The 470,960-nt window shown below is 39.4% G+C and overlaps 13 protein-coding genes and 2 non-coding genes across 26 annotated transcripts in view; 4 read left to right on the forward strand and 11 right to left on the reverse strand.

Annotated features, from left to right (window-relative positions):
• Positions 1 to 3,677: 3,677 nt before the first annotated feature.
• Positions 3,678 to 55,780, reverse strand: sh3bp5b (SH3-domain binding protein 5b (BTK-associated)). Its single transcript, XM_022213882.2, has 9 exons — positions 55,402 to 55,780; positions 53,634 to 53,696; positions 46,615 to 46,743; positions 21,769 to 21,933; positions 20,792 to 20,922; positions 15,735 to 15,777; positions 14,591 to 14,810; positions 11,541 to 11,924; positions 3,678 to 7,313 (listed from the first exon to the last, which is right to left on the reverse strand). The coding sequence occupies exons 1-9, from the start codon at positions 55,477 to 55,479 to the stop codon at positions 7,099 to 7,101; spliced, it is 1,428 nt and encodes a 475-aa protein (XP_022069574.2). The 5' UTR covers positions 55,480 to 55,780; the 3' UTR covers positions 3,678 to 7,098.
• Positions 55,781 to 67,745: 11,965 nt separating this feature from the next.
• LOC127536510 (asialoglycoprotein receptor 1-like) lies at positions 67,746 to 71,404 on the reverse strand. Its single transcript, XM_051957115.1, has 6 exons — positions 71,203 to 71,404; positions 70,363 to 70,455; positions 69,709 to 69,933; positions 69,355 to 69,506; positions 69,095 to 69,192; positions 67,746 to 68,585 (listed from the first exon to the last, which is right to left on the reverse strand). Exons 1-6 carry the CDS (start codon positions 71,279 to 71,281, stop codon positions 68,447 to 68,449), a joined length of 786 nt encoding a protein of 261 aa, XP_051813075.1. The 5' UTR covers positions 71,282 to 71,404; the 3' UTR covers positions 67,746 to 68,446.
• A 1,478-nt stretch (positions 71,405 to 72,882) lies between these two features.
• On the forward strand, positions 72,883 to 79,151 carry zgc:174945 (uncharacterized protein LOC793867 homolog). Of its 2 annotated transcripts, none has more exons than XR_007945605.1 (3): positions 72,883 to 73,069; positions 78,423 to 78,770; positions 78,932 to 79,151. XR_007945605.1 is itself a non-coding variant. In XM_051957299.1 (3 exons), the coding sequence occupies exons 1-3, from the start codon at positions 74,479 to 74,481 to the stop codon at positions 78,946 to 78,948; spliced, it is 435 nt and encodes a 144-aa protein (XP_051813259.1). In that variant the 5' UTR covers positions 73,099 to 74,478; the 3' UTR covers positions 78,949 to 79,151. The 2 variants fall into 2 exon arrangements, 1 of the variants encoding a protein (XP_051813259.1); XM_051957299.1 differs by lacking the exon at positions 72,883 to 73,069 and adding an exon at positions 73,099 to 74,548.
• LOC110964999 (E3 ubiquitin/ISG15 ligase TRIM25-like) lies at positions 74,570 to 77,600 on the reverse strand. The gene has a single exon (XM_022213879.2). The coding sequence runs from the start codon at positions 77,549 to 77,551 to the stop codon at positions 75,893 to 75,895; it is 1,659 nt and encodes a 552-aa protein (XP_022069571.2). The 5' UTR covers positions 77,552 to 77,600; the 3' UTR covers positions 74,570 to 75,892.
• An 11,556-nt stretch (positions 79,152 to 90,707) lies between the features above and the next one.
• On the forward strand, positions 90,708 to 107,683 carry LOC110965000 (low choriolytic enzyme-like). 5 transcript variants are annotated; one of them, XM_051956354.1, is made up of 10 exons: positions 90,708 to 90,871; positions 91,143 to 91,182; positions 91,439 to 91,504; positions 91,618 to 91,776; positions 92,521 to 92,641; positions 92,741 to 92,919; positions 93,272 to 93,353; positions 94,136 to 94,260; positions 106,733 to 106,796; positions 107,438 to 107,683. In XM_051956354.1, exons 1-9 carry the CDS (start codon positions 90,770 to 90,772, stop codon positions 106,786 to 106,788), a joined length of 930 nt encoding a protein of 309 aa, XP_051812314.1. In that variant the 5' UTR covers positions 90,708 to 90,769; the 3' UTR covers positions 106,789 to 106,796; positions 107,438 to 107,683. The 5 variants fall into 5 exon arrangements, with proteins under 5 accessions (XP_051812314.1, XP_051812315.1, XP_051812312.1 ...); XM_051956355.1 differs by lacking the exon at positions 106,733 to 106,796 and adding an exon at positions 95,333 to 95,396 and having other exon boundaries at positions 90,711 to 90,871; XM_051956352.1 differs by lacking the exons at positions 106,733 to 106,796; positions 107,438 to 107,683 and adding exons at positions 95,333 to 95,396; positions 96,111 to 96,358 and having other exon boundaries at positions 90,719 to 90,871.
• A 275-nt stretch (positions 107,684 to 107,958) lies between these two features.
• Positions 107,959 to 112,605, reverse strand: mettl6 (methyltransferase 6, methylcytidine). Its single transcript, XM_051956356.1, has 5 exons — positions 112,156 to 112,605; positions 111,607 to 111,741; positions 111,046 to 111,216; positions 110,792 to 110,933; positions 107,959 to 108,887 (listed from the first exon to the last, which is right to left on the reverse strand). The coding sequence occupies exons 1-5, from the start codon at positions 112,384 to 112,386 to the stop codon at positions 108,733 to 108,735; spliced, it is 834 nt and encodes a 277-aa protein (XP_051812316.1). The 5' UTR covers positions 112,387 to 112,605; the 3' UTR covers positions 107,959 to 108,732.
• A 206-nt stretch (positions 112,606 to 112,811) lies between these two features.
• On the forward strand, positions 112,812 to 121,167 carry eaf1 (ELL associated factor 1). Its single transcript, XM_022206927.2, has 6 exons — positions 112,812 to 113,095; positions 113,889 to 113,983; positions 114,201 to 114,337; positions 114,570 to 114,742; positions 115,199 to 115,420; positions 116,076 to 121,167. The coding sequence occupies exons 1-6, from the start codon at positions 112,993 to 112,995 to the stop codon at positions 116,123 to 116,125; spliced, it is 780 nt and encodes a 259-aa protein (XP_022062619.1). The 5' UTR covers positions 112,812 to 112,992; the 3' UTR covers positions 116,126 to 121,167.
• Positions 121,168 to 121,418: 251 nt separating this feature from the next.
• bmper (BMP binding endothelial regulator) lies at positions 121,419 to 164,401 on the reverse strand. Of its 4 annotated transcripts, XM_051956348.1 has the most exons (17): positions 164,186 to 164,401; positions 160,856 to 160,976; positions 152,130 to 152,215; positions 140,582 to 140,681; positions 135,680 to 135,762; positions 135,183 to 135,273; positions 133,741 to 133,823; positions 132,983 to 133,082; positions 132,519 to 132,628; positions 132,291 to 132,425; positions 131,858 to 131,962; positions 127,137 to 127,182; positions 126,198 to 126,361; positions 125,447 to 125,648; positions 124,471 to 124,813; positions 124,170 to 124,300; positions 121,419 to 122,609 (listed from the first exon to the last, which is right to left on the reverse strand). In XM_051956348.1, exons 5-17 carry the CDS (start codon positions 135,755 to 135,757, stop codon positions 122,428 to 122,430), a joined length of 1,770 nt encoding a protein of 589 aa, XP_051812308.1. In that variant the 5' UTR covers positions 135,758 to 135,762; positions 140,582 to 140,681; positions 152,130 to 152,215; positions 160,856 to 160,976; positions 164,186 to 164,401; the 3' UTR covers positions 121,419 to 122,427. The 4 variants fall into 4 exon arrangements, with proteins under 4 accessions (XP_051812308.1, XP_051812310.1, XP_022062618.2 ...); XM_051956350.1 differs by lacking the exon at positions 164,186 to 164,401 and having other exon boundaries at positions 160,856 to 161,067; XM_022206926.2 differs by lacking the exons at positions 160,856 to 160,976; positions 164,186 to 164,401 and adding an exon at positions 157,142 to 158,624.
• A 5,459-nt stretch (positions 164,402 to 169,860) lies between these two features.
• On the reverse strand, positions 169,861 to 366,926 carry bbs9 (Bardet-Biedl syndrome 9). 2 transcript variants are annotated; one of them, XM_051956346.1, is made up of 23 exons: positions 366,792 to 366,926; positions 364,386 to 364,504; positions 363,454 to 363,604; positions 359,212 to 359,276; positions 358,990 to 359,103; positions 352,168 to 352,342; positions 346,014 to 346,098; positions 345,504 to 345,687; positions 336,414 to 336,543; positions 334,510 to 334,691; positions 333,560 to 333,636; positions 333,412 to 333,465; positions 333,224 to 333,326; positions 318,319 to 318,423; positions 307,834 to 307,848; positions 300,504 to 300,644; positions 299,569 to 299,664; positions 297,519 to 297,691; positions 297,185 to 297,337; positions 255,685 to 255,867; positions 246,278 to 246,527; positions 235,364 to 235,474; positions 169,861 to 172,978 (listed from the first exon to the last, which is right to left on the reverse strand). In XM_051956346.1, the coding sequence occupies exons 2-23, from the start codon at positions 364,495 to 364,497 to the stop codon at positions 172,632 to 172,634; spliced, it is 3,006 nt and encodes a 1,001-aa protein (XP_051812306.1). In that variant the 5' UTR covers positions 364,498 to 364,504; positions 366,792 to 366,926; the 3' UTR covers positions 169,861 to 172,631. The 2 variants fall into 2 exon arrangements, with proteins under 2 accessions (XP_051812306.1, XP_022062616.2); XM_022206924.2 differs by lacking the exon at positions 307,834 to 307,848.
• Positions 366,927 to 368,455: 1,529 nt separating this feature from the next.
• On the reverse strand, positions 368,456 to 368,527 carry trnap-agg (transfer RNA proline (anticodon AGG)). The gene has a single exon. It is a non-coding gene; the product is annotated as a tRNA-Pro (tRNA).
• Positions 368,528 to 369,077: 550 nt separating this feature from the next.
• On the reverse strand, positions 369,078 to 369,149 carry trnap-agg (transfer RNA proline (anticodon AGG)). Its single transcript has one exon. It is a non-coding gene; the product is annotated as a tRNA-Pro (tRNA).
• Positions 369,150 to 369,509: 360 nt separating this feature from the next.
• Positions 369,510 to 389,921, reverse strand: nt5c3a (5'-nucleotidase, cytosolic IIIA). Of its 3 annotated transcripts, none has more exons than XM_022206922.2 (8): positions 389,687 to 389,921; positions 374,029 to 374,127; positions 373,724 to 373,793; positions 373,453 to 373,585; positions 373,188 to 373,277; positions 372,905 to 373,067; positions 372,570 to 372,770; positions 369,510 to 371,662 (listed from the first exon to the last, which is right to left on the reverse strand). In XM_022206922.2, exons 1-8 carry the CDS (start codon positions 389,822 to 389,824, stop codon positions 371,561 to 371,563), a joined length of 996 nt encoding a protein of 331 aa, XP_022062614.2. In that variant the 5' UTR covers positions 389,825 to 389,921; the 3' UTR covers positions 369,510 to 371,560. The 3 variants fall into 3 exon arrangements, with proteins under 3 accessions (XP_022062614.2, XP_022062615.2, XP_051812460.1); XM_022206923.2 differs by lacking the exon at positions 389,687 to 389,921 and adding an exon at positions 383,406 to 383,489; XM_051956500.1 differs by lacking the exon at positions 389,687 to 389,921 and adding an exon at positions 376,342 to 376,432.
• Positions 389,922 to 403,438: 13,517 nt separating this feature from the next.
• On the reverse strand, positions 403,439 to 408,019 carry dctn3 (dynactin 3 (p22)). The gene is made up of 7 exons (XM_022206921.2): positions 407,851 to 408,019; positions 406,177 to 406,261; positions 405,690 to 405,776; positions 405,371 to 405,454; positions 405,026 to 405,084; positions 404,883 to 404,942; positions 403,439 to 404,247 (listed from the first exon to the last, which is right to left on the reverse strand). Exons 1-7 carry the CDS (start codon positions 407,950 to 407,952, stop codon positions 404,161 to 404,163), a joined length of 564 nt encoding a protein of 187 aa, XP_022062613.1. The 5' UTR covers positions 407,953 to 408,019; the 3' UTR covers positions 403,439 to 404,160.
• Positions 408,020 to 408,057: 38 nt separating this feature from the next.
• atg5 (ATG5 autophagy related 5 homolog (S. cerevisiae)) lies at positions 408,058 to 442,132 on the forward strand. Its single transcript, XM_022215100.2, has 9 exons — positions 408,058 to 408,340; positions 408,521 to 408,564; positions 408,778 to 408,968; positions 410,303 to 410,430; positions 411,746 to 411,824; positions 412,277 to 412,439; positions 415,905 to 415,999; positions 427,389 to 427,506; positions 440,260 to 442,132. Exons 3-9 carry the CDS (start codon positions 408,861 to 408,863, stop codon positions 440,394 to 440,396), a joined length of 828 nt encoding a protein of 275 aa, XP_022070792.1. The 5' UTR covers positions 408,058 to 408,340; positions 408,521 to 408,564; positions 408,778 to 408,860; the 3' UTR covers positions 440,397 to 442,132.
• Positions 442,133 to 465,581: 23,449 nt separating this feature from the next.
• The window catches only part of prdm1a (PR domain containing 1a, with ZNF domain), a 15,150-nt gene continuing 9,771 nt past the window's right edge, over positions 465,582 to 470,960 (reverse strand). The window contains exons 5-7 of the mRNA XM_022215103.2: positions 468,419 to 469,506; positions 468,074 to 468,202; positions 465,582 to 467,955 (exon numbers count right to left, since the gene is read on the reverse strand). Of these exons, the coding sequence (XP_022070795.2) occupies positions 467,350 to 467,955; positions 468,074 to 468,202; positions 468,419 to 469,506 (1,823 nt within the window). The 3' untranslated portion in view covers positions 465,582 to 467,349. The remainder of the gene's footprint in view (positions 467,956 to 468,073; positions 468,203 to 468,418; positions 469,507 to 470,960) is intronic.

Here is a 470,960-nt window from a genome sequence, read left to right on the forward strand (position 1 = left end):
GTCTGGAGTGGCAGAGAAGTATGTTAGAGTGGTGCAGGACATGTATGAGGACTGTAAGACAGTGGTGAGGTGGGCTGTAGGTGTGACTATATCAGGGATCAGCTCTGAGCCCCTTCTTGTTTGCTATGGTGATGGACAGGATGACAGATGAGGTTAGACAGGAGTCTCCATGGACTATGATGTTTGCAGATGACATTGTGATCTGTAGTGAGAGCAGGGAACAGGTGGAGGAGAAGCTAGAGGCATGGAGGTTTGCCCTGGAAAGGAGAGGAATGAAGATTAGCTGCAGCAAGATGGAGTATTTGTGTGTGAATGAGAGGGACCCAAGTGGAAGAGTGAGGGAGAAGAGATCAAGAAGGTGGAAGATTTTAAGTACTTAGGGTCAACAGTCAGGAGCAATGGAGAGTGTGGAAAAGAGGTGAAGAAGCGTGTACAGGCAGGCTGGAACGGCTGGAGAAAAGTGTCAGGTGTGATGTGTGATAGAAGAGTTTCAGCTAAAATGAAAGGAAAGGTTTACAAAACTGTGGTGAGACCAGCCATGTTGTTTGGTCTGGAGACAGTGTCCCTGAGGAAAAGACAGGAGGCAGAGCTGGAGGTAGCAGAACTGAAGATGCTGAGGTTCTCTTTGAGAGTGACCAGGATGGATAGGATCAGGAATGAGTACATCAGAGGGACAGCACATGTTCCCACTGCTGGGCAGGAGGCCTAGAGGAAAACCAAAGAGGAGGTTTATGGATGTGGTTAAAGAGGACATAAAGGTAGTTGGTGTGAGAGAAGAGGATGCAGCAGACAGGGTTAAATTGAGGCAATTGATTCGCTGTGGTGACCCGTGAAGGGAAAAGCCGAAAGGAAAAGAAGAAGAGGACGACATACTAAGCGATGAGGTTTTTTCCACATTTTGGCCAACATATGAAACTATGACATTTTAGTGATATTTTGGAGGACAACTATGACGTTTTTGTCATATTTTAGACGACATAATAAACTATGATTTATTTTTTACACATTTTGGACGACATATGAAACTATAACGTTTTTTTTTCCACATTTTGGACGACATACTAAACAATGAGGTTTTTTTTTCACATTTTGGCCAACATATGAAATTATGATGTTTTTGTGATTTTTTGGACATGCTAAACTATAACTTTTTTTTACATATCTTGGACCACACACTGAACTATGATGTTTTTTCCACATTTTGGACCACATACTAAACTATGACGTTTTTTCCACATTTTGGACGACATACTAAATCAGAGAGTGCAGACCTCTGCCAAGGATGGAGTGGAAAACAGGAAACCCATGCAGTAAAGGACCATGAACCGGAATCGATCCCACATCTCTGACACAGTTCTGTTAACAAATCACATTCTTAACCAGTTGAGCTATCTGGACACCTTGCTCCAGTTTGTTGGACCACATACTAAACTATGATGTTTTTGTCATATTTTGGACGACATACTAAACTATGACTTTTTCCCCATATTTTGGACGACATATAAACTCTGATTTTTTTCATATTTTAGATGACATGCTAAACTATGACATTTTTGTCATATTTTGGACGACATACGAAACTACGACTTTTTTCCCATATTTTGGACGACATACTAAATCAGAGAGTGCAGACCTCTGCCAAGGATGGAGAGGAAAACAGGAAACCCATGCAGTAAAGGACCATGAACTGGAATCGATCCCACGTTTCAGACACAGTTCTGTTAACATATCACCTTCTTAACCAGTTGAGCTATCTGGACACCTTGCTCCAATTTGTTGGACGACATATTAAACTATGATGTTTTTTCCCATATTTTGCACGACATACTAAACTATGATGTTTTTTCCCATATTTTGGACGACATACTAAACTATGATGTTTTTTCCCACATTTTGGACGTCATACTAAACTATAACGTTTTTCCCATATTTTGCACGACATACTAAACTATGATGTTTTTTCCCATATTTTGGACGTCATACTAAACTATGACGTTTTTCCCATATTTTGCACGACATACTAAACTATGATGTTTTTTCCCATATTTTGGACGACATACTAAACTATGATGTTTTTTCCCATATTTTGGACGACATACTAACTATGATGTTTTTTCCCATATTTTGGACGACATCCTAAACTATGATGTTTTTTTACACATCTTGGACGACATACTAAACTATGATGTTTTTTTACACATCTTGGATGACATACTAAACTATGATGTTTTTTTATCCATATTTTGGACGACATACTAAACTATGATGTTTTTTCCCATATTTTGGACGTCATACTAAACTATGACGTTTTTCCCATATTTTGCACGTCATACTAAACTATGATGTTTTTTCCCATATTTTGCACGTCATACTAAACTATGATGTTTTTTCCCATATTTTGGACGACATACTAAACTATGATGTTTTTCCCATATTTTGGACGTCATACTAAACTATGACGTTTTTCCCATATTTTGCACGTCATACTAAACTATGATGTTTTTTCCCATATTTTGCACGACATACTAAACTATGATGTTTTTTCCCATATTTTGGACGACATACTAAACTATGATGTTTTTTCCCATATTTTGGACGACATACTAAACTATGATGTTTTTTCCCATATTTTGGACGACATCCTAAACTATGATGTTTTTTTACACATCTTGGACGACATACTAAACTATGATGTTTTTTTTACACATCTTGGATGACATACTAAACTATGATGTTTTTTATCCATATTTTGGACGACATACTAAACTATGATGTTTTTTCCCATATTTTGGACGTCATACTAAACTATGACGTTTTTCCCATATTTTGCACGTCATACTAAACTATGATGTTTTTTCCCATATTTTGGACGACATACTAAACTATGATGTTTTTTCCCATATTTTGGACGACATACTAAACTATGTTTTTTCCCACATTTTGGACGACATACTAAACTATGTTTTTTCCCACATTTTGGACGACATACTAAACTATGACGCTTTTGTCATATTTTGGACGACATGCTAAACTATGATGTTTTTTCCCACATTTTGGACGACATGCTAAACTATGACGTTTTTGTCATATTTTTGAGGACATACTAAACTATGATGTTTTTTTACACATCTTGGACGACATACTAAACTATGATGTTTTTTTTCCACATTTTGGATGACATACTAAACTATGATGTTTTTTTATCCACATTTTGGATGACATACTAAACTATGATGTTTTTTTACACATCTTGGACGACATACTAAACTATGACATTTTTTTTCCACATTTTGGATGACATACTAAACTATGATGTGTTTTTTACACATCTTGGACGACATACTAAACTATGACATTTTTTTTCCACATTTTGGATGACATACTAAACTATATACAACGCAGTTTTAATAGATATACAGCATGTAAATGCAATTACGTTTAGATCAGTTGCAGGCTATCTTAAGATGTGCCAAATGCTGTTTGATTTGAATATATTTCAGATCAGATTGCTAAACACCCGTCATTAATTATGTAAAACACTGAGGAACACATCCTTCTTTTAATCAGAAGAAACAGTGATGCTGAAGTTCTCTAAACAGCTCGGCTTCAAAATCACAGCTGCAGTCTCTGAAGATAAAGCTGATTTAACAGCATGTGCAAATGACCCAGGACAGCAGTGAAGTGAATCGTCGGTTTATTTTACTCTGAAAAACAGGCACAAGCTTGTAGGTTGCTGAGAGACGATGCTGAGGACGAAACAGCCGCTGCACAAAACAGCTATGAGAGGGGAGGCTGCTCGGTAATTGAACGTCAAAAAGTGACACAGAGATACAGAAATATACACATAATGTCACACTTTTTTCACACATAATATTCAGACTGGAGAATGATAAGAGGACAGGTGTTGTATTTTTTACTACCTTCCTTCACTAACATCTTTTGCTGACAAGGCAAGAGTTTAATATTTGTATGATCTTATATTTTTTCCGATCACTAAGTTCTGCTCTGCATAGTTTTATAGGCACCGGGAGAATTTAAAATCAGCAGTTCTACAGTTTGGAAAGGTTTACCCTCTTAAACAAAAAATAATAATACATGTCTGCAAATTATGAAATCATGCTCTCTGGTACTTAAAAACTGACAAAAGACTGTTTGTTTTTGACACATTGTTGTGTTTATAGTCACAGTCAGACAGTGGGTCTCAGACCAAGATCAGAATCCAACAACATTAAAACCCTTTGGTTCAAGGCAGTAGTCATGTGACGGACAAAAGGAAATAAAAAGGATAACTGAACATAATTAAAAGGTAAGTCTGGTGATCGTTAATTTTTTTCTAATTGTCAAAAATCACATTTAAAAAAAATCCTAATAAGCATTACGTGTGCATACAAAGCCTTATGTCCTGTATCGCTCTGTGCCACAGGATTCATAACAGTTAAGAGCACATCAGTGAGCCACACTGTTGCCCTGGGTGACACTTTCTTTGTTGTCATGGAGACACACATTGTCCTACTGTCATAGAAAATAAGTAGAAAGCCAAACATCCTTTAATCTGTCACCAGGAAAAACTATTTCCACTTGTGTGGGAGAAGTTTAATTAAAAAAACACGATTAAAAAAATAAAAATAAAAACTTCAATGTCTAATGGCTGAACACATTTTAAGAATATGTCAAATAAATATGTCAAGGACAAAAAATATAACTTTGAGGAACGATTTAGAGAAACTAAACTTTTCCCATTTTGTGCTTAAACTTTTTGTTCCAGTTGCTCCTTAAAGAAAGATGTTGACTTAAATACAATAAAATGTCTTTAGTTAACACTAAACAGGGTGAAGCCTCCAGCTACTTCTCTCATTATATGGCACTCAGACGGGTAAATAAAAAATCAAAAATGTTTAATAAGTAATTCTTTAGCAAGGCCTAAAACCTCAAGCCTGCTGTTGTAAATAGTTGTCAACCTGTAAAGATCTTCAATAACACAATCCAACATTGATTTTAGAAAATCTTTTTCTGTTCACAGTCAGGAAAATTACTTCATTTTCTATTTGTGTCCAAAGGCTTTGCAATAAGTGTAAGATGTAGCGTAAAGTTCCAGGGTTTTGTTCTCGTATTGTTTCGTCCTTCAATATGTCTGCTAGCTTTTAGGAGTTTGTAGGAAAATGTGGAGACTCCAGTATGGAGCCCTGTGATATTAGGCTGATCGTACTGTCTAACATTCTAAAAAGCTCAGATTTATAAAGTCAAGCCCAAGGAGTACCGATTAATATGAATGCAGACAAAAAATGAAATTCTCTGTCAGAATTAGTCTTGGTTTGATAGTGATAACTCAATTTCTGAGGTGCTTTATACCGTACTAAGAATAATAATATATATTTTTTTAAACTGCAGTCCTAAACACAGAGTTAACAGTAGATGAAAACACTTTTGACATTGCATGGGTTTATCATCTTAATTTTATACTGCTTAGGAGAGAGTAGAACATTGTGTCTGCCTTTTTTGAACCAAATCCAGTTTTGCTTAAATTACCCAAAATAACCATCAACAAGATGGATGTCTAGTTATACAACATTAGTTAGCAAACTTATTTGAATGTCAGGACAGATTTCCTGTCAATAAATTGTGAGAAACTGTCGACTGCCATGTAATACTAATATTAATCTGTGGTCTGCCATTATGTATTTAGGAAAAGCAAGATACTGAACTTTTATTTTAACAATAATACAATTAAAACTGTGTGTTTGAACATTTTAAAAAAAGCCAAGGTCAGTCTGTTTAAACTAAACAAAAATATATATACACATCACTTCAACCTAAAAAAAGCAACTTAATAGCTGAAATCTAGTGGTGGTCCGGTGTACACTTGTTGGGTGTTGGGCTGCAACTACGGTAATAATTTTTTGTTCCATCAATAACATTTTCAGTAAATAATGTAAATTATTTCAAATTTTCATGAATTAAAGAAGGTAATTTTTGTCTCTCCAACAGTAATGGCACATTGTAGTACCTGTTGTTCACTTGTTTATTTTTATTCTAAAACCGTTCAGTTCTGCTTAAACAGGGACAAATGGAGACTGAAGTAATGAAGTGGCTCAGTAATGACAATTGCACGATAATACTTTGCTAATATTAGCCACCATAATTTATCTGTCGTGTCATACCAAATACGGCGGATGTAGGAAAATACCTGGGTACATTAAATTTAGCAAGTGTGTGTTGAAACTGATCAATTTTACTTTTCATGTGCAGGAAAAAAATGTCTTCTTTCAAAAGTTCAGTCACTTTCTATAAGTATTTATACTGATCTGCAATGTCTCTTGTTGTAATGAAAGGACAGATTCTAGCTTTGTCCTATGGTGTGTAATCCAAACATTTTAATTTAAAACATCACCAGTTTAGATTATACTATATTGTAGTTTCTTTGGAAAATCTTTTTTTCCCCCTTTAACATTTAAGGCTGAAACCCAAACACTTTACACAACATCAGAAAACACAACGTCATATATCAAATACAGGAGCATATAGCAGAAGTGTCGAGATTAGTTAATTATTAAACATCTCTACAAGTGACTGTACTTCCGTTAACTGTTGAACTAAGCAGAACAACACCTCTGCATGGTTTACAGCATGCTACATGCCATTTAACAGGAAGAACTTCTTAGATTTGATCATCAGTTCTACCAGTTATGTAACTGAGCAGGTTTCAGATGGTTCCCGAGTTGCTATGTGTACGTTTACTTTTGTGACAAAAGCTTTTTGTGGAAAAAAACATAAACAATAATTTATTACCTTTTTATCTTTTTTTGTTTTTAAACTTTAATTACCTTGAATACATTTTCAAAGTAAGAGTGCTCTTTATTTCTCTGGCATCAGAGTCCAAAAGGTGCAGTGTCTCGAGTAAAGGTTCACATCGCCGCCAAGATGTACAGGAAACTTTATACACACCAGCAATGACATTCAAAGTCTCTCTTTGAGCATGGAGTTTGGAAATGAAGTGCAGTAGTGGCAGCTAGCTTATAAACAGCTCCTAACAGTTCATCAGAGTTTAGTTCAGAGTGAGTCAAGGCAGAGTCAGACTTAAACAAATCCTATTTTTGGTCCTTAGACGCCTTTGACCAGGACCACGGTTTGCCCAGACTCGGTCTTCTGGGAACAGTTGTCTGTGTTTTTCGTGTTGGCGGCTCGCGGGCGTCGCAGGTTCAGAAAGCTGAAGCGTGCTTCCAGGCTGAAGCTTTTCTTGGTGCTGGTAGTTGAGCTGTTGTTGTTGCTCACTGGAGCGTTGTCCAGATCCCCCTCTGCTCCTTCAGCCCGGTCACCTGCAGCACAAGAGGAGGTCAGTAAATATGTGATGAGCATGATGGCATTGATAATATAAAGAAAACAAGTCTCAGTCACCCAGGATTTCTAGAAATGATACATCAAAGGCAACTGGGCGAATGAAAAAAATATAAATAAATCTATACAAAATACTGCAGATTCTGACTAATATGTTACATAACAGACAGGCTATAATCTCTTTAAGGCTGAGAAATATTTCGAATAACTCTGTCTTAAAAAACTATGAAGTTTTTTCCACATTTTGGACGACATGCTAAACTATGATGTTTTTTCCACATTTTGGACGACATGCTAAACTATGAAGTTTTTTCCACATTTTGGACGACATGCTAAACTATGATGTTTTTTCCACATAATGGACGACATGCTAAACTATGATGTTTTTTCCACATAATGGACGACATGCTAAACTATGATGTTTTTTCCACATATTGGACGACATGCTAAACTATGATGTTTTTTCCACATTTTGGACGACATGCTAAACTATGATGTTTTTTCCACATAATGGACGACATGCTAAACTATGATGTTTTTTCCACATTTTGGACGACATGCTAAACTATGATGTTTTTTCCACATAATGGACGACATGCTAAACTATGATGTTTTTTCCACATAATGGACGACATACTAAACTATGACGTTTTTTCCACATATTGGACGACATGCTAAACTATGACGTTTTTTCCACATATTGGACGACATACTAAACTATGATGTTTTTTCCACATTTTGGACGACATGCTAAACTATGACGTTTTTTCCACATAATGGACGACATGCTAAACTATGACGTTTTTTCCACATTTTGGACGACATACTAAACTATGATGTTTTTTCCACATTTTGGACGACATGCTAAACTATGACGTTTTTTCCACATATTGGACGACATGCTAAACTATGATGTTTTTTCCACATTTTGGACGACATACTAAACCATGACGTTTTTTCCACATAATGGACGACATGCTAAACTATGATGTTTTTTCCACATAATGGACGACATACTAAACTATGACGTTTTTTCCACATATTGGACGACATGCTAAACTATGACGTTTTTTCCACATAATGGACGACATGCTAAACTATGACGTTTTTTCCACATTTTGGACGACATACTAAACTATGATGTTTTTTCCACATTTTGGACGACATACTAAACTATGACGTTTTTTCCACATTTTGGACGACATGCTAAACTATGACGTTTTTTCCACATTTTGGACGACATGCTAAACTATGACGTTTTTTCCACATTTTGGACGACATGCTAAACTATGACGTTTTTTCCACATTTTGGACGACATGCTAAACTATGATGTTTTTTCCACATTTTGGACGACATGCTAAACTATGACGTTTTTTCCACATAATGGACGACATGCTAAACTATGACGTTTTTTCCACATTTTGGACGACATACTAAACTATGATGTTTTTTCCACATTTTGGACGACATGCTAAACTATGACGTTTTTTCCACATATTGGACGACATGCTAAACTATGATGTTTTTTCCACATTTTGGACGACATACTAAACCATGACGTTTTTTCCACATAATGGACGACATGCTAAACTATGATGTTTTTTCCACATAATGGACGACATACTAAACTATGACGTTTTTTCCACATATTGGACGACATGCTAAACTATGATGTTTTTTCCACATATTGGACGACATACTAAACTATGACGTTTTTTCCACATAATGGACGACATGCTAAACTATGACGTTTTTTCCACATTTTGGACGACATACTAAACTATGATGTTTTTTCCACATTTTGGACGACATACTAAACTATGACGTTTTTTCCACATTTTGGACGACATGCTAAACTATGACGTTTTTTCCACATTTTGGACGACATGCTAAACTATGACGTTTTTTCCACATTTTGGACGACATGCTAAACTATGACGTTTTTTCCACATTTTGGACGACATGCTAAACTATGACGTTTTTTCCACATTTTGGACGACATGCTAAACTATGATGTTTTTTCCACATTTTGGACGACATGCTAAACTATGACGTTTTTTCCACATTTTGGACGACATGCTAAACTATGATGTTTTTTCCACATTTTGGACGACATGCTAAACTATGATGTTTTTTCCACATTTTGGACGACATGCTAAACTATGATGTTTTTTCCACATTTTGGACGACATGCTAAACTATGATGTTTTTTCCACATTTTGGACGACATGCTAAACTATGATGTTTTTTCCACATTTTGGACGACATGCTAAACTATGATGTTTTTTCCACATTTTGGACGACATGCTAAACTATGATGTTTTTTCCACATTTTGGACGACATGCTAAACTATGATGTTTTTTCCACATTTTGGACGACATGCTAAACTATGATGTTTTTTCCACATTTTGGACGACATGCTAAACTATGATGTTTTTTCCACATTTTGGACGACATGCTAAACTATGATGTTTTTTCCACATTTTGGACGACATGCTAAACTATGATGTTTTTTCCACATTTTGGACGACATACTAAACTATGATGTTTTTTCCACATTTTGGACGACATGCTAAACTATGATGTTTTTTCCACATTTTGGACGACATGCTAAACTATGATGTTTTTTCCACATTTTGGACGACATGCTAAACTATGATGTTTTTTCCACATTTTGGACGACATGCTAAACTATGATGTTTTTTCCACATTTTGGACGACATGCTAAACTATGATGTTTTTTCCACATTTTGGACGACATACTAAACTATGATGTTTTTTCCACATTTTGGACGACATGCTAAACTATGATGTTTTTTCCACATTTTGGACGACATACTAAACTATGACTTTTTTTCACATTTTAGACCACATACTAAACTATGACGTTTTTTTTTTATTTTAATTTTGGACGACATACTAAACTATGACGTTTTTTCTTTTTAAATTTTGGACGACATACTAAACTATGACGTTTTTGTCATTTTGGACGACAGCCAATAATACAACCAAAAATAACTGTTTCATATGTGGAAACAAATCAGGGTTTTTTGTTGTAAACATTAAAATCTTTTAAATGTTAAGAGCTGAAAAAAAAGGAACAGCAGTCTTACATTTGTTATTTTAAAGAGATGTCACCATAGTATTTACTGAGAAAGAGATTTTGATATTTTTGTATTTAAGACGTACATTATCTACAGCCCTTGAAATATATTGTCTTTTAACGGCCAAGTGATCGGTTTTATGATATTTATTTGGGTTTGTGTTGCATTAATTTAATTATATTATGAATTATACTTGTGTGCTACTGGAAACAACTGAAAAAATACTACATATTTATTAACGCTTTATTATTCTAGACTATATTTTATCCATATTATATATTTATAGATATTTAATGGAGAAAATAATGCATCTTGCACAGTGTAATAAAACAGACAGCATTGCCGATATAAAAATAACTTTTTTAAAAGGTCAGTTATATATAGTCCACAAAAAGAAAAAAAAAGTGAAATCACACAAGGAACTACACAACAATGCCAACAGAAAGAGAATTAAAAAGCAGCCAGACAGTGACACAGCTCTGAGGTTTTCATTCAAGCTGACTGGAATGTAGTAAACTATTTCCTCTCTCAAGGAAGATTTGCAGATGAGTTTTTTTACTCTGCAGGAAAGGCACTCGGCTCGCTGTCACTTTGACTAATAGTCTCCTTTGGTGGAGCAGGTGTGAGCCAAGCAGGTAGCAGGAGATCGTACATCTTACCCAGAATAGAATTCTCAAGTAACATCTCACCTCCATTTTCCTTTTTCTTTCTCCAGTCTAACAGCATGTGCTGCACACAGATCAACTCATTTATCGCTCTAAGTTTTTTTTTTTGGGTGTGAGCTTTTCCATATCTGAAATAAGTGTTCAAGGATAAAGGACATTGAATGTTTTGCAGTTTGTAAAACCTGCTGAAGTCTTAGTGAGACAAAGTAATCAAAGCAAAGAATCTAAAATATAAAACATGTTTGATTTCACACTTTTTGCTATATAATTCCATATGTGTTCATTTATAGTTATGATGCCCTCAGTGAGAATCTACAATGTAAATAGTCATTAAAATAAAGAAAAAACATTAAATGAGAAGGGGTGTCCAAACCTTTAACTGGGAGTTTACGCTAAACACGTAACATTGATATAACTTTCTTCTAACCATTACCTACCTCTCTCCATGTCACATTCAGGTGACGATGCTCCACTGCATTCACTGCGAGGCCCGAGCACCGGCGAGATGAGGCCAAAGTCGGACAGCGACACGGTGCTGGGGAGGTCTAGACTGCAGGGCCTGGACAGAGGAGCCGGGGAGGACGTGGAGGAGGATGAGGACGGAGTGGGAGACGGAGAAGCAGAGGAGGACATGCAGGACGAAGTGGAGGAGGAGGAGGAGGAGGAGGAGGAGGAGGAGCTGGCGAAGGGGCAGGGTGAGAGGACCTCCTGGGGACTGCTGGGAGACGAACCCAGGCTGCAGGTGGAGCGAGTCTCTGAGTCTTCTTCAGACATGAGGCTGCCTCCACCACACGGCTCGTCGTCGAAACACACTGAAGCCACTGCAGGAGGGAGGAGGAAATGGAGAACAGAGAAAGTGAACTATGAAATCCAAAAACTCTCAAGGCCGAGTGAAGCCTAATGAAAGACTCTGGCTCAAACGTCATTATTCATTGTGTTCTGTATAAACAAACAGAAAGGAATTCGGGAAAGATACAGAGAGGACAAAAGTGTGAGCATGAACAAACAGATATATAAACAGAAGTAAAAGGACACTGAACTGTGACATCACATTCAGAGGAAGCAATTTATTTTCCTGATTTCAATAAAAGCACATGGAAGCTTTGTCAGTGTCTGCTTTTATATTCAGCTGCATCCTCCCTCTTAACTTGTAATTACACTGTGTCTATTGTTACCATGGAAACGCCACTCTTGTTATTCTATAAGCAAAGCCAATAGCGCACACTTTTTTCTGCATGCCCAGACCTTCCACTTATCTGAACGGCTAAGAAACATATAAACAACATATCAAGCTCAGTTCTTTGCAACTCTTCAGAAACCGTTATTTTTTCTGTAAAGTGGAAAGACCTATATCATCTAGGCATCCTTGATTTTGGAAGGAAAAGTGCTGTTTATATTTCCCATAGAAAAAGTGACATGTCTCCCAGTTTGAGCTTTACTAGATGAACATGAGCTGTAACCTCCTGGTTCAATCTTCAGAAGAAAAGATTAACAGCAGTAATAGACCGTATTCAAAGGTCACAGATACAATACCAGACTTGACTGTGGACAAAAAAAACCCCTCAAAAAACAGATGCTAGGTACTACTGCCATGGAGCATTTTTGAAAGAAATATCCCATCTCCAAGCTTAACATTCTGTTACACGTGCTGCTGACAGCAGGAGAGAGCTTGTTGCTTTAAATTTTACATTCTGGGTGAATTTACAATGCATTTTGAACGCATTGCAGCTCTGGTTCATACCACTGTTCTATGGCAATCGAAATATCCAAACTTGCTAAGGAAAAAAGATAAAGTAATTAAAACAAGTGCTCAAATCATCAACCTATAGGGGCATTATATTATCCTAAGAATCCTACGTTTCTCTGTTTTGTAACATTCAGGAAAAAAAAAACTGAATTGAAATTAGTTTGACAGTACTTCATAAAGTAATGTATAAAGAAATAATGTCTGCTTAATAATCTTGATACCTATGTAGTCATGCCAACCTTACTTGAGGTTAGACTTATAGAAAAATAATTATCAACCCATTTGGATTTCAATTTATTTTGCTCATGGCATTGAATCATTTTTATGTGGAAAAGAAAACTAATGATTGATTGAATGATTGTTTCTAACAGAGGCAAAAAAATTTAAAGATTTGTCTAGATTTACAATAATAATATAATACAATAAAAAGGACAAATGAAGGTAAAGATACAAATTGTTTGTGATTTCTGCATTTGTGTTTCTTTCTGCAGCCAAAATGGTCATTGTAATTCTTCACTTCCTTGTGTTTTCTACGCTAATCCATTCTCTTTTAAGGGCATTTTAGGGGTTAGGACTTAATTTAGAACTAATTCTGACTCAAGGCTTGAGGTAAGTAGTTATGATGGACAATTTTGGGGTTATAGGCCAGGATTCTCTCACTGTGAGGGTTTCAAGCCTCTATAAATAAATGTGTATGTGTGAGTACAAGCCCATCAAACAGACTTAAATTGCCTGAAACACAATTGTATGCATTTATCCCATTAGAAACTAATCTAAACTGTGTGTGCATTTAGAGGGTGCCTTAGGTTTTAATGGGTTAAACAAATTAAATTTTTGTCTGTCTGTCATCAACTTTCCTGTTTTCTCTTAAGTCCCCCTAAAACCTGGACTTCAAGGAATTTCCAAGAATCACAGTCCGTGAAGCACACAACAGCTCACCGTCTGCCTGTGATTTCTCAAGCAGACAAACGGATGCAAGCGTCGCTCCCTAACAGACACGCTGCAAGTGCTAGTAGCAGCCTGACCAGAGTCAGACGGTTATTTTCTCATTACCACAAAACAACAGCCATCCATCCGTTATCTATATACTGCTAAATCCACATTTGTGAGGTAGCTAGAGTCTATCCCAGCTGACTTGGGGCAACGGCAGGGGACACCTTGGACAGGTCACCAGTCTATCAAGTGGCTACACTTAGAGACAAACAAACACACTCACATTCACACCTATGGACAATTTAGAAACACCAATTAACCTCACCATGTTTATGGCCAGAGAAAACCCACACATGTACAGGGAGAACATGTAAACTCAATGCAGAACGATTCCAGGCTGGGACACAAACTGGGAATCTTCTGGCGTGTTAACCACAGAGCCACTGTGCAGCCACAAAATAACCTTTTTAAAAAATCTTTTTTTACCGTGTGAGTTTCTAAGTTCTTTTACAGTCCCTGTTTAATAGGGAAGGTGGCTAAATAGTAACAGAACTGCAACTAAACCTCATTACAGCTCCTCCTGACATTTAGAAAGACACCAGGTCAGCAGCTGTTACTGCAGCAGTGAACAGCTGAGCAAGAAGATGTGAGGATTTAACCTTTTCTAATTAGCCTTTTATCTCAGGAGAATTATCTGAGACATGCAGGGAGGAGGAATTCATTTCAGCATTTACCATGATGTTCATGTAGCAGACATTTTTGTTGGACTGATGACATGAAGCGAGACAACCATCGTGCTGTACTCACTGGATATTCCGTCAGAGTCCATCTTAAAGTTGGAGATGTCGTCCCCAGAGACACTTTCTCCCTCAGCACCAACACCACGTCCCCGTGGCCCCATGGCAGAGCTTCGCCGTCGCTCATGGATCTCATCGGAGATCATCTCCAAGTTCCTGAGGGCCGTCTTGTATTCGCCTTTGGCTTCAGACAGCTTGGCCTGGCGCTCATCCACGTTCTTCTTCAGGTTCTGAAAGGGCAGCAAGTGAGAGACACCAGAGTTATCGTGAAGGATGGACAAGCCACCAGTACTCACATCTATGATCTGGTATTAACTTTTTAATCTATCAATATGTCACTGTAGAAAATGCAGATATTAACTAAAACCTCAACAAAAGTAAGCACCATCCTTGGTATGACTGTGCTGCCTGTCATGCTGTTTTTCTCCATTGAATGATGCACTGAAAAGAGGCATGAAGAAGATCTGAAGAGGGCTCCCATAGTCAATATGCCACTTTACCACATAAAAGTTTTGTTGTTTGCTATGGGAAAATGTATGTGTTTGGAAGATAATGCACACATACATCAAAATAAGAGAAGTGGATTTATAGTGCAGGAGTTTCAGTAAACATTTCTATTTTTGCAGCCTCCATTTCAATTCCTTGTTATTGCTGTCAATCCAAGCTCACTATAGCTGCTGTCCTCTGCAAAGGAACATTATGTAAAGTTTTTAAAACCATCCCACTGAAAGTCTGATATTGAAACAGCCGCTGTCTTCCTTTAGATCAATATTAAAATGGTCCTGGAAGCACACATAATTTCCCAATGCTGACTTTACTTGTTAGCTGATGCAAATTAGATCACTTGCAGCTCACAGCATAGCACATGAATGCTCATGGTGCTATTTGTTCCTAACAATGCTAACACTTGCAATTTGTGCTTGAATTGGAGAAAAACAACTTGGGTCTGATTACAGCCTGAAGCACAGATTTCTCTACAGCATGTGCAGACAGAAAAAAAGTCACAGCAGTTTCTGGTCAAGCTGTTTAACCTTTGTTCAAGGTCTAGCAGGACTACATTTACAGTGGCAGGAGAGAACACCGTCCTCATGACCTTTAGAGGTGACAGCGGGGTTGGGAGGGAAGTAAATTAGAGGCGAAAAGTCGACACATACCTCCAGCTGCAGATAATACTTCGCCTTCATCTCAAAGTAGGGCCTGCAGAGGAGGAGGTCAGAAGAGAGAGAGAGAGAGAGAGAGAGAGAGAGAGAGAGAGAGAGAGAGAGAGAGAGAGAGAGAGAGAGAGAGAGAGAGAGAGAGAGAGAGAGAGAGAGAGAGAGAGAGAGAGAGAGAGAGAGAGATATTAGATCAGTGGGGAACAAATACAGAATAACCCAGAAAAAAGCAGTACCCATATCATCACCATGGCAACCCAGCGGGGGAGAGGGAGATAGAGGGGTTGTGATGTTGGATGAGTGAACGATGCAGAGTGGATTAACACCCTGCCGAGGCGCAAAACAAGCACGGCTGCAGCTGATAATTTAGTTCGACTGAATAGAGAAAAAGAGCAGGAATTTAGCAGATTCAGCACCCAACCTTTGCCTTGTAGTTCACTGGTTTAAGGTCGTTAAGTTCCAAATATGAAATGAATGTTGCTGACTGTTCTAAAAAAAAACAAAAAAAACATCATAAATCAATTTAGGTACAGAATCAAACACAGAACAAAGATAAAGCTTTAGTCTCAAGTATGAACTTTCATAGACTTTAATCACGTATCATATGGCGACAGCAGCAGGAGCATTCAAATCCTATATCTAAGCACAATGGACAGAAACATTACACAAATGTTCTTATATTGTGTAAAATCATGAAAGCACAAATATGTATACAGCACTGTTTGCTTGCAGTATTCATTTTGTTCATGCTGGCCATGACAAAAAAAATGAAAAATTCCAACCGCAATGGGTGATCAGGGACTAAATGCAAAATCCTTGCTTTGAGCAAAAATATGACTTAAGTGGGTGACTGTAGAAAATCCCTTGTATTTCTGAACTGGGTTCCCCTGGTAAGCTGCAGTGTGGGTAGAGTGACAAAAAGAGGGACTGCTCTACTTAAATGTCTAACTCTATCCTCTGCCGAAGACCCATTTATCTTCTGTTTAACAGCACTGTGAATTTGGAAGTGCTTTGGAAAGGGGTCTTTTAAGGACTGGTATGCCCAAGAGGAACAATTACAGACAGAAAAATCTGCTTTGATGTTAATGTGAACACCAGACTTGACTAAATGTCATCCTACGCTTTAATTGATGGTGTGTCCTAGATGTTAACTTTGAATCTGCCCAGTACCTATAGCAGTTACAGTAACATGCTTACTATTGTCCACCATGTAGGATTAAAAGAAGCAGACTTTCGCCCAGGGCTGCACAGTGGAGTAGTGGTTAGTCATGGCCAGTTCAAATCCCAGGGTGGGCCTGGGATCTTTCTGCATGGAGTCTCCATGTTCTCTCTGTGCATGCGTGGGTTTTCTCCAGGTACTACGGCTTCCTCCTCCTCCTAATTGGTTACTTCTAAATTGCCCGCAGATGTGAATGTGAGTGTCTGTATATGTAGCCCTGTGACAGACTGGCGACCTGTCCAGGGTGTCCCCTGCCTTTGCTCGAGTCAACTGGGATAGGTTCCAGCCCCCCCCACCGCGACCCTAGTGAGGATAAAGCGGTGTATAGAAAATGGATGGACCTTCACCCAGTCACTACTGATGTCAGACTGTGTCATGACTTAACAGGCTGAGGCAGAGAGTTTGCAGGGCAGAGTTTGAGATGTTCGGTTACATGGAAACAGTAGTGTGTCAAGTTTCTAAATGAATTACTGATATATTTTCCAACATGTTTTTCCACCTTTGTTCTCTGGAGGAGAATAATTTCTGGTCCTGAGTAGCTGAGTGAGAAAGTCATCAACACATCAGGGTGTAGATATTTATTTGTAAACAGGAAACAAAATAAAACAGGATGCAACATGAGGATTTTCCAAGCACTGTTTTGCTTCTGATCTTTAGTTCTAATTCTTGTTCATATTGTCTATGTTTTTTCTGAATTAAACCAAACCTAGCGTAACAATTCTCAGTCAGTGTTGTTATGAGTGATCGTTTCTGCATGAAAACATATTTTTTCACATGAGTGACTCTTATTTTTCTCTCTGACAGGGCTCCGTTGGAAAAGATCATATCAGGCAATCCTGTGCACCAATCAGGATTTAGCAGCCTTTAAATCACAGTCTGACAACAGCTGGTGGGTTGTTTGATCCAATCAAACCCACACAATCCTGATGAGACACGCTGACTACATTTTAGCGTGTCAGCCTCCGTCTCTCTCACCGTTTATTGCTGCTTGTTCAATCAGAATATATACTGTTACGGAGAAAGACATGCATTTGGTTGAATTTTACAGTAAGCTCGTCAGCATGCTTTTCTGACCATTCTGACCCACAATCCTCTGCACAGTGGAAGATGCATCACATCTGTCACTGTGTCTCACTCGAGTGGCACCCTTGAGCCACCAAGAGCACACAGACAGGTGATTTCAGCACTGCAGACCAGATATATGAGCAAGACAGCCAAGGCTTAAGCTGCAATATTAGGACAAAGCAGTATGTCCCAGTTGTATACATAGTGCAGTAACAGTGTGTACTTAGTGAGGGCAGCTGCTATATGTCATGAAAAGAAAAATGTCAGATATATGGCTTGGAATGTATGGCATGCTTTCAAACGCTTTTTGTGAGGTCACTAATGCTGACTGAGATTAAATTTGAGACTACTGATTATAAATTACAGAAATATTAGGAAATACCAACTTATTTCTGCTCTGAAACTGTCAATGAACACAAGTGGAAGAAAGCCAGGAACATATTACTGATTCAGCTTGGTATGGCACATAGTATAGTTTCTGTGTTTTTACTGTTCATGCTCCGAATTAAGCTCCAGGAGCAGAAATAGCCAATACAAACTCCGTATTTAGTTTCCTAAAACGGTTATATCACTGTCAACAAGCCATCTTTACATTTCCTCTTCTTGACCAGTGATGGCTCAGAGTCTGGGAGGCTGATAGAGACTCCCCCTGGTTGCAGATACGGAGCTTATGCAACTTCTAAATACTTAAACTTTCATAGAAGGTTAAGTTAAAAAATGTACCTCTAAACTCTAAACATACTTCTACACGACAGGGAATTAACTTCGAAGGTCTTGACAGCACGTTAATGGAAACAGCTTGCATCTGTGTGTAGGGAGGTGTACAGACATCAGACGTTTACATTAGATGTTTTTAGTAGAGATGCAACAATTAGCCTGTCCCAGTTTTAAATTAAAAATAGGAATATTCTGTTTAAAGTTCAAGTGTGAAAATGTGCTTACTTTTTCTTGTCCTAACGTAACAGAACTGAATACTTTTAGGTTTTAAACTTGTGCTTTAACATGTCATTTGTCCTCGGCACCGTTTGAACTCCGTAATTGTGATGAGTATCTTCAACAGTTTTCTGATGCTATAGGTGCTTATTATTTTCCAGGAATCAAGAACGTATTTGGTAGATAATTCCATTGTGAAACTAATCAGTAAATGCAGTCCTAATATTTAGAGCACTTTATTTTTCATTTCATTTATTAATGAAAATATTTCTTTATGAGCACTTCTCTAACCATCTCATTTATTTGAATGAATTCTTGAAACTTATGTGGCTGATTTGCATTTCCCCCACCATCTGTAATGTTACTGGAAACATTTTCTGAGCTGAATTTACTCTTAACATGATGGGACACAAAATCCAGATGGAAAATTGTTTTACATTATATGTAGCCTTTTAAAATGAGAATATTTGTTAGTTTGTCAATTACTGAAAGTAGTGTGTGACTTGCCCCACAACAAGTAATGCAAAAAACATTTTCCGGTAAAAAAATTTGTTGCGTTACACCTCTTAGTCATGAAAAGTTTCTTTGGGGTCATTTCATGGCACATGGACTGGTTGGTTTTAAGACAGTAACCACCTGGCAGACTGATGACGGTGATAAATAAGCTCAGTCTTCTACAGAAATACTGACAGAGATGAATTCTGTGACCTGTAGTTCCTATTCATCTAGTGATGATTTCAAATGCCACCCAAGACATTTCTAATAGTGAGATTTCAGAATGGCAGCTGCATCTTGTATCATGTGATGATGCAGGAGAGCAACAACTCATGACTGCACCACATTTAGTCTGACTTCTCCTTTAACACCTGACTGGTCACAATAAACACACTGGTTCAGTGCGGTTGAGACTGACACCAAGTTTCACTGCTTTAGACAGCAGCCACTTTCAGTGGAACAGAGAAGCGTAACCTGGCCTTCCTACTTTCACAGACAACTAAAACAACTTCCAGTTAAGAATTTCTCACTACCACAGGGTGTACAGCTGGATCTGTATTAGGCTGGTAGGAGAAGCAAAAGCCACATCACCTGTGATCAGAATATTTTTTGCTAATTTAAGCCAAATGCACAGAGAGACACTATTGTGAATTTAAGGGTTTTAAATTCAGTCCTCAAGTGTCTATGAGCCTTGATGGCTATAAATGATGACCTTATTTTTGATAGGGTTGATAAAAAAGAAAAGATGAGGCCTTACTTCTTTGTTCACAGCTGCACATTTAGTTAAAAAAATAAAAATAAAAAATCGCACATCAGCAGTCAGTTGTGCACTGACAGTCTGCTTTAGAGGGTCTGCAGCTCAGAACCCCACTGTGTTTACATGACAGTCAAACAAAGAACACAATGCCCAACTAATTACAGGCTAGAGAGTAGATCTGTCTGAAAACACTGCTGTTTGACTGCCGTGTAACTAAATTCAATCATTTGTCAAGCCAATATGAATAGATTAGATTCTTTTGGGTCTACATACACTGAGTAATGTTAAAGTTTAAAACTGAGGAAAAAAAAATCATACTTTAAGTTGTATCTTTTATGTGAAAGAGATAAAGACAAATTATAATACTGTGAGTTAAAGTTAGAATTGAATTTTACCCCAAAATATGCTACAACATTATATTATTGTCATATTTTTACAGCTTTTGTGAAAATATTTCAGCGTTATTGTGAAAATATAACTTTTAGAGTGATGGCCCTAAAACTTGAAGCAGCCACGTAAAAATAAGTAAAATCTGACTGTCACAACATCAATGCCAGTCGTGCTGCCACAGCAGACCGAGTCTCTTACTTGGACTTGTTGATGGTGCGTTTGAGTTTCTTCTCCAGTTGCTTCATGCGGCCGATCGCTGCCGTATATTTGGCTGCCGTCTCTTTGTGCACCAGCTCGCTTCTCGTCTTGGTGTGCTCTGCCTCCATCACCTGTAACAGCCAATCAGAACTTGCAGTCAGCCACACACTTAGAAATCGATAAAAATCTTGGCTAGTCTCATTGTATTCTCTGATCTTATGCTCAATATCTTTCAGTTTTTCAGTGCTTGTCAGACAAATAAGCCAATACAGTAAACCGTTTACAAAGTTTTTCCACTATCTTCTCACATTTTATACACTGAACAATCAATTAACTAGAAGAGCACAGTCTTCTGCCAAGGCCAATGCCCCATCTCACAGTATCAAAGAAAACCGTTTGGATCTGCACCAAAGTTTAACGGGTTTCCTCCTTTGACTACGCTCCACCTCCGCACCAAGCTTCATGAAAATCAGCCTGCAGTTTTTGTGTTGGTACTGATAAACAGAAGAAACAGCCCAGAAAAAATGCCTTGGTTCCTTCCTTGGCAGTGAAATAATGAAGATAGTTGTTGGCAGCAGTCCTACAGTACTTCTATGATAGTATAGTATGACCTCGAACGTGGTTTTCTGTGTGTAAATCACTTGACACATATAAAAAGTGTATGTAATTTGATCATCTGCTGACAAAAACAAGAGATTAATTTAAAAAAAAAAACATTTTAGTTACACTAGTACTGTGCTTCAGTGGTGCAAATTGATCTGACCCAGCTGTATAGAATACAGATAAACCCTGGAGGTCATAAAACCCTGCACTTCATCCAGTTAGTAATCTAGCCTTGCTAAAGGTGGAATGTTTGGAACAGTTCAAGTTTATTCCAAAAGTCAAGTTAGGATGTCTAGCTAGAAATGAAATGTTTAACAAAGAACTAAAAACAAAATGCTTCTGATGTCAACTTCTTCCACTCCCTGACTCCTCACCCGCTGAGTGGCATGGTTCAGCATCTCCTGCCAGGCAGAGTCAAACTGTCGGTTGTCCTCCTCCAGTAGCCTCTGCTCTGCCAGAGAAATGGTTTCTTTCGCCGCCCGCAGAACCTCGGTGGCTCTCTGAAAGTCCTGGGTGGACCTCTGGGCCTCCAACTGGGCCTGGGGGACAGAACATCACAGATCAGCTCGGTCCAGCTCGTATCAAAGCATTACTGCTTTCAGCAAGTTTCAATTGTACAAAGTTTTTATGTTTACAGTTTCACAGAGTAATTTTGTTGCTTTCCACAAACTGTGAAAACTTTCTCAGCCATGACTTTGTGCTTGTTGCCTGAGAAAAACTTAACATAATAAACAGACATTGCCTCAGTTATGTCTGCAGGCCTCTTTTGCAGCCACAGTACATCATTTGTCATCTACAGTCATTATGGAACTTTTATTCACTGTGATCAGTAGAGACCAAGTGCAGACAAAGAAAATAATTTCCACGTTATATCTATGTACTATTGAGCTGTGCTTCATATGGAAAAAGTCATACTTAGTTCTGACACCAGCTTAATCTTCATATCTCACTGTGAATCCACTGTGGAACCACAGACAATAAGCACATCTTTTTCTCTCTCAAGGGAACTGCTGTCCTCAAAACCCTTCAGAGTGCTTAACATAAATCTTCAGTCATTTTAAAATCTGGAGTATAGTTTATCTACATTACTGTCCAGAAATGAGCCTTTACTACCTAAAATGCTTATTGTAATTTCATGCAAAACCAATGACTCTGCATTTTCATCATAATATATCTAAACTTTAAGCAACAATTTGTCTTATTGTCTATCAGCTATTTGTCAGTGAATCTTCCTTTTTAGTAAATAGAAACAGCAAGAAAGGCATTTTTTCCTTGAAAAGAATTAAACCTAAATTGTTGTAGTTTTCTGTTAGCCAATCAATAAATCTTTGTCAGAAAATAATTAGGTTGTTAAGGTTTAATTCACCATATCTGATTGCTATCTTGCATATCGGTGGTAGCCTACGCCCAGGGACTAAAGACAGAAATTAGTTTTTTAGTATATCTGACAGAATACATGTATTGTGTGTATACACACACACAGAGATGCAAAGATGATGCCAAAATAACCACTGTATGTGTAAAGTGTAGGGCTGGACCCGAATATCCGTCCGCTACGGCGGTATCCGGATATTAATTTTGGTATCCGAATATTCGCGTCGTGCCCCCCCCCCCCTCCCTCCCTCCCTCCCTCCGTCCGTCCGTCCGTCCGTCCGTCGGACGTTAACGGGCGGAAAGAATATGGGGCGTTACCGTCTTCCCTCCACCTTTGGCCCACATCGGCTCATCTTGTCCTGTGATCACATAAACATATACACATATGTCTATAACATATACTCATATGTCTATGTGATCACCCCCTCCTCGCCCCAGACGAAAACATTCGGAGCTCGTCTCTTCCCTGCGCCTTCGGCCCACTTCGGCTCATCCCGCCGTGTTTTTCAGCTCATCTCGGCTCCTCCATTGGTGTTTGTAAACACCACCCGAATGGCCGGGTGGCTGCCGATTCTGACGTCACGCTTCACTTCGTTGCATAAACACAAGACAAGATGCTGAAGACCTCTGCTGTTTGGGAATTGTTCAGTTTAACTGAAGACAAAACGAAGGCAAAATTTGCACCCGGGAGACCAGACGAACGGATCCGAATATTCGGGCCGTCTCCGCCGCAAGCCGCCGCCGCCCAATATTCGGATATTCGTCTTTAATAGGGCCCGAATATTCGGAGGCCAGAAACCACTATTCGGCCCAGCCCTAGTAAAGTGTAAGAAAAGCTTTACAGCATCAATCTCACAGCAAAGCTCTTATTTCTCTGATTAAGTTGACAGGAAAGTTGTGTAGAGGTTGACACCGTTAACAAGCACTGTGTTACTTTATGACAACATTTGTGCATTAGCCACACAGCTGAGGCTTTTCACGCTGCGATAAACACAAGACTGTCATGTTCACAGTGTGAAGGCAGTGGCACATGTTCTGTCTGAACACACAATCACTCAACATGTGCTCACTGTGGACAGAAGAAGCTTGACAAGGTATGTGTGCAAGATTAAATCATTTCATGTGACTAGTAAAGCCAAACAGTACCAGGACTTTGGACAATATATTAAATTAAAGCTGCAAGCAGCGATGGACGGGTCCTCGCATCCACGCTGGTCGTGAATCCACGCACGTCCACCAGGTGGCGCTGTGACTGAGAGTGTATGTCGGCCTCTGAATCGCATCTGGACCAGAGTCCAATCATACATTTAAAATTTCAGCCAGACTGTAGCATGTTCAGAGCAGTTATAGAGCATTTCCTGTCTATCCACCAGGTGGCGCTGTAACTCAGAGTGTATTTCACACAGTGGATGTGATGAGGGTTGGACTCTGATCACTCATGAAAAGTTTCAGGCTGATTTGATCATGTAGAGGCCAGTTATACAGCATTTACTGTCCCTCCATCAGGTGGCGCTGCGACTGAGAGTGTCTGTTGGCCTGTAGATGTGATCAGGATTGGATTGTGATCACACATGGAAAGTTTGAGGCAGACTGGAGCATGCAGAGGAGAGTTATACAGCAGTTGATGTTTCATGGCGAAGCATCAAAACGCTGATGGTCGCCATGGCCACGCCATTTGGCTTCTGGTTAAACTTTTGATAACTTTTCCAAACCAAGTCCTGCTGTGTGGACTGACAAAATTTCAGGTCTCCTGGAATTATCCCCTAGGAGGTATTAACTCTCAAAAATGAGAAAAATCATCAAAAATCTCACAATTAATCCAAGATGGCCGACTTCCTGTTGGGTTTAGGACATGGCTCCAAGAGGCTTTTTTGTGCGTCCTGATGTGCTCTATAAGCCTCCCAAATTTCATGGATGTAGGTGAAACGTGCTGGGGGGGCTGTTTGTTAAAAATACTGTAGGGGGCGCTATAGCATGTGCAGTGCCGAGATGCATACAGTGTTGTTCCTTGGGTCAATGGTGATGTGTGTGGTAATTTTTGTGAGCATTGGAGTATTCCTAACCTGTCAGAAAGGGCTTTGTTTTTCATGGCGATATTTGGTTGCTACGGCAACAGCGTTACATGAAATGTCACACCCTTCACAGTGTGTGATTGTCAAGAGGTGAAGACTCGACTGACCAATTTCCAGCATGATATCACCAAGTTTGGGGCCATTGTACCTGAAAATATAAGGCCTTAAACTTACTATTACCAACAGGTGGCGCTATGACTTTTTCAAAATTTATGAGTGTGGATGTGTTCAGACTGGACCTGGTATCCAGCATGTGAAGTCTGAGGCAGATAGGATGTTGTTCAGCTGAGATATGAATCGTTAAATTTTCATGGCGAAACATCGAAATTGGTTTGGCCGCCACAGACACGCCCTTTGATGACAAGTCACCATTTTCACTGGGATGCATCATCAATGTGTTTAGGCTGTTGTCACTGCATTTGAAGTGAATATGATCAACCGGGTAACAATAGGGCATGAAAGTGTAAAAGATGTCTATTTCCTGAAACCACAAGGTGGCGCTATGACTGTTAATGAATATCCCTATGTGGATGACATCAGGACAGGACTGTCATCATACATGTAAAGTTTCAGGCAGATTGGAGCATGTTGAGAAGAATTAGACACCACTTCCTGTTTCATGGCGAAGGATCAGTTGTTTGAGGCTCCGCCATGGCCACACCTTTTGGCTTCTGGTTGAGTTTTTGATAACTTTTCATCAGAAAGGTCTGGTGCATGTACTGGCCAAATTTCAGTTCTCTCAGACTTATCCACTAGGAGCTATAAATTTTGACAAATGTACAGCAAATTCAAGATGGCCGACTTCCTGTTGGGTTTAGGGTGTGGCTGTGATTGACTTTTTGGTGTGTCCTGATGTGGTGCATATGCCCACCAAATATTGTAGCTGTAAATAAAACATTGTGGAAGTTGGCCTAATGACCACTTTTTCAATTTTGCAGGTGGCGCTATAGAGCCATTTTTTCACACATATGCGCAACTCCCATAAAATATCAAATTTTTCGCCAGTCCTGATGTGCACGCCAAATTTCACGCGTTTTGGTTCATGATAAGGCCGCCAAAAAGGCAAGTCATTTCCCGAGGAGCGATTAAGTTTGAAAAATTTACAGCAAATTGAAGGTGGCCGACTTCCTGTTGGGTTTAGGGCGTGGCTGTAATTGACTTTTTGGTGTGTCCAGATGTTCTGCATATGCCCACCAAATATTGTAGCTGTACATGAAACATTGTGGCAGTTGGCCTAATGACTACTTTTTCAAGTTTGCAGGTGGCGCTATAGAGCCATTTTGCCACGCACATGCGCAACTCCCATAAAATATCAAATTTTTCGCCAGTCCTGATGTGCATGCCAAATTTCACGCGTTTTGGAGTATGATAAGGCCGCCAAAAAGCCAATTTACTTTACGGGAGAAAAAAAATAAATAATAATAATAATAATAATAATAATAATTAAAGCTGCAAGCAGCGATGGACGGGTCCTCGCATCCACGCTGGTCGGCGAATCCATGCACGTTCACCAGGTGGCACTGTGACTGAGAGTGTGTGTCGGCCTCTGAATCACATCTGGACCAGAGTTTAATCACACGTAAAATTTCAGCCAGATTGGAGCATGTTCAGACTAGTTATACAGCATTTCCTGCCCATCCACCACCAGGTGGCGCTGTAACTCAGAGTGTATTTCAAACAGTGGATGTGATGAGGGCTGGACTCTGATCACTCATGAAAAGTTTCAGGCTGATTTGATCATGTAGAGGCCAGTTACACAGCATTTATTGTCCCTCCAACAGGTGGCGCTGCAACTGAGAGTGTCTGTTGGCCTGTAGATGTGATCAGGATTGGATTGTGATCACACATGGAAAGTTTGAGGCAGATTGGAGCATGCAGAGGAGAGTTATACAGCAGTTGTTTCATGGCGAAGCATCAAAACTCTAATGGTCGCCATGGCCACGCCATTTGGCTTCTGGTTAAACTTTTGATAACTTTTCCAAACCAAGTCCTGCTGTGTGGACTGACAAAATTTCAGATCTCCTGGAATTATCCCCTAGGAGGTATTAACTCTCAAAAATGAGAAAAATCATCAAAAATCTCACAATTAATCCAAGATGGCCGACTTTCTGTTGGGTTTAGGACATGGCTCCAAGAGGCTTTTTTGTGCGTCCTGATGTGCTCTATAAGCCTCCCAAATTTCATGGATGTAGGTGAAACGTGCTGGAGGGGCTGTTTGTTAAAAATACTGTAGGGGGCGCTATAGCATGTGCAGTGCCGAGATGCATACAGTGTTGTTCCTTGGGTCAATGGTGATGTGTGTGGTAATTTTTGTGAGCATTGGAGTATTCCTAACCTGTCAGAAAGGGCTTTGTTTTTCATGGCGATATTTGGTTGCTACGGCAACAGCGTTACATGAAATGTCACACCCTTCACAGTGTGTGATTGTCAAGAGGTGAAGACTCGACTGACCAATTTCCAGCATGATATCACCAAGTTTGGGGCCATTGTACCTGAAAATATAAGGCCTTAAACTTACTATTACCAACAGGTGGCGCTATGACTTTTTCAAAATTTATGAGTGTGGATGTGTTCAGACTGGACCTGGTATCCAGCATGTGAAGTCTGAGGCAGATAGGATGTTGTTCAGCTGAGATATGAATCGTTAAATTTTCATGGCGAAACATCGAAATTGGTTTGGCCGCCACAGACACGCCCTTTGATGACAAGTCACCATTTTCACAGGGATGCATCATCAATGTGTTTAGGCTGTTGTCACTGCATTTGAAGTGAATATGATCAACCGGGTAACAATAGGGCATGAAAGTGTAAAAGATGTCTATTTCCTGAAACCACAAGGTGGCGCTATGACTGTCAATGAATATCCCTATGTGGATGACATCAGGACAGGACTGTCATCATACATGTAAAGTTTCAGGCAGATTGGAGCATGTTGAGAAGAATTAGACACCAATTCCTGTTTCATGGCGAAGGATCAGTTGTTTGAGGCTCCGCCATGGCCACACCTTTTGGCTTCTGGTTGAGTTTTTGATAACTTTTCATCAGAAAGGTCTGGTGAATGTACTGGCCAAATTTCAGTTCTCTCAGACTTATCCACTAGGAGCTATAAATTTTGACAAATGTACAGCAAATTCAAGATGGCCGACTTCCTGTTGGGTTTAGGGTGTGGCTGTGATTGACTTTTTGGTGTGTCCTGATGTGGTGCATATGCCCACCAAATATTGTAGCTGTAAATAAAACATTGTGGAAGTTGGCCTAATGACCACTTTTTCAATTTTGCAGGTGGCGCTATAGAGCCATTTTTCCACACATATGCGCAACTCCCATAAAATATCAAATTTTTCGCCAGTCCTGATGTGCACGCCAAATTTCACGCGTTTTGGTTCATGATAAGGCCGCCAAAAAGGCAAGTCATTTCCCGAGGAGCGATTAAGTTTGAAAAATTTACAGCAAATTGAAGATGGCCGACTTCCTGTTGGGTTTAGGGCGTGGCTGTAATTGACTTTTTGGTGTGTCCAGATGTTCTGCATATGCCCACCAAATATTGTAGCTGTACATGAAACATTGTGGCAGTTGGCCTAATGACTACTTTTTCAAGTTTGCAGGTGGCGCTATAGAGCCATTTTGCCACGCACATGCGCAACTCCCATAAAATATCAAATTTTTCGCCAGTCCTGATGTGCATGCCAAATTTCACGCGTTTTGGAGTATGATAAGGCCGCCAAAAAGCCAATTTACTTTACGGGAGAAAAAAAAAAAAAAAAAAAAAAAAAAAAATTAATAATAATAATAATAATAATAATAATCCCTAGGGTTTCAATAGGGTCCTTGGCACCGCTGGTGCCTTGGACAGTCGGTGCCCTGGCACCGCCTGTCCTTCGCACCCTCGGTGCTCGGACCCTAATAATAATAATAATAAACCCTAGGGTTTCAATAGGGTCCTTGGCACCGCTGGTGCCTTGGACAGTCGGTGCCCTGGCACCGCCTGTCCTTCGCACCCTCGGTGCTCGGACCCTAATAATTGCATTTTTTTGTTGTGCAATTTTAAGCAAATACTTCAGTTTTGTGCTCAATGACAGAAACATTAGCAGAACAGCAGAATACTGGAACGTTTATTAGGATGTTAATGTGCTCCCACACAAAATGTCTCTTAGTAAATATCAGTTTAGAACATCTTGTTAGAGGGATGAAAAGATATTTCTATCAACACACCTGCAAACAAAAAGTACTTGTTCGGAGAAACCAAATAGTTTTCTTTTTAAGAAAAAAAAAAAATCCTGTCATGTATTCTGCTGCTTATTTGTCTGCACTTAAGGTTATGAATAAAAACTGGAGGAGGAAGTGGCAAAAAATATTTCAAGGTCAGTGTTAAATGCGGAAGAACTGTGCCTTCTTGCTTCATTGGACAGTATTTAGAGAGGAATATTTTGAGTTTAATCCTGTGAAATGAAAACCCATATGAGTTTCAGTGTCCTGTTGTGTGTGTGTCACCAGCTGCTGTCAGCTCTTCTTGAACACATCAGCTGCAGCGTATATCACACAGCTCTATGCAGACTAGTAAAAACCGCATAGAGAGAGTTTAAATGCTCTGAGCTCCTGCAGCCTCAACACTGCATCACTCCCATTTCACTCCAGCTGTTACAGCAACACAGCTGCCACAAAAGACAGATAAAGGAGAAAGGACACAGACAAACATTTTTCAAGGACGCACTCTTGTATCTGTGTGGACTAGTCTGCTGTTAGGCTGAACAACGGATGGAAAATCTGCAATTTAGCCGTTACAAATTTAGCCGTTGCTAAGAATCAGAACATGGTTAAATGACATTAGTATTACCATACATAAGTGGGCAAAAATTCCATTTTGTTACTTTTTTTTGAAAGGCAAGAAAAAGCCTTTACAGATGAGAAGACAGCAGTGTGTATGCAAATATATAGTACGTGTGTGAAAAATCACTAGTGCAATAAATCCCAGTTCATCCCTTTCTCTCAGAGTGAAATGAGAAGCGCTGTTTTCCCCGTAAGAATTTCTTAAGTTTTCTTAAGTTTTGAAAGAAACACCTCGACTCAGAGTAAGAGGTGGGAAATGTAAGAAGCTACACAGTGACAGATCTCTCAAGCTCGAGCAGAAAAACATGCAGCCAAAAACAGTTTGCTGAATATTAAATCAGGAGTTGACTCTACTGGCCCAGTTTGTGTGAAGTGAGTTAACTGCAGGGCTCCAGACTAACTTGTTTTCCTAGGAGCGCAGTGGCCCCTAACTTAAAATTTTAGGAGCGCAACCAGAAAATGTAGGGGCGCACACCAAAATCGACTTGCAAAGTAAATATTCACATTTCCTCTCATTTTCACTGTATTACTGATAAATACTTACACAATAAATGCAGAAACTATGTTTTCAATTCACATTTTATTGTGCAGCAGTTGACACAACATAACAAGAAAAGCACTTAGAGAGCGCAGTACTCCACCAAGGCCGCTCAGTTTACGTATCATTTCCGACGGATGAAATCTTTATGCACGTTATGTATTTATACCGAATCACATGTAAATTACTCTTAGATCAGTTCATCAATTTTGGAAAGCCTTTGTTTCGCTAGTGTTAAAATTACCGTTCCCTCCAGGCTTTTATTTTGAAGGCGTATTCTTAATGCTACGCGCTTTTATTATGCGATCAATTCAGCTGTTCAAAATAAGGCTGAACGTAAATAAAGGCTTTGTGAATCATCAGAAGTTTCACCGTCATTCGCCTAGATCTTCATATCTATGGTCATTCGTCCCCCGCTCTCACACACATTGGCCCGACTTCTTCTTTGGTGTTCGTCTTCTTTCTTCTTCTTTTGGAGTTAATGTCAGTTGGTAAACCAGCTCATTTGTACATTACTGTATACTGGGCTGAAGTGTGGAGCAGAAGTTTGTAAACAACAAAAAAATGTTCAATCGTAATTTAAAAAGTCGGCAAATTTACTGGTCACACATGTGCGAGTAGATGAAAAATTTACTCGCACTCGCTCAAATTTTGGTCACAAAATGCGACCATTTAGTCAGTCTGGAGCCCTGAACTGCAATATTTGCTGTACATGTGTGCTGCACTCGAAGACACAGGTCACAAATCCCTTCATTTACCCTCTGCTGATACATGATGAAAGCGTTCATGTGAAAAAGAACACAAATTTTGCTTTATGTTAACTGCACAAATCTGTAAGGCATTCAAATAAATAATTTCTACCAAACATGAGTAAATTAGCTTGTAGAAATTACTGCCATTATATAAAACGTTATCTGAAATGTAGCAACAACTTTTTAACAGTTTTCCTCAGGGGAATCTAACTGAACTGGTTCCAGTGCCGTGCTTTTATTGAACTGGTATGCATGCATACTGATTTATTGTTCCATTTACATTACACTGATGCAGTCACATGGAAACATGGTAAGTATTTCTAAGAATGTGTAAGTTAGCAGTTTCAATGCACAAATCGTGTTCTCGTCTTCCTCCATTAGCTCTCGCTGTCCAGTTCTACAGACACTGACATCACCACATGGTCACTCTAATTTCATTTGCGATGGTCATCAGCATGCCAGCACTGCAAGATCCAAACAATCTCTGCCTTGTTGCCGTCATGTGGTCGGCTTTGTATTCCACACTGCCTGGACCCTACAGAGAGCTACCTACAGTAATGTATCTACCAATTTCTCTTAAAGTCACCAGACATATTTGTATCTGCATGTATGACACCTAATATACACTGATATTAAGCCTTTTTTTTTAAAACATTTTTTTGAACATATTTCCAGACTATATTCTGTCCTGTAGAGCAGCTTCATTTTCATTGTACGCAATTTTCTCAGCACGATCTACAGCACAGCATAGCATATGTACCACAGAAAAACAGACAACGGTGTGGAGTCAAGTTGTGTCTTTACACTAAGCTGCTAACTAGTTTGTGAAATGCATTGTTGGAAAGTTAACGGTGGCCCTTTTTTTCCCCTTTTCATTGTAACTACCATACTTTATGTACACATGTATGTACAAATATAAAGAATAACTGCCGCTGATCTATCAATATTTTAAGGTTTTACTCCCTAAAAATAAAACAAGAATGCTTTATTTGTCTTTCCACTCATCCTTCTCCTTATTGCCTCACAATTCCATTTACTTGTGCTTCAGAGTTTTACTCTTGTATTCCTTCCCTACCTTCTCCTCCTCCTGCTGCTGCTTTGTGGTCACGTTGCCCACAAGAAACCCACTATACACGTGTTGTCTCCATTCTCCTTCCATTCCACCCCCTGCCTCCCTCATTCTGTCAGCACAGATATTAGACACTCTGCTTGGTCTGCTTCCGCAAGGAGGGAAATATTTCAGAAGATCTTTTGAGTTCAAAAAGGTACATTTCAAAGAGGACAGTGACGTTTATTTTACAACAAACACTTTCTTCACTTACCTGGCAAGGTGAACAATCCACTTCTCTGCACTGCACATTATTTTCAACAGCTAAAATTTTGCTCATGTTTTCCATGGTTGAGTGTCATAGTGCATGAGTCAAAGCATGCCAGAGTTTCAGACAATCTACCAAATTAATAGAGCACATCAACTAAACACGTGAAAATAAAAAAGTCCTGCTTTCACTTCCTTTATCCTAGCTTTTCTTTGCAGTGCCAACATGTCAGCTACAGGAAAGTAACATCAGTGCTGTCATTATTCAGCTAGAGTTCAAAGACAACACTTGCAAGGAAACAAGGGAAAGAAAAGAGAGGGAGAGATGGGAGAGATGAAAAAAAGAGGGCAAATTAAAGATGCAGAAAGTAAGAAAGAGACAGAATGCAAAAGCAAAACACCCTTACAGGCACTCATCACTGAAAAGTTCTAGTACATGTATAAAAGTATGTACGCACCTGACTTACCAGTATATTATTATACCATATATTAAAACCAACAAGCGCTAGAAAAAAAAAAGATAATTCGATCAACATACAGAGACTTTTTTCTTTCTTTGGCACTCACAAAATGTGCACAAATTTAAACAATGGTGAATGAATCACAGCACACTGAACAATAACCGACTATGAATACAGTCTCTGCTAGACAATGACCAACATCCTTAAAGGTTACTGCGCCAAAAATGAAATTGGCATTTTTTTTATATTTTTTTTTTAAAAAGAGTATCTTATTTTTCTGCAATCCACACAGACAAGGAAAAGAAACTGCAAAGACGCACAGCAAATATCCGAGTTGCAGCTCTGCGCTAAAACGTGATGAAGCCATGTAACCTATATATAGAGTGTCTTTGTGCTTACAGCTGCAACAATTCATAGCTAAGTCAGCCATCATATCCAAACCACCATGATAAACATCTGTAATGTATGTTCCAGCTTTTTTGGTACAGTGACACAGTCAAGGAGAAACAGGAAAGGTTTCACCTCGACTAAACTCTGAGGCACACTATTGTCTTAAATATTTTATAATGCAGCTCTAAGATACCCCGTATTTGAGAGGTGTGCAAACTATGGCAAAAACAAGTCTAGTAGTTTGATCCCTTCCCTTCTACATGTGAAAGTGTTCCTGGGCAAGATACTAAACTCAAAGTTGTTCCCAGTCATTGGGGAGCACCTCTGCATGGCAGCTCTTCTACCATTGGGGTTAGTGTGTGTATGTGTGACTAGGAAAGACTATAAAGCCATTCGAGTACTAACTAAGGTACATAAGAGCTACATAAGTTGCCATTTCTGCTGTAACAGTGTGTAGGTGTGTGTTGCATAAAACTCTGACCAAGCAAGACAAGAAAAATATCAACTCACTTATTTCTCCATTTTTTGATCTTTTGATTTCCTCTCTTTTGCTACTACTCTGGCCTTTCCCTTCCAATTTTATCTCTCGATTAAACTTTGAATTTTATGACCCTTCTCCTTTCGATTACTGCTGCAGTTTTCCTTTCTTTTCCCCTTTGTTTTTAAGACCCTGTCTCCTCTACTTTTTTTGCACCCGCTGTCTTTATCCATCTTTATCTGTGTGTCTCCTTTCATCTGTCTTCATCGCTCGGTACCATCTTTCCCACAAACACACCCCCCTTTCTCTCCTCATCTGTCATTCTCTATATCCCTCTTAATCTTGCTTTCTGCATTTCTGGCTTCCTCTACCTCTTTTTACATCTCTTTGCTTCCATCTCATGCCTAATCCTTCCCTTTTTTGTGTCCTTCTATACCACTCTGCCTCTTACCATCACTGCCGCCCGTCTCTCAATCCCTCTTTATCTCTTCTACTTCATATTTTAATCACCCTGCACACCGCCCTATGAAATGTTCACTGAGGCGAACCTCAAGAGGGGAGTTGATGTGTAAGTAATGCAGAACTTTAGAAAGCGATCTGCAATTCCTCCTGTCTCAGCAAAGGCAATTTGGTTGTACAGGTGCTTTCATTATTCAAGAAAAAAAAACATGCTTTGTTAACTTGTTTGCAGAAAGAAAATAGGAAAATAAAAGTGGAGGCAAGAAGAATCAGTACACAGTAGGGATAATTAAAATGGTAATCCTACCAAATCAAAAAAGTAACATTTTCAACACAACACAGTGACCTGTGAATCCCTCATTTAGTATTGGTTTATTCAACCTGAAAAGACAGACTGAGCCTATTTTGTGTCAAAGTTGTTGACTAGTTCTCTCCTTCCTTACAATTTCAGTTTTCATTAATGCCAGCTGCAGCATTTTCCTTCAGCAACTGAACACGGTCATATACTTTGGCAATTTAGAACAAAAGGAAATGGACTGTAGAACCAAAAATAAATGTAGCAAAATAAAATAAATGTGTAGAACTGTTTTGCATACATTTGTCTTTTTTATAAAATGGTGGCTGAAGCATGTTTATATTCCCCAAACTGTGTAATACTACTGTACTGTAATCAGTCAAACCCCAGCAGAATGAAAAGAAGATAAAAGAAGAGGCATGGAACAAGAGACACAGGACAAGCATCATCAGTCAGAGCTGTCGAAGAAAGACGTGGGGAAATGAGCCTTTATATCATAACAGACTGTCCGTTGACCTTCATATTGTCCCTTGTGAGGATGAAACGAATAAAAGCTCAGACTATGAAGTATGTAAAACACACCATTGCTCAAGTTAAAATCTCTGACACACACACAAGTTCCTCCTTCAGTCATCTTGGGAGGACAGGTTTGAATATTCTTTTATACATTCATGATAAGCATTTAACTGCAGTGCTGAAGGGTATCTAGCGAGACTAATCTTGGAGGACACGGTTTGTCCAGAGAATCCAGACGATTCAAAAATCTGTCTGTCCTCCAAACCTAACATTAAACTAGCGAGATGGGTGCAGTAGACGGCATCCGTTTTGAAACTGACCTGATTTGGTCAATTTTCCAGGAAATTTGACTATTTTTATCTCCACTATTTGATCAAGTCTAGCAATTAATTTCCTCTAAAGAGGAAGCACAATCTGGGACAATAACATCTATTAAAGACGGCGGCTGAGGGCCATGAGAGCGTTGTGAACATGATATCCTTTCTGTCTTGGTACATACGACTAACCCCAGCCTTCAGCAAACCTCAATTTGATGTCACTATTTATTCAATGAGAGGGGTGAATGAACTGCGACTGGCCTAGATTTGTGAGAAAGCTTCAGGGTTGAACTAGCCACAGATGACTTTAGCAGCAGGGAGGAAGCATCAGCCTCTGATGTCCACTTCACGGTCTTTAATAAGCAAATTAACCCAGATACATTCATGCTTGGAAGCAGGACTGCTGTAGTTGTATGCTTGAAGGGGAAAGTTATGGCCAAGGTGTATTTTTTTTTAGATGGCTCAATCACTTAGTATTAAAACTATGATTCAAATGTGATACCAACAGTAACTAGTAAAATCTTAAAGAACAATCCACCTTTGCAGACCACTACACATGAAATGTTGCTGAATTAAACTCCAGAAACTTTATGAATTCAGTTGTGACCGATGCATATCATTCCTCAAGTCTAAGGGCACCAGTATCATAAGAGCAGTCAAATGTCAAAACTTCAATCCAACATTCATACCCACTTCAAGGCATGATTTGCTTGCACTATGAAAGTGAGAAAAAAAGGGAAGAACTGTACCTCAAATTCCATTTTTCAGCCATGACAATCATTTCTGCCTCTCTTCAACCGAGTGCAACACTATGAAAGTCTTCCAGGAGAAACTGAAAGTGGATATTTCTATCCCAATATTTCAATGATTATATCTTCTTACACACCTTTTGAAATTCTCAAGCACAATCAAATCAACAGAACAACACTTTGTTACTGCCATGCAAATGATGGAAGAGCTTGATTGCTAGATCTGTGATGCCAGTTTGATATTGATTGATTGAAGATTGTGTGTCTGTCAGATTAGCTGATGTTTTTTTATGGAGATCCTTTTTACATAAGAACTGCAACCAGATGTGTACTGAGCCAAATCATTTTTACTTGATAAAATACTGCAGCATCTAGTTACCTATGAGCCATGATGTACTGTCTACACTAATGCCACTGAGGTATAATTGATCAATTAATTTGGTCAAACTAATTTATCAGTTGGACACCAACGAATGGTAAAAGTTACCTTGCATACATGTTATCATTTGTAGTTCATGCAGTCTATATAATGTGAGAAAATGGTGAAAAACTCTCATGAATGTTTTTCAAAAGCTGACAAATATCTCAAATATCTTTGTTTGTTCACAACCCAAATACTATCAGTTTACTGTCAAAGAGGAGAAAAGAAGCCAAAAAATATTCAATTGTAAGAAGCTGCAATTGGAAAATATTGGACTTTCAAGAAAAAAAAAATGACTGTTTGATTATCAAAGTAGTTAGTCAATTCAATAGTTGACAAAAAACAATTAACTGGTGAATCATCATGGTGCTAAAAAGTTTAGTCAGCAAGGATGTCGTGACTGCAGGAAAGAAGGAAATGGAAATTCTAAATTAAATCTTTAAATCAGGTTTTGTGGTTTGACTCACCACTATTGCGTGAAAGAAACACAACCAAACCAGCATGTACTAATAGAAAGCAAGCACGCACGCAACAACATCCAAAGACCATTCAAAACTGCTCTAATTTAACCAATGTGTCATCATACTGACATTTAATATGCTTTTATTTACATTAAATTTATCATAACTTTGAGGACACATAATGGCTGAAATTTATATCTTGCACACTAAATTCCACTGTCAGGGACCAGCAGCTTTAAAGTTCACCTAACAAGCAGTAGTCTCACTGGAAATCCTGGAAGAAGAATAGCAACATTTACTCTTCTGCTTTTTCTGCTTATTGGAATGCTAAAGCAAAGCACACACATACACCAAAACACACACTATCATACACTATTGTGTATTCTGAGTCATTGTCAAAAGTACAAAAAGAAACCCACAATAAACCACAAAAAAATGCAAGAACTCCTCCAATGACGTGCCTGAAAGAGCCGTTATGCAATAACGGACAGGCCAGTGGCATACAACAATCCAGCACATACAATAGTCTCTCATTACCACTAAACACACAACGCACACGGCATCCCAGACGGTTAGAGCAAAACCAGATGGCTTTGACCTTGCAGCAGCCTCCTCCGCCTCCCACCCGTGAATCCCCAAATCTTTCCATCTTTCAATCCGTCCATCCATTTCATTCCATGCATCATCACCGTCGCCTGTGCACCTGCACTGCCTACAAAAACACTTCACTTCAGTGCAGGAGGGAGGGAGATAGAAGAAAATAAGCTGATAAGAAAGTAAAGGAGACTGATAGCAAGGAATAATTTACAGTGGGGAATGACACTATGTCAACAATGAGTCATTCCCTAAATGCTTTGTTTCATATTACATAACAAAATAATTAAAATTACCATGTGTTTGTCAAGCAATTTCTAGGAATAGGACTGATAAGAGGTAACAAGACACTCACCTACTTTCATATCTGTTTTTATATATTTACTTACACTTAAAGTCGATTATATCTGTACCGCTGTGTTAAAGCACAGGTGAAGAGGTGGCAGTCATGTTACTAAAGATGGAGGAGCATTTGAGTGTAAAATTGTTATTTAATTATTCAGTTGTAAAAAAAAAAAAAAAAAAAAAAAAGACAAAAATGCTCTCATGCTTAACAGTAAGATGACAATTTCAGCCTTTGTTCAGAGCTTAAATATTTGATATCTCAATTTTTATACTAGAAGAGGGATTCAATTTTTATTGAACATGAATACAGAAATGTAGTATTTTTTGCCATCTTTTGCTTGGAAAAAGTTTTTCTGAATTAAATCAGTATTATGTGATTGTTGACAATACATTTGTACTTGAAACATTTCTTTAAAACAGATTTTTTTTTGTCAATTTCAGCTACTGGCAGTCTATATGGAAGAGTTATGGATCTAACAAACCGGTATCTGAAGTGGAAATTTTTTTGGCAAAATTCATTCATTACAACAACATTGCCATATTCAGCACTTTAATTTGTTGTTAATCAAAGTTCTCAGGTGAACTGACACAAATTTACACACTGACCAACAGAAACCCATCTTTATAGGCCTACATCTGTATCTAAGGGAAATACAAACCAAAATGGAGGAAGCAATCATAGCTTGGCAGTTGTTTTCTGCTTCATCCACATACTTTTATTTAAACTCCCATTTCAGATCTTGAACTCTCATTCGAAGAGCTTCTTTGCTCCTAAAAGAACTCTTCATGGAATGAAATTATGATCCATCCTGAGAATAAAATGTCAGAAGCAAGAAATCTGCACAACACCAAAGACACACATCATCCCTTGAGTTCCCCCTTCATCCACAAGCTTCAGAAATGCCTATTTAATGATAACTTTTGCTAGTTTTGAATCATTTCATTCATTTGCATGTTTGCATTTGTATCCGTCATGCTGTGAAGCTAAAAAGACACTAACTGAAATTATTAAGCAAGACAGCTTGTGCAGCATTCCGTACTGCTTCTTTCAAACTTCAACCCATTTTATCAAGAGTGAAGCAACTCATCCCCTCAAACTCCCCCCTCCACTCACCCACAGTCTCACTCCTAGCCCCATCTGTCTAATGGGACTGGAAGAGATGCTGCATAGGGTTTGTCGCTCACCACTGATACAGAGCCAAAGCGATCACATTCACGAAGCGAAGTGTGCTGTCGTTGCCCTTTCTCACTCATTTTTTCCCGTGTTTTTCTTTCTCTTCATACTGACACACTGCTTTTCTAGTTGCATAAAATCTTTCACATCACGTTTTCTTTATAATCGGCAATGTCCCCATTTCCCCTCACTAATCTCCTGACATCTGTTCAAACTAAGACCATCATTATGTGCTCTGAGGACAACCCAACAACCAAACCTGAGAAAAACGAGTTAGAGGTGGTTAAGATTACTATCGATCCGAAAGGGGCCACACATTGGAATATGATAGTAAGCAATGTTTTAGAAGTCTTATTAAAAGCATCAGAAACTGTTTTTAACTGATTTTCTAATATGAGCCAATTTTTATTCAAATGGAGTTTATTTTTGTGTATTTCGCTATGATAACTGTATGACATTTTGGAGCAATAAAAGCAGATGAGACACTCTTAAAGCCAAACATTTTAAGAGAAGATTCACAGTAGACCGCTGTTTCGAGTTCAAAATGTGTACTAAGTTGTCAGGTTATTTGGATCTAAAAAAGCAAACACGTATGCATCGTCATCAGACTTCCACCTCTGTGTTTGCTTTCATTTTTTGCTGCAAGGAATCAGATTTGTCTTCTATTGCTGCATCAGACTTCTCGCAAGAAACCTCTTCAAAATCATCCTCCACTGGCAAATATACTCCTCACTTCTTTTGTCCCCAATCCAAATCATGAACATTCCCATCTTGTCCTCAATCTGCTTTCACATCTTTCAAACTCCTTCTCCAACTACATCTCCTCTCTCACAAGACATCAGCAAACCTGCAAACTCAGAGCGCAGAGCAGCTGGCTGAGTGCGCTGCTGGTTTCAATCAGAATCTGCACTCTCCACAGTGACGAGACTGAGTCATCCACTTTTAGAGACTTTAATGTTCCATTATAACACAGGACTCGTAGATTCACTGCTGCTCTGCTCAATTTGACCCTCATACTGAAACAGAATTCCCAGCAAGGTAAAATGGTTTGGCACCAAAATTTCCACAATTCAGAGTGAGGACCTAACTTGAAATAACGAAATACCATTGCTTCACATGTGTGCCTTTTAAACATGCGGTGGCCAAGAAATACTGAAAATTTTAACTTCACATACAATGACTGCAGTGACAGGTGAGATGCTTGCATATGCTTACTGCCTTATTTCCATCTTCAGTTGACTCTTGAGAAGTAGAGTGGAATAAATAGTCAGTACAATGCATATTTTATAATGCGTTAAAAAAAAAAAACCTTCTGAAAGTTTAACTCTAGATACAGCAGGCCTGCTCCATCCCACCACAGTCAGCACTTAAAACGTGCACATTTGAAGTGATGTGCACTCCTAGCGATCACTTCACAAACTTTTTAGCCTTGTCATGGTGACCCACTTGCTTGATTGGTGTTCAGGTCAGCAGTAAGTGCACCTGCTTCTTTTTTTTTTTTTTTTCCTTTTGGGACTACCTGACAAACCTTCACCTGTGCAATCAAAGGAGAAAGAGGTGCTTGAAGCTATAGAATTTAATATCTGGAGATGCTGTTCTCTTATGGAAACGTCACAAGTTTGATCCATGAAACATTTAGTGTTTCTACCTAAAGTGTCCTTGAGGAGAAGAGTTCTGCCTGATCACAGTGGGGTTGGACCACACAAGTACTTATGACATTTCAGGAAGTCATCACTCAAATTTATTGCAGTTATTAAAGTCATTGAATTCCCTCAAGGTAAAGTCATGCTGTACTTTTAAGTAATGAAGTCAAAAGAAAAAAATCCACTTCACTCCATTCTGCCAGCAATAACCTGTGAGATCCAGAGTACCAAACAAAGGAAACTTAAAGGTACTTAAATTGTAATTGTTTTTGTACTTCAGGTCAGTCAGGTTTATTTGTATAGCTGAGTTTAACAAATCTCTAAGTAAAGAATGCACAAAAACAATCTCAGGCTAAAAACAATTAAAAGCCTATAATTTCATTTCTAAAAGCTTTATTTTTGTTTTCAGTTGCACAGACTTTTACATATTTGTTCAAAACCCTGGTGGAACTCGGCAGGGAAACCCTTATTCTGATACTGCATAATGCCTCACTCATGAATCACTAGCTGGCAGCAAAATGCCTGATATGCAAATATGGATTATTCCTCACTCTCACAGTTACAGACCTGTATTTTATCTTCTATCTAGATTCAAGGTCAAACTGAGTCTGTCTCTATCCGCCACTCCCTGGGCGCTGCCTGCTTCTTATCTACAACTGCAAATAATTTGTTTCTTATCAAACTGAGTGGGAGAGCGATGGAGGGAGCTTGAAGAGAAAGATTTTCTGACAAACAATGAAACAAAACAATGATTCAATATAAATACGTATACTATGATGTAAAGCTGAACTGAAATAATTAAACTGAGGAACATTTCAAAAAAGACAAAAAGAAAAGGCCCACAAGGCTAGAGCAGAGGGGCCAAACAAAGAATTTTAACAAGGTGACAAAAGAAACATAAGGAGATGTGTTGTAACATAGATGCCAAGACAGTGAGGACAATAATGGAAAAGTAAGAGGAAGAATTACAGTGGTATGAAAAAGTATCTGAACCTTTTGGAACTTCTCACATTTCTGCATAAAATCACCATCAAATGTGATCTGAGCTTTGTCAAAATCACACAGATGAAAAAACAGTGTCTGCTTTAACTAAAACCACCCAAACATTTATAGGTTTTCATATTTTAATGTGGATAGCATGCAAACAATGACAGAAGGGGGAGGAATAAGTAACTGAACCCTCTGCCTAAGGAGACTTAAAGAGCTATTGAAACCAATTTCTACCAAACAATTTAAGTCAGGTGTGTGCCCAATCACTGATGAGTGGCTTAAAGCTGCTTTTCATACCACTGTACATAAAAGAAAACAGGAAAAGAATAAAGACGAGCAATAAAGGAAGGAATGAGGACAAATGCATTATGCAAGAAAGGGGAAAGGTCTCAATGAAGGAAGGAAAGAAGGATAGATCAAAAGAGTGAGAAAAAATCCCAACATTTCTTCAGTTTCAGATATATATAGTTGTAAAATTGTTAAAGTAAATGAGATCAAGGCGACTGTGTCAGGATTAATTTACATGATTCTCAAACTGGGAACAGCTTTTTTTTTTTTTTTTTTTTTTAAGTCATTAGATACCCTTAGTGAGAAGCAAAAAGCATTCAATGCCTCCCACAAGCAGCTGCTTTTACTTGACTTCATTTCTTTCCATTTTGATTCCAATAGCCTTTTTCACCATCTGCTCAGAAAAACAAACTATGTATCACAGCCTGTCCTAGAAGTATACCTTTTAAATGTCTCTCGAGTCACATAGAGTTAAAGGGACTGCACAGATCGGATGCCTCTAGGGGTCAGTGGCTCATTTAAATATAGATAGACTAGACTGAAGAGCAAAGAATACAAGACAAGACAAACAGATACTCAATCTCTGCAAGGGATTTGGTGACATTTTTTCCCCTGCTGAGCAATAAAGTATCTGCTCTGAAGGACCCTCCTCAGTCCTCTAAATCAGTGATTCTCAACCCTGTTCCTCGGGACCCCATGTCCTGCATGTTTTAGATGTTTCCTGCTCCAACACACCTGATTCAAATGATCAGCTCGCCATCAGGCTTCTGCAGAGGCTTGATGACGAGCTGATCATTTGAATCAGGTGTGTTGGAGCAGGAAACATCTAAAACATGCAGGACATGGGGTCCTGAGGAACAGGGTTGAGAATCACTGCTCTAAATTAGCTCTAAAAAATTTCTGTTTTTTAATAGAACAATGGTCCTTCAAGGCTGCATGAAGTGTCTGTAAATAAACAGGTTTAACGGCATAAAGCATGTGATAACTGACATTCAATAATTAATCAAAGATTTAATAATAATGTACAACATTTCTTTATCCATACGAGCCAAAAAACATCATCCAGAATCTTCCTATCCAGACTTGTGCAATGAATTACTGCAAAGAGCTAAAAAATAAATAAAATAAAAAACTCCACTGCAGTCTGTGGCCATGAGATAAGAGTGAAAGACAAAGACGCTGTATTAGGGAGGGACAAAGAGAGACAAGTGATGAGAAGATCTAAGAGTAGAACAAATGTGGCTTACCAAAACTGATGCTTATCATTTTTTGTTGATATGAAGCATAACAACAGCTAAATCCACCCAGGGAGATGTTTGGAGAGCACGCACAAACTGACACACCAGACAGGAAATGTTTATATAGGCCAGTGGATTCATCTACAGTGAGGGTAGAAGTGCTGGCTGTGATTTCAATGTCCCTGTTTTCAAGCCTCAGACCTGCTGTGAAAACGTGGATAGGGGAGATAAATGAGCATTTCAAGTGCTCTTCAATAAATGCTTCAACCAACATGCCAACACAGAAGCATGAACACACTGGGTCAACGTACAATGTAAAAATAATGTAAGAGCATATCATAACTGCTGTGGTTATCCATGCAGACTATGTGATATTCCTTCTGCCAACTTGATTTCAATAAACTATCGTCTTAGCCAGCAGTTGTCAGGGTAAGAACAGATAATGGCACGACTTAATGAGAGAAAATTGGGAAACGGTGAGGTGCATACTGCAGTAATGTTAGCACGAGTCATGTGCTATTGAACTCCCGCAGCTTTCAGTTTTCATTTTCTGTGTTCAAGCACAGATATCCTTCCTCTGGCTGCACTCATTACACAGCAGCCCCACTCAAAAACCGTCTTAAACGCAAAATACCGCATTCATGTGTGTGCATGTTGTTTCAGGTATATGTGAGACATAATAGAAGGCCTGTTTGAGCAGTAAAGCCGTGGCATAACAGACACAAAAAGCATGCAGTATACAGTACTTAATCATATATTGATAACCTTTTTTTACAAGTAATCAAGGGCAATTATTTATACCGATCACAAAGAAAGGATTGAAGAAAGGTGCTCACATCACAAAACCTTAACAAATAAGGTCAACAATAATGAAGAAATGTAATACTAAAAGAGAAGGCAGAGGTAAAGACCAAAGAACTTCCTCTTTACATATAATAGATGCCTTTCTCAACAACACTTTAGAAAGCACAGCATCAGTATTACTTTCCACATTGCCAAGTCACATAGCAACCAACAATGTTTGCAAAACTGGGTCATCGAGAGTCATGTGCCAAACTAAAATCTTCTCCAGAACTTTAACTGATTACTTTTGTCAGACCGACATCACGTTATATTCGCCTGGCTTGGCATGCAGAAGAGTGGTGCAGTACAACCGACAGCGAAGTGTGTCCATACAGAACTTCAGCTCGTACAACTAGTACATTTTTTTCACTTAAGAGGAAAGCACAAACCCTGTCACAACCTTGTTCTTCCGCATTTCTGATTCTCCTTCCTCTCACGTTTATCTTCCTCTTACTCCAAAATTGCAACCTATTCCCCCTTTCTCATCATCTTGTTTCCATTTATTTTTTCTTGCCTCAAAGCATGTCTCTTCTAGGGACTCAGGAAAAGCATCCACAAGACATGAGTAGTACTGTCGTCTGTTGAACTCAAGTCCTTCCATATATGTGCTTAAGAAGTAAAAGCAAATGTGCTGAGGAGACAAAAGTAAAACTGGGAAGGCAGGCGAGTTGACAGGTAGAAAGAACTAGAACGATCACATGCTGGGCATCTGTAACCCAGTTCCATTAATGTAGAGATCCTGGGTACACCACAACCACAGAGGACCTAAACTGTTACAAATACCTGACATGTTTTCCATTTATGTCATAATTTGCAGTTAATCTGAATAATGGCCATAATGGCAAAGCATTCTGGACAGTATTTTGCATTAATAGGTAGTAAATGGTCTGTGTTGTGGCCTTGGTGCCTGAACTAACAGCATTAATGCTAAACAACGTCAGGGTTTTTCCTGGCTAAGAATGGGCTTTTGAGGAGTGACTACTCATGACAGTAAGCATGAGGTAGATCCTGAGTCTGTTTTACCTTATTTGTCAAAAATGGATGCATTCTTCAATCATGTCTGACCATTCGATAACAAAACACATTTTGTACTTGGTTAATTTATTTATTGATTTTATATTCTATTTTTTTTATCATTTTGCTACTAGCTAAAACCTGTTTGGGGCATGCCAAAAATTCCCCTACGTAGGAAAACACCTTAAAGGTTGAGGGTCTGATTCGCAAATGGCATCTCAAAAGCACAATAAAGCTACAGATTGCATTGGATAAATCATCTGTTAAACTTAAAGCATTTGGGGTTTTGTGACAAAACTATCTGTATACTGGAACATGCTATTTAATGCCAAAGACCAGGGAAATTCAGTGTATTTTACTCCTTGTAGCACATTTGGATGCCACTAAATTCAAAAATGTCATTTTGAGAACAAATCTGATTAATTTCTATTTTAACATTTCCATGAGGCTTGAATCATAATGGTAGCAGCAGCTGTGAGAGAACCTGGTTTAAATGAGTTAGAAAAGGGCAGAAAGCTGAAAAGGGGAAGTCCAACTGCAGTGTCACTTCAAAGAAACTCTTTCATCACTGCCTGTATTTCAGCACACCATGGTAACTTACCCTTTAGATTTATAGAGACTATTTATCTCCTTGTGAAAACCACCAGTAGCTTTCCTAAATGAAACATGTCCTAAAGTAGGGAGTCATGACACCACACAATAAAGCCTTTAGAGTCTCAGTCGATCCCTGTGCTTCCTGGCTACCCACGTACAGCTGCATGGCCTCTTATCATGATGTGCAGGTGGCTCCTTCCCCCTTTATTTACACACATCACGCACACATTTTGCTGAGGCAAAGCTGAAAAGGGAAGTGAGATCGTGGTCTGAAGCGACTTTGTAGTTCCTCACCAATTAAAGCTGCATTGAAATTCAGGATTCTACCCATCAACTGAGCTGACATTTATGAAAATTCTACTTTCATTTCCTAAAGCTAGAGAACTACTTTCAGAAAAGAATCCACATTATGAAACAGATTGTGAAGACTACTGAAAAACACCTGCGTGAGAACTCTAAAACCATACTTCAGTACCCAATCAGGGTTGATTGGGTACTGAACTAGTTACAATGATGACTGAAGCAATACTATTCAGTTTTTGTTTGATTATTTTAACATTAATGTAATCAACTATATCATTTCATCCAACAAACAGGTCTCCTTACTTTCTAAGTCAATGGTTTCTGATAGGAGATTTGGACTCAAGCACAACTTAATTCCAAAAGCGATGACTTTGTTACTTGAGACTTGACTTGCTTTAAAGGCAAAAGCAATCAACTCAACATCTGCACTGGTAATTTCCCACAACAATTAAAAATAAATGAGACTACCACCTGGCGATGCATCTCTAACCCTGATAAATATGTAATTATTGTGTTAGTGTACGTCAATGCAAAAAAAAAAAAATGTTATGAAAGGAAAATCAGCACATGCCATGTTATTTCATTGCTCAGCATTTGCAAATGAAAACTTTTGACTTGATCTGATTTGAGACTAAACTCAAAATTTGCTTTGACAATACCTAGGACTTGATTTGGACTCGTTTTATCTCGAGTTGGACTTGACCCAAGACAGCTTTGAAAGTTTTCATCGTTCACCATCTATCCCTTCTTCTGTTTGTAATTGACTGACCTGTCTGGCCAATCTGCGGGCCTCCCAGTAAGGCTTGGACTCCTCCACAGCCTTGCCAATCTTCTTCACCATTTCATCCAGCTTCACTGTGGCCTCCACCAGGACCGAGCGAAACTTCTGCCTTGCATCCTGATTGAAAGAAAGAAAAGATTTAGCCATTTAAATTAAAGCGGGTGGGTGAGTGGTGCAAAAGCTGAAAAGTCTAACAAAAAAAATAATAAATAAAAAATATAAGTAAAATCAGCGCTCTCCTCCCTGATTGTTAAAACAATCATAACTGTTTGAGGACACACCTAAGTTTCCATGAACTCTTATCATGTAGATAAATTAGCTAAAAAAAAAAAAAAAACACTCCAAAACACACATGAAATTGCAGTAAGCAAATTAATCAGTAGCACACTGTTTGGTGTGCAAACATCCTACAATTCTCCCGACAGGGATTTGATGGCTTTTCTCAGCCTAAACCCAAACACTGAAAACTCTCATCGCTGTAAGATTAAATTCAAGCTAAACTTGAATTAGGCAACTTCAGTGCTCTGCCAAAACCCCACTTAGTAAAAAAGTGTTTTACGTCTTCAATGGAGGCGGCTATGGGAAGCATTTAAGATAAAGAAGCAATCGACTCAAGGATGAGACAGCCCTCGATTTCACTGCCAGCTACAATAAGAAAGCTTGGTTTTAGATCAAATAAGAAGTTATTCACCTCAACGATTATCAATGAACATGCTCTTGTGCAGCACGTAGGAAATATAGCTTTTGAACACATCTTTTGACATGGTGGTGCAGCTCCTAACCCCTGACCACCATTCTACTCACAGCCTGTAAAGTTGTTAGTTGAAGTGAAACTTACTACTGCTGCCTCTGCTATGAGTCAGAGCCAGTATGTACTAAAGCACCTAAAACTGCAAAGAAAGCATCTGTCACAAGTAAACTTGACTTAATCTTGGGCAAGTGCTCACACTGTAAATAATCAGGAAAGCAAGCAAACAGTCTGTGCTGTTTTGTATAGAACTTTGTCTGGTACTTGTTCAGGGGAATTTCTCAGACTATTATCTTTGAAATTACATCATGGTTGTCCAATTGGCATGAATGGCACAGAACCTTCTAAGAACATGATAAAAATGAAAACAAGCAGAAAAACAAGTCAGTAATTTTCCAGATCCACATAAAAAGAATCTCTTAAGGGAAAACAGATGAGGTCAAATGCCTTCCTACTTATAACATCTCTGACCTGCTTTTCAGGTTACCAAGAAACTGTTCAGTAAACAAGATAATTACAGATCAATCAAAGACGTAAGTTTTTTTCCACCATGGTGCAGACAAATATCTTTTTTTTTAATTGACTTTATAAACCATAGCGCCCTACATTTAAGCACAGAAGGTGTTCCATTAGCATGCTTTCAGACCTCTAACCTCCACATCCATGAGGAGTCCGTGTTTAGAATTTTGCAAATCAATTTGATGAAGGCCGTTGAATTCTGTTTTGACTTAAAATGGACAAAAGGAATTGATGTTGCGGTGCAAATTGTTGCATGGAAATGGCAAATTTGGCGACGCAAGCTATGTGCTATTCAGCCCGTGTTGCTCTGCAGACAAAGAGCTTTTATCGGCACATGAATACCATGTTGGCTGTAATTATGCCTTTCTAATGTTGCTTCTGGATGACCTTTTGTCAGATTTTTGCAATGTATGATACTGCTTCCAGTTCATTTGAATTAATTATATGCAAATCAATCCTTAACTAATCAAGACCTATGCTACTCTTCTTAGAATATCATATACTAACCTCTCACAGCTTCAAACACCTTTGATCATTGTGATCATGTTGACAGATGAGTACACAGTTTGCTCTGCAGTGTACAGTCTTAGATATTTTTGTCTAAAAACCACAACAGTCCACAAAGTCACACAAAAGTTGAACTTCCCCAAAATGTACTCTACATTCTACATTTGCATTGAAACCATGTTTCTCTCTCTAAACACTAGCAGCTTAATAATCAAGTAGAACAAACGTTTGCCATCTAAATCGAGAACAAGCAGATAAAGGAGGGGTCCCAAGAGAGAAACAAATGCACTTAAACAGATGCAAATTTTCCTGTTCAAAGGAAGGCTGTGCATAATGTTACTGGGAAAATGAATGCCAGCCAATAAGGCAGAAGTCTTAAGGTTAGAGAATAAAGAGACTTCTGTGCAGCAGTATGTTATATTAATTCGGAGTAAAGATGCTTATTATTCAGTACATTCATTAGACATTGTATGAATACTAGATGTGACTATGAGAGAGCTGTTCCTCTGAAGAAATAACATTAATGGAGACTTCATTATAAAGAGATAATGCTCTCTTACAGGTTAAAAATAACTGTTGTGGTCACCAGCAGACATATGGCAGGTAGTAAACAAGTCTTCTTGCAAGTTAGGAGGGATGTTTGATGTCTTTAACTAAACAGTCACTTGAAGTGGAGTTTCATCTTCATCTCTTATTGGGGTGGATCAACAAATGAGGATTTTGTACTGACTATGAGTGCCTGGTTTGTCAGTTTACTATTCAAGACAGAATTGTGGAACAATGTGTTCCAACATTTTCAGGCAATCTAGACATAATTAAAATGATAATGTTTTTATTATTGGTATGGCACAATGTGCAAATGGATCTTAGTACTTACAGCATTGGCAGGCCGTGTAATGCCGGCCATCTTTTGTCCCTGTATGTCAGACATCTGGGTTATTGGGTCTGATGACCTCTGTAATTTGCAGTTTATCCACATCAAACATTGCAAAGGATGAAAGGAATTCCAAAGAGGCCTAGAAAGAACTGAAGTCACGTTGGAAAGTTCTTTTTGCTACATGTCCTGTTCCACTTGTGTTAGTCTGACTAATTAATGTAAGGAATGAGCAGATGTTTGAAAGTTGCTTTATTAGATCATTCTTTTGAAAAAAAAAAAAAAAAATGCAACCAGGCACATGGCAAGCTTGTTATTAGGCTTTGAATTTCTACACATGCTGAACAGAAATACACGACATTAAAGGCACCATGCCTTTATTTAGCCGTTCCAAAACCAAAGCTCAGCTAAGTAGTCACAGAGTAATAAAACGGCATCACTTCCGAGACCAAGAGTTAGCATACATGTAACATTAGCTGACATTAGTAGCTGACTACAGCAGTTTGAGCTGTTAGATCAGGGACCTGAACAACATTAGAGTACAGATGCCTTCACACGTCCAAAGTTGAGCTTGACTTTGATTGCATCCTGCCCTCCAGGCTCAAAGACGTCAGCCTATTCCCCTCCTCAAGCTGACTGTTAGCCCGTCTGTTCTGTCAAACGGATGCATAATCCTTCATCGACTCTTCTCCTTTACATCCTTCCTTGAAAAAGCTCCTCTGTTTCATCCATTCATCTGCTATTGACCTTCAAATCGCTCCCCACTGTCCCCCTTTATACATCAAAAGACACCAACTGATGCAGTAATACTGTATTGACAAGAACTTTATCCTAACAACGTCATTGTATTTTTGGATATTTTTAACAACACCACTAGATAAACTGTCAGGAAGTCTTAATGACTATGATGATATCTGGACTGTGGGGACACTAGATGTTTGGCAATTGTGTTTATAACTGTCTGAGCAAACTGAATAGACCGTCATGAACTTTAGGGTGCGTTCACACCTATGCCTTTTGGTCTGCTTAAAGCGGACTGGAGTCCGCAACACCTGCACGTACAGTTCGTTTGGGCTGGTGTGAAAGCAGACCAGATTTTTTGGTTCAGACTAAAGAACCGGACCGAGACCACCTTCGGGAGGTGGTCTCGGTCCACTTCTATGTGAACTCCAGTTCGGTTCGCTGCTGGTGAGAACACAAACCTGTCTCCATTCGGACCGGCTTGATGGCGCAGCAGACTTTTGGTCTACGGGAGCTTCCGTAGCAACCTGCACAGGGAATTTTGGGATAACGATAACGTCTTGCAACGCATCTTCTCCGTGCCAAAAACGACTGTGTAATGTTCTCGTACTGATTGCGAGCTTCATGCTGGAACAACAGCAGTATTTGTGCTTGCTGCATAAAGCAATGATACGAATATATGGCAACAAGAACAAACAGGAGAGCATAGTTCATTGTTTACGAATAAACCTCGATCCATGGAATAAACACAGCCCGTTTTCTTCCGTGATTTTTCCCTCTTCACATGCTGCGCCAATCAGCGTTCCCCTACGTCATCTAAAATACCTTATTTTGTGAACAGTGCCGCCAAACGACTGGGGGGGGGGGGATATATAACATTCATCGCAGTTGGTTCAACTTCGAAAACACTGGTGTGAATGCGAACTGAACCAGTTGAAAATAGCAACATTGTAACAACTTTTGGGTCCAAACGAACCACTCTAACGGACTAACAGGTGTGAAAGCACCCTTAAAGACATTCATCCGACTAGGACTGTAATAACAATTACTTTCAAAATTGATTGCTTAATTTCTTGACTGATGAATTTTCCTGTCTTCACACCCTAAAACCTTATGTTTGAAAAGATATACTTTAAATGAACTGGAAAAAAAAATCGTCACAAGTAAGAGCTTAAACCAGTAAATATTCTGCATCATTGCTTGATGATTGATTCAAATGGTTTGCCAGTTATCTAAATTATTGTCAGTAAATGTTTTGCTCAGCACTGAAATGACCTCAGAGACAGAATAGTAACTAAAGAGTTTACAGTAGATTCATTTTGGCTCTGTACACTGTATATCAAGTGAAAGAGTGACTATGTGATATTAAAGTGCTGACTTTCAGTTTTAATGGAAGGAAGGCGTTGTGACCCTTCTTACCCTTGGCTTCTATTTAAAAAAAAAAAAAAAAAAAAAAGGAACACAGTTTCCATACTGTTTATCGGATGTGGGTTTGAACAACACCCTCAAATTAAAGCTAAAAGTCAGCATTTCCACCTCACTCATTGTTCCATTTCCACCCAAATGTGCTGGAGTACAGCACAAACATGAAACTGCCCAGATACTCTACAGACAGACTCCACTGTAACACATGAAACAAATCACAGACAATAAAGCTAAGCAGTGTACAATAATTTCAACAGAGCCTTAAACAAATATTCTTGTGTTTTTTGCTTCTCTGTCCTTTCCTTTGTATGTCACTATTAGACTGATGTTGATTCAGACTGCAGTGCAGGGTCCCCATCCTCTCACTAAGGGTTTGAACGCTGACACTGTGACGCACTTCAGCCTTGACACGTTTATGCCCAGAGGCATTATGTCTGCTACTTGTGGTTATTCACTATCTAAATATCATTTGCATCACTGCTTTGGAAGCACATTATCTTCTTCACATCAGTGGAGTTTCAAAACACTGGGAACATTATTTCTCTCTCATTCATCTCAGCAGTATGAATGTTTAAAATAGCAGCCTCCTGGGGTCAAATAATAACATGGCCACATATTGATAATTGTGACTTCATATAAATTATATTTGAATGGTTATTCAAAAAAGATGAGTGTCCTCATTGCTGACAAAAAGAGTGAAAGGTATCATTACTTCAGGCAATTTCATAGCCAAAATTGCACTAGTGGATTTAATTGAAGTTCTGAATAGGAGACATCTTTGTCAGACATGAAAACAACCTCACTTGGAAGGGCAGAAATATGAATCATCAAGGTTGAACAATTAATACTGTGGTTGGATATCTACAGGAGACAAGCAAACAGGTTCAACTGACTACACTGTTCACCAAACCACAACTAAGGAGAGGAAGGGTTGAAAAGCCTGTACTCATAATAAGCTAATGATCGGGATTTCTTTGAATTTTAATTTCTGAAAGATCCTTTAGTGAAAGTTTTTTTTTTTTTTTTTTTAATAGCACAGTGACCACAAAGGATACTTTATTTGTATTTGCTGGGGTGTCCCCTTCAGAGGACAATTTAAATCTTGATCTGATGGCAGTGTGTATTGAAAAGACAATTTATTCTGAGAACAATATTGGATTCCAATCACTCACAACCCTACAGGCATTTGTAGAGTTGGGATCTGGAAATGCTCACTCCTTCATAGTAAGTGAAGCTAAAGATAGTCCGTAAAGATAAAGACAATGCACTGCAAGTTTTTAAACTGACAACACTACACCAGTGTCATGAGAAACTTCCAGCTGAATCTACCCAGTCGCTTTAACAGCTCCTGAATCAGAGCCTTGAGTACCTCAGTTAATAAGTAAAATGTGTAAAAGTCTGTTGGTCTGCTCATCATTTGCACAACACCAAACTGTTGTAGCTTAACTTTGCTGAAGTGTATTCTGCTTTCAGTCAATAAAACAGAAACATTTATTTCCAACTTAACTCCTGATTGATCCCTTATACAATTTTCATACACTGAAGTGCAACAAGAATTTGGACTTTCACCTCTATAAAAGCTGCAAGCTACTGTGCTGACCTACATAAATGTGCATCATCAGGTTATACTGGGTTTTAAAGGGATTTAAAGATCAGTTATGACACTTCAATGTCCTTAATGACCCAAGTGAGCATCTTCTCCCTGCAGCGTATTATATCCGTTTTAGTCACAAGCTCAGGTGTCCAGGTCACTGAAAACAGCCATCAGTAAAATAAAATCACTTGAAATGTTCAAATTAGTTTATTGTAACATAATAAAGTCTTGTGTTTCTCATAACACAAGTTACATGTTGACTTCTTCTGTGTTGAAATGTGCTGACAAGAGAAAAAATGTGAAGTTGACAAAATTTGGCCTGGAGACAGAACAAAGGTCCAGCTGTAATTCAGTAAAAAAAAAAAAAAATGCTGTATCTGCACACAGTGAGAAAAACAACACTTCTCTTAAGAGCCAAACTGGCAGGTCGATTTCACAAGCTGTCAGTCGACACTTTTTTTGAGCGGAGGTGAACAGTGAAGTCGCATCTGCCGATCGTGGTTGCGCACAGACGATTACATGCTCTATCAGTCAACAACGAACCCGATGTAAAGACATTTAATGCGCACAGCTCCGTGTGCATCAACAGACAGACTGACCTCGAGCTCCGTCTCACATCTGTTGATGTCGTCGGTGGACTGGTTCAGCTTCTCTAGCTCCCCCTGGAAAAGAGGGAACAGCAGAGATGCGACATAAACGAAAGAGGAGGGGCAAAAATGTATGCAATATAATACCTGGGAGTATAGGAGAGGGAACTAACAACATCTGGAATGAATTACATGAATGTGGGACAGAAAAGAATGTAAGGCAACTATCTAAAATGCTGCCCATGGATTTGGACAATAAAAATCACTGAAACTATGTGTTGACAAGACAGTAAATATTTGTTCTCTAAATAAATGTGTTTTTTTTTTTTTCATTTTAGTGATGCCCTGATACAGATTCTTATACCTCAAATCAGGGTATCTGCGGACACAAATGTAAAGTCTCACTGAAGAACTCATTTGCATGACTATTATGTAATGAGGTCAAAGGTTGTTGCAGCACTAAATCCAGAGGCACAATAAAGTCAGCAGCAATTCCACCCCTGTGGATTGAATCAGTGCATCTTTAAATCTTTTACAAAACTCTCAATGAAAAACAAACCAACAATAATTATTTAAAAAGAGAAAAAATGCAAATTGAACATTAAGGATTAATTAGCTCTGGGCACTAACACGAGGATTGGAGGTTCAACATGGAATATTAACACAAACCAAAGCGATCACAAGATGATTCAAAGGAAATAATATATTTCTGCTGCACCAAATCACCTGTATTTTTTCACCCTTTGCTCCGATCTTTGATATTTTTTCCTAAAAATACATTCAAACAAAACTCACTGGGTGGCACAAGAAGACACGGGTGCATTTTAAAGGATCACAAAGAAGAATGATCGAGAACAACACAACTGTATGAAAATTTTCACTTAAAATTGAAAGAACTGCTAGTTTTTAGCAACTGCTGGACTCCTAGCTTTTTCAACTCACAGACCCTTTAAAGCTGACTTGAAAATTCATCACAAAAACACCAGAGGGCATTGGATGAAGACACTGAGATTTAAATCTACATTATTTGAGGATGAAATCATTTATTCCTCAACATAGAATTCAAAGGAAACAACAGTGAAATACGATATCAAAAAAGTACTAAACATTCACTATTTACAGCTTCTCATTTGAGATGATATGCATTTATCTTATGTCATTGTAAATTGACAACCAAAAACATCAGCTTTTGCCATTTTTCAGTTTTCAAACCATTTTTCTCAAGTTAAACTATTGATTTATACAGAAAATCATTAACACCCATACTTAAAAAACTTTCATCATGATCATCTTTATAGTCTAAACATATTCACATTAATGTGTATTGCCTGTATCTGCCTATGTGAAACACTTTGTGACTCTGGTTGAAAAATCTCTGCATTAAAATACATGACATAATTGTGCATTTGGGGGAAAATATAGCTGGCTGGTTTTCTTTTCTTCAAGCCCTACTGGAGCTCAGACTATAACCTTTTCAATTACATCAGCATGAACTGGTTTGGCTTTCCAACACATTTGCATCAGTATTTTATTAGCAGCTGTCTTCACACACAGTGAAGTGTCAAAGCTGTGGGAGTTATTTTTAGATATAAAAACCGAACAAGTAAAGTTTCCAACAAAGAAACTGAAATTAGCTTCTCCAGAGGTTGCATCATGCTAAGACTCTGCTGTTAGCTACAGTGGTGTGGAAACAGACGTGTGGGCTGGACTACAATGAACCCTTATCGATTTAAAAAAAAAACAAACGCTAAATAAAGCAGTGAAAGTGGAGAATAATTACCTGAATTCTGGGGTCCACCTCCTCGTCTTCATATTCAGCTTCGTCGTCCGACCGGTGCTCCTTCTCCAAACTGTCCATGTTGGGGGTAAAGGAAAGATGCCACACGCCGAACAAAGACAGACGTTACTACAACCGCTGCCACCGCAGGTTCATCAGTCTCGGCCGAACTCAGCACCGTAACGTCTGTCCTCCCACCCAAACGATTTGAATTAAAACAAACGATTTTCAAAGAGGAACATCATGGCTGGTATCCACCTGGCCGAGCAGCTGCGTCTGTCCCCGGTTCAGCTCTACCTTCACACTGAGCCCGCAGTTGAACTGACCCGAGCTCTGTCTCTGCTTAAGCCCGGGACCGCCCCCTTCTGCGGGGCTGCTGTGGAGGCGGTGTGAGGGGAGCTCAGAGCCGTAGAGCAGGGATTGGTTGGTTTACAAAATCGCAGACTGCTAATATTTCTTTTAAATAAATAAGTGTTTGATTATATAACAGAAAATTGCAAAAGTGGTGGTGCAAGCGCTCCACACTTCTAACATTTATAATAATACACAACAAAAATATAAACGCAACACTTTTGTTTTTGCACTCATTTTTTATGAGATGAACTCAAAGATATAAAAATTTTTCCACATACACAATATTACCATTTCTCTCAAATATTGTTCACAAATCTTTCTAAATCTGTGACAGTGAGCACTTCTCCTTTGCTGAGATAATCCATCCCACCTCACAGGTGTGCCATATCAAGATGCTGATTAGACACCATGATTAGTGCACAGGTGTGCCTTAGACTGCCCACAATAAAGGCCAGGGGGAGTTTTATCAGCATAAAGGTGACCATTACACTATTAGGCAGGTGGTCATCGTGTGATGCCTGATCAGTGTAGTGTCTCAGTTTAGCTTTCCCTGATATCACATCATTACATATAAATACCCAGTTTCTTAAGTCGACAAGCAAAAAACTTAAAATGCGTACACATGGCACATAAAATGACCTTAAAGGTGCCTGGAAATTTATCCTCCATTTCACAATATGATGTAGTTTAGCTCGATACTGGCATCTCCATAATTATTCCACTATCACAGAACTTCTCATTCCTTCTTGTTCCCATGTTGATGAATCCCAAGAACTTTGCTTGATATCCTGTCTTTTCGACATCAGTTTCATTTATCAAGGAAACTGTCTCAACATCTACTTAATTTCCAATACGCATCATCTTTAATCCATTTAAAGTCACTCAGTCATTGATTTATCCCCTAAATATGTAGGCTATATGCATTTCTGTCTAGAAGTTTTTTTTGTGTGCGTTTATTTTTCTGAGAATAATCCTTTCCTGCCTTAAATGTTATTCTACATTATTGCCTCTTCTAGAATGTGCACATCTTACCAACCAAAGGACTGAACACAATCTGGCAGTACAGGATATCTTTTTTCACACGTTGACCTTTGCACCATGACACATGGCACATGCATTATTACAGTTTCTTCAGCACATGCCCTATTTTCACTGCTTTTTCTATGTTCAACAATGCCTCCATTAATTTGTATGACCATGCAGATCTTAAGTTTCTGCACAACAAATATCACATATTGCTTCTTTTATATATATATTTTTTTCTGTGCAGAGCCTTTTGCACTATTCATATTTGCTGCCTCAGTTTGTATGAGTAGATGCGAGTGATGAGTGTGTCTGAATGAATGTTTTCTGTAAATAGATTAATCATGGCCCAAGATAGAGACACAGAACTGAGAACTTCATTGTATAGATAGTTTGTTTTTGCTGCATATGACACTAAAGACTTTGAATATCCCCAACACACTAAACTATTTGTGATGTAGGAGTAATTCAGTCATACGTGGTTGACCCAGAAACTGATTTTTTTAGAATAATATTAATACAGAAAGCACCACACTACAAAGAGACATGATTGTTCCTTAGGTTTGTTACACATTCTGAATCTGGGCATTTGAAACAGTTACTTAAATTAAAACAAACTGCTGATCAGCCACAGCACTGACTGCTTATTTTTGCCAATGACAAGTCTTCTGGCACATAAAAACATCACATGGACAAGGTCAAAAACTTGATTTTCATTGGAGGCCATCTTTTAAAAAATATATATTAATGACATGACTTTTAGAGACTGAACTTTGTGATACCCTGATTTTTACCTTGGCAGCACTAACAGGTTGACATTTATAACAGCTATGTGAAATTTGCAGCGGGGCAAAAGAGTGACTGGACTCCAGGACCTGTGAAGATGTCCTGTGGTATAGTCAACAATAAGCAGCATTTCCTTTAGGTACTGCAAGCTGTGAGATGGGGCCTAAGTGGATATAAATCGACTAGTTTTTTCCCCCCTTCTTTCCCAACACATCTCACAGTGTTTAATTCAATTAACATCTGGTGAATTCAACACCTTAAACTCTTTGTCCTGTTTGAAAGTCATGGTAAGCCTGTTGACCCTCTGACTACAGTATTCAGCTCCAAGTACTCTACTCGAATGGCTGTGATAGACAATTACCAACTTACATTTATTAGTCGTGCTTCAGGGTGATGTAACTAGCCAATCATAATCCATTGACAGAAATTTCTATAGTGTGGTGAAGCATCATGAAAGGAATAAAAGTGCTCTTTTTGTTTCATTTAGTGTGCAGTTTTATTCCATATCCAAAATAATTTTATGCTGAATCTTTGTTTTAACTAAATATCCTGCAAAATGTACTATATCTTCATATGTAAGGCCATCTTACTGGAAAAATGACAAACCATGTAAGAAGATAAAATCCATATCATCTCCCTTGATACAACCTGCACTTTGGACTGAACGTAAGGTCAGGTTGTCCTGTGTATATGTGACTTGTTCTGTGACACACATCTCTACATGACTTCCAGAAACACTCACTGTTCTGGGAAGTTATCTCTCTTGCTTTCCACAACACATTTTTTCTTACTTCACTTGCTTGTAAACCTAACCTCATGTCCAAGTATGAAACTGTAACTTTGATTGTTCTTTCAGAAAAATTGTTTTGTCACCAATTATCACTGATTTCAGAACTAAATCACGTTAGACATTTTTTCTAGTATGACACATTCCCATAGATAACTCAATGAAGAGATCTGAATGTAGGCAAAACCAACTGAAACCAGCAGCATGAACACAATGAACAGTTACCACACTTTCAGCATTGACATAAAGCCATTAACTGAGTATACTGCATTTGCATGCTGCACTGTGCTTGTAAACCTTTGAGAACATGTCAATATAAACTTCAAACTGCACACAGTGAAGTGAAGGAGAATCTGAAATGGAACACAAAACATTTATAATCACTTAAACTGCATCAGATAAATAGAAGGGCACACAGGGTTTCTACTGAGGCAGGCTTTCTTTTGACCCCTTACATCTTACATCTTTTGTTTTCATTCCTCCTGCTCAACAGAGGAGTAAGTACCAAGGGAACAGAGATGGAAAAGACAGAAGCCTCAGGTGGCATTACAGAGGTTGCATAACCAACTCTATACGCCTGCTGACCTCAAGGGCGGAGGCTGATGGAGCAGCTCAGACGCAAACCATTTAGAAGCTTAAGCACTAAGGAAGGAGACAATCAGTGGAGCAAAAAAAAAAAAACAAACAAAGAAAAAAAAGCCATAAATGACTTTCCCAGGAGCCTCTTCATCAGAATTTTCAACTTCTTTCCTTACAAAACAGTGGGAGCACATTTTTGAATGAGAGCAAAATAATAAATGTATTTTTCATCAGGGCTTTTTTTAGGCTGGAAAGTTAAGATAGAATTTTTATCTTCTGCATGTCACTCAAAATAAACAGCATGTACTCAAGATACTAAAAGGCAGTTTAGACAAATACTTGAATGATATTTTTAGACTGAGAACAATTGTGTTTGAAACACTTCTATTATTGATATCCTAATGCACAGCTTTTAGAAAAAGTATATTGCATAGTTGTATAAATCAAATCCTGACTACAACTTCGAGCAAATAAAAAACAGTCAGCTTTGAAAGGAACTCATCTGGCAGTTTCAAAACTATGATATGGTTGATTTGACCGTAGAAAAACAAGATTTTGACAACAGCAAAAACTGATTTTAATACATTGTTCCTACTGTTGCAAAACATTTCATTCTGGGTTTTAGAAACACATCTTGTACAGATTCTAATCTGCCATTTTAGCATTGCATGCTGGGAATTGTTATATGTATTTTAATAGACACGGGAGATAAACTGAAATACTGAATAAAGCATAACCCCATTGAACAAAAAGATTTCCAGTACAACCCTATTTCTTGACTTTATCCTTATTTCTTCTTGATTAACTGTAGCAATATTTAAGATGTCCTTTTCAAATTAATAATTGAGAAATTATCTTACTATTAACCTGATTTTTACATACAGTATACTGTAGCCATACAGCCAGTCATTAACAGCAGCTGATAAGACTCTCAGTATAGCTGCCAAAGAGTGGATTAGATGCTCTAAAGTGCTTCTTCAGTAACACTGAAGGTGGAAGTGTGATCACTGACACATATCTGTATGCAGACCTACTTTCTCTGCAGGGCTGCAGTCCAACATGTATGGAGTAAGGGTTCACATTGTCCTATGGAGCCTGAAGGACATTCAGTGTCATATCAGCATGTTCTGCGTTTCCCTGGGCTGCTGGTGATTTGTCTGAATAACAGGAAATGTCAAACCCTTTTAAAGAGGAAGAAACTGAGTGCCGTGTCCTCTGACTGCTCTTACACCTCGGTCACAGCCCTGGCTTACTGACCTCTGTGTGAATGGACCCGTCTGTGGCGATTTGTCTACTGTCATCGTGATGTATGCTTCTTCCAGACTGGAAAATTTATCTTCAGAAAGTGAAATGGCATTGAAATATATTATATATATATATATATAGGGAAACACCATTGGCAACACTATTAAACCTTCATTTTTTTATCATATAGACATGAATAAAAAAAAAAGGAGAATATAACATCTGAAATGACAAAGTACTTATTCAGTAGGGATTCACCATGGCAAACAGGAAAAAAAAAACTTTCAATGACAAAATCAAAAACTAAAAGACAATCCTGCTCACATATCTAATGTCTAAATTATTTGCCCTGCAAGAACTACCTAACACTTCTCAATCTGGTAAAAGCTCAGTCTCCCCCAGTCAGCGATAAAACCTAAAGCTTAGAGCCGTTTCATCAGATCAACACATAGCTTAAGATAAACATCTTGACAGAACCACAGCTGCATATGTTCTACACAAAGACATAAATATGGTTTTGGTGTTGCAACTTTCTCGAGCACTAATAAGATTTATAGCCACTAGTGGGCAGTCAATCTCTAAGACAAGTTGATCACATAAAATCTTAGCCATAAACTCATCTAATGCCACTAATCTCAGCCTCCTCATCTCCTCCGTCTTCTTTCCTCTTGTCTGTGAGCCGGTAATCAGTCTCGGCACAGCTTGAAGATTGAGAAGGCTTGCTAGAGGAGCCATGAGCAAATAGATCCTCAATCAAGTCTTTTCTACTAAATCAGAATATTTTTTCACTCTGTACGCCACACTTCATCATACACATGTAGTCAGCAAGAGTAAAAATGTATGACATTCGCACATTCTCGTCATATTATGCCATGTTGTGATTGGAATAAGTAAATATATATACTGCAAGTTGTCAACACTTCTGCTAATCTGATAAATCATAAAAAAAAAACAAATATGACAGTGGATGCTGCTGCACCACACAACAGTCAAGGATGTACAGTTAGTGAAATGAGAGGAGCCTGTTGAGAAATGCACTGAAACCAGAGTTCTTATAAATAGGAAAACCTGATTGTCATCTGGCTCAATCCATTTGTCTAGACAGGAATGGTAACTTAAAAGATGTCTGATTTTTTCTTCCCCCATATTTAGCAATCCTGCGAAGTATTTTTATTCTTACTAGCTTTCAACACTTCCATTTCACAGATTAATGTATACAGAACAGTTATAACACATAATATTCACAAAAAAATGTTATTTTAAGTCCTAAAAAATATCTTTTTCTATATCAGCTAGATTTTCCACTAGCTTGTCAGCAACTTGTGTCTGTCTGCTACTTTGTAGTCCAATTCTGGCAGCAAACGTACCATAAAAGGAAAATAACTGGCTTAAAAAGCTTCACAGTAATACAATCCTGTGTGACCCTTCGCACTACATTCATTTGATTACATTGTAACGTACATGAGAAAATGATATGCCTATAAGCATCAATTTGTCATTCTTTGTATCTCATGGCTATTCAATTTTTCATTAGAGGAGAGCAAGCATTAAAGCTAGTACTGGAGAGTCCAAAAACACTGTAAATATGAAAGTAATACAATATTTGACATTTACATGCTAGAAATAGATCTTTCTAACCACATTTCTGTTATGGAAATTTCCAAATATTTGAAATATTCCAGCCCTCATGTGGTCCTGCCAAGACAAGACATACTCAGCAGATTCCTGATATCCAGAGCAAACATGCAGGTTTTGTCTTGATAAAGGACCCATAAAGCCAAATCTTGACAAATGCTGCCTGTTGGGTTCCTTACTGCCCTTCATCGTCGGTCTGCCCTTGATTTGCCTCCACACACACACACACACTGATGTTTGCTTTGTAATGCTGCGGCCTAAAGAAATGAAACTTTCTGCTGCTCTTGCCCTCACTGTGAGTAACTCTGGATGACAGTGCCAGTTATATGGGTAAACTGTGAATGCAGTTCACTATGAGCAGCCAACAATGCGCCGTTTGCTGGATGTTGCATTTAAACAGTGGTTGTATTCAGGGCAGAAGAGAAGCAGATTGTGTTTAACTTTATTTAGGCTTGCTCTCCTGAGGCACACGTTTTAGAGACTCTAATAAGAGTGTCAGCTAAATGCCGAGAGGGAAAGGTGCCATGTAGTGTTGTACAGAAAGCCAACTTCATTTGTTAATAAAAATACCTTCCTCCTAGTATTTCAATTATGTTAGACAGCCAATAATTCTCTCAAGATCATGGTATTAATGTTTTGTAATATGACAAACTGAGTTATGAATGGAATCTGAAATTCACATCTCAAACATTGGTTCAAGAGAAAAATTTCTTAGAAACAACTAATCAGAATGCCATGATGTTGCTGTGGATAGTCATGGTCTCCAGAGGATGATTCTTAAGGGCACTATTTATTCTTTTTGCACCAGCATGAGGTAAAAAAAAAAAAAAAAATTCTATCTGTAGGAAAGAACTGCTAAAATATCATGAGCAGATTGCTTTGGAAAATACTTCATTATGCTCCTTTGAAGCTAAAAATGTCTTTATTTTGAACATTTATTCTTCTAATGCCACCAAAAAGTAAATATGTCGATTTCTGCAACAAAGCATTAAAGTTTTCAATAAGCCCTTGTAGAATAATGACTGAGGTTTTTCATTAATGCCCTTCTTTGTTCTGGTGCCTGGGCAGGACAACACACCCAACAAATTGCCATAATTAAAGGGAACATAGGTGGTTATTTAGTGGCTTTTATATGATGAAAACAAAGTGGCAATTTTCTGTTTTACTTCTGTGATTAAAGTTTGGTCAAATGCGACTCTTTCCACTGCGGAAGCTACAACACTACATTGTATATAGTTTTAAAATGCAACCTTCCAGCACTGTCAGTGCAAAACACAGTCAGCTTAGTTTTGCTACAGGGGAAACAGAACTCAAGTGCAGCTACACAGAACTGGCAAACAGGTGAATAATGAGAGAATTTCATTGACCAAAGTAACTGAACCAACACATAACAGAAGAACTGGACTGGGGAGACAAAACTAATCAAACTACTCGAAACTCTACGAGCACAAATACTAAAACTGAACTCTTCACAACTAAACTGAAAAATTAAACTAAGCTAAGGAGGGGTACTCACAAGATGGGGGGAAACAAAAAACCAAGGGGAAACCGGCTGGGGGAGTCCTTGAAATGACAGGGGACTGGAAAGGAACCGAATGCAGGAGACCCAAACAGGGGCTGGCAGAATCTAGGCAACAGAGGCCAAGTGGGGGGAAATCCAGGAGGCGGGGAAGCAGAGTCCATGCAGAACCTGGGTCTGCGAAGGCATGTGGGTTGATGATCCAGCAAGGAGTGAATGCAAGCACAGAGCTTAAGTAGCTGGAGGTGAGGTGGAGAACAGGTGAGTCGAGTTCAGCTGATTACTGCAGCTGACACTCACTGCAGTAATTAGCAGGGAGAGTGCAGGGAGAACAGGAGGGAGAGTGACAGGAAGAGAGAGACATGAGGGAGAGGTGACAGACAGATCAAAACAGAAACACACCAGGAACCAAGGGAGAAAGGAGGAAGAAGGGGGAAGAAGGGCAGGGGCTGGAGCAGGATCCCAACAAGTTTCTATGGATGCAGCTTCATATGTGTTGCATCAAATCTGTTAGAGTTGCAATCCACAATTTTTAGAGCAGGCTAAATGATATCACTGTCACTGGTTTATTGTATATACATATTATCAATTTGCTAATTTGGCAAAAATGTCATATTTTTCTACAATTTATATCTAACTCTAGCTTTTTCTAAGGGAAATCAGGTCACATTCTCTGTTTTAAAAACCTCCAAAGTGTCTCTAATCCATACATGGTTTGGTTGGTATCACAGTTATGTTCTGTTACTGGCTGCATTTGGGTATAATTACAGTGGAAGTTTCAAAAAAATAACCTGCTGGGTGACGTGTTCCTTGACACACAGCAGGTGACAAGTAGGTGACCTGCTCCTTGTGTGAGTGCATGTTACCAATAACCCACACAGTCACATATTATAGTTTGACTCCCACATATACACCACACAAATTTCCATTACCGACTCAAATGTAGAGTAATTCAGCACAGATAATAACAAAGCTGACTTTTTCCTTCTATCTGTGCAACATTTTTCTGTGGCTATTCAGAGATTATTGAGCTGCAAAGAAACTATATGTTTGGAATCCATTTTAAAGAATTGCGTCTTCAGTGGGAAACGGTTCGAAAACACTAAATCTTGAGACTGATTAACACATGGGTGGATTTGGTGTGTTCATGTAAATCGCTAACAACAATAAGAATATAGAATAAAGGAGAAGACGTGTGCTGCGGTGTGTACCATATAATGAGGGCGTGTGCTGCTCAGGATGTTGCATAACAGTGTGGAGGCAGAAAAACATGGATGAGGGAGACCTTGATGCGAGGCAGGGTACCTGACCTACCCTGTCTCTTCCTGTCTGCTTCCTGACGACAGGATGAGGAAGTGGGACATGCTGTTCTTTTCGGGGACAGCTCACGGATAGCTCATCAGGATGCAGCAGTGCCCAGTAGATTTGCATTGTACAGTTTCGTCGTTTAACAAAGTCCAACCTTTGCTTCCTATATGAGCACAAGTAAAAGCAGAATAGAGTTGCATTCATCCGATTTTACAAATCACGTTCAAATAATTAATGCATTCTGACTCTGATTTTTAAAAGAAAGCCTGGATTACAACATGGAAGCACAAATTCAGCATTATTATAGAAATGAAACACACAGAATAGATTTCGAGAGAGAAAAAAGTCCTTACATTTATACATTGCGTGCCTTAGAAATTCAACCCTATTCTTTTCTTAACTCGTACAACTGATTGGAGAGAATTTGCTGCCTTCACCGGTTAATTTGCATTTTTAATTTGCTTTTGGAAACAAATAATAGCATTCTCTTTCTGGCTCTGAAACCACCTTATTAAATGAAAAAGAACAGAAGTAAATTCATTTGCGGTGTTTGTGGCATACATGTCTGCTTGAATCTCTAATGTCTGTTTCAATAATAATGAATTTCTATTGAAGTAAGACAACAAATAGTTTACTGTGACTACATTTAAATGAAACAGTCACAATTGCCAGCAAATGGTGTATTCATATCCCTTGTCCTAAAATGATGAGTTTTGATAATGTGAAATGTTCAGAAAAATACATGACAGAAAAACATTTTCAGGCCAAAGATTGGAAAACCTTTGATTACCACTGTAAAGCTACATAACAGCCACATTCAAGTCCAAAGTTTTTCTTACTCAAGCCGACATTTATAGTTATAGTGAATTTTTATTTGGATTTCTTGTGGTTAGAAATGACACAAGCATATGATAAAAGATAGAAAAACAATGTGTTACAGATGTTAATGATCATTTTGAATCATTTTTATGTTTTATTTTTAATAAAAAAACACTATGTCCAAAAATGATTTCTTAATTATATGGTTCTTATTGTTGCTAACACGCATTTTGCATTTGGATTTTGGACCACTCCTATTAGATGACAACCTCGAAGGTCTCTGAGGTTGGAAAGGTTCTGATATCTCACTATCTTTACAATTTATTTAAATGATTTTGAGGAATAAACCTATTTGGGAAGCAAACAAACAAAAACAAAAAGCAACATTTCATTCATGAGAAATATACAGGGACAAAACAGGGGTTTGTTGCAACTCTGTTTAGAGCCTAAATATATGAAAATAAAACAACATCCTCTAGTGGTCATCAGTAGTTAGTACAATTCATTATTTGCACAAAGTCTTTTATGATGTTAATATTTGAAATTGTACCATTTGTATTATGGAGAAAATTTAAAATTGTGGTTACACATAAGAAGGTTTGACATTTATTGAAGTGTAAAACACTCCTAAAGCTTCTTAACAGATCAGTGGCATGATTTAGTTTAGTCGTTTTTTTAAGTCAACTGGTCTCCATCTCTTGCTCTATTGTTTCTCTTTTGTAACATACAATGTGTGGTAAATAATTTCATAATTACAACACACTAGAATAGATTATGAGAGAAAACAATGTCCTTACATTTATACATTGCGTGTCATAGAAATTTAATTTTATTCTATTTTTAACTTGCTCGTACAACAGATATGAGAGAATTTTATGTCTTCACCGGTTCATTTGCATTTAGAATTTGCTTTTGGAAACAAATAATACCAGGAGCATTCTGAACCTTTATTAAGCAGCTTAAGGAGGAAGGACTCTTTCTCACATTTCCAGTAGTAGCGTTCTCGACAAGAGACCAGGAACCAGTTCTGCATGACTGATGAGCTTTGGTCAATATACACACAACTGTGAGATCAGCTCTACCAAGAAGCTGGCTGATGGTCATTCCAGTTACTAGAAAGAAAAAAAAAGCCTCTGTTTTGGTGTCTAATCTGAGGATAGGTGAGTGCTGCTGGATAAACTGTGTCTGTGTAGGTGTGCAAATGTATGCAAACAGACAGAAAACACTTGGACACAGAAATTTAATGATAAATTTGGTGGTTACTTCATTGATGTCTTAAAATTATCAGTTTCCGAATTCAAGTCAGAATTACTAACGCTGAATCATGCCTTACAGTACCTCCTCTGCTCGCAAAGCAAAATTAAAGCATACCGCCTATCGAGAGTAAAATGTAAATTCACAGAAACAGCACATCATTTAAAATATTCTGACCTAACTGACAATTTTGGCAGACAAAACCCTCTGAAAACTCATTTTCAACATGTATGGAAGCTTTCTTACGCACCATTCTCTAATATCGGTATTGTCCTACTCACGGACCTGTCTTATGGCTAAGTGAAACATGCATTTTGCAGACTGCAGACTCCCCACAAAGAGGAGGTGTTTGGGTTTTCCATTACTGAAGACTTTGCAATGAAACGGCAGCACAGAGCGTTTGCTGTCGCTCACTGCATGTGGTCACGTTTGATGTGTTGTGTTGGTGGAAGGAGAGTGAAACAGAAACACGCTAACGTTCTACACCACACTGTCGGGCTACTTTACATATAAATGTGGAAACACTTTTTTTCCCATTCCATTTTTTATTCTTATCATCTTACTTGTTCTCCATACACACACACGGACAAAATAGTTGGTAGCCCTCGGTTAAACCTGTTTCTGTCTGCCTGTTGACTGTCTACACTTGCCCTGAGCTGTGACATATGTATTATGTTTTAATGCTCGATAATGATGCTCTGTCTGTCTCTCAACCTTTACATAGGCACATTTTACATGCAGATTATTCCTTACAAAGATTCAAATAAACTAGAAACATGTCCTGCTCTGAAAAGTGCTTCTTTATGTTTAATGTTGTTTTTTTTTTTTAAAGATGGTTAAAAATTCTAATTTATTGGTGTTTGAGTTCCAGCTCAGTGCCATGGAGATTTTCTGAATGAAACGGTCAAAACCCAACATGTTTCATTTTCTGTTTAATATACAGCAATAGAAAAGAACATATTGGGTTATATCCGGCAAGAGAAAAGTTTGAATAGAGCATGTTAAAAACAGCAATGAATGAAATTTTTTTTCCACAATATCTTTATTTAGCTTTTACAGTAGCATAAAATGATAACAATACTGACAATCATGACATATATGGCCTAGCCATGGCTGCATGTCATTTCTCATAGATTAGCTGCCAGTTATCGCTAAAAAAAAAAGAAAAAAAAAACAATCACAATAAAAACACAAAATGAACAACATGCTTCTCTTGTTACAAAACGGATTATAAACCCAATGTAATGGATCTTAACATAAAGGTAATAATAATGATAAGCTACAGGCATTTGAAAAGTAACTTATTAAAAGAGAAAAGAAAATAAATTAACAGTCACAATTTTGGAAATTGCCATACCCGCAGTAGTTAGTCATCAGTTTGGTTTTCTGTTAAGTCTGAGTTCTTGACATAATCAATAAAGGGCTTCCATATACCTTCAAATAAATGTTGTTTACCTTTCAGAATATAGGTAATTCTTTCCAAGGGTAGACTTGATAACATTTGTTTTAACCATTGACTGATACTTGGTTGATGGGTTCTTTTCCATAGCAATGCAATACACTTTCTGGCATTTAGCAAACTTAGGTCTATAAATGCTTTTTCATACTTACTGTAGTTATGTTTCTCTCGATAATGAATGAAATTTTATGTATATACACGCAATAGTTTAATATATTTAATGTGTAACTTAATGATAAATCATTCCTGAGAGATATTTAAGTTTACTAAAGAGGGTGTATCACTTCGGCTCCTTCTCACACACCCAGTAATGTGGTTCTCTGCATACGGCACTGGACAAGTCGACATAGTGGCTTTGATCCTGGAGAGCAATGACACAGTTCCTCCTTTCATTGCCTGGCGGCTGATAAATCCCCTGGCTACAAAACAAAATACAAGCGTCTTATCAATGTCATCTTCTCCATTTGTTATTCACAGCAAATTTTCACATTAAATTTGGTGATTTGAGTTCCTGTGAATTTGTGTCTTCTAACTGCAGTGTATCACCAATGAATTGAAGTGAAATGAAATTGAACTGAATGATGAGTGGTCCAGGACAATCAGTTTAAACACCTGCCAACTTTAATTTGCAGTTATAAGTAGTGTAGAGCAGTGTTTAACCTTCTGCATTGTCAAATTACAGCAAGGTGTGATATTTATTAAATAATATCACATTGTTGACTGGTGAATCTGGCTGAATGAGAGTAAAGTGAATTATAAGTATCTCCAGTCATTTTACCTGTATTTGTTCTGGCCACTTTGGCAAACAAGTCGTTTTCTTGAGCTGATGCATGTTTTAAATTGCACACGTTTTGCTACATCATGGTCATCATGTCTTTGGATAATGCATCGTTTGATTACACATTAAAAATAATTCTAAAAGTCTTACGGATTATTGAACATGCTTTTGTCCACCCATGTCCAAACGTTTTGTTGACGTCTCAAACCGATCCACACAGTCTCATATCCAAAAATATAAAGAACATCCTAATGGAAGAGATTTGGTACGAAATATTATAAAGTCATATTTCAGTTCATTAGATAATTTCAGAAAAGACAACTACTATATTCATTCTGCCAGGGAAGCAATGCAATGTAGAAACATTCTGGAAAAATGCTTTACTGTCTGGATGCCTGCAGCTAAGTCACCTTTTCCATTTCATCATTTATAATCAACAGATGAGCTCCTTTCGAAATGCAGTCATCATTGGCGCTCCTCCAGTTCCTTTTTTCAGTGGAAAGCTGGTAACAGCTGGACATGTATGTCCTCCATCCAGGGTCACATATTGGGCATTTCTGTTCTGCTCAGAAACAGCACAGGACAATTTAGAACAACAAACGACAAAGCAGAAAGAAGGCAAAAACAATGCAGAAGAGAAGCTAAAGGACTACAGGAAATGATAAATGTACACATTTTTTTGCACTTTAAAGTAAGAATCTGGCAAGGAAAGCTGAATAAAACTTTGAACTACATAAGATTTAGAGGTTAAAAAAAAGTTTCACCCTGTTTGGAAAACCTATCCATCAGCCTTGAGTTTTCATTTCGAAGCTGCTGAAGCTGGACATTTAACATCTCATTAACGTGGATTAGGTGGGAGTTTCTGGCCTCTAACTCTGAGATGTTGTTTGCCAGTTGGTCATTCTTCAGAAGCAGGGCGTTGATGTCAGATGATGAGATCAGGGTGACATTGCTAGAGAAAATGTGGTTGGAGTTGTTGCTAAATGCAGCTAGAAAGGGAAAAAAACAAAGAGATGTTCCTCTTTTCAGGTCAGAACTTTGCACAACTGTTATTTGGAAGTCAGGAAAAACAGTCATTCTTGCTTTTTCTTTGTGTTCTCATCAATAGGAGGCTGCTATTTTGAAACATTTCAAAAGATTTCACAGGCAGGTTTCACTAATCTTCTTTGGAAAAAAGGAGGTCAAAAGGTTCGACTGTCACTGATGACGAACATTTTACAGCTATACATATTCATTCGTTCATTCATTTAAGTTTAAGTTAAATATGGAGCACAATGAGGTATAAAGGCATCATTTACAAAGCAGCCGAATTATGTTTCCAATAAGCTTGTCTAATGGGTTCATGAATTCTGGAATTTTACTCAGTCGGTGTGCTTTTATTTTGCTGTGTGATGTGGAATATGGGGGCCGGTACTTACTAGTTTTCAGGCGAAGAGCAACATTGAGAGCTGATTGTATGATACACAGCAGGCCGAAGCTGACTCCAACCAACTTGTAGACTTTTGACTTTCCTGCTGGCCACACACACACGCATCAGCCACAATGATTATTACCAAATAAAGGTAACACCAGTTAAATGGAGAAGCTGTGACCAAACGGTGACACATCTGACAAACATCAGAATAGGCACAATGATGGTTGAAAAAAAGATGACTAAAGGACTCTACACTGCATCACACCTCTTAAGAAGATTTAACAATAGCTTAGATGTGCTCCTCCTTAATAGCAATATAACTTAAAAAGTACATTGATGAAAATGATTTTAAAAAACAGACAGCTTTCCTGTAGGCGTATTTAAGTGTGAAGAACAGTGCACTAAACATTATACAAATAGTGATTTTGCGGTACCTTTAAGTCTGTCTATATACACTCAGTTGCCAGTTTATTGGGTACATTCACCTAAAACTAATGCAATCTAATGCAACAGTCTTCAAATGAATCCCACCTTGATGAAGATTTGAGAAACGGTCATTTTGGGGGATGTTGTTTGTGGTGCTGTTGAATTGTATAGCATTTTAGAGACAAGTGCTTCTATTATTTTGTATTTATATCAGTTAAATAACAGAAGCACCTCTCTCTGAAACTGCTGCAAACTTGTCAGCTACTTTAACACTCCACAACATGATAAAACTTCACTGAGGACATACAACAGACTGGTGTATTAGACTGAATGTTCACTTTAGGCAAACCTATAAAAACTGACAGGTGAGAGCATATAGAGAATGTACACGTAAAAGCTCAAAAAACAATGCACTGACCTGTTTTTGATTGGCAGTTTTCTCTCCCTTCTGAAGGATTTCTCCCTGAATCAGCAGATATATTGACATATTGCTCCATTTCCGTTCTTCTCAATGCAACAAGGTTTTTAACTAACGATAAGAGATGGCTCTGTGTTGTCCAACAAAATGACCTGTACTGTGCTACCCATCAGCTGCCTTTATCATGTGGGTGTGTGCACATGAACACATCATTGACTGGTCTCTATGGCTACCAATTTCACAATGATTGTTGTGTCACCAAACCACAGATAAAAATAAAATTAAATTTAAATTTTACTTAGATTATTTTGCATCAGAATGATCAGTTCTGATAAAAAAATTAAAAGGTGTAGTGGGTAAAACAAAGACAACAGAAACAAAAGAGTTTTTAGAGGACATTAACATAACAATGAGCCCTGCCATCTTGACTGCCAATCTGTACTAATCATTCAGTGTTGAGTAACTCTCCCATCAGAAAAACAATAACTAGTATGATTCCAGCTTATTTGCAAGAAAGATGCAAGCAGACTTTGATGATTAACCTAAACATGCTCACTGGAAATTTAAAACATGTCTCCATATTATATCAGTGTCACTTCTTCTGATTATTTATACATAACACATGTACACACACACTGGCATAGCTACATTTCATGGAGGTGTTCCTTTAGGTGGCTTTCGATTTCTTTTTTCAATTTCAACTTCAATTTTGTTAAATTAGCACCAATTTCAGATCAGATTGTCTCAAGATGCTTTACGGAACCCCATATGCCTGAACCCCCAGAACAAGCCCTAAGGTGACAGTGGCAAGAAAAAGGTCCATTTTAACAGGAAGGAACCTTGAGCAGAACCTGACTCATATGATTCATATGTTGAGAGGGACAGAAGAAGAAAAGGGGGAGGGGGAGGAGAAGGGATGGGAGAAGAGTGAGAGTGGGGGACAAGGAAACATATAATCCATATTGACATCCATGCATGATAAGAGTAACATATGAGATGATACATAACAACATTGAATCTGGTTCATAAGTTTACTGTTATGGTGCAAGGCTCATATATATAGCTGGTAGTAGGATGCAAACACTGTGTAGATGAACATATCAAGTATAGCAGAGTAGACTGGTGGAAATGGGCAGCTGGAAACAGTGGACTGGAGGAATGACAGCAGCCTCCCACAGTGGACATGACGGAGACTAAACTGTAATGGAAATTTTATTATTTGAAGCCTTATTATTCAAAGCTGCTTTGATATTTTAAAATACACATATTTTCTTACTGCTTGACATCTATAAATGAGGAAATAAGATTCCTATGCCTTTTGCTACTTGACAAGTACAGTTGAACCTTTGATACTGTTGAACTCTCTGTGACCGAGCCAAGATGCTCTGTCTGTGTTTGTTCCTCAAGACACCCCAAATGGTAAATGTCACCATCCACTGAACCCAGCTCTTGGTATCACTTAATGCTCATCCTTCCCCATTTTATGCTTACACTTCTGGTTTTGTGGCGGTTGATAAACCACAGGAAGTTTCTACCTAAGGGGGGCGAGTGGGGTGACTGTCTGTACATTCTGAGATTTGCAATGTTTTAGGAAAAAACAACGTCTGCAACCAGGCAGATAATGAACTCTCTATGGGTGTGTATGTACAACTGAACCTATAAGAATAGAGTGTTTCTCCTTTTTAGGCGCACTTGCAGTTCCAATTTGCTGCAAGCTGCCCGTCTTTTTTTGATGCATCAATAAACGGACAAACGCACTTCTGGACTCCTCAGAGTTTTTATTCATACATCGATCGATCATGGCTGAACTATATTTTTTTTTCCACAACAAATGACATATAGGAGTCATTGGATGTATCTTCATAAGGTCTGTACCTTACAATGCTATCAGATGGCATAGGGTAGGAATCTGCACTATCAAAATAAAAATGAATTGAATTGAATTAACATTGAAAATAGAATAATGAAGGGTTTCCTATGTCATACCAATGGGGTGAAGTTTACATTTGTGATGCCGACTTTACCGAAGAAATGACTGGAGAAAAATCATTTTACCAATCAGCATTGGCCACTCTGAGTTTTACCAATTCGTGATGTCCTCCCCACCCCCTGATAAAGGCTGTTCCTCCAAAGTGGCCTGTTAATGAATTACTTTCACTCATGATTTTCCTGATGATCATAACACCAAAATGCCTGCTAGGATAAGGGTTTGTTATTTAGAATTAGAGATTGCTGTTGGTTCCAGAAAAAAACTGGCAAGTGAAAGAATCCATCTAGATATCTTTGTCAGGACTTGGTGGATGTTGTTTTTCAAAGAGACTAGTCACTTCACTGAAGACCCTTACTTCCTGACATATCTTGCATTCTACTCATTTAGCAGAAAGGTGTGACTTGTGGCTTTGCTGTTCCTTTGCAGTTCACAAGAACACTCACTACTATACTTATTCAGCCAAGTCAATCAAACAATGTCTATGAATACTGGACATTAGAGGGCAGAAATGTAATTCTCAGGCTGATTTATAGCATCTGAAAACAAAGATTTGTTTTTGCTGGGTTAGTGTTGTGTATTTGTTCAGTTTGTTCTGATGTCCAGTTATGTGTATAAGACAGTGAACTAATGCAACTTTACAGCATGAAGATCTGAGCATTTTTGCTTTGAGTGAGAGATTCAACATATCAGGCTGCACCTACATATTTCTGGCTATCGTTAATCTTTTAACTTCTGTTAAAGTGTGGCATCATCATAGTCACTCCTCCTAACCTGATGTTTTATCTAGAAAGGACGCAGTGAATGAAGTTGGGGTATAGGTACTACAAAAAAAGCCATTCTGAATGAGACAGTTTAACTCTGCATAAAACACGGTGCATTTTTTTCTCTTCATTTTTGTAATCTAAACAGCAGCCACAGAGATACAGTAAATGCAGTAAAAAAGTGTTTTACAACAGGTTGAATCACAACAAAAAAAATATTAAACATACAGCTGCATTAAAAGCAACTTAAAAATGTTTGTATGCTATGAATATGTAATGCCTGCTGATGCAGCACAAAACAATGGTAACAGTTCAGCTCTTAAGACAGCTTGTGGTGGCCAGAGGGACACGACTGTGTAAGCGAGCAGAGATGCATATCCTCCACCCACACATCCAGCAGACACACTCTCACAACGTAGACAGCGCTGTGCAAACACGTGAGGAAACTTGAATACTGTCGCTGAGTCCTCATTTGTTTAGTTGTGCCATCGTCCTCGTGTTCATCTAAAGTGTCTCTGTTAAAGAATGCCTCGTCTTACTGGAACTGCAGTGCTGCTTCTGCTGATTTTCTTTCTAACATCTGCTGAGGACATACGTGAGTAAACAATTTGCGATATGTGAGCTTCTTTGCACTTTATTTTCTTAATATAAGATAATGTCATTTTTTTCTGAAAAACGACAGCGTCTTATTAGAAAATATACAAGTGATATCCCAGTCATAATTACATAGTATATTTGCTAAGTATACTTTAAATTTGTTTGTTGCTGAAGAGAAATCAAAGTGCGAGTTAGACATACAGTGGTAGAACAAGAGCAATCCGAGATTTCTGACCTCCGCCAAGGGAAGATCCTTGTCCGGATCAACACAAAATTTGAATGGAGTCTTCCCTGGGCCAAGATCCACCTCTGGTGAAAATTTCGTGAAGATCCGACAAGTAGTTTCCGAGAAATCCTGTCCACAGACACGCACACAGACAGACAAATAAATAAACGGACCGGATCGCATGACCTCATTGGCGGAGGTAATAAAGTTTTCGGAAACCCCATACATTTGTTCAATAATGCATTAAGAATCACTCTCAGATGTACTCTTTAACTGCAGTTTCTTTTAGTACAATCACAGCCATAATACTAAATAAATCTTTAAAAAGTCATTGAAAAGTTAAAATTGACTGGTTCCATGAAAAAGAAATTTAAAATATTGGGTCATTTTGGTAGAATTTAGCTTTCTTAATTTTTCTTGTAAACAATAAACAAAAAAAACATTTGTATTTGTTTGTGTCTGTCTAATGCAGTCACACCACAAATTTTCCACAAAGATATCATTCAAATAATTGAGATTGTGTAAAATTTCAAGGGTGTCCAAAAGCATTTTTTCCCTACTGTATTTATGAAAATCCTTACTAACTTATTTGATAATGTGACTTTTCTGCATTATATTTCTGCGGTGCACAGTTTTTGCCAAAAACAGCAAAATGAAGGTGGTCTCTTGAGTTCAGTACATTTTTGCAAATCCCATGAAACATTTTTTAACAAAGGCCGCAGTTTATCAGCATATTCTTTCACTATTTCCATCAAAATGTTGACATTCATACATTTAGTTATCTATTATATTCTTAATGGATTTAAGAAGTGACAGGAACCAAACGCAACATAAAACAGAATAAAATCGCAAAAGGCAACAATCAGAAGTCACTGATTTCTGTTGAAAATAATCTTGATAATAAAAAGTGACACAGGTCTCATGTTTGCAAAGAAAAAAAGAAAAAGTTGCCATAACTTAAACTGCATCATCAATCTTAAAGGAGGAAGAAGTCCACCCCTTTGTGTTTAATCTGACAGGTGACTCTAAAGTTCACAGCAAAGAATGCAGTGCACAAAAAAAAACAACTCCTTTAAAATCAGAATCTGACCCATTTAGCCCTTTAACAGATGTCGTCTACTTGAGCTCACATAACTCAGCAGAGTCTCCAGCCCAGTAAATCAAAAATCCAGCATACAGTGGCTGAGTAAAAGTGGTGCAGACTTTGTGAAGGAGAGTCATGGTGTCAGAGATGCTGTAGAAAGACAGAGTTCCTGCCTTGTGATCCAGGAACACTCCTATTTTGGAGGACTGGGGGCCTGAGAGTACAGTTCTTATATTATTATGTCTGAAATAATAACTCTGGTCGAAACATCCTAATGCCCAAGACTTGTCGTTGTTTCCAAATCCACTTTCATTTCCTGTTCTGCTTATATCCTCGTACGTGACGGCTACTGAAACTCCTCCACTGCTTCTCTGCACCTCCCAGTAACAAAGTCCGGTCAGACTCTGTCTACTGAGGACCTGAAGCCAGTCAGTGAATCTGTCTGGGTGGCTGGAATACAACTGCTTTTCTCTCATCACTGTTGCTTTCCTGTTCCCCGCAGACAGTGAGAGTTGCGCGTTTATAGTGTTGGGATCCAGTGTGATTTGACGAGAATATTGTAAGAATTCCTCTCTAGTTTCAGGTTCGGGATGTGGCAGTAAAACATCGACCTCGATTACTTTTTGTGAGATTTTTAGCCAGTCCTCACTGAGGATGTCCTGTAGCCGATCTCTAGTCTGTGACGCAGCCACTGTCACATCATCAAAGTATGTCAAAGGTTGGATATTTAAGAATGGTGAGTCTGTAGATTCACTCAGATGATACAGTACAAGGTATTTATGGAGAAACTGGATGTGGTCGTCAGTGTGTGAGAGCTGTTCCAGTTCAGCGTCCTTCACCCGCAGCTCAGCTATCTCTTGTTTCAGCTTCTCCTCAAGCTTTCTGACCCGACTAACTTCAGCTTCCTGTTTGGATCTAATCTGCTCCCTCAAAGCAGAGCTTCTTTTCTCAATGAAACACACTAACTCAGTGAAGACCTTTTCACTGTCCTTCACTGCCTTATCAGCAGAGTGATTGATAGTCTCCACCTCCTGCTGAAGCACCTTCACATCTTTCTCTTTTTGTTGGATTCTCATCTGGATTTTCTCCCGACTCACTCCGAGCTCCATCTGCTTCTTGTTCCTCTCTGCTGAAGTTGAAACTAAGTCGTGGTCTTTGTGTGCATCCATGGAGCACAAAATGCAGATGGTCTGCTGATCACTGCGACAGAAAATCTTCATCACCTCGTCATGAACGGAGCAAAATTTCTCCTGTAAGTTTTTTAAAGGTTCAACCAGCTTGTGCTTTTCAAAGGCTGCAGATTTGTAGTGAGGCTGTAGGTGGAGCTCACAGTAGGAAACCCGACACACCAGACAGGACTTGAGGGCTTTCAGCTTGCTTCCAGTGCAAAAATCACATCCCACATCTCCAAATTTGGCCCAACGGTGATCAGCTGGAGCAGCCTCAAGACTTGCTCCCTTCAGTGCTTCCACAAAATCAGCAAACATGGCACTTTTCACCAGGACAGGCCTCGGTGTGAAGGTCTGTTTGCAGTGAGGGCAGCTGTAGATTTCATCAGGATCCTCCTTATCCCAGTGGCTTTTGATACAGCTAACGCAGTAGCTGTGCCCACAGGGAATAGTCGCGGGATCCTTCGGTAGATCCAGACAGATAGAACAGCAGAGTTTCTCTTTGTGCAGCTGCAGCGCCATTTCACTTCACAGTAATACAACAATAATAAAACTTCCTGAAAAGGAAAAGGGAGTGGTAGCAGGTTTGACTACATGCCAGTAAGAGGAGTGGTTATCAAACACGTGTTCTGTGCTAAGTCCTTGTTTACTCAGTGGAGCCTGAGTTGTGTGGGAAGTTAACAGAAACTATATTCCAGTTGGAAAACACTGCACAGATAAATTTGAATCGACAAATAAGGCTCTTGAATGGAGTGCAGCAGAAACAGTTCCATTATAAGAAATTGTTATGTATCTTAGATGATTTTCACAGTTTTCACTTTGCAGCTAATGTATGTGGAATAAAGCAAAACAGAAGGATGATTACAATTTGTCTGATAACTGATTTGACATTTTGCTTTATATTTTGATCTGCTTTATTTATATACTCTATAGGCCTTAGTTTTCTGTGTGCGGAAGAGACAGACTGCAGCCTAACACTGACAAGAATTCAGGATGTTTTTGGCACTGGAATAGAAGAAAAAACAATCTAGCACAAATTTCCCAAGAAAGTCACAACTTGTAATTTTTGCTCTTTGGTTTTTGTGCATATTAAGCAGTCTGGCTATAACATTAGTAACCTTGAGTTTTGCCAGAAGATGGATTTTGTTACCTTTGGACATGCTGGTGTTCAATGTTTATAGCTTTTCTAACTAGCTGCTGACTGGAGATGTGCATTTACCAGCAGATATGAGATTGGTATTGATCTTCTCATTTAGATCTTGGAAAGAAACTGATCATATGTACTTTCCAAAATGTCTTGATGTTATTTAGTAAATGAATGATTAAAGCAAGGCACAAACTGCCTAATAACTATTATTTTCTCTCTTTTCTTGATGTTTTCTTTGACCTCTAGCTGTCGTGGAGGTTCTTTACCCACAGCAGATCTTAACTCCTGCAAGGGGCTCCTCGGTCAAATTATCCTGTGAGACAAATTATGACTACAAGAAGTGTGGTCTGCTGCATGTTGTGTGGCATAACACATCATCACAGAACGATGACAAAATAACTGAGCTGACTGACCCCAAGAAGTACCTCACTGCAGTGAACGAGACGGTCAATGAAGGCAACAGAAGACGCAGGCAGGTGGTGACAGAGATTCTCAATCTGAGGCCAAAAGATAACGGTCGATATCAGTGCCAGGCCAAATGTAGCAATGGAGAGGAAGCAAGAGGACATTTCATCACGATCACTGTCAGAGGAGGTACTGTCATGATCAAACAGTTTTTAAAATTGTCGTTGGTGTAACTGAGTAGGTTTTCTTTGGTCTTCCTTGAACTGTAAAAAGACAGATGCAGGTAATTTTACATACTAGATGTGCTCTGATGCCCCGTTCTCTGTTCTGTTTTCTATATTCTCTTGCAGGTAGACACTTTGACTGAGTTGGCTCCACTCACACGGGATGAAAGAAGTTGGGCACATCGGTCTATATGTTCCAAAAACTTTTTAAGACAAACCTCACATTTGCTCTGTATTAAGTGAATTGAGAAAACAAAGATTGTGTTACAATTTTATTGTCTTCGGATGTTTCATTATGTGGTGTAACTGCTTTAGTGGCACAGCAAATTAAAAGTTTACAATATGACACCGTCCCCATGCTGTTAGCCTCAGTGTTAGCCAAGACAGCTTGTAGAAGGTCAAACAGTACCTGCAGTTATGTTCTGTGCTAATGATACAGACACAAACATGTAACACACCTGTGCTAAAACGGAAGAATGTGGTACAGAAACTAGATTATATTGATGAATAGTATATTTCAGATATTTCTGAAAGTGGCCAGTTTGTCATTTTTATAAGGGATATTTTTTGGGTTGCATGTGACTTTTTTGCATGATGAATGTAATCTAATATGTTGCTTAGCCAGGTATCTAATTTACTGAATTAGCCAAAAGCAGACATTCATGTGCCTAGGTCGCTAATTAACAACTTCTCAATTGATGTTTTTAAATTTAAAAAGAAAATGAACACAATGCATCCAGAATTTAATACACTGACAGTCATTAAAAACTTTGAGACCATATTTTTCAACATAATTTTTATTTTGAAGCCCGAAACTGGATTTTCTTCATATGAATCATTTGTTTAGCATATTGGCATACAGAAACAAAAATCTAAAGTTTCAAGAATGATTTCAAAATAAAGAATTTCACAAAAGAAAACGGCACCTGCCAAACACAAAGTCACAACAGTCAATACCGAGTATGCCCTCCATTTGCTTCGATGCAGGCAGCAATCCGTTGGCGCATGCTTTGGACCAGGCTTCTGATTGTGGGTTAGGAACAGCCCATACGCCTGGCTACATCACTGTAGCTCAAACCGGCCTCCACCATACCCAGTGCCCGGAGACGTTGTTCATGTGATAGACGCGGCTTGATGCTGTTCACTGGACTAACAATGGTGGCCTTTTTTGGGCCTTTATATAGGCCTTCAAAACCCATTCTCAAATTGTGCAGATACTCACTGAGTATTGCTTGGTGTGTATTTGGTTCACTTTTGCAAAGTGACCAACCCATGTGCAATGAATCATGACAAAATGACAACTCATCATTATCTCAACTACCAGGGCACGAGATCATCAGTAAATCCACAATGAATAATTACAACCCCCCTACAAGTAGAATTCTGCCTACATTTCTACCTCAAAGTTTCTATTGACTGTCAGTGTATATATTGCCTGAACTTAATTCAAGTCAGGAAGTAAACAGAATTCCCGAATTCAGTTCTGTGGTCAAAGTCAAAATAATAACATGCAATTTGGAAATGGCACTGAATTGCAAAGATCTGCAAAGGATTTTGGAAACTAAGTGCACATCTGTACACATTTTTAAAGTAAAAAAGAACAACAAAAATGCCTATCTGTCTGTGTGAAGAGAACTTGAGCAACAAAGAACAACTAAAACCCTTAAGTATGTGTTCGTTTGCCTCAGCAAGTACTGATCAAATGCACAGAATGTGTCAACGTGTTAAAAACCACACTAACTTCAGCAGCTAAAATTAGTAATGGGGCTGCAGCGCTCTGAGCACTCTGTCCTCAGGCAATTTCATTTTCACTCCAACCAGAGAGCACAAAGCCACATCTGCTAAAGTATCAAAAAATGAACCTCACTGATAAAATATGAAGCCACAGCATGTTTAAATCACATTCAACAATGCTGATAATCCATACCAGGCAGAGTACAAATAAATACCTCGCCTTATTAGACACTTGCTGTGTCAACTCTGGCTTTCATTCAGCACACACGCATTGATTTCCATTACAGTAAAGCCACAATGGCAAAGATTGTACTTGTACTGCTGTAACATCTACCAAGAATAAACTTGCAGATTCCACTTCAACATACTCACCCGTTTGTTTTTCCATCCAGTGGACGGCTGCACAAGTCAAACCACAGAACAGGAAACTGCATCAATTTCAGTGTATTGTTCAGAAATCATGTGTAATGTAACACAGCAGAGTCAGATTAAAGGGTAAGAGCAGAGCTAAAGTATTTCACTGTCATTGCTGGGGATTCTCAAACTGTGGGAAAAAGCAACTAGCATAGTTAACTTTATTTGGTAATTGCAGTTTCTTAGTCAAGATGAAGGCGTCAGTGGAGAACACAAAAAGAGTGATTACAAAAGTGGTCTTCAGAGAATTCATTCGAATGACATTGGCAGTTCCCTGATTTTTCCTCTAGGATCATCTTAAAGTCATTCTTTAAAACATTATTCATTTGTTTATTTATCATTCTACATAATACAACATACTGACTACTGTGATTTTCTGACTTTTCCTCTGCAACAACTCTATGAGTTGATTTTTACTTTTTATTTTTTGTGTTTTTAGTGTATTTCAACGACTACTAAAATGACAGCTGTAGAATTTGGCTCAGAAAGTCATCATCCCTAGAACACTATTTGTAATACTTTATTTGGTGGTCTTTTACAAAACAAATAGAAAGTAGTGTGAACTTTAGTCGTGTCCTGTAGGAGGAAATCAGAGGGTGAAACAGTTGCTGAACAGGAAACCACATTTGGAGCATGCTGCAAGATACCCAACCCCAACCTATAATGATGCACTGCGGTGGTCTCATTTATTGGTAGTGTGCATGTTGGACAGTGAAATATATACTGTGCTGTGCAGCTCATTTGACAACGATGTAGTTCGAACAAACCTCAATGGAAAAACGCTAGGCAGCACACCCAGACATAAAGTAGATCATAGCATTTAGTGTAAAAGTAGAGTGGAGATGAACGTGCATATTGAGATACAAATTACATCTTTAAAAACTAAGTAAATGAATTCTGCAATGTAAGATAAGAGACGAAATATGTAGATTAAGAAGCGAAACCCTAAAATTCAAGAACATAAATGATTACTTTAACAAAAATGAAAAACAAAGCTTAAGAAACTATGTTCTGGACACATAAAACACAAAGAAAACGCTTTTTTTGCGTGTGTTTCAGGGCTTTGCTGTGAGTCTCTTGATTTTTCAATGGATTGTGCAGGAAGTTTATGAACCATTATGAGCTATAGATAGTGACAGAATAACAACAGGCCATTTGGATCTTAAAGCAGATGATACTGTGCATTGTCTCGTGCACCTTGAAACTGGTGACAACTACTATGGAAGCCCGTCACATGCCGTCTCATAATTATGAGACAGTAAGTCATAATTATGAGATAGAAAGTCATAATCATGACTTACTATCTCATAATTATGAGATAGAAAGTCATAATTATGATATACAAAGTCACCATTCTGTGGTGGCATCAGCCATCATGTATGGAGTGGTCTGCTGGAGCAGCAGTATCACAGATGCAGAGAGGAAGAGACTAAACAAACTGGTAAAGAAAGCTAGTTCTGTCCTGGGCTGCCCCCTTGATCTTGTGAAGGTGGTAGGAGACAGGAGGATGATGACAAAGCTGTTGTCTATCATGGAGGACACCTCCCACCCCCTGCAGGCAACAGTAAGATCACTGGGCAGCTCCTTCAGTGACAGACTGCTTCACCCGCGGTGTCTAAAGGAGAGATACCGCAGGTCCTTCCTTTCTGCTGCAGTCAGACTTTACAATCAAGCCTGCTCCCAGTAGTTCAGTTCACTCACTTACGAACTGTGCAAAAAAAAAAGTGAATAATGATGCTGTGCAATTTCATTAAAAAATTACTGTAAATACTGCTTTCTTTTCTTCTTCTGAAGAAAATATTTATATATATATATATATATATATATATATATATATATATACACTGTGTGCATTGTGTGCTGCACTCTTTGTTTGAAGTGTTCTATTTGCTGCTGTACACTGTAAATTTCCCCGCTGTGGGATTAATAAAGGTTTAATCTATCTATCTATCTATAATTTTGACTTTACATATCATAATTATGAGATAGGAAATAATAATTATGACTTAATATCTCATAATTATGAGATAGCATGTGACTTTTTTTTCAAGTGGCGGAAACAGGCTTCCATACTCTCTACTACTGAATCACTACAAGGTTGTCTTTTTAGTTTCTGTTCACTATAATTTCACACCAGCGCACTCCTCTGGATGACTTGTGTAATGTCAGTAAATTGTTTCACTGTCAGCTAGATAAGATAAGATAAGATAATCCTTTATTGATCCCCGTGTCCGGGGAAATTTTCCATGTTACAGTAGCACACAGCATACAGTAGAGCAACAATAAGCAACAATAGACAAAAATATAATGATAAACATAATAACAATCACAATATGTTCAGGAGTGTAGGATGGAAAATGTGGCTTATGTAATGATGTGAAGTAAAGTAAAAGTAAAATAGCTTAAGAATTGTGCAGATTATGTGGTAAAGGATGATGTTCTAGAGTCCAGTTTTATGTTAACATCAGCCAGTGATGCTGATGTTATAAAGTCTTATAGCAGATGGAATGAATGACTTGCGATAGTGCTCTTTCTTGCAGGTTAGGTGTCTCAGTCTACTGCTGAAAAAGCTACTTTGAGATGCCACAGTGTCATGCAGTGGATGGGAGGGATTGTCCTTGATGGATGTGAGCTTTGCCAACATCCTCCTCTCACCCACCTCCTCTATGGAGTCCAGGGAACTGTCCAGCACAGAACTGGCCCTCCTGACCAGTCTGTTCAGTCTCTTTCTGTCCCTTTCAGAGCTCCCTGCTCCCCAGCAGACCACTGCATAGAAAACACCAGACGCTACCACAGAGTCATAGAATGTCCGGAGCAGAGTCCTGCACACTCCAAAGGACCTCAGTCTCCTCAGCAGGTGGAGACGACTTTGGCCTTTCTTGTACAGGACCTCTGTGTTGTGTGACCAGTCCAGTTTGTTGTTGAGGTGAACACCCAGGTATTTGTATGAGTCCACTATCTCAATGTCCATACCCTGGATGTTCACCAGTGCAGTCTGAGGTGCCCAGAGGAAAATTTTACTGCTCAAAGCTTGCTCTTCTACAACTCAGGAGACAAATTTGAGATTCTCATGTCAGCCTCATTTTAGTTTCTATTTTGTCTAAAGGTTTCTCATATGTTTCTCCTAAAATTCACTAGGAGAAATAGGTGAGACAGGATAATTAGAGGGAGTCATACTTGAGACTTGTGGGAGATACCTTGCTAATCTCAATACAGTGTGTTTAATGGCTCCTTTATTTCTCCTCTGGAAAAGAAAATGAAGAATAGTGGAGCTCCTACAGAGCAATATGTGAGGCTCACTCACAGCTCCACATGAGCATGACAGACTTGGAATCAAACCCCAGTCTTCTGGGTGTGAGACAGCCACTCTACCCACTGAGCTATACCACTCTATGCATATATTAATCTGCACACACACACCTTATAAATGCTGCAACAAATAAGAAGTTGCCAGGATACAGCCTAAACATCTTGAGGCACTTATAATAATATATGGTGACTTCAATCATGTCACCCTCTCCTCCCACTTGACTGGATTTATCATTCTAAACAACACGGATCATTCACTCATAATATCGTGATGGGCCTCTCTCTGGACTGCAGGACGGAAAGATATAGAAGATCTTTGTACCCACAGCGATCAGGCTTTATAATTCTACAGCAAATAGCAGATGAGCTGACAGACAAATGAATTTCCCTTTTGGGATGAATAAAGTAATCTGAATCTTTATTAATTAAATTAAAAAAATATCATGTGGATTACAATAAAGTCAACATGATAGATGATTAAAAACAACCAAAACGTTGACCTGAGTCTGAGAATTCAATGAGCGCTTGTGGAGATCTCTTCATTTGTTCTCTCTGAGCTTAGTATGGGATGCATGAACTGAAGCTGGGATGAGAATAGATTGAGTTCTTAGAGAGAGTTCTCTGATTTCTCAGCCTGAGATCACAAAGAGACACAAAAGTTGAGAAACTCTGAGAATTATATGAGAGCTTGTTGAGATCTCTTCTGAAACTTTAAAGGAGACTAAACTGAGATTTAGTGCATCTTATTGCTCAGGAGAAAAAAATGAGACACAGGAGAAATAATCCTTAGTCTCAGTTTGGTGTCATACAGATCTCAAAGTTGTCTAGGAGAAGTACATGAAACATTTTTGAGATCTCTTTTTGAATTTTCTTTTCCTCTGGGTGCCCTCCTCCTGCGGAAGTCGATGGTCATCTCTTTCGTCTTACTGGCATTGAGCTGCAGATGGTTTCGCTCACACCAGTCGACAAAGTCAGAGATGACTGTCCTGTACTAGAGCTCGTCCCCATTAGACACACACCCACCAATGGCTGTATCACCAAAGAATTTCTGGAGGTGACAGCTCCCAGAGTTGTAGTGGAAGTCCGATGTGTACAGGATGAAGAGAAAGGGAGAATATGCTGAATACTTAGGGCCTACTGCAACCAATGACACTACTAAGCTGTTTCCTTTTAGTGTGCTGATTTCGGTTCTCTACCTTTTACTCTTTTATTGTGAATAAAAACAAGAAAAATAGGTAGCCTCATAGGACTATTTTTTTGGTTGCTAATTGCATAGTTGATGAAAATCTCAAAAATGTACACCTCATCATGAACAGGTGGCATAAAAAATCATTTATAACAAATGTTTGCAGTTAAAAAAAATGTTGCAACCAACTTAAAATGCTCATTTAGTAATCATTTAGTAAACCTAAAAAAAAAACTATCCCCAGCCCCCCTCATCCCCACTCTCATCCGACTGGTTGAGGCAGATGGCCACCTTCCCTAAGCTTGGTTCTGTCTGACTTTTTTTCCCCCCTTTCTAGTATAGTTTTTTTTGTTGTTGTTAATTTCCCACCATTGATCATAGTTAATCCAAAAACAAATGTGGATTGCTGGATTTTCTTTTATCTGTTTTGAATTCGTAAGGTCCATATCTTATTATGCTAAGCAATGTGAGCTTAGCATATGTTGTGAATCTGCGCTATTTAAAAAAAATAGAAATTGAACTGAATTAAGTCAAATTTTGAATTATTTCACATTGAAGTGAAATTCCACAAAGCTGTATTCACTTCTTCTGTATATTTTATCTAATCATTAAACAGCATATGGGGCAAATTAAAATTGTTGGCCTGAGGATGGTGTGACATTCTGCTAAAGAAAACATGAATGTCAACCACATGGTGGCACTGAACTGAAAAGTCAGGCAAACATTATTGTCAGTGGATTTTTATACAATATATAGTGGCAGTCTATCTGGTAGATGCTCAAAATCATGACCTCACGACGTCACCCGTTATTGTAATCAATCCTGAGATTAACCAAATTTAACTACAGTTCATGGAGCTGTTGTAGAGATATTTCAATTTCTAACAAAGTGTTGAACATACGGATGTTGTTGTCTGTGCTGCCAGAACAACAGCCCCACATTTTATGATTTCTTTTGCATTGTTGAAAATTAGAAAAGAACTAGAAGAAAGGGGACTGGAAATGTCTTTAAAAATCCTTATCTTATAATGTGGTTTGTTTGTAAATGTGACACTATAGAACTTCGCATCAAACAATACAACATGCATGCTTTTCACAAACCATAGTATGCAATATGTTAGGATTCTGCATTTGTTGATACCTTTCCCTGTTTTTCCTTCTGTGTGTCTGGTCTCTCTGTCTCCCTCTGTCTGTTGCTTTCTGCTTCCTTTGTTCTTGGTCACTGATTGCTCACCTGACACAATCAGTTCAGATTCATCTCACCTGTGTTCCCCCTCTGTATTTAAGCCCGGTCATTGTGTTCAGTGTTTGCTGGCTCATCTTAGACTCACCTTGTTCCTGTCTCTGCTCCCTCCTTTCCCCTGGATTATTTGCTCACAGGATTACTCTGCTTTTCCCCTGTTTTTGGATACATTTCTGGACTCAATGATTCTCATCTGGCCTTTAGTTTGTTCTTGTGTTGTGAGTATTTCCCTCTGTTTTGTAGTTTGCTGCTGTTTAGTTTAGAAGCCATCTCAGTCTTGTTTTCAGTTAGCCGTTGTTTAATTAAAATAAACCTTTTTTCATAAAGTAAGGCCGACTGTCTGGTGTGTCTGCATTTGGGTTCTCCACACGCCACAGCCCTGACACAATAGGCTTCAGAAACAAGTTTTCACTACTTCTCACATCATTTGACATGTCCCAAGACAAGACCACATTACCTCTGTTTTGACATTGTTTGGTCGCTGTCTTGCAATGAAGTTGTTACAGACGATTGGGTCACGCTGCAGAACTGATGCAATGTTCAGCGGAGGACTGCTTCTAAACGTTAACCTATGAGTCCTGGACAGAGACATGAATTGCTGTAACTGCAATATTTAAGTGGTTATTTTTGCGTGTTTATCAAAATTATAAAGATCATCATTCATTTAAGACATTTAGGAAGTTCACAAGAAATTTACTTTTCTTTTAAAAGAGGTTTCTAGAATTACAACGCATTTCAAATTCAGTCCATTCTCGATCCAGAAAACTTTGAATGTATCCTCAAGGGAAGTTGCAAAAAACCATCAAGTGCTCTAATGAAACTGGCTGACATGAGAACCAGGAAAGGAAGACCAAGAGTCACCTCTGCTGCCGAGGATGAGTTCATCCGAGTCACCAGCCTCAAACCACAAATTAACAGCACCTCAGATAAATGCCACACAGAGTTCTAACAGCAGACACATCTCGACATCAAATGTTCAGAGGAGACTGCAACAGTCAGGCCTTTATGGAGGAATTGCTGCTAAGAAGCCACTACTAGATGAACAACAAGAAGAAGAGAATTGCTTTGCTATTTGACCAAGAAGGAGATCGATGGAGTGCTGCATCAGATGACCTCCACAGTCACCTGACCTAAACCCCATCCAGATGGACCACAGATTGAGGGAAAAGCAGCCAACAAGTGCTCAGCATCTCTGGGAACTCCTTCAAGATTGTTGGAAAACCATTCCAGAAGACCCCCTCATGAAACTCATGGACAAAATTCCAAGAGCGTGCAAAGCAGTCAAAGCAAAAAGGGCCTACTTTGAATAATCTAAAATATAAAACATGTTCTGTATTGTTTAACAGTGTTTTGTTTACTACATAATTCTGTTTTCTTTCATAGTTTTGATGTCTTCAGTATTAATCTACAATGTAGAAAATAATTAAAATACATTTAAAAAAAACATTGAATTAGAAGGTGTGTCCAAATTATTGTGTTGAACATAATTTGAAAACACACCTCGCCATTCAAATGATGTAAATGATTTCTGGATACAAAAGGCACAGCATCAACAGTCCCTTGCTACAGTCCTCAGAGTAAGCACACACTGAAGAGTCCATCTACAGAAGCAGTCCAGAGGTGGTAGGTTTTGTGGGGGACAGTATGTGGCAACATGAGAGTCTATGATCCGGCGGAGACAGAGAAAGAACCGAGCTTATACAGCTGAGGTGAGGAGGAGAACAGGTGAGTGGTGTTTAGCTGATGACTGCAGATCACACATAGCAGTAATCAGCTAAGTACAGACAGCTGAGTAGGGAGAGCAACACAGGCAGGAAGACAAAGACCAACAGATGCAGACAGAGGGAGCCAGAGGTACAAGACAAGTGGGGAGGTGACATGGATGAGTGATAATGGGGAAAAGTAAAAAAGGAGGAAGAAGGGCAGGAGCTGGAGCAGGATCATAACACCAAATACAATACTGTGCTGATACTAATGATGAGTAGTTATGGAGAAAAATTAACTCACATATCCTTAGGCCACGGTGTAATGACCTAAAGCATGACAAAAATAATGTCTAAAACTTCATAATGAAAGTAATTTCAGAACGATAAGAACACAACACAAAATGTCTGATTAGCCTAACCTAGCCTTGCAGATTCATGGGTTAGCATTTTGGTTTGGTTAGTTGTACAGCCATGACAGTAGATATATTAAAAGCACTAGTACCAGTGGAAGAAGCTAAAATTAATTACAACAAAACATTTTTCTTGCAACAAAGTAATACTCGTGGTATTGCTATATTTACTGAAGTAAAGGATCTTAGTACCCTGGCTACCAGGAAAAGTCTGCACATTTGTGTTTTTTGCTCAGGTCAGTCTCAGATGATATTAGAATGTTTTAAAAATAAATATAGTTTAATAGTTCAAGAGCACAATACTGGTGCAAACATATGGAGCCCCCTAGGGGACATCCTTCGTGTTGTATTTTCTCTCCTTCCTGTTTGTGTTATATCCCTTCCTGTTGTACTTTTTCTCCTCCGCGTTTGTATTTTATTCCTTCGCGTTTGTGTTTTTTTCCTTCGCGTTGTACTTTCTCTCCTCCGCGTTTGTGTTTTATCCCTCCGCGTTTATTTTTTAAGGAACACTTTTGTCATTTTTGCCCTCCGCCTTTATTTTTTAAGGAACACTTTTGTCATTTTTGCTGTTGACAAGTTGTTTTTCAAAGACGGAGTTCGCGTTCAAAGTCGAACTCCGTCTTGGGCCCGAGCAGTGTCACTCAGTCTGTTGAGCGTGCAGCAGGGGAGTCAGAGGACGGATTCTTACGGTACTACTTCCTGTCCAAACTGAGTTTGGAGGTTTGCTTTGCCTGGCACACCAGCTGATCATCACCTTGGGACATTACATGCCAAACGGTAAATAATTATTTTAATGAATACCACTGTGCTTCGTCTATTGTTCTGAACTCTGCTTATCTCAAGTCACATTAGCCCTTTTTGTATTTATCGCAGTTGGACTGCTTCGGTTTGCACGCTGGCATGAAGCTAAAAGGAGCGCTCGTTTTTGTTCAGTGGGACCGCGCGCGGGACGGTGCGCTTTTTATACATTCAGAGAAACAGTCGCGGTTTGGCCAGTAGAAACGTTGACAAAAACGGAATAAAATACAAACGCGGAGGAGAAAAAGTACAGCAGGAAGGGATATAACACAAACAGGAAGGAGAGAAAATACAACATGAAGGATGTCCCCTAGGGGGCTCCGTACAAACAAGAGCCTGTGTTTATCTCTCTTTTAACTTCGGTGTTCCTTTTTCACACCACTTTGAAAGACTGTGTAAACACAATGCATACTGAAACTGTTCCCACAGTTTGGAGAAGTATTTCACCCACAAAATATGCTTTTGCAACTCTGCACCTCTGATTTTAACCACACAGAGGTTGAGTAAATGTGCAAACTGTGAAATAGTATGAAATCTACTTATTTCTGTTTTCTTTTTCTACAGAGAAATAAAGATCCGGTAGAAATGGCAAAGCAAGTTTCATGTTGGGAAAGGAGAAGCCCCACTAAAGGAATCACCCCAATCTGCCACCTGAAAAAATTTGTATTAATGGCTTATAATTGATCAATGATTTATTACCCATTAACACACCCATAACTCTAACATTGATAGATCAAAGGAAAAGCTTGCTGCAAAGCCAGACATGCAATCTGTCTTTCTTCTTCCTCTTGCCACTGCTTCTGCTTTTCAAAAGACTATGTGTAAACCAAAGAACCCACTATGCAGCCCATTATAATAGCAACACTACAGAAACACAGTACTGGCATACAGTTTCAACCTTTTATTCAATTGCAAAACACTGATATATTTTACATTGACAACTGTCAAGGGAAAATATGGTCATGAATGCTGAAAAATAACAGAACAAAGCTGGCAACCACAGCCATTGAAATGTGTTTCAGCATACTGAAGACATAGCTCCCTTTGGGCAATAACTGTCACTTCCAGTTGAGTCCATCAGTCTTTCTGAGCCGTATGCCATATTAGGATGAAAGTCAGCTGGCTTTCCCCCCTATAAAAAACTTGAACACTCGCGTTTCTGCAGATGCTGTCTTTACCTGCTGTTGCCATCCAACAACTAATCATGATCTTCCAGACTGTTGTGCTCAGTGTGCTCCTCTGTTCTGTCCACACTTTCACTTTACAGGTAACACCAGCCGATGCTCTGCATTAATGTGGACAGACACTTCATCTGTGTCTAATTCAATAAATATGTAATTTTGAATTGGAATGCAGTGATTGCTCAAAACATGATTATCAGTTAAAGATTAATTTATTAAGGACTTAACTATCAGGGGAACAATTTCTCCATTGTTTTTAGTAGTGTATAGTTGTGCTTTTCGACTGTATTACATCTTTAATTTTAGTTCATGGACAAACAAATGCTATATCTTATGCCGTAATTTCTTTAATTTCAGACCCGCCGACTTCAGACTGAAAAGAGTGATGAAAACTCAGGTAAAACTATTTTTTATATTGCTGCACAATATGCAATGCTGGAATTCACTGTGATGTCAGCTTTGATTCTATCATTTTTTATTGCGCTCAAGAAAATATTAAAGTCACTCCATATTTATTCTTCTCAGCACTTGTCTTTGTGTTGTTGAAGTATGTGAATTTTCTTATCCTATCTTGCCTTGTTTTTATCATACACTAAAACGCCGCCCAATTTTGATAAATCCTTCACCACCCTAAAATGCTGTGTATTCCATAGGAAACACCTTTGAAGATGAAGAACTGAGCATCTCCGAGCTGATAGAGAAGGCCAATGTTAATGTTGGTATGTTCATCTCCAATGCATCTGCTTTATCCATTTCCTTTGGTGAAATTATCATGAACTCTTGTATTCAGGACATTCAGGAGTAAAGACATTTTGCTCATGACATGTTGCAGGAAAGAACTCTGATGACCCTCTGCTGATGTTTGGAGACATAGTAGTGCCAACGGGTCTACAAAACGCTGATCGCTGCACTGGTCGGAATCCAGGGTGCCTGTGGCGTAAAGCCAGCGATGGAAACGTCTATGTACCTTACCGCATCTCCAGACAGTACTGTAAGTCTAAACATGGCTGTTAGTTTGGCTCTCTGTCAGTAAATATAATTTTCAGTCTGAAAGATTTGCACTGAAGAAGCACATTCATTCAGCAAAGCTTATCTGTCGGTCACATATGCAAGCTCATCTGTCAGAATGTTTTCACCTGGCTGCAGATGTTTTTCATCACAGCCGCTTCCCCCACTGTAATAAGTGCTTCTGTAAAATTACAGTAAAATATTTTCAGGTGTGGTCACAGTATTTCTATGTATTTTTACATTGTTACAATTGTGATGCACTGAGTTAATTACCAGATAATTGACTGATTGTTGCCACTGTAATCAAACTTAACTCTAACTGCCGTTAGCTGTAAATTACATTATTCACTTTAATGTGTACAAACACTACTGTGAATTGCAACATTTTACCACAGACAAAAATATGTCTTTAATTTTTAGGATCCAAACCTGAGATCTACCAAAAAAAAAAACAAAGGATAAGGAATAGGGCAAAATCACATTATCATGCATTTGAAACATTTACTCAAAAGCAGCAATGTATGACAAATTGTGGTAATTGATGATAGTGAAGTCTAGTGGAAACAGTGGGCCAAGATATGACCTTAGTAAGAGATGTAATAGTAGTAGTGGCAATGGTAGAGTTTTGCTGCCAAAAGTCTCTTTTCAAGATGACAGAATTAATTACACAGTTCCAATTGTTTTTTTTAGTTGTTTTTATTGAGTTGTTTGTTTGTTTGTTGTCAAGCACAAAGAGAAAAAAACAAAATCAAGGAAGGTCTGAGGTCATTTGAAGAGTCCACCTGCATCCGCTTCAGGCGCCGGAACAACACAGACATAGATTTTCTGAACATCACGTCTCTCTCAGGGTAAGACCCCCACACAGAGTACTGGCTGGTCAGCTGGCAGACATCAAGCGACTGCTCAGACTTGCTGCCAGGTATTTTTATTTACTGGTCTTTTTCCAGGTGCTTCTCTTCTGTGGGACGTCGCGGTGGTGAACAGAGACTATCACTGAAACGGCGGAGCTGCATTTCCAAAAGGACCATCCAACATGAGCTACTCCATGCCCTGGGTTTCCACCATGAACAGAACCGATCCGACAGGGACGAGCATGTTAGGATCCAACTGGAGAATGTCATTGAAGGTAGGCCACATTACACATACTTCACTAAGTATTTTTGAAAAGTTCTTACTATACAGAATATAGATAGAGCTTTATTAATGCTTTCTCAAAAAATATAAATAACCAAAGCTGGGTAACAGCGTTAATCTAATTGGCCATTATCACTGACACAGGTGACACAAGTACACATTGATAAATAAAACCACCAGCATTTATACAGCAACTGGGGACATGACGGTTGTGCACATTAAAACTCTAAACAACAAGCAACAGATGTCATCCACCTTTTCATGCACTGAACTTTTTAGCCACTTGACTTAGACACTGATTGAACAGAGATAGAATTTGATTGAGTTGTGTGACTCCCCCACAGGAAAGGAGCATAACTTCAAAATACGTGATACAAACAACCTTCGCACTCCCTATGACTACAACTCTGTCATGCACTACGGAAGGTAACGTCTTTTTCATTGAAAAAGCTTTAACAGTGTATATGTATATATATATATATATATATATATATATATATATATACATATATAAAATATTCAAAAGGCAGTTGGTCCTTTTCCGGTCTGTCTTAAAACAATGCTTTTATGTGCGCATATATATTCCAGGATTTACTGAATGATGTAGTCAGTTTCTCTCAATTTTGCTCATGGAAGTGCTGTGCTGAGACAGTGGACAAAATACAAATACACACACAACACAGTGTATTCCTCATTCTCAGAATAATAATAGCTCCTAAATGGTTCTGCATAAGCTTTTCTGGTTCTTCAGAGTGCCAAAACTAATTAAGGAATCTCTTTATTTATTTTTTCATTTTTATTTTCCATTTTCATTGCAATCATTTAGTCCATGAAAGGCTTTGTTTATTGAAGAGTTAGTCTGGTATAACATGCATCTGATCTTTGTTACTTTTTCTCTTCTATGCACATATAAATATGTGAGTAGTTTTTGAAGGAGGAATGAGAAATTTGAATGTCCTTTAGTTCATGATGGAGGACCTGCAAATATGTGGTGTGGTCAGCTGATGGGCCTGGCACAGATTTTGTTGTCAAACAGCTTGCTTAAATGGACTTTTTTGGATTTATTGGGTTTCTCTCTATAATTTTGAAAGATCTTGACTAAATTATGTACAATGCCTTGAAATGATTTATGTTGTGAATTGTTGGTACTAGATGAGACCCAAAATGAAGATCAAACTTCTCATGAATTCTCTTGGTTTGCATCACAGGACTGCCTTCTCTAGTAACGGGCGGGCAACCATTGTTCCCATTCCGGATGAGAATGTATCCATCGGGAGAGCAACCACCATGAGTGCAAATGACATTCTTCGAGTGAATCGCCTTTATCGCTGCAGTACGTAGCTTTATTCATTCATATATTTATTTACAACTGGTCTATTATCTCTAGGATTTCCTCCAGAATTTTTTGTCACCGGTAGGGAAATGCTGGATCTGCATTTAAACATGCCTCAGATCCACTGTTAAGGTCCCACACAGACTGCATGTGCTGTTCTCTGGAAGGTCCTGCCTTCCCTTTGACATTACCTGTTCCTCGCTCCTGTCCTCTGTTCTCTCTTGAATTACAAAAGCACCCCATCCCTCTCTCTCTTGTTATTCTTGTTCTTATATCTCCAGACACACTAACACGTTTAGCTACACAAACACATATTTATTCATAATCTTTTCACAAAAGTATTCATGCAAACATCCAGAAAAAGTGTTAATTCAAAAGATGACCACTGGAATTACCTTTTTCTCTATAATGCCATGTAAAGATATGGACTTCATGAGGTCATTCAGTTATATTCAGTTATAAGTTGCCTTGACTTGAGTTTAGCTTTATGTCAACTAATGCAGAATTTTGAGTTTAGATTACACACAGTATTAAGTTGAAGTAGTAACTGACATTATTATGTCAATACAACCCACCAAAATAATGTTTGCAATTTAAAAGGTTTATATTAGTCAGTCAATTACTTTTTTTTAAAATCATGAAACCATCCAATTAATTACATGGTGGGAATAAGTTTCTTAAATAAATCATTTATTAATATGATACTAAAATACAAATCATGGGCTTAAAATTTTATTATTTAATTTCTCAAAAACGTTTGAAGCACAAATGTTTATTTCCTATATACAAATGTAATTGTAATAAATGTACTTCTACCCTTGTGGTGCCAACCTAATGGATGTTTGAGCAGGTTTTGTTAGTATTAGAGGCAGACATTAGTATTTAATATGACCTTACACACTAAAGAATGATTTGTTTGTTTCTGTGTCTACAGTGTGTTCTAAGTGCTCTACATTCTCAGCTGTATTTGTGCATACCTGGATACCCACTCACTTACCCATGTACACTGTAACAATTTCATATAGGAAACATCCTTTTCTATATTTTTTTGTCATTTGTTTATATATTGCAGATGTAACTGCAACCAAACCTGCAATGAAGCCTGTGAAGAAGAACCAGGTCTTCTAGAAATGCAAGTAAGTGTTTTTTTTTTCGAACTATAACTCAAATGGAGATAAAGTCTTCAGCTGAGGTTCAGAAGCAGGACCACACCTCCATCACTCCTCTTCCTGTCATTTGTCAATACAACACATACCACTCTGCCCTTCCCACTTGTTCTCCCTTCTCGTGCACAAAGCAACACACAGCATAGCTCAGCCATGCAGCCAGTGTGAGAGTTTTACAAAACTATGACTTACACGAATCGCTTCAACCATGCATGAGGAATTCATCGGCAACGAGGCCATGGAGACAAAGAGATCACCCACATTCCTGACAGTTCTCCTTCCACATGAAATCTCCGACCAAGTCGCCATTGGTGTTCAGACAGCTTTAGATAAAGTCTTCAACTACCACCTCGCTAACAGCAAAATGAAACTATTTCAACTTCTGACAAACTCTCGGAGCTTTCAACACATGATAAATCACAGCAGACTTCTCTGGAAGACAGAGAAGATTACTGGCAAGAAAACTAGTGCAAAGCTGCATTTTAGATAGAACGCGTGGTCAAATTACCACAAAACTATCAGAGCAAAAGTCTGCTTTTTTAACTTCCTATTTACATTACAGTTTCAAAAATAACAAACTAAACGATTTCAAATGTCTTACTGTATGTGCATGTCAGAGTGTGTGTTTGCACATGCATGCACATTCATTCACTATTTTTATTGTTTTTCTTCTGTTTTCAACAGGAAACCAAGAAGACGTGAAAGAGATTGATGCAGCTTTTTATCTACATGCAAAGCCAGCAATGCATCTTGCGTTTCCTGAATGAGCTTTAATCAAGTACTTAATTCTGCTTTTATGCTGATCCAAAGCTAAGTGAAATGTACTAGCAACTGAGCTGTTCATTCTCATCATTCTAAATTGAAATGAATAACTGCTTGCCAGCTTGAGGAAATACAAAAAATAAATAAAATATACATTTAATCTCAAATCAGTGTTGCTGTTTGCCACAACCACGTGTATTTTATCCTAAGAGGGTCTGTGACTATGTATGGTTCCAGTATCTACTATACGAGCAGAGCAGTCACACACATGCACACAATAATTATTGCAGATACATTTTTTATCATATTTATCCAACAACAAGTCCTCAAATTCATACGACCACATCGGTCATATGTAACGTGCACCGGAATACGACCCATGAGAGTGTATTTACGTTAGCACCCCTACGGGGAAAAGGAACGCATTACATGATTTAATTTGAGAAACGGCTTTTTCCTCACTTTCTCAGCACGGGTTTAGGGTTATGGTTAGGGTTAGGGTGAGGGAAAGGGATAGGGACAGTGTTAGATAAAACTTTGTTCATGCTGACGTTTCACCTGCGACACCAGAGTGTCGATATTTACTTAACCGCCAGAGGTCGCATAGTCAAAACGTAACACTCGGTCGTAATCCAGGCGTGTACAGACGACCTATGTGGTCGTTTTTGGTTTGAGGACAGGCTGTATTTATCACAGGGGCTTTGTGTGAGTTTTTCGAAAGGTGTTTCAAATCTGTTAAGAGTAGGCATGTAAGAGACTTTGTTTTACATTTAAGCTACTTGTGTTTAGTGACTTCATTGATTGTACAAGTAAAATCTGGTTCGCTTGTAAAATTGGACTGCAGCTTACACGTAACATGTTATTGGCATTAAAGGGACAGCACTGGACTAGTTTAAATCCTACTTATCAGACAGGTTTTGGTTTTTGCATGTCAGCACTGACTCTTCTGAGCATAATAAAGTTAATCATGGAGTTCGTCAGGGTTCTGTCTTAGGATTGATACTGTTCACTTTATAAATGCTTCCTTTTGGCAATATTATTAGGAAGCACTGTATTCATTCCCATTGGTACACTGACAACACTCAGTTGTATTTATCTATAAAGCCTGAGGAAACTAGTTAGCTAACCAGACTTCAAAATTGTCTTAAGGACATAAAGACCTGGATGACCTGTAATTTCCTACTGCTGAATTCAGACAAGACTTAAGTCGTTGTATTTGGCCCCAAACATCTTAGAAACTTGCTTTCAGAGCATATATTTACTCTGGATGGCATTACTTTGGCCTCCAGTACTACTGTGAGAGTTATCTTTGACCAGGACACGTCCTTTAACTCGCACATAAAACAAATGTGGAGGACTTCCTTCTTTCACCTGAGAAATATTGTAAAAATCAGGAACATCGTGTCTCAGAGTGATGCAGAAAAACTAGTCCATGAATTTGTTACTTCCAGGCTTGATTATTTCAATTCCTTACTATCAGGTTGTCCCAATAGCTCTCTGAAACATCTACAGCTGATCCAAAATGCTGCATCCAGAGTATTGACAGGAGTTAGCAAGAAAGATCATGTTTCTCCTATACTGGCTTCTTTTCACTGGCTTCCTGTGAAATCTACAATAGAATTTAAAACCTTTCTTCTCACATAAAGCTCTTAACGACCAATCTCCATCATATCTTAAAGATCTTATAGTACCATATTATCCAAGCAGAACTCTTTGCTCTCAGACTGCAGGCTGACTTGTTGGTCCTAGAATTTCTAAAATTTGAATGGGAGGCAGAGCCTTCAGTTATCAGGTGCCTCTCCTGTGGAACCAGCTCCCAGTCTGGGATCGGGTGGTAGACAGCCTGTCAATTTTAAAGACCAGACTTAAAACCTTCCTTTTTGACAAATCTTATAGTTAGGGCTGACTCACATGACCCTGAGGGGATCAGTTGGACAAACTGACTTCTTCTTTGATGTCCCTTAGTTCTACCCCTAGTTATGCTGCTATAAGCCCAGGCTGCTGGGGGACCTCGCTTGATGCACTAAGCCCTGCATTACCTATGTATTTACTGTATATACTGTTATTGCATTGCATTCACTGTTTCCTCTTGTGTCCTTTCTCTGTGAGGCCCTGGTCCCAGAGCTGGATGCTTCTGATCTGTGCTTGCTGTCCCATCAACTGGTTTAGTTTCCATCATGCTGACTGTGGGAGGCTGCTGCTGACCTTCCTCCAGCCCACTGCTTCCAGATGCCCATTTCTGCCAATCTACTCTGCATCGCCCTTACTATACTTGACATGCTCATCTACACACTGTTTGAATATTGCTACTAGCTATTTATGTAGTATATTTAATGCCAGAGTCATACATCATAACAGTGAAGTATGAATCAGTTTCAATGCTAGCTTGTACTTTGTATATCATCTATCTTATCATGCATGTATCCAGCTGTGTGTTATATGTTCCTTGTTCCCCACCCCCCTCTTCTCCCATTCCTCCCCCCTACCGCTACCCCTCTACAACAATCCTTGTGAGACTGGGTTGTTCTCCCTCTCCACCTCTTCTGTCCCTCTCAACCCGCCGGCCAGCAGGCAGATGGGTTCATCGACATTAAGAGCCGGGTTCTGCTCAAAGTTTTATTTTGTTCCCTGTTTAAAGGGTGTTTTTCTTGCCGCTGTCACCTTGGGGCTTGCTCAGGGGATCAGGCATATGGGTTCTGTGAAGTGTCTTGAGACAGATTGACCTGTAATTGGCACTATATGAAAAAAGACTGAATTGAACTGAATCAACATGATCATTTCATCATTATTTAATACATTTAGGAAGTTCACAAGTTATTTACTTTTCTTTTAAAAGATCAACTGTTCAGAGGAGACTGCAACAGTCAGGCCGTTATTGTAGAATTGCTGCTAAGAAACCACTACTGAGGACAAACAACAAGAAGAGAATTGCTTGGCTTGTTGCTATTTGACCAAGAAGGAGAGTGATGGAGTGCTGCATCAGATGACTGGACCCCCACAGTCACCTGACCTCAACCCCATCCAGATGGTTTGGGATGAGATGGACCACAGATTGAGGGAAAAGCAGCCAACAAGTGCTCAGCATCTCTGGGAACTCCTTCAAGATTGTTGGAAAACCATTCCAGAAGACCGCCTCATGAAACTCATGGACAGAATTCCAAGAGCGTGCAAAGCTGTCAAAGCAAAGAGGGCCTACTTCGAATAACCTAAAATATAAAACATGTTCTGTATTGTTTAACAGTTTTTTGTTTACTACAAAATTCCATAAATGTTCTTTCATAGTTTTGATGTCTTCAGTATTAATCTACAATGTAGAAAATAATTAAAATAATTAAAAAAAAACATTGAATTAGAAGGTGTGTCCAAATTATTGTGTTGAACATAATTTGAAAACACGCCTCGCCATTCAAATGATTTAAATAATTTATGGATACAAAAGACACAGCATCAACAGTCCTTTGCTTCAGTCCTAAGAGTAAGCACACATGAAAACAGTAAGTTCTTGCCTTTTTATTGTCTGTATGACTACAAAGTTATTAAATCACTCCACACTGTTTTCACCATTAGAGTCCATTGAGCAAAAATGTTTCCAAAGTTTCAGTTTTATTTTGTTAAAAAGGGGTGAATAATAAGGCATTTACTCTTCCATACAAATACAATGTGTTTTGGACTAGATGGTTAGAACCCAAGCAGCAGGTGAACAGACAGGCCGGTGATTTATGAAAGTGAATTTATTTTTACGATAATAAAACAAAAAGGCACTCATATGGGAGGCGGGAGGAACAAACAGAACGGGAAGACCAAACCAACTAAAGATGGCGGCCTAGGGCCGCGATGAGAATTAAACTTAAACTAAAGATGGGAGGAGAGGTGACTCACACAATGTCCGGGGTTCGGAGGACGGGGACAGAGGCAGAATTGAGGGAGCCGGTGGAGGGAGTGTGGCGAGGGCGAGAGGCAGGCAGATCGGGAGCAGACGGAGGGGTGCTGCGCGGACGACGGGTGACGAGCCGATGTGGGTTCCCAGGGTGAGGAGAGGAAGGCAGAGCAGGCGAAGTAATCCACAGGGAGATAGAGTCCAGTGAGCGACGTGCATGATACGGAGTTCAGCATGTAGTAATGATCCCGCGTCCGAGCCGTGGCAGAGCCAGGCTTTTATCAGCCGCTGGTCACAGATTGAGAGCAGCTGTGCTCCGTCACAGCCGCTGGTAATTAGCTGAGCGCCGAACACAGGAGAGGGAGGGGGCGTGACACAATGCCTGGATTTTGACCACCAGATTCTTTGAAACACTGAATCCCTATCAATACACTTGCTTCATAGTACACCACTGCTTATAGTGTTGGCTGAAAAAATAGTTCTGCAGACTATTATACCATAAACAGTTCTACAGCTCAGAGGCCTTCTGCTCCTGTGAAAAGTGCACTTGACTTAGTCCACTCTACTCACCAAATACAGTACTGTGCTGATCCTAATGATGAATAGTTATGGAGAAAAATTAACTCGCATATCCTTAGGCCACGGTGTAATGACCTAAAGCATGACAAAAATCATGTCTAAAACTTCATAATGAAAGTAATTTCAGAACGATAAGGAAACACAATCTGTCTGATTAGCCTTAACCTAGCCTTGCAGATTCATGGGCGAGCATTTTGGTTTGGTTAGTTGTACATGCATGACAGTAGATATATTAAAAGCACTAGTAGCATAATTACAACAAAACATTTTTCTTGCAACAAAGTAATACTCGTGATATTGCTATATTTACTGAAGTAAAGGATCTTAGTACCCTGGCTACCAGGAAAAGTCTGCACATTTGTGTTTTTTTTATCAGGTCAGTCTCAGATGATATTAAAATGTTTTAAAAATAAATATAGTTTAATAGTTCAAGAGCACAATACTGGTGCAAACAAGAGCCTGTGTTTATCTCTCTTAACTTCAGTGTTCCTTTTTCACACCACTTTGAAAGACTGTGTAAACACAATGCATACTGAAACTGTTCCCACAGTTTGGAGAAGTATTTCACCCACAAAATATGCTTTTGCAACTCTGCACCTCTGATTTTAACCACACAGAGGTTGAGTAAATGTGCAAACTGTGAAATAGTATGAAATCTACTTATTTCTGTTTTCTTTTTCTACAGAGAAATAAAGATCCGGTAGAAATGGCAAAGCAAGTTTCATGTTGGGAAAGGAGAAGCCCCACTAAAGGAATCACCCCAATCTGCCACCTGAAAAAATTTGTATTAATGGCTTATAATTGATCAATGATTTATTACCCATTAACACACCCATAACTCTAACATTGATAGATCAAAGGAAAAGCTTGCTGCAAAGCCAGACATGCAATCTGTCTTTCTTCTTCCTCTTGCCACTGCTTCTGCTTTTCAAAAGACTATGTGTAAACCAAAGACGTATTGCAACGTTCTCTTCAATTTGCAGAAGTATTATAGATACACAAAATAGGGTTTCTGTCTAAGCTATGATGTGAAACAGACTGAAAATGTTGGCTCTTCATCTTTTTTTCTTATCAGTATAAAAAAGTAAATTGTTTGCAGAATATGCCATGCAGTTTTCCTTTGTTTTTGTTAAAATAAATAAAAAGAATCATCAATCATAATACATGCAATTACAAACGTTACATATTATAATGGCAACACTACAGAAACACAGTACTGGCATACAGTTTCAACCTTTTATTCGATTGCAAAACACTGATATATTTTACATTGACAACTGTCAAGGGAAAATATGGTCATGAATGCTGAAAAATAACAGAATGACGCTGGCAACCACAGCCATTGAAATGTGTTTCGGCATACTGAAGACATAGCTCCCTTTGGGCAATAACTGTCACTTCCAGTTGAGTCCATCAGTCTTTCTGAGCCGTATGCCATATTAGGATGAAAGTCAGTTGGCTTTCCCTCCTATAAAAAACTTGAACGCTCGTGTTTCTGCAGATGCTTTCTTTACCTGCTGTTGCCATCCAACAACTAACCATGATCTTCCAGACTGTTGTGCTCAGTGTGCTCCTCTGTTCTGTCCACACTTTCACTTCACAGGTAACACCAGCCGATGCTCTGCATTAATGTGGAAAGACACTTCATCTGTGTCAAATTCAATAAATATGTAATTTTGAATTGGAATGCAGTGATTGCTCAAAACATGATTATCAGTTAAAGATTAATTTATTAAGGACTTAACTATCAGGGGAACATTTTCTCCATTGTTTTTAGTAGTGTATAGTTGTGCTTTTCGACTGTATTACATCTTTAATTTTAATTCATGGATGAGCAAATGCTATATTTTATGCTGTAATTTCTTTAATTTCAGACCCGCCGACTTCAGACTGAAAAGAGTGATGAAAACTCAGGTAAAACTATTTTTTATATTGCTGCACAATATGCAATGCTGGAATTCACTGTGATGTCAGCTTTGATTATATCATTTTTTATTGTGCTCAAGGAAATATTACTGTCCATAACTTCAAGTCACTCCATATTTATTCTTCTTAGCACTTGTCTTTGTGTTGTTGAAGTATGTGAATTTTCTTATCCTATCTTGCCTTGTTTTTATCATACACTAAAACGCCGCCCAATTTTGATAAATCCTTCACCACCCTAAAACGCTGTGTATTCCATAGGAAACACCTTTGAAGATGAAGAACTGAGCATCTCCGAGCTGATAGAGAAGGCCAATGTTAATGTTGGTATGTTCATCTCCAGTGCATCTGCTTTATCCATTTCCTTTGGTGAAATTATCATGAACTCTTGTATTCAGGACATTCAGGAGTAAAGATATTTTGCTCATGACATGTTGCAGGAAAGAACTCTGACGACCCTCTGCTGATGTTTGGAGACATAGTAGTGCCAACGGGTCTACAAAACGCTGATCCCTGCACTGGTCGGAATCCAGGGTGCCTGTGGCGTAAAGCCAGCGATGGAAACGTCTATGTACCTTACCGCATCTCCAGACAGTACTGTAAGTCTAAACATGGCTGTTATTTTGGCTCTCTGTCAGTGAATATAATTTTCAGTCTGAAAGATTTGCACTGAAGAAGCACATTCATTCAACAAAGCTTATCTGTCGGTCACATATGCAAGCTCATCTGTCAGAATGTTTTCACCTGGCTGCAGGCGGTTTTCATCACAGCCGCTTCCCCCACTGTAATAAGTGCTTCTGTAAAATTACAGTAAAATATTTTCAGGTGTGGTCACAGTATTTCTATGTATTTTTACATTGTTACAATTGTGATGCACTGAGTTAATTACCAGATAATTGACTGATTGTTGCCACTGTAATCAAACTTAACTCTAACTGCCGTTAGCTGTAAATTACATTATTCACTTTAATGTGTACAAACACTACTGTGAATTGCAAAGATTTACCACAGACAAAAATATGTCTTTAATTTTTAGGATCCAAACCTGAGATCTACCAAAAAAAAACAAAACCCAAAGGATAAGGAATAGGGCAAAATCACATTATCATGCATTTGAAACATTTACTCAAAAGCAGCAATGTATGACAAATTGTGGTAATTGATGATAGTGAAGTCTAGTGGAAACAGTGGGCCAAGATATGACCTTAGTAAGAGATGTAATAGTAGTAGTAGCAATGGTAGAGTTTTGCTGCCAAAAGTCTCTTTTCAACATGATGACAGAATTAATTACAAAGTTCCAATTGTTTTTTTTAGTTGTTTTTATTGAGTTGTTTGTTTGTTTGTTGTCAAGCACAAAGAGAAAAAAACCAAATCATCCAAGGTCTGGATTCATTTGCACAGTCCACCTGCATCCGCTTCAGACGCCGGCGAAACAGAGACGTAGACTTTGTGGACATCCGGTCTCTCTCAGGGTAAGACCCCCACACAGAGTACTGGCTGGTCAGCTGGCAGACATCAAGCGACTGCTCAGACTTGCTGTCAGGTATTTTTATTTACTGCTCTTTTTCAGGTGCTTCTCTTTTGTGGGGCGTATCGGTGGTGAACAGAGACTATCACTGCAACGAGGGAGCTGCATTTCCAGGAAGATCATCCAACATGAGCTACTCCATGCCCTGGGTTTCCACCATGAACAAACCCGATCTGACAGGGACCAGCATGTTAGGATCCAACTGGAGAATGTCATTGAAAGTAGGACACATTACACATACTTCACTAAGTATTTTAGAAAAGTTCTTACTATACAGAATATGGATAGAGCTTTATTAATGCTTTCTCAAAAAATATAAATAACCAAAGCTGGGTAACAGCGTTAATCTAATTGGCCATTATCACTGACACAGGTGACACAAGTTGAGTACACATTGATAAATAAAACCACCAGCATTTATACAGCAACTGGGGACATGACGGTTGTGCACATTAAAACTCTAAACAACAAGCAACAGATGTCATCCACCTTTTCATGCACTGAACTTTTTAGCCACTTGACTTAGACACTGATTGAACAGAGATAGAATTTGACTGAGTTGTGTGACTCCCCCACAGGACAGGAGCATAACTTTGACAAAGTCAATACAAACAACCTTCGCACTCCCTATGACTACAACTCTGTCATGCACTACGGAAGGTAACGTCTTTTTCATTGAAAAAGCTTTAACAGTATATATATATATATATATATATATATATATATATATATATATATATATATAAAATATTCAAAAGGCAGTTGGTCTTTTTCCGGTCTGTCTTAAAACAATGCTTTTATGTGCGCATGTACATTCCAGGATTTACTGAATGATGTAGTCAGTTTCTCTCAATTTTGCTCATGTAAGTGCTGTGCTGAGACAGTGGACAAAATACAAATACACACACAACACAGTGTATTCCTCATTCTCAGAATAATAATAGCTCCTAAATGGTTCTGCATAAGCTTTTCTGGTTCTTCAGAGTGCCAAAACTAATTAAGGAATCTCTTTATTTATTTTTTCATTTTTATTTTCCATTTTCATTGCAATCATTTAGTCCATGAAAGGCTTTGTTTATTGAAGAGTTAGTCTGGTATAACATGCATCTGATCTTTGTTACTTTTTCTCTTCTATGCACATATAAATATGCGAGTAGTTTTTGAAAGAGGAATGAGAAATTTGAATGTCCTTTAGTTCATGATGGAGGACCTGCAAATATGTGGTGTGGTCAGCTGATGGGCCTGGCACAGATTTTGTTGTCAAACAGCTTGCTTAAATGGACTTTTTTGGATTTATTGGGTTTCTCTCTATAATTTTGAAAGATTTTGACCAAATTATGTACAATGTCTTGAAATGATTTATGTTGTGAATTGTTGGTACTAGATGAGACCCAAAAACTTAGTACCTTCTCATGAATTCTGTTGGTTTGCATCACAGGACTGCCTTCTCTAAAAACGGGCGGGCAACCATTGTTCCCATTCCGAATGAGAATGTATCCATCGGGAGAGCCACCACCATGAGTGCAAATGACATTCTTCGAGTGAATCGCCTTTATCGCTGCAGTACGTAGCTTTATTCATTCATATATTTATTTACAACTGGTCTATTATCTCTAGGATTTCCTCCAGAATTTTTGTCACCGGTAGGGAAATGCTGGATCTGCATTTAAACATGCCTCAGATCCACTGTTAAGGTCCCACACAGACTGCATGTGCTGTTCTCTGGAAGGTCCTGTCTTCCCTTTGACATTACCTGTTCCTCGCTCCTGTCCTCTGTTCTCTCTTGAATTACAAGAGCACCCCATCCCTCTCTCTCTTGTTATTCTTGTTCTTATATCTCTAGACACACTAACGCGTTTAGCTACACAAACACAATATTTATTCATACTCTTTTCACAAAAGTATTCATGCAAACATCCAGAAAAAGTGTTAATTCAAAAGATGACCACCGGAATTACCTTTTCCTCTATAATGCCATGTAAAGATATGGACTTCATGAGGTCATTCAGTTATCAAGCCAATTTCATAAAGTTGCCTTGACTTGAGTTTAGCTTTATGTCAACTAATGCAGAATTTTGAGTTTCGATTACACACAATATTAAGTTGAAGTAGTAACTGACATTATTATGTCAATACAACCCACCAAAATAATGTTTGCAATTTAAAAGGTTTATATAAGTCAGTCAATTACTTTTTTTTTTAAATTATGAAACCATCCAATTAATTACATGGTGGGAATAAGTTTCTTATATCATTTATTAATATGATACTAAAATACAAATCATGGGCTTAAAATTTTATTATTTAATTTCTCAAAAACGTTTGAAGCACAAATGTTTATTTCCTATGTACAAATGTAATTGTAATAAATGTACTTCTACCCTTGTGGTGCCAACCTAATGCATGTTTGAGCAGGTTTTGTTAGTATTAGAGGCAGACATTAGTATTTAATATGACCTTACACACTAAAGAATGATCTGTTTGTTTCTGTGTCTACAGTGTGTTCTTAGTGCTCTACATTCTCAGCTGTATTTGTGCATACCTGGATACCCACTCACTTACCCATGTACACTGTAACAATTTCATATAGGAAACATCCTTTTCTAGATTTTTTTGTCATTTGTTTATATATTGCAGATGTAACTGCAACCAAACCTGCAATGAAGCCTGTGAAGAAGAACCAGGTCTTCTAGAAATGCAAGTAAGTGTTTTTTTTTTCGAACTATAACTCAAATGGAGATAAAGTCTTCAGCTGAGGTTCAGAAGCAGGACCACACCTCCATCACTCCTCTTCCTGTCATTTGTCAATACAACACATACCACTCTGCCCTTCCCGTGCACAAAGCAACACACAGCATAGCTCAGCCATGCAGCCCGTGTGAAAGTGTATACACACACACACATATATATATATATATATATATATATATATATATATATATATATATATATATATATATGGCATGTCGCTTAGGAAATGAAATAAATGAAATAAATGAAAGTTGAAATACATGGAATGAAAATCTGAACATTATATATATTCGTACTTTCATTCCATATATATCAACTTTCATTCAATATATTCATACTTTCATTATATATGTATATATATATATATATATATATATATATATACATACATATATATAGTGGAAATGTGATCTTTAAACTATCAGAGCAAAAGTCTGTTTTTTTAACTTTATATTTATATTATAGTTTCAAAAATAACAAATCGATAACTAAAGTTTTCAAATGTCTTACTGTATGTGCATGTCAGAGTGTGTTTGCACATGCATGCACATTCATTCACCATTTTTATCGTTTTTCTTCTGTTTTCAACAGGAAACCAAGAAGACGTGAAACAGATTGATGCAGCTTTTTATCTACATGCAAAGCCAGCAATGCATCTTGCGTTTCCTGAATGAGCTTTAATCAAGTACTTAATTCTGCTTTTATGCTGATCCAAAGCCAAGTGAAATGTACTAGCAACTGAGCTGTTCATTCTCATCATTCTAAAATGAATTGAATAACTGCTTTGCCAGCTTCATGAAATACTAAAAATAAATAAAATATACATTTAATCTCAAATCAGTGTTGCTGTTTGCCACAACCACGAGTATTTTATCCTAAGAGGGTCTGTGACTATGTATGGTTCCAGTATCTACTATACGAGCTGAGCAGTCACACACATGCACACAATAATTATTGCAGATATATTTTTTATCAAATTGACTCCAGCCAGTTAGTGTCATAAATTATAGCTCTCTGTCTCTCCATTACTTCTGTCTCCACACAACAAACAATTAATTACAGTCATAAGAAATGTTAATGCACTGATGATGTTAAGACAATCGTAAGCCAGCTAAAGAGTTAATAAGTTTATTAAACAGTCAGGATGTTTACTGATTATGTCCAGCCTCTGTGGTTTACAGCAGAAAAATACTGAATCATAAGCACGATGTGACACTGAGAATTTTTTTTTGAACAACTGTGTGAAATGACACAATGCACTTCTGTTGGTATCCAATATAGACAGATTAACATGATTAAAAACATTCAATTAAATGTACACAAAAGTGAAATTCTAAAATTGTCACAAGAGCTCAATATCAAGAAAAGGTTTATGGTATCATTATTATTAAAATACCTGTTTATTTACAGAAGAAATAAAATTCAAAGGCTTAAAGAGAAGGCAAAATGTTCCTCAGCAGCTGACTAAACTTTGACAAACGTGAATTCAAGCTGCTCCTTATTTAGTTAGCTCAAGATTTACTGAACAGTTGTTCACCTTTTGAGCTTTTCATTGTTCCAGTTCATAAAGCTCCTCATATTTACACCTGTAAGACTCCAAGGGCAAGCCCACTGCTTTAATTTCAGACAGAGCAGCAGACTCAATGTGTCTGAACCTCACTTCAAGGTAAAAATCCATTGGGTAATGCATGGGAGGAGGTATCAGTAACGAACCCATCGGTATCTCTCTTCTGGATTGAAAGATTCAGAAACTGGAGTGTCCTCTGCTAGAACGTCCCCTTAAAATATATAATTTTTTGGCTATCCGGTTTCAACTAGACATTCTAGTCTTATGTTTCACCATGTCTTTGGAGATTTGGGAGATAACCAACTAAGGCTTAGTGACATCAAGAGCTCTGTGGCTGGTCAGGCTTAGTGAATTTGCTCTGCAGGAAAACCCTGGGAACACAAAGCCCTTCTTTCTTGTTGACCGTCTCTCTCAGAACATAGTCGTTAGCAACAGATTGGAAGCCCGTCTCCTCAAACAGCTCAGCCAGGAACTCTAAAAGTAGTGCATGAGAGCAGATGAGACTTCAGAAGGGGAGAACAACAAAGAAGGAAGCTCAAGGGTGTTTTCTAAAGTCTCATTAAAGGATGAGAATTGTGATTAGATCCTGCACACACAAGATCTGACTACAGACTCTGGCTATAGAAATTCAATGCCATGGCCATGTTAAAGTTTCTGTTTGAACAACTGTATAAGTTACTGAATAACACAATCAAGAATTTGCAGATAACAGGAGACTTGTACTATTAAACAGCTGTTAGTTCTTAAAACTAGCTTACTGCAAGTATGACACTTTTGTATGTTAAGCTGATTGAAAAATGTAAAAACTAAAATGGTTACTGCTGTTAAAGAACACAAGAACGAGGCTATCAAACAACAGAGGTAGATGCTCAACAAAATACAAGCACATTCAATCTACAGTACGTACACTACCGCTCAACAGTTGTAGAACGCCCCAATTTTCCATTGAAATTCAAGTAGTTCAAGTCCAATGAATAGCTTGAAATGGTACAAAGGTAAGTGGTGAACTGCCAGAGGTTAAAAAAAGGTAAGGTTACCTAAAACTAAAAAATTATGTACATTTCAGAAATGCACAAAAGGGCCTTTTTCAGGGAACAAGAACTGGGTTAACAACTTAAAGCTGTTCTGCAGCAGTGAAGGTTGATCAAGCCTTCAAAGTTGGTGCCATCAAATCCTACAGGTGTCCCAACTTTTCTTGATTACTTACAACCCCCTCTGTCTGCATAAAAGTAGTGCTGAAACACACCATGGCACAATACCCCTCAGAGCATTATTTGAACAGTATTGTACTGCAGAAAGTAGTGTGTTGCTATAAAAATGGTGAGGAAAAGGCAATTAACAATAGATGAGAGACAGACCATCATAACACTTAAAAATGTAGGTCTTTTCTACAGAAAGTCAAGGTGTCAGTGAGTGTAGTTTTCTTCACCATCAAAAGGTACTCAGAAATTGGGGGAAACTGACAGGAAAGAGACGTCAGAATTAAAAAAAAAAAAAAAAAGAAAAAAAAGAGGGTGGCCTGGGCCATGAAACACCGTCAGTGGACTACTGAAGAATGGAAGAAAGTATTATGGACTGATGAATCAAAATTTAAAATCTTTGGGTCATCACGCAGGATTTTTGTATGCCTTCAAGCAGGCGAAAGGATGGTTCCTCAGTGTGTGACATCAACTGTCAAACATGGAGGAGGCATGATGGTCTGAGGCTGTTTTGATGGATTCGGAGTCAGTGACTTGTACAGAGTGAGAGGAACCCTGAACCAAAACAGTTACCACAGCATTCTGCAGCGCCGTGCAGTACCCTCTGGTATGTTCCTAGTTGGTCAGGGGTTCATCCTTCAGCAAGATAATAACCCAAAACATAAGCCCAAGCTATGCCAGAACACGATGATAAGCTTGAAAACATGGAGTGGCAGCACAGTCTGCAGACTTAAACCCCATCGAGCTGGTTTGGTATGAACTCTACAGAAGAGTGAAAGCAAAGCAACCTACAAGTGCCACACATTTATGGGAACTTCTGCAACACAGTTTGGAAGAACTTCTTGAAAAATTTTTGATTTCATTGTGTTAAATCTGACAAAGGTGGCTACTTTGATGAGATAAAAGTTTAGAATACATTTTGGTTTCTAAATTGATTTTTTCTAACTTCATTTGCTTATTTGTTCTATGCTTTCACTTCAGAGAACAATGACACATTAATATGCATAATTTCCGATAAAAAAAAAAAAACAGCAAAAACTGGGGTGCTCTAAAACTTCGGACCAGTAGTGTACATATACCAACAAAGCATCCATTTCTGCCTACTGTATCAACCCATCTATCTACTTGAGAACTTTCAGTGAAAAACATGCAAAGACTTCCATCAAGTAATTTACTGACCTCTAGAAAAGAAGTAGGACCTGGTTCCATCTTGGCGAACATAGAAATTTTCCCCCAACTTGCTGCCAGACTTAAATCGGAGCATGGCGTGGTCGTATAAGCCGTAGTCTCTGAACAGGACGATACCTCCAGGCTTCAGCACCTTAAATCCACATGCAAGTCACAGGGCACCATTTACATTTTTAGGCTATGAAAAGCACAGTGGGAAGCTACCATCAGATACATGCTTGTAAATGTCCTGCTTTTGTTCTCACCTTGTTGAGGTTCTCCAAAACCAGCTTCATCTTATCAGGATGGACAGCTGACAGGACAAAGACGAGAGTGACGACATCCACGCTTCCCTCTGGCACATTTTTCATTAGATCATCTTTAGTTAAATCGCACTGGAAGGCACAGCAACGCTCAGGACAGTATAGAGAGTTTTGCTGTTAAAAGAAAAAAGTCATTAAATTTCTTGGCTTCATTTTTTTTATTCGAATGAAAACATTTTCTGAAATGAATCATATTTTCTATTTACTTGGAAGTTGTCCTGTACAACTGCAGTTTTCTACTGTTGTGAGAGACCAGACAGGTCTACTACAGCAGGTGCTTTTCATGAATATTGAAAGACACAAATTCTCAATTACATTTTTAAAGGAACACCTGTAAGCAATGTCCTAGTGGTCAGGGAGGTAGCTGGGTTGCTAGTTCTTTGTAAATATTAAAGCCCTCTTCTGTAAGCATGTGGTTCCGTATTAATATACAGCATTAAGCTACTAGAAATAAAGGATGGAGTTCTGTTGATCTACACACATCTTGATGGCTAGACATCTTACTTTGACAAATTCCACAGCTCGTGGCGAGAAGTCGCACGCATAAACAAAAATGTTGAGGTCCTCCTCCAGCAGAGGGAAGATGCAGTTTCCTACACCACAGCCAGCCTCCAGTATCACCAACTTCTGAGACTCAAACTGCAAATCAAACAGGGCAGAGACAGAAATACATATCACTTAAAGTTATCATTATATGTATAATTAATATACATCAGTTCACTTTCAAATAATGATTTACAAAAACTTTCACAATATACTTTGCTTAACTTGTTTTGCAATCAGGGCTTTGAAAGGAGCAACTTGGGCATCTTCTTTAACTGATCATCTACTTATCTCCCAATGCCCAAATCTTCTGACAACACTATGGCAAGCTATAAAATTTCTATATTTACACACTACCACATTCATGACAGTGACAACTCAGGAATCAGAAAGAAAATAGCTAGAAGTGAGGATTAAATGAACAAAACCCCGTGAAAACTAGTCTCTTATGTAAAATATCCTATCCTTTTCATTAACATTTTGCGAATAATCTCCTGGTCTGCTGCTCACCTCTCGACAAGCTTTGAGCTCTTCAAATTCTCTGGTGGTCCAGTGTCTGTCCTTGAAGAAATTTGTTGTGTTTCTTTTGTAAAACAAATCCCAGTTTTTCTGAGCTTCTTTCTCCAACTTCATCTGTTTAAAGTCAGACACCAGAGTCCGCTCACCGCCGAGTCTGTCCAGCTCCTCCTGGGTTAAAACTCTGGCAGCTAAGGTTTTGGTATGTCCGTCACATGAAGACATTCTGTCTCCACTTCTTTGGAATGTGTAATATTATTATCAGAACCTAAGTTTAAATGTATGCTATAGTGACTTTAAAACCATTTCATTTGCCCTCCATTTTGTTCATAGTTGATTCGATATGAAACATTACACAATAAATTATGCTAAACTTACGTTTTAAAAATACTTACACCTTGCTACACATTTGGCGTCCATCTTGTCCGATAGTTGAATTCTTCCGTGTAGAGTCACAATTTGGTTCTGTCTCTTACCCTTTGACGCCATTGTTGTCAATACCAGTTACTTGAACAATAAAATTCCGTATGTAGTATTATAATTAAAAATATAATTCTATGTGTGGTTTACTTACTGACGTAAATTACATAAAAAAATGGGAGTTGCTCAAGTAGTTTACCATCGATAGTATTTGATAGCCGGACCAAAACTCGGAAGAGGCGTGGCCGAGTGACGTAAGTGATGTTTTGCTAAAGGTTAGCCGCAGCTAGCTAACTTTGTCTTCCAGTTGGCTTCTTAATCTGAACCTCCTGGAGTAGCCACATTCAACTCGGCTCTTCGTCTTATTGTTTACATAAATGTGATTTTCGACCACTTTAAAGAAACGAAGCCATGAACGGAAGCACGAATCCGCTGCTGGACAAAGAGGAGCATGTTTTGAAGCTCGGAGAAAGCTTTGAGAAGAGGCCAAAATCTTCTTTTCACACTATCAGATGTGAGTGTGAAAGACCACGCTGTGTGTTTTAAAAACTTTGCCAGCAAGCGAAGTTAACTGTTGTGTGGAATTAGTTTGTTCACATGGACAAGGACGCTGTGGCTTACACAACACAGCCAATTATCACGATAATAACATGAGATAGTTTGCTTGGAGCATATCGTTGCAGCCTCTTGTATAATGTTACAACAACCAGTGAGATAGCTTAGGCTATTTTTAGCCAGCGCTCATGTTATAGATAAGTGGGCGTGTTGCTCCCTAGCTCAGTATAAGGATTTATTTTATTGTACTCATTTGTATAGTACTGCAGCTATTATTACATGTTCAGGACACGTGTTTTTATACAGTTATTGTCTGTGCTGTGTAAATACACTTTACTGAATGTGAACCGTAACCAGAACCTTGTGATGACATACAGAACTGTCTCTATGAAAGATGCATATAAATGGAATAAAGCATAAAGAAATTGTTCATTCCAAATACTTTTTATATATTTTTTAGAGTTTGAGCTGCACACACCTTAGTTCACTTGTCTTTACATACTGCCTCATCACTCAGTCACCTCTGCTAGCAAAACAAATACTCGATTAGATTAAAACCATGAATTATCGTTTGCACAAGTTCATCATATTATAGTGCAGTGAAATAGAATTTCAACCACATTGTACTGCACCTGTAATAGTACCTTATAGCAGGTAGGTACACTGGTGTAGGTACAGTATGACATCTTAAATTTTTTAGCACAGAATATGAGAGACATCTGATTGAATTACTTGATGTGCTTCCTTCTCAGACGACTTCAAACCAGCATCAATCGACACGAGTTGTGAGGGAGAACTCCAAGTTGGAAAAGGAGATGAAGTTACCATAACACTACCTCACATTCCTGTAAGACTGACGGTTGCGCTCCTCTTTTTGTAACAATAAAGAAAGTAAAATCTATTGTTTTCACACAAACTTGCTTTATTTAGCTCACTTAGCAGTGAATGTGAAATTGCTGTACTTTCAGATATGTTTATAATTCAGCAGTATTTTAAATTTTTACTGTAAGGTGTGGTGGAGTAAACTAAAACAGCACATATTCAGATTATTGGTATTCTTTCAGGGCTCCACGCCTCCGATGACAGTATTTAAAGGAAACAAGCGACCGTACCAGAAGGACTGTGTCCTCATCATTAATCATGACACGGGGGAGTTTGTACTGGAGAAGCTGAGCAGCAGCATCCAAGTCAAGAAAACCAGGTGAGATTTCTGAGAAATTCAGACCAGTTTGAGAGATGTGATTGTGACTGGTGGAGTTAGAGTGCTGTCTAGGGAGAAGAAAGGGTAGAAAGCTGATCTGAGTTGCTGTTAAGATACATCACTGTTTATATATCAACCACATTGGCTTGCAGATTTGTCTGATAAGATGGTAGATGGTCAGAAAGCACTATTTAATTGGTACATGTGCTCCCGGTGTGCTTGTGTTTAACAGGGCAGAGGGCAGCAGTAAGATCCAGGCCCGGATTGAGCAGCAATCGGTTCGGTCCAACCAGCCCAGCTCCCAGTTTCGGGCCCCGACCAAGCCTGGGGCTGGAATCAAAACCTCTCCCTCCCCATCTAAGGATAATCCCTCCCCAGAGCCTCAACTTGATGACATTAAGAGAGGTGAAGGGGTTCAGCTACAGCCATAGCTCATACAAAATACACTTTTGAGCAAATGCTATTTTGACATAATCATAGAATACATTTTTTGATAATTTACTCTAACATGCTCTACAAGAACTATATATACACATTTATACTATAGTAGTGTTGTAAGCAGAAAGGAGGACATTTTTAGTGTTTGTTAACATTACATATTATTCTAGAAAGACATTTTGTATTATTACAGATCTGCTTTACTATGTTGTCTTTCATTATTATTTTTCATCTTTATACCGGCTTACACTAATGGCCGTCTGAAGTAGGAATTGTAGTCGCTGAAAAATATATTAACACATATCTGCTCATAACTAAATTTGTACAACGTTCGTATTCTACTTGTTGATGGTAAACAGACAGACATGAGCATGAAAAATCCCTTCGAGTTAACCCTGCCGACTCCCTGCTGCTGTTTGACAGAGCTGCGAGCAGAAGTGGAGGTAATAGAGCAAATGAGCAGCAGCGGCAGCAGCAGCTCCTCTGACTCGGCCAGCGCTTCAGGAAGCGGTGACGACAGCAGCAGCAGCGACGGCGAGCACGACGCCCCCCGGCCCCTCAGCCAGACCTCCCCCAGCCGCCACCCCATGGCCAACGGAGGAGCCGACCGGCAGCAGGGCAACAACCAGCTCATGAACACGCTCCGTGAGTATTTCCAGGGCTACGCTTCGACTCGATTGAGAGACATAACTCATGCATGCCTTCATTTTCTGTGCCGCTGCTAATCCTGCTCCCTCACTTTCAACACCACTGAGCTACCACAGCACTTTTCTGTTCACAGATGGAGTTTTTTTTTTTTTTTTTTAATCTGTTAAATCCACAGTATGCTTCTGGTGGGGGACTGTTGGCTCAATCCCCTTCTGGCTACTACACTCTTATTTGTTTGCTCGATCACATGCAGGGATTGCTATGTCAGTTAGCTGGGGTTTATGCCAGTGCTGACTTTCCATTGCCTGTAGATGAAAGTGCACTGTCATCATCCACACCCTCTTAGAACACTTGCTTCCAGTGATAGTGGTATCTCTGATGCCTACTGCAAGTAAAAGCTACTCTCAGTTTCAGATTTCACCTCATTATTATACTTTGTTCAATAGTAGAACTAGTCCAGGTGATTGCTGTGTGTGTATTTATGGTTATAGCTAAAACTAGCACTGGTAAATGCTAATGCAGTATGATATCAATAGTGTACATTTGCCCCAATCCAGTGTGTAGGTCTAAAGATAAAACCTGCACCACTCAATATGTTTTGCCAAGCTTACACATTTAGTGATGAATAAAGCATGTCTTCTGGTCTTCACAGGAAACGACCTTCAGCTCAGTGAGTCCGGCAGTGACAGCGATGACGATTGAACTCTACCGGTCAGTCTCTCTCTTCACACTCCTCCTCCTACTTTCTGCCTGGTTCACTTATTCCTTTGCTGTGATAGCTGACCCCAGCTGTACATCTTGGTTTGACTGTATTTTTTTTTAAATTTTATTTTAGTATATCCTATAAGCTGACCAGCTTGGAACCTTTGAGAGTGTATTTTTTATTAGATGTATATTTTGTTTTGTATAGCAAAACTTCAGAAAAAGAAAAGTTTACTTGAGAGGTTTGAAAGAATCTATATTAGAGTGCACATGCATATTTTCTGTACTTAGAGAAGCTAGTTTTATCTACTTGTGTCATGTGTTTTTGTTGGATTTTTTTTCTAGTAAGTACAGTGGGTCTTAAAATGTCATTCTGTATTCCCTCCCCTTGTCTTGTTATTTATCAGAGAAAGCTGTGGGAGTCTTCTCTACAACGTTACGTTTTTATCAGTTTGCTAAGCATACAAAAAATGCAGAATTGCACAAGTATCCTGAAAATGAGCAACGCATCAAAGAAACTGCCATTTTGCCATCTGCTAATCTAGTAAGTGTTGAGATCAGTGTTGAGCACAAGAATCGACTTCATTCTGTGCCTTCCTAATCACAACTCTAGGTGGCTGTTTGCAGTTCATTTTAGATAATAAGTAATCTCACTAAAGGTCAGTGTGTCAAGCTAATGTTAGATGACCTTCGTGAAGGAATGTGGCTGGTGTCATTCTACATTTGCCTTTCAGTCAACAAATTCCATGAAAAAAACCCAAAAACTAATATGTCAGACCATCTCTCAATATGTCAACTATTCTAAAACAAGGCAGAAAAGTTTGAATGTTTCACCAACATATTATCTGAATTTTATAAAGGATTAGTAGTGTGTTGAAGCAGCCAGGCACTGGAAATGAAATAGGAAAATTCATTTGTTAGGAACTATTTTCAGTTACAGATTTATCAAAAATTGGTAGGTTATGTTTTGTTTCTTTTTGAATTTGTTGATAAGAAAAAAATGAATTTTACTTGGTTTCCTTTTTAAAATGTGTACCCATCATAGAAGAATTTACCTGAATTACGTTTCAAGTTGCTGCTCTAATGATTGGCTGGATACAAGACTCTTATTTTCTTATACCTTGTAGGAAACTAGAGGTGCAACATGTTGCTATGTTTTATGATTTCACCACAAGGGGGCAGAAAAGACTCATTAACAAATGCAGGAACAGGTTTGTAGTGACAATACTGGTATAGATATGTAGATAATATGTCAGCAAAGAATTGAATGTAAGTGTAGTATTCACTCTAACTTTAGCTCTGATTCCATTTCTACTAACACAAGAAATTCATCAGACTCATTAGCTGCTAGATGTTCCGTTTTCTTCACCAGCTACTCATTTACTTCCTCTGTCATGTAGCACTAAACATTATTCTCTCTTAACCTACGCAGCAGCAAAGGTTTTATACAGGGATAATGATTAGAGCCTAAGAAGTTCAGTCTGTCTGGAGCGGGAGGATCAAAAATAATGAGCTAAAAAAGCTAGAGAATTTCAGTCCAACTGCAAAATTGGCTGTTGTTGGCAGTGTTACCAAATATAACTAAATGCAGCTGTTATAGTGCTGCTGTCTGTCCGGCATCTTACAGACACAGACAGTACAAATGTATTTTCTCAGCTCAGTTACTTTTGAGAACTATGGATATTAAATCCTCCATTGTCAGTCAGTAAAATAGCAGCTGATAAGTTAATCAAAATTTTAACAAGAAAAGCAGTCAGAGAGCACAGTGCTCGGCCAAGGCTGCTCAGTCGCTGCATGATTTCCAATGGATAAGTCCTGATAAGTTCACAGTGGTGAATATTTAGTAGGATCACATTCATGTGATGTCAGCAGGCAGCTGACGTAGCGTTCATTTGTAGTCATAATTACAGTGACGCTGAGCCACTATCTGGCAATGATACAGAGATCTTTAACAAATCTGTGGATCCAGACTATGAGCTGCATCACTGCCAAAATCTAATCAGGTGGCTCTTTCATCATTTCTGACCTTCCCTGAAAATTACATCCAAATCTATTGGTCAGTTTTTGAGTAATGCTGCGCATAGAAAGACAGACAAATGTACGCCGATCGTCGCATAACTCCTTGGCGGAGTAAAAAGAGTTAAGATTTGAAGGGGGCATCAGTATATGAGCGTACCAAAAATGTCCTATTCTGTTGTGGAAAAAGAAACCCTGAAAACCAAATTATGCAGAATTAAGTTTGCAAAGGGAAAACATTTCCCTCAAAGGGATTTAGCTTTCTTTGTTGTTGTTTTTTTTAAATTGCCATTTTTTTGTTTCAAATTTATTGTATCCGCTACATGTTGTATTTTTTTAAACAGAGAACATTTTATTTTTGATCCCAACTTTTCATAGAATACCTATATCATAGTACCATTCCATGCCTTACAGCATTTCAGTTGGGAAATCAAGGTGAATGTGTCATTTTCTTAAAATGCCAAAGAGTTGAACTGCCCCTCATCATGTGCAAGATGTGCAGGAATGTTCACAGTGTAAGTGTTTTATTGTATTCATTTTACTATTATATCAGATTGTTTTGTGAGTGACTTTTCCCTTTATCTACCAGAGACACTGGTGCTAGTGAATATCGGTTGGCATTGGTTGTATGGTATATCATTACAAAAGCAGTGCAACAGCCTATAGATAGAAGAGTTTCATTACAAAATGGGCAGACGTAACGTTTACATTGGCGTTTAAATGTTGTTTTATTTTGTCAAAAAGCATGCGTTTTCCACCATTACAAATGTAAAAAGTGAAACACTTAATCATGATCAAAGATGTCGCTAGAGTTTTAGTAAACCAAGATTGTTAACGTTAAAGAACAAGAGTGTCTGTTTCGTGGGATTTAGCAGTGAGGTTGCAGATTGCAAACAACTGAATGGCCTTTCCTTATTTCTCCATTTCCAAACACGACGGTGAGCCTATGGTGGCACCTCTGTCTGGAGCTAGTGTTTGGTTTGTCCATTCTAGGCTACTGTAGAAAGACGGCAGGCGGTCCTTTACACACTCCCTCTGTCTATTTTAGAGGCTTCTTCTAAGCTAATGATTCATAGGTAGAGGTGATTAAATGAAAACATAATTCTGAACATTATATTCAGTTTCTGCTAAGTGACCCCCTAACTCGTTGGCCCTTCAAATTCAGACACATGTGCTGTATACAGGAGAGACAAAGACATGATTGTACCCCTAACACATCCAGTTTACACTGTTCTTATTTGAAATCATTTTCTTACAAAATGTGTCTACACAAGAAGTGTTTCGTCCATGATTTCAGTCATCTTTCTCATGCACATTTTAATGAATATCAACAGCTGTCTACAAAGGCGACTTCACTGTATACATTTTACACATGTGATCACAATTTAAAGTATCTTTTTAAGTCTAAGCTTATTTTATGCACCCACAGTAACCCTGTACTGAGCTCTGGGTGCTGCCACAACACAAGCGACCTGTACGCCACTCTGTAGTAATGGACTGAGGCTGCTGCTGGTTCTCTGACATGCCACTTTCATTATGAGACACTTGTAGAAATGGCATTAGAGATGTTTGTGTGACTGTACATCTGCAGAGGGACAATAATAGCGGAGAAACAAGGGCTTTTTAAATTAAACCAGCTGTTCCCTACATAAGTAACACTCTACAGTGGGCTGTAAATTGAAATCTCAGATACTTAAGACAGTTAATATAGGCAGTAAATAGGAAACGATTTCAGATGCCGCCTCGGTTAAATTTCTTGCGCACCCACAGGTGTTCTCACTTTGCACCTAGTTAGACTTCTTCTCAGGACTGTGCTCCATTGGCATCTGCGTCGTTCACATTTTGCCCCTTTTAAAGCAAGAGGATCAGCAAGAGTAAGCTAGATTTAGAAAGTAAAGGACTCACCCCCACCAGAAAAGACAAAACAGAGAATTACCTGTCCAGCAGAAGAACAGCAGACGTCATTTTTCAGGCCCTTTGACTCCTGGAGTTGCAGGTTTCAATGTAAAACTGAAACACATCCAGGTGTGCATCTGGCCTTGTAGTCTCTGGTGGCCTGCAAAGTGTGCATGGCCAGAGGGCATGCAGGTGGGCGGGACATCCAGTCATTTCCTGCAGTCCGGATGCAATGATTGGTTGGCTTTTTGCAAGCATGTGACTGCTTCAGATGGCTGGTTTATGTAGTTTTATCATCAGAGCAGTTGATTTATTCATTGTTGTTGGGATCTGAGGAAAGATGAAACAAGTACAACGAACAATGCTACAGGAAAACTTAGCATACTTTATCTTGAAGGAGGAACGAACTTTACCAGAGACAGGTGGGATCATCAACCACGCTGAAAAAACAAAACAAGTGAAAACACCTGTATGTGTGCAACTGAAGATTTACTTGCCTTTCTGCTATTTCAAATTCTGAATTAATTTGCAACAAACATAAGGATGGATGTGCAGCATTTTGAAATGAAACTCTTCAATTAGCATTTAGCATTGCCATGTTTTGGCATTGCTGGAATTATCTGCCATCACACAGTATGTAGCTGGTCTCATTGGTGTTTATGTCACAGCTGTGTTCCTTAAAATGATTTTCTGACGGATTCCCCCCCCCCACTAACAGTCACTGACACACTGCACTGTGCTAAAAATCTTTGTAAGTCAGATATTCTGCCTCTCAGACGACCATTGAAGTATTTCTTCTTCCATGTCGGAAATTAGGAATTACACATCCCCACGGTGTTGATGATTAGTTTCTCAGCCCACCCCAGCCGACAGTTGTTATCCTGCTTCTAAACATCAGCTGTACATGACGTTAGAGTGGATGGTAACACGTTGAATGGTTCAACCACCTAAGCAAAGGTCTAATTTACCACTCTGGTATTTTCCCTTGAAAACTGTATAACTCTTGAAAGGTAGTTTTGTTGTCTAATGATGTCTGTTGTATTTGGTGCTTTAGTTGTCATGTTTTTATTTTAGAGCTACGTGAACTATGTTTGTACAAATTTGAAGTGTATTAAAGGTGTGCAAATGCATTTAAAAGTAGTTTTACCTCTTTTATTGCGAGAATTGTTTTTCTTTGTCTTGGTGCAGATTAATTGAATTAAACAAAGACTGGTTAGCTTCCTTCAGTGGGACATATCTAAGCCATAAATGTTGCCTATCAAATCACTGTCATCTTGTTTCAAATGTGAATCAAACTTTAATTTTCAACTTTGGCTGTGGGGGAACAAAAAGGAATTCAGGTGCTTCAGAAACTTCAAAGAGCAAAGACGGCAGTCAGAAGTGAACTTCGAGAAAAGATTATATTGCTGGTCTTAAATAATTGTCATCAAGTGAAACCATATGCTTACATGAACACCTTCAATTTGATACTAACCACAACAACCTGTACACGGAGCATTAATACAATACAGTACTTTTTCCCTGCGATGGTGCAACAACTGAGTCACATTTGGGCATTTCTCTTCAAACAGTCACACAAAAAAATACACAACAAATACATAAATAGCTTTTGTTTCCCTTTAAATCATTTGCAACGCAATTATATTCATGATTCTGGCTCTTGCTACGACATGTCAATTGAGCGATATATAAATTAACAACATCAACAACAAATAATAATAATAATTAATTAGAACAATAATAATATAAAAGCTGTCTGTCTTTCATATAAATCTGGCTAGCTTACAGTATGAAATGATGGAATAGAGATCACGAGGGCACTGTGGCATGATGCATCAGAGGTTTTTTTTTTTTCCACTTTGAATCTCACTATTCCAAATGCACATGCCCAGTTTCCCGTTTTAGTGTGTTTGCAAGAGGAGTTCAGGTGCCTGGTTGGCTCTAACAGGAGTCCTCCGGCGCAAATTGTTTCCCGAATGTTCGTCGGATGGTGCGAGATGTAAAATCTCCAAATGGGACCTGTGAGTTTTCCCTTGAAAGTTCAGTTCTTCCTCTACAAGACGAAAAACGAGCCCCTCTGGTGGTGGTATAGTAACACTACATGGTATCGCAAGAGGCACAAAGGAAGTCAGAAGCCGAGTGTGGCGGCGACGTTCAGCATCTGACCCACTAAGATTCCCTTCAGTCCATCACTGTAGTTTGTATCTCTAAGTCACTGCAACGAGCTTCTTTATGAAGTTACGGACCCTGAGTACCTTGTTGCATCTGATCTGTCGACTTGAGACCCTTTAGCGTCCACCCAAACTCTTCATGGTTAGTTTGGCCCCATAATTTGAGTACTACAGATGACCCTCCTGATCCTGGCCCCCCTCCCTCCCGGGTCACAAGGGTCACCGTCCCGGACAGGCCGTGGGTTTGATGCAGCGTCCCTGGAACAGCACCAGGTTGGCCGGGCAGTGGCAGCCGGCCACGCAGGGCTTGAGGCATGGTCCGATCTCATTCCAGTTGTCGCAGGTTTTGGTGCAGCCCGGCCCGCAGGTGTCGTATACGGCGTCGTGTTTACACTGGGTGGCTGATGGAGGGAAAGGAAAAGAAAACAATGAGGTTGGGACTTAATGATGTTGATGTGAATGAGCAGTGACTTGTGATCCAGGCAACTTTTCTTGAAATGAACAGTTCCTGATGCACTTGGTACCAAACATTTGACATTTGTAAGATCTTAAAAAGCCAGTACACCATTCAGCCAAACATTAATATTGCATCATAAATATTGTATTTCATTAAATTTGGAGGATTTAGCATGGGAAATTCAATGCTACATAGTCGATCCTTTTTCTGCATCCTAGAATTTACCCATGTTGGAAAGCTTAAGATGTTCCTTCCCTGTGACTACTGATGCACACTGTATTAATATGAAATAAAATGTAGTAGTGTGAAGTTATTAAGTACTTTTGCTCAAAATCAGGACTGAAGCACTTGTGTTTCACTCGAGTATTTCCATTTTGTGCTACTTTAGGCTTCCACTCTACGACATTGTAGAGGGAAATAGTGCCCTTTTAACCCCACTACATTCATCTGACAGCTTTAGTTACTTTTAAGATGAAGATTTCACCCTACAGACGATATGTCAAGCTTTTACTATACAACACATTGCTAAAGACTGAACCTGTAGTTTCCAATCTCTTTGTTTTCAGATGTCTTCCACAAAGCAGTGTGTAGTTGGGTTCACATTGGAGATGTCTGAGTTGTTAACCACTCCACCAAATAGTGATTTTCCCCCTAAACTTGTCACCTGGTTCCATTTTAATAAATGGTCAAATGATTCAATACCTTCCTAAAAGTGAAAGATTAGAGGAAAATCCACAAACTGAAAAAAACTAATTTATGAATTCGATGTTTTTTTTTCTTCTTCCCTATCCCATTTTTCATTTGACAGCCGCTTAGATTTAGTTGCTGTTCCTGTATATAAAATTGTATTTAAAGTGGTTCAAACTAGCTTCACCGCTCCAACAGTAACATTCTGCACATGCTTCAGTATTATTAATGGTGCCATATATAAATAAAGTATTTCTCAGAGGGACCAAAGCAGTACTTTCACTTTAACACCTCAATGCATTTTGCTGCTAATACTTAAGTACTTTCGGTAAAGAGAGATTTTTTATTCTGGTTTTGTAAGGGAGTGCTTTTACAATGTTGTAATGGGACTTTTACTCAAACTAAGTATCCGAATACTTCAACCCCACTGATCATATGAATATACACTCAGCTGGCAGTGCATTTAGTAAACCAAGCTAACACTAATGTAACAAAGCAGTGTTGCAAAAAGAAATATCCAGCTTTCATTCAGTTTTTGTTGAAAGTCTTTTAAGGAAGTTGGTTCTACTGCTGCTTAACTGCATTGTATTATACAGAGAGCTTTAGCTTTCCCTTACTGATAATAATTGAGTGGACAAAATAATGAAAACGTCCGTCAGTGTAAGGCACCAGTGTTAAAAGATATAAAACAGATGATTCTAAACTTTTTTTGCCTTAAGTTGATTTTAAGCTGATTTTTTTGTCATGTTTCTGGTTTGTAAAAGTGATGCTATGAACTGGAACACCACTGGCTGGAATGATATCAGTCTTTACTAACCCATACAAACAGTGTCAGGCCTCCAAAGGACGGGGACTCCTTCCCTCTCACAGGCTCGGCTGTAAGCGATGAAGGACTCACAGTAGCAGTTTTTATGGACCGGACACTCACACATATCTGTCACACATGACCTACAGAGGACAGGTTTAGATATAGTTTAGGATCAGCTTTTGGGCAGAGAATACATCATGATGCAAATAAAAAAAAATACAAATTTGTTTAACAGTCTGTACATTTGTGGCCCCTCATTTGAAAGACAAAGGGAGCTACTTCTAGCATTTTTCTGCAGCCTCATCCTCACCTGTAGAAAGGGCCGAAGTCCACAACACGGTGACACTTTTGAAACTCCCACGACTTTATCTTCTGGCACTCCCGGTGGGCCCGGAACTTGACTTTGACGCTGCCGGGGCACAGGAAGGACGTCGGCCTGTGAGGCGGATGCTGCTGGGAGCAAACCTCGTTTCCTTCGACTCGCCACGACTCGGCAAACTCGTCCACGTCGAACTTGAACTGACCGTCACCTCCCATGGTGTCGTCGCGCTTGTGACCGTTGTAGTTGCCGCAGAGGCCGCAGAGCCGTCCGCGAAGATGGGGAGCAGCTACAACCTCTACAAAACTGTCACCATCCCATGTGATCTCCAAACCTGCACGTGGTGATGGAGAGAAAAAATTTAATAAAATGTATCAACTGAAGGTCATTCTTTTGAAAGAAGCTTCACTATCCAACCAACCAAACAGAGTTGAGTGTATTTTATCTGGTTTACACTTTAAAAAGAGAAGGAAAGGAAGCTTGAGGATCAACCTTCGTTTTTGACCTCTGTTACGAGAAAAGAATTTCAACTTAATGTCCAATTTGCTCCAGTGGCATGAAAACTGAACCCAAACTCTGGTTTGTTTCAGAGTGTGTGATGGGAATAATTATATCCCGGTTCAGTATTGAATCAAAAACAATTATTACACTGCCAAACTTAAAAAATCAGTATCATATTGATTTAATTTAAATATATTGTTTGTAGCCAACTACGGGTTGCTATTTGCATTAAACATTTAAAAGTGTTTAGCTGTACTTTGATGTGAATTATTAGAATATTGGAAAATAGTGAAAGTGTAGTTATCCATTCCTCATTTTTTTAAAATGTTTTTTTAAGAAAAAACCTGCAATTGTAAAGGATCTACAAAAAGTGTTACCCTACCCAAGACTAAAGAGGGAAAATTTCCAGCTTTACATTCAGAGCCAGGTCTTTAAAAATAGTGATACCAGACTGATGTGTGCTGACCTGCAATGGTGGTGAGTTTGAGCAGGTATCCGTCCAAGTCGATGTGCACCCCAGGGCCGTGGAAGGGCAGCGCGATGCGTGTCCCGTTCCTCCGGACCGTCAGGTGCTGGTGTAGGCTGAGGATCAAACCGCCCAACCTCACCTCAACAGACTGAGTCCAGGAGAAGGAGCGAGTCCGTCGGGCATCGTTCTTCACCAACACCTGGGAATAAAAGTAACGAAATAATTAAAACTGACAACACAAGTTTTAGTTGGTTTAGTTTGAGCCAATTCTGTGATTTCTTTCATGCTTATTTTCTTACAATGAAAATATATTTACAATTGCACGTAGTGTTAGATTAAAACAAACCCAGGACAGGGTGTAGAAATTATCCTGGCCTACAGAGTAGCTTTTATAGAGTTTTAGTGCAAAGTCTAAAACCTGAGGGGAACTGCAAGCCTCCACTGAATGTACCTTCCAATAACTGTGAAGTTGTCTTACTGACATGTTTTCTTGCATATAGAACAGAAAGAATTAGAAGACAAGAGGTTTTTAAACCATTTTGTATAAATTTCTCCTAGTGGATTTGACAACAGCTAAGTGCAGAAAGGATGATCCAAGATGTGCCGAGTTCTGAAAAGTCCTGCTGTCAATGTAAAGTTATCACCCACATTTAGAAGACATATTTTCCCCCTCATGTAGCAGAGGCTGACAGATTCCCCAACCTTTCTCACCTGAGTGGTTTCCCAAAATCTGTAGCTCCCATCTTACCGTGAAGCTGGAGTCTGGGCTGTTGACGTTGTTTCCCGGCCCTCCAGAGGGAACGCTGCCACAATCACGAGTCAGCACATATTGACACGTCCCCTGAAAGTTGAAGGTCCTGCCGTCGAAGGTGTTGTAGTGAGGGTCGCCAAACACTGTACATACACCTGGCTCTGCATAGAGATAAACACAGAGAAAGCTAGAGTAAATGTTGAAATATGTGGCGCAGATCTACCAAAACAAACAGGAATATATTGCATAAAAACTATTTTAACTTAAATGACCTATAATAGCAGCAGTGGAACACCATCTGTCTCTGTTCCAGGATAGAAACTGACAACCCAAAATGCAGGGCTTTATAAAGAATAGATGTTGAAACCTGACAGCCAGAAGCAAAAAAACTAATTTATGATAAATGCTGAAATATGTGGCACTAATCTGACTCCCTCAGAAGTGGAACTGGAATCTGTGGTGTGGTGAAACGTCTGCCTCACCAACTAAAACTAAACTGTATATTATATCCAAGTGAGGTTTATGGAGTATTTGTAGTCCTGAAATAGCACATTTTGGGGGATTTTTGCTGCAATTAGAAGCCAAAGTAAAATGACCCAAGGGCAAACCACAGTCTGGACTGAAGTTCCTGGGGAATACTCGGCTGAAGCTACGAAGGCGGTGCTGAGATTTGTTTTCATTGCTTTTTAAGACAGACGCTTCAGACTAGAGGTTTTGGCTTGTAATTACCTTCCTCCTAAATATCATTCAATACAATCAATAATTCTGATTCCGCAGTTACATTAACACAAAATGTATTATTTAAGATATTTTAGAATTCCTAAGACATCAAACTAAAGACCTTTTTAAAGATTATATAGAGATTTGAAGACCACACACACCAGTGAGAATGCCATGGTTCAATATGTGGAGAGGGGCGGAGAAGGACTTACTCACTTTCAGTGCAAACTGGACAGCAGCCGGTTCTGTTCAGGATCTTATTCTGCAGGAGACAAGTCACAGACAAGAAGTGTTAGATAACTCTCAGAAGGATTGGACAGGTTAAGAAAAGATGGCAAAATGACAGAACATTTGGAATGATAAAGAAAAACTTTGACAGAATGCAAGTTTAGTGAGCAGCATCAAATGTGGACGAGAGACAGAACAGATCAGATAAACTTTAAAAAAGAATTTCAGAGTAAAATACATTATACATCTCAAAACTTTAGCTGTTGAAAAACTACAGCTCTGAAATGTCAGAGTAAACACTGTTATTGCTAAAATGCCGTGGCTGCGACTTAAATCTGATTATAGTCAGGATATCACTGGTTTTTGGTTTGCTGTTTCATGTGTCTGTGATGCAAACAAAACCTGTGAGTTGATAAAAACGTAGCAAAAAGAAATAAAGAGAAAGGCTGGCCAGATTAAGTTAATGTGAAACATTTAAAACTAAAAAAACTGATAATATTGAAATGCACGTGGATAGAATAGTTTAGTAGAAAAATACTCTGAATGTTAAATATTTCTGGCTCTGTAACAGTGTATATATATTTGATGTGAAGTCAACCAAGCATCAACTGCATTCTGGAGATATTCCTCTAACCCACAGTTGAATTTAGACTGGAAAGTTCAACCTTCTTCCACATTTTATTGGCAGAGGAAACAAAGATAATAATACTGTTTTCATGCTGTCATTCAGACGGATGGAACAGAAATCAAATTAAAGATCGAACCGGAGGAAGAGTTCACGTTTTAACAAGTTCAGTCAAACAGGACGGCCTGAGAGACACCGATACTCCAACTTCAACCGCTGAACTTTGTCTGTGTAACAGGACCCCCTGAGAGTGTGTGTACAGTATGTTTCAACTTCCATCAGAAGTGCAGATCAGAGGACTCTTTCACACACCTAGTTTTTGTTGCCTCAAGGAAGCCCTTCATTAGCGCACACACACGCTCCCACTTCTGTGATAGCGAGGACCCTCAGTGATATATCGTCCTCTAAGCTGATTACCCCGACCATCACACCTACAGGTTTTAACACTTATACCTACATTACAAACAAATGTCCTCACTTGTTCAAAAGAGCCCCAATCTGATGGTTGGAAACTGAAACTGGTCCTCACAAATGTAGATGTACAAGTACACACCCACTTTTTTCCAGTCTCTCTCTCTCTCTCTCTCTCTCTCTCTCTCTCTCTCTCTCTCTCTCTCTCTCTCTCTCTCTCTCTCTCTCTCTCTCTCTCTCTCTCTCTCTCTCTCTCTCTCTCTCTCTCTCTCTCACACACACACACACACACACACACACACACACACACACACACACACACACACACACACACACACACACACACACACACACACACACACACACACACACACACACACACCACTCATCTGTCATCACATACAGACGTTCTCTGTACACTCAATACACACTCCAGAGTCCTAACCTCTGCACAAAGGGCACTCTCTCTCTTTGAAGAGGGCTGCCTTTTGACAAACCGAGGACACACACACATACGCGCACACACACACTGACAGAGATTGGTTTTCAGGGGCCTAAATATAGGGAACCTCTTCTTTGCTGTCACTCAAACGCCACACAGACAAAAGGCTTTTCGGAGACACACTGTCTCCAAAAGGGACCTACACACCATGTCGACCTGCTGCTGACCGCAGGATGACGGCATGGGAGAGTTTGTGTGTGTGTTTAGAAGTGTGATGCAGACTATGTTGACCTCTGTCAGAGAGATGAGTTGCACTCGTGATAACTGAGGACAGGTGTGCAAGTTTGCTTTGCATGAATTCCTTACCGTTACATATCAGTCTTTTCATGTAAACATAAAGCAAACAATTTTCTACTTGAGCTTGTGTAACTGCTGCCTGCAAATTGAACCTGTGAATTTGTGTTCTGATGTGAGAATCTGAAAACTTGATTAGAAACTAGTAAACACACTCAGTTTCCAGGAATTAGACTCGTAAATCAATAAATTAAACTCAGAACTAACATGCACTTCAGTTACATAAAGCAATGTTTACTTCCTGTAAAGACGTGAAACGTTAAAGCCGAGCACTGAGGGAGGTGGATGGATGTGTAACGCCGCGTTTACCTGAATTTATAGGCGATGTAAAGGGTTAACAGGCATCCCGCCAAGCCTACAGCATAGGTTTTGATTTATAGTGTATCAGATTTCATCCACTGATGAAATCCACATACACAATGCTGGGAGCATGTGCTGTTTGTGATCATGCTGAGCCATGCTTTAAATTCCTTACAGTAACTGTGTTTACATTCCTTCAATTGTGTGATACAGAGCAAAGGTGAGCTACATGCACTGGAACTGCATCAAAGTAACTTGAAATGTTATTTCATTTCTTTCATGTTGTGTTTTTTTACAAAGTTAAAACTCCACTAGCATCAGAAACATGTCAAGGAAAACATTAGCGGCCAATCACATCAATGCATCATCTTCAGTGCTGTAGCCTCTGCTAGGGTAGTTTTCCAGAGTTTTATACATCAGTTTGAGTATTTCAAACCTTTTAGTGCAGGATTTTGGTGAATGATAAACCTTTAAACATTGGAATCTGTAACTCAAACTGGAATTTCTGAATTGTATTTGAAACCCATTGGTGTCCCTAACAACCCGTCTCCATCACCAGAACTCTTAGCACTGACTTAAGACAGAGCTGTTGTCAGTCTGAATTGTTGCTAATCCAGTTTACCTTGCTGAGATATTAGTTTTGTATCTTACCAGATCAATTAATCTTCCTATTCTTTTCCTTTTGACTTTTCATTTCAGGTGTCACCACAGCGAATCATCTGCTTCCATCTAACACCCCAGATAGCAAACTATGGGTGAATCAATGTTGAATCTATGTTGAGACCTAACGTCGAAATTATACAGAAAGCGCAAGGTTGATAAAATGTTGAGTCAACGTTTGCTTACATAGATTACATGTTTGCAAACATAGATTCAACATTAATTAAACATTGACCTGTCAAACATTTTAATTAAACCAAAATACAATGTAGATTCAATGGTATCTTTTAAACACAAACTTCAATGTTGACAAAATGTTGTTGAATCAACGTTGATCCAACCATCAATCTTCAACTGTAACCACAATTCAACCTTCTTAACCCTAATTCAACATTGATTTAACATCTTTTGCTATCTGGGTAAAGTGTGATTTATGGTTGAAAAGCAAACGTTGACTCAACATTTTATCAACCTTGCACTTTCTGTATAATTTCGACGTTAGGTCTCAACATAGATTCAACATTGATTCACCCATAGTTTGCTATCTGGGACTATCCCCTCCTCTCACACCAACTAACCTCATATCCTCTTTCACTACATCTATTATCAGATCAACAAGTGATGCTTTTTAAAAACTCTAACTGCCACAGTAGATTTTCCCAAACTGAAACCATTTCATATTTGATCATCTAATTAAAATACAGCATGTTTATCTGTTTTTAGATGCTACAAAATTAAAGGGAGGTAATACTATATTCAAAGCAGTTGCCAAAAGTACACTTTATGCAGGATTTGTATGAGCTATGATCTATCCAGCACAGTATCATAAGCAACAACAAATCTGACGTTACAATGGATGCAGAAGCTCCAGCACATCATATCATGGCACAAACACCAGGCTGAACACTGAAAAATATACAGCTGCAGCTAGCATGTGGTTGTAACACAGAGAATTATTGAAAATGTGTTTTTTTTCAATGTTTTACAGGGTTTACATCTAAAGTAAACAACCAACCAGGCTGTGGCAAAAAAAAAAGCACTCTAAAACTACAACATCACCATCATGTAACAAGTGAAACTTTGCCTTTTCACTACAGACCACCTACATCCCCCTGCAGTCGCCTGCCCTGACCACAAACAACAGGTGAGGGCTTGTTGCAACCGCTGGAAGCGTGTGAACTTGGACTAACACTGACACCGGCTTTGACTGCGTGACCACCACCGGCCGACGGTATGCGAGGAATTCACTCCATCACCCGCCGACCGACAGATGACCTCAGGGCGACCTCTGCGACAGGTGAACTCAGCTCAAACCTTCGCCTTGCCTTCAGTTCCCAGTCGCTGAGAAACATAGCTAATAAGTAAAAATGACCGCTGTGTATGATCTCTAATATCTGATAACTATCAAACTGACCTGAATTACACACTCCAAGTACACATTCCAAACACATTCACTGCAGCCAGCAATTTAGTTTTTAACTAAATGACAGATTTTTCAACATACTGTGAAAAATTCTTACATTCAAACAAAAACACAAAGAAGGAGCAAACTACATTAGCAGTTTTAGATTAAAAGAAGAGCACATAAGGATGAGAGCTCAGTGTCTGGCTTCAGATTGATACTCTACACCTATTTTTTTAGGTTAAACTGTTTAATTTCAGAGTTGGTCATGGCAGCGCGGTCGATAAATCATGGCTGTATCATCGTTTTGAGGCGTCACGCATGTGAAGTGAAATTGATGGAGTTAGTCACAGGCTGTAAAGTGTGAGTGTCAGACCGGTCAGGCAGATAAAGTGGATTGACAGAGACAGAGTTTTTATAATTTGAACACCCAGGGTATCCGGATGCAAAGCTCGCGAATGGATGCTGGTAACTGATTGGCTGGTAACTGATTGGCTGGCGGGTCTGTCACTCACCGAAGGGCAGCTGGTGATTGGTACGCACTGTTTGGGCCGACACTCTATGTTGCCTTTAACACAGGCGCAGAGAGTGCAGTTCACAGACGACCACATGTCTCCTTCCTAGAAAACACACAGCAGGGTCAGAACACATCCATCCAGGTATATAGACACCATCATTCACTCATTCATTCCTTCTACATCCAACCCTCCATCCATTAATTTGTTAATTCACCTGTCTATCCATTCATCCAGCGATCTATCTATCCATCCTCCATCAGGTCATTCACCAATCATCTGCTGAATCTGTCCATCCATTCAATAATCTGTTTATTCATGTGTCCATTATTCATTCATCGATCTATTTATATATTTCTTCATGCAGCCATCATTTATCCCCTTCTTTGTTGTGTAATGTACATCCATCCATCCATCCGTCCTGCTTTCTCACCCTGTAGATCTTGTTCCGCACTCTGCAGTATTTAACTTCCTCCACTTTCACATAGGACAGACACTCATCACAGCACTGGTTGCCCTGGCAACTTCCCGGCCGTGAGCACCGTTTCTTGCACACCACCGTGGAATCCTGGAAGGAAGAAGAGCATGGCCGAAACAAATTAGATTGAAGAATCTCTATAAAGGAATGGTGGAATAAATAGTTTGGTATCCAAGCGGGTACCTTGCAGGTGCAGGTGGTGCAGTTGTCATGTATGAAGCAGGTACCATTCTCATAGACCTCACTGTGGAACAGACAGCTTCCTAAAGACAGATCAAACACCTTCCTCTGACCTGGAGGAGGGGAGACATGGTCACAAATAAGAAACAGACAGGTACAAAAATCAGAAATGTTTTGATTGTATTTAACTACAGTTGAATTTTAAAGTTTTGCCTTTCAACAGAACATTCATATATTATATGGAAAATTCGAAGTGATGCAAATCAATACAAGGTCAGCAAAAAGAGATGATTCTTTCATGATTAGGAATTAGCCTGGAGTTACAATGCCTTTTAACATTCATTACATTTTTGCCAGTGTTCTTCCCAGGTGCCACAGAAAATTTTTATGTGAAATATTCCAATAGAGACTTTACATCGCTGTGCACTGAGGCGACAGATGAGAGGAATGATTGCTGGACTTTTTACCGAGACATCTGGGACAGCACTGTCCAGGAGGGGTGTGGCTGAGGTGGTTGGGGCAGGAAAGGACAGGACACACCTCCCTCATGCAGAGAGTCCGCCCTCCCTGGAACAAAATATCCAACTTAATAACCAACACGCATTCAACATTTTGATCTCCAGCAAATTCCCCTTGTGTTCAAGTGATAAAATAATGCTTGCATGTTTTACATTCACTTTATTTTCCTCATTATCCAAGTTTGACATGTTTTGTTTGATTGCATAGTTAATATTTGGTTGTTCGTTATCAACACCAAAAGAAAAAAATGGGAAAAGAGGACATCCCTGATTTTATATCAACAAAACATTACACAAATTTGTATGATTTTTCTGGTATGTGCAGAAAAAAAACATTTTAATTAGTTTCAGACCTTAAGACAGAATAGGAAATAACAGATCAATAAAGAGATTTCTGCACATTTGTAAATCAGTTAACTCAGTAAATCAGCAGGGTAAACTATGACAGCTCTGTATGTGTGTGTATTTGTTAAAAAGCCTACAGGGTGCCCCAACTAGGTGTCAGCACATTAATGCTGTAATGTGTTTATGGACGTACCTGTAGGGTTTGTTTGTCTAACGGGAGTAGGGGGGAGGAATACGGGAGGAAATGAGGATGTTGTTCCAACCCAAAAATTTGTGACTCCCAGGAGACTCCAGAACTAACTACTTTGTAGGACAGAGTTCCCGCTCAAAGGTGAGAATGTAACTAGTGTGTGTGGACTCACAGTGCAGGTACACTTTATGCAGGGTTTGCCTTCTGGACTGAACTCCTCCTTCTCTTTATACAGACGACCCTCGAAGATACAGCCTGCAGGGAGAGATGTCGCAAGCAACAAATTACAGTTTAGTTCACCTACATTTACATTTTTTGAATGAAACATCTGTAACCTCACATAAAGCTCTTATTGAGGGCAGTCTGAAAGTGAAGGCAGCATTTTGTTCCACACAAATCCAGTGTTGGCAAATAAGACTTTCGCTTCTCATAAAAGCTTTATAATAGAATCACAAAACCTCCTAAAAGCAGAAGAAGCCAACATACAAGTGTGTGTGTTTTTTTTTTAAAGAATACAACCTGATTTCTATCAATACGTAAAATGTTTTGAGGAAATAAAAAGTCATGTTCTTCTAAACCTTGCTTTCTTCATCAAACTATTAAAGTTGTATCATTCTGCCACTATAATACTATTCCTCATGCTTCATTCAAACAAACAGTACCTGACAATGACACAGAGAGCTAAAAAAAATCATAATATTTTGGCAGATTGAACAGTACGTCAAGGTCCAAGGAGCTGCTCATAAACATAAGATTAAACCTAAATTGAAAGCAATTTTTTTTTTAACAAAGAGGGTCAGACTGATCAGATCTAGCAGCAAATGACACTCTGTACTTTTCTTCACTTCAAACAGGTGAGGTGTCACACACAGAGTCACAGTGTATAAGCGATGATATATTACAGCAGTCCTCAATTTTAGGTCCATCACAGGTGTCAGGATATGATTTTACTGTAAGAGTCTGATCTAAAGTCAAGCTATTTTTCTGTCATATCAAGTTATTTTTTGGCAATTTTATGATTTTGTGGTTTCATAGTCTCACAGGAAGATATTTGCAGTTGTGTAATCCCTGTCCATATTTATTTACAGAACTTAACCTTACTAATCATTGAGGTAATTATCAAAACCATGTAGCTCATTGGATCAACTTGTCTATCCATTAACGCGACTACATTCAGTGCAGACTTTGCTGAAAGTGATACGTAAATGGTTGAACTTAATATGTTCACTTAGTATGTACCAGGATGTCCATTCAAAAAAGCCGCGAACATGTTAAAATGGTGTCAGATTAACATCAAGGAATGAATCTAAAAGGGGCTTCAGTTTTCTATTTGATTTTCCTAAGTAGGTGGGTTTTCCAGCAGTGGAGTTCGTCTTATTTTACTTCTTGTACTACATACATATACTACAAAGGCAGACAACTAACAAGGACTGATAGCGTCAGCTAATTCCAAATCCCCCCCATTTCACTGTAATCATTAACAGCTGTCAGTACTTTTTTCTTACTTTTGAAAGACTAATATTTTCCTGATCAACTATAGGAACCCTGATGCTTAATAACAGTTGACAAATTTCCAGAGAGTTTACACACAGAGACGTTAAAGTTTGTACTCACTGGGGCAGGTGGGGCAGCACTTCTTTGGGTGGATTTTGGGATTCTTGCAGTGGACGACGCACTGCACCTCCGCCTCAGTGATGACACCTTCCTGTCAAAACCCCAAGGGGACATTATTACTTCGGTTTGTGCTTCTTTTAAGCAGATAAATACGACTTTCATGCTCCTCATTCCTACTACTCTTCTTTCTCTCCGACTTTCCTTCCTTTCCATGTTGTTTTATTCCACATTCCCCTCCTTTTCTTCCCTTCTCCTTGTCGTTCATTCAAGCCTCCTTCCATCCTTTCACCTCTAATAACTTTGTTCTTCTCATCCATCCTTTCATCCCTCACTCGTCCATGTATCTCTGCCTTCCTCTAACAACAGCGTGACCGTGTTTTTCAGATCAGAGGTCAGAGGTTTCAGCATGACGTCTGAGCTGAAACAACACCGTCTGCTCGCTTCACCTCTCAGTGTAGCCAGGTCAGACACACACACACACACAAACACACGCGTACCTGACAGCGTCTAGTTATGCAGGGTTTGGTGGAGCTGGTCCAGGACTCTGAGCTGTTGTAGGATCGTCCATCGAGCATGCAACCTGAGAAAGGGGAAGAGAAAGACAGTTAAACAATGCAGTGAAATTAGTTTTCTTGGCAGAACAAAAACCTTTTGATGAACTCCGCTCCTCTACCTGTGTTTCTAGAGAAGAAATTGGGGTCTAAATTATGAGGATGTTGCATTTTCAGCAGAGTCTATACAAACTCTGCATTTTTAAAAGCCTGCGACTGCAAACAAATTGTTTTTCTTGAGCAACTGAAGTATAATCATGCTTTGTTGCCAGTTATTAAAGGCTAACATTCAAAGACCATTTCACACCTGAATGTTTTTAATACACTATTGGTTTAATTTCCTGAATTACCTGGGAGTTTTGTTGAATCACATTCTACTGGAAGAACTTTTACATTTGGGAAACTCTTGGGAAATATAATATTTAGCATTTTATACAACTACTTGTATGTTTTTTAATGATTCGTGCCAATTGACAAGCTAAAAACAATGTTTCAAAAGAAAATGCGAGAGAAAAGTGCTCAGCAAATTTATGACAACAGCACTGGAAAACGATGTCTTTTCATGTGTTTAGAACATTTGGAGGGTAATAAATTGTGGTCTAAGTTTGTTCAAAGTTGACGCAATTGATTAAAAACATCTGGTACAGAAGCTTTAGGTGACTTTCCACATAATTTTTGTCTCACTGAGACATTTGAAATCCTAATACTTACCTGAAGATTTAACACCTGATAATTCAGGACTTGTAGCAACAGGATTGTGTGTGGCTTGCAAGACGGTCTTGTGTTTGTCAGATATTGAAGCTGCAAATTAAGTCCTTGTTTCGATGAATCAAATCAAACTCAAAGGCTGCAAAACTGGAAGGAATCATATCTGATTCCATGATGTGGATGTCCAAAGCTGTGAAATATGATTATTTTATAAATTTCCAAACTCTGTATGGACAAGTGCAATATACGTAGATACAATCTGTGCAATATTAATGCATCTTTATTAGTATTTGTACTCATGAAAGAATCTGTGCAATATGTGTGACGTACAAGATGTTTGCACTTTTTAAACTTATTTTTTCAAGCCACTTTATATTGTATTATTTACAATGTGTCAATACTGCACTGTTTCATTCTCATTTCTCATCCCTGTACATATTGTAAATATTATGACTAATTTATTATTATTTTATTGCTACATAAGCTGCTGTAACAATGTGAATTTCCCCTGGCGTGGGGAGAAATAAAGGACTGTTTTATTCTTAATGTTTTTTCATCTAGAGGAATGTAGACAATCTGAACCAGTATTTATGTATATTTATTATCTGTCAAATCTTTGCTGTCCCCCTCCTCCTGTAACAATGCAAATTTCCCTACTCTGGAATTAATAAAGTCTTGCGGTGTCATAAACCCTTTTTCCACATACATTTGACAAAATTCGGTGATAGAAATCAGCTCTAATCTTCACCTCATTCTCTCATATAGAGACACTTCTAGAAAAACTCGTTGGGATGTAGCAGCTGTTCAGTAACTCACACCCACCGAGCTGTCAACCGCCGTCCACTCCACGCTAAATGAATAGCCTATTCATTTCATCCCATTTACAGTAAGTGGTCTCAGATCAATGTTTAACTTTCCATACAATGAAACTTGATCACAGCCATTGATCTACTTTCCTCTGTGTAAACCAAACCCTCTGATGCTGGATCACTGCTGCAGGAGGACATAGGGTATTTTAGAAAAAAAAAGATCAGATTAGATAGCAAGAGAACCTACAGAGACTCATATCCTGCTCATACACTCACTGATGCAGACTAATATGACAACGCATCATCTTTCTTCTAGTTGGTTGAAGGTCTCTGCCCAGCGAGGGATATATTGAAAATGTGTGTAGGTCCAGAGAAAAAGAAAAATACAGTTTTATGTCAGTATTGTGTGTTCAAAAGTATCTGAAAGGATTCTGGGAGTATCGCTGGTCTATTCTGCTCTTAACACTAGTTGTGCAAAACAAAAAAGCACTTTCCAAAGACTTTTGGGGTTGTTCATGCCTTTAGAAAGTAGATATTTTAACCCCTGGACCAACAGAGCACTTAACGAGGAGATAGAGGAAAGTCTCACTCAAGGAAAATATATAAAGGCGATAAAAACTATTTTCTCATCAAGCTTCTTACTACAAGTGATAGGGTCTTGTATGCCTTTTTCTCATTTGTTTTAAATGGGAGGGCTCTTACAAAAAGACAACGCTACATACTTCTCCAAATCAACCAGGATGTAACATTGTTGAAACAAAAATCTGGGGTTGTTTGCTCAGATCAGGAGAAGCAGAGTAGCATGCTTTTTTGTTCTTATTCCAACAAAAAATACTTACTTTTGTAGATTTATAGGTGCTCAATATCTCAAGATGCATTACATCTTGATATTGAGGAAAAATCACTGAATACAGACTTTTTTTAAAAAAAAAAAGTTAGATGCTCAGATTATGCCATTTTTCAAAAATAAGTGTATTATGCCATTTTGAATGACCCTCTGCTACACTGCTGCAAATATAAAGTGGTTAATTAAGCCACTTTAAGAGTAAACTGCTTCCAATAAACTGATGCAATGTGGCTGAGATTTTCTTTAACTGTGTGTATGATTTCATAAAAGTGAGAAAACAGCAATATGACATGCAGGAGTTGCTGCGTTTTCCAAAGCAAAGACACTAAGGGGTCCTAAAGTTGGTCACGGCAACCAAAAGTCAACCACACAATAGAAAACTAACACTGGCTGCCGTGGGGCTTTCCCTGTCCTAGCTGAGCATGTTCCACCTCTCTTAACGAAGTGCTGCATCGTAAAACGGCGAACCGCAAACAAAAGAACCGCGCCCCTTATAGAGAGCTCAGAGTTGTGTTGGTGTGTGTTTTAATAATTCCGTAGAGCTACATGGCTTTGTGAGCACAGAAAGAGCGATAACATCCTCCAAAGTGAAGACTATTTTGGGGCGCTTCACTGTTTGGTTTATTCATGGTTTGAGGGTAGAACCCAATACAAAAGTGACCTAAGATACAGTAACACAATCTAAAAGACATCTACAGACAAATCTATATGTTGCTATATGAAAAAAAAATTTCTTTAAAATGAACTACAGTCTAAAGAGAGTGACTTTTGCTTCCTTTTTTGCTGATTTTGGTTTCTAATCTTCCTTCATTAAGAACTCATGCTTTCCAAGTGATGTAATCTATCACAGTGAATATGAAGCTAGCTATTACTGAGACTTCTAAAAGCAGCACTTGACCTAAATTATCATCTTCACTGAGCAAAAGTGAAGTAAACTTGAGGTCCCCAGTTTCTAGAGCCTGATAACTGATTTGAATGCACTGCAGAAATAAACGGAACCAAATGACAACCTGAAGACTTTTTATAAAATTACTGAAATTGTTCTATAAGGATGAAAATGAGGTCCCGCTTGATTGACAGAGGTCTCAGCCTATCATAAGCAGCCACAGTAGTTAGTCACTGAATGTCCAAATGGATGATGCCCAATTCAAATCAGAGTTTCGATAAAGGAGCAACGAATACAATGAAATTAAGGCTTTGAATCGAATAAGCTGCATACATTTATGGTTTTCATGGTGTTCAGTTAAAGTTAGATTTGGATTATTCCCACATGTTGCAGGCTGATTTAACCTGCAGACACGTTTCCATTGAATTGCAAATATTAGGGAGATGCAGGAGCACCTATATATATGAAAAATAGACAAAAGATATCAAGATAAATGGATTTCTGCATTGTTATTGCCATAAACATGCCCAATAAGTGTTATCTGTTCTGGATTTAGCTTAAGAGTGGACAGTTTTACAAGGACAATGCTAATTGTAAAGTTGCTCATGAGGATTTAGGGTTAACCTCACATGTGTAACGGTGCCTAAAACCTGCCGCAGACAAGGAAGTAGATGAGGATCTGAGAGATTAAGGTATAGTGAGGAGTTTCTAGCTCATAAAAGCAGCTGTATGTCTGTGGCCTATAAACCCAACGGTGAACCCCTTCAGCAGCCACACTGTCTCCACACACTGCTGTTGTGTGTATGTGCCTGCACGTGAGATAAATACTATAGCTTTACTCCCACAGGTCATATTTAGGCCTGGCTGTTTAGATACAGTGCGTTAAAGTGGTTCCCAAAGGGTCTGTGTGTGTTGAGAGACTCTGGTTAGCATCTCTTTGTTTCTGTGCCATTACGGTCTCCCATTAGTGTAGTGCAGCTGCAGGTACAATAAACCTATCATTATCACTGCTGCTATATTATAACACTATGATCAAACTAGATTTACCGCCTCATCATTGTCTGCCTCCACCAAAAAAAAAAAAAGTCAATTTGCAGTTTATGTATGTCCAGACTGGTGTATGTCGGGAAGACTTTGAAGCGTGGAGGTTCATTGAGAGAAACAAAAAACAGACTTAAATCACTTGCATGTGCTTATACACTTTGGAACCTAAAGCTGAATTCATGACAGTAGACAGATGTTGCAACAATAGGTCACAAATTCATGGATACTTCACACACATCTTTAATACACAACAACGTCTACAGTGAAGTTGGCACTTTTGGATGCTAAATGTCATTACGTCATCATTTTTATCCAATTAAATATTTGTGCAACATTTTGTCATATGACTCTTGAGTTATAGGCAAAAATGTGTTTTGTGAGGCCACAGTGACCTCAGTTTATTGTCCCTAAGATGCCGCGTTTATGAAAATGGGACAGACCCAGAATCATAAATGCCTCCATCCACAGCTGCCACCAGTGCAGAGCCATAAAATCAAACCAGCACAGGCGTCCAGTATCCTGGCTCTGTCCTTCTGTCCACCTGTCTGTCTTACCTTTACACCTCTCGCAGCAGGCTCCGGTCTGTTTCACCACCAGAGCACAGTCTTCAGAGACCAGTGGACATTTCTCCTGTTTACAGTCTGCTTTTCCATCCTGCAGGAGTGACAGAAATAAGAAGAGAGAGTTCATCTGTAAGTGTCATTTTTTTCTATAATTTGCAAAATCTACCTATTTTTTTCTGTACTTCTAGTTCATTTTTTTGTCATCTTTTTTATCTGCATGTCACTTCCCCCTGTAAAAACGGAAAAATTATCCAATCTTAAAGTGCTTACAAATTCAAAAATTAATCAAGCACAACAAGGGAACTTATATTTTTGTTTAAGATTCAGGTTATGTATAAGTTCACATGAAAAAAAGAGAGTGAATAGATTTTAGTCAAATCCAGATGTCATCGGGACATTGGAGTTTTCCTAAAAGCCCCAAAATATCTGCTTTAGCACATCAGTCGAAGCCTGCAAGATAATCAGCCTCAGATTTATTGAATCTCAAGTCAATCAGCTTCTCACACAACCAACTCTGCAATCATATAAGTATCTTGACTGGTGATGTGAACACAGTGAAACACACTATCAAAAATCTCATGAAGAGGAAGAAACCAAAAATGTATCTAGCCTGCCAACACTTTTGGTGTGACTTTTTTTTTTTTTTTAAAGGGAAGAGAAACTCCAAATGCAGGACACAGGGGGCAGGTAGGAGTCCAAATCTTAACTATCAAACTTGTGGTCAGAGTAGTGAAGACAGTCGATGAGGCAAACAATAGAAACATCAAGCAGGTGAGAGGGCACAAACCAGAACTAGACAAAAAAAATAATCCAAGAACACAGGATTTAAGTGGTGTTAACCGGATGGCATGGCATGTCGCTGCAGGATGCTGTGGTAGACACGCTGGGTCAGTGTGACTCTAATTTTGAATGAATCCCAACAGTGTTATTCTTTAAGCAGAATAAAAGTCTGAGGTCACACTAATCGTCAAACACAAAGTACTAGTTAGATTAAAACTGATGACTCTTGACGAAAAGTAAAAGAGAATAAATGTCAGGGAGAACTCTTGTGATAATCCATCTAATAGTTGCTGTGATATTTCAGTCTGGGCAGGCAGATCAACATTGCCATCCATGTAGCTGCTAGCTTGGCTTAAAAATCACAAAAATTGGACTAAATGTTTTGCAGTTTATGACCACTTTTCGCCTGATATACCACCTCTGCGTGCTGCTATCAACTTCATCACAAGTTTGCAGCTTGGGTTTGGGAATGAAAAAAGTGACTCAGTCCTCACAGTGTAGCTGTGAATTTTCACACCAACTCAACAACCCTCCTGTCACCTTCGGAAACTCAGCACACTGTAGCCGTCATCACCGCTAACTGCACCGTGGGACTGGACCCGATCTGCGCTTGTTTAATTCACTCGACTTTCACACCCAGCTTTTACTGCTGATTTTATCCACATGCTTTTATTTTACACACTGTGAGGGTTTATAAAGTGGAGGCTGGCAGGTCCCGTGGCCCTGTGGCACTGCGGCAGGCGGCCCTAACGAGGACGGATCAAAGGAGGGCGAAAATAAAGCAGGGTAGTTTAATATAGCAGCAGTGCTCCAACTAAACCCCAACCACACAGAGGACAGATGATGTCATGACAGCAGAGGAGGGAGGAGAAGAACTAAGATTGAAAGACGGGACAGAGGAAGTAAAATAAGCAATACGGAAGATGGGGAAAAAGAGGAAAGAAAAGAGACAAAGGCCAAAAGAAAATTACATGTCAGGGTTGATATTCTGAAAAAAGCTGATTGGACAGTACAATAATGACTGGAGGCTGCATTAGGCTGAATAACTTTTTTTTGAGAATATTCATCCAAAATCTAACTTAACCTCCCAGTCTTAGTCAATATGTGATGTGTCCAACCACATTAGATCTTGGAGGTGTTCCACATTTTTGGGCTTTTCCACCCACAGGATTGATTGCCTGCAGCATCATTCAATCTTAACCCTGTTTACAATCCAGACCACAGAGGCATGAGTCTGTCCAAATAAACAGCACAGAAGCCACAACATGTTGTGGAACTGGCAAATGCAACAATGGACGAGTTGTTATCTGCATTTCCATCTTGAGTAACAGGTGCAGCCACAGCCCATGCAAAACATCTGTCAAAGTGAATCGATTTTAAATCTTGAGATGAACTTGTAAGCAGCTCGAAATAGGCAGTAACAATAAAAAAAACCAAAAAAACTTGGAATTGACCTGATTGGTGTGTTATACTTAATTGTTGACTTCAGTTGAAGCACCACAAATGTGAATGAAGTTGATGCAGCCTATTGGAGCATCAAGTGACACTTGATGATGTTGATCTGCATTAGTCTAAGAATGTAAAATGTCATCTGGGAGACTAAAACACACCAAGTCTTAAACAATGAATCAAAAATAAAAGGACACCTGTTTGATCGCACCGTGGGACAATGAGGAGCACAACAAGAGACTGGATGTTAATATGAAATGAAGCCACAGAAGCAACACACATATTCCAGCAGGTTTGCTGTTACAGGACAACATTAGCTTCCATTCCATTCTTTGGAGTAAATCAAATCTGTTGGTTGGTTCTTAAAACTGCACAGATTCCATCCCATTATCCATACTACCAAAATGATACAGCATGTCAAATGGAATATGTGGAAACCAGGATTTCGTCCTATATTCACAGCAGCAAGCATGAATTTCTGGCCATTCTAGCCAAAAATCCTCTGCGACAGATATATCGGCAAGATGGTCAAAGCTCAGCACATGAGCAGTATGTCTCAACTGTATGCATGCTGCATGCAACAGGACATACTTTATAAGGGCAGCTGCAGTAGTTACTAAAAGTAAAAGGAGGAAAAATGCTATTTGGAGTGCAGTAAGGGATGCATTAAGACAGCTGGATATGGTGCTGGTGCTCAGCCTACAGCTGTTTTTACTTGTGGTTATTTGCAACGTTGCAACGACAACATCAAATCAAATGGGCTAGAAAACTGGTGGAAAGCACTAATTGTGTAAAGAAGCAAACCTGGAAGCTACAAAATGTTTCTTGGCTCAAATGACAGTTTTATTCAAGTAAGTGGATGCTGTTTTGGAATGGAACATCTAGATCTTCTTAAGTAAGGCCTGAATTGTGCAAAAGTCCTCCAGATGAAATCATGTGGTTTTGCATGCATATAAACAAGAGAATGTCAGCTTTTGCATACAGTTTGCATCAATCTTTCTGAGCTATAACAACTTCTAATGAAATTACATACTACAGTGAGCTAGAGGAATTATGAGTAGCATTCCTCTATAATCAAAGGTATTTTTAATTAGCAGCCCTAACTGTCTGAAATTGCCTCGACATGTTGTCATAGGGGAGCAGACTTTAAATTCTAAAGCTCATGTGAAGAAAGCTTAAGTTATCCAGGCAATATCATTAAGTTTCTTGGCTTGAATTTAGCTTTAAATGAACGTACAGAAATTTGACTTTGAATGACACACAATATTAAGTTGATATTTGTGATGTCATGTCAGCCAAATCCATTAAAATGATGTTTGCAACTTCACCAGTTTTTTTTTGTTTTTTTTTTGTAATTGTTCATGCATTTCATTCAGTGGTGGAATAGGTTAGTTGAATCATTTCTGTGCATAGGCAATATAAAGGGAAAGGCCTGATGTCGTGCAAAATAAACGTGATCTGCACTAAATTGGCTAAAACACATTAGAACGGTAGTTTAAAGTCCCTGGCACAATTTGGTCAGAAAGTCTCCAAGGTCATGTCCTTCTCTCTCCTCCCTCTCCTGTTCTCCATTAGCTCAAAGTGGTGTTCGTACATGTGACCCCCTCCACCAGTAACCTCGTTGTCTCGGGGTCAGAGGTCACCACGGGTCACCACGCCTTATAAACACTCGACATACCACCACGGCACCAAAGCTGGTTGACTGGACGACTGTCTGTGGCAGAAAGAGACACTCCCCCAACACACACACACACACACACACACACACACACACACACACACACACACACACACACACACACACACACACACACACACACACACACACACACACACACACACACACACACACACACACTCACTTGGACAGGGATAAAGCATTGGTATGTTCATAAGAGTGTGTGCCGGACAAAGAGAACGTGAGTGTGATAATGGTTTTATGTTTGTGTGTCTGTGATATGCTACCGTATGGCGGTACAAGGAATTCCACTTAAACTAAACTACACTGAATATATTTTTCCTATAAAACCTTCTTACAAACTATGCCTTAGTTTTATTTCACAGTAGTCTGGTCTCCTGGGAATCATTAGATTTGTCTCTTTGATATTGCACGGGTTTCAGCGTAGCATTTAAAGTCTCCTGAGATGACTGAACACATTTTTTCCTTTCTTTTAGTCATGCAAAATTGGGTTGTTAAAGATGGACCGCATTCTTTTTTCTTTTCTTTTTCTGCAGGAATCTTGCTGATAGTTAATTTGCATATTTCGATAACACGTGTCAGACTTACTCTCATATCCTGCTCTTTCTTCTCATCATAGGCAAACAGAACACACTTCAATCATACAACCAAGGCTATGTATGAACACTGGATTTTGGATGAGTAAAGTTTCCATTTTTCAGTGACATAAAAGCTGAATCTGAAAAATATCTGACTGTCATCGAAGGAAAAAAAAGTGGAACCAAAGTGTACTGATGGCATTTTTAAAATCAATTACTTTAACTCACTCATTTGCTAACGTGATTAGTGAAGGTTATGGTCAACTTCAGTAAGAGTATTAAAGAAAAACACGCACGTTGTCTCAGAGTACAAAAGGCCTACATCCAACCAAAGCAAATGTTTTATGTAGGAATGATGTTAGACATATCTAACTCAAATTGTTCAACTAAAGATAGTATTTAAAAAAATCATGACAGCCTTTACTGTCTGATGCTTTTTTTTTTTTTTTTTTTTTTTTAGCATTTTACTGACCTGAAGCATTTATTGATGTTAACTAATGTTATTTGCTGCTCATCACATTATTGGACAGTGAAAACAACCTCATGGTGGCAGTTTTAATTATTGTTTTAAGTCCAAATTGTTGATTAAATGATTGACAGAGAATTAAACATCGTGCATCTCAGTTTTTAACGGGTTTATTGCCATTAAATGATCTTTTCTCTGACTTGAATGGATAAAAATTTCTCATCTGTGAGCCAGTAGAGTTGTTCTGCCACTAGGAGGCGACAATGTTCACTGCTTCTCACCAGCTTTAATTCTTCAGTCTTCTTTATCATCAACTCACATCCATCATCTGCTCTTCATGTGTCTCCTATCATTTCTCCCGCTCTCTTTCTTTTTACCTTTCCAGCCTCCAGCTCAAAATTCACAACCTGCACTGTCCTAAACATCACCACCATCCACTGGACTGCGCGGAACAGAGAGATCAGGTTGTGTCAGCACAGAACAGCTAAAGGCCCACTTAAGCCCTTGGATTCTCGCTTCTCCCAACCTTTCAGGCCTAAACGCCCCTTTGCCACTGTGACCTTTCATCTTTCACCCTTCCTCCAAAACATACAGGTCGTGACCCCCTACCGGAGAGCAGGAGCCACGGTAGCTTAGGGACGAGATGGGCGGAGAAAGACGCAGATGAGAAGTGGTTTCCAAAACTGCTTCCACAACTTGCCTTTGCTGACATGAGGTAGCAGAACATGACAGAGATGCTTCTAGGTTTATTTTCCTGAAAGCAAAGTCACAAGTAGTTCAAGGCGGGTGGCATGACGGTGAGGTGTCCTGAATGTCTTTGAGCAAGATGTCGTCTTACCGATCAAACAAAAAGAAAAAGAAAAAACACCTCAACTCCTTAATCTCGAGTGTTGCACTTTAATTTCCATTTAAGTAGCTGCTGTATAAAGTGAATGGTGTAGTCAAACACAAGACTTTTACTCGCTGCACCATTCCATCACTGCTTTGTGCGTCATATTTCTTATCTCAGTTAGCATTTTAAAAAAACTTATACAGGTTTGACCACACAGTGTTATTTTAGAAATCCTGTAAACACTCTTGTACTACAGTGGCCTTAAAAATAATTATACACAGTCATGGATTCACAATTGTGAAGAAAAATCCAAAGCGGGACCTGCAAAATGACATTTTCGTTTTGTAAGATGTTTCTGATATCAGTAAGGAAAAAGCATTAAAAGCCTCAAGAAATGAACAGAAGGTCTTTGTGTTACTTGTTTTGTTTAGCCAACAGTTTAAAGTAAAGAATGTTTGATTTACAATTATGTAAATCTGAGAAAAGTAACAAATTCTCACACTGGATAAAATAGAAGCTGTAAATAATTTGCATTTGTCTTTGATACATTATAAAAATGTATTTTCTCTTTGCAGATGCATATTGTGTTCATCATCTGATGAATTAATCTTGTCGTTTAGAAGTGGGTTTGTGTTTCTCTCATGAAGACCGTCCTGGCATCAGAGCCACAATAACACTGAAAATATTGGATTCTATTCCAAAGCTCCTTTAACTGAAGCTTTTCATTGTATCTGTTGGACTTTGATATTGGAATTTTGACTCTGATAGTTTGCTTCTCCTTAGCTCTCTTCCATTGACTCTTTTCTGTCTCCTGCCTCTCTGATCACCTTTCATGTCTTGTCACTACCTCAATTCACCATCTTCCTTTATTTTAAAGCACAGCTGAAATGTGGCATCATTGCTTATTTTAAATGTTATATTTAAATATGCAGTAGGAAATGAACTAAACTGCAACATAACAGAGTTGGTGTTGGTTCAGCAGTATCAGGTGGTTGTCAGGTAAAACCTCGCCCCTCCTGTATTGATCAGCTCCTGTTTGAGTGGAGACACTGACAGAAAATCACCTTTGACCTTCCTCTGAGATCGATCACAGCTACTGACTGTAAAACTCCTCACCCACAATCTCTACACGCAACTCAACTGGAATGTTTGTTTGATCAATTAAGGGGCCGCTGCAACTTCTGACCTCTGACTTCCTGAATGTTGGCACTTATAATGTTAGAGGAAAGAAGTAGAGGCTTCTTCTGCTATAAAACTCAATATATAAGATGAGCCAAGCCAAGTAAATGTCTGATTTCTCTTTTTGCATCATGTTGATCTGAATTTACTTAAATATGAAGAACAACTTGGTTTGAGTCCATCCAAGCAACCACTTCTCCACTACTTTTTAGGGAAAATCAAGCTAGAAATCATCTTTGCATTGACTTTCATCTTTATAGAAAGTAGTATTTGTACTAAGCTGTGATTTGACATTTATTTTCCTTCTCACATTAACATGTACAGCACAAAATATGAAGTCTAATTTTATTCTGTTTTGATTGGGATCACACGGATACTAATTTGTGTCATAGTTACATCGTTGTTGCAAAAGCAACAGCATAAGCATAGGTTTGGGTGCAAAATCGTCAATATCACCCGTTTTTTAAAAAAAAATCCTTTTTTACAATTCTTTCTATAAATAAAGTGCAGTTACGGTATAGTTGGGGTCAGATCTGTTCAAGGATGCAAACTCTAATCAGTGAAATGAATATCACTTAAGCTACATCAAGTAAAGATTAATTCCTGCACTGAACATTGCCACTCTATGTATGTAAGACTGCAGGTTTGGTTGCTTTGGACAAAGATTTCGGAAAAATGATGCTGAAGTCCTGAACTGACACAATATCAGAGAACCCAGGTGCTCTCGATGTTATGTTTTCAGCAGAGTTGATTCTCTGTGGTGAGAAGGTCATCCAGGATGTCTCTGATTGTTACCAAATATCTTTTATCAGTTGTCTTTAAGTGTGATCAAAACAACAAGCAGAACCCAGCAAAAGTCAAACGTCCTCCAAAAACAATATGTCCAAAATTTCGCCTGGCTTTGGACCGAAATCTAATTCCAAATCTTGCTCCCACAAGATGCTAAGAAAATAAGAAAGAAAAACAGCCGACATTTAAAGTTTTGGTGGATGAGAGGGAAAACTTAACAAGTGATGGAGTGGAAAAAAAAGCAGGAGCCAATCTGAGGGTGCAGGAGGGGAGGAAGAGCCGATGAGAGAGTGGAAAAGGACACGGAGATGGACAGACAGATAGACGAGCACGATGAAGAGCGTGACGGAGATGGACTGACTCCTTCCCAGATAACGGATCGTCATGGCGACCTGCCTGTCAGTCAGTCTGTCAGCCACATCCACTCCTGGCCCCATTACAGCGCCGTGCCTCACCCGGACACACACAAAGGATCTTCTGTGTGTGCATACATGTGTGTGTCCATACCCACAGGGCCATTAGCAGGTACTCTGGACCAGCTAGGGATTCGACCCCCTCCTCCTTCCTTTACTCTTCCATGTATGAGTGAGACTGGAGCCCTGACGGTTCCCCAACCCCCCAAAACACAGCACAGTGACACTGGACTCTTTCTGGAAGTGCAGGACTGAGGATATGTTGGGGTCAAGCTCACGTAAGGCTCAGTCACTGAAAAATATTCAGTTTACATAAAGAAACTGGTTGACGCTTGAATTTAGACTGAAATATATGGAACCACATGTCAAAAAAATTGCTTTATGCCCTGCTGCAAGAGGAAATTATTCACCAGAATTAAGAGCCAACCATGATCTCCTGGCCCAGAATAGAAAACAGACAGAAAAATACTAAAATCAGAACACGATGCTGCAAATAATGGCAGCAAATGGTTAAACTTTGACTAGTTTCTCCAACAAATATTTAGTAAAACCAAACTTCACCTGGATACATTTTAGCTCTTATTTAAATTTAAAATGTGCTTTGCTCTCACATTTCAGCTAATATACTTGTAATCATAAGAAAAAAGCAGGTTAAATCTGTCCAAAAAAATAGAGAAACAGAGTGATTATCTGTGGATTTGCGTCATGTAACAGAAGAACTGTTTGCCAGAAAGACTAATGAAACGTAAAATGTACCAGGTAAAAGATACGACATCTGATTGATGTGAATTTGTGTTCCGAGGCAAATAAAAGCCACATATGTGGGGTAAGAAAATGTTTTATGAGATAAACAAAGGCCAAATTCAATAAAGGCTGGATGTACGTAGAGTTATGAGTGTGTGTATGCAGGGTGGGGGTGATGTGTGTGTGCAGGGGGGTTAAAGCAGAGATGAAAGGGCGGCCATTGCCTGCTGATGACTGATAGCATTCAGCAGGGCTTTGGCTGATGTCTGCCCGATAACACAGAGGACGGCTCAGTCACTCTTCAGGCAGAGGGGAGCCTTAGAGCAGCCAATCAGAAGCCAGTGGAACAACTGAACAGTAGCTGTTCAATATGGATGTAATCCCTGAGATCTGTGTAATAGAAACCCACTTTCTGACTATGGAAGATCTACGTCCAACTTTTTTTGTAACTTTCCAAGAGAGACCACATGACAGTCTTGCAGATTTTACTAAAAGACGCCAGATATGCAAACGTACAAGTCTGGTCTGAAGATCACCCTCAAGGTCTAAAACTGTTTTTGCATGAGCGACACAACGGCTGCTTTGAAATTGTATGATTCATTGCACTGGGACTACAAAACATGCAAAATACATCAGTAGGGTGACACAGGACAACATTTTAAACAACCTTTGCTTTGTTCCAAGCATAGCCAACCTTTACAAAATAGTTTGAGGAAATAAGCTCTCTTGAAGAATCACACTACTAAAATGTGTGTCCAGGAAACACAATGAGAACAAGAGTCCATAAAGTCACAAAACATAATCCAGCACATAAAATCACATAAAACTACAATGTTTGTTTTTTCGACTTCAAATTTGGTATGAAAAACAAACAAATAAAAAAAAGCATATATTATGCTGATAAGTTTACAGGTGTCTGTAGGTGAATTGTGGCTCCAAAATGTATTTTTATGTGCATTTTGAAGTGTTACATCAGAAAGAGGTCATGCAAATGGCACATTTGTGAAAAATTTTCCAACTTTCCCAAATGAATTTTTGTAAATTTGCTTTATTTATTTGCATATATTTTTAACTTCTTCAAAAACAGTTCATGCGCATAACGGATGACGGAAACAACTTCTTCGAATAAGTTCTGACATAAAGCTCATCGTGGTCTTCACCTCGAGATAACATGAAACATGGCCAATAGCAGCTGACGTAAAGGAATAATGACAATCTTTCTCTTTGATAATAATTCTTCAAGACATCTCTTCATTATCCTCTCATAGATGGCCAAAGTTTTGCTTTTTCCCTTCTACTTTGAGGTTTTTTAGTGTACCTTCTGATGACACCACGCTGCCTCATCTATTCGCTTTAAAGCAGTTAATACAAACCAACCTAATTCACATTTTTATGTTTTTGTGACATTTGCAAGAGTTTGGTTCAAATTTGATGAAATTTGTAACAGACTCAGGCTAGCTGATGTCAGTCTTTACGCTAAGCTAAGTCACTAGCTGCTACTGCGGCTGCATATTTACAATACCAACGTAGGACCAATATCAAGCTTCTTATCTAACTAGCAGCAAGACTGTGACAAACTTCTCCTTTAAGTGTAAAGAATCAGTATTGTTGCTATGGTGACGTACAATATAATCTAACTTTGAATGACAATATAAACTCCTGACCGGAGATATGGTCATTTTTTGCAGTGGCAGCCAATCAGGAATGCAAATTTTGGTGTATCTAAGCAGATAAGGAATACAGCATGTGTGGAGGACAAACACACTTATGAACAGAGACCTGTGCACACAATACACACCCCTCAATTTCACACTCGTAGGCTTCCTGCAGGATAAACTCCGGTCACGTGAAGCCTTTTAAAAACCAAAACTTCTCTTTTGGTTTGGCCGTGTCGAGGCAGTGACACAGAAAAGCCTCGTCGGTCCATTCTCATCCTCTAAAACAAAGAGCACTACAGCAGTAAAGGGTTGGAGGGGAGGGTCAGGGGTCAAAGAGCACATGTTCCAGGAAAGAGTTGTCCCCTAATGTTTTGTAGGCTGGTTTTAACAGCCGGACCGAGCCAAGACAGCGTGACGACAGGCATGTCTGTTAAAACAAACAATCCCCACTTCATGTTTCACTGCAAGTTTGCTGTAAATCCTAAGAAAATAATAAAAAAGTTGCATTATAAAGCACTCGCAAATCACTCGGCTTGTATAAATCCCCCTTTGCAATCCCTACTTCGTGTGCCGTAAAACATTTCCTAAAGAGAAAGTTGCAGCTTCACCTCTATGCTGATGATAAATACGTTGATTTACCATCAAATCAAGCAGTGCATCAGACCTAAAATCCTGCCAAAAGCTTGCATCCTAAAGTCTGGCGACTGCGTTAGAAATATTTCACAAACTTCCCATAAGAAACATCAAACAAGGCTCAATAATCAGCTTTCCAAATAATACTATCAGTGCTTAAAGAGGTGATTTTATCCATTCAGTCTGAATAGCAAAACCTGAAGCAACAATTACACATGAAGGTGCCAAGAACAAACAGGGAGGGTCAGGCAGCTGATAACTCAATGTCATGAAGCAAAGTGCAGACTCTGCAGCATATTTGAAGTAAAGTTGCTCATACCAGACAGACGCAGGTGATGCAGGGGTTGTCGGTGATGTTGGGGATGTGGAGGACCTCTCCTTCATTCTCACAGCTGGCTTCAGTACCTGTGAAGGACAGGAGGAAGGTTGAAGGCAGCAGGGCTGAGAGTGAAAAATGGGTCTGGACCTTTGCCTCCGACTGACTCACCTGATGCACTCAATCACCTGTCAGGACCAGATGATCCTGCACAGGCTTATGTTAAATACCCCTGTCTCTGTTACACATCAGTCAGGATCATGCACAGCAAAGCAAAACATTTCCTCTGACTTACTGTGCAAAAATTTGCCAAAATGTTAAATATTTCACATGAATTAAGCAGCATTCATACAGATGTACCTGAAGCATGCATTCCTGCAGTTTACTACACAAGTAAAGGTTGTCGAATTTGTCGCTCCAGGTAAAAAAAAAGAAAAAGAAAAAAAAGACAAACAGTGACATTCAAACCCAGCTCTTAAAAATGTGAGTCAGTCAGTTTGTTACGAGTGCAAATGTAATCTGAACCAACGACAGGAAACGACCCCAAACACGTGAGTTTATGGGCAGAAGCAGGCAGATGTCAACATCTCGGAGCCAACGGAACTGCAGCAGAAGGAGACGTGGTTTGGACTGACGCTGGGCTGTTTGGTCATGTGCCAAGTTTGCTTTGAAATCAAAATTTCTTTCTCAGTAGCAACTTAATGCCGTGAGCTGTGAGCTGAGCCAGAATCACTGTGGGTGAAGATGATTCCTCACCACTAATTGATCTGTTTGCTCTCTGTGGCTGCATTCACTCAGTTTCTTCATCAGGATCATTTAAGGTTCATCTAAAAACTTCATACACACCCCAGGATTTTACACTGACACCTGTTAACACGAGTTGGACACCTCAAATAACAAAACAAGAGCATTTTTGAGTGATATCTGGTTCCTGTCTTATCAGTGCAGAGTGACCTCTGACTCTTTACCTGATGACTGATTGATTTATTTTAATGTTGATTCATTTAAAAATTGACCAATTCCTCAACCCTTTCCAGGAACCAAAGCTATGCACATGGTGCTCTACTAAGACTTAGTTTTTTGTTCAAGTCTTTTAGAAACCAAAAAGCACCAGAGTGTGCGATGCAAAAGATTAAACAGAAAAGCTATGGAGATATCGGTTTGTTGAGTTATGTCACAAAAGGCCACTTTTCTATGGCGTATTCCCCCCACTGTGTGAAATCCTGGATGTTATCACAATCTGGGCTGTCACTGCTTGCAGATCTGTCCTGCTCTTTATTGGATGTGCACAAGTTTATTCTCGAACAACATTTTCTGAGACACCATGCCATTTCCCAAACATCAGTTCTTCTCATTCTCTTGTAGTATCAAAAGTGAAACATACTGGAAGCTAATAGCAGCTGAATGAGAGTATGTTGAAAGAAAAATGTATCAAGCATACAGCAGTTAATTAGAGACGTAAAACCTGTTTTACAAGATTTCCACTTCAGAATAATGCACCTGGAGACATTGGTGCAGATTATTTTTCTAATCAGGAGCCTTAGAGGGAGGTTGGGCTCCTCCTCTAGCATATTCTAAGCATCAAGCACCTTATTTCCTGCATACCGGTGTATTTATATGCGTAATAGGTGCATTTTCTATGCATGCTTTCCTGCTGTAGTGAGTTTGAGTTCTGTGCCTCTCCCATGGTTCTATGGGCAGGACAAATGCATGTGTTCTAAATATTGAGGGTGATGTATCTGCTGCATCTTCTCCACAATCTGTGTCTGGAGACAATGTTTCACCCAAATCAAGGGGTTGACTTTAGTTTAATTAGTTAGCTTGCTTCAACTGATACTCTGCCTGCGACAGGCATAATTTCAGTGGGTAAAATTGATGATCGCTGGCTGGAAGTGAGGAAGCAGCGTATGTCCACCTCTGTCTGACTTCAAGGATCCATTGTTTCCACAAATTACTCTAAATTGTGATGGTGAATCTGCCACTTATATCCCTGTGAATTAAATATAAACCCGTGTGAAAGGCGGCAAAGGCCTAACAACAGTAACATCAGCTCACATCTAAAAGTCCTACTAGTTAAAGATCTTAACAAAGTTTACATGGGCTCTGTGATGGAGTAAACTTAGAAGTCACTCTACAACAATAGCTCCTTTAGAGCAGCGAGTGGTGCCGTCTGTTTTTGTCCCTCGGAGTTCGGCAGTAAACTCGCCTGTGGATTTGGGCAGAGCAGACAAACCCTGCCGACTTCACCACCACTGTAAAATTTACAACCTTCGAGTGTAATTAAACTGGCAGGGCTGTAAGTGTTGGGGGGGCGAGGGAGGGAAGGCAGTGGATGGGGTGGGGAGGTGAGGAGGAGGTAGGCCCCGGTCTCTGAGGCCTCCTCGTCTGACAAAAAAAAACAAAAAAAAAAACACGCTCCCTCCTCTGTTTTTCAGCTGCTGCGTTTGCCTCATCTGTCAGAGTAGAGATCATAACCACACACTGATGCATTTACATAGAACCTTCGTAAAGCTCTGCACTAAAGGAAATCACATTATCTGAAACTACAGCAAGCAAAAAGCAGTGACAAGGACAATGTAGGACAAATCAAATAATCGGACAAAGCTGTTCAGAGTCATTCAAAGTGCCGAAGCTCAAGGAGACTCATAACAGAGGTCATTTTCTCTGATTGTAAATGTTGATCTGGCTCTGACAGTTGCTTCTATTTTAGATTTGGTCCAACAAAGTAATTCATTAAGATCTTATCAATCTTTGATTTAAACGACAGAACAAGTCTGGATTTGAGTCACAGTTTTCACATAGTAGCCTCTTCAATCCCATACCAAAAAAAGTGACACTTTTGTCATCCTGCTCCCTCTCAAATATCTCTAATTACCAGCAAATATGTATGGTTTGCACCTTCCATTAATGTCCAGCAGCAGAAGTAGAATCCATATGATTCACGTGAGTAAAAAGTACCAATACTGCAGTATACAAATACTTCATAGTACGAAAATCTCCTGAGTGTATTAATAACTTACAGTTAAATTTTACTGGTACATTTAGTTGAGGTGGATTTTATTTTTCAAGTGTTAGACACTGCATGCATTTCAGTTTGTAAGGCAGAGCCTGACTAAAGTGCAATATTTATGTCTGAAAAGAGTACTTGTGTTCCACGACTGTGTCTGTGGATAGATAAGGTTATTTTAAAATGAAGAAATATCTGATTTGATATAAAGAATTACACACATGTGAAATTTAAATCAAACTGATTCTAAAAAAAAAATCCTTGCAGAGAGAGGCAGGACATGATGGGAATGAGATGCAACAAGTGCTGTGAAGTGGATTTAAACCAGCACTGCTCCAACACTGCAGATACAGCCGTGAAGCCAGGATGACCTCTATGCCCGCTGCTCCACCTGCTGCACTGACACATTCAACAGTCCCACCATAAGACCTCAGATGGCTCAGGGCGCTCAGGTCTGTGGTCCGGCAGACAATAGACAGATGATACAGTGCATATTTGGGATGCCAGGTGGAGGAATCTGATCTGGTGGGATCATAATGGTTGCAGCCTCCTCAGCTGATGCAGACTGGCTCAGAGGTTTCCTGCACTGCTTCATGTCAAACAGGTACACACGTCTGATCCCATCTGGTTACAGGTTTTGTCCCCTTCCTCCCCATCTGATTCCCATCTTTCCAGGAAAAGAGATAACAGCCAAGAGGGGGGAAACCTTTCAAATCAGAAATTGTTCTTATCAGGGCAGGAGCGGATGTGCTTAAAGTGGATTTTCTTGTCATGTGGACTTTAATGTTCAAAGCTGAACAGAATGTGAAACCTCTTTCCTGAATCAGATCCTCCCGGTTTGTGAATCAGTTTAACTACTTACGTCGTGGAAATAAACAAGCATAATCAAATGTGGTCAATCTAATGCCCTGTCAGGTCAGCAAAAGCAGGTCAGGTCGGCCTCTGTGTGTCTTATCGCTGCTGTTTACGCAGCGATAAGACGCACAGAGGCCAGACTGCTGCTGCTGCTGCTGCTTGGTCTGCGCGTAATAACGTATCCACCTTCCATTCACTTGTTCCCATTATTCTCAATCCTCAACGGCGCTGGGGGGCAAACAGGCGATATCCTTTGATGCAATGTGGCTGTCAAAGAGGGAGCGAGCCGGGGAGAGAGCGCGCGTTTAGACCGAGAGAGACAGACAGAGAGGCCGCTCAGGAGGGAGGACAGAGTAAAATACTGTTAAATTAGAGCTGGTTAAGGAAAGTGATTTACTTTACAGCCTGCTTTTAACGAAAAAAGCGGGTTAATTATAACCCAAAGTGACGCAAACAACAATTTGAGTAAAGATCACTTATAATTTTACGCAGACCTTTTTCATCCTTAAAGATTCAGATCCTTGCGTAATTTCCTTAAGGCTGATATAAATTACTTTGATATCGACTCGTGTCATCTTGATATATGCAAGTCTTTCTGCAAATAACAAGCTCTGCTGCAAAGAACACGCGTGCCAGTGTGGGTTTGGGTGGATTTCTGTGTCTCCAGTGCTTCAAGTAGCAGCAGGAGCGGACAAACTCCCTGCAGGGTGGTACAGAGAGGATAATCAGGATAGAGTGTGATATCATTTTGCACATTTTTAAAACCATTTTGGAGACTTAACAAATTATATAAAAACGATTTTTGGTGATGCCAAATATAGGAATGAGTTTAAGAATATGCATAAGCGCCTTTCTGAGAAATAAAAGCACATTTCCTGGAAACTGTTGATGTTTTTGCTTTCCTCCTGATCACGCACCACACTGGAGGTCGTCGCCAACGGTTCGCGAAGCCTTCACTTCACCACCACATTACTGGTAATCAGAAGCTGAAGTCACTTTGGTTTTGGTGCGCTCTTCCTGGCAGAGTAAAAAACAGGCTGAAGCAGCGAGGAGATGCGGCTGCAGACTAAATAACCAGGGGTTTGGGTAGATTTTACGCACGGTGGGTGTTGTGATGTGTCATTATGAGACCATATGATCCCTTTAATCTTACCTGTAATTAGCGGAGAGGAAGACCGGGGCGTTTGGAGCAGCAACAAAAAGTAGAGGAACAACCTACAGGTGGACGACGAGGGAGGGTTCGAGCAGCGGAGCAACATCCTCGGGTTCGCTCCAGAAAAAAAAAAAATCAAAGAGTTTAGTGAAAACGGAGGAATAAATAAATAACAATCCAAAGAGTAGAGTGAAGCAGCTCCACAATCAGCGTTTATCTCGTAAACTTCTCGGTTTAATGGCAGCTGGGAGAGGAAGCCTCCTTAATGTGTTGGTTTACGCTGAAATGCCAAAGCGACGATCAGCCAGACGCGCGGTGATTACGGCGACATTAAAATGACAAAGACGCGCCGGCAGCCAGGAGACAGCGGGGCTGCGTATGTCCAGCGCAGATAGCAGGAGTTCGAGAAGGAATCATGGACATTTAGGAAGATAACCAGTCTCAAATCCTGCACATGTGGAAGTCCCAAGGCAGCAGCGGAGAGGTTTTGAGGTCTGAAGATAGATTTCACTCCAGTCCAGCTGTCAGAAGAGTCCAAACCAAAGTGACCGAGCAAAGATAAAGACGCACATGCAGCTTTAGAACAGCTGGAGTGTTTTAAAACTCCCCGTCGAGAAGTCAGCAAGTGGAGCTTTTTCCTGCTGGAGAATCGTCTCAGTCTGGCTCCCAAAGTCCGTTTGACACATGGATGCTCGATGCCTACTGTCCCGGACGGAGGATTGGACTGCAGCCTCTCTCTCAGAGCAGTGCAAAAAAAGTCGACCTGCTTCTCCTCCTCCTCCTTTGGTATTAAAGCGGACCTGTGGTGTCGGAGCGCACCACGGAGCCAGAAAGTCCTGCCTCCTCTGTGAAAGCCAGGACCTCCTCCTGTCTCCAGACCGCTCCAAAACCTCCCCAGACCCTCTGTGGTCCTCCTGCAGAAACCCCCACCAGACTTCATTTTGCAGCTTGAAGTTTTTAAAAGTGACAACACATCAGCTTCTGTTTGCCTGCTACTGAAATTGTGTATACTATAAAAACTCTCTGTTTGTGTGAACGAGGAGAAAGAGATTTTGGGGTTCATTCATCACTTTCATTACCATCAAGCCAGCGGAGCTTCATGTCTTCAAACTAGGTTTATGCTTTTTTGAAGAGAGTAGAAGAGCAAAGACAATGAAAAAGAAGAAATAAAGAGAGTGAAGTGCAACTTGTCTTCTGCAGAACACATCTGACAATCCCCAGATTTTAAGAAATCATTTAAGTCTTTTCAAGGTATGCACTTTTTTGCACTGCTCTTACTGTGGCACAATTGGCAAAACAGTATTTTTCATTCAGTTTTGGATACAACAAAAAGTAATTTTCTCTTCATTTCCTTTTCTGATTCTGTTATTTCTTTTATTTGCTACCTGTAAACTGTTTCAGATTTTTTTTTCAGGAATTCTTTGTAACTGTGCTCAGTGTTCTGTGTGTTTGTCCAAGCCACATTAATTACTCTGAAGGGAAATCACAATGCTCGTGCATGATATTAAGAACAATATGTTTGCTGTAAAGCCCTGATCTCAACCCTATCCAAACCCATTTTAATGAAGTGGAACACTGACTGCAAACTAGACTTTATCGCGCAATAAATAATGCTCTTGTGACTGCATCAAATCCCTGCAGCCAGGTGCCAACATTTGGTGGAAAGCCAGAAACCTGAGGAGTAGGTTTGATACTAAAATCTGAATGTGTACAATCACATTCTTGTGTGTCTGAGTAATTTTAGACATAATTTATAGTCTGCGTAGTTAATATGTTTGCATTGGCAACAGGTTTTTTTGGATCAAACTTCCTGTCAGTGAAGTGCTGTTAGACTGAATATTAATGCATTATCTTCAGTCCTCACAACTGGATCTAAAATGAGTTTCTAATTTAGTCTATTTCAAAATAAGGACATTTTTGCTTTGAAAGTGCTGCCAAGGACTCATTTGGGACCTTGAAAAGGTCAAATGTCAGTAGTTCCTAAAGTGGGACCTCAACATTGATTTGACCACGACAGAACCAAATGTGAGCCAGGGGTTTGCTGTTGAGTTTCTACATTCAAAAGAAGAATTTCCTCCATTTAAAACAAACAACCCCCCCCCCCAAAAAAAACAAAACAAAACAAAACAACAACAACAACAACAAAAAAACAGGTATCTAATTCACAACTAGCAGCTATTCTGTAACCTTAACTGGTTGTTTTCATTTTTAACTGGTCCTGTTATCCTAATGAAGTGAACAGAAGTTCTTTACCTTAAGCTAAGCAAGATGTTTTTTTGGCCAAGCTTCATCACAGAACTGTTACAGAATAAAATGATTCATTTTTGAATAGTGATTTCTTACTGTTCATATCTCCTGTTGCCATTAAGTTTCAATTAGAAAATGGGAACAAATGGCATGGTTATTCATTTAGACTGAAGGATTTGCTTAACTTTTTTTTGAAACACAACATATTAATGTAACAAACATATATTTGCAGCTTTGCTTCATGCAAACACTTAAAAAAAACTTCCTTCACTGTGTAAACTTTTCTACATTCTAGCATGACGCTCACATAAATTTGCAGTCTGGAGTCAACATTAAAGTCTTATGTGACAGAGGAGGCGGGTTGTATGACAGCATCTGTGTGTGCGTGTGTCTGTGTGTGTGTGTGTGTGTCTGGGTGTCTGGCCTCTTTAAAGTGAAGCTCGTCAGAAGCTCAGACAGGGAGGAAAAGCGAGTCTTCAAAGAAATAATTAGGACCCACCCAGCAGCTTTTAACTGAGCGTCAGCCACCGCTCGATCTGTGCCGCTGCATGCTGGAAACACACAGCGGCACAGGAGGTGTGTGTGTGTGTGTCAATAAAAACAGCAAGGAAGGGAGTCAAAAGAGAAATGTGTGAGTGTGAGTTGCAGAGAGATGGAGAGGCAGAGTGTGTTTCTAAAGAGTAAGTTTGGCAGAAAGAGAAAAGCATTTCCTAAAGAGATGAAGGACATCAAAGAGGGACAGTTTAGGTCATAAAAGAGAGATTAAAGCAGAAAAAGAGGCGTGCTAAAATGAGGCCATTAATTTGAAAAAAGAAAAATGTCCCTATTACAGGTGAGAAGTGTCTCAGAGTGAAGGTGTGAGGTTGAATTTTGGTAAAATGAACCACTAGATGGCAACAGAGAGAAGAAGGGGGGTTGACCTGATCTGACCACAGAAACACACAGACCTTTAACAATCCTCCTCACACACTTTCCACTGCTGACACACACACACACACGTATGAGGAGATGACAGGGAGTCAGCCGGGATGTCATGAAGGATTCTGGAGTGGGTGCTGCTGGGTATGGATGAAAGATGATTTATCAGCAGACAAATCCGTTCTACGGCTTAAGAGGACATCTAAAAATGCTGTAGGTTTAAAGACATTTCCAAACTACTAGCAGATAAACAATAATGACGTGAAGATTCTTGCGTCGTTTGGATATTTGTACGCATTTCCACTAAAACAATCAGCATCAGATTTTTTCCGTTTTCCAGTAAAAATGAAGACAGTCTTCAATGTGTAAAAGATAGAGTTTAAAGTTCTCAAAAGCAAGGTAAGGAGGGAAATGATGTAATTATTCTAATCACAGGCGTTATTTTAGAGCTAACAATAAGGGAGAAATCAGTTCATAAGAAGCGAAGGGGGAGGTGACGTGATGAGCTTGTCTCGCTTAGATGGGCTGTCTTGTTCGTGTGGGACTGACCTGAAGTTTTCCGGGGTGTGCAAGGATCCTCCTGCCCTCAGACTGGCTGCAGACGGGCGCTGGGGCCCCGGCAGCCCTGAGGTTAAAGCCCCCTGCAGTCGCTAGGTCTGGCTCTGAGAGGCTGAGAGGGGTGATGAAGGGGGGAGGAGAGGTTAGGCCCAGCTGTCTGAGTCAGGTCACACCAACACTAACAGCCTGCTGCCGCTCCAAGAACCTTTCCAGGAACCCTATAGACCAGCAGTTTGAACAAAAGAAGCTGCGTTTAAATATAGTTCTTAGTCATAGTCAATGGCCTTAAAGAAAATCCATATTCTGAAAGTCGAGGTTTTCCAGAAAATAAGCTTCAAATTTGCAGAAGAGACTCCTCAGACACATTACAGCTGCTACAACTTGTGTACAGTTTCATTTGGACACATGCTGAGCAGATAGATGCCACCAGATAGCAAGATAAATACGTACATTTCTGAGTTAGACGCTGAAATTGTGAACTAGACGGAGCAAGCAGCACAGAGGGTGGAGCTACACAATAAAAGTCCAAATTGTCATGTAATTGTTGGCATTTTACATCCTTGTAAGTGCATAAACTGCAGATATTAGGATGTTTATGGAGCTTTTCAGCAACTATCTTCTGTATTTTTTCACAGCAGACAAACAACACCCTGGAAACTGAGCGTAAAGTGCAAATGAGCAGAGTTGAGGTTTTGATGCGGTCCATATTTCAGGACTGTTTTCCGTGTATCTTTCGGAGGGCAGGGAGGTATGTTTCTGGAGAACTCCTGAATTAGTGTGGGAGCTCTGGGATCTATCACACTGCATACTCTCCTGGTTTTACAAGCGTCTTACAGGGAATTCGGGCTACGAGTTAATCTCTTGGCTTGTATCACTGCTGTCGGACAGAAGCCACATATCTGTAGAAAGGACATTTTGCAGGAAGGAAGCATGGAATGCTTTTCTTACAGGTTTCAAGGGCCCAGAGGTAATGAAAGTCATTCAGCACATAATTGACTTTGTAAAACTTCAGCTCGAGTAAGAAAAAGAAAAACAGTCAAATTGCAGTGGTGAGGAGGGGTTTTCCCTCCGTGATTGCGGCACAGTTTAGTTTTCACCTCCTTACCTGCCGTTCGGGATCAGGACATGAACACAGAAAAGACACACCAGAGATCCTATTCTTCACGGTGGAAACACTGTGAACGTGTTGAGAGCCAGACCCCAGAACAGCACTAGGCCGTGATGTGATTTTGGCGTAGTGGCGAAAGGATTATAACTACTTCTGCATTCGTCACGTGATGCTGGCCCAAAGAACATTTTTCCCCACACATGCTCATTGGAAAAGGAGCAGCTGTAAAACGGTGAATAAACTTATTTAGAGCATTACAAACTTTACAAAATGACCCTTTTCACTATCAGATTTCAATCCATTTGGTAGAATGACATCTGGAGAATCTAGAACAGTTGTATGATTATTTTACTTAATCCCATTTATGTGTGCAAGGAACCAATAAGAAGTCCGTTGGCTTGGCTGGCGGGAATCTCGGTTGCGCATGCCTCCAATGTGCATGTTTTATGGCCCCAAATTGCAGAAGCATGTGGAGGATCCCGGCGCATCATGGAGACGGCTTGGAAAACTTTTCTGGTGTACGTGCCACTGAAAGGCTTTACTTCGACATCTTGTAATCTCTCCAGAGTATGGCAATGTCGCTCAGCCTTGTTGACAATTTTTAATAGTGGTCAATCATAGTATTGCGCAAATAATCCCGTGTCCTTGTGTAGAGAGGAAAAAGTTTAGTGATGTTGCGGTTCCTGATGAAGTGTAAACTGAGTTACAAATCAAATCCAGAGTCTATGACTTGAGCGTGTTCAAACGTCTGAAAGTTTCTTTAAAGATCTTCAAAAAAAAATCACCATGAGAAGTCAGCTTTTGGAGGGCACCAGGATTTATTTGTCGTTAAAAATCCAGGAGTAATTCTTAGCGGTTCTTCTAAGCAAGAAGAACTGAAGATACTGGTCTGTGCACTCGTCTTTTATGCTATGAGCGTTGGTCATTTCCCCATGCCTATAGGGCGTATGATAGGAGTGACAGTTTTGACACCACTAAACCTTTCTTAATCTATTGGTCAGATCTTGTCACCACATATCATGTGTCATCGTCAGATTAAATTTCACCGTGGGCATGCGCATTAGGTTATCATTAGGTCATGTTTCACAGAGAATATGCCCAAACATGTTCAGTTTTTTAAATCCACATCTTACCTCTCTTATTTTGTGATAGATTTCATGCATACCATACTTGTGTGTTTATTATGATTCCAATATACGTTAAAAGTTAAAATCCCTTGAGTACACATCATTACGCACTGGACACTCCACATTTCATCTCCTAGAAAGCATACAACTTTACTGCAAAGATATAAGTTGTACTTTGTGATCTCCTTTCAGTCCTTCCTCCTTACACACTTTCTAGGCCTTCTTCTCCCTCACACACTCATCATAATCAAAACAATGATGGTTTTTAGAATATCCGACATTCAGTACTTGACACTTATACTGCTTATCAATAGCATCTACCAGGATTACATCATCATTCCCTTTCAGCACATCGTACTCAAAGAACATTACACTACACTACTTGCTGGGCTAGTTGGTGAGCTCACACTTTTTACCTGTTATCCATGTACTGTGCCCTTCATTCCCCTTTGATTGTACACAATTTTGTTGTCACATAATTCATTGCAAACATATTTGTACTAGTAACGCCTGTCTCCTGACTGTCTGGGAATCATAACAAATGCACTCTTACTTGTATATTTGTAGTAGCATTATTAAGACATAATCAGACTCCCCTGCAGACACCCACATGGGCAGCTGTGTACACCATGGACCCACATTTATTGCTATTATACTACTTTTCTAGTTCTGGAGTCCACTAGGGTGACTCCATTGCAAAGGTGTGCAGTAGCTTGTATCTACATGTTCTGCACATGCATACCATTGCAGAGCATTTGAATTATTTCACAATTTAGGGCTGCACTCATGGATGCACAAAATAAAACACTGGCCTTACTCTCAGAGCACCACTCTGTCAAGATTAATTTGACTGAGGCTCACCAAAGTTAAACTGCAACCTAAACAAATTGGGAACCACCCCACAGGATCACGTGACGATGCCACCTACAAACTGTCACCCACTTGCATGCTGCTAGGCCACAGTTCACAAGGAAGTTTGTTAAAACCGATTCTTTTTCTTGCAGTTTCAATATTTGGACAAAGACTGCGCTAATTGTGGGGTTTTGTGTGCCCCTTCAAAGGTCAGTGGTTTTCTGTAGCTCTTACCAGCTGTCCTGCTGTGTGTTCTCCTGTTACAGGTTTGCTGTCTGTGCATCTTTAGGGGTTCGTTCGCTGTTGGGGTTTTCTGTCCGCAAACAGGGAAAATGAAAATATGATGTATATGCATTAATCGGTGAATATTTTGGCATTTCTTTTTCCTTAAATATAGCACATATTTTGGCCATTTCACTGCATTTTGAGGATTTTTATGACAAATATCTCAATCAAGAGCCAAACTATGAACAAGGAAAGGTTCTCAGAAAAAAAGCATAGGTATACATATACATTTTGTCATTCAAGAAGAATGACCAAAATGCTGTTTTTTTTGTCATCTTTCCACATAAAAGAGAGAAAATGTTGTAACATCACTTAAGGGAAAGACAATCATGATATAGCAGCTATACAGAGGAAGTTAAGTATAATTTCTGGTAATTTCCCCTTGGAATCCAAACATGGGATCAGTGTTGTTCACACAAAAAAGAAATCCGAGCCACTTAAGTTCCCTGTGGCGGAGGTGAAATGCTGCTGACGCTTCAAATCTTCAGCAGGAGTAAAATGATGCGGCAATTATCTAATCCAGTTTGTTTATGCCTTAAACCCAGAGAGACAGGAATAAGCTCCGAAATAAAGCCCAGAGAGGAGACGTCTGCTCCTCCTTGTCTAAATCCAAACTCCACTTTTATGATATTCAGTCCAAACTGCTGCTGCAGCCTCAGAAACAGTTTGATTGTCTAAGTATTGTTGTTTGATGTTTTTAACAGCTGGGTGTGAGCAGCTACGCTTTGTGGTTCCTCACATCAGTGCTGGTTTACTGGACACAAGCGTTAGGGAGGGAAGAAGTTACTGATGAGGAAAAAATTTGATCTGGGAAAGTGTTTAAAAGACATAAATACGAAACACAAACCAGACAGTAAAGGAGAACGACGGTAAAAAGAGAGTGAGGTAAACAAGGAAAACCAGGGTAAACAATGTGTTTTATATGAGAAGAATAAAACCAAATACTGGGAGAGAAATTAACCTGAATGTGCACTGGATGTAACTGCTATGCTTTTGTTGCAGTTCCACTGTCTGGACATTAGTGGTAGTGGAGCAGCTTTGTCATTTCTGCACTGCTTTGCATTTTTTTGTCTGTGTTTTCCAAGTTTAGTATGAAAATTGTATTTAATCAAATAATGTCACAAAGATCAAAATTGACTTTTCAAAGGAGAAAGTACAGCAGAAGAAGTGAGAACAGTAAGAAAACACGTCACGCGGACGGTTAGACAGAAGCACATACAAGTAGCATCAGAAACAATCAGAAACATCCACAAAACTCCCAAATTAACACTTTAAATTCAGCCCAGGTGTATTATTTAATACACATAGGAATGATGATGATCCTTGTATTAATATGGCAGCAATTTTTGTGGCTGCTTTACTCATTTTCATTGTCATACACAGCTGCTGTCTTATCTATTTTGTAGCAATACCTCTTGAACATAATAAGCTGGGAAGACACTGTACAAATGAATCTAGATTTTAAAAGCAAATTGAGCTTGACTAAGTTTGTAATCAGTACGAATTTCTACCAGATCTTTTTTTGCCATACAACATGTAGTTTGGGGTCACTGTGTCCGATGAATTACCTGCATGATCAACAATCTGGTGGTCAGAGAGTCAGTTCCATGTGTGGCAGGCTGGATTGGTGGGAGGTAGTGAGATTGTTTTGATATGACTAGAGCAGTATTTTACATTTTGTGCAGTCTAAACTGTCTCAAGAGTCTTTCTGTAATATAAAACTGAACTTTGCTGCAGTGCAGACACATCTGACAGTCCATATCTGTCAGAAATCTAAACTTCCACACTTAAATCCTGCTCCTGGTAGAATTGCACAAGCTAACACTGATTTTCTCTCCAATTGCTGCTATTGTTGAGGTTGTTGTCATCTTAACTGAGTATAATTTCTTGAAACTGATGAAGGCTGAACAAAAACTTCCAGTAAAACTCAAAGTCCTTCTATGGCCATTGACTACAACCTTAAAAACTCATCTCTATATGTCCAAGTTACATGTTTACAAGTTTCTTCCACAAAAATCATCTGCCTCCTCTTAACATGGCCTACACCTAACGCTACACGGCTGATTCCTTTAAAATGCAAAGATCTATGAAGTCTTTCTCCACCTGCTGCATCCTGAGCACACCAGCTCCCCTACGACTCTGCTCTAAAACTGTCAAACATCTGTAAAAGTTGTTATATTGGAGTAATTCAGCTGTACAAGTTCAAACCAAAAACCGATTTTGAAGAATAATGATACAAAAAGTCTACTTACAATTTGACAAGATTGGCTCCTTATATTTGTTTTGTATGAAATCCAGGAAGTCTCATTCCGTGTTTTTGAAGCGGTCATCCCTAAACTGCAGTTTCGAGGTGAAAATGCTCAACTGTGGAGACGACTGCTTGTTTCACTCACAGTGTGTCTTCTAGCATTTAAACAAACACCATAAACAGGTTAACAAGGTAAATAATTTCATTTTGTGTCCAGGACAGAACTAGCCATGACTAGTTAACAATTTCTGAGTGGAGCAAGAGCCAATAGGAGGAATAGGAGGAAATAAAACATTTCGGAAATTTATCTTGAGTAAGATTCTTTTGAGACATGTTATTTCTGTTAATTCAATAAATTTAATTTGACAATATTTCATTGTTGCTACCCAAAAATGGTAGTTCTGTAACACACTAAGAGTGTATGCATTCATCCCTCCATCCAGAGATGTTTATTATTCTAAACCAATATCAGAAACAAATTCCAAACTGTTTGTGCGCCTTAGATGCAGGGGACTTTTTTTCAGGGCTGGAAATATGGTCAAAGATCTAAAGTTGGAACCTCTTGTGGACAAAGGGGGTAAAGTTCCCAAGTTCTTGAAAAAAAAAAGTTCCAGACTTCCAGGAAAAGTTCCTGTGGGTGGAGAAGGGGCTAAAAGAGCGGTGAAAGAGGAAAGAAAATAACAAAGAGAGGCTGGTAATTTTGTGAGGGTTGATAGATGGAGGGATGGAGGGGTGGGAAAGAGGATAAAATGGCGAGAGAGGGGAAGCAAAGAGTGAAAGTTAAAAGAGACGATGAAAGAAGATAATAGACACCATAAGAAAGAGATTGAGAAGGAGTTAGTGAAAGAGGAAATGGAAATCCAAACTGAACAAAGAAGAAATCAGTAAGGAGTGAGAGACAGGCAGAAAGAGCAAGAGAGGAAAAAGACACCATCAGACAGAATATTGGGAGAGAGGGATATGAACAGAAGAAATTCATGAAACAGTTTGAAGGTGACAGAGGGGATAAATAGAACTGAAGAAAAACACAAAGACAGTTTGAGTGTTTTTGGAAGGAGAGATGTAATAGCAGATATGAGCTGAGAGAGTGAAAAGAAAATATTTGACTAAATGAGAAAGAGAAACAAAAGTTGAGAGCGAGTTTTTGCGGCAGTGTAACTCTATCTGTGGGGCTCCTACATGTACACACTGAGAGCGACTGCCAAATTAAACAGTGGCAGTTCTGCTATAGCACCAATCTGTAGCTGATCTCGCCTGCAGAGTCCCAGAAGAAAGGAAAAGAAAAAACAAAAAAAGCAATCACTTCAAAAGGTGTCAGACTGAACCCTGTTCATCAACTTGACAAGTGTTGGGTTGGTTTTTACTCTTTGTCCGCAGCTCTCTGGGGAAACAATTTAAGAATCGTGCTGCATTTGAGAGATGGTGGAGAGTCGGAAATTCAAACTTTTTGGGGAAGTGAAAAGGTCTTTTATGTCAGAATTCCAACAAGGAAAGTTAGAAAAGGTGTTGCAGCTTTTTTTTGTGTGTAAACGGCATATTGCATTAAGCGCAGCAAGGAACTAGAAATCTAAATACGTGAACACACCTCAGCTAAAGGTGCAGTTTTTGACAGATAGTGATGCTATGAAGCAATACTTTTTCTGTGTAGCCTGTTGAAATGTGTGACAGGCCAACTATGATCTCTGTTCTTGACTTTGTCTCCATTTTGCAGGAATTCTCATCAGTTTTTCTTTGTATATAAATCTGCTAGACAGACAGGTCCCTTTCCAACTAAATAAATTGAAAACAATAATGATTGTTAAATACAGAGCAAACAAATTCAAAATCACAGCTTATTAGTATCTCAGACATGTCACATGCTCAAAACGTCACATCTGTACTGTACATCTGTCAGGTGCTATTTTAAGAATCCTCATGTCTCACTAAACAAAAGTTTTGGCGTTGGTAAATACATCCAAAATTAAATCAGTCAAAGTTAATATACAACAGACTACAGAGGTGATATATTGTACGAACTTGACGTGTCATTTTTACTCATTACTTACAATGAACTCTCAAAATATGACAAAGTCTAAATCTCTGCAATTCAACTAACTTTCAGTCACGCGTCTTGTTGTTGAGTCAGCATCTAAACCAATCAGCTCTTAGATCAGTCATGAAACCAGCGTCTCCCATCATGCCCTGAGGCCACACGGTCACTGGAGAACATCTGGCTCCAAAAACCGCAGCCGTCTTGGCATCATGATGTTATCGTCGCCAACGCTGGTGTGACGTCAGACCAAGTCGGGATCAAGTTGGACAGAAATCTAATGGACATGCTGTGATTGCTGGTGATGGGTTCTGCGCGGGTCTGGGTCATCCTGAACGAAACTATTATCAGTTAAATGGACCTGATATCGCCCCTGTGACGCCCATTGTTTTATGTAGGTGGGTTTGTCATACATCAAGAAAAGTACTAATTGTAATTGATTTTAACCGAAAAATTGGTTTGGAATCTAAATTTTTTTCCAGTAATATCTAGATGATCAGAACAGGAATCCTACCAACATTGGTGTTACTAGCAGGCCTGCACGAAAACCTCGAAAACAAACAGACAGAATGGAGAAAATGTGAATTGCCTGGTCATCCAAAGAAACATTTAGCATCAATATAGACATCCACATGGAAAAGCAAACTGTGTACACAACTTGTTAAGGAGCTGGTGAAAACTATAACCTACTATTTAAGTGTGGAACTGACGCTGCAGCTGAAATGTGTTGATTTGCTGGAGAACATTTGGGTCCGTGGATCCAAAACAGACCTGGCGGTGATCAAGAACCAAACCGCATTATACTTGAACAGCACCATGCAGCAGACAGTAAGAAAGTAAGCAGTTTACTGGTGAACATAGAAGACAACTTAGCAGCTAGAGAGTCATACAGTTCCTTACGAAAAGCTGGTAGAGACCAAAATAAGTTAATAGAGAACAGTCAGTAATGTAATTCCATTCATCGAGTGGACACAAACCAATGTGGAATGACTGCTGGATACTTAAATAGAAAGCTGTTTGCTGACATCTTCGCTCTATCACCTTCATACAGCTTTATGACAGATGTAGTGTTTACAGCTTGTTTCAGCAGCCAGTACTATTGCAATTAATACTTTCTGTAGTTTTAAATTAATTGTTTTATACCAAAAGCTAAGTCTGTCTCAGAAAACTTGGGTGACACTTCTCATAATTTTGACATACCTACAGCCTCACCTTCAGCGCAGAAAGAAGATGACAAAATAGTAGAACTCTGAGGGAAAACTGACATCTGACGTCTTCTGGTAAAAGTCGGCAGGATATTTGTCTTGTAGCTGTAAAAATAACACAATAACACACACAAGCAGAAAGTGGCATTCAAGGAAAATACGTTTTGTTTTTTGTTTTTTTACAAACAACAATACAGCACTAACAAACAGCTTTGATTACTTACAGTAATTACTTTTATTACTAAATATTTCATAAATATTTCATTCTCTTCTACAGACTGCACACTAATGACAAAGTTGCCAGTTATTTTGAAGTGCAGAAAGTCTCCTTTTGGAATGGATAGTGGCTATAAAAGCAGACTCAGAACAGGAGTCTGGTAAACCTGAACCACTAATACAACGGTTACAAAACCTATTCTATATTACAAACATTCAAGGTATCCTGAAACAGTAACACATAGTACCTTATGTCCAATGGGAACCTCTAGAACATCACAGGTTCTTCTAACTATCCCTCTTGGCAAAGATGACCTGATGCTGGTTCAAATTTATCAGTTTTCATCTCTGCTCCAGATATTTACATTATTAAAAAAAAACTAAAAAAACAGAAAGAAATACAGCTAAACTAGATCAGGTTTTTGATCAAATTGAGCACTGAGCTAAGACCAGCACTGCACACAGGCATCCGTTTCACAATACAAGCTAAAAATAAGCTTCCCAGTGGACAGAGGAGCTGAAGATGGACATACAGACATGGTGCTTGAACTGGATTCATTGTGTAGAGCAGCTGGGATTGCTGTCGGTTAAGCTGGCACAGCATCTATGGCTGAAGTCGAGGAACTTCAATTCTGGTAGAAATACAGCTCAAAGCTATGAAACTTACTATGCGTCTGTGTGTGTGTGTGTGTGTGTGTGTGTGTGTGTGTGTGTGTGTGTGTGTGTGTCCAAAGCCTGTCATACAATCCAATATTTCAAGATTGGGTTAGAAAAATGTCAATCACGGATGTATTCCTGACTAGAATTTGCCTTAAGTTAAAGCAAACAGGAATTATTTCATCTCCATAATAGCTTTTTCCGTGTGTGTGTGTGTGTGTGTGTGTGTGTGTGTGCGTGTGCGTGTGTGTGTGTTTAGTTCATTAAATGGGCACATTCCATCCCCTTTCTTTTCAAAGTTTGATGTTGCACATACAGTACTGTAAATCTGATCATTACAAGAAGCCACTACACACATCCACATTGTAAAACGGAACAGTAAATTCTGTAAATCTAAATCTGTAATTAAAAAATTCTACAAAGATCCTCCAAAACTTGTATGACAGAATTGGTGGACTCCCATATATGTATATTTTTAGATATTTTTCCTCACTTCCCCATCTCTATAGCCAAATATGCAGGCAATTTTGGTTTAAAAGCCCAGGTTTTTGAGATATCTGTCTCCACCTTACAGGAGAAGAAGAAAATTGCATTTGAAAAACTCAGAAGCAACTTGTCTTTCTTTAAACTTTTAAACCACATGAGCCACACAAGCTGCTGTCATAAGTTTACACTGGAACCTCTTCCTCCATTTCTGGAAAGACTCGATGCTGTTAAATTTGTGAAGAAACCAGTCAAGTGCTTGTCAGATACAAACCCGTCTCCCCACACCTTTCCGATGTCTCCTACACCTGAACATGTCTGTAGCATTCTGAAGCCAGTCATCCAACATTCACATCCACTTTACGGATACTAACAGATGAAGTAAGAAAACATGCTTCATTGCTTCAATTTGAGTAACCTGATGATTTAACATCCTTTAGTACAGTGTGCAGTTTGTTGTAAATCCTTTATTTGCTGCTGAAAGACTGTGTTTTTTCTCTAGCAGGGTTAATGCGCATCTTGTGAAAATCGTGCCACATGGAGCCGCTCTAACCAGCGTCCACTTTATAAAGTTCTTGAAGATGAGCAGAGAAGGCTCCAGTGTTAAACAGCAGACTCCTGATTGCCACCGTGATTTTTCCAGAAACACCCTGCTGGTTTCCATCATACCGCAGTCTCAGGTTGGACCCCGCAGCAGCAACTATGCCATCAACCACCGCATGTCCTTGAGTGTCCCAGATTTAAAAAAAAAAAAGTCTCTCTGGAGGAGGTCGGAGGGGGTGGTGGCGGCGGCAGCGACGGCGGTGGTGGCGGCGGCTGTAGGATGTGGCCTTGAGTTACCCGGAAGCAGCGGGGTGGCTGAGCGCGCCGTGCCATTTTATTCTTAGCGGACAGGCGGGGGAGGCTCCGGCGAGGCCTGGTGCCACGCGAGGGGGCGAGAGGGCGTGTCTGACGTCACATCCAGAAGTGTGCGTGGGCGGGGGGTGGTTTGAGGCCCGACTGGGATTCAGGGAGGTGCAGGGCTGCGGGTTCAACTGCTGCTGAGGCAAGACGAAGAAGACAAGGAGGAAGGAGAGAGTCAGCGGAATGGCCGAGGAGGAGGAGGAGGAGGAGGAGGAGGAGGAGGAGGAGATGGCCTTCATCCTCGCTCTCCACGGGCTCAAACCTCACCACAGTCGCTCAGCGCACACCAACACTACTGGATGTGGTGTGGTTCAGCAGAAGCAGTGTGTGTCTATGCGTGTGTGAGGATCAGCTATTACCAGGCGATGTAAATACGCGTCTGGGAGGAAATTGCTTTTCTACTGAGATTATGTGACCTTGACTGAGTGTATTTACATATAAATACATATTTGGACTGCATATGTGAATGTCTCCTGCGTCGTGTCGCATTACGTAGCCTCGTATATGTTTACATGTACACTGTATATAAATATGAGAAAATGTATATGTTTGAGTCCCTGGATGTGCGTCGGTATGTGATGTTTCGACATGTATCTTGTTTTGTTTATCTATGTGTCTGCATGCATATCGCGTGAGCTTATTGCACTGCTCCTGTTAGCCCTCTGCAGCTTCTGGCTCTTTCTTCTTCTCTTTCACTTTTACGGAGGACTTTCTCGACACTTTCTTGTCCCCTGACTCCTTGCTGGTCTCCTTCCCTTCCTTCTCTTTGTCCTTCTCCTTTTTCTCCTTCTTTTCCTTAGAGGAAGAGGATTCCTTCTTGGACTCCTTCTTTGCCTCCTCTTTGGGCTCTTTGGCCTCTTTGCTTGAGTCCTTTTTTGACTCCTTTTTTTCCTTGGATGACTCTTTCTTCTCCTTTTTCACCTCCTTGACGGGCTCCTCACCACGTCCTCCTTCTTCTTTTACGGTCGCCTCTGAGGGCTCCCTGGACAGCTCTTTCTTTTCTGAGAAGAGAGATAAAAAGAACATTAATATCCAACTTTTTTTACATGTCATGGAATCCTTGTATTTATTATGTAAATTTATTTATTTATTAATTTATTCTGGGTTGCTTAGCTTTATCCACAATGAAAAGTGTATTTTTGAATGTGAAAAATCCACATTGTGTGTACAAGAAAACAATGCAATTTTAGTTTAAGCTGCATTACACTTATAGAACTAGGAAATGGTGCAGAACAGACTCAAAATACGAGACAGAAATAGCAGCAATTGCACTATTTTTGGATAATTAGGAGTCAAAGTACAGTACATCTACTTTAAACAGGCTAAATTTACAAAAACGCATCTGTAGTTTTATGCCTTCTGGCCACAAAACTTAAGTGGATAAATCTGAAAATGCCAGTTTGGTGTTGTAGTGCGCATGAGGAACACCAGGCTTCTAAAAAACGATGACGTAAGCTTGTCCAGGCACAGTGTGAAGCTGCGCCAGTAAAGTTATGAAAAGTCAAGAATAAATTTATGTTATTACCAAATTTTCCCTGTGATCTCTCATTTTAAATAGCAATTTAGCTGAATACACAGAGTAGCCATTGTCTCCGCCCCGGATTGATGTTGATTTTGTCAGATGACGTTGTGGCTGTAAAATAAAGATCTGACCACTGCAGCAGCTTCAGAATGAGTTCTGGCTATTTACAGGCTGCTATTAAATCACTACTTCATAATTGTTCTGCTGTCTAACAACATAAATAGAAAAATATGGAAATGAGGCGACTACATTGGGAATTTGGCTGTTTTAAAACATAGCACTGGTAATCACAGAGAGCAACTGCTGCACTGTGTGTAGGTTTAAGAAGCTGACAGGTGGACTAAGTGACTTCGAGTCCCACTCTTTAGCAGATGTGATGCACAGTTTTGTTGTTTGCCAGCTGGAAAGAGAATAAAGAAGAAACGATTTTGCCTTTTTCTTACTGTTTAGGTATTTCAGCATTGACAGTTTTTGGCAGGCTGAGGGACAATCTGGCAAAGACAGCTAGGCAATGTTCAAAATGATAATGAGTCTTAAAGGGCTTTCTTAAAGTACGACTTCAGACGTCAGATTGTAAGTCGCTTCATCAGGAGGATTGACTGATGTTTGCACAATCAGCTGTGCTTTGTTCTTTAACAGACTGACATAAACACACCGTATCTCTCAGGGGTCTTTAATATGAAGACAAACTGAGCGACAACAGCACCTGTTGCATGACAAAGGACCCCCACTTAACTAAAGTTACCCTCCACTCCTGCCAAACTCACACACACACTCTGCAGCCCCGCCTCCTGCAGATTGGATTGGCTCTCTGATAAGATGATAACAGGACTGTTGTCTGCCAACAATGAGACGCACTTCTTATCTCCATGTGAACGGAGAGGGTTTACAGACTGGAGACTGCAGCCTGGTATCTCACTGGGTTCGTAAGTGTGTGCGGAGACTGCAGTGCAAAGAAGCGCCTCTGGAAGTGTCTGCGTGTGTCTACGTGTGTGGATGTATCTGTCGTTGCATGTACGTGGTGGAGACTGCAGGCTGCTGCCGAAAAGTGCCTGCGTGTTCACAGACTCCAGAGAGAAGCTCTAATCAGACAGCTCATCGTCTAGGGCTTAAGAGAGAGAGCCTCGGGTAGAGTGTGTGTGGTAGGCGAGTGCCGTAAACTGTCTTTCATGGTGGAAGCTGCTGAAAAAGGCAGATTGCGTAGGTTTTATAATAAAGCTTGGATACATTCTGAGAAACTCATTGTGCATCATTACAATACAGTGACGATTGGACATGCAGCTTAAAACAACCGCATTTTAAGAGAAAGTTAAGAAAAAATAAATGATACAACTAGGCTCAATCACTGTTATCAGTATTTTCATTTGCTGGATATTACTTCTGTCATTTTTCAAGTGCACAAAGAATTCAGCATCACTTCATTTCACTTTATTTTAGCTAAACCTGTTCACATGAAAAGGAAAGTGAAAGCAATCATAGACGATGATTGCAAATCAGTTGTACGCAGGTTAAATTCTCAGTCGGCCGTTGCAGTACTTTATGATTCGCTGTTTAATATGTGCTAACTGAGAAGCTTCATTAAACCACTTGTGCTTTTCCGCCTGCAGCCACTCGTCTCCCCACCCAAACAGAGGCAAATTGACTCCAAATAACCTCATCACCACAAAATTTCAACCATAAACACAGGCAGAAGTTGTAAACGTGCACATACGTACAGACATGTGCAACACGAGGGCACAAACTCACTCTTACACAAACACGCACTAAATGACCTGCGCACGAAGATAAGCAAAGTGAGAACAAAAAATTTGAGAGCACAAACACAGAAATAACTGACCACATGTTGTTTGTTCAAATTGACACTTTTGACATGCAAATTGTTCCCCTCCTTGTCTCACCTCAGAACTTTTACAGTCCGGCATGAAAGAAAAGTTGGATGAGGGTGTGTCTGTATCCAAGCAGCGAGCAACAAAGAAACAAATGCTAGAAAGAAAGTGTGTGTGACTGTAACTGCATATATGCAACATGTCTGTGTCTTGGAGTGAAACCACAACAATATGTGGGAATCTGAGTTTTTATGTTGTGTCTTATTGACCGTGTCATTAGCGTGTGTGTGGGTTAATCCCGTAGCAACAGTCTAATCCACACTGGATGCTAACTGTCTGGTTACCAATACACACACAACCCCCCAGTCCACACATCACTCCATGGCAGCTGAGCCAACAGATACCAGGAGTATGTGTGTGTGTTCTTAAATCTAATATGCACGTATTTTGTGTATTGTGTGCAGCACCAGCTTTAACATCCACTCTTTTGTCTAGTATAGCTGGTAAATTGAAAAACCGAGTTAAAGTTTAACAGTGTACATTGTTGGACTACATTTTTGTACTTTCTTGAACTCATTTTAGTTTCACAAGAATCATCAGTGCAGTTAAATGCAGACTGATTCATGTGGGCTGGCTCTGGTCTTTTATTGGTTTGTAGATGTCAACCTGGCCATGCGGTTTTCCTCTAATCTAATGGATATGATGACTGAAGCCATTATGTGTTGTTTAAGGGCTACATTCTACAAAGGTCATCTCTGGAAAACTGATTTAATAAAATCATTTTCAACATTTGAGGGTAAAAGTTCATCACCATCTATGGAAAAAGCAGCTGACGAAACTATTTCACACACAAAAAGAAGGAAAAAAAATCAATATTAGCTTTTCAAAAATCAATAGTAGAGGACTTGTTGTACCGGTCTGAATGCTGAGATGCATCACTGTGATAAATAAAGGGCTGCGAAAAGGAAGAAAAATCAGCACAAGTGGTTTGACCAAAAGTGTGAACAAGAGTTGAACCTGAAACTGATCCTGGTAGTGGTCAGGTTTGACACCTGGGTCAAACTCCTCAATTTGGTGTCAGAGTCCAAAATTTAACCTGATACTGTCCGTTTAGATTAACACTGATGGCAAATCAGATGACTTAGGCTGCCAACACACTCTGCTCTGATGGTAGATAAACAATCAGCATTTCAGCCTTGGGTCAAACCCTGATCTGCTGAGTGTCAAAGGTCAGCGGTCCTCACCTCTTTGGCTTGTTTTTACGGCGCTAATACAACATAAATGTGACCTATAACAATGTGGGCTTCACTCTATGGGTTTTTATGATAAAACAACAACTTTGCAAGACCTTAGCCTGAAGTTTGAAGTGTCATATCATCTACTGTGTTCAATGAAGATTCTTAAATGGTCGATATCTAACCATGCAGATGGTTCTAGTTTTGTTTGTCAGAGTTTTGAAATGTTTTGTCATTTTCTGGTGACACAGTCACCACATACTAAATTCCAAATTTTCAGTAACGTCAGTCTGTTTGGGTGGAGGCAGGAATCTTGGATTCCTCATTCGGGAGAATGAACCAAAACTATGCATAGCACGAAAAAAGTGAGAAAATATTCTTTGTGCAAGCCAATTCATTAACCTCTCTCCTTCTTATGATGCTGTAAAGCAGCAGTTCATTGTGGCTTACTGTAGGAGTAGACTACACCAGTCCAGGACATCTTGTTTACAGATCACTGAAATAGAAAAAAGTAAAAGAACACTTTTGTGTTTCTCTAAAAACAGTGAAACTCCGGTGTTTGCAAAACATGCAACAAGCAGATTCTGACATTTTTTTCACACAAGTATAACACCGAAGTAGAGTGTATTAAATAGGAAATATTACAGTTAAAAACTAAACACATCTGTGCTTTGGTTGACAATGTAAGATCAAAGCTGCTTCCACATGAACTCGAACATCTTTTGCATTTTTGTGCAGTACTTATTTGTTGCTCATCAGTCGTCATATGTGTCAATACTGATGAACCTGCTATAAGCAAGTAATAGCCAATATATCGCAGCTGTTTTTTTGTGTGGTACTTTTGTGGTGCTGAATGGACAGCTCCCATAAAGATGACTTTACATGTATCTTCTAATCTGCTGCATTATTCTTTGCTATTGTTATTGCAGTACTTCTCATTGCCACGGTACTTTATTCATCAAACGCTGATTATAGAAGTTTTAGTGTTCCCCCTTTTGGTTGTCTCTAACTGCCCTTCAGTCACATTCTGTGTGGTGGTTGAATGACCTTCATTGTTACTTGTACATCCTTTAAAGTGCACTTTGATTTCACTGATGTCAGTGTTTTTGTAGCCAAGTTTCTCAGCTGTTTCACAGAGAAGCAGCTCTGACTAGAATGTTGATGAAATGGAAGTCATAGTGAAGATAAGGTCTGACGAGAATGACAGAGGCTACTCTCATGCAGGACCTTGAATCTATGCAGCACAAGACAAGCTGAATGATCTGATCTGTGAAAAATTTCCATGTGCTTGTATGTCAAGTCCATTTTCCACTCTGCCTGGGAAACCATCGTCCCCTCCTAGGTTTTCATTTTTACTCTCCAAGCAGGAAAACTGTGTGAGAGCCGTGTCCTCGAGGGAGCGGTAGCAACGAGTCCATAAACATTGACATTGTAAAACAAGATGGCAGCTTCCCTCCTGTATGGAAATCTAAAGGGGTCAGGTCACATCTTGTCAGTCTGCTACTTCAACAAACTAACAAAGTGGAAGTCTGTAGACTAAACAGAGCAGAGGCCGGTGCTCGACATCACTCTGAGCTGCCGGGATCGAAGTGACGTTAAGCCCTTTTCGCATGGGACAGGAGCTACCTGGAAACGCTTTTCACCTGGATTACGGCAGCCATTTTCATCCCGTGTGAATCTGCTGGAGACGTGTCTGGATGGGGTCTGTTTGACAGGAAAGCGTAGGTACTGTAGTTCCTTACGCTGCACATCATTGGGTACAGTGAATTATCCTTTGGGGAATAAATCTATTATAATATTGTTCTCCCAAATTACTGAGGAGGTGTTTCATTTTAAGGAACATGCTTCTCAGCAAGAAAAAAATTGGGAAATCACCCCACTTATGCAGAGGCTGGCTTCCCTAATGACATGATTGCCGTTGTGTGGTTTGTTAGTAGGTCCTATGTAGCTGAGGTATTTGGCTGTGCGTCTCCTCCAACCTTAGTTTGGGTTTCCATGTTTCCATATTCATTTCAGAATGTTTCAATTTGAACAAAGATGGTTTATTAGTCCATTGTGGTAACTTCACCTCAGCTGCATGATTATTTTCTGACACAGAATCAGTTTTTGTGTATATGCATTACTCAGATTTAGGTTTGTGGTTGCCAGTTCAAATCCCATGGTAAACTGCGGATGGGAAAAGTGAATGAGTAACATTCAGTGAACACCCAGCTGCTGCAGGGAAGCAGCTCGGTGGTACTGGGCACCTCTCAGTGTGCCTGCGAGAGGACGGAAAAAGAGAAGGAGTGAACTTTCTGGAAATATGAAGGCTGAATTTCTCAAAATTCTTGTGCTGCTTTGATCTTGGACATATTTCTCCTTGAAAAACAACTCGAATTTCAAAAGAACTTCAGTGTATTCATCAAAGTCAGACAAAACATGTGTACCTCACAAATTATTCATATCCAGTTGTGTTTTTTCCCCTGTCAAATACCAAACACACAACAAATAACTTAACATTGCCTCACAGAGAGAATATTTCTGGGTTTGAATACTACTTCTCTGCACAGTTGTGTTGTTTTGCGACAGCTTATGCAGCTTGTACTTGTTGCGTTTCATTAAAAACTGTTGCTGCAAGACAAGGGTCAACACTGCAGGAATTTTAGTTGTGAATGACCAGCAGACTTTCATTGGAGTAGACCTAAGTATACTCTGTATATTTTTATTTCTGAATTGATCAGTTTGGATACATGCAATATATATGACACACTGCATAACTTGTACTCTTCTTACTTGATGAAAACATGACTTCCTTTGCTAAAACCAGTGTACCCTGCCTCGGAACAACAGCATATTAAAGCTCTTCGTCTTCCACCAGAGTTTAGAGGGCAACACTTGTTTGTTCCTCGTGGAACAAAAACAAAAACCACAGCAACAAAAGTCGGCGTATCGATAAGATGTGGAGATCGATACTATCTGCGCCTCGTTCAAAGCCCGTATTTTCTGCCTGGATTCACGTGTTAGCGACGGATCACGGCGCTGCATTCATCTGCAGGCAGCCGTAGTCAAAATAGAGGAGGCCGCACAGATCGCCCGCATCAAGACCCCCGTCAGCATGTAGGACACCGCTGCTGAAAGCTGCTGATTTACAGAATCTACTCTGCACACTGTGTGTATGAAACAGGAGGAGAATATGCCAAGGATTGACTGATTGGATCTGTGGTCTAGTGTGTGTCTGAGAGTGTGCACTTTTGAGAGTGTGTGCTTACTCAGATCACTTGTGCCTTTGTGTGTGCGAGTGTGTGTGTTTGTGCGGTCCAGACGAAGTAGTTGGACAGGACACAACACTATTATGTTAAGTCTAAAAACAAAGCTTTGTGGTCGACAGCGTGGGAAATGACTGAGTGTGTGATGGAGAGAGGAACACACACACACACACACACACACACACACACACAAGACAGAAAAAAGACGGAACAGTATATTTTAAAAAAAAACAGGAAAGGACAGATTCAAACATTGTTGCTTCTCACTGCATTAACTGATCTGCACAGGGACACACTATTTAAACACAGGATAAGTTGATTTATAGTGTCCTTTCCTATTATGGTATAAGTCATATGTCACAATATATGAAAGCATAATAAGTGCTTATCTGTATTATGTAGTGCACCTGTATGTATCTGTATTCACTTACAAATGTTTGCGACTTTAATTTCTGCATTTGCTGTGGGCAGCACGGTTTTATTTTCTAATCTCTTTCCACTGATTTTCCACTGGAGAGGCCACTAACACTTTCTCTATATACGTGAAAGACAAGTTGTAAGGAACAATTCTGCAAGATGGAAAGGTATGAAACAACAGACTGATGGTGGGGGAAGACAATGGTTCAACAAAAAGAATCACAAAAATGAAAGCATTTTCTAAAACATTATTGAATGATGCAAAAGAATACAGAGAATGTGTGTAAGAGAAAAAGAGCCTGAGAAAGAGCTTGACAGTGGCTGGACAGCCAGCATTTAATACTATTCTTGGTGTGGAATGTGCTGTTGAAGCACAACAGGCCTGTCCATTGCAGGGTGTATGTGTGTGTTTGCAGACCACTGACAGCTCAGCTAAGACCGAGCCCTGCGCTACACCTCCCATGGAGTGCTACATACACACAAACTGCCCAGATATGTATGTGCAAATGAGCACCGAGGCACGTACACACTCTAACACACACTGGTTATTACTGCAGCCTGCATCTTACAGTGATGATGTGGAGTATCTTTGCCAACAGTGAAAATGTTCGAAAGTTTCTCATACGAAGAAAAGTCTGGAGAGCATTTTACTCAATGTGGATGCAGTGGGGAACCTATTTTCAAAACATGAATCCCCTTAAATCATTATTAAGCATAGCAAGGACTAGTTTTCAAATTTTAAATAACTAAATCTGACAGTTTAACTGTTTTTCTTCTGAAGGAGCAGTAAAAATGCAGTTCTGAGAAGGAGAATGATTGATGTTTTAATCTATGGTTACAAACTGTAAATATGAAAAGTGGCATAGATAAAAACTGATAAAGAAAATGCATTTTACATGGTCATTAAATATCCATCCCACAAGATGAAAGAGCAGGTGTAACCCCCTGACTTGTTCCAATACTGGATATTCTCTTTCTGGAAAGGGAAGAAGACAGAAGAAAAAGACAGATACATCTTTGTGTTGAGATCAATACCAAGACAACAGGCAAGTTTAAGTTTCTAAGTTAATGCTTCACTATACTTCAACAAAATTGCTGGTCAGACGACCTGACAGTGCCTGAAACTCAATGCACCCGCAACTTTCCAACATCAAAAGTGGGGCAAATATTTATTTTCCAATAATGACATTTAGAGAAGTACCTAGCGGGGTGTGAAGGTGTGTAAAGCAGGCAAACTTCAGGAAACAGGAGGGGGGGATGGAGAGGTGGAAGTGGAAAAAAGAAAGAACCCCTCAAAGGTCCATGCAGAAACTGTAAATTAAGGAAGAGAGACAGAGAGGAGAGGAAGATGGCAATTCGTGTTTTTAAATGTGACAATAAAAGAAAGAAAAGAAATGAGAGACAAAGATTCAAAGAGTGAGAGAGGTTGACTGAGACCACTGCTTGCTCTCTCTCTCTCTCTGGGTGTGGTATTGTGGGTGGGTTCATTCCCGTGGTCGGCCAAGATATTTTCTCTCTGCTCAGCTACGCCCTGCTACTAACCAGTACACACACACACACACACACACACACACACACACACACACACACACACACACACATATAATGTACAGAAAAATATACAGTGGCCAGTCCGACGAACCAACATTTTGGCCTGATACAAAAGGACATGAAGTTTTCCAGGTCTGGTGGTGACATAAAATCTCTCCCTCGCTGTCTCTCACAAACACACACTGATACACACCACCATACACAAATACACACATGCACGCCTCCGTCAACTTCCTTGGCATTCTCTGCGCTCTGCCTAAATACAGCCGCCCACATCAGAGAGGACATTTACAACACTGGGTGAGTTACACACACACAAAAAGACACACACACACACACACACACACACACACACACACACACACACACACACACACACACACACACACACACACACGTAAATTCAATTTTACTCCACTATAGGCAAACCTTACATGAAAATATGTGACATCCTATACACACATGCACAATGACAATTTGCAGATACACATAATGTATGTTGTTCCTACAATGCAGGATGCTAAATCTAGTGTGTGTGTATGTGTGTGTTTAGCTGGCTTCTGTTTTGTGGTCTGCCCGTTGTTCTGCTCTGAGACACAACAGTAAGTCCCGAAGAGTGTTTTAACACTCCTCTGCCATGGCAACACACACATATATATACACACAGTACTAAGATTTAGCCACTAAAATAAAGTAGGGATGGTTTCAAAAATATTGTCACTAATAGTTTTTATGTATCAATTACCACAGTATGAAGTGCAAGAAAAACAAATCAAATGAACATTTGTAATATTTAGTGTGATCACTGATTGCAGCAACTATTCTACTCTTGCATATAGGTTTTCAGGTTGGTTGATGCCACAGGTACGGACCCGTACCCGTAGCATCTGTACTAGAGGTACGGACGTGTTAAGGTCACTGAAGAGCTGGCGATGGTTAACTACTATTTGCTGCACATTACAGGCAGTTTATATGAATGACTTTGACGGCGAACATTGTATAATTTAACCAAAAATACACCGTTTCCTCTCACACTTTAGACATTGCAGTTTTTACGCTTTTAGACGCCGTGTATAAATTGTTTGAAGTCCAGTTCCTATTAATTAGTTTACCGTGTTCAGTGGTGGAAGCGGCTGACGAACTCCATTGCAAATGTTCCCATTTAATTTCGGACGCTAATTTACAAGATAAAATTAAGGATGTCGAATATGAAACAAACACTCGTGAATGGTGAGGAGCAGCTCTTTAATTCGGCATGAATTTAAAAAACCCACAAACTCGATTTACTGTGATATTGTGGGATTTGTTTGTGGTGATGTAACTTAGCCATTCAACAGAGTCCGCTAACATTAAAGTGACTGTGACAGGGTCTGTGTTGACAGACGTAGAAAATACGTCAGGGTTTTGTTTAGGTTGTTAATATGTAATAGTCTGTCGCTACTTTTGAAGGTAAAAAAATACTTGTAGTTTGCTGGCTGTTAGTTCCGCCATTTGTTTTGTTTGCTGTTTGTGCTTTATTAGAACAGGGTCACGTGAATAAAAAGTTTTGCTATTTTTAATAGTAGTGCTGATTTCAACCCCCAAATCGCTGTCCGTGAAAAAGTCAGATAATGATATTTATAAGACATTATGCATGATAGAAAAGAGAACAGCAGATGACTGACATGACAGGCTCGGCACGCAGATTCACCTCGAATCACGGAAGCGCCTTCATCACTCGGATTACCAAGCCGGCTCATTAATATTTATGTTCGTCGGATTACCAGCCAATCACAAAGCGCGTTCATCAGCCGGCTCATTAATATTCATATACGTCTCATTAATATTTATGATAAGGGAAAGTGCCGTATCCGTAGCCTGTGGCCTACGGATACGGGTCCGTATCTGTAGACACTACCTTTCAGGTTACTTGTTGAGTAAGTTGTTCCAAGCATCTCTGATAATGTGACCCATTTCTGTGGATTTAGGTTGTCTCAATATCTAAAGAAAGATGCTGAAATCTGGAGGCCATACCATCTGCTGCAGGACTACTTGTTCCCAAATATCTCCCCAATGGTTTCGATAAAAATCAAAACACCTGAAGTGCCTCAAACTCCCGCAGTTCTCTACATAAAGTCGCAGAACAGTCTGACAAACATGACTGTCTGGTTTTACAGAAACCCCTCTGTACCACACACCCATCAAATATGCCCATTATGCTTTTGTTAAAAATAAATTAACCTGTCTCTGTGTGTGTTTGAATACGGCTTGATTTTCATCCTGGTTTAAGTCTCTCTCTATTTCCCACACTCACACATGTTCACACTGTGAACACAGTGGGAGAATGAAACGTGAGCCCTCTCGCTGCCTGTTGAACCCAGTAAAATAGAAATAATATGTTGCGGTCAGAAATTTTCAATTATGTAACCAGAATCTTGCAGTTTTTAGTTTTTAAATAGCTAATGTGTCTGTTAGTCTTTCTCTTAAAGGACCCTTGAGCGAGATGGTATACGGTGAAAAAAGCTGCTGCATAGGTGTCTTAGTGAATGAATGGTTTATACATTTACCACAGAGGAGCACTGTTCTCACACTATTGGCTATTGTAACATTTAACCACTGTACTACTTATATGAAGCTAAACATAAAACTTGTGCATAATGGAACATTTGAAACATAATTATATGATCATTAAATTCCCTTTAGACATTCCCTCAACCATTCGCCTTCATGCAAAACTCTAAAAACTTTGGCTTCAGTTGGTCTTAAACAGCATCACTGTCTCCCTGTTTTCTGCTGTCAGACAATCTCTGTAAGTTTGTTCTAATGGCAAAGATTATTAATGTTACGAATTCTAAAATGATCATGAGTATTAAAGACCCTCTCCAGTTGTTCATTTAACCCTTAAAAACTCACCCACGTGTATCAAAGTCACATATTTAGAACCTTTCCATTGAAATAATCCCTTCCTAGTTTAATGGTTTAGAATGAACTCAACACCATTGCCTTTTCTAGATTGTGCAGATCTACAAACTCGCCCTTTCTCATTCACGGCAGCGGAGACCCAGCAGCTGACCTATGAATCTGCTCTAACACAATACTCAACGTTACACAATGGCAAGCTGAAAATATTAGAGTGACATATTTTTGATCTGGAATCTAATTTTGATACAGACTAATGATACAGCGAGTCCCACCCCAGGAGTTGACAGAATTGGTCCCTTTTGTCACGTATGAAAACATGGAATGCTGAATCCATGTTTTTGAAACTGTTATTGGTACACTATTGCTCCATTGTGAAAATGCTAAAACACTGGCAGTGTCTGCTTACTTCACTCCCTATTCATCCTTAAACATTTCAAAAAGGATAATATTGATTTGTTAACAAGGGAAAACAACAACAAAAACTTAATTATTACTAGAGAGGGTCTTTAAGATTTTCTTTTATTGCCCAGTGGGACAATTTCTAATTTTGAGAAAGAACTGTATATTACTTGAGAAATAATGCATATACATGAGATTACTGGCAGTGACTAGTGCTGAGCAGATATCTCCCTGTTAGTAAATATGGTTTAATTAAACCTTTATTATTAACACTGGGGATGGAGCTTTGGTAAAAAAATATTGTATCTTTTATCATCTGACTGTACACACCACATTGCCATGGTGGCTGTTAGTATCTCATATATTGCGTCTAAGGAGGTGAATTTAATTTTATTACCTCGGTCAGTTGATTTGTTGGTCTGTACTGTAGCCATTAAGCTCCCTTATATTTGTTAATTCAACTTCTCAGGTGCTGAATTTACTGCTTATCCTGCCAATGCCCTCACTGTAACTCTCTCCTGGATGACAGCATCAGTGAAACTCCCACCGTGTGCAATATAAATGGAAAGAGCAGAGCAAGCACGGCCGTGACCTTGGCTGTCCCTGCAGCCAAATTATAAAAATATTAGCAGATATTTTCAGACCTTTTCATATTTCAGGGCGCTGGGTGTTTTCCTTGCCGCTCATGCAGAGCGGAGGGAGGAAGGGGCAACACCCTGGTTGGCTAGCCACAGACGGAGCACCCCGCTGGGGGAAACCGTGCACACAGACACCCCCTTTCCCAACCTTCAAACCAAGCTGAAAGATCCCTGAGGATCTGAGGGACACCACAGTGTATATACAGGTAGACTTTACAACATGTACACAAAACCACTTAAGTGCCTATAAATTTAACGCTGCAAGGAGTCTGTCTCACACACATACACACACAACAAAATGCAGTTACAGGAAAGCATTGTGCTCACCACGCATGCGATCAAAGCAGGCAAATTATGAGAGTCTGCAATCACATATGTGACCATGAAATAAATTTTAAACATGAGAAATTTATTCTTGACCCAGGAAACAGAAAAAGATCAAACAATATCAACGTAGGGTCAATGCAGTAACTATGTTGGAACTTTGAGTCACTCCACATGATCCTCATCAGTACATGGAAATGCTACGTTTAGAGCTAATAAACAGCTATCAGTCTCAGCTCTAAAGCCAACATGGAAGTCCTGAAAGTGCTCAGAAAAAAGTACATTTGCTGATAAACATTGTGCAATAAGAATGAACAATTTAATACTGTGTCAAAACAATACAAATTTTAGTACAAATACTGAAATTCAATTCAGTTCAATTCAATTTTTTATTTGTATAGTGCCGATTACAGGTCAAATTGTCTCAAGACGCTTTACAGGACCCATGTGCCTGTGTGAGAGAAATGATGCTTTGCTCTGCAGACTAAATATGTTTTACTACAAGGAACCCATGTCTTCGTGAATGATCAGTATTGTTCAATCACAAGAAGCCTTACAAGCTACCATGAAAACATAATGCATGTGGTCCGTACAGAGTGGCTGCTGCAGCACTACAGTTTCATTATAATCAATGAAAGTGTGGCTACAGTAGACTGTGAGCAGTGTCTAAGGAGTGCACATGCACCAGGAAGATCTGCACTGCAAACCAAAAACAACACATCTGCCTTCTATTTATGCAAAGTACACTTGGCCCCTTCCAAACAGAAATGTGTCATAAAGTGTCAGTTGTTTTATTAAACGAGTGGTATATGGGGAAAAGTGAATTAGTACCAAACATAGCTTCCACTTCTGAGTCTCAGTCATCCCCTTGGCATTTATTTGTCTGTGCCAGCTGATGGTTTCTTAGTAACTTTACCCCTTACAGAGTCTAATGTAGTCTGTAGATGTCAACTCAATCATAATATATAAACTCAGTGAAAAACTACACAAACCTGAAGACACAATAATCCCAATAAGGAAGCATCTTGTTTATGCCATCAGTGCAGCCACAGTGTAATACTGGCTGTATTCGCTTCAGCTGGACGACGTATGTGCATCTTTTGCATCGTGTACAAAGTAACAATGTTTGGTTGTATTGCCCCTGCTTCGAACAAACAAGTAAAAGTTTCAAATTGGCAGACTACAAATCAGACCAGAAATTTTAGTCAGTACCTCCCTTCCTTCCGTGCACCTCCTGCTCTTACCTCACCTTTCCTCCTTCTCCCTCCATCTTGCCCTTCCTTCATTTTCTCCCTGTTTTTTCTTCTTATCAATCCATTGTTTCTTCCCTTTCGTCCCCTCCTTTGATCGTCTATCCACCCCTCTCCCTTTTCCTCCATGGCTACTCCCTTTTCTCTCACTCTTTTTCTGTTTCTCTTTACATCATCCACCCCCTTGTCTGTCTCCCATTCATGCCTCCTACCTTCTTCTTTGCATTCTATATGGACACCTGTTCAACGTCCCATTAGGACTCATAGCAGTTCTGACTCAGTGAGTATGTGTTTGTTAACTGCACTGCGGTAAGCCACCAGCCCTCCTCCTCTTCACCACCTCTGCCAAAGATGCATTTCACCTTGCCACATCTCCAACGGGAAAGAAAAAGAGCGAAGGAAAGGAGGCAACCAAGCAGTATTTCAGACCCCCGCCGAGTAAAAACAAAAGAGACTTTATACTTGGAAAAGGGAGTCAATGCATTCTCCCTCACCATCTCTACCACACACAAAAAGAGGATGGTAATAAAAATAAGAATCCCCAAATAAAACTTCTCCTCTACTTTTGAATTCATGCATCACAGACTTTTTAGCAAACCTCTATGATTTTTAAACTTTCACCCCCCTGTACTGACAATAAATACACAATATTAGGGGGAAAAAAAACAAATGACCACAATTTTCATAAGTGTTTACTTTTTAATACTTAATTTCTGAGCTAAACAATTGACAGTTTCGGGTTGTAAAAGTAGGATTTGTTGCTAATCTCTGTTTTTTCTCATTTCAAACTGAGTATTTCTACATTCTGGACTGCTAATAACAAAACAACAAGCAAATTCCAGACATGACCTCTGAATTACGATGGCATGCTTTTATTTTCATTACACCAAACAATTAATTGATTTACTAGCAAAAAAAAAAGCATGACAGACACTTTGCAATGATTAATAATTAAAACAATCAAGAATTGCAGCCTAAATTGTATTACTATTGGCAGTGCAACTTAAATTATCTTAGTTTCCTTGAAAGTTTCCAGATTCACAATAACTACTGAAACAATAGAAACCTCCTTGAAATATTCTAGAATTGTATGTTTGGGTGTCTGTAGACAAATTTTAAAGTACTGTAGGTCTCAGCTGGCCTGCTAAGCGGATTAATACCATAAAAACATATTTTTTTCTCAGGAAAAGTCAAATGACACACATTACAAAAATCTGTTTTCGTCCTGCTGCATATTAATTGAATGTTTTTCCACAGTTTTCATTTCTGAACGGCTCAATAAAACATCATGAATGACACACTAACAGTGTAACACCATAATGTGAGTGTCCAGTCAGCCTTCACACTGTGTATTTATGTGCATTAGTGTGTGGCATAAAGGTTGCCAGATTTATGTCCAAGAGATTTGCCCATCATTAGCAAACCACACAACACACAAACACGCTAAATTTTACTGCAAACACACTTTATTCCACTGCATTAACTGGTGGAAAAGCTGTGATGAGAAACACATGGAGCTCTTTCACAAACAACACAAACACACCAAATTAATTCCACAAACATCCTTCGAGTGATGCTTAATATAATTTCAAAATTACTCAGTTATTTTAATGACATGTTAGCCCACACACACACACACCAGAAGGAAAAAGTTCTCCCAAATTAATCTGACGTTGTGGTCGAGCTGCACTAACACAACAATCTTGCGCACGCAATTTGACTGGCATTTTCTTCTTTTTTTTTCGCAAAATATTAAAGGTGAAAAAAAACACTGAAAGCCTGACATAAAAAAAGATATTATAATCGCAATGTTCAAGCAGTCCTGTTGCCAGTAAACCTGATGTTCTGATGCTGTGATGGCGTTCTCATCACCATGGGGACAGTGTGTGGGGGAGGCTACATGCACACACACAAACATAGGTAGTAAACATCCTCTACTGTGTAATCACACAGTAACTTTACTCACTCTTTACTTTCACGCTTCATTTTCAGTTCCCTCCTCCTTCTCTCCTCTCTCCTCCTCCCTTTGCTCTCTCTCTCTCTCTCTCCTGCTGTCTTGCCCACTCGCCCACACCAGTAAACTCTCAGTTGTATGTAAATTGTTGCTGCAGTCCTGTAATCACAGCTCCTAACAGCCGACAACATGCCACTGCTGTAAGCCTGAGCCAGACTCTAAACACAAGCAGGGACATTGTAGCTCACTAAGATACGAAACCTAACAAGCCAGTTAAAAGTAGTTATTCGCAATTAATTATCTCACAGTTTCAGTCAACTTTACTATTGTGTTGTAAAGAGATGAGCACTCTTTACACTTTATGCTTTAAAAAACAAGCATGTTCATAGAGGTGGAGAGTTAAAATAGCTTCAGACTATTTTTTTGAAGCGGCATCTGTCAGGTTTGTTTCCATCCACGTGGTTTTATGCGTGTTAATGTGAAGAAAAAAAACTGAAATGGGCAGCGTCTGCTTCTTTGTAACATGCATATTAATAGAGGTAAGAAACAGCAATATGTTTACAGGGTACACTTCAAATAGTTGTACTGTACATTGTAATAATTAGTAAAAAGGACTGTGAAATCATCTATAGTTATTAATTTCAATAATATCAGAATCATACAATCAGAATGTTACAACTTTAATAACCAGCTTTTTTTACTGCAATTTTTATTTTTGCGTAACAAGAAATTTAACTGTGTGCAATTGTGTGAAACTTTTTGATGAAGGTAAAATGTTGCACAGATGTGGTGCAACATAGATACCAGGGCCTACAAATCACATAAGGAAGCATGTTTGTTTGGTATAGGCCTCAGCAAAGATAATAATAATAATAATAATAATAATAATAATAATAAACTTTATTTGTATAGCACCTTTTAAAAACTGAGTTTTACAAAGTGCTTTGACACAGACAATAATAAAAATCAGATCATTTTAATTTTCTTATTTTCAGTGGAAAGGATTGTCTATTCAAAAACTTTACTCATACTGCAGTAGCAATATCTTTTAAAACAATTGCATTAGAATTTATTTATGCACATCATTCAAGAATAATACAACCATCTACAACTCATTTTGCTTTGTGTTCTTAGATGCCATGTCCACATGTATCCGGATATGTTTAAAACCGTACATCCGCCCCCCTCCGTTTAGGAAAAAATCCGCGGCCACACGTCTCAGTTTTCTACAAAAATCTCCGTCTACACGTATCCAGAGCGGCGGCGGCGTCTCTCGCGTCGAACATGCCGAGGACGTGGAATGGTTGTCAGGTGCAAAATAGCGGAAGTCACAGCAGTCCTCCTTCTCCGATGCTCTTCGAGGTGAAGCAGTAAATGAGCTTGTAAGATCAAACAAGCAAAAAGCACCTGTAGTACTGTTGAAACCAGTACACTTTTGAGCACGTCCATTCTGCTCTGATTGTCTACAAAGGTCGCATGTCTGACGTCTCAGCAGTTTTGTCGCAGGCAGTGTCGTCTGCGCTCCTAAAACTCCAGTTATGTCTGTCCACACGTAAACGCATACCCAGGGTTTTTCCCAGATCTCCACTTTGGCCGGAGTTTTCAAAACCTCCGTTTTCAGAACCAAAAACCTCCGGTTACGTGTGGATGACAGGCCGAATCGGAGAAAAATATATGCGTTTTCAGACTTATCCGGATCCATGTGGACAGGGTCAGAAGCTGCACAGCATTTTAATGAAACAAACATTTTCAGTACCTGTGTTCATATAAAAAAATACAAACAGAGCAAAACAAAAAACAGCAGCCAACATTTTAGACTCTGACAGTCTTACATATTGAGCCCCATTCTTTCCATAAAGAGTAACTCAATGCAGAAAAACCGAGAGAAAAAGAAAAATACGTCAGGCGAAAAGACTGAGATGAAAAATACTGGAAATGAGAGCGAGAAAGGGAGTGAAAGAAAGAGAACAGGTTAAACTGTAAGTTTACAATCTCCACATCTTTGGCAAATTCATCAAATTTCCTGTTACCACAGGTGTGACTGTGGGTGGAATCAGAGTGTGTGCTTACGTGATCCAGCAAAATATACTGCTCATCAGCACACACACATGCGCGCACACACGCGCACACACAACACACACACACACACACACACACACACACACACACACACACACACACACACACACACACACACACACACACACACACACACACACACACACACACACACACACACACACACACACACACACACAGGATCGTGGTGGATGGATGACTACAGCATGTGCTCACTTTTGGTTTAGATACACATTCAAAGCAAGTCAACCACACCCACATACCACACACACACACTTTAACTTTTATACTGCCTGAGTTTGGAGCTGAAGCCTCGTGTTGCCCTCATCTACAAGAAGAAGCATCTGCAAAAACAGGACAATTTCATTTTCTTCAGGTAGTTCCACACTGTATGTCAGTTTTGGTGTCTATGGTTGTGCAGATTTCTAATCAAAAGCTATATATTTACAAAGGTACCTTCTACACTCGTGTAAAACTTGCAGACACTAAAAGTAAATAATAAATAGAAATAAATAAATTTTGGATTAATCAGATGTCTGCCTGATGGTAGAGAATCTATGGTATATCACCTTTGTACACCGTTGTATTATTTTCTGTTTGCATTGTAACTGCATCACATCTCAATCCAAATGAATCCCTTCTATTACAAAAAAATATCACATGTGCAGAACATTTACACACAGATAATAAAAGTTCTGCATGCAGCAACGTGACATGCTGATGAAATAATCAACAACAATCCATATTCTGTCATAAAATTAATTATTACAAAGTCTAGCTGTTGTTGTTGTAATGTACAATTTTGGCTTGACTGAAGAACATTTGTGAAAGATGTCTTTAAACTTAATAGAATATCAAACTAATTCAGATGTTATATAGCATCTAAGAGCTACCTCTACAATGGTTCCAACTGCAAACACACAGACAAGTGATTAATCTGACCACTCCTGTTCTTGGCAGTGTGCTTCCGCCAGTAAATCTGAGCTCTGGTGGCAGGCTGCATTCCACACACACACATACATGCTCACCGTGTACAAACAACGTTAATGCACACAACCCACAGTCCAATCCACGCATGCACACACCTGCAGAACAAAGCACGTGTACCTAAGTGTGGATCTGTGAATACAAGTGCAATCACACACCTGGAAAATTCACTCTCACTCCTAGTTCTGCTGCTGTTAGCCCCTGGAATTTTATCATTGGCCAATTTAATATACAAAGCTAATGTTTCTGTAAATTACTGTGACACAAAAATTTTTGAACTCACCTGCAAAAATAACACTTTATTGCATGATGGACGGCAGTAAAAGTGAAATGCAATAAAGAAAAAAAAAGGAAATTTGATTTTCATGAAATTTACAATGACTAAACTAAATCTAGCTAACATCTAGTAAACACAATTTATTGAGACTGCCTTGAAAACAGTAACATCTTAGCTGTGAACAAAAATCCGTAAAATGCAAGCTCCCACCTAATGCTGAGAGAAAATTGGCTGGGATGGAAAAGAGTCAACTGAGAATCACCAAAAAGCAAAATGAACTAAAACCTGCTGGAACACAAGTGTCGGTGGGCTGAGAGGCGAGAGGGAAGCCCGTCCTCCAGATGCGGCACTTTAAGGCTTGGCTGATGTTGCTGCGAATCACATGGACAAAGAAAAATGTTTCTGGAAGAAAGTTCCGTGGTCTGAAGAAAGAAAAATTTAGCTTTTTAGCCACAATGACTAAAAATACACTTGTAGGAGAAAAGGTGATGCTTTTAACATCAAAAACACCATATTGACTGTCAAGGATGGTGGTGGCAGTATTATGGTCTGGGGCTGTTTTGCTGCCAGTGAAACTGATGCATCACACAAAATAAATGGAATAATGACGAAGGAGGATTATCTACCACATTTTTCAGAAAAAAATAAAATTGTCAGCTAGAAGGTTGGATATTGGACGTAGTTGGATGTTTCCAACAAGACAATGACTCCAAACACACATTAAAAGTGGCAAAGAAATGGATAAATCAGGCTAGAATGAAGGTTTTAGTCTAGTCTTCCCCACGGTACTGACAGAAACCCCATGAAAAACTTGTGAACTGTGCTGAAGAATCAAATCTGTCAGAAAGCCAACAAATTTCATTGAACTGCACCTATTCTGTCAAGAAGAGTGGTCAAAGATACAATCAGAAGGTTGTAGATGCCTTCCAAAAGCACCTAGTTGAGATGAATATGGCCAACGGACGTTTAACCAAATATTAGCCTTGCTGTATGTATATTTTTAACCCAGTAGATTTCCAGAAGACCGACAATAATTCTATGAATGAACCAAAGTGAATGATTTATTTTTGTGACAAAGACGTGTATGAATCATTCTGTCACTGAAAACTAAGAGTGACAGTTATTTAGAACTCCCTTGTTCACAATACTGCACACACACACCTTTGAAAATACTCACTCACTGATAGTTAGTTGAGGGTGTTCATGCCAGAAGCTGTTCATGCCCAAATTACCTGCCCAGCTCAAAATTTGAATCTGCTGATTATCTTGCATTTTATGTGTATTTTAACTGTCTACTGCATGACCCTAGTTGCTGAAGTAAAGAATAGGGCTGGCAATACTCCATAGTTTTGTAATTATCAACAAATCTTGTGAAAACACCAAAACCAACAATGAGTTGGTCCAACTTGCATAGTGTCTGGGCATTCAAAGCCTGATATATGTAAATTCTTTGTGCTATTGCTGGTTTCATTCTATTCATAGAAACTGTGGATAATAAGAAATGAATAGAGTAGTGTCCCATCCTCTAAGAAATCTAAGCTGTCATCAAGTTTTTGGTTAACTGTACGAAGAAAGACGGCACAAGGAATGAAAATCAGACCTCAGATGTGCATCTATGCTTGTGAGTGACAATGTATTTATACTACAAGTGAGGATTTTGGATTTTTTAAAAATAACTACAGCACATATCCAGGGTGTGTTGGCTCCAAGTGTGTGTGTGTGTGTGTGTGTGTGTGTGTGTGTGTGTGTGTGTGTGTGTGTGTGTGTGTGTGTGTGTGTGTGTGTGTGTGTGTGTGTGTGTGAGAGAGTGTGTGTTGTGGTCAGTGTAGTCTAATTGTAGAGGGAAGTGTTTGGCAGTCTGCCTGTCCTCTTTGGGGCTGAGGATACTCATCATAATCATCATCTACTGAGTGGTGCATCCTATCATTTCACAACACCTCACATACATACACACATACCCCAAAATACACTTACATGCACCGTACAAAAAAATACACAACCCTCTCAGAATTCTTTACAAACCTTTTACAAAAGATCACACCGGCTGTTGCGAGCCGGACACTGTGACAAGTGAGCTCATTGTTTGCCCTGTTTGGATTTGACAAATTATTTGTTTTTTACCTAGGCTAATCTAATCAAGCGAGGAACAAACCAAAATACACACGGTCTCACGCAGAGTCCTAAATTTATAGTTTGAGATAAGGTTGGGAGCTAAACAGGAAGCAGGAAGCATGTGGAATTGTGGGAACAAACACATACTGTCAACTTGACATGGGCTGGCACCCAGTGGGGCTGCTCTTACACCCAATATGAGTCATCAACTGAAGATTCACGGTTTGATAATATACCAGGGCATGCATTTTGACAGGGACATACTTTGGATTTCAAATGAACACTGACTTTAATCTGTAATTAAGCTTTAATTGTAGCATTCTCACATACGTGCTGGTAGACTGTGTGGAGAATCTCAGCCCTTCTATTTAAACAGTCCTCCATAGGAGACCTCCTGGGAGATATGGTTAAAAATATTGTCATTTTTTTTCTTTTGCTACTTTAATTGATAACAACTATTATTACAATATACATTTAATACTGTCAGAGAGGAAGAAAACACATTAAACACGTGCTAGCCTACAAAAATGCACAAATATGTAAATATTTGTAACACTAGTGTAAACTCTCCTAAAGTATAATTTGGCATAGAATCTTAAACAAATCAAGAAACGCTTCGAAACCATGACTTATTTTTGAATCCAGTGCTTCTCGCCGCAGCCAACATTTTGGAACATTTACACCTCAACAAAGCAACAGTTACAATGCTTTAAAATAAACATAACACAGATGAAAATATGCTGTGCTATTGTGCAGTGACACTGGCAATTGTCTTCACTTTTATGGGACACATGAAATAAAAAGTAAAAATATGCCACTTTGGAGTTTCCACTTGTGAAGTGACAAACAGCTACAAGTCTGGTTTCCATCAAAGACTCAGTAAAGACTGAAAACACTGTGTGAAGAACCAAAGTATTTGAGAATGCAGAAACAAACTGACAAATGTAGGTGGTACTGCTTCACACAAGTAATGTGGTAAACAGTAGCACTCATTTTGATTCACTAACATATCCTTATTTATATTTTTATTCTTGAATCATAGTCTAAGTGGCCATCGCTGTTGAAAGCATTTATACTTGTGCACGGGTGAACTGGCATCACTGTGAAATGAACTGGAGCTAAACCTTAAACAGCAACTACTTGCACTAAAATTACTGCAACACATAAAAGAGAGAATCTAAACACGGCCTGGCTGAGCTCTGAAAATGAGAAAACAGCATGTAGCCATATTGGCAGAATGGTGCCAATTGAATTTGCATTATGAGCAGGCCAGTTACAATTGCAGCCAATAGCAACGTATCATGGCACTCCAGAAGCAGTATCTTCTCAGTACTTGTGGTCTGCATCACCGTGACATGTAGATGCATCTCTGGGAAGGTGTCTGTCCGGCTACTGCACAGGCTACATCACACATTAGATTGCAGAACTGAGTTAAGCCAGGACAAGCCCAAATGTAGTTACAGAACCAGCATGCAAATCAACATTGGTAGTGTCTACAGATACGGACCCATACCCGTAGCCTGTGGCCTACGGATACGGCACTTTCCATTTGCCAGACAGATACGGACCCGTACGCAAGTCTCGCGAGTCAAGAAGCTGCTAAGCACTGCAAACTGTTGAAAGGTAAGCAAAGGTTAAAGTTAGGGTTAGTGTTAGGGTCAGGTTTAGGATCCGTACCGCTAGCGTCTACCGGGAGTCACATGACCAGATCTCGTGTCTCTGATTGGCAAATGAAAGTGCCGTATCCGTAGGCCACAGGCTACGGGTACGGGTCCGGCTGGTGTGTCGTTGTTGGAAGACACAGTTTCACAACACACTGCAAAACAAATTTTCGGCAAAGCTAGAAGACTTTATATCTTAAGTGAAGAAACAGGAGAGAGTTCAATCAGAGTTTCTCGAAGACTCCTGCAAGGATATTTTTACTGGCGGGAGGAGAGGAAGAAGAGGAAGATGGTGTTAAAGGCAGTGCTGACACAAGAGATAGTGCAGCCTCACAGCACACCTTATCACACACACTTCACTCTGGAGCGTGTGTGGCTGAGTGTGTGAGTGTCGACAGCAAAAAAAGTCCATAGTCATGTCCACACGTGTGAGGAGGCTCTGAGCTACGGCTGTGTGTGACTGAGTGTGTGAGAGAATACTGCTGTCTTTGTGTGTGTGTGTGTACAAAATAAGACTTATGGGGCATTTGAGTGAATGTTTGTCTGTGTGAAAACTCAAAGAAAACAAGCAGTGTCTGAACAGTGGTAAAAATGAAGTGTGTGTGTGTGTGTGTGTGCGTTGTGGGCAGCGAAGATAAATGAAGGTTGTGACACTTTTCTAAAGAAAACAACACTCTGTTTGTTCTCTCTCTATCAATTTAGTGGCCTGCCACTTGCACAGTGTGCAAGTGTGTGTGTTGGTATGTGTGTATGTCTGAGTGTGAATGAGAATAAATACAATGTGAATCTGCATCTGAAATTATGAGGTGGGTACTTTTCGTGTGTAAGATTTTGTTGCTTGCTTGCACATGGTCTAATTTAACATCGCTTTATTGATCATAACAAGGCCATATTATTGCACACAACAATATTACATATATTGCAGTGATTCTCAGACAGCATTCAGTATATTAATAATGGTATATACTCATGTAAAATGTGAGCAGAACTGATGTGGTAACATGCGTATAGCACCAGTAGGAACACACAGCCTCTCACATCAGTAGGTCTCTGTCCTGCAATTAACAAAGGCAGACAGGGACTTTTTGTGTGATCACAAAGTATATGCGTGAGTGTGTGTGTATGTGTGTGTGTGTGTGTGTGTGTGTGTGTGTGTGTGTGTGTGTGTGTTCAGGGGGGGTTGAAGGCAGGTGTTGTTTTATCTGAGTCCCTTGCAGTCCCACAATGCTGCTGCATTAGCTCATCAAAAAGGAGGAGGAAGTGACACACAAGTTGTCTCTGCATAAAAGAGAAACATTTTCTCTAGTTAATTATCAGTTTAGTTGATATACTGTATAATTGTGCTCTTTTGCAAATGTCTGCTGCTCAACGGGGGGCATGCAGAGGCAGAAAAAAAAAGTAAAAGTCCCTTGTGTGGTTTTTGGCCATCTGTTTTCATATAGGTGGATCCCTGTTTTGTTTATCTTGTGGAGGCCAGCAAGGACACACATAGGGTGTCGCGCTATTTTACCAATTTAAAGGTGGTAATGTGACAGGATACGCAGAAATGTACCACCAAAGGTAGACAAGAAGTACATTTGTAGGATTGTAAATATAAATGTCACCAATGCTGGATTGAAAATATGCCGAAAAACGGTTTTGTGTATGTTTTATGATGAAAGAAAAACACTCAACATGTTTGGTCACAAATTTCCACAGTGCATTTTGGTGAACCAAACTGAATTTAAACTTTGGTCACAAGAAACTCCACAGAGTATCTTATAATTATTACTATTTTCACAAACGATACCAGACAAGTGATGATTTCTTTTGAGTAAACAGAGCTGCTGCACTTCAATATCATTTATGGAATTGTTGTTAATTTTGACACATTGACCAACAATTATATGGCAGTACTACATTTTTATGATGCAGCACTGTTACTTCTGCTATGGCACTGTATCAATCTTATGGATATAGATTTGGAAATACTTTAGAAATCTGACTTGGTGGTCGTATTTGAAACAGGAGATCCTATTCAACATTTTATACAATTATAAACACGTGAAAAATACGAATGCAAGAACGTGTGTCTGATTTTATACAAGAAGCACATGGCCTCTGTCAAATCCTACTTCACTGATAGGGCTCTACTGAAGTGTGTGACATAAAAAATAAACAGAGCTATATACAGTGCTGCCTCTGCTCTGAACTCTCACATCTTACATTTGAACTATTGGGAGACAAAAATGTAGAAAACCACCATCCCTGCGCTGTGTGTGTGTGTCTATGTGTTTAACATAAATAAAAAGTTGAAAATGGCCATGCATGTGCGCAATGTGGAATACATAAATCTAGATAAAATATCATACATCTATGCATTAATGTACCAATGCACGCACAGACACATGAATGTGGTGTAAAGAGAGCCATGTATTTATACTGCCATCACACTCCCAGATGGAGACGGATAAGTTGTGAGGACTGAGGTGGCTTTGAAGCTGATCCCCCTCCTAACCCACTCGACACACTGCCCTGTGGTTAATATGTACAGCGGTTTATAGAGTCAGTTCATATGAATGTGATTTTAGTGCTCTGCTGTCCAATCAGCTACGTCTAAAACGGATTTTCAGCCAATTTTATCTCTTCAAACATCTAAAACTTGGCGGGTTTCATGGTGCAAGAAGACAAATGATCAAAAGAGCCAGTGATCATTCACCAGAGTCTCTCAAGAAAAGTAGGAAAAAAAACGGTTAAGCTACATATTATTTGAGCTCCGAATGATATTTTCACTCATTGGACAATATGTTTCTGATCAGAGAAATGGATCACAGTTTGACAGCAGACCATGCAAACTAACAGATGAAGTAACCAAGTAAGGATTTAAAGTGAAACAGCTGCCAAGTAGGGGATGATAAAGAGAGTTCAGAAGAGCTAAAATGAAATCACTGATAAGATACCAGGGTGATGGTATACATATAGATATAAGAAATGAAAATCTAATCTGATCGTCTCTCAAAATTTCAAAGACAAGAACTATGGTGTGTAGTTTTATCTGACTTTTACATTTCCTTTCTTCCATTTTCCATAAAAGATCATATATATCAGAGCTATGCTGTTAAGATGTAGCAAGTTAATGTAAAAGAGTAGTCAAAGTGGCAGGATCCCACTTTGTTCAGTACATATTTTTTAGGCATTAGATAACACCACTAGTACAACAAACACAGTGAAAACAAACAACAAAACCTGTTCATTACTGTATGTTGCTTTCCAATCATATTGCTATTTATCCGTTATTACATATTCTAGCAGCAGTTCTGCACTGTATATATCTATGGTGGAGTGAGACTTGTTGATGCTTAAACTGCAACAGAGGAGTGATCGGTTCACCCTGAAAGACTGACTGGAATGTATATAAAAACACATTATCGTCTGTCCAAACACGAACAATACAGCCACAGGGGTTTACGCTACATGTTAATACATAACCATCATATCAACACAACATGAAGGCATGATTAGGGTGCTGATTAGAATGAAACTCGCAACACCTACATTTAAATCTGATTAATTCAAAACTTTAGTTCCCCTCTTGTATCATACAAGATTTCTGCTTCTTTTACTAAACACTCACGCTGCCTGTCTCTCTCTCACCCCGTCTGTCTCTCACCACCGGCTATAAATGGTCCATTCATGGATGTGATGGATGGCCACCAGTGTGTGTGCGAGTGTGTGAGTGCATGGGATATGGTAAAACGTATGAATACGCAAACACAGTGCGGCGAGGATGTGTATTTTAGTGTGTCCAGCATAGTGAATTATATGAGCACACACTCTCAGGGCTCAGTGGGTTGTATGTATGAGAGGTCAGGAAGTCTTCAACACCCCCATTTAATGACACCATTTATCTCTGACCCTGTGTGCATGTGTGTGTGTGAATAGCAAAGCTTTTGTACCGAGTAGAATAGGAAAGGTGCCATTTAAACAAGAATTGAATGAGTCTATGAAGGAGTTTGAGAAGAAAGCAAGAAGAATAAGGGTCAACTAGAATCCAAAATAAGTGGAAGTCCAGGTGCTCAGGAGGAGGTCTGGTTGGCTTGTTGCAAATGAGCATTCAGAATTTGCAGGGTTATCAAGAGCGTTGTCACACTCAGACTGTTGGTATGGTACCTTTAACAATCCTTGTCACATCATCTGTGACATTTTAATTCTCTGACCTTTTCAGACTTCAGGCTGATATTTTGGTTCATGGTCTGGTAACTGGAAATAAATTTAAAGACAAATTCCAACATGGGTTAGTCCATGGTAAATACCTTTCGCAATTACTGGTCTAAAAGGTTTCACGTTTACAGCTTAGTAAACTGATACTGGACAATTCTACATTCTATGCAAAAAGTTGACAGAGTTCAATATTGCACATAGTTTCCACATTGTATAGACGATAGGTGGTTAATATGCCTGTTGTGTTAAATTAGGTTTTGTAGCTTGCAAAGCAGCTACATAAGCTTCTGTCACTTTTCATATACATCTGAGTACAACACCATGAATGCCTTTGAGGAAAGACTGTTTGAAAGTGTGAGGTTCTGTCCTCATTTGAACAATTATCATGAATTAACCCTCTCTACAAAAGCTTGTCCCTACTTTAAGTGTCACCATTCAGAAAAGCTTTGCAAAGTTTCCAAAATTGTCAGGCTACTTCTTTTGGGGCATACTGATGCTTTCACACTGAAGCATCAGTAGGTATATGACCAGGACACCGACTGACTGATGCAAACTGTGCTTTAGCATTTAAGGTTGCAGCTGCACAACAGTTGATTCTGATAATATAACCATAAAATTATTATGGCACTTACATGATTGGTAAAGCAACTTGTATGCAGTTAACCATAAATTAATAACTTCACAGAGTTCAAAGGCAGACAAAATATTTGTCTCTTTAGTTTCAATACAGTTTGTCAATTCCATGGTTTCTGAGAACATCACATTCAGATCAGGACCAGGTCTACTGAACAAAGACAGCAGTGAACTGAAGACATAAAGGCAGACATACACAAACACAGAACTACAGGCAGGTAAAAAGACAGAGAGGTCTCCAGGTAGAGGAGGTGGTCATGGGAGAGAAACTGTGCTTACAGAGGAGAGGAAATTATCCCAGCAGTCTTTATGGAGCTCTCTCTCAGACACATATACACACAAACCTTAGACATACACTACATCACACCGAGGGGAAGAGGTTATGCTCCCTGTGGTCACATCCCCAGTCAGAGGAAGAGAAGAGTTTCCTCTAAAAAAGCCAAACCTGTGTGTAAATGCTTCATGGCTCCTAATATTTGTTTAACACATTGAGAAATTCAAAGTGAACACAGTCTGGTTATAGTTTGGCTGATTAATGAAAAACCATAACGTTGTGCTTGTCTGTGCAGCACATTCATCTGCTATAAGTGTGAAATAATTATTGTGCACGTGCAGTGAACCTATGTGCACGAGCAGCAAATAGATCTACTCTACGTGTTAAAAATGGAGAACAAATAAGCACATGTCCCAAAATATGATTAAAACTGAAAAAAAAGCTAATAGCTTGCCATGGGAGTCATCTTTCTTTTCTAAACACTGGATTCCGATATTATCACCCCTTAAATGATCATTATCATTGCACATGATCTCCTTGCACATAGACCAGTAGGGACACCCTTCACCTTCTTATTGTCCAGAAGGTGCATTATCATCACTGACAAACAGAAAGTAACTCTGATAATGTAGGCAATCTCTTGTAGTTGTGTGAGTAATTGCATGTAAAACCTCTGGTGAAGTCATCACCATGGAAGCATGCAAAATAAAGCTTTGTGACATCAGGTAAACATGGCAACAGTGTGTATTTTAACTCAAACCATGATCCCTTTTTAACCTAACCAAGTAGTTTTGTTGCCTAAACTGAACCAAGCTCTGACTAAAATTGCAAATAAACACAGAGTAAATAAACAATGAGCGAAAAAACAAGTCAAAATGAGACTTTTTGAGAACTCGAGAAGTGATACTACAATAAAAGTTTGAGACGGGATTCAAACTCAAGTTTCTTGGCTGAGAAAAAAACCCAAAATCAAACACTTCATTCTCCAAATGTGGACTTTTGTTCCTCTGTATATGCAAAACCACACTCAGTATTAAAATAGGTGATAATGTGGTATAATGCTGAGCCTACTACAAGGTGAAAGGAAGTCCGTACAGGTACATATGTAATAATAATAATAATAATGGATTAGATTTATATAGCCCTTTTCCTGGACACTCAGAGCGCTTCACAATGGATCCATTATTCATTCACTCACACATTCTCACTCTGGTGGTGGTAAGCTACATTTGTAGCCACAGCTGCCCTGGGGCAGTATCGAAATGGTGCCTGATGATCACATCACAAATAGTACGTAAAACACTGGAAATGGGTCTATCTGACTGAGACGCACTCATGCAAAAATGCATCCTCTTTTACGTAATTGTGCAGTTGTGCTTTAGGAGACGGGTGCCGATGATCGAAAAACCTTGTCTGACTAAAGACGTGCATGAAGAAGAGAGAAGCAGAGGAGGACGGGGGAGACTGAGGGAGGCTGAAGAAGAGAAAGACAGACCAGGGGAGGAAGTGTATACATTCCAAGATAATCCTGATAGGACATAGTCATTGGTTGAGAGCCAGGGCACAACTACATACCATGTTGATGCAGCACACACACACATACACAAAGTTTGGCAGTGCTGATTATTTATGAGCTAGAGGTTTAGCATTGTTTGCTAAGGGCTTGTGTGAAAGGATGTTGGTACTTAAAAGTGTGTGCGCATGTGTGCAAAAATCTGTTGGGCAAATATCACTATAAGACAGTGAATTTTTTCTGACTTATAAAAGAGAATGAATGAATACCCTGCGACGTGTGAGTGCGTATGTGTGCTGTGGTGCTGGCAAAACACAGAGTGTATATTTGCTTTGGTACAATGGGAACAAAGATGACAGTGTGTCCTGGAGAGAGAGAGAGAGTGGGAGAGAGACATAGAGATCATATTACTTATTTTCCAGCATAGAACTTTTTTGTATCCCACGTGCAATAAATCTGCTAAACTACAGCAGAGTCTCAACCCTGTGGCCTCGCAATCACACTTGTACACGGGCGCACAGACACACACACCTTGCAATGTGTTCAGTATTGTGTTTAACATGGTTGTTTTCCATCTTTTTCCTGTTCGGAACAATGAAACATTAAAGGTTAAACTTTCAGTGAGCCAACAAAAGTCAACAGGTCCATTCTATCAGACAACATTGTCTATGCTGGACAAAGTCATACATTTATTATCGCAATACAAATTCAGATTTACAAATTTAACTTCAATATTAACTTCCACAAAATGTACAAAAATACATTTATTGTACACTTTCTTTTAAATTTAGCATTTGCAACATTAACAGTAAACACAAATAATTTTTAAAAAAAAAGCTGTTTTCTTAAATAAGCAGCAACTTGGTGGGCACATCTACCAGTAAAGTGAAACTGAAAATCTATTTCATGCTATAAATCAGTTTGAGAGGACAGTTATTCAAGTTGTAGGTACGATTTGGACTTGATGTACTTCAAAAATCCAAATTCATACTACTTACGTGAGAGCCTGTTTATTTTATAAATGGCAGTAGATAATAAATCTTAAACTGAACACACACACTGAGGAGAAGGAGATGCGGTCCATTTATCCCAGGCTTCCTACCTGCAGAACTAACTGCAGCATTACATTTAGATGGTGCTTGGCGGAGAAGTGAAGTGTGTAGCTGTGTGTGTGTGTGTGTGTGTAAAACTTCAAACGGTATGCATAATCGTCTCACATCTTTTAAAATCTAATACGCAGCAAGTTTAATTTCATAGCGTGTAAAAATGTTAACTTGAAAAGCATTTTTCTTCTCATCTATGACATGTGACATCCTTTGCATTCACAGGAGTCACAGGGAGGAGGTTGGGGTGGATGGTTAGGCACACAAAACCACAGGAGTTTGTTTGACGTTGTCGGACATGGTTCAAGTCCTACATCCTTTCTTTTATTACTTTTGAATCAGTGAAGGTTACAGTTAGGGAAAGATTGCAATTTTAAAATATTTAAGATTTAAAAAATGCTTCTTTTTAAATATTGCTCCAAAACCTAAACATAACCCGACACAGATTGTTAGGGTAAACATGGGTGCATAATGGGAAAAAAAAGACACAAAAAAGACCAGTGACAATAAATGTTTTGCAGACTTTTAGCAGAAAGAACATTCTGTACTGTTGGAAACTGCCTGCATATATAAAAAATACCTTCTTGATGTTGATTAAAGAGGATTATGTTTCATGCAAAAGTTATTTGCTAATTAGCTGTAAATGAGGGACAGGGTTGTAGCGGCTGAATAAACAGCGTAGAGTATTCATCAGGACATGTGGGCTGAACAAGAAATCCCTACCTAAGTTTCTTTGAACATTTGACAAATAAATCCCAGCTCTAGAGGTGCTATTTTGTAGGTGGCCCTGACTTTTGATCTCTAGTGGTAGCAAACTGAAGTTATTCTCAGACAGATTTCAGATAACAATCATTCTATGGCTCCATAAACATCAGTGGGCTTCATCATAAGATGGATATAAACACTCCAGAAAAGGATGACTTTCAAGCTGCTAAAACGTCTGTTATGCCAGGATTACTGGTGAGATGCAATGAGACAGAACTGATGCTGCATGAAGTGAGTTACGAGGAAATGACCTCAGACACTTTCCACATCTCCTCTCTCTCTCTCACTTGTTTTATATGGGGTGACATCACAGACTCACCCTCTCTTATCAGCTCTCTATTCTCCACCTGCCTTTCACACTTCATTTCTCTCCCACATTCATCTCGGCTATTTCTACTCTCTGTGGACACTCATTTGTGTGTGTGTGGTTATTTATGGTGTCTGTGTGGGGAAAGGGAGGGGAGATAGATGGTCAGAGGAGCAGGAAAGGCCAGATGACCTCATCTTCTCACAAAGACTCTTAAAGCCATCCACTGTCACTTGTGTGTGTTTCGGTTTCATGCAGTTTGTGTTCAGAAGATGATTTGAGACATTTGCCATTTTAATCTCTTCTGTGCCGTGGAGTTGAGTGTGTGTGTTTGTGTGTGTGTCTGACGGCAGGACACCTGGCTATCAGGGTGGGAACATCAGCAGGACTTTTCATGTTTCCATAAAAAAAAAAAACGCATGCAAGGATGAGCTCTCTGATTCGTGGGAAAGAAGAGAGAGTGAGAGGAAGAACTACCTGCTGTCTTGATAATTAAAAACTCTCTACGGAGACAGGAGCCTCGTTAGGACGCATTGCTGAAGTAGAAACCATGGATACCACAGACACATACACAACAATGAGGGGTATATCTAGCTCTCACAGCATTCAAGTCTGTTTGTGAGACAGTTGAGGAAACACAATTAACTGCTCTGACAGAGGAGAAGAGAAAAAAAACAGAGAGATGTGATTGAAAAAGAGAAAAAGATATAGAATAAACTGACGGATAAAAGCAAAAAAGAGATCATGACGGGCTGTTAAGTGAGAGAGCGAAAAGTGAGAGATAAATATAGAAGGGATGGTGTAGAGAAGCGTGACAGATGAGGAGTAGGGGAATGGAGAGATGAAGGAAGAGGTGAAATAATAAGAAAAGAGAAAAATACAAGTTTAAAAATTGGGGAAAATGGGGATGACAGCAGAATGAACAAAGAATAAGGAAACAAGAAAAGACATGAGCAGAAGAAACGAAAGTTTTACCACTGAGGTGATTTGGCGAAGTTTTTCTGTTAGATTTCTATCAATAAAACTGAGCGGCAGAGCTTCATAATACGATGATAAAAGATAAAACTAAAATCTTCCAAAGAAATGAACCAGTCTTTTCAATATAGTGGTAATGTAAATCAGTACTTTAGTGAAAAGATATGTGTCCAGACTCATACAGAGATGCATGCCTTCAGCAGGTTTGTTCCAGCTTTCTGAGCACAGAGCCAAGTTTAACATGTGCAAGGCAGTTTGGGAGTGTGCGTGAAAGGATCAACAGGAGGAGAGTGAAAGCGAGACAATACTGTATTTGCGTGAGAGAGAAAGAGAGAGAACACCAGACTTTAGGAAAGAATGATGTGTAAAAAAACAAGTGAAGGAAAAATAATGAAGAAGAACCTTTCAGAGAAGGATCAGTGGATGGAAAACAGAGAGAGGAAGGAAAGATGGGAAGGAAGGAAGGAGGAAGGAAAGAAGACGGAGGAAAGGGAAAGTGAGTGAAGTAAAAACAGATAGATGAAAAGAGTAAACTATGCCTAAAAAAGTGCTTCTACTCTGGAGGACAAAGCAATGACACTGTGTGATGACAGGTTTATGTTGCGTACGCTGTAAAAAGTTCTCAGCTCAGTGTTGGCTATGTGAAGCAGAGAGCAGCTGATGGAAGAGGATGGGGATGAGGTGAACGAGCAAAAGACAAAGAGTGGGAGAAACACAGATGATGGTGAGGAGAAGAGGAAGAGAAAAATAAGATGGAGGGACGGGTTGAGAGGGGATCAAAACGAAAAAAAAGTTTGCTACCAAGCACTTAACTATGTGGGTTGCAGCTGACTTCTAGCAGCAACCTGATCTATTAAACATCATGTAAGTGAGTCTAAGGGGTCAAAAGTCAAAGTAGGTAACTTTTTCAGCTAGATTTCTCCTGGAGAAATGATTTTTGGGACATATACATGCAGGACAAGACTTCAGACACAAAAAACTGATAGTAAGTAGCCTCTAATTATTCAAAGTAAGCATGTTTTCACTGCTGTATACTTGAATTTTTCTTTTTTGTAGAAATGTAAACAGAGGTACAAGACAAACTGAATCAATACAGTTCTGAAGAAAATTGAAGCACCTATTGAAGACCTGAAATGGTTTAATATTAAGAGCTGCCACTTCATTTAAACTCCCTTAGGTGAACTGACCATAACGGAGGAAGGGCTGAATTGAGTTGCTGTTCAAAAGGACAGAAGCACAGGATCAAAACATGCAGTCCCTTCTTTTATTAGAAGACGAGGCTCTGATGCAGTGCACCCATAATTTAAATACATGTGCATTCTTGGTGGATTACCATCTGTTTCCCCTGTCTGATTTCCCCATTCCAAATCCCATCGACAAAGATCTGATTGGCACGCCTGTTTTTCCAATCATGACTATGACTGTCAGCACAAAAAGCTATGTGAATCAAGGACAAAAAGTTCCAGGTGACGGTTGCTGTCATTTGAAGCAAAAGAGTAAAATAGGAATTGAAACATAACAAAATACCAATCAAATCTTAGTGTCAAGAAGGCAGTTTTTAATTGCAACATTTTATTCAAGCCCAGAATTCAACTTTGAGTTGTAAGCAGATATAAGGACTTGTTTACCACTGCAGTAGTTGACAGTTTCTTCTTGTTAAGCATGTTAATTGGATACTGGTGCATAAAAACAGATAATTAAAGACATGATATATATAAAAAGACAACAGAAAAAGACACTTATCAAATCTTAAAGATATATCTATGAGTAATCTTTCTCTAATATTTCCCTGCAGCGGTCAAGAAGAGTTAGTGAGAAATTAAAGTGTGTATTTAAATGTGCGTGTCAGCATGACGTCAGCACATCACAGTCTGAGCAGGGCGACACTGAGCTTTAGCGACATCCGCTAGTTAACAGCTACAGCACTGACAGTCTGATCATGACCCTGTGTGTGTGATTTTATCCCATTAGAGCCCATCAGATCATCTTAACCAGACACAGGCGATAAAATCTGATCGCTGTCATAGCAAATGCAAACAAGCATATGTAAGACTTACACCAGCACACACACACACACAGTGGGATTGCATGGGATGGAACTGATTCTAATGAGACACACTGATAATATTTCTCACTAATACGAATGAACAGAACTGTTGATCAAAATTATTAGTAAAAACAGAACTATAAGTAGATGAATACTATAAAATTTGATCAACAAGTGAAACAGTTTCCACTGGAACGTTGAAGCGTCTCTGACTGCAAGAAAGTTTCCAGTGTGTGAGTATTTATAGGATCATTTTGTAGTCCTATTTTGTGAGCATTATATACATAAAAATAGATTACTGTCATTTCGGTGAAGAAATCTATTAGAACAGATAAACAGAATCACACAACAGTGTTAGTCTCTTTTCACACAAGAAACAAAACAGCACAAAGAGTCAGAGAGCAAAGACAGACAGTTCACAGGTTCAACATCAACCCAGCAATTTTATGGAGGAGAGGTCTGATGTTGATGCCAAGGCGTAACCAAAGCAACATCCCCACACACAACAACTGCAATGACATGCTTTTTGTCCACAGCTCATAAACAACTCGCCTGCTTCTCTGTGGATCATGTGATCCATGAGACTGAGAGAGATCAAAGACAGAAATAGAGAGAGTATTTGTGTAGGAGAAGGGAGCAGGCTCTAAACTGAAGCTAGTCTGTTGAAATGTGGCAACTCAAAATGTAAAGACACTCATACACTGTATACCGTATACAGACACAAAATTGTCAATTACGCACAGACAAACACAAAATTACACGTAGCACACACACACTGACCTTTACCGAGGTAGACAGACTCGTTCAAAATGTGTCTGTTTGAAATGGACTCATTGCCTGGCATCTGGGATACTCAGTAAAAATAACACAACAGTTATGACAACTTCAAATAAAATGTTGCTCAATCAACAAACTACATTGAGTTTGGAGAATTAACTTTTCCTCTATAATGAAAAGTACTTTTAATTACCAGCCTCAACTGTCTGACATTGTTCAGGCATGTACAGATACAGGAGGGACTTGAAATCCTCAACTCAAAATGAAGAGAAATCAGGCTATCCAAGCAATTTAATTAAGCTACCTCAAAATGAATTTAGTTATAAATCAACCAATACAGATTTTTCAGTTTAAAACACACAAAATATTAAATTGATGCAATTACCAACATCACTATATCATCCAAAGCTAATAAAAATAATGTTTGTAATGATAAAAGGTTTATCTAAATCAGCAGAGTTTTATCTTGCAAACATGCATTTAATTAAGTGTTGGGAGGACGTCCCTTGGAGAGTGTACAGTTTAATTTATATAACAGAAGCAGTGCAGGAATTACTTTGTACTTAAGAATGATTAAAAAATAATTACAAAGTCATGTCTAAGTGACGACTAACAGAACACCTAATATTCTTCATCATGCTTGGATGGAGGCAAAAAATACCCAGTCTGCAGTCTGCACCAGAATGCTTTCACCTGAAGTGTTTGTGCATAGCTGTTGTACTGGTGTAATAAGCCATTTTCAATTTGCAGAGCTTACGGAGCACCACATTGTCAGGTCTGTCTAAAATACTCTTGTACTTGAGATGGTTGTGGGTGAGGTCTTTATTAGCAGCAGCTTGTTCTCTGCAGGAAACTATGCTTTGATTGGTGCCGTCTTTGCGTTATTGTCTATCATGAAATTGTGATGAGTCGATCCAGCCCTACTGTACTCGCAGACAGTCATTTAAGGTTTGTCTTTCAATGCCTCCCAAGAACCATTTCTGAACAGAACTTCACTTGGTATGGCTTAGTAATATACTCACGGAGGGTGACGTAGACTGGATAAAGAGTTGCTGAACATAGGAAGTTTCAGACACACACATACAATAACTTCCACATTCCTAACCCTACTCACACCCTCACCTTAACCCTTTAAGCTTCAGTGTACCGCCGGCGGTACACCTACTAATTTGCATAGGAATTTCAAGAATGTCCGACGGCCGCAAACGCGCTTATACAAACACTATACACCGATGGAAAGCTTAGATTCTCATGAATCCGCCGGTATAAACCACTTTCAGATGCGATTACCACAGCGGGTGAGAAAAACACATTTGTCCGACAAAAACAAATATTCATCCATCCGTTCTCTATACACGGCTTCAACACACACAGCGCGACTCATATTTCCGGGTTCATTATTATACACAAAAAAAAGATTCCACAAAAAACGGCCATAATCCAACCTTTTACATCCAGATGACACAAGCCAGGAAACTATTTTGTCCAAAGCATGTCCTGAAGTCGGTATAAAATCCCCGAATCGGTCCTTTTCAAGGAAAAGCACCTCGCGATGCCCGTCCAATATTCCCCGTATTTTTCGTAATTTTTTTATTTAAAAATAGAATATTAGCGATTTTTTGTACTGAAAACGGCTGGAATTGACTGAAGCTTAAAGGGTTAACTTAAATCTAATCTTAAAACAAATCGATACTTTAAACTAGTGATATACAATATGGGAATTTAAGGATTAAAGAAGATACATCCTTATAATGTGACTGTGTTAACATATTTTGGTCCCTGCAACATGAGTAATACCTGGATCACACACACACACACACACACACATCTACAAATCATTTATATCCATAAACAAAGATTTATGAAAATGATTTTAACACTGCCTCAAATTCTCATAAACACTAGCATATTTTTGCCAACCCCATTCCGCCACACACAATCTTAAACACAATCCAAACTAATGGCTGATGATGATGAATAGGCCTCATTTGAGCCTGTTCACGGCCAATGTGCTCCTAAACCGGCGATGGGTTGTTATCTGATTGGTTAAATGCCAAAAGTAAGTTTGAGGTCACACTGAACAGCAAGACTGCTTGCAAATGGTTGCATGAAGCATAGCACAGCTTAACATTTTCTGTAAAATCACACAGTTTCCCATGAGAAAAATAAATTGCACAAAATACATCCTTAAACTGTTTAGCCTCAAGCTTTTGTTTGTCTTTTCAATCACAAAGAAACTACTTAAAGGCATTCTTAAAAGTAGTTAATGTGAGGCTTCTAACTGTACAGTATCAATCAATTTCCAGTAATTTACAGGATATACTCATGAGCATGTTGGGTTCGATCAAACAGCTCAGAAGAGTTTAATTTCATTGTACTGTTTTTGTCAAATTATCTATTCTTCACTTCAGAGAACAGTCTTAAAGTCGGTGGTGCCTGGGCTATAAAATAACACGGTATCGATACACATTATATTACACACCAGCAATAAAAGCGAGTTATGCCAACTCTCTTTTATCTCTTCATCAGTTCAGGATGAGCTGCTTGATGTGTGTATGTGTGTGCAAAAGAGGGGTTAAACCATGTTCTCATAGGCAGGTCATGTCTGGGTCAATCTCTCTGGCTCCAGCACTTTCCTGCTTAACCCCTTCATATCCCCTCTGTGTCTCAGTCAAACACACACATAGAAACAACCTCTCGCTACCGTCTGTTGCCGCCAAATCTGTGAGTGCTTACATATGTGTGTTTTACTTGAATAGATAAGAATCATCTCATGAACACAAGAGTTTGAAACAAATGTTCATTAAAGAATCACAACAGTTGTTTTGAAAATTTTTCAGCTCAACAGCTACAAAGCGTGCGTTCATATTAATATCATGGGGTTGTACTGTTTTGAAAACACACTTTCGCGATGCATTCAAGGACACAAGGGACAACATTGAACACTTATCGCCTGATTAGCTATGCCGGCAGAACTTTGAACTAGATAACCAGATGATGACCGTTATTTATGAAAACGTGAAAAAAAAGAAAAAGCTAAACTTAAACCAGGAAACTTGTGTTTTTTTCAAGACTATATCCCTCAGAATCACCAGGACACAGCTATGTACACGATTCTTGCTGAATACTAAAAAAACTTTCTGATCACCTTTCTTCTCATTTTCTGTCTCTAAAATGTTACTCTGATAGAATTTTTTATCAAATGAGCCCTGACTGCTTTAGCTGTAATGTACTATCTCCTTGATAAGAAACCCAAATGTCTTCTTTCATCAGTTGATAAAATAAAATAATTACATTTTTGGAAAAATCACATGGGTCGGTTGTATTTTATGCAATGTACTAATCATGATGGTTAATTTTATGAATATAGTGTAAAATAAAAAATGGCTCATTAAGATGCCTAATTTGGCTTCATTTGGCTAGTGAGCCTTTGGGGCTTGAAATGTAAATCTGGCACAAGGAAAATGACATCATTAATAAATAAGAGATCATTATTTTTGTTCCTATACTACTAACCATAATGATCTTCGATTCTGTAATTTACTACACCAAACTATGAATTACTATAATGTATTTTGAAGTTACTCCCAGTTTATTTATAGGAGACAAGATGGTGTTGCTTTTAAGTTAGCAAAGGCAATGGTGTAAAGGTCACAAGGAAAAAAAGGCAAAGCAATTTAACTGCTTTGTAGGTAAGCTGAATATAATAGGTTGGAAATTTCAGGAAAAAAAAAAACTACACTGGAGCAACAACATGCGACTGGAAGAATACAGTCATTCGCACAGAGCCAAACACTACAGCATTCTAGCTGCTTTGCCCTATTTCACACACTGATTGCTAAAACATGATTATTCATGTTAAACTGCCAAACAAATATTTTGTTTTGAGTATCAAACGCAGACACACCAAGTGTTAGTATGCAAACTCCCTGCAGACATTCTAGTGGTTGCAGTAGATTGGCTGTGATTGATGGAGTCAGTCAGTACTGGTCCCACTGGGATGTTCCCGGTTAATTACTGTCTGTCGCCACACACATAACAGGCATTGTAGGCTTTGATGTGTACATCCAATAGTGACAGGGTACTCAAGGGGATATGTATGAGTGTGTCAGTGTGTGTGTGTGTGTCTGCATTCCACCAAAATAGTGGCATGTGTTGACAACGGCTTCAAAAATGGAGTTTTAATATAAAAAGAACATGTTTGCGTGGGTGTATTGTTTGTGTATGAGGTGCAGCTTTGTTTACAGTCGACCGAAGATATTTATCTCTTTTTCTGTCTGTAACTAAGACTTTACTCGTACGCTTTGAAGTGTTCATCCTTGCTGGAAGTCAACAACAAAAACTGCTTGCACCAAAAGTGACAAAGTATTCCAAGGAATATAAATGTGTGTGCGGTTGACCCATAAAAAATCCTGTGCAGGAATGCTCAGTTTGGTGATTTGACAAAGAACCACATGTATAATTATACCTCAGCTATCTTAACCTCAGTGATTCCAAAAATTTGTCTGAGCCACTTCCAGAGCAGCATGAACCGACAAAGAATCTGTGAAATGAAACCCCCCCAAAAGCAAACTGACTCTGGTTAGAGTGTTTGGTGAACATCTTTCTTATGTTTGATTTTGTTTTGTTTTCAGGCCAGAACAGCCATTTATCCACATATGGCAGAGACCAACAGAAAGGTTGTAAACTACTGTAACATTGTGTGTTTTCTGTGAGGTTTGGCAGTTGCAAAACAAATCAACAAGAACTAGGTATGTCTTCATCGTTAAGGCCTTTGGAAGAAACACTTCACCTCAGTGCAAAAAGGACCTGCAAATAGGAAAATGTCTCTGTCTCTGCTGAATTTCATTTGAGAATCTTTGGTGTCTGTATAATTGTGGGCTAGGAGAAACATTTGCAGTTGCTTTATTTCAACTTAAATGTGGGTGAGTATTGTTTTGGAAAAAAAAGTGAACTTCTTTTAAGGTGCAATTGATTCTGAGTTAAAGCTACAGCACACAGAAATCACACAGAAAAACAAAATATCAACTACAACATAATTTGGGGCTTAATACAGGATTAAAATGATTTCTCCAAAGTGAAAGTCCTCCAACTAACTCACTGCATCACCACATCCTGCTCTCACAGTGAGTGGTGGCGCTGAGTACACTACCTCACCTGTTCTGGGTAAAAAGTCATGTGATTGGCTAAAATCTCCAATCATTGGCATGATTTTTTAAAGCCTAAAAACAAAGCAAAGAGGAAATGGATAAGTCTGGTTTCCTCTTAGACCAATTGAATAACAGCATACTGAAAGGTTGGTATGGAATAATTGAGCCCAAAATGGTGTTTGCACCCAAAATCACTTTGCAATATAGCCTTCTTGTAGCCTAGCCGCGCTAGACACCCCACAGCAACGAATTCAGTTCTCTGCCAGTGTTGGTGTAGTTACCCTCGGTAAGCCTCGAGGTTGGATGCTCCTAAAACTGGCCGACGAATCACCATGAAGTGTAGAGTCAGAAGGCGGGCGTAACTAAGTGACGACAGAGGCGCTACGATTCTGACAGAAACAACCGGAAACAACCATAGAAACAATAGATAAGAAGATGGCAGCGCACAATAAACAGTTATCTTTTGACTCGGCTTTGGCCACAGCCCTTAAAGATTTGAAGCTAAAATTCAACTTGAAAGATAAACAAAGGATAAGATAAGAAAGATAAATACCGCCTTACCGAACTCCCGCATCCTCTGATTTCCACCGCTCAAGGAACTACGTCAGCCTATTCGTTGCGCTGATTGGTTGTATACCTACCCATTTGCTGCAGAGTTATTTGGAAGACAACCTTTGAGCCCGCCTCCCTCCCTGTCGAGAGTTCCTAGACCCTTGCGTCTTCAGACCTGGGTCTAGCACGGCTAGGCTAGCCTTCTTGTGTACTGTGTCTACATTTTATTTTTTGTATTAAATGGATGTACTGTCATACTGGTGACTCAAAAATAATAATTAAAAAAAAAGTTTGCTACTGAAAGTTATGAGATGTTACACTTGTTACTGAGGCAAAGAGATTCAAATGTTTGAAATATCATTTTAGTAAACTAAACTATTTATTGGGAACAATGAATGGGGAGTTGAGGAACAGATTTCAGACACAGTACAAGTCTAAAGCAAGAGACAAACACATGAACACATAGAAAACAACAAGGATCAAGAACAATTATAATATAAATACCTGCTAATATGAATTGATGCTGACTGAAACAGGAAGACGAACACAGAGAACCAGAGCCAGGACTTCTAACCAACTACATGTGAGTACATGTTTTTAGAAGGGAAGACCAATTTGACTGCATAAACACTTTCTCCAAAACACACAGCGATAAACAGACTAACACATAAACCGAGCTAGACGTACACACACCGCAAACACAGACAAACGTCAAAGCCCAAAGCCTCCAAGAAAACCGTTCATTTCTCCACACAGACACACACACACTCACACCCTTACACATATGCAGAAACTTACAAACACACACATACACAGTTTTACATCTTTCCAGACAGACATACAGTGCTATAAACATCAGGACATAGCTCCCTGCACCACAAACGCTGGAAAAATAACTGACTGTGTGTATATACACAGTGTGTGTGTGTGTATCAGGGTCTCTATCTAAAGGGAGCTTCCTCCCCAGTTCCAAACTCACTATACAACTAGCAGCAAAAAGGTTAGTGTGTGGGAGACGGCCATTTGTTAAGAGCGTTGAAATGAGCTCATGCACACATATTAGCTTGACACTGTCTGCGCAGTGGCACTCTCTCTGGTCACAAACACATGGTGGAGAGGTCAGGTTTGGCATCTATCTCGGCCGCCTCTTCCTGCCGGCAGGGCCTGGCTGTCTTTGTCTGCGTTAAACCCTCTTCTTCCTCCACCAGCCAGCCTAGCACCAGCTCAGCACATAGCTACACACCGCACGTGTGTGTCTGTGTGAGTGTATGTGGGGGGAAAAAAGGAGTGTGTCCCCAAACGGGAAAGTGAATCTACGGCTACACACATTTTTTGCATTATGTGTGTGTGAGGGTGTGTTTTTTACGTATGCATATGCAAGCGAGGGAACAGAGGCTTGCATTTGCACATTCCTGCTCTGACCAACATGCATCTGCATCTGAATGTATGTGTGCGTATGTCTACGAACATGTTAAAGAAAGAATGTGCGGTTTTTCAGTGTGCATCTCATAAATGTCCACTGACACATGCATGTGTGCATTGTGTGCTTTGGGACTGATGGCTGTTGGTTGTGGTAGTGGAGAGTCAGTGTAAGTAGTAGTGGTAGTACACAAAATACAACTTGCAGGCAGTAAAAGTAGAAATAGTTGTAGTGTAATTTGTGGTAGCATTTGTAGTAACAGTAATAACTGTGTTTATCATAGAATTACCAGCAGTGTCAACAAAACAGCAGTATTAGTAAATGTAGTTGTGCTAATGCAACAGCTCCTCCTCATATGATTGCTCCTGCGACTGTAACTACTGCTACTACCACTGCTTCTACAATTTACAAGGAGTAAAACTGGAAGTAGTCATAGTTAGACATAGTGTCAGCTGTTTTATAGTAGTTACAGGAGTAGTAAAGGCTAAGTATAAGCAGCAACAGCAGTAGTATTACCAAAAGTAGCAGAAATATTAGTAATACACTTGCATTGTCGCACCATAGCAATGTGTCAGCATGGGCAGATAATCTGGCTGCACGTCAATATCAGTCATGCTCAAGGTAGGGGGAAAATGTTTGTCCTGGGTGGGGCTAAGCCCAGTGTATAGAGGTGGTTCCCCTGCTAAATAGAAAAAAATAGTTTTGGTGCAACTTTTGTATGCTGGGAGGCAAGCACTGCCTTAGAAATGGCTAATTCACCAAATAAATAAGTCAATTTTATTTCTTAGTTACTGCACAAATCTTCATTTTCATCTTCCATATTAGGACGCAATTGGCTGTTTGGATGCTGTTGTTAGACTGAAGGTGTTGAAAACAGTAATACACAAATAGCAGTAGGAGAAGAGAAAGTCAGGTAAAATGTGCGGCAGAAATGACATGTTTTATAAGGTGCAAGTTCAGTGACACAGACTATATTAGTAGTAACAGTGGCATTTACAGCAGATGTAATAGTTGCAGTAGCAGCAGCAACTTTGTTGTGCTTAATAGCAGCATTAGTGAGAGCAGTATTTGTTGCAACACCATCACCAGCAACAATAGTAGTAGGTGCACTAGCAATAGAAGTCAGAGCTGTAGTAGAAGGAGCAGTAGTAATTAAGTGTGGGCAGCAGTAACATTTGTAACTTTTTATGCTTGAGGTGTACTGTAATAGAAAACATAATCCACAGTTGTCAATAGGAAAAACATATAAGATCTATTTGTAAAAAACTTCATTAGGACAACAGAAATAAAAACAACTGAAATTAAGGTTTTAAAAGTTAGACGGAGTAACGCTGCCATTTTCTTTTTGGAATTGTCAGAGGAATAAGTGACCAAAGACTTAGTATTTACTTTCAGTTTTACCTCCACATAGTGCCTGGATGATTGACTTGTGTACTGTGGGCAAAGACGTCACAGATTCTGGCTGTAGGAAGGCTGATGAAAAGTGAAACTTAATGTGCTGTGTGAGTCAATAAATTGTACATGGTGCCTGCCTCCCTTGCAGACTAAACCTTAGGATGCTTCTCGGAGTGCAAGTATATACATGTACACAGACTTTTGACAGTAGGTTAGGTTGTATTGAACTAAGGAAGTAAACTAACAGTCTGCAACAAATACATGCAGCATTACATCCCTTACTGAAGTAGTGGCTGTGATAGTAACACTTATGACATTTGTAATAGACAGTAGTAGTATTGACAGTAGTATCAGAAAGCGTAGGAACAGTAGCATCAGAACTGGTCACTACAATAAAATGAGAGCGGTAGCCAGCGTAATGGTTAAAGTAGCTGCAGTAAAAGTGGCACTTTTAACAGTATAAGTGGAAGTGAAAGGAGGAGTTGTAGTGCCAGAGACAGTAGAAGCAGCTGTAACAGAAGATGCAATTGCATGTTCTTCTCATAGTTGCATTATGAACAGTAATTGTACCAGCAGGTACCTGTGCTCCACTTAGGTTGGTAAATCGGTGAAGGTGGTCCTCCTTTCTGTGGACTGGACCCTCAGTGTGTGTGTTGCTAAGGGTCACCTCACACACTCTTGGCAGCTGTTGGCCAAGTGTGGTCTGGAACTGATCACGTCTCATTAATCGCTGGAATTAATTAAAGCCACGGGAACACACCGCCGAGCCACAACCTGCACCCATTTGCTTTGGCACATGTGTGGAAGCATGTGTGCTTTCCATGTGGATATGTTTGAGTGTGTGCATGTGTGTGTGTGTGGTGGAGCTCGGCAATGTCATTCTGTCCAGAAAATGCGTGTGTGTTTGCAGAGTTTCGATTTTGTGAGGGTGTGTGTTTTCTGTGTGAGGGAGAGTGTCAAAATGTGGTCAGAATGTGTGTGAGTATGGCTGCACAGGTTTGTGTGAGTGTGTGTGTATGACCATTTGCTGAATAAATGAGGAATGTCCTGTCCAGGACTGTGAGCGCATATTAGACGAGTGTTGGAGGTGTGCCCTTTCAAAGTGTGTGTGTGTGTGTGAGTGTGTGTGTAAATGTCTCATTTCCATGGCCCAATATTTGCCATGGAGCAGAGCCCGGCCTTTAGCCTAATGAAGGAAACTAATCATGTCCTCTGTGATCATATATACACACACACACACACACACACACCTACACATACACACACACACACACTGTTCTAATGATTGGGCACACATACACACATACATGTACAAAACAGCAGGGAAAAAGGAGGAAGAGATGAAGATGGAAGGAAGGATGGAGGGCGTGAGACGGAGAGAGAGGATGGAGAGGAAAGAGGCATTATGCACCCATAATGCTTCTGTCTGCGGTCTAAAGCCTGTACTTTGTTTTGAGCAGTTGCCAACGCTGAGAGAACTGACCTGACTCTTTCTACTGACACTGATCACTTTTCGCTCTGCTAGAGAAAACACTTAAACTCTCTGAGGAACAGGTAATTTCCAGACCTCTAGAAAGTCTATATGCGAACTTTGGAAAACTGAAATCATTACCTCAGAGTCATCATTCAGTCTGACATTATAGGGATTTGACTTTTCCTTTGTTTATGTAGTAAATGTTTAATGTAGGCTTTCTTAAAGGATATATGAGGATTACTAGACTTTGGATCTTGTTTTTGTACTTCTGGCCATCATTTCTATTGTTTACAGTAATACTGAACTGACCAAAATAAAGGCTGAGATTAACATTAGAACAGCAAAGTCAGTCTGGGCAAGAAACATAAACTGAAAGACAATCAGGAAGTAAATGATGGCAACAGGTTATAAGAATTATCTGAACCACTTTAGTGGGAAAAAAAAAATACTTTAATTCCTACAACATGGAAGTTCTGTTTGTTTGTCTGTTTGTATGCTTATACAGAAACTATTGGGTTGGTTTTCATAAAAGAAACTGGCCAGCATCAGATTTTTGTTCAAAACTATTCAAATATTTGATTTATTGTTTTGGTCCGAGATGCATTTATAACTTTATTATTATTTTTAATTTAAAAAATATATATTTTAGCAATGTCACATTTTAGCTAACATTTTATTTAATGTACAGATCAGAAGAACCAGAGATAAAATTCATTTTTGAGTGACAGAGTGGCTGTTCCAACATTTAAAGTGTCGACATTCTCAAAAATGCCTCAGTGTTTGAAGGCAGCATGTAAGAACACACATTTAGCATCCATCATATAAACAGAGAAATCCACACTGAAACCAGCTGGGTTTTATGGATGTTTGAAAGAGTCCAGACACAATATATTCGCGGATGATGTCTGTTTGTAAATGATGTTTACCTGCAAGTCATGTCAAGCTTTGTTTTTTCTTTTGTAACAGACTTGGGTGAGACCTATTCAAATATGTCAGCATGTAATTCATCAACATTTTTCATGGCCTTTCTATAATACAGACTAACTTGGTCATACCTTTGTTTTAATGATTTAAATTTGATTAATTTCTGATATTTTTTCAAAACAATTATTATTTTAACACTATTTAACAAAAATGAACATATATACAGTTGCAAAGGCATTTATGCTCTATCATAAATGCTATATTACTTAGATGTTCTTTATGACTCCTTCTGTTGACCTTAAAGTGCGTATTTGTATTGTTTGCACTCCCTATCATGTTGTATGGTCATAAGTCCAATGAATGAAAAAAGGTAAAGTTAAGGAATATTCATGTATCTTTTGTGAGCATTTTTACACATATTCTGTGTATAACATTGGAAAAGATTTAATATAGGAGACTGAGCTGAGACTTATCAAACGTGACAATTGTTTTAATCTTGTGCTGTCAGTCTTGCTGCAGAAGAAGGTGTCACCACACACAGCGAACTGTGTGTCTGTTCTCAGTCTTGGCTCAGTGGCTACTGACCCGCAACAAGGTCCTCACCATGGCGTGAACACACACTCTCACACACACGTGCGCGCGACCAGGAACATAGTAAGTTTTTATAGTTAGTGACAGCTGACGAATCCCCTTCCCCCCCGCCTTGACCTGTGACCTCTGACTCTGCCTTCTGTATCCTCAACCTAATTGACACGTCTCCTCTGATAAACTTTCTGCTCACACACACATCCATACATCCCTTAAACCTTCACACAGAAGCTCCACCAACATCCACACATTGGACATAATTCCAGTCAATGCAAAAGCAATTTTCAAAAAGATCAATAATAAAGCATTTAATATGGAAAAGATTAGTTTTGCTGCATCTAAATTTCCACAGCAAAATAAGGCCTACCCTTTTCATATGTACAGCTAAACGGTTGCATTCATTAATATGAAGAACAGAACAATTTTTTCCAGCATGCCGTCTCTTAATCCTGCATCACCTGCTATTAAAGTGAGCGAGCATTGCACTGAGAAAGAGAGAAAATGAACAGGCAAAAAGGACACAGAGGACAACAAGGAGTGCAGCAGCAGCAGTCTCAGACTCACACATGTTACCTATTTACCTACTGGGTTTTGCAGGTTGGACAGAGAGAGAGAGGCCTACACTTCCCAGGCCGTCGGTGGAAAAGTATACTCTACAATTCATTGCTTCCTTCTCGTCAAATTAAAGGTTCCTTGTTAAAAAAAAATGGGGGAAGGGGTGGCGATTGAGGGGATTCAAGAGAGATGGAGCAACAAAGAGGAGCTTTTATTACAAAGAAAAACAGTCTGTGATCTCCCCAAAACTGAAAACGCTGTCTGTAAGTTGACAGGTGAGCCTTTAAAACATATGAAATGTGTTTTTCATTTTTTCTAAAAGCTTGTAGACACATTAAACATAAATATATTTTATTAACCTGTCACCAAGGCTACTAGAACTGGTAATATTTGGTTATGAAAAAAATAAGCATTTTCTCATCTGTGTTTATCTTAACAGTTATGCCTTAAAGAAGAAGAAAAATTGGATTGTAAAACAAAAACTTGCCTGCATGGAAGTCTGTCTATATAATGCGTGTGTTACAATGAGGATGAACTTCATTGTGACAATGAAGCTAAAATGCATGCAATTTAAAAAAAAATTATATATGTATTTTTTTTTCTACTAATTGTACCTTGAATTAAATTCACTGTGTAAGGCACTTTCACATAACAGAAGACTTTCAAATTTACTAAAACATAGATATATTCACAGCTGTGCACTTCAGGTCTTAGCCCTCTCTGGTTGTTTTGGCCACACTGGCGGTTAGTAATAGGAGCAACCCCTGTATCTGTTTATAGTGCTGTCAAACAAAGCATGGGCTTGGAGGATTTATTGATCCACCTTGTTTTAAAAAGAAGTCCACAACAAAGTCAACATCGTGTTAACATGGTCCTGAATGCACAATTTAATGTTGTATTTTGCGCCACCTGAAATGTGCAAATACACCAGCATTTGTCTTACAAACCAGCATGCAGAATTTCATGCGAATCTCTGGCACATGTAAATGCAGCCTGACTGCTGCATAGGAAAGGCTGACTCTATCATTGGCCATGAAAACAAATATGTAATAGGTCATTTCAAAATGCAAATACACTGAAAGCCTTCCATGAAATTGTGGCCATATACCAAAAATAGGGACTAAGATCCTATAAAGAAAACATTAAGGATTAAAACTTAAATATTTATTCAGATTTTGGAGTTGGAAAAGTATGTAATGACGCAAAAACACTTTGATCATTAACTGTCTGTTACAAAAGCAACTGAGTGTATCAGAATGAGACAAACTGGACGTCTCAGAACATCTACAAATGAATGTATGTCATTATATCTTTAGAGGGTGCAGTGCACTCGCAGTTCTTCCATGAACAATCTGCTTCAAAAATTGCAAGGATTTACGTGTACAAGCTTGGCCACTGTCTTATTCTGACAGTCAACCATCTCAGGCTTTTCACAGAATATTAAAACATCAAGAGAATTTCATTATTCAAAGTTATGGGGGCCAAAGTCTACATAGCTGGAATGACCCGTGAAATGTACAAACTGAACTAGTAGCAACCATAAAATGAATTAGATTAACGGTTATATCTCATAACATAGCTGCCATGGCCTTAATGTGAAAAGCAGCAGGGGGTGTGAAGGCCGGTTCCACAAAGTTGGAAGCTGCACTTCCTACACGGGCCTCCCAGAGGAAGGCTGTTCATTCCTTCTAGAAGGTTCCCTCAGGAGCAAGAGCCTGAATGGACACTACCGCAAAAACACTGCCTCCTTACCACATGTTACATGACCTGAGGGGAAACACACATATACACATCTGGGTTTCCACCTCTGAAAGACTGTCTGGCTTGTTGATGGTTATCGTAGCCAGAATAGTTCCTGCCTCTCCCTTTTCTCCCTTTCTCTTCCTCCCCCTCTCTTCCTTAAATATATTTCCTTTCCTTACCCTCCCTCTCTCCCTCTCCCACTCTCTCTTAGCCATAATTTACTGAACTTATCAACACTCCTTTGATTAATTAGATTCCTTCGATAAAACTCTCTGCTGCATCTCACTGACTTAATAAACAGTTGATATATTTTTCCCAAAGTAGCTGCTGTTAATCCACTTCAGATATTCCTTCTTTGTCCTTAAGGTAAACTGGACGAACTCTACATTCTTAACGCTACAGTGGTAGATACAAAAATATGTTTCTACATTGGACTTACTAAGTTGTGTGAAGCACAGAGTGAGTTTACATAAATACGCCAATAATTCAAGATTTTCAGCATCTCAACATTTGCTCAATATCATATAGTCAGTGGTAAACTTTTGAAGGTTAAACTGAAAAAGTCTTCTAGAAGATGGTTCTCTGTTTAAAAAAAAAAAAAAAAACTAATGCAGAAGGAAATCTACTGAATGCCACAGCATATCTGGATATAAATGGAAAAAAAATACATGGCAAACCCTTAAAAAATATGCAAATATCTTATAAAATATTCTCAACTCAAGGTAAACTGTGTAGCTTTTTCCAGAACTTTAAAGCATATCCCACCATCCTACATTTCTGAGTGGAATTTGGGTGTGAGAATAAGTTCAGAATCTCAGTCATGGTCAGAAACAGTCAGTGGGTGAACCATAGAATACCTGACTACAGACAAACATCAAACAGCAAATATAATTTTGATATCATTGCAATAGCCATTGTCTGTATCGAATGTTTGATCATATTATAAAATCATTTTATTTCTGGTCTGTATAGAATTCTATGTAGCCATTATCTACAGGTTATTAGCTACAAACTCAACAGACGGGTAGTTGTTATTACACTACCGTCGATTCCGTTTGGAGTCCAATGGGAGGACTCCGCTCAAACAAACGCAGTTGGTTAGCATCTCCATATTCCATTCATACACATTACTGTGAGGTGTGCACGCTACTGCTCTTTTAGCACAGTTGCTGCATGGACACAAATTTTGGGCTGCATGGCGACATCTGTGGATGGGTCCATGTGGACACACGTATCCTTGCAAAAACAGAAAGTCTAACACTGGCTTAACTTAGCCCACTGCTCTTCATCTTTTTTGGACAAACAACTTTTTCAATATCAGCGCATGTCAGCTTCTCATAAAAAAAGCAGTTTTATCAAATTTGACCCTACAGATAGGCACATCCAAGCTATTGTACCATGACTACGTATATTAACACTTGGTAGCATAACACTACCACCCAGCAGCACTGTTAGTGATGGTAGTTTTGACACAGCATGGTTGATCAGATAGAGTGCAAGAAGGGGAGAAAAACATGCACCAAAGGGTATACAGTTGAGTTCCAAACAGATGCAAGTAAATGATTCAAGTGCCAAATAAATCGAATCTGAGTTAAGTCTAGTCCACACGACATACTGAGGCCAGTATGGGAGATCTTGCAGCAAACAGAAAGTGATAAAACTTCGGGAAATATATCACCTTCCAGGGGGAGAAGGTGGAAGAAGTGAATAGCTGGGTGGGAGAAGTCAATGGTTACTTTATCTGCGTGATTAAAGATGCTTGTTATATACAATGACGCAACTCAAAAAAGATCACAACCAATTATCTTTCAGGCTTTAGTGACAATCTTTTCTGGTTCCTTTTCAGCATGACTGTCTGAGCACCCATACCACAGAGTGATAGATGATGTAAGGATGCTCCTAATAAGGGCCTGGATTCTTGGGTGTTTTTTGACATAAGCTTTCTTCAGTTGGAAGTACAGTTTTTTCAGGGTTCTGTGATGACATGGTTGGTTTATTTCAGTCTGTATACTGGATTTGGTATACACGAGGGCATAAACTTACTGCATGTCAAATGATATGCATCAAATGATGTGATAATTAGTGATGCTGCAAGTGTGTGTTGCTCTCAAGAATGCTAGAAGAATGTTTCTGCTTCAAATGCACCTTAAAGTTTCCTCACTGCACGTGAAACTGATTGAGCGCTTAGTCTTCACAGTAGTTTTTTGTCACATCTATCTGAGACACATTAAAATGAATAAGCTATCCCAACACAAGGTTACTGACAGGACTTAACAGCTATTGTACGGCTTAAAACTTCTGAACTTTCCGTTACAGGGTGCCACAAGTCCATTTGCATTAGTCCAGCCTGGTACCCGAGCAGCCATCAAATATTTGGAACGCTGTCTTCTTCTTTATCGGTAATCATCACGAGCATTAGCCTCTGGCCAAGAATAGCCGCTCAGATAATGCTGTTGCAGGAACATTAGTGGAACATTACACACACATTAAACAGCCAAGCATCTCATCAGTGCTCCGTCAACACACCCAGAGCCAACAAATAGCTCATGAGATGGCGTGATAGCCATGTGGTGGGGATTTTGTTGGCATGCACAAGCTTTGGAGTTACAGTACAAGAGCAAACGTTGCTACCTAAAAATGCTGTTGACAAGTTACAAGCCCTGAGATCAAAACCAGCCAGGAGGTCAGAGTGATGATCTCATGACCTTCCTTTCCAGTTCAGTTATTATAGTTCAGAGGAGTCCCACTTTCTTCCTCTGCTGTCTCTTGTCTCCGACAACGACCTAAGACAGGCCTCATTGTATTCGATACATAAATCTTGAACTGTCATCTTTTTGTTTTTGTTAGAGTGAGTTTTGATTGAGGAAGCTGAGTTTATTTCTAAAGTATTGTTTCTTTAAGAATTTTGTGGGTTTTAATAACCTGAGGAAATGACTATGGTATTTTTAAAGGTAGTTTTACATCAGATTTTCTTTATTCTGTTTTAAAATTGAAATGGTCAAATTAAAGTCATGTGGATATATTTTAATCAAATTCAATATAAACAAAAATCAATACATTTAAAATATGAATCTAATTATCATAATGTGATAACATTTTTCTCTTCCGAACATCTCTGTAAATGTCAAAAAGGCTAAAAAAAAATATGGAGAAACTCGATACATAAATATACATTTTATAGAGTTCTTTGGGGAGTTAGAATATTAAAAATCATACTTACATCAGTTTTTTCATCCAAGAATTTCTCTTAGCTGACTTCACAACAACCTGACATGAACATGAGAGTTTACAGTTTAATACTGTGATTAGCTGATTATTTTTGTTTCCTGATCACACTTGATGAAGACATGGATTTAAAGAACATGTACCGTACGTAAGTGGTGATGGGTTGGATTTACTGAACCCGCACTTGGCAAATTGTTGGATTTTAGGGAACTCAGATTGATGCCCAATTGGATTTACGAGAACTTTTAATGACCAGTTGGACATGGGGACCGTGCATTTCAGACACAGCTAGATTCCAGGAACTCATGGTTGATGAAGACTTGGATTTAGCGTGGTTGAACAACACTTGGATGTGTGGACCTCACACTCAACACCCGGCTGGACTGGAGGAGCACACACACGTGATGAATTGGAATAAGGGAAGCAAGCAGTTTTATTTTCGGAACACACATGTTTGACTTGAGGGACACGCGTTGGAAAACCAGCTGTAATTTAGTGAACACACCACACCAATTTAAATGCCATGTAACCCCCTGATTAGGCAAAAATACAAACTCTTGCGCCACAGCAACGTGCAAGTAAATCTAAAAACATAGATGTAGAGATATTTTTTTTCAAAATTACCATAACCAATCTGCTGCTGAATTATCACTGGTCTGCAAGTAAATCATGAATGTATTCATGCGTTTATTTTCTTATTAGGTATATGTTATCATACTATGAGGTAAAAATGAGTAAAAGATTATCTCAGTGAGTTTTCCTTACTGCAAGTGTGCTGTTAATGGGAGTATTTGTAGAAATGAGACATAGTCAATTGTTGACAATTTGTATGATAACAGTGTAAACAGTGTGAAGAACTGCAGTGTATCATCTAAAGTTGATATAAATGCAAAGTTGCTATACGTCAAGTTCCATATTATACACGGAACATCTCTTTACTGAAGCTGCAGGATGTCATAAACCACAAACTCCATATTTTTATGGCTGCAAATGAAAATACTATATATGCTTTGTGTTTAAGCTCAGACTTATGTCTATATTTGGTATATTTTGGAAAATTGTAAATGTTTGGCCATTGTAATTTTAAGAAATATCAAACAACTTAAGTTTTTTAATTCATTTATTTGATCTAGATTGCACATATTGTAATCTGCAGAAAATTACTACATTAACGGATGGGCAATGAATCAATATTAATGTAATTCACTGATATCATATGTCATCATTCATCTGTGGACCAAATGAATAAGTCTGAGCAAGTTAAAATTAAAAAGAAATCTTATTAGGGTTTGTTTGGCACAGTACGGGCTCGTGTAATGGATAATATTATTTCTAATGCCACATACGTAAAGTAGTAAATGAGACCGGATGCCCAGGCTGATCAGTGTTGGTATAATGTTACTGTGTCAGTCCTCACTGATGATGATTAACAAGCTTAGAAAGTCTTGACTCCATAAAACCTATGTCCTCAAAACCTACATGTCTCCATACATACACACATCTTGATTCTTTCAGCCTGTAGGTTTGAGCCAGTATCACACACACACACAACATTAAATCTTAGTTTCATCAGCCATACACTTTACTTTGCATCTGCAAGGACACTTAACCTCAGAAAGTCTGTGTATGAGTGAGTGAGTGAGTGTGTGTGGAAGGCCACACAAGGGTTCATTTTCTGTCTGTGTTTTTATTCATAGGGGGTGAGCTGGGGAATAGAGAGACCTCTATCTGTCACACCCATCAGCAGCCACACACACATCCAGAACAGAGATCCACGGGTCAGAAACTCTGGCCACAGCCCCTGAGGATCCTGTTCAGGATGAGGAAACCTGCCTGCAGGGCGTCATGTGTTCATGCAGATCCTGGATGTGAATAGCAGCCGTGGTGTGCGACAGTAAGCTGATAGCTCTACTCACTGTGTTTCTGTAATCTGACAGACAGACTGACACAGCAGGACTGTGTAATTCAGCCATGTTAGTACAAGTCTCCTCTGGCTTCTGAATCCTGTCTCTCGCTGAGTCCCTACAAGTTTCATTACATGTGCAGCTTCTCCCTGCAGCTGACAACAGAACAGCACTCACCTGGGAGGAAGGGAAGGCTGGAGTGGACAGGTACACTTGGATAGATTTATCTGTCTGTCCACATAAAAACTTGGAGGATGTGACTGTACATGTTGTATAAATCAGAGTGTTGATGTTAGATTTTAAACTATCATGGAACCTTTCAAAGTAAACCTGAATGTTGACACCATTACACCAAATGTTGCCTGTGGGCAAATTGTATTTCTGCTGATATCTATTACCTTGTAATTTGTGACAGTTTTCCATGCCAAATTTTGATAATTACCCATATTTAGTTCTACAATACCATTCTTGATAGGGTCGAGTAGCCTCTTAAATCAGCAAGAACTCAAGCAGCCCTTTACAACAGCAGAGATCCATAAACCTGTTTTGGAAACCTTATCTGTTCAGTAAAAAAAAAAAAAAAGAACAAAAAAACAATGCATTAATCCCTTTTTTCAACTGACACAGACTTTGATACCTTAAAAACCTTTATACTTTAACACATGTAACTCAGTGGGATCAGTTTTATGTCTTCCACTTAATACAGTCTTTATATAGCCTGAAGGCATGGGTAGACCAAATTAAAGTCAGTTGTTTCATCCACATCGACCCAATTTTATTTGTCTACAAGCAACATAGCTCTTGAGCTAAGATAATGGGGGGCAGGCAAACTATCAGAAACTTACTGGACAAGTAAAGTTTGGGCTAGTAGCTGTCAGAGGAAGTATGTCTGTAGCATAATGGGAAAGCACATATTCAAACTTGGAACCTTGATCAATCATTATAGTGGATATACAGTTAATACAAATGTATAAACTGTATACATTTGTATACAGTTAATACATTTAACTGTGTGTCTGGAGAGCACACTTTACTCAACATACCAAGAAAATCTTATAGACTTGCGAAAGGGGTGTGCAACGCAACTAAATCTGTTCCATGAGATCACATAAAAGAAAAAAACTTCAAAAACTCCTTCTGTAGCTGACATTACTGCTTCCTCTGTGGCTATAACTTTGAGGTGGCTCAGGGACTGTTGCATCGGTTTGTTGCTTGAATTTGCTGTGTCGCTGATTAATTATATACAGAAACATCCAATAATATATCATAGTTCCACAACTGCAAAGTTTGTGTTCATCTATCATCGGTGTATTAGACAAATTTCCACAGTTCTTCAGATGTGGTGAAAATACAAACAGGAAAATGCTCTGAGACTCTGAGTTTTCCTTCTGGGATGAAGGGTGCTGCAGTTTTATTGGAGGTTTTACACAACCACTAATCATCTAACGGCTGACTCATCTGCTTCTTTTTATCTGTGCTTTCTTTCAGATGGTTACAGAGAGTCAATTATGGATAACAGCTTTTATCTGGATTCCCCATCTAATGGATAAACCTTAAGCCCATGCTAATACACAAAGGATATTACTAATGGGTGAAGGCAAGTAGCTAACGGTAATTGCCAGCGTGTGCAAGGTGCAATACTGACATGGCTAAATGGCTAATAGACCAATAAGCAACCGAGAATGATAAAGACTGCAGGAGTAATGGCTAATGTTGGATGCTAATATGCATTAGGTGCAGTATTTCTAGCTCTGAGTAACAGAGGCCCCTGTGCTGGTGGCTAATAGCTGTTAGCAAAAATGTATAGTGCTTTTGGGTGGTACATAATGCGGCCAAATGAGACCACTGACCGCAGACTGACACTGGCTCTGATGAGTCTTCTACGGACTCAAAGAGAAGATTGAAGGAAGAGACCGAAGTCGCTGTTAGGCCTGAGTTCAAACTAACCCCCTCTTCTAAAAAATGCAAGAATGTGTGCATCTGTGTGTAAGGGAAGGAGATAGAGAAAAAATAAGTGTTTGTTTTGTGTCCTCGCTATCTGGTTTTCATGGATTAAAAAATGCATGCAGACCTGCACATGTTGTATGTGTGCCTGCATCTAGTTGTGTGTTTGTGTGTCCCTGGACTGGATCATGTCTGTGATCCCAGGTGGGCTGTAGGGGAGGAGCAGAACAACAAAAAGGGATGCAGCGGCAGGAAAGAGGAGAAGGAAGACACTCTCCCTTTCATCTCTCTTTCATCCCTCCTTTTCAAGCAAAGGAGAGAGAGTGCGCTCCACTCTTCTCTTCCTCCCTTTCTCTCTCTCTTTCTCCCTCTGTCCCACTTTCAGACGCCTTTTGATGCCTTTCAAGTCAACCAAATGTGCTTTCCGGCTGCCATGCACTCTAACAGAAAGGCCTGTGTGTGTGTGGTGCGGGGTTTGGCATGGCGCCTAATTACTTTAAAGTCATAGACAGGTAGGCGGAAGGTGTATGTGTGCGTGTCTTTGTCTGCAAAATACAAGCTTTGAACTGATTTGTTCTCTGCCACCTCTTTCCTTGGTTTTATGAGAGTTGTGAGCTGGCCAGTCTGCCCAAAGGCCTTTTTGGCATCTTGCCACCATCAGACAAAAAAATCCTTTACTGTATGCGTTTGGCCAGATGACAAAACACCACCGATACATCAGCATGACATGGGTTTAGCTGATTTTAGCTTATTGCAGACATACCTGTGTCGGCATATACCATATGCTGGCCGACAACTAGCACAAAATTTAGGTGCAGTGATACCAGAGATACTTGTAATGCTATAGAAACCGCTTGACTGACAGAATTATTGCTAAACTGTAAAATGTTACACTCAATATATGTATAGGTAAAAAAAACTACAGAGTCTTTGTCAGAATTTATCAGAATGTTTGTTCATATCTGGCCTTTTTGTTTTATTTTTTAGGGGAAATTTACACGCATTTTGATCAGTAGGGAGACAGAAAACAAAGGTGAACAGCCAAAACGGGTGTACCACATGAATGAAACTCTCTATAATGGCGTATGTAATTTCATTTGTGACACTGACTCTGCTTGGACAATCCATTCTCCCAAATGCCAACTCTGTCAACAACCTTAAAGTTTTGGGAAAACAGCCTTTATATGAATTATTCATGATACCAGCAAGAGATTTTGTTTTTATGTGGACTAGCTGTTGTGTGATCTAAAGCAAATTACATAAATTACATTACATGTTTTCCTACTGAGTCAAGCCTTTAAACTGTGAAGCAGCTTTTATACCAAAGTGTCCTTGAGCAGCACCGCAAGAGACTTACGGCACAAGGTTTAACAAACAATCACATCATTATGTACAAGGCCTTCACAAGCCACTGCTGCTTCTCATTTTCTCTTTCTGTCTGATGAGGTGGAGGAGTGGTGGCTACAGGACAAGTCTGGACATGATGTTACCCTCCTCCTTCCCCTTCGTCCCCAAATAATTTCTCTCCCTCCGTTCTCTTCGTTCTCTCATTTTTACGAAACCGCAGATTTGCTCTGGAGGTTTCCATGACAAACAATACTAATTAGGGATCATTTTCCTTTTTGCTTTTTTCTGTGATGTCTGGCAAAGAGTGACATCTGTTAGTGTGTGTGTATCAGAGCGTAAGACAGAAAGCCACAGAAGGGAAGCACTGTTAAGTCTCTGTTTTGATATTGAGCCTAAGATGACGAGAGACAAATAATAAAGCTCAAATAATTGCACGTCGAATGACAGCTACAGCAGACCTGAAAGGGAAATAAGTGACCGAAACATACACCTTTCTCATACAGAGTTAAGAGTGTTTGTACTGAGATTAATGCAGCTAGGAATGTAATATAACAAGTCTTATGGGGCTTTCAGAAAGTTTCCCTGCCGCTGTGGATTGGCAGCAGCAGGATGCAATGCCACCGCTGGCTACTTCTGATTCTCCTGGCCTGTACACACAGCTAATGTGAGTGGGCTGTAGCTTAAAGTAAATTAAGGGAAAGAATTGAAAATGTGGCCTGTTTCACATTGAAAGTTTCGTCAAGTAGTATGAAAGATAAAAAAACGACTTTTGAATTGAATTTAAGATCAGTTTGAAACTTGATCTGTCTTTGTTTACTGTCGTTGTAATGGTCCCAAATTAAACATTACAACAAGTTTAAAAAAACTGATCAATGATAAAGCTCTATATCCCATTTGAAAATAGCTGGGCGCTTTCACAAGAGCAGCAGTTGTCCTGTTTAAAGTTAAAATAATAAATGGCAGTTACAACAGCTTTCTGCCTGAAAGCAACTTTATTAAGATAAAACTGACTTTTCACAGTTGAATCTTGTACCAATACCATTTCTGACCTTATTAAGTTCAACAGGTGTTGCCAGGATGTTCCTAATCCTCACAAAATACAGTTTTTCTCTCATCGTCCCACATCACATATCAGCATTTTCACTAAAACACCAAATTTATTTAGTCATGAGTTCAGCAATTCATAGAAATATGATAATCCAGTGTGATTATGTATGTACACACTGTATTTGCATTTTGATCAGACAAGTGCTCATGATCAGTCTCTAATTTGATCACAAAATTAGGAATTCAGATCTTTTCTAATCTAATTCACTGTCAAAATGTTTTCATCTGGAACATTTCAAACACAGCAGTACCTGGTTCAGCCCATGCACACATGGCCAACACATATATAACTTATAAGGTGCAAATTACGATGCCCTGCTAACCATGCACTGGCATTCAGCTGCGTTTAGTGAGAATTTAAGTGTTATTTGATATTGTTCAGCCTATGGATTTCAAGGCTGATTTGTCGAGAAGTGAACAGTGCTGCAAATTAAAACACATTAGGGCACAAGGGCTTGTTATAACCTTAATATCCATCCTTGTGGGTGTGAAAACTGTATATCTAAGCTCAGAGAACACAGACTGGCACTGACACACTCCCTGGCAGTGTGTGTGTGGATGTATATGTATATGTGTGCGTATCTAATGATCCCTGTGTCGCCTTCTCCGAGTCTCCCACACCTCCCCTTCTCATTAGCGGTGACGCCTGAGTGGATTAACCGCACGCGTGCACACACACACACGCACACAAACACACACAGACACCAACCAGCTAACGAAAGTAGAGCCCATCAAAGAGAATCTATCCACCCCGATTTAGGAAAGACAAGCTGTCATAAAACACGGATTTGTCCTCAATGCAAACCAGAAGCCCCTTTCTGGCAGGAGACCGTGTGTGTGTGTGTGTGTGTGTGTGTGTGTGTGTGTGTGTGTGCGCGACAAGGAGCCAGGAGAATCAAAAAACAATATAAATTTGTTGCATTTGTGTGTGTTCCAGTGATCTGCTTATTATGTCTCAGATTAAACTAATCTGATAAATAACCAAAATGGATGAGAAAGGAAACAGAAGGACAAACAATGAATCAAAGAAAGAGAAAGAGAAAAACATTTAGGTGTCAGCTCACTTGATTAGAAAAATAAAATACACAGAGCTCTACTAAACGATAAAATATCTCATCTTCTAATCTGATTTGTCTCGTTCACACTGCTAGAGAGAAGGACAGACTATGAGCGGAGCCAGATGAAAATACAAAGAGAGTGAGAACGAAAGACAGCAGACACCCAGAAGAGGATGAAAGCGTGTTCCAACTCCCAAACCAGAGAAACAGTGAGTGCAGACTTGGCAACTGTAAGTCAACAATGGTGGACACAATCCCAGTTCCCCTCTCACATCATTGGAAATCACTATCTATAGCAATAACAATGTGAAAAGGAACTGCAGTAATCACATATTTCCAGGAAGAACATCTTTGAGGACACCGGGATTGGGTGAAACATGTCTCGCAAGGTAATGGAAAACAAAATAAACCCATTTACATGTAATAAACTGCTTCAGGGTATCTATTGGTTTTAGGATGGCAAGACATTATTCAGCACTTTGATAAAAATGTTATAGGCGTCATAATGACAAATGGGGAAAAGTATGTGCACACTAGCAGTAAGATTCTATGTACTAAAAATGTGATTTCTTTGTCCCCTATTAAAATGTAAAATGCTACATGTCCTTTAGATAAATAGGGCAGAATTCATCAGGCGCACAGATGGAGGGCGATCACTGATCCCAGATGATTTAACACATATATCCACTGTCAACTATTTTACAGAAACACCCACGACAATGACTCAAAAAAGTTGGGAAGTTTGCTAACACAAAGCCAAATTTTTGTGAAATGATAAAACTGTTGAGACAGAATCATCTTATAAAAAGTGTCAGAATTATCTGCCTGCATATGTTGTAATACTAGCTACCACAGCAAAAAAGTTAATATACTGTGATAGTACTTTCTTCATAAAGTTTACACCAAAGAACAAAGCAAAAAATCAAAGAAAATTAAGCTTTTCCTTAGTTTAAATGAAACAGAACTTGTGTATCACCTCTCCTTGTTCACTGTTTTAACATCTAGTGCTTCCAGCATCAACAGCAAAATGTAGAAGTAGTAATAATTATCACAACAAACACTGTCTTCTACATATTGTGCCGATATATTTGTAATAACACAAAAATAGAATCAGTCACCAGATACAACTTTAATGTCTCCAATATTACTTCACTATCTTTAATAAAATATAAGGTCCCGAATATTTCCTGGGTAACAAAACAAATGTAGATCAGACAGGAAAATGTTATGACCCCTTCGATTTGTAGGAGAGGAGAGCTGGTCCACTGTTTCATGAGCCGGGTGCTGCCATATTAGAAAATGAAAGATCTAGTTAGGGATCATAACCCTACCTGTCAGTCTACAGGCCCTGTAGACTTTACTAATTTCCAAAGTCTTTTTCTATTAAATTTTTAGTTTAACCTTCGTGTTTTACAAACAAACTGATTTGCCTGCAATTCATTAACAGGGCAGCATTTTGTTTTGGGAATATCTGTTGCAAGCGAGTCCAGCTCGGATTCAGCAGAGACCATGAAAGAGAGACTTCATTTATACAGCAGAAGTCACACCAAAAAATAAATGTGCAGTACAGCAGGACTGAAAACCAGTCAACGAAATCTGTTAGAATCACAGTAAACATCCAAGCTGCATCTGCAGAACCAACTATACTGTTTTTTTCATCTTTTGGCACCGACTAGAATCCACACCGTGTAGATTCTGCACACCGCGAGCCAACGGCAGTCAAAGCAGTACGTACAAATAACAGATGAGAAACAGAAGTACGCCGGGAGGGAAAATAGAGGTGGATTACAACAGTGAGACAGACAGTGAACAGATATCAGTGTCAGGGCTCTGGTCAGGATTTAGTGACAAGCTGGGAGCAATGCTGCGGATGTACTATGGGGTGATGTATTCTGATACGCGCTGGTTGGAAATGTGACAAGGAGAAGGAAAGTCACTGATGATTCTCAGAGCTGGAGAATAGTCAGCTCCAAATAAAAATGATCATATAGGATGAGTAGAAAGATGAGGAGTTATGGGGGCACCTACCCTTCTTGACTTTCTTAGACGGCTGTTTCTTCTTGATGTATTTGGTCGCCTCCTGTTGAAGTTCCATGTCCTCCCCATCACCAGTCACCTCTGCAATGGGCTCAACACCCCCTGAGTGAAAGGCAAAGAGAATCTGTCAGCAAATTGGGTGTTATATATGAAAAATAAAAATTCAACAAGTGCTTTCTTTTCTTTCTTTTTTTTTTGCTAGAAAATGCTTTTTTCAACAAATGTATGCTCAGAGGTGCTCAGAGTGATGACAGCCTTCTACAGCAGTAAAGAAAGCAGCCGTTAAAGAACTGCTTTACGTCTGGACATCTTGACAAAGTCAAACATTTTTCATTCTTCAGTATGTTTTGCTGACAGTTCTGGGATTTCCAGCTCCACAAACTCCTTTTCAGTTTTTGTGTGTAATGTAAAGCTGAAATTATACTTTCAAAAAGATTTCAAGTTAAAGACCTGCCACATTACCGGCTCAACTTTGATACCTTGAGCTGCAAAACCATTAGGATGGCATACGAATGTGGTAATAAGATTTAATGCAGCGCAGTGGTAAAGCCACTTTGATTATGGGCATTTGAGATCATCTCTTTAATCTGTTTTTATGTCAGTGAAATTTTCACTTGGTACCACGTTTATGAGTTGATTCTATGGGTACAGATCACTTTGTGATTCAAATATCAAAAAACATTGGTGTTTTGTATGCTGTGTTGAATATTGTGCAGTATGGGGCTCCAGTGGATGACTGTTTTCAACATATCACCTGTACTCATTTATTAGGATGATCTGGCATCCTAATGAATGAGAACACCTTTAGAGTAAAAGGTGTCTCTTCTTTGCCTAGAATATTAGCAGAGCTAAATTTTATTATCATTTCAGAATCCTCACTGCATTGGTCTAGCATTGCCTGGTGCTTAAACGTTACAGGACTGCTCTATCAGCTGCACCTTTGTCACAGCACTGGATGATTCTTGAAGAGACATTGTGGGTTTTTTTTTTTACCATTTCAGTTCAGAATGCTGAAGCACTTTTTGCAATAAGTGCATAATGTTGGCCATTTTATATTTCCATGTTTCCCACTAGTATGTGGCACAATGTGAAAGCCTACACAAGCACACAGACTCAGCACTCCAAAACACCACTATTTGTAGATGCTACCATTTACTGATATTCCCTCAATGCCTCACATATTCAGTTCTTTGTAATGTTGTAATCTAAATCATGTCAGGTTAATTAGCATATTTGCACACAAGAAGACGTTGACTAAAATGAACCACACTGTCAGACAAATAAAATTGTTTAAAATGAATTAAAAACAAAGTCAATTAAAAACCAAGAAACAATAAAGACATGCCAAATGTGACCTGAATCTAGTCAAGAACAAAATTTTTAAAGAGGAACTACTAAATTATAATGTTACAAACAGGAATAAACAGAAAATTGTTGGTCACTTTGTTGTGAACATATAATAAACATTAGTTTTCCCTACGGTAAATAATCTGTGACTTAACATTCTGATCTGAGCTACCTGGTAGGATGTCAGTGCTGCATTAGTCCAATTTCTTCCTTAACCGCATTTCAAAATAACTTTTGACTCCTGCACCCACACCGAATTGCGTTTCTCATTGTGTTGGCGTATATTTACACTAAAATACATAAACCAAATGTACATCTTTTAGGATGTCACTAAAGGCTGAATAAAGAAAAAAAAATGTGTTGAACATGTGGTTTGCAAGTGCGTGTGTGTGTGTGTGTGTGTGTGTGTGTGTGTGTGTGTGTGTGTGTGTGTGTGTGTAAACCTAGATGTGTGAGGGTGTGATTGTGAGTGTGTGTGATGAAATCCCTGCTAAAATCCCATGGATCAGTCTGGATTTAGGGAGCTCTTGAGGCCGATGAATTGGACGCCTTGTCTCTCTCTGTCCCACCTCTCTGTCTCCTTCTCTCCCCCCTCCTTTCTCTCATTCCTCTCCTCCCCTCTGTGTCTCCTCTTCCTCTTTTTTTCTACTCCACCTTGTCTCCATCTGCTCTTCATCCTCCTTTCCTCATCCATCTCCTCTTGCCTCCTGTGGCTCTTTGTGCCCTCGTCTTTGTTTTTTTCCCCCCTTTCCTTCTTCTATCTCTGTCTTCCTTTCATCCCTCTTTTCTACGTCTTTTATTTATTTCTCATCCCCCCATCAAATCTTTCCCATATTTTCTTCTGTCAATTGTTCCTTCGTTTTCTCCGTATTTCATCCTTCAGTTTCTCCTCATTTCCTCGGCTCCCTGAGGATTGTGTCCAGTTTCACGGTACTTTCACTTAATATGCGCTACACACATCGTGCCTTTGTGTTCTGTGTGTGTGTTTGTGCATGTGTGTCTGCCATCATGTCTACCTTAAGGTGTCTGAGAATGTGTGTGTGTCTCCATCTCCCCCACTGCGTCTACATTTGTGTGTGTGTGTGTGTGTGCGTGCATGCGAATGTGTGTGTGCAGATTATCCTAAGCCCCTCTCCAATATTTATCCTAGCCTTTTTTTTCTTTCAAGCCAATCTTGTTCTCTTTGGTGAGAGCGCAGCCTGTGGCTTCACACACTCACAGACACACACGCTAAATCACAGTTGTGTGAAATGGGATATGCCTCGCTCTTAATTGGGCAGGTGTTTTTCTAAGGCGAGCTGGTTTTTTTTAACGCTGTCTTACAATTTCACGGGGAATGTGTGAATGTACGTGTGTGCATACGTGTTTTAACCTCATTCTAACATCAACATCAGGTAAGGAAATAGCCCACCTCTCGAGCAACTTAGTCAGAAACAAAATCGCATCACACACAGACTGTCTCTCACCGGTGACCTCTCATACAGTCCTCCCTCTCCCTCTTTCTCTCTGTAAACAGTAGGTGTTGTACCACTTAATCAGAGTTGGGATGTGTTTCTTTCGGCTGTGGTCAGAACTATATTTGTCTCAGATTCAGAGTCAGTACTCTCACCTTTAAGTGAAGGGGCATACCTTATGTCACCTCATTTAAAGGGGACATATGGTATGCTCATTTGCAGGTGTATATTTTTACACTAGGAATAGAAAAAAATCCTTTTTGTCTCACACTGCCTGTTATGCAGTCCCTCATTTTAGCATCTACCTGAAACATTAGCTGTAGGCTCTTTATATGCCCCTAAAAGCCTTCTTGCTTCTGATTGGCAGGCTTTGTGGAAGCCTTTGATTGTGAGCACAGCCTAATTCTTATTCTGGAAAATTTCAAATCCATACATTTGTACAGGACATATATACACGTTTATTTTTCTATATGAGCCCCTGTAAATAGGTGTATGTATGGAAAATGTGCTAAAATGCCAAATAAAGTGGAAAATGTTGGGATGGCTCAGGTACTAAAGATAATGTAACAAGTGAAAGATTACTACGCAAGCAACCTGCTTTGTCATGTGTGCACACAATTACCAAGAAGACAGCAGTTGGTTTCATAGCTATACCTGGAGTACATCACAATAAAAAGAAATCACTGAAAAGCTGATGGCTCGGCTCAACAAAAGCAAACAATGACTGGAAACCGAGGACTTACAGCAGTCTGAAGCCTGAGCTTTTGGCTCACAGGGATTACTTTTACATACATTTACTTCAGTATTTTAACTTGGACGATGTTTTATATGAACCTCAGACATTGTAAAGCCATAGATATTTTTGACAGAATATAAAAAAGGGCCATATGTCTAATCTAAACACTGGAAGAAGACACAATAATTGTACATAGTCATTCCAATGATATACAGTCAATGTAAAGTAAGTTTTCTTCCAGACACATTATACTTGCCAGAAAGTTACTGTTAAAAATGTGAAGACAATGAGTTATGCATTTCTGAATTGTGGAGTTTGATCCTTAAATACTTTTTTGTAATTTCTGTGCTGAGGATTTCTTGAGCAGGCCAGAAATTATGACATGATGACACACTGGGGCTATGCTTTGCACGACCCTTTCCCCGATGTTATAACATGATAAAAACTAGACCAAATTAGCATCACTGGTTATCCATCTAAATTGTGAATTATTGCAGTTCCTACAGGCAACAGTTTGATAGTTTCTACATTGACCCTGGATGCCAGACTTTGCAGAAGAGCTCAGTACTCTCATTTAAATTCCCTACAAATGAAGAGAAAACAAAACTGTTAATTGGTAAAGTTCTTCTGAACACAAAATGATGAAAATATTCGATATCTGCAGTGCGTATTTGTAAATTCATATCTAAGCTGCTTGGTTGAGTTAAAACAAACTCTGCTTGATATATAGGGTTTATTTAGGCTGGTTGAAAGCTGATAATCAGCGCCCTTAGTGGACAAGACCCCAGCCTTTCAGTGCAGAAAATACTGCTTATTTTGATTATTTTATATAATAGCCCCAAACTATATTTTAGCTGTATCAAAAGTGCTTCAAAACTACTGTTTCAAACTCTTGAGACCTTATGTTATCACTACACCACCCGTAGGTGTAATGACAGATGCAGTGCAAGCAAAAGAAGTATTAACAGTCGAAATAACAGTTACAGTATTCTATGATTAACTCCGAATGGATTCCAACTGCTGCAAAGTGATCCCGCACTGGGAACGAGATGTAAAACCTGCACTCTCTCTGTTTCATAACTTGAGCGTAAGTCATAACATTCTGCAGCGCGGTTGGCTCCTTCACCTGGTGAAGTCAGCATGAAGCCTCAAGTTTCTGTTATTACACACTGTCTGCACAACTCCTGGATCCGAAAAGACAGCAGGTGTGCGACGAGTTCTGGACAACTTTGGAGGTTTAGAGGCCACCTGCACATGTATTTGGGTGGACAGTCTGGGACATGCGGAAACCATGTGCAGCTTAAGGCAATTTGAACATTTGCGGATCTGTTTGTATATAAATGGGGATAGTTTAGGTCAGTCAATGACAATCTGAGGAAAGCTTGAAGAAAGTTCAAGCCACTTTGCTACAGTTTGGAATAATGCGGTATGGTGTGGGACCATTTGGGCCAGTTTTTGACAGTTTGGGGCCACTTTGGGACAGTTTTGGAACACTTCTGGACAGCTTGGTTGAGGGGTTAAGCTGCTTCCAATAGACAGCTCTGTCTTGGTTTGCTGTATGGAGACACCAGTGCATTCCTGCTTTATTCTGGGCTGCGGTTTGAAGATGGGGGTGACACTGCACTGCTGTGGTTACCAGCAATTTGGCTGTGGGCTTTACGCTTTTTCAGGCCCCCCTCAATGTACACATGTTCATACAGACACACACACATACATATACAGTATGCTAGACCCACAAATCTGCACATACGCACACCCCCACTGACATGCTTTTGAAAACACACATCAAAAACCTACAAGTGTGATTCCTTTAAAAAAAAACTGCTGTGTGAATCAAGACACCTGGTATCTTTTGTCTAGCTTTCAGTCTGAACCTGCAAACCACACTTCAGTGCCACAAAGGCACACTAACACAGACATGATATACCTTGCATTTATCTAACAAAAAACCCCAACAGATCTTCCACTGCAGTAAAATTACAAAAAATACAAAACTGTAAATGATTGCTTTTACATCATGATTCTCAACAACTCAATAATCAGAAATTGTTGTTGCCAGACTATAAAAGCAAAATCATTTAAGAAGTATTGAATGATGAACTTCAGGTAATGGTTGATTCAGTCTTAAAATAGAGCTCTGCTGGGACATATATAGCATTCTGGAGGAGAACTCTTCAATTAGGAAACACCACAGAGAGAGAACAAAGACAGCTGCTCAGGATTGCACACAAGACATGACCTACACTTACACATACTACATGTATTTTCCTTTGCTCTGTGTCTTCTGAACTTACACATACACACACATACATACATATGTGCACACACTCACGCACACAAACGCAGCCCATCTTCTCCCCTCTCTTTAAGTCTGAAATAGATGCAGGCCCCAAACCACAGCTACCAGTGGAACACTGTGAAAATAACTGCAACACACACACACACACACACACACACACACACACAGGCACTATAGGGGTGTATGTGGATGACAGGATGTGTGTGTGTGTGTGTGTGTGTGTGTGTGTGTGTGTGTGTGTGTAGTCTCCGTGTCTGCTTGCTTCAGCTGGACTGTGAACATAAGCAAACTCTTTTGACTTCATTAGCATAGGAGGGGAGAGGAAAGAGAAACTGAGGACATACGAAAGTATTACATTCAGAAAATACAGCAGGATTGAATGCATTAGAGCACAAATCAACATATGACACAACATTAAAAATGGAAAAAGAAAAGAAACAATCACAGAAGTGAACATCCAAAAAATATAAACAACATACCAGAAACTGATCAACAACCAAAAAAGAACTAACACAAGATTCACTGCCAGTTCAAGGAGAGGAGAAAGCAGCAGAATAAACAGACCGCAGCGAAGCACAGATGGGAGACAGGACAAGGTTTTACAAAAAAAAAGCATTGCTCATGCACTCACTGATTCAACTTATTTAGATAGATATAATGTGTATACGTGTGTGGGTGGGAGAGGAACTCACTATACACACCTCCCTAGTTGAGGGAGGTTCAGAGTTCTGCTGACAACACACTGACTAATGAACATGTGATAAACAGCCCTGATTTCACCAGGTGTGTGTCTGGTTATGTGTGTGTTTGTGTGTGTGTGTGTACAGATTGCAGCTGTTGAAGCTTGAAGTTGGTCTGAATGATGTCATCAGGGTGAGACAGAGGTTTGTGTAATGAAGAGAGCCACCTAAAAAGTACATGCAGCTTTGATTTAACTACCAGTAACAATGATGATACCAGTTGGAATATATTACTGTCCAGAATTAGTGGTCAACCGATGCAGGTTTTTTCACTGGTTGATGCAGATATTTATAGAGTATAGTGACTGATGGCTGATATAAAACACTGTTATCATGTTTTCTTTTTTTGACATTATTCACTAATTTCTGAGGTTAAATGAACATCTGTGATTTTTTGGTGACGGTGCACTCTGCTGTTGCCACAGACTATAATGTAAAGATTGATAAAATCTCCAAGACATTACCTATAGGTTTCCTGAAGGGTGATTTTGAAGCTCTGCGTTGTGGTTCTGCTGTTGCCATCCTAGCAGTGCCTGACTTGTCCTAACACCTGGCTAATCCAAAAATGAGCAAAGAGGTAGAGCGCAAGGAGAGTTCAAGCGGGCCAGGCAAACATCTCTGGACTGTGCAATGATGGCAAAGCCCCCAACGGTAAGTCTTGATACAATATAAATGTTTGATTTGTGGAAAATGTAATCCCCTTACAGTCGCCACACATTAGAAAATTACTATAGAAAAACTAGAGACAAAAAAATCTTTTTTTGTACCAGGCTGAAGATACATTTATTTCTGGTGTGGAGTTGGGCATTTTATTATGGGGGTCTATGGGGATTTACTTCCTTTTGGAATCAACCTCAAGTGGCCATTTGAGGAACTGCACTTGTGCTGTGGTTTCATTTTTCAGTACTGGAGGTTGCTGTTTGGCTGTTCCCTATCAATTTTAGAATTAAAGTATCCTAACATGCTACCTCAGGTCCACCGGCTTAGAAAATAGCAAAGGCAAATGAAGCAAAATCTTGTCACCTCGGTTCAGTGTGATGAATATTGTATGTGATCTGCTCAAAGCACAACTCTATATCATAGATCCTTTAACTGTAGTAGTTAGTCAGGTCCCAGTAGCCAGTGTGGACCAGCTCAACAAAGCCCTGTTATACCTGCTAACTAGCCATGCTGAGTGGGAAATCGGTCAGTGCTAACTGTTTCAAAAGGTTAAAGATGCCTTTTTTATCTATGTACATGGAAATACAATGAAATTCACCAATCTCTTAAAGTAGCGGCATGGGTTGAAGTGGGCCCTGTTTATGAAATGTCACAAAATAGAATAAAAGAATACATCTATAAATACAATGTAATAAATACAGAAGTATGTACATAAATAACAGCAAGCATTAAATCAGCTGGCCAATGAATCACTATTTGAAATCCATATATCCATTATCTATACACAAAATCTTCATTAGGGTCGTGGGGGGACTATCCCAGCTGACTTGGGGCGAAGGCAGGGGACAGGCCGGCAGTCTATCACAGGGTTACACATCGAGACAAACAAGCACACTGACATTCACACCTATACAGACAATTTAGATTCACCAATTAACCTCAGCATGTTTTTGGACTGTGGGAGGAAGCCTGGAGAAACCCATGCATGTACAGGGAGAACATGTAATATAAATACTGTTGACCGGATTTCCGTGTGTTATGTAAAAGCTCATATCCAAAATGTGAACAAAACTGGGATAATCATTTTCACATCAGCAAGCTTAGAGTCTGTCACAGAACCAGCTCCTGTAATTTGCCAGCAGTTCAAAAGCAAACAATGATTTATTATCCATTGTCCAAATAGAGATTTACTCTGATTGGGACGTAACCTGATTAATAGATGTTGCATAATATAAAAAGATTTAAAGTTGAATCTTTGACAAAAAGAAAATAAAAAACAGCAACTTGCTTTTCTTTTTCATTCAGCCAGAAATCGATCCGTGCATCATTTGTCCCTGCATTAACCAGACCTGATGCATCTCTCTCTTTAAGCTTTTGGATGACAAAAAGAAAGATAATAATGGCAGTCTCAAAGTGTTTTTAGAAGTGGGTGTGTGTCGTAAGACTTTTATTTCCAGGAAACTAACATAAACACATTAACACACATACACACTCCTCACCAATGAAGTGGGACTTGTTGTGTGGTATCCCAGTGAATGAGAGTGTGTATGTGTTCGTGTGGTTTTGGAGGGAAACGGTTGCTGTTGGTGTTTTTTTATTTTGAAATGTAAACAAGTGTGTCTGTTTACGGGTGGGTGAAAAAGCAACATCAGACACTGCTAACAAACGTGTGTTTACTGCAATGCTGTGTGTGTGTGTGTGTGTGTGTGTGTGTGTGTGTGTGTGTGTGTGTGTGTGTGTGTGTGTGTGTGTGTGGTGTCTCAGTCTGTGTGAATTTTGGCATCTGACCAAAAGAGAAAAGAGAGACCGCATGACAAGGAAACATAAACACAAACACTCTAGCTGCGCGCACGCACACACACACACGTACACACACACACACACACTTAATAAATTGATTCAGTTCTGCTCCACTGAACTTTGTACTGAATTACTGTAATCACTATAATCACTTTTAAACAAGCTTTTAAAGTTTTATAGACCTCTTTCTCTCTCTCTCCTCTTTCACTCACATACACACACGCAAATAGTAGTTCTCAAACACAAAAGCATTATCTACAAAATTTGTCGAGCATGTGGGAAAATATAAATATATGTTGCAATGTCATAATTGTATTTACCTTGAGCCAATCCTTTCGTGAATTTCTATGGCAATAATAATTACTAAATTACTCATAAATCAAATAAAGGCTGTGAAAAAAGGCCATGTGCAAAACCCCACTGTCAAACAGTAATCCTTTGCTGTTATGTTGTCCTATCAAGTTAAAGCAACGTCAGACAAAGAGTTGTGGATCAGACAAAAAGCTCAGCTAGTTATGCCTCTGGAAACAAACAATCAAACATGCTACTGGGAAACAATTTATGTTGGCAGCATCAAAATGTTCACCATAATGCTCGATCACATGTTCATGAGAAAGTCCACTGACTGGAAAAAGATCCAGACATCTAGGAATTATCCAGCCTGCTTAAAAAGACTGAGAATAAGCAATAAATATTGCAACTTATTAATGGAGTGGTATTGATTACATTTTAGAACAACATGATATTAAAAAAAAACTTTTTTTGTTCAGAGTTTTAAATGCTAGCAACAGTAGAGATGAGGGAAAAAAACGACAAAGAATGAAGGAAAGTAAGAGTAAGGAAGGAGAGGAGGAGGAGACAGACTGTAATTGATGATCTGCTCAAAAATGACCTCTATAAACTTCAGCAAAGACTAAATGATCCGTAAGGTGTGTGCTTGTGTGGGACAGAGTACACGTACATGTAGGATTCTATGAATGTCTACCTTGCAAATGCAACTGTGCACACCCATATGTGTGCGCATGGTCGCGTTTTTATGAGTGTGTCTGCATCGTATATCTGACACAGATGTGTATGTGCGCTACAAGTGTGTACCTGCACTTATTTTTATTTATTTTTTGCATATGTGTGTGTGTGTGTGTGTATCTGTGGGCGTTTCTTTTTCTAGGGTGTGTGTACAGATGCATTTAAATATGAGTCTGTGTGTTGGCAGTAAGGTACACTATGAATAGGCTTCATGTTTTTGCCTGCTGAAGCCTAAAATCTGCACCAAGGGACCAGCTTATATGAGGCTGTCCACTAGCACGCCCACATTCACCTCATTTCATCACTGCTCTTTTTTTAAAAGTGTTGATTTAACGAAATACGGGGGTAAATAATGAAAAAAATATGTATGCATATGACACAGTTTATAGCAAGGGGATTTAACCCTTTGATGCCCAACGTGGGTCAAAAGTGACCCAAATCCAATGGATCCAATCTCTTGACCCATACTGCGCATCAAAGGGTTAAATAAGAAGCTTTGATTAATTTAACATTACAAATGCTATTCAGCACTTCAGCTTTTTTTCCAATTAAGTTATCCCTGGCAGATAGGGTAACCCTAACCCTAACCATATCAGAAATGATCTTTCAGTTTATGGAATCATGTCTTTCATTTTAAGGGACACTTGCAAAAATGCACCCTTACTCCAGAGGTCTATTTAAGTCTAAAGAACTGTGTGAACAATTGTTGCATCACTCATCACACCCATTTTCCTCACATCTCCTTCTCAGTTTCATTCTCAACTCCAACCAACACTCAAATGCGTTTTCCGCCCTTCCATCCTTCCCCTCGCTCTTCCCTTTTCCTTCCCCTCCCTGACTCACCGGGAGCAGCAAGATTCTGGACCTGGGCAGGGACCTGGACATTGGCCTCAGAGGCCAGGGTGAGGCGGCCTCCCTTGCCGATGCGATCGCAAAGCAAGGTGATGTGCTTCTTGAGACGGGCAGTGTCGCGGGGAAGACCCAGTACTGGGCCTCCCGTTTGAGCCAGAGATGTGGCCTGATCCTTGGGGCTCCGCGACAAGCAACTTCGTAGGAGGTGTGAGACGGCGGCGTCGCAGCTCTCCTCCCAGCCCTGGAGGAAGGTGAGGGGTGAGACAAGAGAGTGAGAAAAAATGTCCACATAGTAACATTTCATTATGTTGCTGAGTTTAACTTACATAAAAACAAGGAGATGAGGGATAGGAGAGGCAAGTGCGAAGGAAATGTTTAAATCCCGTACAGAGCAGTGACAGTGATGGATGGATATGAGATTGTGATTTCAATTTATGACTTAATTGGTTTTGGTTTTGTTTGTGTATTAGACAAACTGAACTTGGGTCAAGTTAGGGTGTAGATTTAAACGAGTTTTATTCATTGTCATTGCACAACCTTACAAAAATCAAGATGAACGCAATTAAAATATACACAAGCCCCTAATGTTGGTATGTAATCCAGAGTTAAAGTATTTTGTATAGTCACAGTGACATAATCATAATGAGTTCCAACCAGCAAAAAAACAGTATCTATACACCGTTATCTATACACTGCTTTGTACTCTATAGGGCCGCGTAGAGTTCAAAAGGATAATTGTGAAGCCAAAACATGGGTTTAATATTGCCAATCAGTATCAACGGGTACCCTAACTTTGGATTTTAGAAATAACACTGAAAGAGACAAAGCAGGAATGATAAATCACTAAGAAAGAGAAGACATGGTCCAAAAAGAGGAAGGCAGGAGGAAAGACAACAGATGTGAAACAGCAGAAAAGAGGGACTCTAAGGTGGAAAAATGAATGAAACCTGTAGGAAGTGAAACACACAAGCTAAAATAAAAAAAATTATTAAAAGAGCCCCAGAGTGGGATGAAACTGAGTGAGAAAAGGAGCATAAGCAGGACCAGAAAAAGGAAAAACGAAAAGGGGATAAGAAGATGGTGGGGAGATGAGGCAGGAAAGATTTAATGGACAATTAGTAGCCTTAAATCTTGATGCTTTAACAATGTTCTTGACATATATAAAAGAGCAAGGCAACGATTAAACGTGCAGAAACAAATGGGGCGAACACACAGAATCACACTTGGTAACACTGGCACAGTAGCCTAGCCATGCTAAACAACCCACGGCAACGAATTTAATTCTCTGCCAGGGTGGGTCTAGTTACCCTCGGTAAGCCTCGAGGTTGGATGCTCCTAAAACTGGCCGACGAATCACCATGAAGTGTAGAGTCAGAAGGCGGGCGTAACTAAGTGACGACAGAGGCGCAACGATTCTGACAAACAACCGGAAACAACCATAGAAACAAGGATAGACAAGAAGATGGCTGCGCACAATAAACAGTTATCTTTTGACTCGGCTTTGGTCACAGCCCTTAAAGATTTGAAGCTAAAATTCAACTTGAAAGATAAACAAAGGATAAGATAAGAAAGATAAATAAGGCTTCAATGAACTCCCGCATCCTCTGATTTCCGGCACTCTAGGAACTACGTCAGCCTATTCGTTGCGCTGATTGGTTGTATACCTACCCAACTGCTGCAGAGTGATTCGAAAGACAAGCTTTTAGCCTGCCTCCCTCCCTGTCGAGGGTTCCTAGACCCTTGCGTCTTCAGACCTGGGTCTAGCGCGGCTAGGCTACTGGCACAGAGGAGATGAGAAGTCTCTTGATGGTATTATCTCCCTTTAGGTTGTCTCGGGCTGAGATAACAGATCTGGACACCTCTATCACTCTTCCACACACAAACTTTAGCTAACTCATCCAAATGCAAACCAATGAAGCCACAATCAGTGGCAGTCTGGATGGGTAAGTCTGAGGCAGAAGTAAGTGTGTGTGTGTGTGTGTGTGTGTGTGTGTGTGTGTGTGTGTGTGTGTGTGTGTGTGTGTGTGTGTGTGTGTGTGTGTGTGTGTGTGTTTCGGGTGGGTGAGGAGTGTGGGAGGGTGGGTGAGGGTGTGTTGACAGGTACCCTCTCTACCCTCCAAACCTCCCACCCTCCCTGCTCCCCCCTGCCTGCCGCCATGCTGATAGGCCCCTAATGAGCCATAATGACAGGTAATCAAGCCTGTAATGATGATGACAGAGAGATACAGACAGAGACAGGGAAAGAGAGAAGAGAGAGACAGGCAGACGGAAAGAGAGAGAGAGAGAGAGAGAGAGAGAGAGAGAGAGAGAGAGAGAGAGAGAGAGAGAGTCCTAAAAGGTCAAGGAGACGAGATGATGACAGGATAAGGCAGATATTAGAGACACAAAACAAGATGAGTGGAAAGACGAAGGACAAGCAGAGATAAGAATGAAGGAAAGAGAGGACAGTGGAAGAAAAAAGGGTCTGGAAGGAGGGAAAAAAATGAGAGAGAAGGAGGAAGAGGAGGAGGAGGAGGAGAGACAGGAGGTGGGTGACCTATTTGTACCACAATAACTCTACAGGTTATCAAATGCTTGGAACAAAATAACTGCAGGTTTCTGTGGAAACTTGGCACGCTCATGCACGCGCTCACTGACACATACGTTCCACATGCTGCGGAGGAAAATTAAATGTCTTTAAACCTAAACTGCAGACATTCATCCTCCTGAACGAGAAGAAAGGAAGCAAAGAAAGGTGGAGCGGAGCGGGTTTGGACCGAGGCCAGAGCGATAAATTAAGACAAAGTTCCCCCTAATGCAGAAATAGGAGCGACGTTTGTTTTCTGTACCCAGAAACAAGAGAGGGTTTGTATTATTCACTGATCTTTGAAGACTAGAGCAGCTTATGTTAGTGAACATGTGTTGCTTTTTAAAAAAGGAAGACTTTGGGTTAATATGCATTTATTATTCTTATAAATGGTGTTTCCTGAGGTAAATGCTAAGCAAAGAGAGGTTGTACTTTTTTAGTGTTTCAAGAAAAATGTGTTTATGGGAGCAAAAAGGAAATCTGTGTGAAGTTTTTGCAAACCATTGACATAGTGACAGTTTTGCTTTGTGACTATATAAGAACTACCATCAGTGAACAAACTACCGATGCCATCCCAGCATGGACTTTCTAGTGTACTTTACATTGTGTTTTAATTTCAAACCAGTAACGCAAAAGTGAGATTTATTGCTTTTTATATTTACTGAAAACAGATGATTCATGTAATGATCATATTTAGTAAATCACCGAAAGATCATTACACCATTGACCAAAACAGTAAGTACTGTGCCAAATAGTGGTATATCTAAATTCTATGTTTCTCGATTTTCATGACTTTAAAAGATGATGCTTTGGAAATTGAAGTCCCCATATAAACTATTGACATTTAAAAGCTGCTATACGGGCACTGTAATTTATCAAACTGTGTAGCCTCACTGTGCCACTGTTGTCGCTTTCACAAAGACACACACACACACGGGTAAAATACTTTCCTTTTCTCTTATTAAGTCTCCTAAGTCTCATATCCTTAAACAGCCTGCGGACTGCATCAGGGATATTAAGTCTGACAAGGGGGAAATCCCAGGTGTGATTGCAACATTATTGGATAGACATGGATAAAATGTTCCCGAGTCCAGCACACAACCTTGGAGGACTCCCAAAGAGACAGGTAAAGGTTCAGAAAGCAATCCCTCAGTCCTGACATCCTCATCCAAACTGGGAAAGTCATTTGAGGAGTCGGAGTTACGGCTCTGTGAGAACAAAGTCATACAGTCAGTCTCCAGGGGAAACATCAACCACACGATCACTTCCCTTAACCAAATCAGTGGTATCCATTTTCTTAAAGAATATCACAAAGACTGGATTTGGTACAGTGCAGCTTTTTTTGCTTTCACTGTGCAACTACTGAGTGTAATCAATTTTAAATATGAGCAATTCCTGAGCAATCACGAGCCTTAATATGGTCTAAAAACCTGGGTATGAATGGAGAGCAACAGGATAAACTGGAGAATTTAAGTGCTTTGAGTTTAATTAAAAATATGGCCGGTGCAGTAATTGACTGTAATAGATTGATGTCCAAATTCTCTTTGAAGCCATCAAATTGTTCAACATCTGCAGCAAGTTTATGAAAGTGCCAATTCCTAATATAGTTCACACTAGGTGTATTATTGTGAAGTGAAATTTCTTTAAGTATATTTTTATGTGGTGTAGCAATATTTTCTCCATATGTGTAATTTAGGGCCAAAATGACCCAGAAATGGACGGAGGAGAATGGAAAAATGAACCAAGGGACGAAAGACACCTGATAAAGCAACGTTGCTGCCAGACAAAAATAATAAAAAAACTGTTCTCCACAGTGTTTGGGCACTGGATCTGCTAAGTCTGGTATTAAGTCTGGTATTAAGTGGTAGTTAAAGCTGGAGAGAGATTGTGGTTATGGAAAATAAACTATGATTAAGGTGTGGTTAGGCATATAAAAGACATCAGCCGCGCGTTGTTTTAAAGCAGGTGGCTAAGTCATGGTTGTGTGTTGCTTCAGGTACCAGTGAGACTTGAAATACGATCCAGGAAGTACAGTTGACGGAAGAGATTAAAAGTTTTAAAAGCTTAACAGATGCCAAAACACTGCACAGTGGTTTCTAATGCTCCTTGACAGGATTTTACAGCTCTGGAAAGTCATCACAGGGGAAGCCATTCCATCTTTAGTCACACAGATCGCAATGTAAATAGTAGAAATACGTTGTTCACAGGAAAATGCAAACCACCAGGAATGTTCACGGTCAAACTTGTTCTGAATGTGGCCTGAAAGGCACAGAAATGTCCAATATGGATAATATTCCAGGGGTTACGAGGTCTGGGTGGAGAGAAGGTTTGGTCCAAGATGTCTGCCGGTTGGGGTGCCAGTCATATGGAACCACAATGATTCAAACTCCACCTGGTGTGTTATACATAAAAACAGCACCTGGTGAAATAAAACAGTGACTCTCTAAAGCTCTGAGAAAAAAAGAGACTGGAAGCATTTATAAGTTCTCTTCAGTGCTTCTTTGCATCACCAAGAGCAATTTGACTCAATTCAGCTAAGAACATGCACTACCAGTCCCAAATTTGGACACACCTTCTCATTTAATGGTTTTCTTTTTTTTCATGGCTATTTATATTGTAGATTCTCACTGAATGTGTCAAAACTATGAATGAACACATATGGAATTACACAGTAAACCAAAATGCATGAAATAAGTCAAAATATTTTCAGTTGTATATTTTAGATTCTTCGAAATAGCCACCTTTCGCTTCGATTACTGCTTTGCACACTCTTGGCACGAGGTAGTCACCTGAAATGGTGTTCATTCATAGTTTTGATGCCGTCAGTGAGAATCTACAATGTAAACAGTGATGAAAATAAAGAAAAACCATTAAATGAGAAGGTGCATCCAAATGTTTGACTGGTAGCGTATGTCTAAAAATCTTCTCTGTGGTGCTGAAATTTTTTTTGTGGTGGTATATGGCTAAAGAAACACTTTCGGGTACTATATAGAAAATGTCGGTTGTGAGAGCAGGAAGCTGGTGCGAGTCTGGCTTTATGGTTGTATGACGGATTCTGGTAAAATAAACAGAGGACTGAGAATGTGGGGGGGCATGCAAAAATAGAATCCAGACAGACAGCACTGGCAATTTTGTTCAAGAGACTGACAAATGGAAAAAGAGACAAAAGAGTGAGAGAGAAGAACAAGAAACAAGGGATGGACATGGGGAAAGGCTAAAATCCAGAGTCAGGAAACCAAGGAGACGGACAAAGCAGAGGAAGAAAAGAAAAAGAGGAAGTGAGGAAGAGAAAAAAATGATGGATGGATGGAGAAAATGACAGCATATGGCAAGAGGGAAAGATATAAATAGGGATAGTGATGCAAAAAAGAGCAAATGATGGAAAATTAAGAGAAAGATGCTAGAGATAGAGAGAAGAAAAGATTTATATATCAATACAGGGAAGGAATGAGAGAGGAAAGTAGCATGAAAGAGGATGAGGTGATGAAGTAAGAAGAAAAGATTGAAGAAAAAAGGATGAAAAAGAGGAATGGGTGGCAGATACAGAGATGTACAGAAAGGATGAACAGTGAGATGAGGATGAGAAGTGTGAAAATGGAGAGGAAGATGAGAGAGGGATGAGGGATGGAAGAGGTCAAAAAAGAAGAAACGCTTGGAGTGAGAGGAGAAAGAGAGAAGCAACAGGAATGCATGAAGAAAATGAGAAGGAGGAGGCATTCTGCTTGGCTGCAACCAAATGAGACGTTTCGTTAGATACCACACAAATGCATTTCCTCGAGAGTTCCTCCCTCTTCTTTTTTCTCCTCCTCTTCCTTCTTTCTGACCTTCTTATTCTAAATACTTTCTTTCTTTCTTTCTTTCTGGATAAAAATCAAAGTGAAATGAATTCATGCTCTCCTAAAGTTTCTAGGAATTGTCAACCACACATTTTCACCACATTTTGATGTCTGTCTCTTTAATGTCACAGAGGTAGTTCTGTGTCCAATAGAATATTAATCCTGTGCAGTGCTGTTCCTGTCATAGTGATCTTGAGCAGTGTTTGGGTTATTAAAGTAATGTTTTACACACAATACATTCATTAAAAAGAATACTTTACTTATTCTTTCTCTGTTGAAATAATAGCGTTATTTATTACATTACGTTTGAGATGCAGTTACCAGTTGACAATGTATTTAAATTGCTGTCATTAAATCATAACTGTGTCTACATAGGACAAACACAAATCTTCCATATATGCTGTTTGATACAGTATTACTACAACTCCAGTGGCAAAGTTCATGAAAACAAGCCCAAAGAGCACAGACAATGCTATATAAACACTTTCCTCATACATTCCTATGGGATCTTAGAAGTTGATGAAAATGCTATATGCCTATTTGGACCACTAGGGGCTTACCACAGTATGACAGTATGCGAGTGCTAAAAATTCACCTTTTTTTACAGCCCGGCAAAACTGCGTTTTCCGGAAGGTATTGTTTTCAGCTGCATGGTCTTGCTTGCTTGCTTGCTTGTTTGTCTGTAACAATTTGGTTTCCGCGCGATAACTTGACAAAATATTGATGTAGCCTCACCATATTTGGTACACAGGTGTACCATAATAAGACACAGGTCAAGTTCGCATTTGGTGACCGTGACCTCCTTTTCAAGGTCACAGGGGTCATCTTTGTCGCCGGGCGGTCCAAGTTTGGTAAAACTTCTTGTTTACTTTTGGGTTCTCTAATTTGCAAACATAGTAAGGATGTATTCAACCTCATAATTAGCCCTGCCGAATTATAGAATAGCTGACTGTTGCAGGATTGCTGAAAAGTACTTCCACAAGCTGCTAAATTGAATAACAGCAGTAATTTTACTGATGGTCAAGAAGTCACAACGCTGTTTCTTGATTAATAAAAACTAAAAGTAGATATCTGAATGCTATATTTTGTGTTAAAGCAAAACAGTTTTAAAGCAAAGACAGTTTTCTGGAAGGAACGCAAATAATAGAGAGTGCAGGCCAAAAATGTCTAACTCTTTTTGTAAACTTCTGTAAGGCAAGATCAGTTACATTGCACTGTGTTATTTGTTGGGTCAATATCTTAACATTTGATCAATTTATTGCCATAACTTTTAAATTACTACTAGAGTAGGTTCTCCAAAAATGCTCATTTTGACAGTGGCATCTTTGAGGAAAAGTCACTCTTTCAGTTAGCAGACCACAAGACTGAAATGCAAATTTGATGAATCTAATTTAGATCCATAGAGTGATAGCCAACAAAATGATCTTTATGTATTTTCTATCAAAATTAGGAGGGAGTAATGAATTATAGTCAATCAATCATTTGTTCAGGAAATGAATGAAGTGGAGAAATGTTTAAAAAGCTGGAGTTCAGATAAAACATTAAACTCATTCCTTGACTTCTCCTTCACCTCTCCTCTTCATTATCCCTTTAACTCTTCTCTGCCTGCCATTAATCCAGCTCTCCAACTCTCTGTCCTCCTCTGGGACTTTTTCCTGTCCGTCACATTCCTGGGATTTATTCCACTGAAAGAAAGCTCTCTGAGGGTCGGACTCCCACTCACCTGGAATGACCTCATCTGCGTGGACATAGGAGAGGTCAAAAGTCAAGATGAAGATGTGACGGGCCACATCCACTCTGAGATGCCCAGCATTCGGTTGAGCACACAAGTGGCACTATGGTGAAACTGAGATTTTGACTCCACAACTTGGGATATTTTGAGCTCATCTTTTTCTGTCATAACTGTAACTCTGAATTTTGGAAATTGTGCTGATGACTTTTTTAAAAAAAAAAGCTGCATCACCATCTCTTTAGGTACAGCACTGAATGGGAGAATGTGCAGCGTTTTCTGAAAATAGCTCGTCAGTCCACCTGTTTGTGTAAATGTTGTGGACGTGACCCTGATTACTGCTAATTCATTTAATGCCATTAATCCCATTTAAAATAACACACACACACACTTACATTTACAGCCCCTTGAGGCTCATCAACTGACCCTCTCAACCTATTTCTGTCTACATTCTGTGAGTGTGTTTGTGCGCGTGCATGTTTATGTGTGTGTGCGCGTGCACTGTAAGATATTTTATGCGCAGTTGTGTGGATGTGTGTTGGTCTGTCAGAGAAGGCTGGAAATAGACTTACTGGTAATGAGAGGTTCAGGGGATTGATCAGAGCTATGGAAAAACTAACACACACACGTGCGCACGCACACACACACACACGGAGGTACTCTCAGTCTCTATGGGGTGAGAAATCTTTCGTGGTCTGACTGCAGCAAATGGAGGAGCTCTGTCAACACGACTGTTTATGTAGAGCCGGTTCCCCTGCAACATGCACAACACACACTCACACAATTATATACGCTGCTACACACATATACGTGCACAGAAAGCTAGAAGTCTGAGTCAGAGGCCGATTAAAGAGTAATATGCCATCCATTCAAGCTGAGACCTCCTGCGACCTTGACCTCTCTTGTGTGTTTTCATGTGCTCATTCTATGTGTGTTCAAACGCACACACACAGCTTTAATGCTAAGATTATGAACAGGTACCACAGAACACACTGTTAGCGCAGAGCTGACGGGTGAGTGTTGAGCGGTGGAGAGTGAGTGTGTGATTGAGTGTGTGTCTGTGTGTATGTGTATTCCTCAGGGGCCAGAAGTACTTAATGTATTTTAAAAGTTTTCAGAGTGTGTGTTTAAGCTGGGGCTGTGTTTACTGAGCAGGCTGTAGATGGATGGACAGACACTGACATGTTAATGGCCTCACACTCATGCCTCCTATGTGCATGTGTGTGTAAGTGTGTGTGTGTCTGTTTGTGTGTGTGTGTGTGTGTACCAGTTGTGGCGTGTCCTGCAGCAGCGGCAGCAGCGTGGCCTCCAGGATGGCAGTCTGATCGGGGGTCAGGCCCTGCCACAGCGACAGCAGCAGCACAAGCAGGTGAGTGGCGCTCCGCAGACGGACAAACGCCTCCTCCAGCAGGGCCCGGTTCTCCTCTGCAGCCTCGGCCAGCGCCATCACCTGGAAAACAAACAAGTCAGTGAATCACCACTTTAACAAATGGTTTTCATCTTGTCAATATCTTCTTGATGTACTACTGTATAAACCCACTGTTGGCTGCTGCAAAATCTAACATGAATAAATTATTGCTTGTTTAACTTGCCATACTGGAAACAGATGCAAATACTTTACTTCATCAGGAGGTATATGAAACCGAATCACGTAGAAGTGCTGCTTCTGAGTGTCTTTAAAGCTTAAAACCTGTACTTGATCACCATTTCGTAGAGGTTGCGAGCAGCTCTTTAATCCAGATTCACTTTGTTGTATGAAATACTGAAGATAACATAGTACAAATACACTTCAATCAGTTTACAAACCTCAAGTGCAATATGGTGAGTTAAGAGAACTGATAAAAGAAGATTTATTTCACAAAAGCAGGGCATTTATCATCCCAAAAAGTGGATTCTTTTGTTGGAAAAAGATGAATTGTCCTTTAGTGTTTTGATAATCTGGGCCACTTTCTCTAGAACACACACATTTATCCTAAAAAGCTCAGAGTCTTAACTGCACAACGTGTTTAAACAGTTTTACAAGCATCAAGTCTGCAGCTCCTTCATTACTGTCACTGTCTGTTCTGTCAGGTGCCTAACATATTCTCACTTACGGTAGCCAAAAATAAATTGATCTCAACATTTTGTTTTAAAACATGTATGGTAAACATTGTATTTACTACCTTTACATTTTTGGCTTGGAATTTTTGCTTAAAATTTTAAATATTGTGTGCATCGTGTATGTGTGTCAAAGTTTTTGGTGGGCTTTTAGTTGAAATGCAAAGTAAACAAAAAAGTAAGAAATACCATAGACATCACAGTTAAATAATTTCTTACATTGCTAATTTCCCAGGCTGATTTATTTCTTCTTTGTTCTTTAACAGTGAGTCATATTCTAGTGGTTTTACTCATTATTTTTTGACACTAAACTCACTCAAGTTAATTGCTTAACTGGAAGAAAATGGCAGCACAACTGAAAATCTAAAATCCTGCTATGTAAACTGCAGCGGAATCGTGCAATTTTTACGATCCATTTTTGTACTCTCCTCTTGCCTCCGTAGTTTGGCTAACCTGATTTGTTTCCATTTCCCTTGACAGCTTGCGGTTTTGACCTACGTGACTTTTAGTGAAGCTGCAATGAATTATTACAGATAGAAATGATGGCCAAAACTATGAAAATCAAGCCATAAACTTAAAAAAAAACAAGAACTGCTCTTTAAAAGGAACTCTTCCTTTAAATTTTCTCTTAATAGTATTAACCACTCACTCCTTAACATTGGTAGATGGAGTTGGCATAGGATCCAGGGAATTTACAATGGCCTGCATTCAATACCTACAGTGGTACATCCATAGAAAACTCCACGGTTGATCGATATTCTCAGTATGTTCTGAAAAATCACTGCTTTGCCAATAAAACATTAAACAGACTATAGAACACACTTCTGCAGCTATGTAGTGAATTATGAGTGAATTGAGAACACTTTTATAGACTCTTTCAGTCCATGACAGAGGAAGTTACACATTTTCCAAAGCCATGTTTCAAAACTACAGACTTTGGTGCCCTGAAAAACTTCCTTTAAAGCAGTCCTTCAAATATGTACACATTTTAAAAATGAATTTGGATTATTCCTTTAACAATGCATTCTTAAACAGCCGGAAATACACATTAACCATGTGATTTCCACGTCCTTCAAATCATAATCCCTTGTGTTACAGGGCTCTTTCCTGTAGTCTGTTGGAATTACATTTCAGCTCTGAACAAACTACATCACTGTTCCCTTGTTAGAGTCCTGGAAATCCCATTTAAAGGCTGTTTATTACAGAATTGCTTCTTTCTCAACTGGAGAAATAAACTACACTGAAAGGACGAGTTCAAATAAACTGCTCAGCGTATGCCCAGTCTGCTTGCTATGACGACATGCCCTTACATTTGGTTGACATCCACATACAAAAAGCAGAATTTTCAGGAAGCTACTGTTTTTCCAAGCATCGTAAAAAAAATTTTTACCGACAATCTCAAGATCCAGAAACACAGACAAAAGCAAGCAGAAATTAAATATTTATTTTAAAATAAAGATGAGGGAAAACAGCAAATGAACGCATGAATGAGGCGAGGTGGGACCAAGTGAGTCTGACCTTCAGCAAAGGGTCAATTCCTCCATCCTTCCATCATTACAACAACAAGCGATGACAAAGCAAGACGGATGCAAACGAAGACAACAAGAAAGGACAAGCCGGAGGACGCGAAGGGAGGGAAACAGGAGATGAAGGAGGAGGAGAATAGATGAACGCACAGAGAGAGAAAAAGAAGAAGGTGAAAGCAGATCTGGGACTAATGGACGAGTGTGTGTTCAGATAAATGAGCGATCTGCAGGGCTGAGCGCCAACGTACGCCAGCAGTTTGTTTGACAAATGGATTCAGCACTCGCCATCTGATACTCCGAAAACAGAGATGGAAGACTCAGAAGTGAAATGTGTGTGAGTGAGTGTGTGTGTGTGTGTGTGTGTGTGTGTGTGTGTGTGTGTGTGTGTGTGTGTGTGTGTGTGTGTGTGTGTGAATGTGTGTGCCAGGGTTAAACAGCAATTGCCAAAGTAAGTCGTTTTGATTTGTGTAACACTAAACTACAAACATATAGGTACATGAGAACGAGTGCTCCGTACCAGACTTGAATGCTAAGTGTAAACAGTCAAAGGTAAAACTCCAGTTCACTTTCCCTTGTTTCCGTGGTAACCCCAAAGAGTCTCCAGCCCTCAGTCACGGCTGAGGTCATCTATAGGTGCCATGTCACTCACACCTTGTAAGTAAGCCACACATTCATATACAAACACACACTTAAGAATCAATAAACACATAATCCTTACAAATACTGTCATTTTTAACTTTAGCTCTGTTCTTCCCACATAGACTTGTATATATTCACTAACAGCCTTGTCTAACCTTAGCACACGTCTGACCTCTGCTTAAAGAAAAGTGTCAAATCTGACTCATTTCTGAATACTGAATAAAATGTAGCAATAAAAAAGGTGGCACTAGAGGATTATCAGATGACTTATAAGCAAATTATTCTCGATCCTTTAAAAGTTTTTCTTTTTTAACAAATTCTATGATTTCTTCATCTACACCTTATTCAAGAAGTGTTTTAGCTTGATGTAACCCCTATACACTCATGTCTGTATCAATTTTTTCCCCTTTCATGGTAATAATCCCTTTTAAATAAGGGCTTAGATGCAACTATATACTGTTGCCTCTTCCAGATTCAGTGGATCTATGAAGCGTCTGCCTTGTCACTCATGGCAGCTCGAGCTAACTAGCTAACCTACGACTCGGCTCAAATACTGTAAAACTACTCTACGCTACAGAATGGCAAGTTGTAATATTGCAGTAATGTAATCATACAAATTTGTGCAGGAAATTCATTCTGAAATTGCAAATTGCAAGTTCATTGGTACATTTGACGTTTAATTCTGCTTTGGAGAGACCAGTACACGGCACTTTCAAGGTGGGAAAGCTCATCTGTGCGTTAACACCTTACGTACTTCCTAACAACGTAGGAACTTTAAATGAAAGCAAAAGAATGAAGAGACTTTGCATTCAGTAAAATAATGTTGCAAAAAAGCATTTTATCACTGAAACTAAATATTATTCTGGCAAAGCCATTGAAAAACGATTACACCAAACGTTCCCACAGTGTTCTAATGCTCAAAGTGTATTTCCAAAGTAGCCCACATAAAGACTACTTTGGAAACGGGCACTTGATATCCTCATGCACAGTTTCGGCATACATGCATACACACACAGACACACACACTATCTTCATCCTTTTCTAGACATATACACACACACGACCCCAACCACCCTCCCCTTGGGGTCTCTCAGAGTGTATGTGTGTGTGTGTGTGTGTGTGTGTGTGTATTGATAAAAGGCTCCAGGTCCAGTGAAGGGCTCCATTGTTGGCAGCGCCTCAGCTCCACACACACTCTGATTGATGCCAGCTGAGAGAACACAAAGACACATTTAGCCTGAACACGCACGCACACACACACACGAAGTAGAAATATAAGAACATATGTGATCCAAAATTTGCACACAAGTTGACACAAACACATACAGATGTACGATACACGAACAAATGAAGTGAGCATGGCACACACACACACACACACACACACACACACACACACACACACACACACACATATGTCCTCCTGAGTGTGTGTGTGTGTGTGTGTGTGTGTGTGTGTGTGTGTGTGTGTGTGTGTGTGTGTGTGTGTGTGTGTGTGTGTGTGTGTACTTGTTTCTGCTATTCCGGTGGGGACTTTGACCTGACTATTTGCTATAAAGGTGGGGACTTGTCTTACGGTGGGGACCTAAAATGAGGTCCCCACGGGTGGCAACACCGTTTTCTTGGCCATATTGTTGTTAATAAAAAATGTAAAAGTGCAAAAACGTTTGTTTAGGGTTAGGCATTGTTTTGGTGATGGTTAAGGTTAGGGTTAGGGTAAGGGTTAGGAGTTAGATATGAATGGGAGTCAATGGTAAGTCCCCACCGGTATAGAAAAACAAACGTGTGTGAACACACATGATACATGATGCTTTGAACACACCTTCAGAAAAGAGACAAACCTGCTCATCTATCCATGTGCCAGCACAAACACACAGAGACACACAGTAGCTGTTAGTTGAAAGTCAGCAGCTGAACTACTGGTGACCTTAAACAACCTGCAGTTGAAGCTGCCGGGGTCACAACCTCCTGACGTGTCTGCAATAAAGTCTGGACTCTATTCAAAACACATAAAAGGGACATTCTGCTGCATCTTACACACTTAAGCCTGGTCTACATCTCAATGACAAGGTGCAACTTTGTGACATCAGTTCTTCTTAGACTGGTCCTTTAACCATCACCTTGAAAACTGGAAGTCAGTGTTGTGAGGATGAAAAGAATCCCTCTCCTACACACTCTTCTATCCTTCCATTCATCTTGTTTTACCTCTGAAGCACAGAGAGCAACAGCTTCTATCGCCAGCCAGCATTTTATGTTATTCTGGGAGTCACAAACCACACACAGACGCGCACTCACACAAACAAACAGTTAGGTTTATGTATTCATGCACAAATGCACTAAGCTATGCGCACACATGTACGAAAGCCACAACAAATGAAGTGAAAAACACAAATCATGGGTAGCCTTATCTGGGGAAATGCACAATTTTGAGCACAGTCTCACACACACACACACACACAAAAACACACACGAACGCATACACAAACTACGTAGCTGTGGTAGAAATTAAGTCATTTTAGCCGATGGACCGCATGAGGTTTGATAACTACAAGTAACAACCTGTGGAAAAACCAATTAGAAAGCTGGTTGAATGCTTAAAAATAGAAAAGAAAAGACCACCAGGGCTTGTTGCACAGGGTTCAAAATACTGAATAAAAAGGAGCTGCAAGCCTTGACTAACGAAGTTTAATCTCGGTATGTTTGACTTACAGCATCCTAGATCAGTGGCTTCGCTTCTGACTGTAAGAATGAGTCAATGTTTTTCCTTCTACAATCTCATAAATCAACCTCTATCCCTAAAAATCAAATTTATATTCTTTTGAAGCATGCCATCCGGCTTATGTGTCTTTTAATCAGCATAAAGAGAGGATTTCTGTAATGAACACACAGACATTTGGACAGATTCCAGGCACTAAAAGTCAGGTAACGATGCTGTCAGAAATTAGGCTATGAATAGTTTTTATCAGTTAGGGTCAAATTAGAAGTAAATCTCATATTTACTCTTGGCAAAGTTTTTCAAGGTACTTGCCATATAGGTTATTCCATTCATACAGGTGAACAATATTTCTATAGATTTAAAAGTCTCCTTTAACCTACTGTAACCTGCACTAATTAACATCATTATAAGCAATATGTAGTTAAAAATAAAATAGCACTAAAAGTTTCCTTTATGCACAACTTATGAGAATCACTGATGACCTCTTTGGGCCTAAAATATTTACTGGCTAAGCTTCGTGTAGTGTGCTTGTTGAGTGACATAACAGCCATTTACATATCACGTCTAGACTGCCAAGGGCAAGTCAGAGCACTGATAATTGCAAAGTAATCCCAGACTGAATGGATGATGTTGAAATCGACGCTCTGTAGGGGCCAGACCATCTGTTGCAGGACTTCTTATTATTCTTGTCCCTGAAGGTACTTCTTTGTATCTTTGGCTGTATGTGTGTGAATTTGGGAGTGGGAAACCAAAAAATGTACAGGGCTTAAAACTTTTGTACAGCACTGCCACTGTAAGTTGGTAATGTTCATAATGAACACTTCTACAAAATGTCATTTTTTTTACTTAAATTACCAACAATATCTACACATAGCAACCTAGGTATGATTAACATGCTCATGGTTGTCGTTATGGTAACTCAAAGCAAAGTACTTTAAAAATTTTAAACTGACTTGAGGCACAGCAAAGAATTTGATCACAGTTTTAGTTACTGACCAGAACATTTATCTTTCCTTAACCAACCATTTCAATGGCCTTAACCTCAAGACAGTCAAGAAGCAGAGTGCAAACCCTGAAATAGTTAGAAATAGAAATACAGGCTCTTCATGTTTTGGGGGTCACTTCACAATCATCCAGACCAAAGACGAAATGAAAGCTGCTGGGAAAACTTGGGAAACTTGATTTTCTAGAAAGACGTTTCACTTCTCATCAGATAAATTAACTCTTGGTACATCTAGTTCAAGAAAGAAGTGCATAGGAAAGGAACATTTTAGTGCAACACAGTCTGATGGTTTTGCACCAAAACATTATGAATGCATATAATTTTGCAAATTAAACTGTGTGTGGGGAATGCTTTTGAAACTTTTGCACACCTTCTGTCAATGCCAGATTAATACTGGATTGCTAATAGAAGTCAATATTTTCATTGCCGAAGTTCAATTTGGCTAACTTTTGGCTACAAAACCTGGAAGAAAAGTGCTGCCAAAGAGTGCACAGATGCTCCCTTCACTATGTCCTTGCTCTATGATATGCTACACTTGCACATTTGGTGTGGAGTTGTGCCAGTCCGGCTTCAAAAAGCTATAGGGCCATTTAACACTCAGCTTGAGCTCTTGTGTACCACATCAGATATCAGTGGTGAAGTCAGCAAGGCAATAAAGTAAATGCTGAGCCAAAAACCTAAATGTGTTTCTGTCAAACATCAGTAAAGGTTAGTAAAAGTCAACATCTCTGCACATGGGAGAATGGAATAAAATTATTTGTTGCCAGAGTTTTATCCTCAGGCAAAATTACACAGGCGAGAAACAAAGCTCAGTGTGGTTTTGTGTGTGTGTGTGTGTGTGTGTGTGTGTGTGTGTGTGTGTGTGTGTGTGTGTGTGTGTGTGTGTGTCTGAGTGAGCGTATCTTCCACAGAGTCAACAGATTAGATGTTTCCTGTTCAGTAAGCCACAGCAAACAACATGGATGGACTCCAAGCCACTCACACACACACTCATTCACAGACCCACACAGTCACCCTAAAACACATATGCGCACACATTTACACAAAGTACAAATACACACAAAGCTGCGATATCTGTGGAAAATGACAGCAGTGTGTTTGGCAGAAAGCGACGTGGCAGAACACATCCCTCCTACGCCAGAGGATGATGGTACATTTGACGAACGAAGCGAGAAGCAAGGACAGAGAGAGAAAGAGAGGTAGAAACAATAAAAATGTTTACATGAGAAAAGGGAGAGAGTGTGAGATCAGAGGGTGGCAGTGAAGTATGAGGACTGATGTACAAAGAGAGAGACAGAAAGGGGGAGAGAACGACAGAGAGAGAGAGGTATGAACTGAGAGAAGCGAGGAGAGGAGTAAGAACTTTGAAAAGAGTAAAGCAAACAGCCGAAAAAGGTTCATGTTGGGGTCAAATGAATGTGCTATAGATGACTGTATGTTTGTGTGTGCACATGTGTGTTCAGGCTCAGGGTTTCCGTGTCTTAATTAAAGAGCCAATTAGAATCTCAGTTTAACGGCGGCTGGAAATACAGAGCCCATTTCCTTGTAAAGGATGACTAATAGACACACTCACAAATGGATACAGTTACAGGCACAAACACACAGTCTGGAAGTCTTAAATACACACACTATCACTCATTAACATACTCACACACACGCACAGACACACACACACACACACACACACACATTCATGATCCTACACACACATCCGTTCAACTTTCCCTTTCCTCGCCAGCACCACATTTTCTTTGCAATGAAAGCGTAGTAACAGATTCACTGTTTCATTTCGAGTAGTGAGGCCCAGATATCGAAATATGTGTCTCATTTAAGTTCCTTTCAGCTGTTGTAGAGCTTAATGTCTGCTGCCAAACACCTGCAGAGACACACAGAAAAAAATCCTGCAGGGGCGTACAAAGGGCTTCAGGGAGTTAACCTAAACAGTACGAATTGACACTAGCTTACAATATCATGCTGCACAAACACACAGAGAACAGAGACTCCAAATACTTGATGTCTTTAGTCCATTTCCAAAACACAGCCCTTTTCATCTTGGTTTTTGCATCTCTAATCATCTGTATTTCATTTAGGAAAACAGGAGTATTGGTTGTGGCTGTTAGCCATGCACTATGACTTACTTTGGCTTGCTTGTTGGGTATAACATAAAACTATTGTAATGTTTGGGGTTTATTGTTAGATCCTCTTCTGGTCAGATTGTCTATGAGTACTAATTCAATGTAATATCTTAAATAGGAATGCATTTTTTAACCAAAAAAAAAAAACAGATCAGTAACTGATTACTGATAACACAGATTAAGTATATAAGCTGATATTACTATTTTTGTCACGGACACATGAAATTCAACACAAAATGTATGTCAGTGAGTTGTAGGAATGCATCCATGGTAAACCCCAACTATTTTCCACAAGTGAGCACTGGTCAGAGGCCATAAAGCCACGCAGAAATCTTTGTCATGTGGCCTCGCAGTTAGCTAAACCCCCGCAACGCTTAGCCTTCTCGGGCTGCTACAGCATTAAAACGTAATAGGCTCCACCTGGTGGTGCAACCAGGTAATACAGCAAAATGTTTGGCTTGCTTTCTTACTTTTGACGGTTAAATTTTTTTTTTTGAATCGGTTCAGTTATTAATGGATTATGCATTAATAATTGATATCCACACTTCCTAAATATTAACATGTGAGAAACGAAACAAAACAAGAAAGAGAATAATCAAGATTACTTTTTAAACAAAAAAAACTTGTGTCAAGTTCTGGCAGACAGCATTGAAACAGCAAGAGACAGTGAGGTAGATGATGGGAGGTAAACAAGTGGCAGACGGTGGAGACACGGCAATCTGGCGGACGAGTGACGGCGTGATCAGCATCTCATATCATCTACTGACTCTTCCCAGTGTATGATAGATAGATAGGCAGACAGACAGACAGTAACCACTATTGTCTGTGGTCAAAACAAGCACACACATACAATACTGATAGCATGGTCTGTCTACACTCCCACTGATAAGACAGGAGGACAGGCAACGAGAGAAAAATAGACAGAGGAGAGTGAGAGAAGCAAGAAAAAAACTTAAAAATAGAAAAGAGGCAGAGAATGAGATAGAGACAAACAAAAAATGAGAAAAAAGAGGTTATTGTTTACTCATATCTCAATGGAGTGTCGAGAGAGAAGCGAAGGGGGAGGTTACATGATAGGATCTGGCAACCCAACCCGATCCAACCACTGACTGTTTATCATTTGCTGTGGAAAGCTTTGAAGCACATCAACCTTATAACCACGACCTCCTCTGACTTTCCCATCCTCGGTGTTCATCATCTTCATATCTACTCTTTATGTTTTTCTATCATCTTATAAATTACAAAGTCTCAAAGAAAAGCATCGCTATTGAATTCCACTGCTTTTTTTGGTGCTTCAGTAAACCTGAGGCATTCAAACCCCTGTCATCTAACACTGACCAATATAAATGTGCCACAGCTTTATTACAGACTGAAGCAAAGCTGAGTCCTTCAAAAGTTCAGCATACAATCCATTTTCAATATAACTGTCAAACCTCAAGAGGACAGTTTACCTAATATCACCAGTTTATTACATGCTCAGATAAAAGAAAATGTTTTCTTGGTAGCTTCAGTGTACCGCCGGCGGTACACCTACTAATTTGTATAGGAATTTCAAGAATGTCCGACGGCTGCAAACACGATTACACAAACACTATACGCCGATGGAAAGCTTAGATTCTCATGAATCCGCCGGTATAAACCACTTTCAGATGCGATTACTACAGCGGGTGAGAAAAACACATTTGTCCGACAAAAACGAATATTCATCCATCCGTTCTCTATACACGGCTTCAACACACACAGCGCGACTCACATTTCCGGGTTCATTATTACACACACAAAAAAGATTCCACAAAAACGGCCATAATCCAACCTTTTACATCCAGATGACACAAGCCAGTAAAATATTTTGTCCAAAACATGTCCTGAAGTCGGTATAAAATCCCCGAATCGGTCATTTTCAAGGAAATGCACCTCGCGATGCCCGTCCAATATTCCCCGTATTTTTCGTAATTTTTTTTATTTAAAAATAGAATATTAGCGGTTTTTTGTACTGAAAATGGCTGGAATTGACTGAAGCTTAAAGGGTTAACAGTCATTTCCAGCAATGTATACAGTTGAAGGGACAGAAACAACAATTTCTACATCCACAGTGGCAGAAAATACACCAGAATGCCATGTAGCTGCAATCACTGGTTCTCTTGGTTTAGTATTACTGTTATCAGTGACTCGCCCTTATCTGGATGATAGATCGAAGAATGTTTATAAGGAACGGTAACTTCAGTAAATTCACGGTAAATTCAGTCCAATCTTTTACAGTGCAGCCGCTCTGACTGAAGATCGAAGACCTTTTCCCAAATACTCTGGTGTCATCACCGTCTCTCCTGATTACTGGGAACCAATAACATCTACTGCACAACAGCAGTTAAAGTGTTTTGTTGTGAAGATAGTGTTGTCATAGGAACAAAACCCAGCATAAAGGGGCACTGCAATACAAATACAAAAAAGCCAAGAGCTTTCAATGGTGTCCACACTAACAGAGTTATTATTATACACAAACCACTGATTTTGTGGATGTTGGATTTTCTGGGCAGACAATTTTTAATTTATCTAGGCAACATTTTGCACATGAAACGCACCTCTACAGGGCTGCTGTTATCTCAAAACTGCTCCTAAAAAATGATTTTAAATGGGCTGTACTGTTAAACCAATAGACCAAAACCCAAAGATATTCAGCTTAGAGTGACATAAACCAGAGAGAGAGAGCAATGGGAAACTATCATTTGTTACTGGCTGGAAGCAGAGAATGTTCTTCAATAATCACTTAAACGGCCAAGATCTTAAAAACTACTAAAATGTATTTTCTGTCAAACAACTAATCAACAATCAGGAGAAAAGTTGGGAAAAAGAAGGTATAAGCCAAAAATACCTCATTATTTACTGATTGGCTCTACTGGGAATAGTTATTAAATCCCATAATATTCCAAACATTACTTAACCATAAATGATAGGAGCTGGAGATCCAGCGATTGATGCTTATTCTACTTTTTCATTCTCTCTCTTCAAGGTAATCTAGATGAGTCTAAGTGAGAGCTAAACACCTTACATGGAAAAATACAAGAAGTGAGAGGGTGTATGTGGTTTCTTTGGTTAAAAAATAAAGTCAAAATCTACTTTTTTGACTTTCTCACCAATCAAGGCTGTCAGAGATGCTTTAACAGGCCGTCATTCAGCGGTACAGACGGCTGCTAAAACATGCCGGTGTGATTTATGAGGCTGTCCAGCTCCGTCAAAGAGTCGGCTGAACTCTTGTGTTTTTCCTGGGACAGCGAGGCTGAGTGAGAGAGGCCTTCTGCTTTTCTTTGACACGCGTGTTCACACGGTTATGAACAAAGAGCTTTATTCTCCGCTGATAGGTCGTGTGTGAGAGACCTGCCCTCAATTGCTCTTCTCACTCCCCTCCTTCAATTCATAATGAATATGTCTCTTTTTCAGTTGTCAGAGTCTGAAATATGGCAAGACGAAAATGCAAACACACTGCCTGGATGAAGCCTATGTACACACACACACGCACGCACGCACGCACGCACGCACGCACGCACGCACGCACGCACGCACGCACGCACGCACGCACGCACGCACGCACGCACACACACACACACACACACACACACACACACACACACACACACACGTGTGTGTGTCTTGCTATCATTGTGGGGACATACCATTGACTCCCATTCATATCTAACCCCTAACCCTAACCCAACCCTAACCCAGACCAAAACAATGCCTAACCCTAAAGAAACGTTTTTGCACTTTTACTTTTTTCAGTAACAACAACATGGCCAAGAAAACACCGTTTCCCCTCATGGTTACCCAAATGAGGTCCCCACAAATGACATTTCTTTTGGTTTTCCTATGGTTGTGAGGACATTAGGTCCCCACAACCCCTATAATTACCCGCCCACACACACACACACACACACACACACACACACACACACACGGCCAAAGTGACACACATGCACTCAAATCTCCAACACAACATCCAACACTGACCCAAAAAGTGCATAACTGTAGAAACAAATAGTTGATTGTTCACTGATCTCATGATGAAAAGATTCTGTGTTTGTTTTTCATATTTTTTTGTCAGCTATAAAATAAAGTTATTTTTTTCATATAGCATTCTGATCAAAGGCAAAAAAAAAATTTGTTTTAAATTTTAGTAAATATGATTAACTAGTATGTCAAGCCAACTTTTTATAAAAAACTATTTTAAAAAATAAAGAATACTTACACAGCATGTAAAGGGAACAAATAAATATGGAGTCATATTGTTTAATATTTCACTGGCTTCTATGAATAAGGCTATTTCTCCAACTTTAAAGCTTCTTGAGGAGAAATCAAAGGGGAAACTGCAGTGATTATCAGTTTTCCTGAGTACAAGTAAGCCAAAGAAAAAGGCTTTCAACTCTTTTAACTTAAACATCAAACATGCAGCTCAATATTCTTATATTCAAAAACACATTCAGTAAACACACTATTAAGAGAAATGCAGGTTTGAGCTCTACACACATACACACAAATCCTATCCAATACAAAGACAACAATCCTCACAATCGTCCAAACACATGCAGGATAAATGTGCGTGCATGCAAATACACACACTGCCAATAACACACACAGTTTCCTGCATCTCCTGCTTGCATACATGTAGAGACGCATCTTAAAGTATAGACAAAAACTTTAATAAAAGCTTAAATCCACATTCTGTCTTCCTCTCTGTGAAGCATAAACACACACATGCACGCACACACACACTCAGGTCAGTAGTTGCTGCAGTGTGCTGGGTGGTCCTGAGGGGCCAGAGGCCCTAGACAGAGCAGGGGACTAAATTACAGAGTGCGACCCACCGCAGTGACACCCAACCTGGGATTAACACCCAGGCTGAGTCCCAGGCCGCCGGTAGCCCCAGGCTGTGAGAGCTGACCTCGACAGGTTCAGAAGTGACCTCAAACACACACATTTGCTGCCTAGTTGAGCAAAGGCCCACCCAGGGCTGAAATAATGAGTGGGCTTGGTCGGTCCAGCTGGATGATGGAGGGGGTTCTAGGTGGAGGCTGGACTCGACATTTTGGTAGTGATTAGATGGCTTAACTTGTATCCAGAAATATCTAGATTGTGTCTACACATAAGTTTGAGACACATCAGTGTTCACACCTGGCAGCATAATGAGTCTCTACAGTGTCACACGAGCAGCACTTTTCTCAGCTGACTTCTGAAACTATCACCACGTGTAAAGTAGACAAAATTTACAATATTTAGCAATCTAGCCCAAGAAGTGTTGACACTTATATTTTTAGTATTTTCAAAAAAGAAAAAAATCACATTAAAGAACTCAAAAACAGAAATTAACGTTTGTTGGACTTTAATACGAAAAGCGAGCAATCAATCAAATATTTGATTCTTTTTAATCAGATCAATCTTTTTAGGGTGGGTAAGTCAAGTTAAATCAAGAAAAAAGACTAATACTTATTAGTTATTCATTTAGAATATATATATATATAAAAACTATAAAGGTCTTTACAGTCCTTATACTGTATTGTGATCCTTGTGAATTGTTATTCAGCAAAAGTTTTAGGATGAACAACTCTGTTAACAGATATGTTCTAAGTATTCTCTGAACATGTTGTAGACAACTTAAACGTGTGCAAAGGAAAATTTCATGAGAGCTGTCTTATTATTTTTGTGAAGTGCTAGCAGTCATAAGAAAGACACCCGCCAAATACACATCAGCTTCACAAAAGTTAAACTGAGACCTAACTAATGAAAAGCATACATATGTCATAAAAATGTTCTTCCCTCACACTTTTACACTCCAGTTTGGCTGAAAAAAAAGTGATGCAATAAAGGCATTAAAAGTTTGAAAACATGTCCTGCTATATTCTTGAAAAATTCTCAGAGGATTTATCAGATTTCATGACTTTTTCTATCTGGACTACACAGCTGAAAATCTAATGTGTGTGACTGTGACTGTAAATTATTTAATCCGTTCATTTATTCAGCACCTCTATCACACTTTTGCTTGAGGCTGCAATTCCCTACACTTCCCAGAGTACCTCTAATTTAAAAAAAAACTAACTTTCTGCATTCAGAATGTTTGCTGTGTAAGCTTTTAGTAAATCTTAGAGTAGACATGAAAAAGGCAGGTTTCAATCCACAGTGAAAAAACTTTTTTTTTTCAAAATATATCATTGAAAATCTGTCTTAATCAAACTACAGTGGAATAGCTGGAAACATCTGGACGTGACATCACATCGTCTGCATGTGGAGGTCGGACCAGGTGAAAGGAAACTCAAAGGTGGAGAAGGAGGATGTAGGTCTGAAACGCACACGCACACATGCAGACGCACACATGCACACCTCATAAAGACGGCAGATACAGCTGTTTGGAAGTTTGGTTGGGGTCAGAGTTCAAACAGATACACCGACACACTCATGCCCTAAAGCGAGACACTTAAATCAATTCAGGCTGAAGTGTGCACACACACACATACACACACACACACACACAGTCCTGACATAAACACACTCAGACAACCTCCCAAAGAGACTTTGCATGCATGCATAACAACATACACAGTTAGCAGAAGTGCATTAATAGCTTTTGATGTGAATTAACCCAAGGGCCTGTTTCACCAGAACAGCTGCAAATTAAATGTGTGTGTGTTTACTTTAGACCTTCCTCAAAAGCCAAAATATATATGAACTCTGCTGGCCCGTCGAAGAGTTCAATGGTGCAAGAAAACACAGTGACACGGCTGCCTCACACACATTTTGTCACGCACCGACTCTCGGCTGCCTGAGAGGAAAATCAAACGTACATGGTGCACGACATTAAACTGATCTTGATTGAACCAAATATATCAAAATAGATCAAAAAAGGCAGAGCTCTGAAGCAGAGTGAGACTCTGTCTGTTGCTGGGACAACAGTAGATCTGCTAGGGGCATGTCAGGTCTCAAGTCATCATAAATTACAAAATGTAGGTCATTTCAGGGTCTGAGTGCTAACAGTTAAAATGACAAGGAGTTCATCATTTCCCTTTCAAAGCTACGCTGATGATCTTTACCATAACAAAGACAGCGTTTTTCTAAGACCTGTTGACTGTATGTGGTTATACAAAGCTTGACTCTTGTATTAAGGGCTGCAACAGTTACTAGAAGCAGTTACAAATGAACAAAATACACTGAATTCTGGATATCCTGTTATATTAGTCTGTTCTTCAATTTCTTCTCTTGTTTTAATGTATACTGCTATGCTGTCCTATCTTCATCTGTCAATTTAATTTAAAAAGAAAACAAGTCTTTTAAAGGAAAAGTCATGTGACTGGTTTTCTTATTTTTTTTAAATATCCAACTGACAGCCTTAATAAATATTTAGTTTACTGTTACATACCTGAGGACTGTTTCAATGCTTAAGTAATTAACAAGACTGGTAACACTTTCCTGTCAAAGGAATATTTGATTCCTCACCTTATTTCAACTTCAGTTACCATTCTTTTTATATTTTTTTTAAATTTAATGCGAGAACATTTTGAAACAATGATATTTTGGATCTAAAGTCATCAAGTTTCACAGCAGTCAGGTTCTATTTAATACCCTCAATGTGTCCATATCTGAAAACCAACATCTACAGCTCTTTTCATAATCCGCCATTTTCAGAATGTTATTGTTATTCTGTCATCGCAGCTTGATTCACTGTTGAGTGATAGTAGGGTGACCATATTCTGTTTCTCTGAAAAGAGGACACACTTCCAGCTCGCGCGAAAAATTTTCAGTCCCCCCTACCCCCCTTTAGGGGTTTTCTGTGGGTCAGGGGGCTTTCTGTGCTTCGAACTCAGTTAAACAGATATTCTGAATTCCCCAGAAAAGAACACTTTACCTGGATATACAGAAAAATAGCCCAAAACACTCACAAACAGTTGCTTTATAAATAATATATTTATTAAAGCAATTCTCCTAAACAATATAATCAGTCACATACAAATATGGCATGCTCTAGTCTTTAATAGTTATTGACTCAAGTTGTGTAGGAACACATGTATTCAGATGTTTAACAAAATAAGAAATAATCATCTCTCTTAAGTCTGACACTTACACCTTAGTTAGGAACAGTGAGGTAGAGTACCATTCTTCAAAATAACCTTCCAATTATCAATTATGTAAAAATAGAAATAATGCCTCAAAATATTAAACAAAAAGAAAAAGAGAGGTAGCCTATTCTTCAATGTTCAGGTAGCCCATTCTTCAAAATAATGTGTCTCATGGCAAATGAAAAAATACAGAAATAATGCCTCAAGTCAACAGTCCTTTGTTTCCTTCTTTTTCCTTTCCTTATTAGCTACAGAGACATAAGTCCCAGCTTTGCAGACTGTACATTCTGCCTCCCATTTGACACGACCCGGACGAAAACAGGGGTACTTTTTTCGCATTTCATCATTGAAATGACATTTGCGTTTTGGCATTTTCTTTCTGTTCGAGTGCTCTCTCGCAGTGTGCCTACCGGCCTGTCAGCCTGCGAGGAAGCGAATCTCCAGCGCCGTGGCGCGCGCCGGCGCTTCAGAGACGCGGCGCTGGCGCTCCGCAGCGTGTGCAGTGAAAATTGTCTGATAGAAGAGAATGGGTTCTAAGTGCTGCAGTACGATTCAAGAGCGCGGCGCTGTGCAACGCGGCGGTTTCGCGTTATGTGGAATTTAGGGGATCAAAAACCCGGACATTTGAAGGACTTTACAAACGCCGGCCGGACAGGCCGGACAGGCCGGACAGCCTCTCAAAAGAGGACATGTCCGGGCAAAAGAGGACGTATGGTCACCCTAAGTGATAGGGTTGGGCAGTTGGAAGAGTATATGGGCTATCAGTGATTGGCCGAATCCAGTGAAAGTTGTTTTTTTGAGGGCGATTTTTGTTATCCAAAGTTTGTGTATCATGTTTAATAAATAAAGCCTTGGTTCATGTAAAGTTAGAACAGGTCTTTTGACCTCTGTTCATTACTGAAGAGTTGTTTTGATAGGTTAAGACAACATACCAGCTATGATGCAGGCCTGGGTTAAACAGAAGTGTGACTACCATGGTTAGGTACAACAGATCTGACAAGGTAGCCTGACTGCTCACATACTTATAATAACTGAAAAGTTGCATCTTTCAAATTTTTACTGTTATGTCAATGAGAGATAGCTTAACTTTTAAGGGCTCATTTTTTAAGGGCAATGCTATAAAAAGCCAACAAAATGATTTTTCCCATGCATGTTCAGATTCGGGCTGCACACTGACGTAGTGGTTAGCACTTTCGCCTTGCAGCAAGAAGATCCCCGGTTCAAATCCCAGGGTGGGCCTGGGATCTTTCTGCATAGAGTTTGCATGTTCTCCCTGTGCATGCGTGGGTTTTCTCCGGGTACTCCGGCTTCCTCCCACAGTCCAAAAATATGCTGAGGTTAATTGGGTACTCTAAATTGCCCGTAGGTGTGAATGTGAGTGGATTGTTTGTCTGTATATGTAGCCCTGTGACAGACTGGCGACCTGTCCAGGGTGTCCCCTGTCTTCACCCGAGTCAGCTGGGATAGGCTCCAGCACCCAAGCGACCCTAGTGAGGATAAAGCGGTGTATAGAGAATGGATGGATGGATGGATGGATGGATGGATGGATGGATGGATGTTCAGATTCAGAATGCACATAGGGAAAATCAACTGTTCATAGACTGCTGTGTTTGTGAGACAGAGGGAATAAACATGCTTCGCTTAAAACATCCCCCGCCTTATATATAGTGCCTCTAAGTGCAAGAAATAATAATATATACTGGACGATACACCTACAAAATGATACATCTTCACTACAATTAAAACAATCAGGTCAAGGTCATACACCAAAAAAGGCAGATCTACATTATGCACAGGTGGCGTTGGTGCAATATGCATGAAATCCTTCAGGCAGTTTCTGAGCTATGCTCCGGAAACCAAAAAATATTTGAAGTGCCTCACTATGACCTTGAAAATCAGGTCAAGGTCATGCACCCCAAAAGGCACATCTATACTATATAGAGATGGCCTGGGTGCAATATGAATGAAATCCCTCAAGTAGTTTCTGAGATATGCTCTGGAAACGAAATGTGGACGTACGTACGTCCTTACGTCCGTACAGAAGTACGTACGTACGGACGGACGGACGGACGTGCCCATGCCAATATCCCCCTCCGTGCCTACGGCCGGCGGGGGATAAAAAGAGTGGAGTGCCCCAATGAAACAAGACTTTAATCATTTTAATCGTAAAAACAACAGAAAAGCAATATGTGGCGGTCAGTGTCGATATAGTGGCAACCTGCTAATACTCAAATCAGACATCATCATATTTTTTTCAAATTGCATCGAAAACCTTCACGAACATATGGTAAATCACCAGTTGTTGGACTGACGGTGGCCAGTAGGAAAGTTTTAACATGTGTTGTTTACACCTGAAACAGCTTATTGAAGTACAATAAATTTGCATGAATGCCATGACATATTTCTGGATTAAATGTTAGACTCCTGTTTAGTGACTAGCTACGAATGACAGTGTGCAGACTTCTACTTTTCTTAGTCATTAGGTGAAAAATATACTGTGGGGGTGAAGACTTTTGTGGATATTCCCTGTAAATTTAAACTAATAAACAAATATATAAGCATCAAAGTTTTCTTCAAATGGATGCAACGTTCTGAAATCAAAGCCTTGCCTCAGATTCAAGTGTAAATGCTCATGCTAGAATTACAAAACAATCACGAATAAACAGATGACACAACTCAGGACTGGACTGTAGGACTTAATGATGTGCAAGTCAGACTCCACACAGACTGACAGAGTGAAGAAACACACTGGGCAAAGATAACTCCTGTCCTGTCTGATCATAAAAATATCTTCAAGCTATTTTCAGACTTTTCTCTTCATATGTGCTGTATGTTGCCAATGTGTATGTGGTCTGTGGTGTGGTGTGAGAGCATATGTGTGTGTGGGGGTACAGTGTTTAGTCTGAAGCCATATTTAGTCTCTCTGGTCCTAAGAAGAGGCCTATAATCACACAGAACCCTTCTCTGTACTCATTACACACACACACACACACACACACACACACACACACACACACACACACACACACACTGGCCTATCATTAACAGTTCACACTAACCTCCCAGGCTGCACACGTGCACACGCATGCAGTGCACAATCACACGGCAGGTTGTTTGCATGAATACACACATACTGACACACACATGTTGATGGACATTTGGTAAAGATGAACATATGCATCAAGAGTGAACGCTAGCCGTTGCATAGTTTTCATGTGTGCTAAAAAACTAATGACTCGTTTAAGCCAAGAGTCTGTGTCTCTGTGACTGAGTAGCCTTCGTTTTTTGTCAGCCTGCTATTGTTTGCTGCTTCATGAGGAAACTATGGTGGGAGAAACGAGCAGAAGGATGACCAATATAAAGGATGACCACTGACTTTAAAAGCACCATAACTCTGTTGAGATGTTACAGATGCTGCAGCCCTTTTGCCAGCTGCTAACAGGCTGTTAGTGTTAGAAATCTGGTCAAATGCTGTGAAAGACCTCCCTTTCAGAATGAACTGTGTCTGCTGCCCAGCGGCCATTGGATCAGTGTTGTTTATTACATGTTATGAACATGGAAGAGAGGTGAAGAAAACTTTTCAGTATAAAAACATTTCACAGTATAATAAAACATTTAATTAAAATAATGTATCCATCTGCACAGTTGCTTTGTAATAAATAGAGGATGGCTGTTACATAAGGAAGTTCTCAGACTCTGCATGACTCCACTAATAATTAACTACAGTAAACCAATGTCAGATGACATGAGAAATATGATTTAGTTATCATAAATTAAAGCAGCAGGGCATTGAGACCGCTAATCAGCAACATTGTTGTCATGACTGATAGTACGCAGAAGAAATCAGTAATAATGCGACAGAATATTTACATTACGAAAAACAGCTATCGTGAGATCGAAAAATAACAGTGAATAGACTCCAAATGGGACATAATGTACTATTTTTTACGGACAGACAAAATTGCTCCAAGTGCTATAATATAACTTCACCAAATTCATGTGACTTGTAAATGTGTGGTGCCAAAACCCAGACTCCAGAGGTGACATCCCATACATTTGCCTCTAGCAGAGGTACCCATACATTTGCCTCTAGCAGAGGTACAACAGGATTTCCCTTTATGGTTGGTCTGGATCCTGCCTAACAGGATAAAATATGACCGGATAGGATAGTGAGAACGTCGTGGCTGTTGTTTTCTGACGCTGTGTTTATGTGTGTGTATGCTTGCGTTACTCACGCTGTGGAGCCAATACTCTATTTACACGAGCACATTGTGGGGACGTGTCACCCTTTTAGAGAAAATTTCAAGTCTCCATGAAGTAAATCAGTGAATCTCATATCATTTAAAGTTAAAGTGAGGTCAGGTTGAGGTTAAGGGTAGGGGAAGTGTTTGGGTTAGGCAAGTAGTAGTCATGGTTAGGGTTCGGTGAGGTCTCCAGGAAGTTAATGTAAGTCAATGCAACGTCCTCTGAGGTCATGGAAACATGACTGTGTGCGGAGTAATAATGTATTGTCTGATTGTGGTCAAAGCCCAAAACAAGGCAGTCTAATCTTGGCAGACAAAACTCAGACCTTGACTACAAATTAGCACCACACACAGACACACACATCACTGCAGCTGTAGAGCCAAGCAAGTTCCCTTCTATTTTCCACCTGTTTCTCCCTTTCTCCCCTTTGTTTCTTTTCCTCCACTTTGTTATGGCTTCACTCCTTGCAGTCATTTTCTTTTACTGTTTAACCCTGTTTAGCTTGTAATTACACTGGTACAGACCATGTCAAAACTGTGAAAATTTAACTTGTGTTTTCTTGCAAAATGAACAAATAAATACAGAAAGATTGTTCTTTACTTATTTCAACTTGGAATATCTTTTAGTTTTCATATCACTTTAAAAGTTGAGGTCGTTTAACTTGAAATAACTGAATGAATAAACTGCTTAGCATTATTTCATTCCATTAAAGTTTTTAAACAAATGGGGCTATATATGAAGTCTTCCCAGCATGAATTACTGGAGAGGTAAGAATCTTCAGAGACTCCTTTTGCATAGTTTAAAGACAGCAGACATTACAAAAACAACACCATAATGAATGTTATAAGCAGTACTGAACTCTGAATAACTGGAAGCAGCGTCACATGTCGGCTTTGTTCTACAGAAAGTACACAATGGCTTCAATGGCTGCTCCTCCAAAAGTAAAACAAAGGACTGATTTTTTTCAGTTAACTTCAATTAAATTTAAATTAAATGAGCTGATGGAAAACAACTCATTACACTTCATTAGTGTGATTAAATTAAACCTAAAGTTGAACCGTACACCGTAAAATACATCATTTTACAATTATCTAACAGAACTTAAGTTCAGTTAAATCGCATTTTGAAAGTCGCTTTCAAGTGCTTTACCTTATGAACACACAAATTTTGTGTGTTTTATATGCAAAAATACACATGATGTTATAAAAAAGCAGGCAGCACAATAGTAGAACATTTTCACTTTAAAAATGCTGTGTACTGATGACCGTCTCAAAAAACACAAAGTTGGACTTCTGGGATTTTTATACAGAGCAAACCAATCTTAACATGTATGGCAAAATTATTTTGATATCCCAACTTGCCATTGTGTTGCACAGAGTAGTTTTACAGCGTTTGAGTAAAGTTGCAGCTGAGCTGGTCTGCTTGAGCTGCAGAGAGCAATGAAGGGTTTAATAGGGAGCAAGGTGGGAATTTCAGAAGAAGCAACCGTGTAAAGCCAAATCTAAGCAATTTTTGGTGGAGGAAGGGATATTTTAATGGAAAAATACTTCAACATATATAACTCTGGCTGACAAAAATGAAGTTTTGCAGGTTTAAGCAATGACCGAAGAGGGACTTTAACATGGCAGTGGAACTTGTGTTTCTAAGTAGAAGAAACTTAGGATGATTTATAGAATGATTTTATGGGAAAATAAACCAAAAAGTAAAAAATAATACTTTTCGGTCTTGTTTCATTCAAGTAAGATGAATTGCTTATGACACCATGCTGCTGGTGTTAGTGATGTCCCATAACACAGTTGCATAACTGCCTAAACTCCTTTTCCTGAACAAGAAAGGCTGTTGAAAAGAAAAAGAACGGTTTTCTTCTGACAGGAAAAAAGAGAAGAAAGTCTTGTACACTTACAGACTGACACACATAAGTGCATACATGTTCCTTTACACAAATACACACAGAGAAACACAACCTGTTCACACACCATCCGCCCCCCTCCTGTCCAACATTGAACCACACACTTGATGCAGTCCAGACCAGAGAGACCTGAGAAGCCAACAAACATACACTCACACACACGCGCACACATACACACACACTTGCGCGCACACACTCAGAGCCAGGTCTGAGGTGATGGCTTTGGTTGTGGTCCCAGTGAAAACGACACTAATTTGGAGCTAAGGAGCTTTGGCAGGCTGAATCCAAATTCCATAATCCTACAACTGTAAAAGCCGAAAGCTCACTGAAAGATAACAAGCTAACTTAAAGTAAAGGAGATGAATGAAAACGCTGCTGTGATGCAAGCAGTGATAACAGTCCCGGTTCACTTTGATTGCTAATCCGATCAAACATACCGGTAGCTTTGTAATATGACCTCCGTACACATTTACTTAAACATATACAAACATGCACACATAACACACTTTCATAAACATGAACACACACACACTCGCGTGTACACAAACTGCTCAAGCTCCAAAAACCGCACTGAATAAGTCGTGCCCACAAACACACCCTTGGCAGCGGCGTGTGTGTACCTGTGTGTGTCTGTGTGTGTCGGAGTGTGTGTATGTGTTGCCCCTGCTATGTCTGTTTGCTTTTCTCTCAATAGTCTCTTTGAAGGAGGGAGGAGAGCGAAAGAGAGGGAGAAGTGAGTGAGGGAGTAAGAGAGAGAGAGGGAAAAAATGAGGAGAACTCTGGGAATTCACTGCAACAAGATAAATATCCTCTGCTTGGCGTCGCACGGCCGCCACACTCTCTCTTACGCACACACGCGCACACTGATTACAGAGTAAATATGTGTAATCTTATAAATCAGCCATTGTTTGCGAGGCGGAAGAAACAAACGCACATATACAACGTGCAGAGACAGATATGTTGACTTTGGAGAAAGTGAACTGGTGGAGGTGATCAGTCAAGCAGGGTCACACACACACTATATATTTTAACTGCATAAATAATCTTCTATAGGTCTGAGAGAGGACATAGGTCTATTTGCTCTTTAAATATGTTGGTGCTTCAAATCAAAAGTAGACGAGCCTCAGATTTCTTCATTCTTTTCTTCTTTGCTGCATCATTCTACGACTGAGCAACACAGAAAAAAAAAGCATGTTGTACAAAACTAGTGTTGTCTCAAACCTGCAACCACTTGGAACATTCAGCTGTAAAGTTAACTGTAGAGGAAATTCTGGAAAAAATGTAGAAGCTTCTAACAGCACAATGCAGAACAGTGTAATATAACTGCATTAGACCTGGGCAATAAAGGAATAGCAATATGTTCCAACTGTAGACACTTCATCAGTAGTAATAAGAGACGATTAAATGTTCCATAGTTTTATTCCGTGAAAAACATTTTTAAAAAACCCCACACAGTTTAGTTGCACAAATAAACCCCAACATGTCCCTACCCTGGCTCACAAACAGTCTATCATATCCCTCGATAAAGAAGCCCCTTTGCCCTCTATTGCTCTAACCGGGGCTTCCATGCAGGCGTCACGAGGCGTGCTAGTCTGCGGCTACCTGAGTCTCTCTTTACCATCGTACCATCACCTTCATAAACATTTATTTGAGTGTGTTTTTCATTACTGTGTTAAAATTTAAATAAATATCTGATAAATATGCTGAAGCAGTTTAATCAAACATTAAATTTTACTCTTCTTCTGCTGACCTTTATTATGAATAGGTAAGTCCCTCTCTTGGCATTTATTAAACCATTAAGAAAAACTTCCCTGTATAGCAAAGTTATATGTATAGTTTTGTTTTGTTTCTTCCTGCCTTAAAATGGCTTAGATGTAACTAAAGTGCTGCTTCCTTTAGAATGTGTAGATCTGGGATGTCTCTGCCTCTCTCTTTTGCTGCAGCAGCAACACAGCAGATCACCTGCAACTCTACTCAAAAACAGTAAAACTACTCTATGCTACACAACAGCAAGATGTAATATGGAGTAATTCAGTCATGTATGTCCAGTTGAAAATTAATTGTACATTGTAAGGATAAGAGTACAAAAATCTGTGATTTTCATGAGTGTGGAGATGCTCAGTTATGGCGTTCACTGCGTATGTCGCTTATGTCAAATACGCTGGTCTCTCCTAAAGGTCAGCGGAAGTCGAATCTACAGTCTGAGTGAAGAAAATACTTGACAAAGATGTTTGCTTGTTGTAGTTTATGGTGAGAGAAGTGTCGGTGTTGAAGTGATTTTTAAGCTTGCCCATGCTTAGTATAACAACACAAACCACTAAACTACAAATTATTGCATTACTCTGCATGATTCTTATTTATTACACTGAAACACATCATTTTCTGTTTCAATGCTTGCTTATGTTACTGTAAATCTGGCAATACATTTGTCTATTAACACCTAACATGCTATGGTTTAGTATGAATGCTAAATACATCACTTTTTGCTTATCAGTGTTGGAGTAGTGGCAACATTTCTTCTACAGTGTACTGTGAATACTGTGTATTCATGACAATGCATCAGTAATAATATTAAGTATTTAAAAAAAGCACATAGATGACACAAAAAAGTAAAAAGTAGGATCTAACAACCGCTTAAAAAGCAGTTTCATGTCAAATGACTCCAACCCAAGTAAGTGAATGCCTCAAATCCGACTTGGAGATTTCTCATTCGTGGATCTGCTTCGTGTTTGACTGTATCTGCTACTTAAAACAAAGACATAAACACATGCACAAATGTTTTCCAGCCTGTGTTCAAAATCCATTAGCTACAGTTCTGAACTGGGTCTGTATATATTGTTCCACGGTACTACAGTTGGACAGACTGCCAACTTGTCCTATTGTGTGTATGCTTTCTATACATGCAAACCACATGACGTGCTCCGTACAAAGCTATGTTTACAGTTAAATCGATAATGGAATGACACGCGCACACAGGGATCATTGTTTGCAATGGCATTTCTATAACGAACAGGAATTTATTTATCAAAAATCAGACGCATGTGGCAAATTTCCTGTCATGTGAGCACAGTGTATATGTGAGTGTGCCTGTATACAGTGCATGCATTACACTGTATTCTGGAGTGTGTAATCGTATTATTTAGGTAGACCTGCAGACAGACACTTGCTAGCTTGCTAGACATTAGTGTGAGCTGATCATGGATCAAAAATGAAACAACACAGTCAGTCTGAGAACATTAACTACATTTATTTTGCTTCTGTGGTTTGAACAAGGATGAATGGTCTACTTTATTTTGATCTACTTAAATGTCCTCTGCTTATTGTTACAGTACATCCATCATGTTGTAGCTTATTTTAGAAGACCCGGTCTTACCGTAGAGCAGTATTTGAAACGTTAAACTCATTATGTTTGTAGCTGTCTTTTTTTAACCTCTGTGAAACTTTAATCGATCTTGAACTTGAACTGTGATTTTGCCATTTATTTTTTGTAAATGTATTTCTGAAAGCTTTCTTGAAGTACACACGTGGACAAAATTGTTGGTACCCCTCAGTTAAAGAAGGAAAAACCCATAATTCTCACTGAAATCACTTGAAACTCACAAAAGTAACAATAAATAAAAATTTATTGAAAATTAAATAATCAAAAACAGCCATTACTTTTGAATTGTTGATTAACATAATTATTTAAAAAAACAAACTAATGAAACAGGCCTGGACAAAAATGATGGTACCTCTATAAAAGATTGAAAACTATTTGACCAGAGTGACATGATTAACTCAGGTGTGTCATTTAATTGACATCACAGGTGTTTCCAAACTCATAATCAGTCAGTCTGCCTATTTAAAGGGAGACAAGTAGTCACCCTGCTGTTTGGTGAAAAGGTATGTACCACACTGAACATGGACAACAGAAAGCGAAGGAGAGAATTGTCCCAGGACATCCGAAAAAAAATGATAGACAAACATCTTAAAGGTAAAGGCTATAAGACCATCTCTAAACAGCTTGAAGTTCCTGTGACAACAGTGGCTCATATTATTCAGAAGTTCAAGACCCACGGGACAGTAGCCAACCTCCCTGGACGTGGCCACAAGAGGAAAATTGATGACAAATTGAAGAGACGGATCGTTCGAATTGTATCCAAAGAGCCCAGAGCAACCTCCAAAGAAATTAAAGGTGAACTCCAAGGCCAAGGTACATCAGTGTCAGATCGCACCATTCGTCGTTGTTTGAGCCAAAGTGGACTTCATGGGAGACGACCAAGGAGGACACCACTGCTGAAAAAAACTCATAAAAAAGCCAGACTGAAATTTGCAAAAATGCATGTTGACAAGCCACAAAGCTTCTGGGAGAATGTCCTTTGGACAGATGAGACCAAACTGGAGCTTTTTGGTAAGGCACATCAACTCTATGTTCATAGACTCAAAAACCAAGCATACGAAGAAAAGAACACTGTCCCTACGGTGAAACATGGAGGAGGCTCAGTAATGTTTTGGGGCTGCTTTGCTGCATCTGGCACAGGGTGTCTTGAAAGTGTGCAAGGTACGATGAAATCTGAAGACTATCAAGGCATTCTGGAGAGAAATGTGCTGCCTAGTGTCAGAAAGCTTGGTCTCAGTCGCAGGTCATGGGTCTTCCAACAGGACAACGATCCAAAACACACAGCCAAAAACACCCAAGAATGGCTGAGAGAAAAGCGTTGGACTGTTCTAAAGTGGCCTTCTATGAGCCCAGATCTGAATCCCATTGAACATATGTGGAAGGAGCTGAAACATGCCATTTGGAGAAGACACCCATCAAACCTGAGACAACTGGAGCTGTTTGCTCATGAGGAGTGGGCCAAAATACCTGTTGACAGCTGCAGAACGCTCATTGACAAATACAGAAGTGGTTTAATTGCAGTGATTGCCTCAAAAGGTTGTGCAACAAAATATTAAGTTATGGGTACCATCATTTTTGTCCAGCCCTATTTCATTAGTTTGTTTTTTTAAATAATTATGTTAATCAACAATTCAAAAGTGATGGCTGATTTTGATTATTTAATTTTCAATAAATTTTTATTTATTGTTACTTTTGTGAGTTTCAAGTGATTTCAGTGAAAATTGTGGGTTTTTCCTTCTTTAACTGAGGGGTACCAACAATTTTGTCCACGTGTGTATGTATTTTACACTGTAGCATGCTTTTCTGGTGACCTTTGTAAGTATTTCACCTTAGATGCTAATTTTTTCATCTTTTTTTCCTATCTTAAGCCTTTATTACTAGCAATAGGGATGTAATAAAGAAAACCATTACTTTTTCTTTTTTTAATCTTCAAATGTATTTTCTTATCAGTTATGTTTAGTTTTTACACTGAAATCTTTAATGCGTTACCTCCCCCTATTAAATCACTACAATCCTTGCAGAGCACCAAGCACAAATGGATGCTTTCCATCACCACTTCACTGTGGTCTTTTGACTTATAACGTCATTGAAAGCACCCAAGTTTACAGTTCGTGGTCGACAGCATGAAACTCCACACATTGTCTTATGAGCTGTAAAGTTGATTTTATTTACTCTATAGCTAAACAAAAGCTTCCCACGACCAAAGCAGAATGTAAACAGCACCCTGCTGCGGTTTTGTATGCTACAGTCAAAAGCTTTATGCCAGAAAAATGAGGCGGAGAGTTTTGAAACCGCGACACAAGGTCAAAACTGACCCTCGACACAGAACGCAATGAACTGCGATCGAGATCTCACCCGCGGTCTTTATCGGGCGGTTAGCGGTATTCATCGAACCACAGATTCCCCAGGTCAGTGTCCACTAACAAACTGAGTGTAAAATCAGATTTGGGGCTGCTGGCACTGAACTATCAGACTGTTTAATTAAAGCTGAAGAAAAAAAAGCCACCAGTCTATAATCTCTGCTTCTCTAATCTCCTCCCAGCGTGACAGCTTTCCAACATAGATGACTTATTAAATCTCTCCCTGCTGCTCAGCAACAGGACACAATGAGAAATGATGTGGTAAGCATGGTGGGAAACCTTTTCATATTATAGTCACTGGTCCGAACTTCTGTTTGAATATTTAAGCAGGAAAAATGACAACATGATCACAGCAGGATCCTGCTGATAATACTTTAATTTTACTGCAGGTGGAGTTACTGTTTGGAATGGCTCCTGTTTTTTCTTCCTCTCTTTTATTTACCCATGACTGCTTTCTGCTTTTCCACCACCACAGTTGAATCAACATTTTCTCCACTTTGTTTTTTTGTTTTTCACTTACACTTTATCCTCTGCTATTCATTATTTGTTTTTCCTTCCAGTGTGGCATAGAACTGTTGCATGTGATTTGTTTTAACATCTTGCAAATTTCTAACTTTATTTCTTGCTTTTTTCTTTTTAAAATGTTCTTTAATATTTCTCATTTCTTTTTCAATTTGTGTTATTTGCTATTTTCTTCTGAGACATAATTAATTCATATGCCACTTGTTTTCCATTTCATCACTAGCATGCTCCTTTGTTGTGCTCAACAAACGTTCTTGTTGTTTTTATTTGTTTGTTCCTTTTCCCTCTCTTTCATCTGTCCCTTGTGGTTTAATAGAGAGATCAGATCACTCTGTCTGTCTACTGTCTGTCAGTGCTGGACAGACAGATGAAAGCAGATAAACAGGAAAAAAAAACAGACAATAAAAGTCAGATTTGTTCTTTGATAGCTTCAGCTGTGGGATCAGAGCACAGAAAGAAGGAAAGGAAGGAGGAGAGATCATTTATGGCTCTCTTTCTATCCATCTGCCTAATTAATTTTATTGTGATTTTTATATCTTTATCTACATTTCATTTGTGTTTTTGTATCTGGATCATTTTTATTTGTCTATTTTTTTGTATTTATGTATTTTCTTCACGTTTTGCATGCACTGCATCATAAACACTATGCTTTCATCACTCTGCTATCTTCGCACTTTATTTTTTCCTTCTCATCTCTTAATGTCTTTAGATTTCAATCCCCGTCTTCCATACTCCCTCTGTCCCTTTCAACCCCCTCAATCCACTTCCTCGTCTTTCTGTCTTCACATGCACAACGCTCGTTCTTTGGATTTCCATCTCTTTCTTGTCTTCGTCTTTTCATCTCCCTCCCCTCTATATTTCTCTGAATTTCACCCTCTGATCCCCTCCTTTACAGTCTCTAACCCCTCCCACCCTTGACCACATCCATATGTTAATAATAAAGTCTCCTCCAGCTCCACCACATCTATGAGGAAATCCTCTGGCAGGTCATCTATGCCTGTCTGATAAAGAGCAGCACAGATGCTTCATCCTCGCTTTTCTCTTCCTCCCTCTGCATTTTTTTAAATTATTTTTTTTCTTTTGCATAAGGTTCACAGTAAAGCATGTGTTGGGTCCAAAAATGTGGCCTGACCCGAGTGGAACTGATGTGGATTGTGCGTTATCCCATCCGCAACCACTGCAGCATTTAATGAGCCCAAACCTGATTAAAATCTAGGGAAGATAAATAAAATGAAACCCGACCTGATCAAGCCTGAGGGAATTATGAGAAATTAGAGCCAGACTTGGCCATACATTCATCTGGTTGAGCTGGGAAACAAAACTTCGTCACAAACATTTATCTGATCCTGCTGATATTACAAAGCGTTAAAAAGCTAAATCTGAAACATTTTAAATACAATTGAAGTTTTTAATGACCTAATTCTACCTGACATTAAATAGAAGACTTATTTAATCCAAAACTATGTAATAAAGTTGACAAGACCATCTGATTTGTTTGTTTGTGACTAGTCAAAGCGGGAAAGCAGACAAAGAGATTAAAAGATAAATTACTGTGTAAGAAAAACACATTAATTCCCATCATGTTTTCAGATTTTTCTATAGAATAAAATCAACAAGCTGTATATCTTACATCTGAAATTATATTGCCTCACACAGTTGGCAAGCATGTTAGGAAACACTCACATATACACACACACACATCTAACGCTCATGTTTGCAATTTTAATTTCCAGCAATTGCTGAGAGAAATGCCAGACTTTTCAGCTCCACGTTCAGCAGCTATTTGCTAAGTTTGTCTGTCTGTATTGAGCAGGTTGGTTTTTAGAGCTTTTGTGTTAAAAACAGCAAAAACAACACTGATGGCAGCACTGACACTAAATTTGTGCGCTGCAAAAACTAAATCGTGAACTCAGAGACATTATAAAGCTCTTTAAGTGTATCACTCCAAATAACACCCTTGATATCCATCGTTTTCATGAAAATATGGATAACAGACATTTTAACTAAGGTTTATTTGCTTAAGTGTAACCATAAACGTGAGTCAATCTGTAATTTCATGTTGTTGGGTGACAAAAGCAAACCAGGTGCCAAAGAGCACAGATGGTACATGACACTGTAAAATTAGAAGCATCATGATAGGATAAGAATTCAAATAATTGCTGAGGGGAAGGAAATAGTCAACACCTGGAATCTACCTCAGATCTGTATGCAACTGTGTGTCTGTGTGTATCTGCAGGAATAGTTTACTTTGCTGTGGCTCTTCTTCAGGAGATTAAAAGACAAAATTTCACACGCAGGAGACAGACGGCCTCCATCACACACACACACACACACACACACACACACACACACACACACACACACACACACACACACACACACACACACACACACACACACACACACACACACACACACACGCACACACACACGCACACACACAGTCGTATATACACAGAACATTGAGTGTCAGTCAGCTGAATGAAAGACAGCCATTCATTGATAAGACAGACAGTCACATAAACAGACTGTCTGTAGGAAAACAAACCAGACCGCGGCCACCCCTTCTGTGCTCCATTCACCCTCGAGAAGGATCTCAGTGTGTGCGATGGGGAAAGAGAGAGAGAGCACTGACGGGTGTAAATGTGTGTGTTCTTGGGGTAAAATATCTCCTGGGGGAAGTCAGAAAATTGTTGAGAGGGAGAAACAGCGAGAGAGAGAGGGAGGAAGTTTCTCAGCTCCTTTTGGTCCTTTAATCTGATACACAAACACAGAGGGCACCTAAGAGGCTGCCATTCACACCAGATAAACGCACACATTCCACCTCTCTTGGTGAACACACACTTGTTAACGTGTTAACACACCGACAGCCAACTGAGACAAAAGTACATACAAAGATACAAGCAGGCTGTTCAGGATGCATGACTACAAACACAGAGATTTACACATATGCACAAATATACACACGCCTAAAAACTTCCATGTGCGCATACTGGATACCAGTGCCAATACAGTACCTGGATATCAAAAGATAAATCTTGTAAAAACTTACTTTAAGGTATAAACAGCTTAACTTATCAAAAGCAATGCAGCTGGATCACAACTGTTTCCAAATCTATAGAGTCCTAAATAAAGCAAAATCATAATATAGACAAGAATGTTTGATTGAAGAATAAACGATGAGACCACTTGGTTACAATACAAACCTCTCTGTCACTATAGTAACTGAGAGCCAACCCAGGACTTCCTTTTAGTTGGTTCCAAATTATTCTTAAGTCTACTGGGGGCTCAGGTTGTTGTTGCTTTGTTGCATTTCTGTATGCACCAGTACTGTGTGGATGTAACCGACCTCCCTAACGGCATTTAGATCAATTCGAAAAGGAAAAAAAAAATTCCCCTTTATAAAAGGAAGAAACCTCCAGAAGAAGCAGATTCAGGGAGGGTGGGCATCTTCCTCAATGACCTGCAACTGGTTCTGAATCCTTGATCTAATCTGCCTTGAATCAGGTCTTTTTTTTGCTGAACATTAATTTTTGCACCTTAGATCTGACTAGGTTTTTCATGTATCCATTTGAATGCATTCAGATACAGGGAAAGAAACATACAAACATAATCTGCTAAAATGCTTGCACGTACACTGTATATGAACACACTGAGCGATGTCCACAAAGTCTGCATTCATGCACATGCGCACATGTCATCACAAATACGTACAACTAAATGTACTTAATGCAATTACACACATTAAAACACAAACAGCCTTGAATGTGGAAACACACAAATGGGCAAATGAAACAAAAGCATACATATATATTTGGTTCAAATTCTCACTTCCTTATGGACTTTTGGATATGTGTCCATAAACATAGGGTGTGAGAGGCCCAACTCTTAATGGTGGTGGTCCTGCTCTCCACAGTGGGATCTGTGTTTAGCCATGTTTAGAGCTCCATTTGGGGCCAGATAAATCAAGCTGCTGTCTACCAGAAGTCTCCATTAGGGGCCCTGCAAGGCCCCTGGACGGCCTGTCAGTCACCCCGTCAGTCAGCGAGCCGCCCTCCTCCAGCGTTTGAACTTATAATTACAGGGAGACTCAGCTTGGCTTGGCCCGGCCTCGCTCCCGAGCCCCCCACCACCTCTCAGACGTCAGCGCTTGCTAGCCCGGCGCTAATGCTAATACTAACAGACGACGGATGTTTCACCTCCAGAGGAAATAGCGTTGAGGAAAATATTTATGGAAACTGAAAAGTCGCCCTCTGTGTTTTTCAGACCCTATTTCCACAAACTCTTTTAGGTTTTATTTCTTGGAGTGACAGACCCCGGTTCCCCTTCAATTGCGAGAGGTTAGCAGGTTAGTTAGAATGAGTAGCACTAATCCCAGGCTAACCTCTGGCAGCCATAGATTAATCAAACACCAGTTAGAGAGGAGAGGGTAAAATACAGGGGCCATGGTGACTGATGGCTTTTTAAGGAGTGACAGGTGGGAGGTGGAGAAGGAACACACCTCCAACCTGGATAGAAGACAGAAACACTCACAGCGCAGGGCTGGAAATTACCTCCAGCGGCCAAACAAACTAGTGAATTTGGTATATAGCTGGTTTGTCTTTTCTACCAGCTACTCTGCCTCACAACAAATAATCATTCATAGGTCATACTCTATTCTGAAACTCATCAATCATATTTGGCTAGTTTAAGTATTTGGTGTATTTTGGAAACCAGCCACTGTAGTCGGCAGATGAAAAAGTTTCTTGCGCTGACAGATACACACACATAAAGTCAGACGTGGCTCGCTAGCTCTCAGGAATTCATGAATAAAATATAGGCCTATAAAGGCAGCATGAACAATGGAAATATTATCCTCTACTGCATAAATGCACAGCCGACCACAGACTATTCTCACAGGGAGCTCATTCCTCTTATCTCTGACGGCTCGTAGGCGATGGCCGGCCACTGCATGTGGAGACACACACCGCTAACGAGGGGGAAATCCCCCATCAACCAAGATTGATGCAGAGAATTTACCCAGCAGACATTCCTTCTAGCTGAAATGAAAGAGGTGCCTGGTTCACCAGCATTCCTGATTGACCACACATTCCTTTAACATTCTAACAGCAGCAAGATTGCAGGAATGGAGTTGCAGCTAAATGAGGTAAACTTTCACAAAATTTCTGCTTTGTAAACATACCAACAAGGTTTCACCTGCTGGGGGAGGGTTACAACCAGGAAGTCATTGACTTAAATGCCTGATGCAGGGAGGGAAAAGAACATAGTGGATGAAGTAAAGGAACAATGCTGTATATTTTAACAACAGGACCACTGAAGTGCTTTGGAGTAAGGTGTTAACCTACATCTAATGAATGAGAAGGTAAAAGATGAATTCCACTGGAGCTGAGTGACTCTTAGAAGACTTGGTTGCCCATGACCAAAGCAAAGCAAAATGATAGATGAGAAGTAAAAAGCTGAGAAAGGAATTCCTTGAAAAAATGTAACAGAACACAGGGCTCCAGACTGCGACTAAATGGTCGCATTTTGCGACCAAAATTTGAGCAAGTGCGAGTAAATTTTTCATCTACTCGTGCACGTGCGACCAGTAAATTTGCTGATTTTTTTGAAAATTACTATTGAATATTTCTTGTGGCATACAAACTTCTGCTCCACACTTCAGCCCAGTAGACAGTAATGCGCAAATGAGATGGTTTACCAACTGACATTAACTCCAAAAGAAGAAGCAAGAAGACGAACACCAAATGTGTGTGAGAGCGGGGGACGAATGACCATATCTATGCGAATGACGGTTAAGCTCCTGATGTTTCATAAAGCCTTTATTTACGTTCAGCCTTATTTTAAACACAAATTCACCTTTAGTCCTTCAGTCCTTTCTTCAGGAAACACCATAAGAGTTTGTCCCCATTCCAGCAAGCTGCTTCTAAGTTGCTAGACAGTAACAGCATGGAACCGTTTTCTTTCATTTTTACGTGAATTTTCGGACTTCTCAGCAGCGTCTTTGTCATGTCAAGAAACCTCTTTTTAGAGAAACACTTCCTGTGCTGCTGGAATGGTTACAAAATAAAAGCCCATAGCATTAAAAATATGCCTTCAAAATAAAAGCCTGAAGGGAACGGTTATTTTAACACTAGCAAAACAGAGGCTTGCCAGAATTGATGAACTGATCAACAGACCTTTATAGGAGTAATTTACACGTGATGCGGTATAAATACATAACATGCACATGCATAACATGCTTGTGCTCAGCACAAGGTTATTTTTATTAAAGTTTTCATCTGTCAGAAATTATACGTCAATGGAGCAGCCTTGGTGGAGTACTGTACTCTCTAAGTGCTTTTCTTGTTATGTTGTGTCAACTGCTGCACAATAAATTGTGAATTGAAAACATAGTTTCTGGATTTAATCTGCAAGTATTTATCAGTAATACAGTGAAAATGAGAGGAAGTCGATTTTGGTGTGCGCCCCTAAATTTTCTGGTTGTGCACCTAAAATTTTAAGTTAAGGGCCACTGTGCTCCCAGGAAAAAAGTTAGTCTGGAGCCCTGGAACAGAAATAACAATAACAATAACAGAAATTATGGCCAAAAGAGTAAAAATGTGACCAAGGACAGGAAATCCACTCAGTTTGATGACACCAGAAATAATCGAAGCAATAGCATATTTGATTTTAGGCTGATCCAACTCCATGTCAAATGTACCAAACAATGAGGATGTGATGTATCCTCAGAAAATCCATCCTGTTACAGAAGCCAAACTGCTGAGCTGGCCCTGGCCTCAGCAGCATGACTCTTAATACTGACATGAATTATTAATTTGACGCATTCATCACTCTTCCGACCAGCCGTCGATAGCCTCCATTATGGCGGGTGTGTATACATTACAGAGTGTATAGTGTGTCAGAAACTTCCCGCATGCGAGCCACTGGATGGCGGGAAGAGAGGAAGATGGAGAGAGAAAGAGTGAGAGAAAGAAAAAGGGTGATGGACAGGAGTGGCAGCAGAAAGCAATAGCTTGAAGAGGCAGAGTCATGATTTCAGAGCTATAAACGGCTGGAATGGCGTGAGACAATAGCATTTTGACAGGTCATTCAAACTGCAGATGGGACGTCAGCAGCATGACTTATAAGGTTACACAAAGTTTAATGGTGATGACTACACTGTACATACAAATGATAATAGAATGACTTCTAATAAACCTTTGGATATAAATGATGACTTTATGGTGAGGCACTCAAACCAATGATTAATGACTGTATATTATGACTAGTAATTACAGCACATATATAAAACTGTGCATAAAAATAACAGTAAGGCTCCAGTGGCTTTACTTAAGAGCACTTAGTTCAAGCTTTATGTATACTTTTAGTTTGTGTGAACAATTAAAACAAACAGACACTTGGATAATGATAAATCTAAATCTTCTACCCTGTTTAATCCTCAAGCGACCAAGCTGTTTTAGCGACTAAAATGACCGACTGGGGTCATTTATGACCCCACTATATTTTACACAGGAATATGTCTACTTTAGTGCCTCTTTTTGTGCTTTCTTACCTATTCCACTCCACTGCATTTTAAGATGGATATTCTAAAATAACCTTCTTTTCTCAGAGCTAAAGTAAAACCACATGAACAATTTGATGCATTGTAAGAACGCAATAACATTTATTTAGACACACTTTGTCTGCCACTTCTTTTAAAACTTTATTCCTTTTGTTTCCTCAATAGTAAATCAAAAGTACATAAAAACAAAATCTACACAAACATCTTGTCTGTATATGCGCAATGTAACATGCAGAGAAGTATTTAGATTAGGGGCGGCTGTGGTTCAGGTGGTAGAGCCCTTCGTCCAATGCAAGACACTTTGCCCATCTTACCTCCAGTGCTGCCACTTACACTGGTGTATGAATGTGTATGCTGTTGTAATGTTGGTGGTGGAGAGAGGGGTTATAGGAGTGGATTGGCAGTCAGTCTGTCTGCCCCAGGGCAGCTGTGGCTAAAAAATGTAGGTCTACCAGCTATAGTGCACTGCAAAACACTGAAATACAACGATTAGAGGTAGAAATAAATAAATAAAACTAAGGCCTACAACAGTGAAAAACCTATACATCTTTCTGGGGTCATAAGTGACCCCAGACAGGTTTCCATTATCCTTGTTACACCAGTTGGCCGATCTCTACAAAAAAACTATGAGCAGCTGTAGGACAAGTAGATTGACAAATTCATGGTAGGAAACATTTTTCAGATAAAAGATATAAAAACGGCAAATATAATTATATGGCTGGGGTCATAAATGACCCCACTCGGTCGCTTGAGGGTTAAATCTATAGCAAGGACAAGGTAAAGAGGGGATTTCTGACCAACTATAAAAACTAAATCACCAAATTGGATAACAGCAACTGATTACTGGGGGATCACCAAGTTTACGTTGCAGTAAATCAATGTGTAATTTATGATTTTCACCTTTTAAAGTAGAACTGACATTATTTAATAGGTGCCACTTCAGAAAGATGCAACACAGTGAGGAAAAGAGGGAAATTCGCAATTCAGCTGAATTCATGAAGTTATAGATAGACTAATAGTAATGTTGCTGCAACACATGTCTCAATCTGGGGAAGGGACCTGGACTCATATGAATATGAAAGGTGCATCATGGACATTGTTTTGTTTATTCTTATTTGTCTTACAGTAATGGGACACCGTTCCCCAGGTCACTGATCAACCTGTCGCTTCAGTCAAGCTGAGGCTGAACAGGTACATATAGTATTTTATGGCATGACAACAGGAGCAGTGCAGAGTTTACATGTGAGGAAATTTCTGTAACAGATTGTGACTCTTTAGAGCTTAGGTGAAACAGGTCATAATCGAAAGCAATGTAAAATTAGCATTTGTTTATGGCCTGGTGGCTCTCTTTCTGCATTCAACATGGCAACCCCACTGCAGGATCTTAATATGTGATATTACTACAGCTTTGCTATAGGTAGTAAAATTGCAAATTGACTGTTAATTTTTTTTTTAACAGTTTTATTGTATAACATGCCTAAAATATCACTGCTGAAATGTGATCACAGTAAGTGCTGCTGATTAAACTGTTACGGCTGTAAACATTCAATAGGCTGAGGACATTAACATTTAAGGCAGACATGTTTAGATGAGGCTTCCTGATTGCTTATTCTAGCAAGAGCCAAGCCAATCCAAAGTGAACACTGTTTATTTGGTTCATAACGGCATTAGGAACTTCAACAAGCTCATTAATTTCCTCTCATTAGGCTCCAAACAAAAAAGAAAGCCTTAGAACTCTGGAAGTTCATTTGCATTAAATGAATGTATTGTTATTGCACTGTGCCGGACCTATAGAGCGGCTCTGATCACACAGAGCCAAACAGTGACGTACTGACAGCTTTAACAGCTAATGAAGAGATGATGTCACTCGGCCTTGCTACGTTAACAAGAAGCCAATGGACGGTGGAAGCGATGACCGCCAAGTCGGCCTCTAGAGTAAACAGCAGGGGCAAGCAACCATCACTTTGCCTCACTCACACACACACACACACATAAACAACATCACAGTGACACTAATACAGTTCCACCCTTCCATACGTCAAAGTTAAACAAAGGGGCGAGACAAAAGCTTAACGGCTGCTTTGTTTTAAAATCAGCTTTATTCTGACCTCAGCTGCACTGCACACCCATGCAAACACACACATACATCTTTCTATCTTTTGGAGCTCAATCATTGAGCTCCCTGGACTAACCTTAGCTAACATAACTACGAGCCTGACCCCAACCCATACCTATAATTATGTCTGCAACCCTGCAGCCAGAATCCTGGTGAGGACCAGTCAAAACATCCTCACCTTCCACAAATGTTCTCACTTCCAAAGTCTTACACTCAACTCTGTCCTCACAAATATAGACATACAAGCATACACAGAGACACATAGTGACGATGTGTTAGTGTAGATTTACAGTGTGACGGTTGTATTCTGGTGATTTATGGACTTCCTCTGTTTAGGTGATTAGCTGTGAGCTCACACCCAGTTGGAGTTGGACTTGGACGGACGGACGGATGGACACACACTCGCACACAGGCATGCGCTCACACATGTACACACAAGTCACATAAGTTTAAACAGATATAACCTGTTACTGGCACTCTCATTCTGTTACATGGGCTGTGTGTGTTTGGAAGTGTGTAAGTCCAGAAAAGAAAGCACAAGAACAGAGGAAAAGGAGACTTACGTACATAAATTAGCTAACTCGCATTGACAGCACACTAAGTGAGGTTGTCAAGCTCTTCAGTTTCCTCTCCCCATCTGTTCAGGCCTGCTAAATGTTCCCCATCTACCACGGCATCTCCTCTGAGAGGCGTCCTAATCAGATGGTGAACTACCTCAACTTGCTCCTGTCAACAGTAACTTCCTACTTCGCCAGTCCATATGAGGATAGAATGAATCAGCTGCTCACGCAAGTCCAAAAGCAAAACTCTGCGTGTACACACGTGGACAAAATTGTTGGTACCCCTCAGTTAAAGAAGGAAAAACCCACAATTCTCACTGAAATCACTTGAAACTCACAAAAGTAACAATAAATAAAAATTTATTGAAAATTAAATAATCAAAATCAGCCATCACTTTTGAATTGTTGATTAACATAATTATTTAAAAAAACAAACTAATGAAATAGGGCTGGACAAAAATGATGGTACCCATAACTTAATATTTTGTTGCACAACCTTTTGAGGCAATCACTGCAATTAAACGATTTCTGTATTGGTCAATGAGCGTTCTGCAGCTGTCAACAGGTATTTTGGCCCACTCCTCATGAGCAAACAGCTCCAGTTGTCTCAGGTTTGATGGGTGTCTTCTCCAAATGGCATGTTTCAGCTCCTTCACATATGTTCAATGGGATTCAGATCTGGGCTCATAGAAGGCCACTTTAGAATAGTCCAACGCTTTTCTCTCAGCCATTCTTGGGTGTTTTTGGCTGTGTGTTTTGGATCGTTGTCCTGTTGGAAGACCCATGACCTGCGACTGAGACCAAGCTTTCTGACACTAGGCAGCACATTTCTCTCCAGAATGCCTTGATAGTCTTCAGATTTCATCGTACCTTGCACACTTTCAAGACACCCTGTGCCAGATGCAGCAAAGCAGCCCCAAAACATTACTGAGCCTCCTCCATGTTTCACCGTAGGGACAGTGTTCTTTTCTTCGTATGCTTGGTTTTTGAGTCTATGAACATAGAGTTGATGTGCCTTACCAAAAAGCTCCAGTTTGGTCTCATCTGTCCAAAGGACATTCTCCCAGAAGCTTTGTGGCTTGTCAACATGCATTTTTGCAAATTCCAGTCTGGCTTTTTTATGAGTTTTTTTCAGCAGTGGTGTCCTCCTTGGTCGTCTCCCATGAAGTCCACTTTGGCTCAAACAACGACGAATGGTGCGATCTGACACTGATGTACCTTGGCCTTGGAGTTCACCTTTAATTTCTTTGGAGGTTGCTCTGGGCTCTTTGGATACAATTCCAACGATCCGTCTCTTCAATTTGTCATCAATTTTCCTCTTGCGGCCACGTCCAGGGAGGTTGGCTACTGTCCCGTGGGTCTTGAACTTCTGAATAATATGAGCCACTGTTGTCACAGGAACTTCAAGCTGTTTAGAGATGGTCTTATAGCCTTTACCTTTAAGATGTTTGTCTATAATTTTTTTTCGGATGTCCTGGGACAATTCTCTCCTTCGCTTTCTGTTGTCCATGTTCAGTGTGGTACACACCTTTTCACCAAACAGCAGGGTGACTACTTGTCTCCCTTTAAATAGGCAGACTGACTGATTATGAGTTTGGAAACACCTGTGATGTCAATTGAATGACACACCTGAGTTAATCATGTCACTCTGGTCAAATAGTTTTCAATCTTTTATAGAGGTACCATCATTTTTGTCCAGGCCTGTTTCATTAGTTTGTTTTTTTAAATAATTATGTTAATCAACAATTCAAAAGTAATGGCTGTTTTTGATTATTTAATTTTCAATAAATTTTTATTTATTGTTACTTTTGTGAGTTTCAAGTGATTTCAGTGAGAATTATGGGTTTTTCCTTCTTTAACTGAGGGGTACCAACAATTTTGTCCACGTGTGTATATGTCTGACCTGGCTGTAAGTGGCGTCCAGCAGTGTGTCCAGGTTCTGCAGGGGTGCCGGGGTTTTGTCTTTGAATCGCGTCAGCAGGCGGCGTTGGATCGCTCTGAACTGGACTGCTCGCTCCGACAGCAGGTCCTGATATTGCTGGGCACTGACACGCAGCTACCACACGCACAGACAAAGAGACAAATGCAGCAATGGTGGTTTCACTTTGGTAGAATTTTTTTGTGAGAAAAGCTTATAATTCAGGTTACTTTACACCTGACAATAGTGGATATACAGCCATGTTTGCCCGGCACATTCCTGCAGTTTGTAACATCAGTATATGTGTGTGTGTTTGTACCTGGAAGTGATGGTCCACAGACAGAAAGTACTCCTGCAGTGGCAGCGGTCCACTGAAGCTTTTCTTGAAGTCCTTGATTCCCATTTTAGAAAAGTGTTGGTCGAACCTGTGAACCAGCTCCTTCACCACCAACCACATGTCCTCAAAGCTGTCACTCTGAATACGGTAACGCTCTGACAAACAAACAAAAAGACAAAGTTAACAGAGGCTCCATATGCTAAGTTATCATGTTTTTACTTAAAGTATTTAAAGATTAAATAGGTGAAACCATAAAAAAGTGCTGGAGCCAACACTGATCCCTGTGGGAAGTGAAAAATATCTGCTGATGTGACTTGGAAAGTAAAGAAAATCTAAAAAGTAATTGAGAAATGGAGAAGTTATGAAAATATAATAAACAAAATGGAAGACCATAAAAAGCTGAAGAGGTAGCAGTGTCAAAGATATGATAAAATAATTCTCAAATTATAATGACTGTTTTGTAAGAGTGTATGAAGAGGTTCTGAAAGGTTTCACTGTGTTTCATTGAAATATTCCAAGTTCTTAAAGAACAGAGGAAAGAAGTTTGTCAAGGACCATAGAAATACTGACAGGAAAAGTAGAAAGATGCCAAAGGTTTTCTAAAGGTTTAAGGGACACGTCAAAAGACCTCATTACCAGATATTGTCAGATATTAAAAGAAAAAAATGAAATGGCATCAATTACAAGGTTCAAGAGGTATCAAAGTTATCAAAAGGTACTGAAAGAATTTGAGATGTCCTGCTGAAATTCAGTTCACTATATAGTAGGGCAGCAGGATTAGTCAGCATAATTGATGATGGAACTGCTTCAAAATCAGTATTTCATCATGACGCATGTTTTTAAAAACTTTCTAACTCCGTACTTGGCTTCAGTCACTGGTTACCTCCGCCAGGAGGTTATGTAATCACCGGAGTTTGTTTGTCTGTCCGTCTGTGTGCGTGTGTGTGTGTGTGTGTTTGTCTGTTTGTCTGTTAACAGCATAACTCAAAGAGTCATGGACGGATTTTCACCAAATTTTTACAGGATGTCCGGAAGAGCAAGAGTAAGAATCGATTAGATTTTGGAGGTGATCCGAATCACCGTCTGGTGAAAATCCGTCCATGACTTTTTGAGTTATGCTGTTAACAGACAAACAGACAGACAGACACACACACACACACACACAGAGACAGACAGACAAATGGCATGGCGGAGGTATGCGCTCTCCGAGTGCTTTTCTAGTTGGATATATAAAGTGTAACAGTTGTAAAAAGTTAGATCTAGTTTTCTAAGACGTCGGGCTTCAAAAGTATGGAAGTATTTCAAAATATCACAGATTATCCTACAACCACATAAAGCATCTCAAGAGAAAACCCATGAGCTATTCTGCAAAACCCAACACCAAGTGCATTCAGTAGCAGAAATAGCCTTGAGTTTTATATAATCTAAAGCTAACATAAAGAAAAATATTCCGCTTGATATTTCGGAGTAAAATTAATCATTGAATGAACTAATCTTAAAAATGGTCCATAGATTAACTAGAAAAGCACTCAGAGAGTGCAGACCTCCGCCAAGGATAGAGAGGAAAACAGGAAACCCATGCAGTAAAGGATCATGAGCTGGAATCAAACCTGCATCACTGACACAGTTCTGTGTACAAATCACCTTCTTAACCAGTTGAGCTGTCTGGACACCTTGCTACAATTTGTTGGACGACATACTAACCTATGATTTTTTTTAATCATATTTTGGACCACTTACTAAAACATACTAAAAAATTCAAAGTGATCCAGAATCCAGGATCCTTTCCGGATTGCCACCAAAATTAAATCAGCTCTTCCTCTTACCATAGTCTACATCCCCTCAAAATTTAATCTGAATCTGCCCAGGCGTTTTTGAATTATCTTGCTAATAGACAGACAGACAGACAGACAGAGAGACAGACAGATGGACACACAAACCCCGGGTGTCACATAACCTCCTTGGCGGAGGTAATGAATAGAAAAGTAGTCTTTAGTGCAGCGTTTTTATGCAGTACTGTTGTCAGACTCACGGGAGGTCTTGGAGGCCAACACAGTAACCTTGGCTCCTGACAGAAACTGGAAAGCCAAACTATTCCCATCCTTATCTTCGGATTTTGCTGAAAACTCTGCAGAGAGAGACAGAAAGACGAAAAGAAAAAATAAAACAGTGTGATGAGACTGATAGGACCTGCCTATCGTGATACAGGACGCCAACAAAGGTGAACAAGATACAGTCACACTGCTCACAAAGACACACAATATAAGCCTGCACAAATCCCTCCTCACACAAAAAAGCACACAATCAGTTTGAACGCTGAGTGTGTGTTTAGACGTCAGAGCTGCTGACTGTAGCCGATTATCAGATAACTGGGAAACAGAACAGCGGTTCCCAGAGCTCAAACACACGTGCACACACACAATCGCAAATAAATAAACACGCATAAACACAGTTGTATAAATACACAACCACACATAGATACGTAAGCACTGATTATTCATTTAAATGTGCACACATTCACACAGCGACAAAACTCTTTAATTCCCTCCCAAAGCATCCGTTATGTCATCTGGCTTTGTGTAACGCCCTCATGTGGCCACGCTGTTTGTTCTCAGCCATTAAAATTCATTTGTTGTGAAAAATATCCATAAAAAAAATTAACAAGCGTGTACAATGTTTCATCACTATTATTGGACTGTTTGTGTTGCTATGAATATCATTTTTCAGCTATTTATATACACACAAAATGATCCAGTGCTCTAATCAAGTTCACTTCAACCTGTGACCACAAGCAATTAGTGGACAATCCACTCTACGCAGAAATCTAAACATCAAGGTCACCAACTCTTCTCTTCTGACATAAACAGAACAACGTGTTTTGGTTTGCAGAAATCTGTGATTTAAATGCTGTTTGGGAACATGAGAGCAGCATCAGTATGTGTTTCTGGATATGAGTGCGTGTGTTACCTCGGAAGATGGAGCTGAGGTCAACCGGTGGCTGGTTGGTGTCCACGGTGATCTTGAAGTTGGTGGTTTTGGCTGGAGAGGAAGGTACACACACCAACGCCAGAGGAAGACTGAACCTGGACTGGAGAACCCTGGGAACGCCTGAGAAGAGTAAATAAAGCAAAATTGAAAAGTCTTATATAATTATGACCTTTAGAGGAGCTTCAACTCATAAAATAGTGCAACATCTATTACTACAAGCTAAATATTGGTGGTGACTGATTAATTTTACTATATTATATGTTACTTTCCAATCCACTTCCCTGTTGCTCTTTCCGTGAAAACCAACCCCTTAAATCGGAGCCCACTTCCCTTTAAAGTGGCGCCCATCTCCGCCGAGCCCCCCCACGGTGAATCAAACGAGGCTGCCACATCGCCTTTTCAGCTTTCTCTCCAAACAGCAGTCAGGTTAACATTTGTTAACACAGTCAACACTGCAGGTATTCAGATTACATGAGTATCTGAGAGCTGCGAGACCAGGAGACTCAACATCAACACTGAATTTGGAGGTGTGTTTGTCGGAGATCCGAAAGGGAAGTTTTGTGAAAAGTGTAGGGGGGGAAATTTGGAGAAGAAAAAAAAAAGAAGGGAGGGAGGAGGCGAGTTAAGGCCAACTACAACTGTGTCCTGAGCCTAAGCAGTGCTGAGCTTGGCAGAAATCTACACTTAGCTAGAATAACAGAGCGAGGGAAAGGAGGGATGGAGGAAAACAGTTGTTAAGAAGAGATGGAGCAAAGTAACCGGGAGAGAGGAGGTGAGCTAACGACAGGAGAGGGAGAAAAACTGGAGTCGAGCAAAAAAACAAGTGGAAATAAAGCAGCATGAGAGGGAGACTGAAAGAGAAATACTATGAAAATTGACAGCTGGTGTGGGAAGGGGGGTCGGTTTAATTATGGAAAGTTTCAGGTTATTACAGATAGTAATAATTACCTGCAACTACTGTGCACCTTTTCATTCCAGACAAGCAATTATTATGTGATTATGTGAATAATTCAATTTGGTTTCAATACATGAACTGATGCAGAGAGAGAAGAAGGGAAAAGGTAGAGCCAAGGAAAACAGTCAAAAACAGAGGAAAGGCGAGGGGAGAGGAAGAAAATGGATGGGGTTTTAAAGAGGAAGAAAGACTTGCGGTCAACTTTCTTCTCTCCTCACTCGCTTAATTTCTCATTGACCCTTCGTTCGGGATGACTGAATAGTTAAACAACAAATCACATCCAACAAACACAACAGAGAGGGTTAGATACACATGCTGTCAAAGCGAATATGCAGTAACTTTACGAAATATAAAAATCAGAAGCGCAAACCTCATTCTAAATGCTAACTATTGTCAGTGTTCTTCAGGCCTGTTAGTGGTCATGACACTTTACTGTTGCCTGGGTTTTATCCGTTTTTTTGTCTCTTTTTTTAAACATCAGGTTGGCTCAAAATGCTTCCTCACAAGTAAGTGGACATAGAATGGAAATTATGACTGAAAAAAACAATGTTTATCTTACTTAAAAAATATCAAATCCAGATCTCCACCAAAATGCAACTTTAGTTTGACTCATGAAGTAACATTTTTTTTTAAATTTCACTTTAAGATAAAGTGTCTCTGCATTTTTTTAGTCCATTTGCTACATTTACAAAAAATCATATTAAAACATATCAAATCATTTTTGAAGCTGCACTACTGTGTTTTTAAATAGCTTTGACGATAATCCAGGCAGACATGATGTACATCGTGATGGATTGCTTGTATGTCCATGTGGAATTTCAAAACATACTGAAATGAATGAAACCCCTAGCTGCCTGAGAGGAAGGCAAACAAAAAAAAAAAAACTTTTAAAAGAAATCAAAAACACTGAGGGACGCTTTGGAAAACGATCATCGCTAAGGTAAAGTACATATGATATGTAATGGATGGATAAACATGGTGTTCAGAAATAGGTATGGTCCTTTAAAAGCCCCTCCTGTCAAAGTGGTGCTAACTGGGACGGCATCAAGCTGTGGTGGTGAAGTGATGTCGAAATTTTAGGGCAGAAATAAGACGCTAGTGGCACAAAAGTACTATATCGTTTCCATCTAGTCAGACCACTCTGTCAAATTGTTACTATCTGTCCAAATACGAAAAATCCCATGTAAAAATAAAGTTAAATGTAAAGTCGGTGAGGGTCAATGAAGACAATAAAGTAAGAAAACAGCATTGTTTATAGTTTCCATCATTTTATTTTCCCTGTCCACTAAAAAGTGATCTTAGAGTACATAGTTACATTTGTACAACTTATAGCATTTCTGTTATATAAGGCAGAAAAGCTTAAAAAAACATTGAATATGCATTTGCACATGCAGTCCACATGTGAAAAAGTGGCTATTCCCACCATTTATGTAAATGCAGGTTGCACAATATAACTTGTGACTTATTTATAAAGACAAGTTTTATAGCGTCAAATATTATTTTTGACGAGTTGAGTTGACAGAATAATATTGGTAACTGCAAACTAAAATTTGTTCTTTTATTTTACAAGATAGAAATATCAACAACAAAGAAATATCCAATATATACGTATACAAAAAATTGGAGCGACTTTATTTATCCAATGCTTGTTGTCAGCTTCAAAACTAGTGTTCATAATTATGATAATTAAGTCAATATCACTTGAAAATTTCTTCAAAATAATGTAGAGAAACTCAAACTTAAAAACCGTGTTTCTATGCTTCCAATCATGAAATAGTCAAAAACACCTTTGATTGCAAAGAGAAAGCTTTTTGCCCCAACTCCATGTAGTTTGTTGGTTGAACGTTATTTCATTAGAAGTTTTCTGAACTCAAAAACATGCAAACTGTTGCATTATCTTTTCTTGTTGAGCCAAATGTAAATACATCAAACAACAACATAATCACTCAAAACGTAGCAACAAACAAAAACTGATCCATGTTGTCAATATTAGAATGAGAAGCTAAAGTGAATATCACACTCTAGCCACTTGAATAAAAGACCTTTTTAAAAATCCTTATGTTCCTTATTATCCTTATGCTTAAGGAATGTTTTATGTTTACAGTTAGGTTTCCTGGTTGCTGAGTCAGACTGCTGTGTGGATTTTAACATCAGAATTTAAATTACTGCCTGGCATTTGTATTCCTCAGCGGTCCAAGGTGGAGTTCACATCCATTTGCCCTTGTGTTGCTGAGTTATGGCGACAAATAACAGCCAAAAACGTGTTTAAACTGAACATTATGAAGTCACAGTGAAGTTCACTTCTTGCCTTTTGGATCGGTAATGTCATCATTTTATACTATTAGACTTTTGTGTGAAATCTTGCCATAATTTCCGTAAGAAATTTTAAATTATGGCCAAAAATGTGCTTTATGAGATCACAGTGACATTTGACCTCCAAAATCAAATCAGTTTCTTCTTAATTCAAGTGAACGCTTGTGCCAAATTTGAAGAATTTCCCTCAAACATGGAGCCATCACACATAGAAAAATGGGATGGATGAAGAAAGAGGCAGAAAATATAATTCCTTCAGCCATGGCTGTCACTGATGCAGAGGCAGAACAAAAACTCCACTGGTATTAACAATGGTTGGGGAAAGCACGGAGGTAGAAACAGACACACAATAACTGACAGACAAGGAGGGAAAAGATATGGACAGGGAGGAAAACTGAAAGGGAGAGGGAAGAAGGCATACTAAAATAGAAAGGTAAAATAGATGTACAGAAAGGAGTGGAGGTCAGAAAGGGCTTGAAAAGTCCAGAGGAAACATTCTTTCACCTTAAATTCAGCTTCGCAATTTGCTAGTCGCCACTCTATGTGTGCTTGTGTGTGCGGCTGTAAATCACATCGCGTTCCACTCCACCTCTGTACATTCCCAGGCTGTCATTGCCAGGTTACACCCTCAACACAGAGATTTACCTGCCTGGTGAGTGCGTATGTGTTTTACTGTAATTTCATGAGGCAAAAAAATATATATAATTGAATCCGTGAGACTGTTATACAGCTCAAAGAAGCTGTTTCATGTTAAATATGTACTGTAGTTACAGCAACAACGCGGCACAAATGTTACAGGAAGACACAAAAGTCAAACCTTTTTCTCAGGAGTCTACATGTTTTAATAACTGACACCCTAAATCTTTATCTGGTTTGGATTTTTTAAGCTTCTTTTATACTACTTTTCTTTGTAATGTGATTTGACTGGCTTTAGAATTACCCACTCGGATTTCGCTGAGAATCTAATCAAGGAAACGCATACAATGGAAATGCATGTGACTGGGAAGGTCAAAAACACCCTTTTCAACATCAGGATTTGAAACTAATTCGACCGGGTTTCGCAGGTTTGCCAAAACTGACAATAAAAAGTCCAATACTGTGAAAAAACATGGAACCATGTTGAGGGAGAAATGAACACAACTCAAAAGTTTCAAGGCCTAAATTGGATGTGTGTCATTTTGGGACAAAACTGTATTCTTACACTGTTTTGGTAAATGAATAATTACATTAAATGGTGCTAAAAACTGAAAGTATTGCAACAGGTACAGGTGACAAAACAAACAACTGAGCCAATAAGTCCACTTTAGGTATTAGAACACTTCGGTTCAAGGAGCCAACACGGCTGTCTCATTTCAATGAACGAGGAGGCTGCATTTTTCAGTGCAGCGCTAATGTCTGTCAGAACACTGCTGAGATCTTCCCGCATCTATGAATCATTTCATATTTTCTGGACATTGTGAACAGAAACAGGCTTCAAAGACACCCATTGTTCCAAGTGTCCAAATAATTCAAATGTAATAAAGTATCTGCTGGTCAAACTGTGAGTCACCTACACGGGAGCTGAAACTCAATGCTGGATCAGAGTTTGTCGGTACTGGGATGGAAATCAGTAATTAAATGCTGCACCATTCGCCTGTTTTGGTCACTTTTGATGGTGAGAAGGATGGCACCATACGGTGGGAAAACAGCGCACTGCCTGTGTTTGAGGAGACGCTTCGATTCAGAAATCTGGAAGTGAGGTCCGCTGTGAGGCTGAAGCCAAGGGCTGAGTAAGTGACTAAACACAATTTCTCAGTTACAGTAAACTGAGGTTAGGATGTTTGTCTTACAGATTCTTCGCTAGATCCAGTGCCTTGTCCTGAACTTTAGCTTTCTGGTAAGCGGCTGTGTCAGACATTTTAATTTTTAAAAGTGTAGATGCCATTGAATGCACAAATACACCACATACTGTGATGCCCCTGCAGTATGAGTGACATGAGGAATGATTCTGTTTCCACTGTCATCTGTTAAACACACTTAAAATCACCACTGACCACTGCTGCTGTTGTGCCTCTATTGTGTCGTCTCAGAGGACTGATTCCAATTAGCTGTAATCTGCGTGTGTGTGTTTGTGGTGTGTTAGAGACAGAGGGGGAGAGAGAAGGAGAGAGAGAGACCACAGAGTTTATTTGAGTAGAGGACCACTGTACAGGATCAGGTTCTTACCACAGCTGCAGTGATGTCACCCATGTGTGTGTATATCAGAAATGTGTGCGTCTGAGTGGATCCTGCTTGTACTACACACATTCTTTTAAGTGCGCGGACCACAGGGGAAACGATAAAAAAGAAACAATCACAGCGCAGTCTGGCCTTTAACAAATCACCTTCATGTGCAGCTCTCTGGCAGAAGTTACCGGCATTAAGTGAGACAAAGGTTGATGTGTGGAATTCTGGATGAGTGGCGGGTAAAATTGTTATCGTTTGACGCAAGATGACCGCAATTCCCATCCCTGACTCACAGCGGTTTAGTAAACTGGCATTTCTATGATGCAATTATAACTGAGATCTTTTCACCAAATATAACTTTCCTTCAACAATTTTTTAATCGTGACGATGCTCAGTTGACGTCAGTTCCAGAAGTACGGTGTAATTTGTACCAAATGCAACAATTCAAAGACAACTCGGGCTGTCCCAGACTCAGGACTTGTAGAGAGAACTTCAATTTAGCACTTTGGACTGATAAATGGACTCTGAGGTGATGCATCATTTTGTCTTCTGCTGTCAACAAAACGCACTGTTATATGCTTTTAGCACATGGATAGTGGAGCTTTGTCCAGTGTTGGTTCCTCATACAGATTGTTTTCCCATTTCTAAAAGCCTAGTGTACAATTGCTGACACTTTTTTGTGTACACATTATTATCTGAGTCCTCTTCATCCAAAACTTTCCAGACATTGATAGTGAACAATATGCAGGCCTAACAATTTTCCAACGGCTAGGTAGCTTAAACGATACGATTCACGTTTTCTGCATCCATGTGTGCAGAGAGTTATGCCATTCTGCTAATTCATTAATTGATTTTTATTTTTACTCAAAGCGTGAGGCACAGAACATTTCATTTGGATGTGATTTATCCAGTTTTTCTCTCTCAAATTAAAAAAGAATAACTTTAATTCAGGCAGTACATGTTTGTGGCCGTTGCAAAGTAGCTGCTAAAATGAAGCTAATTTTCAGTTGAGAGTAGTAGGAAGAAAGTGCACTGTTACGTGTGTGTGTGTGTGTGTGTGTGTGTGTGTGTGTGTGTGTGTGTGTGTGTGTGTGTGTGTGTGTGTGTGTGTGTGTGTGTGTGTGTGTGTATGTGTGTGTCCCCACTGTGGCAGGGCCTCTAAACCCACTATAGATTACAGGACATCCTATTCTGTATCAAAGCACACAAACTCAGGCGGACTAAAACAAACACTGGCTGACAACTAGGAACACTGCTGCTGGAGGACATGCATGTGTGCGTTTTTGTGTGTCAAAATGTGTGCCAAAATATAAGATCTGCGTTTCTGTAAAGCTGTACGTGTGTGTGTGTTTGAGACAGATGATATTTCTGTGTAAACTGCACAAAGTATAAAAGGATAAATTGATATAAATGGATATTTACATTTTCTGTAAAGTGAGGAAACGTGTGTGTGTGTGTGTGTGTGTGTGTGTGTGTGTGTGTGTGTGTGTGTGTGTGTGTGTGTGTGTGTGTGTGTGTGTGTGTGTGTGTGTGTGTGTACAGACTCTTGCCAAGTATCACATAACAGGAACATAAACAGTAGGCAGCAGTCTCTTCCTGTATATACAGTAGTGTGTGTGTGTGTGTGTTTGGAAAGTATATGGTGCAGTTTTAACAATCTGTGAATTTCTGTGAGTGCAAAGGAATGTGATCATGTGAGAATACGGCATGAATCTCTCTAAATGCAGCATCTATGTGTACATGTACACATCTACAGTACATGTTTGTGTTTTTAATGCAGACAGCGTGTGTTTCTACTTCTTCTATTCTATCCAGTTCTGCCAACAAAACACTTACCTTTGGGATTAAGCTCTGCAGAAAGTAAGACAAGAAGAGGTAAATGTTAAAAGAGAAAACTCAGAAAGATCAGCGAAACAGAAACAGCATGAGAAAGAGGAACCACTCCTGTCCAGTTTTATTCAGTTCAAGTAAATAAAGAACATGAGGGGGGGATTCCCTGGGAAAACCTCCATCTTCCTGCATATGGATAATATACATAAACTTACAGAAATTTTGGAAGTGCTCAGTTTGCCTTCTCACACACTTGGAAAGTACAGTTGCAGGAGAATGCAGCTACCTGACTGAGCCAAAGCGATTTTAAATGCGTTAAGACATTCAAATCCAAAATTAAACAGTCAAAAGGTTAGTATGAAAATTGGTTTGACAAAATCAACAGAAAGACTTTTATCCTGAGAAAATGTTCAGTATCAAGAGTTTAACTCATTGGAAAGAAGTGAGGATACTTTAGAAAATGAGAATTATTTGTTAACCCTAAAACCATTTTCTCACAGATGCAATGCTAAACATGTACGTACTAATTCAACATGGCTATATCATGACACCACAAATGTAAAAAAACAAAACAAGTACAGGAAAATTATGATAAGCCAGTGGAAAAACTGCAGTATGTATGAGAGCCCCGTTCCTCAAAAGTTACACTCCAATGAAACTAAACTGTGTTCTTATTCATGTCTTGAGAGATATACACTTAATATTGGACTGAATTTCTTTGTGACGTATCACAAATAAGTTTCTGATCAACACCTTTGCCATTTACTGTATAGCTTTGATGTCGTTTCTTTTCAGCTAACTGGGTATATAACAGACAACGCTGGAACTGTCACGCTGTTAACGAGGAAAATAGAGAGGAGGCTTTAAACATACTGTAAAAGGTTCATGTTTTGCCAAAAGCACAACATTTTCCCAAACCTAACTGTAGTTTTGGTGATAAACTTAACACCTTTAGTGGGTGAAGCTACACAAATACTGAGTGAAAATGAAAGCATGAGTGACAACGGAGTTGAAGCCTAAAAACAACGGCACCACAAGGGACACAAACTCCAGTTTGCTAGGTGATTGACTTTTGTTTCTTTTGTATGGTTTTGTCTATATTTAAATATTATCCTAAATGAAGTGTTTAGTGCAAAGCTTTGCAACAAAACAGACTCCACCACCAAGATGAGCTTTGCCATCAGAGCAGCAAAGTCAAGCTCAAGAGGAATTCTGTTGACAATTTTCCCGAATTCTTTCTTAGGTATCAGAAACCAAATAGACCCAGTACAAGTTATGGCCTTTATTAATCCTTCTAGACACAAAAACTAATGATTTCTAAATACAGCTTGCTGAATGAAGTGCAAATGAAACTGCATTGCAAACTGGGAGTAGCATTCAGTTAATTTACAGCTTCCACAACTGTTTTGAAACTGTGTCACTGTGAGTTACTTGATCGCTTTCTGGAGAAATTAAATTATATGTAAGCATCAAGCTAACAAGCTTGGGTCCGTGCATGCTGTAGTGGTCATGCTATGCTTGCATGCAAATACAAATGAAAATATTTAATTTTGATGGATTTTTTTTCTGTGTGCATGCACTTTTACAATACCTTGATGTGGAAGGTAACAAATTAAATCTGCTCCTATACAGAGGACTGTAGGCGATCTGCCAAACTGAGCACCTGCCAGACAACGTTTGGAAAGGGCAGAAAGAGTAATGCTAAACTATAAAAGCAAGACTCAGATTTCAAAACTGACACTTTTTTTCGTGAAGGAAGCGCATCCCTTATCCGTGCTCCTGGGTGCCATATTTTCCCAGCTGCTCTGGGTTTTATAAAGTCAGTCTGCTGCTTCTCTAACCTTTAGGCCACAGCAATAGAAGTCTGGCAGATTAAGCTATGATTTGATTGGTCAAAGAGGATTTCCTGTGAAGGTGAATGAGAAGCAGATGGCAGGTTGCAGGCCAATGAAAAGGCACCGAGGTGCTGAGTCAAATAGTTCACGTCTTATTAAACCAGATGAAAGTCACGCTTCATATGGCTAACTCTCTTTCCTGTAATAACTTTGCCTCGATCACTCTCTCTCCTGTCATAATTTTGCCTTTAATGTAAAAAGTCTGATATTTAATTTTAAAAGTGCAATTTCATTCACTCAGCATTTCTGGGAAGCTAACAATACATGTATTGTTTTACAGTGGTTCAGCCCAAACACTGCATCATTAACTAAAATCACACTGTACTTCCTTTGTTTTCCTATACTAATTAAAACAGATGTTTAGGAAAGGTTTGATCTCACATATATAGCACTGTGCCAAAGGTTAGGTACTTGTGAAAAAATACTGTTCACTCAATATGCTTTCAAAAGTCATGTCACGAATACTGTTAGAGATCAGTTAATTTCATATTAATTTCAAAAACTAACTCTGCAGAGAGAGCATCTTTGAACGCTGTAGAAAGAAGACATTGCTTTCCACTGTGTGCACGTCTCCTTCTGCAATGCCAATGTAAATGACTTAGCATTTTCAAAATGTCTCCACATATGTGCCTGATTTCAGATGAACACTGGCGGAGTTTTCGGCCAATCCAAATCTCTTTTCTCCATTTTCACTGGATCCATGCAAAAAACCCAAAATGCTCCCACACAATAGGTCCAAATGTCAAGGAAAAATCCTCTAGTTCTGGCCTCTCACTTAAAATTCCTCTCCAGTTGTTGATTTATCATCTAAAAACTAATCTCTGTGTGTCAAAGTTACATATTTGTGTCAAAGTTACATATTTCAAGAGTTTTTGTCCCCTATGAAAGTATCCCTCCCTGCTCTATATTGGTTTACATGTAACTCTACATGGCATTCTGTTGCTTCCACTAAAATACGCAGATGTATGAACTCCCTGCTTCTCTCTGTACCCACCCTTCTGCTGCTTACTGAAACTCAAGCACATCAGCTCACCAGCTACTCTGCTCAAACAATGTGTAGTGCAACATTAAAGTAACTCAGCCATATATGTTCAAATTTAAAATCAATTCTAAAGAAGAATAATGGCATGGAAGGCTCCACCATGCCAGCTGACAGGATTGGTTCATTAGGTTTAATATGCATAAAACACTAGAAGTCTGAATCTATTTTTCTGTACACTGCAGTTTCGATAAGGAGGTGCTCAGCCAGGGCATTCACTGCTCATTACTCTGCCAAGGAACGCAACGGAGGTACGTGACGATCAGCATACGTTTGTCCATCTGTTATTCTGTGAATCTGTGAGTCTGTCTGTTTGTGCACAACATTGCTCAGAAAAGGACTAACAGATTTGGATGAAATTTTCAGGGAAGGTCAGAAATGACACAAGGACCACCTCACTAGATTTTCACAGTGATGTGGCTTATAGTCTGGATTCATGGATTTGTTAAAGATTTCTGTATCAGTGCAAGATAGTGGCATGACGTCACTGTAATTATGACAAGTGAATGCTACACCAGCTGCCGGTGGACGATCACGATTGCAATCCTACTCAAATCCACCACCTTATTGGTACGCATCAGTCGGAAATGATACAACGACTGAGCAGCCTTGGCAGAGTACTGTGCTTCTTCTTTTGCTCATGATATACCTTCCACCATATAAAAAGGGTAAAAAAAAATAGATTTTCACTGGGTGAGGTCTATAAGTTTACCATTCTGATGGCAGCTGTAGCAACATGACAAGAGCATAGCTAATGTGGCTAACTCTACAAGGACTCATGCTGTAGCAGACTCATGGGCACTGTCAAAACGCTTAAATGGTTGGGGATAAATGCGCCCTTACTGCTTTCAATATTTTTTGTCCCTTACCTCGTTTTATTCTCCCCACAGATCTGTCTTAGCTTAAATTAATGATTTCATTTCAACCAACAAATGCTGATGTTTATCAATACATAAAGTATAAAATGGTCACCGGTTTTCTTCAACAACATGCAAATTTCTTGCTGCGATATCTGTGTATTTGTAAAAGTAAAATATATGATATTTCTGAGTGCAAAATATATAACATATAAGACAAATAATTTTGTCAAACATCAATAGTATCAGAACGTGCACACTACTGTTACATCAAACTTTTCATGTGGAGTAGCATTGAAGAAAGTCTCAAAGCAAACTGATGGCTGATCCTTCTCAAATATATAATCAACAGCATACCAACAAATCCCCATAATATCTTCATATTGCGCAGCATTATCTAATCCTGAAACGCTAACTCCTGTCATTACTTTGTCTGGGGCTCAGATTACTACTCTACGCTGCCAAAGAAAAGAAAGAAAAGGCAAAAACTGAGGGGGAGAAGAAGAAGAAGAAAAAAAAGGCTAAAACAACACAAAAAGGAAGGGAGAAAAAGAAAAAAAGGAAAGCAAGAAAGAACTAAAAGCATCAATGTTGAGTGAAAGCTCCAGTAAAACGTAAAGGACATGTCAAATGGAGCAAGAAGGCTCTCACAGCAAACACACTTACACACACACAGTAGCCACTCCTGGCCCGTCGCCAGCCAGTGTTCAATCAGCCTTTCCTGTTCTGAAATCTCCTATAACGGCTGAGAAATTAGACTGGCTGAAATGAGTGAAATTCTGGATCCATTAGCCGGCGCGAAAGAAAAAAAAGTGCAGTTTAATGTTTCATGACTGCAAGCCTTTATTATATCAATAATAACTGGGGAGGTTGAGAAGGTGTTCTTTTGTATAATTAACTACAGATCAACCAAACTCTTTTCACTGCTTTTTCAGAGTCTTAGGAATAAACTATCTCAGCTTTAAAAATATCCCTCCTTGCCAGTTTCCAGACACCTTTTCTTTGCAAATCAGTGTTTCTGAGTTTTTAGAATTAACAGAGGGAGTGAAACGGCAGGATTATATTTATCACTGACTCATTTTCAAAACCCTCATTTATGAGGGACTTTGTACTAAGACAGGGAAAAGTGTGGTGCACTTGTCTTTCAAACAGATGTTTCAGGGTCTAAAGAATTTTTGTTTCACTTCTGTCTGCATTTATACAGGAAGGCCGCTCACTGAACTGTCCTTTGACCTCCCTGTGGTATAATGCTATGCTATCTATTCAACTGTGGGGAAAGAAGTGGCTCGTAAATATGGCTCAACTGTCAGCTTGTGGAAAACAAAATTTAAAAAAGAAGAAACTGAAAACTCATGAGGGGTTCTACGGACCCTCATGACAAAAATGTTGGAGGTGAAATTAGTTGATTAAATTTAAATTTTCAGTCAGGGTTTTTGAGGATTTACAAAGTCAAGCTTTTTCTTTAAAAAAAAAGTTAACCTTTATATACCATTTTAATATTAAATATTAGTTTTACAACTGTTTCACAATTATACTGGCCAAAATATGAAAGTACAACAAAAACCCACTAAAGAAAATACAGACTATTGGACTACTATTCATTATTTCACAGTTTTCAGGATGTCATTGTAACAGGCAACAAAAAATATTAATGAAAAAAAAAACCTGCACCCAAACACAGTGCAAAACTTGAAAAGCTACATTAACCAACTGAAAACAGGCACTTCATTAATTTGTTTTTTCTTAAATTAACGAATCGTGAGATGATAAACTTCACAGTTTCTTTCGTTAGCTCTAGTGATGGTGTTTGCTGCACGTCTGTTGATGTCAGCAGCAGTTTCACATAAACAGAAGCACAATATATTGTCCCCACAATTGCACCTTCAGTCTATACCTTAAGAAAACATATTGAGCCAAGTATTACCAACAAGCAGAAAATAAATAAAAAAGAGTTTGGCAGATTAGCAGAAACAGTTTTTAATCCATTATCTTTTTAGGTATATGCTGACACAACTAAATCCAGCTTTTAAAGTCTTGCAAATACCATTTTCAATTAAACAGAACTGAAAACTGGAAACACCCAAAAACTAGAACCCTCTGCCAAAAATGTTTAAGCCTTTAAAGAGATGATAATCAAGTAAAGATTCTAATTAATGTCCATCTTCAAATAAAAAGTCAAAGAAACGCACAATAAGACACACATTATGCTGATTGTGTCAATTTTGTATAATAAAAGAAGCTCATGAGAATTTAGGAACAAAAGGTAAAAAGCGTGTTATTTCACAATGTGAAGCAATCCTGTAAAGACAGCTGAAACACTTGTTCCTTGTCCTGAGCCTTCACATTCCTCCAAATCTTCTACTAAGCTGTTGTTATACAGTGAACACTAACAAAGGGAGCTCAGAACATGATCTGCATGGAAGAGGTAACGAGCAAAACGCCAGTCTTGGAAATGGATCTCAGACTTGGTTGTTGAAAGAGGAACGACCCAACAAAAATACTGCAACGTCCTGGAGACAGCAACATATGGAGATGCTGGTCATGCTGGCAGGTTCAATAAAACAGGAGGAAACAATAAAGACTGCCAACTAGCTTCCTAGGTTTCCACACAAATTGGCTTAGCAACCAATGAATCATGGCTGGCTGTGTTTTATGGAAAGTGTCCACACAGTCCCAACTTATCTTTGACAGCTCTGATGAAAATGCCCATTGTGTACGACCTAACAATGTACTGTAAATGCCAACTTGACCACTTGATCCATCTCAAGTGTGTTTATGTAAAGCCCACTCTCAGGGTATTAGGAAAATCACAGAGGGGCACTAATGAAATTCTTTCTAGATTGTAACGACTCCTGCCACCGTCAAGCCTCCTTTGAAGGGCTTAAGAAGTCAACAGTCTTCTTAAATGTCAAAGCCTTTGTAGGGCTTAAAGAAGGGCAAAGAAGCCTCAGGGAGGGATGGTGTTATGTGGGGTGGGTGGTGTGAAGGCCTAATCATCACCCCTGGGTGGGAGTGGAGGGAGAAAGAAAGTAATAGAGACAAAGTGATGCATTCCTTCCAAGCCAGGACAGCATTTAAAAGGATGAGAGGAGATGAGGCATTACCGCAGATTTTGCACCGAACAACACGCAAACGTGGAGCTGCAACCACATACAACCACAGCTACACTCGATCGGTTTAGAGGAGATAGAATTCCACATGATGGTTGAATCACTGCAGAGTGCGTTAGCAGGGATTCAGACTGAAAACAGAGTAGGGGGTTGCAATGTTAGGAGCGTGTTGCTAAAGGCAGTGATTCTCCATGATCTGCTCATGAACCTCACATGAACCCCTTTATCCATTCAATCTAAAACACATAGGTTTTTGTTTTCTTCTCCCTACCGTCCAATATGACCTATGTCAGTGTAGCAGGACATATGTCACAGATTAACTGTGGTGTTAAAAAGCGCAGTTGAAAAATTAATAACCAAACCTTTTATGATGTGGCAATGCTATAGTAAAGGTGAAGTCCAGCTACAGAACCAACTTGGTTAGGGTTAGGGAAAGGTCATTGTTTGCGTTAAAATAAGCACTTTGTCGTCACTGTTTAACAGGAAATAAACAGGTGGTTATGGAAATGTCATGTTTAAAGGCAGAAGCAGGTCTGAATGTGGCTTAGATGTTATTCTAAACATGAACTTCTTGTATAGATAAATTTGGTGCTAGTATCTTCTGTGCTGCTGTCTCTAGTGGCTTCATCATTACTAAAGTGACAAGGCTGAAAAGAAACCCAATTTGACTGACATTGAAAGCGTGACTGGTTGGAATGCTTCAAGTGAGCGTTCGTTGCTTCTGACTTAAAATGGCACTGTAATTAAAATGAATATTGGTTGTAGCACTGGTTTCAGGCTGAAACAACACCAACTTTGATCAATGTATATAGGATAAATTATTTGTCAGTACTTTTGACCAATCTATTCAGCATGAACATGAAATTGCTGTGTGATAATTGAAGCTGAAATTGTTAACATGCTTAGCACCAGCATTTGAATGTCAGTTAACAAAGTTGCCATTCTGGCACAGTAATTCACTTTATATTTAAAAAAGAATCTGAAATGTAATTTGTTGAAATACTCAAGTTTTTGGATTATTGCCGGATTAGTTAAAGCAGAATCAGGTAAAATGGTTCAGTCTTAATGATTTACAGATTTAAAATAACACCTGGGCTTCTATCAAAACTAGTCTAAATTTAACTTGAAAGTTTGTACACGTTCCTCACAAACAGTTATTATTTCAGCAGCAGTAAGATGACTGTATCCAGATCTGTTAATTTCACTATGCTATTTTAGAATATCCTGAAAGTATTATGCCAGCGTCATGTCCAGATTAGTCCGTCGGTATACACACTCTGCTAAACTCCAAAACTACACTTTATAGCCAGATGTACTTTCCATCTGGACCTTTTGTCTAGATTTAGATCAAGCCTTTTAGTTTCATTACAGGAAATCTTTCTTAGCTTTGATTTTGATCCTTCCATCCAACACCATTTTGTAATGAACTGGAACACCAACTGTGTGTCATCGAACAATGGTATTGAACTGATGTTGGACTAATGCTCTTATGTTTAAATGGGAACAAGTCGCTACAGTCCACTTCAAAATCAGTGAGACATAGTTGTAATGTTCAAAGGTCGTCATACTTTTGACCATGAATTGTGTATTGGACTGTACTTCCCTTCCTCTCCCACTCCACTCCAGCGTAAATTCCTTCACATCTTCTACCTTTCCTTTATCTTCTTTTGGTCCATATTTCAGCGCACATGCCCTTTGTGTCCCCCCTTTTCTTTCATCTCCATCCTGATATACTTCTCCTTCTGTCCGCTTTCCTCTCTTCAATCAAAAACCCTTCACCTAAGTTTGTGTACACTTTTCTCCCATTTCACCTCCTCTCTACCTGAGTATGACTCACCTCCTTACCTCATTCCCCTCATCTAACTCTATTTGTACCTCACCTCTGTTGGCTGTTTTTCCATCCTGTCACGCAGCTCCTTCCTCCAACCTCTAATAAACCTCTTATAGTTCTACTTACGTCCAGAAGGTCCCTTCCGAAACACAAGATCAGCTCCCTACATGATCTACCAAAGCTGTTTGGCTTCTCAGGCTCATTGAAATCCTCCAGACTCCTTATTTTCTGCTATTTTTAGCATCACAATAAAGCTTAACAAAAAAGAAACGCTTCCTAATTTTTCCAGACATTTCACATTAAATGCGTTTCTAGGGAGGGGGGAAACTGTTCCACCAACAGAGGCCTGCCAAAGCAAATGTAATCCAAAGGAAACAATAGCATGAACACACATTTTTTTTTCATGACCTGATTTCTGAACAAATGCTAAAATAAATCTTGTTCTATTTTTTTTGTGGAGGTCTGTGACATTTGAAATAAAGAGTGGTTTTGTTGGTTTGCAGAGGAAAGTAATATCTTCCAGAAATATTGCAGGGCCTGGAAACAGATGCCTGGAGGCAGCAAGGGGATGAACTGGGCTTGTCTGGAAAGAGCCCAGATGTCCTTGCGTCAAGTCAGCACTCTGTTAGCAGCTGGTGTTCAGTACTGACAAAAAAAAAAACCCTGACTATATGAAGCTATAGAGCAGACATCAGCTAACTTCTCAATGTCTCCAATACTGATGTTGCTTTTACATTCCAGATATTAGCCAGCCCTCCTATTAAATTTGAACACTATCACTGTTAGTCAGTGACCTCTCATGTCCTTTCGTGTCCTTTTATACCAAAATTCTGTGAAACCACATGTACATGCTATAATGGCTAGATTATAGTTTATCAGAACTGATGACAGTGGATCTCAACAGCCACATCGGAAAAAAGAGCCAGCTGCGAAAAAATGCACACATTCTCAGACAGTTCCTCAAAGACGACTGTCACGGTGTTACAATGAGCTGGCATAAATCATTTTATTAAAAAATGAAAAAGAATGATAGAAAGACAGAATTTCAAACTAAGCATATTTTCCGGCCCGTTGCACAAAGAGAGAATGTCTTAACTTTAATGTTTTCAGTGGTTTGGCAAACAAAGCTAAAAATATTTATGATTCATGTGAGGACGTTTTCTAACAGCATGTTCAGCCTGAACACGGAATAAGATTTAAGAGTGTCATTAACTGCAGAGACCACAAAAAAAATCTATAAAATACTACAACTTCCTGGAGACCCTCTTATATACTTGACAAACTGGTTAGTTGATATGACTCCTTGTATCATCAGGAGATTTTTCAAGCAGGAAATGCTACAGCTTTAGGAAAAAGTATCCAGTGTTGTCAGAGCAGTTATATTCAACTGAACTTAACATCAAATACAGTAATTTATTATATTCAACTTTCTAAAGGCATCTTGTTCACAGAGTACTTTGAGGTAAATATGTAAATAAATAAAGCATTTAAAATACAATCAAATACTATTTTTAACAAGTGAATACTCAACACTGTTACAGTCAAAAAGTTCAGAGACATGCTGGATTTACACCCCGTTTTGAGACGCTTTCTCATTCAAATAAATTAGAACCCGTCTCAAAACTTTTGACAGGGGGTGTATTCTAGGACAGAAACTAATATCCATTTTTCAGAAAAAAAAAAGTGTTTTGCTTTCCTGATTTTACTGTGGAATTCAAGGTATTGGTTGAAATCAAACATGTCCTGTGGGAGTTTTTACCTGTCGGTGAGCTGTAGGACACAGTGATGTCCCCGGTAAGGTCAGCAGGAGGGTATCGGCCATTGAGGAACGCCGAAAACGCTACAACTGTGGATGAGCCAACACCTGAGGACAGAGAATAAGTATATGTTAACATTAACGCTAAACAGCAGCTAGCTGCTATCTGACCAGCTATTACTTTAGTAGCAATCTCTCATTGAAGTCTTTTTGAGAAGTGAAATGTGTTACAGAAATACCACTACTTCTACTACAAGATTTGTGAAGTGAAAGAAATAATATGGTAGCATCACGTTAATCTCTCCCTGGACCCATCCTATCAAATCACATTATGATATTATATTACTCATACTACAATTCAAGGGAATTTTTTAGGCATTTTATGTGGAGTGAGCAAGAAGATGTTCCAAGTTATTTGTCACAGAGTAATTCCCTTCCTCTGAGAACAACTGTATGAAATATGATGTACTAAGAGAAGTTTGAAACAACAATCCTGATAGACCTAGTTGGATTTGAGATATATTTGTATTTACTAAACTGTGTTACAAACTGAAAGTGTGCAGTTTGGAAAATTCAACACATTCAGGTGGAATGAAGGGACTACTGAAAGGAACCATCAAGCCATAAAAAATAATCTCATATTATGTTTTCTTATTTTTTTCCTATTCCTTTCGTGTTTCATATAGAGCATTTATGTCCATGTAATCGGTCTGCAAACTTGCAAACACAGCTTCCTGAAAAGCCTTCTTTGAAATCTAGGCTTTTCTTCTGTTACTTAACTATGCCACCATGTAACACATTTGCCTAACGGGCCTAGTGGCTAGTTTGGCGTGTCCTCAAACAGAGAAATGTGGGCAAGAAGTGGTGCTGCAGCAATACACAATATGAAAAAAAAACAGTTTCGTGATCATTGAAGCATGTAAAATATTAATATTCTAGTGGATTCCAACGTTTAAACGCGTAAATGTGCATAATAGGGGCCCTTTAAAAGAAGTATTAGATTTATTGTTTTAGAAGCTTTTCCCACACTGTGGACGAAAAGTCAGAAAATTTTGAACTTTCCTTGTCAGTTTTGGATATTCCTTTAAAATCTGTCTCTTTTCAGGCTGATGTGACTTAGTATAAATGTGCCATACAAAATCATAGAAGTCCCCTTTAAGTAATTTGCACTGTTGCAAACTATGCTGTAATTCTGAGTGAGATTTTCTACCGGTTTCATTCAAGCTCTCTTGTGAATGATGAATACGGAAACGGAGTAGTCAACAAATGTCGTACACAAGCACACACACCGCCTTGAGGACTCAGCGTTTTCAAGGTGCGGACAGAACAGGATACAGTACGGCCGACGTAAACCAGACCCTTTAATGTACACACATTCACACAAGCGCTCGCACACAGCTCATGCTAAACATCACCGCACAAGGTGAAGACAGAGGATTAACAACACGCTCACATACAAACACACACACAGGAGACTTAAATTATATGTAGCACGAGAGGGGCGATGACTTGTAGCTTCCCTTCAAACACCCCAAAACCAACAGAAAGAGAGAGAGAAGAACAGAGACGGAGAGCAAACATGCCGGAGAGAAAAGGCAGGGATCAAATACAGACGGAGAGGAAAGGATATATTACAGCTAATGGTTCCATGCCGTCACACACACACACACACATGCACACAAGGCGGTGTGGTAGTGTAATGGGGCGTGATGTTTCTGAGCTCGGTCTGTCACAGGTGACTGAATCCCAAGTATGTGTACGTATATGTGTCCTAATGGAAGCACATACAAGTGTAGGTGTAATGAATGAAAGTGAGGAGACACTGTGGGAAAAGTTTCTCGCTATGTATATCTTTGCGCATTTCTAAATGCGAGTTAGAAGTGTGCAAAACCTCGCCGATCTTCACCACACACACTTGTCCGGGCGAGGGTGAGCTCTCCAGCTGAGGATAGGCAGAGCAGGAGGAAGCACGATGGATGAGAGGAGATGAAAGGAGAGACGACGACACCCTCCTCCTCTCCGACAGACAGAAGAGAAGATAAATGATGGAAAGCAGAGAGAGACTTTCTCCGCACTCTGTCAGATGCCCTGACAACATGACCTCCTCTCTGCCTTCTTCCCTTCTCCCACTCTTTGTCCTCTGTCTCCCACAATATTCCCATCTCTTGCTCCTTTTAATTCTGTCTCTCCTCCCTTTTCTATGTTCATTCTTTCGCATCCTCTTCTTAAACATCTCTCTCTGTACGACCACTGAAGCCTGAGGAATAGTTGGACATTTTTCAGGAAACAATCATTGACATTTTTCTGCCAAGAATAAGAGATGAAATGACGATACCACTACGCTGTCTGTGTGTTTAATATAAAGTTAGAGCTAATTAATTAGCTTAGTTTAACTTGGCATGCAGACTGGAAACAGGAGGAAACCACTAGCATGGTTTGATGACAAATATGCCTACTTAGCATCTTGTTGAATCGATAACAAAATGTACAAGTGAAAATGACAATTTGTACTTTTATGTACAATTATGGTCTGGTGCTATTACTCTATTCCCAGCTTTGGACAATGGTTTGGCTGCACCCATCATCTACTCTGCTATAGGGGTAAAAAAAATATTCTGGTTTGTTTGCCTTTCTTTAAACAAATCACAGTTGTCTTGATCAGTGCTAAGCCCAGGATGCAGCAACAATGTCCCTGCAAAATAGTGCTGAGGGGGAATTTGTTTTGGGGAACATTTGCACACAGAGTTGAGCACTGTCATTAAAATGGATAATTCACCTAAAGACTAAAACAGATCGGCCATATTGTACAACCCAAATCTTCACCAAAATTTGCCATTTTGCTTAGAAGGTTGCTACTTGAAGGTTGTTGTTGTTGTTTCTTGTAGCGAAGGGAAGTTTGAAAACCGGTAACCGCACATAGCAGAAGGAGAGGAGAGTGACATGCGGTGGACATGGCAGGCTTATAACTACAGTCCACATCCGATGAGTCAGACTAATTCTTTCTATAGACGCAGTGAAGAAATAGTTCCAGCACGACTCCAAAAATGTCAAACTAATCCTGTCTGTTGGGTTATTAGTGAGTTATTACCTAAAACTTGGTGAAATTTTGGAAAGTTGAGTAATTAACCTGTCAGACACACATTTAACTTGGAAGTGGGCTGGTGTTCTGACTTTGTCAAAGATCCGTTTGTTTTCGTTTGCTGGTAAAATCTCCACTTTGAGTGTTTAAGAGGCAGCACATCTTGTTTTTTGACTTCACTTATTATCCAGGTACAAAAAATTTGTAACAACTAGTGTTGATTTTTTTTTATGTATGTGAAAAAAATAGAAAGTGCATGCAAATTAGCCATAAATATAGCCACTTAATACATTCACATGTGAATTTCTGACTTCAGACACAAGTTAGTCTGCAAAAAAAAACAGATGAAGGCAATAATACAACAAAAATAAGAGGTGGACATAAATACACCTGCCAGAATAGCAGTAACAGAACCAGGAAAACATTAAAATATCTAAAAAATGCAGTCTAAATGATTATCCAATTATTCAGAAATTAATCCACAAATAATTAAATGGCAGATTAAACAGAAATAAAAATAAACCATTGCAGCCCTATTTAAAGCCAGTAAATCTGAGATAATCCAAAAATGGTCAATAATATTGACCTTGCTGATGTATTTTCAGATCTATCAACCACTTTTCATTTCTACTTTTTCTCCTTTGTTGCATTCTGCCTCTCACTCTTTCTTCCACTTTTTTCCTTTTCCCATTTTCTCTCGGTTTCTTTTCGCTTTCCTTACTCCCCCCCCCCCCCCCCCTTGTCATTCTGTCTGTCAGCAGAAGGCTTTTAACCCATGTGCCCTGAAGGTCACATTGGTCAGACTGGTTTAAGTGCTTTAAGGGTTCCCAGGCCCATTAAGACCAACAAACAAGACCAAAGAGGACACAAAGTAATCCCTCTTCTTCTCTCTTATTCTTTCTCTCTCTGTCTTCTTTTCTTTTTCTCTTCAGCTTGTCATCGTACTTTCAGGCACATCTGGACAGATCAGGGTGGTGCTGTGGGCGTCGCAGCCGTGTGCACCAGGTAACATGCCTGTGTGACCTCGACATCCAACCCAGTAAGACTGTTCAGACTGGTCCCAGTGTTCTCATGCACATTAAAACCATTAGCCCCACTGCCAACGAAAACAAACTCCACAAAGGAGGCAGAAATCCCCCACTTTACTACCTCTCTTTCTTTACCTTTATTTCCCCTCTTCTTTCCAGACTTTTCTCCGTGTATTTTTCATCCTCACCGAGTGTTTTCCTTTTGCCACTTTTTCACTGCACCTTCTTTATCCTCCCTCAATTCCTTCCCTGTTTAACCTAAATCTCTGCTTTGCTCTTATCTCCCTCTTTATCTCCTTACCATACTTGCTAGTGTGCTCTGTGTGATCCAAGGGGATTAAACAGCATATCCACTAGGCTGTAGATGAGTTCTGGATGGCACTGGACTATGTGCGTTGAGAACTTAAGACTATGCACATTGTAAACACAGCGATGGGAGTTTAAATCTGAGATTGCAGGAAGAAAATGTGACAGCACAGTTGATTGTAACTACAACAAACTCTACTAGTTGCTCTGTTCAACAAGACCTTCTTTCACTGCCTTCTGTGAGCATTTTTGGAGAACATCTGAACAAGCAGCATAAGTGCCTCCTAGCTGCCCAAATAAACCATTTTTATTTGAATCATTTTAAACACTTGTCTCTGAGTCCAACCAAATAACACAAAGTTGGAGCCTGTAGCAGCCAGCTGCACGTGGATCTACAAACTGTCCGACATCACCAGCTTGCCGGTTGACCTAATCACCCTGCATGCTCATCTGTCCATGTCAGTTTATTTACAGTTTCAGGGCTATATTTCACAATGGTTATTGTCTTTTAAGGAAACTCACGAAGAGACTGACTGGGGCAAATGAACATCTCTCCAAATGCTGAAAAAAAGTGACTACAACACGCAGAACACTATGTGAGCGATTAGAATGCATGTGTCCCGCCAACAATGAACACTAGCACATGTTCTTGAAATTTGGACACTTGTAGGCACTTATTTGCAACAATTTTTAGACCAAAATAAGATGTTAATTGGAAAAAATAACCTCAGACCACATATGTAAACTGTGCGCATTTGTCCCAGAACTACATGAGGTTCCTTTGTAGTTGATCATTCCAGGCATCTACTTGTCATGTTTAGGTTTCTTCAGTCAAACATAACATTTCAACTGATTCGTGTGAAAAATCATATTTATTTGAGTAGCTGTAGGAGTCATGCACTGTTTGTTCTGATATCCATGGTGTTTTGAGCAAGTCCTCATATTCGCTAATGCTTAGAACAAAAGTGGTGAGGAAAAACTTCGCTTAGCCACGCAAGTGAGAAATGCGACACATTGAGTTAAACTAGAATTATCGTTAAATGCAGTTCATGGGCTTGAATTTCATGGCAGTGCAGAGATTAAATCAAGAAATGTCTGTCTTTACCTTAAAATGCATTGTCTTGTTTGTGTTTTGCTGTCTGTGGTAACCAGTGCTACATACAAAGCAGAAAAATAATTGCAAACATTTTGATTTGAATTGGTAAGTGCAAGGAAAATGTAGTAGTCGTGTGTGTTCTTGTACCCGTTTAGAAAGTCAGTGTGTGTGTGCCTGTGAAGTACAGCCTCATGCAGCTATCAGGGTTCAGGTTATAGTACTTGACAGCTCAAGTTAAACTGACTACCGACTTTTCAGAAGAGGTCAGAGGTCAAGAGGGGTGGGGATGAGGATCTTATACCACACAAGGAGAAGCAGAAGGAGTATGTGTGTATCACTATTCTTTCCTTGCCATTTGCAAATAATTTACAAACCAAAACATTGAGAGAAAAAAATAAGTAGATCCTTCACATTCCTGATCTACTGGCTTACCTGTATGAGTTTGTGAATGTTGGTGTGTAGTCACAGTCAGCAGTAAACATCATCAGTGGCCATCAGTGTGGTGTTAAACACTGACCTTTGACCGCTGTGTAGGGCCTGTCTATCCTCATTCAGAGATAAAATGTTCTGTTTTGAAAGCTTACTTCAGAAATGAAAAAAGAATAAGTGTTGTTACCGGATTTGAATGTTGTGCTTACATTTCCATAAGTATTATGTATGGTATGCTGATGGGAGACTCTTTGAAAACATGTATATGAAGATTTGAGCACGAACCAACCCACATATATTCTGACAATCCATTTACAGGTAATGGAAAACAGAGTTTTTAATGACTCCAATTGTGCATATAAATACAAATCTATCTTACATGCACACTGACTCATGGGAAATGAAAACAGTAAACTGCACATGCAGGCTTATGAATATACGCATGCTAAATAAATCAATGAAATGCACTTTTCTCAACATATACAGTAATCAATACATGTTTACACTACAGTTTGCACATGTCGATGTAAACTTCTATACTAGACACAAAAATAAGTAGTGAATCAAATTCTGATAGACAAATTAGGTCTATACATGGCAGATATAATCAGTTTCTATGAGGCGCAAATTCTTTTCCATTTGTGCATAAAACAGGTGCGGCAATAATCTCGATTGTCAACATTCAGTGTAGCTGGGTTTCCATTACAGTTTTTCGCAAAATAAAAGCGATATTTCTAAAATTTCGACAAAGTATATTTGCGCTTTGAACGTGTTTCCATTGAAGGTTGTTCTGGGCAGAAGCATCGTAATTCTCGTAAAATATCATCCCACGAGATTTCGATGTCGAACCCTTTCTCCCTCATTTCCGCTTGTATCTCCTTATAACACTCTGCATTCCTCTGCTGGTTGCTGTCTGGTATGGCAGTGATGTTTTTCTCAAGAATAATGGCAAGAAAAGTCTCGGTCTCCTCTTCTGTCCACACGTACCGCGCCATGTTTACTCCGAGAGAACTGGTCATGTGACCAGGTACGTCACGTCCAATGACGTATAATTGCGGAGAAAGTGTTTCCATTGCGCTTTTGCGATATTTTTCAATATCGAAACGTCTGAAAAACCACCTCAAGAGAGTGTAAAAGCTTTTTAGTGATTATTTTAGTCCTTTTTCAAAATTCAGGTGTTTCCATTACCTGTTTTTTATTGCGCTATTTACATTTTGCGCATATCTAAAGGTAATGGAAACGCAGCTTGTGACATTCTGTGATCAACATCAGGGCCTGTGTATGTAACTTTGTGATCACTTGCTAGTGTGTATTTGCGATTTGACCACCGACCTGTACAGTGTTGCAGTCTGCGAGAACTCTGCTAACAGACATGGAATGATGCAACCTTCACAATGGAAATCACCGCTGGCAACAAGAGTGTAATCTACAACTGCAATCCGGAGACCAAAATGCAACGTTTGCAATAAAAGAGATTAGAGTCTGTGTGAGGACAGAAAGAATTCCAGTGTAACATCCTGAGACACAAATGATGGTAATCTGGTGCTCTATAAAAACAATGCGCCTGTTTACAGTGTATTGAAATGTGCACATTTTTTGCCTGCACAAACACAATCATTGCTCCCCACCAGCCCTCCCTGCCAGACTTAACTACTCGTGTCTTCCTGCTCTTCCTCCAAATGACACTCAAGTTGAATATTCGCCACTTTCACACAGTGGATAAAATCTAAACTTGCGTTGCAGATGGTGCCTGCCATGCTTACAAAACGAGACTCCTCGGGAGCTTTTCAAGCGTGCCAGAAGCACTAGGAGCGGTATAATACTAAACAAGGCGACTACTTTGAAAGGGATGGCGGCCAAATTGCAAAGAACAGTTGATACTTTTAATATGACTCAAAACGTTTTGACCGCAACTTGTGCATGAAACTAAATTTGTAAAATAAAACGAGAGGCTTTGATTTTCAGTTCTAAAAACATTGTTAATATTAGTAATAGTTATTGATGTTTTATGTTATCCTTTTTCACTGACCTTAAAAATGAGAAGGTGCAGTGTGAAAGTTCATCATCTATTTGAATACGATACTGTGTGGTACACCATTCTGTGTTTGAGCTATCAAGGAAAGGCCCAATGCAGAGAAGAGAAAAGGATGGGAAATGACAAAAGATATGTGGAAGAGGAAATACCTGATGCAGAGCAGGAAAAGAAAGACAGAAAAAGAAGGAAGGAGAGGAGAACATGAGCAGAAACAAAGCCAATAAAGGGGGACAAAATGACAAATGAAAGAGAGGAAGCAGAGAAAGGAAAAGATGGAAAGAGAGGGAGAAAGAAAGAAAGTGAGGGAAGGAAGGAGAGAGAGGGAGAACAAAGGAGGCAGTGTGTGGTGAACAGGGGATTGAGTTGCCATCTGAGACGAATAAAAACTGGAATAACAATAAAAGTCAGAAGGCGCTACCTTCCCTCTTCTTTACACAACCAGCCCTCCACCCCACCCGACCCAACCCTCAACGGCATGCACACACACACATACACACACAAACACACGTGCATCACTGTTTTTCGGTTGCCCTTTGTTTTTGGTAACACACGCAGTGACAAATCTCTTCATAAGAAATGAACTTGAGCCGATACTCACACTTGACATGTTCAACCAACTGTGGATGCACACTGAGCCAGAGAATCAAAGACACGTGGGATGGCAGCAAGTGCACACACAAAACAGTTGTAGTAGAAGGACACAAACATACTGTTCCCAGGGAGATGCACTTTATACAAGTGTGTGCACATGTATGTGTTTGTTTGTGAGTTTACATTTGTGCAAGTACGTATAAAAGCACATCAGGATGTTGCAACGTGGGAATATGAAAATGATGACGTGAGCCAGAGAGAGTGTAAAAGATAAAGTGCAATGAAAAACAGACAGGGATTTGTCACACCAGCAGTGTTATTGTTGCCAGTGTTGCTAGAGTTTCCCTAAATTGCAGCCACATTTTCCCATAACACCTGCAGATTTGTCACTACTACTTGCATCTGTTTTTACCACCTTCTGTATTGTTTTTATTATGTGAAAAATGGTTCAAATTAGTCATCAAATTGCATCAAAACAAGGGTAGAGGAGAAAGGCAAAAGATAAAGTGGAGATTTGTACTGTGTGATTGACAGAACAAAATGCTTCCAAAGGATTTTAAGTGTTTGCATTACTATTATTTCACTGATATCTTCATTCCTGATGTTTTAGTACATCCCAGGGCCTAGATGCATTCCCTTGCAAAACTTTTAAATGAAAGGTTGTTTATGCAGCTAGACTGACTGGCTACACCAAGGGCTGTAATTCTAAAAACCTTCGCTCCTTAGGAACTGCAAATTTTTTGTGTAAAGATCTTATTACCTTTTATTAAGTAATGAATATCACATGGAGCTACTTTATTGTAACGGCATCAGCATATCTTTATTTAGTTTTTATTTGGCCCTAACTATTTAAGAGCACATGACGCATCTGTCCAATCGACAAGTGTTCCAGATGCAGAATGTTGATTTAAGAGCTGTTATTTCTGTAGGTCGATATACAACATTTACGGCTGCGTAAATCTCATTCACATTTGTTGGCATTTTTGTGCCACATTCCTTTGTCAGTTATTTTTCCTGCTTCTGGCATTTAGAAGATGACATGCCCATTTTTAATCTCACCTACAAAGCTGTGATTGGCAGTGTTTCTCCAACTGGTAAGTGCTATTAAGAACACTGGAACTATTACTGAAGTGCTGAAAAAAAATCTTAACTATGAATTTCAGACGTCTGAATCCAAACTAGCTGTTTCCACCTTAATAATAACAAAGAAAAATGAAATTTAAGCAAGCATTTCCTAGTAGTGGAAGTCATATTTACTGTATTGCATTTTTATGTGTGACAGTCTGCATGAGTTACATCTACACACTGGACTGTTTACACCAGGCAGTATTTCATCTACAGCTCGGAAGCCACTTCCTCTGCAATCCATAAACTCGGGTGCAATTTTCTGGACAAAATCACAGAGTAAACTCTGGCAGTGTGACTGGGATCCAGCTCCTCTAAGAGATGTTCCAGCATTCATTAAAACTCCCCTACATTAATCTATTTTTCCTCAATTCCAGGACTGTAACGGATGTGAAACACTCTGTTTGCATCAAAAACTGCCCATTAAGTGTCAGCAGCAGCGGCTCTACTCCTTCAATGCTGAGAAGTGCCATTTCTAGGCTGAAGTAGGCCAGTGAGGGGTCACGAAGGTGAGCAGAAGGAAAGACCAAAACTGCATATGCATGTACTTACTCATATGCACGGACAAATCTTTCTACACAGTCAAACTGTGGAGACTCAAGGCCATTTTGGATCAAAAAGAATGTCAGAAAATGCAAATCAATCCATTTTAAAGTGAAGACTTAGTTTTAAGAATGTTACGTTGGGTTTAGTTTAAGGTAAAGATGAGGATTAAGGTTCTACAAGCAGCCATTATGATTTGGGTAAGGGTAAGTGTCCAGGAAGTGAATGCAAGTCAGTGTAATGTCCTCTGTAGTGATGGAAACACAACAGTGTGTGTGTCTGTGTCTGTGTCTGTGTGTGTGTGTGTGTGTGTGTGTGTGTGTGTGTGTGTGTGTGTGTGTGTGTGTGTGTGTGTGTGTGTGTGTGTGTGTGTGTGTGTGTGTGTGTGTGTATGTGTGTGTAGCAGCTCTCATGTTTCACAGCGGAGAGCTGTTGAATGACTACAGAAAGCCAGCGCCAGATTTCTGTGAGCAGGAAGACAAAAGAGCGTGACATAAACACACACACAGCTACTTTACTCTGAGTGTGTGTGCCTATATTTAAACAGTGCATTGTGGCGACACGTGCATGTGTAAGCATTTAAATGACTTGAGCGGCTCTAACTCTTTGAGTGTGCATATGTGCTTGACAGAGGCTTCTGAATCTGACCCGTTTGACCGCTACCTAAACTCATGTAAACAAAGCATCTCTTTAGTGGTGTAAACGTGACAGTACAGTGACTCACAGCCTCTGATCTTCCATATAAACAGTGAAATGTTGAGAGCTGCTGCCAAGAAGAAAAAAATCAGAAGAACCAAACCAACCAGATGAATCCAGAAGTTGTTTTTTTTTTTAATCCTTTCTGGCATCTTCTTCAATGAATTTACTTTTGATTTAGTTTGAGATTTTGTTGGCACGGTTTTTATTGTCTGTACAGACATGGAAGCCATCACTACTCATGCAAAGTATTTCCCAAACCAAGTTTTTCTTTGGCTTATGTTTATCGAGGACATGGGAAGTTATAAACAAGGCATTTCTGAACTATGCACCTGCAGTGCTATTCAACAATATGTTAACTGGTTAAAAATACAACGATTAAGACTTTTAGAAGTGTCAAAACACATAATGAACTGATTGTGTGATTAGCCACATTTATTTAGTGCCACAAAAGGCAATAGAGATATCACAAAAATACCACCATTTTCAGAGATCAGTTTTAATTGTTCTTTAATCTCCACATCTGAAAAGTCTAAAAGCTAGCAACTGTCTACAATTAGTTGGTTTTAATTGGACAATATTTAGTTTTTTGTGTAATGATTGTTGGTTTCAGTGGCCTGTTCTGCAGAGGTTCACAGAAAGTGAGAGCGGAGAAAGGGGGAATGAAAGCAGTTTTTGAGTATAGAGTATTATGTATCTAGTATGAGTATTAACCAACAGGCCATTTGGTTTCTCATACATAATGCTTATTTTCTGGTATACATAGTGGTAAATGGCAGTACGTGAGTTCAAATACACAAACAATATGTATTTAGGGCAGAGAACAAGGATCAGTGGAAACAGAACTGCTGCAGCACCAACAAATAGAAACTACAGACTACTGGTTGAAATGAGGGTTCTCCTAACAAATACAATCCACAGTTCCAAAATTATAATATGATTGGTCAAATGTAAGAAGGAAAAAACATAAAAACAACAAAATAAAACTGTCAGGTCATTTGAAAGGATGGTATTACATACATTAAAGTGAAGAAATAATAAAAACAAAATGTGCGGCATAAAATATGGTGAAATATGAAATGTAAGACGTATAAAAAGGTATCATTCTAAATGGAAGTTGACACAAGAATTTAGGAGGAAGTGTACCGTGTTGTGCAAAAACTGCATCATGCTAGCATTAACAGTTGTAGAGGTCATGTACAGTGTATGCTCAGATAAGAATGCACTGTGGTAAAATGCATTACATTTCTGCGCCAACGCATCATGAATCATGAGAAAGCAGTGGTCAGTTTGATTCAGGGCGCAGAGTAAATGGATGGGGTTTCAACCGCCTGAGAACGCTGCTCACATCTTGAAATCATAAATTCACAGTCCATCCTGGTGCTTTTCAGAAAAACTTAGTGACTACTCCTCTTTGATGGATGATGGTTTCAGCAACTGTCGAGAGCAGTATTGGAGTTAAAAAGGACAATTTTCTGGTAGTAATCCAGCTTCTGAGCGCACAACCTCAAAAAATGACTGCAAACACTATCCACACTGTGTTAGTATATCGTGCGGCATTTAATTTGACGTATGACCTTAGATTGAATAATCTCTACTAAGATTTACACCCTAGGAGTCACAAATTCATAAATTACAAGACAATCTGACAGTGTGTTGTTTGAACAAAACTGTAAATTACTATAAATACTGAATTTCCCTTCGGGGATGAATAAAGTGATTCCATTCTATTCTATTCTAAATTACAAAATTCCAACCAATCAAGAACAACAAGGTGAAGCTGTGACACTTCCCTTCCTGGGTTGACATAAAACTGCCATGTTAGAGCTGTGTCTGCACAAACCATGTTTGGAGCAGCTTATTCATGCTTGGCTGCATTTTTTTCCCTTTAGGGTGTTGTTACATTCGGCCAATGATTCATTTGAGGAGCCATTATTATAGGTTCGATTTCACTTACAAGAAACCTTCTGAGGCATAAACTGATGGTACAGCATGAATCCCTGCCAGTACTGTACGTCATTTACATAACACATGGCATTGCTTAAACTCGGAAGATTCTTCTCATCATTTTTATGTTGTTATTTTGGACCCATTATTACACAAAATGCAATTAAAACCAGATACGTCTGGAAACATGACTCATTTGATGCACTCACCTAGAAACAAGCCACATGTCTCGTGTGAGAAGATTCTTGACAATGAGCCTTCCTACATGCTTATTTTGTAATGAGGAAATGATTGCTGATCATGACTGATGGATGCTATAATTATATCAGGATTCACTTCATTCTCTGTCCAGCTGCGGCTTGCAAAATGCGAAACATGAGCACCATTTTTTAGGTGGAAGTGAGTCCAATTTTGAGTTTGACAGCAGCTTTCGCACATCAGGAATTGTACCAAATTCTAAGAGGTTGAAAACACCCTGTGTCGAGGAAGAACAAAGACTTTTTAACTCTGGTGGACAGTCCAGACAAGCACTACACCAAAAAGGTGACAAAATGCAGAAGATGACATGAAGACAGATGGTAACATCTGGCTGCCTGGAAAGCCATGTACAACAAAACTACAAGAAGAAGAATCTAGACTGATGCTTACATGCAGCTACTTAGAAAAAATGTTCCCAACTGAAAAACGACAGAAGAGAGAGGCAAGAACAGCACGTTTAAAATATCTGCTTTTAACTAAATTATTGTCTAACTAAGGTCTCTTGATTGGGCTTGATTTGTTTATAACTGGGCATCCTAAAGGAAAATGAAACCGATACAAAATTACATGAAAAAAGCACTTTTCACTGTATTTCAAACCATAGAAAATAATCTCTTGGCATGATCTAAAACAGTCAGGATTAGCAGTCCCGCTCCATATGTAGACAAACAGGCAGAGCAAGGCACCGACACCAACGGGGTTAAAGGTTCAACTCCCAGAGGGACCACACATTTTAAAAATGTGGTGCTATAAGGAGCCTCTGATAAAAGCCTCCCCAACTGGCTTACATTACACACACTGTAAATTTAAGCTTCCACATTTACATGCACACAACAGGTTAAAAAAAATTAAAAAACAGGACATGCAGACTTGTGCAACAGCTCAAAGAGCATGGCTAACACGGTGTTACAGGACGGCCGATGTTCTTTTAATGAGCCGACAAAAGGTATCAGTGTTAGAAGGGGTTGCAAGGTTGTGTGTATCCAGTGTCTGGGTGCTTCAGTTCAAAGTCGCCGCTGTCTGGTCGAGGTGGCCAGCAGCTAGACAACAGAATTTATGGTGTAAAGACTGATAAGAGCTGAACAAATAAACGCAGACGCACACCTCCCACTCACTCACTCACTCACTCAATCGCTGCCAATGTGTGTGTCTGTTCAGACTGTGGCGGAGGAGGAGAGCGTGAAAGGAGGAGGAGGGGAGCTGCCAAAATGTGTGTTGACCGTATGGGTGTGTGTACATGTGAGACTGAGTGAGGCTGGGAAAGAACAAAAGTGACTGATGACATCAGATGATGAAAGGTTACTGAAAACCAGCTGCAAAAAGTAACGCAAGATTTTCCTTAAAAATGCAGTCACTGTACTGCCATAAGATACACCCTGAAATTCTTTCCTTCGCATTTTTTTGTTTCAGTCGATTTATTAGTTTCTGTACCACTGCACAAGTGCTCTAAACAACAAGTGTTTGTTTTCCACAGAACTGCAATATGCTTTTATGAGACACCATATGAAGTGATGAAAAAGCATTCACTCGTTCATCATGCTTTTACGCTGTGGGAAATCATGAGCAGAGGGAGAGACCCCAGAGACAGATACGTCAAAACTTCAGCAAATACACCAGATATCATTTACTGTGTGTTTGTCTGAGAAAGCCACTTGAATACAATAGTCACAATATTCAGAAAAACAAAAAACAAGAGAAGGAGAAAGAGATTAAAATAGATATATAAACACACACATTACGACAATACACACAAAGAACAGCTGTTATTTACTGACCCATGGGCTCCAGGACGAACTGGTCCTGAGTGACAGCGAGAGGAGGCTGGACTCCGATGGTCAACTTAGAGGACTGGACAACACAACTGGCCTTCACCGTCACCTGGAGAGAAAACAAAGATAAAGTGAGGGGTGGACATAACGGGGAGAGGAAAAAACATATAATTAACAAAGAGGAAACAATTTACCTGTATGGTCACTGAAGGGACAGGCAGACCGTCGATATCTTGGATCAGAGCTTGCTGTGGACAGAGATTAGAGGGATGATGAGCGTGTGTGTGACTGGTGGTAAATATGTAAATGTGAATGCATATCTCTAGAAGTGTGTTTTCTCACCGATGGACTGTCTATGCTGGAGGACACAGTAGTTTTAACAGACAGGTCCTCCTCAGCATCCGTTTTGGGCAGGATGTCTGAAATAACAACGGATATACACTTCAAAATACTAAACCAAGGATGTTTCCCTATCATCCATCCATCCATCAGTATTTTACAAATGCAAGTGACTGGATTTACAAAATTTTGACTTTTTGACCTTTCAAGCAAACATTTCAGGAAGGCAGGTAACTTCCTATGTCTGCAAACATTCAGTAACAGTCAGTAGTGATTTGAATTATTAATTCAAGACTGTTCAAACAGTGGAGATAACATATATTTGCTCATTGCAGCTACTTACTATATGCAACTTTTCAGTGACTAACTTTTCTGTGTGTTTGAACATTAAAATAAACTTTTAGGACATCAGTTTGGACATTATTTCAGCATTCTACTGACTTAAAAAAAGCAAATATTAAACAAGACGACATGGTCATCAATATCCCCCGCCACATGTGATGTCTACGAGTCTATATCCAAAATAGTGATCAAGGGCCATAACTCTGTTAAATATTATCGCACAGGTCTCATTTTCAAACTTGATCAAGGTGTCCATGGTGTGAAGCTGCACTCTAAATTTCATAATCCTAGCTGTAATAGTTTCCGAGAAAAGCTGTCCCCTTCATCTCAGACGGACGGACGGACGGACGGACGGACGGACGGACGGACGGACGGACGGACGGACGGACGGACGGACGGACGGAGGCCAAACCTATATCCCCCTTTTTCACTTCGTGGAGGTGGGGGATAATAATTAAGGCAACTCCATTTGAGGTAACACTAGACTAAACACTACTGGAAAGTTCAGATGGATTTTTAAGTATTGAACATTTAATTGCTCAAGCAGGAAGTGTAGATAATGAACAGCCCCAGAGTACCAGTAGTTGTGTATGAAGGAGCAGCAGTCCTACCCTGAGTCCTGGTGGCCTCTCTGATGAACTTCTGCAGTTTCTTCATCTCAGCATCCACCTGCTCATAGTCTGCCTCCCTTGCATCCACCTTTGGAGTTGAAAAGAATGAAGGATCTGTGCCCATGTATGAGCAGAGGAGATGACCATCTGTGCTCAGACTGACCACGGCTCCCTTCAGCTCCCTGAGAAGAGGATAGGAAAAGTCAACTCAATGACATGAAGAACTGGTACTTTTGCCAGTCCAGTGTGCCATTTGCTATTCGTTAGGAACCTGCACCTAAAATTCCTTTGTTTGTAATTCAACATGAGCTGTTTATTCGTTTTAGTACAGCAGAATGCAAACTTCAATACTGGTTTGTATTATAAAATAAGCTGATAAGAGGGAGAGCATGAAGAAAATGCTGAGTGATGCAATAATGTGTTTTAACTGTGCGTGTGTGTGCATGTGTGGTAACTGGTTGCAGATGTGTTGTGTGAGCGCATGTGTGTGTGATTTTGGTTCCAGTCCAGTGAGGCGGTAACACGTACACCCACACACAGACCTACACATGAGGGGGTTCAGGTCGAGAGCAGCAGCCGGCTCCACACCTGCACAGGAGGGTGTCTGAGGGGGCATAAAACTTTCACTTTAACTGCTGCGGAAACACACTCTCTTTCACATACACAGACACACACACACAAACACACACACTGAAAAATTCACATTCATAGAGACATGACCAACTGCGGCAGAAACACACACATTCATAAAAAAAAAAAACGATAGCTCTCACATTCACTAAAACACACGGACATATAAACACACCTTCAACGCTCGGTGAAAATGAGTTCTGAAGACAAAGACAAAGTGCTGCACAGATGAAACAATATTCATTATGACCTTTACTGCAAAGGTTATCAAAATCCAAAATGTTTTAAAAGGTTTTTAATCACTATAGGTTAATGTATTTCTTTTCTATACTACATCCCAAAATACGTTGATGTTAATGACAGCATTCTCTCTCTATGAGTTGCATTCATTCAGTCCTAATAGCTTCTTCTAGTTTATCTTTTATTGACATATGCATGTCAGAATTTTGTTGTTCACAGGTCTGTTTCAGGGCTGGGCCCATATTGAGACATGTGAAGACCTTTAGGACCATTTAGGTAGCCAAAAAAGAGCCACTTAACAGAATTAAGCAATAAAATTCAAAACTGTGTCCAAAAACACAAAGCAAGAACTGGAGCACTGCTGTAAATCACAGATAGCCACAGCAAGCTGGAGTGAGTGTGTGTGTGTTTGTTTTGTGTGCACTGGTATGTGTTTGTTTTGTGTGCGATCCTCTCCCACAATCTGTGCAGCGTCCCAGCGACACACTGAGAAACCCAATGACGACCGAGTGCTTTAAAACAACACAGCCTCAAACTAAAGCAAACAGCTACCCAGACACGCACTATCTCCTGCATCTAAAACACACATGCGCGCACACAGTCAGAAACCACATCATTTTTCAACCATGTTTGTTTTTTTGCGTTGTAATTGTATCAAATTGCAGGTTGATTGGAGTCATTTCAAAAAAAGCCAAGGGATTGGCTATAGCTGGCCCCTCCCCGCTATGCTCTGATTGGCCAGCTGGAAGACATTGTCGGGCAATTTTCTGTCAGGAGGAACACTGGATTTCACAAGCTGATAAACATGGCAACATACCTGCTGTGTGTTTGCGTGTGTTTACATGTGTACACAGTTCTGCATACGACACAAGCACATACTGGATGTGTGATAGCTATGACTGCTAGGGGACAAAGTTCATCCTTCATTTTTAAAAGCATCAAAACTCCACACTGGTTCCTCAAATCAAAATCTGTTTTCACAGTAAGGAAACAGTAGCATCAGATGTCTTGTTTTTGCTGGAGGTTGTACTCACGGGAAGTTGGCAACACGAACAGCCACAGGCACAAAGGAGAGCTGGGCTGCCCACTTCAAAGTCACATCCTGGTAAACCAGCAGCATGTTGGTGTGGTTACCTAGCAACAGGTTTGTGGTGCCATCTGTCACTGAACAAGACCAGAGAAGAACGGTTAGAAAGAAGAACAAAGCTGAAGCGCTAATTTACACATTTTAGTTAATGTTCCCCCTGCAAAGCCACTTACACTGACTGCAACAATGCAAAAAAGCTTGAATTCTGCCCTGAGGATAAACGTCTGGCTCATAATACAGAGACTAGAGAATGATTATGGACCTGCATGGGAAAAAAGGCACAAGTTCAGACTGCACCGTTTAGTTTTTCTGTTACTTTTCCATAAACTTCAATTTGTTGTGATGATTCGGGTTAGTGTCTTACGGCTGGAAGCCCAACCTCATTTTCATAGCAGCACAAATTCAAGGGTTTTGTCTCTTGATTTTTAATTTTGGAAAACAGCGGCGCGTATTCACAAATCCAACAACCATGAAGCACAGAAATAACAAATTCCTGTGGTGGGAGGCACTGCCCTTTAATATGAGTGTAACTTGTACTCTCCTGTAAAGAAAAATCCCATCTTTACATTTCACATCTGGTTTGTATATAAAAATGTTGTCATCTAGATCTTTCCTTTTGAGACAAAGTCAGCTTTTATAGGTATATATACAACTAAAGTTACATATATACTTTCTCTTGTGACTCATGAGCAGAAACATTAAATATAAATACTACTCCTGTTTTACTACTTATGTTTCATGCACACAAAAGTCCAGTCAGTCCCACCAATGGTGCAGTTACCACCAAGAGAGATCTGAGGTGACGGCCACACGCAAAACAAACACGCCTCAATCACTCACACAGTTGAATACACAAGTTATAATATAGTAACAGCGGTCAGCAGGGTGGTACAGTGCAGGGGTCAAAATGACAGAGTGCGTGTTGATGCCACATCAAAGCAAACATGCACCTTATATCTCAGCATAAGCCTTATAATTACAATTTAATTATAAAAAAAAGTCCAATCTATGGTGTGCTTTCTTTTTCAAGCCGAACATCTCCTTCACATCAGCTCCTTTTTCCCAAATCCTTTTTTCTCTAACTCTTCAGTACCTCTGCTCTTATCTCCACCTCACATTCTTTTCTTTCCCTGCCCTTCCACATTACTTTTCATTATCTGTTCCTTTCCATTTCCCTTTCAACTTTTCCCTCCTCAACTTTCTGTCTGTTTTTTTCTGCTTCTCTCTATTCTTGCTTGCCTTTTACACCCCTCTTCTATCCTTTCTTGATTTTTAACCATCTGTCAGATTCACTCCTTTTCACCCCTTCTGTCACTCTGCCCTGTCTTCATCCCCCTCTTACTTCTCTCCTCCTGTTTTCATCCCTTGAAAAGGAAAAGTGGTTCCTATCCACTACCATGTAACCACAATGTTCAGCTGTCACTCCCCTCCCTTGCCCTCACTCTCTCTCTCTCTCTCTCTCTCTCTCTTTCCATATCTTCCATGTGTTTCTCGACCACATGCTGTCAGTAAAGGTGAGAATACTGTAAAATCATTTAATAAAATCTGAAAATCTTACAGGCCAGTTCTCTGGACATGTTTACTGGCTCTTGAATGGCTTTTTAACATTGTGTGTTCACATTTTGTTACAATTTTGCAGTGTAGGGGGTTTACAGTCTAAGCTGTAATGCATATTTTAGTGTCAAAGTAACAGAAAAGTCTCTTGAGACAGACCTTCAAAAAGCACTTTCTTATTATTACTTAAAGCACTGTACGACAAATCATCTCAAAATCCCCAATAGAAGTTCAGTTAAATTAAGATCTGTTAATAATGTCGACCACAGCAAACGTATGAACCGAAACAAGCGGCGCACTAATCTGAATTACCTGTCCATCTTAGTATGATAGGCATGCAGGAGTTTAGCTTTAGTTGAGGTGTTTCTGATGGACAGTGAAGCCAATAAAGGGTATAAGACAAGAAAAAGGAACAGACAGACACACGGAGGTAGACTGGGAGAATGCAGGCATTGGTCCAGCAGAGGCAGCTGTTAGGATGAACGCCAGAAGGAGAGCATCAGGAAACACTCAAGAGATCCCAGCTGTCTATCGTCCTCTGCACAACACTCAACAATGAAGCCTCTATAGAAATCCACTAAATGGGCTTGCATAACAAAACAGCCCTTTCTGAACACTGGGTGGCAGCTCTAACTGTCATAGTGTCACTAAACATCAGCCTCTTCACAATAAACTCAAGCGAGCACTCAGTTTGGGGCTGGGATTGCAGCAGCAGTCCACTCCTGGGAGTTGTAATCTTCCAGCCATGTGGGAATTTTTATGTGGTTTTGATTGTTGACAGGAATCATGTCCCAATAAAAGCTGCTTTTGTTGCGCTGGCACATCACGTATTGAATTTATAGACTATTTCCAAGAGCAATTTAAATAATCTAAATAACAGATAGTGGCGAGCACTTTGAAAGCTGAGATATTTTAATTCTAAAATTGAAAACAGATACCAGGAGAAAGCTTTTGGCTATTCTTACGATCCCTCCATAAATCCTCCCTGCTGGCTCTTCCCTCCATTCTATTTTTTGCTGTTTTTAAACATCCTTTTTTTAAATTTTCTCTTTCCATCTGTCAGTGTATTTCAAATTAAATGTGTCTACGGTGCATTGTTACATAAGTGAACCAGACAAATGCACTCTTGTTGCTGTAAAGGACACTTAGAGAAATGTTTTTATTGCTCTGTGCTCAACAGGTTTTACACTTAACTTTAATTTTGATGTATTTAATCACCACTGTGAAAGTCCAATATCTGGATAACGAGTGTTAATAAACAGGGCAATAACTCTCATATTTTCGCACACAAAAAAAATACAACATTAAAGCTTTTCCCCCCAAGATGCCAGGGTAATTTAAGCTCATAGAAAGTAAGAGAGTGATGTTATATTGCTGGTGCAAGCACCGTTGTCCAATTAACAAGATTTATCAGAAACGAAAAAGGGCCTGAAATGTCAGAAAAATAGTTTCTGGATGCAGACAGGTTTTATACATAAAAATGAAAGGTTTCCCAAGCTACACAGGCATTGTAGACAACCACAACATAAACTACAGCAACCCCAATAACCCTCTTAAAACGGATATATGACCATGCAGGTCGTAGGCTCGTCCCACTCTGTGCAAAGCTAAAACTAATAAATTCACATTTGCCTGTTAGTATACAGTATGTGTGCACATGTTTTTTGTGTATGTTCTCATGTCATCTGTGCTAAATTATCACAATCAAGCTGCAATTTGAGACAGTTGCACGGCTAATTACTAATTATTGAATTATGTGGCTTTGTGTTTGTGTGCAGACTGAAATCATCCGTACATTTAGGTGCAAGCTTTTGGTATAGGTGTCAGTGAGTTTGCATTCAAAATACCACTTTGTTCAGTCCTCCCTCCTTTCTCTCCTCTATCAGTGAGTGTGCAAGTTGAAGACAAATCAGAATATGTATGATCCACTCGAACTCCCTAACAATTCACCTATATAGAATAACCTGTGCACTGTGTGTATGAGAAGCAGTAATCTGTGTGTTTTTTTGCAATAAATTTGACAGCACAGTTACCAGACATCTTTACCATCATCATATTGTCCATCTCTTTCTCTCTCTTTTTCCCCATCAGAGGCTGAGACAGGGAGAGGTGTTCAAAGCTGGAAGTCATTACAGGTCTGTGGCTGAGCTGTTTTCTCATACAGCAGACACGTGCACATACTTATGAGAGTATCTAGAGTGATGTCTACAGCCCCTTTCACACATGCATTCATTTTCACAGATTCATGTCTGACTGAGCACCATAAAACTCTTAAATAAAAGTCTTGATAGTTGAGACTTTGGAACATTTCTGTGTCACTTTCAGCATGGCACAAGTCTGAACTACATGCATTCACATAAACAAATGAACAAACACAAGCAACACATTAAAAGGTATATGTAGAAGTCTCTCCCTTGACTTTATTACATAACTGCAGAAATAAACAGCAGTGAAATCATTATGAGTTAGTTCAAAGGCTACACACATGCACAACAAATGTAACTTCATTAATTACTTATAATTCAAAATGATAACCGACAAGACAGCATTAAACGTCAGGTCACACTTTTCTTCACGAGACAAGTGAGCTGTCACACACAGCATCGCAGTTTACATACTTCACCACTCTCAGATTCATTTTTGGCGGCACCAGGCAGCCATTTGTAACTTTAAAAAAAAATAAATAAATCAAAAAAACTGTAAATTGTCTGCCCAGCAACAAACAGCAGGCAGACGTGGAGAGTAGCTGTGAACACAGAGAAGTAATTAGCAGCTAAAGAGCCAAAGACTCGACTCAGTAGTTAGTGAGACCAACAAAGAGCTATACAGAAAATATTAATTGGATTTACATTTACCGGGTGGCCAGGGTTAGAAGTGCAAATAATCACCTGTTTGATGTCAAATTTGCCAAATAGCTTTAAAAGGTGACAATATGTCACGGTCAGAGCCGATCTTTGGGGCCACAAGAGGACAAAGAACTTACAACTCATTGAAACGACTATGGCTAGAATCCTGACAAACACCAAGACCACCAAACACCTCACACAAATTCTTCCAGTTAAATATAGACCTGAATTGAAGACCCTTACTCAGAGTCTCAAAGTTTTTCAATGATGAGGGCCCAAAATATATCAGTGATATGTTTTTTGTTTTTATATTTAAATGATGACCAGAGTTCAGAACAAACATGAAGAAATGGCTTTCAGTGCCGCCCACTGCTAGCCTAGCCGCGCTAGACACCCCACGGCAATGAATTTAATTCTCTGCCAGGGTGGGTCTCGATACCCTCCATAAGGCTCGAGGTTGGATGCTCCTAAAACTGGCCGACGAATCACCATGAATTGTAGAGTCAGAAGGCGGGCGTAACTCAGTGACGACAGAGGCGCTACGATACAGAAACAACCGGAAACAACTAGCCTAGCCACGCTAGACAACCCACGGCAACGAATTTAATTCTCTGCCAGGGTCAACAACAAAAACGACAACAGTCGTTGAGCTCCATTAGCACCGACTCTGAATAATCTTTCTGTTAACATGTCTGTAATATACTTGAGCTTCACCCATTGACTGTATAAATAAGGTTTCACCAAACTACCGCATCCTCTGATTTCCGGCGCTCTAGGAGCCTATTCGTTGCGCTGATTGGTTGTATACCTCATAGACATATATAGGTAGACGCCTCATAGGCTGTCGAGAGACGTGCTTACAGCGCCGCCATCTTGGACCGAGGCAGCGGTGCATAGAAGTCTATGGAGGAGAGAGGTACTGCTGAATCTAAAAGTGGAATTATTCGCCGAATTTTGAACCGATTGCCAAACTGTTTGATTTTTAGAAACGTCACACGTGTAGCTACTATGCAAGGTGCTCGGATATTTTTTTACAATGCTGGTTTTGCCACTCAACACTTAGATGCCGGACTTCTGTTCAGCCTATGGATGCTCTAATGAGCACTGTAAGGAAACAAGAGCATGTGGGATTACTTTTCACATGTAAGATGTATGTAAGGAATAATATATTGTTAGCAGGTTGTCATAGCTAGAGTGAAATAAACGCCGAGAAGATGGATAGAACCCCTTATCTCCGTGTCTGACTTCTACCCATGATCTAACCAGCTCTCTACATCATCCTGTGTATCACACAGCTGCTTATCGGTGAAATAACTAATGAGACAATTTTTTGTTTAAAATTCGATGTTATGAATCTAGTTCCTAGCAACTTACTGCAGTAATTGGTGGGTTAGAATACAGCATGTGATTGATCTAATAGCCCTGATTTATGATGGAACAATTTTTTCTCACGTTTAAGCTTTCCCAAAGAACGTGATTTATACACGTGATATAATAGTAATAACAGTAATAATAATGATAAAAATAATAGTAATAATAGCAGTAATAATAGTAATAATTGATATAATATTAAGAGTAGTAATAATAATAATTATTATTATTAACAGTAGTAATAATAGCAGTATGGCAAAACCAGCATTGTAAAAAATATCCGAGCACCTTGTATAGTAGCTACACGTGTGACGTTTCTAAAAATCAAACAGTTTGGCAATCGGTTCAAAATTCGGCGAATAATTCCACTTTTAGATTCAGCAGTACCTCTCTCCTCCATAGATGTCTATGCACCGCTGCCTCGGCTGGCCCCGGTCCAAGATGGCGGCGCTGCAGGCACATCGCTCGAGTGGGCAGCCGCAGTCAATGAGGCGTCTACGTATATATGTCTATGGTATACCTACCCAATTGCTGCAGAGTGATTTGATAGACAACCTTTTAGCCCGCCTCCCTCCCTGTGGAGCGTGCCTAGACCCTTGCGTCTTCAGAGCATGGGTCTAGCGCGGCTAGGCTAGCCTAGAGTGCCTATATAATGAGAGTGGCGACAACTGGGGATTTGAAGCCATTTTGTTTCCATTCACTCAATATGGGACGCGCAGCGCGAGGTGCACATTCACGAAAACTATGGATTGTTTACTGATTTCAAGACATGTTTTGGACAAAATAATTTACTGGCTTGTATTGTCTGGATGTCCAAGGTTGGATTATGGCCGTTTTTAGTTGAATATTTTCATCTGTGACTAGTTTTGAGCCTTCAAATGTGAGTTGTGCTGTTTACGTAATTTGCTGTTTGTTGGACAAATGTGTTTATATTACCCGCTGTGGTAATCACATCTGAAAGTGGTTTATACCGGCGGATTCATGAGAATCTAAGCTTTCCATGGGTATATAATGCTTCTATCATCGAGTTTGCAGCTTCGGTCAATTTAGTAAAATACGTTTTCCCGTCCGCCTGTACGCTGCTGCAGCTGTAAGCATATGGCTAACAGCATCCTCATGCTAACGGCGGCTAACAGCCCAGAAACAGGTAAACAACACGGAGCCTGTTCGGGTCATATGAGGCTGATAAGTGACTGCAGGTTGGACGGAAAACAGAAAATAGGAAACAGAAAACTGTCAGCTGTTTGTTGAATTGGAAATCATGTGAATGAACAAGGAGGCTGTTGTCGAAGCTCACATGGGCCGCTGAAGTTTAACGGGTTACCCCGTTAAACTTCAGCGGCCCGTATTTCATGCATCTCCATGCATGAAAATGGTCAAAGTCAAAATAACCACAACTGCCTAAAATCACATCAAACTTTTCTGTCATTCACCCATACATCATAACTTGAAAGTACATACATGGGACTAACCTGGCACAAAAATCATGATGAAGTCGGTTTCCATCCCACTCTCCGGACTTTATTTTCCCATGGTTTCATTCTTTCACTACTCCTGGGAAATCTAAACAAGTGTAATCCCTTCTCCGATCGATTTGTGCACCCAAAGGCACAACAGCCCGTCATTTTTCAGGTATTTACGAAGCCAAAAAAGACCTAGAATTACTCTCTGCGTTGTAAACAACGTTAACAGGCATAACCGGCGTTCATGACTTGGAAACAAAATGGCTCCTATAGATCACGTGACCAAAATTTTTTGGACCCGTCATGTCGCCACTCTCATTATATGGGCACTCTAGGCTAGCCCACTGCTGGAATCAACCTCCATTTAAACTTAGATATGCCAGGTTTAGCTATTTTTAAACTCAGCTAAAGACTTATTTTTGTTTGCTTGTTTGTTTTTCATTCTTTTTATTTAATAGGACACTAAGATATTTCAAGATTTGGTTCAAATTAGTCAGTACTTTTAAGTATATTGTCTGGATTTTATTAAAATAATGATTTACCTTCAAATATTTTAATGATGTATGCATTGAATTTGAATATTTGCAGTGTTTTTCTTGCATTTTAACAAGGTAGTGCATTATATAAACCATTCTGAATTGCCTTTGTGTATGAAATATGCAATACAAAGAAACTTTAAACCTTATAATGCAATTTTAGGCTCATTTGTTTTTGTAAGATTTATGTAGGACTAAGCCCTAAAGTGATATGTAGCAACAATATTTTGTACATAGCAATATCACATAGTTGTACAGCTATATTTTTATGATATCCATTCATCTTTTGCCACATGTCTATGTACAACAGAATGTCCTGTAGTCTGTGAAGTCTTTGTTTTAAAGCATACAGTTGAGCTACTCCATTTATTCCATCATATTCTGCCAAAGGCAGCTTCCTGCAGAGCCAGTCATGTGGCAGTGTGCCACTGCACAAAATACTTTGTTTTTATGTATTTCATTCACCTCACTTTCAGACGTTTGGTTGTGACAGGTGCACTGATGCATACTGAATTTTGTGATTCTGCCCTGGGTTCCCTTCAGACTGAACCCATCTCAGCTTTGCCAGTGCTGTAACGGCGAAATGCGAAACTACTCAGTTCTCAGGAAGACAAGATTACGTACCCTTTAAGAAGAAGAATTTTTCTTTCACATTTTTATCTTGTCTTTTATCCTCGTTGATTTCCAATTAGCTGTCAAATGCTAAGGGTAAAGACATGTAAGTGCGTCATATGAGAGTGATTTAACATGTCCTGTGACATCTGAACTCTTGCTGTCTTTCAATAGTGATGCTACCTCTTGAACTTTGTATTTCTACAGAACAGCCTTCAAACTATTCCCACCTTTTAGGGTATAACCTAATTTGGACTTAAATGCATTCATCTGGCAACTAAACACTGTTCTTCTGCGGCCAGAGAAACATTATTGGAATTTTATTTCCTCTTAAAAACTCTATAACCAATGTTTTCCATCCCTTTCCATTCATCTGTCTTCAATAGATGTCTGTTAAATCATTACTTTTACACACCTAACCCAATTAAGGGCTACATGCTTTGCCCTTTCCAAATAGATCCGTTTCTTCTACTCAGCCAATCAGTATTAAGTCCTTAACTGGATCAAGTGTGGAGCAGTAGGGCTGAAAAAAAAATTGTAGGACAGAGGAACATAAGGGCTGTAAAGGGGAAATTTCCCTTTATAGCCAGGGGTAGCTTTAGTTGTTGCACTACCTAAGCAAAGCAGCACTTAAACCTCTGGTGTTCTGGTTTACCTGAGGCATATGGCAGGAAGCAGCTGGGGTTGAACTCCAGTTTCTTCATGAAGCGAATCTGTCCGTTGTCACGGAGACAGTAAAGATTCCTCTCACCCAGTATGAAGATGGACGAGGTAGAGTGGGAGAATGAAGGTACACAAAGGTCCAGGGCCTGTTCTCCCAGCACAAACGTCCAGTCAGGCTGAAGGAGAAAACACAAAGTCACACTTCTTTAATATATATGAAAGATTAGGGAAAACATAGACGATGAGTGACGTGTGCTATCTTGAACACCCTTAAATGTTTTTCTGTGACCAAATTGCTTCTCCTTTAACAAATCAATGAAAACTTTTACAATTACAGACACAATGCCAAAACACACAGACATTGTATATATCTGAAAGTTCTTCTGTGATTATTATTATGTATATTTATGCTCTAAAATTTGGACCCTACTACTGTTTACATTTGACCGCAGAATACAAAATCCCATAGATTTATATGCCTGTATGTATGTTTAGGACTCACCATCAGCCTCTTGCCTCCAGTCTTGAGCGGTAAGTCGGGATCCTGTCGACTCTCTGCCTCTGTAGCCACGGCCAGAGTCTCATACCTGAGAGTCGGAGAGACACAAACAGCTACTTATACAAACACACCAAGTGTCTGGGGATCACTTTCAGATTCCTGTGAAAGTGCTGTCAGAGTAACATTTGTTGCTCCCTGTTTTATATGTTGAAAGTTGTTTGCTGAGTGTTTTTTTTAAAGTCACGCCAAGTTATTTCAGACATGTATCAAATCTACACACATTTAAGCCAATGAATTCAAATTGTATCTGATGCAAGTTGTCCATTGCATGCTGCCTTTTCATTTTCAGTTTGCCTTCTTCATCATAGGTCTACCTTCGCTTACCGTACATTTATTTGTTTTCAGTTACTAAGTTAGCTGATACTGAGATAAACAAAATGTGCAATTAGTTACTTTCCTCCAGCAAGTCTAAGGAGTAAAATTAGAGAGTCTCTGTCACGCTAAAACCACAGCAACACTAGCAGCTTTCCTGATTCGGATTGGAAATCTTAGTTCACACCTTTTATTCACATTTAGATCAAGTAAAATGCTGTAGAACATGTTCAAAACGAATAAAACCTTGCCCGCATCTTACACTCCACTTCTGCTTTACAGCTTCTGTCAGGTCAGTCAACACACCAGTGACCCACCTTTCCCCGGAACTGCGGTCTATCAGTTTTAATCAGAGAACTGCTGGCAACTGGCAGAGGATAAAGCGGTCAGACTGATCTGTGGTCAGTTGATTTTGGCGTCTAAAGCATCAGGCATTTTCCAGTAAGAAGCTGGCAGTCAAAGCAGCTTGGCGGGAATCTACCCTTCTTCTAACACCTGGATGAACAGAGAGCACCAAACCCAAACCCAGCCCAACTCTGAACCACAGACCAAACACTAAATAACTGCTGATTTATCCACTCAGTTTTCTCACTCTGTTGCATACTTCGACCACAAAATTGTTGTTAATCAAGGCAGGCAGGTCTGAAATCGGCCTTAAATCGTAAGAACCATAATCCAATATGGCTGCCACATTAAGGGCACTGCTAGTGATTCATAGACGCTATGTTTTGGGGGTGAGCTATAGATGGCTCCTCCTTTTCCTTTGTGGGATAATAGTATTCATGAACAGCACATTCAAATGTAAAGCATTTTTATTATGTATATTGATGTTTAAACTACCATATACAGGCTCTAGAGAGGGCAGTGTCAGTTAGTTTTCTTATTTTCATTCAGACTAAAATGTATATTAAAGTTACTGCTCCATAATCTTGCACATACATCACAACTCTGGTAATCCCTTGACATTTCATCTATTGCTGCCACCAGGTTTAAAAAGTTATCTGCTCAGTACTTTAGTTTGGGACCAAACACGTGTGCAAACAATGTTCCAAAAACCTCAGCCATAAACTGTGCTGCAAATGACAGTGTGCAAATAGAATAAATTAGGTTGGTGTATAACATAAACATTACCTAGTAAACATCAGCATGACATAAGATGCTGTTAATTATAGTTTTGTTGGAATAATGTTGGTTTATGCTTTTAGTGCATGAACACTACATCCTCAAAACTTCTTAGGATTAGGTAGTATGAAACTGGGGCACAGCAATGGTACAAATTATAAGCCGCTTGGTCTCCTGAGTGCCCCATTACTGTTTAGATTCTCTAAAAAAAAAAAGAAATTAAATTAAATTAAAAATAAATCACATTTCAGATGCTGTCACTTCCCATGCATGGGGTCTTTTAAAGACTATTACTTCCTTGTTTTGATTAATTCTGTTTATTTTTGCTATAGAACAGAAACCCATCAGATCCCTGCCCATTTAATTGCCTGAACAACATTTTATACCTGAATAAATCTGATTACCATATGTGACCCAAAAAGTGATATTAATTCAACATTACACTGCGTCTAAATAGTAAATGAAGTGTTGTAAACTTTGAGTTTTGCAATACAACGCGAGATTTATAGTTTTGAACTCATCCGTACAGTAGCAGGACCCGCTGCTGAGCATGTATGAGAAACGGCGAGCAGACTAATGAGCTGTATGGATGGCTGCCAGTAAAGAAACCTTTTCATCACGCCGTGACCATTTCCTGGGGAAGAAAATGGACTAAAAAATATATTAAACATGTCAGGGGTTTTAAGCTTTTAAAGCAACACTCAATGGATCGACAGGCAGACTCTTGCATGAGTGAATGGATTAAATTCAGCCTAATAATACTAAAACAACACTATAAAATAACTCTATTCTTTCACTCGGTTTTGATATTTCAATTCCACCCTTCACTTCGATGTTTTACTAATGATGGGGAATGAGGTAGCATTAATGAATTAAAACTGAACATGTGTGCTTCTGTAACTGAGTGTGTTCAGCTCCATCCATCAGGATTTGGTTAGATGTTGATTTAAGCATTATGAAAGAAGGCAAAAGTCACACAAAGCCCTGTGTGTACGACAGAAAATTTAGAAAAACCACAGAAATGTGATTATTCACCTGAATGTGCAATGCATAAGAAGGACGAAAAAGACAAGCAATGGCTATGGACAGTTAACACATGTTAACTTTTTGTTTCTATTTAAAAGTCATTTATGGTGAATATAGTTTGCACTCTTACACAATGGACGATTTCGGAAGGGGCTGATTTTGTGAGTTTGTGCTTAGAGGAGTGTGTGCGCGTGTGTGTGTAGGGGGTATCAGTCATCATGCAGAGTTTAGGACACTGAGGTTGAAGAAACAGTCACCTCATTTATATGAAAGACGATCTCTCAAACACACAAACAAACACACTCATTTACCTTCAATATATACATCACACAAGCATATACATACACACTGTGCGCCTACACGGACACACATACACTCATAAATTGTGCAAACACACTACATGCACATGCTTTCTCAGTGTCACGGATAAACACAAACTAAAATCTGAAAGCTGACGCCAACGCACACACACGCACATGCACACGGAGTAACCAAATCAAGCTCTCATTCATCAGAGCAGGAGAGGGTCCAACAGGCTAAATAAACTGAGCCAGGCAGAACAGTTTGACCAGTCATATGATATTAAATGTATAACAGTCAGCAAAGCCCTGACCCTGCCATCTGATATGGAATATATATAACAGTCAGTAAAGCCGGAACACATCAGTCCTGGGTTGCATAAAAGGGTGAACCAATCCTTTAAATGTGTTATAATAAAAATCTAAAACAGAATCCTATCAGAGGTAAATATTGAGAGATTCCTCACAGTCAAGCAAAGATCTGAGAACCAGAAAAAAATACATTTACATCAGAAGAATCGAATGCCATCATAGAGATTAAGATTTTTATTCATCTGCAGCATGACAGCACTTAGAAATCGACATCCAACTCACATAAAAATCCAAGCAAAACAGTCTGTTTTCTATTTATTTATGTGTAATTGATAAGTGTTTAGGCCAAAGGCCATCAACTCTTTGATCTCATCTTGAAGCATTTTAGCTGAAACATTATTTGTTAATGCTTTCTTCGAACAGCACAGTGAACGCGTCTGCTGTTTACTGCTAACTCATATCCTGCTGCTGTTTCGTTATAGCAAAAACATTTTTTGTGCATCAGCGACCCGTACTTTATCACCAAAGTTGGCGTGCTCCACATGCATCACTGTGATTCTTCACTATCATTTCAACGACACAATCGCTTATATTCCATGCTCTTTTTAAGTGGATCATTTTTAAGCCAAGTAATCTGTGTTTGGAAAAGATTGCCAACCAGCTAATAAATGTTGATGTGATCACAATATGTTTTCACTTATTTACAGACATCACAAGTAATTTGGGTTTCCACGTCTAGCTCAAGCACATTTGGACATGAGAGGAGGAGGCGAGGACAGAATCATCATCACTTCGTGTCGTGCTGACCACTTGACTTCCAGTCATCCAGTCAAAATCCGAAAAGATTTGATATCAGAGAGAGAAACCAGCAATACTTTTTACATTAAAACTGACCATAGAATTTAATTATTATACTATTTGTTTCAAAGACTTTGATGCAGTCACTGAGACGTTTCAGCCAATAATCCTCGTCCAGGTTGAGTGAGCATCTTTGGTTGCACATTCATCATCACAGATGTGCCATGGCATTTTAAAATTCATGTTTACAAACTAAGCATAAAGGTGTAGAAAGGTGAATTTAAATAAATCAATTTAAATCAAACACATTATGTTGGTTTAAAGTGTGTATACCACACACTGTTTAAGTATTTTTATATTTCCCTCCTTTCTTTGAAAATGACTCATTGAAATTAAGAATCTCTTTTAGCTACAACAACTTGACCAAGACACACAGAGGCATAGATTCACAGGTTACAGATATACAGACATAACACTATTGATATTAAGATTGAAAGTGCATTACAGAAAAAGATTTTAAAATGATGTCATGAGGGTATGACGATGATCATTCAGGGTCAATGTGAGTCTTAACATGTACATACAAATTTGTCTGTCTCCAACTTATGTAAAGATGCTTTTAATTCAGTTTAAATAACTACTTACCATTCTGACATTTTTTTCAACTGATTGCAAGCAAAAGGGACAGCAGACTCATTTTTTGGCTATAGATGTTAAGAAAGCAGACCAAGAAGAGCTTTATAAATGTGAACATACGAATGACTGAGTCTACTACTCGAGCGAATAACACACAATGGTGAGAAAATGATTCAAGATTTGTAATCAACCTCAGTGTACCTTGGTAGACTGTATCCAATGCATGTAAGCATGCAAAGGAAATAAGTTTGTTGCTATTAGTAATGCAGTGTTACCATTTATGTGAGGGTTCTCGGTGTCTGGTGGGCTTTGTGTAATGTACTACAGTATCTGCATTGCAAGGCTGTATCTGCACAGCCAGGGAGAGTTGTGAAGTCAGTGTTTCCACTGAGATATCTAGTCTGGAGAGTCTCTTGACAGTGGTGGGGGGCACCTAGATAACAAACAGCTGGGAGAGAAAACTACACATGTATAACTTACACCCACACAGTCTGTAAGAGTTCTAAAAGATATGCCTCAGCCAGAGGGAATGGGAAGCGTGCTTGCACTTACATTAAAGTGAGGTACTTTCCGATCAAACCATGTGTGCATGTGTGTGTGTGTGCGTGTGCGTGTGTGTGTCTGTTTTGGTCCATCCAGACAAGCTCTGCAGTAAGAACAGATGCCCTGAAGATGGTGAAGCTTTAGTCAGCACAGCTCACTAACCATCAGCAGCTGATGTTGAAGAATGACTTCAGATAACCTCAAATAACTTTATAATGCTAGAGCCTACAGATGAATACTTGAAAATATGTGTGTTTATTTTTTATAATGTGCTTTTTCTCATTTAAGAATAAAAGGTCAGCATTATACAGCATTTGCACTAAATTACATGGACAGTTAGATAAGGTATATTGCATCAAATCGTTCAGACAATTCACTATAACCCCTTTCATATTGGAGGTTCCTGCAGTGGGTCCAGGATGTTTGTGTTATAAATAACACAACCTGCACCATATTCAAATGTAGCCAAGTATGGCACATTAACTGTAGTACTACAGTGACTAAATTTGATGCAGCATTTGTTGTGCTCAGTTTCTGTTGAATCATATTAGGTAGAGCTGCAACTGAGACTCAAAAAATTCACTTTGATCATACGTCTCATTCAGAACTGTAGGTATATGTTGTAACTATTTTATGGTAAGATATTTTATGCTTTGGATTTTATTAACTTATAATATCCTCGTTTAGTGTAAGGAACCTTCTATTGTCTTCGAAAGGTTCTTAAAAATATATATCTATAATATAATTCTAATAACATCACTGTTTATGACTTAAGGAAGTGAAGTCAAGTGTTTTGGGTGATTTGAAATATTTAAAAAATATCAAGAAAATACAAAAGAATGGGCGTATTCCTCGTTTTACCAGACATTTGATCATCACAAGCATTATAGATGACATTAAAACACACAAAAACATCATTAGAAGCCTCAGTAGTTTGATCAATTTCTTTCATTCACTGTGTTTCCAATCTGTTCTTTCTGTTTCGAGTGCGCATCACATCCAGCTGCTAATATTATAGGTAGAAAGTTTTATTTAAAAAGAAAGCCTACTTGTAGCTTTCGAGCTGGCGTGCAGAGGACACGGTGAGGAAGCTGTCCGTTCTGGGGTTGAAAGCCAGTGGCCCCGGCAGCAGAAAACCAGGGAGGAACCTGCCAAAGGAGTAGCTGTCCTGCTCAAAGAACATCAGCATCCCATCCATAGACTGGATACACAGGGAATGGTGACCTGATGGAGAAAGAGGGGAAAGGAAAGGGGACAGTTATATGATCGTATTCCGCTGAAACCAAAATCATACATGCTGTTGCCATTTATAATATGATTTTTTAAAAATATGAAATTCCCTGTATGGTGTTTGTTACTGTGGTCTTACAACTACAGAGAAATTTACTTTGAAAACGCATCAAAGCGTACATGTTTGCCTCTTGGAGTAATTTCTCCTTTAGAGATAAGGGCAACGAGGATACCAAATACCACATGCACACTCCCCCGTGGCTCATTTACTTAGCTGATTAATTGATAAGTCAAACAACAACAAGTTACGTGCTTTATCAAGGAAAAATGTCAAACATTCTCTAAATACAGAATCTCCAAATGTTTATGAATGCTTTCCGGTGTTATTTAGAGCTGAAAAACTGAATATCGTAGCTTTTCGAATGCACTGTTAAAATGTACCTTCGAACTCCGGGATGTTTTGATGGGCGTTTCTCAGTTAGTTTTCTGATATTTTACAGACTAAATGAATAACATATTAGTCACTAAGATTGACAGATTAATCTGTAATACAGTAAGTAACAGACTGGCATCATTCTGGGTTGGTGTAAATCCAAAAACATACATTTCATATAGCAACAGGCCATGTGTGCTCAGGCATGAAAGCAGCCAGGATTTGAACTTTTATCCCAAGCTTTCCCTCATCCTCCTCCATCACTTTTTGTGTGAACAACCAAGTTCAACACCATGAACGTCTTTGAAGAGTGATTATCTCAAAGTGTGCTCCATTATCCACAATTCATCACGCCTGATCGCTCTCTGTGACAGCAGGCTTTTAGCTCCACCATTCGAAACAGGTACACACACTTTGGCCTTTAGACAGGGTCAGACAGCATGGCAAACAACTTAGCTCATCTGAAGCACACAGCTTTTTATGCTGCTTTACCTACATTCCTGTACTTTTTGTTTGCCTCAAAGACAACGTATGCAAAAGAAACAAGAGCAAACAGAATCACTGGGAGCTTAAAAGGCATTGCATTTTTGAGTTTCATATTCTTTTGTATGGCAACTCTCACTCTGCTGTTTAAAAAAATATATATTTACACACCAACAATCCCGAATGTCTTTCACGGCTTCTGTTTTGTTTCAGCCGTGATGTCGTGTTGTGCTGCGAGGTACGTTTCTCCCTCTGGCTGAATCTGATATCTCCATTAACACCTCCACACACACACACACCTGGCTCCAAGTATGAGAGCGTACCAGAGTGTGTGTTTATTAGCAAAGGCCCGATGCAAGACATACTAAGCCCTGACACACAAAACACACAGCAACACACATGGTCATAAAGCAGTGGGGCTGTGTGACCAGAGAACTATAATTAGGCCTCATTGCGCTATTAAAACTCACACTGCCATCAACTAGAGGTCAGGGAGACAGCCACCTACAGCGCAACACACACACACACACACACACACACACACACACACACACACACACACACACACACACACACACACACACACACACACACACACACACACACACACACACACACACACACACACACACACACACACACACACTTAACATCTATCACCGAGGATTTAGACAGAAAAGCCGCACACTACTACACACCCATCCTGCGTAAACACGTGAACGTGAGCGCATGTCTGTGTGTGTTTGAGTGATGAGCGGCTGGTCAGGGTGGCCATTAACACACTGAAGGACAAGGTCTCTCACACCACGAACACGCCTCTTGAATACATGTGTGTCACACACAATGTTTGATAAAGAGCCAACAGCAAATGTTAAAGGAGAATGTCTACATTGCAAATGTGAGGATTTACATTAGGGCTCAAGTGTGTATTTCTGTGCGTGTGTATGTGTGTCTGTTTTTAAGAAAAGCTTACATGAAACACAGATTCTTCTTCTTCTGAAGATTGAATGCATTACTTCAAAATTGCTGATTACAAATGTCTGCTGTGCAACTGTCCTAAATGTGGAAAATGTGTGGAGATAGACAAGCTCTAGGCAGTTGTGGTGTCTTGTCAACACTAGAATTGTGTATTATTTTAAATTACACCTAAATCATGATGAATCTAATTTAAATGGAATTAAATTAAAGCTAAAGCCAGCTTTACTGTCTGTTGATTTAGGCTGCCCGAAACAGCAATTTCCTCAAAATAACAGCATAGTTTTTGGCTTTTTGGTAAATTTTTTAATTAATATATGATCTGTCTTGTCATGCAAAAGTTGAATGATGTCCGTTTTCGACTTTTTGCACTTGTATTTGTTTGTTCATGGGTATTATGATAATGACAGGTAACATAAAAAATGCTGGCAATATTACAAATGCCATGTCATCGGAGACAACTTTCTCCATTGCATATCACTATTTTCATGCAACGTCTACATTTTATCTTTAATGTATAAAACATAACATGACACTTCATAAAGATTGTTATAAGATGTGTTTGGAAATGTTTTAATTCATGTGTTTGTAAATTCCTAATAATTTTCTCGAATATGTAGTGAAAACAACGCATTTGAACTTCTTATAGCCTGAGTCACTTTTGCCATCATTTTCTGTATACCTATATCTCATCACACACTTCTCTCAAGGAAATGTTCAAGATACAACCAGGTAATTCTTCAAAAATAACAGAACAGTAAAGTAAAGCGTGTCAGTGTTTTCACAATCTGGATTACATTTCGGGCTCGTGCAAACACATCAGTTCAGAGCAGCAAATCAGAACTGAAAAAAAACATCAACATAGTCAACTTTTTGTTTCACCAGCTGTTCCTTTAATATGAAAAGAACGCGACTCCAAACACAGGTGGCGACCTGAGGAGCGGACTTTCCTCCCAGACAAACACTTACCGGATTTGTCAGGTGTCTGGTGGTCATTTCCCCACCCTGAAACGCAGTACGAGGGTCAAAACAACACACACTCAGACAGCCTGACAGCGCTCTGGATCATCAATAATATAGAAAAGTGCTATGTACTGAAAATGAGAGCCAAGCTGTGCCACAATAGCAAGTGTGCACATGTAATTTCACACACCCACACCCAGGTATAACGTGTCAAAGAGCCCAGTATGACAGCGCCGCGGCTCAGACACAGTGGAGGAAACAGGCTTGTATTGGTGTCATTAATAAGACATGTTGAACAAGCACAGCGAGCAGCCAACAAAGCACAGAGGCTGGCCGCACACTGCAGTGGGCAGCGCCTCACCTCAGTGTGTGAGGGAGAGAATGTGAGAGTGTGTGAGAAAAGGGAGAGAGTCTGTCGGTACATGTGAATGGAGGCATCCGAGTGTGCCAATTTGCTTTGTGCATGAGTGTATGTACATGTGTCTGTGTGTGTGTGCACTTCATATGTGTGTATGTGTCTGACCAAAGCTCGCAGAAGACCAGTCCATACTCTGAGTGTGTGTGGCCTGAATGTGACCCAAACCCAAAGGCAGCCCAGCTATTAGAGCAGTATTAGTACAGAGCTGCTATTACGGTGCCTACAGCACTGCTAAATGGCTGCTATTATAGACCAACCAACACACACTCACGTGTAAGAGCAGACACGACTTGCAAAAACACTCCCACACACACATACACACACAGTTGAGGCTTTCCATATCCAACACACACTTTCAACGTTGGAGTGCAGAGTGCTGTCACACATCGTCAGGGCAAGAAACACACAGAGGAAACTAGACTTTCAGACATTCAGCTGGTTTTGCCTGGGAACTGCGACCATCACTCTCTATTCAGTAAACTAGCGTAAAAAAAACACCCTCCGCTGTGCGTGTGTGTTAATAATTATGAATGTCTGTATGTGTTTGTTTTGCAGCCAATCAGCCGTGCGATCAGCTCATTTTCTTGTAAACTATGTGAAACATTGAGGAAAGCTCAAACAACGAGCAGCTTCCTCAAATCAAACATACACAGATCAGCAATTAATCTGATCTTAACAAGGGCATGACCAATAAAAATACCCCTTCCTGTATGTATAGAGTCAAATACAACACACATAAGTCATGAATAAAGCAGTGGTTTCTATTACTGTCAGCTTGGTTTTAAAACTGAATCCCTGCAACAGTAAACATGCAAGACAAAATAATGGACAGCAGCACAAAATAAGGTATACTATGAAACACAAACAGCCTAACATTTTAATTATAGAGCATGCTAATTAAATGTAAGGGCTTGCTGGAAGCCTAGTGGTTACCACCACTAATCGCATGTCATCACAACATGTCTGGTTTGATTATGGCTGGAGAACTTTATTTGCGTGTCATCCTCCACTTTTTTTTTTTTTTTACATGTTTCCAGTCTGCTTCTATTGTCTAGCACTGAGGAAAACTCATGTTAAAGTCTATCATGAATAAAAACAAGGTTGCAATGTCAAAAAAGAATACAGACAGTAACCTGATGATTTGGATGCAAGGTTGCGGAATTACAATAGCACTGTGTATATTTAGATTTTTTTTAGATTTTTCTCTAATCTTGGCTTTTATGTCATAATATTTTTTACTTCCATGCGTGATATACTGTGACGCTGACAGGTCTCTAAATTTTCCAAATGTTACAGTTGGTACAGTTGACTTACTCGCAATTTAGAGAACCAATGTGAGCGGTCACAAGGAAATGCTCCATTGTTCTGAATGCCGCAAGAAAAGAGTTAAGGCAAAACAGCAACAGCGACAAAAGTTCTTCTTAAGCAAAACACTGGATCTCAACTATTCTGCAGCTGAACTCTGACCTACCTGCTGACAGGTGGTAAAAGGGAATTCTTCCCACACATACAAAAAAATACAGAATTGTATTAATTTAAGAAATACAGTGGGTACAATTCAAGTGCAATTCCAGAGCCTGTACTGCTATCTAGTGGATGAAGTAGGGAACAGCAGGAATGGAGAGGATGATTTCAATTAAGGAGAGGAAAGAGTCTCTTTAGTGCACTAAAATGTCTGTTTATATGTGTGCATGTGTTTGCATGAGTGACTATCTTGTTTATTCTGTGCTTAAATGTGTGATTATAAATGTGTGATGCCATGTGTGTTCTGTAAGTATCTTTGTGAGGACCAGATTGAGTTTTAGACCTTAAAAAGTGACTTGATTTTCTGACACACCCTCAAAAGGCCTATGTGGGTTGGTTTTAGGAATAAGTTCAAAATTTGGGTAAAATTTGGCTTACTTGTGATGCTAAAGGTTATGGTAAAGGGCTAGAGAAGGCCTTATGTTTATGATTGTCCTCAAAACGATAGAAAAGTAAAAGCAAGTGTGTGCTGCATTTTGCATGCATGAATATCAAATTGTACAGTTTTATGTGTTTTTCCAGTGCGGCCATGCAAACCCGCATTGACGCACAGGACAAAGACTGCCTAGCAGTGTCGTTTGTTCAAAAGCGAGAGATGTGTTCAAGCTTGCTTGACATCTCTAAGACCTGCTACACCGAGTGGCAGTACCACAAAACACGTGAAAACACAGTCACACTTATTGGTTCGTGGTATGGGCTACCCACGTGTATTCAGTACAGGCCAAGGTATTGGTTTTAATGAGCCCACACTGTTCTTTCTATCAATCAAACACACATACACATGCACGCGCACACAGACATGCACGCACACATAAACAGACAGACTCTCTAAACATGGAGCGAATGACGGGTTCACCATGCCAGGCCACAGAGTCTGGCAAGTTCTGTCTTCACACACACACCTTGACAATACAGCCTTTATTTGGAAATGCCATTTTCTCTCCTTTAAAGGGGGTTCCCCCGTCTGTCCGTGTGCGTGTGTGTGTGTGTGTGTGTGTGTGTGTGTGTGTGTGTGTGTGTGTGTGTGTGTGTGTGTGTGTGTGTGTGTGTGTGTGTGTGTGTGTGTGTGTGTGTGTGTGTGTGTGTTTTTGTTGGATGCTGACTGCTCGAGGGCTTTCCCCTACTTGGTTTTTCCAAAAGTCCAATTGACTAAAGAGAGAGCAGCTACATGACCTCTCTCTCTCTCTCTTTCTCTCTCTCTCTCTGTTTCTCCCTCTTTCTCTCCCTCACTTTTCTTACAGACTTTAGTTTTATGTATTTGTCCAGTGCTGCCAGTGGCCAGTTTTGCCAAGGCAAATGCACAGATGTTCGTTCACGCTCACATTCAGACACAAGTGTACTTCTAGATATTTGTGAGGACACCCATTGCTACAACGTACTCCCCAACCCCCAAACTAAATGATAACCATCACAATTAAATGTCTAGCCCCTATAGCTCGCTATTGCCAGGTACTGTTTCTGCTGAATGTAAAGTGTTCTTTAGTGTAAATGACATACATGTGTAAGTGTGGCCTGAAGTACTACCGTCAGAGAAGTGTTACCAAGAGACACAAAAAATCTTCTGTGACTTTAGGACGCTTTTATGTCTTATCTGTTTTTGAAAATTAGGGCCGCTGCTAAGCTTTAATCCTCATCTAAGTATGGGCTGTGTACTTTACTTGTACATGAATGAGGCTTTTTCAGGCAATCATTTGGATAAAATGTACTCAAGTAATATTGCTATCTGGAAACCTCAGACATGTTCAGAAACATGTCACAGGTCTGAACAAAGCAAAGTCAAGACGGCTGGCAATTATGCCTTATGTCAGCTGAAACATATGTAAAGCATAAAATTTAAGTTGCTACCTGTGACTCCTCCAAAGGTGCCATACGTCATATTGCAGGCCGTTCTTTGGAGGTTATGCTCATAAACCAACTTCATCTGGTACTGGTCACCATGCTCCACGTTCCCTGCAGTTCCTGTGTATACAGAGGTCAGAAAAACACAACTTATTGTGTGCATTTAAGGTGTGAGGAGACATAGTGGAAATAACCTTTCATATGGATGTTTGTATCAATGTTTATTACCGGAAACAGAGTAGACTGAGAGTTTCCTGGGATGAAGAACAGCCAGGTGAAGAAGTTCTGAACACCTGAAAGGACAGGAAATGATAGATTTTGGCACACTACAGCCACAATCCAAATCATCATCGACAATACCACACAAGAAGTGATGGTTAACAATAACCAACAAAACTGAAGCATTTTGCATCTGCCAGAGCCCAAACTTCCTAAATGGCATGTACATTATGTTGGATATATACAAATTTCTACAAATATAGACAGAACATGGTGCAAGCGTGATAAGAGTTTTTCAACAGTTGCTACAGAGCTTCAGTCCTGCATCTGGTGAAGATACAGATTCTTTCAGAGACATTTCAGCAGGGCAGATGTTTCCTGCCATTGTGGTTGAATCCATGTTCTCAGCTATCCACCCTTATTTTAAAATAATTGCTGCAACAGCTGGTGTATTTATTTAAACATTGGTTATGGTTGAGGTGTAGGTGATATTCCAGTGATGCTGATCCTAGATTTTCACTTATTTACTCCGCCGCACAACCACAGAGAATGAATCTGTCCATGTCTTGGACCCAGAGCAAATGCTGCCTAACCTTCAACCACTGTTGTTATGTTTGTTGAGAGAACAACAAGGGAGCAGCAAACTGGATCCCACAAGTTTTCTTTCTCCCTTAAAAAAACCACGCCAGTCAGTGCTGAAACAAAACCTTTCACCATCTGCCCACCTCGGTCTGCCCTAACAATATTTACAACGTGCTTCGCTGTCAAGGCCAGCTTCCAAAATGCCCACCAGGCTCTGAAGAATGTTGTGTAGAAAAACCGCAGGTAACTAAACACGATGTCTTCCAAACAGACTGATTTAGTTGGATTCTGCTCCCAGTGTGATGATGTGGGAAGCCTTTGAGACAAACCACAGCTTTTCCCAGAAACCTTGGTTTCCAGTAGGTTCTTGTGCAGCCGCAGTAAGGCAATGTGAGGTATTAGTGTCGAGATTAATAGTAAAACAAGGCAGCAACCCTGTCAGAGTTCTGAGTTCCATTCCTTGTGTAGCTCAACAGAAAAGTGAAGGTGTTTATGTCTAATTTACTGTATAATTACTGCACCAGCAACTGTAAAGTGGAACAGACCATCTACACTCAACAAAAATATAAACGCAACACTTTTGTTTTTGCTCCCATTTTTTATGAGATGAACTCAAAGATCTAAAACTTTTTCCACATACACAATATCACCATTTCTCTCAAATATTGTTCACAAATCTGTCTAAATCTGTGATAGGGAGCACTTCTCCTTTGCTGAGATAATCCCTCCCACCTCACAGGTGTGCCATATCAAGATGCTGATTAGACACCATGATTAGTGCACAGGTGTGCCTTAGACTGCCCACAATAAAAGGCCACTCTGAAATGCATTTAAAACATAAATAAATCCAGGCATTTCAATGGTAATGGAGTTTCTGTTATTCAAAACTTTGACAGCAACATTTTTATTTTTACTGCAAGTATTTATTGGTTCCTAATATCCTAGCTTATCAGTCTCTTTGAGTAATAATTGGTATTGAACCTGAAATACTTTTAGCAGTCAATACTAGTCAGTAAAGTATTTTCAGATTTTTTTTATATTTCACTACTGCTCACCTTACCAAAGGTTACCAGCAGCCTTCCTATGCAAACACTGCTATGACAAAATCTGCAGTTAGTTTGGTCATAGTTGCCTGATTGCTTATGGATATATATCTCTAACCATCATGTCTGCTGCACTGAACCACAGCCAGTTTGCACCAGGGTGACCTTTAAATGAAAAAACATTCACATTTACAGTAAAATTGGCCTGTATTCAAATCAATGACAGTCTGAAGCTCCACAATGTGACATAAGAAAAACACTCAGAGAGCACAGTACACCGCCAAGGCTGCTCAGTCGTATCATTTCCAACGGCTGAAATCTGGAAAAAGGTTGTGGCAGAAACCATGACGCTATAGAATGTGGCCATGTAATATAGATGTACCCACACAAACAAAATGACCTTGAATGAGCACAGGCTCGTGTTATGCATGTGTATGTTATGTACAAATTACTGAATCACTTGATCTAAAAATGCAGCAGATGGTGGGAATTGATGGGACTTCAAAACACCCCCACAATTCAATCAATTGTTCCTTGTATCATTTCGGACAGATAAGTCCTGACAAGTCCGCAGTGGTTGATTTTTAGTAGAATCGCAACCATGTGATCATCAGCAGGCAGCTGGTGTAGTGTTCACTTGTTGTCATAGTTACAGTGACGCCATGCCGCTATCTCGCAATGATACAGAAACCTTTAACAAATCCGCATCACTGTGAAAATCTAATCAGACATCTTACTCCATGTTCCATTAAAAAGTTTCAGGATATATCACAAAAGACAGCCTATAGCAAAAGTAGATGCTGGTGATACAGATGCCAATTATAAGCAACTACGAAACAACGAAGATTGAGTTTCTCTTCATGTCCCTATAATTTTCTTGAGCCAGTTGATTGAATGAACTGATATTTCTCAGTAATGAGGGGCATAAAGCAAAACACAAAAATGTTCCCTGATTAGATCAAAAATGCTACTGTGTTCTTATTTTTACTTTTTAGTGTGAGGTAAGAAGCTGCATCTATACAGTTTGCTATGAGCTACTTTTCACAGACCAAGTATGACTGCAGCTATAAATATCTGTGGTTTTGGAATGGAGCAAGGGTGCGTCTTAATCATGCATACAACTTTTTAATTATAATAGAAAATTTGTATTTATTCTTTGAAAATATGCTTGCTTTCATTCTCTTTTTGTTTTCTACTTGTTGCTCCAGTTCTGAATGACTCCCTGGTACAAAATCAGGGTACACACTCACTTCATTCCTTATGTCCCATTATCTGTCACTTTCCACATAGTTTTGGATGAGACAGGTCACTTAATCATCTGTACTCCAAGAAAACAAGTTATTTTTTCTGGAGACATTTGCACATTTTGCTTGAGCTTGATTTGGAGGTGGCCAGCTCTTAAGATTCAAAAATGCATTAACAAAGCAGGATGGGGCTGTTGGTTTCCAACAGCTATGCTAGCAACTCAGTGGTTGGCCTGATATTATAAGCACAGCTATGTTTGGGCTGCTGGGTGGCTGATAGGTCATGGTAAATCATAAGTACAGAGAGACACTCCTGACAATCTCGGTTTGGGGTTAGCATGCACTGCACTGAAAAAAAGGCATGATAATGTGGTGGTAAGTAACAGCAGGGATGGTTTTTCTATGAATGAAAAAGCAGCGCATTAAGTTATGAATGGGTGTTTCTGCCCTGCAGTTTAAAGAAAGGCTTTATTACAGGCTATACTATGAATGCTTATAATTCACAGAAGGTCATGACATGGAGTTAAAGAAAGACCTGTGATTCATTACTGCATAGGAGCACACATATGTAACACAGAGGAACCGAGCATTCGATTACAGGACGGCCACTCTGTGCGTTCTGGCCACCCGGACGGCTCTGAGGTTCAGTTCCTGAAGCAGACCAGTCTCTCTGTTAACAGCACAGTGCCCTTTACAACAGAGTCCTCTGATGGCCTCTCTAAGCAAAAGACACTTCGATTATAAGCATCAGTTAAATGGCTATGACTCCACTTTCTTTCTTTTTCAACATAGCTTCATAAAGCACTTCAAAGCTGCACTGACCAATGATTAATGACTCCCTACGGTTTCTCTCCTGTACCTTGTTGATCTTGTTGTGCATGTGCAAAATCTGCTTGATAACAATTTTGCTGTCTTGCAAATAAAGGTTTTTTTATAAAGCGTATGTATCCGTGGACCCTTCAATCTGAGTAAATTATATCTCAACAGATATTTTTGTAGATAAGTCGTGGAAAATGTGAACCATGCAAATTTTGGCTTCTTGCATCAAGCAGTTGCAGCCAGATGTGTCTGATTTCATTTAAGTTGCTTTACAATGTACTTTCAGCAATGTGACTATGGAACATTTGTATATTGCAATGTAGATGCAAAAACAACACACTGTGACGCCCTAAACAGAAGAATTACCAGTTTGGCAGCTCTAAGAAACATTTTTGTGAGTACATTTTAGTGTCTAAATACTAAGACAGTCTTTTTCATTCAGCTAATATCAAAAGAACTTAAAAACATGACATAAAGTGACAACAGACAATCCAATATGGCTGCAGCACATGTCCTTTCTGATTCTTATGTTTTCTTGACTCAGTTTAGCACGATGTACTTACGAGACAAACTTCCCCACTTCAACCTGGATGATTGCATTTTGAAGCTGGACTTCTAGGAGCTGAGCATCAGCTACACCCGCTTCGCTGGACTTATGGGCATGTGGGGAGAAGATTCGCAGCATCCCCATGTAGCTGCCCACCACTACCTTATCTGCAAAATTACAAAACACACAGAAGAACAGTTGTGGTGAGAACAAAAGTTATTACATAATGACAGCAGTCAGACTTTCAAATCTTTCAAGTTTGCTGATGCTGTCACTGCAAAGGAAACAAAAAAAATCTAAAGTCTTAGTAGGGCTCAATTCTTACTTTTTAACCAACCAAATCATTTGTCAGTATTGAACCTGAGAAAAATTGGAGGTAAATACATTATGTCATTATGCAGACAAGAGAACAGAGTTTTACTTTCTTTCCTATGAATTGTGGCTATGTTTTGGCCAATTCAAGACTGCTTGCATACTAGCACTACCACTGTTCAGGGAAAAATCAACAAGGATGTGCATTGTGTTTGGTCAATGTGCCTGCTTTTTCATATAAATTTGACATAAAGCCATGAAACTAAAATCAGAATTAGAGATAATCCTACTCAATTTAACATCAGTCATTATAATCTCACTGGGACTAGTTTATTTTTACTGTTGTTGGCTGGTAACATGATCACATCAGCTGATACTGAGATTAAGAAATGTAGGAAAAAAATGCTTCAGAGTTAGGCAAATAGAGATACAACACAGTACTTTCCTATATGTGTGCACAATATGCTTGACTTTGTGCTGAGAACACAGGCACAGCGCTCACTTTTTAACTGCATGAATGTGTTTTTACCCACACATAATCTTTAAACTGGAAGAAATGTACTAAGAAGGACATATATGGTCTTGCAGTCTGCATGTTGTCTGATGGTTGGTGTATCATTTTGTCACTACACTCACCATGTCCAGTGCTACTGTTGTCCACGTCCCCAACACAGAGGCATCCCTGGTCAAACTCCTCCCCTTCGCCAAGCGCTGCTGACCACCAATCACGGGCCTTGAACAGAGACATGCTGCTTCTAATTGGATGGAGAAAAAAACAAAACAAAACAGGAAGAGTTAAATTCTGTGAATGAGACATAAAAAATATTATGTTAAAACTTTTATCAGTCATGTTCCCAATTGATGATCCCAACTGTAGCATTAAGATAAACTACTGCTCATCTCAAACATGAGCAAAAAAGACATAAAGTATATATGTGCGTAATGAAGGACAACAAGTGGAATTACAATTTTAAAGCATACACATTTATTATGGCATTAACTTGTATTCATGAGCAGCAGATGGTGGAGTAATAGTGTGGTAAAGTGACTTGCTCAAGAGCACCGCAGTAGTTAATGAAGAAGGGATAAGTGCTACTTATTCACGTCTGTTTCCAAATTTAACCTGCTGGCACAAAGTCAAACCACTACTCCTCTGGTCACTGCAAAAGCACTCTGGATAATCGGTCTGATCAGAAGGGTAGATTTTCAACCCCTGGCATGGTGACAGCTCGGACCAGTATCCATTTGGTCCACTAACCCAAGAAGCTCTACTTCATGACACTGACAACTGCAGCCAATTAGAAAGAAGGCAGCCAGTTACATGACCTCAGGATTGTCTGTGTGAGCTATGAAAGGAGAATGGGGAGGGGGGGTAGGTGGGGCAAGCAGCTTTTCTACTTGTTAAATGCTGAGCAGGTGGAACAGGCAGCTAATCCAGACACAGAGAATCCCTCCTATACACAGTACACTGCCATACAGGCCTGTGTGGGTGGTAATGGAATATAAAACCTTGTAGTGCAAAGACTTTCAATGAAAGAGCAGCAAAGTTTAAAAGGCTTTCTGGGAGACAGTAAGACCGTAAGCCATGGTACGCAATCTCACCTCCATAATTCTGTTATCACAACAACATCATTTCTAACAGGCTTACAGTATTATCCAGTCACTATCTGCACGACTTTGTACTTCCTGACTTTGCTAAGCACAATCTCTTGTGCACTTTTGACAAATTAGAACATCCACTTAAAGGTGCAAACAGCCATAAATGTGTTTAAAATTTTCCTGAAGAAATGTTTATTAGCATGGAAGCAAGCAACTGGCCTCTAAAGACATTTCTGCTAGGGTCAAAGGAAAATCTCCAGAGTCAAAATGATAACAAATAAGAAAAAGGGGGAATATACTATGCATCGTGATGGACATTTTTTCTTGTCATGTGGTCAGAAATAACACAAATATGCAGACATTTCTATCAAATGAGGCAACACTTCTTCTTTGCCTTTACTGTACAATGACCAAACATGCTTATAGCCAGGCATAGTCATCCACCAAAGACTCATTCAGAGACCCTGGAAGCCAGTACAAAATTAATAATAATACGCTTGATGCTTGATAATATGTGTCAGACACCAAACAAATAAGAAGAGTAACTTTCAGATGGAGGGATTCAGATTTATTTTCTTGTGCTGCACGGTATCCTCTTGTTGTTTATTTTAAGCATTCACTGACTCTCGGGATGTTGCTTCTGGCCAGCACTGTTGCATGACGAAATGTTTCTCTACAGTTATCAAATAAATGTCATACCCTATCAAATGGTTGAGCACAGTCTGCATAAGCACATTTATCAGCTGTCCACTTTTGTGTACAAATAACTTTGCATTGGTAATATGCATGACAAGGCAATATGGAAAGAAGCAAAACAAAACAGAACACCGCACACAATCTACTTAAACACATATTTTTAAATTACATTTGAAGTGACTTGTTTTCCATTATACACATTAAATCATACGGGAAATAAAAGTCAAATTAAAGTTTCCATTTTTACATGGGGTCTTGAGTATTGTAGTCTAAAATATGTGGCCATAATATTGAGAATACTAAAGATTTTATTTGAGCCAGAAGCTAAAATAGAAGCTCAGTTCAACATTCAAGAAGGAGAACGAGAAATAAACGAGTAAATTAGCTACTTAAGTCGTTCGTAATCAACTTCATATACTCTTGAGCTTTAGCAGCACATGACCAGACACCTGTGGGTTTAATGTTCCAGCCCCAGGAGGACTCATGTTTGGGCAACAACCTCTTCCATGTTTGAATAACAAAAACACTAAAGTTAGTAAACTATACACTCACTCGGTACATTCCGGAAATGTTTACAGGTAAATCAGCTTGCAGATAACGTCAAGCCGGCTGAATTTACTGTAGCTTAGCCGGCTAATTAGCAAGCTCTCCAACTTACCTGGATACTAGCTAGCAGGTCGCTGCAGTTTTCACAGCTTCCCAGCTGGTGGCAAAACACGCTCGGCGTTGTTTCCGAGCTTTCCTTACCTCTGCAAAAACGAGCCAGTTCGTAAAAGTCGAAGGTTCGGTTCTCCTCGGTCACGCAAACATCACATTTGTCACCCTCTTGCTTGCAGCCATCGTCCTGTTGTCATGGCACTGACGCTCAATGGTGAAGCCGGGCGTTAGTGCGCAGGAACGGAAATAGATTGGCAGGCAGATGGGAAGCGGAGTTTTTGTACAACAGCTTATTCCTGTGCTTTTGAGCATATGTGTGAGTAAACTAATATAATGTCTATAGAAAATAAAATATATTATGAAGCATTTGAAGTTGTTTTCTTTATTATGCATGCTACCACATGTCGCTTTAATCTAAATCTATGGAATTTATTCATATGAAAGATTAAACTTTTATGTTGTTACTGTTTATTGCAGTTTTCATTTTCACTTTTTTTCTTTTTTCTTTTTCCTGTTTTGAAGCTCCCCCTTTGGGAACAAGCTTTACTTCGGAATGTATAGGGTCTGCCCCTAAATAAGAATATTGCTAGTGAAAGCATACAAGCATTGACACTGCCAGTGAACAAGGTAACATTTTTAACTCATAGATACCATCGTGACTCATGCCCAGTTGGTTACTTTCAGTTCATGTTTTCCATGTTATAAATTTTCTAAAATTGTTCTGCAAATTTGATCTCATCTAATTAACTATGAGCTATAAGACAAAATGTGGTAAAATAATTACTTATATAGCTTTGGTGAGCCCTGCGACAGACTGGCGACCTGTCCAGGGTGCCCCCCCACCCCCCACCACGACCCTAGTAAGGATAAAGTGGTGTATAGAGAATGGATGGCTGGATGGATGGATAGTTTTGGTGAACGCTTTCTTCCAACTATTCTGAAAGGAACCACATAATAGAAACAAAAAAAGCTCACAACTGCACAGTGCTTGAATAAATGATATTACCTGTAGTCTCTGGCCTTACAGAATTTGTGATTTTGAAAACGTAAAATGAAAACCTAAGAATTTGATGAACTCTAGTAAAACACCCATTGTCCATAGACAAAGATTGTAGTGAATATAGCTGAAGAAAGAACCAAATACTGTATAGTCTATTGATTACATGACATTAAATGAAACTGCAAAACATCTGAATATGGGATGCAAATGTGGAGCTCTGAATATGAGCTGAGACATTATATAAATCAAGTGTAGCTATACTGACTGATGGAGGCTGCACAGCATAATGTTATGTAAATTATGTAGCCAAATTCAAATATGATGAAGCAAAAAGACACCTTAAATTATAAAGTGCAGGAATCTGTTGGTTAGGTTTTGCATCTTTCGTATGCACCATCCATCCATCCCTTCTCTATACACTGCATTATCCTCACTAGGGTCGCGGGGGAGGCTGGAGCCTGTCTCAGCTGACTCGGGCAAAGGCAGGGGACACCCTGGACAGGTCGCCAGTCTGTCACAGGGTTACATATACAGACAGACAATCACACTCACATTCACACCTACAGGCAATTTTAGAGTAATCAATTAACCTCAGCATGTTTTTGGACTGTGGGAGGAAGCCGGAGTGCCCAGAGAAAACCCACACATGCAAACTCCATGCAGAAAGATCCCAGGCCCAGTTTAATCATTTAGAGACTACTTTCAAAGGAGATTCCGATAATACGTTATTAAGTACTTCAACTTTAAAAGTCAAGGGCTCGTCCGGGATTTGAACCCGGGACCTCTCGCACCCTAAGCGAGAATCATACCCCTAGACCAACGAGCCACGTTCAGGTTGCTTTGAACCCTGACTTACAGATTTTACTCTACATGCCACGTTGACTTTCGGTTGCAACAAAGTTCTGCCCATCATTTTCTGGTAGCGCGTCGCCATCTACCGGTTATTTGCTGTACTGCATCAAGTTCCATTAACTGCTTCTATCAATTTCAACCTCCAAGTGTCACATATTTTTCAGCAAAGGCTGCTATTTACCGTGTTGTACTGCAGATTCGAGAGAGCCAGGCAACCTAAAACAATGTCTGTCTTCATCGTCAAATTTTACAAAATGAGTTGGTAAAAGAAAAAAAAACAATAACAACACATGAAACACAATAGTTTTTCTACCATGTTTATAGATTTATAGGATGCAAATGTGGAGCTCTTTCAAATTTATGAATGACATGTCTAGCTCCATATTGCAGTGCAAAATCTGAAAATATGGGTTGTTTACTATTGAAAAGATGGAGATTTAGATGAAATGATTTCTCCAGACAAATTAATTTAGGATAATAAAACTGTAACACCACATGTGAAATCTTCTTTTACCATAAAGGTAGGGCTCGTCCGGGATTTGAACCCGGGACCTCTCGCACCCTAAGCGAGAATCATACCCCTAGACCAACGAGCCACATGTCTCTAAATAGCTCAAAGTTTTTCAATGCAGAAGATGCCACGTCGGTCAGGCTTCTATTCATAAGGAGTGTGTAATCTTCATCTTGTCGAATGGCGACATCTGCAGGACGTCGAGGGTACTGCAACCACATGATACTTGAACTGCAACTGTGCCGATTGTGTATATAAGATGTCATTTCATACACTCTTCAATCCCAGTCATCCCAGCATCACTTAACTTCAGCCTCATTCGCTTCAGCAGTGATTGAAGGTATCTCTAAAAGTAATTTGAGTACAAGTACCTATTGTAAGCCAGTACAGTTTCACTTTGTATTCTGGTAAATCTATTAGTAATAATTACATATTCAAAGCATGATGAACTTAATATGACATTTAATTTACAGAATGAGCTTAAGAATAAAGAATCAGATACATCTTGTGATCTGAATATTCTAGTGTGGATCATTTCATTTTCTATATTATACATCGCAAAATACCACAAAATTGTGCTTTTTTTTTGCGAATTCTGTCAAGAAACCAGTGGATGAAACCTCTAGATTAAATAACCAAATGGGAATGTGTCAGCTTCACAAAAAATTCAAAAAATACCTGATACATCAAAGCACTTTATCGCGTTTATGCAACTGTTCTGTAGCTGCAATTTAAAATTAGCTCTGCTCAGTAATTTACAACATTGTCAGCCAAGTTCCAATAAAGCCATCTATATTTAGGAGGAACACTTTTAATTTTTACATGTGGCAGACGATAACATGCGCTTTTAAATACAATCAAACCCAGAGTTTTTAGAGATATTAATTTAGTCTGTGATCCACTCATTGGCCTCACAAAATGAATTTTTATTGCATTTTCTATTCACACCATGAAAGAAAGCACTCTGCTTATAAAAATAAAACACAGCAGTCTAAACTTGTGGAAATTTCTCCAAATGCAGTGACACAATATACATTTCCATATAACGCCCACATATACAGTATGACACTATTCCCCATTTTATTGATAGAGATATACTTTTTAGTCTCCCATTTATTGACATAAACTTAACAATAAGAAAAGGCAACATGCAGGTGATAGCAGCACATTTATAACACAAACAAAATTGAAAGAGAACATTCAACACAACATGTGGAGACAGATATTTCAGTTTTGAACCTCCCGAAAAAAAACAAAGATGAATATTTTCGAGGTAGTGGTCAGTTTTGTCCACAGGTGATAAACACAGATTTTCAACAGGTCTTATGCTGGGTTTCGCTGAGCCACACAGAGGAGTGTGTTTCTGTTTACTGAAACGTACGAAAAACTGGACTTCAGATTTTAATATAGTAATACAGGGGCTTTTTACGAATGTGATTTCTGCTAATGACCACTAGATGTCAACTTCAGCATGAATTAATACTTCTTTAACATTCAACACTGGGATGGAAAATACCGAATGAAGTAAACTATGCAGAAAATCTCTAATTAAAAATGGAAAAGACCATGAATAGATCCTTCTTCTTCTGTGATGAAATGATATCAAATTAGCATGTTCGGGGTAAAAAAATAAACATTTTGAAAAATGGCGTAAACATGGCTTTTCTGTGCAAGAATCTGTTTCTACATCCACAAATCCAAACTACTGCCACATGTGCTCGAGTAAATGGGATGTGATTTCCCAATACACTGACTTTAAAGTGCATTTTCTCTTTCCCTGTGAATCGGAATCTGTTTGTTTCTTTTAATTTCCGATTACAATAGTCAGTCAGTGGATATTATGTTGCTGCTGTCACCAAGCAAGACGTTTAAATTTTTACTAGGAATTACATTTTCCAAGGTCCTCTATTACTGCATTACTTGCATAATCCCTAATAATTTCTGGATATGTGTTAAATCTAATAACAACAGCTCACTTTAAAAGACTGACAAGACGGACATATGAACGCTCAGTCACATAGTTAAAGTAACTGAGTTGACTGGCATGCTGGGAGAGCTAAAAAAAAAAAAAACAGTGTCTGTCTGTGAGCACCACGTTGATGGTACACAAATATTACCATATGAAAAGCAATTCTAGGAATAAGGATGATAATAATGTGATGTGCAAATTCTAAACACAGTGTGAGATGTTTTTTAAACTCACTTTTGGTTATTCTTTTATCATAAAATGACTAAAGAGAGAAAATACCAGACACAGACAAAACACACCAAAGACAGGCTGTTGCTGCTGTGTAGACTTTTAAAACAGTTCATTCAGGAGATGTAAAATGTCTTTTTAAAAGGCTGGTGGGTGGGATGGGGAGGGGAGGAATCTCAGGATACCTCTGGTTAAATCCAGAGAGAGTGGAGGGGTTACAAAGGGTGCCAGAGTCTGAGGGGTTGATGGGAGAAGAGAAGTGGACTGGGTGGGTGGGTGAGGGAAACTGGAGGGTGGAGTTATAGAACCTTCTGGAGGATGGCATTGGGCACTTCCAGGGTCTCGTCTTTCACGAGAACGATGTCATAAGAGTCCATGTATTTGTCCAGACGCTCTTCCACCTGCAGAAAGAGACCGCAGGGAAAATATAAGGAGAGGCCGTACAGCTTAAACCACGCAGTATGGAAATCAAGTGTGAAACAAGCAGCAATGTTTTCAGCTTTCATATAGTGAGTACGTATGGATTCTATGCTTTGCTGAAAAATATGATTTCTGTTACTGCCTGAATTGTGAAAATTGCCAACCAGAACAAGTACAGATACAATTAAAGAGACTTTCATTGCATGCTTACTTAAAACCAAACTCTCCTGAAACAGTGCACCATCCACCACCACAAGTAAATTGTCAATGACATGACAAAACAACCAACATTACACACTGAATTTATTTCAAAAAGTGCAACCAAAGCAGTGATGGGAACAGGGATTTGGCTGTCACAGCATCAGTGTTCCAAAATGAAGCATCAAATAAGTACAAAATATCTCTGAGAAACCCTTCTTGTGCTGTTACAGGTTTGTGTGCAGAGCAACTCTCCTCCCTGCAGTGTTTCAGCACCAAGAAGTGACAAACTGAAACATCAAGGTGTCAGAAATGATCAAATGCAACACTGCTTATATTATAGCAAATTAAGGCTGTCCTTTACTACTTTTACAATCAATCACATCATGTGTTAAGAAATCATCTGACAGAAAATACAACATTTAAAATGTACTATTCACCAAGTGAACATTTTTGGCTGTCCCGTGCACATTTTTAGAAATGCAGGTGTACCAGTGCAGCTGTTTGTATGAAGTGAGTATAGCAGAAAGTTAATGCTCTGAATATGTTCCACTGCTATTCCACTATTCTCAGTGCATCTGAAGTTTTCATCCAAAGTTTATTAATTATTTTTAACAATGTGAACTCAGGTAATTCAGCGTTCAAGAACATTTATGGTTTAGGGTCTGTGTGTCTGTGTCATGATTGTACCTTGTCATTGAGGAAGCCGATCTTGAGGATGTTCTCCACGTTGGGCACACCGTCGGCCATGCTGAGGTCCCCCAGTGAGTCGCCCAGCAGGATGATGTTGCAGTATTCCCTCAGCTGTTTGAAGTACTCCGTGTTCCGCAGGGCGCCGTCATGTTTGTTGTACACGTGGATCAGCTCACCTTTGAATCCCTTCAGGACGCCCTACAAGACCAAGGAGAAAAAAAAAAAAAATCAAAGAAGCAACATCAGTCTGAATATTTCTATTCCTCTGCAGTCAGGTTGGACAGTAAACACCACAGTAAGATGTAGAACTGAGAGGCTTGTTTTTCACTCACATTGTCATCAAAGTCCATGAAGTTGGAGACGACCTTGACGTTGGAGTGGTAGACTCCAGCCTGGCGGATGATCTCCTCCAGGACATCGCCCAGGCCGGCGGAGAAAATGAAGACAGGCACATTGTGCTGCTGCAGGCGGTCGAAGAACTGCTCAAAGCCTTCTCTGAAAACCAACACAGAGCAAGGAAAACAGGTTATGCGCAGTTTGTCCTTCACTCTGCTCTAATGAAGACCGCACAAACAGGACTCAGTCATTTGCTGTAGCTTCTTCCTCTATAAATACCTGAGTGCAGCGTCAGACTCTCTCACCACCTCTGGCAGTTTGTCCTTCTCTAGCCGCTGCTCCACAAGTAGTGTGTGGGACTTGAAATACCTAAAAACACACGCAAGCAAATGCCACTATAGAAAAACTGGTTGCACAATACAAACAACATATAGAGAAAACGCAATTTTGTTTAGCTGTTTGTGAGCAGAAAAACAAGCATGACCATGACTGCCTGTTATATGAAAGACAGTGAGGGTTGGTAGTTTGGATGTGTGTGACTTACCACTCCACCATAAATGGATATTTCTCCTCCATAGTGAGGTGAGGATCAATCTCAATGGGATAGTATTTATTCTTCAGCTGCAGCAGCTTCTGCCTGCACTCCTCTGTCACCAGTTTGCAGTTATCAATGATATCTGCACAGGAAAAAAACAGAACAATACCAATTTAATGCACATTTCAAACGGGGTAATTCAAATTAATTCCTTTCATGATTGTTCCCAAACGACTCCACAACATAGCAACATCTAGTGCTGTCTTCTTGTTGTACTTACTGTGACATGTTGGACAGCGTTTGCCGTTGACAGCGAATTTGCTAATCGTCATGTCAAAGTCTGTGATGATCTGAAACGACGAGGAACAAAAGAAGATACTGAAACAGACGCCAAAAGGAACGAAAGAGTTCACAGTGAACCTACAGAGTAAAGTGCAACCAACTGACAACATTTCAAATCAGCTAGTTTGAGTACTAAGCTACTAAGAAGCTACTACTGTACCTCTGGAAAATTAAGCAACATCTGGTGGCGCTATTGCAACAAAACAGAGACCAGTGCCTTATTAAGAGGATTTCATGTGCTACCTGAAGTTTGGAGGCTCCTCCTTTGATGAGGCCGCAGATGATCTGCTCCACTTTCTCGGGGTCCCTCATGTGGACCGTCGTTTTCTCAAACTGAGGCATCTAGAGTAACATGAGAGGAAGGGAGCCACTTAAACTTCCCTCGAGTGTAGATTTGACAAACAACAAAACTGTAAAACAAGGTATGAAACATAATCTCATCTACATGATTCTTTCAACTCCTGGAGTTGCTTCATCTTTAAGAGGAAAGGCTTTGGATGCAATTTCAGCAAATTAAAGTGACTTTTATCTGTAGTTAGAGCTCTGGTATGAGGAGGAGGAGAACAGTGAAGAGGAGTTGCCAGGTTGGGAACTTAGTCTGACTTGGATTGTGAATAAATTTGACCTATTTCTATGTTAAAGTGCATGGGAAGCTTTAATAATGCTACATGTCCTATCTTGAATATGCCTCCAACCTGTGCGCTGTTACTCAAGTCGACCCACATTTCTGACAGTTTTCTTCAACACTGCCTCGGGTATATTTGAACACGGTGTTCCCAGACACACACACAGACTCATGGAGCGGGTTTCATTCAGGGTCATGAAGCAGCTGATGTTTGGAATCTGTCAGTGTTGTATAACAGGCCGAATGCACGCACAAACAACTACAGCAGCGCCCCGCAGAGAGGAGGTCAACTTCATCTTCATCTCATCGGCGACGGCAAACTGAACAAGATTTTTCTCAAAGCGGCCCGTTACGCCACAACTTTTAATGAAGTACAAAGTTCTACAAGAGTTTTCATCCAGCTCCAAGCGATCATCAAGCGATCCAAGCGCAGTAAATGAATTGTAATACATCTCAACTGTACTGTTACAAATCCACATCTGAAAATGACATGTCAACCCAACTGCTTCTTTCCATGAGGTAATGGGAGACACATTTTTATAGATGTTTTACAAATCTTGGCCTAGTTTTAACACTTTCCAACAGGGTTAAGAAAGTACACTGGACAAAGTGCAGCATTTCAACAATTCAGGCTTCTTCTCCATGAACAAAAAAATCAATAAAGTCCAGATTTTCACTGATGAATGTATCTTTAACTGAAGTATTGATAGTCTTTGCTGGAGCAGATGCCTGCAGGCTCAGGTTAGCTGATATGGAATGAGTGTGTGTTTGTTTGAAAATGGTATGTTTGCAAGTCAAGTAACTAAGCTTCAGTCTAGCAACAGGATACCCATTATGTCACGAGAAGGAACAAGTATGTTAAGCTGGTTGTGACTCCGCTTTGCAGTAATACCATCATAGTCACCTGAGGGGAAAACTGCTTTCTAACTAAAAGTACAGTAGAACCAGGTGCAGCAGCTACAAAAATCCAAGAAAACAGATTTTTATTAGTCATTTAGAATAAATTTATGGACCAATGTCAGGCAAATTTTCGGTAAGATAGTGTCTAATATATTATTGACAGTCAAAAGCCATTTTAACAGTGGAACCCCACCTCATTCAACCGATCATATTTATACTAGTCTTGTAGCAATTTACAGATTTTGGATTGCTGCCAGTGGGAAGTGCATAGACAGTACAAAATGCATCTGTTTCTGTATGTAAATAACAAATCTTGCCACAAATGATAAAACTGAGTCATTTTCTGTGCGCTCTAATGTCAGCAGCAGGCTCAGTTTGATGGTAAAAATGGTCTTGGCTCCACCAGTGAAAACACACAAATGCAAACACGCACAGCAACCTTGCAAAAAAATACCCCCCACCGCACCCCAAAACACAACTTGCACTTCCATAACCTGAATCTCCCCTCTTAACACCTCATAAATTATCCCGACCCTGCGGACACATGACACTCGGAACACAAACTAAAATTAAACTCGAGCTCCTGAATTACCTATTCTCTAGTAAGCCTCACGCAAAGACCCAAAAATCTGTTGAGTTAAAATTGAGTTGAGTTAAATTCTTTCGAGCCTCACAACCTTACACTTGTTTTCAAAGGGATGTCACAGGGGCGACTTACTTAAAAAACACACTGCAGGCTCCTAAAACCTGTAAAAGTAGTTCAGGAACAAACACCTAAACACAGTCGATTCTTAGAGGACTGTCTCCCCTGAAGGCAATGAAACCAGGTATGTCTTCGTGCAAACATTAAAATTCTACAACATATTGTTCACACACACTTTTGTTCTTTAAAAAAAAAGTTTGGAGTTTAGAATTACCATCATAAGAAGCAAACACTGAAGTCAAAAGGTTAAAGTAATGTTTAAAGTTGCTCTGTGAACCAATAGTGGATACAGCCTGGAGCAATAATACACACACACACACACCCCTACCTTGGGTCTGTAGTCTCTGGCAAAACAAGAGTGAAGAAAAGATTGTGTGGCTGTGGAGGCCTTATATATCTACAGCAGCAGTCAGGGAGGGAGGGAGTGTTGCCTGAAATAGATTAGACAACATAACCCCTCCCTCCATACAGAGAACGTCAAACACACACAAATACAGTGCTCAAAAAAATTAAAGGAACACTTTTTAATCTAAGTATTGCATCAAATCAGTGAAACATGTGGGATACTGATCTGGTCAAGTAAGTAACTGAGGGGCTTTTTAGTCAGTTTCAGCTGCTTTGGTGTTCATAAAATTAACAACAGATGCACTAGAGGGGTAACAATGAGACAACCCCCAAAACAGGAATGAGTTTACAGGTGAAGGCCACTGACATTTTTTCCTTCCTGATATTTTCTGACTGTTTTTCACTAGTTTTGCATTTGGCTAGGGTAAGTGTCACTTCTGGTAGCATGAGGCGATACCTGGACCCTACAGAGGTTCCACAGACAGTCCAATTCCTCCACGATGGAACATCAATGCGTGCCATTGCCAGAAGGTTTGCTGTGTCTCCCAGCACATTCTCAAGCACATGGAGGAGATTCCAGGAGACAGGCAGTTTGTCTGGGAGAGCTTGACAGGGCTGTTGAAGGTCCTCAACCGATCAGCAGGACAGGTATCTGCTCCTTTGTGCAAGGAGGAACAGGATGAGCACTGCAATAGCTCTACAAAATGACCTCCAGCAGACCACTGGTGTGAATCTTTCTGATCAAACAATCAGAAAGAGATGTAATGAGAGTGGTCTGAGGGCCCAGCGTCCTCTAGTGCCCGCTGTGCTCTCTGACTGGCACCGTGGAGCTCGGCTGGTAACACAGGAATTTGCAAGTCCACCACTGGTGCCCTGTGCTTTTCACAGATGAGAGCAGGTTCACCCTGAGCACATGTGACAGGCATGAAAGGGTCTGGAGAAGCCGTGGAGAACGTTATGCTGCCTGTAACATTGTTCAGCATGACCGGTTTGGTGGTGGGTCAGTGATGGTGTGGGGAGGCATATCCATGTAGGGACGCACAGACCTCTACAGGCTGGACAACGGCGCTCTGACTGCCATTAGGTATCAGGATGAAATCCTTTGACCCATTGTCAGACCCTACATTGGTGCAGTGGTCCTGGATTCCTTCTGGTGCACGACAATGCCCAGTCTTATTTGTTAAGAGAACTCATGCAGTTTCTGGAAGATGAAGGAACTGATACCATTAGCTGGCCCCCATGTTCACCTGACCTGAATCCAATAGAACACCTTTGGAACATTATGTTTTGTTCCATCCGACACCATCAGGTTGCTCCTCAGACTGTCCAGGAGCTCAGCGATGCCCTGGTCCAGTTCTGGGAGGAGATACCCCAGGACATCATCTGTCGTCTCATTCAGAGCTTGTCCCGACATCGTCAGTCATGCATACAAGCACATGGAGGCCATACAAACTACTGAATACCATTTTGAGTTGCTGCCAAGGAATTTCAGCAAGATGGACCAGTCTGCCACATCAGTTTTTCACTTTGATTTTGGGGTGTCTTGAATTTAGCCCTCCTGGGGGGTTGATAATTTTCATTCCCATCAAACAATGTGGCACTTTTCATTCCTAACACATTATCCAGTCCATATCAATGCTAATATCAAGTTTGTTTTTTCCCCGTATTGAAATATGATGTATTTTCAAAGTGTTCCTTTAATGTTTTTGAGCAGTGTACAATCACAAGGTTCAGTAGAAATAGATGTGGAATGGGGCCAGTGGAGGAAAAGTGGCGATTGTAGCCCACCCTTGTTCCAGTAATGTCACCTTTGACCCCTTGAAAAATGAGCCTTTAAAAATCGATTAGAAGTGGTGGGCTCGCTTCAGGACCACTCCTGCTGAGCACACACATTTTAACCACACAACACACACACACACCCTCCCCCATGCAGTAAATAGCTGGATGCAGCCATGAAAGGTCAACAGGGGTCAAGGCTCAGGTGAGCATCGGACTGTTCGGTCCTACAATCGTCAGTCACACATGACACACGTTAGCTAATGGACATGCTTATACGCATGCAAGCACACAGAGATAATGTACTGTATCTTAGCCTTCGGCTGTGGCTTTAAAGATTTTGGTCATGCAAATGTACATATACGTAGAAACAGCTGGACGGCAGCTTTCTCACTGAGTCTGGACATGTCCAAAATTGTGCTTTGATTATTCAGGTTGAGCGAGTTCTTCTGTTGAAGTTGCTAAAGTTGCCTAAAGGTCAAAAGACGTCAAATCCATGATGACCCCTGTCATATGCGCTGACGTCGTCTTTTTGTTATCAGAAAATGTCAGATCAATAGAGGTATCAGTATTCTTCGCCCTCGTGATTGAGTCAAAATTTTGTAGACTGTGGCAGATGAGCTTGCAAAACATGGTAATGTTTGTGAACATATGAAGAGTGCATTTGCAAAAACGGGTAACTCCGTTCTCAGAAAACTCATTTTTTTATCGTTTACCTGAGATAATAATAACACTAATAATTTATTTTTCCTCTATTATGTCATGTATTTTTCTACTGAGTCAAATCCACTCAATTTCAGTTTGACTGATATGATCTCAAATAAACAATAAAAAAAAAGTTCTCTGAAAATTTATCAAAACGGAGTTCTGGTTTGCAAATGAACTCTTCATACTGGCCCTGCTACAAATCAAAGAACTTGTGGCTAATGATAGCAAACTTTGGGTAGATACTGTATTGCTGTGTAGACTGATATTACTGTCAATTTATGACCTTTCTGCAGGTGTTATTTTCATTGATCAATAACACCGCTGTTATCAAAGTTGTACATTTCTTCATCAGCACTGTCAAAAGTACCTTTGGATGTTTATGTGAGACAAAAAACACAATATTGAGTTTCTACATAATGCTGTTGTCAAGATGTACTAAAGTAGAATGTGTTTGCATGAATTGCTTCAATTGGTAACAAGCAACTCAATAGTTTAGGATAAGTCCAGATGAAGGTAACTAGTAATACTAGCTTTGCTTGTTTAAATTAGATCTATTTAAATCATATATTTCTTCTCAAATGAACAGTTTGCGTTGCTACTTTTAAGGAAAGTCAACTTGAGGTTTTCAGTTTTTTCAAGTCAAGTAATTGATTTACCCAAAAGTAAAATTTGATTTGTTCTTCCTTTTCTCCTTCTAAAAGAAAATGGCAGTTGAGTTGCAGCAAAAAAAAAAAGAAAAAAAGAAAGAAACGTGGATGTCATGACGTCAGACGCACAATGCTGAAGGAGCAGTAAACCTAATGTTTGCATGTCAATGAAAATACAACACCGGATTAAAGGGACAAAGTGTAATCTCAAAAGTAAACCACCATCACCAAAGCAGGAATATAAATGACACTCATCTGAAACACTATTTTACTTCTACTACAAACCATTAGTGGGTACAATGTGTCTGAATTTCTAACTTCGCTACAACACCTTGAAAAATATTGATATTTGAAACCCTTTCAATGCTACTTTGAAATATTGCCACAATACTGAGGGGAATGCAATTTCAGATTTTCATGAAAAGATAAATATAAGATGACAACAAGTTACATTTTACATGAATCAATCCTAAACTACTTGATATATTCCCAAACACCATCTTGACATCTTCTTTGCACCACAACAAAAAGTAATTCACTGCACTGAATAAGACAAAACACTAGAAGAAGACAACAGCTTCAATGAGAAGCTGAACAGTGAAGTGGGCATGTAAAAAATAATATATTTTTTTTAAAAACTAAACAAGCCATGATACTTTGAATTAAAAAGGTGTCAGAGCAAAATCCAGTTAGCAGCAGTTGTCCAGTGTACACAAATGTTTCTTTGTCAAAACACTAAAAATGTTTTAATGATTGGACTCAAGAGCAAATACAGTGAGAGAAACCTCATTAAAAGGTGCACACATGATGTCCTATTACATTCATCTTATTATTAAATATAAAAAAGGTTTTTAATCGTATTGTTCAGACCACAGATAGACAAACAGTCGGTCAGCCACGAATAAATGAAGTCAGTTTTTTGTTTACAAAATGAAACGAACAGGAGAAATGAGATGCAGCCGGAGGTACCTGTAGGCAGTACCTTCTTTAATTCTTTGAGTCTGTTGACAGAGTGGACACAGGCTGAAAGATTAGCGTTATCAGTGATTCAGGGAACTTCTAAGAATTTTGCACAACATTTAAACCTTTGCCTCTGGCTTGATTTTTGCTGAACAAGTCTGAGCTCCCCGCTGTCTGTACTGCCGGTGTTGTTGCTGGAAGACAGCAGAGAGTGGAACATGAAACCACCTCGTTTTCCCTTCTGCTGACCTGAGCTGCCTCGCATACCATGAGCCCCAAAAATTAGGTCGACTCTCTCCGATTACACTTCAACACAGTCCCACTAACATCCGGTGGGTGGATGGTTTTGTTTTGGGGCATTTTCACACTATACGTTGATCTCTTTGTTCCACTACAGTCCTGTTTTTATGGCATAGTTTCCTGTTAACATGCAGCTTGTGCCTAAATATTGCAGTAGGGCATGCAAACCAAAACAAAAAAGCTTCTTTTAAGAAAGAGGAGACTCTGGAAAAGCATGTATGTTCTGCCATTGTGGCATTAACCGTACTCTGAAATTTGATTAGTTTTTTTTAAACTATCTGAATATTGAAGCTCTCCTGAATACAAGTAGTTAACTTGCCTTGCAACAAAAAACATCAATAGAAAATATCAGATCAAAAGCTAAGTGAGTAGAAAGACTGCAGAGCTTTTCTTTTTTTTTTTATGTACCCAGTCATGCAGTTTCTCCATACAGATACTACAATGTCAGCTTGTGTTTTAACAGCTGTAAGTTGTCAGTATTTTCCCCGAAAAACACCATTTGATATGTGTTGTGTTATAGAATTGCACACCTGTATTCTTAAAACCACCACTTATATGTGCAAATGCAGCTATAAAACTTTTATGGTGTGTTTTTTTGTTATTTTCTTTGAGTCTCTCACCTCATAAAATAGGAACAAGCACTGCAGAAAATGCTTTAATCTCAGCATGTGAGTCAGGACAAAAGTTTACAGCACATCAGTCTGTCACACCTTATGTGTTGCTACATGTCGCACTAGCATGGTAGGTCTCGTTATTGCCTCCTACAGATGGTCCTACCGTGATAACAGCACAGTGATCGTCAATATTCTAGAATATTGGCTTGCAGATAATCACCAAAAACAGGAGAAAAACAGAAGACTGGAGCTTAAAGGTCACTGGAGTGCAATTGACCGTTTCCCAGAAGCTTTACTGTAGCTTCGGTTTAAAGGCATTATGGAGGATGGTTTTTTTTGTTTAATTTGTCTGATTCACATAAAATGAATATACTGACCTTTAGTGCACTTGTATGTATGGTCTCTAAAAGAATAAAAAATAAAAAATAAATAACTGTGGACATGGCAGGACCTGAAAAACATCAGCCAATCAATGCGCTCGGACCGAGGCGTTTGCTTTGCTCCCTTTCCTGTCAATCAAAAATCTTCCGGCTCAGGCCTAGTTATGTAGATTACGTACGCCTTGGACTTACGTGTTTTCTGTATGTGTTGCTTTGGTGTAGCTTCGTAGTTAGCTGGCGACTTGTTTTGCTCATCTTTTTTTACATAATGGCAGATAAAGATCCAGGGGGACCCAGCCGTAAAAGACAACTTCATGAGTCCTACGCAAGTTTCTGGAGGGGGGCGTTTCTTCATAAATGTTAAGAGGGGGGAGGTTAGAGGGGGGTGAGGGAGAGGTTGTATGTGCACATGCGCATGCTACGTTCAAAGTCGTAGGAAATTAAATCTCCTCTAATGCCTTTAAGTACTGTTTTGCTCATCAATGCAAAACACATGGAAAATTATGGCGATTTGCCTCATTGACTTTTAATCAAGGTGCCTCTTTAATCTTCTCGCAACGTCATTTTAATTCCCTCCTAGCATTCCTCTCCAATCTGACATGATGAGTCAGACTGCTGTGAGTCAGACTGAGCCAGCTGAGGTCAGAAGTCATGAAGGACAAAGTGCAGAACCCTGCTGAATGTTTCTCCAACCTGACAGGTGTTCATTGGCCGTGAATTCCTTACCTGTGAATGCACCCTGAGAGATAACTAACCCCAACGCTACTGTTCTAATGAGATATACCTTTGGCAAACTTAACATACAGATAATACTTCAGTTTTTGCTTTCTACTTTTACTTTTTCAAACAAAACTATTGCAACTGATGCTATATTTATAATCTTAAATCTCTTAAGATTGCTAGTAAAACTGCAGATCTGACAAAACTGGTACTCCTAAAAATTCTGTGTACACTACTAGTCCTTCTACTAACACAAATATTCATTCTACTGATAGCACTGCAACTTTTAACCAGATTCATTTAGCTGACATTACCAATATAGATAATTCTGCAACCAGCAATTGTGACCCTCACGACTTCTATATATTCTTAACTACTACTCCTGCTGTAGCGTTATTCTGAATAAATTTACAATCCTCAGATGAAGTTTTGACAGTCTTTTGATACCTGACTAGAACACTATCCATCTAGGCCCCCTTTTTTACCACTCGCAAGAAGAAAATTACCTTTTAGCTTCAGTAATTCGTTGCTATTCTCAGATATTTCACTGTACAGACTGAGACGGCAGATGTGGTCTTTTAAGGAGAGGAGTAGCGAACACTTTGTTTAGTTTTGGGGGCATTTTCTGAGTATGTCACACTCTCTTTTAAGTATTATCAGATGCATTTGTCCATCTATTTACCGTCCACGGATCAAACTGCCTGCCCACACTCTGGTTGATTACAGAGCAACCACAGAGTTCAGTCAAAAGGGACTCAGGTCTGAGGAGGTATTTACAGATTCTAATACCAGCTTCTCTATAAATAGATACTACAGAAACAGAAGAACTCACTTATCAGGATCAGTTTGTGTCCAGCCCCAACTCTAACCCTCCCTAAGGCCATAAATTTTCTCCTATCATCACAAATGCAAGCTCTACACGCCTGTTCAAACAATACCCACCTTAAATGAGGACATTCCAGTCAGCATGCAAGCAAGAATGGGAGCAATCCTCATTTTGTTCTGAGAGTCAACATTTTGTCATGGTAAGAAAGGCCTGAGTGAGATAAATGTGCGACTTAATTTTGCATCAAGGACCTCCTTCAGTTTCCTATTGCCACACCCACAGTAGGAGCTGCTATGGTTGTCATGGTGACTACCATCTGTTGCAAGTGATAACAAAGCCTGACCACTAGAGGAAGTGGTGGTCAAGCCCGTAAGTAGCTGGTCTCACCCAAGTGAATCTTTAAATTCTGAAAAGTGAAAAACATTCAATTTCTTTCTCTTTCTCTCTCTCATGTATCACTTTATAGGAGTCCTGTTTATTGCTGGCAAAAGAAATGCACCCGCTACTGGGTGTAACTAATCACTTACTGATTAGTTACATAATCGAAAGACAAAATCTTACAATAAAAATAAGCAATATGTTTTCATGCATGCCCTGTTGAGCAAAACTTTACTGAAAATAGGACTTTTGTGTTCTGTGTCAATAATATTCAATCCCTACTAAACACTCGTTGCAATTTTAAAATACAAAAGACATTTAAGGTCCTACATGTGAATGATCAGCAAATTTAATAATCAAGCCAATGAACCTTGCCACAACATGTTATCGGATTGTCTGCATGCAAAGCTATAAAACTACCACATCATGTGCGAACAAAAAAAATTACTCTTGCATGACACATAAAAGCAACATCTATGAATGGAAGTTTTACATCTAAGGTAATAACTGGTACAAAGGATCCTACTGGAGAAATTTGTAACTTTCTCTCCCTTATGATCTTTCTTGGGAACACATCATAGGAATCCCATGTGTACTACTCATGTTAGTTACTGTAGGATATTCTGCTATTTGTATATGTTGTCTCATTAATAGTCATCTTTAAAACAGTCTTATCCTTCACAGGGCCTCCACAGAGGTGCAGTCATCATTAAAGACAATACAAGCACAAATCCAAAGTAAGTTGTTATTGTTTTGGTCTGATTTTCTCTGCAGAACCAAACGACATCTTATGATAAAATAACCAGACATGCAGTTCAAGTGTAGCCTGAAAAATAACCAAAGCGTACAGTGACCTTTAACAGAGGTGCAGAAAAGTTACTCTGTGCTGCCCTCTAGTGGTTAACAGTCTGAAACACAATCCAGCAGCCTCTTCCACTTCACCATGAGTCACAAAGTCACTTCTAAAGAAGCCACAAGGGCACCATGACCCACCCTGTGGCCATGGTGTAGCAGAAGCCCTACAGGTTTAAATTTTAAACCATAAAATGGAGGAATCCTCTATCGCCTGACATAAAAAACAACTCTGCAAGAGTTGGAAGTAAGGAATTAATTTTAAGGACAAATTCAGGGGGAAATGAGAAGTGTAACTATGTTTCAATGATAGAGGTTTGAATAAATATGATGAATCTGACGGACATTCCTATTTTTAGCCGCTACAAAGAAACTAATCAATTGCAATAACGAATAAAACATTTCACTCATACTCATGTGTATCAAAATCTCACAGGACTGAACAGAAATACAAATTAAGACACTCCTGGTTGAAGTTTTCGATAATCTACAAATGTACCAAGGTTCTCTGTGCATCTTCCAACAAAATGTGGCTGTTTTTTTTTCCCCAAAGCACTAAAGGAGACTGCAGTGCATTGCTTAATTAACGGCTTTATGTGCAAACAGACAAACGTTTCATCACTAGTGTTTTTACCAGATGAAGAAACAGTCTTGCATCTGTACATAAAAGGCTCTAAATCAGGCTCTGCGCCCCAGCCCTCGTTTGTACTCTGGCTATTGTGTACAGTACTAACTTGTGTCAGACAATGTGAGGAGCAATGACTAATACAACCCTGGGCACAGTAGGAGTAACACCCTTGTCTAACATCACATTTGTTCATCTATAATCCAGTCATACATACAGACTACACTACTCAGCAGCAACAATTTCTGCAACAACCGAAAAACTTCAAAGGTCAACATGAGTAATTTGTTCACTCACTGCGAATAATTTCAAGTGGCAGCATCAGATGAAAACCAAAACTATGAATCTGTTTACATACTAATCTCTCCTCAGCACCTGCATGGTCCAATCTATCATCTGAAACTCAAATGGACAACAAAACCGAGATGAAAAATAAGACTAGCTTTTCAGAGCACTATGTAAAAACAAATGTAAATCTTGATCTCATAGAGAGACGCTGTTTGTATTGGTCAGGCTATGTATAAAACTGATGAATGCAAAGAAGAAAAGGAAAAGCAGGTGCAAAATATAAGCATTTACAATTTCTGGGGAAAATTTACAGTTTCTATTAAACTGTGAGACTGAGAAACTAACACCAAAATTGCTTCTAATGTACAGATATGTAAGAAAATACAAGGAGTTTCACACAAAAATGGCAACAAATTAATGTTGTATATATCATAATGGTAAATAAAGACACATCTGGAGACTTACGGGGATTTAAATATACTTCATACATTATTTATAATGAGTTCTATTTAACTAATGGCGTTAATAAAACGTTTGTCAAAGTGGTTTACTTCTAAAGCTGAAATCCATCATTTTAAAAAGTGCAGTAGTAACAGAGCAGTGAAAGTTTGTGAGGAAGATGCTGTTTCTGAAACCCTGACAGTGAATTGCACAGCACAAAAATACAAACACATGCCGTGTAAAATGCTTTTCTTCAGGTTTGCTGGCTCTGTGGAGCATGTGTTTGGGCTTTAAGATACTGTGCTGAAATATTCTGTAAAATAAATGCAACACTTTTCCCTAGCAATTATATAGTCTCCTTGCTACACTGTTAAATAAACCAATGATTAAAATGTTTGTACGGTTACACTTGAACCTAAAGTTGAAAATGTGAGACAACAAACACATAAACAGCAGCAGTAAAGCAGAGAATGTGAAAGTCATGTGAGGAGGCCTCTAAAAAACAGTTTGGAAACCACAGCCACAATGGCTTCTGGCAACGCAGATTGGAATATGTGGATGTTTCGTTGATGCCTAAGTATTTCTGGAATGACGTGGATGGGGTTTTAAAGTTGTAGCATGTTTGCAAAAGTTGCAAAGCTGACTCCTAGAAAATTAGTTGAAGAAGGTTTCCCCCCAGGACTGAAAAATGAAAGCATGATGGAGCAGCAGTTGTGTGTTTTCTGGCCTCCTAGGATTCACAGCGGATGTTTGTGCTCCTTCCACACTATCATCATCAAAAGCAGATGGTCACAAGTTTCCATGTGAAGGTCACAGCTGGAAACGGTTTCTGTACAGCAGTGACAGGGGTGACTGCATCCAAAATAAATCAATCAAGTAACATCCAGTTTCTTTCACCAAACTACTGGATAAGTTAAATGCCACTACAGAAGAGCTTCTAACCTTCTAACATGGTGGATGTGTCTTGTAAGCCTTCCCCATCGTGACTTTTGTCTATCAAAAACTGATTGAACGGCTTAATACTGGTTAGATTTCAAATGATCAGGGAAACTCCGGAAACCTGCAACAAACTTTTCTTCAATTTTACAGCTCTGATAACAAAACTGCAGCAGAGACAGAACACAAGACATCTGGAGAACACGGTGTAGTAAACGGGTCATTCCATCTCAAAGCATCACACTTTTTAAACAGAAATTCCACGGCACAAAATATAGACATTAATGGGGATGGCTAGTAACTACGTCATCGTGTCCAAAAACGTCACTTCCGTGTCCTACCAAACCAACGATATAATGGTGCTGTGTTGTGTCCCGTGTTGCAACAATAGAAATGATGTAAATAAAACGATATCTTTCTACCACTTTCCTCTGGACGAAAAGGAGAAGAGAAAATGGCTGACACTGATAAGGTAAGTCGGATTTCTAATCTTCGAAAATACATTTAGCGCCGGGAGCTAACGTGCGCTAGCTAGTATTAGCCGCTTGAATCATGTTATCTTTTTGTGTTACGAGGAGTGTTTGGGCCACATTACAAAAGAAACTAAAAGTGGTCGAGATTAAAGTCTCTGATAATAAGTTTATACTTTTAATTTATAAGAATAAAGTCTGCCGAGGGAGACTTTTGTCCCAGTTTTGGGGACTTGGACTTGCTTGACCAATCTGCCCAAAATACTCGACTTGACTAGGATATGGGTCTATGTGACTTGGACTTTCCCTTTAAAACCACCTGCCAGCACACTAACATTTACAACTCTGTTTGAGTTGTAAGAGATAAGACCTGGCTTTACCGAAAATCCACAAAATAAGATGTCACAGTGAAAAAGGTGACCGGTTCTTTCACTACTGCCATTGTGTTTTCATTCGGTGCGCCGCGGCGTAGGACATGGAAGTGGTCTGTGACGTCAAACTAGCCATTCCCATTAAGACATGACTAAAATCCTAGCTTGATGGATCTAATACTTTCTGAGATAACATTTTTTTAAAAATTGCCCAGAGATATACATCATAGTAAAACCTGACATTTTTAAATCCTGGATTTTTTAAACCAAATTTATCTGTTAATAAACACTCTGCTCACATTTCAGGTACACTTGTGAAATCAAGTACAATCCAATAAAACACTTCTGCCACACAGAAAACTCTTCTGCTTCATGTTTTTTTGTTTGTTTGTTTGTTTGTTTGTTTTTAAAGGTCATAGTAGGTTGTGGATGTACACTGAATGGAAACTCATTACATTAAAGTGTTCCTGACATTTTGCTCCATTTGTGTATGTTAATGATTCAAATATATATGTGATTATACAATACTACACTATTATATATAATTGTAATATTACATAATATCTAATATTTGTAAGAGTAGATGAAAGTATTAACCTCTATGCCCAAGAAAGTTCCTGCAAGTGAAAATATATGGATATCTATATTTCCAACAAAGACTACACTCTTTGGTCAACATGTCACCAATGTTTAAGGCCATGTAGTTGCTGTGGTCCTACCATTGAGTCTGCATCACCATTTTGGCATGTCAGAGTAGCAAAACAATGGAACCTTGGCTTGTCATATTTGCAACACATTAAAATGTATTGATGCTAGAAGCCTTCAAAGTTGGTGAAATGTCAGTGGTAGACTATCTTTATAGTAAGAAATATGGATACATGCATTTATATATTAGAGAAATTTTCTGGCCGGCCATAATACAACCAAAATTCTGCATGTTTTTTTTTTTTCATTTTTAAGATCCATTAATAAAAAATGTGGCCTCTGAAGGAGTTACTCGACAATTCTGCGGTAGTGGGAGTTATATTTCTGGAGATATTTCTTTCAGATAAAATGTGAATTTGGTGGCTATGATCTCCCAGATCTAATCATTTATTTTTTCCTGCCCATATAGCAAATATAAATCTATACATTATCATGTTTACATTCAATTTTTTCTCAAAGCATATAAAAACAAAGCAAACCTGTTCTATATCCACCTGCACAAATTTGATACAAATAGCCATTGATTCCTACAATTACCACAGTTTTGAACATTTCCCCCTGTTTTTCTCTGTTGTTTTTTGTGGAAAGTGTATGCTTTGACAGGCCCCTTGATTCTTGTCGGACTGGTTAGGAAGCTGGACTGAGAGAACTAAATGTGCTGCTGCAGCTTGCATACCTGCATGTTTCCAGTTTAACAACAGACCACAGCAGCTTCCAGCACAGTCACAGAGCTGTAGGGAGCATCACAGGGTCAGCTTCAGCCGTCCTCTGTTGTCAAATTGAAAACTGCTGCTCTTTCTTTTGGAGAAACACTGGGCTGGTGACCTCTAAAAGCAGCTGCTGTTTTGGGGAGCGTACTCGCATGCGCAAAGGACCGTGGAGGCCCCATTACAGTTAAGTTACCCAGGATACGGCGTCTCATTTCCGGTCGAAATAAATGTGAACATGTGCGCCGATATCCTGTGGGCGTCGCAGCAGAATACAGAAGTAGACTTAAGGAATGTATTAAACGGCGTACTTATTCAATGCGTATGTGATTTTAAACAATACAAATGTTGACTAACGGACACGCTTTTGTGAAGACTATTAACATCTAATGTAAATGTACAGATACAGCTGGACCACTAAATTCTCAAATGTCCTGTAGTCCACGATTATCACCACTAATTTAAAGCAAGTCTGGATTTGAGAATACGAGATGACAGTTACTCTAGCAGTGTCAAAGCGTGTGAAACCTTATTTTGAAGCTCCACCTTCTCCACTCCCTGTTTCTTATCTGCTTTTTGCCATCTTGACGCAGCCCGAGTGCCTGCTCTGTGGATTTTACTCACCATCTCTATGATCCTGGTTTTCTTGCCCGCTCGCTTCTTCTTGGCGACAATGTACTGAGCCAGAACCACGCCGCCGAACAGAGCGCAGACGCTGGCGCTGGCCGCGGCCCCGACCTTCACCACGGCCGTCCTGTCCATGACGGTCCGCTGCTTCTCCTACGACCAGCCCGCCGCCCGGAGAGTCCCGTCCTTCCTCCTGTCGGCAGATGCCTTCCTACTGGTGCAAACACGCAGCCGAAGATCGTATATTCTGAGTAGGACCACTCACTCTGTGGAAAAACAAACAAAACCCATAATACAACAACATAAAAACAGGAACCGCTCTTAATTTGTACGTTTCCTGACAACAACAAATAAGCTAGCAAAGTCCGCATGTATGCTAATTCAATATTTGTATGTTTAGTCTGGACAGACTGGCGACCTGTCCAGGGTGTCCCCTGCCTTCGCCCGAGTCAGCTCGGATAGGCTGCAGCACCCCCTGCGACCCTAGTGAGGATAAGTTCAGTCTGAACTCAGCTTGTTACCAATGAAAACTTCAGCCTTAGGCTATCTGAGCTGCCGACGTGAGAATATCTGCAATTTCTGGATCAGGAGCTTTGTCTGCTTGTTTCACCACTAATTTCAAACCATCCATCCATTCTTTATACTCCGCTTTATCCTCACTAGGGTCGCGGGGGGGCTGGAGCCTATCTCAGCTGACTCGGGCAGGGGACACCCTGGACAGGTGTAGCCTAGCTTAGCTAGACTGTATTCCCGTTATAAGGGATATACGGGAATATGTATATTTGTAATACACAATATAAAGGCTGTCTGGTCCCCAGGCAAGGACAGGTCGCCAGTCTGTCACAGGGCTACATATACAGACAAACAATCACACTCACATTCACACCTACGGACAATTTAGAGTAACCAATTAACCTCAGCATATTTTTTGACTGTGGGAGGAAGCCAGAGTACCCGGAGAAAACCCACGCATGCACAGGGAGAACATGCAAACTCCATGCAGAAAGATCCCAGGCCCAGGCTGGGATTTGAACCGGGGATCTTCTTGCTGCAAGGCAAAAGTGCTCACCACTACTCCACTGTGCAGCCCTTAATTTCAAATCAGAAAACATCAAATCAAAAATCATTGTCATCACACTAGGTTTATTGGTCATCTCATTTATTATTATTGTTAGTATAGTACTAGTAGTAGTAGTAGTATTAGTAACATCATAATTGGAAAGCCATTTCAAAGGTTCACTGTCTACAAAAAATACATATAACTTCACAGGCATGAAATTTGATAAGGGCACAGACAAAATTGTCTCCAGTAGGTCCAAATGGTTGAATAGCTTCAGCAGAAGTCACATCTTTAATTTCTGGCTTTTGAAAGTGTAAAAAGTACAACAGTTTCAAAGGAGTGAGTTACTGGGGCCCATGAATACATACACACGTGGACAAAATTGTTGGTACCCCTCAGTTAAAGAAGGAAAAACCCACAATTCTCACTGAAATCACTTGAAACTCACAAAATTAACAGTAAATAAAAATTGATTGAAAATTAAATAATCAAAAACAGCCATTACTTTTGAATTGTTGGTTAACATAATTATTTAAAAAAACAAACTAATGAAACAGGCCTGGACAAAAATGATGGTACCTCTATAAAAGATTGAAAACTATTTGACCAGAGTGACATGATTAACTCAGGTGTGTCATTTAATTGACATCACAGGTGTTTCCAAACTCATAATCAGTCAGTCTGCCTATTTAAAGGGAGACAAGTAGTCACCCTGCTGTTTGGTGAAAAGGTGTGTACCACACTGAACATGGACAACAGAAAGCGAAGGAGAGAATTGTCCCAGGACATCCGAAAAAAAATGATAGACAAACATCTTAAAGGTAAAGGCTATAAGACCATCTCTAAACAGCTTGAAGTTCCTGTGACAACAGTGGCTCATATTATTCAGAAGTTCAAGACCCACGGGACAGTAGCCAACCTCCCTGGACGTGGCCGCAAGAGGAAAATTGATGACAAATTGAAGAGACGGATCGTTCGAATTGTATCCAAAGAGCCCAGAGCAACCTCCAAAGAAATTAAAGGTGAACTCCAAGGCCAAGGTACATCAGTGTCAGATCGCACCATTTGTCATTGTTTGAGCCAAAGTGGACTTCATGGGAGACGACCAAGGAGGACACCACTGCTGAAAAAAACTCATAAAAAAGCGAGACTGGAATTTGCAAAAATGCATGTTGACAAGCCACAAAGCTTCTGGGAGAATGTCCTTTGGACAGATGAGACCAAACTGGAGCTTTTTGGTAAGGCACATCAACTCTATGTTCATAGACTCAAAAACCAAGCATACGAAGAAAAGAACACTGTCCCTACGGTGAAACATGGAGGAGGCTCAGTAATGTTTTGGGGCTGCTTTGCTGCATCTGGCACAGGGTGTCTTGAAAGTGTGCAAGGTACGATGAAATCTGAAGACTATCAAGGCATTCTGGAGAGAAATGTGCTGCCTAGTGTCAGAAAGCTTGGTCTCAGTCGCAGGTCATGGGTCTTCCAACAGGACAACGATCCAAAACACACAGCCAAAAACACCCAAGAATGGCTGAGAGAAAAGCGTTGGACTATTCTAAAGTGGCCTTCTATGAGCCCAGATCTGAATCCCATTGAACATATGTGGAAGGAGCTGAAACATGCCATTTGGAGAAGACACCCATCAAACCTGAGACAACTGGAGCTGTTTGCTCATGAGGAGTGGGCCAAAATACCTGTTGACAGCTGCAGAACGCTCATTGACAAATACAGAAATCGTTTAATTGCAGTGATTGCCTCAAAAGGTTGTGCAACAAAATATTAAGTTATGGGTACCATCATTTTTGTCCAGCCCTATTTCATTAGTTTGTTTTTTTAAATAATTATGTTAATCAACAATTCAAAAGTGATGGCTGATTTTGATTATTTAATTTTCAATAAATTTTTATTTATTGTTACTTTTGTGAGTTTCAAGTGATTTCAGTGAGAATTGTGGGTTTTTCCTTCTTTAACTGAGGGGTACCAACAATTTTGTCCACGTGTGTATATTATGTTGGTATATTAGTAGGAAATATGGAGACTATGCTGATGTTAGAGGCTTTAAAAAATTGTGATATGTGAACCAAAGTATATTTCTAAAAATTAAAGAAAGACTTTTCTGGTCCCACAATACCACCCTCACTTGAAAACTTTTCCCATTTCCAGGGACCAACAATAATAATATTGATAATATTAGTAATATTGATATTGAACCCTAAATATGGCTTCCCACTGAAGATGTCTGTTTACTCTTTTTTTTATTATTTAAATGAGAGCATTTCAGAGGTGTGATCTCCCAGGTCTCCTTTAAGGTTTTATTGTATGATTTTTTTTATATCTACTTTCTAAATTATCAATTTAGAGAAAATTTGCTGGGTTGCTTAAGATCACAGCGAGATGCTGCTTTCTGTGAGTATCCATGTTTTCAATCCAAATAAAATGGATTTTAATAATACCAATAATTTTTTCTTTTCTTTTTTTACTGAAATTACTTGTCTGTGAATTTCACTGAAGTGGTGTATATAATTTGAAATCATATTTTCAAAATGAGTCAAACAATAATGTCAAATGAGACGAAACTGCAAGAGAAGTGTGACACTTATCGCAACGTTGTCTGGTGCAGACTCAAATGTGTGTGTCTCTCATCCTGCTCAAGGAATCATCTTTTCAATAGACAATCTTTGTCATGCGTAATCAGTTGATTCTTTGCCTGTGACATCACTAGACCCGCCTTTAGTGTGAAGGGGAGAAACTCACAACCATCTACCTGAACTTACCCATTTTTATTATGACCCTTAATCTTGAGGTGATTGAAGCTAATATGAGAATGAACGTTGATGAGTTTTAGCTCAGTCTGGTCTGGTGAGTGTCGTGTGCTGCTGCATTTTTGCCAGTCACTGAACTACCTCCTCCTTTTGTTTCTCACATTAGTAAACTGATAAGGGTTGAACAGAACATGCAGATATCTCCAGAAAGGGTTCATTAAAGTGTGATAGGACGACATGTTGGTGAAATCTGAACTAGATGAGAGAGGGCCTGTTTTAAGTCTTGCATGGGGATAAAGTTCATTGTAGTGAAAGTTAGAATAATTTACACTCCAATAAGGAGGTGAGGTTTTAATGCAACACAGATGTAAGACATTTTGGATGTGGAGTGAAGGCAGTATAATCCATTTATTTTTTAGCTGTAAAAACCGTATCACTTGAATGTACATATAGACAAGACTAAAATCATTTAATTAATTAGTTTTAACGCAATTCGGTTTGTTTAACGTGACTTAAACTTTACTCCTGTGTGTTTCATCCCAAACCAGTCATTTCAAGCAGTGGTTTAACTCCCTTTTTTGCCAAAGGTATGCATACTTGTATTTCTTCTTCATAGATCATACATGTATATAACCAAAGGTTTTTGCAGATCTGTTTAATAAAGGTAAAACAATCCTGTAACTCGCAAAAAGAAAAGAAGCAGAAATCAGAGGCAAGTCTGAATTATTAAACCGAATATTGCAAATCACACATTTCTGTTTTTTCTGTTCCAGCCCCATCCAATTTATGTCCGGCTGAGATCTCTAGGTTGCTCACTACTGGTTTCCACATCAGGCTGGGGTGCATTTTATTTACATCTGCAGGCACCTTTAAATGTTTTATTCAAGGCATTGTTCCTTGAAAAAAACAAAAAACGAAGCACATTTTCACAAAAAGTTAAATTTCTTGTAAATTATGGGAACTTTAGTTCACTTCACATCATTTTAAAAGAACAAGTGAGGGCTTAGAAAGTTTAAATGACCTGTGTTTGCAGCATGTCCTGTACAGATCTCATTTGACTCCTACAAGATGAGGAGACCAAGTTAAAACTTCATCTGTTCACACTCCTACCGACGTGACCTCTTAATTTGACTATTGTATCACACACTCTTCTGTATCAATGGACAGAACCATTTATATGTCTTTATCTTCCCTGACTCTCTGTTGACCGTTTATGTCATCCATATCTGTAGGCACTTCCAAGTAAAAGAATTTAAATGTCCTTATCTTTCATTGTGCTTATCAGGGTAAGCCTGGATAGGCACAATAAAGTAATTTGAAATTAGGTATTAAAGTTGTATTGGAACAATATAATCAATGTCATTCACTTTATGTGCCAGTAGGTTTTATTGCTGTGACTGATCTGGTGTTTCTGTAGTATTTAGTGTACAACATACAACTTGGTAATAGCCCAGATAAAATTTGCCTCTTTTTACTTTGTCACAGATCGTTCAGGATGCTGCACTGTACTGCAAAACTGACCACAGCTTCAACTTTCAAGAAATGTTCAAGAAAAAAGGCCTCCAAAATGATGCAGAGATAGACGGCATTCCACATGTGGCCTTTCCTCGGATAATATGAGGCTTTATTTGAAATTTAAAAAACAGATATGTTGGCATTTAATGGTGTTAGTGTGTAAGAAATTATTCAAATTCTAGACTTGGTTTTGCTCTTCAAATATAACAAACAGTAAATATGACCATTTTTGTCTCCATGATATTACAGTACAATACAAACATGACTGCAGTAGAAACACAGCTGGTGAGTGAGTCTGTACACTGATCAACATTCACAAACATCCCTGATGTCTCATACAATATGTGGGGATTATGAGTAAATGGGGTTTCAGTGTCTGACTCACAACACAAGCTGCACTGACTGCTGCCCTTGTTACACAATCTGCAATTCATGTTTTCAGCTAAACAAGTAAAGCAGTTTTAGTTGTTGTAGATTAAAACTGTATGTGTGTTATTTTTCTGTATCCTTTTTAGCTATGTATGTGCTTCATTTTTTTATTGTAGAATTGACAAAGTTAATTCTGACTTGCATCCAAAGCTTTCGGTATAAGTATAATTCTGAAATAAAAATGTTGAAAAATCCCTAAATGATGCGATGCTTCCTCACAAAGAAGTCCTTGCGTGTCACCGTGCAGAACAGAAATGAAATCATCAGAAAACACGGACATGTCAGTGCCAGCTAGATGATCAGATAAATGGCTGTAGTGGGTCAGTGCAGAAGGAGTGTTCTACTTAGATTAGACAGCACAAGTTCAGAAGAAGTTCTTTACTTTTTGACTGTTTGCAAGACATTATCGCTTCTTGCATGCAAATTACTGCAGAAGTGTGTGAACACTGCCAAGTTTCACTTTATTCTAAAATACCTTTTCCAGGACCTCAAAAAAAACCTGACATAGAAATGTGTGGTTTGCAGTGTTCTACTGTGTCCTGTAAAGTTCTGATTTGAATACTAGAAAAAGGGAAGTTTAACTGAAACTTTATCTGAGCAGTGCCTCAATACAGTTATTAAAGCGAGCTCCTGATTTGGCTGTTATACACCAAATCTTTATAGAATCAAGAAAGATTTTTGCATATTTAACTATACAATGACTTCTATATCAAAGGTAGTTCATATACATCTTTACCTTATGAGACTGTCTGCAGAGGTGCATTTCTGTTCCAAGTTTTTCGCACAATGCTTTCCATCATAATACTACCTTAATAAAAAGAAAAGACAAAATTGAAATAGCCTGATCACTCATAACACACTTCTGAAAGATGCATTTATCTTTTTTACCAGCCATAAAGTGGAGTTGTCCGAAGTGTAATATGGATTATCTGGAAATTAAACCTTGAATCCATGGCTCCATCTTAAACTTAAACAGAGATGCTTCATCCAAACCCTATTAAGACTGAAACAGTGAGCTTAACCCTGACTTAAGGAGGCTTTTCTTGTGCTTGATATGCAATTTCGGTTAAACCTTTCAGAAGGCACTTTGTTTTGTTGTGGAAAAACAGAAAAATTTGGAATGCTTTACATGTTGCTTTACTTTTAGAAGTCTTTCAGAAGTTGTCTTACAACAAAAAAATCACCCCAATGCGGGCACTAACACCAGTTGAGCCTGACAGTTGTGACCAACAGAAGAGTTATTATTGTGAACATGAGTTACTGTTAGTTGGAAACAGGTTATTACACATAAAAACGGTTTGCTCAGCCAAGCTTTCTGCAAGTGTAAGAGTTAAGTTTTATCTTTTCATCCTAAGTTGAATCATTTACATATGTATAGGGGACAGATATGGACGGAAATGAGTTAAACAAATCAGGTGTATTGTTCTTCAACTGTATCACTGATAAAGGTGAGACTTCTCAAACAGCTCTCTTGACAAGGGTTTTTACAGTAGCACACTTAGTCAAATGAGCTCCTAATTTGACTGTTGAGCAGCAGTGACTTCTGCATTATGATTGTCTTTGTCAGTTGAGATTATGACATTTCCAACTGAAAGAACCAAAGTGTCTGTATTATCCATAATAACATTTGTAATTGACATTTGTGTTCATCAAGGTGAGTCATTAAACACAGCAGAGTACTTTGAAGCTGGTAGGATTTTTTGGAATTAAACTTGGAACGTTCTGGTTGGAGTCAAGCTTCACTGTGGACTTTATACCACCCTGCTCCTTATTGTAATGATAGCAGGCGTAAGCTTCTAACGCACAAAGCCAATTAAGGGGTATTACTGTTGTCTTGTTGGCAGAATTAAGTTTGCAGTCAGTAAAATGGTACAGTCTCATGTCTGCAGGTCTCTCTTCATAGTTTAAAAAATGCACACTAAATTTGACTCATCGGACCACAATGCAAAAAGTTAGCTCTCCAAAACAGGAAAATATATCACTTTTTACTTAAAATAGGCAGAACAACTTGCCACAGAACCAGAAAGTTTCATTTGCAAAATATTTTTTTAAGCAAGTAAAAATATATCTTTTGAAAAAACACATACATATGTTAAACCTGGTATGGCAAGGCTTGAAACTAGTACATGAGTCTCAATACAAAAACAACAACAACAAAGAAACCTACAAATAATTTTTTCAACTTGTAGGACATGTCCTTAAGGACAAAAATGTCCTCACAGGGACATGAGGGTCAAGGATCCAGTGTTTAACTACTAATTTATGCAAAAGTTTACATCATTCTTTTCAATTTTTCAAACTTCTAAGGAAATTATGTTCAGCTAACAAAATACATTAAGTTGAGGTAATTAGTTTTTCCACTGCAAGTAAAGGTATTGTTAATTACCACTTATCTAAACATTGGTAGCATAAACACAAGTTTTTAGTTGAGTTGATTATTCATAAAAAAAAATACATTGTTCCAACCTGTGTGTCCATGTAATTTAAAATACATTATTTGAGTGTTCTGTACTCAGTAACTACAATTGTACAAGTTTTTGAGTTGGCAAAACCTAAGCTGCTCCAATGTTGAATAGGTAGGGAAAGGCATTTCCCCTGATATTAACATGAAGAAAAAATGAGTTATCAAGCCAATTTCATGTTAATTCATCTTCAACTTGTAAATCAACACAGAAATCTGAATTTATGTTACACACAATATTAAATTGGTGCAGTTGCCAACATGCTTATGTCAATCTAACTCATCAAAATACTGTTTACAACTTAAAGGCTTTACTTAAATCAGCTAATTAAAAATGTTATCGTGCAGTTATGCATTAATTAGGTGGTGGGAATTGGTCTCTTGAATTACTTTTCATAGCGTTTTGAAATCGTCTTGAATGAGGACATTTCCTTAAACCTTCTTATGATGACCAACAAACACTCTTCCTGTTTCTTAAAGGTTATCTGATTGACTCTTGTATCAGTTGAAACATATAGTTCTGTTATTGGGACTTTATTAGGTACTGTCTTTTAACCATATAGTATTTTGTCCACAGGAATACACAGGTGCTGTGGTATGGTGTAAGACTGAGAACACAAGTATATTCTATTTGGTCATTATTAGCTCGAAATGTGTAAAGAGATAAAAAGGATCATTCAAATGAGCGTGAGCAGCCGCATGGGCTGGACACAGAAACGATATCATCAGGCTCAGAATTGTATATAAGCAGATGCTCTGCTGTGCTCCAACAGGCTTCCACCATCTCACTGAAGAAGGTAAGACCTGTAGATAATTATCTTCTATGTGGTCCTTTTCTGAGACTCTTGCTAATGAATTATGATGTATTTTCATACAACAGATGCAGGATAAAATCTTGGAAGTTGTTTCCATGCACTAAATTGTAAATGATGACAAAAAGATAAAATTGCTTGATAAATTGTGTAATAATATTTTCGAATTTTATGTGATCATCTTATTGAAGGAGGTGTTCATAATGCTTCAAATGTGAAAATGTGTTTACTTTTAGGGTATAAATCGACTCATTTCCTCTGCATCCAGTTACCATCTCCTCAGTACCTCGGTAAGTCATCATTTAAATTCTTTGTCCTCCTTTAAATCCAATTCATTGCTTGGATCCAGCATAAAAATTGTTAAAATCCAAGGGAACGCCTTGATATTTTAGGTTGGTGATGATGACACAGTTGTGATTTACTGAATCTGTCACTTTAACGTTAAATGTGTTCCTCCTGATACTGTCCTATGTCTGAATTCCAAAATGTAGCTTCTTTGTATTCAACTTTTCTTAATTTATGGTAGTTTTCTTCCTTCCTCACAAAAAAATAAAAACATTGTGGTGTTATTAATTTAAATGTTCTCTCTTTGCCATGTCAGGTTTTCAATCTGGAAAAAATGAGGAACCTCGTCGTGATTGTGATTCTGCAGCTGATCCTCACAATAGCAGAGACTAAGGAGGATGTACGTTAGTGTATTTATTTATTTATCAGTAATATTTAAATGCACAATGTTATTACTCCAACCTTGTATTTTTACATTTTATGACTGCGAGGGAAAGCTGCATGCTATTTAGTTTTAAGACTTCAAACATTTGTGTTAGTTGAGGAACTTTGCTTTGGCATGTTAGGCCTAAAACTATTGTTACAACAAACAATTTATGGACAATATTTTCCATGAATTGATAATAACATATCTTTAAAATGGCAAAAAATATGAACAGTTTCAGTTTCAAGTTACCAAAGATCTGCCCAATATTGTTAGAAAAAAATAGAAAAAAATGAACAAATTGATTGTTCCGGAATTAAAGACAATGAAATTAACTGGACATATTCATAAAATAAGCAATTTATTTACTGATTAAAAAAGAGTAGAAGTAGCATAATATTACACTCAAATGTTGTGAAAGAACAAATGATCTTTTATTTAAAAAAATACAGATTTTTGATGTGGGTATTGTTTATAGATTTGGTCTCATTTTTTACAGTTAACATTTGAAAAAAAAATGTTCTCTGATTTTGCTGGATGTTATCTGCAGTTCAACAAAACAGGGATATTTTACTGTAAAATAGCAGAAAATTACAGTTAAAAACTGTTCATCTTTTACACTGTCAAGTTAGTTTGTAGGCTAAGTTGATGCTGATCTATGAACTTATTCTGGACTTTAACCTCTAAATGTTTTCTATGAAAGCTATTCAAAATCAATTCATGTTTCTAGCTATCAACTTCAATATTCCATAATACTGTGCTGTATAATAATCTATAGCGACTGAAAGTAACTAACCTCAATAACATAAATTACGTTGTTGTGTCTGGCAGCTGAATGGTAAGCATGCATGTCTGTTTTCTTTCATTCACAGTTCGAATTCGGAGACATGATTACTCATAACAGAATTTGCTATGATCATTATGCTATTTACGTGGGTCCTGAAAAAATATTTGAAAAGCAAAATGCTGGAGAAGACATATTTCATTTCACACGTAAGTGTTATTTGAGCTGAAAATGGAAGTACACAATTTATACTGACAGTCAGTAAGAACAGTAAAAATGATGGGAGATGATTCATTGGCAAAGCTAGAAAACCATACAATATACTTTGGTAAAACTAACACTTATGTCTGTTATTTTTTCCACATAGTTGTAATACCGTAATATGATTTGCCGGTCCAGAGATCAAACCGACAACTTGACTGTTTCAAATAAAATGGTATTAAACTGTAGGAAGGCTTAATTTTTAACTGACACATTCAGTTTTGTAAGCAGTAGCTCCCATCTGCTTCAGTTTTACAGCTAAGCTAGGCTAAACGTACTCTGGCCCTGTTCTGTTAAAGAGCATGTTTATTGTAGGTTTTTTTTAATGACATAACTTAAGAAAATACCACTTAAACAGGAAGAAGACAACAGAAGATGTGTGCTATTTTCATAATTTTTATTTTCACATCCATGACAGGTGACACACAAACAAATCGTTTTGACTGTGTTTTTGGTCAACGAATCCCAGGAAGGACATACATGATAAACAACTACCTTGATGGAGAGTTGCAAGTAGGAGAGCGACAAGAAATGATTAATCGAATCCAAGAAAAGCATAGAAACTGTTCACAGTACAATCTCGTGTCAAACAACTGTGAACACCTTGCGACCTATGTGCGCTATGGAAGGTCACGTTGTAATCAGGTACGTTGCAAACGCTCCCATCTGTTTGCTACAAGCAGTTCTTTTCTAAGATGTGTAGGAACAACAGTAAAGTGATAAGTTGAATTTGCTGCTATTTTACATACTAAATCTGACGAAATTTGGCAAAAGATGTCAAAACAGGGAAGTTGTTTTGCACTTGCTCAAATATGTGAAAACTGTAAAATTTCAAAGAATACAGAAGGACACTGGAGAGCACAGTCTGGAGTCTTCCATTTAAAATCAGAGAAACACGTAGTTTTTTTCTTGACTTGCAATATATTTAACTAATTTAAACCTGTTGGTTACGACAATAACATGTATTCAGCAACAGTAAATACAGAAACAGCAACAATAATGCAACATGATCCTATTGCACTGTTTTATAAAAGTAGCATTGCCTTGTTCAACATGTAGCTTGGTAACAGGCCTGGACTTGCGTCTGTATAGTAAAATTTTGTTTCTTTCTTTTTCACAGCCTGGGCAGCCTGGTGCAACATTCTGCCAACTTCGGGACATCTTCAGAAGGCCTTCCACTTAAAAAGTGTTTTTCCCAATCTGCCAGCCTGTTGCCTTCCCTCATAAATTGAGGCCTTGCTTGAAATAAAACAAGTGGGAAAAAAAGTCTGGTTTTTTTTAGTGGTAGTATATCAGAAAATGATTAAAATTCTAGACTAGGTGAAAACAGTTAAGATAACATTATCCATCTACATACCACAAAATATACAGTGCAAATTACCCACATACGTAACAGTAGAAAAGCAGCTGTTACATGAATTTTAGGCATTGGTCAACATTCACCAACATTCTGATATTTGTATCCATTTTATTGTAAGCAAATCCTTACAAATTACATGCTAGCATGTGGGAATATTTGGCATTTGTACTTAATGAGACGATTCACTGATGGCTAAAAACTGACTTAACTTTGTGTGTTTCAACTTTTTTTTTTAGCTGTAAAGATGCAGCATTTTTCAAATGCAGAAAATTTTGACTGAAAAGCAGAAACCAAAAAAACAACAACTGCTTAATAAATGCAAAATTAGCCAGATGAATTGTCCATTCATTAATCATTTGAGGACTTATGTAAAGCAGTAAAATCTTGATATATCATCCTATGATCGTGTGCTACTCTTACAGTCCAAATTGTCAAGAAAATGTATAAAGTTAGTGCAAGTTTCAGTTTTGGATAGAACTGTAAGAAAACTGATGTAATTCATTAATAATGAAAACAATATTTTACTTAAGGACCTTAAATAAAAGCTGAAAGTCTACGTTTCAATCACATTTTGGTTGCTTCATTAAATATTCATTGTGGTAATGTCCAGAGACAAAATTACAAATCTATATCAGTGTGCACTGTGTCAGTATATATTCATTGAACAAAATCCAGTTCATTTCCTTGAGGTGGTGAACAGTTGGTCCTTTTGAGAAATTGTTGGCTAAAAATGAATGAAAACCAAACATTGAATGGTATTGAGACGTAAAGGTTTCTGATGAAGTGCAATCTTGTATGATTAGATAAAAAGGAATGTTTTTTATTTGTACATACTAGAGTACTTTAAAAAGTTCTCTGTCTCATCCAGAAACATTTTGGGGCTTACCTGTACACTACAAAGCCTTGTATCACTGTCTACAAAAACTCAAATGCTTAAAGCAGTCAGAGAAAAAACTGTTTGGAAGGCACAATGAAGCTTGGATATCAGTGAACTGAAGTCAAAGGAGACTATGTTAAAAGTAGCACAAGAACAATCATTTTCCTGTGACATTTGAGAATTTTTTAAAGTACTCTTGTACACTATGTGCACACACATCTTTCAGTAGGGGGTTTGAATAATGAATCTTGGCCCTGCTCTTGTGAGAGTTGAGTTCACAGTCCTACCGTCTTGACAGCTTTTACTAATAAATGAAGCTAAAGTATTTTGTGAGAGTCACATCAGAATTGTGGAACAGCTGACAAAGCCGTAAACCTTTTCATAATGAACTGGTGGCCAGGATGGTAACTTGTTTTTCCAAGCAGTTTAATGCAGGACATGATCTAAACATGTAGCTACATACAGATTTAGCACCAAAAACTATGACACAGACTTCTTTTTTATTAACTTGTGTCACACTTTCTAAAATAATATTTAAGAAGTGAGCATAAGGACTTAAGTGTTGTGCACAGACATTGGAAATGTATGGAAAATGAGTTGTAATCTCTTAAAAACCAGTAAACCACCTGCATTAAAGCACGCAGACATCCTTTAATGTGTCTGCAGCTAAACAACATATTTCACCTCATAGGAAAACAGCTTACATAACAGACAGCAAATTGTTTTCAAAGAAAAAAGTCATTTATTGTATTAACCATTGTCATTCTGTATCATGAATAATACATATTTAACATTTCAAAACCAGAATACTGAAAAGAGTACTGAAGCTAATTTAAAGTTTTACAAACCATGTCACGAAGCATTCAGAGGGGAAATCTAAAGCCATGAAGAAGACGTGTTTCAGAAAAGATGATGTGTGTGTGTGAGGGAACAGCAGAACAATTCTTGTGACCAGTTTGCAGAGGGGAGGCATTACAAGTCAGGTCAATGTGAAAGCATAAAAAGCTCTATTGTCTGACAATAAATAACAGCAGCAACTCCACAGCTGTCTGAGCTACAAGTCAGGTGATGGGAGCACATTATTCCAGATGATGGAAAAAAGATCAGACTGGGTTAAAATCAGTGGTAGCATTACTCAGTGTTTGGGCGCCACAACCAGCGGCTGGAACAAAGAACATTTTTAAGTTCACTCCTGAAATTTTTGAAGGCCTCTTAAAGGCAGTTAAAGGTACCAATGTCTTATAACCTGATTGAGTTAAATAGTGACAAATTAATTAGCAGTAAAAACAGAGAAATGTTGTGATGCTTGTGTCTCTTTTTGTTGAATTAGTGGAGAAGAACAAGCTACATATGTAACACGTCTGATCAAAAGCTCCCACCATAGTGCAGTCTTCTGCATCATCACCATCACTGGACAGGTGTGTGTGTGTTCTGACAGCAACTACTCCACAGGTCGGATTCCTTTGGCCTCCTCCATCTTCCTCAGAGTCTCGTCCCATTGAGTGAACTGCTTGGATAGCAGGAACATCTGCCAATCAGAAGCCAGGTGTCAGTGGGTGGAGCTTTGTCCCGACAGCAATTTATGTTGTTAAAAGATCAGTAGAAGGTATTTAGAAGCAAGATCCATTTGCAAAAGTCGAATGCAGTTTTAATGTAAGAATGAGGCCTTTATATCTGCATAGGGAGTACGTCCTATGGCACAGGGATTGCCAAGTTTTGCTGCCATGTTTCCACTATAATCCAGAATAAAACCAAACACTAGCTCCATTTCGCATTTTCAATTTTAAGTGGCAGCCATTGTAGATTCTCTAATGTGCGCAAAAAGGGAGAGCTATATTCAATTGGTTACAATTTGCAACCAAATCACTAGATGACACTAGATTCCTACACAATAGACCTTTATGAGGTCATAAAAATACCACATCTAAATTTCTCTCTGATTTTCCCTCTGAACATAAAATCACTGAACTGTTTTGATGATTGATTATTCAAGTATTTATGTATCATTTTTCTGTCTTTTTCATCCGATAGATAAGACAATTTGTAATGGCCAAAAGTAATATTCCTATAGCTGTTTAACAGTTGACATATCTGTCGTGGTCATTTTTTTTCAACTGACACTAAAAAAAAAAAAGAAATGGGCTTTTAAAAACAAAGGTGTACCATCTTGTTGTATTCCTCAAAAAGCTTTTTCACTTCCACTGATTGAGCCTCAGTTTGGTCCTGGAAAACAAATGCACATAATAAACAAAAGCAAACAAGAGAGAGACACAAAGCGATGCAGAAAGACAAGGTAAAGATGGTACCTGTTCTTTGATGTGAATCTGGGACAGACGCTGCAACTTGGTGGCGTGTTCGGGTACATCTGTGATACACATGCAAACACACACACGACAAAGCCATACTTATCACAGACTTGATATAATATAGAGGGATTTAAAAACAAGAACTAAAGCTAGGAGTAGAGCTGCAGAAAAAAAACACTAATCCAATGTTTGATGTCCAATTAATATAGGAAAAAATATAAAGGCTATCAAACAGATAAGCGCGTAAGCATGAGATCTTTCCTCCTTTGCTGCCAAAGGTTAAAAAGTACAGGACAGATGGTGCTTTGCCCTTCATTTGGATGTGTCACACAAGGTAAAACTTACCTCTGATGTAGGTGCTGTCCAACAGTGGCTGCAGGCTGTTCACTTGTTCCAGCAAAGCAGCCTGAGAAAGCAAGAAGTCCTCCTCTGTGCAGAATAAGGCACACGATAAGATGTGAGTACACAGACAATTGTCTTCTATGGTACAAAACTTTCTCATTATACAACATAATGACACAGAACTTATGGTATCAAATATTAGACTTTTAAATGCTATTCGGCTTCATGTAAAGAAAGAAAAATACAAATACAGATGCATTTTATTGCATCTGTAAAAAAATGTTACTTTTATGATTTTTCACATTGTGTTTTCGGTTCGTACCAGCAAGGATGAACTCCAGCTTCATGGCATCAGGTACAGTGATGTGGTCGGTAAACTGGGGGTCCAGGTACTTCACCAGGTCCTCAACTACACAACAACAATGAAAATAATTAAAACTCAACAATCTAAAATCTAACAACAGAAAAAAAAAAAATCCTGCAACCCTTCCTGTGTCTTGTTAATATCTTGCCACCAAACTTTACAGGACTTTAGGCATCTAGTGTCAACAGGTTGATGTTAATATTAGGGGCATCCTTGAATTATTATATTGCTTCATAAAAATATTGGAAATATACCACATAAATGCAAAGTCTGCAGTTCACCTCCAATACTGCAGGTAAACAGTTACAGTTCACTATATGATGCATGAATGAATGTGCAATGTAAAGTAGTATACTCTTGAACTAACCTGAAAAAGAGATGCATAAAATATAAAGTTATGAGATGACTGTTAGTATAAGAACTGATACAGTAGTGTGTGACTCACTTTTCTTGTGCAGGATCTTTACTCGCTCTCTCTTGTTGGCTGTATTAGTCAGACCTGCCTGAATCCTGGCCAAAGACTCTGCACACTGCAGGACACAAGAAACCGATTAGATTTACTGGTAGCAATCAACGAGAAAATATCAGAAAAGTTGTTAAACTAGATTGCATTACTTTGAGCAGCCTTTTTGTGCAATATGTGGTACTATGCCAAACAAACACAGTCACAAAAGCACAAGCTCAAATGAAGCAGGGAGCTACAGAAGGTACCAACATGATGGAATGGTCTGATTAATTGGTTCACTTTCATCTCTGATTTTCTATGTTGCCATGATTTTAAGAAGTCTGGGTTTATTTCTCTCAATGAAATGTGAGATTTTGCAGTGTGCAGACCAAACAAAGGAATCTAGTTTTGCATACTTGCAAATAACATTTAAGGTTTCATTCTGTATAGTCAACATCACAGTTAAATAATAAATAACTGACTGTAAACTTCAGCAAACTCTAAGTACCATACAAAACACTACATAAGCAGGGCACCGTGACACTTTCTCTACCCCTGGAAAATACAAAACCAGAACACAGACCAACATCAATGTGTCTTTGTAAGTTACAAAGCGTCATGTGATGTGCTTCTCACAACACATGATAGTCTGATGAGACAACTCTTTTTATACCATTACTGTATCTTGTTCTAGTTGTTTTTCTAATATAATTAATCACTTATGGATTAATAGAAATCATTACCACACTGGGTAACATCAAATAGTCACATCAAAATATTTTCTACTCAGTATTCCACTGCACGGATCAAAATTTTAAAGTACTATTGTTTTATTGCATTTCCTAAATTAAAACTGTCAAACACAGAACAATTATAACAAAATTTGTGATTGTGCCAAGCTAAATAATTCTATAACAACTAAAAAATTATAGAAAAAAAAATCCAATGGGAAAAAAGAGCTTTTCTGCTAACACTGTCTGACATAACAAGCGGTGTGGAATGACAAAAGCATCTAAATATTGTACATCCTACAATCAGATTGTGCAAAGCAATAACAATAAATATTTTTTTAAGGTGAGACACCCTGTATCATACATCCTAAATTGCATCCTTGACAATTCGATAATTGTACAGATTCAAATCGCAATATCGATTTGAAATCTATTACTTGTTCAGTCATATCACAGCTTAATAACTTGACTAACTGGCGTTAATGACTACATAAGCTGAAACTAGCCCTAATGAATGTTTCTAACCGTTTACATATTTGACACTTTTATATTGTCGACTGCATGCCACTCAGAATACAAATATGGTCTCATAACCAAAGACTATATAAAACGGACAGCAAACCAACAAGATACTTTTAATGTAGCAATGATTAAGCTAGGTTAAAGCTAAAAAGCTAAACTAAGTAATGGCTAAACGAATAATGCAACGAGTTGGAAAATAAACTGTAACTATTGTAAGCTCAGACTGAAGTCAACGGCACTTTCTGCTCAAACCTATTCTAAAAACTCAGCATACAGTTTCTTTAAATAAAATAAAAAAAGGGCGTTCACCCACAGATAACGACACAGCTATCGTTAGCTCTGCTAAGCTAAAAAAAAAAAAATAGCTAGCTTTGGTTTTACTAACCCCGACTTATATGAACAGACATTATTATGGACGAACCTTGACAGGTTTTCCACTCTTATTTCTTCTTTCGCCGTATATACGGCTCTCCAGCGCCTGAAGACGCATTTCCAAATTATCCGTCTCCATTTTTTTATCCATTCTTGAAGCAACTGATGAACACCACTGGACAGAACCCAAACACTAGAAATATACGTACGTTGCAGGAGTCGGCGCACATTGATGACGTATTCACAACAGGGTGGAATTCCAGTGCAGGTTTTGGGGGAAATGAATCACCTGCAAAATTTTAGAACAGATTGGGCGTGCTGTGTTACTTTTAATTTAATTCACAAAGGCCTATGATATCAAACGCGCACTTAGATATATATATTTTCAGTTATTGTAGGTAAGAGCGATGTCACTAGGTGTCACTGTTTTGCACTAAATGCGGTATTTCAGCTGTTTTTCCGGTGACAGCAGGGGAATGACAACATCGGTAGATACGGCCCTTCTTCCATTCAAGCCGACTACAAAACATCGACAAAAAGTAAGGTTTACTTACATATCACCGTCTCATTCTCCCGCACAAGAAATTTATCTTTGTGGAAAATAGTTGCATACCAAGGAAGCAAGCACACTAGTTTGCCGTAAACAGTTTTTTGGTATGTTTCTGTTAGCTGTGGTAGCTTACCTAGCCCTGAAGCTAACGTCAGTTTTTGCATTGCAGCTGCGTAGTTTGACAGACGTGGAGTTAGTTTGGAAGTCTATCAGGTGAGTCGTTGCCTCTTACTGCACTGTAACTTTGTCATAACTCCACAGACAATTTACTTAAGGTATATCTGCGTCACCTACAGCTAAAATACTTGAATGAATGTGCTGTTAGCTTATGCTGCACTGCATGCTTTATTGAGGTTTTGGGGTTGGTATGATATTGAAAGTTTTCCTAACGCTTGCCTGTGTGCTCCGCTCTGTTGCTGACACCAGGAAGCTGTCTGCCTTCGGATTTAGGCGTCCGTGTTTGGAGAAATTATTCTTTATGTGCCACTGGGAGCAGCAACAGCAGCAGCATGGCAGATGACAAGGACGTGTTAAGAGACGTTTGGTTTGGCCGGATACCCGCCTGCTTTACTCTGAACCAAGATGAGGTTACTGAGAGAGAGGCTGAGCCCTACTATGTAAGTAGAACAGTTACTCTCTGAACTCACTTAGCTGCAAAAACCTGAGGCAAGACCTTGCTTTTGTTTGTATCGGCCACCATTGTTAAGAAACTCTCCTGCATGCTTCCTGGAAGCTCCTGCTGAGCCTACAGCTCTTTGACTGCCATCAGTATGTGAGGATAAATACAGAGACATTCCACATGTCATCATGTTTAGAAAAACAAGAAACCCTGTATCTCATATTATTCACCAGCAGGGTGTATATGCCTGAAAAGTTGCTCCTTCTAAGAACATCTAGTAGTTGTTATTTGCAATGCTCAGTCATTTTTCATATTATAGTTTTCTGTGTACACTTTCCATCTGTCTGGTTTTTGCCCATGCTAGTGGACGGCTGGAAAACAAATTAACTTGTCACACAAACTCTGTTACTTCTGGTCTCAACATACACAAGACCAACATGTGCTTCAAATTTGAAAGTATCTCTGCAACAACGTCCATTCTTAGATGTGGTTTTTTGTATTGCATTGAGAAGTTATTGGTTTAACAGCAGTGTCTATGCGCATGTAGTTGCTGAAGTTATGTCACATACCTGACATGCAGCACGAAAGTGTTGATGTATGTTCTGAAACTACAGCAGTTGCATAGATAAGACACAAAGACTGCAAGAACCAGTCAGCTGGGGTTGACTTTGTTATCCTATGCAATTTTTCAGCGCCAGTGATGATTGTTAATTGCATCTGTTTGCAGCTCTTTATCACTGTGAATTAAAGAATGTAAAAGCAATTCACCTATTAATAACTGCACAATAGCTGTCATTTTTGTGTGGCGAGACATGGCAAACCTTATCCTTTGTTGCTCCACATCAGGTGCAAAACACCAGCATATTACAAATTACAAACCACAACTGTAAATCAGTTTCTATGCCAGATCCACATCTACCGATGAGATGTAATGTTTTCATATGGACAAATAAAGATAGTGTAGCAAGTTCTTGCACCAGAACAAATCAATGTTTCACTTTGAGGGAGGAGTTATCGTGTATGGACTTTGGTTTTAATTTGATGAGCCATCATCTTGCCAGATATGGATGCACTATTCATCCACAAAGCGTGGTTCTGAAGAAGAAGATAGTGAATGTGTTTTAAAACATTGATTTTTTTCCCCCTTCCTTGTTGTAGTTTTCTGTGCATTTGACAGATCTGTGAAATTAGATATGAATAGACAAGGAGTTCGTCTGCTGATTTGTTAACGCCTAGAATGGCACATATGGACCAAAGTAGCTGTGCAGAACAGAGTAACAGACTGTCCTCTTTTAATATGCGCCTCTTCCTCTGTCCTGTTGACTTTGTCAGCTGCTGCTGCCCAGGGTGAGCTACCTGACACTGGTTACAGACAAGGTGAAAAAACACTTCCTCAAAGTGATGAGGGCAGAGGACGTGGAGGAGATGTGGTTCGAGTATGAAGGAACGCCACTGAAATGGTAAGAGAGTGGTTGTTAGACAAACTGATTTCGCTAGTTCTCACAGGTAGGTGAGTGTGAGTTAGTGAAGTCCTTTTAGGCTGATCCAGTCAGTCCCTCTTGCCTTTTAAAATCAGCATCATATTACTACTAGGGTTGGTGTTGTGTGCTGCATTTAAGTTCCAGCTTGAAAATGAATGTTGCTTTCTTTTCCCAAGCTTTAACAATCTGTTTAATAGGACCAAATAATTTCTTTGTTGTTCTTGTTCTTAGTCACCAAATCATATTTTCCAAGACACCACTGAAAGCTCATTCATTTACAGCCTGCTATACTTCGATTTAACCGCGGTTGCCTCTGTTTCTTATTTGCTCGTCTCACCACTGCAGCAGAGCCAGTTAACAGAATTCAAGCCCAGTGTTCAGCCACATGGTGTCAGTATTGTAAAATAGATAGTAAATAGACTGCTAAATGCCATTCACTCGCTTGTTCTCATTAAAAAATAGTAATGCAGTACCAGTTTTTACTGGTTTCACCTTCTGAAATGTGATGGCTTTATCCTTTTCTTTTCTCACTTTAAAATGATAATTATTTATAAATGTAAATGGGTGTCTCACAAGCTGAGCAATTTCAGGCTCTCACTTAAGGGTCTGCTAACCTGTTTCACAATAGTTTTGACCTGTTTATCAACTGAGTTAGTACAGATAGGTTGGTTGGCCTCTTTGGACATATTGCAAAATGAGCACATGATTAGTGTCTGTGATTGAATACAAAAATACCGTAAGTACCGCAGTCATCTTCCCTGAGGCTGTGATAAAGAAACTTGTATAATTCCTGTAGAGTGGAATGTGGTAGATTATAATGACCCTATTCTAAACACAGGAAGTGACTAATAAAACTGTTAGAGTGAAATATAAAGTCTTTTCTAAAGTTCCAGACTGCACCTATTGGAAGATAGACATTTAAACATCAAAAGAAAAAGGAAAACTGGCTCCAGTTGTATTTTAAGGCACTCTGAAACATGTCACAAGTTGTGTTTTAACTTATCAGCTATCTTCAGGCCTTTGATACAAAAGGTTTGCTACAATAAAATGATCTGACTGATGAATTTGAGGTGGCAGCTTCCCTAAATGTGAGCATGAAACTGCTTAATTGTAATTTTAAAAATAATGATTAAACAGGTGATGCAACAGGTAATCAGCTGAAATGCTTTACTAAGTGAAATGAAGCTAGTTTCTTGGCTTTGGGAGCAACTGCTATCCATGAGGATGAACTGATGGCCATCCAGCAAGATATTCCCTGGTAACATTATTTTCTGTTTGCATTTCCTGCATGTAGGCACTATCCAATTGGAGTTTTGTTTGACCTCCATGCCTCTAATAATGTGTTGCCCTGGAGCATCACTGTGCACTTTAAGGTAAGTCTTTCAGATTTTTTTTTATGCTTTTACAGAATACCGAGATTTTTCACTGACGCTGCAGGTCAATAGAGCTATTAGTGTTTTTCTTATTAAGTCTAATGGTTCTGATTTTATGGCACATTTACTAATTTGTTTCAGTCTCAGTGCTCTCATTAGTTCTATTCCAGCAAAAGCAGACAGCAATTTTATAAAAACCACTTGTGAATACTTTCTGCTTCATCTGCCCAGAACCAAACAGCAGGCAGATTTAGCGATTAGATTTAGCAGCGAAGTAGCCAGATGTTTCTCTCAGAAATTGGTGAGGACACAAACAGTGTATGTAAACTTCTGGTTTCAACTGAAGCCAGCAACCTTCTCACCAGTTACTTGTGCAGTTCTCCTTCCCCTCAGTAGCAAAAAAAATACCATGCAGCTCCAGATAAAATGTTTTCCACGTGAATGTGTTTCAGAATTTTCCAGATCATGACCTGCTCCACTGCCCATCCAACTCTGTGATCGAGGCTCACTTCATGTCCAGCATCAAGGAGGCTGATGCTCTGAAACACAAGAGTCAAGTTGTCAACGACATGCAGAAGAAAGACCACAAACAGCTGTGGATGGGCCTGCAGAACGGTGAGACTCACACACCCCCCATCTTAAAAGAAAGAAGACCACAGACAGCTGTTAGGGAAGTGACACACGATCATACAGTAGCACATTCTTTCATTAACACCCAGATGCACACATGTTGTCTCTCTCAAGCTCATCCACCTACGTACACGCATATTCACACAGGCTTGCACATATTGTGATCACTTATTCATGTTATCTTTCTAGAACACACATGCTTTTTATATATTTGTTTGCAAAAAGAGTCTGTGATTTCTGGGTGTGGTGTTTTCACAGACACAAAGAATGCATCTAAATAGATTCACAGATGTTCACGCACGTACAAGTCTGTCTTGAGTTGAATTGCAATCTTTGAAGCCATCCCAACACCCACCAGTTTCTTTCTGTTTCCACCCCATCTGTCCGAAAAGGTTAATTTCCTATTTGCTGGCTGTGATCGCGGTAATCTGTGTAGGTGAAGGATAATGCGCTGGAAGCTTATGATGTGGGAGTAGGGGCTGGGGTGGATGAGATGCGTTCCTAAGTTTGGGGTTTGTTTGAAACTCGGGCTTGTCTTTGAAAAACAATACCCAACATGCAGTGTGAGATTCCTGGAGTCACTGCAGGCCAAGTTGATCAAACAAGGCAGCTATAAACACATGCCACCAGTTATGTAGCTGCCCTCCAGGCCAGTCAGTACCAAATGTGTCACCTTGTTTTGATCTATAGTTGCAGCACGCCACCCTCTGTTGAATTGGTTATTATTGGTACACATTTTTCCCCCACACCAATCGTAATTTCCTAAAGTTTAAATTGCATTAGATTCAAATTTATTGTCATTGCACAGATGACAAAAACTGAGACAAGGAAATGCAGTTTAGCATCTACCCAGAAAGGCAAAAGCAGCAGTGAAATAAACACACTAATAAATAGTTGTGGATACAGTATAGAATAGATGATAAAGAGGTCGCTGTGGTGCAGAGTTGAGTAGTGTGACAGCTGAGGGAAAGAAGCCGTTTCTGAGTTCAATGCTCTTAAAGTAGATATTGCTTTTGCTGTTGGATTTATCAGCACTGTAGATTGTTTATCTGTTTGTTTTTGTTCAGTTTATTGGTTGATTACTTTTCCAATCAATCGCGCCGTGGTTCGATCTATGAAATGTCTACAATGTGAAAAATACCCATGCCATTCAGTTCTGAAAGCCCAAGGTGATTCTGAAGCTGGAACAAGCAAATATGGGGCATTTTTGCTTTATAAAGTGACTTTAGCGATAATCAGAAATTTTGTAGATAATTTTTTTGGTTGACAAATTCATATCCAAAATAGTAAACTGAATCTCTTGCTGTTTTGAAGCTTTAAGAAGACCTATAAAGGGTCATATTTTTAGAAGTTGTTGTCCATTACCACATAACAGATTTTTGTAATAGCATACTTGTGTAGTCAAACAAATGTTTATATATACCATTAGATTATATCCATCTATGAAATTTAGTGTGATCAAACACTAAAATTAGCGCAGTCACTCACCAATTAGCGAGTCATTCCATACTGCTTAGTGAGGGGTGATGTCCCTAACGTGTAACTTGCAAAACAATATTTCTACCATCAGTTTTGCGATTAATCATTTTCTCAGTATTTGGTAATTTCCTTACATTTCTTTTTGGTTGTTTTCATTTGAGGTTGAGCTGCTGTTTATGAAAATAATCAGCACCTGAAAGTGCCTCTCAGCAAAACGTAAAGGAAAGGAAATAAAGTCTAATCTGTGAACTGTTGTATGGCTTTACTGTAAAATAACGGAAAAATTGCTTTAGCAGCAAACAACAGCAACAACACGTTAAGCAAATGAAGTCCCGAAAGCAGTGGAGATAATTTGTTACATTTTTGCGTAATGCATGAGTGGGCTGTAACTGTCAAAACTGTGTGCAATGTGCGTGAGGAGTTGAGAAAAAGCCTGAGAATGTTTTGAACAAGTTTGCAGAAAACCCAAGGGCTTCAAACCCAGAAACCTTCATCTGCCTATCTCTCTTTCACTTTCCCCTGAAACTAATAATGTAAAAGAGAGAAAAACCTCACATCTGAATACAAAAAGGGAAATTTAAATAAAGGTAAAATTAGGACACGGAGACTAATAGATGATGCCTTAAACTGAAGTTGAGGTGTAGTTCATGACATTCTTCCTTTGAAACTTCAGAAAAGCCAAGAGTTCTTAACTAATCCAGAAAGAAGGAGTTGGCCTCACAAATGAAAATGAGAGATGAAACTTTATTTAAACTAAAACTTTCACATCCAAAAGAGACCAGAAACAGAGAAAGCTCAAACTTTCATCCATGAGAGGAAAAACAGAAGGTTCGTTTGAGAGCAAGACACAAGGAAAGGTGGCGGGTTTGAAACCAAACTTTTTGATGGTGAAAGATCATCCTATATCGAAAAGACTACGCGCCGCCTGCTTAGTTAGTCACCAGTAACAGTTAACATATATGCAGATTTTCCATCAAATTGAGAGGTGCCCTTATGCAGGCATGTGTGTAGAAATTGGTGTTTCTCAAAATTCAAGGACAATTCAATTGTTTTATTCTCATTTTAGCACATGTATACCACTGCCTGCATATTTCATCCCACTGTACTTTTTAATAGCATACCATACTGTTGATTTCTAATCACATTTCTGTCCTCTGTGAATGCACATTAAAATGCAAGTAATTTATAGCTCTGGCTACCTGAAAGAGTCTTGCAACCCATTTGACAATTTAAAAAGTGAGTCAATGGTGACTGTTTAACTTTTGTCAATCATCCACAACAGTAAAAAACATGAAGCTTTCATTAAGCACATTTTACGTAAGTTCTGATTGTCACGTTTCTCCTAATTCAGGTTCACTTTAGAAGTTGGGTTGGGATTTAATGGAATTTTAATGTGCACTAGTAGTCTTATCATCATCATGTTTTTGGAGTATCCCATTTATGTTTCATATTCTCAGACAATGGAGAACTGTTTGTTGGACTACGGCTGAGTTTTGTTGATTTTTTTTTTTCTCCATACCACAGCCATCATGATACCTAGTTTTTGCACCACTGGCAAGAAGTAATAAATGTCTATATGCAGGTATCTGCAGGCAAACCTAGTTGCTTATATGCAGCATAATACAGTCTAAATTTGACATTTTGTTTAAGTTTTGAAAAGGTTTGGTTTAAGACTGAGTAAACAAATTACAAATCTTTTCGCACTTTGCCAGTTGTGTTGGTCAAACACACCCTCATATAAAGTTACAATAATTAGTAAGTTAAAAAAAAAGTGAAAATGTGATGCTAAACAGTGTAATAACGATCATCATGTAACGCGGATGGGAAAATGTGCATTTGTTTTCATGTAACCTTTCGTTATCCATGTACTAAACGATTTTCTTGTGGGTTTCTTGCTGGATTCACTCTGGACAAACAAGTCTGCAATGCTTAGCTGATGGCTGATCTGTGTGTGTGTTGGTGTCACTTCAGATAAGTTTGACCAATTCTGGGCCATGAACAGGAAGCTTATGGAATATCCCACTGAGGACGGAGGCTTCAGATACATCCCCTTCAGGATATACCAGGTAACACACACATCAGTAAAACTCACAACCAGATATCCAAACTGTTCTCCCCTTCCGCTTTAACTTTGAACTTGATTTAGTGTTACTAAAATCGGACTCGCATGAAGTTTGGCATTTCATTCCAGTAGATGGAGCTAGAGGGCTGTTATACGGTCTGTCTGCATTGCTTCAGCACGGAAATCACCTCTGAGCATTCACTGAGTCACTTTGTCCGATACGTTCGACTACTCCGCAGGTTACCAACTGCTACTTGGAGTCATTATCTATATTCACCTTATCTAGTTGGAAGGTAAAACATGATAAAAGAGACTCTCTTTTCCATTCTCTTTCCTTTTATGTAAAGATCCTCAAGTAACCATACTTTATAAATATGACTTTATTGACATATTTATCGCTAATAAACAATAATAGTCTAATATCATCTCAGTGTTTAATGTGTCAAAAACAGCCTACAGTACATTCATGCCCCCCTTTAAACGTGACAGTTTTTTTTTCCTTTTTTTGCAAGGCTCTTGTTTGCTCTCTTTATACATTAAAAGCCCTTTATTAACTTATCTTAAACCATTCTTAAAAATTTTAAGTGAAACATTCAACTGAATATAAGTCATGCATGTTGGCGTGAGCCCTGCTCCGAAGTTCACCATTTTACATGTTCTTTCCTGTCCTGTGACCTGTGATAAAATGATCAGTCTTCAAATAACGACAGCCAAGCAAAAAAAAAAACAACAACATAATATCTGTCTGAGACATGTGGGATCCCAGTTTGTGTGGGTGCTTTTTGGAAGTTATTCATATGTTTCGGTAAATTTGATACCTATGACTCCCCTGCATTTGTGTGCAATTCCATTGACCCAAGTTAAAGCAGTGGGCGAGCCTCCGGGTTCAGTCTGGGATCAGGAGCAGCAAGCAGACAAGCAGCCTCAGGTCGGGTGTTTCCACAAAGCCGCTACAGAGTCTTCCTGACTCAGGTAAAAAGTCCCTTTGGAGGACAAAAAAGAAAGAAGAGATGAATAAGCAGCCGAACCTTGCCTGGAAAACATTACCCTGCCGTGAACCAGACAGCACGGGAAAAGCGCTTTGAGTCAAGTGTTGGGGGTTTCTACGCAAGTCAGAAATGGCTGGAAAAGTGTGGAGAATTCGTTGGACAACTTCGACAGAATGAGCAAAAAAATTATTTTTCCAGCAAAGCCTGGCATTTTGATGAAACAATGTTAAACACCAGTACAAGCAAACATAAGTTAAAATCTACTTAATCTTACTGAAGGGTATTATTCAATCCAGTCCCAAAAAAAAAGAGTTGGAAAACATCTGGATTTTTGTACCAAAAACATGTTGACAGTCTGCTTTGAGTCTAGTGGCTGAATGTGAGTCCATTAGCCTTGATCTCAAGTCATAGCAAACAGAAAGGCCCCCCTCACTGTCACTGAGTCCTGTGAACAAATTAAATTAACTTTAGGGCCTGTCAAGGCAAGTTATGGAAAAAATAATGTAAGAAAATGGCACAGCAAATAGATCAGGCTTTAAATGACTGTCAGGTGTCATCTGATGGAACAGAAAGAGATTTCTAGATGATTTGTAGAGCAGAGCAGGACTTCAGTGACTGAACTTTCCTATAAAGCATCTTTTTCCATCACCATATCTGCTGCGACTGCTGGTAATTTCCCATCATGATGATTTATTATCAGGCGTGTTAAGTTTTAATGAGACCTGCTGGGCTCCACATATGGCTACATTTACATTTTACACAACAACAAGGGCGGAGGTACAGCTGTCAATCACTGTCAACACTGACTGTTTCGCATGAAATTTCAAAGCGTACAAATGCTTTTATTTTTACTTTCACGTCTTCAGTGCATAAATAAACCATTTTACACTTCGACAAAAGCATTCTTGTTTTAGTCATAAAACATAACTCTTTAAAGTGGCGGACTGAAACATGCAGTCCGAGCAACACAATCCACCCTCTCAGACATGCACTTGTTGCAGCTGTGAAACCATGTAACTGCTGGTGGCTAGAAGAAACCCAGACTGTTCCAGCTTGGGGCGTTTGTTTTTTTTTTTTTCTTTTTTTCCCCCAAGGCTGAATTGAAAGTTTCCATGGTCATTTATGAGCCAAGTTGGTTTCATGACAGTTGTAGCATCAAAGCTTGTTACAGCTTCACTGTGTGATTTCCAAACACGCTGAAGAAAATAAGCATCATTCCTGAAAAAGTCGGGATTGTTGTGGAGATGGTGTGGTTTTGATCTTACAAACTGCTAAATATTTACAGCCAAAGAAGGCCTGGAAATTCTGGAGAAGAGTGGGAGCTAAATCACTTCATTATGACCTTAAAAATACTTCTAATGGCACTTCTCCGCAGCACTTTTCAGCTACTTTCACTCTCCAAAAGTGCCACAACTTTGGAAAAATACTTGACTTGAGTTGATAAAAATGGTTTGATTTCTAGCTTGGGCAAGAATTGTACAGATTTCTTCAATGCTTGTGCTATCTTTGTGTAGGTTTGCCTGTTGTTTTCTTTCACTTAAGACAACTAAAACCATTTTAGTGGGAACTAAACTGAAAGTGAGCATTCTTTAAAAGCCATCAATAGTCCCTTGTTGCTAAGGAAAACTGTGCAAATACAACTATGGTAAACATACGGTTAATTTTGAACCAGGAAACTTTTACCATTTACCTTGATTTTCTGTTGCAAACCTAGAGGTTAACCACCTTTCTGATTGTGTGAACTCAAAGGTTTTGAGACCTCACCACAAGCCTAAAACTGCTGTAAGGAAAGGATTCGGGTCTAATTTTATCTTTTAATCAAAGAAGTACATATCACAAAAATACCTCTAAACAAATAGAGGAGCTAAAATCAAATATACTGAGTTCAAAACTCAAACATGTGTAGTACCTCTGTAGAGCTTATGTTATTTCTAAGGATAACATCCCGTGTTTTGTTAGGCAGATTGGTTGCGGCAAGACCAAACACGATAAGACATAACCCAGCAAAAGCACTCTGCTCGGAGAAAAGAAAGTAGATAAGACATGGAAAGAGGTGCAGACACTAAGAAGAACAAAGCTGTTTGGCACTTAGAAGTCACTGTGGATGACTTAACAGGAGATTGCCTTCCATAGAGGAAAGATCCCCCCTCCCCACACACACACACACACACACACTCACACACACACACACACACGCCCAAAGTCTTTCAAAGACAGATTGTGGTCTTTAGTGTAAATAACATGTGCTGTGTTTGATGCAGACAGAATTAATGACAACACTCAGTCCAAATAACAGAGGGCTCATTTCCGTCTGGTCTGCTCTCCTCATGGAGACGAAGACACCTCATGGGCATGGACACGTGTGTGTGTATGTGTGTGTGTGTGTCTACTTTGTGTGACCAAAAAATTATAAATAATTATTTATATAATTCAACCTTCTTTCTTGGTTTGATAGATATAATTTCTTAGATAACATTTGGTGAGCTGAAATTGACAACATTGTCTTCGTTTTAACTTAGTTTTTAGAAATAGTTTTATCTGTCTTCAATGGTATCAGTCATTTGACCTTCCATTTAACTTAAAATTTATCATATGTATTTAAAAAAAAAAACTTTGTGTGTGGATACAGTCTTTTAACTACCAAAAAAAGAGTTCTAATTCTACAAATGCTTACGGTGATCTGTATGTGCTCCTAAATTCAAATATATGTGTTTGTGTGTGAACCTACACATCTGTTTTCGCAAGCTTCTGTTTGTGCATTGCTCATTTCTCATTTATTTGTCTTCGTCATTTCAATTGCTTCCACTTGAGCGCTTGGCTTGTGTGTTATTGTGTGTGTGAGTGTGCATCGGTCTGTTTGCTTGCCAGTGTATCTTCCTGCTCCAGCAGTGACGCCACTCTGTGATTTAAAGAGCCAGAGGGGGCCGACCGTCTCGCTGCACGGAAAGTGAAAATTACTATCCTCCTTTTAAAGACTGCTTACATTGTTGCCATACAGGTACTCCGCTTTGTTCCCGCTCCGTGACTCAGTGCTTAGTCACTAACCTCCAATGCAAGAGCAGGCAGTCCACCTCCAGCCGCCTCTGTTGTGGTGCTGTGGAAGGTGCCTGCTTCAAAGAATGCGGGTTTATTGCCTCCCAGATATCTTGTAATGGCTGACTGAGACGAGGGGGAGGTGGTGACTACACAGACAATTACAAAACATGGGAATGCTGGAAACAGTTTTGCGTAATCATGCCAAGGGCAACAGGTGATATGCTTCTTGTACTGTTGAAGAATGTTTTGCTGCATTTACAATAATGGGTTCTAGTACAGCCGTGACTGTTGATGGAAAACCTTCAGGTTTTTTAACCAGTGGCCAAGCATCTAGAAAGGCTTAAATGCTTTAGATTTTTATGTTGTGGTGTTAGCACACAAAGCCATTAGCTGTAGCTGTACTGAAGATCCTGTTCTCTAAATGTTTAAAAAAAAAAAAAAAGTCTGGTGGCATCTTAATAAGCAGACCTACTTGCATTGTTTCTTCAGTTTTTAGATAAAGGTTTCTGAAATATATGCCTCTTCCCATATACATAGACACAAAACAATTTTAGAAATCCATTGAAATAACAAAAGCAACTCTAATCAATTCCCTTATTGCCCTCCACATGCAGAATAAGTTGCCAGTGAAGTTTGTTAAACATTTCTGACATAGAAATTTTTACTAATTGTTGTACCACTGTAATTATATCAAAGATTTTTTGTATTACTACTTGTTATGTATTGCCTATTATATAACTGCAAGGCATAGACAACAAACTTCTCATCTCATGTGGTTTTCCTATTCTCTCAAATTGCTTTTTTTTTTTTTTTTTAAAAACTCATTTTGTTGTGACTCAGTCCGCCTACTAAGGACCAGTGACGATCAGGCAGCTTTGTCAATCATGTACTCAAAAATCAATTCTGGATCAAAACTTGGCGTCGTTAAAAAGTTTTCAAGAATAAGTCTTCAAGCAGTCTTCAGAGTCTGATGTGAGTAATGTTTATTCCATATAAACATTACTCGTGTCACGCCAGGTTGTAAGAACAAACATGAATAAAACTTCGAGATTTTTACTGCCTACACAAAGCATTGCATCGTCTTTTATATCTATGCAAATTCCTTCTAAGCACACCTCTTCTGCCCTGGAAAGCCACCCATCATCCTGAGACTCAATCAGGATGCCCATGAAACAATCGTATCTAAAGTTGGACCCCCACCTCTTTTTTATTTTTGCTAGGTTGGCATTATTTCTGCACAGCTCAGCATGCCCTAAGTTTCAACTCATGAGTGCAGACGAGGAGAGGGCATGAATTTCCTGTCTTATACACCTTACATGGGCTCCATAGGCTTCCACTGGGTTGCGGCTTTCCACAGGATTATTTAGTTTTCTCATAACTTCAGTCGACCTTTTGGGTCTCCCCATCTTATCTTTGTTAGCTCTTAAATTTGATTCACACATCCCGTTTTGTCTAATTTGCGGCATGTAACCGGAGGGTTACCGGTTCGATCCTCAGCCCGTCGTGCTCGTGTCGAGGTGTCCCTGAGCAAGACACCGAACTCCTAATTGCTCCTGGTGGGTCGTGGTTAGTGCCTTGCATGGCAGCTTCTGCCATCAGTGTGTGAATGGGTAAGCTCTTTGGGTACTTTGCAGGTATAGTAAAGCGCTATATAAATACAGACCATTTACCATTTAATTTCATCCTTTGTTCAATTTTAAAATACCGCAACAATTTACGTTCAGCATGTGGAGATGAATTTATGACTTGTGCTATGTAAATCAGATGATTGATTGATTGAATGCTTCAATGTTGATGCCAATAAAGCGTGAAAGTCACAGTTAAAACACTTAAGTGAGCACTGTGTTATAACGCTCCCGTTTTAGAGACTCTTAATAAAAAAAATAATAAAGAATGCTTTTATCTGTTAAGCTGAAAGGTGAATGTAAATCTTTCTGCCCATCTGATGGAGCTGAAATATTCCAATCGGCACTGAAATAGGGAGTTGTCAGAATGGTGAAGTGTCAACCTAGCTCACAACACTTAATAATTTAAAATTCAATTCAGTGTCTCTTGATGGAGTTTCTCCTCCACAGGTGTGAATTTCAAGTTGTGCAAAAATAATGTCCACTAAAAATGAGGCTGGAATTTTAATTTACCAATGGATGGTCTCAGAGTTCACTGGAAACGCTTTCTCTCACCCTCTCAATACGCGGAAGCGCGTATGGATTGACAGTGCTTTAACCCGTGGCCGTTGTTTTACCTTCAATTAGGTGGATTGAATCCCCTCCATCAATTAGGCAACGTCTTGAGTTCCGCTGCTCTTTTCACTCAGCGAGAGCGGGCCATCTCTTTTCACCTGAATCCTAATGACACCAAGCTGTCTTTGTGTTGCCATGTGCTGCTGTGCCAGCTAAGGTGTCATGCAAGCTGAAAAGAAAGTGTCTTCGTCCAAACAGTATCACGCTTCTCTCCCTAGGGTTCAATAGCTCCTTCTTTGTACGCTGACCGACTCAATAATTCATGGCCGCCTATTTAAAAATGCAATGAAGTAGCTGTCACTTAGCGCACTCTCTCTGGTCTGGCTTTCGGCAGTGATCCCGCACGAAAGGCCGTGCTTCCTGTCAGTGACTCAGTCTTTCTGTGTAACCTGAGCACAGGCTTCGCGCCTCCACTGCCACCTTTTTCTTGCTGATTCGCGCCTGCCTTTTGTGGTGTGTAGTTACCACACGGTTACTCGATCCTGGTCCTCACCGGTTTCCTTTTCACAGCTCCATGATTAGGTCCTATAGTATGACAGACTCCGTTTGACACCTCAGGTTGGGTATCTGCCTGCACCACGTTTCCCTCTCAGGACACAATTCTTCCATTGTGTTATGATGCTCAGTGGGTACAACAAGGCTAAAGATTGACAACCCCCCTCTAGTGATACTATATTTTCTTGGCTTTCAATGCAATTGAACTGTAATGATCTAAATTTACATTCATAAAATACTAGAAGGGCATTTGGAGATCACGGTCCTACGCCAGGGCCCTTAAACTCAATAGATTTTTCCTTTGGCTGGGTGCTAACTAAGTGCTAAGTTTCTTGAAATTCAGCCCTGTGGTTTTTGTGTAATCTTACTGAAAGAGAGACGGACAAACAGCACTGAAAATGTGCCTTTGCCCAAATGGAGGTAAAATATGTACATTTGCTATTTTGTGACATAGACACTACTGGTCAAAAGTTTTAGAACACCCCAAATTTCCCTTTTTTTTCAAAATTGAAATCCAAGTAGTTCAATGGATAGCTTGAAATGATACAAAGGTAAGTGGTGAACTGCCAGAGGTTAAAAGAAAATGTAAGGCTACTGAAAACTAATGTACATTTCAGAGTTACACAAAAATACCTTTGTCAGGGAACAAGAAATTGACAACTTAAAGCTGTTCTGCAGCAATGGAGGTTGATCAAGCCTTGAAAGTTGGTGCTACCAAATCCTACAGGTGTTCCAACCTTTCTTGATTACTTACAACCCCTCTGTCTGCTTGAAAGTAGTGTTGAAACACCCATGGCAACAAACCCTCCAGAGCATTATTTGAACATTACTGTACTGCAGAAAGTAGTGTTTTGCTATAAAAACGACAATAGAAGAGAGACAGACCATCATAACACTTAAAAATGTAGGTCTTTCCTACAGAGAAATTGCGAAGAAAGTCAAGGTGTCAGCGACTACAGTTTTCTCCACCACCAAAAGACTCTCAGAAACTGGTGGAAACTCTGACAGGAAGAGTCCTGGAAGACCCAAAGCCACAACAGAATCAGAAGACAAGTTTCTGAGAGTCAGTAGCTCACGGGACAACAGCTTCAAGCACAGCTTAATAGTGAGCAAGTCTGTTTCAACTGAAGAGAAGACTTTGAGTTGCAGGTTTGACAGGTCGAGTTGCAGCAAGAAAATTATTGCTAAGATGTCAGAATAAGAAAAAGAGGCTTGCCTGGGTCATGAAAGACTGCCAATGGACTACTGAAGACTGGAAGAAGGTGCTATGGATTGATTAATCAAAATTTGAAATCTTTGGTTGATCATATAGGGTTTTGTACGCCGTCAAGTAGGCAAAAAGATGGTTCCTCAGTGTGTGACATCAACTGTCAAATGTGGAGGAGGAAGTGTGGTGGTTTGGGGCTGTTTTGCTGGATCCAGGGTCAATGACTTGCAAGGAGTGAGAGGAACCCTGAACCAAAACAATTACCACAGCATTCTGCAGCACCATGCCCGGGTAGAGATGGGAAGAACTTTCTGAAGAATATTTGATTTCCATTGTTCCATTGTGCAAAGAATGCCATGAGTGTGTCCAGCTGTTATATCTGCCAAAGGTGGCTACTTTGATGAGTCAAAAATTTAGAATGCATTTTGGTTTCTAAATTTATTTTATTTTATTTTTGTTACTTTATTTATATATTCTGTGTTTTCATTTAAGCGTACAATGAGACATTAGCATGCATAATGGAGAAACTGGAGTGTTCTAAAACTTTTGACCTACCGAAGACACACTGCTTCTCTGCCGTTTGGTGTAGTGTTGAAAATGTAAGACTCTCTGTGCTTTTCCTCATGCCCTGAGGACACGGGTCACTCAGTAACTAGAACCACTGAATTTTTACCTCAGCTTTGAAGTGATAGCGAGGCTGAAATTTACAATGAACATACCTTCTGACATGCCACAATCAAGTTAAGGATTTATAGGAGGTTATAACACAACAAAAAGCATGTGAAATGAATGAATAAAAGGATTTTGATAGATATGACTTGTACTATACACACAGTTTATTATTTATCTTATAAGGAAATGAGGACCAAACTCCATTCAAAGATGGAATGAAATGACAGCAAAAAAAAATTTTCCAAGCTTTTTAGCAGTTACACTGTAATCAGATGGGAAGGGACGAGCTGGAAAGACTTCTGTTTATGCACGTTACATTAGTGAAATGTCATTTCTTTGAATCTTATACACAAATTTTGACAAATTATTCATAAATCATTTAGCAACATGTGGTAATTGGTTGCTGCAAGTGGATTTTGGAGGACAGTGTGACAAATAGAAAATTCTGCTGGTGTAGGACCAAAAAACAGTGCAGCAGGCAGGAACAATCTCATAAAAACAAGTTGGCTGATGAGTTGGTTGTTTGGTCGAATGAAACAGCTCAGGGCTGCACACGCATTTGTTTTCTTGGAGAAGGTATGGAAACAGCTTTTCCACGAGCTTCTGTGACCGACAGTTACACAAAATACAACCCTCTGCTTAGATCTGCACTGATGTTTACGTGTATCTTTGTATATATGCTATAATTTTAACATAATCAAGTTCATAAAAATCCCCAAAATGTTTTGACTTCCTATATATTCAAGCAGTAATGAGGCATGGTGTGATTGTAGAAATTTGAGAACGTGGCTGCAACTTCATTTCTGTGTTCATGTGTTTGTTTGTCTCGTTCATTAGTGCGACAGATGTCGGAGCTTCGATATGAACACCACTTTTGTCAGCTATGTCTACAAATCACCAAAAATGCTGAGATTTTTCAGCCAGATTTTGTCCTTCTTCCTGAACTTCAATTTCAAATGATCTACCTACACGAAGTTAGTTATTAGTAGTCAGATAACACTTGTAAATGTATTCTCTTTAATTGAATTAAGCGTGCTAGTTACTTGTATTTACAGCTTAGGCATCATGTCTATTAAAGCCTGTTATATGTTTTTTTAACGTACCCTAGAGTCCACCGCCACATGTTGTCTGGTGTCTGGTGGTAATTTCCCACCATGCTTCCCGCACCTCTCACTCATGGAATGTTGTGGCTGAGTTGCAGATCACTGCTGGACAGTCATGAGGATATTTGCTGCATACGTCACACTTGTTTAGCTGTCCCATCATGACTTAACTCGGTTTACATTTTAGGCATTTTGATTGCACTTACCCACAGTGATTTGCATTGTGGTCAGCAGAAGGATAAACTTCACCTCTTAGATCACTACCATGAGCAGGTCACAGGTCAAGACTGCATCATCTCAGTTTGCCTCTAAGTGTAGAAGAATCACACACAATCGCAATGTGGGGAAAAGAGATGGAATTTTTTTGGAGGGGATGTGATTAATGATTTTTTGCATTTTTTTCCCCATCTCATAAACACTATTTTGCAAATAAACTTTTAATTCCTGGCTTTCTAATAAAGTTTTTAGTGTCATTCACTATGCAGCAGGGTGGCACATTAGTTAGGAAAGAAAAAAACATCCATTTCATAAAAAATGACCGTCTTCATGACTGCCAAAAGAATGTCTTTCCCATGGAAGAACAGAGAACATAACATTCAGTATTATGGTTCTCTCTGCTATTCTCTCTTTCTAGAAATCTATGGGAGTAGCAGAGCTCTTAGTCTGTAGAAGCTAACTTTTCTGCCAAGTACAGACCTAAGAAACAGATAATGACTTCCAGATTGATTCTGATCGATAAAACATGTCAGCGTCACTCGTAACATCTGTCGAAATGTTGCAGATTGCTAAATATCCCATTCTTAACAGTCTGGCTCATCAAAGCACCACATTCTCAGCTCAGCTCAGCACAGTGTTCATTCACAGCCTTTGCGTGTGTAGCGTGATGAATCTTCTCTTTATCTTTATACTGGAAACACTGTTTAGCACCTTTTAATTTCCACTCATGTTATTGGATGTAAAAAAAAAAAAAAAAAAAATCCCCGTTACAGGATGCTTTGTCTGCTTTTTCAGCAATTCCTTGAATTGATATCACATGTTTAATTCATAATTTTTTTTCCTACCATGTTCTTGATCTGCAACAATGTATTGGTGGGTGGTATGTGTTAAAGAAACAGTCACACGAAGACCGAAAGTTTCCTACACAGAACGTTGCATTGTATCGCCACGATCGATGTTATTCACCTCACCTGTTAGTAGTTTTAATAATGTGGCTGATTGATATGCACTGAGTGTTGCTGGACATGTTACATCTTCAACTCACTGTTAGTGGTTTCCTTTAACCTTAAACAGGTACATTTAGGGACCTAACCTTACCCACAAGTAGAGTATCTGTAGAGGTTGCAGATCACAAAAGTTTAAATTAATCCCTTTGTTATATACAGTTTGGAAGATGCTGGAATATTGTACCTTGTCCTTTCTTCATTAGAGTTGTTTTGTTTCTCTCAGAATAAAACTTTGTGGATTGGTCAACTGTAACCATGAGCCTCTATGTAGCTTATACAACTTGTGTAAAAAGAGGTTTTTTGGTTTTTTTTGTTTAGCCCAACACTTCTTTCATTGAGTAAACATCATCACATTGTGACATTTATTTTTTTACTGTATGTTTCCACTGCTGCACTTGTTGATTTGCTGTGCTCTAATTAATTTACAGACTATGAGCGACAGGCCGTTCATCCAGAAACTGTTTCGCCCTGTTTCATCTGAAGGCAGCGCACACACACTTGGCGACCTACTGAAGGAGATGTACCCAGATGCTATAACAAATGATGGTAAGTCTCCACACAAAGTGAAAAAGTGGGTGAACAATCACAACTTCATACACAACAGCAAAGTGGTCAGTAATTTATGGCGATCTTTTTCAGTGGTTGTAGAAAATAACAGTAATACCAACAAGAATAATTCTACCAAAACATCACACACGTAGATCTGTCATGCCGAACATTACCAGACGCTTACAGTAGGGATGAAGGTGCCAGGCATGTTTTATTTTTGATTTCTTATCAAATGTGGGTCATGTTGTCTTCCAGGAGAGAGAGAAGAAGTATGGCACCTCTCCTCTCAGATTTATTTTATTTACACTTCGACACAAGGCATGTCAAAGATCCGCTCTTACAGATAATGCAGCCAATGAAAGGGCTAGATGAGGGAAAACAGACGCAGTTGCCAGAAAAAGTGGACAAAAATGTGAGACTAGAAAATGAGATGATGGGCAGATAGAAAGTGAGGAGGCATAATGAAGCAAAAGCAATGAGAACACAGTGCAGATGTGATGTAAAGCCAGAGTGCTCGAACAGTAAGAGACCTGCAATCTAAACACATAGGGGGAGAATGCTGAGTTACTTTAATATCTTAGGAACTTTTCCAGACCAGTTGCACTTTGTTGTGTTTTCTAAGGACACCTTTTATTCTTTGGTTTCTATCAGACCTTACACAAATGGAAAGACGTTTCCAAATGCAGGACTAACATTTAGGAGTTTAGGTATAAACAGATACAGAGGTCAGTCAGCAGAAGGTTTTTTTTTAAAGATTTATTAAGATATCCATCTTTGACATGTCTGCCAGCATCCCAATACAACACAAAGGGTTTTTTTTTGTGTTGTTTTGTTTATACTCACACAAACAGCATAAACACATAGAAGAAGTAACAAGCACAGCAAATTATTAAAAGTGAGGAAAAATCTAGAACTTGTACGATTGTACAACAATGTACAGAACGTAACTTGATGGAAAGAAATACTCATAAATACAAGTGAATTTGGGGCAATAAATGGAAAAAATGAACAGGCAATCCAACGTTTAGCTAATCGGTGCACAGTGAATGTTTTCTTTCTATAGACAGGTGCACTGCAAAGAAATAATAAAACTGGATAAGTAGATCTTTTAGGACAATCAAGAACACCAAAAAATATCCCATGTCATTGTGCTTCACAAAATATCGCATGATTATTAAAATCCTACGTATAGGCTAACAATATCAGCATCTGCAAATTCCTAAATATTTTTGAAATAGATTAATGGTAGCACATACACACTGTGCACTCTGTTACCATTTTCACTTGTTGACAGCAGATTTTCTGTATAAGCTCCGTGCACTCGTGGCACACAGTTGAGTTGCAGCTGTGGCAGAGGTGTGGTGATAATGAAAGAAGAGAGGAGGACCGGGAAAGAGAGAAAGGGCGAACAGCAGTCTAAACAGGCAGCGTCTGTAGAGGAGCAGAGAGGAAGTAGATAAGGAGACAATAGTGTGTTGGGACAGAGGACCCGCAGAGACTCACCTGCACGGAGGAGACAGAACCATTAACACCCCTCCTCCTCTGTCTGTCTGCCTACCCATCTGTCTAACATTCACTCTTACTTTACCTCCATCCTCCTCTTGATTGTTTACATCTCATCATCTTTATTAAAAAAATCTAAACTTTTGTGCTGAGTTTAAAGCCCTTTTTAAATGCTTAAGTTACATGTAATTTGGATCCAAGTGGTTATATGTTGCTTCCACAGTGAGAATAATCAAGATCAATGCTTAATGTGTCCTAATTTCCAAATGCACTACATACGAAGTAATAATAGGTTTGGGTATTAAAAAAAAGTGCTCTACATAGGGAAATTCATATAAAACAATTCAGCGTGAATACAATGAACAAAGGCAGGCCTTTCAAAGTCCATGAGCAAATATTACCCAATAATCTATAATCAAGTTCAGAGAAGTTAGAAAACTATCATAAATTGTGTAGGTTTTTGCACTTAGTGTACAAGAAATGAATGTACTTTGCAGTTTTATAACAGCAATAAAATGTTGCAATACATGCACAAGTGTAAACCAGATGTGACTTTTTAAGGATGTTGCTAGATAAACATCCTTGATAGGAAACAAAATGTTTTTTACAAAGGTTAAATGTTTGTTTGTTCCTCAGTCTGACCCACAAGCTTCCACAATTTGCATGTGATTTTAGGTCAAAAGAGATTTAGATGTTTAGGTTAAACTTTGAATCATCCCAAAGGTCAAAAGAATTTTTTTTTGTTAGTTTTTTCTTTACTTCTAAGTATAAACTGGGCCAAATTTGGTTGAACAATGAACAGTTTTTTACTTGTGATTTTAGTGGCATTTAAAAGACAATATTTCAGTATAAAGTAAGTCCTAAATGCCTGTTAAAATATAATAATGCTAATGGAAGAACGTTTATGGTAACCCGGAAAGAGAAGTCCAAGAATCGTAACCTGCATCTGCATTTCACCTTCACTTTACAGAGCTTCCTGGTGAGCTTCAGCTCACTGTTTAACTGCCCTTCACTGCTTACTCTTACACCTCGATAGCATTGTTTTTGGCCACAACAAGCGGCAAACATGCTCCAAAACTTCACTGTAGCTGCTACATACTGAATGGTACAGACACAGTTGGAGACCAGCTTGTTAAAACATTGGGTCATTGACAAAGAGGGAAATATTTCCCTCAGGAGTTGGTTGAGACCAAAAATTGCGCAAAAAGAGCTTGAATGTTGGACGTGGACACCACAATTGATAATGTTGCACCCTATCTTCTGCAAGCAACAGTTTTCTAACAAATTGCCATAATATTTCATTAAAATGTGATTAAATGAAGCTCTCAATCAATTAATCAATCAATCAGTTAATAACCATTAATGACAGTCAGGGGTCGATTCCAGCAGTGGTTCTAGGAAGGTAAAATATCTGGATACGCTGAGTTTATATCAACTGTACCTAAACCTTAATACAAGTTATTAGCCAAAATGCCAGACATATGGAGGTTGTTCTGTAATGTGTTAATGTGCTCTCTCAAGGCTAGTGGCCAAAGATAATTTCTAAGATAAACTTTGTGGTTTCTTGTCACCAGCAAAGTAGTAAGAATATCTGCATGTTGGGAAAAAAATGCAGCTAAACTAGTATTAATGGGTCCAGTTACAGTAAAAAGATCTATAACCAACCAGAAAATATCAAAATGTGTCATTTCTACAGTGCTCTGTCTGACTGCACAGCCTTTAGTGGGAACATTTCAAACCTCCCAAGTACATGTTTTTTTCTGGCTTCAGGCAGCACGAAACCCGGCCGTCACTTGACATCTCTGAACAATAACGGCTGCCAAGATGGTATTTAAGAGTTCTTTTTACTTTGTCATGGATGGTTTTATGGACACTAATGCATCTCAGCCCAGTTGTTTCAAATTTATATGATTTGTACCGTTTTCATTGTCAGATTTATAACTTTGCTTAAAATTTGCGTGACTGTTAGGCAGAGACAGAGATATCCTCTTACCCTCTCTTCCTCTTTTCTTGTTTCTTTCTGTCTCTGTAGCTTCCCTGATCTAAGACTCCTTTTTCCCTCTTTGATCCTCTATCTCTGTCTCAGGTGTAGTCTTCAACATCTTCCCTGTCTGTTGTAGACGTCTTTCATGTCTTTGACGTTAAATCTCTGCTTTTCTTTGCTCTCCTCCCTCCCAGAGGAGTCTGCCACCCTGCCTGGTTGATCAAGGTGAAAGTGGCCCCTTTGTCTCTTGTCGTTTGTTTAGTTTCCACCTCTTCCTCGGTTGGTAGATGAGTTGGGTGATAGCCAGGGATTATGGCGGTGTGTTTGCGTTAGAGAGAAGGGGACGTGTGTTCAGGGACCGGGTGGGGCGGTGGAGTTTTCGAGGGGGTTTCGCTGGTAGTATTGTTCATGAGTTCAGAGAACTTTTTCTTCTTTTTCTGCCGGGACCCTAACGTACAACAAAAAAGGAAAATCTGGGGTGCTCCACTTCTCTATGATCTTTCAGACATCTAATAACAAGGGTTTTTCAAACAAACTCACCCTCTGTTATGTCTTAGAGAGGATTGGCGTTGACCCTTCTGGGACCCAGAAACCAGTCGCGGCAAACAAATGGGGGTGGCTTGAATTAAGTCGGGGAAAAAAAGAGGGGATTCCCAAACCATTTTGAAGCAATGGCCAACAAGTCTGCGTTGCCGTGAGGCTGTTGTTCCTCCCACGTTGCGGCAAACGCACTCAAAACAACATGTTTCTGTAATCAGCGGTCAACACTGATGTGCGTTGGAGCTGTCTCATGTATTTTATTTTTTCAGCCAGGTGTGCAACTGAGCCAGATTTTGTCAGGAATGTGGCTTACGTTTGCAGCAGAAATCACAGCCTAAGGGGTGACGCTGCCCACACATGACATATGTTTATTGACAGACAATTCTCGTAAGTCTCTCTGTTTTCTCCTCAGGTCTTATCGGAGGTGAATCTAATCATGAAAAACCCCTACATTGATTATTGTCTGTGAATAATCTCAGAAAACCCCTCAGCTCATCTGCCCTGTCTCCCCCAACCCCACCCCACCCTAACTCCTCCCTTCCATTTGCCACCTCAGTGCCCCACCCCTTCCCTCCTCCTCCCACATCCCCCTCCACCTATCTCAGACACATCTGTGGTACAGCCCACTCACTATTGGCAGGCGTCCCCGTACAACATGCATCAGGAGCCAGTACAGCTTGTGCTTATCAAACGGTTCGGCTCACTTCAGAGGCTCGAGGGGGAAGTGTAGGTTTCAGTGGCTGTTTTGATACAGCACATAGTGGGTTATGGTTCATATGCGCGGGCGTGTGAGATGTGCGCCAGACAGGGGAATTCAGAATGGCTCGAAAGCCTGCTTGATGACTCGGCCTATTGTTGATTAAAATGTGGTCAGCTGAGATCTTTGGCTTTCTAATTCTGTTGGTGCTACTTTACTGTAAAAAGGCTCTGAGGGATTTGGTAGAACTGAGAGAGCCTCTTGGACAAAGATTTTGACTGTCTTGGACAATTTGAAATAGCTGGAAACAGTGGAAGGTTTAGAAAACATGCAGATACATTTCATGGTCTACTTAAAGTTGTTATACAACTGGTTATTGAATGTTGGCATTCCACAAAGTGAGCTTTTGTCAAAGGCCAAAGCTTCAGTAGAAAATGATACTAAAACTTGAAATACTATAGCTTGAGCAGAATTTTTGAAAATTCCAGCTTTAGTTCAAGTGTGTACAGGCATAAAATAGGTGCAGTACATACCCGTATGTCTAGACAGAAGTAAGAATAGTAGAGTTACAATATGAAGAAATATAAAAGCTTGTTATAAATTCAAGTGTATGTAGTATAATAAGTAAGCATTTTGACAACTGTGAAAGCAAATTGCCAAATTTTAAAATATACCTGACAGCAGTGGCACATCACCACATTTAGCGTATTTTTTTCAGTGTACACTATCATTCTAAAGTTTGGGGTCGTCCAGACAATTTCATGTTTTCCGTGAAAACTCAGATGTTTTTTTTCATGTGCTAGCATAATTGCACAAGGGTTTTCTAATCATCAATCAACACCAATTAGCTAGCACAATGTAGCATTAGAGCACAGGAGTGATGGTTGCTGGAAATGTTCCTCTGTACAACTATGTAGATATTCCATAAAAAAATCAGCTGTTTCCAGCTAGAATAGTCATTTATCACATTAACAATGTCAAGGCTGTATTTCTGACTAATTTAATGTTATCTTCATTGAAAAAAAAACGTTTTTCTTTTAAAAATAAGGACATTTCTAAGTGACCCCAAACTTTTGAACACTATCGTATATCCAACCAATTCAAACTGTAAATATATAATGACATTTCAACACTTGTATTGAGTTACTTTAAGTAAAGCCTGCTTGTACATGTACTGTGACTAATGAAAAATTATATATATTTCTATAAGTACTATTTTTTCAATACTTGGAGAAGACTGAGAGTCTCCGTTTTTATGGAAGACTGTATTCATTTTTACTGTGGAAACTGTGGATGTTTCACTGTAGAGAGTTGTGGGTCACTGTACGGTATTTGGACTGATTTTGTTTGGAAAAAGTTGCTGCATGCAAAATGTGACCTGCAAAATTACACTGAAAATCTCGATCACACGCATGCTGCCAGATAAATCACTTCGCTGAAGCTGCTGGAATAAACTATGGCTGAAATGATGATTTGAAATATTGCTTAGGTCTTTGACAGTATATTTATCCACAATTATTTGTTGGGCATATTTTTGCTATTTTATGACATTTCATAGATTAAATAGCTAGTTGATTTATTGAAAGAAACACCAGATAGATGCTTTAATAATGATAATAAAGTACATGCAGCCTGTCTCTGCCATTCTCTCTTACATTGCTACCAGTTGGATTCTCCAGTTGACATTCAGTAGATATTCTGTCATTTTGTCCACCAGTTAGCAGTTCATTCAGTAAGGCAGTCAGTCTGACCAACTGCCAGTCATGCAGTTTGGCTGTGTTAGAGGAGTGCAGCGTTGCGGTCTTCCTAAATAGTGTTTGGCTGCGCTCGGCTGACAAAACATGTCGTCTTGGCCAGCAGTCGTGTACCACTCAACCACAGGGCGTGTGTGTGTGTCAGCTGACAGATCAGTCTACTTTTATATGGTTTCAGCTACTTTCCTGTGTAGACTAGCCATTAATAATTGTATTATGGTTTGAAGGAAGGCCAGTGCTGTTGTGATTTCTTGTCATGTAAACTCTAGCCACTGAAAATGTTCTGTAATACATTATTAAGCACAGTAAGAATTTCTGTTTGGACTTCATGAAGTGTGCAGAATCATCTGTAAGCGCTCTTTCCAGGCCTTTTCCTGGGAGGTCAACGGTGACACATTTACAGTATTGACGCATCAAACAGCAGTTAATGGTTTTGTAAAGAACCTTCGAGAATCAGTGGTTCCAAGTTTTCATTTTTTGTTACTTCTTGATTAAGGTTTTATAAGCTAAACTGAGATACTCTTGTTTGTTGGCTTCGACTATTATCACTCCTACTGTTCATGTTCATTGCTGTCAATCTAGAGCATTGCGTTAGTCAGAATGGGAAAACACCTCTCTACATCTCTATTCCAGTATAATATTCCTCATTCTTGTCTCCTTTCAAATGACACATCCTCTGACAATTGTTGCACCTGTGCCTTTGAACAGCCTGAGGTGGAATCAAACCCAACATCTTTACTGTAATCGCGATTTGTCAGACTATGAGATGACAGGTTATTAAGGGTCAATTTGGAGGATTTTCTTTCTCTGATATTTGTTGGAGAAACCTGACGAGATGTTCAAGGATTAAAGAGAATTCATTGTCCACAACTCTGGAAAATTCTATTTATCTTCATGTCATAACACCACTTTTTTTCAGCACCTTGTTGCCGAGAAATATGATGCGATTGTACATGTCAGGTCATGTGTCTTACGTATTGAGCCAGACTTTGTAACATTTAAACAAAACTTGCAACATGACAAGTCTGAACTGTAAGATGTCAAATTAACATTCAAGCTGCAAGAGCAGCAGGTTAAATACACCGGGAGACTTTGTCTTATTAAGACCACTGCAGGAAATGGATCACATAGTTATGATTGTATTTTTAAATGTTAATGAACAAAGCAAGTTTAAGAAGCCGTGAAGCACAGTGATGGAGACAAACAGGCAGGAGGATTGTCAAGCTAAAAAAAAAAAATCAGAAACAGAAAGAGAGTTTATTCACAGATTCACAGTGAGAAGACAAGGCAAACAATCAGAGCCAAGATATCCGTTTTTGGTTTTTTTTTTTACTTTTTTGTACAGATTTTCTGTCACTCGTGAGACTTCTGTAAGATCCTCCCTGCTTGGTAAATACTATGTATTCTGTACTCTGGCAAATACTGTTTTTAAAACTTAGCACCTTCAACTTGCAACATCAAACTTGACCTTTGACATTTGGGTTTGCAAGATGAGGCAGAAATAGCTCTTATCAACTGTTTTGTTAGAGATTGAGTAATACCCCTTAGGGCAAATAAACTGAACTTGATGAATGACAATGTTGGGTAGAAAAGCACATTACGACAGTGCTTGTAGATCAGCTGTTGGTGTTTAAGATGCTGGTTGGGCTTTACAGTCTTGCTGAAAACATTCTTGAGCCAGAGACTCTTTTAGCGCCCCCTAGAGTTCAAAATATTTGGCCAATTTTTTGTTGTGTTCTACTGCACTTAAGTTAATTCAGAAATGCAAGAGTTTGGTGAATCATGCATATACTGGCCCACAAAGTGGTTTGGTGATGGGTAGAGCGTAAGAGACTGTAAGGTTCGAAAGTTTAATCTTTAGCGTTAGAGGAAATGATCAGAGCAGCCCCATTTCCTTCTCAGAAAACTAGTATAATTGTTAAGTATTGCCTGCCATGTCTCTGTAGGGAATAAAAGCTTTTTCATTCCCCGTCTCAATTTTTTTTGGTTTAACAAGCCTCAGCTGTTCTGATGCTGCAGATGTTAACAATGTGTTTATTAGATACGATGATGATTACCAAAATTCAACCCAGATTGACCTTATCGGTTTTGCTGTTCTTTTTTTTTTTTTCCAGCATTTTTCAAATTTCTGTCCTAGTTACTGTGTGAACTTGTGTGGGTTTGAGCGTGAGACTCCACATATCTGTACTGATTTGTGGGTACGTGGTTAACATGATGATCTACAGTAATATGTATTTGATCATGTTGCGTGTGTGAGTGTTTTGGGGGCGAGGCCCATTGTGAATTTCCCTCAGTTCTCATAGCGAGACTGTGACAACACACCTACTCCGCCTGTTTGTTGCCAGGCAAGGGCCAAAGGTTAGAGATGGAAAAGAAACACCACCCAAAAATTGTGTGTGTGGGTGTGCCTGTAAGTGTGTGTGTCTGTGTGTGTGCCAGAGAAAGTGTTGTCTCACTATTGCTGTCATACAGGCGGGATCACACCTTTTACTTTCTGTGCTTCTGAATTGAATTATAAGAAAAATTAAAACCCCTTTCAAACGTGGTGACGCAAAGAGTAAGTAATAAAACAAGCCGTAGCTGTGGATGAGCAGTACAAATGTATGCAGATTTAGGATGATTATTTTACCAATTTCTATCAATACTTACATTTTTATAAGGCGTTTAACATTTTAGTTTGTTTTCAAGCTTGAAAAGGGAAAGTCAAGAGAATCTGTGACCAAACACCACCTGTGAAAAAAAACCCATCCTGCCAATTATGCATCGTCCCTCAGAATACTTTTAGAATGAAAAATTGTTTATCAGTATGTTTGTGATGTTTGTTTCATTTTTGCATTGCCACAACTCCTTTTTGTGTATCCAGTGCTTGCAACTTATTCTTTAGTCAGTGTCTGTCTTACACTATACATTGAAAGTCCAACCGTTGTCGGTACATTTCTGCTGACATGCATGCTGTAGACTGGCCGCATTTTCTTTTACTGTTTATGTCATTATCTTCATGGTTTTTCTTCCGAAATTTCTTCAGAATTGTCTCCTTTCAAATTCCATCTAACGCTCCTCCTCTCCTTACAGTCCATACTTCCTCTTAAACTAGAAATGCCCGTTGACTACCCGTCGGTATTTTCTTCAGAACATACACATTCTAGCCTTTAATTCAGAGCAGACTTTCTTTGGACTTCGTGTTTTTTCTTTGCAAGGTTGTGACTCAGTGGTTTCAGTGCAGTCAGCCAGCGATGCAAACAACATCACCGCCTTGACTTCTCAGACTTCTGAACTGTTTAAGCAGTTTTCTTTCCAAATTTTTAAATACATTTGTCAGGATCAACTGATAGCATTTAGTTACTTTTTTGAAATCTCAAAAACACACTTTGCCGGTACACAATAATCAAATAATAAATTACAACTACAACCAATATTCTCTCTGTTGTATTTTGTTGCCTTTTTTTTTGCTATTTGTCTTTGACTGCATGACTTGTTCTTTGCGCTTGTGATCTTAACATTTTACTGAGCTGCTAAAAATCCAGAAATTTAAGGTTTAATTCTGTAAATTAAATCTATCTTCTTTCAAATCTCTGCTCACATACTACACTGCCACTCCCTGCAGGCACCAAACATTAAACTACCTGTTAACAGAAACTGTTTCCTTCCCCTGTCTCCCCTGTAGCTTCATCTATATTCTTCATATGCTGTTTAGCTTTTACAGTTCTATTTTGTTGTGAAATCTAGCAGCCACTACCTATATAGTATTTCTACTTGACAAAATCATATTTACAAAATACTATTAAAGCTGGTAAGTTAACAGCAGTTTTTAAATTTCAATTGCTACCAGCATGTGCAGCCCTAATGTGCTCATCTGTAATGAAATAAGGAAACCTTTGCTGAGAACTTGCACTGTTTTCCTGAAATTAACTTCTTGCACATTTCTGTTTGCCAGTCAGTCAGCAGGTGTAGGGTGGAGCTGATTCTCAGACCGTCGGTTAACGCTTTCCTTCAACCGTCCTCCTGATATTACGTGGAACTAAAATGTCACATACCCAGTGGGTGAACAAGGACAACCTATATACGTTTGTGTGTTTATGAGGTTCAGAGTGATAGACGGGAAAAGGCCCGTCGCTGTCTGCATTTCTCACGCCACATGCAGACATCCATCTGTGCGTCAGAGTTAGTACAATTTACCAGAAGCAAGGAAAGCCGCATACAAATAATAAGCTATGTGAAAACAGTTAGGTAGAAATAAAACATTTCATCAAAATTCAAACCTAGACTAAAAGCACCCAACTGTAAATTTAACCTTTTCTTAATTTGAACCAACCTGAAGACAGCTGCAGTGCCTGTTTTTATGTTAATGCACACATTTAGCTTAGTTTCTGTTTTACAGTCGATCAAAATATTTGTCACCTTCCGGCCTGTTCACTGCAATAATATTTGTCTTGAAACATGAATCAGGCTCAAAGTGAGATTAAAATTATTATTTGTTCTTAACAGCTGAACATTCTGTGTGTCTAGGTTCTATTGAAACCAAAGTGAAGTGTAAACTTTGAACATCAGCTGCAAAACCTGTTTGAACAAACTGTCAACCACCTGCCCTCAGCTGCACTTTAAAATAAAGAGGGTAAACAAAAGGAAAAAAGTCTGAATGAACCAAAACTAGATAAAATTGCTACTTAAGATGATCATTTCAAGCATTTTTGTAGAGTTTAGTACCCTATAAGACTCAAGCAATGCTTTGAAGTCACTGTTTCTGAAGTCCCCTGGCCTTCAAATGTGAGGCTTGATGTGAGGTGTGTGTGTGTGTGTGTGTGTGTGTGTGTGTGTGTGTGTGTGTGTGTGTGTGTGTGTGTGTGTGTGTGTGTGTGTGTGTGTGTGTGTGTGTGTGTGTGTGTGTGTGTGTGTGTGTGTGTGTGTGTGTGTGTGTGTGTGTGTGTGTGTGTGTGTGTGTGTGTGTGTGTGTGTGTGTCCACTATTTAAATTAATGTGGAAAAATAGAAACAATGCATTTTAAAATTATGAATTTTATTGCCATAAATTGAGGCCTTGGTTCTTGTCAGTTACAAATAACAAATGGGATTTTCAAGATCTTTGATGTGTTGTAGTTACTTGAACTCCACTCTTCCGGTAACATGCTGAATCAGTTCTGCAGAATTCTGCAAGCAGAACTCTCCATTTAGTTTTTTTTGCCGTCTAATATTTATGGGGGCGGTTACGGTCTTTAGCTGACAGTCATAGGGGTGGGATGACAGGAAAACACATGAGAAAAAAGAAATAACTGCCCCCTGTTGGGTTCATACTGGTATTTGTAGTATATTTCCTGTGGTTAATCCCAATAATACTTTTTAATAAAGAAGTTCTAATTACCATCGAAAGGGTACCAACCATAATTCCTACATTTCCAAAGTTCTAGGCTCAGTGAATGTCAGTAATGATCAGAAATCTCCTCTCTGCAAATTACACGTCGGAGAAAGTCGTTGCTGGTAACGGATGTTTTTCGGTCATGGCTGATGGGTGGTGTCAGTCACAGGAGGACATCATAGCCAGAGGCATGTGCAAATGCCGTCAGAGTGAAAGTTTAAAAATTCGAATCCTCTCAACGAGGAACACAAAAACAATCAACTGTCACTTTACTATGCTTCATAACTGAACATTCACACACTCATTTTTACACTTGTACTTTCTCTCTCTCTCTCTCTCTGCCTCTCCACCACACCAGTGGTATTACTGTAGCGTCTGATGTGGTCTCTCTCACCTCATGCTACCATCTCTTCCTGTTTCCTCTCCACCATTGCTCCCTCAGTCTTTTTATCTTTTCTCTCTTCTTTCTTTTTCTGGCTTACTGTCTCTTGGTTTTTCTCTTTTATCTCCCCTTTCACTGTTTTCCTCTTTTCTTAATTTCTCTCTTCTTTCCACCCCCATTTCCTTTTTATCTTTAATTATCTTCACTCTGCTGTTTTCGAACTTACACATTTCCTTCTCCTCTTTCTGCCTTTCATTCCTTTACTTATCTTAGTCTTCTCATTATTCTTCATCTCTCGTGTTTTCTCTTTTCTCCTTTCACTGTTTGTCCTTTACTCTTTTGTCTCTTCTACTTTATGCAACAATTGCTTTTTTTTAAAAGAGAAACATTAAAAATGCAGTAAAATAAAATAATGGGATTAGACAAATCAGTATAAATAAAAACATGATACATCAAAGTTCTAATTAAAACAGCCTACCAGCAAAAATGAATTTAAAGTGATTTAAAAGAGGCTGCTATCGTCCTCTCTCTCTCTATCCAGGTGAGCAGAAACGTTACCAGGTGGTGATCCACGGTATTGAACCACTCCTGGAAACTCCTTTGCAGTGGCTCAGCGAGCACCTCAGCCACCCCGACAACTTCCTGCACATCTGCGTCATCCCCATCCCCACTGACTGAGGCCACACCCCTGCACCTCAATGTCACCATGACGACGCACCGGCCAACCAGCTGACCCACCAGCCAGCTGGGTAACCCCCAGAAACGGTATCGTTTTCGGTTGGAAACTTTGAACTAACAGACTCTTGAACGAGAAGGAGATCAGATTCGTAAAGATGAACAAAGGATGTGAAGGCGGTGTCGAACAAACCTCTTTCCATCTCTGTTGCCCATTTATGTTTCTATCCCATTCCCACTACCACTCCTCTTTTCCCCCCAGAAAATGTGTTCATAGGACACAAGAATGAGAAGAACTTATTTTCCTTTAAAAGAAGGTGAGATGATCAGCAGAGATCTCTTTGTTTTCTATTCTACTGTCTCGCATCTCCTTTTTCTACTCATCTCTAAACATCTAAATTGGAAGAGAGTAGGTGAATTGATTCTTTGTTTTTCCATGCTGGTGTACGCCTCCCGTCTCGCCAACTCAAAGACTTTACTGTGGACAATGAGATGGGATTGTTTGCAATTTGGGGATCACTGTATCCAGTCCTGCTGAAGTTGCCTTAGTTACTACGTTCCTGCATTATCGTCATCATTGTCCTTTCACAATGTGTGGACATACCTGAGTCAGTCTGAGTTTACATCACAACCTGGAATATTATTCACTGTCCCACAAATACTGCATTGTTTCGACTGACAAAGTGAGCTCCAATGAAGACGAGCTGTTTTGGACGTTTAAAGGCAGCGACTGCTGACACATTATTTCCCTCCACTGATCCCAGCACATCTGGTTTGAACTGAACGTGTGATATGTTAAGTTTAGCATCTAATTATGAGTTAGTTGCAAAAGAAACTTAACAAGCAGACAGAATGCCCAAAGTCATTGTCTGATACTCTTCCTGAATCAGCATTAAATTGTAGCTTTAACTTGAAAACAGTGTAATTCCATTATTCCTGTTTACCTTTAAGAGAAGTTCTGGTTTTAAGCAACTTAAGGTCTTAATTTTGTTGTTGAAATTATCTGGAATTAACTTTTAATGGTGGGGAACGTCGGCGACTATCAAAACCAAGTGGATAAACTAATAATACTGTGGTGTTTTTGCTCAAAGGGAGGCTGCACTTGTTTGTTTGTAACTTATTTTTGCTCTTTCTGCCCAGACAAGATGGAGATAAAGGATTTTCACAGGGTAACATTTGAGAGTCATCTCGCTATTTATGAGGCTTCAGCATTTTGTGCGGGGGTCATGGGGAAAAAAATCCACACATGTTTTCAATAACAAGTGTTGATTTCTCCCCATCAGTACAACACTCTTTAGAGGTTTTTACTGTCTGTTTTTGTCAGATTTGGCCCAAGCTTCTTTGTCTGCTGCCAAACTTAAATGAGCATCTGGTTTTGTATCGTTTAAAGAACTCCGCTTAGGTAATGCGGCAGCAGGCACGATTAGCATTGAGTCTGCAGGCTGTTGTGGGCCTAGACTGTTTTTACATGTATTACATATGCTGTTTATGTCATATTTTAGTTCATGAACACAAACAAAAGTGACAATAGCAGACAAATGTTTTGACAGCATAGTAGCAGTAGCAGAGAAATGCCAAGACTGGATACGTTTGCTTCATGTTGACACTTTTTCTTGACTTCTGCTTCTCATATCAACAACTTTTTTTTTTTACGTGTTCACACTGAAATACAATTACATTCAAGCTTTCATGTGACAAGGTTCATAATAACTTACAATAAAATTGAGTTGATTCAAATATTTAATGGTCAGAGTATCAAGTTTATTGTGGAGACAACACTTATCACGGTGCAGGGATAATGCTTCCCGTCAGGGATCTGGAAACATATTAATAGGGGGGTAATGGGGTGGTTTCACAGGTATGGCCTCGCTGGTGGGACCCGGCCCCCTTATGGCTATGGGGCGGTGGGGGTGGACAATGTTGGCTTGGCCCTGCTTTGCCATGGTAGCTGTTCTGGGCTTCAGGGTCCTTCACACTTGCATGTTTGATCAGATCTCACCAGCTCCTGTCGAGTCCCATGGTAGACAAATGATGGGACCCGGCAGAATGTGCTGAGACTCTCTCCAGAGTCTCTACACTAAACTCATTCTCTCTTTCACTAGTATCCTCTTCTGGCCTATTCTATACTGTCAAGACATCCACAATTATGCTGTTCAATACTGTTTATTTTTTGAATTTTTTGTTTTGTTCGTTTTTTTATTTGTTTTTTTTGTTTGTTTGTTTTATTGATGGGTAATTAGTAGTCAGGAATAACACTACACCTGAAACTCTTCAATTGTAATGGTACCGCTTGTTAGATCCTATCCCTGTTCATACTATTTCATCCTGTCCTGCCTTTGTTTCCCCTGCACATCACTGAGGTGTAGCACTGCCCTCCCTGGCTCATAATAGGGAATTCTAATAAAGAATATCAGCTTAGCTTTCAGGGAGGGCTGGTGATGGTCACACGCATGCACTAAATATTAAAATAGTTGGCTGCAAGACTATAATATGCATTAATCTCATAAAATGTTGACACCCCTTGTGGAGTTAAACAGTGAGAATAAATGCAGCCAAAAAAAATTCCACCGATTTGTTAAGGGTTTCCCATTGCGAGATGTAGCAGCCAGCATGTTGCCACCCTAACCATGACAAGTGAACGCTGTCTCAGTTACAGTGCCTTGCGAAAGTATTTGGCCCCCTTGAACTTTTCAACCTTTCGCCACATTTCAGGCTTCAAACATAAAGATATAAAATTTAAATTTTTTGTCAAGAATCAACAACAATTGCGACACAATCGTGAAGTGGAATGAAATTTATTGGATATTTTATACTTTTTTAACAAATAAAAAACTGAAAAGTGGGGTGTGCAATATTATTCGGCCCCTTTACTTTCAGTGCAGCAAACTCACTCCAGAAGTTCAGTGAGGATCTCTGAATGATCCAATGTTGTCCTAAATGACTGATGATGATAAATAGAATCCACCTGTGTGTAATCAAGTCTCCGTATAAATGCACCTGCTCTGTGATAGTCTCAGGGTTCTGTTTAAAGTGCAGAGAGCATCATGAAGACCAAGGAGCACACCAGGCAGGTCCGAGATACTGTTGTGGAGAAGTTTAAAGCCAGATTTGGATACAAAAAGATTTCCCAAGCTTTAAACATCTCAAGGAGCACTGTGCAAGCAATCATATTGAAATGGAAGGAGCATCAGACCACTGCAAATCTACCAAGACCCGGCCGTCCCTCTAAACTTTCACCTGGAACAAGGAGAAGACTGATCAGAGATGCAGCCAAGAGGCCCATGATCACTCTGGATGAACTGCAGAGATCTACAGCTGAGGTGGGAGAGTCTGTCCATAGGACAACAATCAGTCGTACACTGCACAAATCTGGCCTTTATGGAAGAGTGGCAAGAAGAAAGCCATTTCTCAAAGATATCCATAAAAAGTCTCGTTTGAAGTTTGCCACCAGCCACCTGGGAGACACACCAAACATGTGGAAGAAGGTGCTCTGGTCAGATGAAACCAAAATCCAACTTTTTGGCCACAATGCAAAACGATATGTTTGGCGTAAAAACAACAAAGCTCATCACCCTGAACACACCATCCCCACTGTCAAACGTGGTGGTGGCAGCCTCATGGTTTGGGCCTGCTTTTCTTCAGCAGGGACAGGGAAGATGGTTAAAATTGATGGGAAGATGAATGGAGCCAAATACAGGACCATTCTGGAAGAAAACCTGTTGGAGTCTGCAAAAGACCTGAGACTGGGACGGAGATTTATCTTCCAACAGGACAATGATCCAAAACATAAAGCCAAATCTACAACGGAATGGTTCACAAATAAACGTATCCAGGTGTTAGAATGGCCAAGTCAAAGTCCAGACCTGAATCCAATCGAGAATCTGTGGGCAGAGCTGAAGACTGCTGTTCACAAACGCTCTCCATCCAACCTCACTGAGCTCGAGCTGTTTTGCAAGGAAGAATGGGCAAGAATTTCAGTCTCTCAATGTGCAAAACTGATAGACATACCCCAAGCGACTTGCAGCTGTAATTGCAGCAAAAGGTGGCGCTACAAAGTATTAATGCAAGGGGGCCGAATAATATTGCACGCCCCACTTTTCAGGTTTTTATTTGTTAAAAGAAGTTTAAAATATCCAATAAATTTTGTTCCACTTCACGATTGTGTCCCACTTGTTGATTCTTGACAAAAAATTAAAATTTTATATCTTTGTTTGAACCCTGAAATGTGGCGAAAGGTTGAAAAGTTCAAGGGGGCCGAATACTTTCACAAGGCACTGTACCTGCATCAATTCACTCGACCAACTACATATTTCGGTCATGCAATTTGGTATCTGTTCATAACGTACGCATGCACAACACATGCCTGTACTCACGCAAGGTATTTTTTTATTTAGTTACTTTATGGGTCGATCTTTATGAAATGGCCAGATTCAATCAGATGTTGCCATGATTTCTGAATACACAAATTGAGGAATGAACAGTCTTGGCGGAGTACTCTCCTCTCTGAGTGCTTTTCTTGTTTAAAGCTGTGGTGGGCAGTATTTCACGCTAAACTTCTAGCATTTTACAATTCAAATTGTTTCCAAGGAAACTAGATTTTTGTACTTTCTTTTGACTCTGTTTAGAAAATCTACCCTGTGATGGGAGGTGCTACCTAATCACAGTGTTTCATCCAGATCACGTGGAACGGTATCCATAGCAACAAAGTCCATTGTGACTGATAGATATGGTGACACAATGGGATACATGGAAGACTTTCAGTCGAGAGGTTGGGGTTTGACTCTCTGTCCTGCTGAAGCACATGCTTTTCTGTTGAAGGTCTGTACATATTTAGATTCTGACTATTTCCCTGTTTTGCTATTTCCAGGTTTCGACTACTGCAGCTTTAAGTAATAAGACTTTTTCAGTCTACAGTGGGTCAACTAAAAACTGCATACAATGACATGTAAGCAACCAACAGTTTGAGACCATTTGTGGAAAGAGATGTTACGTGTGGTTTCTCAATTTAGATCACAAGCATGTTCCATTCACCTTCTTTGTATTTGCATGATAAATGTTTCCAACTCAAATTCATTTACTTCAGTGTAGCACTCCAGCGACATGCTACTTAGTGAAAGTGTCTTATTTTACTTTTTTGGGTTTGAACCGTCAGAAGGGACAAAGTCAGCTTCCCTCCCCTCTGGCGTTTTACCATCTTTTCACTTTATCCATCTCATAAAGAACATCTCTCTCTTATGTGTTTTACTACTGACACTCACCCTCCCTCTCGCTCTTCATCTCTCCTGGTTAATTGTCTGTTGGCATTCCACCCGCTGCTAATGAGACCACTAAACTGTCCAGACAGGCCTCGGGGTGCTCTGTCACTATATATATGTGTGTGCTGTTGTGAGCAAACTTGTTTTCAGGGAATTGAACTGTACAGTGTGAGTGTGTGTACATAATTACAGACAGCATTTATAGCCCCCTGCAGGTGTGTGCGTGCGCTGGAAGACATCCATTTGAATTCTGCCTCTCCCTCTCTCACACACACTCACACTCTCGTCTGTTGTCACACTGCCAGTCTGCTAATTTAAAGTGTGTGTGTTGTGTGAGTGATGTCACACATCATGTCATCACGTCAGGCTTCCTCACCGCTGTTGCTGCCGCCAAGCATGATGGGACGGCGGGTTTATGGAGTTGAGTCAAGACCCGGGGCTCGGCGTGGGGTAGGCTAATGTGTGTGTGTGTGTTTGTATACTGTACACACTGCGGCTCTAGACGCAGTGATGAAGAGTCTGTCTCACTCTGTCATCATGCTGACACACACTTTTTAATGGGATTTCCCGACCCAGCATCCATCCCCCATACTGCACAACACACCAAGGAGAAAGAGGAAATAAAATGAAAGGGGGGGGTGAGATACTTGGTGAGGTGTATGGATGGAATGAGTTAAATTGTTAGCAGAGATGCATTTCAATCTCTGGCTAAGTTTTTTTGTACCTGAATCAGAGTTTAAAAGCTCGCTTTGTCTTAATTGGTTTGTCTAGAGTCACACTGGTCAGTTTTTAGCAAACGGGTCATTCCATTACAGATCAAGAAAGGCCTTCTGCTTGGCCATCTCTGATTTGCTTAAAACTTTTTTTTTGAATGATAAATTATGGATATTTAAAATATCTGCAAAATATATATTGTTTCTTCAAGTCCTTTCCAAGATTTTTCATTTTTTAATTCACCAATCAACACACTGTCAGCACTTTTCACACATTAAATTTGAAGCTAACAACATCTCAGGAAGTATTAAAGATAAATGCCTGGAATTGTCACTTATTTCTCATCATATCAATGATTAAAATTCAATTAATGATTGATTGGATGAGTGAGTTAAAATTGAAAGAAGTTGAAGTCGTCATATAAAGTCCCACCTCTGAGCATATAATACAAAAACTTTATTAATCCCCGAAGGGAAATTCAATATGCGTGCAGTAACGAGAAAAAAAAAGATAATGTAGTAGTTAAATTGTGCCATTTTTTGAACCATATGTAGTTGCATATCACAATAAAACAAAGGAAAAGATATAATAGAATACGGTGTGATGAGCTGTACCACAAAAACAAGAACACTGGGGTATAGCAATGGTTTAAAATGGTTTCCAAATGTAAAAAGTACATCACAAAGGGCTGAACAGAAATAGTTTTTAAAAATTTGATGATTTGAGATGGAATGAGCCAAATATGCAAGCAAAGGTCGACTGGATTCACAAGTTAAACATGTACCTAAACAAGTATCCCAGTGCATAATGCCGAGTTACAAAAACAATCATTTTCAAAACCCTAATAGATTTTCACATTTGGTTGCATCGCACACGTCAGGAGAAGCTTCAGATATTCTTTTTTCTAATCTCAGACATACTCACTGCAAGATTAAAAAAACAAACTTTGATCAAAATGTCAGAAGAGATAAAGCAGCCCGACACTCCTGTTGTCTGAGCCCTGCATAAGAGTGCATGCAAAGAACTCTGGAATCAGCGACCAAAGATGAACTCAAGGGTCAGCTGATTAGAATTTTTGGGTTAGTTGGCTACTTTGATAACACAAAACCAGTTACTGACCATAACTCAGAAATTTATTTTGATGAAATTTGAAATCAGGTCTGGCCTGACATGAGCCATGTTGTATTGCAATGTATTTTTAAGCTCTAATTTTAGTTGCAATTTTAATAAGACACTTGCTGAAAGTTGTCAATAGTTTTTGAACAAAAATTAAACTTGAAGTATCAGGCATTACTTATTATCTAGCTAATGCCATTTTTCATTTAATTTTATTCTAAGGAAATTTTTAGGCAAAAATAAAAAGATTAAATAACACCAGTTTAATCCTGTAATCTCATTTTAATAATTCAATCAGTAAGGCAGCTGTTTAGTTTGTGTCAGAATTCGGTTTGTATTAGGAAGGTTTTCATCAGCGGCTTGTTTGTGTCTCCATACCAACTGGAAACACTCCTCTGTTTGTTCCAATAATAGACAAAACTTTACCGGACAGCTGATTTCCATCAGATTCCGTGAAACCATTCTCTCTCATACACACACACACTTTTACCATCAGCTCAGACCACAAACTATGTCCTCCAGCTCTGCTTAGTCCCCTACTGTCCTGCCTGATTCTGTGAAACCACAGTCTCCGATTCACATTTATACTTCATTTATGAGGACCCTCGGTGAGATGATGTATTTTCCAGTCCCTTGTTCCAGTGAATTTACCTAATTTAAGTTGCATAACTAAAGTGTTTATCGAAGATGTTGAGGACTGAAACTGAATTAATGCACTCAATAGGGTTTAGCTGTTTTACAGCAGGCTAACTTAGGTCAAGCCCCAAAACGATCAGAGTACACTAAACATGTATTTTGATGGGTAAGATGTGTAGCTTTAAAAGAGAACCTTTGCAACAAACCCTCATGCAGGATAATTCAGCTTCAGTCTCTGCCTAACCTAAACCTAATTCTAACCCTAATCCTAAAACCAAGTCCTTACCCTCAAGCAGCCCTTTGAAGGTTTGTCCCAGCTCAAATAGGTCCTCACAAACATTGACATCAAGCACACACACACACATACACCCCTCCTTGGGCTTTTTAAGTGTCTCAGGGGGCCGCAGCGCTCTGCTGTGTATCAGACAGCCGAGCAGAGATCAAGAAGATCAACAGATGAGAACGATTAGTGATGAAGAGGAAGTCATGAGTGCGTTCCTCATCTGAAGCCACACACACAAACACGGCACAGACTGGGACAGGGAACACATGTGACAAGTGAAAATGACAGCATTCTGTAACAGCGCCTTCCTGCTGAGCTAAAGGCCTTAAATGTGATCATACAAACTGTAGGATGGAAAGAGGACTTAAATAACAAATAAATTAGTGCTAATGTGTTTGCTCACATTTAAAACTCTTGAGTTTTTGCTTAGACTTACTTGTTTACCAATAGGCTGAAAGATGCACACACACTCAACAAAAATATAAATGCAACACTTTTGTTTTTGCTCCCATTTTTTAACAAAGATCTAAAACTTTTTCCACATTCACAATATCACCATTTCTCTCAAATATTGTTCACAAATCTGTCTAAATATGTGGTAGTGAGCATTTCTCCTTTGCTGAGATAGTCCATCCCACCTCACAGGTGTGTCATATCAAGATGCTGATTAGACACCATGATTAGTGCACAGGTGTGCCTTAAACTTAAACTTAAACTTTATTTATTTATATAGCACTTTTCATACAAACAGAGTTGCAACACAAAGTGCTTCACAGATTATAAACAATCCCACTCCACCCACTCCAGCCGCTAACCCGACTTCCCCAAACCCAAAGATATAACACAAAAAAAACAACAACAAAAAAAAACACACAGGCACACTGTAACACGATAACCAGACCCACCCCCCTCTCACCCTCAACCATACACTAATGCAATGAGTATTAAAATATAATATAAGGCTGGGCAAAGATGAACCAGAAGAGGAGACGCACTCAAGGAGCCGTCTGCACCGAGAGCAGCAGGTCGCCCATGGCAACCAGGGCTCCAAGACAGGACACCGAGAGGAGGAGTGGGAGTGAGCCCCAAACCTCCATCAAGAACCCACAGCACAGCACCCTGGCAGCCACAGGCGAGCCACGCTCCCGATGCAGAGAGCTCCCTCAAGGAAACACTGGAATAAGATAAAAATAATAAGAGCAGATAAAACATAAAAACATAGAACCCAGTATAAGATAATAAAATAAATAAATAATAATAATAAATAAAATAAATACATACACCAGTAAGTGACAAATAATCATTTACCAATAATCGATTACCAAGTTAAAAGTAAACTGAAAATAAATCCTTAGACTGCCCAATCACTGTTAAATATCAGAAAACATTCTTAATTATATTAATTTAAACAAAACAAAAACACTCAGACCCAAAGAATCAATTTAGGCCTTCATACCAAATGCCATATTGTTCCCTAATATTTGGCAAATAAAGATTAATAATTTTGATAAAACCTGAAGTTGTTCATGGAAATTCTTGCTATATTCTTGAAGTAGTATTCTCAGTTCTCACAATGTTGTTTATTTTCTTGCATGATAACTTTTCTCAAAATTCCAGTTTTCACTTCAATTCCAATCTTCTTTTGGAAACTTTCCTTTCTTCCCCCAATACACCACCAGAAGTCATTAAAGGAGTTGACATAATTTGTGTGAATTTTCCATTCTTGTTTTGAAAGCCAAGTGGAGGAAGTCACCACTTCCCTTCAAGCAGAGCTACATTCGAGCTTACTGATGCTGGTTTATTCCTCCAAAAGTCACAATACAACAAAAGTAAACATTCCTTTCGTGACTGCAACAGTTTACCAGCAGTCCAGTTTTGTTTTGTTGTTCCCATCAGCTTCTCTCAAGATGGCACTAAAAAAATATGCAAACTCACAAAATAAATAGAAAAGCAATACATTTAAGGCGTCAGGTTACACAGCCAAGCTTAGTTCAGTTTGATTCTTAAACTGTATGAGAACACCGAATGGTTAAATATGTGTTTAGTTATCCATAATAGCTCCAAATCAATTTCATTTAGTTATATCTTTGGTAAAAACACTGGAACAAACAGCTGATTGAGCACTGATTCTGGGAGTTTCATTAGTTTAAATAGTGGGCTGAAACATGCTCATGAAATAATACGAATGTAATCTAGCTGGGGAAAAGCATATCAGTTCCAATCAGATTTCAATTATCTAACATGTTGGAATGCATCATGGCCTCGAAATTACAAAATCAGTTGTAACCAGAAGTGAATCTGCAAATTAGTTTTACACAAAACTTAGATACGGCAAATTATGTCTCATGTTTACAGGCAATGAATACCGACGTTTTTTTTGTTGTTGTTTTTTTTTACAGGCAGCATGGTGGTTAGCACATCTCGCCTTTCACCCAGAAGATCCTTGGTTCACGTCCTGGCTGTAACGGGGTTTTTCTGCATGTAGTTCACATGTTCTCCCTGTGCATGCGTGGGTTTCTTCCTGGTACTCTACTTTCCTCCCACAGTCCAAAAATATGCTGAGGTTAATTGATGATAATTTGCCTGTAGGTGTGAGTGTGATTGTTTGTGCGGTTGGAAGTTACTGTATTGTTTTTAAGGTATTTTCTTGTTTTTACTGTGAAGCACTTTGGTCACCCTTTGGGCTGTTGTAAAGGGCTATAGGAATAAACTTTGATTGATTGAGTTAAAGATCTTGCCAGCAGCATTTAACACGTGTAATACAGCTCTTAGTTTGTTATCAAAAGTTTCAAAAGATCTAATTAAAATTTCCAATAAGCACTTGTTTGCTTTGATGGAAATTTCCTGCACAGGTCAAACCTTGTCTTTACATCTCAATGGGAATTTTGGCATGTTCCACAACACGTGCAAGAAATTCAGATTGACATTGTAGCAGCTGATTGACGAGATTCTTGTGGGGGGAAAAAAAAAGAGTAGAGCTTCCTGCAGTAGAACCAGTAAACAACCGGAGAAGCAGAAGCGTATGCATGTTTCTTTGTCTCTATTCCTGGCAGAGTGACACACACACACACACACACACACACACACACACACACACACACACACACACACACACACACACACACACACACACACACACACCCTCCTCTCTGTGGTTCTCTCTTCCCTTTGAGAGGACGGAGGGCTGGATGTCCATTTTTAACGAGAGCGGCGGCCTTTGAAGTTTGTCATAATTCAAAGAACACAGTTCACTTCCCTCTCTCTCTCACACACACACACAAACCCGCTCAGATGACACATTGAAAGTCTGCTGTTGTCTTTTATACCCCCCCTTTATCCTTTCTCTTCTTTTTTGTGCAAAAAAAAAGTTCTTTAAATTGCTCTTTCACTCTTTGTCTTTTTTATTTTGTCACTTTAATGTCTATAAACAGTATCTTCTTTAAAGTAAATCCACAATTCTAAACAACTTTCCAGCTCCACACCAGCGCACGCTATGGTCAAAAGCATTTTGTGCTTCAATAAAGGCCTCTACTCATGAAGTCCAGGTGCTGAATGTGAGCTCTGTGAAGGCCGGTGAAGTTCTGATAATTGGAAAAACACAAATTTTTTGTCGACTTTATATGCCATTTTAACCCAGGAAGCAAACAGAGACATGTGTGTCTGCTGTAGCATTAATATCCCCCCCTAACTGGAACTGTAGACCTACACTAACCTTTAAACAGCAACTTCAGATCAGTGTAAAGACGGTTGTGTCGACATATTTCTGGATAAACTGCCCAAACTTGAAACCAAATTTAACAACGAACAAGTAGTCAAGTTGGTTTTGCATAAACAACAGAAACACTCTCTATTTTCTTGGAGATGTGTCTTGTTTCCAGCCATCCTCTTACAAACACACTCATGGACCAACCTGTCATTAACCCTGCCGCCCTCTAATAGGCAGGTGCTGAAGAGAAAGAGACGGGCCCATAGAGAGAAACAGAGAATATGACAGGAGGATGTGGATGATGGGGCCAGCCGAGCTATTACACTTTGATCTGTCTCTCTGTCACACACACACACACACACACCATTAATAAGCATTGTGTGTGTGTGTGTGTGTGTGTGTGTGTGTGTGTGTGTGTGTGTGTGTGTGTGTGTCGCTTTCCGCCTGTAGCCTTGGGGTCAGAACATCAAGTTTGCTACCTAAGTGTGTGTTGCTGTTTGGCTCCCGACTGTCTGGTATTATTTGTGACAAACTGTTTGAGAATAAGACCGAGCTCAGATCGACATTAGAACCTGTTTAGTATTTCCTGTCTCGTGGAGATGATGTCATGCACATAAAAATTGCACACATTGGCTTAAAGTGAAGTTTACTCATATTCATAACACGAGGAATTGGTTTTGTTTTCAAACTTCGGCTGTTCTGTCAACAGTTGCACTCACTCTACAGCATTGAGCTTTGTCGATGGACTGGTGTCCACAGGAATGGATTCATGACAAATTACTGTGAATTATCTATGAAAATGTGATTTGGAAATCCAAAATAGAGGATTTAATCCTTATTTATCTGTAAATGGACCACAATGATTAGTTGCCTGACATAGGAAGCCCTGAAAGATGTAGTTAGCATTTTAATTTTTGCATTTAAAACATCTCCACCAGGGCTGAGTTGAGATATGTTTGACTGTAAGCAAATTTCATGAAACATTGTGCAAAACTGAAGCATGAGGAAAGGAGGAACCCAAAAAAATGTAGCTGCAGATCTGGATCACTTTCTTTAACCCTTTGATGTGCAGCATGGCTTAGCAGATAACCCTTTTTCTGTTGGAGTTGGGTCACTTTGGACCCATGTTGTGCATGAAAGGGTTAAAGAGCCTCTCCAATGAAAATCAAGCGGGTTTTTTGGGGGGCGATTTGACATATGAATCAAAAAATAAAGCAGTCAGTTCCATGGATGAGTATTTTCAGCTAGGAATTGCAGCACACAGATGACTGTCTCAAAAACTTCAAATTCCAGGATTTCCTACTTAAACCAGCCCCATCAGCTGGCATGGTTAGGCTTTCTGTATATTTATTCTTCAGTTTGTGCATGTATGGCTGAATTGATCCAGTATTACAAATAGCTGTTTGAAACACAGATTTTCAGTGTTTGAGAAATGTTGGTCGGCCGGCCGCTCCTGGGAAGGTTCACCACTGTTCCATGTTTGCTCCGTTTGTGGATAATGTCTCCAACTGTGGTTCTCTGGAGTCCCAGAGCTCCAGCAATATCATTGTAACCCTTTCCAGACTGATATATGCCCAAAGTGTGACAAATGTGCAAAAATAAAATATCTACTTATTTCACAGCAAAAGTGTAGCTCCATCTAAGGTTCATTTAACGTGTGACTTTTATGAGCAGATGAGTTTTTAGAGGTTTTGATCAAGATCAGGAGAAGCACTTTGATACTGCGAGATGGAGCATTGACTTTGGTGAGGACTGCATTCTCCAAGTTCCAGGTGTTTATTGTCATTGTTTGACCACCTCCAACACCACACCATGACATTTTGTCTAAACAGAGCAGTATTCAAATGCCAGTCCTTTCGTCATTCATGTTTTTCTTATTTTTGTACATTCAGTGGGTCATTGCACTGAAACACTGTGGTTCAGCCTCCTTTAACTGCTGCGCTATGCAAACTTTTATCAGTAACTACTGGGATAATCTTGTTTCCTGGTGTGACTTTGCAAAGATAATGTCACAACTCCCTCACGAAATCAAAAAAATACCTTAACGAGTTTCATTTATACCTACATGAAAGAGAAAGTGAGAAGGTGGAATGCAATCAGTGTTGAGGAGTAAGAAATGTGCTGTGGGGTTGATCTGCAGCGCAGCAAAGAAACCAAGTGCAACCCACACAAGCAAAAGCCAGAGAGAGAGTTGGAGCTGGCATAAATAGAGTCCAACCAGGAGCTGCATCTCCCTGACAACCTGACTCCACCCTACAGAGAGCCACTGAGGCTACAATCTCTGGAATTTTAATACTAAGACACAAACAATCGCACTGTTCATATATGTTTGCATGCACAAAAAGAAATGTGGTGACTGTAAAAATCACAAATATGTGCAGCCGGTCTAATGTCTGGCAATGCGACAACCGCGGTGATGTAATATTAACTGGTAAATGGCAGTAATTTGCAAGTTGACGATAACTTTTAAATGGGAATCCGGGGGATGACAAACATCTTCAATCATCACACAGACACACACACCCGCTGTGTTCCAGTAACCATATAAAATGCTTCCTCGGTGACCAGGTCAGATGCAGAAATGATGTTGACGTGTGAGACATGTGGATGGTCTTAAGGAGGCGACACCAGCTGCTGCGGTTTGAAGATGAAGAGAAGAAGAACCAGGCTCCACATGTGTGAGGATTCAGAAGGGGTCGGCCGAGAAACGGGGAGCAGGATGCCTGTTTTCTGCTGAGTCACCTCAGTCATCCTCTGCACGCGTGTGGCTGCAGACACTGATTATTAACGAGGACGCTGGGGCGTGTTTGTAAGACGGACAAGTATGAAAAACATGAAATCAAACTGCAGCATGCACTATACACTGGTGTCTGGTTCAAGGGAAGAAAAAAATTGTGAATAGGACACTGGATTTCAATTAATCTTTTAATAGTTGGTGTAAATATAGTCAAACTGTGTCACATTAAGGTTTATATTTTATCTGATCTCATGTGATCTTGAGCAAGATTTTAAAAAAGTAGTTTTCAGTCTACTTTTCAAATAGAAATAGGCCATAAAATGTTTTCTAAGTGCAGAAGATTTTGATGGTAGACAGAAAAAATAGCTAATAAATAGGAATAAAAGAAATAAAATAGCATTGATTTATCTTAAGTAAAGTAAAAAACAACTGCAAAAGTTAATTTTAATTGACCTTTTATTGGATGAACAAATACACAAATACCTGAACAGAGAGGAAATGTCCATAGCACACTTGACATTTTTGCCACATTTTCCTAAAAAAAAAGAAAAAAAGCAAGGTTCATAGCATTTATGTAAGAAACCAAATGACTACAATAAAAATGGGATTGTCAGAAATTTCTCTGACAATATCTTTTAATTTGACAAACTTTGTCTGCTAAAAAACAACCGTAACGAGATGCGTAGCTGTTAATTATCATTTTATTTTTAACTACTGTCCCACGATTTTTCCTTCAGAGACGAAAGACAGTCTGCTAGTTTCCTTTTCTTATTTGCATTGTCACTTACTGTACTGAGATGTGTGTGTACGTGTGGAATTGTTTCAGTTTTCATAGAAGTGTGTGTGAGTGTGCACTTTGGTCTCCGTCTTTTTAATAACATCCATGCAGAGTGTGTATGTTGAAAGATAGCAGGGGTGTGCGTGGAGTTAATAGCTTGTGGTTTTTATGAGCCACATGAACTAGAATACACTCACTTCCTCTGCCATCCTGTAAGACAGGCCTCTGTCTACATCCGTATGATGTGGTAAAATCAGTCGTGACAGCCTCGAAGCCATTTTAGGTGGAAGGTGATGTTTATACCTTTTCACACTGACATATGACATCTGGTGTGTACACACGTGGGAGCTGGTACGAAGATCAGATTTTGCTTTTGGTGGTGGCTGCCATTTTTCAACGTGAAGCCAGGACAAACTATAGAGAGGGGGAGTGTTTCTGTTCGCACTCCGAGAATACGCCTCGCTGCTTCAGACTGAAGCAAACACTATCTTCCTGAAAACAGATCCACACATGGGCCGATGCTGGTTTCTTCGGCTACATGGCTCCACAGGAAAGACATTCAGTTTAAACATTAAACCTACTGAAATATTGTGTGACAGTGTCTCGGTGGCTTTAATTACTTACAGTGTTGTGTCTGGAGATAACAACTGCTGATTCTTTAGCTTCAACCAATCTCACTGGAGATAAAGGGAAGCAGCAAATGAACCATCAGATGCTCACAGTTAAACCGACGTTTAATGTAATTGTGATAAGTAGTAGTGTTTTGTGATAAGAACAGAAATCAGCGCAGGTTTTAACCAGAACTTTTAAAATTGCTGACAGCCTTTAAACAGCAAAGAACTAAATTAAAATCCTACCTGCTCCTACTGACCAAATAAAAATTGTAGCAGCAAATAACACCTCTATATCTTGTGTCTAAACAATTATATTTAAACCTTAATTTAATAAACTTAGCTTGTAACAAAATCCTACACTTGGCCCAGCTATCCATCACAAACAAGTGTGCAGGTCAGCAAAGGACATTTTTCCTGCCAGAAAAATGTCAAGCAAGAGACACAGATTCAAACCGCTCACTTCAAATCACAGCTGCACAGACTGACAGTTTTCTGAGGTTTTAAACTGGTGCAGCAAAGTCAGGTGCACCGTGATACGGAACCAGAACAAAGTCAATCACACCAAAAGGGAAAATGAATGCAGCAGTCAACACATTGAACAGAAGCTCCAAAAGTCCAAAAACAAGTCGAGGACCACGGGGAGAGTACATCAAAAACCACATGGCAGACATCAAAGCCTCGCTCAAATTTTACTAAAGGGGCAATATTTTTCTAAATGACCACCAGTGCTCTTATTAGAGGCCTAGATTTAGTATTTGAGACCATGCTGATTCATTTATAGAAGAAATTTGACTTTTTTTTTTTTACCAAAAAACAATTATTTTTTTGGAGAGAAGTCTGGCACCTGTCAGTGACATCGAATTTCAGTGTCCTCATCCTCCCACACTGGTTTCAATCTCAAGTTGTGGTAGATACCATTTGGTGGCACTGGTGCTGAAATGCCATTTGACTATTTCATAACAGCTCCAGAGTGCTTGTAAAATCATTTTGTCATCATTTGCATCAGGAAACTCCAAACTGACAGTTTTGCTCGTGGCTGAGAGAGGCTGTGCCTCACACAGTGGTGTTTTTGCTTTAATGGTGATGGCAGACCCCAAGTCCAGTTGAGATTGACAGAGACATATCAGCTTTTTAGACATTTTATAATAAAATAATAAATAATTTTTGACCTGATGATGAAGCTAAGTGAAACATTGCATTAACAAAATTTTAACAGTTCATTCCAATAGCAACATGAATGTTTCTACCAAATTACAAGGTAGTCCATCTAATAGTTAATGTCAGTAAAAACAAAGATCTCAACTTCATGATTCTGTGAGACAAAAAGTCAGGAGATCACCAAAGTTAGTATAATAAATGGTTCTGGAGGCTCTTCAGAAGTGCCATTAACAGTTGAAGAATCATTTTATTTATTGGATGATTCTTTACATACATTTTGTAGTTATTTGCCTATTGACAGGAAAAACATGAATTAGAACTTCAACTAAAGATTATTTTATTAATGTTATTTAAAAACATTAGAAAATAGTAAGATTTGCACATTCCAAGATGGCATCTTGTAATGTGTTATTCTGTCTGATCGATGGTTGAGAACCCAAAATATTAACTGTATAACAATGGAAAGGCTTTTTGTTCTTAATTTCCTTAAATGATTATCGTGTCCTATTTTTAAAATAGATCCAGGTGGATTCACAGCAAACAATCTTGAAAATGTTTTCTTAAGAAACCAATTTCACTAAAGTTTTTGGGAGCGCCATTTATGTTGCCCAAAAGATCCATTTTTTGATGCTTCTTTGAGGCGCCTCTTGGGGTTCTTTATGGAACCTCTTGCTCAAAGGTTCTTTGTGGAACTACAATTGGTTCTTCTGTGACATTACATGGAGAACCTTTTTTTGTTTTTCTAGTTAACACCTTTATTTTGCTGATTATAATTCATCCTCTGGGGATCATGAGTGCTGTTTTTTGTGCCACTCCATAATAATAATGGCAGACTAACTTTGCCATTCATTTAGCCCTGCCACTCACATGGTTTAAAATACAACACATGGCATAAAGGCCTGTTGATTAAACAGGTTTCATGTGACAGCATTAAAAGACAAAAGAAAAAAAATGTCCAACATCCTTATTGTCTTGATTAAAGTCAAAGAGGAAACCATTAGCCGCAGAAGAACAGCTCATATCAGTGACAGGCAGCAACGGGATTTATAGGAAACGTGGTCTTAATTTGGAGAAACATTTGGCTCCCACTAATCTCCATCACGCTCTCATTTGTTTATAATAGATCTGATGAGGTACAGAAGTCAGTTTGATAATGACACACTGAGTTTTTAAAGATCGTCCACATTATGAAACTTGTACTGAAGACATCGACTCTTTGCTGATCAGCATCGTCAGCAGCTAAAGGTGATGACGAACTAAAAGTGCACATCTCCTGTCAGCCAACACCAAAAAAGGTTTTGCCTTCCTGCCACAAAGTTTTGGGAAAGAAAAGTGGATTTCTAGGAAGGCAAAGAGGGGGGGGTCACGAATCTGAGTCATCTGTCCTGACCAGTGACCTTCCTCTACTGAATGTGACTGACATTATGACGTGCTGCAATGCGTTTACGGGAAAACAGCCGCTGGGGACGATGCTCGGTTTCCAAAATCGTTTTCAGTGGCGTCACGTTGGAACGGAGCTTGGAGGAGATGGGGAGTATGTTTGTGTGTGCGTCTGTATACGTGTGTGTGGGCGTCGAAGGGTTTGCGGTTTCGGTTTGATAGAAACTAATCACAACATTTGAGGGGAAACTGACGAGATCTGCTGAGGGACAAATGATTAATCAGTAAATAGAGACATGAAAGAAGATGAATGTTAATTTTCTGGCTTTTGTATGTGCATCATTGTTAGTGTGTGTGTGCTTGGAAGTAAATATCACAGTACATGTGTTTATATTTGTAGTCATACAGTAAGCTCATGCGTGTTTCCAAGTGTCTCTACGTGTGTTTATGCATTTCTTACTAAGTGTGCATGTTTGTTTGCGCGAGTGAGAATGTGTGTGGGCGTGGGTGTGTGTGTGTCTGCATAAATCATGAGTATTTTCACTGAAACAATGCCAGCAGTTCTGTTGCTGTTTACTGTCGAGTCTTCGCCTCTCCTTTGCAGTCTGACAGTCTGAAGCTGCATCACGATCACAGAAGATCACAGAAATCTGGACACCAAGTGTCTGGAAAGTTTCCGCCTGCTAGAAATGTTGGATGAAAGGTGAGGGGTCATGCAAATTCTCAGGATTCATTCTCATTCATGGTCACATGCCATTAATTGCATTACAATGTGTCAGTCATTTGTGCATAGCCCATCCAAAGTGCTTCACAAACCATCCAACTGTTTATTATCACTACTGATCACCATGTGTTACGTCCCCAGAGGCTAGGGGATACGGGAGAGTAACAAATATGAAGAAAACTGGGTAAAGAGGCAAGGAAAACTGATCATGTGGCAGAGAGACAGTTTTATTTACAAAAGAAGGGAACCCAAAATCCAACACAAAGCCGATATCACAATTCTTGAAACACAACAGCCGAGTTTAGGTACAACACCAGTCACTACCACAACACTCCAGCAGCTGGTCTACCCAAAAGGCAATGCTGATCAGGGTGGATGAGCTATAAACCTTCCCAGCTGATTGTCAAGGAGCCACAGGTGCACCTGGCCACGCCCACTGGGCGTAACCTAAAAAAAAAGAGAAAAGAGAAAGCAGAACCTACCTTATCCACACACTAGAACGTAACACCGTGGGATTGGGGCATTATGAAGCAAGTTCAGCTCAGCCAATATTTATGTTTGGGGATTTAGATTTTTAAGGCTTTCTTTATCTAAAGCGGCTCAACCAAGCCTAAAATCCCAAGCAGGAACATTGGATATGACAATGGTGTGTAGCAACTTTCTTTGTTAACTGAGGTTTTCTTCACCAAACTTTAAAAAAATAACTTATTTTCAAAAAACCTTTTTTAAACTGTAATTTAATATTATTTGGCAGATTTTCCCTGTTTTGTTGAATTATAGATAATAACTAGTAGTATCCCAAACTCCAAATCCAAAAGTAGTATTTTACAAGTTAATAATGAAAAGCATACCAAAACTAAGAATACAGTCCACAGTTAATTTCACACATTTTTACAGTTATTTTATGATAACCTTACTACCATTTCTGTAGTAATGGGATTTAAGAATAATCAAGAATTAATTATTCTTTCCATAGTTAATACTAATTCTAGTATATTTACTGAATTTCTGTTGTTCTTTACATGATAATGTGAAAGCTCCCCCTATATGCCTGCATTTTAAATTGGTGTACAATTTTATTTCAATATATAAATTAGTAAAATAATAGAAAACATTCATATGCCGTTTTTGAGATACATACAGTAGCTAACTGTGATTTAACGTTTTTTCATTGTACCATTTTTTAAAGATACCTTTTCTGGTAGCAAGGGTTTTCCAGGATTATTTGAATATTTTTTGTTGATTTTTTTCTGCAGTGAAAGTTCTGTGTGGGCTCCCAAACAGAGAGCATTTGCCACGTCATTTGACATACGCAGTGGACAAGTCATATGCTGTCTACTTCAGTAACTGCGAATAGGCTTTTATGATGGAAAGCTTTGAAGAATCTAAAAATGAATTACTGTGAAACTGGTACTATCACAAATGATTCAAGAGAGGAATTCTAGCAGAAATTGTCAGTCATGTCAGTGAATTTATATATTATTTTACCCTTCAGTGCACACAAAGCCAGCCCCAAAGGAAGAAAAACACACATTTAAGCATACTACTCATGAAGTGCATTTAGGTCTGACAGCTTTTCAAAATAAAGGATACATAGTAATAAATTTAGTCCATATTTGAAATTAATGGTATTGATTATGTGATAATATTCTCTTCAGGAAATAGATGTAATACAAGCAGAACTAAGCACAAACATATTTTTATGCATTTTCTACACTGCAACAATACCAGTTAGCCCACTGTAGCGCCTTCTTTCAGCCGGATTTAGGAAGTGTGACTCAACTGGTTTGCACATATTTTGAATGCTACCTTTGCGAGACTGAAAACTCTTGCTCAACATACCTCGACAACCCATTAATCTTGCTTCATAGTGCAACCCCTGAGCTCTACATCCAGTGACTGAAAATACTGCCATAGAAACAACCATAGGATACATGTGACTAATGTAGAGTTCATGAGAAAACTGTACTGTTTCAAAGAGGAACTTAAGGATTGAAAATGTGGCCTTCAGAAAAGAATTAAGCTGTAAAAACAGCCGAAATTGGGTGATAGCTGAGTGGATACCACATTGGCTAAAATCTCCCTATTAGCTGAGTCCAAATTTGACTCCTGGCCTGATGGACCTTTGCTACATGCCATTCCTACACCAGGCTACTAACATTCTTGCTCCTTAAAAGAGACTGAGTAAAAACCATCTTCACAATAGCGTGAGTAGAACAAGCTTAAATGATAGGCATTGGGTGTATCATCCATATGTACCAACATATACTCTAAGTATCATGTATAAATGTGATATAAACTAGACATAATAATTTACAGTTACGCAAAGACTGAAATAGGAACATCACAACTTGATGATCAACTCCAATGAAACCAAAAACAGGCAAAGTGAAGAACACTGACCATCTTGTTAAAATGCAATGTTCTGCTGGGAAACCAGTAACCTTGACACATACCACCCACTTCAGTGTTGGTTCAGACCAAACAAACCCATCAATGGCCTCAGCACTCTGCCAAAACTGATCAGGAATAAGTTGTCCAACATGGATAAGACTTCGCCTTTAAATCTTTCAGACCTTAATCTGATCGAGCAGCTGTTGGATGAGCCACACCTAGCTAGATCCACTGAGGCTCCAACACAGGACCTGAAGGATCAACTGCCAACATCCTAGTTTCAGACACCACTGAGCACCTAAAAAAGGTTATCCATCAGGTCAGAGCTGTTTTAGTTGCACTACACAGTATTAGACAGGTTGTTTCATTGTTGAGGCAGATTAGTGTACATCACTTCAAACATATAATTTGATGTGATTGGAGGTTTTTATTTAGTTCATTTTCACATTAGCAGAAATGATTCATTACTTCTGTATGAATTTTATTTGCCTTTGCGGGTAAAATGACCCATTTTGCAGTGGTGGGACTTTGTAATTCTGAGATGTCTACTCTCATTTGAAAGTCTCAAACCCATTTCTCGTTAAACACCAGCGTCTTTCTTGGCAGGGTTTCATTTCAGTAAAACCCTCTTACACCTCTTCTCCCACCTGTGCACTGTGGGTGCTGACCACATCTTTACAACACAAACTGGGGAAAGGGATCTGAACTTCAGGAAGCTATCACAGCGTCAGAGCTCTGCTTGCGTCTCTTGTTAAAGCAGAATGGTTCAAACATTTACCATAATCTGGTTTCCCACTGGCCAAGTTTAGGAAAAGATTATTCCAGCATTATCTTCATAGAGCAAGAACGTAGCATAGCTTTTGTGTTAGCTGACCTCTTATACTCTTTGACAGTTACTTGAGAAAGTTTGTACATACAGACAACATAAATGTGAAACCATGGCAAAATGAGTGACGACAGTAGCAGATATAAACAGAAAACAAGAGCTGTAAAGTTCACCAGTAATATCTTCTGTTAACCAGCAGCCACATATGGAGTCCAGTTTCCTTTAACTTTAAATCGTGGGCGTCCCTTTTCTTCACAACTGTGGGTATGTCACATTGGCAAGAAGCTGTTCTTGAGAAAGACCGAGCTGCAAAAGATGAGATAAAATTTGAAACTTTATCGAGCCCTCTGTGGAAATCGACTCGCTGATAAACAGCTCAGGCAACTCGTTTCGGTACGTGTCTCTGGGCCTCGTGGGATATCCCCCCTCCTCCGGAGCTGGTAGGTGATGTCCTCCCCCGGTCAGAAAAGTGCTGTGAAACCCCGGCGTCATGATGCTGAGGTAGTGGAACTCGCAGTGTCAACGGGTGACTTGAGAAGTTTCCCTGATAGTAATAATAAGATCGAACAAACAGGAAAGAGCGATGCAGTGCGCAAAAGTGAAAGATGCTGAGTCAAAGGATGGGGGCGCAGTGAGTGTTTTGAGTTGGGTGATGAGGTAATGGGTTGATACTGCTTTCTCATACAGCGACTTCTTACTCTCTGTGGGATCATTAATAATATGGAGGTGGAATTTGTTTTATCACTTCTTTTGTGCCAAATGTCAGTATGTACAGATTAGCATCAGAAGAAATTAGTTTGAATAGACAAACTGATCTTGTCAAAAACCTGTTGCATGTGTGAGACTTAAACTACGTAATGGCTTTTAAAATATAATTTTCAAGCTTCACCAGTAAATTTCGTGCAATAGCTTTTTCAGAATGTATTCTTTGAGATTCACATTCCTCGGCATCATAAGTATTTTGCTGTATTGTTCTTTGCTGCACTGCGGATTAATTTTCGACCCTCATTTTACTCAAAATTGGATCCGTCTCTCTTCTTGGGTAAGGAAACAAATTAGCCTTGAGTCTCTGAGTAGGTGTTTTCCGATGTCATCAGCCGATGTGCTGTCTGCAACTGCCGCCTGCTACTGACTGGAGAACCTGCTGTGATGTCTAGTTAGCAAACGCTGATAACAAGCATCTCTTTATTTTTCAGCCCACATTAGCTGTTCACCAATAGTGCTTTAAGCCATCTAGTTCTTCACAACATCGTGGAGGACTCATTCAGAGCTCCTCTTGGAAGGTAGAAACTTGTTAGCCTACCTGGCCAGACTTAGATTCCCACTAAACACAGCTTTTTATTAGTCATTTGAACCCCTGCTGCACTTTTTGCTCTCCTGCACAGTCATTTCATTCATCCAGCATTACTGAAAAGCTGTCTCTCCATCATGAAAGGGTAGCAAGCATGGCAGTGGCACAATCACTGCAAACGAGAATAAATTAAGGAATAAAGTAATATGTTTTGCGTATTTACAAGTACAGAGGTTCCATAAACTATATCAATAAACTATGTTACTTTATCTGTAAAGGTTTACTTTAATTTCAGTTTGGTTACTCTGTCCATATGTTTTCTTTGTTTTGTTTTTTTTTAAAAATATGCCATCATTAGTGAAATGAACTGTCAACACCATGCCCGATCATTTCCACACAGGGACTGCAGAGTACTGATGACAGCGTCCTGGGTTTCATACACATATAGCAAACCCGATGAACTGACTGTGTAGGTTTATGGGATGTTTTGCACTACGGTATTATCGTAAAATATATATGAGACTTTTGAGCTTCAAACTCTGCATATCCAGGTATTTTTTCCTCCTGTGACCACACAACTCCAGCGATCATGAATCATCAGGCAAACATTCTTTAAATCACCTCTTAAGAGAAAGTTTGTTAGGGTTGCACAGTTGAAGTTTTGTGTGCTTTTATGTTGAACAATCTCAACCAATGGTATAGATTTAACCTTTTCATCCTTAATTTTTTTTTCAATTTTATTTATTTGACATTCTACGTAATATTTATGATCAAACAGCTGAAGCTTGTGATCTGGTTTCTGTCTCAGTTGGTGTATCAACTAAATATCCACATTTTACTGAAACTGTTGAGCTCAAGACCTAAAATGAGCTATGTTATCTCCCTGTCTCCTGCATGGCAGGATAAAAGACAGACCACAATTACTGCAGCCCAAAGGGCACTGAGAGCCGTGTTCCCATTTCCTGTTTCAGTCTTAAAGTTTGGCGTTGCACGGAAATTGACATAAAGATTCACGACTTTCCACCAAAGAGTCTGGTTTACTGCAGGCCCAGTGATAAAATCTGGAATATGTGAACAGTTTAGAGCTCACAACATTAATTTATTAAAAAGCGTGTTCTAGCTGGAGATGGTTTTTTCTGCTGTTTGTATCACTTCTCGCGTTCTTCTAAAATTTTGATCTAGTTGCGTGTGATCACTTGTGGCTGTTATTCGAGGAGTGTCATGTCCTGAACTATGCCTGCCATAGGAGTAAAGCTAACACATACACACACATTAGTATATTTTCGTCTGCCTTTGCAAGACATCCCTAAATTCAATTTAATTTCACTTAAGTTGTATTTATGTTGTGCCAATTCACAACACACAGCGCTCTTCACACAGTGAAGCCAATAGCTTACAATTTTAGATAAGATTATACAATATTGTTCTATTATAATAATTAGAATTATTGTATTATGTCAAATTATATTAGAGGAATCCAACAGATCCAATGATTCCAAGAAAGTGCATGAGTCATTTATCTAAGAGGACCAGTAAAGCAAAACTGGTTAAAAGAATAACACAGAGAGCCACAAGGTTTAGATTAGAGCAGTGAACATTTATATCATAATTTACATTTTTTGACATTTTTGCACATAAATAACTATGTAAACCAGAATGTAAACAGAGACAGTTCATTAGGGGATTCTCCTCTGGAGTTTAAAGCTCTGAACAGATAAAGAGATGCTTTGGTCGAACATTAGTTAAAGAGAAAGATGATGAAACAGAGGAGAGTGCGATAGCTACAGAGTTCAGGTTGTTGATGTACAACTGTTACAGAAAATCACAGTTGCTGTAGTAACATTAAGTTGGCTCTTAATGCTGTTATGACCAGTTTCAGAGATATTGTACACAGTGTAAATAGTAAAAGCATCAGCACTGAAGATATAAAGTAGGAGGAGGGGGGGGCCAGTGCATAAAAGAAGGCCGAGGTGCTTTGGTGTATGCCAGTTCATTGACAAGATGGTGGACGGGTATGCTTGAAAAAGGGGGCCATTGTTTCTCAACCAAAATATTAACAAATAACAATAAGAACAACAAAACAAAAAATACAACATATACAAAATGAGAGTCCACTGCTAAAGAGCAAACACTTCATCATATACACAAAGTACATCTTCCCTTCTTCAGCATTCTGATTCCTCAAGTCCTTCTTCCCTTGTTCTGATTTTTCTTTTTCGTGTTTTTTGGTGTGCACTTAAAATTAAAGCCAAGTAAACTTTGGTTTCTAGCGTCAAGTGTGAATTCCTAAATGTAAGGATGTTCACATCCCTGATGACGGTGTTGTAAAAAAAAAAAAAAAAACAAGAGGAAGGATGAGGGAGGGGAGGCGATTCACCGGCCTCCCGAGTCCATTATGTGCTACATGTTGAGTGGGCTGTGCCACTCTTTTGGACCACATGAAGAGCTGCACTCCAGTTCAGTTTGGTTTCTTCTTCTTCAAGTAGCAAAAAAAAGCAAATAAATAGAAAACTCCCACCTTCAGCTGTCCCTTTAAACGCACACATACAGACACGCACTCATTTTTTATAACATCCACACTGAGGTAACCGTTGTGAATAACATACAAAAAATGTCCTTTTTCATTTCATTTAAATTAAGTAGGCATCAGAAAAGGACACAGAAACGCTTTGGGGAAGCTATTGAGCAGGTTTGCAATAAAGCTCTTCTTTCTAAATCAACAAATTTATGTGCCATTCTTTGGCAAGTTATTCAACCCTTTCAACCTGCTGTAATGGTTTCTAAATTTAAATAGGTAAAACCCTGAAAGGTGGACACCCCTGGTTCTATAAATCAGAGGTCACAGGACAGATATAGGCATAGAGAGAGTGACTATCTACAGAGAAATGGCCACAGAGAAACGCAAAATAACATTAACAGAAAAAAATAGACTTTTACACTGATTTCACCCCATCAGTGTAACCATCCCTTCCACTTATTGCTTTTGAAGACAACAAATAAGTATAATAAATTAGGTTATGCAACAACTAATTGATCAAAAAAAAGCAAAGACATTTGAAAACAAAGTCAAAATAATACAACAACAATAATGATAATAGCATTATATTAATTACATTACATTAAATCCTGGGTAGATGATTGTCTCTAAGTATAATAAACCACTAAGTAGTCATGGGACAGTGTCTCTTGTAGCCCTGAGTACGTGAGTCCCTGATAGGTTAAAACCTGGTGTGGTCATGATGTCACTCCTGATAACAACCAAGTATTTATTTACATTTGCTGCTCCTGGCAACCCAATCCACCATGCAGTCCTGACCCACTGTCTTTTGGGTGTAAATGATCGTTTAAGAGTGATCCTCTGACTCCTGCTTAACGGTAACGTTGGCAGGAAGTGGTGGGATGGGGCTGCTGCGCCGCACCTTAATAACCGATGTCTCATTCGGGGACTCATACGCGCCATAACCTGCAGACAGAAGCTCGGCAGTGCTGCCCTTGTGGTGGGAACGGAAGTGAGAGGACTTAAGATCAGTCTCCCTCCACAGCATCCCCAAGACCTGCTTCTCCAACATGGCTTCCATCTCCACTCCTCCCTGCAGCTGCTCCAGCCGCTCGGCATGCTCGCTAACGTCGAAGCGCTCAATCTCCTCGTTGGCGCGGTGCACTTCTTCCAGGGCAGCCTGGCTAGAGACAGAGGGACTGCCGGAGCTGGGGTGTGCTGCCAGGCAGTAACCCTTCAGGTGAAGTCGCAGGCTACACAGGTGGATGTAGTGGCGATGGCAGTGGAGGCATTTATGTGGACGCTCACGGGAGTGCAGGCGCTTGTGCAGCTTGAGGTGGACAAATTGGGTGAACTTAGCTGGACAGAGTTTGCAGTGGTAGGGCTTCTCCCCTGAGTGGAGGCGCAGGTGAGTTTTCAGGTTGCTGGTGCTGCTGAAGCGCTTGTGACAAACCTGGAAGAAGATCAAAGAAGTGATGTCAGCAGCTTGTACCAATCCACCCTCACATTTGGTTAATATGTCTAGGGAATCACTTCAGTGTAAATACATCTACTTTAACATTAGTTCTCACCTGACACTCATGTGGCTTCTCCCCTGTGTGAACCAGGTAGTGTTTCTGCAGGTGAGCCAGTTGAGTAAAGCCTTTGTTACAGGTTTGACATTTAAAAGGTCTCTCTCCACTGTGGACACGAAGATGAACCTGCATGATGAGAGAGGAAAAGAAAAGATCTGTTTAGCATATTCAGATATCAAACTTGTTTATCTTGATATGACAGCATCTTGCTCCTTTAAATGCTGTAAACCTGCTCTGCAGACTAATGATTACAGTGCAATTCTCAGAGTCCACAGGAATGATAATAAGGTCGTAAATCAGACAAGTAGACTTGATAATCAAAGTCATACACGGAAGCCTCACCTTCAGGTTTGACAGCTGGCCGAAGGTCTTGCTGCACACATTACACTCATATTTGATTTTGCCATTCTGCTTCTTCAGAGGGTAAGGCAGCGCCTTGTAACCTGCTGAGCCTGCACCACGCTTCACCTTGGTCAGGTTGATTGCCTCTTCATCAGGGTGATGTTCGCTGGTGTTGCCCAGCAGGGCTGAGGTAGGCTTTGTGGGCAACTGCTCACTTGGGGGTGCTGTGCCTGCAGTTGGGGAGCCGCTGGAGGGGGCTGGTCCATGTGGGTGAGGGTGCCCATGATAAGGGTTGTGAGGCCCTGCTTTGTCTCTCAGAGAAGTAGCGGCTGAGAAGGCACTGGTGGGCCCAGGAAGGAGGAAGTCTCTGTGGGTTGAGATGGAGGAGGGGTGTACAGGGTCAGGCATCAAGAAGTGCCTCCCTGCTGTGTCAGAAGGCAGGAGGGGAACATGAGGAGGCAGGAGGCTGCTGTAGAGTGGGTACATCCTAGGAAAGATACCTCCTACTGTAGGGACACCACCACCAGGCAGAGGATAGTGATGGGGAAGGAGATAACGTGGGTAGTGGGCCCCTGGAGGGTAGAAGGGTGAAGCGAGGGGGGCAGATGGTGGCGAGTAGCCAGGGTAGGATCCCAGTCCAGTTGAGTAGAAAGAAGCAGGGGATGGTGCTGGTCCAGAGGGGCTCCCTTGAGGGCTGCTGTCTGGGCTGCTCCTTGCAGATGGGCTAGGTGTGGCTGAAGACTGGTTGCCAGGGGAACGAGTTGAAGGGTAACCAAGTGGACCAGGTTTGTGGCTCAGGAAGTCTTCAGAGATGTGAGGGTGAGGCCTGAGAGCTGGGTAGAGGGCACGGGGATACAGGGGACGCTCAGGACTGTCGGCACAGCGTGGACGGGTGGGAAGCGGTCTGCTGGGCTCCCTCTTGGTGGATGAAGAGGATGAGGTGTTGTTGGTGCCCTGCAGAATGGAAAGGACACTGTGTTCCCTCTTGGGCTGGGTAGGGGTCACCGCAACATGGGATGGGCTGGATGCTTCGACTGAGCGCTCCTCACTGCTCACCTGTTGCTGCTTTACCTCCAAAAGTGATTGCTCTGAAGAGACAAAGAAAAAGAAACGAGGTCAGAGAGAGTTCACCAAAACAAAATCGTCACTTTTTGGTTCCCATAAGTGAATTTTGGCATTTAAAGTAGACATCACATTTTCTATTTAACAAAATCACTGCAACACAGTTCTCTTGAGTGGGGATGTCTGTGAGTTTGTGTTTCACATTGTTAAGGAGCACCATAAGTAACTCAGTGGGCCAATTAGGGTGACAGGTTTGACGAATGAGCGTGAGAGGCGAGGGTTGGGGCAAAAGACAGGAAGTGAGGCGTGACAGCTGCCTTTGGGCATTGTCTGTGCGCTGTGTGTCTATAAAATCAAGATAAAATCAAAATGGTGGCAGGCAGACAGACAGGGCTGATGGAAGGTTTCCTGCTAAAGATATCCTCAGAAAAATCTTGGCCTCCACCTGCCCTCCACAAATGCACACAAGCACACCCACACCATGTGACAAGGTAGACACACACAGAGGCGCCTGCAGACAAAGACCTCTGTCTGATCTGTTGACTCTTCCACTTTTGGACAGCACACACATATACTCCTCATCAAGCTCCTACTCTCCTGATTTCCCTGGCCATTTGGTATTGTTTCCGGGTCGAAGGTTAAATCAGAGAGCTTCCTCCTCGGTCACTCACACCTACTGTCTCCTTTGCATGATGAAAGAGTGGATTAGGAAGAGAGCTCACTCAAACACACTCTAAAAGCCCCGGGATGTCAGTTAGCAGCACATCTCGGCTGTTAAATTGGCACAGACGGGCCCTTAAAATGCTGCCTTCTATTATCCATAAGCTCATTTACAGCCCAGTCAACTTTTTACCATGAGGTCGCCCAGAGGGGAGTGTGTGTGTGTGTGATAGAAAGAGAGATGGCGGTTGTCAAAGTTAATCCTGAGTGCCAGCACTGGTGAAATTTGCTGGTCTCCCCCTGATTCACCCCCACACTCACACACACAGTGACCCTGCCGTCAGTGGTATAGTGGCAGTGTGTAAACATTGAGGTTATCAGTTAGCCTTCCTCCTCCTCTTCTTCCTCCTCCCTCCATCCCTCTTTCAGAAAACAAACAGGGCGGCCATCTTGGAGATATCAATCTGTCAACACGGCCCTTCTGCCAGGAAGTTCAAGTAGTCAACAGAGGGGGGTAGGAGGTGCAACTCTACCTCCCCTGCTCCCTCCTCCACCTTCTGGTCTTTTCAAGTGGCAAATTTATCAGGGTGATTGGCCAGCACACACACACACACACACACACACACACACACACACACACACACACACACACACACACACACACACACACACACACACACACACACACACACACACACACACACACACACACACACACACACGCCCGATATGTGTGAGTTTGCATATGTTTGAGATGAAAAGGGTGGGCGTAAATGTGTTGGTATGTCACACTGATGAGTGTGTGCATGCGTGCACATAT

This window comes from Acanthochromis polyacanthus, chromosome 12 (genome assembly GCF_021347895.1).
Source record: "Acanthochromis polyacanthus isolate Apoly-LR-REF ecotype Palm Island chromosome 12, KAUST_Apoly_ChrSc, whole genome shotgun sequence".
Classification (NCBI taxonomy): domain Eukaryota; kingdom Metazoa; phylum Chordata; class Actinopteri; family Pomacentridae; genus Acanthochromis; species Acanthochromis polyacanthus.

Coding starts and splice junctions, on each gene's coding strand:
- bbs9 (XM_051956346.1), bottom strand. CDS start 364,497: ATGTCTCTGTTCAAGGCCCGTGATTGGTGGTCAGCAGCGCTTGGCGAA. Junction 333,637..334,509: donor AGAGGCCACCAGGACTCAGG/GTAGGACTGCTG, acceptor TTGTTATTTCAG/ACATCCTGCCCAAAACGGAT. Junction 299,665..300,503: donor CCTCAGCTCCATCTTCCGAG/GTAACACACGCA, acceptor CTCTCTCTGCAG/AGTTTTCAGCAAAATCCGAA.
- zgc:174945 (XM_051957299.1), top strand. CDS start 74,479: ATGCCTCGTCTTACTGGAACTGCAGTGCTGCTTCTGCTGATTTTCTTT. Junction 74,549..78,422: donor AACATCTGCTGAGGACATAC/GTGAGTAAACAA, acceptor TTTGACCTCTAG/CTGTCGTGGAGGTTCTTTAC.
- atg5 (XM_022215100.2), top strand. CDS start 408,861: ATGGCAGATGACAAGGACGTGTTAAGAGACGTTTGGTTTGGCCGGATA. Junction 411,825..412,276: donor GCATCACTGTGCACTTTAAG/GTAAGTCTTTCA, acceptor AATGTGTTTCAG/AATTTTCCAGATCATGACCT. Junction 427,507..440,259: donor AGATGCTATAACAAATGATG/GTAAGTCTCCAC, acceptor CTCTCTATCCAG/GTGAGCAGAAACGTTACCAG.
- bmper (XM_022206926.2), bottom strand. CDS start 157,247: ATGTTGCTCCGCTGCTCGAACCCTCCCTCGTCGTCCACCTGTAGGTTG. Junction 140,682..152,129: donor GCATCACCTGCGTCTGTCTG/GTATGAGCAACT, acceptor TCACTCCTGCAG/GATGGAAAAGCAGACTGTAA. Junction 124,301..124,470: donor GACTTCGGCCCTTTCTACAG/GTGAGGATGAGG, acceptor TGTCCTCTGTAG/GTCATGTGTGACAGATATGT.
- dctn3 (XM_022206921.2), bottom strand. CDS start 407,952: ATGGATAAAAAAATGGAGACGGATAATTTGGAAATGCGTCTTCAGGCG. Junction 405,777..406,176: donor AAAGATCCTGCACAAGAAAA/GTGAGTCACACA, acceptor GTTGTTGTGTAG/TTGAGGACCTGGTGAAGTAC. Junction 404,943..405,025: donor AGATTCACATCAAAGAACAG/GTACCATCTTTA, acceptor TTTGTTTTCCAG/GACCAAACTGAGGCTCAATC.
- LOC110965000 (XM_051956354.1), top strand. CDS start 90,770: ATGCTGTCTTTACCTGCTGTTGCCATCCAACAACTAATCATGATCTTC. Junction 92,642..92,740: donor AACATCACGTCTCTCTCAGG/GTAAGACCCCCA, acceptor GTCTTTTTCCAG/GTGCTTCTCTTCTGTGGGAC. Junction 94,261..106,732: donor GAATCGCCTTTATCGCTGCA/GTACGTAGCTTT, acceptor TATATATTGCAG/ATGTAACTGCAACCAAACCT.
- nt5c3a (XM_022206922.2), bottom strand. CDS start 389,824: ATGGACAGGACGGCCGTGGTGAAGGTCGGGGCCGCGGCCAGCGCCAGC. Junction 373,794..374,028: donor GAGGAGCCTCCAAACTTCAG/GTAGCACATGAA, acceptor TCGTCGTTTCAG/ATCATCACAGACTTTGACAT. Junction 373,068..373,187: donor GAGTCTGACGCTGCACTCAG/GTATTTATAGAG, acceptor GTTGGTTTTCAG/AGAAGGCTTTGAGCAGTTCT.
- mettl6 (XM_051956356.1), bottom strand. CDS start 112,386: ATGTCTTCATGTGACGGACATACCAAAACCTTAGCTGCCAGAGTTTTA. Junction 111,217..111,606: donor GAGCTGTGGAATTTGTCAAA/GTAAGATGTCTA, acceptor TTCTTTTAACAG/CAAAACTCTCTATACTGTCC. Junction 110,934..111,045: donor TTTTGGAGAACCTCAACAAG/GTGAGAACAAAA, acceptor TGTGGATTTAAG/GTGCTGAAGCCTGGAGGTAT.
- LOC110964999 (XM_022213879.2), bottom strand. CDS start 77,551: ATGGCGCTGCAGCTGCACAAAGAGAAACTCTGCTGTTCTATCTGTCTG.
- eaf1 (XM_022206927.2), top strand. CDS start 112,993: ATGAACGGAAGCACGAATCCGCTGCTGGACAAAGAGGAGCATGTTTTG. Junction 113,984..114,200: donor TAACACTACCTCACATTCCT/GTAAGACTGACG, acceptor GTATTCTTTCAG/GGCTCCACGCCTCCGATGAC. Junction 114,743..115,198: donor ACTTGATGACATTAAGAGAG/GTGAAGGGGTTC, acceptor GCTGTTTGACAG/AGCTGCGAGCAGAAGTGGAG.
- LOC127536510 (XM_051957115.1), bottom strand. CDS start 71,281: ATGGAGCAATATGTCAATATATCTGCTGATTCAGGGAGAAATCCTTCA. Junction 69,934..70,362: donor TGCTCTTCGCCTGAAAACTA/GTAAGTACCGGC, acceptor TTCCCTTTCTAG/CTGCATTTAGCAACAACTCC. Junction 69,507..69,708: donor GGATAGGTTTTCCAAACAGG/GTGAAACTTTTT, acceptor GTTTCTGAGCAG/AACAGAAATGCCCAATATGT.
- sh3bp5b (XM_022213882.2), bottom strand. CDS start 55,479: ATGGACAGTTTGGAGAAGGAGCACCGGTCGGACGACGAAGCTGAATAT. Junction 20,923..21,768: donor TGAACCATGCCACTCAGCGG/GTGAGGAGTCAG, acceptor TGGCTGTTACAG/GTGATGGAGGCAGAGCACAC. Junction 15,778..20,791: donor CGCACCATCAACAAGTCCAA/GTAAGAGACTCG, acceptor CCTCCTCTGCAG/GCCCTACTTTGAGATGAAGG.